The 572,912-nt window shown below is 42.8% G+C and overlaps 16 protein-coding genes, 2 long non-coding RNA genes and 1 pseudogene across 38 annotated transcripts; 9 read left to right on the top strand and 10 right to left on the bottom strand.

Moving 5' to 3' along the window:
- Window positions 1-9,177: 9,177 nt before the first annotated feature.
- VRTN (vertebrae development associated) lies at window positions 9,178-11,205 on the bottom strand. The gene has a single exon (XM_076343425.1). It carries the CDS (start codon window positions 11,203-11,205, stop codon window positions 9,178-9,180), a length of 2,028 nt encoding a protein of 675 aa, XP_076199540.1.
- Window positions 11,206-22,998: 11,793 nt separating this feature from the next.
- Window positions 22,999-39,072, top strand: ABCD4 (ATP binding cassette subfamily D member 4). Of its 7 annotated transcripts, none has more exons than XM_076345099.1 (19): window positions 22,999-23,046; window positions 23,324-23,448; window positions 23,573-23,700; window positions 23,924-24,063; window positions 27,225-27,341; window positions 27,633-27,758; window positions 28,608-28,658; window positions 31,363-31,457; window positions 32,446-32,567; window positions 33,436-33,527; window positions 33,705-33,794; window positions 34,063-34,271; window positions 34,570-34,661; window positions 34,873-34,909; window positions 36,096-36,145; window positions 36,430-36,482; window positions 36,836-36,912; window positions 38,091-38,206; window positions 38,370-39,072. In XM_076345099.1, the coding sequence occupies exons 1-19, from the start codon at window positions 23,030-23,032 to the stop codon at window positions 38,463-38,465; spliced, it is 1,833 nt and encodes a 610-aa protein (XP_076201214.1). In that variant the 5' UTR covers window positions 22,999-23,029; the 3' UTR covers window positions 38,466-39,072. The 7 variants fall into 7 exon arrangements, with proteins under 7 accessions (XP_076201214.1, XP_076201212.1, XP_076201211.1 ...); XM_076345097.1 differs by having other exon boundaries at window positions 38,043-38,206; XM_076345096.1 differs by lacking the exon at window positions 22,999-23,046 and adding an exon at window positions 23,127-23,182 and having other exon boundaries at window positions 34,066-34,271; window positions 38,043-38,206.
- A 489-nt stretch (window positions 39,073-39,561) lies between these two features.
- LOC143162850 (acetyl-coenzyme A synthetase 2-like, mitochondrial) lies at window positions 39,562-50,942 on the bottom strand (annotated as a pseudogene).
- A 3,493-nt stretch (window positions 50,943-54,435) lies between these two features.
- Window positions 54,436-78,335, bottom strand: VSX2 (visual system homeobox 2). The gene is made up of 5 exons (XM_076343424.1): window positions 77,900-78,335; window positions 76,533-76,617; window positions 73,523-73,646; window positions 55,848-56,028; window positions 54,436-54,767 (listed from the first exon to the last, which is right to left on the bottom strand). The coding sequence occupies exons 1-5, from the start codon at window positions 78,333-78,335 to the stop codon at window positions 54,436-54,438; spliced, it is 1,158 nt and encodes a 385-aa protein (XP_076199539.1).
- Window positions 78,336-125,634: 47,299 nt separating this feature from the next.
- On the bottom strand, window positions 125,635-175,516 carry LIN52 (lin-52 DREAM MuvB core complex component). Of its 2 annotated transcripts, none has more exons than XM_076345094.1 (6): window positions 175,445-175,516; window positions 175,276-175,350; window positions 175,072-175,109; window positions 174,539-174,605; window positions 173,425-173,508; window positions 125,635-128,707 (listed from the first exon to the last, which is right to left on the bottom strand). In XM_076345094.1, the coding sequence occupies exons 1-6, from the start codon at window positions 175,461-175,463 to the stop codon at window positions 128,652-128,654; spliced, it is 339 nt and encodes a 112-aa protein (XP_076201209.1). In that variant the 5' UTR covers window positions 175,464-175,516; the 3' UTR covers window positions 125,635-128,651. The 2 variants fall into 2 exon arrangements, with proteins under 2 accessions (XP_076201209.1, XP_076201208.1); XM_076345093.1 differs by lacking the exon at window positions 125,635-128,707 and adding an exon at window positions 146,374-146,644.
- Window positions 175,517-175,897: 381 nt separating this feature from the next.
- Window positions 175,898-188,023, top strand: ALDH6A1 (aldehyde dehydrogenase 6 family member A1). The gene is made up of 12 exons (XM_076345092.1): window positions 175,898-175,966; window positions 176,210-176,272; window positions 178,781-178,855; window positions 180,241-180,402; window positions 180,997-181,075; window positions 181,640-181,942; window positions 182,656-182,777; window positions 183,027-183,216; window positions 183,901-184,082; window positions 185,562-185,741; window positions 185,941-186,039; window positions 186,480-188,023. Exons 1-12 carry the CDS (start codon window positions 175,910-175,912, stop codon window positions 186,582-186,584), a joined length of 1,617 nt encoding a protein of 538 aa, XP_076201207.1. The 5' UTR covers window positions 175,898-175,909; the 3' UTR covers window positions 186,585-188,023.
- Window positions 188,024-193,180: 5,157 nt separating this feature from the next.
- BBOF1 (basal body orientation factor 1) lies at window positions 193,181-202,350 on the bottom strand. The gene is given in 8 exon segments (XM_076343522.1): window positions 193,181-193,720; window positions 194,134-194,275; window positions 194,687-194,757; window positions 196,329-196,417; window positions 196,420-196,468; window positions 198,353-198,418; window positions 199,636-200,079; window positions 202,306-202,350. Coding segments are annotated over 8 exon segments (1,413 nt in total). The 3' UTR covers window positions 193,181-193,213.
- ENTPD5 (ectonucleoside triphosphate diphosphohydrolase 5 (inactive)) lies at window positions 200,146-224,736 on the top strand. Of its 4 annotated transcripts, none has more exons than XM_076345089.1 (14): window positions 200,146-200,208; window positions 205,761-206,038; window positions 207,289-207,368; window positions 209,400-209,543; window positions 209,925-210,000; window positions 211,609-211,644; window positions 212,512-212,600; window positions 215,319-215,398; window positions 216,569-216,630; window positions 218,094-218,195; window positions 219,100-219,240; window positions 219,596-219,652; window positions 220,683-220,798; window positions 220,985-224,736. In XM_076345089.1, the coding sequence occupies exons 2-14, from the start codon at window positions 205,822-205,824 to the stop codon at window positions 221,069-221,071; spliced, it is 1,287 nt and encodes a 428-aa protein (XP_076201204.1). In that variant the 5' UTR covers window positions 200,146-200,208; window positions 205,761-205,821; the 3' UTR covers window positions 221,072-224,736. The 4 variants fall into 4 exon arrangements, with proteins under 4 accessions (XP_076201204.1, XP_076201206.1, XP_076201203.1 ...); XM_076345091.1 differs by lacking the exon at window positions 200,146-200,208 and adding an exon at window positions 200,435-200,815; XM_076345088.1 differs by lacking the exon at window positions 200,146-200,208 and adding an exon at window positions 202,352-202,448.
- Window positions 224,737-225,255: 519 nt separating this feature from the next.
- On the bottom strand, window positions 225,256-234,735 carry COQ6 (coenzyme Q6, monooxygenase). Its single transcript, XM_076345082.1, has 12 exons — window positions 234,579-234,735; window positions 232,738-232,872; window positions 231,951-232,009; window positions 230,688-230,811; window positions 230,112-230,242; window positions 229,635-229,742; window positions 229,470-229,532; window positions 229,036-229,143; window positions 228,417-228,619; window positions 227,179-227,294; window positions 226,578-226,744; window positions 225,256-225,412 (listed from the first exon to the last, which is right to left on the bottom strand). Exons 1-12 carry the CDS (start codon window positions 234,733-234,735, stop codon window positions 225,383-225,385), a joined length of 1,401 nt encoding a protein of 466 aa, XP_076201197.1. The 3' UTR covers window positions 225,256-225,382.
- Window positions 234,736-234,960: 225 nt separating this feature from the next.
- Window positions 234,961-243,554, top strand: FAM161B (FAM161 centrosomal protein B). The gene is made up of 9 exons (XM_076345081.1): window positions 234,961-234,992; window positions 235,154-235,376; window positions 236,558-237,120; window positions 238,831-239,168; window positions 239,555-239,682; window positions 239,976-240,143; window positions 240,638-240,737; window positions 242,146-242,276; window positions 242,521-243,554. Exons 2-9 carry the CDS (start codon window positions 235,240-235,242, stop codon window positions 242,609-242,611), a joined length of 1,656 nt encoding a protein of 551 aa, XP_076201196.1. The 5' UTR covers window positions 234,961-234,992; window positions 235,154-235,239; the 3' UTR covers window positions 242,612-243,554.
- Window positions 243,555-245,215: 1,661 nt separating this feature from the next.
- On the bottom strand, window positions 245,216-264,481 carry ZNF410 (zinc finger protein 410). 4 transcript variants are annotated; one of them, XM_076345083.1, is made up of 10 exons: window positions 264,394-264,481; window positions 262,934-263,127; window positions 253,478-253,613; window positions 252,950-253,183; window positions 252,462-252,653; window positions 251,463-251,646; window positions 250,453-250,634; window positions 247,613-247,702; window positions 246,418-246,543; window positions 245,216-245,855 (listed from the first exon to the last, which is right to left on the bottom strand). In XM_076345083.1, the coding sequence occupies exons 2-10, from the start codon at window positions 262,964-262,966 to the stop codon at window positions 245,671-245,673; spliced, it is 1,362 nt and encodes a 453-aa protein (XP_076201198.1). In that variant the 5' UTR covers window positions 262,967-263,127; window positions 264,394-264,481; the 3' UTR covers window positions 245,216-245,670. The 4 variants fall into 4 exon arrangements, with proteins under 4 accessions (XP_076201198.1, XP_076201201.1, XP_076201202.1 ...); XM_076345086.1 differs by having other exon boundaries at window positions 251,463-251,622; XM_076345087.1 differs by having other exon boundaries at window positions 251,463-251,598.
- A 276-nt stretch (window positions 264,482-264,757) lies between these two features.
- On the top strand, window positions 264,758-267,278 carry LOC143163549 (uncharacterized). Its single transcript, XR_012995933.1, has 2 exons — window positions 264,758-266,000; window positions 266,793-267,278. It is a non-coding gene; the product is annotated as an uncharacterized LOC143163549 (long non-coding RNA).
- A 151-nt stretch (window positions 267,279-267,429) lies between these two features.
- FBXO33 (F-box protein 33) lies at window positions 267,430-289,057 on the top strand. Its single transcript, XM_076345079.1, has 5 exons — window positions 267,430-267,543; window positions 268,453-268,955; window positions 275,612-275,722; window positions 281,289-281,974; window positions 287,081-289,057. Exons 1-5 carry the CDS (start codon window positions 267,430-267,432, stop codon window positions 287,350-287,352), a joined length of 1,686 nt encoding a protein of 561 aa, XP_076201194.1. The 3' UTR covers window positions 287,353-289,057.
- A 3,964-nt stretch (window positions 289,058-293,021) lies between these two features.
- MIA2 (MIA SH3 domain ER export factor 2) lies at window positions 293,022-331,705 on the bottom strand. 6 transcript variants are annotated; one of them, XM_076345072.1, is made up of 29 exons: window positions 331,397-331,705; window positions 329,794-329,927; window positions 328,422-328,508; window positions 325,669-328,078; window positions 322,716-322,934; window positions 322,500-322,600; window positions 319,115-319,246; window positions 317,114-317,135; window positions 316,914-317,002; window positions 316,457-316,528; window positions 315,627-315,737; window positions 315,220-315,291; window positions 314,692-314,796; window positions 310,874-310,996; window positions 310,186-310,309; window positions 309,319-309,365; window positions 309,036-309,126; window positions 307,597-307,735; window positions 305,545-305,646; window positions 304,129-304,189; window positions 303,764-303,799; window positions 302,730-302,797; window positions 301,930-302,012; window positions 301,437-301,568; window positions 299,411-299,563; window positions 297,894-298,025; window positions 295,052-295,128; window positions 294,417-294,642; window positions 293,022-293,590 (listed from the first exon to the last, which is right to left on the bottom strand). In XM_076345072.1, exons 1-29 carry the CDS (start codon window positions 331,509-331,511, stop codon window positions 293,433-293,435), a joined length of 5,421 nt encoding a protein of 1,806 aa, XP_076201187.1. In that variant the 5' UTR covers window positions 331,512-331,705; the 3' UTR covers window positions 293,022-293,432. The 6 variants fall into 6 exon arrangements, with proteins under 6 accessions (XP_076201187.1, XP_076201189.1, XP_076201188.1 ...); XM_076345074.1 differs by having other exon boundaries at window positions 326,920-328,078; window positions 331,397-331,702; XM_076345073.1 differs by lacking the exon at window positions 301,437-301,568.
- LOC143163547 (uncharacterized) lies at window positions 320,523-331,041 on the top strand. The gene is made up of 2 exons (XR_012995932.1): window positions 320,523-320,596; window positions 330,501-331,041. It is a non-coding gene; the product is annotated as an uncharacterized LOC143163547 (long non-coding RNA).
- A 6,243-nt stretch (window positions 331,706-337,948) lies between the features above and the next one.
- On the bottom strand, window positions 337,949-348,607 carry PNN (pinin, desmosome associated protein). The gene is made up of 9 exons (XM_076345071.1): window positions 348,451-348,607; window positions 347,895-347,966; window positions 346,929-346,997; window positions 345,700-345,772; window positions 345,523-345,617; window positions 343,485-343,560; window positions 341,605-341,760; window positions 341,384-341,522; window positions 337,949-340,338 (listed from the first exon to the last, which is right to left on the bottom strand). The coding sequence occupies exons 1-9, from the start codon at window positions 348,561-348,563 to the stop codon at window positions 339,053-339,055; spliced, it is 2,079 nt and encodes a 692-aa protein (XP_076201186.1). The 5' UTR covers window positions 348,564-348,607; the 3' UTR covers window positions 337,949-339,052.
- Window positions 348,608-349,921: 1,314 nt separating this feature from the next.
- Window positions 349,922-355,109, top strand: TRAPPC6B (trafficking protein particle complex subunit 6B). Its single transcript, XM_076345070.1, has 6 exons — window positions 349,922-350,080; window positions 350,160-350,227; window positions 351,409-351,526; window positions 353,022-353,105; window positions 354,162-354,255; window positions 354,927-355,109. The coding sequence occupies exons 1-6, from the start codon at window positions 350,000-350,002 to the stop codon at window positions 354,956-354,958; spliced, it is 477 nt and encodes a 158-aa protein (XP_076201185.1). The 5' UTR covers window positions 349,922-349,999; the 3' UTR covers window positions 354,959-355,109.
- Window positions 355,110-357,393: 2,284 nt separating this feature from the next.
- On the bottom strand, window positions 357,394-366,848 carry GEMIN2 (gem nuclear organelle associated protein 2). Its single transcript, XM_076345069.1, has 10 exons — window positions 366,674-366,848; window positions 365,899-365,983; window positions 363,361-363,450; window positions 361,656-361,715; window positions 361,380-361,490; window positions 360,736-360,780; window positions 359,915-359,983; window positions 358,469-358,579; window positions 358,190-358,248; window positions 357,394-357,859 (listed from the first exon to the last, which is right to left on the bottom strand). Exons 1-10 carry the CDS (start codon window positions 366,793-366,795, stop codon window positions 357,820-357,822), a joined length of 792 nt encoding a protein of 263 aa, XP_076201184.1. The 5' UTR covers window positions 366,796-366,848; the 3' UTR covers window positions 357,394-357,819.
- A 1,534-nt stretch (window positions 366,849-368,382) lies between these two features.
- SEC23A (SEC23 homolog A, COPII component) lies at window positions 368,383-401,516 on the top strand. Of its 3 annotated transcripts, XM_076345067.1 has the most exons (21): window positions 368,383-368,551; window positions 369,733-370,127; window positions 374,971-375,212; window positions 377,073-377,130; window positions 377,397-377,483; window positions 378,652-378,888; window positions 378,994-379,073; window positions 380,020-380,164; window positions 380,505-380,663; window positions 381,496-381,611; window positions 383,813-383,936; window positions 385,081-385,161; window positions 386,904-386,993; window positions 388,286-388,392; window positions 389,405-389,558; window positions 390,286-390,363; window positions 391,423-391,584; window positions 394,088-394,174; window positions 395,660-395,815; window positions 396,424-396,489; window positions 400,060-401,516. In XM_076345067.1, the coding sequence occupies exons 3-21, from the start codon at window positions 374,992-374,994 to the stop codon at window positions 400,147-400,149; spliced, it is 2,298 nt and encodes a 765-aa protein (XP_076201182.1). In that variant the 5' UTR covers window positions 368,383-368,551; window positions 369,733-370,127; window positions 374,971-374,991; the 3' UTR covers window positions 400,150-401,516. The 3 variants fall into 3 exon arrangements, with proteins under 3 accessions (XP_076201182.1, XP_076201181.1, XP_076201183.1); XM_076345066.1 differs by lacking the exons at window positions 368,383-368,551; window positions 369,733-370,127 and adding an exon at window positions 370,345-370,421; XM_076345068.1 differs by lacking the exons at window positions 368,383-368,551; window positions 369,733-370,127 and adding an exon at window positions 370,913-371,095.
- Window positions 401,517-572,912: the final 171,396 nt, after the last annotated feature.

The following is a 572,912-nucleotide window of genomic DNA, read 5'->3' as shown; positions in this document are numbered from 1 at the left end:
GCTGGACCAGAATTGGCAATGAGAAACTGTGTTTGCCTCTGAATTTGTAATTCTGCCGGCTGGTTCCCTCCAGGGGCTGCCATGGGTGGGAGGCCAGCAGCCCCCAACCCACTCCCCATGGGCACCCTGTCCCCTTGCACCCCAACCCGCCTCTTTGTCTTTTTTTAATTGGAGACGCATGGGGAAGGACTGGGCTAAAGGGCCAACAGAATTAAAGTGTTTTCCGCTAATAGCCTGAATCTCTGATGATCTTGTCAAAGTTGGGGGGGAAGGGCCTCTGCCAGAGCATCCCTAAGGGGGGCATTATGCAAATGGAGAAATTAGTTGGAAACAGCCTGAAGGGAAACATGTGGAAATTGAAATCCGAGGACCAGCATGGAGACTGCTGCTGAATAACTTATTATAGACTCACAGCGTCTGCTGCAGCCGCCCAAGCAGAAGGGAAGGAAGCAAAAAGGCAACAAGGCACAGCAGTTGGGGAAGACACAAGCTCCAGAAATTTGATTGAGCTTAAAAAAAAAAAAAAGTTAAACTAAACCCTACCAGTGGTTGTGGAAGTGGTGACTCTTCACCCCCTCCCTCCTGTCCTCCCATAGGAGGGGCCCCTCTCCCACCCAGGACCCCCAGCCCCACAGCAGAACTCCGTAATGGTCCTGATCCCACAGGGGATACTCAGAAATTTGGGGCAAAGGAGGAATAGCCTCGAGTTCTGGCCTGGCAACATGTCTAGCTCAGAAAGGAGAAGGGAGCGCAGGGGGCCCAGCAGGTCGCAGCTGTAGGAGGTGATGTGAAGGGCAGGGAGTGCAGAGGCAGTCTGTGCCCGTGCAGAGGGGCGGTGGTGGAGCGGGATTCCTGGTGGCTGGCGACGGAGGATTTGAGGTTCTCTGAGCTGGGGGTGGAGGGGGGGGGGGGCGTTAAATAGTGATGTCTTACAGGGGTGTACACCGCAACTTGCTGTCCTTCCCCACACCCCAGAGCTTTCTAAAAAATAATCACAAGAGGTGCTGAAGAGTCCCATGATATATCAGAACAAGCCCCCCCTTCTCCATTCATGAGTAATTTGTTATCCATAATTAGGACATCTATTTGCAACTGAGTTACTCGCCAGCGGGCTGCAGGTGCCTGTCCCTGCGAATGCAGGTGCTGTCTGGCACCCCCAGCACAGGCACAGTCCTGCAACCCCCTGGACCCAGCAACCCCGTCCCATCGCCTTCCTGCCCACTGCTCCCCAAATGTCCCTGCCCTGGCCCATGGCCCCACCAGCCACCCCAGCCCTTGCCCTAAGCCAGTGACACCAAGAGACAGACACAGAAAGTCACCAGAAAGCCCATTCCCTGCCCCTCTCCCTGCACCCGTGCCCAAACACCCCTCTCTCATTTAACACACTGGGCAGCTTTTGCATTGCAAGAAGTGCCATCACTAGGTGTCCCAGATGCCCTTCCTGCTGTGTGGAGAAGACCCTGGGGACCAAGCCAGCCCTGCTCCCCATGGCCAGCTGAACATCCCCTCCATCCCTCCCCTGCCCTGGAGATGCTTCTCGCTCAGCCAGGATCTCAGGGCAGCACTGTCTGAAGTGCGTTAGGCTTTGGTCTCTTTTCCCAACAGTGGAAAACTTGCTGTCTTCCAGCTTAAGCTCCTTTCGTAACCTCCACAATGCCAAGGTGAGTACTTCCTGGCAGGCATTTCTCTTTGGAAGCAGCTAAGGATGAGGCGGAACGGAGCCCGTGACAAGGGTGGACGTGACCTTTGAATCCTGCCTCCTTCTGGGACGCAGTCAGGAAGAAAGCTGCCAAGGAAAAAAGCACCAGCGCCTCGGCCGCAGATCTGAGCAACCACCTGCTTCCCCCAGCTCTGCTTGTGCCACTCGCCCCTCAGCAAGCGCCACAGTGTGCCAAAACAGGGCCGCTGGCTGTAGACCAGGGCTGGGGAGCGGTGACAAGGCATGCGAGGATGGGGCCGTGCTGGATCTCGCTCCTTTTCCCACAGGGATGAGGCGAGAGGACGGAGGAGAAGGGAAAAGAAGCTGGTGAAGTTTGTGGGGGACACAAGACCCCTGTGGGACCCTGTCCCCGGCTGAAGGGATCCACTGGGGCACTGATTCTCCCGCATCCTCCCAGCCAACCTGCCTCTCCTTGGGGTCATCCCCGAGGTGGGCAATGTGGAAACCACCAGGGCGGGACACGGGGTGTCCTTCCTGCTGCGCTCCCGGCACCTTCATCTACCTGGCAGGACACAGCCCCGTGCAGAGGCAAAGCCACCGCCTGCTCTGCGAGCAGTGCCCATCGGTGGGGTGGGATTGCAACCAGTGCTGGTGGGGCAGAAATGCCTCAGTTCTCCCCCCATCTGTCCTCTGGAGGCTGGCGAGAAAAGAGACACAGGAAAATAAAAGTGGAGTAAGTCCTTTGCCTCACTTAATGGCACAGTCAGTGTTTTCCCTTCACAGCAGTCCAGTAAGGAAATAGCTAATTATCTGAGACAGGGCAAATTTCCTATTCCTGTCCAAAAAAAATTTAAAAAAACATTTAGCAGTGCATCTCTTCGCCTAGCTTATCCTTTCCCCTTTGCTCCCCAAAAACAGTCTGCAGCGGAGAGAGTGCGGGGCCAAGGCACAGCCTGTGGCAATGCCATCTCTCCTGGGGCTAGCAGGAGAGGATCACTAAGAGCCATCACTAAGGCATCAGCTGTTCTGAAATCGGGAGGCTCATTACCTCTCCTCTCCCCACAGACACAGACACCAGCTCCCTCTTCCACAGCCTCCAGTAGCCACACGTGCAGGAAGGCACTGGTGGGGCCGAGCTGTCACCACGGGGCAGGAGGACAAGTGGTGCTGAGAGGGGACAGAGCGCTAGGTGGGGACACCTTGCTGGGGACAAGGCAGATGCTGCCGCCATGGCCCACGGTGATCCATGGGCCTTCATGCAATGCCACGGGAGGGGTTGGTTAGTGAAGGTGACACACCGGAGGCATCACTCTGCACTGCTCATCTGTCCCCTGTGCGGCATGGAGGGGCTGTAGCCCTGCACAGCCCCCTCCCCACTGTCCCCCTCCACGTCCCCGCAGTGTCCAGGCACAGGGATGTTTGGGGACCATGTCTGCAGATGTACTGGTCCTCTGAGCTGACCTCAGTTTTGCTGTAGTTGGTGCCTGGGCTGTCTCTCAGAGCCAAGGGCTTTGCAAGGGAACCGCAGCTGCCTTTTAGAAGGTGTATCTTAAAAATGCAATTTAAATATCCTCACAAGTCATACCTTGGGGGCTTTGGAGACTCAAGACTAACAAGTGCCAGAAGCGCCTGACTTGTGAGCTCCTAGGCCAGACAGGGCCTGTGTCCCCACACCCCAAATGGGCAGGAGCTCCCCTCAGGCCAAGCTCCCCCAAGCAGAGGAGCCAGTGCTGCCTCTCCAGCCGTGCCAGAGAGTGGGACGGGACTGGGACATGGACTCGCGTGTGGTTGGTGGAAGAGCCTCTCTTCTCCCCCGACCCCGCCGCACTCCGCATGGCCGGGATTTTTCCACCTCCTTTTGTCAGCAAGCAAAAGAAGCAGCCATGCGGGCCTTTGGGAAGCAGTTCACATGGCTGATTTCCACTGATGTTTAAAATGCGCCGCTTAGGTCCCACGTGCGCAGGGCTCCTTTCTGCTGCCAGCCCTCGGCCCTGGTGCCACCAAGATCTGCCCAGCTCCCTTTCCCCACGCTGTCATCTCTGCTGCCTTAAAGAGGCTGAGCTGCTGGGCTCTCTCCCCATAGGGCGCATCTTCGCCACCACTGCTCCTCTATGAAGCTCCCTGGTTCATCTGGGCTTTTCCAGATTATTCACTTGCAAAAATGCTGTGACGTCCTGCAACTGCTCTAGTGCTGGACACAGACAACACAACTCTCCTGCCCCCCATTTCTGCTCAGGAGCTTTTCTGGCTGCAGGGCTGCACTCAGCTCGCTCCCATCCTTGGCAGCCTTTCGGAGGCTTCCCAGCAGAAATCCCCCAGCTCCGTGAGGGCTCCCTCTTTACTTTTGGAGACATGGCGCTTAACTGGTTTTTAATCCATTCAGTGTTTGCTGGCTTAATTTTTAAATCAATCTTGTTGCTTAATCAAAATGTCAGGCAGGACTAAACCCAGTGTCTCATGGAAGTCGGAGTGCAGTTGGAGTGCTGCCTTCTCCTGGCCTGGAGAGCTGAGGGACAGCCTCATGGGCAAGGGGTCCTTCCCACTGCACAGGCAGGCTCCCTGCCTGCCCCCTGCCCAGACTCAGGCAGCTGCAGAAGTGCTAGGAAGATATAACTTTATTCTCAAACACCTGAGTTTGGTGGGGGGTGTCCATCCCTCTGCAGCTCTCTTACCTTCCCCCAGTGCTGCGGTTACTGAAGCAATGGAGGAGGGATGGGGAGAGGGGCAAAGAAAGAAGCCAGTAAAGGAGAAATGAAATGCAAATAAATGCAGTATCTGCCAAAATGCCATCCTCAAAGTAATGTATCAAAGTCTAGGCACAGGCAGTACACTCTTGACAGTATTAGGCTAGAAAGATGGAAGTTTTTCCTTCCTGAAGTGCTTTCATGTCTAAGTATTTTCTCCAAAACTCTGGCGTTTTCCAGATGTTGACTGTGCTAAATTAGCATTACACATCAGCTCACTTGTTTTCTAGGAGAGGAAAGGCAGGGAACGCTGCATCTGGACCTTGGCCAAACCGCTGGGATGGAGCCACACCGACAGTTGTCAGGTGGGGGCTGGTTCAAGAAAGCTAAGACGGGTATTAACAGGTTATTAATATTTTGGAAGATCTGTCGGGCTGGAGGGCAAAATCCTTGAGGATCCATATGAGGATTGATCTTCCATACTTTCACTAGCGAGTCAGCATAGGAAGGAAGGGTGCCTTGGTGCCATTTGCTAATGAGACAAAATCAGGAAGGTTTTGAAAAACAGAAGAGTAAAGAAACTGGGCTACCTTGAAGGCAGGAGGGGTGAAGACAGGATGAAATGCAGGGATATGCGATGAGGGGTTGCCAGCAGGAATTGCTGCAGCAGGCAGGGAGCTCCTTGGCCGGCAGGGACCGGGGAAAGGCCTGAGCCATTGCTCCAGCATGAAAAAGGCAGATCTGACATGAACATCTACAGGGCAAATTGGTTCAGCAAAAATATTCATGAAGGACAATGGCAAGGCAGTGGTGGGCCACAGCTGGACTCTGGGAGACATTTTCAGCCACAGCGCGAGAGATGTGTTTTAATGGGAAGGAGGCAGAGAGGGCTGTAGGAGCACAGGGACATGGCCGCGGCTGCTGCAACGTGCTGGACAGAAGCAGATGTTTCCCACAAATACCCCGGGGGCACCAGAAGGAAAAGGACTCTCGTCTCAACAGCTGGGTTGTAGCCCAGACCTATGGAGGGGCTAACTCAGGGGACTGATCCCAAAGATCCCTTTTTTCCTTTTTCTCCTCATCTTCTTTCCTCCCCTCCCCACATAGATATTCTTGATAATGAATGGCTTTTGTCTTTGTTAGCTCAGGAACAGTTTTGAATGGTGGCACTGACTTTTCTGTCCTCCCGCCGCTGCTACATCACTACTCCTAGCAAAGCACAGGAGCTGTCTTGCAAAGCCCAACCCTTTCACTACCTTGAGATGCCTTTAAGACCAATACTATTTGCTCTTTGCACTGACAAACCATCTGTTTGTGTAACATCTGGAGGCAAAGCGGTGCTTGAGCTAACACGTACCAGCTAAGTGCCTCAAAGTTTCGCTTGGGCATACTAAACCATGCCCTCGGCACGGCATCCAGGCAGGCTCCGCTGTGCTGTGTCACCCAACTCCTGCACCTGCAAACCACCTCCCACAGACACAAATTGGGTGTGTTAGTGGCAGAGCAGAGCCCTAAATTGCATGCAGGCGGGGGGCTGTTCCCTGTAGGTTTTGCAGTCCCCCAAGCCTCTGCATTTCAATTGCCTTTTCATGTCCATCTTTGCTGGGGTCGGTGCTTTTAAGCACCTGCCTGAGAGGGAGTTTGGGTGGCACCTGAGCTAAACCTTGCTCCACACATGAAAAAGGAGAGATTTATCAGCTGGTGCCTGGCAGCGTGGTGCGGAGCAGCTGGGGCCGCCTCAAATTCGTCTCCCAGCATGATGGGTATGAATTGAGTGCTACAGTTTCCCTCCCAATTAAACTCTGCTCAGCCACTAACTACATCAGTAAATAACAAGCACCCACCATTTAGGCAGTCCCAACTGGCAGAGACCCACCATGACCCTGCTGCCATCAAGGCTTGGGGAGGGAGAAACGTAAGGGCACTTGTAAAACCCCTCAGAGGGATGAGTATTATTTTCCCACCGTGCCCCACCCAGGCACCCAGCTAAGGGCAGAAAAACCATCACACCTAGACCTCTTCACCAGGGCTCCTCAAAAATGTCTTGCAAGGGGGTGGTGGAGGATGGACAGAGAGAGCCCAAGGCCAGCACCCGGGAGAGATTCATCCTGCAACTGCACCCCAGCATGAAGCTTGCAATGCTCCCAGTTCAGGGAGAGTCAGGTGATGGGAAGCCGGAGAAGCCATACCTCCACCCTGCAGAGCACCAGGTACCTCCCACCACAGACACTCCTCCAGGCTCTCCTGATGCCCACCTGCCCCCAGGAGCAGCTGGCAGCCACCCACCGTGCTGTGCCATGCCAATGGATGCCCTGGCCACTGCCCTGCTGCCAGGCACAGTCTGTCTCAGCCTCAGGGCCACCCACATGGGGCCTGTGTTAGCACCCACGGTCAGAAAACCCACCCTCCCTGCTCCTTCCCTCGGCTCAGCCGACAAAGGGCACACTTCAGGGGTCTCGTGTCCACCTTCACAGCCTCTGCTGCAGCCACCGCTGCCACCAAAAACAACTATCTCCAGCCTCCGGCAGTTTGGAGACACGGGTAATCATTCTGGAGTAATTACCAGCTTACTCCTTTGGAGGAGTTTGCTGGTGAGAAGTCACTGGCAGCTAATTACTCCAATTACTTCCTGACACACAGAGCCCAGGTGCCCAGGGCTCTCTGCAGCAGCACACAGCACTGCTCGGCAGCTCCCAGCTCCCCACATGCCTCCCTCCCTGGGGCACCCGCTGCCCTGGATCCCCTCCTCTGGGACCACACAGGGTACACTGGGGTGGATGGGTGGTGGTGAGAACCCACCAGCACCAAGGACATGCAGCTAAATGGTATCTGAAGAGATGCCCCACTAGCTCAGCACTGCTCCACCACACAGTTTAGGCCCAAGGACGCCACAGGATGACCTTGAGCCCCCCTTTCTCAAGCAGGTTGATGCCTAGGAAAGCTCAGCAGGGCTTTGTAGCACAGGTCCCCCTCTGCCTAAGAGGCTGGTGGTCAGTGAAGCCAGACTGCATCTGGAGCAGTAGGGACTGAGAGGTCCCAGACATATTGAAGAAAGAAAAATAAGTTATTTGCAAGCAAGGCTGGGAGGGGGAGCGTGTTATTGTATCTCAACTCCTAACAAGGTCACTAAAGTTCCCTATCCCCCTGCAAAGGCCTGAGGGTAAAAAGACAAGACTCAGCCCTGCTGTTAGATCTAGACTCAGGGACTGATCTTATAGGTGCAGGGCTCAAGAGGCTCTCCCCTCACATTTGTAGGGTGCTCCGACTCCCAGCAGCTTTGCGGGAAATAAGAGCAGGTACTGCAGTTGTCACCACCCTCCTCAGTGGTAGCAGCCAGCCCCAGACCCTCTACAGCTCAGCCCTGCTGGCAGACACCACAGGGGAGCTCACACACTAAGGAGACAAGGCTTTTTGGAAACCCCCAGCAGAGCCTGGGCAGGCAGGGACCCCCACAGCCCTACGCTCCAAGGGTTGGGGCTGGTTTCAGCCTCCCAGAACAGCACCACCACTTCAGGGCAGGACCACCTGCTGACATCTCAGACATTGCCACCACCTCCCTGCTGTCACACAGAACTGTGCCCACTGCATCGTCCCCAGCCTTGCATCTGATCTGGGAGGCAAGTCCTGGCCTCTTGCCAGGGACAGCACAGCCCCTGCCAGGCCTCCAGAGCACCACCAAACACATGGTCCCCCCAGGTCCCAGGAAGCAGAAGAGGACCTTCACAGGAGCAAGGATTGAGGTGTGCGCAGGCTCTCCCCACCCACAAGCCAGTTTTAGAAAGCAGGGGGGGAAGCCTTGCCCAGAAATCACACAAGCAAGAGTAAGAAACCACACAGGACTAGGAGTGGAAGAGTCTTTATTGCTTTGGTTTCTTACAAGTGAGATATATGCATCTAGGCTTGCTGCAAGGAGACACCCACATTGTGTTCAGCTTGCAGCACGGCACAGGGGACACAGGGACACTGGGCACACAAGGTTCAGTCTCTCTGCCTTTTCCCAGGCACCAGGGAAGAGAGACCCTAAGAAAGTAAGGCAGCTGCCAGCTGTGAGAGAGTAAAGGATTGTGTGGAAAGTTATTGCTACAAGACCAGAAAGGTCAGGGACAGCTTCTCCAGAGCCTGCAAAGTATACCAGCTCCCAGTTTAGCATTCCCAGCACACAGACTACAGTGGGGACACAAACAAGTCCCCTCCTCTACCAGCCTCTGCTCCCCTTAGGGAAGATCAGGGCAGCCAGGGGCAAGTATTTAAAGCCAGAAAGCCAAGGTAGCATCAGTGCTGACCCCAAGTGAAGCTTTTATTCTCCTTAGCTGGGAAGAACCCAGATCAAAGATGCTCCTCCTGTAAAGCTGAGCACCCCCCAAGCCCCTCCTCACCCGCAGCTGAGCCAGTGCTGCTCTCCTCGCCAAGGGGATGCTGGGCACCTCCACCTTGTCCTGCACATCCACATTACTCATTCAAGCAAGTGCCTGGGGCAGAGAGACCGTCACATCCTCCTTCTCAAGAGGCCTCGCAGCATCCTGTGACACCGGCACAGTAGTGCCTCCCTTGCTCACCCTCCAAGCACAAAGAGGGGACAACCCCCCGGCCCCTCCTTTGGGGCAGCTCAGTGCCTTCTCCTTCCACTCCTCCCACCTCCGGGAATGGGCACTGCAAGGACGCTCCCATACCTGATTGAACCACACAGAAAAGAAAGCCAGAGACTAGGAACAAAACAAAACCAAACCAAACCAGAACAAAAGTTAGAGCGGGGCCCCAGCCCAGGCACCCCACCAGAGAGCCAAAGGGCACGTCAGCGGAGGAGCTGTGGCCAAGCCAGCTGGCAACAAGCACTCAGGCATCCACAAGCGTCAGCCCATCATGCAGGGCACGCTTCCACATGTAATAGGTGGAACGGGCCGTGAGCGGGAAGCGGGCACTGAACTCCTTGTAGGTGGGGAAGGTCTTCGACTCGAAGCGCTGCTGCAGGAACAGCTTGGCCTGTGCCTTGAACTGGGCAGTGGCGATTACATCCATCACAAACATCCGGCTGTTGGCTCTCTCCGACATGGCATAGCCCGAAATGGTGGTGTTGTATGGCGTGGCCGGCACTGGCTTATCTAGGTGCTTGGTGGCTACCTCCATGCGGCACTGGGGCTTGAGGCCTGGCTCCGCTCTCAGAGGTGCCAGGGAAGCCACCCGGCTCAATGGCCGGCTGGAGCCGGTCCAGGGCAGGCGATGCTGCCCAAGGGCCCGGCCACTGCCCTTCCAAAACCAGTAGGCTGTGGATGAGAGAGATGGGTAGCGCAGGCGGTACTTGCAGAACGGCAGCCGCCATTGCTGGACCTGCCTCCTGGCCACATCTCGCAGCTGCTTTCTCCAGCACAAAGAGGGTTTGAGCTGCAGGAGACTCCTGGGTGCTGGCCGGTCTCCGTTCAGCCTCTTCCTAACAGGCACGCTGCTTGGCTTCAACTGCAGGAATGGCTTTCCTATCGCTAGAGGTTTCTGGTTAACCAAGGGAGACTGGGGGGGTTTGAAGTTGGGGTTCTCCTTGATTGCTTTTCTTCGCCAGTTGTAGTAAGTGGACCTGGAGATGCCAGGGAAGCTGCGCTTGAAGCACCTGTAAGGCACCAGAGTGTTCATAGAAATGCATTTCTCCAGGTAGGATTTGGCTCCTTGCATGAAGATTCCTGCTTGGATGGGGTCTAGAGAAGGACTTGGGGATCTTAAGCTCCCCCCTGAATTTGCTGCCTCATCCACATCAGCCTTTTTTGGGACATCCCTGTGAAGCTCCTGCAACCCATGGGCCTCAGCCAGAGCAGAGGCATCACCATTGACCATGCTCTGCATCTCATGCTTCCAGGCGTAGTACGTGGATCGGGAAATTTCTGGAAACATTTGTCGGAAGTGCTGGAGGGGGATTATATTGCCCTCCTGAAAGCAGGACTGGAGGAAGTGTTTAGCTGCAAACCTGGCAGCTGCTTTCTGCCGGTGTTCACGAGACTGGCGCTTCCAGCGGTAGAAGGTGCTCTTGGTAATGCTGTACCGGTCACGCAGGTTGGAGTAGGTCAGCTGGGGGTCACTGTTCAGCAGCTCAAGGGTCTTCATGGGCTGGACAGGAGGCTCTGGCGAAGGCATTGTGGGCTCTAGCTCCTCCAGGCCAACCACGGCCACAAAGTACTGCGCTTTGAAGACCTGCCGGGAGAGCTGCTGCCCTGACCACATGATGTGGAGTGTGGAGGTTCGCGGGCCACACTTCCTGGGCCGGATGAGCCGGTTGAAATAGGGCCGGATCTTCAAGTTGCTCATGGGGTAGATGGAGTAGATGTTACACTGCAGTACTGAGGCAAGAGCATAGACGTGCCACATGTTGGCAAAGGTGCCAGGAAAACAGGTAGCTTTGATATCAGCATCGAAGATGGCCTCCAGGATAGCCATGGGGAGGCTGGTCATCTCTGGGGTCTCCTCAGTGCAGAGGGAGTAGCGGACAGCCTGCAGCATCACCTTGGAGTCGATCATGCCATTCAAGTAGTATTGCTTGTGCAGCAGCATCTCCACCACCGTACGCACCTGCAGCTCCAGACTGAGACTGGGGTTGCCCCAGAGCAGCACGCTGGCAGCCTCAAAGAGGCGGTTCCCCTCACCTTTGCAAACCAGAGGCAGCATGTTACTTGGGGCATCCTCAGGATAGAGGCTCCTGGCTACCCGGTCAACCTCCAGCTCCTCTTGGAACTGCCTCCCACAATAGCCAGGCAGGGAGAAAGATGACAGGGTCCTCTCTGCCTCCAGCGCAGCACTGGTGAGGCCCTCCAGACCAAAGCATTCAGTGGCTTCCTGCAGCTCCTGCAGCACAGACTGCACCAGCTGGTGCCGCTGGATCATCCTGAAGGATGGCAAAAAGAAAGAAGTTACCAGAGATGACGGCAGCGCATGCTCCAGACTGCCAGGGGCTTGCCTCCAGGTCCAGCTCTTCTCAAAGGACAAGACAAGGGAAGAGGGTAGAGGAAAGGCCACTGCTAACCCTCCACCCACACTCCCAAGGACAAAGAAGGAAGCCTGGGTCCCCACAGGCAGACTTGGGACAGGGACATGGGCTCAGCTTGCTCTCCAGTGACCTCCTGTGGGCAGCACACATGGCACACAACCTCCAGAGAAACTCATCTAGGTGAAACTAAGGGGTGACTGCATCCAGCGGGGTGGGAAGCTAGGTCACCTCCTACTCCTGTACACCTGGCTTTGCACCCAGCCTCACCCTTACACCCATCTCTCCCACCAGTAGCTCCATCCCTTTCATTTTACCACCCTGCTACCAGCACCCAGAGAGAAGAAAGCCTCAAGGGGGAAACATTTGTCATCTCTGCAGGAAGTGACCTGTAACACAGCAACACTGCGTGGAGGTATGGAGGGACCTGGCTCAAGGTGTTCAAGCCCAACAGAAGAAGGGGCAGGGAGCTTGCCCCCTCTCTCAGGGCAGAGCATTGCAGCCGCAACCCGTTGCATGCATTGAAAACTGCTGTCACAGAACCTGGGATGGGAGGAACAGCCAGAGCCAGCCCAAGCCACATTACTGCTGCCTGAGCTGACACTAGATGTCACTTGCTGCTCAGCAGACACATACCACCAGCCAGGGAGAAGCTGCAAAAGGAGGGTTTCTCCTAGATAAGCTACCAGGCAGGAGGCAACCCAAAAGTGCAGACGGAATGTGAGCGCTGGATGGGTAGTTCAGAGGCTGTGTGGGGCCCTATTCCCTGCCTGAGCCTGTCCCAGTCCTGTCCTTCCTCCCTTCCTCCACACGCCAGTTCCCACTTAGGCAATCCAAAAGGTCAAACCTGCATTCCCTTCTTTGTAAGCTTTTTGACACCTACATGGCTCTGCCCCCGCCACTCCAGGAGCTTTCATGATGACTGCGCAGTCCTTACCCCAAGATCCAGCTCTATCAGTGCAACCCTCTTCAGCACCTTTTCCCCACCAGCCAGCTCAGGCCACTCACCCCAGCCAGCCCAGTCTCTCCCTCTTGAACCAGTTTTTTCCCAGGGACCACAACACGTCACTCCACCAGGGAACCCAATCTCCTCCATTTTCTCCTAAGGCTCATTCACATGCCACCCCCAACATGTAAGGCATCACTTTGTAGTATACTTGATTCACATCCCAGCCAGAGACCCACCTTCTCACAACACTTCACAAGTATCGCTATGCAGTCGCAGCTCTGCAGGGAGATGGGGAAATAGCAGAGCCAGGCAGGAAAAGCAGCAGCTCTGCAGTAAAGCAGATGTCCTGCCTGACCTCTCCCAGTTCTCAGCCCTGTGCCCTGATGCAGATAAGGTTATTATTGCTGTAGCATCTACAGCCCCTGGCCATGACCAAACAGCAAACGAAACGAGGTGCCACAGAATCACACAGCCGCATCCTGGCTACTTCACCACACAGAGCCTCTGTGCTGCTGCTGCTGCCCCTTGCCTTTCATCAGGCCATAGCTAGTCAGCAGGCCCTTCCCCTGCTCCAAGGTCCTCCATGGTCTCCTGCATGTCAGAGGCCAGGGCCCTCTTACAGCTGTTCCCACAGCTGTGGGGCATCAGGTATCAGAGACAATGCAGGAGAACACACACAGCTGTGAAGCAGGGGAGATAAACTTGTCCTAAAATCCTGGTCTGAGCAAGTATGGGGTTGTCACTTCGGGTCAGGTCTGTATTTTTGTTCTCCTGGAGGTTCACAGAAAGTTATTCTGCAGAGCAGTGTTTTGACTAGGTCTGTGGTGAACAACATGTGCTCGAGGAGCTGAAGCAGAAGTATCCCTCGGGAGAGCTGCAGGGCTGGCAGAGCCCAAGTTCTTCTTCTCCATGGCCTGCCTTCTTTGAGGGCCCACCACCTCCCCTTTCAGCCCCCACAGCCTAACTGAGCACTCACCCATCAGCAGAGCCAGGAAAGGCAAGACAAGCTTTTCCCCTGGAGGGGGTGAGGACCTGACACAGGCTAGGGAGCATCAGCAACAACCCTGGTCTTTATGGCCTGGTGGGCATTTCCCACCCCCTTATAGCTTGGGGGGGAGGTGGGGGTAGAGGGAGAGCTGGAGGCACAGGACTTAATCCTTTTCTTCAGCGATAACCCCACAGCCTCAATGTCACTGCCAGCTCCTGCTGCCCAGAGCAACAGGACCTCAAAAGCAATCCTAAGGCAAAACCTACAGCTGAAAGAGCACAGATGAGCTCCCGAGGCAGGGTGGAGAGGAGCCAGAAAAGTCGGAAACAGAAGTCAGCCAAGCTGGGGGCTTAGGTTCATCACTGGATAAAACCCAGCACCTCTCAACACAGACGACTTGCTGCAAAGGGAACATTTTTCCCTACACACCCCCAGCAAAGCCAGCTGAACACGACAGACAAGTGCTCCCTAAACTGCCTCAGCACCAAGAGGTAACCAAGGGAGCTTTTCACCACTGATAAAGGAGGTTTTACCTAACCTGGCTGCTTTTGCATTGTAACAGATAAGCAAACACTTGCAGATCACGTTCCCTCACCTAAACTGATGGGCTGGTGGCATCCAGTAGTGCAAGTTCCCCCAGCCAGCCCCAAAAACGCTCCCACCAGCAGGAATCCAGGAGACCTCAGCCCCTGCCGCCCGGGACTGCCAGCGCCTTGCAGGAGCAGGGGTGTCCATGCACCCCAGCCCAGCTGGATTAGGCGGCTCACTTCCCAGCCCCAGCTGCAGGCTCAGGCCACCCCAGCAGTAAAGGCTCTCATTTTAGAGGAGGAAGTTTGAACCACCGTAACCGCACAACAGAAGCACAGAAGTGGTAGTCTCCAGGAGCTGTCTAGGCTAGAAATATCACCACACTAGAAATCCCGGGTGGGTTCTGGTGGGTGAGCAGCACAGGCAGCAGCAGAAGCCTGCTCTGTCTGCCAACACCTACATCTCCACCAAAGCCCAAAAATGAGGCAATGCTCGCCTGGAGAGAGAAAAGCCACAGACCCGCCTTAACCTAGGCCAAAGCACTGCAGCTAAGCCTGGTTTCAGCCATCTCTCGGGCAGGGGCACTGACCGCTCGAGTGCAAGCGGTGCCTGACAGCCGCCTCCAGCCCCTTCCACCCGTGAGCGCGCACCCGCGGCAGCCTCCGCGGCCGCTCACGCCTCTCCCGAACGCGGCGGAGGCGGCTCCGTGCGGCCGCCCCCGGGACGGGGACGGCCCTGCGCCCCGGGTGGGAGCACGGGCGGCCGCTCCCCTCGCCCGGGAGACAAAAGGACGAACAGCCCCGGGGCGGGGGAGAGGTCGCCGGTGCCCAGGCAGCCACCGAGCAGGGACCGAGGGCAGGGCGGGACGGAGCGCCTGCCCGTCCGGAGAAGGTGCCCGCCGCGGTGGGGCAGCCCGCGGGGTCAAGGAGGGACGGCGGAGAGCCGCGGCCCCGACGGCGCCGCGCCCGGCCCGGCTCCGCACTCACCTGGCTCCACGGGTCGCGCCCCGCCCGGCCCCTCAGCCGCCCCGCACCTTTAAGGGCGGCGGCAGGAAGCGGCGCGGACCCGCCGCCGCCCCGGTGCCAGCCCCGCAGTGACCCTCGGGAGCGGGCGGCCGCGTGCGGCGCCGGGCCGAGCCGAGCCGGGCCGGGCCGGGCCGGGCTGCCCCTCCCCGCCTGCCCCCTCCCTCCCCTCCCCCGCCAGGAAGCGGGCCATCCCCGCGGCCCCGGCCCAGATGAAAGCGGAGCGGGCCGGGGGTCACTTCCAAAGCTAAAGTGATAATGGCCATTGTCCCGCCGCCGCCGCGCTTAAAGGGCCCGCCGCCTCCCGCCGCCCTGCCCCGCTGCGCCCCGGTGCTCCCCGGCACCCTGCCACCCCACAGCATTCTCCTGCCCCATACCGCACCCGGGACTGCAGCCCTATGGTGTCGACGGAGCCCAGTAGGGCTGCGGGGTGGGAGCTGGGTGCCAGCATGGGGTACGCCTTGTGTCCCACAGGGTGCAGACAGGCCCTGAGTGGATGTCACTGCAGCCACGGGACCGTGGGGTTGGCAGAGCCCATGTGTGTGTCTGTCCCCTCTTTCTGCTTGCTCCTGCCTAGGCCATGGTCCTTCCTCCGGGCTGCTAGCTAGGAGATAATTACCCTTTCCTCTCCCCTCCCTAAGTGGGTCCTGTCCTCCCCCCGGCAAGGCAACGCTGATGGGACCCCTGAGCTCGTAGGGCTGACAAAGCTCAGCTGTGCTGCCCTTCAAAACCTTCTCGTTTGTCTCCGGAAGGCACCCAAATGATGGCAGCCTTTTCCCTGCCCTTGGCTCTGGGCAGCCTCCTGGACGGGCTTGCGTCCACCCACCCGTGCCTGGGCCCACGGTGGAGCAGCCTTCCTCCCTGCTCTCTCTGCCCCACTGCCTCCCCAGCCTAATCTCAGGGCCGAGGTCCCCCTCCTTAACTCCCGCTCACACAATGGGTTCATCCCATCCCTCAGGCATCACGTGAGGCTGTGCAAACAGCCCGTGCGCCAGGCACCTCGCTCCAGCATAGCTGAGCCGCCAATGCCAGCTCCACCCCACATCCTCTTCACAAGCCCAGAACCCCTAGAGCTTCCTCCAGGACCTGCCTCATCCCAAGCTACACCATCCCAAAACAGGTCCTCAAAGAGCCTGTCTGCTCTTGGTTGTGAGGGCTGGGTGTGTTTTAACGGGGGAGGACACAGCTTGGACAACAGGGAAGAGTTGGGCTCTTCACCAACTGGTCTTGGTGTTTCATGTCCCCTGGTTTGTGTAGCTCCGGTTGCAGACAGTGTCTGGTTTCCACTCTCCAGCCTACCCTCAGGGACCAGCCCGGGCCCCACCACAACCCCCTCACACAATGAGGGACACAAAATAACTCCCGATGCCAGACATCACCTCACGGTTGTCACTCATTTCTGCTGCAGCGTTTGGCAATGAGAGGGCAGGAGGGCTTGTGGAGACACCACATATGGGATTCTTGTGCAATTTGGACAGAAAACTAAACACGGACCTTTCAAACAGGGGAAATGTGCCCAGCTCCCTCTCCTGCTGCCCTCCCTTCCATGGTAGTCCGGAAGCATTGCAGCACATGTCAAGGCACACCTTTGCTGCCCTGCATCCTACCACCCCCAGAAGCACATACCCCAGAGCATTTTTTTCCTACTTCTCTTGTCTCACATCTGAGCCCAGGAGCACAGGGGGAGGCTGGGCACGGAGGGTTTAACAGGAGGAACGTGCTCCCTGGAAGCTGTGGACTACCTGCTTATGAGTCCTCCCAGCCTCAGCTAGGAGCCACCACCACAGCTGACACCGAACCCCAGCCTTCAGAGCTCACAGGGGTCACTCTCACTGGACACAGAAAAGCTACAGTGCAAGGAAGAGAGACCTAAACCATCCCCAGGTGAGCTTTTTTCCCCTCAGGCAATCTTCATATCTCCAAAGCCAGCTCCACTCTCACTATCAACCTGGCCAGTCCTGGATCTTTTCCCCAGCAGGCTGGTGTTCATATCCACAGCTGCTGAGCTCCCCTTCTCATCCTTCATCCTTTTAACTTCTTTGGTTGCAAATGCAAAGCGGTGCTCACAGGGCAGTGAGACACTGGTAAATGCCAGAGTCAGCAGGGTCAGTGATTAACATAGGAGCTGGAAAACACACAAAGAGACAGCCTGGGCAGTTCTGTTATGCAGATGACTGCACACACTGGCTTCCAGCATATAAACAAGTAGTTAGCATTTTTCTGTTCCTTGGAGGAGTTCAGTGGGGGACCAGTGTGCTCCCTGATTTGGTGCAGGATGCTTCAGCACGACAGTAGGCCCTGGAGACCTTTGCAGTTTAGCTGCAGCTGCCAGAAGCTTTTCTGCCTGTTGTGCTTTAACCTGCCTGCTGCAGCCCATCCTCTTTCAGACAAGTCCCAGAGCAAAGGCGCAGAGATGTCTAGCTGCACATGGGTCTCAGGGCACCATGTTTCCAGCTGCACCAGAAGGCAGGTTTTACTGCTCCAAGTTTGGGCATGGAGTCTTCTCCCAGGTCAAGAGCAACCTCCATGTTCAGTTGATAAAATTCTCATTGGTTTGAACCTGATAAGGAAGGGTGTCCCAAGGACTTGGTGCTGGGTTCTTGTACGAGGTGGGGCTTCCTCTGGCTCTGTCACTGGAATGTGACAATCCCGGCAGGGCCACACATGGGGACAGGATTCAAACACTCAGTTATCCCCCACAGCAGCAAAGCTTCCCAATCCCACCTCCACTCCCACCTAGGGGACCTCCAGGAGTGGAGGGAGTCAGAGCACCCTACTCACTGCAGCACTGTCCATGGCTGGACCAGAGGAGACAATTCAGGATGGGGTATGGCTGAAACAGCTGGGACAGCCAAATGCCATTCAGGGCAAGTAAGACTGTGGACTGGTTGCGAAAACCACCTCTGGAATTGGAACAGGTTGACCTAAATGGGCTAAACTGACATGTCCACCCCCACAATGCCGGTGCCCCGGCTTCTGTTTTTTCCATCTTTCTCCCTCCAGAGAACTGCAGAGTCAGAATCTTCCTTCTGGGAAGCTGGGGGAGCTGGGACTGCTGAGAGGCTGGCAGGACTGAGAGCATGGGGGCTTCCAGGAGTGTCCTAAGTATCTGCTGTCTTGGCTGGGTTTCTCCCCTGTGCCTGGCATTGCCCCGTGAGGAAAGAGCAGAGCTTGCAGCCTGAGATGGCAACAGAAATAGGGTTGTTGCAGCTGCAGTCTGCCCACCAGTTTTAGGGGGAAGAAAGGTCAGGTGGTTCTGGTGTAACTATGCCCAATAGGGCCCTGGAAAACGTGGAGTCCACCCCAATCTTTGTAGTAACTTGTTCGAATTGAATGACAGAAGTCCTGTTCTGGGGTTCACGTTATCTGGTACTTCTCATTCCCAGCCCTGAAACCATCTCTGAACCCACTGCCTCATGCCTGTGCTGGAGCCCTTAAAGGGATGCTCAGATAGACTGCTGGGTTCTGTGGAGAGGTCCCGTGAGGTACTCTCATGTCTGTGCGTGCCCCGGGACGATGCTGGGCACCAGCAGATGATTTTGTTCAGTTCTGCTCACATTACACCGAGAGGGAGAGTGACAAACTACAGGGAGTTTTCAGCCAGGGGCAATGGAGCTGGAGTGATTGAATTATAGGAGACGATGCGAGGAGCAAAATCTATTTAGTGGTGCTGAAGTGAGAACTGGCAGGCAGGGACAGCCGAGTGCATCAACCTCAGTGAGCAAAAGCAGTTAACAGGGGTGACTTCAGCTGTGTGACCGAGGACAGAGGGATGGCACAGAGGGCAGAAGAATGTGGCCTGAACTTTAGGACAGCTTGGCGGCAAGGCCCAGCCAGGAGTTTCATCTCCCCAAGGGAAGCGGGGAGCTGGCCTGGTCGCTAGATCCCATCTTAGACAGGAGACCGGAGGCCTCTAAGGCTCTCCCACACCCTGTTGCCCTCTTCCTCTGCAGTGACTCAGAACTCGGGGTCGTTCCCCTTCCTCCAGCACCCCTCAGTGCCGCCTCCTTCCCATCCCATAGAGAACACCCGGGGCCTCCATTGCTGTTCTCCTCACTCTGACATAAGATCCCTCCTTGTGGGACCAGGGGACCTCAGTGCTGTCCCCTGAGAGTCACACAGAGCACCCTGACTCTCTCTTAATGGTGGCTGCCGCCCAGTTCATCTTTTGGGTGATGTTCAGGACTGACCAGTCTAATGCGTTAGGAATGCGCAGGAGAGCCAGGTCTGCCTGTCCCCGCCCTGGGGTAGTGGAGCCCTGACAGTAGGTCCCATCTATAATTCTCTTCTGCTTGGCTCGGGGCTGTTTTCCCTTCTGGCTTCTGCCCAGCTGGGCTCCCTCTTCCTTCCTGCTCCATGAGATGGGAGGAAAGGTTTGAACTTGGTGCCGGTGCTGTGCCCTTGCTCCCTGAGGCTCCCCGAGGCTCCCAGGCACACGGGAGGGAATTAAGTGTGAAGCACCAAGTGCAGTACCACAGTGCTGGGCGAGGACTGGGAGTCTTGGCCACATCCTGGGGTCCCGGCCATAGGTGGGAGGGGTGGGGGAGAGCTGGGAACTGCAGGAGATTCAAAGTCAAGATCAAAGCATTTCCCTCTGAAGCCCTAACACTCTCCTTCCCTCCCACTTGCACATAAAAGCACTCTGCCCTCAGCAGGCTCTCTACTGGGGAGGGTGAGTGGAGGAGGGGGTTGTTTTCCCCCTCACTTTTCCTGTGTTACTAATAACTCTTCCCAGAGGTGAAATGGTGAAAATCCTTCCACCCCTCCTCCCCCATGCCTGATTCTTGCCCAGATCCAAAGGACCTGAAGCCATTTCAATGGCTGTGAGTTCATGGCAGACTTGGCCTGCTTTGGGGTGTTACCAGCTGCTGCCGGCACGGGGGAGATGCAGCGAGCAAAGCCTTTGAAGTGTACAGTAGAAAGACACTGTTAGAGGCAAAGCACGAAGAAGGAGGATTGAAAAGAAAGCAGAGCAGTTTGGCCCACAGGAGGGGAAAGGCTAATTAAGGCACAGAGCGTGGAAGAGGAAAAGGCAGAATCATTAAGATATCACAGCAGGAGCCGGTGCTGGGGCTCCATGGAGGTTTAAGCCACGCTGAGCCTGGCCTCTGCTGTTCACCCCCCCTCAGTTCTCCATTCCCACCCTCTGCTTTGGGGTGGCACAGGAGTGTGGGGGACTCTGTGAGTCAGTTCAGGTTGCTGATCCAGCTCAAAATGAGTTGGTTTAGTTCATACCCTAACACAGACAGAGCTGAAACTCCGGATGGGAGTCTCCATTACCCCTTCCTTGCTAATGATCAGAGAGAGGGCTAAAGCTTGCAGGTGATCCCAAACTGAAGAAGCTGCAAGCTCCAGTGAGGACAGGAACATATGAAGAGGCTGGAGACTGGAAACATGGGCAGGAAACGGCAGATTCAGTTTTGGAAAGCCCAGGAAGGCGATATTCTTCTGGCAGTGCTTCATTACGCAACATCACACAAACCTGGCAGTGTTAAGAAAGACCTGGGATGAGAAACACGAGGGAAAGCAAGCTGCAGAGTCAAGGCTGCAGGTTTATGTTTCTTTCGGTGGTCACGGCAGCTGCTGCTTGTTTCATAGAGCGCCCAGGGCGACTTACCCCCCAAAGGCACTGAAAGATGGTTTTGTCAGGCTGCTCCCTACATCCCAGCTACAGGCCAGCAAGCAGAGAGGGACAGGAGGGAAGTGGCAGCACAGGGGGGCAGTGGGGACCGCCGGGAGGCAGGGGCTGGGAGGCCAGGGGTGCGGGAGGAACTGGATGGGGGCTTCCCCCACCGGTCCTGGGCAGGAGGAAAATGCATCGGACAGCAGGCTGGGGAGGACGGGGGATGGGATGTTTCACACCTAGCAAGCAGGAGCAGATGGGGCTGGGGTTAAACACCATAAGGAATTAAGTTGCACTGCCACAAGGAGCCTGGGACTTAGCAAGCCACGCCCGGCTCGCCCTTCCCTGGTCCACGGCAGGCTGTTTAGTGACGGGTTAGCAATGCGGAGGGGGTTTCTCTTGGGTCTGTAGCTAGTCAGGGAGCTGAGATATGGCCCTGCAGTGTAAACAGAGCCATACAACCCTGCTCAAATTGTGATTCCGCAGCCCTTTCCCAAGCCCTGCCCCCAGGCACACTCTGAAATGGCCATGCTGTTTGCTGGGGGAGAAACGTGAGAAGTAGAGCCGGAGTGCTGTAAAAGATGTAAATGTTTTGGTGCTGAGAGCAGCTCTGAGTGTCTAGGGCACAGCCTCGGCCGGGGGATGGAGAGGCACAGAGAAGGCACTTCTCTGTTGTTCTTGATCTTGGCGGCCTTAGGAGGGGTCCCAGGAAAAATCCTGGAGCTGAGTCACTAAAGGGAGCTCACAGCATGTGCTTTATCAGGTGGTGGTCGTGGGGTGACAGGGACAGGAACAAGGGCAGGGAGGAGGAGGAGGTAGGAGGAAGGGTTTGGGATAGACAGTTGTGACCATCTCATCTCTGTGTCAGATACCCTGGCTCCCTTGGTGCTGGGAAGCCATTTCATCGGCAGGGGAGGGAAGGGGAGGAATATCCCCTCGCCATAAGGTGGGCGAGGGAGCAGAGGAGTCAGTTCAGTCCCAGTAACCACTGACATGGTGACACACACAATTGCCACAGCTACAATACTGCACCGTGAGAGGATGTGACTGCCTAGGAGCAACCATCACCCAGGTCTGATGCAACAGCTGAGAAAAAACCCGATCCTTTTAACATAAAAATTAGTCACCGCTGAGGTCGGGTTTTCAGAGGGCTGATCTCTGCCCTCTGGAGCTTAACCTTTAGGTATGACTGATAGCATTGTGAATTCCAGCAGTAAAAGAGCTGAGAGAAGGGAGGTGAGGGCAAGGAGAAAGGGACACCAGTGAGGAAACAGACTGATGTGCCATCATTCATCCCTGAGCGTGTATACTCCAATTTTGTGTTTTGAAGTGCCTGGACCCCTGAGCAGATAGCAGCAGAGCAACGATGAGGGAGACAAGGCTGAGAGAGAAGAAAAAAGAGAGGGCTGGGAGGTGGGAAGCTGCCAGGAGAACAAAGCTACTTGGTGTATGGGAAGAGGGACCTACAGGGTATGTGCAGAAGCCCAAAGACTGTGCAGAAGCAGCAGCATAAACAGAATGGTAGGTGTGAGAGGTGCTTGAGGAAGGGACTCCAGCTTGTAGGATCCCTTATCATCAGACTTGTGCAGAAATTCACTTGTGCTAAAACATTTCATAATCCAGAGTTCAGGTGACTATCCAAACCTGGAAAAAAAATAGTTGGTTTCTGTATTAAACTTGGGATCACTGAGAAGCCAGAGAGGGTCAATTCACTGACACAGGCCACTGCTGCTTTCTTGAAGTCCCTCTCTACCCTCCGCTCAGGTTTTTGCTCTGCTCCGCTCCCTTTCGTGCAGGAGCGCGGGGACCACACGCTGCCTTTCACCTTCACGCTGGGGATCGCTGCCTTATCCTGAGGTCCCGGCTTGAGAAATCACCTGCAGACAGTGGCCACCACAAGTTGTGTGTCCTTTCGAAGAAACCCAAAACTTCACTGCCCGCCCCAAAATAACCCAAACGTGCAGGAATCAGCCCTGCTCCTCCTTTCCCCTGTCTCCTGTGACAAGTGGGCAATGCCTGCTGCCCACGGGGACCCTCCCTCAGCCTCTGGGATCCCCAGAGGGAGCAGCTTGCGCTCGTCCAGCTCCTTCCTCAGGAGAAGCGGCAGCACTGCCCTATTTCTCCGGCCCTGCTGCCTGTGGCAGCCAGGACACGGCTCAACCCTGCAGCCTGCCCGGCAGCCGTGGCCCTGCCAAGCCACGGCCTCTGGGCCTCCACCCCGGCTGGCGCTGAGCGCAGGCGGCCGGGACACCACAGCTCAGCCAGCCGGCCGGCTGTGTAAGCAGGCAGGCGGCGAGGAGACGACGATGGACGCGAGTACGCTCCGCAGCCCCGGGGGGGGCCCCGCGCGGGGGGACCGCGGGCCCGTGAGGAGGCGGCGGGTGCGTGAGGAGGCCGCGGGGCCGGGCGGGGCCGACTGCCCCACCCCTCCCGACGCCGCCAGGGGGCGCTGTGTCCCGCGGGCAGCGCGGCGCCTCGCCAGGGGGCGCTCCCGCTCGGTCGCCTGCGGGGAGAGGCGGTGCTGGCGGGCGGGATCTCTATGGTGACGCCGCACCCGGAAGCGCTCGGCACCGCGGCGGCGGCCGCCCCTGCCCGGGCGGGAGGCGCGGGCCTCATGCAGGGCGAGGAGAGGTGATGACTATTCATGCCGTAGCGCCCGGGGGGGCGGGGCCTCGCCCGGGCGGGTCCGGCACGGTCCGGCACGGCCCGGCCGCGTGCTGATGGCGGGAGGCAGCGCCGGGGCGGGGGGCGCCGGGGCCGGCGGCCGGTGAGGAGGGGGCGGGCTGGGCCGGGGGTGGGTGAGGGGCGGGCTCGGGGGTGCCTCCGCGGCCGGGGTCCCGGCGGGGCGGAGGGGAGGTGGGCACCCCCGAGAGCTCACTGCCGGCCCCCGCGTCTTCCTCCGTTGCAGGCCTGCCCCCCAGCTGGACGGGCTGTTCCTGCGGCGCTTCCTGCGGCTGCAGGCCGTCCTCTTCCCCGGGTGGCCCTCCCCGGGCGCCCTGATGTTCCTGACGCTGCTCTGCGTCGCCTTGCTGGGTGAGCCGGGGGTGGTGGGGATGGGGGGCCGCACCCCACATCTGCTCCCCATTCCCCCGTGCCCCCCCTTCGCCGTGCCACCGCTGTCCTTCATTTCCTTCCCGTGCTTGCCTCTTTCCTCCAGAGCAGCTGGTTATTTACCAGGTCGGTGTCATCCCCAGCCAGTATTATGAGGTCCTAGGGAACAAGGACTTCTCCGGGTTCAAAACACTGACTGCCATTGCCCTGACTCTGATCGTAGTGAACTCCACGGTAAGACAGGCCAGAGTCTCCCGCCTCTTGGGAGGGGAGGGGAAGGCTGCCCATGGCTCCTGGCGTGATCCTGCTAACAGAGGATCTGGGTCTGCCCTTGCCCCGTTAGGTAGCTACGTGTGGGACAGATCACTGGTATGAACTGTTAGTTTTTATTTCATTTTGGGAAATGCTTGTTCTTCTCACTCATCTCTTCCTGTCTGCCTCCTCGCCCTCATTCCAGCTAAAAAGCTTCGACCAGTTTATCTGCAACATGATGTACGTGAGCTGGAGGAAATCCCTCACCGAATACCTCCACAGCTGCTACTTCCAGGGCCAGGTCTACTACAGCCTGCACGTGCTGCGCGAGGACATCGATAACCCGTAGGCTGCCTGCGGCTTCTCTCAGCCTCTTGCTTGGCTTCTTGTGGGCTGCTCCGTGCCTTTTCCTGACTTCTCTCTGTCTCTGGGTAGGGGCTTGAGCCCTAGAAGCTTTTGCCATCTAGGCACAAATACCCTCATCAGCCCTGGGTGGGAGGTGGTACCTGTTGCTGGGATCTCCCGTGCCTGCTGGTCATGATGGTTTTAGGGATAGGATGTTTCTGTTGTGAGGAAAATGGAGGCTCCGCAGAACAGGGATCTAGTGCTGCTATAAAACATGCTGTCTGCAAACTCAACCCTTGACACTCAGTGTGACGTTGCAAAGGGCCTGGCTGGAGTCGGAGAGCACTGCCTCTCCTTGCCTTCACGCAGCCAGCACATTATGACAGTCCCTGTTGTTCTGTTTGAACTTCAGCCACCAGAGTCTCCAGCTGAACACAGTTTTGTTTAGGTTTTTAGTGGTTTTGGTAACCCATGGGAGCCACGTCCAGGAAGGGCTTTGTTTTGTGCTGTATGAGGGCTACATTTCCCCTTTCCTGTTCTTAGGAAGGAAATGTCAGGGGTGACTTGAAATATGAGAGAAGGAGGAGCATTCAGTCCCTCCTTGCTTATCCCAGCCCACCCCGAGATCCCCTTCCAGTTTGCTTCAGGCACTATCCTGCTTACTGCAGAGTTGCTGATCTACCTGGGCTGTGCAGCGAAGGTCGAACATCTCCTTTCCTTACAACTGCCTGCTGACCCTGGCCTTCCAGCCTGTCCTTGCGCACAGGACACTGCTGCCATAGTTACGCACTTCGAAGAGTTAAAGATCCTGCATTAGATACCATGTGAGAGGTAGAGGCTTTTTTTTCCCTCCAGAGTTTAAAGAAGTTATTATTAAATACTTGCTGATAAACTAGAAACCAGGGGATAAGTTTTTCCAAATTGTGTGGCTTTATACAGTTGTTTTGAGATGTCAAGCTCTCCTCCCCTGGAGGGGGCACCCCTGGTCTAGTCACTGCACTGGTGCCATCTCCCATGTTGATGGCACCAGAGGGGACCAAGCCCGGGGTCCCTGTGAGAAATGGCTGTGTTGCAGGGACTCCTAACTGTTGCTAAGTGGTGACCTCAAGGAACTGAAGCAGCCTCTGTGCTTCTGCTACCCAGTGCTCCTGGCTGCCTGTTCTTGCCCCTTCGTTGCACAGCATGGTGGTCTGTGTAGCTGCACAGTGAAATCGTGCTGGGTGTCTTGGATGTTTTTTTTGTCTATCGTTTCTCAGCCAGACCTGTTCCCTGGCTGCTTCTGCTGGCCCGGTGCTAGGAGACAGCCCGAGTAAGAGCAACCAGCTGTGCACAGGGGGAGCAGCAAGCAAGGAGAGGGCTTAACTTGGGTCAAACAGCCCTACTGCCAAACATGAAATCACAGCTTCATGATGCTGATGCACTTTCCAGCTGCTGTCGGGGTTACTCCCACCCTTACTAAATGTTCATTTCTGATAGTGTTTTGCAGTGGTATGGAGTCGCAAGGAGAGGTTAAAAAGGCATGCCTGTCACCAAGGCATGCAGCTCTTCCCAGGTGGTGTAGCACATTGGCCATAGCCAGAAGCTCCTGCACGCCTGTCTTTTCCTTTGGCGGGGGGTGGGGGGCCGTGGAAGGGGAGGACAGAGGCCCCTCACCACATGACTATCCTGCTCAGGTTTATTTTTAACCAGGGAATGTGTTCACATTGTGCAGTGAAATGCATGAGATAACTGGGTCAGTCTGCTCCGCAGCAATAGAGCCGGTTCTCCTGACCTTAGCAGACCAAATGTGTGGGATTGCTGCAGAGTATTTTTCATTACCACCTTGCTTCTGCTCAAACATCCAATCTTATTGTTTAGTGTCTTTTTTGGTGCCACTACAAAAATTCTCTTTATCTTGCAATTCCTCGATGAGGATTTTTTCCCTGCACCGGGTACTTAGAGAATGAACTAGAGCGACAAAGTGACCTCCCATTAGGCAGTGCAAACCAAACTGAGTGTTAGATGCACAGTGTCATCCATCTAGAAAGAATGAAGAGTGGGTTCTGAGTGGCATACAAACACTTGTGGCTCCTAGCAGGGCATTTGAGTTGATGTTTATGTGTTATCATTACGTGTTGCTTAGTAGCTCGTAAAAAGCAATATCCTGCCATGAGTCTATAGCACAACTTAAATTATAACTTTATGGGAACAATTACAGTCTGAGGAAAAGGAAAAATGATGACTGTAAGGTCAGTCAGGGTGAGAGCTGCCCCAAAATTAAATCTATTGCTGTTCCAGGACTGCAAAAGAGTTGAGAGATGAATGTTGTCGTTGTTGTATCTGCACTGATGGCTAAGCAGCAGTCCAGCCTTGCTCTTCATTCTGGACTCCAGCATTCGCAGTCACAGCCTTTCCACCTGTGCTTAGCGCATCAGACTGAAGCCCTCATCCATGTGCTCTGGGTGAGGTGCCAAGGGAGCAAATATGCTGAGATCCTTTCTAGTTACCCCAAGTGCAACTCCTGTTCAGCACTGGGATGGATGGGACCTGAGGGTCTGTCACCTGTGTGCCTGCTGCTGATGGGGCGAGGAGGCTTGGTGCGCTGCTGCCTGCTCTTGTGGTATGGGTGCAGCAAAGGGACTGGACGGCACTCCATGCAGAGCGAAGGGACCAGCTACTGTGGAAGGGTGGCTTTGATGGAAGCGTTTGCAAATATTTGACAGCTGGCAAAGGCCTGGCCTGTGCCCTAGCCAGTCCTGGTAGCTCTGGTGCCTGAGATGCAGCACCAGTACTGAAGGTTTGGGGGAGAGTCAGTAGTTTCTGGTAGTACAGGGGTGGGTCCAGGAGAGGAGTAAAGGACAAGGATGCAGAGACCTTTAGCACAGAGTTGGACAATGTTGTGGAAAGTGGAACAAGGGGTTAATACAAGGAACAGGGTGAAAGTAACAGCAGGAGCTGTTCTTCCTGGGTGCCAGGAAAGCCCTTGGGTGGGTCCTGCTGGGCCATGGAAATTGTCTCCTGTGGGGGAATGGGAGTCACAGCTGCAGGTCCCTCCCAGGTAGGGTTGTTCACCTGCACCCATCCTAAGTTCAGGCAATGAAACAGCCTGGCTTGTGCCCTGTTAGGGAGTTAGTACTTGCTCCTGGGCTTTAACAGTGTCAGTGGCTCTTTGTGTTGAGCAGGGACCAGCGCATCAGCCAGGATGTGGAGAGATTCTGCAGGCAGCTCAGCTCCATGGCCAGCAAGCTCATCATCTCACCCTTCACGCTGGCCTACTACACGTACCAGTGCTTCCACAGGTAAACACCCATCCTGGCCCTGCTCTCACGCCTCTTTCCTATGCTGTTTTTTTGGAGCCTGGCGCCCATGTTACAACTCCCCAGATGGACACTTGTACATGTGGGTTAGTGGTCTTTGCACTCCAAAGGGAATTCTGCCTTGGGGATGCTGGGGTGTACAGTGCTGGCCCCCAAACCTCTGTGAAAGCCAAGGGAAGTGACAGTTGAGGGCTCTGACTGCTTGAGCCCGAGGGTACTGGGGTGTCCCTTTGCTTGGATTATTGGCTGACCTCTCTTTCTCCTCCTCTGTAGCACAGGCTGGCTAGGCCCGGTGAGCATCTTTGGGTATTTCATCATTGGGACGATGGTCAACAAGGTATTGATGAGCCCAATTGTGTCTAAACTCGTGCAGCAGGAAAAACTGGAGGGGGATTTCAGGTGAGTCCCAGCAGAGCAGCATTTTCACTGCCTCTTGGCAGCTCCTGTGAAAGCTGCATTTTTGTCCCCATTCAGTGCTATGTGCACAGCTACTTCTCTTGTCTGTGACCTTCTCCACACAGAGAAACCCACCTGCACAATGCTGCCCCAAAGTCTGTGTACTGAGCCCCTGCCACCCTTTTCACTGCCCCTGGTTCAGTCTCCTGGTTCAGTCTCCAGGCTGCTTGCCTGGTCATTGCTGTTGCTGGTACCTCTGCTAGGGCATTGGATGTGTTGAAGAAAACTGCACAAGGAATTGGGTGCAGATGCAAGTTCAGTGAACTGCATCTACTGACCGAAATCAAGTTTCTGCTTCACCACCACCTTTGTGAAGTGCCCAAACCAGCACACTCTTTCCATATGCTCTGTAACTCATCTCCTCCCCTTTCCCTGCAGGATTGGCTGGGTGTGTGGCAGGGGCTTTGCAGTTTTTCCTGGTGCTCAGGGCATCCAGGGACAGCAGCAGAAGCTGGTGTGGCACAGGGAGCTCAGACCAGGGTAGTTGGTTGTGGTGATTCTGTATGGTGGAGATGCTGGGCTAGCAAACGGGAGGCCCAAGGGCTGAGAAGATGTGCACAGAAAGCGGGATACCAAACAAATGCTCCACTGAGCTGGCCCAGAATGATGTCACCTTGTGCTAAGCCTTGGTCTCCCGTGCCTTTTTGAGTCTGTTGAGTATTTCTGTCAAGAGATGCCTCGGATCAGTGCTCTGACAGATGCAAGATGAGTTTCCTCTAGCAAGGATGTTGGCTACATAATTCAGTGGGCATTTATGCACAATTCTGATCATATATTTTTTGGGTTGTCCAGGTTCAAGCACATGCAGATTCGTGTCAATGCGGAACCAGCTGCTTTCTACAGGTTAGTAGCATTCATTTCTTTATGTCCTCATAAGGATCCTCCCAGCTTGGGCCATCCTTGATGTATTCATGTATCCCAGAGGAGTTCAAGTCCTGTTGCTGCAGCCGGAGCTTTCTGTCCCCTCCATCCCGCTGCAGCGTCATACAGCCCAGACACTGTTCTCCTTTGCATTCTGCACATCATCTGCAGAAATATTCCGCAGCAGCTGGAGACAACTATTTTTTCTCTGCCTCCCTTCTAACATTCTCAGAGGCCTGATACAGATTCGGTGCCGGCTTAGAGACCATTGCTGATGTTTTGCCAGGTTCTTACCTGGAAGATTGCTTGAGGTCTCATTGCATCTTGTCAGGATGTTCCCTTGGGGACTTGTTGCAGGTTGCTTCTGGCCCCATCCTGCTGCTGCTAACCTGCGTGTCTTCTGTGGGTATGCTAGCTGTTGCCTGGCCTCCTTATCTCTGCTTGCTCCTCTAGATCAAGTGACCTGACCCTCCCAACACTGTACTGCTACTCTCTGAATTTGTTCAATGCCGTTTAACCCAGAGCTGAGCACACAGTTGGGAGCCCGGCAGCACCTCCCCGCTTAGTGATGCCCTGAAGTCTGTTGAGCTGCTGCTTGGAGCTTTTAAGGTGTTTCACAGAAATGGCTAGAACCCAGGAAAAGGGCCACAATTTTACTGTAGCTTGTGTTGGGGTGCCTGGTCGGTGGCAGGAGGTCGTTGCTCCTCTCTTGTCATGTGTCTGCCTTTGCCCTGCGTGTTGTGAAATTGCGCTTCTTCCAGGAATTTAAGCAAGCAGCAGCTGTCCTGTCTCTGGTCTTCCCTGCCTGTGATCTGTATTTGGCTCACTTGTAATGACTGAGCATTTCAAGTGTTGTGCTGTCCCCAAAGTGGTTTGATTCAAAATCACCAATTTCATAAAGATTTATATTGACAGGCATGAAACTCTGATTTAAATAACTGAAATCAATCTTGATTTGCATTGGCAAGTTTGAGTTATTTCTTTGTGGACTGGTTGATTCTTACTGGTTGATGATAATTTTTCTTAATGGAGAGGATACTCTAATTACGTGCCCTTATTTAAACTGCAGTACTTCTCCTCACAATTTTGAAGTTTTTTATTCTATTACTAAGTAGAAAATGGAAGGTGAATTATTATACCAGCAAACGGAGTGTCTTACTTCAGTACAGTTCATTAGTAGAAAAGCTTCACTTGGTGGGAAACTAGAATTTAATTGAATTGCACAAGCCCAGGCATTTTCATGGTATGAATCTTAACTCAAAATAAAGGAATTTTTTAAAAGGTTGCATTCCTAGAATCTTGCAAGAGGAGGAGCACATGGCGAGTGGTTGGTTTTGATTGAGGACTTCTCTAGCTTGTAGAAGCTGTTAGGTCTTGGCCTCTTGCACCTGCCTAACCATTGTTTTGGTAAAGGAAGAAACAAAACCTGAGCACTGTCACCTTTTTACTTCTTTGGTTTCTAAGCCTTTGGCAAACTTGCTTTAAAAGTGAACTGAATGGGAGGAAAAGCTGAAACCAATACAGCAATCTCTCCTCATCTGCAAAAGAAATAATAGCTCTGGTCCCCGGTGCCTTTCTCGCCTTTAGCTCCTTGTGTCCAAGCCTTTGCCCTTTCCGAATACTCAGCAGCAAAGACTGCAGCTCAGTAGTTACCTGAGATGGGTTGTAGGGCAGTAATGCCAAATTGAATTCTAACTGGATGTATTTTTGAGAAAGAAAATGTATTTTTCTAAGAACTGAGAATCTTTAGAAGTGAGACTCTTCAAAAATCTTAATTTGTATTTTTTTGTGCAGCTCCTGGCCCTATCTGCTCGGGCCCTAGTGATTCCCCCGTTGCATGGACAGTGGTGGGAGCATGGGTGTGTGCTGGGCACAAGCCTGTGTTGGGTGGCAGGAGCAATAGCTGTGGCGGCACGTGGGAGTCTGGAGAGAGACATGGAGCTTTCTCTGCATCTTGCCACCTGAGGGCAGCCCAGCCCTTGTGAAGGAGCAGAAGGAGCTGCCACGCTTGCTGAAGGTGGTGGTTTAGAGCTGAGATGTGCCTCCTTGCTACTGGCTCAGCCTGGCCATGGGAGCATCACCACTAGCTCAGGTGGTGGGCGACCCCCTGATGCCTGCGGAGATACCCCTGGGAAGCGGGGGGCTGTGGGGCTGGTGTCACCCACACTGGGGGCTGCACTGCTCGGGACTTGTCCGTGTCCCACTCCTCTGGGGTGGGGAATGGGAAGAGGCAGACTGGGGCTGCCGGCTGTGCAGGCTGTGTTGGCTTGCTGTCACCTCCTGGACTCGCCTCTGCCCTCTCCTTTCTGGCTCCAGCTGTGTAGCAGTGTCGTCCCTCTCTTCCAACCAGGCTCTGCTTGGAAAGTGTATGTGACCCTGGGTGTGCATTGCTCCAGGCTGGGGCCTCGCTGATGGTGTCTGGCCTTGCCTCACCTCCTCCTGTACGCAACAGCAGCATCCACAGGCTCTGGGAGAGATTTGCAGGGCTGCTTGTTTCAGCCAGAGTTTCTTGGTGAAGTTCTTCAGGAAGGTGCTCTTGTCTGTTCAGTTTCTGTTCAACAAAGAGCTTGCTGCTTGGAGGCTAAGGTGCCAGACCCTTTCCAAACCTCAGTCCTAAAAACCTGTGCTTTGACCTCATTGCAGTGCTCCCAGGATGTCTGTGGCATGTTGCAATCTTGTTTTACAGGGCCGGGCGAGTGGAGCACATGCGCACGGACCGGAGGCTGCAGAGCCTGCTGCAGACCCAGAGGGAGCTGATAGGCAAGGAGCTGTGGCTATACAGTGAGTGGGGAGTTTCAGGGGTGAAGTGGGGCGTGTGGTAGCTCCATTGCGGTAGTCCACAGGCTTGGGAATCCCTACTGCTAGAGCAGCAGTGCTGGGTTTTCCTCTCCCACCTCTTGCTGGTGCATGAAAGCCCTGAGGGTGAACAGGGGGTGCCTCCTGCAGTCCTAAATGGGAATCCTGCTGTGAAAAAGCCTCGTAGAGAGCAAAGTTGTGGAGGACCCAGCTAAGTCAGAGAATGCAAGCCCCAAAAGGGGAATCTGCAGAAATCTGTGCTTTTTGTGGGGCACGTGTTCAATGGCCAGGAAGAGAGGGAAGGGCTTGAGCTTTGGGGAAGGAGAAGACTCTGTATAAGTGGTTGGGAGCTGTGGAAACTTCTTTCCTATAGAGCCTGTCCCTTGAGTATAGTTGTCCCCTGAAAATCTCCCTTCTCCCATTGTCACTGGGTCCAGGTTTGGGCGTTAAATGACCACTATCAAGACAGCTCTTCCTCATCTCACCAGCATAGCAAGCTTCTGAGCAACATAAGGGAGGGAGAGCCCTGAACACAGGTGTCTCTGTGGGAGTTTGGGGTCTTAAGTCTTTCTGCCTGTCCTGTGCTCCAAGACAGATTTCACAGCCAACCCTCTCACCCCAGAGCTTCTTTTTTGTCTTCCTTCCTGTTTCTTGTGAGTCAGCCAGGCCTCTGAAGAGTAGAAACAAGCAGGCAAAGTGGCTTTTGCCCCATGGTGGTTCCTGAGCTGTGTGTCTGGATGATGTTTCTCTGCTCAGGGGCCTACCCCAAAGTGCTCTTTGATTGGCAAATGGATTTTCACCCTGGTGCTTGTGCTGTCCTGCGAAATTGGTTCTTCTGCTCTGGTGCATTGTGAAGGGCTGAGGCAAGACCATGGGTCTTCCTCTGACTGGGCTCATGGGCTGCGCTTGAGCCTGGCTGGGACAGAGATTCCCACCCTAACTCACTGTCTTCTCTCAATATGCTTCTGCCCAGTTGGGATCAACACCTTTGACTACCTGGGAAGCATCCTGAGCTATGTGGTCATTGCCATTCCCATCTTTTCTGGGGTCTACGGTGACCTGAGTCCAACAGAGCTCAGCGCCCTTGTCAGCAAGGTGAGCTAAGGGTGATCTCTCAGGCCCCGTTGTGGAGGGTGAGCAGACACTGAGGATGGAGGTTTCATGTGGGGCTGGTGGCATTGGGGCGGGATAACCTGCAGCAATTGACCTTCAGGTTAGACTGTCCCTGCCCATGGTGGTATGGAAACGGGAGCTTGGAGCCAGATGGTGTATGATTAACCTGGGGGTGAGAGCTGTCAAGGACACATCTACGTAAGTGTTTCCTAGCTCAGACCTCTGTGTCTTAAAAAAAAAAAAAGGGAGGTCAGAAGGCCTCTGGCTTTCAGTGGTGTGGGTGGGGATTGGGTCTGCGCAGTGCTGCGAGTCCGGGTTATGCTCTGGACTGCTGCTCACAGTGAGCCTGGCCACCTGTGGGGCTGAGCTGGCTTGCATTCACCTTCTTGACCTGACTCGTTCCCAGATACTCAAAACTGACTTGTGATAGAGAATGCAGAGCTAAAAATAGCTAAGTTGGCACTGCATGCTGAGACACCCTGCTCTGAGCCATGTATGGTGCTGGGGCAGGGCTGGTGGCATGGTTCTGTGTGACTTAGATGGGACGAGCATGCTGGGCCCTGGGCTGCCCAGCAAGCACTCTGCAAACACCATCACTGGGTGGCAGGAGATGTGTTCACCTGGCAAAAACTGCTGTACTGAGCAGGGAAGCCCTGCTCCATCCAAATATGGTCATCATCTCCTTCGCTCACACTGCCCTGGGTGACTTCTCCACCCCTCCTTCATCTTGCTGGGACTGCTGATGTGGCCAAATGTCTGGACTCCTTGGCTGCCTCCTTGCAGACATGGAGGAAAGGGCAGTGCCCCAGCTCAGTGCTGACCCTTGCTCTGGCATGTGATTTCTCCCCAGAATGCCTTTGTTTCCATCTACCTCATCGGCTGCTTCAGCCAGCTCATAGATCTCTTCAGCACCGTGACTGATGTAGCTGGCTACACGCACAGGTGAGCTTCTCTGCGGGCAGGTCTCTGCAGGAAAGGGAAGTGCAGGACAAGACTCTGCCCAGATCTGTGCTAAATAAATAAGAAACAGTGGCTTGTGGCAAGCATGGACAAGTTTGGATATTGTGAGGAGGCTGCTGGAGTTGTCCCTGGCATTCATGCAACCTCTTGTTTGTTTAGGATTGGTGAATTGCAGGAGACTTTGCTGAGCCTTGGCAGAAAAAAAAATGATAACTACTCAGAAGCCAAAGCCAGCTGGGATTTGGATGGGTGAGTCTACTCTCAGCAACTGGCTGGCTTGCAGCTTACGTGCCAGAGTGTGGGGCTGTCATGGGATGGAGGTGGCCCTTGGTGTCGCAGCCTGTTGCATGCAGTTGGTTGGAGTAGGCAGTGCTCACTGTGAGTTGTCATTCCCGGGGCGCGTGGGGCAGGGCTGCTGTCACAGAGGCACAGGAGGTCTAAGGTGCCTGATCTTTGCCGGTCTCAGCGTGATCGCTTACCCCCAGATCTCTCCTCCTTTGTCTTGGTGGTGGCCCAGCAGCCATTCTGGGGAGGACCCAGTGCCAAGGGACACAGCTTTCCTTCTGGAGCGAGTGACGCTCTCGGTGCCATCCTCTGGCAAGCTGCTCATCAAGGACTTGAGCCTCAGGATCTCACAAGGAAACAGTGTGATGATTGTGGGGAACACTGGCACAGGGAAGACATCTCTCCTGAGGGTCCTTGGAGGACTCTGGGAGAGCACGCGGGGTAAGGACTGCTGCTCACCACAGCCTTCTCTTTCTCAACCAGGGCTGCCCTGAGTTTGGAAGGTGGCAGTGTGGGGTTGTGAGGCCAGTGCCACCTTGTGATGGTGAATGTGTCATTGATGCATTGGAGCCACCCATCTCTATCGCATACTCTGCTCTGGCTCTCATTGCTTTGCCCTGTGTTGCAAATACATCTTTTTGGGGATTTGTTGGCTACTTCATGGGGCAGGACTGCACAGGGGGCGGTGGGGAGTTGCTGGCTGGCACTGCAGGCTTGGCATGAGTGTGTCTCTGTGCAGGGAGCATCAAGATGCTGACCTGCTTTGGCCCCCGGGGAGTGGTGTTCCTGCCACAGCGTCCCTTCTTCACCGACGGAAGCCTGCGCGAGCAGGTGAGCCCAGGGGCTGCCTCTACTCTGGCCCCAGCTCTGCTCCCAGCTGTGGTTGTGCCCTGCAAACCTGTGTGCTGCAGAAAGGTCTGCAAGAGGGAGGATGTCTGTGGCTGCTCCTTCCCTCGTGCCTGAGTTCATGCCACTGGCATTGCATCTCTGATGGACTGTGTGCAGCTCCCTCTGACATGGCTTCTTTTGCTCTGTTAAACAGGTGATCTATCCCCTGAAGGAGATCTATCCAGTTTCAGGTATGTGGAAATTCATTAGAGCAATTAGACAACCCTGTGGTGTCAGCTCCCTGTCCTGTATCCAGTGCAGCTTCTCCCCTACCATGCCCCATCAGGAGCGCTCATCCATTTTGCTTTTGTTGCTCTCTACTTTTCCCTAGATGGTTTACTTTAGTGTAGGTTAAGGTCAGTTCTGTGTTCCCTCCCTTTTGGGAGGGAACACATTCTCTTGATAGGAACATACTCTCTTGATGCAATGTGGACAAGCTGGCCATGCTCTGCATGTTGTGCTAGACATCTGATATATGTTGAGGCACCCTGCTCTTGGGATACATCTGATCTGTCTGGTACACCCTGCCTTTGGGCAAGCCATGTTTGCCTTCATCTCATTTTCCATCCACCTCCATCTTTCACTGTTCCTGTTTTTCAAATGATGTCCCAGGGCCTTGCATGCTGTCAAGGTCAGACTACATGGATCCTTTCTCTCCCCTGCCCTCTTCCCCAGCCAGACCACACGTGGTCTGCTGCAGCTTGCACATGTCCAGGTTTAAGTTTCTGTCTGAGTGAAGCAGTGTTATGTGCTGCTTTCAAACACTTGCGAGTCACAGTCTTGCAGAGAGTAACTGCAGCCATCAGCTACTATTGTGGCTCTTCAGCAGCTTCAGAGGTGTCCATGGCAGATGCACAGCCCTTCTGCTCAGCTTCCATAGCTGCTGACTGTACCAGCTCAAGTGTATGTTCTGCTCCACAGCTGGTTCACCCTGAGGTTTTTCCCGTCCTACATAGGATCCTTTTGCTGGCTGTTAATGGAGCCCTGCTCCCGTGACTCCACCACCTGCAGCGTACAGGGGGCAGTCAGCCATAAGAGAGTAGCTGGTGGGCAGGGCCTTGGCAATTGAAGCCTGGATCCTTGTGTTCTGGCTGTGCCCATCTGTGACCATGGACTGAGCCAAGTCTCAGGTGTACCTGTGGGGCCCAGCTACCTCCTGGCATGCTGCTCACAGGCATGGTTAACATTTTTAAGGAAGGTCAGTCTTTGGGAGCTCTCTGTGCCAAAGCTCAGGACCTGATATAGTTAAAGTGGTCGAGTTGGCTACACTGGACCTCAGGAGATCCTCCAATCCTTCCCTCCTGCCCCACCGACTCCTTGCAGCTGTGGCCTCAGCACACATTGCCTCTGCTTATGCTTTACTGCTTTCTCTCCTAGGGTCTGCAGATGATGAGAGAATTGTGCGATTCCTGGAGCTGGCTGGGCTGGTGAGTCCCCGGTAGTGCTGCTGCCTTCCTTCCTGGTGCTGCCAGCAAGAGAAGAAGGGATGAGGTTTTGTAGCAGCACAGTGTGACCGTGTGCTGGACACGTCCGGGGACATTGTCTGCAGCTGGGACAGGACTGTCCATGGGACAGGCAGAGGAGGAGGGATATGGAGCAACTTCAGCTCAAGGAGGAAAAGAGAGAGTAGCAGGAAGAGGGTGGTTATGCTCAGGGCCGTGGGCTGACAGGGTTGGGGGCTGTGTTCACAAGTCTGCTGTGCTCTCTGCAGACTGATTTGCTGGTGAGGGCTGGAGGACTGGACAAGCGGGTAGACTGGAACTGGTAAGGGAGCTCGCTGTCTGCATGAATTTGGGCGATCCCTCTGGGTGGGGAACACTTCTAAGCCGATGCGCATTGCTGCTGGAGTTATGAACATCTGTGTCCTGTGGGAGGTGGGCAGTATACAGCGGCAAAGCCTTTCTGCCCCAAGCATCAATGCCAACAATCACCAGCCTTGCTGCTCTGCAGGCAGCTGACTGTGCACAGGAGTGCAGAGCCCATCCCAGCATGGAGGGGGGCGTGGGGGACACACAGGAACAGTTGCTTGCTGGGGTCTCCGATATCAGCAACCATAAGCTCTTCAGCAAATGAGCTCTTCTTGTTGAGGGAGATTTTGAATCTCAACCCTGCTGCAGGTATGACATCCTGTCCCCAGGGGAGATGCAGAGGCTCTCGTTTGCACGGCTCTTCTACCTCCAGCCAAAATATGCAGGTGAGTGAGTGACTGCAAAAGAAAAGAGGGGGGAAAAAAAGGCAGGGCCTTTGGTGTAAAGAGAAGCTGGTGTAAAGAGATAGCTCATGAAATCCTTTCTTTGCTAGGAACGTGCTTCGTCTTGGCCGTTATTTTAGCAGTGTAGCACACAGAGGATTCAGGGGTGAAAACATTTCATTATCTGTGTGGAGGGTGGTAAATCAAGAGGCTGTATATAAGACATTCTCTTCTTAGGAAACTAGTGATTAATGTTCTTGGTCCAGGTCCAATGGCACCTGAAGAAGCCCCCTCTCAGCATGCTCACCAGTTGTACGTAAAGAAGCATGCATGCTAGGGAGCGTGGCGTCAGCTGCCATATCTGAAGCTCATGAACCTCTGTAGGGTTGTGGAAGCAATGTGGGAAATTTAGCTGTAACGCAGCAAAAGAAGACAAGGAGCAGTGCGAGAAATGGTCCTGAGAGATCACAGAAGCAGCTCCCATTAGCAGATGGGGCTAATTTCTTTGCACACCTAGATTGCTAGCGACTGCTAGGGGCTGAGGGATGCTGTTGGAGGACTTGTCACAAGGACCAGGGTGGGTGTGGGTGAACAGAGCCGGTGTCAGTAGCAAGTAGCCACATGTAAGTACCTCTCTTCCCCTGAAGCCTGTGGCACGGCTCGGTGCTGTCTGGGCAGAAGGAACCTGAGGATGGCAAACTAAAAGCTGTGGAGATGGTGTAAAACAAATTTAATCTGTCTGCTTCAGATCTGTAGTATTTACCCTTAACTGACGGGATCCAGCCATCCTGGATGCTCCAGGTGGGGTCTGGGCCGGAGGGGTGCACAGGCTGCTGCTCAGCCTGGTGCTCTGGCACATGGCCTGCCTTCAGAAGGTCGTGTCTTGGCTTTCACAACGGTGGGGACAAGGCAGTGGCTGGCAGCTGTTGAGGGAGAGGAATGAGGTGAACGGCACTGTTTGGGTGGATTTGAGGGCTTGTGGGGAAGGGCAGCTTTCCCAGTTGACTGACACCAGCTGTGCCAGAGGAAAATCAGAGTCCTTAGGCTTCTCCTCACTTGCCTTCTGCAGATGCTCTTGGTGAACTCTCATTAATATGTGAAATGTTCTTGGCAGTTGCTGCTCTTTTGCCTAGGGGGACATGACTGGTCGGGAGAGGATTTGGCTTACACTTTTCTCTCAGTGCTAGATGAAGCCACCAGTGCCCTGACAGAAGAGGTGGAGCATGAACTGTACCGTGTGTGCCTTCAGCTGGGCATGACACTGATCAGCGTGGGACACAGGGCCAGCCTGGAAAAGGTGAGATGGGGAGACAGCACTCCACGCCTCCCTGGTGGTGGCAAGACAGGGGAGATAGAGAGGGTCCCTGGTGAGCAGAAGGGAGTGACTGAGGCTGGAGAGCCTCACTGTGGGAGGACATGCCCTCGTAGAGACATCCTTCAGTCATGTTATTGAATTGCAGTTCCACAGCTGGATTTTGAAACTTCATGGGGAGGGAAGATGGGAGCTCACTCGATGCGAGAAGATGAAGCGGCTCCCAGCTGGGGAAGGATGCTGAAAAACATGCCCTTGTCTGGCCAGCTGCAGAACCTGCACATGCATGGGAGAGCTCTGAACAGCAGCCATGGAGCTGCCAAGCCAGCAGCTGTCAACAAGGGATTCATCTGGTGCAAGACCAGTTCTGGATTTTGCTGATGGACACAGAGCCAAGTCTGAACTCATGATGTGGGGTTCTGCCAGGAGCAGACACATCTATGCCATTCTTCTCCCAGCCCCCTTCTCCTGCCTCCCTGCCTCTCATGGGGGAAAGGGCTGAGCTGCTAGGCTGCCAAAAGAGAAGATGCTGCCTCATGGGCTTGTAGAAGCAATGGCCAGAGGAACCTTCACTTGTCCAGGATGCAGTGGTGCAAGGCTAGGATGCAGCCTCCTGTTCTGCCCTCTGTGCCTCGCTGGGACCTCTGTCTTTTTTATACACAGCTCTGCAGAACAGAATTCTGTACCTGTGGCTCTGTTGAGGGTTGTGCTCCCCAGCAGGAGCCAAGGGATGCACTGTAAGGGGAGGGGAATGCTGGCAGAGAGAAGGGGCGTGTCTCTGCTCTCCTTATGACACAGGGTTACAGGTCAAAGGAGCATTTTTGTATTAAAATCTGGGGCCTGTTTTCCGATGATGCTTATGGAGAAGAGTCAGTATTTGTTAACCAGACTGCTGCACCTTTTCCTTCTGGGTTTTGCTTTGGAGGAGATGCTTGTATATTGGCAATGGTCCTGGACTAGACTATTGCTGAAGAGCAGAGCAGGGGTAGGAGTAATATACCTATCCAGGGCTGGGCATCCTGCTCTGCTGCTACCTCCACAGCTACTGCAAGGCACAAGGAACCCCAAGGAGGGCTTTTGGCCCTCTGCTTTTAGGGGAGGAACCAGCTTGCCTCCCCTTGCTGTTCTGCCTGTGATGAGTCATGTTCTCTCCCCTGCCTCCCATAGGTGTGTGGAGACAGAGGTTTTGAGGATCTCTGTGTTGCGGAGAGGTCACTCTGAGACTGCAGTGGAGGTATGGTCTCTGAGCACTTACTGGCCAGCAGTTGCTTAGTGACATTTCTGGACGTGGCCCTGGTTCTGCAGTGGATGAGCAGGAGGTAGCTGCTGGCAGAGCCAAGCTAGCAGCTCTTCTGCCCCTCCACCAGGTGCTTGCATCCCTCTATGATGTGCTGCACGGCTTCATGGTCATCCAGTGTGGTTAGGTCCCCAAGCTCACTGGCCTTGTCCTCTACGATTTTCCTTAGCACCCCATGCATTAATCTTCCCCGAGCATGTCTTGGGCAGCTGGTGTGTGACCTGTGATGGGAAGGAGCAGAGCTAAGGCTGAGGGAAAGGGGTTGGCCAGGCTGCCGGAGTGGGTGTTGGACCAGCCTGCACGTGTTACCTGAACATAGTCTGGAGCCGCATACTTAGCAATCTTCTTTGAGATCAGCTCCCCTAGCTCAGCAGCGAGTGTATCCTGCGTGTAGCCACTGTTCTTCAGCACAAGAAATGTGTAGGCTCCTGGCAGAAGGACCACCAGGTTACTGAGCACCATGCGCAGCATGTTCCTGAGAGCCTGCCTGGACCTAGTGCCAGGAGAGGTTCCGCTCTGCTGGTAGCCTCAGGGGATGCTCTGTAGCCTGAGCTGTAAGTGCTTTCGGCCATGGTGCTGCTGCTGCTGCCTTATGCAAAGCCCAGCTGGTATAACATGTAGGTTGTGATGGCTGTGCTGAGATCCCCACTAACATGCTGTACGGCGTTGGCACAGTGTTGCTACCAGGGGTTGGTGTGACAGTGCCACTTCCCACTGCAGTGCAATAGCCCCGGGAGAGACGTTTCAGGGGCAGGAAAGCAAGCACCTTACCTTCTCCCTTGATCTCATGTGGGTAGCTGATGACAGCAGACTCTGCCACTGCCATGTGGTGATTCTGGAAGAGAACAGGGCTGGGGTTTGGCTCAGCGCTTTCGGCAGGCTGGCTGCCACCTGGGAGGTGCCCTGACCCGGCTTGGCTGCTGCAGCCCATGGTAATGCGGAGAGATAAGGAAGGGCCTCAGATGGCCTCTGCCCTTTTTCCTTCTTGCCTCAGCAGGTCTGCCTGCAAACACAAGTCTTCCCCCCCTGTCCCTGGCTGCTCTAGGCTTGCACCTTCTAGACCCTGTTCTGTGCCTCCAGGTTGCTCCTCCAGGTCCCACAATCTTTACTGGCCCACAGATGCTCCTCCTTAACATGCCTGGCTGCTGCTTTGGGATTCGCCCACTTACAGCATCAACCTTACCAGGCTTTGTCCCTCCCTTGCTTCAGAGAGCCAGAATGGGAGGGGAGAGGGTGGGAAGCTGTTCCCACAGGCAGGGTGTGGGTCCAACACTGTTCCCTGCTGCTACAGCAGCAGCATGTTTCTGTCTGGGTATTTCAAAGAGGCTTCCCTGAGCACCACCAGTGCACCTTCACTGTCCCCTTGGATGGCTTTACCTCCCACCCACACCTTTACCACAACATCCTCCACCTCCGCAGTGCCCAGCCGGTGTCTGCTGATGTTAATGATGTCGTCCAGCCATCCTGTCAGCTGGTTGTGGCCCTCACTGGTACGATACGCACCATCCCTGGTGAAGAAAAACCCTGCAGTGTCCAGAACCGTGCCATGGTCACTTGTTGCAGTGAGCATGTGAGCTGCTCACCAGCCGTGCTCTCACCTTGCCCCCTTCTCCTCTCTGTTGGCACCAGGGCTCATGTACTCTGCTCCTTCCTCAACTGCTCAGGGTCAAGGTGCTTACCTTCCTTCTTAGTCTTCTGCCTCTGTCAGTACCTGTTCTATCATCAGGCTCCTTCCCTCATTCTGCAGTGCACTGGCTAATGCCCAGCCTGCCTCATCACTGCAAGCCGGGAGCACTTTGCTCCAGTCGAGTGGGCCTGTGGTCCTGCTTCTTCTCCCCTTTGCTTCACGTCAAGACACGCACTCTTGGTCTTGCTCAGTGCCTCTGGATGAGTGACAGAAGTTGACAGGGTTTGCAAGAGATGCACCAAGAGGCCTCTCTGTGCTCGATAGGACTGGGGGCAGAAGGACAAATCCACTGCCCTAAAACCACATGTGATCCAATGGGGAAGGTTGGTGAGAGTGACCCATTCCCAGGGCAGTGCTGAGGTATCAGGCATGGGGAGATGTAGGGCCTCAACACTGTGGAGGGTCTGTGGAAGAACAAAGCAGCAGTACCAGCTCTCCTGAGTCCTGCCCCCGTGCAGAAAACCAGCAGGCAGACCCAACTGTACTCAACCAAACACCTCTGCAGTGACCTGCCATGCGTTTTCCTTGCTTGGATAAGGAGTCAGGTTTCCAGAAATCTCGTGGTCATTGTAAATGGTTCATGCCATACCTGGCCAGGCTTGCGAGATGCAAACGGCTACAGAGATGTTGTTTTCAAGAAGGCCATTTCCCTGTAAAAGTTACCTTTCAGTAATCATGGCTGAGGGTACTTGAGATGTTTAGTCATTGCCTATTTAACAACACTGTGATGGAAATGTCACAGAAGGCAGTGAGGAAAGTCCTGTGCCCCCGACTCCAATGGGACAGGCTCAGTCTCTCCCAGCAGATGTCTGCAACCGGCTGCCTACCATAGTGGGATGCAGGGCCCCTCCAGGGAGGCTGGCTGTTCCTACCCAGCTACCTCACCTTGGAAAGACATGGGCCAGGGAGCCCAAGCACAGCCCGTCTTGTCAGGACAGAGCAAGCTAGAAAACAACTCAACTTCTGCACTAGTTGGAAGAACAGCTTCCCTGTTAGTCCCTTTCCAGTAAAGAAGGTTGCTGTCTAGCAGAGGTGAGCAGGAAAGACGTGCTTACAGATTTTCACTCCCATCAGCAAGTACACGCTGCAAGTGCCTGGGGGAAAGCAGGCTGAGCCAGTGCCTGGGCTGCAGGTTATAAATGTACCTTGTCGTCCAGGAGGGAGGGTCTGAGCCCAAAAAGGATCTCATAGCCATTCCTGGAAGGATTTCAGCTCCAGGATTAGAAGGACAGGGTGAGATACAGATGCCTCCTGTTTCTGAAGCAAAAGAAACTGTAATGCTCATCAAAGTCGGGGACAAGAGGAAAGCCAGGTAGCACTGCTTGGCCAACAGCCTTTGCCCTGGCCCTCACTGCATCCTGCTGGACCACAGGCTGGGGCTGAGTTTGCCAGAGAGCTGCGGAAGGCTCTTTGCGGAAGGATGATCCTGCTCATTTAGTTCAGCAGAGATCTGCTCCCTACCATCAACTCCCCCGTGTTTCTCTGGGTTAGCTTTAAAGGCCATTTCTCTCTTTCATGTTTTGGTGCCCGTGGCCCCTTACAGCATTGCTCATACAAGAGTGTCAGTAACAACCATTCCCACTTGGCCAACGAAGCAGCAGGTCACTCCTAAAGCCTGGGAGAACAGAAGCTGGAATGAGGGGTCATACACATCTCACCAGTTTGCCACCACGTCTCCACTACTGGGCACTGTGTCTCACCGACCACACGGAAGTACCACTCCCACGCTTCCTTGTTGATGGGTTCCCCTACTGCAAGGGGAAAGACAGGGGGACAGAGCTGAAAGATCAGGTCAAAGACACAGCTTCCCAGGGCCTGCTCGCGGAGCCACCCCCAAATAGCACAGTCTCCCAACTTTCCGCTCTCAATGTGCTGCTGCTCTTGGCATTTGTGGGAAGAGGCACAACCTTATGCCCAAGGATTTGCTGCTCCAGCCCATGCCACCAGCAGTTACCTCAGCCGAGCACTTTGAGAGAAGAGCAGTCATACTTCTTCACCCATTCATCGCTGTATCTCAGGAGCAGGCAGATGGCAGCGGGCACCCCGTAGAACTGGTTAATTTCTAACCTCTCCACTGTTTCCCAGTAGCGGCCTGGAATGGAAACAGGGCCAGTAACCATCCACACAGGTCCTCCCAGCCCGAGACCAAGATAAAGGGAGAGGAGGTGAGAGCAAGGGCTCTTTAGCAGTGCCTGGACCTTCAGCCAAGCTAATCCCACGCTGGGAAGGACTAAAGCAGTCCAGGAGCAGCAGCGGCCCCTTTTCTTCCACATCACCTAGCTCTGCTACCCTCCCTGCTGCAGGGAGGGACAGGGAGAAACAGCTTCACCCCTGGAGAAGCAGCAGTGACTTCCTAACCAGAGGAAAAGACTCTTCCCCTCACAGCTCTCTGCTGGGCACAGCCTGCGATCTGCTCCTGCAGCAGCAGAACCATTGCTTCCTGTGACCTGGCATCAAACCGCCAGGTCCCTGCCTGCTGCGGGTCTCGCAGGGTGGCTGTGGCATGTCCCAGCTCCCCTGAGACACCTTCTCACTCGCCAGGGTTAGGATGGACAGGAGTGCTCTCAAAAAGGACTGTGGTGCCGCCATTGCAGAGCGGGCTGTAGACCACATAGCTGTGCCCCGTGATCCATCCGATGTCTGCCAGGCAGCCAAAGACGTCCCTGACCCGGTAGTTGAACATGTACTGCGCAAGAGAGGAGAGGCAGTGAGGGGTATGGCCTGGGCCTGCCCTCCCGGCAAGGGCGACAACGGGGAACAGTGTACCCTCTCTCAGTCCTAATGTTATTGCATCCTTCCGTCTTCCCACTACCCCTGCAGGGACACCTTCTTCCTGCAGAGAGTTTTTTTAAAACATTATCAGAAAAAAAATAAAATGTCAGGTGCTTTATGAAGGTGCAGGAGGAGAGAGACACTTTAAAAAAAAAAAAACAACACACAGCCAAATTTGCTCTTTTCCAAAGGAGAGAGCTACACGCCTTTCCTTCCCTCTGCTTGTGTCTAGACAAGGCTGATCCAAGTATCCTGTAGCATCAAAATGGGAGAACTTTCAGGGTGAGGATGGTCCCTCTGCACCTAGATGACTACGTGGAAGGAGAGGAGTTGTAGGCAAGGGCAATGTGGTGGAGGACTCCATGAGCCACTCCCAGGCACTGCTGGGCTCCAAATGCACAGTAAACACTCGGGAAAACCCTGAGCTCAGCAAGGAGCCCAGTGTAGGAGCACTGAGACAGCAAGCAGAGGGACCGTGAGATGCCTTGGCCCAGAGCCGCCCCAGCTTCCCCGCAGGAGTTGGCACCTCTCTGCCTTAGCTGGGTGAGTGCAGCGCTGTGCCTGCAGGCAGGCAGAAAGCAGAACAAGCTCTTCTTCCCGCTGCCCCATTTATTCCTCAGGAGACCCTTGGCTGCAAGGCTGGAGTAAGAGGGAACAATGCCTGCCCTGTGCAGGGCAGAACTGAGTGCTGTCAGACTGGCAGCAACACGTCCAGCTTCCTCAAGCACTCTCCTTTGTTTCCTTTACTCAGCACCAGGAAAGCTCCCCAGGGGCCGGTCTCCCACTAGCCCATCACTTCTCACCTTCTGCTCTGGCATCTGCTGTTTTGGACCTTCCCGTCTCTTCCTGCAGCTCCCTCTCTGCAGGCTGCCAGCTGGAGGCTCCAGAACCTCAAGTGCTCCAGGGTGCTTGTAACAGAAACTTCCCCTGCTTGCTCCGTCTCTTTTTAACCGAACAGTGAATTATGGTAGCAGCGGTCTGCCCCATCCAACTGAGAGATGAGCATGCCAGCCTTGTGTCATGGTTTTCCAGCGCTTCTGAGTGTTAACATGGCTACATGCTGTTCGCTCCCTGCATTGCCATTCTGGGATGGCAGTCCTGGCTCTTGCAAACCAGCTTTGATGGTCTTGAGAGGGTCACGTATCATGCTGGGCACCGCTGTACAGACAGCTTAGCTCACAGGAAAACCAAGGGCTTCCACACACACCCTGCACACACCCCAGGAGGTTTGGCCTCCAGCACTCAAGGCTGACAGAGAAGACCCAGCCAGCCCTGAGCTTGCTGTCTCATAGGGTGCATGGTATGAGGCACTACTGGAACTTCAGTCACGCACAGGGAGAGCCAGACTCAAAGCTAAGGGACTGTTCAGAAAGGAACTCCCTCTTCCAGATGACTCCATATAATGTCTCAGGAAATGTCCCTTGCAACCATTCCTGCAGCCAAGTGCAGCTCCATGCTGTGCTCAGTGCTCCTTTATCCAGCTCTGTTAGAGTTTGCTTTGGGCATGCTAGGTGTTAAAGGCTTTCATCCTCCCAAAGATGACCCACGCTCTTCAGGTATAGACCCTTTGTCTTGAGGGCACTCACCAGCTTTTACACATATCCTCAAATGTGCCCCTCCCAGAAGCACTGCCTTCAATCTCCCACCTGAGCTGGGGTAGTTACACTTAGGGAAAGCAAGCCAGAGGTTTTAGGAGCAAATTGGCTTCTTCCTCCTCACCCAGTAGTATAAAATTACCCTTGCAAGACTGAGCATCCCACCAAATGATTCAGTCTAGGATAGGGCAGTGAAAGGAAGAAGAAGGACAAGAAGGTAGCTCAGAGGAGTATGTGTTTGGGAGGTCCTGCTCCAGAGCATGTGTTGCTCTTCCCCACTAACTGTAGGCAGATGTGCTCTGCTGGGCTGATGCCCTAGGAGGGCTTCCCAGAGACTTTGCTCTGGATAAAGACGAGCTCATGGTGCAACAAGACAGCACATCTATTCCCTGCACTGCCTATGAACTGCTAGCTCATGAGTGCTCTGTGGCTGGGATCCACTACCTTGTGTGTGAGAGCACCAAACAGCAAGTAACCAGCTTGGGAATGAACCAGACCCTTGGGTTTGCCGGTACTGCCTGTTGTGTAGAGAAGGAATAATGTCTTCACTGTCCATGACAGCAGGCTCACAGCACGCACCCTCCTTCATCATCTGCTGCAGGAGAGAGCACAGCAGTTCTCTCTTGGGGTCTCACAGGCTTCCCTGTGTTGTCCCTACACCCACTTGCGCACCTCTCCCCCGAGCCACCCTCTGAGCACCTACACCACCCTGCTCCCCCCATACCAGCCTCCCCGCCTCTGCACCTCCGTTCCCCTTGCTTACCAGCCTGAACTCTCTTTCGCCTTGCTGAGCTGGCAAATGCTCTCTTCAGCCAGAGCAGGCCTGCTGAGTAAGAGGCAGCTATTTTTACGCTGCCACTGCTCTGACCAGCACAGAAATCTTCCAGGAAGCCTTTCTAACACTAATTGCTTGCAGATGGGATGAGCAGAGGCAGGGAGACTTCTGTGCAGCTCCAGGGAGCTAAGAGCAATGCATGGCAGGGGCTTGCCTCTTCAGAAACAGTGCTCCATGCTGACAGCCTTGCCATCTTGTGTGCCATGAATAACAGGCACACGAGCAACCTCGCTGCCTGCTTTGTCAGACACAAGCTGCCAGCGGCGCTCACAGAGGGTGCCAGGTCCACCAGCAGAGCAGTGTGTGACAGTGCAGTGGCAGTCCAAGGCTGGGCTCACAATGTGTCAGCCCACGTCTGGGGTGTTTCTAGCCCCTGGTCCACCCTGCTACGAGCCCTGGTTTGCACTGCCTGCCGCTGACAGTACAGGGCTGGTGCTGTGGGAAGAGCCACCAGTTATCCATCCTGATGGTTCCTGGGACTGTCCTGAACTCATGTGCAGCTCCAGTTGCCACTGCTGCTGCAGGACAATGTCCCCACATTGTGTCAACACCAGCAAAATTGTCATGGCCAGCCAGGACCCTCTCTCCACCCCCTGTCCCTGCTCCCAGAGCAGGCACATTGCCCAGGGGAAGCAGCAGTAGCGCCGGGCAGCCTCTCACCTCCTCCAGCAGCATGTCCAGGGCTGTCATGAGAACCTTGCTGTCAGTCCTCATGGAAACCAGAACCCGTTTCCCTCCTGGGCACTGCTTCACAGCCTGGTCCACCATCTTCTTTAGCTCAATAACCTTGCCGCCTCTCAGCCCCTGGTTCACTGCGATCACCATCTCTGACTGGGCTGCAGAAGGCAGAAGAGCCACATAAGCAGCTCTGCCCCTCTCTATCAGTCACACAGCAGTTTGGCTGTACCATGACCCTGCACCTCTCCCTCTGTCTCCCAGTCCCTGTTACTCATGTCCTCCATTTAGCAAAAACAGCAGCTTTGCATCTTTGTTTCCCGTTCATTCCTGCCTGTGTTGCATCCCCTCAGAGGAGACACTGTATCCCAGCCCTTCAGTCCCTTGGATGAAGGAGAGAACGAGTCCATCCCATGGGCTGGAAGATATTTAGTGAGCCCATGCCATTTCCTGGGGTGCTAATCCCTGCTCCATGGCCGTACGTCATGGCAGTACACCCTCAGTTAGCCCAGGGAGTCTTACTCAGAGAACCTTTGCCATCAGCACAACCCTGAGCCCCCCAACTGCCGAACCAACAAGCTTAGCACTGTTCCCCAAGGGAAACACGTCCTCGTTACCCACTGGCTCTTACCATCCCAGGTCCTGTCTGCTAGGGACTCTGCACTGAACCCGGTGAACATCACAGCGTGCACAGAGTCAATGTGGGCACAGGCCAGCATGCTAGCCACCACCGGTGGGCACGGGCACAAGTAGATTGTCAGTCTGTCACCTGATTTCACCCCTTGCTGTTTCAAGATGTTTCCCAGGCAGCACGTCAGCTCCAGCAGTTCCTCACCCAAAGAAGCAATGGCACAGTTAGAGACTTTCTTGCAGATCTTACCTGCGTGCATAAAGATGGGGGGCCTCAGAGTCACAGGTACGCAGCTTACATCCCTACGCACCCTAACCCCCCACGCTGGAAGTCCATGGGAGAGCTGTAAAATGTCAGTGGGAAGGAAAGGAGAAGACAGTCACTAACACGGGCCATTATTTATGGAAAAGAAATAAATCAGAATCGCCTCTGTACAGAGCCTGACACTGTCACTGGCCAGCATGAGGAGCAAGCCATGGGGCCAGCAATGGCCACTGGCAATTCCTCTGACTCAGCAAGCCCACACCACCTCAGCTGACTTTCCTGATGATAGCCTGCACATTTCTTATCAGCCCGTACAACTGGAGTGACACACTACCCTGCAAGGCTGGAGGCTATACATGAGCAGTTAGATATCTTCCCCCATGAAAACAGAGCCCCGTGCTTTGCTAAAGCTGGGAAGGTCAAGTCCTCCAGAGCTTGTGCCCACCAGTGAGAACAACAGCTGTAGGAAAGTGGTGAGCAAAATGATGCCTCTCCCGAGAAGCGTCCCTCCCAGAAACCACGGCTTGGCTGTCAGTGATTCATTTCATGGAAGGGCTCTCCATGCAGGGAGATTGGCGGGGGTGGATGGTCGTGTTTGTCATGTGAGGTCTGGAGCCAGAGAAGACAGGAGAACTTGTTCTGCGTGCAGAGGGATTTAAGTGGATTCTGCGGCGGAGACTCAGGGAGCAGGTAAATTGAGCTGGAAGATGGGGGGCCTCAGACCAACCTAGCAGGCAGTCCCCCAAACAGCCAAACCCAGCAGTGCTGCTGACATGCGGATGAGCATGGGACATCCCAACACCCATGTGGCTGTGAATCTGGCCTCTCTTGCAGACCATTTACCTGCAATTTTAGACACCAGGAACCTTGCTGAGAAGGCCCTTGTGTGACTTTCCTATGTGGTCTTACCTACAAGCATTGCAGTGCTGCCACGAGGGGCTTACATCTGCCTCCCCAGCTTGGTAGGGACCCCTCGGGGTCCAGAGGGTTAATCAGGAGGTAGGCTGAAGTCTCAGATCAGCACAGGCAAGCCAACAGCCACCATACTGTTGATCTGTCTATGTGAAGGGATGCTGCATCCCCTCACATGACGCGCATCACCAGATCAGTCCTGTGCAGTGTTCATGCACACTGCAATATGTCCCTTGTACGCTGAGAGGTAAGTACTGACCTGTATGTGACCCGTACCTCTTCTCCTTGTTCATCCTTCTCCCAGATTAAGGCCACTTTGTCTGAGGCTACATGGACATGTCAGTCCAGGCAATTCACTGGAAAAAATGACCCAGTCTCATTGCCAGAGCAACACTCAGTACCTCTTAACTCCCATAAAGCCAGCGCTGGCAGTCCCGTTTTCAGATCAGAGTCAGGGCTGTGTGAGTCTTCTCAGCATTAGCCTCGTGCGTCCACTGAAACAACCTTTGTGGATACCAGCTGGCAGATCACAAGCACCGTCCCAAGCCTGTTACACTCCTCACCACTCCAATACCTACCAATCCCCACTATCAGCTTCCTCCTTAATTGCAACCTAATGCAGTCCAGAGCAGAAACTGCCTGAAGTCCCTTTGGAGGTCACATCCCCAATGCCCTCAGAGGGCCTGGCGAACATTAACTCAGCCATCACTCCACCCAGCACTGCCTTGCAGCTGCCTCTGGGGTGGACTAGGGCAGTTTTTTAGTGGCGGTCCTCCTAAATAACAAATGTAGGATGAAGCAAAGCTCTGCGCAGGAAGGCTGCAGGGTGCATTTGTCCAAGATGGAAGAGAGCCAGGGCCAGGAGTGCACAGCCCCTGGCTTTCCAGGGACATGGTAGGCTGAGGCTTTGGCTGTAATTCTTCTGAGAAAAGTTTCCCATGTTGCTGGCAGCTGCAGCTTCCTCAGAAGCCTTGTTCCACTCTGTGTTTTCCTTAAACCTGCTACTGAGGTCATGGGATGATGCAGCACCCCCAGTTTGCATACCAAAATGCATTTTTCTCCTGACCATTTGTAGTTTTCTGGGAGAGAAAGAAACACACATGAAAGGGGGAACAGTAAGATCTCAAATCCCAAAGGCAAATAACTCCTGCTCTCCTGCCCAAACGGACTGTGTAAGACCTGACTTCTGAGAGGTTTGTCTTGTATTTTGAACACTGGGACCAACAGCGCTGTGAGCAGGACACAGCGTCACCAGCCTCTATGTCTTCTCCTGGTAGCCCTCTAAGGCAGTAGCCCCAGCCCACAGAAGAAGAGCCTCCCACGGCTGTGGGGACTTCCAGTACCACTCATTGCTCCTGTATTTTGCTTTCTGCAAATACATACTGCCTTCGCTGGGCAGGGATAACCTAGTGCAATGCTCCCTGCTGAACGCACAGGCTTCAGTGCTGCTGCCTGTGGTCCTGCAGAATGGAGCCACCGCGCTGCTGTGGGATCCATGGAGGCTGAGGGAGAGCAGCCCGGCTCCCAGCACAACCCGATCCAGCGGCAGCCCCTCGAGTGAGACCTTGCTCTCTTAGGATCAGCCACATCCTTACACTACAGCCACTGCTTTTGGGGATCCCCCTCACTCCAACCCTTTAACTCTGTGCTCCTCCAGTCCGCTTCCGGGGCTGAAGCCCTTCACAGAGAGGCACCCACAGGCACTTGGTGGACTCCCATGTCTGTCTCCCTCCTTACCTGCCACGTTCAGCTGCCTGCCCAGGAACTAGGAGACCCTGCCATAGCGTAGGTCGCAGTCCTAGACAGAGTGGAAGGGAGTGATCCAGGTGGGCTGGCTCCTTCCTAGCCCTCCCCAGAAGGTGTCCCCCTGCTCCACTGACACCTTGTACAAGCCTTGGTGGTCCTTGGGTCTGGGGAAGGCAACGGCTTCGGGCATGTAGACTGTGAGGGGCCTGTGGCTCCAGGCTTGGGCAGCCACTGACCCAGGGGGGTATCTGGGAGCCTGAGAAAGAGCTTTGGGGCAGCAAGTCCTGGCCAGCAGCCTGCCCATCATCGCAGGGCGCCTGCCTCTCACCAAGGAGATGGGTGCCTGGAGCCCTCACGGCCACACGGGACACCCGGCCCAGACAAGATGGGCCCCTGTGGGAGCTGGGGCTATGCTGCCCTGGGCTGACTGGACACAAAGCAGCTCTCCTGCGCAGGGAGCCCGGGCACCCCTTCTCCCCTGCCTTGTTCCTCTCCTCCTCTCTTCCAGAGCACTATGGGGAAAAAGAAATTCAATCCCTTTAAGGGAGAGGAAAGGGGTGGGCTGTAGAAATATTTGACTGAAAATAACCTTCATGCTAATCTGAGTCCTGACAGCTGCTCTTGAATGGGAGCCAGGTTCAGCGGGTGCCTGGGCTCCCCACGGGGCCCAAGGTGCTGGGGCCAGGCTCTACCCTCCCGCTCATGCTCTCCTGGGGCTGCACTGCATCTCCACACCCCTCTGCTTTGCCCCTACTTGCCTCCCTCCCACCTCCCTCATCCCCATCCCCTTGCTCCCCACAGCCCCCCCGCTGCAGCCCTCCGGTCCTCTGCCGGCCATGAGGGCAGCCTGCGGCAGCTCACCTGTAAAAGTTAGGGTCCCCTCCATGCTAGCCTTGGGTGACAGGACCATCCCCTTCCCAGAATTAAGGCCCATTCCCTGCAGAGCACTAGGCTGTGCTGTCTCCAGGGGGCCAGGGAAGGTTTTTCTCCTGTGGCTGTCCGCTGCAGGAGGGGGATATCACATCCCATCCCACCTCACTGCTCAGCAGCTATCAGAGCTGTCCCTTCTGGCAAGCTGGGCTGGGCTTTCTGCCTCCTCCCAAACACTCCAGACCAGTCTGTACCACAGGGTGGACTGGGAGCACTCAGCAAGGCCATGGTGGAGCAGGGGGTGGTGGTTTGGCATGAAACACTGCAGCCCATTTCCTCATGCCGAGACCTCCTACCACCCACTGTAGCAGAGCTAAGCTGCCTCCCTGCCTCCAAACAGCTTTTTTTCTGCCTTCCTTTCCTTCAGGCCCTATATAGGTAGTGTTTTTTAAGGCAGAGCTTGGAGGTTTCCTTAATTTCATTGACCAGCTTCCCCTCCCTTCCTAGGGGGCACAGGAGAAGAGCAGAAAAAGGCTCTCCCTGCAAGCAGGGCTGTTCTCAGCCAGGCACACCAATGGGATCAACAGCAGAGATGAGAGGGTTAGTAGATCTCCTCTTTGCCCTTCATAGTGCGACACCACTCATGGTCTGCAGGGCTGATATGTTTGGTGAACAGGCTGGACACCAGTATGGGAGACAGGCACTATTTGATTGCAGGTGCACTCGTTCCAGACCACACACCTGGTTTGTGGAGCTGCCCCCCGAGCCAGGTGAGGACCTATGAGGGCTCTGTCCCCCTGGGGAAATGCAGTCCTGTGGGCTTACAGCCCCTCCACAAAGTCAAGCCCAAGCAGCCTTGTCGTTCCACCAGTAAAGTCTCTCATTTCCTATGCACATCTGCTCTGCCTCAGCCTTTTTCCCCTGTAAGACATCAGTTTTTTCCATCAGACCATCCCCAGATGCCCTTAGCAGGGTGGGCAAATCTCAGCTCCTTCTCTGATAACTCAGTATGGGCTCCCCGCTGCTCTCAAATCAGAGCTCACCTTGCTGGAAATCCCTGTCGGTGCCCTTCCCTCTCAACAAGCTCCCCTGCGCTTGCGGCATCTGGCTGCTGCCTCCGCTCCTCAGGCCAGCTGGGCCCTGCAGCCTGCTCCTGGCAGAGAGGCTGAGCCTGCCCGAAGGTCTGCCCGGCTCTCTAACACCAGGGCGTGTGTGATAGGGGTGACCCAAAGCACCAGGACTGTTCTGGATGCTGAAGTGACTTGTTCTCTGACCAGTTGTATGCCATGACACCTAACTTCTGCCCCAGGTACAAGCACATGCCTTTCAGCTTTGCCTTTCACTGCAAAGGGAGAGCAGCATCCAAGCCCCGTCTTCTCCATGCCTGGGTGGGGAGGAAGGTGCAGACCTCTCTGTGCTGCTTTGGAGCTCCCACTTCTCTCTGGCTACAGCCCGACGCCCACCCCCCTCTCAGCTTTGGCTGAATTCACCTTCCTTGAACATCAGTGACCGGACTCATACACAGTATTCCCATTTAGTTTTATTCTTGTTCATATCTTTACAGAAAATGGCACATAAATCACAGATGCTGGATGACTAGAAGTTGTTACAGCTCCATATCTCAAACACCTCAACACTGAATTCTTTTCTCACTGTATATACATTATTTACACACCATGGGCTATCATCTAACACGTCAAACGACCGGGGGACAAAGACAAACAGGGGCTGGATGGAGGGGTTTAACCTTTGATGGAAGAAAAACAGTAGCTCTGGGGAAAGCGTGCTCATAGCTGAAAGCAGGACAGAAAGGGTCACCTGGAAGTCACTGTCCTACAGCTTTCGGGAGGAGTAGCACCTTACCGGGATGGGAAGGTGATGGTACCACAGAGCGGGTTTGGCTGCGTGGGTCTGCATGTGCTCGTGTGGGGCCGGCTGGGAGATGTATGTACATGTTACGGGGTGTATTGGGGTGGATGTGCATGGCTGTCATTCCCTTTAATACTCAGAGGGTGAGCTGGACAAATTTAATTCAATAAATACATTGGGCAGGTGTTGTTGTCTTGCCTGGAATAATGTATTCAGTAAACAAATTCACCATTCGGCCCTCTGCAGGGGTGCAGGGCTTTGGCGTTTGGGGCAGAGTCAGACCCAGCTGTGGTGGCCAGCTCTGCAGTAGCCAGTGATGTGGGCTGGGGTCACTTCAAGGTGCCAGGTGGGTCCAGGGTGTTGTGCCCACGGGCTAAACCTGCCTCTCCCTGCCAAACGGAGGCAAAACTCAACCACTCTAAAGCTGCATCCCTTTCCTGGCAGACCCCAGCGCTGGGCGGGGAGCGGTGGGTGGAAGGTGCAAACCACCCTGGACAGAGAGTTGCCATTTCATGCAAACACTGCCATAGGCTTGTCCCGCTGCAGCCTGGGCCAGAGGCAGAGGTGATGGCCGGGGGAAGGTGGTGGGTCTGCCTGGGGGCACAGCAGGACGGGGTGTCAGGGGAAGGGGCCCGGGCAGCACTGGGGAGAGACGAGCACCAAGGAGGGGCATGGTGGCAGGGGACAGGCTCGCTCCAAGATTGCAGATGGGGTCTGGGACTGGAGCAGGAGGAGAGAGTCCCAGAGCTGGTCGCGAGGCTGGAGGGACCCAGAGCCTTGGTGTCCTCTCAGGTGGCGACAATGATGGGACACTTCCCAGTCCCCCAAAAGGAAGGGGTGGGAGGGTGAGGAAGGCCCAGCGGGGCAGAGGAGCGAGGGGCAGGGTTACGCTCGAGGGGAGCAGGCAGGGAGCCCCCCCCCGCCAGGCAGCCCCAAATGCAGAGACCAGGGCCCCGCTCCCCAGGCAGGGGCGGCCGGGGGGGCCTGGCAGTCCGAGGGGGAACGCGGCCCCCGGAGAACACAGTGTCCATCTGGACTGGCTTCTGCCGCCTTTCCCCCCCCTAGATCAGCTTCTCCTCCTTCTGCGACGAGTTCAACTTCTCTGTCTGTCTCTCATCCTCTGCCACTGCCGCCTCCTCCCCTGTCTCCGGCTTCCTGCCCGGGGCTGGGTTGTCCCCGGCGATGGTCCCCAGGACTTTGGTGCTGTGCTCCTGAGCTTTGGCCCTGAGGGCGGCAATGCTGTTTTCTCTCAGTTCCTCCTGGGAAATGGTGGTTTTGGGATCCGGGCCCCTCTCTTCCTTGTCACCCTTGTCAAGCTTGGGCAGGGCCTGGCGTTCCACCTCCGTCTTCCTCCCCGCCTCAGCCGCTGCCTCCAGAGACTTTTTGTGCATCCCTAAAAAGAATTGTTGGTATTCGGGTTTAGAAAAGCGCCTGGGCATGGGAAAGCCATCTTGAACTGAAAACAGCAAAGATAAAGAGAGGCCAGAATTAAGGAAAAGCAGAAACCCTCGCTTCACGCAGCAGTCACGGCGAGCCGCTCGCTCTGGCCCCCGCGCGAGGGCAGCCCAGGCAAGTCAGCTGCCTGCTGGGGCAGCCCGGCCCCAGCATCCAGGGCCTCGGGGCTGCCCCCCAAAGGTCTGTAATTACTCTCCCCTTCATTTCTCCCTGTGAACCTAAAGCTAACTTGTCCCTGCATGGGGACAAGGGTCTCAGACAGCAGCATAGAGTTGCCTGAGCTTCACTGAGGCTGGGGAGGGAGATCCCCCATTGCCTATTCCTGTATGAACTTGCTCCTCACACAACCCACTCCTCTGCCTCTCTCAGTTTCACAGACAGAAGGACAGGACAGCCTGTCGTCAAGATGCCAGGCACTAGTTTTGGGACAGAACAGGCCTGAAAAGTCAGAAAGCGGGAAGCAAAGAGCAGGAGCATGGTAGGGTAGCTGCTACCTCCCTGTCTGCACAGAAAACCAAGTGAAACGAGGCAGAAATGCAGCTCCCCCAGGTGCCAAGAGCAGGAGGAGGCAGCAGCGTGTTCCCCCTGGGACTTGGGGCAAGGAGAGCGCATTTGGGGGTCCCGGCAGCCCACACAGCGTCACAGGACTGGGGGAGTCAGACCATGATGACCTCCTGCCTTGGGCAAGGGTTAGAGCCCCTGATCCAGGGCTGGGCACGAGGGATGCTCACACCACGAGAGTCAAAGGCTAACACCAGCCTGAGCATGGGGGGCAAATTCCTGCCCCGGCCAGATCCTGCAGGTCAGGATCCAAGGACCAGCAGGGATTTGGGATGAGCGGTCAGACCCTATTGATGAGGGCCACTGGGGGATGGGGGGGTGGAGGGCAGCGGGGAGGGGGGACCTCGCACCACCGCCCTCCACCCATGTTTTTGACACGGCTCTGGTTTCTTCCTTGCGTCCCCCCACTTCATCGCAACCCACTCGCCATCCCCCATGAAGGCGGCTGCTCTCTTACCCAGGAGCCAAGGGGCGCAGGACTCCATGATGCCATCCTTGGCAGACTTGAGGATGGACTCAGGCAGCGGGATGGAGTGACGCACCATGGCACCATAGAGCCCATACTCAGCCATCACGCTGCTCCTGCCCCAGCACTTCTCCCTCTTCCGCCATTTGGCCCGGCGGTTCTGGAACCAAACCTGGGGCGGGCGACAAGGAGGGACATGGGTTTTTTGCAGGGAGAAGGTGTGTCAGTCCCCTTCCCGCATGGGAACACACGTGTGCTTGTGCAGTGGGATGAAGGCAGACACATGGATGCTCATCCCGAAAGCACTGTGACCTCTTCCCCCATGCAGCCGCCGACGGGTATCTCTCCCTCCCTCCCTTGCAGGAGCGGCAAGGGCCAAGTGTGAGAGCAGGTCCCATCCCTCTCTGCAGGATGTAATTAATTTGCCATCACGGCATCTTTTTCTAGTGGCTTTTGGCTCTCGTGCCTGGGATTTTCTTTCATTATTTACTGGGTGTCTGAGCTGCGGCGCAGGGCTGCAGGCAGCGGTGCCTGCAGGGAGGGCTGGGATGGGGGCGGATGCTCGGGAGAGGCAGGAGAAGGGGGAAGCTGATCTGTGCACTTCGCTCTGAATTCCCAGTTTGAAAAGCCCCTCATCTTCTCAGAAAATTGGCAGAATAATCTCCAAGCTGTGACCTGGGGGGCAGCAAGCAGAGAGGCGGGAGGCGATGGTGGCGGGGGGGATGCTCGCAGAAATCTATTAGCGCGCTCTCTCCGATTTCCATTCCTCTTGTCTCCCTCGCCCTCCTCCCTCCCCGGCTCCCCTCCCTTCCCGCCGAGCAGAGGCATCAGCTTTAGATGAAAAATTGCTCGAGGTCTATTCAGAAGGAGGCAAAGGAAGAGTCAGCCCCAGGGGCAGCCCAGGCCTGATTGAAAAATAAGTTAATTTCAGTTTGAATCGATGGGCCTCAGGCACTGAAATATCACGGGAAATTAAAGCAGCTGGTCCCCAGGGAACCACGCCATTGACCTGCGCTAATTAATGCCATGGAGTTACCAGGCCCCTCTCCGAGAGGCAGCCCCTCCCTCCCCGCGGACACCCCAAACACCTCCTCATTTAACTAATTAGACTCACAGAAAATTGGGTGTTAATTTGTTTAGGATTTTTTTTTCTTTTCTATTTTTTTCCCTCCCTTTCCCAGAAAGTACACGGCAGAATGGAAATGAATGGCGGGGTCTCGCTGGCAGATGGATGCTCGGGGTCACTCCGCAATCTTCTCCGACTTGATTGCTTGATTAGGTCGTTAGCACATTAAAAAAAAAAATTGCTTGCCGTCTGGCGCTGGCCTGATGAGTGGGATGAGGCGGGAATCGCCTGGGTAATTTATCTTTTTATACTGCAAAGAATTTTATTTCAATCTGCAGATATATGGAGGTGCCTTTGACACCTGTTTAACATTACAGAGCTGACAGCTTAACCCTCTCTTGTCCCCACCGCCTGTAGCCGTGGGGGAGCTCAGGCTGCAGTGGGGAGCACTGGGGGACTGGGGCAGACCCCCAGCTCTGCCGTGGGGACCACGGGACTGATGCCGCAGAGTGATGTCCTGCTCTCGGCTGGCAAGGCAAGCTCGCCTTTCTACCTGTGCAGAGGGGAACTGCCCAGCACTGAAGCCTTACGGGGACAGAGCTGCAGGTTAGGCGGGTGGCTTGCTAGCGCTGGTGACAGCCAGCCTTGGCCGTTCCTGGGAGCCCAGCCAGCCTGGCCACGCAGGGAGCTCTGCGGGGTGGGTGGGGTGGTGGTCCCAGCAGCTGTGATCCCAGCTTCTCCCAGCAGAAGACACTCTGTCCATATCAGAGAGGATTTTACAGCCAAGCTGCTTCACCACACGTCACCTCCTCTGCATGGTAAACAGTCTGATTTACACTTTCATACTGCCGATAGGTAACCCCTGGACCATGGATGGCTGCGAATCCACCAGGGCCTGAGCAAGGACCCTCAGGAGTGCACAGCTTTCTCTCTCCGCCCGCTCCTCCATGCCTGCGTGACACACGGGTTTGCTCGGTCATGCAGTCAGCAGGATGCTGGCAGGGTCTCTCACTCCAGGCCACCAGCTCCTCCCACTCCCAGAGCCCGGAGGGCAGAGCTGGAGGGGACTGGCTCGCTCCCACTCCAACCTCAGCACAAACCCCTGTGGTTCCTTCTCACCCACCAGACAGGGGCGGCGGGGCAGCCACTCCCAACACCTCCATGCTGCGAGGGGACAGCTCCACTCACCGGGGCCAGGAGAGGGATCCTGCCTGTTCTGCCCTGAATAAACCAGTACAGTTACATCCCTCACCGCAGAGCTCCTCCCTATCTCCCTTGGCTTCAGAGAGAAATTCCTGCACAACCCAAGGGCCGACTCCTGCATATCTGCCTTGGTTTGGGACTGCAGTGACACCTTTCCATGTACCCAGAGCAGCTTGCAGGGCTCGGCTGTGCACAGCTGTCTTTGTCACCAGTTGCCACACTTGGGATCTCAGCTAGGAGCAGCTTTTTCCATCAAGTACCAAGTGGGCAACTTTTTAAACTCTCCTCAATCCTCTTTTATCCAGGTACCTCTTCACTGATGCTTTTACCACCTCTCCTTTTCCCCTCCCTCCTGCCTTGATGCCCCAAACATCTTCCCCCATGCCTCATGCTCCCCTGCCCTTCTCCCAGGCCAGGTCTCAGCCTGCCCCAGCGCTGCCCACTGCCACTAAACCTGCTGCCCTGGAGCATCCCCCTTCCCACAGCAGGGCCATGCAAATGCTGGAGCCAGCAGAAGCTTTGCCAGCTAGCAGCCCAATTTTGACTAGAGCTGGTGGAAAATTTTCAATCAAAAAATGCTGATTCAATCGCACAGGAAAAACTGCGTCCGGCCAGTGGAAGTGTAATCAAAATTATCTATGGCTTTCTTCTGAATGCTGTATTTTAATCTCGGCCACCTAAGACATGCAAAATCTATGCTTTAAAGCCAAATGGGAGAATCAAAATTACATCAACACCTCAATAAGATCATTCTGAGATTTCCCAAACCAATTTTTGTCATTTGATGGGAAATTCCCTCTTGGTTTTGACTAGGAAAAAGGAAAGTTTGAAATCCCAGAATTTCTAGCAGAACAGAAATCGGGAGGACTGACCATCTTGCTTTAATACCAGGAGCCATATCTTCATCTCAGGCATGAAGTTCAGTGAGACTAATGGTGCTCAGTAGTGAATATTGCTGGGATCAGACCCCAGCCCAGCACCTCTGCCACAAGCCCATCCCGAGGAGCACGGAGGGAAGAGCTCCAGCATGGCACTGGCAGCCCCCATGCCATTTCAGATCAGCAGAATTATTCTCCGTGACCTGTTCTCAGGATTTTGCCCTCATTCAGATGGCTCCATCCATGGGACTTTCTTCTGGGAGAAGATCTCACTGCTTTCTTCAAATTTCTTGACGTGTTACCAAAATTTTCCTGTGCCTTGATTCTGCTGAATTACGCACCAGTTTTAGCAATTCTGAGGTATTTTCAGCTGTGTTGGTACATCAGCCACAACTTCAAAATATGCAGTTATTTATTATTGGCACCTCACTTTTCCTGGAGAGGGTTTCACCCTTACACTTACATTTACTCACGGTTTTGGTATTCTGTGTCTTCTTTGGCTGCTTGTTGTCTTTGCTTGGAGATATCTACTCTACAGCTTCCTCCTGCTCTGTAAAATTCAGTCTGCTTCAAGCAATGTTTAGGTTTGTCCACGTTTCCTCTTGCCCCTTCCCATCATGTGGATTGGCTCAGCTTTGTGAAATGCTTTATTGATGTGGCTGTGTACCACGCACCTTCCTTCTCACTTGCCTTCTATCTGGTTCTCCGTTGCACAGCCCAGGGTATGGTGAAAAGATTGTGTTTGTGCTTCCACACTTCACGAGAGTGGTGAAAACTCCTGATTAATTTTAGACTGAAGTACGTCAGATGTTTGTGCAAAGCTATCACAATCTGATGTGCAGAGATGTCTTTTGGACCAATGTGCTATATCTTAAGATGATTTACAGCTTTTTATTATCACACGAGCACCCTCTGTGAAACAGGGAAGCTTGTTCCAGGAACCCTATCTTCAAAAAATGGACAACAGAGTAAAGAGGACAGGTTTGTCTTGCTATCCACCAGATGCATTAGCATCTTAAGTTCAGCCCATGCATGCACATTTGCTGTTTAGCAGCCCAAAGCCCTCTCCTGGGCTGCTCCTGAGGCTCCACAAGTGCTGCCCTTGGCACACCAAAGGCTCGATCTGGGGTGGTCACTGCCGTGGCCAAGCTGGGGGCAGCAGCCAAGCACGCCTCTGACAAGGCTGCCAGACACCCTCCGTGTGCTGGCAGCAGGATAAGACAATGCTCACTGCACATTGCATGCTGCAAGTTGGGTATGCCTGCACACCCTGGAAAAACTGCAGGCTCTTCCATATCCATGGGTTTTGCTCATCTAGGCATAGAAAAGCTGCAAGACCAAAACCCACCACCTTGCAAAACCTGCTCTCAGTATGATACAGGCAAATAGAGGGTGGTAACAGAACACCTCACTCAGAGAGGATCTGCCCATCAACTCAATCCCTATCATTTGGTCAGAACTGACCACCACACACTCTAATCCCACTGGGCACATCACACTGACGCTGTCTCCTCCAAGAGCAGCCACAGCCTATGAACCAAGATAGCAGCAAACGCCAGTACCTTCAGCGTCATCTCCTGGATCCTTGTTCCACATGCCTGTTCTTCTGAGAGGATCAGCAGTATTGCAAAGCCTTATAAATGGGGATGTTTCTAACCTTTATCATCACCTAATTCTCACCCTCAGTGCCCACTGCCCAAAGCAGTAAAAGTTGAGGCACTCTGTGCTCGACTGCAGGGTTGCAGTGTTTCGGAGTCAAGATTGGCAAGGTTATTCTTGCCAGTTTCCTCCTCTGAATCACAAATTATGACCGATACTTCTTCGGATTATTGATGATCTAGAAGAGCAAATTGTAGTAGGAGGAATCTCTTATTTTGCAAAGGGACGTGAGACTCAAAGTGTCCTTGTTATCCGCATTCATCATATTAGTTAGTTTGTTTACCTAATCAGCTCCTGAGACATTGCCTGCTAAAGAAAGAAATCTCCCTGAGGTTGGCCATGAGCCAGGAATCCGAATTAGCAAAGGGATATTTTGAGGCATCTAGGGTGTTACTGTGTATTGTTTCTGTATTGTTTCAACCTAAAATTTTCACTGGTTACACTAATTTTCTTGGCTGCTACTTTCCAAGCTGGGGCACACAGACAGGAAAATTGGTAGTGGCCTTTTTTGTCTTTCTAATAAAAAAGTTATTTTCCCTGCCCAAGCATTCCTCATCTCTTAAAGGAAATTTCCAGGGTAGATATAATGGGGAATTTTTGCTTCACCAAATCTCACATACTGCCTTTGACATAGCATTTCAACAGGGGTCTTTCAAGTAACAAGCTTAGTGGAGCACAAGATGGTCCCAGCCCAAAGCAGTGCACGCTGAAATGTCCACTAGATGGCCACAAGCAAATGCACGTCCACACATGCACAGACACACAGACACACCGGCACTCGCCCCACCAGCACATGCCTTTGCCAGGCTGCGGGGAGCAGCTGCACACAGCTGTTGGTAAACCAGCAACTAAAGCAAGGGACAAAATCCCAAGTCCCTCCAGCAACACTGAGGCCATCTCACGATGGTCCCATGGACTAACAGGTATATCTTCTTTGCTCTCTGACAATTCCCCTGGCGCAAACCTTCAGCTTCAGGGAGCCAAAATGTCGCTCTGTATGATCCCTGCAAAGAAGCCATTTGTGATACTGATCTCTTCAAGTGAGGACACAACAGAGAAACCCTGTCCTGCCCAGCCAGGCAGCCTGGGAGCTTTCTGGACTTCTCCTGTGGCATTGCCTTGGGTTGTAATTCGCTGTCATGGTCCCACATGACATGATGGTGCTGATGGCTTTCTGACCCAACACACTCCTGTCCATCCAGCACGACGCTCTTCTCCCAGGGATTCCAGCCATCTCGGGCTGAACCGTGCAAAAGCTGAACTTCTCATGTTCATCCACCAGATCTCTTCCCTCTGTGGCATTTACTGCCATGGGAAACATCCAGACATCTACACCAACACCCTGTAGTTGCTTATGTTCCTTTCCCCACCACGCTGCTCTGGACTGATCCTGTCACCTCACTGTATGCACAGCAAAGCATTGGCACAGAGAAGCTCTGTTTCTCAGTGCAAGCTCTTCACACCTCTGCCTGCATACTGTTTTCCCCCCTCCTGGACTGGAAAAACCTGGTCAGGCCCGCTATCCCCCTCACAGCAGAACACTGCTCCTAAAATCATGCCCAGCGGCATACCTGTCACTTCCCCACTTGAAGCCCTTTGATGGGCCCAGCTGCAGACCAGAGACCACCACCAGCTCACCTCTACGCCCGGGGCCCTGCTGCTGTCTCAGCACTCAGTTCCTCCTGACAACTACACATCTCCCTTTCTACCTTCTTCCTTTCCAACCCAAGACTCTACAATGAGAGTAGTCAAAATGAAAACCTCCTCTGAAAAAATAGCAATGTCCTCACCCTTGTATCGGGCAGGGCCAGTGGCCCTGGCTGGGTTCAATCTGAGGATGTGAGCACTGCAAAGAACGGCCTCATATCTTCCTCGGAGCATGTCCCCATCTGCACTCACGGGCCCTGGGGCTTTATAAGGAATTGCCACAAGAGTGTAAGGTCTGACTGGGTCCTGGGGCTTCCCTGAATCCCTCCCCTGTAGCGATCACCCCAGGAAAGCTTCCTGTCCCCAGGCTGCTGGAAGAGACTGCACCACTTGTGTAAGCCTGGAAACGGTTTATTGCTGTCTTTTCAAATGTAATGTCAAAATTATTGGCACTGTTTATGGTGACATCACTTTCTATGGCTGGTGTAAAGTGGGTATGAAGTTAAATGAGAGCAGTAAAGGTTGCACATGGGCTGCATGGCTGATCGCAGGACTCATCATCCCTTCTCTTAGTAAGCACTGGGAAAGAGCAATTCCCATACACAGCATGGCAAGAGCCCTTCCTGGTAACAGCCGGAGTCGTGTCTGACCCACTCGGCTAACAGGTCCAACCAGACATACTGAGATGAGCTGTGAGACGGTACTCATCCCTCTCAAGCAAAGACATGATGGTTCATCCAAGGTTGGGTCTCCTCTAAGCTAAACTAGCACAGGGCACACATTGAATACAGGCTCAATACAGCACCCAGCAAAAAAGTACATGCTATTACCATGCCACCGGTCCTGCAGGCCAGGCCTGCCTCTGAATCCTGCTCTTAAAAGCACTACATGGGCCAAGTATAGCTACTCGTTGCAATTTATCTGACTTATGCAGCCAAAGCTGTAAAATCCCTCTTGACCAGGGAACGTGTCTTAAACGGTGTTCCCTTGGCAAATCTGGGGTTTTCACCTGGCCTTGCCACCTCATGTGGTGACGTGTTTTCTCACCTGTTGTAACCTTCAAAAAGTGGAGAACTTCATCAGGTGCCGGGCTGCCATCTTCCCCAAAGAAAAACAAGTGTGCATATGATGTGCATGGTAGGTGTAGTGAGATCAGTAGTTCAGCACACGCTCAATCTGTGCAACGCATCTGCACAGCAAATGCATCCCTCAGACATTGACTTCATCATGGCGAGACCATAATGCCAGCTGACCAGCAGCTTAGCTGGAGCTACAGCTCCATATAGGCTGCCAGATGCTGGGACGTGGCAGATAAACATCCAAATTCCTCTTTTCCTAACATGCTGATTGAAAAACAGGAAAAACATCAGGGTTGTGGGTGCACGATAGTCACAGGAAAGCTGGCAAGAGTGCGCCCATCATCCTAGTCCACCCAAATCCAGGGAGACATTCGTCATCGTCACAAAGGGTGATACTGCACATCCATCCTTTGGGTGCTCACAATGTCTGGCTCCGTTAACCAAGCTGCTATCCTGCCTGTATAATTTCATTTTGCCTCCTTTTCCCCCACTAACACTGCTCTGCAGGTTGTCTGGCACAGAGGAAACCTTAGCATAGGTCTTCATAAACATCCATATGCAATGTACTCTGTGAACATGCGGGGACACACCATATTATCACCTTCATGTTAGAGCAAGACGAGTCAGGGCAGTCAGGGGAGAAACATCACATTCCCTTCATGATGCCTTTCAATGGGCACCAAAATCAGAGCTTGGGACGCCAGCCTTCCTCAGAGGCAGTGGAGCCCTGCTTGTGCTCTGGGGCTGCCCTTGCATGCCAGAAGCAGCTGCATGTTGCCCTTTCCTTTATCAGTACACACAGAGCAAAGGGCAAGGGTGTGCTCTGGCCTTCTCCAGAAAAAAACATAGGAGCCAGAGGCTGTGCACCAGCAGGAGACGGTGTCTGCAGCACTACCTGGTGCCCACCATTTCCGGAGATAAGGCTCAAGCCCGTCCCTGCGTGCATGGGGATAGCCAGGAAAGTCCCCCCTGAGGGCTACAGCGTGGGCTCACCAATGCACGGGAACTCTTGGTGCGCTGAAGCATTAGCTGGAAGATATCTAAGGAAATGTGTTATGTATTGTAAAACGTTGTAACATATTGTAATAAGTTTCCATGCAGCAGCTTGGACTGAGCACCAAAAGGAGAAAGTTGCAGTCCTTTACAATCTTCTCTTAGGAAGATACATGGTAAGGACCGTGTTTGCACTTCCTTGCCTCATGCAATAAGAGATATCTAATCAGCCAACCTCAGTAAATCCTTCACCGGGCTCTCTTGAATCTGGGGAAGGAGGAGGACCACCAGAGCCAAAGAGCAGGCCAGAACAGCGGTCTGTCCCCTGACCACCACCCAAGAAGTCAGGACTGGCAGTTATATTGGCTGCACTGGGGTGGCCCTTCAGCACTCTACTCCTACCACGTGTCTGCTCCTGGCTCTACATGTTTCTCAGCTCTGTGCACCCTTAACCTTCTTAACCTTCATAATTCACGACTCCAGGAGTTTTCACATGACACCTTACAGCTGCAGAAGACTCATGCTCCAGGCATTGGCCACTGCTGTGCCACTGACACCTGCAGCCGACATTGTCAGCTTGGGCTAGTGCACAGCACAGCTAACGGTGTGATCTGCAGAGCTGGCAACACACAACCCACTTGTGGATGCTGCTCACACCAGGGCAGCACATCCGAGCTCACCAGGACATTCCCAGGTATCCCCCATGCTTAGTCCACCCAAGCTAAGATGTCCCAGGCAGAGACCCTCCCCCAGTTGTCACTTAGCCACTGAAGCCTTGATCTCAGTCATGGTCATCATATAAGCTCAACAAGTTGGTCCAATCAACCAACAAATGGCAGGGTGCTGTAGTGACAGTCATGGGGGACTCTGAGTTGGAAGGATGGCAGTGAAGCCAAAGATACGAAGAGACCTAGAGGTATCAGAAACACCTGATGGACATAAAACAAGTTATCTTGGAACGGACATCACTGGCACGTCTGGCTAAGAGCAGTGATCAGCACAGATACTCATCATGTACATTTACATGGATGGGCTGGCTAAATCCCAAGGGGATTGGCTAAATCTAAGGGGCTGTTTCCCAACAACACTCACAGTTCTGCCTCCCTCTGGGTGAGCCAAGCAGTGCCTTTAGAGAGGAAAGGGTAGCACGGATGAGAAGGTATTTCCCCCAGTGGAATACCCTGCAGACCCTGCAGGTGAGCCAGAGCTTCCCAGAGGCATGGGCAGGCAGCCTGGCTGCACTGGGCTGGCCGAACAACACGGTACGGGCTCACCCAGCCTGGCAAAGTGCTGCTGCTTATCCACACTGTAGCAGGTCAGCTCCAACAGCCAGGCAGGAGTCAGTCAGTAGATTACTTCTAGACCACAGTGGGAACATAATCCCCTTTTTTTATTACATATGTATAAATTTACAAATGCGCAACACGCATGCCACGGGCCTTTATATAAGTCACAGGAAGGTGACCAGGTATAAACAATGTTTCCCTTGCTATGAATTTGGAGAGAAAGCTGCAGCTGAAAGCTCTAATAACTACCAGCCAAAGTTTCAGCTCTGCCTTTGCTCAGACAGTTGGGAGCCTAACAGAAACCCACTGAAACAGAAAGTAGGGAGCAAACTGTGCTTCTCACACCAGGCAGGTCCTAAACTGAACATCTCTTGCTGCTCCCAGGGCAACGCCACTCAGTTGACAGAAGAGCACCTAATGCTTTCTCACAGCCTCTGATGAAGGTGGCCTCTGGAAGCCACCTTTGCTGTAGGATATTGTAGCAACAGTTTGTTCTCCAACTCAGTTCCTCTTTTCTGCTCCACAGAAGGACCTGCCAGCCTCGCGCGTGCAGAGATCAGGGTCATCTGTATGTCTATTGAGGACTAGACTTCTCAACACTGCACAGGCCTGTGCAAAACCTGGCTCGCAGAACACCTGCAAAGAAGGGCAACGAAAAGGCAGAGGAGGTTCATGCTGCCAGAGAAGAATCAGAAGAAGTTGTCGAGATCTATCAGGGTAAAAGATAAACACCACAGAGAAAAATAGATCCATTAAGAAATAAAGGGGAGAGTAAATTAACCGTGTCTCTAAAGTGCCTGTGTTATTGAACTGTTAAAAAAATCTCTATTCAAAGTCAGGAAAGGAGGAAAACTTTATAATAAAGGATCATTAAAGGAAAACCTGAACACACAACCATCAGCTGGTCCCTCTGCCAGGCATCCTAAGGCTGGAGGGGAATTAACTATTGAGCTTGCTGGGCTGCCCAATTATTTTTTTAAAAATCAGTTGTGAAAAACTGCAGCGGTATCAAAAGAGAGAAAATAAAGTTCATCATTAAAAGAAGGAGTGAATGCAAGTGTTCCCAGCACAGGGATTTAGGGTAGCATTTCCAGAAGAGCTTAAGTGATGGAGGAACCGCAGTGCCTAAGCTAACTCGGAGAAGTGTTACCCTTAACCTACTGTTGTTAAGAAAATAGTGGGATAAATGCGGGGAAGAGTTGTCACAGCCTGGCATTAAGCCTGCAGAGCCATTCCTCATTCTTCTGGCCGTGATGAGGAAAGTCTTTGTGAAGGCACTCCACAGCAACGGACTACAGCATATTTTGTTGCCTGCCTGTTTTTCCTCTTGCAGGGAGCTTGAGTGCCCCGACACTTGAAGGTATCCGACCCTCAGCGATGGTGTCTCCAAACCATGGAGAGAACAAGGAAGGAGCTATCACTGCAAAGCCCCATTTGCCTCCCAATACTGTGGAGGAGCACACCAAAAATCACATTGTCCCTTATGCTGCAACAGTCATAAACATCTTTCAAGGAACAGAGCAGAAGGCAAGGACAGGCAAGTTTGGTTTTATTTGTTTTTCTGTCCCATTTAGAAAATCGGTCAGTGGCTGAAGAAACTCAGGGACTGAACATAGAGGGATAAAAAGGTGCCTGGGTATACAAAATATTCATACCTCTATACGTCCATCTCTGCACTAAAAAACACCTTTTAAACTGCACCTACAGCCCCAGCTGTAGCAGGGTAAATCCCCCAAGCTGAGCAGGTAACCTGCATGGTCTAGCAACAAGCAGGAGAGTCCCCGCTTCACAGTAAGCTGAAGAGATGTTCCTGGCCCTCCATTTTCCTTCTTGTCTCCTGCCACATTTTCTTCCTCTGTCCAAAGCCATGCGGTGTAAAACTTTTCAGACAGTAATCCCTTTGGGAAGGCTTGCCTGGGCCCCTGCTCTTGCCCATCACCCAGCCCCTCTGTTTGCAGCTCTGGTAATTAACTTGTAAACGAAGTTCTAGCACATGGACTGAAAAACGGGCCATAGATAAAGGGTAATGAAAACACTCCATTACAGAAAGGGCCAAATTAAACAACTCTTAATTGAAAAATGGAAATGAATATGAATTTAGATCAACTAAACAAGCATGTTATTGAAGAGGCAGCAAAGTGGATGAGCTCCTCACATACCAATTAAAGACATGAAGGCAGAGATGCACCATACGCCACGAGAAACACTCATAATAATATTCTCACCAAGCCAGTAAGTTTGATTAGTTTTATTACTCTCACTTGTACACTTCCTACATTTCTAAAAGCATAGGGGAAGTTAATGACACTTATCTGGTATCACACTGCCGTGGCTTGCCCCAGTGCTCAGGAATTATTGGCAAAGGTAGCCAGCACTAGCTGCTCAGCTCTATTTCATGATTAACTTCTTGCAGGGCTTGCAGGGTTCTTAAAAAAAATTAAGATACTGAAATGGTTGGCTCACACAGCAGCAACACTTTCAGCTTCTCCATCACCTTGGTAATCTACCTCCAGCCACCCTAATCGCTCTGGTAATCTCCCTCCAGCTACATGATCTCCATGAACATGCTGCACAGAGATACAGGTGGGAACCTGCTGGCACTGTGCCTCGTGCTGGCCTTTCTCTCTTCTAAGTGTGAGAGTCACCCAGTTTGAGCAAGAATAGACAGGTCCTCACTTATTGAGAGTAATAGTGACAAGCATAACCTTACAAAAACCAACACCACCACTACTTTCTGCAGCACTAAGAAATCCCTTGGTGGCCATTCCAGGCGCAGATTCAGGAAAGGTCAGCAACTGCATGGAGCAATCATCCCCATTCCACACCTACACCATGGAATTAGGATTATTTTTTAATTTTTACAATTCAATGCTCTGCAGCAAGCAGGAAAAGCTGGCGGGAAGGGGAGAAGCCAGGGCTACTAAAGCTGCATAAAGCCAATTTTTCCTTCACACTTTCTGTCATGTTTTTTGAGGGAACTCTGTGGGTTCACTCCTGAGCTCCTGCTCAGTGCAATACAGGTTCCTCAGGCCTTTCCAAATTACGTTCACCTCTAAATACAGAACGCTTTTGCAAAACTGAAGCAAGGTAAGCCTCTTGTTCTGGAAAAAATACTCTTGGTACGAATGCTTCCCTCCAAATGACCACCCCTCCTGATTTCCTCCATCCCCGTTCAACTCCTAAAGGGCTACACAGTGATACCAAAATGTGTTAACCTGATAGCAGCTAAAACAATACATTTTCAATTAGCGTTTTAGTTGGCTTTGTTTTGGTTTTAGCCAAAATTGACCTCTTAGCTGCCTGACAAAGCTTGCTGAATACACAGACAATCCCCACTCCTCACACATGGCACCAGCGTCTCCTTGGGGTTTCTTTTGCTTACGTGAGCAATTTTATTTGTCCCAAAAGTCTTCATCCACATAATTACCATACAATCATTTAACAACAAGAACTCACAATTTTTAGCACTTTTATTCTCTTTTTTAATTGATTATTTCCCTTAAAAGGTGAATCTAGTGTCTCCACAATGGCAGTCAGGATCTTATTTTTTGGAAATACTGAACTGATAAATCGATTTGTTTGATCAGTAGGAGACATACTGTAGTGACAAACATATACAGTCATTTCAATAATCCCAAATCAAACTGTTACTGAACTTTAATATTGTAGATACTGGTGTTTAAAGTTTGGAACTGTCACATATTAATAAATTCAATAGGGATAACTTATCTAAAATCTACACATTACACTTAAGAGTATCTGTTATGAGAAACACACTGATTTAAGTCAGAATACTTGTCAGCTTGAGGCCATTTTGAATACTTTAAATTGTCTATTAAGGATATACTTCCCCGCAGGAATCTACTTACCTCACCTGGATTTTACAGAATGGTCTGGCTTTATTCTAAGAGCGGCACTTCAACTCTTCTGAATATTCTTTCAAATACATTGATTAACGTAGTCTTTTTCAAGTATCTTGCAAAATGGCCAAAGTGACATCTGGTCTGACTTGTGCAAAGTGTCTCACTAGGAAAATTAAATTCTTTTCTCACGTTGCCCAACAGGAGGATGCTCATGGTCCTTCCAGGAGCAGCCAGCTCAAAAGGGGAGGAAGATGTATGCAATGTGAAAGAGTGCTGCCTTGAAAAAAAAAACAAACCACGTTGTTCTTCTCTTTAAATGGAGGATTTGAATATTTTTTCCTGAATTCAGGAATTCTCTCAAACCAATAACTTTCTTGGCCTCTGATGGCTAGTTGTAGTGTTCTGCTGAAGGTTTTACATGCAAGCAGTTCCTGTATATCATTCTCTCAATTGCACTCTTTGAATTTCACTTTCGTATTGAATTTCATACGTGATTTACTTTCTCTTTGCCTACTACCTCCTGAGAAATAATTCCATGAATGAAAATAAGGGGTAGATATCACTCTTAGGTGTGGATCCAGTGAGAACCCACATGAAATGCTGTGAAAGTCCACAGCATGTGATGCTCACAACAATCTTAGAAAACACTTTCATTAATGACCTACAAGAAGGAGAGAACAATGTTGAAAGATGGGAAGAACTGCAAGCTACAATGAAAATGCAAAAACATAGAGCTCCCTTGAGGAGTTAGAAACTCATGCAAGGAAAAAAAAATACGATTACATGAAATTATAAATATTATGAAGAAGGGAATAAAGATTCATTGTCAGCTGTCTCTTCCAAGGGGCATTAAATGATGCTAATAGATTCAAAGCAAGATTTACTTCACTTGTGCAGTTCTGCTGCAGAACTTCTTGCTGCGGGATATTAAGATATTTACATGTGTTCAAAATCCAAGGAGGCTGTCAAAGTACTCAGTAAGTATTGCTAGATAGCTGCCCTGCTCTCATACTCTTCTCTAACATCCACCTCTTGCCAGTGTCAGAGCTGGTAGGGCCGTTATTATGCCTGTTAGACAAAGTTAATAAAATGCCATATGAAACCCAGAACACTGAAGGGAAAATCCTGAGGATAAAAAAAAAAATCTGTCTAAAAAAAGCTTGACATGACTGAATTAGATAAATAGAAAGAAATAAATATGGAAGCAAGTAGACCAGTGCTAATCCGAGGCTGTTTCTGCAAGGACTCAGAAGTCTAGCTGAATTGGTGTGAACACACCCGGTGTGCAGCTGTAGGCACACGTGGTCCCTTATCTCCAGGAAGACTGACAGGCAGGATGGGTTTCACAGAAGAACAACCACATGATTAAGAGACTAGCGTGTGATTTATGAAGAATGATTTAAGAAAAGATCTTCACAGCTTGCTTAAGCGATGATGAAAACCAAAAGTGACAGCCAGGAGAAGAAATAGCTTAGATTTATTTAAAGAGTGTGAACATCATAACAAGGGGGAAAGAATTAGGCTCAAACAAAAGGGGCTAAAGTTGAAAAGGAACATGAGGTGAAATATCAAGAAGCATGACCTAGGTTGGGAATCATCTCGTCATAGCTTGTGACACACAAAAAAGTATGGACAAAGAAACTTCATAGAATATGTGGTAAGGGACAATCAGGTGCTGACCCATTGGAAAGATCAGTGGTGCTCAGGACTCCCTGATGCTCACCCTGGCAGGGTGCTCATGCTCTCACACAACAGATGCCACAGAAATTCTGCTGTTTCTCGTGTTTTCCTCTTTCATGATGAGCAGAAGTGTTACTCACAAGCACTTTCTCCTGGAATACATGTGCCATTAGCAACACCTGGTGTTCAGAGCAGCCACACCACAGGGTGCTTCTGCTGTCCAAATCTAACCTGATCTTTAGGGCAGAGGGGTCACAGTAAGGAGCACTCCTAGGTTTAAAACCTCTGCAGTACAGGAAGAGTAGGCAGTTGTTCATTAGCCAGCTGCAGAATGACATGCTGGCAGTAAGTCAGTGACAGCTAAGATATGTTAGTCACTATTCCACTTCCAAATCAGATAAAACACTGAGTCTCAGCACTAGAAGGATGCTCCAGATGCTGAAGCAGTACATGCAGTGTCCAGCTCTGCACTGTCTGCCATAACATCTCCCTCCGCCTCACCCATAGTGACGGCCCTCAGCTCTGGCCAGAGAAATGGTGCCTCTGCAGTTCAACAAATACTGTGCCACTAGATGAACCTCTTTCTTGAAAAGGCCCTTTATGGGAAATCAAAGGATCTTCTTTCCAGCCCAGCATCAGATGGTGGGTGCAGGCAACACTAAACTCCCGACAAGTCTCTCCCCTCTTGACTTGATGTCCTACAGGGTCACAAGTGGAGAAGTGACCCTCCATCCAGCTCACTCTCTATAGAGGCAAAGCATCAGGGCCTGTTGCTCAGAGCAAAATCCTAATGCGTCAGGTAGCATTTCATACGATGGGCCGTTATTTCTGAAGACTGGTGGAAATCCTGTCAGCATGCAGGTTATCTACAAGCTCTTAGGTCAGCAGGAGTCCTGCCAGCACAACAGGATAAGAAGCACAACTTGCTTTTATAAAAGTCACTCATGATTGAGCACAAGAATGAGGGCGGTGAGGGGGGCTCAGGACTGAGGGAAAAAGGGCTGCACTTTTGTTTGGGAGGATCTCCCTGTCCCTGCACAGGGTCATGCCTCAGCAGCTTCCAGCATCAGGGTTATCTTGCTAAATGCCCTCTGAGATACCTTCCAAACCCAAGAGGAAGCAGCCTCCTGGGCCATTGCTTTAGCAAAGAGCGAGCACAGGCTGAAGGAACAGATCGGCGGGTGCTGGGCATGCATGAGGGACAGAGCAGAAGGAAGAACCAGGGAAACCAGGACCCTCCCAACACCACGTGGCACTCAGGCCAATGCCTCTTGTAGAAACTGCTATGCACCAGCCACAGAGGCAGCCACTGCCACTGTGCGGGGGACCAGGCCAGTTTAATCCCCAGCCAGCCAAGAAACTTCACCTGCACCAGCAAAAATGGGTTCAAGGCTTGGCCATTACAGCCTTGTGCCTTGTGCAGGAGCAGGGCATGGGGAGGAGGGAGGCAGCAGAAGCTGCTGGAGTCCACCCTTGTGAACGTCATCTTTGGTCTGTCCAAGCACACTGTGTCTCCCACGCTGTACACAGCAGCTGCAAGTCTTCTCTGGCTTTTTGGGCTGCAATGATTGTTTGCATACTGGTTGCCATGCACACCAAAGGCTGGTGCTGGCACAGCCCTGTGGCTCAGGCTGCTCCTTACCGCCAGAGGATTCACCACACAGCAGCGATACTCCACACAGCCTTGTTCTACCTCCTCACAGTGGCACGACAGGACTGGCATGTAATTAAACCCCAGACATTAAAAATCATTAACAAGAAATTATCCCCAGAAACTTTCAGGGAAGCTTCACTTGAGGAGGCAAATGCAGTGGAAGTGCAGAGACGGTGCAAGCACCTCACTGGGACTTACCCTTCATTCCCACACTGTGGTCCTAGCTGCCTGTGACACCCCTGTGCATCCTCCTGCGCCCAAAGGAGCAGAGATGAGCTCTTTCCCTCCCACACTGCCCACCCAGACCCAGTCTCCAGGAGGCTCTCTTCTTGCCTATACCACCAAGACCTTGAAACGCCGCAGTCTTTCCTTGCACACCAGTTCCCCTTCAATGATTTAAGATTCCCTCTGTTATACACACCCCGAATCACTGGTACAACACGCCACGTACAGCACATGTTGACATACAAACACCAAATAATACAAATCTGCCAAGAACAGCTGATCTGGCTACCTACTCATCGGGAGCAGGGGAGTGGACAGCCTGGGAAGGTTTATTCAGAGCAATGTCGGCCTTCCCATGCCGCTACCTTTTCTTCAGGGAGGGATGAACATGGCCGAGAGGGGCAGGATAAAGGGGTCCAAGAGATATGATTACCTGTATCCTGTCTTCTGGCAACTCTGTTTTCATGGCCAACATCTCTCTAGCATATACATCAGGATAGTGGGCCTCATTGAAGGCCTTTTCCAGCTCCTCCAGTTGGTAGGATGTGAAGATTGTCCTGAGGGGAGTAAAACTCTTTGATCAAAAAACGTAAGAAGAAGAAGCAAAGACGATGAAGAGTCAGAGAAATGGACACAGAAGCTACAGAAACCTGGGTAACCTGATAACGCATAGCTTTCCCCACCCCATCTCCTGTGTTTCTGTGCACAAAAGGTCAAGTGCCAGGGTGAAAGGAGAACCAGAAAATGCCAGAAGACAGCACTTTAAACAGTTACAAATCACCTTCCCTTTAGGGACTTCCCTCTGGAGATGGTCCCTCCCGAGCAGCGAGCAGCGAGCACCCGCAATCAGGAGCAATGGCACCTGCTCTTACATCTCAGATCCTGCTGCCTCTTGTGAGGATCCTGGGGGTGTCCCTATCCCTCACCCCTCCTCTGACAGGAGAGCGCACCCACCCCTGACCAGGCTTAAAACCACCCCCCTCCTCCTCTTGCATCCAGAGGTTTCTTAACCCTTTGATAGTTACGCTGAGATAAAGCGGCATCCCCTCAGCACCCCATCTGGAGAGGTGCTGAGCCCTTCCCCAGCTGCCGGTCCTTAGCCTCTTCAATCTCCACAAGCAAATAATCCTCCCCTGGAGCCCCGGTCCTCAGCTGAATCCTCCAAAGGTTTTATCCACTCTGCTCCCCACTGCTTTTCACCAGTCCTTCCCTACAAAAGCCAGTGCCAGCTCCCTTCCTCTGCCTTTACCCTGGTTGCTTCCACTCTGATATCCCATTAGCTGCTCCCTGCCAGTTTGCATTACCCCATTATCCTCTGGAAATCCTCCTGGACCGCCCTGGGCGGGCAGCAGCCCAACCCGCCTCTGCGCAGCCAGTTCTCAGCTCGGGACAACCAGATTGAAAAATCAGCAGCTGGAAAGCCAAGACGGATGAAAGCCCTTCTCCAGGGGATGGATGAGAGGTCTCGGACCACTTCCACTCCCCAAGGGTTAAAACTTCCACCCTTCAACCCCCCAGTACACAAAACACAATTTTCAATAAAAACTAACAACGCTCCAATGGCAAAAAAAACCCCAACGAATTGCAGCCTTTGTTCAAAGTAATGTACAAATATATTATCAAACTAAGAAACACGTAGCTCCCAGAAGGGGGAAGGAAAGAGGAAAAAAAAGTCTTTTCCTAAAATACATCCGAATTTCAGAAAAGCCCTACAATTCCACAGAACATAAACAGAAAATCTCAGAAATATCCTCCGCTATTCAGAATCGAAAGGATTCCACCAGATTGATAACATTACTAACAAAAGCAGCGTGCAAATGCAAGGGACCTGCCTGCAATCAGATCCTTCTTTAAATTCACTCCTAAATCCATTCTCTTTTCAGTTTTCCTTCAGCTCCGACAAATCTGTGAACTCTAGGGACAGCAGAGGCACATTAACTGGTGTATTTTCTCTCCCTGGGACCACAGGAAAAATTATTCCAATTTTGATCCAGTTCAGATTTCAAGCATTCCACTCTACCCTCCTCTGACCAGAGCGCCGAAGCCCAGCAAGGCTCACCGGCGGGAGGGTTTTGCCTGACATTCAGCTGAAGTTTTCCCCTTTTAGCTGTCGTCCCTGGGTAGCCCCTGTCTCTTTTGCAATACACAATCCATTCTCCCTTTCAGTGTTTCTATCCTGCAGATATCTGCAGACTATTGGCCTGTCATCTCCCAGCCCATTCCTGGTACAACTAGAGGTCTTAACCATTTAGTACAGAATATACAACTACAGCTAAATGTTGCAGGTTTGTTTCTGTCTAGAACTGAAAATAAAACAAATCTGAATTTCGTTCCCTCTCTCCCACCCAGACCGTGACCTGTACACCAGCCCCTACTGTGTTTTCACCCAGCCCTGTCTGGTCCACAAAGAAAACAAACCCGTATTTACTCCAGAGCACACAAACTGGGAGCATTTGCCTGGGGAGGGACCCCGGGTTTGGGATGAGCCCTCCAGACCAAGCCTCCTGTTGCGCGAATAGCAGGACGCCTCCTGGGATAGTCCGTCTCCTTCCACCCAGCATCCTGCTAAGCTTTCACTGGGGCATCTTTTAATCCACCCTTCCTGCATCGTGGCAGGATTGATTTAATTATTCCTAAATCACCCTCAGTGGATGGTGTCTGGCCTTCCTTTGTCCTGACTCTCTGGCCACAGCAATGCCAGAACCCAGCACGGGATTTTTCGTTTCTGTTTATAAGGCACAGACAACCCAACTCCATTTTAACTGTGGGAGAAGTCAGGCAAAGTCTATTACCCTGACCGTTCCTGAAGGGAAACCAAATCCCCTCCGGATCTCCCAAAGTGGGTCTGCGTTTCCTTAAGCAATTCTCCAGCCTTCTTCAGCTTTTCTGCAGGCTGTGTCTGATTCCCAACTATTTAATCTATTGGCAAAACATTTATTTATAAGTAATAAAATATTTAAATCATTGATAGAAATTGTCCCTTACTGATAGCCAGTATTAAGATTGCTATATGCTGAGCAGGGAATGGTTTTGATTATTTAATTGCTTCAGTTTTGGACAGGTTGATGATTTTTTTCCCCCTGAACACCGGTGATGCGCATCCCACCCAGATGCTCACAGGCTGCTCGGGTTTGCGGCTCGGGATACCTGGATCCGCAGCCAGAAAAATTAAATAAAAGAACACCTGTGGCCGATCCCCCGCTCCTTATAGGCACGTCCCCAAATCCGATCTGTTTTGGACGGGGAGAAAGAAAAAAGGGAAGGGCCCGGGGGAGAAGCCGCAGGGGCGCCGGGGCTCTCCGGCGGCCGGTGCCGGGAGGGGTATTTCGCTCCGGGCCGGAGCGGGGCGGCCCGCCGGGGCGGCGGGGGCTCGGCGCTGCCGGTGGCCGGTGCCCTGGGGAGGGGGGCGGCGGGAGCCGGCGGGGTGGCGGCCGCTCGCTTACCTGTGCCGCCTCTTCTTTCGTTTCTTGCTCTGGTTTAGGGAGGATTTGGACATTTTCCGGTCGCTGGAGGAGACATCCTCGGAATCTGCGGAGACACATGCAGCGGCCGTGGGCTGGGGCTCCCTCCCCGCCGGGGACCGCCGGGCAGGGCCGGGCCCGGCGGCTCCGCTCCCTCCGGCGGCTCCGGCCGAAGGTTTCGTTGCGATCGCGCCGCGGACGGGGCCCGCCGCCGGCCGCTCCCTTCAGCCGGCGCGGCCCCGGCCCCGGCCCCGGCCCGGGCGGCTCGGGGCGATGCACCCCCGCCAGGGAAGGCTCCGGGCCGGGACCGGGCTCTCGCTCTCCCCTCTCTCCCCCGGAGTCGTTTGCTGGGGCTGCTGTTGTCGCGCTGCTAAAATGCAGAGCCCGGCAAGCTCAACAAAACCGTAGGAAAATGGGGGAGCTGCGGCCCCCTCCCCGCGGCCGGGCACCCGCGGCCGCCTGCCCCAGGCCGGGGATCCCGGACTTCCCCGCAGAAACACCGGAGTGGGAAGGAAAAAATTGAGATTTATGGCGCTACCAGGAAAAAAAAAAACAAAACGGGAAGAGCTGGTGCCCGCCCGCGGCCCCCCGCTCCCCAGGGGTGCCCCGGCCGGGGGGTGTTAAGGGCAGGGCGGCGCCGCCTTTGCCCCGAAGGAGCAGCCGGGGGACGGAACCGGGACCCGCATTTCGATGCGCGCCGCTGTGCCCCGCGGCGGCCGGGGCTGGCCCCGCGCTCCGGCCGCGCTCCAGCCCCGTTCCTGCCCGCGGCGCCTCGCCACCCGCCCGGCCCCGGCCCCGGCGCCGGCGCCGCGCTGCCCGGCGGGCCGTGCTGCGGGCGGGGGCGGCGGGCACCGCCCGGGCCGGGCATCGCGCCGCTCCGGACGGCTCCGGCCGCTCCCGGGAGGAGGCTGGGGGTTGCCCCCGGGGCCGGGACCGGACGCTGCCGCCTGCCATCCCGGGGGGACCCGAGGCGGCCTGGGAGCGGGGCCTGCGGGCAGGGTTGCGGACGGCTGCTGCCGTCTAGGAAAGGGATGCCGAGCGGCCCCTAATTCCCCGGCAACGAGTTGGGGCCGCCGGGGCCGCGGGGGGGCCGCTCCGCCGGGGCTCCGCGCATCCCCGGGCCGGGCGCCCCCGGCCGCGCCATCACACCGCGGCCGCAGCCCCGGACGGGGAGAGATGCCCGCCCGCCCGCCCGCCCTTCTCCTCCTCCTTGGGACCGAAACGAAATCGCCTTCCCGCCGCCGGGCATGGGGCCTCCCGCCGGGGCGCCGGGTGCCGGTGGCCGCCGGGGGCGGGCGGCGGCGCTGGCGGGGCGCAGCGGGGTCCCCGGGGGCCGGGGACGTGCCTACCTGAGCTGGCCGTCTGGCTGCTGTCCAGCTGCCCGGGGGCCCGGGCCAGGGGCTGCAGGTGGACGCTCTGGGGATCGGAGAGCACCTCCAGGAAGGTGGGCTGGGTGTAGAAGCCGGGGATGCCGCCGGCTCCCAGCAGCCCCATGCCCACGCCGCCCACCCCGGCGGGGCTGAGCACGGAGCGGGCCGCCAGCAGGTGCCCGGCGGGCAGCGAGTCCAGGGCGGCCCGAGGGTGCGACGGCGGCTCCTTGTTCAAGCCCAGGATCTCCTGGATGCCGAAGCCGGTGCAGCGGGGAGGGGTGGGCCCGGAGCTGGGCTTGGCCCCGGCCGCGGGGGGCGGCGGAGGCGGCGGCGGCGCGGCGGCGGCGGCCGCGCCGTCGGGCTTGGGCTTACCGGGCAGGCTGGGGGCCAGCGCCGCGCCCGCTTTGCCCGTCATGCTGCGGCCGGCGGTCCCTGGTGCCCGCTCCGGGAATGCCTGGGAGCCCCCGGCTCAGGCCCCTTTTATCCGCCCAGCCGGGAGCCCGAGCGGGGTCAGAGCCGCGCAGCCAATCACAGGGGCCAGCCGCGATTAGGGATGCCAAAAAGCCGGCACCGCCGGCGGCGGGGCCGCTGCTCGGCGGGCTGGGGCCGGTGCCCGCCGGCGGGCTGGGGCCGCCGCCCGCCCCCGCGCCGAGAGGGGCCGCCCCGGCGGGGCAGGCCCCGGCCCCGCTTCGCCTCCAGCCGTGCTGGGGGAGGTGGGGTTAGGGAGGGATGAAGGCATCCGTGCTTTCATAAACACGGCTCCAACCTGGCCGCGCACGGCACGGGGCACCGGCCCCCGAGGAGAGATGCGCAAAACAGCCGTGTCGGAAAACGCCGGCGTCCCCGGCTTTCTTGCTCATCCCGTATTCTGAGATAAATATGGGTCAGCAGGGAAATAAGGGTGCACGGAGGAAACGTAAGGATTAAAGCCGAGCTGTGTTCCTTGAAAGTGTAGAGCTGGAAGCATTGTATTTTGGAGAAACACCTGGCTTCATGCCATCAGAGGTGGTGAAATAGCTGCTTGGACTCTCTAGACACCCCTGCCCACGAGCACAGTTTCTGAGCCACACGGTTCTACAGTAACTGAGAGCGCCTTTCACCACCCATGGGCAAGATACCAGACACCTCGTCCCTGCCAGCCCTAGCCCAACCAAAGACATTAAATTAAGCGAAAGCCTAAGGCATCCCCTGTTTCACTCTAGCTGAGGCAACAGCTCCACCACAGCATGTACTTTGATAGTTGTAAATAGTCCACAGTGGCTACTTCACGGTGGCCAGTTAAGCTGCTGGGACTGCAGCTCCAGGTCGGCACAAAAAGCCCATCGTCCACCTCAGCTCCGAGGAGAAGCATTTCCCCGTTCCTCCTCTTCTCAGCTTTGCAGGCCTCTGGGGTGGTCCATCAGGCCCAATGGCTCCTGCCTTCCTCTGAAGGGGAGGCTCTCCTAGTCTCTGGAGGAGACTCTGCAGTGCCCAGTGTGTGATGGCACAGCGAGGGCTGGGAACTGCCTCCGAAATCAGGGGGATCTGTCCAGGATGGCCATGGGTTTTTTGGACTGCCCACAGGCCGTGTCCTGCATACTCTGGGAATCCTGATTTAGAGTCTTGGCCTGCCAAAGGATTGGGGCTGCCGCAGATGCTGGATATCACGCCTTTCCTGAGCAAACCAAGGGCACCTCCACCCCAATGGCAGTATTGCTGGGGCCGTCTCCTGTCAGAGCTGCGAGGGAGTCATGTACCAACTTAATGTTTCAGATATTCCCAGCCGTGATTGTAAAGCAACTCGTGTCTCCACAGTGATGGAAATGGTTCATAAGAGGTGAATGAAGACTGCCGGGGTGCTGCAGGGGCCATCTGCTCCATATGGGACAGGGAGCCGGGAGTCAAGGGTGATAACACAGCCACTGGGGCAGGATCCCCCCAGCCAGGGCCCTGTTCCACCATACCTGAGCAAGGCAAGCAGAGCAGTTTGTAGGCAATAGCCAAGATCAGCCACCAGTCCAGATCACCAGACAAGTCAATGGGAATGAGGCAGATCCCAGTTCAAGCTGGGAAGTCAAGTCCCCAGGTGGGGTCCAGATGAGTGGGCTGCATGGCCAGGTACAGGCGTGGCTGCAGTGTAGCTCAGGCAGGAGCCAGGAATGAGCCTCAGCTTGTAACAGCTGCCAAACAAAGGAGGGGGGAACCCCTACTGAGGCTCCCTCCAGGTCTTTCCTAACAACAGTCCGTATCAGTGAGCTGACCTTGAGCAGCCAACTTCACTCCTACAAGGTGGGGTGGCTGCGCTACAGGCCCTGACAGGGTCACCACAAGCCATCCTACCACCTCAAACCTTGGTCGTGTCTTGTCTGTGTTAGCTAATGCATGGTTTGCCTTCTGTCCCTCCCCGCTGGGGCTCCCTGGGTATGGTATGCAATTTCCTTCCCCAGCATTCAGCCTGGAGTTACACAAACCCTGCCTCAGCATGACCGAGTCTGTTAGGGTAAAAATTCAAGCTATCAGGTTGCCAATAGATTATTCAGAACTTTATTCTGATTATTCCTTTAATTCTCAAGTTCTCCAGGAACTGATTTAAATTCCTCCAGGGACAGCTCCTCCCCACACATCTCTGATTCGGCTCTGCATTATCTGGGTTACATGGCCCCAAGCTGCAGTCTACTGCAGAACCAAGACCACCAGGTCTGAAGCCCTCTGAAATGTGACAACTACCTCTGTCCTACACAGCATTGGTGTGAGGAGGTGCACACTGCAGGTCTGCCTAAAGAACTGCCCAGGGCTCACACAGGGTGTAGAGATGCACAGGGGCTGCTTCTCAACTTGAGCCCATGTTCTCATCGCTCTTTGTGCACCACTCTTCCTCCCCTTTTTCCTTCAGACCTAGCTCTGATCCCTACCCAAGGACAGGTACAGGGGTGTGGGTTATTTGGGTATGACGTTTTCTAGCTTAAGCAGTACTGCCACAGAGCCCAGCTTGACAAGCCCATCAGAGCTTATCAGCCCAGGGTCCGCTCGACAGCATGTGTCACCACTATCATTTTGTGCCTCCTTGACTGGTGATTTGAAGCAAGCACTGTAGTTCATAGAAGGTTAATGCTCTGAGCGCTGCCAGGCTGTAGAGCTATAGACTTAGGGTCTTGCTGATACATACTGGAGTTTCTTGGTGTTTTCATTGCTTTGCTCCAAACACTTCATCACCTGCCCACTGGGGTGTCTTGCTGGCTTTGCAGTGGAATGTCACCCGACGGTACCCTGCATATCCTCACCTCTGTTTCTCCTGGGGGTGCTGGAGGGCCCTCCGTTCCCCTGACCATGCCTTCAAAGCTGTGAGGACAGCTCTGTCCCCCTCTGCCAAGTTCTTTGTGAGTCTCTGGTCGCTGAGCTGCAAAAACTCAGTGCTTGGCTGTCTGCTTTTCAGTATGCCTTCCCTCATTCCTCTTTGCTTCTCTGCAAGCTTTTGTGATTAGGAAACTGAACTTGTATTTCAATACTTACTTATATTTCAATACCTCTGTGCCTAATCTCTGGCAACATTTTCAACCTGTCTTGACCAGAAGAAATTCTGGCTTTATTTGAGCTATGTTTGCAGACGACACCAAGTTGGGCGGGAGTGTTGATCTGCTCGAGGGTAGGAAGGCTCTGCAGAGGGACCTGGACAGGCTGGATCGATGGGCCCAGGCCAACTGTATGAGGTTCAACAAGGCCAAGTGCCGGGTCCTGCACTTCGGCCACAACAACCCCATGCAGCGCTACAGGCTTGGGGAAGAGTGGCTGGAAAGCTGCCTGGCAGAAAAGGACCTGGGGGTGCTGGTCGACAGCCGGCTGAACATGAGCCGGCAGTGTGCCCAGGCGGCCAAGAAGGCCAATGGCATCCTGGCCTGTATCAGAAATCGTGTGGCCAGCAGGAGTAGGGAAGTGATCGTGCCCCTGTACTCGGCACTGGTGAGGCCGCACCTCGAATACTGTGTTCAGTTTTGGGCCCCTCACTACAAGAAGGACGTTGAGCTGCTGGAGCGTGTCCAGAGAAGGGCAACGAGGCTGGTGAGGGGTCTGGAGAACAAGTGTTATGAGGAGCGGCTGAGGGAACTGGGGTTGTTTAGCCTGGAGAAAGGGAGGCTGAGGGGAGACCTCATCGCTCTCTACAACTACCTGAAAGGAGGTTGTAGCGAGGTGGGTGTCGGTCTCTTCTCCCAAGTGACTAGTGACAGGACGAGAGGAAATGGCCTCAAGTTGCGCCAGGGGAGGTTTAGATTGGACGTAAGGAAAATTTTCTTTACTGAAAGAGTGGTTAAACATTGGAACAGGCTGCCCAGGGAAGTGGTGGAGTCCCCATCCCTGGAGGTATTTAAAAGACGAGTAGATGAGGCACTTAGGGACATGGTTTAGTGGGCATGGTGGTGTTGGGTTGACGGTTGGACTCGATGATCTTAGAGGTCTTTTCCAACTTCAATGATTCTATGATTCTATGATTCTATGATTCCTCAGCTAAATGGCTCAGATGCTCTCCTGGGGAAAGGAACCTCAGCAACCTCAGATCCTCTCACATTTTCCTGATCCAGCTCATCCTTTGCCTTCTTCCATTGTTCTGCTGCATTATCCTTGATGTTGAACTTTTCCACTTCTCTCATTTCTGTTTGCAAATCTGTCCTTCATCCAGGGCACACGTATTGGGCTGGCTTGGTTCTTCATCCAGTCTTGACTTTCTCCCAGCCTCCTTCTGTGTCCATGGACATCCTGAATCCCAGTAGAAGCAATGTTTGTCATCACCCCCTCAGTCTGCAAAGAAGTCTCACTTCTCCTCCATTTCTATCACATAAGTGTGTTATGTGTCATTTCTTTCAGCACCCGGTTCAAAGCTGTCCTGCCCTTTTTCTAGACAAACTTCAGTGGATTCACACCGATAGGTCACACACCTGATCTCCCCGTGCTCTTCCACCTCCTCCACAATGGCTTTTGGGTCCTTCTAGCACAGCCTCACTTGTCTCGGTCTCCTCTGCATGATCTCCCAGTGGAAGTAGCCATGCAGCTCCTGCCTACGTCCATGCAGATCGTGCCTATCTCCTTTCAAATCCTATATGGGGAAAAATACTTTGAATAAAAGTCTCTCCCAGTACATTTTCATTTTAGCTGTGTTCTTTAACTTTGGGGACGACTGGTGATCTACTGAAGTCACAGGCACCAGGCATTTTCACATTATCCTTCCACCATATGTTGCACTATAGATGGATATAGGACATGATAATGCTAATGTGACAAGAACAAACACTTGCTGTATTAATAAAAACTGCTGAGACACAAAGAGTGACTAGAGCTACCTACCCACAGATGTTGTAGATTCTCTCTGTCACATAAAGTCTTCAAATCAAGGCTGAAAGTCTTTTTAAGAGATGATCTATAACTCATCCAGAAGCTATTGGCCCAATGCAGAAATTATTTGGTGAAGTTTTGTAGCCTATTTTATGTTGAAGTTCAGGCTAGAAGGTTGTAATGCTCCCTTCAGGCCCTGAAATCTTGGACTTCATGGAGCTCATGTTGTCTGTTAGATATGTTCTATCTAAAAAAAGGCCTTCACATATAAGAAGCTTCTGATGTCTATTCCAGTGTCCCGTTGAACATATCTTTTTCTTTACATGTCAGTATATTGATTTCTAAATAATCATTGGAGATACAAAGTATGTGATGAAAAGGAGATTATGGCACCTGTCATGCCCATTGCTAAATGCTCTCAGCTGGCAGCTGCTGGCTGAGTTACTGCAGCCCTGAGCAGACCTCTCCGTTTCTGCCTGCTCTGAATTATCCTGGTAGTTTTGAACTGCACCTCCTAACTCTTGGGTAAAATCCTCGCCCTACTGAAGTCAGTGGGACCTTGGTCACCGACATTTAACAGAGCTAGGATTTCACTTTGCATAGCACTTCTGGCATTTTGCTTTTTTTCCATTATATCTCATCTTCTCTCCTGACACAGATGCATCCATATTTCTCCTGTTGTTTCTCTCCTGTGGTTGAGCGCCCCCATTCATGCCACGTGGAGCATCCAGCTGCTAGGACTCAACCACACCGCACCAGAGGCCGTTCTTCTGTCCTGCAGTTTTTCTGTGGTGAGGACAGAGCAACTCATGACACATTTCCTCTGGCATCTTTCATTGGGCAGCTCAGGACAAGGGGTTAGACAATATCTTGTCTGCGTGGGGCTGCTGAGGGGTAAGGGCTGGTCACCAAGGCTTTCTGTTAGCTGAATATATCAGCTACTCCCAGTCACCTGTAAATCAGAAGGAAAAATTTTAACCCTTTGGGCCAATCTGGAGTGGGTACTGCATGTCAGTGCCCCATCACATCTGATCCCACCTCTTCTCTCTGATAGTGGGCAGTGCTGGATGGGGCAACACCGGAGGTTCCTTGCCACTCTTTCCCATCCCCTAAAATAGAAGAGGATAATATGCAATGAATAAAGGCTTCTATCTCCTTTTGAAAGAAGCTTACTAGGAGTGATTTTTATACCAAGCTAGACCCATAGTATAGACATGCTTTTAACTGTTCTGGAGCAACCAAGCTTATTTTTGTTCAACCAGTTTCAAGTGCTTCTGGTGTTGATTCATTAGAAATTAACAAAGCGACCAGACATGGGCTATACCAGCGTACAAGCAAGTGGACTAAAATCTGTTCAGCAGAGATAATTTTAAAGCCAGCTAAAATGTGACATAGGAAGGTAATGATGCTTGACCTGGACATCCTAAAAAAAGCTGCCATGAATGTATATAAAGATTCACTTGATCTACTGTGACTGTTGGCTACCTCATTAGCCATTTAATTCTAATACTAATCTTTGGGTGAGGAAGTCCTGCTCAGTTCTAAATAATGTTTTGGCACATAAGTACCACAGGTAAATTATATACTGTGCCAAGGGATTTTCTCTGATGCATTGTCCTTTAACTATATTAAGTGATCCTTTTTCTTGATTTGTGAGAAAGAGGAAATTTGGGAATCAATTTGATGTCCTTTCCATCATCAGGTGACAAAATAGTCTGCCTTCTTTAAAGAAAAACATGTGTGTGGGTTTGGGGGCAAATCCAGGGAGATCTAGTTTTGTTCCAGGGCATGGAGCCTTTAAGGTAAATAAATATATAGGAAAATATTACTAAACCCAGCTTCTGCCCATAGGTGAGCGTCCATACTGGGGATGGTATACGAGATAAAGGCAAGTATCTAAAGCGACTTTCTAGCCAGTCCACGGCCTGGGTTGCACCCTGCTCTACCCATTCTGGGTACTGCGCTTCAGGACAGATCTGGACTAATTGGTGAGGGACCAGAGAAAAATAGTGAGATGTCCAGAGAGCATAGATTTCTTTGGTCTGGAGAGATGACTGACATGAGATACCATCAAGTCTTCAAATACATTTAAAAAAATGTAGCAGTAGTGAGCTTCCAAAATCGTCCGCTGTACCTACTGAGGATAGTAGATACAGTGGACAATTATGGGAGATGGCTTTGTCTGTAGCAAGACAGTAGGAGAAACTCTTTAACAGTAAGGAGAGTGTTAGGACAGGATGCCTATCTTCTATAGGCATTAGGATAGGATGCCTATCATGGAGAAACTTCATTGGGTAGGTTTAAGGACGGGTTACCCAAACATCTCAAATGATTGGTTTGTGTATAGTGGATGCCACTTACAGCTGGGGGAAGGACTAGAGGGCCTGCCGAGGTCCTTATGAACTGTAATTGCTATGTTTCTATGAATAAGAAGTCAAGATGCCAAGAACATCGCTTATTCCACTGCCATTCAGAAGACAGAAGCCTTCTACCAAGGGTGAAGTCTAACAATCAAATTTGGGAAGACGAGTGGCTTTTTTTTCCCAGAGGAAGCAACCTTGTTTTCCAGACCCTAAGCATTAACTAAAGAAAAAATTATCTTGCCTATAAAATTGCATCAATAATCTTAAAATTACAAAGTGAACATAAAATGGTGCCAGGGAATCTAAGCAACCTGAAGCTCCAGCGCTGTAGAGAACTGCTCTTATTCATGTCACATAGTGCTAGTGGGGGCAGTTCAAATTTCACTGTCTCACTTTCTCACTTTGGAAACAAGTTTGCGTTTCATACTGGAAGGAGAAGTCTGAGCAGGTAAAGGCTTGCTCTTACGGATTTACCAGATGTCTTTCATGAAGTCGGTTGTGAGGGAACTAAGCATCTTCCCAGCTTTGGCAAACGTGCTTGGCTATAACCCATTGCAAACGGCACTTTGCCTGGGAGCGTGCTGTGGGCTGGATTTAACTTGTGGCTGTAGCATCGGGAAGAAGTACCCCAGTGGGATTTTTCCTCCAGTGCACCCGCAGAGAGGTTGGGGTTTCCAAAGCTGGGGCACACAGACAATCTCAAAATGATCTAACAAGGCGGTGGGACCAGCTGCAACCTTCCTCGCCACACCCGGTGCCTACAGGGAGCACGCGCGAGGAGGCAGGGTGCTGTGGCAGCCCCCACCAGCAGCTGCGGTGCTGCCCTTGCCCACAGCCATGCCCCTGGCATGGGGTCCTGCCCCCTCCTGTGGGTCCAGAGCACAGGTCGTGCCTGGAAGCTGCTTTCCCGTGTGCGGGATGTAAAGCTGTGGGCAGGGGCACTGCGGCCGGGACACTGGATCTGTCCAGACAGGGGGCTTGGGAAGGCAGCGTGCCCCAGCGGCGGGGACACCGCGGTTTCCTCTCTGACTTGCCCCACTCCTTTTGAGCTGCTCAGGTAGCAGGAAAGAAGAGGGAACTCACAGCCCCCAGACCTCTGCTCAGGGTTTCTGTGCTCAACATCATAACCACGCTGGGTGCAGCTCCTCCTTTCAGCATGCAGCAAGCTGGGTTTCCAGGTCCCAGAGGTGATTTTGCTCAGGGAGGCCAGCTGGGTGAGCTCCATGGGGACCCTCCTCCTCAACAGGGTGTTTCCATAGACGAACGTTGCCCAGGTCCCAAGCTGGCACCCTGCCATGCCCAGCATGAGCTCAGGGTGACACTGGGAGCTGCCAAAACGTGTTACAAGTCCTGGAGCATGGGGGAAGCCAGCATCCCACCTGAAGATTGTGGGTGGAATAGAGACATCCCGGGCACATGGCTTCAGCTGGGGCAGGGATGCTGGGGCCAGAGGCAACTATTCAGAAGACATGGGGTGGTATAACCTCAGATGTGCATGGGTTTGGGGATGCAGTACTGGGCCATGGTAGGATGTGGGTAAAAGCCGCCTCAGGGAGGTGGGGTCAGGAGCAAAACTTCGTCCCTGCAGCTACTCAGCACCGCATCCTGCCTTCCCCTCTGTCCAGAGAGGCTGCGTAAGCCCCTGCATACCAAGAAGGAACAAGACCGTCCAGTGGCCTCCTTACTCAGAACCCTTTTAGGAGGGATTTTAATTCGTGTAAATGAGTGTTTTTAATTTGTTATACTGGCCTTTATCTCTATTACCATCTCATTTGCTTTTAAACCTAGTTTTGCCATCCTGACTGAATTCCATTTGATGCATTAGGAGTAATTCTCTTCCCAAAGGGTTAGACATTTTCTCTCCACATAAAAGTCGCTTATTTTGGATAAAGAGACGATTAGATTTATCTTTAATATTTTAATGGCAGCCAGGATTATTGGGTGGGCAGCCCCGGTTTCGGTTGTTGTTGGGGGATTAGGCTCTAATAAACTCTTCAGATTGGGATTTTTTTTCTGTTTTGCACAAAGTACTTGTATTTATTTAAAAAATTCACTTCTTTTTGAGTCATAAATTCCATTTGCTGTTTCCTATTAGTATTAAATCAAGTTGATTAAATTCGTAGTGACTATTTGCACATATATCTTTTTAATTTTAACATCCACAACATAAAATCTTTAATGGTGCAATTTGAAATACCTGCAACATACATTGCTGTTGCTGTTTAAACAGACGGAAATGAGGATCCGGGGGGGGGGGGGGAGAGAGGAAGGGATGGAGAGATGGACAGACAGACGGATGTTGAAAAGCGGGTGAACTGGTTACCCCCATCACATGTAATGTTAAAGATCTGGGGGTTTATAAGGAGATAGAATTTGGAAAGAGCTCCCTTCCTCCCCTCAAAATCACCAGCATCTCTGGTGAGCAAAAGGAGCTCACAGCCCTCCCAGGGCCGCAAGCCCAGCTCGCCTCACAGCCCTTCCAGTGGCAGGAGCCAGGCAGCCCCTGGAAGGTGGCATTTGCTCAGAGCAGATGCTTGCGGGGCTGGGCAGGTGCAAACCCGAAGAGCGGGCGCCCCTCGCCCCTCGGGGCTCCGCACCCTGCCTTGGCTGTCATGGATCCTAGTTTAGGCTAATCGGAAACTTGGTAATAGAATAAAATGTCAGCAAAGTAGAAATCAATAAGTGTTAATGCTCCAGGACTTTCACTGCCGGGCTCCCCTCTCGGGCTCCCCCCTCCTGCACCATCCTGTCCCTTTGATTTCAGTCCCTTCTCTAATCCCCACCTCATCAGCTCCGGGAAGGGCTGATCTGCAGCAGAAAATCCCTCATTCGGGGCAAAATCAGCTTAATTTGCAGCAATTTGTAGCAGGTCTTTGCTGGGATTTGAATCTCAAAATTATCCCGTGGGTGGGGGCTGCAGCCCCTTGCAATATGGGCAGAGATTTCCCCGCTCCTCTGTTTGCAGAGATTTGTCTGGGGAGTAATTACAGCCGGGGGCGCAGCCCGGGCCCAGCCCCCAGCCCAGCGCTGCGCCCCCTCCGCCCACGGGGCCTGGCACCGGGCGAGCGGCCGAACACGCAGCCGCCCGGATTAGCAGCATTAGCAGCCAGCGCCGAGCAACAATTAATCATTTGCTGGTAAATACAAGTGGGAGCATCCCCCGGCTGGCGGGGAGGGGAGGGAAGGGAAGGGGAGAAGAGGAGGGAAGGGAAGGGAAGGGAAGGGAAGGGAAGGGAAGGGAAGGGAAGGGAAGGGAAGGGAAGGGAAGGGAAGGGAAGGGAAGGGAAGGGAAGGGAAGGGAAGGGAAGGGAAGGGAAGGGAAGGGAAGGGAAGGGAAGGGAAGGGAAGGGAAGGGAAGGGAAGGGAAGGGAAGGGAAGGGAAGGGAAGGGAAGGGAAGGGAAGGGAAGGGAAGGGAAGGGAAGGGAAGGGAAGGGAAGGGAAGGGAAGAGGGCGGCTGCCCCGGCCCCGGCCCCGGCCTGGAGCAGAGCAGTGAGGAAAGCGGAGGGCTGGGAAGGGATGGACGCACGGACGCAGCCGGGGACCTTGTGGCCTCGGGACGGGAGATCAGAGCCGGCAACTTTCCTTCCCCTAATGCCGCTAATTACAGGCGGCAGCTCCGGCGTCGGCCGAGGAGGGATCCCAGGCTCGGGGACCCCCGGTTCCCCCGGGGCAGGGTGCCGCCGGCAGGAGCCCCCCCCGCAGAGCCGGGTGCCCGCAGCTTCCCCCGCGCCCCGCCCCGGGCGAGCGCCTTCCCGCGGGGGCAGCCCCCGGGCGAGCCCCGGTGGAGCCGGACCAGCTGCAGGCTGCTGCGGTGCCGCTTCGCACGGGGGAGGGGTGAAGGTGCCCAAATCCACAATCCCGATAATCCCGGGGGATGCGTGCCCAAAGGGGAACACTGTTTTGAGTGCCACTTGTTTTCCAGGAGGGGGAGAAATAAAGCGGTGTGGAGGTAGCTGTTGTCACGGCGCATTTAGGTGTTGGGTTAGCACTTTGCTTGGCACCCCATGATCTTCTTGGTAAAAAATTAGCTTGAGGTGAAATCGGAATTACACACATTAAGTGAATTAAAGCCGACTAATTAGCGGTTCTGAAAAATTCAGCGGGGAATCGTCCACTAGCAGAGAAGTTTCGAAGATGGGCTGCCTGGAGATCGGTTCTTGGTCCATACTGTGCAATATCTTTGTGGCGACTCGGAAGAAAATACGAAATCAATGCTGGTGATGGTTCCTACTTGACATAAAAATTGGTGGAGTGATATAAATAATAATGGGAGCAGGTCAGTTATACCGAGCAATCTGGATCACTTGGCAGGCTCTGCTCATTTGAACAATATGTGATTTTAATATAGCCAAATGCAAGATCATATATCTCAGAACAGAAAATGAAGGTCATGGGTTGCTGTCATGGGAAGCAGTGCCTCTGAGGAGGATGGAGGAGATGTGACAGATAATAAAAACTAAACGTGGATTTTTGGTGTAATCTGCTGTATTGGAGCTACACAATTTTTGCATGTATCGGCAAGAAAATATTTCCTAGCAGGATGAGGATGGTCTTGGCATCCCAAGACCGTAACGGATTCATATTGTGTCCACTTCTGGTGTCTGCATTTCCAAAAATAACACTGAAGAACTGGAAACTATTCAGACGAGAGCTTCAGGAACAACTCATGAGCTGGAAAACCTACCGTACAGTGAGAATTAAGAAGCTCAATCTATTCAGCTTGTTAGGGAGAAAATTAGGAGGTGGCTTGGTCACCCCCTGTAAGTAGTTAGGAGAGATGCTTTCAGAGGGCGGAAGGTTCTTTAATTTATTAGACAAAGGCATAACAGGATTCAGCACCAGAAGGTCAAGCTAACTATTTCATAATTAATTAATTTAATTAAATATAAGTATTAATATAAGGCCTGGATTTTTCACAGTGAGAATAATTAGTAGAGTAGGCAAGACATTTTTAAAAGAGCTTCTTGTTGGAAAAAAAGCTGTTTTGATGGAAATGTTTGGGGTTTTGACAGAAAAATAGATAGTTGCTTACAGAAATTCCTACAGCAATATATTTTGAAACTGTTTTACAAAATTGTTCTGAAATGTATTTTCTCATCTTAATTTATGCATTTTCATTTTATATTATTGTACTATTATCACATTATATCATGAAAAATCGTTGAAATCTATTTTCATTTTAATTTTCAAACTGTTAAGTACATTTGCTACATAGTACTGAGTGAATACTAAATTGATGGAAAATTCTTTCATTATAACACAGCAGAGAATCTTCACGCTGCCAAAAGTGTGAAATATTTCATGTGCCATGAAGTTTCTGATGACCTTAATGATTTTAAAATATAAAATAGGAATCACTATCCCTGTTGTCAGTCATGGTGTGCTGCCAGCAATAGGTGTGTGTATACTGCAGGCAGCGCTTGCCGTCAGCTGTTGCTGATGACCTGTAAGACTAGTAGAAAAAAAAATGAAACGAAGTTACAAAACAGCATTTTAAAATCACAACATTAATTCTGCATGGAAAGAAAATACTTTAAAATGTTAGAATTTCCCACAGTATGAGAAAACCTGACTTACAGCCACCTCTAACATTCCAGCATTAAAACTGTTTACCTGAGGGATGGTCTTTCCCACTTAGACCTTCTAAAATATGTGCTCCAGCACAGACAAAGCTTACAGCCAGACAGCTTATACAGGTCGGACTCGGCGACTAATGAGTCTGTCTACACTGAACGTGGCTTTTGGATCCAGAGTGCATTCCGGATGCGAAGGTCCCGGTTGCCTTCATTGCTGCACTTTGTGTTGCACAGAGGTCTCGGGAGATGCAACCTGGTGTCCTTGCGGATGAAACAGGATGGGAAGATGATGTGGTATGGGGTCCCTCTCCCAGCACCCTCCGGCTGCTAATAGGTCTTCAATCCATGGCACCAGAGAAGAGCTAATCCAAAGCAATTGCTCCAAACATCTACAGTGGAGGTGCCAGGTCTTCAGCACCAACAGTCATTAGTGCCTCCTGGCCTCCCCTAATGAATTAATAACCCGCAGGGCAGACAGAGCCATGGAATGTCTAACTGAAGCCATGGAGCCAACAGAGCGCACGGTCATGGGTAATTAGGGTGGAGGGATGGAGTCAAAAGATCCCTCATCCAGGCAACCCCAGGAGGGTGTAAACAAGTGATATTCCCAAACCAGGGCTGCGTGGAGGCTCGCCGTGACCTCATGGTACCCTTGCTCCTGTGGCAGGGAGGAAGGTTGTGTTCCGGCTGCCCAGGCATCTAGCAGCAGGTGTCACTTATACCACTTTGGTTTGAATCACTGGAGTCCCATCGGCTTCCCCCTTGGTGACCCAAAGGACTGAGATGGCAAAATGAGCCCAGGGTGCCCTTTTGTTTCCTCGGACTCTGTATTAGCAGCTGGGATATCTCATGTCTATCCCAGCTTTGGGTTGCTTGGAATAGGTCCATGGTTTATGAACGCTCCCGGGCCTCTTCTCATCTTACATCCTTGCATAGTACCTTCCAATATGCATCCCATTTTGTTGGAAAACATGTCCTGTTCTGTTGGAAAATAACCTCTATTTAGCAACACATCTCTGCCTTCATCCTTGCGTGGAGCTGAGCAGCCCACCTTCAGGTCAGCATGGATTTCTGCAAATGTCATGGCCTCACTCCCCAGGCTCTTTACAACCCAACCTAGAAGACTTAAAAAAGCATTTTGACAGTCTGGGATGGGGGAAGCCTCTATCAGTGCTGCTGCTCTGGTGCGGTGGAGCATGGGCAAAGCTGGCTCACAGCCACCTGCCAGAGGTTTGGTTTGCGAGGCAGAGGTGGAGCCCAGGGGAATGAGCCAGGACATAGGCATGTTTGTTAGATGGGAATGGGTTAAAGAGACACAGAAGTACTTTGAACTGAACTAGGGCGTTTGGAGGCCCTGGAAGGAAAGCGGTGCTTGCTCCTCAGGACCGAGGCTGGGCGAAGCCCAGGAAGTGCAGGATGGTACCACTGCCTCTCCCAGGCAGCGTGCAGGAGTATCAGCTGGAGAAGGTCCTGCGCATGAGGTGGCCTGGAGAAGTCACCTGGCTTTGGTGTGCTAAAAGGCACTGTCTTATGACGAAGTTAGGGTAGGGCTGGACTGCAGTGCTCCTGGTCCCTCTGCTCATGCCATGGCACTGCCCTTCGTCTTCAGACTCCTGACAAAACCTACACTGAAAAATAAAGCTAAACATTGCTCAGGGCATTGCAGTATGTTCTTGGATTTGTTGTAAATGAACATCCTTTCCCCAAAAACCTCCATAACAACCATCAACAAAACCAGCTTCAAACTGAGGTTCCTCCAGAGGTGGTTAACCGTTAGAAAAGCAGGTACCAAAACCCTGATGGAAACAATGCAAAAAAAAGGAGAATGAAAAGGTGACGTGTGTTAAGGGTTTGATTGTGCTTCCAGTTCACACATCCCCTGACATAAATCTAAACCTGGGAAAACTAACGGTAGAGAAACATTTCAGTAATCCCTTTAACTTTGAATCTCTGCAGCAGAAATACCAGGGTGCATAATGCTTTCATGTGGGCTTCAGAGATGGATTTATAAAACAACAAAACACTTTTTTCAAAAAATAAAGCATTAATGTACCTTCAGTAACTATGGCTTGTCTTGCATTAACCTAAGGGGCAGATTTGCTACCTCTCCTCATATTATCATATTGAATAATACTCATAGAAGCCAATGGAACTACTTGTGAGTACAGTATTACTCAAAAAGGTAAGAAAGACTATCAAAGCCAAATCGTATGTAAATAATATCCTTCAAAGTCTGCTGAACATGTCTTCTAGCCACAGAGCGCTAACATTTTAATTATCAATGCTCATATAAAAATGCTCACTGCAAAATCCCAAAAGTCCAAAGTTTTTGAATTAAGTCTGTAAAAAAATAAATATATTAGGTTGAAAATTATGGAAGGCTTTAAATAACGTATTAAGCTTCTTTTTTTGAGCACTAGAATGGCTCCAGTTGATGTTGTTAAACCTTTTGCAGCAGTGGTGGTGGAGACATTTTTTAATAAAAGCTGAAATTTTCTTGTAATCTCTTGATTCTTAGAGGTTTTTGTGAAGACCACAAATACAGTAAGATACAAGGCAACATCGTAAAATTTGGCAACAACATAGAAATTACAATTAATGAATTATTTTGCTCGCAGTGACCTGTGAAGGAGACACGTTACCTTAACAAGATCTTGATCAGCTTCCTTTGGAACTAACAGTCTATCCTGGAGTTACCAACTAAACAGGGAATAAATATGGACCCTGTGCTTCCAGCACTTACACAGGCTAGCTCACCAGAATAAACCTTCGTAAATATTTTTGAAGAGCAGGGTGGGCTTTCCACAGGAAAAACAAGATAATTGACCCAGACTCTGCATGTTACTGGAATGACAAAGTAAATCTTCGCATTTACATTTGTGCTAATGAAAGGGGATGAATGACAGGGTAATCAAAACTTTACATATTTTGTAGTAATTAATTTCTATTACTTTTTAAATGGTTGGGGTTTTTTGATGCTAACATTCTCGAAACTTATTTTGTGAAACGTTTGCTGGTTGTTGGTGCAGCTGTAGCATTAACTAAATTCTAACATTAAATTCCTTTGTGTCTAGAAATACCCTTCTATTTTAAAGAAATAAAAGGTGCATTAAAGGGTAAAATAACCATCAACTGCCATCACAATGTCATCAGTGACCTCAGCAAAATGGTCTGCAGCCCATTAAATCATATGTTAAGTTTTCTCTCTGGGCTTTAGACCTTTGGTCTCTCTGATCCCTGTTCCTCCTTGGTAGAGCCAACCAGGGTTATGCTCTCCAGCTGCACGGAGCCAGGCTGCATACCTCAAAATGCAGCAGCTCCTGTAAAGCTGGCACTACAGTCTTTACCTAAGCTGAGGAAGTCTGTAATAATTAAAAAGGCAGAGAACTGATCACCATACCACTAAAAGAAACTCCTCCCTAAAGTTTTCTTTGACTAAGCGGTGTAGAAGATAACAAAAGCTCCAACATACAAAGTGTTATTTATATCAAATGATTTGTATTGAATTACATTCATAGGATGCTCAGATGCCATGGTAATGGACACAGCATAAAAGTCTAGATTAGATACTTCAAATAGATGTTTGTGAATAATATTATATGCAAATACTTCCATGTGCAGCACTGCTGCACCTGAAACTTTTGGAGCCTGAGTGATGCTTGGTCCTTCTCCCCTCCCTGTTAGCTCGGACCTCTCTGCAGCAAAGCCAAGATCTCAGCCTCGAATTCCTGTGCAAGTGCTGAGCCTGATCTGGTCTCACCAATGATGTCAATGATACAGGATAGATCTTAGTACAGGCACAGCTTGGGAACGTAGGTTTAAATTGATGCTGGAGGAACACAGGAGCTGGTTCAGTTGACTTTCCAAACACTGCAGTTGTCCCTGAGAGATGGAGCAGCCATTTATGGCTAGTTTTGGGGGGAAGAGATATGGACTGCAGATGGCTTAGTGCTTAGAAGAGGGAAAGGTGGACCTGCTGCTGTGAGCAGTGCTCTTAAGGGTGACATCTGAAGGGGGAGCAGAGCTTTTAACTCAGAAATGGGGTGTCAGGGAAGGCAGCATTCACACAGTAAGCCAAGACATTGAAGGTTTTAAATATCTGGTACCTTAGTACAGGTAGATGAGTCTATGACAGTGAATATGCTTGGGTTTTCAGCTTCATTTTTCTTGTAAAAGAGTGTTTTTCTAAGCCATATCCCTAATCATCACTGCCCACATCTGACAAGCTCCATGTTGAGCTAGGAGGTAAATTTGACTTAGGTTGTTAACTGGTAGTTTCCAAATCATGTTATGAAATTACCTGAAATAAACAGTCCACTCCAGCTCAGCAGTGAACATCAGCAAATGTTTTTTTTTTCCTTGTTCTAATTTACAAGAGGAGTAAAAATAAACTAATAATAGTTTTTAGTTATTCAGCTTCATGCCGTTGCAAATCACAGCGAGTGAAGGAGGTTTGCACCAGGAGTCCCAGCTGACATAGGTGGGTGACAGCTAGGAGGGAGGGAGGGAGGGAGCTCTGTTAGACAAGGTGGGGGACCCCCACAGAGCATTCAGGTAGCAGGGTGCTGTATTTTTCTCTCCCATTTTTTCTGCCTCTAATACCTAGACAAGTGCTACACTCTTTCAGCCTGGCTCTGGGGTATTGTGCTTGGGAGAGAAGAAAATACCACTGAAAAAATAAATCCATTACAAGTTTCCTGGAAAAGTCTGGGTGCATTTCTCCAGGGAGAGACACTGTGGGGGCTCAGGGACTTGCTACTGATTCTTCCTGGTGCAAGAGGAGGAGCCAGAGCCTCTGTGCTGATTATAATTTTATTACATGCAGCACAATGTAGAAATTGCTCTGCACGACTACGAAAGACATGGAGAGGGAAACCTTGAAAGAGTCTGGCTTAGGAACCCAGGGAAAAGGCAGCAATTCCAGAAATGTTTAACAGAAAAGTGAGAGTATAAAGACACCATCATTAACATGGCTTGAAAGACAGGACATTAATGCAGCTGAAAGCTCTTGCTGGTCAGACCTGCCAGGACGTCCCCAGCTACATGGGTGTATCAGCAGCCAGAGGGGCTTTGGCTCTGTTGATGTAGGTACATATAATCAGGAGGAGAAAGTGGAGGGAAGGCACAGGAGGGATGGAGACCAGGAAACAAAAAAGAAAGAAGAGAGAGGGGAGAGAAGAGAGAGGAGAGAGAGAAAAGGGAAAAGGAGAAAGAGAGAAAAGGGGGGGGAGAAGAAGAGAAATGGGGAAGGCGAGCAAGCGAGACTGTATTTCTATAATTACTGTGGATTGGCTCGGATTAAGGGCAACTAGCTATCTCTTGGTTTTTCCTTTTTATATAACAACTAATCTCCTTCTAATCAGTTATTATTAAATCATATTCCATTTTTAATGCATTCACAGATCATTGGTGGCACAATTTGGACATCTGGACAGATAATTGAATAGAGATAATTTATGTAAATGAGGAACAGTTGTGTACAGAGGTGGGGGAGGGGAGATTTCAGCTCCCGAGGCCAGTGACCTCATGAGGAGTCTCCAAAAGCTGCCCTTGCTCCCTGGGAGGACTCAGGTGCGAGGGGGGATGCTGGGGATATTTGGGTATTGTGTGCTGGATATTAACACACGTACAAGAGGCCATCAAGCCCGAGCTGTCTCACTTGACCCAAGGGACCAACCTGTGTTGAACATCATTTCTCCCAAGGCTGAAGACACTGGCCAAATCCACATCTGCAGATGCCCCTTGCCTCCCAGGAAGAGGTTGTTTCTAACCCAGATCTTTTCACCACCCCAATTTACAGCGTGATGCCCCAGCGCTGCACTGACCTGTCTGTGGGGCTGAGGCAGCGGCACAGGAGCTACCCCATCTCAGTTATCCCAGCTGGAGCCGAGCAGCTCGGGGAAAGGCCCTGGGTGATGATGGTCTCTCCCCGGGAGTGAGACCCCAGCTCAGCCCGCTCGGGGGAGCTGGGTGCCCTGAGCCAGGGCTGAGGGACAGAGCAGACTTGGCTTAGACACAGGCACACCAGGCTTCACAAGTGACTGAGTGTAATTTCCCTGTGACCAGCAGCTGCTATCTTGCAAAATTAAAATCTCTCAACAGCTAGCCACCCGTCAGCAGCACTGCTGGGTGGATGAACACCAGCCAGCTGCCAAGCCTAGTACCCTGTGCAGGCCCGATCTTAACCTCGGGGACTATTTCTTATTCCACAAAAATGCCTCTGTGCTCTTTGATAGACGTGGTCTAATCCCTCATTGCTTGTCTTGGACCCTGACTTTGTGAATCAGGACAAACTTATGTAGGTAGCCTTCAAAAAGAGCTTTCATGATCAAAGGCAATAGCCAAGCACCACAGAGGATCTGGACTAAGGCATTGTGTTAGCAGCAATAGGAAAAAACTTCCCCAAAACTCCTGCTTATTGTCATCTATATGGGAACTATCAGAATGAGCGACTGGACATCTGTAGTCAAATAACGTCCAGAGAACACAATGCGGCAATGGGATTCATCAGACCCAGCGTGAATACCTACAGTGTAGGGAGTCTACATTGAGCACATTCCCATTCTAGCCAGAGGGCTCTGGTCAATAGGCTCAATAGAGCCTAGGGCACAGTGCATCTTATCTTGAAATAGTTGTCCACACTGGATTAGAGGAATTGCGTCTCCACTGATTTTATTGACAAGATAATTTGATTACAAAAGTAGCCCATGACTAGCTCAGGTGTAGACATCTAAAGTTAGGCGAGATGGATGCCACTCTAAGGGGGACAAGGTATTATTCTGCTTTTGCAGTAATGGAACAGCACAAATGCATACTCTTCTGCCTCAGAACAAGGGCGAAGATTAAAAAGAAGTTCTTGTTCCGGGCTGTGGTTGTATTATTTTTCTGCTACATTTGGATGCCACAGAGCTAGGTGCTGAAGAAAGAAGCATGATAGATAAATTTATCTTCCAAAGGGGGAAAGAATGCTAGACTCAATTGCTGTGGCAAAAATCTAATTTCCATCAGTCGATCATAACAGGAGGAATTTTGCTGTGCATACTGAATTGTCTTAGCATTATGGAACTGTTAGAGGAAGGGAACACCACAGATGCATTCAACGTGTGGGAAAACTACTCACAAGATTTGTTTGTCAAAATAAATTCAGGTTGAATTGCCAAGGACACAATCCAAATGAAATGAAACTGGTTCAAGTGACCTTCTTGCCCTGTGTCAGAAATACACTCTGCTTTGTTCAGCTCTGTGGTTTATTTTTTTTAATTAAAAAATTCCCTTTTCAGGTCTGTTCTTGAGGTTCTAGTTAACAAAATGCGAAACTGCCACTGGGAAAATTATTGTGAATTTTCAGATAGGAGTTATCAATGAGAATGAAAATGCAGCCAGATGACTGTAAATAATAGGCTCGGAGTGTAACTGTCAGGCTGGGACAGAAGTTCTCCAGCAAGGAGAGTTTAAATCTGCCCTTCTTCAAGTCTTCATAAACAATGGAGAACGCAGACCAAGCTGTGTATTAATGCCATTTGCAGGTGATACTGAGTTGGGAGAATTTGTGCCCATCAGGGAGAGAGAACCAGAATGCTGCAGCAAAGAGAACATAGGTGGGAGTCAACTCAGCAAACTGTCGTAGGGGGAAAATCCCAGAGCCAAAAATATGCCTGAGAGACAGACAGCTGGACAGTGAGAACAGCTGGAAATAACAGTTTGGTGTGATCGCAATGTACATTTGCAATATAACAAAGCTCTGAAAAGGATTGAAACAGCTCCACGTTCAGAAGCATGACATTGTGGAGCCACCCATTAATGCTATATTGCTCTAATGTTGAGTGAAGATTCAAATCTTCTGTGCAGTTTTGTGCATTTGTTTTTTAAGGAAATACTGACAAACTGAACAGAGTCTGGAGAAGAGGAAAGAAAATGACTGGGAACTTGTGGTTTTGGTCTGTGAGCCATGCATAGATGTGCCTGACTTTCTTAAGTGATAACTAAAGGAAGGGGAGTAGTAATCCCTCAGCTACCAGAAAGGTACAAAATCTGATGAGGAAGACTAAAGATTTGGGCTAGCACCAGGAACAGGAGTGGTAGTCACTAAGTGAAATGTAGATCACAGCTCACCTATGCACAGGATAAAGGTGAGCACTGAGAGGGGATGGATGACATTAGACTGTAGACATTTTCCCAGAGTAACTGGTAGGACTGTAGGAGCTCTGTCATGGGGAACATTTAATAGATTAGATGTTTTCACTCTCGCACACTTGCCCGCTAACTGGTGGTAGCCACCAGTGCCAGACACAGGAGCTGTGCAATGCTGCTGACCCCTTGCATCCTGCATGCTTGGCTCGTACGGGTCCTGGTGAAGGCATCTGCACTGCAGGAAATTCGTACACCACGTACCACATCCTGTCCCAACCCTCCTCACCTCCCTCCCCAACCTCTTTGACATGTTTTCCTGCAATCTTCTGTACACTCTGTGTCTTTCCTGATACTGCTTTTCCTTAAGCATACTGGGGGCTGCTGAATGTCTTAGGGTCTCAAACCGTTTTTCCTTATGACCATTCAACTGTTTTGGTAACTGCTAATATAGTCTGTTAAGAAGGAACTATCGGGGGGTTTTTTGTTTGTTTTAATCATACTTTATAATATTAAGCCCTCTTTTCTGTTATAGTGGAAAAGCTTCTTAAGAAAGGGAGCATTGCCGTGTGTCCTAAATGTATCCAGTTTGGAGAAGTGTATTTCCTCTGCAAACTTACTCAGTAGCCAAAAATCTTTGACATTTATCTCCATTTCATCTCCAGTTTCCCTCACTTCATCATGGACTTAGTCAACTGCGTTTTCCCAAAGGAGCAGGTGGGCTGTGATGAAAATGCAGACTCAGACATAATTGACTCTGAGAGAGCTTTGAAGACTAGAGCTAATATCCTAGCTTGGCAGACAATGCAACGTGAGAATCGGCACAACCGCTGGAACACGACAGTGAGCTGCTCACAGCGGCCTGAAGAAAGATGGAGCCTGGGAATGCATCCACCTTTAATCCCAGATATAGTGAATTTAAGTCCAAGGCCCATCTGGCCAAGGGACCATGATCCTCTCGTGGTCCATCTCTCATCTCAAAAGAAAGCATGAAAGGCTGTGTGCTCCTCAGACAGACAAGGGTGTGTGGAACATCAAGTGTGATACAACGGTGTGATACAAGCATCCTGGCTTGTATCAGAAATAGTGTGGCCAGCAGGAGTAGGGAAGTGATCGTGCCCCTGTACTCGGCACTGGTGAGGCCGCACCTCGAATACTGTGTTCAGTTTTGGGCCCCTCACTACAAGAAGGACGTTGAGCTGCTGGAGCATGTCCAGAGAAGGGCAACGAGGCTGGTGAGGGGTCTGGAGAACAAGTCTTATGAGGAGCGGCTGAGGGAGCTGGGGGTTGTTTAGCCTGGAGAAAAGGAGGCTGAGGGGAGACCTCATCGCTCTCTACAACTACCTGAAAGGAGGTTGTAGCGAGGTGGGTGTCGGTCTCTTCTCCCCAGTAACAAGCGATAGGACGAGAGGGAATGGCCTCAGGTTGCACCAGGGGAGGTTTAGATTGGATATTAGGAAAAATTTCTTCACCGAAAGGGTTGTCAAGCATTGGAACAGGCTGCCTGTTCCAATTAAAAAATGTGTAGATGAGGCACTTAGGGACATGGTTTAGTGGTGGCCTTGGCAGTGTTAGGTTTACGGTTGGACTTGATGATCTTAGTCTGTTCCAACATAAAAGATTCTATGATTCTATGACTGTATTCTATGAACAGGAATGCATGGGGCCAAAGAAAGAAGGTGACAGAGGACAAACGTACAGACTGAAAATAGCTGGGAATAGAGAGAAAGGGGCAAGGAAAAAATTTCCAACCTTTACTTGAAACTCCATTACTTGAGGTGGATACTTATTCCAGCCTGATACATTTCCAACCTCCCGAGATTTCCCCAAGGAAATGTTGCAGAAATAGATACTTCTATTAAGGTACGTAAACAGTTTATAGTAAGTCTTCAAGCCATCGCTTGATTTAGATTTCCTAGCAGGGAGGAGCAGCACCAGCAGTCAGGTCGGTTATCTGGTGGTGATAGGGAGGCAGATGCCCATACCACTGGTTTAACTCTAGCAGCAATGCTCAGCCAGTCATGGGCTGGCATGGCAGTGATCTGGGTGGCATGCCCCTGCCCTTTTCTTTTAGCCAGATCCCAGAAGATGGTAGAGGCCAACACTTTGTCCATCTCAAGGGTTCGGTCATCTCAGGTCTCCGTCATCTCTCAGGTCTCCATCCTGTCATCATTCCTGGTTAGTAAGCGTACACCGGGGTGTGAGTGAGGAGAGCAGTGATGTGTTCAGTGAACCAGTGGCACTTCCTTATGCCTCATCCCTCTCTGTGTACTTCCATCTCCAATATGGCTGAAGGTTAGATGGTGGATGTCAGAAATGAGGAGATGGACTCCTATAAAACTAGGACTGGAAGGGACCTGGAGAGGCTGTCTCTTCCTCCTCTCTGCCTCATGGCATGACCGGCTATACCTCTCTAATTCTTGACAGATAGAAAAGCACCTAAGTAATCTCTTCCAGTGTCTCCCTTGCAGTCTCACCCCCCCACACCCCCTCCCGCCATTTTTCTTAATTTTGCTCCTAATGTCTAACACAGACCTTTCTTGCTGCAATTTCCCGTGGACTTACCTGCCTGCCATGGGCACAGAGGACAGATTTTTCCCTCTCCCTTTACAGCTTTGTGCCTGGGGATTTTCTTTTATCCTCCCTCAGTCTTCCCTCTTCAAGTTACACAACACCACTTCTTTCAGTTTTTCCTTGCAGGACATGTCTCAGATCTGTGATCATTCTCGTCGCCCTCCTTTAGACAACCTCCAATGGGTCCACATTGAAAGGCAATGCCAAAACTGGGCTCAGAACACCAGCTAAAGTCTCTCCAATGCTGATTCGAAGGAAAGATAATTTCCAGAGGTCATGACAGCTGTAGTCTTATTTATTCCTTACAGTAGGAGGTTTGCTTTTTTGCAACAGCGTACTATTTTTGACAGGGCTTGTAATCTATTCTAACCCCTAGTGCTTTTTTGGAAGAACTGCTGCCTAACACCCCTGTTTATGCATTTCACTTTTTCTGCATCACCGAAATTCTTTGCATGGTTTCTTACTGACTTTCATCTATGTTTTTTCAACCACTTTCCCAATTTGCCAAGATGATTTTGAATGCTAAGCCTGTCCTCCAGTGTACTTAAAGTGTCTTCCAGGTCTGTGTCTTCCTGATGTGCCCACTCTCTCTTTTGTCATCCATGTTGTTAATTAAATCAGTGAGCAGAACCAGACCCAGAATAGATCTTTGTGGAGCTATTCTCAATACATCCTTTATTTTGATAGTAAACCACTGAGGACTATTTGCTGAGCACAGTTTTTCAACTAATTTTTTATCTTTCTAACAGTAGTTTCTGCTAATTTATATTTCCCTAGTTTACTCATAAGGATAGCTTTTGAAATGGAGCCTAAACAGCTTATTGAAGTAAAGATACACAACATCTTCTGTTCCTTCCTTATCTACAAGACCTGTTGCCTTGCAACAGCAAGAAATTAGAGTGGCTGGAAGGGGCTGATCCTTGACAAATCCACACTGAATGCAAGTGATTGTCTCATTTTGCCTTTGATATTTAGAGATAACTTGGTGATTTATTCCAGAATTTTAATGGAAATGGGAACTAAGGTGATTGGTCCATAATTACCCATCACCCTTTCCTTCACTTTTTAAAGAGCGATGCCTGTGGTTTTCCTGTACTCCACCACGTCTCTACAGGTTCTGGAAGACAGCCACTACTGACTCTGAGACTGCTGTAGCCAAATCTCTAAGTACCTACAATGAAGCTCATTACACCCAATGAATCTGAATGCATCTAACTCAATAACATTACCTCTACCATACTCTTTCCTTATTCTATGCCAAAATCTTACCTATTTATCACTGTTACTAGTTTCTCTAATATTATCCTCTGTCAATAATTTTCATTCCCTGTTGAGCAGTGATCCAATATTTTGCTTAGTCTTCCTCTTGCTACTAATGAATTTACAGAATGATTGCTTGTTCCCTTTGATTATCCTGCTACTCGCAAACTTATTTTATGCTTGGCCTTTTTGATTATGTTCCTGCATGCCTCTGCTGTTCTTCTATACTCACCTTTTGTGCTCCAACCTACTGCTTATCTTCTGCATCCTTCCTTCACAGGTGTGAGGTCAATGGGGAATTTGTGAGCTAACCAGGCTGTTTTTAAAATATTTTTTCCTCTATTTCCCCTCCTGGATCAGAGGAAGACGAGGTGGCTTAGATAAATAAGGCTGGTGCTGCACGACCTTGCTGTTCTCCCATCTTGTTCCAGTGGAAGAAGAAGGTTAAGGGACAGGTTGCAGGTTGGCAATTGGATTAGGAGATGCCAGAGGCAGGGAAGCACAGGAGAGCTCTTTTTCCCACAGTTGTGTTTGTTGTAAAAGCAACTATTTTGAACATTATTAAAGATCATAATCATAGCTCTAATGACATTTGTTTGAAGGCAATGTAGGCTGCATCCTTGGCCTCTGCAGCCTGATGTGTTAGCCTGCTGCTCCAACCTGGGTGAAGCTGGTTGGTCTGATCCTCAGTCCACTAACAGTCCCAGGAGTGGGTGGGTTGAGGAGGGGTGAGAGACCACGGTGCTGTGCTGCAAGGAGGCCCTGCACTGCAAGGCACCCAGGGACAATGCCAGGGCCCCGGCATGCCCCCGCAGTGTGGCCCTGTCACCTCTCGCTATGCCACCACCAAGCCCTCCTGTACACCACCAAGCCCTCCTCCAGCATCCTGCCTCAACAAAGCCGGGGGCTGAGTGCATGAGCAGAGGGCTTGGGGGGATGCCAGGGAGAGGTCCTCCTCAGCAACCCATCACATCGCCTTGCCAATGCTGCCCCACGCCTGTGTCTTCTCCAGCATCCCAACACCAGTGTCCTTGCCCCTTTATACCCCCCCTTTTGCCCTGACAACAGGTCCTCCTCTTCCTCCTCCTCCTCCTGGTACCCTAGGGTTCTACACAGACAGCTCCCCTCCCTGCGGTCCTCATTAACACCCCTCCAAACCGGCAGGCGCAGATACCACCAGCAGCTCCTTTCCCCTCCAATCCCCTCCCCTTCCCTTCCATAATCTATCTACATATTAAAATGAGTTTGTCCCTGATTTACATGCGTAAGAAGGGATGTAATAATGAGGACGTAGATTAGAAGATTTAGCACAATCGTTTGTGTAGATTGTGTCCCATCAAAGGGCAGCTCTGACGAGCCGAGATTAAGGAGCAAACAGCTGCCGCTGGAATTCAGTCCATTTGTTTGTTTGCTGTTTTCTCTCTTGACTCCAGCAAACAGTCTCATTAACATGCAAGTGATTTGCCCCTTAAGCCTTTTCCTGTTTATTATTGGGGGAGTTGCTGACGAGGGCTTTGTAGAGTCCCTGGCCCAGTTCTGAGAGATCGACGTGCAAATCAAGATTAAAATGGGAAGTAATTAAAAACAAAGAAGGGGCCACACACCTTGGTCCCCTCTTCCCTTTGAGGGGTCTTAAAGTTAGGGCACCAGGAGAAGGTGCGGGGTGGGGGGAAAGGGAACGCTGCCCACCACGCCTGTATGCCCTGGCGGGTCCCTCTCAGCTACAGTGCCGGGCTCTTTCTCCTGCTCTCCTGCTCTCCCCCCTCTGTCTCCCCCCTCTTCAAAATGTCTGGCTGTCTACTAAACTCATTTGCAGCCTTTGCTTCAACGGCCTCGTTTGGCAGCACCTTCCATATGGTCCCTGCTCACTCCCTGCCATGGCCTCAAGACACGGGGCAGCGTGCCCCGCATCGGCTGCTGCCTTCACGTGCGTGGCCTCTAGCCTGGGGCCATCCGTGCCCTCTGCCCCTTAGCAATGGTGTCCCCATCTAGCATCATGACCCCACCAACAGACCCTGCAGCCTTCAGCATCCGCGGTGGGTGAGGGACTGGGATGTGCAGGGATCGTGCAGTGGCCATGCTCATGGGCATGGATGGTGGTGCACGGAGGGCTCCTCATGCAAGGGTCTCCTGGAGCCACCCCGGTTGTGAAGGGTAGCTCAGGTCACTGGAGCAACACTGGGAACAAACGGGCACGGTGTCTGTCTTTCAGCAGCATTCAGATTCAGCTGGGTAACTCTGCCACAGCCCTGGGCAAACGTCGCTGGTGCCCTCAGCACCTCTGAGGTGGCGCAGCACCAACCACTGCCACTCCCTGGGCTGTTCTGCCTCTTTGGGTCTGGGGTTTTAGCTGTCCAGGGAGAGGCCAGAGCCTGCTTGGAGGTGGCTTTGTGCCGACCTGCTGCTGGTGAGAGGGCAGGGACAGCAATGGTGCGCTCATCTGCCAGCTCCCTGGGTCCGGTGCACCCTATCTGCAGCTGGCTAGGGATGCCAACCATGAGGAACGGCACGAAGGATTTCCTGGGCTGAGAGGGAGAGACTGTCACATAAATCCCCTGCAAAGCAAGCAGCCCTTTCTCTTCATTTATCAGAGCGCCTGCTGTATCCCCTGCAAGACAAGTAAAAATATAATGAAGCCTAGAAACTTGCTCTGGGAAGCAGTAATGGTTATTAAGAGTGTGTCTATACAGACAAGCAGGGACAGATGCGGGTTTGCTCTGGCTGGCAGCCGGCTCCAGCCTGGCAGCATGGAGCTGTGCTGAAGCATGTCCACACCCAGCCTCATGTCTTGGTCATCCTCAAGGCTCCTGGCTCAGGCACAGCTGCTCCTGGACCCAAGGTGGCTCCTGCCCAGGAATGCAGCATGCTTGGACCTTGCTAAGCAGACTTGCACGTGCACGTGTGCGCATACCCTCAGTGTCAGGATGAGGCTGTTCACCAGGTGCTACCACACAACACTGAATGGTTATGAAATTTGTGACCTTCTTTCATGGTTTTCTTAAATGCCTGCTGGTGACAGGCTGCTGTGCACCTTTCCATGGGGCCCAGGGCCAGCAGGAGCTCAGGACAGGCAGTCTGCTCTAGGCTAGCCCAAAACCCCTGGCCCAGGGGGCTGGCCATTGTTTTCGGTGAGGTTACCCAGTTACCACTGAAGTTAGTTTCATGCACGACTGGGGAGAGACTGCAGCACTGCAGATATGTGATTGCAGATTGCATTGTGATGAACAGGTGTAGGAGAACCACGACGCGCGTTGTAAGTACTTTCTAACCTGAAGTGCTTTATTTTTATAATCTTGGGGTAGAGCTGCACAGAGGGTTGGTCAGGAAGACCTCACTCTCCACCTTCCTCCAGTTAGCTGTCAAGTCCAGAGAAGCTCATGGCTTTCATAGGATCGACTGTTTAGAGCAGCAGTGCCTTCCCCTCAAACCACTTCTGCTACTTGCCAGGGCAATGCAGCAAGGAACGACCAAACCGAAACGTGGCCAGCCTCAATGTTATGGCATTGCACAAAGTAAACGAGGTGGTGGTCATGATCCTTACAAACACCTGGTATTGCATACAGACAGAATGACAGGCGGGTTGTTGTGAATTCCCTACTGTTGTTTCTAACTCATTGGCCAAAACAATTAATGAAATAGTTATAGCTTTTGCTTTTTCAAACTCAGAAAATGGCACAGCTTCATTGCTCACTCAGCTTTTTTTTGTGTTTGTTATGACAGTGCCAAGGGGGAGAAGAGCATTTTCCGAGCTGGGACACTACCTGCAGGACAGCAGAGTCTGGTACAGCTGGAGTGGCCAGTAAGGTTCAAACAATGTCAGGGATAGGAATAAATATCTTTCTTTTTCTGTCTCGTACCTGAATAGCCACTGGATTCCTCTGATCTACTCTGGCGCTGCCCCCGTACCCTTTCTCCTCCTCTCCAGGAGGTACCTCCCCAGCCAGCGGCCAGGCTCCAGGGGTGCTCCCCTAAGAGGTGGCCATGTGCAGTCCCAGGCAGGCCCTTGGCTTCCCCAGCGAGGCAGCGCTCAGCCGTGCAGCACCTTGCACTCTCACCTGCCGTGCAGCCCTGTCAGCAGGGAGGTCTCCAGGCAGCAGCAGCAGCAGCAGCAGTGCCCCACCAGCAATAACACTGCCTCTCAGCATGATTTTTCGACCTGTAACAACTCAGCCCTGTTGCAATTGATTTTCAGTGCATCATTGAAAGCTGCTCCATCAGTCTAGCCCTAACAGATTTCTACTGTCTGCTTCTCTGGTTTTTGGTTTTTTTTTTTTAATTTCCACAAAGATAGAGTTTTGGTTTATAATGGGATAAAGGTTCTGTGGCCTGGGCACTTACCCTCATAAACGCCTGAGCCCTTTGTACTCAAACACAGCACAGTCAAAGCAACCGCCACTTCCTTGGGTGGAGATCAGATCTGGAGAACTTCACACTCCCAGACTGAAAGAGTTATAAGTGATTAAGAAGGGAGCTGATAATAGGAATGCTTAGTCAACCTTGATGTAAGTCATTTGAGTGCTCCAGCTCTAAATGGGAATGAGCCGGTGAAATCAATGTGCATCTGCAGCATGCCTGTAAATAAACAGGGAGCTGCAGGAGAGCACTGTTTGCCCGCAGCTCATGTCATCATCCATGACACCGTCACACAGTGCATCCCTCCCAAGCCGGTCCTCGGGAATGTGCTGATGGACCCCAAAGAGTGGGGCCAGTGCTTCAGCCAAAGGAAGACACGTGAGGGGGTCTGGGAGAAAACACTCATAAACTGAGGGAAATGACGATACTACAGTGGTTCCTGATTCCCCAAAAATGAGCTGTCCCCTCAGGAGGGTCTAGAGATCACCCTGAGACAGCAGGTGCAGGAGAAGCTCTGGGAAGTGGTGGCTTTGCCAAGGGGACAGAGGGGACACCCAGTATCTCATAGGCTCTTGCATTATGTGTGCAGGGGGGTCCCTGCCCAAACCTCCTGCTGCAGTAATAAGCACTCAACTGAGAACAGAGCAGGCAGAAAAAAAAGAGGGGCCTCGTGGGCCCGGCTGCAGCGTGTGCCACCGCGTGAGCCAGGAAGGTGGGGGAGTCTCTAATCCCCCGGGGCCAGGCCAGCTGCCAGGATCCAGCTCGCTCCCCAGCATGGCAGCACCACAGCCCCTCTCTCGTCACCCGATGACACCCTTTGCAGGGCAGGGGCTGCCTGCAGCCTATCTTCTCAGGGCTTGTGCTCCAAATAGCTGCAGGCACAGAAATGCCACGTTCGATGTGCACCTTCTCTTGAGAGGTCCAGGGGGCTTTTGGGACCTGCATAGACACTTAGCAGGGTCAAGGGGGCAGGTTGTGTCTCCTAACTTGCCCCTCTAGTTGCTGGTTGTTTCATGCACCAACTTTGCCAAACCTATGCTGGGCTGTTGCTTTTCCTCTTTGTCAGGAATAAAGTATGAAATCATCCTTCTGGACACAACAGAGGGGTTTTTAATCAAAGCCGCTCCAATGCAGGCAGCTTCTCTTTTCAGAGCCGAGAGATCCGACTCACCCTCCACTGCATCCTTCTTCTCTCAACTATGAGTATTGTTGCATTACTATTGCTATTATGTCATAAATTGACGTCTTGTGTTCCTGTTTGTTACCCAGGGATTCTGCTCTAATCTTGACGATGGCCAACGCAGTGTAAATCCAGCGCGCTGGGTGATAATCTGGCTACATTAAAAAAAAAAAAAAAGGACTTTCTAGGCATAATCAAAACCTTTCACTTTAATATTGTGCACAATACTTTTACCGTGAAATTGCATTTCCCTCAGCCCTTCTTCTCCACAGCTCAGAAAGATACTGTGCTCTGTTTGCATTTAAACAAAGCTGGTGTTTGCTGGGATTTCGTGTGCAGGGTGCAGGATCCGGCCCCTGGTGCAGCAGAGAGCAGTTCACGTCCTGCACTCCGGTGACATCTGAAAGTTGGCAGGAGCCCTGCTCCCTCCCCGGTCCCGGCAGGGAACGTCTCCCTTCCGCCAAACAGAGCTCTGGAGGATGGGGGGTTTTTTGGGTTGTGTTAATTCCACATGAAAATTAATGCAATATGACTCATTTTTATAGGTAGTAATTAATACCTGTTGAAACTCCTTTTTCCATCTACATATATCTTCATGCCATGAAGTAGGTGTGCTCATAACCGAGGTGGGCCTGGGTCAGTGAACACGAGGTGTGTTTCAGTCCCCCTTCTCAGAGAGACATTAAAAGCATACGAGTGCAGAAAGCACGGCAAACCAGGGAGAGAAAATGGGGAGGGTGAGATGATATACTGAGGCACGGCAGCACAAATATTAAGCAAGAAAAACGCCCACGCGTCACCCACGCCATGGCTTTTTGCAGGCCGGGCCCCCCAAGCAGCACCCGGCAGCTGCCCCACGCTGTCGGGGGCAGGAAAGCCCCCATCCCTTGCCCCGGCGGGCCCCCCCTTCCCTGCCGCCCCGCCATTGCGCTGCCCCGCAGTGGCAGGCCCGGGGCTGGGGGGCGGTGGGGGCCAGGGCGCCCGCAAGCGGGGCGGGCGCCCGGGTGTCGGTGGCGCGGCGTCCGGGAATGCACCGCTGATCCTAACCAAGTTTGCCAGCCATGCTTTTCTCATGGCTCCCACACAATGGCCCGTTTTCTGCCCACCTGCCGATTATGCTTAATTAGGCGAGGAGTTGATTAATTTGAGGTAATTGACAGCTAATTACAGGCCTGAGGGCTCATTAACTTGACGTCCTGTCTGAGGAAATCGGCTGGAGGGGGTCAGGTGATGTGCAGCCCCCCTCTGGTGCCCACTCACCTGGGCGGCCCGGGGATGGGGACAAGCGAGGCCGCCCTGTAGGAGCCGGGATGCTGCGGGGCCATGGCCGCAGGCGCCTAGGGAGGACAAACACCCCCAGAGGGGACACAGCGTGAGGGATGCTGTGGGGCAGAAGGGCTTCCCACGGTGATAAAGCAGGCTCCAGGTGGAGAGGGGTTTTGGAGGTCGGTGATGGGGTTGGGGGGCTCGTGGAGAAAACGGCCAAGCATGCAGGTAGGAGGGGAGGGGGATGTGGATGGGGTGAGGGCTCCCAAGGCTGCAGCTCCCCGTAGGCTCGGCCAGCAGTCCCCACCATGCCCATGGCCCCAGCGGGGGTCCGTGGCGGCAGAGGGGTGCCACAGGTCCCTCACCCCAACAGAAGCCCACAGCAGCTGCTGGCAGGCTGCAAACACCCATGCTCATCATACGGCAGGTCACTGCAAGACATCATTGGTCGCTTCATATTTACATCAGAGAATACAACTACTGATTGAAAACAGGGAATTTTTTTTTCAAGAAGACTTTTCTCAGTTGCTCTTTACTTCATGCAAATCATGAGACAGCAAGAGAGCTGTTTACCTAACATCCTATATGATCTCCCTCACCGGAGAATTTGGGCATGTCCTCTGGATTTACAAATTTATGCTTATCTCACCCTTCTGGAGCAGGCGGGATCCCTGCATAGAGAGAGGCTAAATGACATAACCAAGGTCACATTGAAAATCTAAGAAATGAATCCAGCTAAATCTAGAGCCCTGACCATAAAACCAGCTTCACCATATTCCTCAAGCACAAGGCAGGTTACCTGAACATGACTGACACCTGCCAGAGGTCTGGCCTTGCGGCCACTTTTCTCCTGGGGGACAGGCAGCTGCAATGGAGTGCTGACAGGTCTGGCATGTTCCTGGCAATGCTGAGGAGAGGAGCAGAGGAGGCCTTTTTGAACTATATACCTTGCTGCTGTCTAATTATGTCAGGCAGGACGTGGCTGAAGAAATGTACTTGAAAGGTCACAAAGGGATGGCCAAGTGATGGCTTCTTGTTGCTGTGGGAGCGCTCATCACCCATAGAATCCATCTCATCTTTTGGAAGTCTTGCCCCAGACATGGTACATCCTGGATGTAACAGCTGATTATTAAGCTTGGTTCAGGATTCAGTGGTAAGCCAGTACAGAAAGTGGCAGAGAGGCTGAGTTAAAAGTAAGCCATCCCCGTGAGCAGGGTGACTACAGCACACCGTAAGAGCTGGACTGTCCTAGGAGCCACAGGCTCCATACCAAGGTACTTTGCATTGCTACTGGAGATGAAGGCTCGGATAATTGAAGTGGAAGGAATGGGATCTTCTGGCAAAATTGCAGACACCTCTTCCTGGGTGCCCATATGGAAGTCTGGTGAAGAATCCCAAAAATCATCTTAAACCACAGTCTGATGTGACCGCTGGGGCTCTTCAGCCAAAGGAAGCTGCATCGCAACTGCAGCCTTCTCAAATGCTTCCCTTCGCCCACTGGCATCATCCCTCTGCCTTACTTTGGCCTTACTTCTGCCTATGGCTCCTATGAAAATGCTGTACCGTCCTCACATTCTTTGTGTGATCAGAAGGGATGAAAAATAGTTAGAGGTGTCTCATCTGCATATTGCTGACAGTGGATTTTAGAAACCTGACTAAACAATTTGCTTCGATATCCTGCTGTTGCATTCCACAGCTAACTTACATGCTGCCCTTTATCCCTTTGAAATGTACTGGGGTTTCGTTTTCTAAGCTCTCTTGTTTAAATTTCATGGAGTTGGGTAAAGCTGAGTGATCTTTATGGCAGTCACTATTTAATACCCTCCTCCCATTTGTTGTTCCTTCTTTCTACCCTAAATACACCCAGGCTCTGTGATGATTCATGGTACAGAGGCCAAATGGACCCATGTGATGAATAAATTTTGCTCACCTGCTCAGAACCTCTCCCATGTCTGTCTCTTTCAGGAGAAGGTGTCCATAATTTAAGTTGTATTTGAGAGGAGAACACCCCAACAACTTTTATTATGGCATTTATCATTTAGAACCTGGGAGAGGAGTTATTTGGAGAGGCCCAGACAGGTGGTTTCCTCTTTTTCTCTCTTGATCCATTGTTGAAATTGGCTAAATCTTGGCCATTTCTCATCTTGACTATTACAAGGCTGTTGCCTTCTAGCGTAAATATAAAGACTATACATTGGTGCAACGATATTAACCATTAGGTATAGCACTGGGCTACCTAGTAATTTCTTCCTCTTGTCTGTGTTGACACAGATTCCATCAATAGCGCATGAGAGTCTCATAAACAGGGATACATTTAACCATATACATTTTCTATGAGATCGCTTAATGTTATCATCAGTTTACAGATGGAGCACTGCGACCCAGGTAGATTAAGTGGTTGCCCATGTTTAACAGAATGTCTGAAGTAGATCCAGATAGGAAATGTGCATTCTCTGTGTTTTAACTCACTGAACCTTTAGAGCTCTCTCTTGCTATAGAAAGCCTCACCCACCAAGCACCGCACTGTGATGCTGAGTGCCTTTCTGAAGAAGGAATGTTTTGTGGGGACCATGACTCTTCCACAGCCTAAGCTTTAGGAAAACTATGCTTTTTGATACTGAATATTTGCCCAAATTCCCAAGTCATCACTAGAAGCCAGAAGCCCCACTCAACCGAGCCAAGAGCTCCTTCTGTTCATAAGGAAATTGCTGAGTCCAGGCTTAGGGGGTTAGTTCTAGTAGCAGGAAATTTTACACAGCTGTAAAGCTCTGGGTAGGCAGCAACAGGTATGATCCTTGAGGGAGTGGTAAGTAGCCTCGCTAGGATTGTCACATCAGATTGACGGATCAGGATAGTGTAGGATCCTTCATTTGAGAGGTGATTCTTCAGAGCAATCCACCCTATAGCAGTATATTTTGACATCAACTCATGCCACCTCAGCTGGAGAGACTGGTTAGTGGTATATGTTCATGACAATTTATTGGTATTTGAATACAGGTCGCTTGGACATCCAGAATTTCATTAAATGTAGGCCATCCCCTTTCTGTACTAAATCTGTGGATGCTGGAGAAAAAAAAATTGGAAAAGTCACCAGTACACAAAGAGAAGTGTGTAATACTGGTGGCCCGTTTTACAGTAGTAGAAGTGCAAGTATTCCCTACACAAACCACACACAAGCTTTCTAAATAAGTTGACAGAATGGAAATTTTTGCTGAGATCACAGACAGGGTAACCTGTTTGAATTTAATTTGCTTTTTATCTCAGAATTTTTGGCTTTGGAATCCTCTGGCTCTTGGGAATCCAAAGCAGAGGGGAAGGTCTCAGCAAATCATTTGTCCGTGGGAGGCAACTCTACCATTTTTGAAAAGCAATATGGACTTCCAGCAGGTTGGAGTGTTTTAGAAAGTCTCCAGATTTCAAGGAAGAGGGTAAGATATTCCTACTTCTGATCATTACCTAATTAGTTGCAAGGATGCAGTTGCTGATGCCCATGCCAGTGTAAAATGCTGCATCAGCCATCATATGAAGCAGTCATTTGTGTTGCCTGGATGAGAACTGTGCTCAGATGTGGACTGGTGACATGGCTTGTTCTTTCTGGGATACCCTTTCCATTGCTTTCCTCTTTGGACATAGCTAAGGCCATTTCAGGAGGAAGAGCGTTTGATCTAAAATATCAAGATTTTCTTGAATCTTCATCTGTTCTTCTCCAATTTGGCAGATATGAGCCATTGTTCAGCACTAACATCCCCGGACCACGTGTCCAGCCACAGATGCCTACCTCATAACTGCATTTGCAGCTGAAGCTGCGTCTGAACCTATTCACAACACTATTTGTAATCAGTGACTTTTAAGAAAGTGACCTGCTGATTCTCCAATGTCTTCATTTAATTTGGGTACTTCTGCGGCATGAGATAATACAACAGGCCAAGAGGACGACTCTGAGCCCGAGGAGTATGAGTGTCCGGAGGGAGGGTTTCCTAGGTCTGAGTTTTCTGAAATACTTCCAGCTCTTCTTCTTACCTAATTTCTTCTGTAACATATGGAGGGAGTGGCCACCAAAAATAAGCTCTTTCTATTGGGTCTGGCTCCAGAAGTCATTTTTTTCCAGATAGATACACAGGGTCTGTGTGAATTAACACAAGGCTGTGATGCCAACAACAGCAGCTTGTTGAAATGTTGCTTTAAAATCCAGGTCGTAACTACTATGTATGTGTATGTGCCCATGTTTGGACATGTGTATATTGGCACCTACTCTGCAGAGGCTGGAATGACAACTCTCCCAGATCAATGGGAAGGTTGGTAGTGGCATCGCTGAATTTTAGGTCAACATCCTGGTAAACAGCTTCAAAAACTGCCACAAATACCCTTAGCCCATGGTTACACCAACCAGGTCAACTTCCCAGTTCTGAAGTTCAAAGAAAGATATTTTTCGGGTGCTGCCTGCGTAAGTGACATAGCTCCCAATCACCAGCAAACCAGCCCATATTTTAAGCTTAAATGAGACCTCAGGATCAAAATTCTACACTTCCAACCCAAAAGCAGTACATGATGCACAAATTACTGATACACGTGCTTAACTTAATGTGCCTGAGAAGCCAGTTAGCAGAAGAGTGTACACAGGTGCACAGACTTTTTATATCATTTCAAACATATTTCATCTTCAAGAGCTTTTAAGTAACCATTCTCTATCAATATCTGGGTTTCAGAAGAGAAGCTGCCTGATTGATTGCCTTGCTCAGGAGTAAGAGGGTTACTGTAATTATCTTGTTTGCAAGAAAAATAAGAACATTTATCTCATTTTAGGTTAGCAGAAGAAATAGCAATTGTGAAATTTATCATTAGCCCAAATGTATTTTTATTTTGCTGATGAATAAATGTTGAATGGCTGACCTTAGTGCTAGTATTTTTCCCATTATTTCTGCAGAAATTTTATATTAAATTTTCCATAAAATGCTGGAATTTTTCAAGACATTTGACCCAAATAAGAACAAACCACCTTATTCCTATGTGTCCTGCATTTTAACATTTTGAGGTGAGAGGAGAACCAAAAGCCATCAGGTTCCATGTTGTAGAAAATAAAGAATATTTCTGAACACTTAACTTACATGAGACTGTTTATGTTCATGCGCTGACCTGTTGCAAACTTGCTTGAATTAAACTGAAGGGTCCCAAGAGGGACCTCATATCTAAATTGTCTGAAGGTGCTGCAAGACAGTGTGAACCACAGGAATCAAAGAGAAGGAAACCTTCCTTTTTAGATCAGCAAGTCACCAGGAGGACTAGTCTCCTGGAGTCCCCAAGAGCGGTTGGTTACCTTGGAAAGAGTAAGCCACCAAGCGAGTTTCTCCTTCCTAGGACCCACCTCTCTGTACATCCAAGTGAGGACCGCAAGTCCAGAGCAAAGAGGTCACTTTGGTAAATGTGGGACTGGCATGGGGGTATCGAACGACCTGCCATCCGACAGCAGAAGTCAGGTGCAAACAGTAAAAGGTTTACCTGTGCGCCGCCTTTTGACTAATGCACTGACTGTCTCCTGCAGACCTGGAGAAGTGAGTCTGAGGAAAGGAGTACGGGACAGCTGATAGAGTATCTATCCACACCTTCTCCCAAATAAAGGTATTTTGAAGTTGTGTAGGTGCTAGACATTAAAAGACATCAGATACTCACCCTTTCAAAGTACAGACCCTGTTTACTTTGGTATAACTCCGAGCTGGGATTTATAACCAATTTAGCAGAACAGCTTCTCAGAATTTATGGAGGTTGATTATTTTGGCATAGTTTGATGACCCATCTCCAATCCAATGCTGAGACTAAATTAATTTACTGATCTGATAAGTTAGTGTTCTTTTTGTTAGCTTCCCTCAATAATACTTATAACTTATATATGTATATAAATATGTATGTAGCTTATTTGGATGCTATTTTTATTTCATTTAAGACTTTTATGAACATTATAATAAAAAAGTGTACAAATACCCTCCTGATACTTCTTCAGTAGGCAATAACAATTGCCCAGAATGGATATTACCAGGCAAAAAGCCTGACTGGATTCACTTAAGAAGTTAATGATTTCCACACGTTTGTTTCACTTACAGCTCATTTGGCTCGTCGAATATATAGCACTGTACATTCAAGTTTTCAGGATGGGGGCTTGTGACAGAGAGATGTCTATCCACCCGCTACAAGGAAAATGACAAACATTACTTTTTTTACCACGGACAATAATTTTGTTACATTACAAAAACTAGGAAGCTGCCTAGAGATTAGAGAAAAGGAATTGTGCCATTGATCATAAAAAAAGAAAAAGGCAAATTTAGAGTTCTCAGGAATATCTATTGCTAGTAAAATAATAGAATAAAAAAATGGGGAAAAAAATCACTAACCACCTAGGGATAAGAAAACAAGTATCAGCACTAGGGATTTATAAAGAACAAATTGTGCTGGAGAAACCTGATTGCTTTTTTTAATAGAATTATAAAATTAGTGGATGAAGAGAACACGATGGATTTGATACATTTGGATTTTAGTAAAGATTTGATACATAAATCCTACTCAAAATTAATTCAAATTGGCTTGGCTACACCACCACATGGAATGAAAAATTGGCTGGAGATCCACAAATAAAGGATAATGATTCATAAAAAGGTATTGTGTTGGAGGGAGAGGTCTCCCTCCCTCCCAGAGATCAGCAGTCAGTTCTGTCCTATTTAACACCTCTTGATATGACACCTTCTGCCTGGAAATCAGAAAATTTTGTTAAGAGAGTGAAATATAGAAGGACATGTGGGATAGACCAGCTGAAAATAAAATGGGATCCCAGTAAAAATTCAAGTATTATCCAAACCACAGTATCCAGTCATGAGGAGGTCCCTAGAACACACCAGATGAGAATCACTGTAGCAGAAACCAACGAGATGGGAATTTGTAGTGAAGGACAGCAGAAAAATAGCTGGAGCATCAGTAATAGAGCTGCAAGTCATCCCAGTATGGAAAGACCAGAAGGCTTTTGCAGTATCTGCGTCCCACATATGTTCTCAACCAGGTCCCAGGCAGGTTTGGTGGTGTAGCTGGTAGGGGAGCTCCTGGAGTCTCTCCTATTGCATGGTGGAGACAAAACTGCAGTAAGAGATTTTTCTCCCTAGAAACAACCGGTGCGGACACTCACAGTGAAGTTAGCCTGATTTGGGAGGAGGGCTTTAAATAGATCCTCGTTAACTTTATTTTTTTTAAATGTAAAACCAGGAAAGAAAATGGCAGTAAAGCAAATTAAATGCATTAATAGCAGACATAAATCCCCATTTTCCTAATGTTTTTCCTTTCTCTATCACTCACTCAGTCCATTTGCAATTTCAGCTATTCACCATCTTATCTTACCACCCATCCACCCGTGTACATGGGTGTCCCAATGACTTTGGAACCTGTAGGCCAATTTCAGACAACTTTGCGGAGGGTAGGTAATACATTTCTGTATGTTTTGTTACGTTAATGGGCTGACAAAAGAAAGAAATCCAATGACTGCCCTCACTGAAGTGTGAGCATACCCTCTGTTAGGCATCAGAGAATCCACACATGATGCAATCTTGAGAGACACATCCTCAAGGAAAACCATGCTTCCCTGGCTGGTTCCACTGCTCATGAAACTTTTGCTTTTCTCTGGCCTCCTTCTTGCTGAAAACCACTACTTATTCTTATTTGCTCCCCTTCTGTTTTGCTTTTTTCACTATTTTTCTTCTTAAACTGCATTTGTAACTGTCTGCCTTCTTTGCTCTTTTGCATTCTCCCCAACCTCCTGCCCATGCCGTGCTGTCTTCCGAACTGTGCTTTCTTACCTCTCTTGGTCTCCTCTGTTTTTAAGTCCCTATTTTTAAATTCTTCTCACTTCCCTGTATTTTTCTTTCAGTCTTCCATATCACTCCATTTCCACAGTCCTCTCCCACCAAAATAGCTCGCTAATAATATTTTGATACTTAACTAGTGAAACCTTACCCAGATGCATTACACTAATGGGGTACACTAGTACTTATTGTAGCAAGTTCCTCCCTTTCCAAACTATAGAAGTGAATGAGAGAAGTGATCTCTTTTGCTAGAGCAAATAGTTTTAAGCTCCCTAGAGAGCTGCAGTGATAATTTTAATAATGTTCCCTGTTAAGGCAGGATCAGACCCACAGAGCATCAGAGCAAGAGCAAAGATTTCAACATGGCAAAATTAGGAAAATTACATTTTTCCTGCCCTGGTCTGTCAGCAAACATTTGGACCGAGCAAGTGTACAATTACATGAGATCTGGAAAGTAGCACTTAAAACCTCTCTGCATGACTGTGAAAGGCTCGGAAAGGTCAGAATAAGTGTTCTAATTCAGTGAAGATGTTACAATTATTATTAGGATCTCTGTAATGCTCATAGCTCTCCTAAATGCATGTGTACACCGTGCACACTGTGGCAGTTAATAGCGCTGTGAGAAACCTTCATTTTCAGCATTCTGTTTTTAAATTCTCAATCTTTAACGCTGCATTAAAGTGACTTTTAAAAAAATTTAATTCTCTGAATAGTTCTTACAGGTCTTTAAAAAAAGATTAAAATGTCTGGTATTGCACTGCAATTTATTATTATTTAAATTACTAATGCCTGTCAGTTGCTTAGGCATTTACATTTTTTTTTTTTTAAAAGCCACATCTATTTAATGAAACAACAAGGCAGATGGCAAGCAGTGGAAGGGCCACTGGACTGTGGCTAAGAAGTTACGGGGTTTGAACTGTGTTTGCTGGATAACCTCTAACAAGTCTCTTTACATCTTGGTGTCTCCTTTTCTCCTCCTACTCTTTTACAGCTTCATCTGCTCATAAGCTCTTGAGGACAGAGACCTTCACCCAGTTATGTGTTTCTATGATTCACAGCAGAATAAAGTTTTGATACTTGCTGAGGTCACTGTGACTTAAATGACTACTGTAACGCAATTGATAACTCAAACTGCTAAAGAGATGTCCTCCAAACACCACTCCAGCCCACAGGCCAGGTACCATACAATTAGTAAGCGGTACGTGAATGCCAGGTCTTAGTGAAGGACACAAGAAGCCACTGCACCCTTTGCCTCCATCTGCATATTTTTCACCTGTCTTCACAATATTCTCAAGTGCTGCTAATCTGTATGAAGGATGTTCTTCACCAAAATGTCCTCCTCACAAGAACACAAAACCAACATTTTTTTTATACTCAGTCGATCCTTATCTGCATTTGGAAGTCAGAAATTTGGCATGGTATTATTAATACAGCAAGATGACAGAGCAGTAAAACAGAGGTGTAACTTCCTCGGGCAAAGAAACTGAGAGAAAGTGGGAAAACCAGCAAATTCTTGGAGACTTTTCTCCTAGTGTCTTCCAGTGAGATCCAGTCTCTCGAGGAAGGCTTTACATGGGAAATGTCACCAACCCTTACTCAAGGAGGTCACTCGACTCCTGAGCTTCCAGAGCATGAAAATGGAGGTGGGTATGATGGTCTTCAGTTTTCTGCCATTGATTTGGGACTCCTTAGACCAAGACACAAGCATCTGGAAGGCAAGGTAAGTGGCCACTCGATGTAACAGGCAGCAACAGTAGTTTTTCCTCTTCAGAAACTGGTGTTACGGATCTGTTCTGCTGGGACATTTGAAAGCAGCGGTCATGTGGGTTTCACTGAACATCCACCAGAGAGCCTCAGGTCAGGTGCAGTAATTGCATTCAGATGTTTCTCTCTCTGCCTCCTTCTATTCGTGAGGCAGCGTAAAAGCTGCCAGCTCACTGGGGTAAGGCAGGAGCAATAAAGCTTTTTGCCTTTCCTCTCTGGGTTTTAGTAAGAGGATTACAGATCTCCTCCTCCTAGAATAAACCTCTTTACAGGGAAGATACTTCTCAAGCCCTCTTTGGAGATCAGTCCCTGCATCAAGACTCCTAAGATTCAAGCCATCACAGCAGCCAGTAGGAAATGAACCCCAGTTAAAAGGGAAAGGCTTTCACAGCTCTGCAGGACTGCAGGGCTAGGACATAGTATACATGCTGCCACGGGGAAAGGGTCCTTGCTGGGTTCACAGCTATCGGAGACAGAAAAATAAGGAGGCACAAACACAGAGCAGAGTTCAAGCTCCATCCAAGATGACAGGAGACTGTTGCTGGAGCCTTGGAAAGACAGAGCTAACCCTCTTGCTGGAACAGCTTCACCATCAGGGACAAATAACCCAAGAAAGAAAAGAGGGAACCTCTTGTAACTTAACACTTGACCAAATATGTCTGAAAACAGTACCCAAGCATGCATGAGTGCATGCAATGAGTACATTGTTAAAACAGAGAAAGCAAATTTAAAGCTTTAAGACATAATTATGTTTTACTACATCTAGCCCAAAGACACTGATTGATTAAGGACCTTTAGAAGGACCATGACATGCAAATCAGACTTAATCACTAATACATTCCCATAACTTTAGAAACATCAACCAGCAATTCCTTCTGCAAGTTACTACGTTCCTTTACAAAAACACCTATGCATTAAAATGAAAGTCTGTGTGACAAGTAAATAAAACTACTCACTTCCACTGATCCTCCTCAGCACCCACTGTTCTTCCCTTCTGCTGAGGCTACCTCAGCCACTGTGACACTATGGACCTGCTCTGGCTCCTGTTTTGTCTTCCATCTCTCCCGTCACTCTCTCTACTCTCACTGTAGCAGGTTTAGGCTAATGGCATGAAAGTGCACATAAGTTTTTTTAGTGTTTCTTATGGCTCCTTTGGTCATCATCTTCACTTGCCTTAGCCTATGTGAATCATTTCAATTCTGCCTAGCTGCCTTTCTGGGGCAAAAGAAACATCCTGATACATATGTACATCTTGCTTCTCACCTCAGACCATAAGCGTCCCACCATCAGTGTAGAGAGGGATTGTCTGATTCACCTCCATGTCACCTCTCGTCTTTCCAGCTTTCCCCTTCCTGGCCACACCAGGACCTGTGATCATCACAACAACTCACAGGAGATATATTTCTTGATGGCACCTGGAGGCCCTGGCGATTCCTCAGGTCTCTCCCTGCTGCCCACTTCCCACCTCTGCAGGGCACAAGACGACACTTTGCAGTCTATGTGAAGGGGCACTGGGAAGAAGGGATTGCTGGAGCTCAACCTGCTGCTGCCGCAGCGCTATGCCCTTTCCCTCTCTCTGTTGACCATTTTAATGATTCTTCTGCACTTTTGGATGCATCGTATGTAAACCCCCTTCCCCTCATACACACAGCATTTACCTGGCTTGCCCAGAGAGATGGTTGGGTTTTGGAAGCACCAGGTGCAGCTGCTGGGACCACTGGTTGGAGAAACATTTGCCTCCTGAGCCCGTTAATTAGCACAGTAACGGTAACTGTGCTCCATTAGCCAACCCATGTGGTCGAGTCCCCTCCCCATCCACCAACCTTGCCCTTAATGAGAGCTGGAAGGGGGACACTCACAAAACACTGCCTCAGAATAATATTCGGCTTTGTCCGCGCCGGTAACGAGAGCTGACAGGATCACTACGTCCATTTCTCTTCTAATTAGCACACTTCCAGCTCGGCCTGAGCCAGCAGCCAGAGAAAAGCGATCGGACAACCGTACCGAATCACAAACACAAAGAGGCCCATTCCCCATAATTAGGTGAGACAATCCCTCAGTCTTTTCTCGGCTGGAGCTTGCCGGTAAGACTCTCGCTGTTTTGGTAAGTCCCAGCAACACAAGTTACACGTCTCCCCAGGACACTAATAAGCCCCTAATTGTCTTCCGCTTCACACGGCTCGTACCATAGGTCTGACTTGGGGGAATTCTTCTAACGAGCGGCAGCCAGCGCTCCCTGCGCCGCAGACGGATGGGGAGCCGCCTCTCGGGCACCAGGAGGAGAAGGGGGACAGGGAGAAACAGCCAGAAAAGCAGCCCAGGCGCTGGGGCCCAGCTACACGGCATGGGGCCGGTGGCTGGGCAGCAGCCACCCATTGCTCGGGACACAGACCTTCTCTACCCTCTCTCCATCGTCACCGTCCACCTGCGTGGTGGAAACCCAAGTTCAACTCTCTGGGCTGCCTTCTCCTTTCTCGTCTCCAGCAGTACACAGGTACCCGCATTTCCATGCAGAAATGCACCATCAAAACCAAACATTTGATTACAAAGATTTGCCTTAAGTCTCTGCTAAGGCTTGCTCGGGGCTACCCTTGGAGAAATGCAGCACCTGGCACGTGCTTTTCTCCAGTGAGGCCACGCCTCAGAGTTCAGGCTGGGAAGAAGCATGGGTGTAAACGAGACCCTGACAGTTCCCATGGAAGGGAACACATGCTGGGTCTCACAGAACAGGTTTCTAAAGATGCCCACAAAATGATTAAAAACATGAGAACTTCCAGAAGAAGTTGGAGGTGGGTAGGAGACCCCAGCTCAAACTCCCTGATCAAAACAAGGCAAAGAAAGACACATACTCCCTCTAACTTTCAATCTGACACTTTCTTGAGAAACCATCATCAACCAAATATTTTTCAGCAAAACATTTTCCCTAATTTTTGATGACAAGCTCATTTTGAGCAAAATATCTCAGCTGATCCCGTTAAGGATACTCAGGGCCTGCAGATCCCTTTGCCTCCTGTGCAGCTGATTACAAATTGGTCCCTGCAAATCAGGCCAACGGGCCTCACAGGACGTGCTTCGTTCCCCAGTTTTACATGTGCTATTTGGCTTCAGTGTGCTAAGCAGGGGGAGAAACCTAAGACAGTGACAAACTGATCCATGCAGAGTAGAAGAGAAAGACAGGCACCGGTGATTACCTTGAAAGGCAATTTAGGATAATCAATATACATAGATATATATAAATAATTAAATTAAAACCAGCTATAACTAATAAGCTACTTTAATACAGGGAGAGGAAAACAAAATAAAGGCCACAGGACCGGGCAGCCTGAGCATCCATGCCCACTTGGGTCACTCTGCTGGTCTCTTGTCCCTCATTCTCATGTAGCTGATGAGCCCTCTTCCTGCCTTTTCATACATAACCTGCTGCATTTTGGGCTATTGTAGTAAGTGGAAGATGGCAAATGGCAAATTTCTGATGCTTCAGAATTAGCCTTAAAATTCTGTGATTATTAGGAAAGTTGTTAGATGTGCCCGGTATTTTTGGGAGGGGTATCTTCCCTGGCATCCAAGTGCCTGCAAGCACAAAATTTAATTACCCTATATTATTACGCCTACTCATCAGCTATTGGCCACAGAGCCAGCCTTTCAAGTGATATAGAACCAAGTCAAGTACTTTGTCCCCCCAGAGATCTGGTCAATAAATAAGGTGCAAGGTCATTCTTAATACCCATTTTTTCTACTAGCAATTAAGTAAGGGCTTTCAAGCTCAGCCTTCTTCTTCTTTTCTGTTCCTTACTGAGGTGTCTATAACAGAGACAGGCAGGGAGCGTTCTGGCTTCACTGGTCACCGATCTGTATTATAGGAATCAGCAGGCAAGCCAGAGGTCAACCACACAAACCCAACAAGAAAACGCCTATTCTGTACACGCATCAGCTGCCTGGAGTCAGTCATCCTGCTCAAAGGGACATGACGGAAAAGGTCAAGTCTAAAAATCGGCAGTTTCAATGGATGATGAAGTCAAAATATGAAGAGATAGCACCATGCTGAAAATCTAGCACAATCTAAATTAAAATGGCATTATTGCACATATTCTATGCAAAATGTGAATTACACTCTTTAGAAACTGGATCAGTCTATACTTCTCTGGCCACTTAAGCTTTTAAATATCTTTACATGGACTTCAACCAATTGGCCACAATTGACTTCAGGATTTTGCATTTCACATCCTCCTGAAAGAAACTCAAAGCACTGATGTAAGGACTGGCTTGCAGCAGTTAACACATCTCTAGAATAGCTTTGATTCCAAGAACCACAGTATCACATGAAAACAAAAGGATCCAGTCTTTTTCTTTTCCATTTCCTTGTTTTCCTTTTTCTCTTTTTTTTTTTTCCTTTTTTTAACTTTTAAAAATATCAAAGTCCACCTCTTATCAGGGCAATGCATATTTGGCACCATACATACAGTATCTTTGGAAGTTTGGCACACTGGCAGATGTATATGCTGGGATGTGCATGTAGGAACCATGGGTTTTGATATTTCTGTGGTTAGACATTTTTACTATAATGATTATCGAAATGCATTTACAACATTTGCATTTGTTGTTCTAATCATGTTGATACAGTTCAGAGTTTGTTGGTCCATCAGAAGTTTCTGTCCAACTGTGATTTTGCTGGGCTGAAGATACAGAGAGGATCTTCTGGGAAATTTTCTTCCAATTAGTTATCTTCTTTTTCTATAGGCTGATTATTTAATGACTTTTTAAAAAGTGTCAGTACAGAATGGTATATGAAAATGGGGGTACAACATTAAGGAGTAAGGACTATTTTAATGTTATATTAAGTTGCATGCCGTATTCAGACAGCTCACTCAAAGACACGATGCATTTCCCTGTTAAGAGTTGTCTTTTCTTTTTGATTGCGTATGTCTAAAAATTGATATTAGTTGAGAAGTATTACAGAAATGTTTATGCAATGTTACTGAACTTGTGGTAGGATAGGAGTCCAGGATGTCAGACCATATGACAAAGATGTAATTTATCTTTTTTACATACTGCATAGGGTGATGATGGAATTACCCAGTATCACTTCCTCAACATGAAGTGGTTGGCATAACTGTCGTCATGATTTGGAAAAAGTGTTGCCTAAGACAAGTTCCTGCGGGTGAAGATGAAGTGGATGAGATCAGCTGCGTGCACAGACTGCAAATCTAAGTGATGATCCTGTTCTCAGAGATACTCAAAACAGGATTTAGCCCATCATGATGTGGGAGAAAATAGCAGAGGAACAAAATATGGGCTGTAAGTAGGACTTACACACCTTCACAGTATGCTCGCACTCTGAATATTCTGCAATTTTGATTATGCCATCTCAGACAGGCTGTAATAGAAGACAGACAATTGAACATTGTGAACATAAGGAAGGTGAACATAACCATGGAATCAAAAACATAACAGAAGCTGAAAAATCATGAGTAGTGCACAGACAGCAAAGAAGAAAAAAAACAAACAACTGTTTCTGACAATAAAAGAAATGAAAGGTTCAAAATGGAATTATCAGGTAAGCAGGTTCAAAACAAACAATTACTTCCCTCCCCCCCCCCCCCTTTTTTTTTAAACTTTTCTTTGTATAACTGAATTATGGAACTCGCTGTCCAGCGGCATTTTAGAGGACAGAAGTACAGACAAATTAGGACTAAGACAAATTTATGGAGGGTAGGGCCTACTGTGGACCAGATTCAACTAAAACAGGTTGATGGATGCTGGGTAAGTTACCCTAAAGCAAAATCACTCTGTGTAAGTCTTTTGTTTATATCCTTCCCTATGAGTCTACAACTGTTCATAGTCAGAGAGAAGATTACGGATAAGATGGGCTTGTGATTTGACTTGTAATAGCACCTTACATTTTTATGTAACATAAAAATCAGTAAGATAAACCAGAATAAGGTTCAAACATTACCTCCGAGTTGGATTAGTCAGTTTTCACTAATCTGTTATTTCTAGGTGACTTGTTGAGGGAAATAAAAAGCAAAGTTGAGAACTGTGGTTATAGGATTGTTCCAAAATTGTTAATTTCGTAATGGCTAAACACTGAGTTAAATGGAATATTACGCTTTTCAATTGCCAGTGCAACTAGACTTTTATTTTGATAATGATTAATGTAACAAACAAGAATTTCTTCTCAGTTGGATTAAGCAGCAAAGCATTTGATACTCCAAGACTGAAGTGAATAGCCTTTACAACTGAATATATGTAACACTGGCATTTAAAAGGAACTAAATACATATTGGGTTTATTTCCAAGAACCTCACAGTAACATTTAACATATCAACACATGAAAACACTTTATAAAGCAATGCATTAGCTTGATTAATATTACCAAATCTTGATCTTCTTATACTCTTCATTCCCATCATTTAATTTATCAAACCTTTTTTTTTTGTTTCAAAATACAGAAGGTTATCAGCCACAAGAAGTCACCCAGATTTTCTTGTATAGACAGATACTGCAGGGATGTCAGGAAGGACATCACCGAAGGAAAAAAATAGGATTCAAAAGGGTATGAAAACCCTTAGTACCATTTGAATATTGCCAAATATTTATTTACTGATGGGAATGGAGCATCCACAGGCCAAACCCTGAGGTGGTGGCATGCAGAAGTGTGAAGAAAAGCCTGAGGAAGAGTATTGCCTAGGTGGCTAAGCAAAAGCTTTTGCATCTCAGAGGGCTATTTTGGAAACCCAGATGAATCTCTGAGCTTTGCATTTGTTTATTATCAAACCACAAAGCAGTAACAGACAGATTACAATTCTCTGGCTAACACACAAAAATACATATAAATATTACCAATAAAAAAACCATATCACTGACTCATCTCTACAGATGACAAGTACAAAGCCAATAAATACCACAATTCTAAAGCATACGTTACTGGCTGCCCTACAGAAGATAAGTACTGCATATGGTAAAAGGCTTTTTGTGGTCTTTTTTTTTTTAAAACTTATGTATGTTACTAAAAACTACCTACAGTTTGAAATTCCTTACTGAACGTATCAGAAAATATACATTTACTTCCATGCTGGGCTTTCATATCTTCTCCTATATTCCTCCTCCTTTCAGATCTCAGTTTCTTAATGTATTGGATCAACAAACCTCTATAAAATGCACAAGCTCATACTGGTGATACAGACAAAGTATCCCATTATGTCATATATGTGTATATATATTATGTATATAGTGTACAAACTTAAAATTGCATTCAAAATGTATAATTCGATACTTAAGCTACATCAACATCGGTTTGCACCAGCAGGTTTTTTCTCCATCTCTGAATTATCACTTTTAACTTCTCTTCACATTCATCTGTCTTAACTCTTGTGTTCTCAAGGGATGGCGTTCCTGTTAAGCTCAGCCCTGCATAAACTGTGAAGTACAGAAATAAATCCGTTAAGTTTAAAATCAGACTCCTGACATTCCCAAATACTCACTATTTGTGCAGGGGTCTTTCCGGGATGTGGGTTTTAACTGCTTAAACTTAGTTAACAGGAGCTGTCCAAAATGCGCTTAGTTCTGACAGGTAATAACCAAGATCACAGACTAAAAGCCGAAAGGCCACCAGCATTTTCGTAAAGATTCAGAGAAGTCTATTTGATTAAAAAAAATCTCCTCCTTTTTATTGCACATGCACCTGAAAAGAGTCTACTATCTGCAAAGACAAAAAAATGCAATGCTCTAAGGACAGCCTATTTCCAAGTCATTTCTCCTCTCACATGTGACTGCAGCCTGGGAAATGACAAGTTTTGAAAAGCCTGCATGCTAAAAATAACATTTCTAAATGGAGAAAAAACCCTGCTCTTCATCCAATGTTTCAATATTATGTTGTAACCTAGAAAGAACATATTTACTAATGCTTAAAATGTTTTTTTCTAGGAAAAGGAAAGAGGATGAAATGAAAAAAATTTTCCTCTTAAATAAAATAAAAAGTCTGAACACGCTCCTTACCTCTTCTCAGGGGTGAACATGCAGAAGTGCATTAACAGAAGTAAAATACATTAAACTATAAGATGAATAAAGCCCAAAACTGTGTGCTGAAAGAGACCAGGTCACAGAAAATCCTGTTTTAAAAATTGTAGGTTTGTAGGGGAAGAAAATTTTGAGGTTCCTGTTTTGTAAGTAATTAAAAATACCACAAAATGTTATTTTTAGAAGTGTTAAGATTTTGTATAAGCAGACTAGCCTTGCAATGTGGCTAACAATCCTGTTGCCCCTTCTTGGAGCACTAACTGAAAATATTACCACCTTTCAACTTTCATAACTTTCTTCAGTTTCTAGCTCTGTAAGAAGCCGAGAACTGCAGTGGACTGACAAAGCTGTTTCTTTGTGTACTGGCCGAAGTTTCTGTAGGGATATTTTCCTTCATGATACAGTAACACCTCTTACTCCCTATGGTCTGTCAGTCTTGATTTCGCTAGAGAACCATTTAGCAGTGAGATGAAGCTCCCGGTACACCGAAGGTCTGGAGGTCCTCCTTGGAGTACCAGACATGCTTCTCTGAAGGCAGTGAGTAACTGGAATCTAACGCACAGACTGCACTCAACTTCTACACTAAAAGCATATGCTCCTGCTGAACCAGTGCTATCGGTCAATCCGCACCCCAAACTCTGCTCAAATCTTTCAGCACAGAAGCGGCACATAGGAAATCAATGCATCTAAGACAAAAGACGCACAAAAGGGTCAATGCCTCATGATGCGCACTGGCCAGCGTCAGATCTGCTGTGTACTTCAAACAGGTGCTGCCACTGAGAGCAACTGAATAAGGACACTCTGGCTGTTCGCTTTGAATAGCTGATTAAAACAGGTAACTTTGCCACAGCATGTCAGGGCCGAGTCCTCCTGTTGGACATCTTATGGTCATACGAAGTCCGAATTCCAATGCAACCAACTGCAGTCCTTGTGACCTGTGTATGCAATACACATCTCCCCGTAAAGAGAAGAGCTGTGGAAGCAAAAAGAGATGTTTGCTTCTGAAGGTCTGGAGCAAGAGCTTTGTACTTCTTAGAAGTTCTGGGGTTCATCTGGATCCACAGTACGTAAAATGATCTAGTTGGGTATTTTTGTCCAAACTCCAGATGTGGCAGCTACTTTTTGGGTTTCTCTAGGATGTTCAGGAATTTCCCTCGAGTCATTTCTCTAGCTGAAATCACAAGGGAGGAAAAAGAGATTAATACTGTTTAAAAAGCCAAGAAATCCAAACAATTGTATCATTTACAGATTTTAACCATAGGATAAGAAATTCATTTAGATTTGTGCTTATACCAATAGTGACTAAGGATTATTTTATTTATTTACTTATTAAAGTGGAAAATAAATAAAACTGCATTCCAGCTCAAATTCCTGACATCCTAGAAATGCAGGCAGGGCCTGGAATCTTCTAAACTCAGCAATAATTCCCACAGGCTGTCTCATTACATACAATCTACGCTTTCTATTCCTACTGCGTTATGCTCTCGCAGCATCTCCTTTTCTCTGTACTATCCATCTCTGAATGGTGTAATCCAGATCTCCATCACTCTATCTCAGAGCAATTGTTCCTGGATGTTATAATCCATCAGAGATTATGGAACTCTCTCTTTCCCATTTCAGGATTATTGGTCCCTGGATGCTATGATCTTCAACAGAAATTAGACAGCATTTTCTCTCTCTCAGCAGTGTCAGTCCCTGGATGCTGTAATATAATGGGGTTTATATTCCTTCAATGCAGTTCATCTATGGATGGTGTAATAAAGTAAAGTTTATAGAGCTTTGGTCTTCTCTCTCTCTCTGCATTGTCAGTCCTTCGATGTTTAATACAGCAAGGCAAGGTTTATATGTCTCTCTCTCACTCTTGGCACCATCAATCTCTGGTAGCTGTATTACAGCAGGGTTTACACAGCCACTTTTCTGCACGAGACACTTCTGACTTGTGAGCCCATAAGATCACAAGCTGGCAGAACAGCCCTAATACTATCTTTGTCTTGTAATAACAATACAATGCATCAAAGACAACACGATTAGCAACTGAGTTCTGCAGAAAGACAATCTTCTCACCAGTGCTTCCCTTCATTTCTTTTAAATAAAGGTGTAAGCTTTGTGCTGGACTGACAGGCATCAAAACATGGAGGTTTTTATTCACAGGATTGATGAAAGCGTGTATGTTTCCCACACCTAGCCTAGAGAGACTCTGGAAGGAGATGGGAATTCATTTGCTGTTTTATCCATTTAACTCCTGACCTCTCTACTGAGAGGAACAACAGAAATGACAATTAGCATAAAAACCGGAGGTGGGTTTGTTGCTGATGTTGGGTTTGACATTACTGATTACCTGTTAGAACAGAACTAAAATGTAATAAAAATGTTCAGCTTAAAATACTCAATACGCACCCTCAGGTAAAGACATTTTGTTATTCTTTACCTAAAGGTTAGAATTTATGCCTTAAAGCCTCTTCTTTAAATTATTACATTCTAATTTGTCTACCCAAAATTGTACCACAAGATACTGTCATCAACAAGGTGCCTGTAAAACAATTAGTGGTATTATGAACTGTCTGGTACATATTGATATTCATAGGCTGCAAAGTCCACTGCCGTGAGTGGAACATGCTTCAGCCTGGCTGCAGATTCAAGCAGCTCACTGCATTATTCACTTGGTTCATGCCTCCAGCTGTGAGTTATATCATCTGGGATCCATTCCCAACTCTGCTTCTGATTCACAGCGTGAACTACCACAAAAGTACTCATTTGTACCTCTACTTCCCCATCCGCAAGATAGCTTCTATCTTTTAAGTGCTGCTGAAGTGACACATGGATAGAAGGCGCTGAAGAAGGGCAGAGTGGATTGTTATTTTGTCAGGAACTAAGTTGTTATGCACAAAGAATATGATTAAATAAAAATGCAAGTTTTCAAAAATTTCAGCTAGGAATAGATTTTCAGCACCAGTTCTTTGACACCTCCCTGCCTTGCACCATCAATAGTGCATGGTTTTAAAACACTCTTAACGGAGAAAGCACAAAGCCAAACTGTAGTTGATAGAGTGGAAAGTTTTCCGGAGTACAAGTCCCATATAGGAGATATACGAATGCATGACAATTCTGTTCCCCCAAAGAGGGCTGCACCCAATAAATCAGGCAGAGAGCATAGACTCCTTCTGTGCGCTGAGTGAAATTACTGTGGGTTGGGGGTTGCTCCAGAGCACGTGCCCTCCTGTTCACTTGTCATCGGAGATGTTAACATTTCTGATTAATTCACAGACCTCTCATTTTATTCTTCATTCCTTTATCCTTGCTATCCTGTTCTGCTGCAGCTTAAAGATTCTTACCGACCTGCTACAATAATCACCGCCCGCTCCCCCCCCCCAACCTGGTGAAATTGTTTAGTGATGCCAACCGCGCTTTTAATTTGCAAGACATCAGACACAGAGGTAATTTATACCAACATCTGTTCATTTCTGACTTCTGAAACAAACTCGCACATGCTGCTACAAAATCCCATTAGGAGCAGGAGACAGCCTTCTGCTATTCTGTATTCCTCTTTTCCTCACATACTCAGGCTTGCACCGGGGCTTTATTTTTAAAGATATGATGCCAAACTGAAAGAAAGGACCTTACATCTTCATATATGTATGAAAATGGCCAGGAAATAACATCCTCGTATCACAGAAAAAATCACAGCCAAACTAAGGGCAAGTTTCCACAAACATTAACAATCTTGTTTTCTCTGCTTCAGCTGCTTCTCTTATCTGCCCAAGAACCACAGTTCAATGTATTCCTGGTAAACACAGGCCAAATACATATTACATGGTACTGCGTTCAAACGTCTTGGCTATTCCTTCCCCTTTGTTCCTCTTTAATCTGCACTGGAGTATGATTTGAGCCTGGGTTTTGCACAGAAAAGCCTCTAATATTTAACCGACTCCTCTGCTCAGTATTGCTTCTGATAAATGAATTCTTAATAGTGGGAATATCATTTCCAATGGGGCCTTTCGGAGCTTGCTCGAGTGAGGGAAGAGCTTGTGAATGAAGAAACCATCACCCACATTCTAAATATGATTGCAGTCTAAGAGAGACGGTAAAACCTGCCTTAAACAACTACCCAAGGGACCAGCAGAAGCCAGTGGCGTAGTAGATAGAGGCGGATTTTTTAATTAAAAGGTTGGACAAAACTGCAGTGAAAACCTTAGGGATTTTTTCTTTAAAATGGTTGCTTAAACCACGGACTTCAAGTGAAGAGAAGGCTTCAGTGCAGGTTTCATTGTACCAGCAAACAGACACTACAGAGGCTGTGCAGCATGAAACAGAAACATGAATCTCCATGTCAAGTCACGATTTACAACCCTGCCTACGCTGTGCATCTACTACAATAGAAAAATCAACAATGGATACGATCGCAATAGCTTGGATACAAATTAATCTCACCTACTAGGGAGGAGGAAGAATACTGAAGACCATAGAAAAAACACCTGAAGATGTTATCAGCAGTGGTTACAATGGAAGTTGAGTGCTTGAATAGACTCTTTCAGAGAAATGTATTGAAAACTGGTATCAGGCTATTATAATTAATAGAGAATGCTGTACTGTACGAATTAAGTTTGCTGCCTGGCAAGATCTGCCAAGCAGATCTCAAGAACAGGTATTGGGTAGGAAAGGCTGGGGCTGAAAGGAGAAGGGGAGATTTCTACTTGATAGGGGAGCAGAATAAGGTTTAATATAATCTCCTCCTTAGAACTTCAATCCCTCAATCCCGCATTTAGCCTTCTTGCCTGGGGCTCCTTTTCTACTACAATTGTCCCCAAACTGCCTCTCCGCAGTAAATTTTGTGGTTGCTGGTTGAAAAGATTCAGTAGTACAGATTGATTTCCTACAAGTGAGGAGATGAGGGATTACCAAAAGCAGTTCTGGTTAACAAGATCGGGTGCAGAATCTCCTGCTAGAGCAGCCCACTCTGCCAGTGCTTTGCATCCTTTCACTATGACATATGGGTTTCATTACACAAAGATTTTCCTGATTTTAACTTGGAGGCGATTACGTTGGAAACTCAGAGCTATCTTTACATCTGTAGCAATTTAAAGGTTAAGTAACTTTTAATCAAATGACAAAGACTCATAATGTTTTGTCCTCGATTGAAAATGAAAACTGCTGTTCCGGATATTCCTTCCGGTGACGATTTAATTAGAAAAAAACACTGCACTGGAGATTGGGGTCCAGCCTGATTTCTCCCCGTAAAAAGCCTTCTCACACATATGACAGCACAGAACATACTGTGTCATAAGGTCTGGATAGCCAGAAAATAATGGAAGGATTTACTGCTATAAAATCAGCAACGAAAACAGTGATTTACACTTACATAAGCAACTTTCACCCAGGAGAATCCCTAAGCAACACACATATGTACACAATTTTTTAACATAATATACACTTAAATGCAAAAGCGCAACTTGGTGATAAAGTCTATGTAAAAGCTATATTTGACAAACTGTATTTATCACACATTTATCATATTCATTATACCTTCCACTGCTTACTACTTCTGGGCTTATCTAAAAATCTCAAAACAAAGCCTGTGAGCATCTTCAAATCACAGATATTTTAAAATGAAGTCACCCGTCAAAGAAGCACTTCTCTGCCTCTCCCCCAGAGGTACAACTTATGGGACAAATTTGACTGTGCTCCTCCTCTGACCTGAAAACGTAGCCATGTTGAAATCTAAAGGTCTTGCCTCTAAAAAGAACTGGAAATACAATTAATGCCCTGTGAACAGAACATGTTTTTAGCCCTTAAATATCTTGTAGTATCACACTTTGAATGCTACATTCTTGACTACAAAAAGGTTATTTTAGGCACTGTCATACTTTGTTAGCTTATCAGTTATTCCTCCCATTCAGTTCTATTTACGGTAACTAAAGAACTTGTTTTTCAACATGGAAGGATTCCTTTAAAGTACTAATCATGCACTCTCAAACTACTGCTGTGTCTTAGGACTATACAGAAAACAAAACTAAAAGGGTTTATTTCTGAAGAACTATCAGTGCAAATCACCAGTTCAGGGCAAAGAACATGAATTGCAGAGAGATGGCAGAACACTCCTCTGGTTTTTAACCCCTCTATCACAAGGGTCTGTTGCATCAGAAATGATTTCTTTTGTCCTGAGACACAATGTTAGGATAAGAAGACACAACCATTCTTTTTCCTAGTTGGTAGGACATAAAAAAGGCCTAGAGGAATCTGCCTGTGAATAACGGTGGGAGTCTTGCTTGACTGAACTTGTGAAAGCCAATGGCAAAGCCACATCTTTTGGCTGGGCTCAACTAGTATTGTGTTTGGAAGGGAAATAAAAAAAATCAGGCACAGGGGTGTGGGGGAGTGAAGGCAAAAAGGCAATCTAAAACCAGCAGAAATATTTAAGATTGACATTATTACTAAATAGCCCTTAAAGCAAAAAGAGATTTATTTCAGACCAACAGAATATTATTACCCAGCCAACATAATCTGAACTTCTATCAGAGAGCGAGCTCTGTATGGACCACTTTCTATCTCGAGACCAGACCCCCAAAATCCTACCACCACCTGGATGCCTGCTGGCACCAGCTCGTTCCTGTTCCTTCATAAAAAGAGCTCAAATTACTCTGCTAACTGCGTACTTCCTTAACGTAATTGTCAACTGAACTGCTACTTGATGACTGTGGGCCTTTGACAAATACTTATCAGTGAATGCTACACCAAGCCAAATTTCATAAAGAGCTGGAACTGCCATCTCAGGAGAGCAGTGATTAGCAAAAGCAATGTCAGTCGCCTTTAATGAAGGTAGAACTTGCACATGCAGATACTCAGACCTGTGCTTCAGGAACTGTTACTTTTACACTGAAGACCAGCATAATCATCTAGCTTGCCTAAAACACATTTTTCAGGTAAGACGACAGAATCAGCATAAACCTCCAGGTGGAATAAGCTTGCATTACCGTGGCATCTTTCAATAATCAATATCAAAGCACTTGCAAAGTTTATCAAGCTCCACAATATTCTTGAGACATACAGTGATTTAATTCCCATCTTACAGATGGGGTCACAGCCTCAGTAAGGAGTGATGTACAGATGTATACTAAAGGAGTCAGCAACCGTGCTAGAATTCAGGCTCTGAAAGATGAGCTCTGTCAAGTCTTGCTGCAGCATTTTAAAATATTAACACCACCCTTGGTACAAAACATCACCGTCTTTCCCTTGGTGAATGAGACAGCAGAATCTGCCCTTACTTCAGCTGTAGTTCACAGTCTGGCATGACTTGTTTTGAAATGCCAAAGAAGGTGGGGGCTTGCAAAAAACCAGGCTGTGAACCAGAGCAGGTGAGGCACATGGACCGCTCCTCCCAATGTGCTATGAAAACAGTCATCTCTGACAGAGAAGTGGTAAATAGCTGAGACCGATAAAGTTTTAAACCACTTAAAGTTAAACCATTTTAGTGAGTGTTAGCTAGAGCCTTAAGAATTGGAATCAAATACCTAATGCTTTCCTGAAATCATGAAATCCTCATGTGACCTCTTTCCACCTCATTTTTCTCCACCCACGGGAGCGGTGTTTTATCATATACCTGATAAGAGATCTCAGAGATCATTCAGGATTATCCAGAATGGTGATAACAGATCTGCTGCAGATTAAGATATACTCAAAAATGTTATTGTTGCTATCAATAAATACTAAAATTATATCAGCTCTTAAAAAAATTTGATTCCTTCTCTGCACAATAATTCACCCTGTTCTCCTAATCAGATCTCCCTACCTTGCAAGGCAGCACCATTCTGTTTGCACTTCGTTGCAAACAATGATGTTCACAGAGCTTCGAATGCAAAAACTACAAACAGTATTCATTCACATACAGATGGGCAAAGCCAGTCAATGAAAACACTCGAAGCAAGGGGCAATGACACCCCCTGCCAATGCCCAGGGAGCTACTAAACGTATGTTCCAGGTCACGGATATTAGGATGTACAGATATCTTGCCCTGAGTGACCCTCATATTAAAGGAAACTCTTACAGTACCTCCCACTTCTAGAAGCTGCCTGCGGCCAACATCCTGTGGGGCCAAAGACCTGATCCCTTTGACCCCCAAAGCAGGGAAAGAGTTACATCTTCTCTCTGCGAGGCCAATAAAAACCTCTCTTGATTATAATTTAGATAAGAGCCACTGGATTGAATAATAATGTCTGAAACTCCCCTGGCTGTTTCACCTTGAGACGTCCATCACTGGGTTAAACATGATGCTAATTGCATTTGGATTGATTAATTTCTCTCACTCCTGTCTATTCGAATAATGCTTAACAAAATAATCACAGCACCCAGAGCCAAATCTTCTCCGTCAAAGGAATGAAGCCATCAGAACCGGCAGAGATGAAAGAAATGAAGATGACCCGTAATTACTGCTACGGTGATATCATTACCATATTATAGAAAATGAGTGTATGTGGGGGGAGCGGGGGCTGTGATTATTATTTATTTTTTAATGGAACCTCACATCCCAAGAATACAGATCTGGCACAGTGGAGCATACAGAAATACAGAACTAAAAATTTATTGTGCATTAAATTGCAAAATACAGTGAACACTGGGACTCTAGGTGCATCGAGTGTCTTGTACTGTGATCTGCTGTTTATTCACTTCACTATTTTTTCATTGCAATAATACTTTGTGTATGACTACCATAGAGATTTAAGATGCCTACCTTCCCAAAAAGATCCTCAAGTATCTGCAACAGAACTCACCCATAACCCTGAAGCTAAAGCCATTCTCCTTTAATATCATTACAAGTCATCTTACTTTGAACATTGGCATTCAGATTTTTAAACCACAAGACCTAACTTGATGCTCAAAGAAAAGCTAGCATGCAAGAAATTTTTATTCTTAAATGCTGATTCCTATCTGAAGGCAGTTATAAATTCCGTCACCAGCCGCAGTAGATCACTTTCAACCATTCATTATGCTGGTTCTGTAAAGATATCAAATGTATCAAGTCTGGAAGAATTTAAACTAGGATTTAAAAAAAAAAACAAACAAAAAACCAACAACCAAAACCACAACCCTAACATCCAAAAGGAAGGCCTTCTGCTCCCTTTATTCTCCAAAATACACTCCCAAAGCCCCTCTCATTTGAGAAACAAATAGCTTGGCAATTGTATAAGATCTTCAGACACCTGTGCACTGCAATTCTAATTGTGGTTTATACAGTTCACTTCTCTCAGTGCTGCTTATGTCTGCCCCCTAGTCTCAGACTGAAGACAAAAAAACCACACACAACTAGCAGCTTAAAATATTTATTCTGGAATAAAGCCAAGGTCAAATACACAAAAAAATTTCACACGCCAAAAATGTCAAGACCTAAGACCAGGCGCTGACTCATGAAGCTAATTAAACACAGAAAAACGATGTCCAAGTATTTTATAAGGCTTAAAGAAAGAAATTCAAGTTATGCTTCTAATATTAAAAGCAGTATGAAAGGCAATTTTATATCAAAGTTGAGGATATTTTCAAGTATACCTGAAAGGGACTTCACTAGCATAACTTATTATTGGAAAAGCTACAGCTTCAGAGAGCTTTGACCACCATGACTCACAGATGTTGGAGGCAAACAGTGGGATAGAAACGTGGCATGTTTTAACAAGAGGCACTCGAAAGGTTTTTTTTCCTGCCTGCTTGTACCAAAAGGAAAATAATCTCTTCCTGGCTTCCCAACCCCTGCGGACGACCAAGAGTTCTTGATGATTTAGGTTTTCTCACCACAGTATCTCAAAGAGGACTCTTCTTTATTGAGCAACATGGAGAAATGAGATCAAAACTGTTTGCTCAAGAACTCTTGAGCATAAAACACATGATGAAGTTAGGCGGAGGGGTCTGCACTGAATATATGCACACAGCCAGGTATGAAAGTTTTCTGGAGGTGAACAGACCCTTCTCAGAAGGCACACAGGCAGAAGTGCTGCCCAAGCTCCCACAAAACAGTCCACCATGATGTGGTACCCCTGCCTACGCTGGGGAGCGGGTATTTACCAATTGGGAGCAAAGCAGGTGAACCTTGAAAGTAACAATTTTTTCAAGTCTTATCAGTGGCTGGGGCATGCAGGCCATGGCAAAATCTGAGCCCAGGAGCCAATAGGAACAAAGGGATTAAGAGTTATTAGGAGTAGGGAGAATTACATATTTACAGTACAGTTACTGAAAAATAATCGTGTAATGATTATGTAAGTCCCTATACTCCTTTTGGCTAATAATGTTGGGATACAAGCTGTATGGTTATGCAAGCCAGGGCACACAAATCCAATCAGAAGACATCAAGGTGTGTTTACGGGGAGGCTTGCAGCTCTGGTTCAAGAACGGTACGGCTTCCTTGACCTCCAAAAGGCAGAAACAAGCCCCTGTCAGTAGGTTAGCTAATGGCTTGAGCTGTGAAGCAGAACTGAATTTTTAAATTTAACTTCTGTCAACAAGCTTCATGGAAGACATATCTGGATGAAAGAAGCTTATACTATGGTAGTCTGTATTTATTTGTCCAGAGGTATGTCTTTACTTTAAAAAGCAGACTAAATTTTTAAAGTGTTTTCTAATCCCAAGATTCCTTATTGAAACATTTTTCCATGTAGATGAACTGCAGCCTTTGACATGACAATGAATTATCGATATTGAAGGTCTCTAAGAAAAGAAGATTCATGCTTTTTATGACTGAACGATATTATTTGATTTACACATGAAGTAAAATAAGATTCCTTTTGCCATTAGTACAATGATACAACACATGAAATTACATAGAGGACTTCTGTAATTTCAAAAAATCCAAGTAAAAAGTCTGTATGAGCAACTACAAGTAAATGATTGAAATCTCAGTGTTCCAAGGCCAAAGTCTCAACCTTAGTTAAACCAGAATTATGAAAGAGCAGCAATATGCAGTCTGCAGTCTGCAGAAGAAAACCTTCATAAACGCCTCCATCATTTTATTCTTTCCTCCACATGAACCAAAGGCACTTTCTTCAATGACTGCCCTTATCCCTATCCTCATCCTTCCCAGTATATTCACTGCTTGCTTTAGTCCAGCTTTTTCAGTTATACTACTGACTAGTTTCATGCGCTCTGCCCGCCACAATCCCCTTTCTCCTGGCAACAATACCCTGAGCTGAGGAATATTTGAAAATTCAGAAGAGGGTTCAGGAAATTCAAAACCATCTTTATCAACTCCAAGTTGGTCACAAGACATCTGAGGAAATGCACTGATTTAGAAATGTTACAGTTTTTACAGCATCCAAATGCTACTAGAATCAAGTTCAAATGAATAGAGAAAAAAAAGTATATTTGAAGGAGTTAAAAATTACAGGAAAATTGTTGTTATTCAGAGAAACTATCACCAGTTTTAATCTGACCTACTTGATAACAAAATTGTAATACCACTCAGGGCTGTTTGGAATAGATATTAAAATATAAACAATGCAGTCTCTGCTACAATTATTACAGTTTAGCTGTTAATGAGCTCAAAGGCAACTAGGTGAGGCCCAGTTGTAAAAGCAGATGTAAAAGATGCACCCAAAAATAAACCCTCCCAGACCCATGAAGAAATGTGAGAACATTTTTCATAAACACCTTCACATTTCTAGTACTCATGGGTTTTGGAAAAAAGCTTAAAGACATGATTCAAAAACAAGAAATACAAAGGCATTGGAGTTTGCAGGTATCTCCTGAGAGTAGCGGCCAGAAGAAACTCCAGTTTCTTGAAATCCAGAAATAAAGCATGCTAGTCAACTGTCATTCCTAAAAAACCAAGCCAAAACAAATAAAACAACATTATTTTTCACTCCAGAAGGTGCACTGAAAGCAGCCCAGTAAGCTTTGGTACTCTTTTGCTTCCAAAAATCTCTTCATGTTTATGCCCAGTCCATGCACACTGCTGATCTGAGGCCATGTCTACCATTACTTTCTTCTCATGAAAGCTGAATACAGTGCCATAGCTATCTTTTAACGAGCAGACTAGTGTTCTTCATCCATTACTCGAAACCAAGAACAGAAGCACTGCAGTAAAGCAGAAGGCAACCATCGACAAGACAGCTCAGAAAGAAAAGCAGAAGGTGATGATGGCCATGAGGAGTCTCCATAGATTTAGCGACTGGTGAGATTGCTCTGAGAGTTGAGTGGCATTGAAGAAACTTTGGAAGCCAGAAGAACCCAGAAGACTCCATGATCCAGTGACAATGGGACTATCAGACATACTCGGAGGTAGAAAGGTACAGCGGAGTAGAAGAGGTATAAGTAAAAAGAGGATATAAGGAAAAAGTGATGAGTGAAGAAAATGTCATCTACAAGAAGAGAACAGATCAAATGATAAGGTATACAGTACAATATCATATGAGGAAAATTGTACAGAATCAGAGAATCATTCAGGTTTGAAAGGAGCTTGGCAGGTCTCCAGTCAACCTTCTGTTCAGAACAAACAGGCTGCTCAGGGCTTTTAGCCAGTCAAGTCTTAAAAACATCCATGGATGGAGACTGCACAACCTCTCTTGGCAATCCTTCCAATATTTGACTGCTCCACACTGAAAAAGTTTTCTCATGAATCCAGTCAGAAACCTTCTTGCTTCAATCTATGACTGTTGTCTCTTGTCCTTCCACCATGCAGCCCTGTGCAGAGCCTGACTCCATCTTCTCAGTAACATCTTCACAGGTACTAGCAGGCAACTATCAGGTCCCTGTGAAGTCACCTCTTCTCCACGCTGAACAAGCCCCATTCCCGCAGTCTCTGTTCACAGAGCAAGTGCTCCAGCCCCCGATCATCTTGGTGGCCCTCCGCTGAACTCACTCCAATTTACCAATGTCTTCCTCATGCTGGGGCATGGAGGACACCACTGGATGTGGCATTGCAGATGCAGTCTAATGACTGCTGAGTAGAGGTGGACAATGACCTCCCTCAATCTACTGGACATGCTTCTATCAACAGATGTATATGCAATCCTACATTCCTTTCCCAAATATTACCCACCTGCTATATTCCTGTTGAACACTGTTTCCTAGCCTCTAACCCTCCACCCAGCCACTGCTTTGCTTATTGTTCCAGGAAACCTGAGCACCATAGTCAAGAGTCAGTGCACTTTGTGCCCTGAGACAGGGGAGGAACTGTTTTCTCCTCCAAGTTTTACATGCACACATTAGTAAACAGAAATTGTAAGCTTTTTTTTAAATTAATATGCTCTCTATTTTCAAGTAAGCCAGGTACTAGGCATGAAAATCTTGAGGCAACCCAGAGAACTATCTGTTGAGAACTGAATGACAGCTTGGCCTGCTACCCAGAAACATCCATTACCCAGCCCTTTTCTGTTGGGATTTGTGTTGAATGACGTCTTCTGCAGGTTAACAATTAGTTTTTAGCATAAGAGTCCTGTGTCATCATCGTCATCTCCCCAGGAGAGAGAAATAGGCTGAGTGATTTTTAGATTATATGCTCTGATAAGACACAGACTCCTGACTCCCTGTGTGCTTGTGCCATGCAGGCCACCTGCTCTATGGAGCTGCCACCGGGGACACCCTCAAAAAGGTTTAATAATAATGTTCTCTCTAGAGATGTCACTCAGAGCATGCTCTGAATTTACATTCTATATCACTGACTAAAATCTTGTATATAAAATCCTATCAATAGATAGGATCTAAGACTAGTCGCTAAAAAAAGAGTAATACAGTATATTGTAGAAATGTTATTTCCTATTAAACAAGAATCTGTCAGGTCTGTAGTCATAAAAAACATAAATGAACACAGGAATTGACAGAGCAGGGCAGATCAGTGATCTACCCAGTCAGGTATCCTGTCTGACTGCACCCAATATCAGAAACATCACAGAAAAAAAAAGCAAGGAACCCCATTATGAAGACATATGGAATAATTGCCTCTGAAAGACTCCTCCTCTTCCTAAGTGCTTGTTTTATATCCTGAAGCAGTTGATATTTCCTACTTCATTTTATATTTTATTCTGCTGTAACTAGAAATGTTCTCATCATCCATTTAATTGCCTGATTCCTTTTCAATAGCTGCTAAGTATTTAGTCTTAAAAAAAAAAACAAAACAAACAGTGTGGCAGAAAGTTCCACATCAAATTATTCATTGTGTAAAAAGCATTCCTTTTTGCTACTTTTAATCTGACAGGCTTCCATCACTTTTTCTGAATTCCCCCCCTCTTATTCTTTTCAGGGTTGGGAGTCAATAGGAATTTTCGATTTATCTTCTCAATTGTAGAGATGTAAAATAACAACTGCGCTACCTTTCAATATCAGACAGATTAACTTTTTTTCACATTCTTACGAAGAAATCTCTTGACTTATAAGCAGCTCTCTAGAAGTGAATGGTGTATTTCACATTATCTCGAAATTATTCCTACCAAAAGACTGCCTGAAGTGACAGAGTATCTGAAGTTACAAAAGAGAGAATGAGACTTACTTCCTTTCTGGGAAAAGATTATGAAACCTTATGCAGAAATATTAAAGTCAAGCAGAAGAGGTGGGAAACAGCACAGTCATTTGCTGTGTCTTGGAGCTTCACTCAAGCCTGAAAACATACAGGGGTAGAGCAATCCGCTCTGCTTCACCATGCTGGGGACTGTGCTTCCACCTGGCTGTTCTGAACCATCCCAGGAGCTCAGGAGGCTTGAGGGGTACATGCAAAACGTGGTTAAATGCTGCCACGTTCACCAACTGCACACAAACTCCAATTACTTTGTGTAACTTAATTCTCCAGCAAGTTCAGATAGATTTGTCATGAAAATTCTGCCAAACAAGTTTTTAGTTCAAAAACATCAAAATCCTATAAAAAAACCCAACATACAGACTATCAGAACAACTTAGCATAACTTTTCTTATCAGTCCAAGTACAAAGAGCTATCAAGTGAAGTTGGCCCAAGTACAGATCCTTGTGTCACCACCTTCTATCCAACTCAATTTATGCCAATTATTTTGAAACCTACTCTCTACAAACCTACCAAAGTGACAAACCTTTGTTAAGGAAAAAAACTACATCAATGTAGTTTAACTAAAACTTTGTGATTACAAATGCATACGAAGATCATACTTAATTTGTTAACTTTCTCAGACTTACCTAACTAGAAGTAACAGCAAATTACAATTACTTTACAACTTCTTGAAAAAAAGATTTTGCTATTTACGTACATGACATAAAACATTTAAAGATATTCTGGCCCTTCAAGCAGCCTGCAATTTATACAGGAAGTGAAGGTCCAGAGAACAAATTTTACTCCACACTCTCCCTTCTATTTTATAATAGAAGAAGCAAGGCTGTGACTAATTGCTGCCACGTTTGAACTTCAAGTATGTCCTCTTCTGTTTCTGCTAATAGTTCTGAACGATATTATTTTGGTGTCAGAAAGCATATCTCAAATACAACAAGAGTTGTGTTACTCATAGGTAAAGTTTTCTTTGATAGACACACTTACTGGGCTAGAATGGCAGCATGCCCCAGCAGACAGCACTTTAGCCTGCAAATGGAAACCTGGTTTCTATTCCTGATGCAGTCACTCCTGCTACGCGACTTCTCCATCCATCCCTCAGGCTCCCCCACCCATGAATCGGTATATATCTTTCTCTGTCAAGTTCGAAGATTGAGGAAACAGAATTATTATGAAACAAGGAAATTCCATTTATTCTCATGAACAGTGTTTTAGATCCAAGGCTTAGATCCATGCCAACTAAATTAAGGTTCCAGACTGAGGTGTCTAAGTTGAGAACCTCATATAAATCTACAGAAAGATACAAATGCCTCCAAAACAGCAGTTCAGCTTATTTAAGATCTGTCTGCATGTACAGCTTAGAGTGATTCTATTTCTGATTTGGAGAGTCCAGGTAGGTGTCAAAAGGTAACAGCTGCGGACACTGGTCCCAAACATCAGGCATATCTGTTTGTGGCATTTCCTAGAACTGCTTTCTTAAGCAGTCGGTCAAAAGAGCCTTGAACACTCCTGCAGAAGACTATTTTTATGTCATCAAAGCCCCTCAAGGAGTACTCCACAAAGTTTATTCCATACATATCTGCTGTTAGGACATGCAATGCCAAAGTAGAGGAAGCCAACATGTTCAACAAAATGTCAACAAAAAGAGAAGAGAACAGCCAGGATGCTAGCTTGACAAATACCTTTAAATAAATACAGCTAGCTATCAATGCTGATGTATATCTTGAATAATTATTTTGATGCCTGGCAGTTCTTGTTGTTGATCAAGTACCCACTCTGCTACATGGTGTACCAACACAGGACAAGTTATTTCTGCCCTAGGGAGCTTAGGAGAGACTGTATACAAATACCGACAGACAATAGAGGTACACAGTTAAATGAGACAACACTGAAAAGTATCACACTCACAACACATCATCTTAACAGTTATCAAGATTTCTATACATACTGTACAGCAGGTGGAAGTAGGATGAGCTAGCTCCCTGGATGTTTACAGAGTATGCCTCCAGCATGTGCAGGGAAACCAGTTTCTTAGAAAACACAGCAATGGCTCATAGTAATTTGCATTCTTGACAGACTGGAAGTATCTGTTGTCTTTCTGTTACTGGATGCAGTATATTAGATAAAGCACACAAAAAAAAACTGAAGAGAAAGAAAAGTGGCTTGATGCAATATCGAAGTGTGTGGAGAAATGTATAGAGATCTTGATCATAGTCAAAATGATGAGCTCATCTTTGCGAGTGGAATAAGATTTGTTAAGATCAGAGTAAAAGCTTCTGGAAAAGGTGTAATGTTATAAGAACTTAGATAAGAGCTGTGTGGATAGATAGTAAAGGTTTTATTCCATAGGTGTTATACAGAAAAATGGAAGATTTAGATTATAGCTTGGATGCCTGGACTTACTGGAGAGTCAAGCATTATACTTGGTCACAAGGCTAAATGAGGGACAGAACAGCAGCAGTGTTCACAGTCATCAAAAGAGGGATCACAGACAATTTGTTTGGAATAGGAGGAGGAGAGAGTAAAAAGCTCTGGTTTCCACATTTACTCAGGTCCTCAGATATAAAGGAAATGAAGGGGCTGGTAGAAAGCATTTTTAATCCCATAGGTTCTAGAAAGGTAGTAATGTTCATTAGCTCCCAATGTGGTCTAAATACTCTGAAATGGGTAAGTTGCTGACTTACAGTCACAATACGGAACAAATATATAAACAATATGAGGCAAACAAAGCCATGCTACATAGTTCTGATGTGGGCATTCATGCTAACTCCACATGATAGTTGTGTTTCATGTACATAAGTTTTATCATTTCTTTCAAATTATTTCACTGCTCAGGAGTAATAAAACACTACCTTGCATGAGTACAGTAATGCTTGTACAGAAATGAAATTAAACAGCATATTTACTGAAAAGAATAAAGATAAAAGAATATAGAAAAGACAGGAAACAAAGATAAAGTACTACAGAACTGACATTCTCTTCATGCATAGTAAAGATTTTTCATTTCTCAGCTTTGTTGCCATAGCCAGTTACCATTTGAATCATTACACTACATCTACATCCCACTGTCCTCATGATTTAATTAGAAGCTAAGTGATACCCACTCTAAATATCATGAAAATCCACAATCTCTCCTCCTCCCAGTGACCCACATGCAAAGGGCCTACAAACTCCTAGTGTCACCAGCCTAAGAAATGCCCTTCACTGGGACAGACCAGCCTTCACTGGGACAGACCAGCCTTCACTGGGACAGACCAGCCTTCACTGGCTTGAAGAACTTGTGCCCTCTCTGGGAATCCAGCAGCAGGTCTGAGCTAGAGAGTACCACCAGACTACTCAAAAGGATGAGTGCTTAACATTGCCTTTGGTGCTGAGCTTACTGAAAGATCACTGCTTGTTTGCCCACATGACACAAATACCAAGATGACTGGCAGACAAGCAGATGGACAGACAAACAATGTAAGTCAGGAAAGAGAAGACTACTAATAGGGCTTGCCCAAATGCTAAATGTTTAAAGGAATACTTTGCAATCCTGAAAACAGATTTTGTTGCAGGGTACAGCACACCAGCCTTAAATTCCTTTCTTGTTAATCCATGGATGTGTTGGCTTTTGTTTTACTCACTAGGCAGGGGGCACTCAAAATCCTCATTAGGAAGTGATCTGCAGCTATGCACCAGAGAAAAAGGAAGAGTACAGCCTGTAGGATTTCAGATAAGGCACTGCTTAGCAAGAAGAGAGAGCAGCAGGTACATTTTCAATGCCATCTGCTGGATAAGATGGACAACTCTAATAAAGGTTAGAAACCACTATTTTCCATCTATCATCAGCACATACCAACAGTTCCCTCCTCTTCACACCTTACCTAAACAGAGATCAAAACTGAAGTTGTCTTAATAAGCACTTCTTATTCCCCACACTCTGTCAATGCATCCAAGAAAGCAAATAAGCCAATAGTTACGAAAACGTTCGGATGCGTAAAAATGACTGCATGTTACTCCTGCTGAGAATTCAGGGAGTTCTGACAGTGGAAAGTATCTTAAATTAGATTTGATGAGAAGAGCCTGATGCCTAGGTAGCAAAACACATTTCTGCACTGGGCCCATCTCATTTCCCATCCTAGAACGGCTAAGACTTCTTTCTGAAGACAGCAATGAAAAAGTCACAAGACAGGAAGGTTTTTTCCTCTTGCCTGAAGAATATTTTTCCCACTGGAAAGAGCAACAACTGGCAGTGTTCACTCAGCTAAAGAGTAGAAGCAGACTTGTGTGTCATGACAAAATGTAACAGACCACTACTTTGAAGAGACAGGTAATTTCTGTTGCTAAGGAAGTCCAACACAGAAAATATCCTAGAATTTGAGGACAGGTATTTATTAATACAGAGTGAATAAAAGGTTGGCTTGATCTTGAAGACGAGGAACAACTTTCTGACTTCTGTGAATTGCAAAGTTTCATTACATGTGCCTCAACTGTTTGCAGAAACCACTGATGCTACAGATATCTGTAATTTCTCATAAAGAACATCCGGACACATTCCTCTTGCGATAGCGTAACCGAAGAACTTCTGGAGACTCTGGTGGAATGACCCTCCTGGTCTATCATGCCATTTAGACAGCCTATTGGATCACCTGGATGCAGTAAAAAAGAGGGACGGACATGAAATAGGGTCTGGCATGAGGTTGATATAATTCGTATAAGAGATGCAGCAACAGATTGCACTCCCAGGTCCTCAAATACGAAAATCATACTTGCTGACGTGAAAAAACAACAATTGTTAATAAAAAGATATTCTGCTCTTCAACACTCCATATGGCAGTCTGATGGATTAAACACCAGCAGAGTGTTGATCACTCTGAAAGCTCATATTGAGATGATCTGGAAAATCTGTCTATCTACAATTTACGAATTCTGGTTAATTTAATTAAAATGCTGCATCACTAAGTGCCTTAATATGTGGAAAGCCATAAGCTTGTGAGGTTCCTGGCACATGCATGCTTTCAGAAGCTACAGAAAAAACTAGCAAGAGTCTCCTTTTTAATTCGGGATACACAAAGGAAGACTCCTGAGCTACAAAATCAGTCTAAGTTTACATGCAGGGAGAAGAGAGCAGAAAAATCTCCAAAATAGGCAGAGGGACAGGTGATACAGTAAGGGTAAGGATGCCAGCAGCATGAGAGAAACAAGGACATAGGCTGTCAAGATACTGGTGACTTCTTTGAAAGGGGCCAGCCGAGGTTAAAGGAAACTAGATGGATTATAAATAGTTAGCACACTGAGAAATGGAGAGAGAAGGGTGGGGTTCAGGAAAGGAACTGCCCCCTTGCAAGGGGACAAAGGCCAGGAAGTCCCAAGAGAGAAGGAGCCCGTAATCAACATGTTTGGCCAAAGGTAAACCCAGTGCTGTAACTACCTTTACCAAGGGAGGCTTGAGATCTGGCTTCTTCTTAAATTGAGACAGGCTACAGAACATACACAATCAATTACTGCAATTTAGCTAAGGGGTGGTACCTGTTCATTTTCAATTTGGTGCCAACACCATGAAAGAGAATCCTTGAGGCTGAGCCAGCTTAGAAATTTTTTTCCTTGCTAGAAGCATGGCTGGATGAAAGAATACAGGCATTCCCAACCCAAAAACCCTCTGACAAAAGACAAGTGAGTAAACTGGTGGGATGTGGAAGCAGATGATAGTTTGGGAAACAGACGGAAAACCTTTTCCACGTCTGCAGCAGCTCTGAGTTAAAGGAAGCCAAGGCATTCCGGTACACTCATTACTGTCTCTGGAATGGACCCATATATATTAACACTTTTCTTACATTTAATAATAGCTACTTTTGTTCTTCCTAAACCAAAGATGACGATGCTGGGTTCAGTTCTTAGCAACTGAAGCTGAGGATGCAGCATCAAGGGTTTTCCATGCATGACTGCTAAAATTTGAGAGGAGTCTGAAAGAGGAAAGTGGTGTTATCAGGGAGACGTCAAGGAAGAACAGATGGAAGTCCCCATGTTACTACTGTCTCAGTCCACTATAATTCAGCAAAGCAGAAATCCTCTTTTCTCTTTGCATTCTCAAAACTATCTAGAGTAAAGAGAAAAATTTCTAGAAGGAAGGAACAGCAACTTTCCCCAGGAACACATTAGTTCAGGCTCATTTCTTGTTAAGAAATGTTAAACAGAATCAATTTTGGATTTTGTTCTGCAGAATGATCATCTTACTTGGAAAAATAGGAGCAGTCTTTCTAGTATGGCAATTGGTCCCCTACTTGTACAGGCAGATGAGGTTCTGCCTGCAAAACCCAGGAGGATCTGCTGACTTTCTGCAACAGAGGATAGGGCATGAGAAGTTGTGAAGAAGGCCTGATCACATTCTACAGCTAGCACAGTATTATAAAGGAAGACTGCCACCCTTCACCCAAAGGCCAGCTGTGTTTCTACAATTCATTGCATGACAAGAACGAACACTGACATTTTACAATGCACACCCCTATACTAATCTTTCCCATAATGGTAGAACTCAGAAAAGTTGATCTGGAGTAAATAAAAAACAAAGCCATGTGCTTACAGAATAAAACCCATTTTAAAAAAGCCCGATCACATTTACATTTCACTCTCCAATATCATCTCTATGCTTCCTCTAGACTATTTCCAACTACTTTTCAGGACATGCTGGAGCCAAAGTTAATTATTTCCATATTCAAATACAAGAGTACTGATCTTCTATACTATTACAAGCATAAGAGGCAAGAAAAAGTGCCTAAGACAGAAAGCAAGGTGGGAAGAAAACCCTTCCTTCCCCTAAGTCTTCCCTGCTTCAGAGAGATCAAGCAGGCTGGTTTCAAAACAAGAGCAAGTGATATAACCAAACAAAAGCAGATCTGAAAGGTGAGCAAACCCCACAAGCCACACAGTCATTATTACTATGTCGACAGCACACTTGTTAAAAATGTGTATTTTAATTTTCTGTATTGCTAAAGGTCCCAATTTGCCCAGGGATCTAGCTAAGCTGCCATTTTCTACCACGACAGAGTCTAATCTTTATTTAATGGATTTAGCATCTATCTTCACTAGAGTGGTCTCTAAGGGAAAGAGGAGGGGAGTATGAAGGGGCATGAAGAGATGATCAGAGCCCCCCTCTCCTTCATCCATCCGGCGCTCATGTTTGTGTTCAAAATTCAATTACCTCCTTATTGATACTTCACAGAGATATTTAAGCTGCAAACATGAAGCCCTGATTTCCCAGGGGGCCATGCCCCTCTCTATTTCACTGCTCTGCTTCCCCCAAGGTGAATTCCTGAGGCGTCCATATTAATAGGTAATCAGTCACAATTCATTTATTAAACAGCTAGCAAGGTTTATCAGCCTGCCCTGATTAGCCGGAAGAAGCCACTGAATTCCTAATTTATTTATGGAAATGTAAGTGTCTTTTTGAATTCCATTCATGAAAGACAGGGGTGCCGCGGGTCTGGTATGCTGAATTCTAACAGGGAAGCAGCAGGCAACCCGGAGACCGGGGACTTTGCGACTTCAGCCCGGGAAATGCACTACGGTGACCCTAGCGTGATCAATAGATTTAGGGCCAGAACCTCATACCAGCATTCACAAGCCAGCTCTTCAGAGAGTAGGGATTGCCACCCATTGCAACTAGAGAATTACCATCCTGATGGCTCAGGGTGTGGATTGGCTGAACAAGTTCCCTAAACAGAGCAGGTGATGTGGTGATACTGGGTCAAAATAAAAAAAAAAAAAAAAGCATTTTTTAAAAGTTCCAATACAACACTCAGAATAGTGCTGAAAACAACTGCCAGGTAACACTATGTCATGGTTTAACTCAGTCAGCAACTGAGCACCACACAGCCGCTCACTCACTCCCCCCGCCCCCGGTGGGATGGGGGAGAGAATCGGAAGAGTAAAATTGAGAAAACTCGCGGGTTGAGATAAAAACAGTTTAATAATTGAAATAAAATAAAATCCTAATAATAATAATAGTAATAATAAGAAGAACAATCTACAAAGCAAGTGATGCACGATGCAATTGCTCACCACCCGCCAACCGATGCCCAGCCAGTCCCCGAGCAGCGGCCCCCCGGCCCAGCTTTCCCCAGTTTATGTACTGAGCATGACGTCACATGGTACGGAATGTCCCTTTGGCCAGTTTGGGTCAGCTGTCCTGGCTGTGCCCCCTCCCGGCTTCTTGTGCACCTCCAGCCTTCTCAGTCGGTAGAGCATGGGAAGCTGAAAAGTCCTTGACTAGTGTAAGCATTACCTAGCAACAACTAAAACATCCGTGTGTTATCAACATTATTCTCATACTAAATCCAAAACACAGCACTGTACCAGCTACTAGGAAGAAAATTAACTCTATCCCAGGCAAAACATCACTAATCACTGCAGACCACAGCAAACTGCAAAGTTTGTTGCAGATGTTTCCAGATGTTTTGTCATAAAACATCGGTGTGTTATCAACATTATTCTCATACTAAATCCAAAACACAGCACTGTACCAGCTACTAGGAAGAAAATTAACTCTATCCCACCCAAAACCAGGACACACTAATATAAGCATTTACACATAAAGTTCCACTTTTTGAAAACTGCAGACTGTTACAACCTTTAAATTATTTTTGCTATAATCATTTCAACTGAACTGGTTTTAAAATGCAACAAACACTGCCACTGTACTTTCAAACTAAGACACAGAAGCTCAGTGATGCTGCTGGATTACCAGAAAGTGAAAATGGCTAACAACAACAACAAAGTCACTTCTCTATTGTTTAAACAGAGAAATGGAGAACTCAGTAAAAAGCAGACCTTGAAGTGAAAAGACTTACATGCACTTAATACATCTTAAGGCAATTAGATACAGTTTCAGATAACATAAAGCTTATATACAGGCCTCTGAAGGTTCAAGGCCACCACTGGTGAAAAACACTTCCTTTTTATCCCTTTCAGCTGTGTAGTGATCTCTGAAACTCATTCATCTGAATTTTACCCACCATAGTTACTTAACCATAAAACAACTAGGAATGGAAGACTATAAAAAAATGTTTATTTCCTTTTTCTTTTCCATACAAATTTGTGCCAAGTAATTTTCACCGTATCCCCCTCTGCGTTTAGTGACTTTTCTGAACAGCTCAACTGGGAAGTAAACATAGGGATTGTATTTTTAAATCTTCTGAACAAGGAGGATGTCCTTCAGGCAGATGCAATAGCCAAAAGGGTATTTTTAATTCATTTTTTCCTAAATAATTTGGATCTCAAAACTGACAGGGTTTAACAATGTACAGTGTTATATGGAATATAGGCAGAAGCATGTTTAAACATATTGAGAGCATTTCTGTAACACTAATTCTGAGACACTGTTATCAGACATTTTGTTCAGTGACTTCAGTACTCTGATCTGATTATTAACCGACTAGGAAAGTATTCAAAACTAACAAGTCAAAGCATAAATAATGGAGGATGCAGATGCCACTCCACAATATTGTATCTCACAGAAATTTTCTCAGTTCAATCACAATTACTTGAAAATATATTTCAAATAACAATCCAAAATCCTACGTAGTTTAAAACTGGCTACACCTATGTTTACCCTCTGAATTTACAAGCACAAGCTCCATAGTTGCATACAAGGTTTTAATTTGCTTAAGATCTCATTACGCAAAAATTTCACTAGTGTATTAAAACCGATATAAAATCCCCACTTCAACTAAACTAGTACAACCCATACCCTTCAATAAAAAAGATAAGATTTCCTCTCAAATTACAGTGGTCAGACATGAAAAGATGTAGTACATGCAATAAATACATCCAAAATGCTAGGAGGAATGAGCGTTCGAATTCATCTATGACCAGAACTCGTGTGTTGCAGGTGTTTGAAGTCAGGGATGGCATGGGGAAACGAATCCTGGAAGAAGCATCTTTTTACTGCCCGAAAAAGTAATCAATAGCTTAATTGTTATTAGTTTGTGTTTTATGCAGACAAGGGTAATTCAGCGTATTTTTCCTACTATGAAAAGTAGCTCCTAGAGGAAGGAGAAAACAGAATTTACAGGAAAGATTTCTCAATACCTTTCCTCCACTGTATAAGGAGGATTTCCACACTGGCACAACCGGCAGACATCACAGGATTTTACAACAGGTCCAAACATCTAATCAAGATGTGGCTCTCAACAGCCAGTTTCTCCAGTCCTCATTGCTTGGGGAACTGCAAATGCTACCAATGAAAATAAGACAACCCTTTCCCTTCCTGAATCTAGCCATACTTCACCTTTTCCCCCTTCAGCAGTAAATTCACAATGGTGATTTCAAGCGAGGGCTTTGCAGAGTACACAAGACGGAACTCACCACGGAGCAGGTAAAGCAGGACACTTGTGTATGTTCTTACTGGGGAGCTAGCTGAGCATCAAACTCAACATTATTTTCACTCCCTCAATACATAAGCTTCTTTACATACAGAAAACTGCAGCACTCCTGCTTGACCAACCTGATCTCCTTCTATGACCAGGTGACCCGCCTAGTGGATGAGGGAAAGGCTGTGGATGTGGTCTACCTGGACTTCAGCAAGGCCTTTGACACTGTCTCCCACAGCATTCTCCTAGAGAAGCTGGCGGCTCACGGCTTAGGCAGGTGGACTCTGCGCTGGGTCAAAAACTGGCTGGACGGCCGGGCCCAGAGAGTTGTGGTGAATGGAGTTACATCCAGTTGGTGGCCGGTCACGAGTGGTGTTCCCCAGGGCTCAGTACTGGGGCCGGTCTTGTTTAATATCTTTATCGATGATCTGGATGAGGGGATCGAGTGCACCCTCAGTAAGTTTGCAGATGACACCAAGCTGGGCGGGAGTGTTGATCTGCTCGAGGGTAGGAAGGCTCTGCAGAGGGACCTGGACAGGCTGGATCGATGGGCCCAGGCCAACTGTATGAGGTTCAACAAGGACAAGTGCCGGGTCCTGCACTTCGGCCACAACAACCCCATGCAGCGCTACAGGCTTGGGGAAGAGTGGCTGGAAAGCTGCCCAGCAGAGAAGGACCTGGGGGTGCTGGTTGACAGCCGGCTGAACATGAGCCGGCAGTGTGCCCAGGCGGCCAAGAAGGCCAATGGCATCCTGGCCTGTATCAGAAATAGTGTGGCCAGCAGGAGTAGGGAAGTGATCGTGCCCCTGTACTCGGCACTGGTGAGGCCGCACCTCGAATACTGTGTTCAGTTTTGGGCCCCTCACTACAAGAAGGACATTGAGGTGCTGGAGCGTGTCCAGAGAAGGGCAACGAGGCTGGTGAGGGGTCTGGAGAACAAGTCTTATGAGGAGCGGCTGAGGGAACTGGGACTGTTTAGCCTGGAGAAAAGGAGGCTGAGGGGAGACCTCATCGCTCTCTACAACTACCTGAAAGGAGGTTGTAGCGAGGTGGGTGTCGGTCTCTTCTCCGAAGTAACAAGTGATAGGATGAGAGGAAATGGCCTCAAGTTGCGGCAGGGGGAGGTTTAGATTGGATGTAAGGAAAAATTTCTTTACTGAAAGAGTGGTTAAACATTGGAACAGGCTGCCCAGGGAAGTGGTGGAGTCCCCATCCCTGGAGGTATTTAAAAGACGTGTAGATGAGGTGCTTAGGGACATGGTTTAGTGGGCATGGTGGTGTTGGGTTGACGGTTGGACTCGATGATCTTAGAGGTCTTTTCCAACCTCAATGATTCTATGATTCTATGATTCTATTCCATCGGATGTCCGACCCATGCTGCCCAAATGCATTGGAGAATATAAACTGTAATCACGTTGCAGTCATTTCTAGTGTTCACAAATGTTATTTCTAGTCTTCTAGTTTTCACAGATGTTATTTCTAGTTACTTCTAGTCTTCACAGCTTTCGAAACACAACTGAGTGAAAGCAGTGCAGCGCTGGCTTTCTGAAACCAAAGACAATTGCTCCTGGAGATGCAAACCGTTGTCATTCATGTCAGTAAATGTTTCTTCCTTGGCTATGTTTAAGACACCAGTGTTAGCGCTGAAATTATTACACACCGCTGCTCATGTTAGCGCATACACGCAATGAAAGGGCTTACCTATCCAACTGCCTTGCATTCTTATCTGCATGTCAACCCCCCCAAATGTCACCAGGTAGCTTCCCAAGCCATCAGCTTCCCTTATGCAATGCACTGTCAGCACAAAACCATGTATATGGAAAAGCAAACCTACAAAACTGTAAGAGAATAGAATTTAGTATTACAACAGAGAACACAGCATCATAATCTTTAACTTCTTGACTCATTTTCAAACCAACCATTTTAAAGTCCGTTTTAACGTAACCGAGTCTGATACAGAACACCCAGTTGAACCCAGCAAGATACTGCACATCCACCAAGGCAGAACTGGGATTCACGTCCCTGTGTAACACCCAAAGGAAGGGTTTGGAAATAAAAACCAAAAGTATTACACAGGTATAGCTTCCTTTCTAAATGCCACTCGATGACAAATGCCTATTACCCTGCTGAAAATTACTGTTCATACTTTCATCCTGTCTTATCTAGTCATCCATCTTAAACATTTATTTTTAACGCTCCCGTAACAATGCCCGTATACTTCTAACATTACTACAGTAACAAACTGCATGGTTACAATAAAAGCTGGGATAATTATTTCCTGTCTTTCTTGCACATATAGTCAGTGCTGATAACATCATACTTCCAGTGACTTACACAAGGAACTTCGCAGACTGCATACACAAAAATTACTTCCTGCAGAACACAGTTCAGAATAAAAATGAGAATCTCTAATTGACACTGGAGAAAATTAGAATCTAATTGTATATGCTGTATTTTGCTGATGACAATGAGGTTAGCATTTGCAAAAAAAGTGTTACGAGTTCTTCAATAACCAACAGGTTATTAAGACCTTTGTGTAACATTTCCAACAGCAGAGAGCCCTCTAGAGCTACCACAGGATAACAGTTCAGCAACCCACCGGGAGAAGGGCACCAACGCTGCTTGTTGCAACACCTGGGCTCTTCATGGATTCCCCTCCAGCCACTGACCAAACCTGATTTTACCTCGTTCAGCAGAACAGAGATTAAACCCTAGAGTGAGAACACAGAAGTCATGTTTTAATTTGAAGAAAATGGGAGCTAATATTTGTTGAATTGCCACTGAACCTACAAAGCTTTAAAATGTAAGAATAGGTTTCAGAGACATCGTGCAAGGACTTAAAGAGAGACTTATATTATTTACAATACAGGTGTTTGTAAAACATCAAAGATCTGGAAAGCCAGATTTTACATGACAGTGTATACTGACACCAAAATAATTGGCACTTTGTGCAATTTAAACAATATGTCAATATATGCCTCGTAGCACAGAAAGCTCTCCATATGGAAATGCCCTATCAATGTAAAATAATTTCTACACAGAAAATATATTCTGCTGAACTTTATTATAATAAGCTTCACTAGCTTTCACTAAAACAGTGCTCAAAACAACACACAAGCAAAATCTGCTTAGTCGGTTATTAGACACCTTTAAATTACCTCCACTCTTGTGCTTGTGCTGTAGCAACTAATCAGTAAAAAGATCTCATCAAAATTAAATTACGAACTGAAAAATCTCTGCTTATGCAGCATGGAGTTTCCTATTCCCATCTCCCCAATTATAGTAAAAAGTTGTAAGATAAATCACAGGAAAAGAATTTAACTATATCCTTCAGCTTTACTGTCAAGACTTACAACTGTGAAAAGCAGTAAACACAACTTTATTCTCTCCTCATTGTGACCAAAAATTTCTGCAAGAATAAAATTTCTGAAAGAATAAACCCACCCATTTTCTGAGAACCAAACCCCATCAATACATAACATTTTGGGACTGACAACTGAAGTACAGCACACCAACCACAGGTTTGGTTCCACATTTTAAGAGCCTAAGTTAACCACTGAAAGAATCCAACCTCAATGATTCTATGATGATTCTAAGTTATGAGTGTAACTTTCCGCGTGCTAATTCATCCGGTTTAATTATGATACGAGTTTGCAGCGTGCTCAGGGAACAACAATCTCTTGGACACTTTAAAGAATCCACAAACAGCCTTCAAACGTACTTTCACGGGCAAGTATAAAGTAATGTTTTATTACCAAAATAAATTTCTAAGAGCCAGCACTTCACTGGAGGGGGAAGGTGAAGAACAAACTTGCAATGAATATGATGAGAAAAGGTAGTATGTTTACTCTGCTGGCAATGGCATTGAGCACCCTTTTTTGATCTCCAGATAGAACTCAAAAAGCCACGGCAAAACCCTCTGGTATAGACAGAGACAATTCAAAATGTCTCAGCACCCAGACAAATTCACATTAGGATCAAGAGTTAGATTTTTAATAGAGAAGTAAGCAATAGGTATGTAGTAAATTCTCCATCACTATTAATTTGTTTTAGTGAGACAGGAATTTTTTTCCCCTAAAAAAGACAGTTTTTAAACAAGGGAATTCAGGCAAGAAATTAATTCAAAGAAGCCTCCTAGCCACATGATCAAAATGTTTCTTGTGACCTTCTAAACTGTACTTCTTTCCCACAGCTCAGGCTGGGTCTCGTTTACAAGTTCCATTTCCTAGAGTGGCCTTTTAGGATGCTCTGGAAGAGTTGGAGAGAAGTGCTCTCTTTAAATTCTAGGCTTCTCAGAAGATTGCCCCTAGGCCTGAAACCAGACAGACCTACACTTACAGAGCAACATACGAGTAAGAGCAACAAAACACAGTTTGCAACACTTAAATCGATAAAGTGGCTGGAATGAATTAGTATGACCTATTTTAACTCATTCTAAATTTACTAAGATACTTCACAATGACTTCAGAGTGGGCTGAATTGAGTCACCTAAAAACAGATGAAACAAAAATAAGATTTAGTACCAAAAAATTAGGTTCATTCCCTTCCCCTCCCTGTACATTTCTGTCTTATCATCTGACCTTGTACATCTGTTCCATAGTCGCAGGATCGATCTAGTATTAAAAATCCGACCTTCAGCCAGTCTATCCTTTTCTCTCTCAGTATTATGCAATTGGTAGGTACCTGGTGAATATATACTTCCAAGCACCCTCAACAACTAGGACGAAGAAAATGTTTTCCATTTGGCAAGGTCTCCCCTTTCCTATCTCTTTTCCAAGCTCCCCCTCTTGGTCACTCAGCTTTGTGAATAAATCCATTCTGTCCTCACGGCTACCTTAAGCAGTAGCAACATGAATTTCATTCTTCCTCTATCCAAGCCAGCACCGAGACAGAGGAGACCTGTTGTTTTCACTCTATAGACTCTCAGAAAAGACCAGCCTTATAAGTAGCAAAGTAAGCCACCAGAGCTCTCAGTCCAGTACAACAATATCACACCAGATCCAATTAATTCATACATGAGAAGTCCTTTTATAGCCATTAAAGTTAGACTTGTTTAATGAAAACAAACTGTATAGAAATGAATTAAAAAAAAAACAACAGAGGAACAATAATGAAATCAGTCTAAAGAAATCCATAAGAGGAAATAAAGGCAAAGCAAAATTTGCAAGGAGATAAAAGTCTTACATTATTAGACTAATGGATATAGCTGCGGGGGGAATGTAAGCTTTCATGCACTCAAGTTATTAGCTCTTTAATTAAAAATCATATGACATTATATTGTTAGAATTTAACAAGATCCTGAAGAAGTATTACATAAAAATGTAGAAATAGGTAAATTTTCAATAGATAAAGCTATAGAAGCTTCACGTTTCAGGGAATACACCAACTGCTGTTGGTGAGGGTTGGCAAGAAACCTCCTTTTGCCTGCTCCTCCGTAATTGTGCAGAATGGTGAGTAGCTCTTCACACTTGACAGTCCGCTGACAGGGGCAAGACACTGAGAGAGTACTGGTCTGAATATGGCAATTCTCATGGTCCTGTTAGAAGTTGTTTCCTGAATTGATATAATGTTGTGATCTATGCAATTTCTGGCAGAAAACATTCATTTAATCCATGGGCTTCATCTGCCAATCCCAACATGGCACTTAAAAAACCACAAAACAATCCCCCCCCCCCCCCCCCAAACCCAGCAAAAAACCCACCCCCCACACAAAAAGGCTATCCAGGAAGTCGGAAGTATGGTCCCCCATTCCAGTGATTTTTATCTCAAGCTCACTGCTATATTCAATAATGCATTTCCAAAGGAGAAAGTTATCAGAAAAAAAATCACTCTGTTTTATACAGATTGCTCGGCTCTCTGCCCTAAACCCCCAAAAGCTCATGGCCATAAACTCCAGTCCTGTTAGGACACATGGATATGCTAGGTTTTTTTACAAGATTTTTATTCTATCTTATATCCAGTTTTCAATGCCTAACAAAATGCAAATAGCTATCATTACTTCCACTCTATTAATACCAGTGATCCTTTGATATTCTGAAATAAAGTTATTGTGTTCCTTTATAATCAAGTACCATCTATGCATCAAGGATCGGCACCACAGAAGACAGGGTTTAGACATAAAACAAAAGGTATGGTCAGGTGAAATCAGTTGGACACACCTGGTCAGAGACACCGAGCAGATCCACACCAAGACCTGAGGGGAGCAAGAACACACAGCCATCCTCATTAGAAACACGTCAGGGCAGTAAACTAGATGTGTAAACCAAGGGTCATAGCAGAGTCCTCAGCTTCTTTTCCCTCCCCCCATAAAACGTCTATTTCTGCAGGAGATATATGGGAACTAGTTATGAAAGTCAAGCAATTAAAAAGCATTTCTGAGGTATTCATGGGACTGTACCAGCCACAAGTGCCTGACAGCTCTACGCATGTGCAAGTCCCTGGAGAACCATCACACTTCAATTACTATCACTAACATTAGTCATTATCAGGCTGGCTTCAGTCCCTGGGGAAGGCAGCTTGTGATGACAATATCCAGCCTCTCCTTGTAAAACAATTCATTAGGCAAAGCAGAACAGCTGAGGCAGCCACGTGGAGGTCTGCAGAGTGGCCGCCCCACCGGGACCTCCAGCCCCCCTTTTCCTTTTGGAGAGGGGCAGCCACCGCCCCATGACAGCTGTAAAAGCCTCTGGGGACACTTCAGGTTTAATCAGTGCTCCTTATACTCAGGGGAAGCATTTGATTGCAAACTTAAACTAATGGCACTCAGAAGGTTACAACAATCATCAGATAAGAGGCTTTAGGGCATTTTTATCTTGTTCTAATGCTCACAAGTTAATGAGGCAATAAGAGACAGATACTATCAGACTTGGTCTAGCAACATTATACAGACGGGATGTTCAGAGCTGCATTTACTGGAGATGCAAGAGGCAAGGTGGCAAGTCCATTATTGATCTTACAGAAGACTTCATGCTCAGAACAACTGAAACCACTCAACAAAGCGACAAAATGCTAGATTTTTCACATAGCCTTGTATGCATTATCACCTGATCCAAAACAGAGAAAACTGAAAAGGAATATAGCAATACCCTACCAACATATGTTCAGTCTATTTGACAAACACGCTGTATTTCCTTTCTCAAAGCACAAACGCTGGCTGAACGAAACAATGAGACTGATCCTTATGTACTGAGTAACTCCACTGCCTCTGAGCTAGCAGGGCAAATGTGCCACCAAAGAGGTAAATAATCCCTGGTATTAGGATGGATACATACTACTGATTTTTAGCCTTTATGCTGCTTGCAAATAGAAAAATTTGTATATATAATGTCTGTAAACAGCTGAGAATAGGCTTGCTTTTCTTGGTTACCTTGCTTGGGCCCCAGGCTGAAGAGCACTTGATGCTAGGATCTGTTTCATCACCACATTCTCATTTTACTTCCGTCATACACAATATTCTAATGATGCCTTCTGGTGGCATATAATAGGAGCAAGCAGGGGACAACAACAAACAGCATAGGATACTGTATTGGGTTTGCATGGCCAGGTTTTGGTAGCAGGGGGAGTAACAGGGGTGGCTTCTGTGAGAAGCTGCTGGAAGCTTCCCCTGTGTCCAGTAGAGCCAATGCCAGTCGGCTCCAAAATGGGCCTGCCGCTGGCCAAGGCCAAGCCCATCAGGAACGGTGGTAGCACCTCTGTGATAATGTATTTAAGAAGGGGGGAAAAAAACTGTGGTGGAACAACAGCAGCGGATTGAGGAGTGAGAATATGAGAGCAACAACTCTGCAGACACCAAGGTCAGTGAAGAAGGAAGGGGAGGAGGTGCCCCAGGCATCCTGGTGAAGACCATGGTGAGGCAGGCTGTCCCCCTGCAGCCCATGGAGGTCCACAGTGGAGCAGATATCCACCTGCAGCCCATGGAGGACCCCACGCTGGAGCAGGTGGATGCCCAAAGGAGGCTGTGACCCCGTGGGAAGCCCACGCTGGAACAGGCTCCTGGCAGGACTTGTGGCCCCGTGGGGAGAGGCGCCCACACTGGGGCTGGAGCAGGTTTGCTGGCAGGACTCGTGACCCTGTGGGGGACCCACGCTGGAGCAGTCTGCTCCTGAAGGACTGCACCCCATGGAAGGGACCCACGCTGGAGCAGTTCATGAAGAACTGCAGCCCGTGGGAAGGAGCAGTTGGAGAAGTTCGTGAAGGACTGTCTCCTGTGGGAGGGACACCACACTGGAGCGGGGGAAGAGAGTGAAGAGGAAGGAGCAGCAGAGACAACGTGTGATGAACTGACCACAACTCCCATTCCCCATCCCCCTGCGCCACTCAGGGGGAGGAGGCAGAGAATTCGGGAGTGAAGTTGAGGCCAGGAAGAAGACAGGGGTGGGGGGAAGGTGTTTTAAGATTTGTTTTTTATTTCTCATTACCCTACTCTGACTTCTAATTGGCAATAAATTAAATTAATTTCCCCGAGTCGAGTCTGTTTTGTCCATGATGGTAATTGCTGAGTCATCTCCCTGTCCTTATCTTGACCTACGAGCCTTTCCTTATATTTTCTCTCCCCTGTCCAGCTGAGGAGGGGGAGTGATAGAGCAGCTTTGGTGGGCACCTGGCATCCAGCCAGGGTCAACCCACCACAGATACTTAATGATAAAGGCTTTACATGCTGTTTTTTTTAAATCTGTGATTTTTCCAATATCTTGCAAAAAAACATTAACATGAACTCTATCTTACAGTTGGGGAAACAGGGACACGTGAGAAGGCAAATAAACTGGCCAAGCAGAACAGTGGTAGTGCCAGAAACTGAACCAAGGTCTCCAAAGTCACAGTCTAGTGCGATTTTTCACTAGGATCAGCTGCTGCTCTGCAAATAGGTCCAGCTACCCATACTGTGGAAGAAAATTCTCTCTTCACTCCTGCCAGAACCCAAAATTTACAGGAAAACATTTCAGACAGAGGTGATACAGGGATAATCTTTCCAATATTTGTAAATACAGAGGAAATGTTCTATTAACACAGAAGAAGCAGAAAAGTTTTAATTGGATAAAGGTATAGATGGCAAAAGAATTTTAAATAATAAATACAGACCAGTTGCAAAGGTTTGAGAGTCCCTGCCAGAGTATCTCCTGAGATTTGTTTGGCATTTGTGTCTTTAAACTGTAATGGAAAAATGCACATAACCTTATGCTTGATCAAACTTTTCCCCATGCTCAATTCCTCCACTGACAGTAGTCTACAAGTTATCCTGTCAGAATGAGAGTAGCAAAAAATAGGCTTCTGACAGTATAATGTAAGAACATTTTGTTTGTAGTCATGTTTCTTTCTGTGCCAAGCATGTGGCAGGTAGAAATGCTTTAATGTGACAGCCCATTCCTTCACTTCTGTGGCTAAAAGCTCTTCAGTCAAGACCCACTGACCCCTTGCTTGTCTAGACAGATGATGGTAGTTTCACTGTTCATTTGAGCAGAGACACACAAGAACCTCTGTGTGTGCTGAGGACCATTCTCTTCCTCTGCTTAAAGAATGATACTGAATGGACTGTATCTCTCTATGCAGAAAAACAGGTTCCCCAGCCCAAGTTGCATAGACTCACAATCAGCTCTGTGGATGGAAGTATTTGGAAGTCCATTCATCACCCCCAAAAAGCATGAAAGCCATCACTGCGATAGAAGAATCCTTAGGCTTCTTGTTCCTAAACAGGCTGCTCACATGGAGGCAGACCATGGAGTTGCACCTGAGATCTCCTGCTCAAAGCTGAACCAACTGTTTGGTGCTGTGTTCAGCTGAGATTGGGGAATGCAGGCTTTGAATTAACTTACTTCTAGAAAGGATCTTAGATCACAGAATCATCGAATTGCTGGATGATCTGGGTTACAAGGGCTCAGGAGGTCTCCTACTCAAAGTAGGCTCAATTATGGGGTCAGATCATGTTGCTTAAGGCTTTATTCAGTCAGGTCTGGAAAACCTCCAAGAACAGAGACTGCACAATCACCCTGGTGGTTGCACAACATGTTCCACTGCTTGACTGACCAATGCTAATATTCCAGATGTCCTCACAAAGCACAAATTACTGCTTTGAGTAGCATACCAAAAATCCTGCAAAAGCTAATGGTGATGGATCAGATAAATGATTTCACAGTCTTCAAAGCAGTTCGGTCGGTTAGTCTCCAGACTAACCAGATCTCTTCCTCTTCTTCCCCACTAACACTGAAAAGGCTCCCTTCTCTTAACCACAGGAAGTATCTAGATCAACCTTCACTCTATCAACATAAACTCAACAACTCTTTTCCAGAAAGGATCAAACTCGCAGCATTTCTTCCCACTACTGAACAAACTATAGGAGCCAAAGGGGACTTTCAGAAGAGACATTTTTAGAAAGGAATACCAGGGTATAACACAAACGTTTTGTGTGGGTTTTTTGTTGTTTTCTTGGTTTGGGTTTTGTTTTAATAAAGCAAGTAATACATCCTGGTTGAAGTACCTTCCAGAGGTGACCTTTGTATTAACAAAATCAGATCCACAAACTAGGTATGGGGATGAGATAAGGAGAGGAGGAAGATGACAGAAAAGGAAAAAAGACAGACATTTCAATAAATATCAGGTAAAAAGCATCTCATAGTAACTCAGCTTTTATTTATAATGTTGCTCTTGCATTGAGCATCACTCATTAAGATCAACAGCAGTTTTAAGAGCACAGTTATCTGCCAGCTGTTGGGCCACTCAGCACATGGTCCTTATACATTAACTTTGGAAACTCAGTTACCAGAGCTAGATGGACGCTGTCTAACACTCGAAAAGCTCCCCTTTGTATTTCCAACATCAGGCTCCAGAATTAACAACCATGCAATGGCAGATGTCATCTTAGCATTTCTAACACTCCTACATCTATACACATTTAAAAGCTATCTACGCAATCACAGAGTTTACATTGTTTATGATAATCTCCCTTCTGTAAAAGGTGTCCAGCAGACTTAAAAAATTCAATCAGCTACATTTGGGGGTCTCAGTGCATACCTGAGATCAGGGAAATTTGGGGTTTTACAGTCACTTTGAACATTTAAAAATAATTTTGTGAGAAAATAATTACTAATTTTTTGTCACAGTAAGAAGGTAAGTCACAGACAAAAAAAATCCAACCCAAACTATATAATCTAACAAAAGGAGATTCCATATACACAAATATCAACAACAGGCATCAAACAGAAAATAAAAGCAAAGAGAAACTGCAGAAGTTTGGACTTTTGACACATTTAGGAGAGTTTTAGAGATTTTTTTCCCCTTTTCTCAAACTCCAACAGTATACACCTCCTTCTGCAGCAAGCAGAGTCATCAATGCCTGGAGACTAGGATGCTGTATTAGTACTCGCCATCGAAATCCACAATAGCACTCTCCCCTCAGAGTAAGGGAGGGGGAAGCAGGCAAAGATGCAGAAATTTCTTGAAGCTTAGAAAAATATTTATTCTATTTCACCAGCAAACAGAGAACACCCTAAGGATCCATGCAGTATTTTTTCCATATATGACAGTTACCTAGATACAGCATTTGTTTTATGGTAAGAATGCACAATTTATGCATATGGGTAGTATTACATTTGATATCATCAGTAGACTGTATCTCCCTGATTTTGTATTTAAGAACAGTCTGGACTTGCTTTTTTTTTCTGCGCACAGAGGGCAACTCAACCACACACCCACTTATTTAAAAAAAACAATAGCAGCCAAGGTCCAGACTCAATTTCCATCCTCACCATCGCAACCTAATCTCCTGGCAAGTTAATGCAAATCAAAGCGAACACTTCTCTGACACTAGTAGCAAAGCGTGTTCCTCTCCCAAGAGAGACCTGTAAAACAGGACAGTCACTGACAGCAGTACAATTACTGACACAGATACAGACTTTATGGACATGTTTATCTCTGCTGTAAATCCACACTCTCTCTCCACTCCGATTCATGAGTCATAAAGAAATTGCAGATAATGAAAAAGTTGGAGAAATTTACAGCGTGTCGGAAACCTCAGACAGCCAGAAGAAATTAAAGAGCTGACTGAGGATAAATCACACAGGTACAATTAAAACTTCCTATACCTTCTTCACTTCCAAACTGGGGCACAAGCCAATGGAGATGATGAAGAGTTGAGGTCATGACTCCTCTGACTGTAATCATTTCTTAACTACCTACATGTCAAAATTAGCCAATTCACAGATCACGTATGAATGGCAATTTCAAGCCATCATTGTGATGTCTCGCTCTTCCAACAGGAGCTGCCCCAGAAGAATCCTGCCTGTAAGCAAGCCACCCAGTGAGCAGTAAAAGGAAAGGAGATTTCCTCATCCCTCTGCAGATGCAGAGTATCTCTCACCACAGTGCTATGCATTAAAATGAAGAAGTGGATCTACAGTGTGGGAGGAGGGTATAAAGAGAGTCAGGAGAAAGGCCAAGGTTTCACATGGAAATCATAGCAGCTTGGACATCACAGTGACAGGGCCATATAAGCACCTTAATGGACAATGTAAGCATTCTTTTCACCGCTCTGAAACAATCAAATAAGAATTACTATGAATGTAAACTGAAAACAGCCTCCATATTTTTTCCTACTAAGGAAAACAAAAACAACCATTTCAACTGATTGTGTAGTTCCTGAAAAACTCTGTGATCATCTCCTAACCCACAAATGAACCATCCAAAGTGTGAGACATTTTCTGGGAGAAGTCTACTAACTCTGCTAAGTAAATCCTTAAGCTAACTGCATATTACAGAAATCCAGTGTCCAAAGAGCATAATTTTGTTGTCCAGCTATAAAACTCTGCCTTCAAGCTTTGAAGCACATGAAGTATACTATTTCACATAAAGTCCTTGCCAAACACAGTACTAAATAACAAAATAAGGGAGAAATATGCTTTCAGGCAAAACTGAAACACGATGAAGATTCATTCAGCAAGGCAGGGAATGTAGAAACTAACCAAGAAAAAAAACAGTTGCTACAAAGAAAATCCTAAGCAGAGCAGAAATAACTGAAGTACACGCACCTCAAACTGCTTCCTCCTATGCAGGACAGCTCACCTTGCAAGAGTAAATAAACTGTCTATTTTAAGTTTAAGAACATAATGAGCACTAGACTTGGCATACAATGTTCTCTTCTGAGTCGAACATATTTAGAACAATGTAGGCGATTCCAAAACATACTTTCTTCCTTCTTGTTTCAGATTAATACAGACACACTAGTGCTAGAAGCACTATACTTCTGGAGGTGCCAGCTTTTAACAAAGAAAAAGTGAGCATCCTCCTTACTCTTTTGTCAGCAGTCAAGATCTTAAGAACATTACTGTATCTTCCTAATAACTGGCACTGAGACTCCTGCTGTGTGATCTAGATTTGGATCCACATCACGTGATCCCCTTTCACTTTATTTCCTTCTTCCTTCTCCCTTCTCCAAAAGTCAGTTCTCTTCTCCAGCTCCACCACAACACTTTAGGTAGACTATTTCTCCAAGGAAATAAGGAAAGAGTTCAGGTTCAGGAAAGAGTCTTCTCTTCTACATAGATTCCAAAACCTCATTTTGGCTAACAAGAAACCATAAGAACCCAGTTCACTTTTTCATGCAACTTCCCAGACTGCAGAGAGTAGACATACAGGTTTTACTAAAATGGGCCAATGAGACATTTCAGAAAACACCATGAGACAGACACCCCACTAACACCCTGAATATTAAAACACTCTTTACTTACACGTACCTGTTGATACGTTGACTTCCTACAAATGTAAGAATCTGAAACATTTTGTTACAAACAAGTGTACATACAGACCAGGAAAGGCACTAGGCAACTAGAAAATACACTAGGCAACTGTACTGCAGGAAGTGGGGGCATGTTCACAAATGTAAAGTAAGGCTTCTGAGCTTAAAAAGCCTCTGTGTTGACTGACTCAGGACTAAAGAAAAAGTGGTTATGGTCAGGAAATATTTTAATCTGATCAATTACATCAGTGATATAAGCCTGTTTGGGTACGAAGGCCAGATGTTTGGCATGAAGCCTAAAGGCTTCCTGGAGAAGACAATCCATTACAGAAAAGGAAAGAGATGTTTCAGTAAGAGGATACATTGTCCTCCCTCCTCATCTTACTTTGATTCTAATTCAACAACTTACACAAAGTTCAATAACTGCCATGCCCTGTTTTTTAGTTTAATAGGTAATACAAGTTCAGTCCACCAAAGATGGAGCCCCTGATTTAAACATATCCTACCTATGATCAGCATCAAAAAAGGAAAAAAAAAAAATTAAAAAAACCCTAAACGAACAAAAACACAACTCAATGAGTGAATTCACATTCAACCACGTAGGGAAGAGCTATCCTAGCTTTGAAATTATCCATGTCAAGAGTAGCCTGCAAGGATCACAGGCAGAACTAAGTATGTATGTTTCAAAACACACTACAGTTAAATCCCACTGAAGGAAAAAGATGGAACCTGCTCTACCCCTCCAAGCCTACAGAAAACCTGAACTTGCAGGCAAGAGATCACGATAGACAGCATTTATCTGACAGAAATAAAAAAACAAAGACTACCAATCTGAGAAAGAGTGGCGATCTGTAAATAGCCTGGAGTTCAGAAGGACTCCTTTATGATTTTCCAGAAATTTCAGAGGCTGCTGAGGCTGCAGAGGACTACAATTCACAACCAAGGACAGCTTAACTTGGGAGCAAGGTAGCTGTTCCTCATTCATGTGCCCATCCGTCTCTTGCTGTCTCTGGAAGGGTCTCTTCATTACGGGGACACCTCGGTGATTTCTGGTAGCGGTTGCTTAAATACCATGCAGTCTAGCCTATTACTAAAATAAATAAACAAAAAAAACCCACTGTCAAACAAAAGGTCCTTCCAACCCACCACCCTGACTCTGACGTGCCGATGTCAAACGCCTATAGAAGAGCGGAAGAGCAGGGAAGCACATAGCTGTACCTGCCTAGTAATCTCCTCCAGCTTTCTGCATCTCCAAGATTTCCAAGCCACTGGTGACTTCTCTGTGGTCAGACACCCTCGATGGATTTATCTTCCAATAATTTGCCTCATTTATTGAGTGAGATAAACTCCGTGCCCACAACCTTCAGCAGCGATGAGTTCTGACTTCAATGCGCAGTGCAAGTATCTCCTCACGTCTATCCTGACACGCTATTTTATTCTCTCTCTGGCTCCTGTACTACGAGAAACAGTGAAGAGTCATTCCCTATTCACGCTTTCTCTGCATTAATCAGTTTTACAGATCTTTTTCACATACTGCACCAGTTGTCTCTCTCCAGGCTAAAAACTTCTAGTCACTTACTCATTCTCCATATTAAGGAAAACTATCACTGACTGACTAAACCCTGGCTGACTATTCGTTTACCAGTTTGTGGTGCTACAAGATGGCCAACTTTTTGCTGTTCACCTGACATCTCCCAGGTCATGCAGGTCTAATTCTTGGGCCCTTGATAGCTTGCATCAAATAGCTCTTCCACTGCACCCTTGGTATTTAATTTGCTTGAACATATATACGGAAAATAAATCAGCGTTACAAAGAAAATAGGAGCAAAGTTGCTAGAGTCCAGTGAAAGCCAGGGCACCCATAACCACAGGGGACTATGAATAGGGAGACTTGGTTAAGCGTGTTCAGTAACTGTCTCATTGCTCTTGAAAGAGTTTGAGGATTTGACATTGGATAATAGTCATTCTTACATTCCTAATTTTACAGGAGGAAAAGCACAAACAGCTTCAATTCCAAATAAAAATTTAATCTAACATAAGAGAGCAGACTAGCAAAAAGTCACTGACATGGAAATTATAAATGGTATTCACATCTGTGGGGTCAGTTATCCCACATTTTTAATATTTAAGGCAGATACTGCACAAAAGCACCATTACCTCCACAAGCATATTAGGGCTTAAAAAGAATACGCTTTTCAGGAAGTCTTGCACTAGTCATTATCACCGAAGCTATACTGTGATACCATAGCAGCCAGATAATCTTTCTGGCATCAGTGAGATTTTATAAACATGGCTGTGATACCAGGTGTGTATATATATACACACATTTTGGGACTTCTGAACCAGTATAGCAGGTGTTATCTGAAAAATATCAAAGATTCACAGGGAAGCAACAGCAGGACCTTCAGAAAGTGCCTGGACAACCACATTCCTTCAGTGACATGGTGCTTTTCCTGCTTCCCCATCCTACCTATCTATTATTTTTACATATAGGTTTGTTCCAAAGTTTGGAAAAAAACCCAAATTTTTTATTTTACTTTTTAATTTTTTAAGAAAACCATATTTTTCTCTGTGTGTGTAGTTCCCAGATACACCTCTCTGTATATGTATATTCAAAAGGATGACAGGGCAGATCTTTAAAAATAACTGCAATCAAGGATAATAAAAATCTCTTAACACCAACTTAAGTTTGCTTACTAGCAATGTATGCACTTCCCAGAGCTGCTAGCTCATGAAACCAAGACTTTAAAAAAATCTTCTAAAGTCAACTTTGACTCAGTTGCTCTGAAAGCTGTAATGGGTCATACAGTGGAAAAACAGAGCTAGGTATCTAAATTTGCAGTTATTTACACAAAGTGTTTTGGAACTTGCTGCTTTGTGGGCCAGAAACATTGAGTCAGGATCTGTGACCGGGTTGCCAGGTAAGAACTACCTCCCTCTTGCTTGCCACATCAGCTGGGGTCTCCTCATTCTGTGGTGCTCACTACCCCACTCCAAGCAAAGCTTGAGGGACACAGCGGGGAAAAAAGCCCATAACAAGGCAATATGCCTATACCTTTTTTTTTCCCCCCAGACTTCTGCCAACAGCAGAGATGAGACTCACTGACTGGCTGCACCTCACTTTCAGCAGTGATATTGCCTCCCAAAGTCACCCTAACTACATGAACAATTAAAAGTAGGTGTGTCCATTGAGCCCTGTTCCTCCTCCCACCCTTACAATACACACATTAACAGGGACAGCAAAATCCAGCCAAAGCAGGATTTTTAATACTAAAAATGGTTTCAAAGTATTCTAACCAATAAAATAACTCTTTAACAGAAGGAAAATAGAAGCTCTAATGAGAGAACTGAAGCAAAAAGAGAAAAGCAGTAACAAGCAAGAGGATGAGGTAGAATTTTACATAGCTTAAAAGGGAGGCAAGGAAACACAAGCTGAGACCTCAGAAGAGGTGTTGAAAAATAATTTATTTTAAAAGATTTTATTATTACTGATACGAGGTCCTGAGCCTGGAAGCTGCTGGAGAACTCCAGAACCACCTTGTAGTAAAGAATAAACACACAAACCAGAGACCTAAGGATAGCCTATCCTTTAAGAGAGTAAAAATTAAAAAACACATTGGTTCACGCTACAAAAATCCTGCATCATTCAAGGAAAGCTATCCTTTAGGTGACTTCTGTGCTAAGGAAGGGAAGAATATTCTGCAAGGAACAGACATGAGTGAGCAAGAATCCGCCTACTAGCATGCTAGAAGGAGAGCTGAAGAAGAGATTCCCCATGATCACCCTGGAGACCCTTTCTGGTCCACAAGCAAGATCTTCAACATAAGTCATCAGCAAATTAAATGGTGCAAATAAGAAATTCTGATTTATGAAAGATAGCCCATCTTTTATTGGCAGTTTAATGGCCTGCATCTTAGTAAAAGGGAAATGCAAGTAGAGGAGATCATGCAGCCAGCAGTCAGAAATACATTTTTTGAAAAAGCAAGGTGCTCGCTTATCCATTTGGTTAAAAAAAAAAATTATGACAAAGTTGCAAAATATCTGCCAAACAGAAGTCTTTTTAAACTACAAAGGTAAAACAACACCAAATATAAGCAACTTATCTTGCCTGAGCAGGAGCTAAATGTATGAGGTACTACTGAAGCTAGAAGAATCAGATACATGGTTGGACAGATCCATGGTTACCTTATTCAGAAAGAAGTAACTGAACCCTCAGACAAGGAGGAGGGAACCAGCATTATCAAAAATAGCATTAATCAGTCCAGTTGTCAAAGGTCTCCTTTGACATTATCATCCCACATGCTCAGAGACTGATGTGTTATCAGATAAAGCTACTGCAGGCTAAACAGGTATGTGCTATACTGCACAGAAATCGTAACAGAGGGTAAGAAGCCTGACTCCTCAGATGCCCATATAAAATACCGGAGGAAGCTCTGTTAGCATTATTCCAGTCTGAATGACATCCACTGTATCTCAGACCTCTAACAGTAAAAGTCACCTCTGAAGTTTCTAGTCGACTGTTTCTTAAACTTACTCTTACAATCCAAGCAAGGCAAGTCTATTCAGTTTCATCTGATAAAGAAAAACTTTCACAGAACTCTGCACTAATTAAGATATAATCATTTAAATCACATAAGAATATGCAGCTTAAAGTGCAGACCAGTGAAACAGCAGTGACTGTGAAACTGGCTACTTTAAAAGTGGAGGACAACTGGAAATCAAAACAGCTGTCAAACAAGCTGGAAAGAAAATGTAAGATATACGTTAACAATTTAATTTGATTCACAGCCATGGGGCATTCAACAAAACAGCCAGGGTTACAGAAAGTAAAGGTAACCCTATGGGAAAAAGAGGGGAGAAAGTTAGTTGTAAAGAACAGAAATCTGTGAGAAGCAAGCAACCAAAAGAGGAACTGAGAAATCCTTGGCCAAAAAGTTAGGGACAGCAGGAATTATATATAAGAAAAATGTGGAATCCAGATAATAGTATTCAACCATTCCTAGATGAAAGCAGCAAAGATGGACAAAGCATTCAATACATTTGTTCCAAATTTGTCAAGAAAGCCTGCTTATATAGACAAAATAGTACGACAGTTCATATGAATTTAAGAAACAAGGCATGTAATTCAGTAATTTATCAAAATACATCATGTCAAATCAATTGCTCAGATTTCAATTTTAGTGTTGCAATAGTACCTTGATGAATAAACTTTTTGAAGAGTACCCAGTCCCACATGTCACTTTGCCTAATGAATTCTAATGCAAAATTAACATGAAATGTGCTGTGAACTGGTTCAGTAACAGACCTCACAACATAACTACAAAGTCACTCAATAGGTACATTTGTCACGGAGTACTGCAGGAATCACTCTGGTCCTGCACAGCATTTTATCAGTAACTCGGATGAAAACAGAAGTCTTTGAAAATATAAAGGATTTGAGATGGGATGTAGAAGAGGAGAGTTGGAAGGAAAAGTTGCTAATGCAACGAAGCAGAATTGTTTCTCGCACTCAATACAGATAAAACATTTGAAAATACTGTAAAAAAAGACAGTGCACATTCAGAACAGGAAATATGTCACAAAAAACAATCTTGGGAAGAAGAACTTCAAATCATGACCGAAACGGTACAGTTTTATAAAAAAATAGCAAGACCTCTACGGGAAGCCTCATGCTGCCATCTAGAGGAGACTGGTCAGCAGCGGTTTTAATCTTGTTTTTGATAGCCAGTTCCAATTAACAGTCAAATCAAAAGGGGACTATTAAATTTCAATCCACAAAGATATAATCAAATCCAACACCTCTGGACCAAAACCACAAGTCCCTTAACTTTAACGAACAGATCTTTTGGATTTTTCTTCTTGTTCTCTCACTTATCTAAGTCTGTAAGAGAAAAGAACTTAAAGACAATATTAGGAAAAACAGTCCTGAGAAGCTCTGTTCAAACTCCGCATCTAATTTTCTGTGAAAATTTTCCTAAGGTAAATGTATATTATGACACACAAAGCATTCAATGTCTTATAGCCTAAAGGAAAATAAGACTTCAGTGACAAGAAGTTACAAACATGGAGAGCTTTCGTAAAGCTTGAAAATTCAAGATTCCAGTTACTATAGACTAAAGGTTATGACTGTTGGACCTCAGATATTTCATTGTTCGCTCACTTTGTCTTCTTTCCGTATTTATTTGTTCTCAGTAAAAATAAATGGAAATGCATGCAACAAATATTGCTAAGGAAACAACAACCTTGTTAACTTTAATGTAACTCAGGCTCTGCTTAAACTCCATTTAGCAGGACAAAGCTGCCTGACATTTAAGCCTACTGCTTAACTGAGAAAGCCAATCATCAGCCAATCTTTGTATTTGACTCAGTTTTATTGTTATACTTTAACTTCTACTCCACTAAATGCTTCACACAGTCTTAACAGACATTAGCACTGAAAGTAAAATAAACTTGCAGGGAGTGTGTTAAAATAGGCTTAATGATCTGTTAATAAGAAAGCATTAGGATATCCTAGGTTTACAGTCAAGAAGACTCTCAAGGTCTATTACTGCTTTTTGTTATCCACTGAAAGGAAGGTGAAAGACCTGTAAGCTTATAAACTTTTGGTGCTTTGTGTAGCCCAAGAGTAACTGCAACCAAGGTCTATGCTAGACCAAAATTAAGCAGGGAGAAAAAAAAAGTGTCAGTACATACAGGTAGCATTTAAAAGAAACACAATACTCCCGAAATCCTCAAAGCTGGATCGATCTGGTAACAGAGTCCTAAATGCAATGATGAAAGCAGCTCCTTCTTCAAAAAACTGATAAAAATTGGCTGTTCGTAAGTGGGACGAAGGTCAACTTTAGTACTCAATGACATCACCTCCTGCCACAATTGAGTGTAGAAAAAAACAGCTACAGAAGCAGAAAACAGTATGAACACTAAGTGATAGAAGAATCCCATACACAAATGAAAGTTTCACTGTGGAGGCAGTGCATGAAGTTTGACAGAAGTACTGCCACAAGTATTCTGAGAAATAGCTTTAGTATCTGAGTGGGAAATCAAGCAAAGTGACTTATCGAAGGCAACGTTAAGTCAGGAACAGAAGTCTATGTGCCACTAGACAATACCAGATTTGACATATGACCTCTTGTTATTTCTGCTAAGAAGTTTCCCCCATGCAGGTCGGCTGTAAGTTGGAGATGTAAGCTCGCTCTCTCATCCTGTTTTAGAAGGTCACTAACTGTGACTCAGACACTTGCCAAATCTGCCAAGACACTTTTCTAGCTACAGATGTACCATGAGTGCACGCTCTAATGGGAAGATTTGCAATGCAGTCACATCTGCGTACAGCACTTACATTCATCCAGTCCCAGCTGATAAGCCAGGTTCTGCAGGCCACGAACTTTTTCCATCAGGTTAGCTGTAGTGAGGCTCCCCAACTCTAAGAAGAGAGAAAAGTGTGAATTTTAACACTGTCTATAGCCCTCTAGTGACAGTTTACCCGTTTACTACTTCACAGAGCACTTTCAAGTCATACTTCCGAAAAGATCTATTTCCAGTGAACAGAGTATGTTTGAAATTCAAGCTGATGCCACCCCTGATCTTAACATACTGAGAAAAGACCAGCTTTCTCTACTGAAAAAGACAGCTACGGATCTGGTTCATACTGTAATCTGCCACCACTGCAATGAGCAACTTGCCCCATATTTTGGAACTTCTTGTAAGTTCACATTGCTATGTGAACAAGCTACAAAAGAGTATGCAAGGGAATGGACTTACTATACACTAATAATGTGTGTTTAAGCACATTTCTTGCAGCAAGTTGAAATTAATTTGTCCCACTTTCACTTTAGAACAGTTTATCTGGAATTCACACTAGGCAGAGCATGTTCAACGATGTTTACTACAAACTAATAGCTATAACATGCAGCAAATCTACATGCTAGCTACCCCTTCCGTAACTTGCTCATACAGCCTTACCATTCGCTTAGAGATCTTGGACCTGTGAGTGAAGACACATGCATAGAGCATCTCTGAACAAGTCACTCAACAAGTCTAAGCTGCTCACCAAGTTTGATCAGCTGAGGCCCATCAAAAAAATTCATGCCACTTCTCAAAACAGAGGAGACACCCACTATACTTATGCAGTGAGATTGGTAAGCGAGGTAACTGAAATACATGTAACGTTATACTGCTTCAACTAGTTCTTGCATGCTTGTTTTGAAAAATCAGCCTGCCACTGACATCTGAATATTTTCTTGGAGATAACCAGATTAATGAAAAACGTGTATCATTAACAAGATAAAGAGACTCCTGAGGTGGAGATTCTGCAAATGTGAGGGCTAGAGATCTGAGGCCGCTGGGCCACCTCCAGAACATTTAAAGAACAAGTGTTTTAAGCCTCTTAAGTAAGTACTGAATTCCCATCTGCCTTGGCAACCTTAATTCCTACCCACAATGTCCATACTCACCCTTTAACATATCGATATCATCATTTTCTAATTCAGCCATCCACTTGGGAGGAGAACTTGTAATAGGCTGTTTTGGAAAAAGAAAAAGTTCACGCTCAGACAAGTGCATTTTTAGAATTATACAAAGAAGTCTGATCTCTTATTGAAAACTAGTTACACTGACAGCAAAAATATGAACGTTCCAGGTGTTCTTCGAGGTATTTTTATGTTTAATCTTGTTTTCTAGCCTTCCCTGGACTTTTTAGAGTAAAAACGGCACACTAGCACCCACAAGCCAAAGTCAGTACGAAAAGCGGGATTTCCTAAAGTTTAAAACCTTCTATTTCTTCCAAGGTGTAATTCTCATTCACAGTAAGTTGCATATGTATTGGGAAAAAAAGAGATTGAAAACAAAAGGATTATGCCAGCATATATTGAAGTAATAACTGAGATACGCTTTACAGAACAAAGGTGTAAAGCCCGCAAGAGGAAACAGCGGATCTACCGCCACACGGGAAGGGGGAAACGCGAAAGGCAAAGCAGCGGTCACTCACGCTTTTGAAGGAGGCGGCGAACTCAGCAACCCCGGGCACTGGGAAGAGAAAACGAAGGGCAGCGGGGAGTGAGCAGCACCCCAACGCCCCCTCGCCCGGCCCCCGCGGGCCCAGCCCGGCCCGCGCAGCTGCCCAAGGGCCGCGCCGCGGCGGGGCGAGCTCCCCGCCCCGGGCGACAGACGGCCGCGGGCCCGCCGGACTTACGCTGCTCGGGCCACAGGTCCGGGGAGGCGCGGTCCAGCTTCTCGAAGCTCAGCAGCGAGGCCTCCAGGTCGGCGCCTGCAACAGAGAGGGGGTGAGGCACCGCCCAGGCCCCGCCGGCGGGACGGAGCGGAGCGGACCGGAGCGGCGCCGCCCGGCCCTCGCGCCTTACCGTCCGCGGGAGCCGCCATTTTGCCCGCCTCACGTGACGCGTCGCCGCTGCTCGCGGGACCCCCCTCCCGGCACGTGACCCCGCCCTCGCGGCCGGGCCCGAGAGGGAGAGGAAAAACAAACCACCCCCCCGAACCCCACGTGTCGCTCTCGCCGCCACCGCCAGGAGGCGTCGCCGCGGGGCGGCGCTCGGCCAATCCGGGCTCTGACGGTCAGTGGGCGGCTTAGCTCTCGCGGCCAATCCACGGCCCGGCACGGGGGGCGGGGGGAGCGGGGGGCGGGGGCGACGGGCTTGCTGACGGCGATTGGCTGCGGGCCGCGAGGGCCCCGCCGGAGGGGGGCGCGGAGCGGGCGAGGCCGGTGCGCGGGAGGCCAATGAGCGTGCGGGGGCCGTGCCTCGGGCGGGCGGGGCGGGGCGGGGCGAGGGGCGCCGTCGGGGTTCCGCGGTGCAGCGATCCTCGGCGGGATGGCGGCGGCGGCGGCGCGTGGCGCTTGGGGCGGGCGGCGGCGCGTGGCGCTGAGGGTGAGGCGGCGGCTCCCGCCCGCAGCGGCTCCCGCGGCTCGGGGGGGTCGCGGCGCGGGCGGCGGAGGGGGATCGCGGCCCACCTGGCCCCGGGGCCCCGTGGTGGGGCGGTCCCGAGCGGGGAGTAGCCGATGGCGCCGCGGCGGGGGCTGGGTGGGTGCTAGCCGGACCCGCGGGGGAGGGCCCGGGGGCGGTCGGGAGCCCTGAGGAACCGGGCTGGTCTGTGCTTCCCCTCCCGTCCAGCTGCCGCGGAGAGCCGGTGCCCCTTGGATCGCCTCAGCCGCCGCCTCCTTCTCTTCCTCGGTGGTGAGTGCCCGTCCCGCGGAGCGGAGCCGGCGGGCGGGGGAGGCCGCGGGGCCTGGGGGGCGGCCCCGCCCGGGCTGAGGAGAGGGCGAGGGGAGGGCGCGGGAAAGCCCCGGGCGCCGCCGCTGCCCTCCGCAGCCGGCCGAAGACTTCCCTCGGGTCTTCTCTTGTAAGGTCGCTTCTGCCGGCTCGGCTCGGCCCCCTTCCCCTCCCCTCCCCTCCCCTCCCCGTGGCTCCGGGTTGGTATGTCTGGAACAAACATTTGGGACTGCCCGTGCACGGGGCGGGGAGGCCCCCGTGCTCGACAGGAGGGAAGGAAGAAAAGTTCAATGTCAGGTTTGTTTGACTCTGGAGGTGAGAAGTGCCCGCTTGGGCAGCTCCCTCCGCGGGTGGCGGTGCAGCCGCCGAGGGGATCACCTCACGTTACTTCTTGTAGCGAGCCCTGCCTGGCCCAGCAGGTACACCCGGGGGCGATATGTTAGTTCAGTTAATCGCGTCCCGATTTGTTTTCCCCACGTTCCTTAAGTAGCACGCGTTGTGCTACATATACACCAGCCAATTTTTTTTCTGATTTTTAGATTTACCATGTGTAATATCTCCTCAATGAGACCAACAAAAATGAATATAGACTCTATGACTAATGATAATGTGTGAAAAAAGATTGTTTCAAGCTGTGTGGACTGGCCTCATAACCTCTATTTATGGCAGAGAGAGGATCTGATTTCCTTTGGGCAGTATCAAACAACTTTAACTGTTATAGTGCCTTTTTTCTTCCGGTATCCATGGCTGTATACTATTCAAGTTCTGAACAGCTAAATTGTGATTCTCCAAATAGTCTGTTTTACTGCAGTCCTTGTTCCCACAGCAGGCTCATTCTCTACAGAAAAAAAGGTGGTGATCTTATGGAAAAAGTGTGATCAATCTTAATTCAGCATTTCCTGACTTGCTTAAAATAGTCTTTCTTTGTATGTGCAATTTTCTAGATATCCCTTTTAAGCAATTTGAAAAAACATAAATTCCATTGCACTGAAGTCCACGTGGGTCATAAAGCACTGGTCCACTGCAGATACGTGGCGCTTGGCCTAACAGAGTGACTGGTAGCAGTAGGAGTTTGTCGTTCTGTAGGCCAGCACTAGAAGACCTTTTCTGACAGTCAGGAAACTCAGTCAAGGGACTAAGATTTCCTGCGCTTCCTTGCAAGTTGTAGAGGGGATTGTGTTTTTCGTAGGCACAGACTTCTGCCTCTCTTTCCCAAGTGTAATTCCAGCTACATAACCATCTGCAACTTTTTATTTTTTATTCACTCCTGGTGTTACCTCCCAAATCACTAGGTCTTGCTTATCCATTAACAATCTTACTTTACAATCCTCATCCTAGCTTTCTCATCTCCAAGCTTTCTCAGCTTGTCCCAACTCTCTTTGCTGTTCACTTTTTTCACTGTCATCCACTTTTCACTGTCATTACCAGCCAACACCATTTATAATTCCTGATTCTTCATCTCTTTCCCTTCATTACACCTTGGATAGCATCCCAATCCTCATCTCCCTCTCATAATTCCACATCCTAATTTAATTTCTTCACAGAGTTCCCCGATATATTTGGGTTTATATCCCAGTTCTATTGATCTGTCCCATTTCTGTTCTTCACACAGCAGATACATTTCCCCTTTCTCTTATCTGTTCTCCCCAAGCCACTGTTTTGTGGCATGATTAACTGGTTTTTGCTTTCTCCTAGTTCTCTCCTTACCTTCCAGTATCAACTCCTAGTTTCTAGTTTCTTAATTTATACAATCCCAATCTGTTTTCCTGCATGATACAGTTTTGTTGCCTATCCAGTGCTAGTCACAGCTTCTACCTCTGCATTTCCTTATGCCCTACGTTTAACCTGAACTCCTTATTTCAAACTTTCCTTTTGTCTCCTTTGCAACTGAGTTGGAAAGTTCTGTTTTCTGTGCTGCCTGCCAGGATAGTCACTGTGAACTCAGCAGATGCAGGTTCCTTGCTCTTAGTTACAGGACCAAGTGGGGAGCGGGGAAGGTCCAATTTTATGCCTGTCACTATGAGCTGGAGAGATGAACCTACTTAGTGGCTTGATGGGAAGGAAACACATAGTAAAGTGTGCACTGGGTACCTGGAATTTTCACAAGGTGAACTATTAGCTGTTTCTTCTGAGCATTTATGAATTGCGGTTTTTCAATTTTCTAACTTAGTAAACATTGGGTGATTAAGTAGATTGAAATAGTTCTGAACATAAGCATGGCAATGTATTTTTTCTATAACTGCTCTTAGAAAGAATTTTGGCCATTTTGGTGTAAAGTGAGAGAAAAATGGGGTAGAGAGCATGAAAAATTTCAGTCTAAGCAGTTAGCTGGGTCTTGCCGTAAATACTGGATCTAGACTCTAGTGGGCAGCATAGCGGTAAATGATGAAGGCTTGCATGTAGTAAGGCACACTGGTATTTAGGCACCTTGAGGCAAAGATCACTTACTGTCCAGTGTTTTGTCCTCCACAGCCAACAACCAAACTCTTCATTGATGGGAAGTTTGTTGAGTCCAAAACTACTGAATGGATCGATATCCACAACCCGGTAAGTGAAATGGTCTCAGCTCATATATTGGCGATCACTGTGCAACAAGGGTCCGTGCCTCTGTTCAAGCATTCGGCAAAAGGGCAAAGTACATACATTTCTTGAGAAAGGTTTAGACTTGGAGCTTAAGATGGATTTAGCACTGTGTAATTGCTTCTCAATTTCCTTTTCACATGAAATGTCAGTCTTAGGAAAGTGATGACCTCCTTTATCTCCCCTGTGTAGTAAAACCCTGATCTCCAGAAAGGAAGCTTGAACTCCGCTTACATTTTTTTTTGCTCATAGAAAGGCTCTGTGATCAGTATGTCTAATTTCTGAAGGGTTTCTTTCACCCTGTATGTGAAATCAACCGGGTGTGATTTGATGCCAGCTGAATGTGAAGTCCTGATAGAGACTGATTTCACTCTCAGACCAAGGTAAAAAATCCTGACAGCTGAAGGTCCTCTTCTTTCAGAGAGCCTCTGTCTGTGAGCCACAATATTCACAGTGAATTTAGAGACTGGATGCTATGCAGTGCAAAATAATCTTAGATTAGTAGCACTTGTACTTGTCTGAGTCCTCCAACAAAGACAAATGGAAATGAGGTTGCAGTGAGAATTCTGACCCCCCTAGTAAGCATTTGGACAGCAGTTTCTAAAACTTTTCTCTGTAAAGCTCTATTTTGATTTGCTTTGTGGAAGTGATCAGAGCAGCGAGCCATGTTCATGAAGCTCATTTGGTCTCTGTGTGGCGACCAATGTTCTTGTTTAATTTTCTTTCTCTTGTTTTGAGTAGTTTCTCTCTTAGTGATGTACCTAATGTTTTTGTCATGTCAAAGCAGACTTAATTTTTAAGAGTGCATTAGAAAGAGGTTAAACTGGCAAAGACAAGCTTTTAAAGTTAAAATACTGTAGAACTAAGGTTGCTTGTAAAAATCTTACTTTGGCCTAGTGGTCTAGGTAAACTAACATCACTGCCAATTGCAGAGTCATGTACTGCTTTTTCCAAAGGAACCTTGCCTCATTTAATGCGCAAGAGGGACAGCAGGTGAGCCAAGATGATGCAGAGGGAAAAGACCACAGTCCACAGAAACCTTTGCCTTACACGCTCTAGAAGCTTCGAAACAGACAAGTCACTTCAACTCCAACTTGCAAATGCAGTGCTGATTTCCAGCTTTCTGGGTGCCTAATTTGAGAAGTGTAGAGTGCAGGTTTTCAGAACTATTCCAGTTGTAGCCCAGGCCTTTTGTGTGCACCAGGGAAGGAGTCTCTTCTGTGCTCTCCCCTCAGAAGTACAGCTTCTTGTAAAACAAGGATATTAGGTGTATGGTGTGAAAGGACCGTTGACTGGTTGGCAGGGACAGATGGAAAAAGTTGAGTTTTGATGCAGTTTGTTTTTTTCTTCAGGCCACAAATGAAGTGGTTGGCCGTGTACCAAAAGCCACAGCCAGTGAGATGGAGGCAGCTGTGGCTTCTTGCAAAAAGGCTTTTTGGAACTGGTCAGAAACATCTATTTTGAGTCGCCAGCAAATCTTCCTGCGTTATCAACAACTCATCAAAGACAATCTGGTGAGACACCACAGCTGTGTGTAATGGCTGTTGCTGAATGCGTTGCAGTTGACTTTAGGAATTACATTGAGAGTCTCAGGGTTTACAGAGTTCTTGATGGGGCGTTGTTGCCATGATTGAGGAGCCAACTGAGACACTGTTGTTGAGAAGTGTAGCAAAGCACTCTCCATCGAATGGGACAGAGAGGCAGTGCTTCTTAGGGAGTAGTATTCTGCATTTGTCCCTTTACCAAAAGACCACAAGAGGAACTTTCAGCCTTGATGTAGAATGTGCCAGTTGATAAAGACAAGTGGGAGAAGTATATTACTATGTCTTTGGATTTCCCTGAATGCTTTTTTCGGTGTGTCTGTGGCATGACACATGGAAGCTGTAGAGTACAAGCCAACCCATGGTTGTTTTTTCTAAAATGTCACCTGTGTGGCTTATTGGCTTCTTGTCTAAAAGGAGCAAAGCAGTCAGTGTAGGCTTTTCCAGGTTCTGCTCAGTCTGTTCATTGTGATGTTCAACTCCCTGTTAAGCTGTCTTATCCCTGCACCCTATTTCATGGGCAGGCACTTTTCTAACGTTCATAAACTTCGTGTTTTCCATTTTCAGAAAGAAATTTCAAAACTCATCACCTTTGAGCAAGGGAAGACCCTGGCTGATGCTGAGGGAGATGTGTTCCGAGGCCTCCGTAAGCTGCTGGCTCCTCCTGTTAAAAAAGGGGCTTTGAGAACCCATAGGAAGGGAGGAGGTCTCCTGAGCGACTGATTGCTCTGGGAGTCTGTACATGTAGCTCCCTTCATAGCCTCCTACTGAAAGAAAAGGGGCAATTGTAACTCTAACTTGAAAAGTTCCCTTAGGTAGAGTTTCCTTAAATCACTTCCAAGTTGTTAGATCCTCCCTTTTCCTAGGAGTGACTACAGATTGCTGTAAAGGGATAAGAACTTCTCGCTTGTGCTCAGATGTCTAAGGTTGAGTCCCAGGTAGTACAATAATACTATACCCGTGCTTCTTTTACTGGGGCTGTTGTGTCTGTGCTCCTGTCACAATGACATATAATGCACTCAAGAGAGAATCCATTCACAGTGAGCTCACAGTGCTTGGCAGAGCAAAGGGATTTTCTGGAGCACAGTGAGTTTTAAGTTGTGGGAAAAGAGGCTGGAAGAAAGACTTGGGTCAAGGCAGTGGTGAGAAGGGAGTTCGGGGACTAATTGTTAACAGATCATCCGGTGGCGTATTGCCCTTTCTGCTGCAGAGGTGGTTGAACATGCTTGCAGTGTGACATCCCTCATACTGGGAGAGACCATGCCCTCCATCACTAAAGACATGGACACTTACACCTACCGTCTGCCTCTGGGCGTGTGTGCTGGAATTGCACCATTCAATTTCCCAGCCATGATTCCTCTTTGGATGTTCCCCATGGCTATGGTTTGCGGAAACACCTTCTTGATGAAACCATCTGAGCGTGTACCAGGAGCACTCATGTTCCTTGCCAAGCTGTTTCAGGATGCTGGTGCCCCCGATGGGACCCTGAATATCATCCACGGACAACATGAAGGTAATAATAGCCCTTCTTGGGAGATGGCTGGAGTGTGTTAATGTTGTGGTGTATGTTCAGCGGAGGTACCATTTGGAGAGTCTGATACTGCTGCTGTTAGATAGGTTTGGACAGATGCTTCAGCCCTCTTGATGGAGGTGAAGGGAGGTGACTGGGAGATTCTCTGCCATCTTGCATGAAATCTTGCAGGAGATATGATGGACAAAATTTTGGAGGCTGGGGTCAGAGTTCCCAAGGCATGTAGGTGCTCAAATTCTATTTAGCAACCTAAGCTCTGACTGAAATAAGTAGATAAATCATCTTGGTTTCCCAAGGAAGCCTAAACAAGAATTAAATGCCTCATGGAATATGCAGTGGATGCCAGCATTCTAGCTCCTAACATGATATTTTTTACAGTACACAAGTAGCTTCAGAACACAAGGATACAAATAGACAACAGTAACTTTGCTTCGGCATCGCTCGGGCACCTTGGGAGATGCCCAAAGCGTGAAGAGATGGCAGAGAGCCAGGTGTATGAGGACAGGGGCAGGAGTACACGTGCTGAGAAATTAGTGGAGCGATGCATAGACAGGCAGTGGGGGAACTCCAATGTAGGAAACACAGAGGCAAGAATTTAGATAAGAAGAAAGATACATAGATTTAGCACTGTGGGGATGGGAACAGAGGGAAGCATTTGTGCACCACAGTTATAATGTATTATTTCCTATTTGAAGCTGTGAATTTCATTTGTGACCATCCGGATATCAGAGCAATCAGCTTTGTGGGATCTAATCAGGCTGGCGAGTACATCTATGAGAGAGGATCCCGGCATGGCAAGAGAGTCCAGGCCAACATGGTAATGCCTCTGAATGGAGCACACTTCAGCACATAGACTGCCTCTGTCTCCTGTGAATGTTAAGAGGGATCACACCACTCGGCAGCAGAAGCTGACTTTGCTACTGATAGTTAAGTGATGAGGCTGCCCTTCTTGCCAGCCTGTTGGTAGCAGAGTCATAGCTACTATATGAAGATACTGCCAGAGAGCTAGAGAAGAAGCGGGCTGGGGTGGTTAATAATGGGAGACTGTGTACGTGTTCTATTTCAGGGAGCCAAGAACCATGGTGTGGTGATGCCTGATGCCAATAAAGAGAACACCTTGAACCAGCTGGTTGGAGCTGCTTTTGGAGCAGCCGGCCAACGCTGCATGGCCCTGTCTACAGCAATTCTAGTGGGAGAAGCTCAGAAATGGCTGCCAGAGCTTGTGGACAGAGCCAAAAATCTACGTGTAAATGCAGGTACAGACTGTGATAATTTCTTATGAGGTACTTCAATTCTGTACAACTGTAGCTTTTTAGGTCGGTGTATCTGCCGTACTGTGGTGCGTCCCTTGGAGCTATTGGCACCATAGGTTTGATGTGTAGGGGTAGGAGCTAACAGATTGTCTGGATTGGGAAACACAGCCCTAGACTTGGAGTTAGGAATATGTAGGAAGGCTTGGCAGTATGACTGTGATGCAAGGTTTAGAGGATCGGTCTTGTTTTAACTGGAGCTTTGAGGTTATGTCCTATGTTTAACCCAAACCTACCATTTATATAGCAACCTCACTTAGAGATCCTCCTAATTTGTAGTAAGCATGCAATAAAAAGGAAAAATGGAAACAAGTACTTTGGAAAAACTAGACTGTTATTAATTCTGGGAGAATTATCTTTTGTTTATGTTCAATAAAGTCCTGCAAAGGGGAGAAGTTTCCCTTCTGAGAAGAATCTGTTGTTGAATTTTGGCTTCCCAGTGATCTAAAATTGTGCTTACGACTTCTCTTATTTGGCTATTACTTCTGTTCATTAATGTCTGAAATCTTCGTTCTGTGTCTCAGAAACATCAGAATTTTCAGATTTTTTGTGCCAGTGTAGTTATCTCCATGATGCCTGTGAAGAGGAAGCTGTCAGGGTTAAAAACTTGGCGTCTCTGCCTCTTCACAGGAGACCAGCCTGGAGCAGATCTAGGGCCTCTAATCAGTCCCCAAGCTAAGGAACGGGTTTGCCATCTGATTGAGAAAGGAGTAAAAGAAGGTGCCAGCCTTCTTCTGGATGGACGTAATATCAAAGTGAAGGGCTATGAAAATGGCAATTTTGTTGGGCCAACGATCCTTGCCAAGGTCAAGGTAAGATGACCAAAGTCAGTGCTTGATAGTGTATATTGCAGGGTCAATTGAAAAATGGGTTAACCAAATCAGTCAGTAATCGATAATCACCAGGTGGAAAGCCTATAAATGGCTCAGCCTTCCCTTGCACAATTCCAATGAAGTGCTCATTGTAATGCTGTTGTGGAGGTGATAAAAGAATTTTCAGTAGTGCAACATACTCTGAATGAGGTTAATGATCTTAACTTGAATGGATTGCAGCCAATTAAAAGAAGATATGGGCAGTTTGTACTGTGTTAAACTAAATGTCCATCGAGCATAGTGTACTATCTGTAGTAGCATGGCATACTATCTGTAGTAATGGCCAGCAGCAGATGCCTAAGGAAGAGTACGATGAACAGCCAAACTTGCAATTTTCCTTCCTCCGTTATACATTCCTGCAGTTTGCAGTTTAAGGACTTGCAGAAACAAAAGTTAAATATTTGTGGAAATCTTCACGAGAATAATATAGGATAAGGTACAAAATCTCTTTGTTGTTGAATGTATTCACAACTTCATTGAGTCAGCCTCTCAATATAATGCATGGTGTGCAACAGATGGACACTACTATGGGGGAATATTCTTTACCAGGTACACATCCACATGAGTTTTCATACCCAAATTCATTCTTCTGTGTTTATGCAATTAGCTGGTATGATTTCCTTAATATTTAAGTATTCAATTCCTCGTGGGCCTTTTGGTGAGTGATTCCATGATAGCAAACCAATCTTGATAATTCTGCTATTGTACTTCGTATTCTTAGGATTTTATTGGTTTTATGCTATTATATAATTCAGGCTTTTAATCTATCTCAGAATTTTCTTGCCTTATTTTCATTAAACATCTTAAAATACTTCACTTTCCTCTGATGTGTCATAAATATTGTGAGGTATTCAAAAGTAAAAGTTTCACTGAGATTTTGTGATTCTCAGTTTTCTTATACAGTGGTTAAGCCACGTAAAACTTACAATTTGTCAAATGAATGTTTTGTAGTTTGCTGCATTAGCTATTAGTGATTAAAGTACCCTCCAACTGGTGCTTTTGTATTTGTCAGATGTTGCTAATTATCAGACATAAATCCTGGACACTGAGTTGGAAAGGATAGCAGATTCTAGTCATTTTGTCAACAAAAACTGAAGTAAACTATCCTGAATTAATCCCGGTCTTAATCGGCCTTGGTCAGAGCAGACCTCTAAGTGAGGTTAGGCAGACAGTAAAAGCAGAAAGCGTTCTGGAGATGAAAAGTGGTACCCTCTTTAGTGGACTAGATAGATGGCAGGGCATGGGAAATGGTGAAAAGGCAAGGAGGACTGAAGGATGGCCTGTGGCAATGCAGCATGATGGGTGATCCTATGAATATCCTGAGCAATAGCGGCATGCGTGTTTATTATAGCCTATTTACTAGGATATTTTTATTATATCCTATATACAAGCTGCTTTTTCTGCTGTTTGTCTTGGCAGCCAAACATGACTTGCTACAAGGAGGAAATCTTTGGGCCCGTCTTAGTGGTTCTGGAAGCAGACACTTTGGATGATGCCATTGAGGTGGTGAACAATAACCCCTATGGAAATGGAACTGCAATCTTCACCACCAATGGAGCCACAGCTCGGAAATATTCTCACTTAGTAGATGTGGGGCAGGTATGTTCAAGCTAGAATTGTTGCTATTAGTACTCACTGTTTACAGTGGGTAGCCATCCAGCTGTAGTGACTAATCACTGACTACTCAGCCAACAGTGCCCAGCCTCAGATTTAAGGAAACAAAATGCAGTGGTTTTTGGAGAGAGCTCTGCAATCTGCTACTTCTTGTGATTAATATGGCAGATTTCCTTTGGTTTAGGTGGGTGTCAACGTTCCAATCCCAGTACCTCTGCCCATGTTCTCTTTCACCGGTTCTCGTGCTTCTTTCAGAGGAGACACCAATTTCTATGGCAAGCAGGTAACTTACTCATACAGAGTACTCTATTGGGTTGAACTGTGATAAATCACATAATAAATGGCAATGGGGAGGTGGTCATCAGACTTCATTAGTAAGGAGACTTTGAAGCTGTCTCAACCAGGAAACTGAAGACCAGCCAGTGATCACAGCCACCATAATGCATGTTACAATAGCCAATTCCTTTTTTTTTAATTAAATATAAAAAAGCAAGTCTTTTTTTAGGAGATTTGAGAAGGGAGCAAGAACTAAGTAGCAAGCTTTCTCACAGAACCAGAATCTTTGGGGAACTGGTAGAAGGAACAGGCTGACAGGAATTGTTCCCGCAGAGGAAAACTCAGCCCTCTGTAGATAACGCAGAAACTGTTTGATACACCACTAGTGCAGACCTGAAGAACTCGTAAGGCCAAACATCTGGTGCTTGTGTCTCTCCTTTCCTCCAGGGAGTGCAGTTCTACACACAGCTGAAAACTATCATTTCTCAATGGAAAGAGGAAGATGCCACCGTTACCAAGCCTGCTGTGGTTATGCCAACTATGGGAAACTAAATCAGCGTTTGCAGATGCTGTTCCTGGTGCCCTTCTCCTTCTATGCTGCACTTCCCAGCTTTGTCCCGACTATCATCATTTCCTTGGGAATGAATAGAGAGCTCCATTTTCTCAAGGACCTCTCTTTCTGTGCAGATCAGGCAGGCTCATGTAACGCACAATCTGGGTTTTCTGTTGCTGTCAGTGTTTTTTGGCTAGCTGAACTCAGTTTTTTTCCTACAACCTATCACAGAGGAAACAACCTTATCTAACTGAAAGGGCACACAGTGAGATTGTTCTTAATTTTTCTTTCTTTCCAGACCCTCTGAACTTGAACATTACTCTGGTTTCCACTTCAATATCTTTAGCCTTAGTGACTCACTCCTGGCTACATCTTGTAGCAGTTTTCTTTACCTCTTTATCTTACATCTTAAGATTTTGAGTTCACCTTACTCAAAGATGAGTACTCATTTTGAGTGACATAACTGGGACACCTCGGGTGTCTCATAGAAGTGACTACAGACAATGAAGGCAGCAAGTTTGGGATTTGAAAATGTCAGTCTTTCATCTGTTGAGCAGTTTCCAAAACACTTGGGAAATAGCTTTCTAAGCATTTTTCAGGAAAGCATGTTTGATTGCTTGTCTGAGGGTGAAAGAAATTCCTGTATGGTACAGTGACATTCACCGTGCCTCTGACAGCTTGAAAACTTCTGTTCCTGTTGTGCATGTGGCTTGTATTCTCCAGCTCGCTGTCAATTCCGTTATACCTGAAAGTTGTTTGGTGCCTTTTTGCTGCGCTAACAGATATGTGCCTAGAGGTCCTGTAACATAATGAAACTGTGGAAGCAGAAACACAAGCATGTATACGTATCTTCCCATCACAGCATCATGTGGGTCTGGGTGGAAGGAAGAGTAAGTAGATGGGTCAGTAGGAGGAAAGAACACGTTTTTTTAATCACAAAGCAGCCAGGCCTGTTCTGTTGGTTTCTTTTCCTGACTATAGCTGTATTTCTTGTGTTGATTGATTGACTCCTTGTCACATTCGCTCAAACACAGTCATATTCTCTAGGGACTGCAGGTCCCATTACTAGAGAAGGGTAAGACTTGCTATACCCTGTTTTTAAGAATCTGTGCATTTGGAGCTGGAGAGCCTGTATTTTTATTCCTGGTTCCTGGAAGATGATGCAGCCATGAGGGATCTGCAGGGAACTCATTCAAGCACCCATGGAAAATAATATTATTCTAATGATTGTAACCATTACTTGTTCTAATTAAACAACCTGAATGTGAACACTTTGTATCCTGCCTTCTGGTGAAGATGCCTTGTAACTGACAGTTATGTATTAGTGCAATTGCTGTGCATTCACTAATGTTTATATCTTGGTTTTTTTCCTCTGCTATACCCGAGAGGGAAATTCTCACCTCGCAATTTGATTACAAATTAAAAACGTGCTAATACATTTCTGCAGAATACGACTGTTCCTTGGTAAGACATTATATAGGTGTGATGTTGACTATTCCCCTCTTTGCAGAGGCTGATCTGTGACTCCTGTAATCCATGTATACGTCTGCCTTTTACAGTATTTCAAGGACCTCTGTACCAATTTCCTCATACAGCATTTCAGGGAATGCCTTGTTTCTGTTTCCACGTACACATCATTCGATCACAAAAACTCTTAAGCTTCGCGTAAATTACTTTATTACAAACTGAAAATATATCTTCATCAAATTATAGCAACACATATATAGAGACTTCTAACCACTAGTCCAAATCCTAGTGCTTTGTACAGGGTCATCCGAGCTCCTGGCTTGGGAAAGAATAAAATCTTTAAGGAGGAGGAAAATAACTACATTGCAGATAGATTTCAAATGCGTAGTCAAAGCAGTAGTGCAGCAGGCAGGGGATTTAGAATATGCAGCTTTGCTCACAAGATAACTTCCAAAATAAAAAGTGCAGATGAGTCGGTAATTGCTGTGGCTGTTGTTCATGCACCGTGTACAGCTGCCTTACTCTGTCTGCAGTGTTAACATCTGAATATGCGGAAGGATTACTGCAGAAGATGATGAATCTGATAATTCGGCCTGCTGTGTAATGAATATTAGATTGGGAGAAGTATTTTCTGTGCTGCAAAGGTAAAACATTCTAGGTAAATCACCATTAAGACATTGGCATTCATTCATGCACCTGGGAAAGGAATACTAATTAACAGCCTCTAATATTGTCTACAGCCATTCACTTTCAAAATGCCTTAATTTTCTTCCTAATCAGTATTGCTATTCTGACTTTTCTGTTGTCCTACTAAAACCCATTATATCCTTCCTTTAGAAATTCTAAAATCCAGCTTCTCCTGTAACAAAAGCGGTCTTTATTATCAAGCTTACCTGCTCCCTGAAGAATTGCAGGAGTACCCTTGCACTGTCTCCAGACCTGTTCTAGACACTTGTATAATCTTTTCATTTGCGTGCAAACATCTTTTCTGATTATCTGCATTTCCAACAGCATTTTTTTAAACAGATGGTTTTAAATGATTGCACTAGAAATACAAATCTTGTATCTGCCGTTTTTAGTTAATGAAACGCCTTTTTAGATCAAGCTGCAGATGCTGGCTGATCAGCTCATTGCTGCCTCAGCTCACTGCTGTTACTGCCTTCCACCCACCTGTTTATTCTCCTTTTTATTTCAACATTCACTATAAAAAATTAAGCTAACGAATATATCTTCTATATTACACAAAAGTATAATCTAAGTATAAAGTATCTCATAATAAATTTCTTTAGACTCTATTAAAATACAATTTTATAGTCAACCCTTTGTCGCCTATTAAAAATTGTTTCTTGCCTAGAAGGCACTGCAGTCTAGATTCTCAAAGCTATTTGATACTTTTAAGTCCAAAAATGGTGTTAAAATAGTTTAACCACCTTTGAGAATTGGGCCCTTTGGCTTCCACTTCTGCTTTTTTTTCCCTGCCTGTGCAAAAGAAGGCTACAACCCACTTCCACTCCTGTTTCTGGAAGTGGCGGTCTGCCTCTCCAAAGGAGGCGTCTCTCATCTTTCCATATAAATCCCTCCAGGGCTCCTGCTTATGAACTTTATCTGGTCATTTGACGTCCGACTACGACATTTTGTTTTGTGTGCTTGACCGCCTCATGTTGACATGATGGCATGCCAGAACCCCTCCCTACTTATTCCTCCAGGGTAAGTTGATATTGCTTGCCTTGGAGTGTTATAATTAGCTAAATAGTTGTATCTGAGTCTGTATCTGAAAATCAGGCATATGAATCTTTGTCCTGGTCCATTTTCTCTAAGTGATTCTATACTGAACGCAGCATCAGCTTAATAGATTTTGCCTTTTAATCAAAACTCGCTGTGCTAGCTGAAAATGCATCTCCTTGTGCGATCATGGCCTTTCACAAGAGAATCCTCCAAAAATAATAAAGCTGCTTTTCAATAAGAGGAGGCTTTACGGGGGCATGAGATCAATTTTTTTCATGAGAGCCGAGTCTAAATGCCTGCTGCTAAAAGATCAACATGACCAGAAATTTCAAAATAAAGAAAAAATTCCTCTCTCTTGTCACACATACATTTATTTGTGTATAGACACACTAATACAGATCTTCAGAGAAACCAAAGTATTGTAAAGCGGGAGGGATGACAGAGAGACAATTGCATCTGTTTATATATAACCAGGACTGAGGAGATTTTAGGTAGTGTGGTATAATTCAGTATCTTAGCAAATTTTCCTTTCTTCTTTAGTATCGTCAGGAGCTGGAGCTGAAGTAGCCAAAACTCTGGTGGCACAGGGCAAAGTAATCCTCATCTAACGGTGATTTACGCTCAGCCAGGTTTCTAATCCCACACCATGCTTGTTTTCTAAACCGAACAGCAAACAAGGAATGCCAGGGCACCTGAGCTATTGCAGTACACTCTCCAAAATCCGCACTATGAATCAAACGTGAGTTCACTTCACTGTGGAATTCTGTATTTTGTGGCAAAATCATTACAATTAAAAGGGAATGAGGAGAAACAAACAAACAAAAAGTTTTTTTAAAAAAATTGGGTTTAATCATAAGTCAACTTAAAATGAAGTGTCTGTATTCCATTGCTTGAGCTTTCGTACTCTACAGCTTTATGTGTGCTCTTGTATGTTGGCAAATACTGATAAAAGGAGTTAAATCCATGCATAAATTGGAACCATAAAAGCTGACAGATTAATCATTTAATTATACATTTCTTACTTCCACTGTAATAACCCTAACAAAATTTGCTAAAATTCCATTAATGTAACTTTTGCTAAAAAAATTTAAATTTAGTTTTTAAAAAATTAAACTCTTTTAACACAGAGAAGCTGACGTTCCACCCTAAGCATTAGGTCTCCCCAAACTACATTAAAATCATAGCATTTTAGATTTCTCTTTGGGCCCTCTTATGCCCCAGTTCACAGATTATAATATATTTAATGCTGTTTGAACTTTGAATTTCCAGTGAAAGCCATATTTTAGGTATCTAAAGTCATGCTCCCAAGTTTCTTATGCAGACAGCAATAAGCCATAGAGTAAGTACACTTTTAATAATCTGGTTGTGGATATTTGTACTTTTTAATACTGGGCAGATTGCTTTATGGTACTCTTATTAAAAGGAAATATATGTGGGGAGTGCTACTGTCACAATATACATTATTTCCTTGTTTGGTGAGGATGGATAGGGATTCATTAATGACTGAACAAAATTAATCCCACTGCACTGAGCAAAGTTAATTCTCCTCACTTCTCCTCTCTTCCTCAGCACCACCAAAATTTACTTCCACTTGCTTTTCTTTTGATACTACACACAAAGATCTAAAGTATAGTCTGGTGCATGTCCAAAACTAGTATATAAGGTATCAACTTTTTCAAAAGGTCAAATCACCTTTTTCAAAAGGTTAAAGTATCTCACACCAAGCCGCACAGTTAGCTAGATTCTTATGTTAGATTCAGAGTTTCTTGGAACCCCCTGACCTGGAGTTATCAGCCCAGCTCCTGTAACAGGAAAAGTTCAGCATTCACCTACTGAATAAACAGAATATTACCATGGATTTGTGCCATTCATTTTGGCAAAAAGCAATCGCAGAACACGTTCTTTTTGTTCCTATGTCAACTCACTGATATCCACTTTTTCAAACTGGATTTTTTTCCTGAAAAACACAGAAAAGATCAATGTATTAGAAGGAAATTTCAAAGGCATCTCTCACATGGATTCTGTATGTGTAAAACAGGTTTTAAATTCTAGCTCTGCATTGTTCTTGTTCAGCTATTCATAGCATGCAAATTCAAAAAATAAATCTGAACACACGGTGCTGTCTTTTCGACTTCTAAATCTATGGCTCTCGAAGTAGAACAAAACCAATGATTTCTGGTACGTGTGTAGTGGTTATAAACACTGGGAGGGGGAGGGTTATTAGTGTATGAGTTTCAAGTGCATTGTCCTTCCCTTGCTTCTCCTGTTCATACGTAAAAGGGTCAATACATATAACCAATTTTCATTCTCGGTTCCAGTCTCCCCCTTCTGTTGCTCCGAGAAGCTTCCTTAGATCTCAGTAACTACTTTCACCTCTGATTTTTCATCAAGTGTTTCTGCTGTATCATTTTTGAGATAAGATAACCTGAACTGAACAAAGCATTCCGACCGATTGTGTGTCGCCAAGTTATTCAATAGCCAATGCATACTAAGCAAACATTTTATTTGGGAGTAGGAGAATTTTGATCTCTCACCAAGGATGTATGCAAACTTCAGCTTTGAGGGACCTTAACTCTATGGCTTAAAATCCAAGTGCCTGGACACTGCTGCAGTTTATAGGCACAGATTTCTAGCAGGAGGTTGGAGACCTGTAATCCTGGCCACTGCGGCATGTATAGCCCTAATTTGAACTAAGCTGCATCCTAATACAAATTCTGAGATACTCACAGTTATAAATCTGAGATTTTGTTTTATTCGCTATAAAATGTATTCCTGTCAATCAGTACTGTACTGCATGTGATCTTGGTTTTGATATGTCAGTGTTTATTTAATGTAATGGCGTAATTTTTAGATTATTACGAAGCTTGAGGAAAACAATCTTTGAAAGCACAATGCAAAGCCGGGGCTTCTGACATACAGAAGAACAGTTGAAAAAAGACTGGATTTGCCATCTACTGGATGTTTCTGTTAAAATGATTGGCAACATAGTAAAGAGCTGTTAGCATCTTAATTGTAATTTTTAGGCTTCAGTGTTGTTGGCTTACTGGAGTGAGTAAAGAACAAAAGAGCAATGCCAGAACAGCAATGCCTACAAAATCAAAAAGATTAGAGAAGCAACAATAATTATTAAAAGGAAACTGCAGAAGCACATCTATACTGGAAGTTCTATATCAAATTCCACAGCACATGGCAGAATATGCAAAGAACTCTTTCGAGCTTATCTTTAACTTAATCCGTAGAAATAATGACCAAAAAGTGATAGCCTAGTTGAAATTAGGTGCCCACAAAGTCATTACTAACTGATACGATATTTCACCTCATACAGTTATTCTCACTACAGAAGCCTCCACAAGAATTCCAAGTTTAGGCAATATTATTACATCAATTATGGTTTTTTTCAGGTGTGCTAGGAAGATAGACACTAGCTTTTGATGTTTCAATACCAGTAGCATTTCTCTGCTTCCTCTAGGTCTCTGTACACACCATTTGTGCTATTTATGTTGCTTTTGAATGTTTTGATTTTGGGAAATTCTTCCTTCCCTGCACAAGCCTCCATCATTTTTCTGTAATAGGCAGTTTGAGCCTTTTTCTTATAGTGCTTTCTGCTGGATATGATCTCCTGCTTCACATGTTCCAGAGCATCTAGGAAGAACCTTTCCACCTCAGTCCTCTCATTTAAGATATTCCGGGCTAGTTTCTTCACTCGGTTCATCTCCCGATCCTTCATTTCTAGTAGTTGCTGCAGTTTCTTGATCTCCACCATGCTTGCCTGGTTTTCTGTCAGCGCCTGATGCTGTGTTTTCTGGGACTCTCTCACAGATTCTCTGGTCATGCGACATAAGGCCATCTCCAGCTTTTCCACTTTACGCTGCAGATCTCCAATCTGTGCTTTCTGATGATTGATCTGTAGGACCTTTTTTCAAATCAAACCCTCATTGGTTTCCTAAAAGATGAGAAGAAATTATTTGGGCTTTTATTTCCTTTGCACCAAATCTGGAGGTGTTCCCCCCCCCCCCCAATACTGACAATGTAGTAAACATGCTAGCACCTTCACATTGGAGAGTGAATACTTCTCTGGGATCACGTTCTTGTTTGCAAGAGAAGCCAGATAAAGGAGGCTTGGTATGTAGTATACATTACAGAGAGACCTATTCTTAATGGGCTAGCATAGGAAACCCTTCCTTCTTTCTCCTCCATAATTAAGATTGAAGAAGAGCTCTTCTTCAGACAACTCCGAATTCAGTAACTGCAGAGGTGTCTGGCTGGGGAGAGGTTAGTCTCAGGAAATTTACATCTGTATCCAGATGTACCCCTTCCTGGAGGAGAATGAAGCAGAATTAAAACCAGAGCAGAAACCTTCTCCTGTAACAGAAGAGTTTTGTCCTCTTCTAACTTCTGTTTGATATTCTGCAATTCCATTGTCTCTTTCAGCTGGTAAGCAAATGCACCGTGAAGACGAACATTCTTAAACACCTCTCTCCCAGTGCTGTTCAGCTGCCTGGACAGAGGGAAACAAAATCCAAGAGCTTTAATCACAACCTTTCTTGCTTTTTTAATATTAAAATCAATATCTCAGTGTCCTAATTTCAGAGCTAAGCTGTAAAACTCTTACAGGTCTGTACCAAGTTTTCATAGCTTTGCTTCTAGTCCTGCATCTGGACTGGGAGAATGAAGAAAACAGCGGTACCATTGTGATAATATTACCTCCAGTTCTCCCCTGGAACCAGCATGAGTCTTACAGTTTAAATGTAAGAGCTGACATCATCTTGACATTTGAAATATAAAAACAGCCTAGGTCATCACTGATTTTGCCCTTCAAAGCCCGTGTAGTAACATGGACAACTTATTTAGAACACAGTGCTAAAATGGTTTTGTAAAGTATAAAACAGGAAAAGCAAGTCTTTCTTACAAAACAGCCTCACGCTGGGCAGTCTCTGCCATCATTATTTGCTTTTTCTCAACATCATCTTCCAGTCTTTTCTGAAAGGGAGAAAAGCCTGTTTAAATTTTGCATGAGACCTGTGCTACCGAAGCTAAAATCTCAAACAGTGTAAATTCTAAAATCACACCCACAATTTTCAGCTCACCCAGCTCCTTGCTAGAGAAAGAATGAACCCCCGAGGGCAGCGAAGTACCTGATGGAAGTGGAGAATACAGCCTTTCTGGGATCCTGATATCCCATGTTTTTCCTTGGAAAGCTGCACCCAGCCTCCAACTCATTCATCATACTTGTATTGACATGGGAAATTGTAAAATGCTCAGTAAAGAACTGTGAAAACTATATAAACCAGAGTAGCCAGTGGGAGAAGTCATTTTGTTCTAATAAAGGTTTCTTTAACTGCCTGTCAGTCTTTACCTTTTCTTCAAGAAACCTCCTCTCCAATCTCACAACCACTTCCTGATGTCTCCCATTTGAAATCTCCATACTCTCTTTTAACTATGATAAAAAACAAAATTTCTTTAATAGTGGCGTTCTATTTCAGCCATATAACTAAAAGTGCAGATGTACTCTTCAAGGAGGAATTTGGTAGTCTTTCCTGGCACTGCCCACAGTCTTCATCAAATTTTTACGCTATCTATAAAAGTCACTTAACCTTCTGACTTGTATTATTGCTTTGCTTCCCCTTCATAGTTCACCTGTGCCCATATTTTCACATCACTGACAGTCATTCACACACACTCTGTCACTCTGTTTAATGCTCAGTTTTAGAAATCTGCTTTACTTTGTCTATTCGTTCAGTCATCAAGATCATTCAAAGTCCAACGCCTCAAGTGTTCTTTGAAAAATGCCTGACTAACTCGCATTTGATAGCTTAAAAGCAGCTATATATTAATAATCCAAATGCTGTTGACCAATCATTTGTCTCCACAGAAAGCATTTGGTGGTGTTTCTAAGCCCCTTCTTGTGCTTGAAAAAAATTCCAGTACAGCTGAGTCAGCAAGGCACTTGAAGTGCTCGAGGCACTTTTTTCATGTCATCAGTCAGCTGGGATACTTTTTTATCCCAGGCTGAAATGTTTTACAGGCAATACTACTATTTAATATTTGTATTATATCTCCAAAGTATCTCTGATTAGGTCATGCGCTGTACAAGTGCCTAGTGAAAGACAGTTCCTAGTTTTATATTCTAAATGGCTTATGTGGTTGAAAAGATGATACAATACTAGCATTCACATCCTAACTGAGCTGACTAGTGAGAAATCAGTCAGACTTATACTGCTTACAGTCAATTGCTAGCTCCTCCATACGTATCTTTAAAGTGTGTACTAGATGCTCTAGTCCATCCACGTATGTTTGTATGTTTCCGTGTTACTGAGTAAAAAACCAAAAACAAGCCTACAGCACTGGACCATTACAGAAGTCACTTCTGACTACAGAACTTGCATTTTCTCAACCTAGTGCTTTTCCTCACTCCCTGTAAACTGTAAAGAAAACAATCCAGTAGATCAGCCATGTCTGTTCTCCTCCACTCCCAAACTCTCTGCGACCATGCAGACAGAAGAGTTACTTTTTAAATAAATATTGCAAACACATATTTGTGACAAACTTACATCTTCCAGCTCTTTCTCCATAGCTGCTTTCTCCCTGTGGAACTCCTTTATTAATTTCAGTTCTAATTGAATTTGGCCAATTTCTCTTTTTTCTGAAACTTCTCTTCCAGTTCTTTTATTTGTTGGGCATAATAGTCTGCCTACAAATCAGAAATTCTCAATAAGAAGAAAGCAAAATGAGAGAAACCAATCATCAAATATGGTAACACAAAACACAGAGCACACAGAACTGAACGTCTGAAATTATGCCGAGCTGCAGTGTTTTAAAAAACACAAGGAATTCAATAGAAGAAATGCTGCGAACTCAGCAGAAGCTGCCCTACAAGAAAATAACAAGTCTAGAAATGAATAGTAAGTTTAAAACAACATGCATAATATCAATGTATGTGGTTTGCGTGGCCAGGTTTTGGTAGCAGGGAGGCTACAGGGGTGGCTTCTGCGAGAAGCTGCTGGAAGCTTCCCCTGTGTCCGATAGAGCCAATGCCAGCTGGCTCCAAGATAGACCCACTGCTGGCCAAGGCTGAGTCAATCAGTGACAGTGGTAGCGCCCCTGTGATAACATAGTTAAGAAGGGGAAAAAAACTGTGGTGGAACAACAGCAGCAGACAGAGGAGTGGGATATATGTGAGAGCAAGAACTCTGCAGACACCAAGGTCAGTGAAGAAGGAAGGGGAGGAGGTGCTCCAGGCATCCTGGTGAAGACCATGGTGAGGCAGGCTGTCCCCCTGCAGCCCATGGAGGTCCACAGTGGAGCAGATATCCACCTGCAGCCCATGGAGGACCCCACGCTGGAGCAGGTGGATGCCCAAAGGAGGCTGTGACCCCGTGGGAAGCCCACGCTGGAACAGGCTCCTGGCAGGACTTGTGGCGCCATGGGGAGAGGCGCCCACACTGGGGCTGGAGCAGGTTTGCTGGCAGGACTCGTGACCCTGTGGGGGACCCACGCTGGAGCAGTCTGCTCCTGAAGGACTGCACCCCATGGAAGGGACCCACGCTGGAGCAGTTCATGAAGAACTGCAGCCCATGGGAAGGATGCATGTTGGAGAAGTTCGTGAAGGGAACGAAGAGAGAAGTCCCTCCTGTGGGAGGGACACCATGCTGGAGCGGGGGAAGAGAGTGAAAGGGGAAGGAGCAGCAGAGACAACGTGTGATGAACTGACCACAACCCCCATTCCCCATCCCCCTGCGCCACTCAGGGGGAGGAGGCAGAGAATTCAGGAGTGAAGTTGAGCCTGGGAAGAAGACAGGGGTGGGGGGAAGGTGTTTTTAAGATTTGTTTTTTATTTCTCATTACTCTGCTCTGACTTCTAATTGGCAATAAATTAATTTCCCCGAGTCGAGTCTGTTTTGTCCATGATGGTAATTGCTGAGTCATCTCCCTGTCCTTATCTTGACCCACGAGCCTTTCATTATATTTTCTCTCCCCTGTCCAGCTGAGGAGGGGAGCGATAGAGCGGCTTTGGTGGGTACCTGGCGTCCAACCACCACCACATCTATCATCTATAGCCTTTTCTGCTCTTTATAATCTGAGGGCAAGAGAAAGTTCCTTGGGGAGTCAATATCCTTGGGAGATAACTGTCTTAAAGTGCAGATGAGCACAGTTTTGTGTTTCTTACTGAAGCCAGATTAACAAATAACGATTTTCTCAGTTCTTTTTAAGAATTCTTGTTCAACAGTAATGAATGAAGGAGAACTATAAAAGAATTCAAAGTAGTTATTGTTTATCTCAGTAAAAATGAAACATGTTTTTGCCATGCGTCTGGCCTTACCGTTACCCAGCTGGTTCCTACTACTATTTCAGATGCTATAAAATATTCCTACTACTATCTGAAATAATACTACAGAGTAATGGGATAACTCCCACATCACCATTGGTTTTTTCAAGTTCTTTCTTCATGCAGTATTTTTGCATCAAAACCTGTAACAGTTAACTGCCCTAGCTTGTTCCTCATACTAAAATCAGAACTCCTTTTCAGCCTGCTCAGAAGATCCCGTTCTGAGGACAAAGAGAAAAGTTTATTCACCAGCTGCTTCTTCTCTTCTTGTGCTTGCCGTTTCAAATCAATCAGCTCCTGCTTCAGTTTCTCAATCTGTGAAAAGAGAAATCAAGGAACAGTAATGGGGGGGGAAGTATCCTTGCTGTGTTCTTCTCTTCAAATTTGATTATGAGAAGACATAGAAAGAAGGGAAAGGTCCTTTGTTTGCAGCGTTCAGGTCAATTAAACCATGTGTAAAACTGTTTGATTTGTGTTAAGCATAGGAAATAATGTAAGCTTAAACTATAAAAACCCACAGGTATTAGATACAAACAGATCTGTGACTCTACCGAAGAATTATGTGGACAGAGAGTTTTTTTCCTTACTGTTTTGGATAGTGGTGCAGTGTTAGAGAAGTAGTTTAGAAAAGGAGCAAAAAAGATACAAAAACAGGCAGCTGGAAAAAGGTCAGAGTAAGATCTTCTATACTGGATAGGCTGAAAGAAAACGGTGAGACGTGAGCAAGAAAATCGTCTCCTACCATTTGACCTTACCAATGTCCTGGGGATCAGAGCTTTGTATCTTCTCATTCAACAAAGAGGATGTTAAAATAATTTCATTTCAGTTTCCTTTTTCAGTTTCTAACTGAAAAAGGGTTTTGCTTGGTACTTGGATTTAGAAAAGTAGGAATAGGACTAAAGTGAAATAATCTGCGACAGAGGAAACGGAAGCCACAGCGTAGGGCTTCTTTTTCTTCATTGTGTTCTGAGTAGACTTTGGCTCTGTTTTCTCTAAAACCTTCTCCAGGTAGCTAAAACCAGCAGGTTCCCCCTTAGCTTTCTCTTTTTTCAAGCTGCTCAAACGCTTCAGCCTCTTCTTGTACACCACGTGCTGAAGCCCCCGAACATTTCGGTGCCCCTCCCCCGAATTCGTGCCGGTATGTTATTCTCTGCCTTGTACTGAGGGGGAGCAAAAGTGGACGCCGTATTCCCGTGTGAGGGAGCAGGTCCCGGGCAGGGAGGGCACTAGGGGCGAGGCCTCCCCCTCGCAGCCCAGCCCGCGAAGAGCCTTCCCGCCCCAAGGGCGCACTGCTGCCTCACATTCACCCGGCCCAGCAGGCGCTCCGCACGGCTGCCTGTCACCGGGGCGGGATGGGCACTGGCTGCAGGGAAGTAACGCCGTCCCGCCTGCGTCCATCTTTGGCCGCAGGCACCGAAACACAGTGAGGAGGCAGGACCTGTCGTTAGGCGTTTTGCTACAGGTGGCTGCACACCGGGAAGCTGTTTCGGGAGGCCGGGGGGGCAGAGGGGCCTGCCCGGCTGCGCGCACACCTCCTCCGCCTTCTCCTGGCCTTGCTTCGTGAGGAAGGTCATGACGGCCGCCGCCTCCCTCTCCGCGTCCTGCTGCCGCCACAGCAGCTCCGCGTTGCTCCTGGCCAGCCGGCGGGTGGCTTCGCGGTGCTCGGCCCGGGACGCCTCGGTCGCCGCCAGCCGAGCCTCCCATAGCGCCGCGTCGACCTCGTCCCGCTTCTCCTCCGACACCCTGGCCGCCTGCCCCGCCGCCGTCGGCCTGCGGGAGATGCCGCTGCGGCACAGCGACCGACGCCCGCCCGCCACGACCCCGCCGCGTCTCCACGGCAACCCGCCCCGCCCGTTACGGCGGAGGCCCCGCCCCGTTGCCTCGGTTACCGGCCGCCGCGTCGCCTGCCCGCCTGGCGCGTCGCCTGCCTCGGGACCCCCCCCCCGCGCCCGCCGAAGCGAGGAGCGCGCGGCGGCCTGTTCCCATGGAAACCGGACGGCGCCGTCCCGCGACGCGCAATGCACGCGACGGGCGCGTCACGCGGGCGCGCTGGCGTGACACGCAGGGCCGGCGAGATGTGGCGCCGCCAGCGCTCCGAGCGACCGGTGAGCGCGCGCAGCGGCGGGGGCGGGGGGAGGTGTGTGACAGCGCCGCGCTGCCATGGAAACCGCGCCCCTTCCCGGCGCCCCGCCCGCCGCCCTGTGCGAACGGCACCGGGATCAGGAACGTGGGGGCTGCCGCAGGCCTGCTCGGGGCTGCCGCCGTCCTGACGGGCGCGGCGGAGGAGCGGGCAGAGAGCCGCTCCAGGGCTGGGTGACACACCACACACCACACCACACCACACCGCACCACACCCCCCCCGGCCCGTGCCTGTTCCCGGCGCCCGGGAGGGAGCTCCGCTGGGGTGTGACGCCGGGGAGGTGTCGGGGAGCGGCGTGAGACCCCGGAAAGCCGAGAAGGCGGCGGCGTTTCCGTTACTTCCCGCGGCGCTGCCGCCTGGGGCGGGCAGAAGGACGCGCGGTCTTGATCGAGTGACAACTGTGGGTGCCTAATGAGGAAGAAATAAGTATTTCTACGAGTATTTCTGCTTAGTATTGTCGGTGCCGGCTTCGGGAAGAGAGCCGCGGGATCCCGAGGGCCGTGCTCGCTGCCGGCGCCGGCGGGGTACAGGGAGGAACCGCGGCGACTTTTGCTCGGGGAGAGAAAATGAAGGTAGGGGAATTTTTTCAGGCGTGTTCAGTGTAAGGGTTCAGGTTGCAGCTGTTTGACGTGAAGAAAGGAAGAATGCTGTGGCGTTGAGGCGTATAAAAGTTTAAAAACCTACAGCCCTAACGGTAGTTAGATTTGGAAAAGGGGTGTTAGGGTGCCCGTCTCCAGATTACTCTTGGTGAAGCTCTGGTGAATGCTTTCAAGGCGTGCAACTAGTAGCATCACGCTGAAATTTGCACTGGAGTTGTCCCCAAGCTTAGGTTGAAGCAAAAGCCCTCTGCGCCCAAAATCTCTCTGCACCCAAAATCTGTTTTCTAAGAATACCGGTTGGTCCACTGAAAAACGTCATTTACAGCCCCTGTAGGTATACGGTTCCAAAGTTGTAAAGGGACACTCGCTAACACGCTGCAGGAGGGTAAGGCTAACACAGCAGTCTCTTGGAAAGCTGCCTTGGTCTAATTAAATAGGAAAATTGAAAACTCACTTGGCCAGAAATGAGAATAAATAAATAATACGAATTGGAGCCTCAGTACCGGAAAAAGAAGATTAAAACTGCTGATAATGCATGTTTGTGAGTTGGTTCCATTTTTTTCTAGCGTTTAAAGCTCTAGATCCAGAATTTTACCCCAAATGTGTGTGTGGAAACACAGGAAAATTGTGCCATTATCTTGATGGAAATGCTGGGAAATTCTGCCAACAGATTCAGTTGTTCTTTCTGTTGTGGTTTTTAAACTATGTACTTTTAAGGGGCTTACATTTTGTCAAAACAATCCAAGAAAGCATTTTTTTTACTAGATAAAAATAAGTCCAGAAAAAATGTAGTGACTAGTTTCTGTAAAAAAAAAAAAGGTTAAAATGTATTTGTCTAGTCATGAGCGTTAAGTGTAAAAGCTGCTTATCTGGGAAATAGATTTTGTTACTGTTTTAGTGCAGAAAACAGACTTTCCATTCTGAATGATTTTTGGTGTGCTTGGGCAATAAATAACAGTATGAATTGAATTACATGATTCGTCTATTTTGTTTCCTAAAATATTTGCCTCAATATTTATATCTCGTAAATATTTCTAATTGTTTTCTAATATTTTTCTTTATAACCAAATATTTCCCAATAATATTTTAGGAAACAGAAGGGAAATTCTTGTGTATCTCAAGTACGCTGCTTTTCCTTCCCCTCAGATCAGACAGACTCCTTTTTACAGGGAGATGCTCCTGTTGCTGTGTTTTGAGTTTTGCATGTTCTTTTGTCAGAAATATTCAAGAATGTGGGCAAGACTTTCTTGTCTTGAAGATTACCAGTGTTTCTGTGTATGGCAAACTCTAAGTAAGGTTGTGTTTTAATGTCTTAAGGTTTCTTATGCTATTCTGGCATTGGTTTTACTTTTGTCGTTTAAAGAGAGTTTGGTTGGGGTTTTTTGTTTGGGGGGTTTTTTGCTTCCTATGCATGCTTTCAGTCTTGGCAGTCTATGCAGCGTCCCAGTATTTTTGGATCATACAGTCTGTGTAGTTCCCAAATCTTTATATTGGATGTGCTTCAACATTTTGGCTTGGTATCTGAAATCTGCCTTACACAGATGATATTTACACGTGTTTCTCTGTGTTGGGAAATGAGTGTTCTACCTTGTGTCACTGGACTCAGGTCAGTGCTGTTGAGGTCAACTGTAATTTTTGTGTAAATGTTTTACTAACTTGTTGAACTCTATTAACTTTCAGCTTCTTGAAATTAATCCTGTGTAATTATCTGAGCATGTTTCACTGCTTGTATTGAGCAATGATAAACTCAAATTTGAATAAAGCAACTCGACTGATGTTTTATGTGCCTCCATGACCTTATAATTTGCCTGATACATAGTCCACTCCTACTAGCTGAAAGCGAAGGTGAAGAAAAGGAAGTGCAGGCACAGCGTCTCTTGTCGCAGCGCTCCAAAGTGGTTTTCATTAGGAATCTCTGGAGTAGAATAGCTGTTGCTTCCATCCTGCTTCAGGTGTGTGCCTAACGTATTCACGGCTGATGTTGATTATTGCTGCTCATTTATAAAGGCAGTAACAAGAGCCTACTGATGGTGATCTGTGCATTTTACCTTATTTTAATGAACTTGTGCTTATATTAGTTACCCTGTTTTCTCCTTTCTGTTTGTTGTTCATTTTATCCATCCTGTTGTATTCTGATAGCAGCTAGGATTTTAAGTTGTTTGAGAGGAACCCTTTTGGAAATATTTTTCCTTCTCAGTAACTAATCTCTTGTCTATCTTTACCCTAGATTTTTTTCTTCCATTCTTTCTTCGGACCCTCTCTTTCCAAATTCCTTTTCCATTGCCATTTCTGTTATGTTCTGCCCATTTCCCTCTCTTGTCTCTGATTTCTTACTCCCCTCATCTATTTTTATGCTCTGTGCGGACACTTTTTTTGCTAGTGTGTGTGGTTAAATGGTTTTCACCACTCATCGAAGAGGCTCAATGTGCTTTTTTCATTCTTAATGAGGGTAGAGAAAAATAAAATGCCAAGGTTGTCGTTTTGGGTTTTTTTTGTCCTTATGACTATAAAGGTGGAAAGGAAAAAAGTCAGGGGAGAAGTAGAGAATGGAAAGTGTGAAATGGTGGTGGATGTCTGAGAAGGGGTAGAGAGGAGAAGCTTAGTTGAGGGAGTGTTTCATGGGAGGCTAAGGCTCATCCACTAGTAGATCTGGCAAGAAAAGTCTGTGTTAATGATGGCAGTTGCTCAGATATTTTAGGATCATCGGAGATTCCAAGGCTTGCGTAAGTGTCACATGTGCCATTTGTAATAGGACTCGAGTTTGTTCTTAAGGCAGGTGCTTGGGTTGTATTTATGATTGTTCAGTAAGCAAAATCCTTACATTGCATAAGAATAATAACACCTCTTCTGACCAGCTGGAAGGTAGTACTCACTAATGCAGCTTATGTTCTGTTAAAACAGCGCAGCTTCTTGGATTTTCAGTAGAACTCCCTGCTGTGATGAAGTGAATGTGGGTAATGCCAGCTGCATCTTAGTACAAATCCATAGTGATGAAGCTGCCAAACGGCTCCGTGCTTTTCATGAACTCTGTTCAGGATAGGACTTTTAAGTAGTTACAGGTCAGAACTAAGTTTTTACTCATTTCCACATAAAATGCAAATGCTTTAGACACTATTACAGTTGGAGTTGATCTGTCACAGAGGGTGGCCAGGGCTATTGCCCACTGGTGGAATTGTAAAGTCACTTCTTCCTCTTCTCAGAATGTGCTTCTAAGGTAGAGTGGGTCAAGAGCTTGTGCTTCTGCCCGTAGTGAACGCAGCGCTCTGCATTTACTAGGAACAGGAGGATACAAGTAAAGGTCACAGAAGACAGGCAAGGTTACCCTTCTGCAGTGGGCTGTGCATTTTGTTTGCCCTAGAGATAGCTAAACACTTGAGTGAGTTAGAGAGGCACTCAAGGAATGACCCAATGTGACGTTGTTCACTGAGACTGAGTAAAAGTTAATCTCACTTTGCTGTAACTGGGGACAAAGGTGAAGGATGGAAATAATAAAAGGGCTAAATCTGGGATAAAAGGTAGTGGAGGATAAGCGAGTTCTTTGGGTGTGGGAGAAGGGTGTGTGGAAATAGAGGCTGTGTCAGGTTCACATAAAAAGGAGAGGAGAGCAGTTAGGATTATGAATGAATAAATGTAGGATAGAGACAGCAAATAAAGATTTCAAGAGAATAAACGTCGTGGGGCTGAGCAGATCGCTAAAAGACAATCAAATGTAAAGGCTAGAGGTGGATGAGAGTCCAGGCAGAGCAGATGAACAGGCGTATGAAGTAGAATATTCAGTGCTGTGGGTGGATGGACGTGTTAACCAAGTGTCTGGAGAATGATAAGGATCTGTTTGCACCTTCTGTATGCTGAGTGCTCTGTGTGTATATCAGTGCAGGCGATACTGCGTATGGTGGGGCATCTGGCCACACGTTCTTTTCTGCTGTTAAAATGCAAATAACAAAGGTAGCTATATATTATCCTCCATTTTACCTGGGCACCTAATGAACCCTATCATTTCTGTGCCCATATCTTTCCTTTATTAGCATTTCTTAGGAAAAATATATGCAAAGAGATACGTGTTAACAGAGAGGAGGTGTAGTTGTATCTTGATATCCAATACTGTGTCACACAACTTTGGAGCCTTGGCTTATAGAAGCTGCTGTTAGAAGCTACGTAAGCAACCTGAGTGTTCAGGGTAACTGCTCTAGATGTGAGAGTGTGGTGCGGTTTTGTTGGGGGTTTTTGTAATTCTGAAAATGAAAACTGTGTCAGGAGAAAATGATGAAAAACCAAAATGAAGACAGAAGGGAAAAGTATGAAAAACACCGAGAGGCAGAGCCCAGGTGCGCCTTACAGTTCAGTCCCTCTTGTGCAGCACAGGCTTTTCTCGGGGACGAGGATGCTGCTGGAGGGATATGCCTTCACTCTCTCTGTGCGCTAATCTCTCCTAGCAGCTGTTCTTAGCCCGAGATGAAATTCTCTTTGTTTGTGACTCTGAATAACACTTGTGTTCTGCCACAGCATCTCAAGTATGTAAATGTTAGGGCAAAGCAGTTCTGCCCTGAGCTCCCCTTTGGTGATGCTTCTTTTCAGATAACATTTGGGCTTTTTGGAGGTTCTGGGGGCTCTAAATGTTGAGAACCTTCAAGCCAAATCAGAGAAAAAAAAAAAAGTCTAAATAAAGTCAAAACTGGAAATACTGGGAAGCAAACTACTTTAACTCTTCTGCATTTGGGAAATGGAGAAACCTTTACTCTGAAAGAACAAATCACTTAGATGCAGTTGTAGCACCAAGTGCAGTAAATCACATCTTTTGGGTGAGGTGTTGAAAACTATCTAAAGGGCAGAATATATGTGTACAGACTGATTTCCCCCCCCCCGACTTTTTAAGGAGAGGGCTCTTGGTAATTTCCATTCCTGCTTTTTTTCTTTACAGGACCTACTGTCACTCTGTGATTGCTGATCCATGCTTGACTGCCTCAAGGGGTCCTGGCAAGATGGCATCTTCCAGACTTCCCATCCTTCTAGCATTGGCATTTTCCTCTTTGTCCTTTGTTCTTTCCCATTTGAACAGGGAGATGTGGTTTCAGGATTTCTTTCCACCTAACGTGTGCCCTATAAATGCCAAAGCCAACACTTTTTACGGCATAATGTTTGACGCAGGAAGCACTGGAACCCGGATTCACATTTACACCTTTGTGCAGAAGAGCCCAGGTGAGACCCCGTGTCAGTCTGTGCGCTTGGAGTATGTTGACTTAGGTTCCAGCTTCCCAAAAGAGCGTTTTTTTTCCCAACACAGCATTTGGAAACAGCTGAGGATTTCTACAGTTTGTCCTTCAAATGGTCCTCTGGCAGATGATTATTGTCCATTTGTGGTGGTGTTTTGCTGTGAAAATATCTTTTTTGTAGATCTTTTGAAACTCAGAGGTTTAATTCTGGGTATACTGGAGAGTTCTGAACTTCCGGAGATTTTCATCTATGTGGCTATTTAAAGGAATGTCTCACTGAGTTGGAAAGAAGCTTTCGCTGTTTTTGTCAAGTTGCATGTTACCTTGAATTGTATCAAGAGATATTTAAATTCTGCATATGTTTATATGTCACGTTTTGTAGCAAATTAAAATCAGTAAATTAAAGAATTATAAGCACCGAAGGTCTGAGCCATTTCCAGGAGAACTCCTGTGCGCAGATGCACCACGCTGCAGTATATCTGCTTCTGACAGAGTGCAGAGGCACCCACACACAACAGGATTCAAGAGGGTGAATCTGCTTGGGTACAGTGAGCCAGCAAATTTGCAAAGGTTGAAGGCTGGTTGATGGGACACAGCTAATAAGCCCGTCAGGGCCATGCATAGTACCTATGTGGCTTCACATGATTTCAGCCTTAGTTTGGAAGGACTGGTACAACGTCCAGCTCTGATGAGCTCAGCCTGACTTGTAATATGCAATACTCAGGGATAGCTTCTAGACCCAAGCTGCTCTGGGAGCAGTGGTCACACTTGTTTGGCTTTTCAGCCAAGTGCTTGAGCCCAGTCAGCTCTGTTCTGTGTTTGTGAGTTGGATGAATCACCTAAGAATAATCAGGAGTTGACTGCGTGTGTCTTAATATGAATTAGTATTTCACAATTAGCTTGGGGACAGAAAGGAAAAGAAATTTTGTTAAGATTAGGCACAGTCACACTACATTGCTATAACTCACTGTAGTTCACAAATGCAAAATGAACATACTTCTAATTATAACAACATGTTCTTAATAAATTGTTTGTGAATTTGGAGGATACAAAGGCAACATTCTGTTAAATATGTTCCTGAAGTGAAGGTGCAGTGCTTGTTTTAGGAGGGGAATAGTATTGTTTGCAATGGGAAATCAAGGATAGTCACCTTACAGGGGTTGCAGGCAACCTTTTTGAAACTAAAGAAAAAGATTCGAGTTGTTGACTGTTTCACGTAATGTTTCGTTTGTGCAGAAAACCTTCCAGAGTTGGAAGGGGAAATCTTTGAGTCTGTGAAGCCAGGTCTTTCTGCATATGCTGATCAGCCTGAAAAGGTAAGGCTCTCCTTCATTCCCTGTGAGTTGGTCTTGCTTCTACTAATATCAGTTGGACTCTACCAAGCAGTTCAAGTATTACTAATTGTAATTGTGGAGAGTCAAGAAAAAATGTAAAGGTTCTACTGCTGGCTCTCTAAACCTGTTGCTCTACTTTTGTGAGTTAGTTTCTACACAGGGAAATGGGAGCTGTTCTACATATTTCATCAGTGGAACAATGGCTTAATTAATTGCTTAAACGCTATATGTAACTAGACTATATGCCTTTGAGAATTTCAAAGACAAAGTGATTTTTGGCTCTAGCAGCATCCATATTCAATATTTATTTCCCCTATAGCTACCCCAAATATAAGTAAATATATACTCCTGTCTCATTTACTACTAATTTTCTCAATTCTTCCTTTTGGTTGAAATTTTCAGTGCTGGTCACAGTTCAAAATGGGCGTATTTTTTTTTTATTTGTTTAGTTCAGAAGTAAGGGGTTAAGACTGCAGGGGTTTTCTTTGCTTGTCAATGTAACATGACTAAAAAAGAGGGTTCATTTCTCTGACTCCTAAAAATGTTTAATTTTTTTGTGTGTATAGTCAGATCTACAAAAGTTAATTTTTGTTAATAAGTTATGGAGAAGAGGAAGAATAAAGATGCACTTAGCAGGTTAAGTCAGGTCTTAATATTTCTCTAAGTGTATTCTCTACTTCTATCATCAGACTTCCAATAATTTGTTTGGTGTGATTCTTTGCTGTTATCTTTGGAACCATGGCTTGGAAGCCAGTGCTCAGTGATATGTAGGACTTGCTTCAGTCATGCTCAGTTCAAATATTTTATTACAGTTTTAGCTGAATAATGATTCAGGTACAGGCAGTTACTCTTCTACTGCCTCAAGACTCTTGTTGATTTGTTTATATACAGAGTTTTTCAAAACACAGTTGGACAGTTCCGTCTTCCACAATCAGATGTATTAATTAACATATAAATTTATAATTTTAATAAGAAATTGAAGTTAGGTGCAATCCTCTTTATTTTCAAATGGGGGTGGTTGTGAATTCATGCACAGTATACTTGTTCTGTGCCACTCTATTGGATCAGGAGTCCGAAATGAGCAACAGAGCAGAGCATGCTAAAATAATCCTCCTGTTGTGATACACAGGGCCAGTCCTGAAGTAAGCTGCCATTTTCCAGGTCCCTTGTGCTGACAGTAAGCTCTTTCACAAGCTAAAGGAGGTACCAGAGAAATGATAGATTAGATGCTCTACCTTGTGTGCTTTAGCAGTCTTGGAGTTGGGGGCTAGCATAGGGGGAGTTTCAGGTTTCTCAGTTTGCTCAGTTGCATTCAGTGCTACAGGAATTTGAGTGAGAAACTTTATGGAAAAGTGAATGACTTTTGGATTTTTTTAAACTTTGATGAGATCTCCCATTATTTCACTAAATTATCTTGTTTGTTGGGTAGGAGAGAAGAATTCACCCAAAAGAAATTTCTAGATGTTTCACAGGAGAATGTTTATTTCTAATGCCAAACTGTTAGAGCAGTGTAAATAATTGAGAGCCTACCAGTGACATCTGTACCTCGTGTGGTAACCATTCTACAGCTGGCATTTTAATTACACTGCTTGCTATGGACACACTTGGAATTCTTATGTTGCATTTAGTGAAATCTACAGACATTCCTCCTGACCTTTGCAGCTTCAGTCCGTAATTGTACCACTTTTAGCTTCATCATACTGCAAAATGTCTAGGTTTGTCAGATACTCAGTTCCCTCGCCTCCCTCCATCCTTTCAAATAATACTTTCCACAAACAATGACATTTCTCTTGCCTAAGATACATCTCTGAATACCCTTGTCCTTCCAATGCAGACATTGTCTCTAAGATTCTTATGAGATGTCTAGCACAGTTTTTATCCTTATCTTGGGTGTGGGTGAGGTATCTTCTGCTATCGAATACTGGTTTCACTAGTGTTGAGGGGGAATTGGGAGGCCTATTTTCTGACGGCCTGTAGGAGGAAACCGTAAGAAAAACATCTTTTTCCTTTCAGGGTGCTGAAACTGTCAGAAGATTGCTGGACATGGCCATAGATGCTGTGCCACCTTATCTCTGGAAGAAGACCCCAGTAGTGTTAAAAGCCACAGCTGGACTGCGCTTGCTGTCGGAGGAGAAAGCTCAGGCTCTGCTTTTAGAGGTGATACTAAGATCTTTTGGATGCACTAGTATTGCTCTCCTGTTTCATCTTTCATGACTCGGTTCTCCATTCTATTTAGCAGAAGAGAATTTCAGCTGTCAAAAGTGACTGTAATCCCATGATAGTATGAAACTCACAGACTTTACAGACTTTCTTGTATGACCCTGAAATCCTCTGTCTTGATGTGGATAGAAGGCATGGGGAAAGGGACCTACAGTACTTGTTCCTTTCTTTCCTGGCCCTTGAAAGAAGAATAATTTTATCTACTCCACACACTTGTCTTATTTTATACCACTGTGAAAAAGAAAACTTTCTCTGTCACTGTCAGAGCAGAACAAGACTCTTAAGACCAAGGAATCTAATAATTATTTCTTTCTTCAGGTGAGAGAAGTCTTTGAGGAATCGCCATTTCTTGTTACAGAGGACAGTGTTAGCATCATGGACGGGTCTTATGAAGGTATGTTTTAGAAGGAGGAAAAAATGAAAGCAAAGAGGAGTGGGGGAAAGAGAGAGAGAGATCTCTTATGGACATGAGAAGGAAGGGGAAATGGTCACTAAACTGAGGGAAGAAATAAAAGGTTTCTAGCCCTGTTTGAAACAATTCAATCCTGCTTTTCCTAGGAGATGTTGATTACTTGGTTAGCTAGATGAAGCTTCATCCAAAACCTTCTGAGGTTCCAGAAGACAACCTCATCTCAGAAATAAGTATGCAGGCTAATGCAGGCTAACCAGCTGAAGCCTGCTCCTGGGAACTGGTGGAAAAAAGATGGTGTCCACCTCTCAAAGGCTACATGATGATACATAGCAAGCTAGGAAGCTTATGGAAAGTGCCTAGTAAATTCTGCAATATCAGCATTAAAAACAATCTATCATGATTAGCTCATCAATTTTTGGGTTAAGGTTGGAAGCATTGTGAATATTAGAGGAGAATGAAGGACAATTGGCAAGTATTAAAAAATTAGGTAACAAAATAAATAATAAAATAATAAATTTAAAAAAATATTCTGATTGGAAAAATGCAGCTAGTAAAGTAACAAAGGAAGTAACCTAAATACAAGAAAAGGTGAAATATGTTGTAGCTTTGGAGTAAGTGATGATTTTGCAGTGCAGAACAGACCACTGTAACATTTTGGCTACATACCCAGACATATTACCTTGGAGAATAGGCAGGTAATAATCCTTCTGTATGGGTGCCTGATAAGAGCCATCTGTGATGTTACATTCAGTTCTGAACACTTCATTATGGCAGATATATTGCCAGTTTGGAAGGTGTTCAAGGAAAGCAAAAAGAATTGTCACAACGCTTAAACAACTAATAAATGGAGGAAGATAAAAGAGCAAAATCTGTCCATATGTGCTAAGAGAAAAGGAGAAGTAACGTGAAGTCTGCAAGTATTCGATGAAGTACGGTGCAATGCATAGTATGTCACTAGGATTAACGGGTGAATTGTATAGTAGGGAGAAGTGTTGTATTGACAGGGAGCAGGACCAGTGAGGCATAATACAGCACAGTGTAGCTTGCCAAGGTTTATTTAAAAGTCCCACCTCATCTACTGTCACATGTTTGCCTATGTTTGGGTGAGAATCATACCAGTGTCAAGCAAGCCGCTGGAGTCAGAGGAGTTGTTTGTGTTTTACTGGTTGCCACTATGTCTGTAGTGTAATTACAGAAACCACAACATTAAAACACACAGTGGTGTGTATGCAATTTTCAGATTAGGAATTGAAATGCTGGGAGGAAAAAAAGTGCCCAAGGAAACTTGTGCATTGTGTCAGCTCGTTACTTCTTTGCATATTGTTTGGATAATACACAATTTGTGCATGCTGCAGTTCCATGGATATTACAAACGTTCTACCTATCCCAGCTTATGAGATTTTAATGAATCAATAATGCATCATATCACTTATAATTAAGTTTGAATTAATCTCTGAAGTATGAGGTGGTTACGTTAAGTTAGTAATGATTTCCAGGTAAATAAATAACATGTGGAGGGGTGGTAAGGGTGGGCAGGAGGTTGTGGGAGTATTCAGTGGTGACTTTTTTTTTCCTTTTTCACTCTTGCAGGAATTTTAGCCTGGATCACTGTGAACTTTTTGACAGGTAGTTAATTCTGTATAACTTCTCTCTAAATATGAACTTGAGTCTCTTCTGCGGAGGTGATCACCCTAAGTTCCTCTGCCTTGGTTGCCATGTCCTGCTTTTCCTCCCCACTGTGGCACCAGTGCTAAAGCAGTGGATTGTCTTGGGCAGGCTGTTCCAGAGGGTGAGCCACACCTGTAGTAAGAAGGAGGCATCTTAATCCAGAAGGTGCCAGGATTTACTCAGGACTGGGAGCACTGGCAAGCTGGTTTCTGTAATGTATGTAGGGGAGTGGTACTGCTAATCTGTTAGAAGGTGGGAAACAAGGTTTTACAACGTTCTTCATCCCAGCGTCAATTATGCAACTAAAATGGTGTAACAGGGAATGCACTGGTGCTTTAGCCCTGCTGGCTCTAAAAATTTCTGGGAATGCAATCTAGTGAAGAGAACAGAAAATCAGTACTCTACTAGATACGTGAGCAAGCAAAAAGCTGTGGGTGAAGAGAAATGATAATAGCTGGTTCTGCTCTTACTGTCCTTCCTCTCCTACTGCTCTTGACCAGCTATATGGTGGTTACAGAATTTATGTACTCTCCTTGACAGTCTTCTGCAGGAGATACTTCGTCTCTTACTTTCAGCTATGATGGATACCTAGAGATTTATCTGCTTTTGTCTCTTTGGAGGTGGAATTGGAATCAAGGAGGAAAGTCCTATGAATCTTTTCGTAATACCTTCTGTTTGCCTACCTTTTCTCTGTGATGTTTTTTGTCTTTGAAGGCCAGCTCAGCCCTCCTGTATTGCTGTGATAATGTGTTAACTTGGTGGCTGCCTGAACATGCATGCAGTATTTTGCACTTGGGGATGTTCTGAGCATGCTGTTGTTTGCAGGGCAGCTGTCTGGCCAGAACCAGCATACTGTTGGGACTCTGGACTTGGGAGGAGCCTCAACCCAAATCACATTCCTGCCACGGTTTGAGGTGAGGAGTGGTTAAAATTGCACGGGTTGGGACCACAGGGCCAGTGGAGAGACCTGAGCACTGCTGTACTCTCTGATATAATTTTGTCAGCACTGGCACAAGCAGAACATCTGTGGTGTACAGAACATCTATATTTCTGTTCCCTTTGACATCAGCAGTTGGCTGATAGGCACTTGCAAACAAAGAAGCCTGGATAACAAGGAAGAAAAAAGGAAGAAAGAAAATGGGTAAAACCAAAGAGAAACAGCTTTTGTTTTCTAGACCCAGGCTGGGAAAGCCCCATTAATGCAGACAATTATTTTGTATTCAATAGATGTAGAACATTTCCAGGGAGTATTCTTGCATATTACAAGAAATTTAGGGTCTGCTCCGAGTTATCTTTTTTTTTTTTTTCCCCCCCATTCCAGTCTGATAGCAGATCCTCACTAAATTTTGGAAGGGGGTGTCTCACGGGGCAAACGTCTTCTATAATAGCACAGCCAATCCCTCTTTGTTTTCTTATCAATTTCTTCTCATTTTCTTTGAGAATACCCCTCTCTGCCCCTCAGTCCATCTCTGCTGGATTTGTCAGGAATTCTATAGCTCTTTAGAAACAGTTTGAACTGGGACCCAAGTCTAAGGTTTGCATGGGAAAATTACATGGGTATTGGAAGGGCACTATAGCATTCTGTACCTTGATATTGTGAAGTTGTTTTTGTCCCCCTTTCTGAAGGAGTCCTTTGTTTAACATTTTTTTGTTGACAGAAATTGATAGTCTCAAAGGGTGTTTGGGGACCACGAAACACATGGTTTTCATATCAGGATATTTTACTTCTGCAGTGGTGGGTCACGTTGAAACATGACGTGCAACCTTATCCTGTTCAGCAAAGCCTCAAGTACTCTGGGCTTGCCCTCTGTTTTGTGTTGATAACACCTGCTAAAGTGGGCACTGGACCAACGGGAAAGGGTGTTGCATGTCAGGGTTTTGGAGAATAAATAGAGCTGTGAAGTAGGCTGAACTGCAGCTCAGGATTGAAACGTCTCCTTAGAGCCTTGCTGGAAAATGCCTCGAGGGTTTGCTACTGACCAGGACCAATGGTGTGAATTCATAGGACGGTGTGGAAGCCAAGGTTCACGTTGCCTGCTTTTACGCTATGTCTGCTTCTCACCTGTATTGTCAAGTTTGTACAAAAAACACATATACAGCTCAGTATGTTTCTGAAGAGTTTTTCCCATCTGATGGAATTAGCAGGGATTTCCCCCTTTGATTTCCAGAGGGTTTTTTTCCCTTCCTGCAATCTGAGGCAGTCACATGTTTGCTCTTGTATTCATTTTGAACAAAATACTGTAATAGTAAGAGATTCGTTGATGAAATAGAGATTACAAGAAAATAGAGGACATATAATGGTAACTGCATGGAGCTGTTTTTAAGCTAGTGTTATGATTCTCATGGTATTATTGCCAAAGTGATAAGCAACTGAAAACCAATCATAATCATTATGAAATTGTCTGTCTGGTGCCTGCCTCATTTGGGAGGGGTGTGAGGATTTACATTTTTGTGAAAGTAAGGCATGAAAAAAGCCAGTTGTTTTCTCCAAACAATTTTTTTTTTTCAGGATCTCTCCTGTTTAAAAGTTTTTGTGACGTAAGGTTTAGGAACAGAACTCAAAATATGGCAGGGTCTGGGTGTGTTGGGTCAAGGATGTGCCTGCCATTCCAATGAAAATCTATCTGAGGCCCAAAACAAATTTCAGTTTGTATTTGTAAAGGAGAAACTCAAGCTGAATACTGCCAAATCTCTTTCAGCTTCGAGCAGGCTTCTGTCTAGGATTCTACAATTCCAGATCTGGGTTATTTTTGCTGTATCGGCTTACTTGAATGGTAACTACAGGCACTCTGCAGCTTCAGTCCTCTCTGAGATTCTGCTGCTTGGCCCAGAGTAACAGCGTGTCTGATATGAATGCACAGGGCCAAGAAGGGATGGGAGAATGAGGTCACTAGCAGAGGAAAGACAGAAACTGGGATTGAGATCTTGGGGACTGGAAACAAAGGAACAGTAAATGAGCCCTGAATTGGTTCAGATTTACAAGAATATGACAGTTAGTCTGGCAAGAAGGTATGGACTGAGTACCAGTGGGGCGGAGGTGCACACAGAGGGAAGACTGTGAAAGGAGGAAAACTGGAGGTGGTGAGACAGGAGGTTAATTTAGAGGAAAGCACTTAAACCAGGAGGTAAAGCAGCCCTAAGACTGGGAGCGAGTGGTCACAGTGTTTCCTTGGGTATCAGCATGACATTTAACATGGTGAAAATGCGGCCTATACTTTACTTTGCATTTTTAATTCTTCTGAGTTCCTGAATTGAGATGTCTAGTCTGACTTGCAAAAGTTCATAGTGCTTCTAGTGCAGCTGATTTCGATGGGGACTGTGTATGTATAGACTAGCACATAAGTACTCTGAAAAATTCAGGTATCCTGAATTAGAAAGTATTTTCATCCTGATCTGTTGCGCTTCCCTATTATACATTGAAGTAACACAAAGTTGCATATAAATAAACTCAGTGTTAAAAGCTGCAGATATTACAGCAGCGGGCCCCATTGGAAAAATGTTCTTTGTTTTCAAAGCAGATCAGATGAGTGTGCAGTAAACCCTATGGGTGTATCTGTGATATTACATCAAAGTTGGTTATTTTTTATTGCATAATAGAAACTAAAAGGTTTCTTCTTTTACTTAACTTTTAGGAAACTTTGAAGGAAACCCCTGGGGATTTTCTTACCTCATTTGAAATGTTTAATAGCACCTACAAGCTCTATACCCACAGGTGAGGAGCAAAAAGGCTGCTGTCTTCGCTGGAAAAATCAGTCTTTCTGCAGCCCCTGAGCTAACCACAAATAGCCATGTCATCCCGTTACCAGCTGTTGGGACCATGACTTTTTTACTCGTTTTCTTATCTGCTTGAAACATTAGTTGAAGTGGAACATGACATTAATTGACTGGAAACGTTCCAGGATCATGGTTAATATCACTGCAAGGGAATATTAGTCAGTCTGTCAAATAAAGAGGAAGCATTACGAGTCACTATATTTAAGGAGAAGAATTCTTATTGCTGGTTTCAAGCCAAATATTCTGGACCAAGCAGAAAGGTGGATATCGTGCCAGTAGTCAGAACCTAAACCTGGTCAGAGAGGATAAGGGGATACCTGGCCTGGAATAATATAATTGTGCTTACTGCGTTAAGCTAACAAGTTTCTGAGATGTCTGCAGTGAAATCCAGAGTTTACCTGCATGACTTACAGTCCAGTGAGAACTGGACCATATATAATAGAGTTAGTTTAACTCTGATTATTCTGTAAACGTTTGTATTGACATGACTAAAGGGATAAGTAGCCAAACATAGAGGTGGGAACAAAAGGCCAACAGGTTTTTAATCTAGCTGTGTTGCTGAAGCCAGCAACGTGTAATGACTTTCTCATAAATGTTGTTCGCATCCTAGCTTGTAATGAGTATAGCGGTAATCTGTGGAGTCAAACAGGTGAATTTCACACAAAGGCACAGCTCCCATTTAGCGGGAGGTTCTGCAGTTCTCCTATTAGCTCTGTCCTAAGAGCACATAGTCCTATGTGTGTGACATAAGAATGGCCATCCTATTCCCCATGCACTCCTCACATACCCTTCTTTCTCCCTCGTTTTTAAGACTGTGCATTTTTGCTTTTCATGAATGTCTTGTAGAAATGTCACATCAGCTCTAACCACTTTCTGCAGTTTTAGATTTACCCATTGTACAGCTCTTTGTAATTCTTGGGTTTGTGTCACTCTTTTGGTACTTGGAATTGTTCTGGCAAAGGGAACTCTGTTTTAGAGAGGGGAGACTTGTGGGAAGCAGAGGAAGGAAATTTGGTTTGGGTATTCTGGGATTTAGGAAGAGGCTATGGGTGAAGCATACCAGATGTGCAAGAATTAAAACTGTAATGTCTGTCTTTGTTGTTCGCAGCTATTTGGGGTTTGGACTAAAAGCTGCCAGACTAGCAACACTTGGAGCTTTGAATATGGAAGGTATGTTCATATGATAAAACATCCAAGATTTTTGAAGAGGTGGTTAGACTTAGTCTTGTGTCAGCAGCCCATTTCCCGTGTCTTCACTTCTGTATCTTGTGCTTTTCTGTGTTTTCGCTGGTATAGATCTGTCTGGAAACAAGCTACCGCTTGTTAAGGAGTTGTCTTGTGAGACAGCTGCTTTTCCCTGTTTCCAGGTTCAGCCATCAGTGAGACTGAGTGCAAATTCCAGAAATGCACACATGGGAACATACAAACACCATATAGACATGGCCAGCCACAAACGCACAGCTTTACAAGCATCCACAGAAACACAAACAGCATGAATAGATCCTTTTCCTAACGATTGCTGCTTAGGCCAAACCCGCTTTCTAGGTCTCTCTGGTATCTGCCTGGCCCGCCGTGTTCCCCCAGACCTCCTGCTGTATTCACTGACTAATCTAGCTTGAAATCCACGAGCATGGCACACATACTCTCACTCACTAACCTGAATGCATGCTCACATTCCTGAGTCTTTCCAGTCTCTGACCCAGACCTTAAGTCCTTCCAGTCTTCATGCCCAGACCTTGGGCCTTTTGTCCAGTCTCTGGCCAGGACCTGGGGTCTTTCCACCTTCTGGATTCTTACTTGCCAGCTAGATGGACTTGCGTTAATTACTGGAATGTACTCAAATCAAAAATAGTTGGGAATAGGGTTTAAGAAGAAGATAGGACAGACTGCAGTGATTGGTCACAAGGCTCAGCCAGAAAAGCATACTGACCAGCTGCTTGCTTACTTGTGATTGCCTTCTTTTATTGTCCCCTCCATTTTCCCACACTTGTGCTTCCCTGATCCCTTGATTCCCCCTTTCCCTGCCTTTGAGCCTTCCCCTAAACATCCCATAGTAAATTTTGCACAGTCCCACAATCCCCCTTAACCAATCTGTAAGAAGTTTGCTTTTTCTGAGAGACCTGTGCTGGCCACAATAATCATGTTTTCTTCCTACCAGTTGCAGTATTTCTGGTTGAACCCTTCAAGGGTACATTCAGTGGATCCTGTAGTGGCCATTGATCAGTGTCTTAGGAGTTTTTGTCTTCATTGCTCAGTTTGTTGGTTTGTCACGGTTATCTGCTGTTTGTTAGGGTTTGTGTATCTGTGTGTTTAATTAATTACCTCTCTTGTTTCTTGTCTTCTGTGGTGAACAGCCGTTATCCAGATATTCTTCTACCATTTATCTCTCATTAACAAATGACAAGCCCAGCTGCTCTGCAGCTTGCAGGACAAAACGGACACAACTTTTCCAGACTGAGACTGATCCTTAATTTATAATCGGTTTGTGCAGCATCCATCAATTCAGATTTCCATACTTTTGCTTAAAGACCTTAATGAAGATCTTTCAGCCTCTTGTTTTCTGGTTCTGCATATTGATCGATAACTGTGTTAAATTTTATCCTTTCTGACTCTCCCCTCTTGTTTCATTCCAGCTGTGGATGGACAAATGTTCCGCAGTTCTTGTTTGCCAAAGCAGCTGGAGGCAGAGTGGCACTTCGGGGGAGTGAAATACCAGTATGGTGGCATCAAAGAAGGTAAACTAAGGAGACTTGTTGCTTCTTGTAAGATAAATCTTGTCTTCAGAATCTGAGTTTTTCCTTGGCAAATACTCCATCGGTTACCTTGGGTTATGAAGGATACCTGTCCAGTCATAGATGTGGACTTTTGACAAAGTCAAAGAAAAATCTGAAGCTGTAAGAGTAGCTGGCCTGCACTCTCCGTACTCTGAGAGCACTCTCTGTGATCTCTTATTACAAATGCTACCTTTATAGGAAACGTTAAGAGTTACTTGTGCAAATAAGAGAGCTTTTCCTGAGGATTTGAGCCAAGTGCAAAAACTCTGGCTGTGTTAGGGTACAATAACTGGTAGGCCAAAGCGTACCTCACTTGTGGAACTATTTCTTAAGATACTGTCCCTAATGCTGCATACAGAGGGTGAAGCTGCTACCTTCAGTGACTAGAACAGACCCCTTTGGTGACTGATGTTGCTTTGCTTTACAGTGGGGAACATGAGAGCTGAGTTGCAGATTTGATGTGTGTGGAGTGGATTGATAAAACTACAGTGTGATGGAGAGGGAAAGTAAGGTTTTATCTAGCAGGTGGTTGCAAATGTAAATGAGATTCTGCTGACCACTGAACATAACAATGGAAGTTTTGCCTGATGTGGAGGAAGCTTTTCATACACCTACGCTAGTTTGCGCAGCGCACCTTTCAGATATCGCTATGATCTGCTCTAACCAGTTCCACTTGATGATGGTGATCTAGAGTCCTCGCCTGCATGCAGGTGCCATGCTGGATTACGGAAGGGATATCTAAACTCTTTTCATCTCTTCTGATGCTTTAATCTCCGTTTCTTCCCTTTTTCATCCTATTGCCACTGATTCTTCCATCTCCTGGATATACCTCTTTGGCTCACCCCATCTGTGTTTGTCCTGACAGGAGAAACAGGATTCAAGCCTTGCTACTTGGAAGTACTCAAGGTTGTCAAAGGGAAACTGCACCAACCAGATGAGATTCGTGGAAGTTCCTTCTATGCTTTCTCCTATTACTATGATCGCGCAGTTGACACCAACCTAATTGGTAAATTGGTTTGGGATAATCTACTACATGTGAGCATGTCAACCAGAAGGTGGACAGAGGAACCCTGGAGGCTGGAGCCGTGGGGAGCAGGGAAAAGGAACGGTGTTGAGAAAGAGGAAATACACAAAATGCCTTCAGGGAATGAACGTGTGTCAGTCAGTGCAGTTCAATGTTCAGAGTTCAGCAGATGAGACTCGTGCTCTGAGCTCCAGTTATACTTGCAGCTCTGTCCTCTGTTACCAACAGATCTCACTCCTAGCCCAGCATTACCGAGTTGCACTCTAGGGTCAACTTAGATACAGAACACAAATGCTTTCAGGTCTATGATGATGTTTTCTCACCTCTTCCTTTTCAGATTGTGAACAGGGAGGTATTCTGGAAGTGAAAGATTTTGAAAGAAAAGCCAAAGAAGGTAATAGTCATGAGACTTGGGAAACTGGTGGGGATGAGAAATAACAAAAATATCAATGTCTATAGGAAGTATATAATGTGAGTTTGATTTTTAAAAAGAAATTTGTTTAACCTTTATTCCACTTACACCTTCCGTGTCATGTTACTTAGCTTTTATTTGCCAACACCTATAACTGTTGCAGAAGAAAGTACTGAAGAACAGCGAGGGGAAACAAAGTGTTAGCAGCTTCGCAGTTCTGTTCAGGAGAGGAGGGAGATAGTTCCTAAATGTCAGTACAAAAGAAAGTGGATTTGCTGTATCGAGAGCTCCTTCTGTCAAACTGCAACTCCCTGAGTTTAGGAGAGTGCTGACTTCTGTAAGTCTGTCACCTTAAACCCTTTTTAGTCTCTAACAAAATGGAGGGAGAGAGCAGAGGTTGTTAAAGTCTGACAGCCTCTTCTGAATTCCTTTCCCTCCCCCTGACTTTTTTCCTGAGTACTTGTTCTAGTTTGTACCTCCTCCTGTGAAAAAAAGAGCTCCCACCTTGCCATGCTACTGATGGCTAAAACTTTAGCTTACAGAGCAAGACATTACCTCTGAATTGTGATCATCCTCATGATGATTAGTAGACCGTATTTGTCACCAGAAGATGCTTAATTATGTAGTTCAGGACTGACTTTTTTCTAAAATAGGACCTAAATTCTAATGATTTTTCAGTTAAACTTAATCTCCGTAGAAACTCAGATTGTTTTGAATAGGGGGATTAGGCTCTAAAGTTTGAGTGTGTTTGTTTTGTTTTGTTTCCCTGGGATACTGAGAGAGCTCATTTCCAAAGATGCAGCTAAGATGTTAACACCATCAAACCATTTATTTAGCTTTAGAGCATCAGATCAAGTCTGCGATCCTAAACTAATGCTCTTTTTCTCATTTCAATGAGAAAGCCTACTTGTTTTAGTAGGCTTTGGCTTGAGGTCAGTTCAAATGTATAATGTGGATAAAAGCTCCTTTATTTTGCTGAGATCCTTTTTTTTTTTTCTTCTTCCTTCTCTAGTCTGTGATAACATGGAGAGGTACAACTCAGCCAGTCCTTTCCTCTGCATGGATCTCACTTATATCACTGCTTTACTAAAGGAAGGTTTTGGATTTAGGGACAACACGCTCCTACAGGTGAGAAAAACAGTTAAATCCCAAAGCCAGCTTCCAGATTTCTCTTATCAATCAATATGCATTAGTTCATTTTTCTGGCTAATTATCTACTGAGTCTTTCCAGGTCGTTACATGTAGTTGCTGTCATCTGTGCAACATATGAATCTAGAGAACTGTTGGGAACAACTTCTTTTTCTTCCTTTATAGTTAACAAAGAAAGTGAACAACATAGAGACAAGCTGGACTTTGGGTGCTACCTTTCACCTACTGCAGTCTCTGGGGATAACCTATTGAGCTGTGACATTCCTGTGGACTTCAGCATTTCTGAAAGGCTGAGAAAGCAATTGAAATCTCCAGGTATGTTGTTCAGCTGGAGTTGGTCACAGAGCAGAACATGGACCAAAGCTACAGAACAGATCTTCACCCCAGACTGGCATCGTGCATAATGAGAGTTGCCACAGTATGTCTTATAATTGTGATTGCCATAAATGATCCAGAAGCTGCCTTCTGAAAGTCAAAAGGCCTAAACTTCAGCAGAGTATCCGCAAGGGGCTCAAAGCCAGCTTTCACCAGCACGTTTGGATAGCATCCCATCGCTAGAAGCACAGAGAGTGGTAGACTGTTACAGACATGTGATTTCCCCTCCCCCTTTTATTTTAAATATCCATAACTTAGGTTTGCTTGTGAGATGTTAAATACAGAAATTAAAGATGGCGTCAACAGTCATTCAGAGAAAAGTGAACAACTCTGGATGCTGCCAGCCTCAGCGTTCCAAGTACCTGGCTGTTAGTTTAGCTAATACATTGCAAGACGACTCCAGTCTTTCAAGAAGGGGCCTGCTATAAGCGTGCTTTGGGCATGGTTTTGGGAAAGGTGTTGGCTAAAACATAGGTTGTAACTTACCAAGCATTTCTTTAGGCAGCAGTCGTTTCCTAAGCAGAATGTGTGCCTGACTGTGTTCCTTTTTGCTGCCCTTTACAAATCTGTGCAGCTATACTGTACATCTGGCTACCAGACCTGATAACTTGATGCATTTAGCATGTAGCCGTAACACATGGTTGTGCTGGCACAACTAGACAGCAGTGCCAGCTATTTAAATTCCACTGCCAAAAGAAATGTTTGTCATGTTACACCCACAAGGAAATGAAGGGTGCAGTCAGATGAAATGGCTGATCTGATAGCTCACTTTGCCGTGAGAGGCGGTTCTGTTTCTCCGCTCTCAGCAAGGCACTCCCACAGCCTTCCTTCCTCTGATGCTGGTGCTCCTCAGGTTCTTTGGTGAACCAATTCACGACACCAAACTTGAGTTAAATGGGCTCACTGAAGAGTCAAGTCTAGTGCTAGCACAAGGGAAATAGGCCTTGCACAACCCAGAGAGACCTGCTGGGCCAGTGAGCCGTTAGAACACCACAGCCCATTTTGTTGAGTGAGCTCTAAGGTGTGGTTTCCCATCTGAAAGTTTGGGCTTATCGCTTCGTGTGCTCTCCTCAGGAACCTCCTCTGAATGCAGAGCTGTGGTGAAACAAGTTGGTTTTTCAGTTAACAGACAAAAATAGGGAGAGCATGGAATTAGCATCAGAAACAGAGGGAGAACAAGAGCAAAGTAGCTTTGCTTTCTTATCCCTTGTTTGCTTATCCCTTGTTCATTTTAAATTGTTTTAAACTTCATTTCTCTTTAATTTAATATAGTGGAGTTAGACCCATAAAATGGTGTGTGCAGCCCTGCATTGCTCTGGAATTGTTTTTAACATATAGAGCAGGGCTTTAGGAACAGTGCATCTAATGAAGGGGTTGCAGCTCTTTAGGAAGTCCAAAACTTCTGTCAGGATAGCATGAAGCTATTTGAGTAACAATTTAAAGTGAATCTTGCCATCTCTTTCACACCAAACACATAGAAGCAATGGAAGATCAGTATTTTAAATAAAGCATCTTGTCAGATAGGCTAGAAAGCTGGGCTGTAGGATCCTGATTTTCTTGTTTAATTGGCTGTAGAGAACATCAAGATTGCTCAAATTCCTTGAGGCTCCAAGTGCAGACCTTGCATTGTCCTAAACAGAAACAGCTGTAGAGACAACTTTTTCCATCCCATGAAATAGCTGGCAGCTAGCTCATCTGTTTGCTCCTATTTAGCAAAAAATTAGTATCCTCTACTCACCATGGAATGTGTAACGTAAAGATGAATTTGCCCCAGTCATAGGAACAGAGAGGTATTACACACGTGACTAAGGGAAGCTTTTATCCACTGATCTCTTGCGATGAACACTTTCCTGTCAGGCATTTGCACTTACCTGTTTGCTGTAACACACCTTTCCCAATTCTGTAAAACCAAAGACTGCCCTCACGCTACCTTCTCTGCAAACTGGATTTGAAAATAATTGGCAATTCCCAGCAAGGGGAGGAAGAAGCGTACTCATGCCCTCGCTAATCTTGCCAAGCAGTTTGGAGACTTAGAAATTTGCCTTACTGTGAACATTAGTCCACTTCCTCTAGTTAGCAGCGCAAGTTTGGCTGTGGCTGATTAAGCTACCCCCTTCTCATAACTCAGGTTTTACAGCGCTAGGGTGCAAGGTGTGCCTTTGGTTGAACAAGTTCAGTCAGCAGCAGGAGTCCAAGGGTTGGGGATGGAGCTACCCGTACTCGTCCCACCACTGACACCTTGCTGTAAATTCAGGCTGTTTCTTTGAAATATGAAATGCTCATCCTACCTGTACTCCTCCTTACCAGAATCTGTTTTGAGATCCATGTTGGGAAATTCCTCAGTGTCACACCAAACTTCTGTTCCTTCCTCACTAGGAGCTTCTGTTTGAACATGAAGAAAGTAGTACTTCTTCTCAGCCACAAACATTTCTTATTCCCCTTCCTAGTGTTTGGCAAAACTTAGTACATGGTCTGGTCTGCACAACAAGGTGACTGCAAACACATTCATTTTGTCTTCAGTGAACAATTGTATTCATTTTTGTATTCTCAGAGAACACAAAGTAGGATGCAGTGGTTACAAGCCCAGCTGCACTACTCCTGAGAACTAGCTAATTTAATAATCCAAAAGTCTTCTTTCAGTCTGAGCCAGTGCTATGACAAACTCTTACTAGATCTTGGGGCTAAGAGCCATAAGCAGTGAGGCTGTATTTGAAACAGGAACAGAAGGTGGGATGTTACATGTAAGGAACAAGCAGCAGCAGCGTATCTGCCACCTGAATAGACGCTAGCCCTGAGGAGTACTTAAGGGTTTGGTTTTGTCTGAAGGGAGGATGGTCTAGAACAAGACAGGTACCACGCAGGGGAAGTTTCTTTTCTGTGTTCTTTGCCTCAGGCTCTGGTACTACAAATGCTAGGTGGGAGCATCTGCTTCCCAGTACCAAAGTTGCATTAAATCCAAATGCTCAGGGCCTTCATTTGTCAGTGGCACAATTCATTACCTGAAGCAAAACTGCTGCTCTCCATCAGGGGCCTGGTCCTGCAGTCATGAGAGAAACAAAAACTCAGCTCAAAGGTTTCTTTTGCAAGAAATTGCAGAATTCAGCCCCTGCTGTTTACATCTGAACTACTCAAGGTGGGTGGGGGATCTAGAGAAGCCAGTCAAGTCCTCACACTTACCCTAGTGCAATGAGATTATTTATTAGCTTAACTAAAGACTAAGCAGCCTTTTAAGAGAAGAGTTCTACTTGCAGCCCTGATTTTTATCTCTTCCTTTGTAGTGTCTTTTAGCCAGTCACTAACAGGAACTGCCTAATATGAGTGACTGAAGAAGCACAAGTAATGGCTTTCAGTTCAAAACTTATGTTCCATTCTTTCTGATGTTAATTCCTGATACTGGTTAACCATATGTGTAAGTCTTGCCTGTGGGCAGTACTCACTCAATGTTGTGAGCATCAAATGTCTAATGCAGGAGGCTGGTGTTTGGAACCTAAGACAGAATATCCTGAATGTCTATTTTAGTAATTAAAGCATTTTTAACAGTATTCAAGATGTTGTGGTGCAGTTTTCTTTCCTAGACATTATTGTTGTCTTGCATCTCTTTTTCATGGAGCCCTTAAGACTAGCCAGTTCCACAAGAAACACCATTATTAAATAAAGCACCAAGAGAAGGGCAGGGAGAAGGGTGAAAGAAAGAGAGACAGATTAGAGCTTTAAAACATATCTGCCATCATGAGTTGGCTCTCCTCTACTGAAAACTACCCATCCTTTCTGAGTCCAGGAAGTGCTAAGAACCCTGGAGTGACACTACAGCTCTACAAATCACATCAGAGAAAACTGAAAGTAATTAAGCAGCAAAAGTTGTAGCTGGCAAAATTCAGCACCGCATTTGCCAGAAGACGGCTGTTTCCACCTCAGTCTTCAATTCAAAAGGTGCAAATTAAAAGCACATTGTACAGATAGTTCTGTGGCTGAAGACATCATGGTACGAGAGGAAGAGACCCTAAATCCTCTTGAGGAGAGCAGATGAGACAGAACTTTTGCATAAACCACTGGATGCTGTATTACACAGCTCAATGCCTCAGTTTTATTGTTAAATTAAAATATCACAATTCAAAGATTCAAGTCAGTCACAGTCCTTATAAGGGCAATGCATTCACTGGCAAGCTGCTGTTCCAAACTGACAACAGATCACTTGCTGGCAAAAGCCATGATTTGCTCCTAAAAGAGGGGAAGAAAAAGGTAAGTAATTCATAAACTGGTAATAAGCATACATTCTAGAAAGCAGCTATAGTCTCCTTCCCTTTTATATATATATGGACAACAGGTCTTTGTCAGCCTTTTTAGCCAAGCGCAGAGCACCTATCCCTGTATGCTAGAAAATTAAAGAAGTTGCAGCGTTCCTTTCCCTCCGGAGTAGCACAAACAGAGGTGTTACCAACAGGTTCTATGCTCAGAAAAAGAGGTCTTCATTTGGTTTTCTGCTTTAAACAGAGAAGCAGAAAAAAAAATTTGAGCACTGAAGCAGCAACACAGTCCTCTTTTTAGTGCAACTAATAAAGACACCTTGCCAGTGGCAGCTACTATGCCTTAGGAATTTACTGCTCTTCAACTCAGGTAGCGTCTTAACTGCAACCATAACACAAAGGAAACAGGCTACTGTGTTTAATAGGAAGAAGGTGACTTGATTTGTGGAATAAAACACTCAAATCCAGAAATGAGGAATTTAATTTGAGGGTGCTTGGAAGCTTTGAGAGCAGGTGGCTTAAGGAACCTCATGAAAATCCAGTAACTAGGTCAAACGGTGCAGAATTTAGGCAGGTAGGCTGCAAACAGAGGGTCTGCGTTTAAGACAACCTCCTCACCACTGCCTTCCTCAGGTAATTTCCATTATAGAGACTTGCACTTCTGCCATGAGGACAATTTCACATGGCAAAACAGCACAGAAACAGATAGCTCGTATGAGCTGCACGCCACATCTGTCAAGTCAAGTCACCTGATGTCTTGTGCTTAGTGAAGCTGTGTCTTCATAGGGATGGTTTTTCATAGTACATTTCTGGAATGCAGTTCAAGGTTCCACATTTTAATTCCGTAACAAAGTAAAGCCAAAGACTTCTAATGACTTCTAACCTCTAACTACTGATACAGAGTATAGACACTTAGATCCTCATCTTCCTTTATGCTGCAGGAGAAACCGTTAGTACCGAGCCACCAGTTATTTAGGAACTCCTCAGGCTCATTCAGGACACAAAACCTCAGTTTGAACAAGTAGCATTTTCCAACCAAAAATGTTTCTTTTAAAAAGAAAAAAATCTTCACAGCTTGTGTATGTTTCACAAATATTTCTGGACTCTTCCTACAGCCCTCACTAAAGTGAGATTCTTACTTTGACAGGAGGCAGGGCATTTGTTGCTTGCAATCCCCATGTCCTCAGCAGCACCAAGGGAGCCAGCCTCGTGGAGTAAAGCCTCTTTAGCATATCAATAGCAGCTATCAAGGAGACATTGTGCCTCTGACGTTCTGTCTCAAACTTTAAGAGATGTTTTAAGGAGCCTGGAAGAGATAATTGAATGGTCATATTAAAATTTACTTGCCACAAAAGAACTGTGCATCTTATCTATATAGCGGTCTCCACTGACAACTGAAAACACAGAGAAAGAACAGAGAAATGGCCCATCTTAATAAAGGCCTCCTTCCAACAGCTAGTGATCTTCATCTCACCCCCTCTTTAACTACCATCCTGCAGAACTTTTTTTTTTTAAAGCAGCTTTGAGATTTGTGGGATGGAAACTGCATCCAAAAAATCTTTTAACTGCTCCACAGCCAATGGACATCAGAACAGTTTTGCTTCAAAGGCACCTGTGCCTTTCAAACACACATAGCAGCACGCTTAACCTGCAAACAGAGATAATGCTTGTCCTGATGTTAGCAGCAAAGGCCTGTAAGACTAATCATCTTACTGCCACTTCATTGTCTTGGATCCTTACCCAGATCGCTCCCACTGAAGGCTGCTGCACTGAGGTGATGGGCTAAACAAGCAATATCACCAAAGCCCAAGTTTACACCTTGTCCTGCAAGTGGGTGGACTCTGTGCGCTGCATCCCTGGAACAAGAGAAGGCAGAACTTTATACCCCTTCTTGAAGAAAGCCATAATGGCTGACAAACCCCAGAAGGGATCAGTATAGCACTCCTCACCTCTTTGCAATGAACACCACCTTACAGCGCCATATACGCTTTATCCAGAACCTCCTTGCATGCTATGCTGAACTACCTGACTGCCTCTCCAGTTGTAAGAAGCAAGACAAAGGGGAGGTAACAAAAAGCAGTTCTGAAAGGAAAAATTATGAAGAGGTAACTAGCCAAAGTCCTCTCAGATCATGTGTGGAAAAGGCCTTAATGTTTTTGTAAGTGACCTTGGCACAACAGGAGGTACATCACTGGCACATTTCACAAGCACAAAGTAGACGGACATCATGAATGGGAGAGAAGTGGGATATCATTGAACAGAAACAAAATCAGGTTCTTTTATGAGCAGACTTGTCTGTAAAGGACAAAGCCAGGCATATTGATAAGGGAGTCTTCAAGATAGAGAAATGAAATGAAGTTTGGGTGTGAAATTTAGGATCATGCACTTTAACAAGCTATAAAGCACAGAGTGCTCCCAAGCACAGAGTGGCTCACAAGTTGGACAGATGAGAAGTACCTGAAGTGTAATACGGCATCCAAGAATTACTATAAGCTACCAGTGTATTGCAGCTGTGGCGGAGCAAGAAGTACATGCAACCTTAGAATGTAAAAGATGAGATATTTTCCTATTTCTATAGGCCACCGTACAAAAGCCTATGACATCCCATCCAGAATAATTTGTAAGTTTTGTCATTCATGTTCAAGAAAGGAGAGTTTAAAACTCAAACTGGTACACAAAATGGCTGCTACAATGTTTGGGGAAGTACAGGTCCAGCATGAGATACTGGATTGTTTCGCTGGACTACACAAACCAGGAAATAATTGCCTCGCAATTTACATAGAAAGCACACACAATGGACAGAAAGCTACTCATACAAAAGGACTTTAAGGGCACAAGAGCACACGGTACAAACTGGGCCTGGATAAAGTCAAACTGAAACTATAAATTATTTCCAACCATCTAACTTGTTGACTGGGAGTCGCTATTTCTAACCACACGCCGCCCACTCACACAAGGGCTACCGCTGGGGACCTTACCCGATAAGAGCCACGCGGTGCTGGACGTACTGTGTCGCATGCCCCATTCCAAGAGGGAACATAGCTCGGCTCTCTGGATCTACTTTAGCAACACTTGGGGGCAGCTGACGGACTGCAGTCCCTGAGGGTTTCAGGAGTGAAATAGCAGATCGAAACATGGCCCCAGCAGTATCAATGAAGTCAGAGTGGTTTACATTGCTCCACTGAAAAAAAAACCCGAATCTTTAGGTGTTAACCCAAATGAGACATATAGAAGAATCCAGTTGAAAAAAAATCTGAATGAGCTCCAAATACTGAATTTTAACCACTCGGACAAAATTATACAGCATAAGAAGCTACCTTCATTGTTTTAGGACATACAAGTTTCCGACTAGGATGAGCCTACCCTTCCCACTTTTGGAAATTTAGTTCAACTTCTTCTGTGACTTTCAGAACTAACCTAATTCAGTCCCAAGATATCATCCTTTCTCAGCTAAGTGCCTTTTTAATATCATCCTCACCTGAGGAAGAAACTTGAGAATCCACCTCCCCCATTACTCTCCTTTAAGCTGTAGGATTCCGCTGTATTTCTCATGATTACAACCAAGTCAGCCTCATCTGCCACAAGGCTGATACTCACAAAGGCAGAGTTGATGCTATCCACAAAACTTTCCTCATCCATAGCAAGAAGTTCTGATGCATGTTCATGAGATGTAGACCAGACCAGAGAGCTGGCAGTGTCAGACAGCTAGTTTAAGAGAATGTCAAGGGTAAGTATCAAGAAAAAGAAGCAAGACTAAACGATCAATGCAAAGATTTCCCCACTGTCCTGCCCCACACCAGTCCCTCTGCACATTACTCTCCCAGCCCAACTTGCTACCAGTGGGAAATACCAAGGATAAAGTGAGAGGACAGGAGGGGAAAACAAATGCAGTAATTGAAAAGTAAAGGGCAGATGGAAAAATACTTAAGAGACAGAACCAACACAGAAAGGCACAGCCAGAAAGTTAACTAGAAAAGAACAGACTAAAAACTAATAAAAAATAAAAATACAGAGACCACAAGTCATCTTACCGGAAGAAGCGCAATTGGCCCTGTGGGAAGGAACCTCTGCCATGCTACATTATTGTCTGTGGCCTACGGTGGAAAGAAGCAAGTGGATAGTTAAGAACTAGTGACCTGGATCACCTGCTTAAGCTGTTCTGCTGCTTATGGAAGAATCAATTTGCAGAATTTCACCTCAGACAAATGAAGAGTTGCCACCACAGCTGACTGGTCATACCGATGCTCAATGTTCTTGATTTCGGCTTCCTTCCGGACTACGGAGTTATGACCATCTGCACCAATCTGCAAAACAAAGAGATACAAAGCAACCTCTTCAGCAGTTCCCAAGAAAGCCAATATTCCAGTCTACAAACCTCAGCCTGCAAGTACACATTTTTTGTTTATTGGGGGAGGGGGGGGGTGAGGAAGATTCCCCAAAAACCAGAAGAGGTGGCCCCTTCTGCTCTTGTCCAATTCAGCACAGCCTACTTGCATCAGGTACAGAAAAGCCTATGCACCGTGTCCCATAGCATCTCTGACAGAGTTAGCCACTCACCTTACTCAAGCCCTCCACGTGGGTGGAGCGGCACACACCGAATCAGAACCAAATCCAGTGGAAAGGACTTGGGCAAGAGATGACGCCTGATCAACAGAAATAAAAAGTTTAGTTACCAGCAGTTTGGTCTGAAGTCTGCGTCCATCAGATAACTCAATTTGGACCCAAGGGCTTGTGTCACAGCTGTGAGAGGGAAGGGGCCAGGTATACCCGACTGCTCTGCTCCTGTAGAAAACCTCCACCCGGTCTGATAGGAACACAAAGTACTATGGTCACAGCATGATCCAGACATGAAAAAAGGAAACATCACTACAACAGCAAAGGCCACGCATGTCTTAATGGCGCCCTAAGAGCTGACCCTACAATTCTCAAGGCACCCTTAAAGAACAGAACTGGTCAACCCTATGTCACTGCAAGGCCTGCTCTGGATAGAAAGCTACAGATCTTTTCATTAAGTCTATTTTTGGAGAGACTACGTTCTGGAGAACTACATATGCAACTGTTTTCTTGCTGTGTAGCCTTTGGAAGACAGATTTCTCCCCCCACCCCCCAATTCAAGAAGCTGCCTATGTCTCAGAGTTACCTGTTAGATGAATTATCTTTCTCCCTCTTATAACTTAGCGCACACAACAGAAGGCAAGTAACTGAAAGCTCTCTGCAGGAAATAAAATATTAAAGAAGTTGTCCACTACCTGCTACTGCATTTAACTGTTTTGTGAGAGCAGACATAATGACATCATTCTCCACTATGTAACCCATGTCATCTAAGTCATCTTTCTCAAAAACGATCATGGCTTCTGAACAAGCATCCCACACCTACAAAGAAAAAAAACATTACATGAAGCTGCATAATAAATAAGTGCTGTTCCTTTCAGGGACTACGAATGTATCCATCTTAACAGCAAAAGGACGTGGCAATCTAGAAACACAGAACTAGAGGAAACGTCCTGGATTACTGTCCATTCCCAGCTACTAAAGTATATCACACAATTCCTTTCATACAATGATCTACCTTCATCTCAAAAACTAATTGCAAAGAAAGTTTTTTATCCCTACTTTCCTGTTACATAATTAACATATAAAGCTACCCTATCACTTTGTTGTGGGTTAACCCCGGCAGGCAGCTCAGCACCACACAGCCGCTCACTCACTCCCCCCCCCAGGAGGATGGGGGAGAGAATCAGAAGAGTAAGAGTGAGAAAAATCATGGGTTGAGATAAAGATGGTTTAATAGGTCAAGCAAAAGCCGCGCACACAAGCAAAGCAAAACAAGGAATTCGTTCACTCCTTCCCATGGGCAGGCAGGTGTTCAGCCATCTCCAGGAAAGCAGGGCTCCATCACACATAACCGTTACTTGGGAAGACAAACGCCATCACTCTGAACGTCCCGCCTTCCTTCTTCTTCCCCAACTTTATATGCTGAGCATGATGTCATATGGTGTGGCATATCCCTTTGGTCAGTTGGGGTCAGCTGTCCCAGCTGTGTCCCCTCCCAGCTTCTTGTGCACCCCCAGCCTGCTCACTGGTGGGGTGGTGTGAGAAGCAGAAAAGGCCTTGACTCTGTGTAAGCACTGCTCAGCAATAGCTAGAACATCCCTGTATTATCAACACTGTTTTCAGCACAAATCCAAAACATAGCCCCATACTAGCTACTATGAAGAAAACTGACTCTATCCCAGCCAAAACCAATACACACCTTCACCTTTATTTCCTGACTAGCACCCATGCCTCAATATCTACAGCTTCCATTAAGAATCAACCTTTCATCCTGTAACATCAAGATTCTGAGGACAGGTATTTCTGAGTAGGCTGCTACCCCAAAAAAAGTAACAGGAGTCATCATAAGCATGACCTGCCCTTTGCCAAAGAAGAAACCTTTGGATCATTAATGTAAGTACTTCTGAGAATCCAAAGTAGACAGACACATAGTATATTTGCAGCCCTAAGTAAGGCACCTGCATTCGCCGGAATGGTTTGAGTCTCAGGCTGCAGACATGATCCCAGGCACCAAAACCTAAAAGAGAAAAAGGACACAATCGCATGGAGATGCAGGTTCACGTGTGACATTGAGACCCAAACAAAACTGAAGCTCACTGCAGACTCTCCTCCTCCCTCCCTGACTCTCAGTGCCCAGACTCTGCTTGCACCATCCCTAGACAGGGCCAGGTCTGCCTCAATACTTTCACAGCTCCAGCATCACATTATTTTACTGTTAACACAAGCCAATAGAAAAGAAACAAGAGCTTTCCATGAATGCTGTGACTTAACAGTCAACTCTCACTGTCCTATCACTGAGTAACAAAACAGACACAGAAACGCACGGCCATCATTGTTTAGAACATGTCTTTTTCCATAAGGAATCAAGGCTCAAATCTGTCTTTAAAATGAAAATTAATCAGGAGAAGTGAGTTACCAGACTGCAGAGCACTAACTACGTGCTGCTTTTGTGAAGAGAACATTCCAGATGCTAGAGAGAGCACCTTACAACCTTTCACTAGCCTAATGTCACCAATATTTACATAATAAATCAGACCAAGATACCAGAACACAGGCCCCTGTTATTAAGAGGGGCCTGATTTAATCACCAGAATTCAGTATGTAGAATACTAAGACACAAAGGCAATTAATTCCATTGAGTTTAGGGAACTGAAGGCAGCACATGCTCAAAGGGGTTTTGTTTAAACAAAAAAAAAACAGCTCAAATATACTGTTAAAAATGCAAACGACAGAAATTATATTTACTGCTTAGGAGGGTTGCTGATCCTGGGGAGATGGAACTGACCCTGTTACTGTAACTGTCTGGCATGTGATCATATTCTTTCCCAGGACCAGCCTCCAGCAAAGCAATCTTCTTGTCGTGGAAGTGGATATCATGCCCTAAAATAAGCAAATATATGCTTTGTTACAACGCTCCTGCCAAAACCCTCATTTCTTATTTCTGTATCAGTAACGCCTACGCATTTTTGTAATAAGATAGAGTAGATGCAAAACTTAATAAAGAAACACATTTACAATATAGGTTTTGACTAGGCAGATAAACTCTTGTGTTTTAAAGCCTTTTGACTACAATCCTGTTACTGAGACTGACAACCCTTTTGGAGTTAAAGCAAGGATTAAATGTTTTCTTTTTGTACAAAGTTTACATTTTTGTACAAATTTGTGCATATTTTGTTATGAAAGTTCATCATTGAAGTATTAACAAGTGAAATCTGCAATGTTTACTCCAAGCACAGAACACATTTTTCAGAGCTTAAACATAAATTCAGTAATTAGTAAGAGATCAAAATAAAACTTCTATGATACTTAGCAACTACATTTACGTTTTCTTTATCCTTATATTCTGACAATGGAATAGCACAGGCACTTCAGACTTTAACTTTCAGTTAAAGAGAACTGAAAAAAATTGAAAAGATGACTCAAGTAAAGAGTAAATCACACTATAGCTGAATTAGCCATGCTTGTTGCATCTGACGGCTATGGCTGCAGAAGGTACCGAGACCAGAAACGGTGTCCTTGTAACATCCAGAGTTCACTACCACAGCAGTCCTAATAACAGCAGTATCTTGAACATATTTTCTAGATTATGTAGAACACAACCTCATCTCTTGAAAGGTCCCAAACCTGCATGTTAGCCTTAGGTATCGCCGCTGGAGGGGATCCTTACGCGGTCTCAATTCCACTGTGGTCTTCTTTAACAATACAAGCAGAACAATGATGAGTTTGCAAGGTAAACCCTTATACTCGCAAAGCACTTATTGCTTGGGACCTTTGCTCTTTTGCTCTTCTTTGCACTCTCTTCTTTAGGCTTCTGTCACTATTACACCCTTCTGAATCAACGTTGCAAATAAAGCAGCAGCCAGTACTCTCAGGATCTCCAGTGATGCAAACCAAGCACAAACCCATTTTAACTTGGTATTCCAGTGTTTACAACACAGGTTTAGAGAATGAAACTTAGGATCAGAAAAGCATTTTCAGCTATGGCTGACATTATCCATCAGTGATGCAAGGGTGACCATGTTTGACAGAAATACTACAAGTAGTCTACTGAATTTAAAGTAACGGCTACATTAAAAAAATATATATAAACAGGATGAGGCTCATCATAGCAAACAGGTATCCAAACAGCTTTAAGTCAGCCTTAGAGTGCCGTCATGAGAGGATGCGGGAATAAGGAAATTCCACAACAGGACCTTGAACGTTAAGATCCAAACCGGTAACCACATAGTTATCTCACACTGTCACCAACAGAGATTAATAATTAAGGTCGACTTATGAGAGTACGCAATGCTCCACACACTGAAACACGAAGCTTTTAGGAAAACCCCCAGTTTTAAGTTTTTGTGCAACCGGTGAGACGGACAGCGAGGGCAGCGGGGCACAAAACCCGCGACTCGTTGCACTCACAAAACACCGTGCGGGAGGCCCAAAGGCCTCCGAGACCTCACACCACCGCAGCAGGGGCAAGAGGGAGCGACCGCCGCCGGCTGTGGGGCCGTGACTGCAGCCCCCGCGGGGACGGCAACGGGCCGGGCCGACGGCACCTGCGACGCCGCCCGGAGCGGGCGAGAAGGTCACAGCCTTACCCAGCACGGCGGCCATGGCGCTCCCGACCATACCCCCGCCCGACACCACCACGTCGTAGAGCGGCGCGGCGGCGGCGGCGGCGGCGACAGACCGGAGCCGAGCCCGCGGCCGCCCACTGAGCGGAGCAAGCAGCCCCCTGCCCCACACAGCCGCCATCACTGCGGAAGTGACGACACGCCAACCGCCTCCGAGCGGAAGTCGCTCCGGGAAACCATGACAACGCGGCCTGCCTGGGGGCGTGCCCTACGGAAAACGGTTCTTCCCGAGCACCAATAAGCGAGCGGCGGATGCCGTCCGTCTTGGAGTCCGATAGGCTGCTTCAGGCCAAAAGGCGGGCCTAGAGCGCGGCCGGCTTCGTTGATTGGCGGGAGCCGGGACCGGTGCCGTTGGAGGGCTGAGGCGGCGGACTGCAGGTGAGGGAAGCGGTCTGGCCTCGGCGCTCCCGGCTCGGCCTCAGCCCCGGCGGCGGCCGCCGCCGGGGCTGAGGCCGAGCCGGGAGCGCCGAGGCCGGGCATGGAGGTTGGGGTCGCACCCCCGAAACGAGCACTTGTCGATTTTTTTTTTCTTCTTCCAGGTGACACGGCATCCCCTCAGGCTGCATAACGGACCAACTCTGGTGTCTCCCGCCACCGGGCGAGGAGCTGGGAGTGGCCTCTCGGGATGGGAGGCCGTCAGTCTCCTTTAGAACCCCAGGCAAACTTAAGGGGTGACCTCGGGGTATCCGAAGAGGATGAGGAGCTCGAGGGTTTCAGGCAGGAGGCGGCAGTCCTGCGTGACAAGCTGTGGGAGGCTCTCAGGTAGGATGGTACCTGGTAGGGATGGCAAAATTGCGCAGGGGATTCCTGCTGCTTCTGACCAGTGACGAGGCGGAGCATGAAGTCCCCAAGGTGCACGTGTATGGTACCAACATGCTGGCCACAAACATATTCACAGATGGGAGGATGGGGCCAGCAGGTGCCCACGTAAGGAGCATTCACATAAAACATGAACAGCACAAATCCTGTTCCTGCTCGCCAGCTAGTCACACTTAAAATTTGCTAGCAGATCACACACGTTTCTACCCAGCGGCCAGTCTTCAGAGCTGTGGTGTCTCCAACATCTAGCTCTCAGACCTCTTGTCTTTCTCTGTGGTTAGTCCAGCTTGAAGTTTGCTAGCAGATCACACACACACATGCTCTTACAAAGGAAATAGTTAGTTTATGAAGAAGAATAGACTGCAGCAATCACCAGGCAAGTGTATTGACCAGGAGCCTGATTACACATGACCGGCACCTTCTGTTTCCTCCCTTTTTCCCACTTTCCTATTCTTGGTCCACCCTGATCCTTCCTTTTACCTGCATTTATTCCTTCCCTAAATATCTCATAAGTTTTACTCAGTTTCACGATCACCCTCAAACATCCTATGAGAAGTTTGCTATTTCAATGAGACCCATGATAATCTTGGGGTTTTTTCTTATTATCAATTATGTGGTCTTCTTACTGGCTACAAAGTTTCTAGCTGAACCTCTTAAGTGTTGCACTAAAACAGTACCTTGCAATGGCCCTTCAATCAGCGTCTTAAGAATTCTGGTGTTTGGTACTGTTTGTTGGATTTGTGCATCTCTGTGCTTAATTTATTGTCTCTCCTGAGTTTGTCTTTTATGTTGAGGAGCTATCAGCTAGATATCCCTAAAGTTGGAACTTTCTGGTTTACTTGTGGCCTTTCTGGCAATAGAGTGCTAGCAGTGTAATAAATTGCATTACAAAGCTAAGTAGGCATAACTGCCATTTTCTACATGGAAAACAGAAAACAAGCAAAGCTCTGCTCACGAACTTTGGTAGCAAAGCAAAATATAGAGCCCGAGAACGATAAGCCCTAGGCCTGTCTTTTAATGACCAGCTCAGCCTACAGTGCCTCTTAATCAACAATGTCTCCCTTCTTTTAATTCTGTTTTTTAACAATTTCCCTTATTTCTCCTTCATAATGTCTTTGTCTTAGTCGTACATCTGGTAACAAAAGGCAGTCCAGTTCTTTGATCGACCTCACCTCGGACAGCACCTGGGATCAGCAAAAGCCTCACTTGTTTCCTAAATCCCGCTTGAGGCCAAAAAGTGCTTCATCTCCCTGGATTCCTTCCATCACCATCCCTCAGCCCTTCGAAATGACACTGCGGGAAGCTCGCAAAAAGTCCCAGTTGATGAAGTCATATGTGTTTCTTGAACTAGACAAACAGAGAGACAAAAGGCAAAGCCAGGACGAAGCTGAATGTCAGAAACAATTCCGGGCACAGCCTGTACCTGCCCATGTGTTTTTGCCCCTTTATCAGGAAATAATGGAACAGAATGAGATCCGTAGGCAAATAGCAACACAGAAAAGAAAGGAGCTGCTACTTTCAACCCAGCGGCCCTTCAGTTTCCTGGAGAAGGAGGAGAAAAAGAAAGAAGCTATCAGACAAAAGTTCCTGGCGGCAGCAACCCCAAATGAGAGCTCCAAACAGAAGCAAGTCAGTAAAAAAGTTCCTAAATCTACTTATGAACCACTTCTTGGAGAGAAACTCAAAGGTAAAATGCCAGGGCTCTTCCCGTAAAAACAACTCCCTGCCTGTCCCTCGCTGTCTCCATGCTGGGAAGTAGGATCATGGCCCATAGGGCGTTACCTGGAGTGTAAAGCCAATATCATTACATCCCCTGGTGTTTCCTGCATCACCGGTCATTACATTTCATCTAGATACCCTTACAGTAGAGTGTCCTAAATTTAGTAGTCTTGTATCAGTGTAAGCAGCAGCAGTTCTGTGCCACTCCCCAGCACACATGGGTACACTGAGCTCTTCAGACAGATTTCCATACCCCTTTTGCTGCAAATCATGACAGTTTGGGAATCCTTCCCTGCACTGGATTCCATACCTTTGGTTATGCTAAAGGGAGTTAGATGATTTGTGGCACAAGCGTGAAGACAGATGTAGTGCCAGAAGTGTCCAAGGTCCATGCAGTATCTTGGAACTGACAATTTTACTCCCACCCAAGTGATCTGTGCTGCACAGGACCCCTCGGAGAAAAATATTTCCTGAGCCCAAATCAGGCAATTAGTTCGGTTCTAAGTGATAGTGCAGTAGTGCAGTCTCTCCTGCCATTCTCTGATGTTTTCAGTTAACTTCCCATTTGCTCTCCACCTCCTTATTTAAGTGCTAAAACAAGGGAGGTAGGTGCCAGGACCATTCTAGTCAGAGGGACAGCCAAGGAAATTTCTTTCAGATGGCTTAAGCCCCCACAGTTGTAAGTTTGAACTAAGCAATACAGACTTCACGCTTGAATATAGGAACTAAACCAGCCCTTGATAACCCTCATTGCTTTTCTCACCCCCCTTTTTTTTTTTTACTGTTTCCCACCGATTGCTTCTTGAGTATACACCAGTTCAGTTTTCATCAGAAAACATTCTGTTGTGGTGTACTAAACTAAATAGATTAGAAAGGTAAAAGAGAGCAAAGGACAAGCCATTGTTCTGTTTCTATCTGGTATATGAGAAGGGAGGAGGAATGAACATTTTATACCTCAGTCAATGCAAACATAAATAGACTGAAAAAAAGTCTTATTTTGCAAACAGCAGTATTGATTATTTTTTCTAAAAGCAAAAAAAAACCCCACAGCCAACTGTTTGTCTGCATTTTCTCAAATATTTAGTGCCGCGCAGGTAAGGACTCAGTTTGACACTATACCCTGAAGCACATTCTTTCCATGGAAAGTTTGTCACAAAAGTCACAGGACATGATCCATCCACCAAATGCTCCTTAAAATCTTTTCCAATATAGACAAACACTGCTGGATATTACACAGAAAAGCCAGCATCCGTTACAAGTATATTTGAACAGCCCATTTGGATCACACAGTCAACATAATGACATAAAGTCCCATATGAAAAGTAGAACTTTGATTAACACATCACGTCTGCAAGACAAAGGGCACAAGTTATCTGGTACCCCTAAGAACAGGCATAGGAGGAGAAGGCCTGTTCAGTAACTTTCTCTGATAAGTGAAAGAGATACCTAGAGATTAATGCCTAAGAAAGAGACGTGTTTTTTTCAGGTATCCTTGAACATTTTCCTGGGAGGCAGAGGAGAGAGAGGCTGGAAAGTGGGGAAGGAGAACACAGGATGTCTGGTCTCTCCTATATGTGTAGCTGCCATCATAAAGAAAAGTTTAGAGTTGTGCAGTGGCAATTTCACAGCCTTTTATGTCACTCATATTCTTCTCATTGCTTTGCTTTTGATTCATTAGAAGCTGAACTCTACAGAGAAATCCGCATTCAAATGAGAGCCAAGGATTTGCTTGAGAGCTCCGTAGCTCTTATAGATACTAGCAACTGTCGGAGGGAGCCTCAGTCCCGAACTGCCACTAAAACTAAGCAGGAGAGACTTGGCTTCTTGCAGGACAAAAGTTTCAGCTTCAAGCCAAGGATCAATCCAACAATACCGGATTTTGAAGGACTTTACTGGGCATTTCAGAGGGAAGCAGTAAGGAGACAAGAAATCAAAGAGGCAACTCGTAATAAGCCATTCAAGCTAAGAACCTCCAATCTCCGTGGCAGGCAGAGGCAGGCTAATGAAAAGATAAAGGTGAGATGACTGGATATTTCTGTGGTACTGCTTTCTCTGATCAAGATGGCACCTTCTTAAATTTATAGCATTTATTTATGGATGGTTAGTGTCCTGTGACCTCTTCCCTTGTCTTGGGAGTACTGCAGAATTCTAGGACAAACCAGGGAACAAAATTCTACACAAAGAGATGAGCTATGACAGCGAAGGCTCAGCCACCCTTCCATACTCCTAATCACGTCTCCTTCCCCTCATCCCTTAGCCCCTCCCATGTAAATCCCTACTGATGGAAGAGAGAAGAATGAGTGCATTGCCCACATACCCCAACTGTTCTCTTTGGTAGACAAAGAACAGAGGGGATTCTGTACTGTGAACAAATACACTGAATGAAGTTCCATTTTTTTCAGGATTCTCAGCAACTTTCCAAGGTTTCACTGAAAAAAAGTCATTCTCTGACTGGACTTTCCTCTCTCTCTTCCAACACCCTTCCAGTGCATATTACAGATGCAGCTAGAAAAAGGGAATCTGCTATTAGGTAAGTAGAAAAGTTTGTCTACAAGACCATACACCAACTAATGACCAAAATGGAGGGAAAAAAGTCAATGTTTTCCCTCATCACATCAACTACATCAACAATACTTTTCCTAAATGTTTCTCTGTCTTCTTTCTTTTCTAATTCTTGCCCTGCCTCCCAGTTGATTTGGGAGCTGCACACTCGTATGTCTGACATTTTGCTTTTCTCCTTAGAGGACTACAAAAGTGAAATTCCCTGCTAGCATGTAGTATGGCAGTCTTAAGTGAGCTCATTAATAACTTTTTTCTATATAGATACTCCCAAGATAACAAAAAGGAAGGGGACAAAGAAGGAATTTATTGGCTGGAGAAACAGAAAAAGAAATGTCAAGCTATCCAAAAGTCAGTGAACAGCCGAGCAAAAGCCCTGGATCCGCATAAAAGTCTGGAGGAAACACACAAGGAGAAGTCGAAACAGAACTGGTCAGTATCCTATTCTGCACAGAAATAGCCATTTGCTCTGCTAACTGGGGATCATCAGGTAATTCTTTAGGAGGAATTGGGTCTAAGAACATTCCTAGCCTAACTTTTTTGGCTGTGATACCCATTCCACATTCATTTGGATTTCTTAACAATTCCACTCGTTCCATACAGAACAGTTTCCTTTAGATTAACATTTGTAGAAACTAATTTGTATGAACAAGCCAACTGAAACGTATAATTTGGTAAAGCCCACATAAGATAAGGTTTTCTAAAAACATGAACACTGTTCATGTAGGTTCTCTGCCTACACTGTAGTAGTAAAGCTTTGCTAATGGGTCCATAACTTGCCAGCAATAGCAGCATTTTGCCCAGCGTTCAGAATCAAGACAATTACCAGAGCTATTAAAGGACAACACAGTTATTGAGAATTCCTCATTCTTGATCAGCTACAGTCAGAAGGAACCTGTATTAGACAGGGAACTTTTCCATTTCAGGCAAAATATGAGAGAGAGAACACAGGAATACAGAAAGGAGTTGGAAGAAATGCAGCTGCGAGTCAAGAACAGACCATACCTCTTTGAACAGGTCACCAAGGTAACTGGTCAAAGTTCCAGAGTGTTTCTGGGTTTCATTGCCTTTCATTTAAGACAGGCATTAAGAAATCTAGTCTCAAGTTAATTCACAGATATGGTGCAAATGGTTGCGTAGTCTCTTGACTACACTCAAAATAACACCTGGAAGGCCACGCAAGTATAATTTAAATTCCTTCCCACCACCTGAAAAAACACTCAGACTCATTTCTTGGTTGTAAAGCTTTCCAGTCCCTAGTATATATTGCAATCAAAATATATGGTCTGATCAAAATTAAGGCCTTATCACACCAGAAATTACATGAATACCTATTCTGCACCTGAATACCATAGCCAAATTTTAAACTTTTTTTCTTAAAACCCTCTCCAGTTGAGCACTTTTTCTTTGTACCTCTAGTGCTACTAGAAAAACATTAATGACAGTTACGTCGCTTGTATCGCCTGCAAGCTCTGCTATCTGGGGTTGCATTCAGCACATCTCCCCCACCACACAGTACCATCTGCACATCTTTATTGCCCTTGAGGTGTAGATACAATCTTTACTCTCTACAAAGTATCTTTTCCCCGGGGTTTTGGCTTTCAGTTCTGTCTCCTTACAGGGACATACCTGGTTAGAGACGTAGTGACAATACATTGACAACATGATGATTTAAGATTTCTCAATAGAAAGTACCTTCCTGGGTCAGACTTTCTGTTCAGATGAGTGGTCAATGGAGGCAGAGAACACATTTGTATGATAAATATTGGTAACATTCCTGTTTGTCAGGTTGCTAAGATTTCACCAGTATCCATAGCATTCACTCATGTTGAGACAAGATTTTTATCCTTCCACATAGAATACCTTAATCTTCAGGAACTGGCCAGTCCCTCTGGAAAACCGTCATCTCAGACTACATTAATTTGCAAGGTTTATTTGGAGGCAGTGAGGATATAGGATCCAGGACGCTTGGTTTTCAGTTTCTTAAAGATGAGCTGATATGAAGCTATTTCACAGGTGCTCCCCGTTTATTGACCTCCACTGTCGTTAGTGCTTACAAATTATAAGCAAACATGTTTCCAGAATTTCTCACAACCCTTTTTTGCACATATTCTCAATTTGAGTGTCAGAGTCAGGACTCGGACACAAATATGCTAGGCTGGTAGGACTGGAATGCTGTAGAAGCAGGAGAACAGAAGAAGGAAGAAAAAAAGAACAGAAGCAGGAAAAGGTGAGCTCTGGCTTTGAGAGATGTGAGACATTCTCCTAGTATTCAGTTTTGGTACTGTACTGCAGGGATGACAAAAATTCTGGACGGGGGCTTTGCTGTCCTCTTGTTCTCATCAGGAGTGTCAGCCATGAACTTTAAAACAACTTGAGCATTATGGGGAAGCCCCAGTTCTACGTGCTTACTGTTTAAGTTTCGATTTCGTAGCATGATGCTCGTCAAGGAGCAGAGCGTCGCTACAGACACACCCTCCAGCAGGTTGGGCTAAGCGAAGAATTTGTAAGGAAAAAAGGGAAAGATGCCACTGACTTGCTGGAAGAAGAATCTGATGTTCACAGGTAATAAAAACAATGCAATACAGCTCTTCTGCCTTTGAGTAGAAATATTTTCCTTGTTCGTGAAAGCGTTCCGGTTTGTATCATCTAGTGCAGGCAAAATTAAATCAACTTCCCTCGTCTTATTAAGCATCGCAGCTTCTCTATCTTAACTCCTATGACTGCACTCTATTTCTTATGCATGGGGCAAAGCAGCAAGTAAGCACTGCAAACCATTTCTGGTATTAGACAATCAATATTTCTGCAGAGCGCCGAACTCTCGGGGTGAAAAGGACGACTGTACTGTACAGGAAGGAGAACCTCAAGAGGAACAGAGCGGAAAGGAAGTGGCAACGTGAGATCTAGCAGAAGAATCCATCGATCATCTCTTGATTTTTTTAATTCAAGATTCTCCAGGTTAATCCTCGGGAACTTTCTGGTTTAGGCTGACACCTAAGAATTGCTCTGGGGTAAGTGAGATGTGAGAACTTAGTAAAGGAAAAAAAGACCAGCTGTTGTTTAGAACACATCTTATCCAACCCAGCAAACCCTGCAGCCTTCCTTAGTCTTCACAAGTGTTCCCTGTTTGGGAAACAAAGAAGTTAAAAAGGTTGAAGCACTATCTTTGGATAAAAGCAGATACAGAAGATTGAAGGGGTACAGCCTCTAGTGTCAGCTCCTTGTGTTCATGCCACGGAAGCACACAGAAAGGGGAGAATGCCTTTCAGTGTGCTAAACCTTGGTTTATACATACGTGTGGTAGAATGCTTTTAAACAAGGTATTTCTAAAAAAGAAATTGCAGGATTTGACCTACCTTGGGAGAAGACTCAGAGGGAAGTCCCTCTCTGGTGTTAACTCTTCATTCACTCATTACCAGCTCTGCTCCTTCCTCCCATTAGGAAGAAGCAATAGTCTTTCTATATTAAAATATCTCCCATACTTCATTATTTGAAACTGTTTTAACATCTTACCAATTTAGGTCATTAATTTGGCCTGAAAAACAACCAAAATTATGAAGAAGGTTGTAATTAAACAATGCATCACTTCGGATTGCTGTTGTCCTAATTCTACAATTACTGTGATATCAAAGGTGGACTTTGGTGGAAGAAAGATTAGGTATTACCTGTCAGCATGCTGCACTCAAATGCCTGGGGCATCTTAAATGGTATAGTTCACACATTAGTGGTCTTCCTTTACCTGACAGTAATAACGATCTCAAAAATACAAACCCTTACCACCTGGAATGTTTTCTGAGAATTATGATATCGGAGCACTTTGAGATTAAAAGTTTTTTAAATGGCTATCAATGTTTTTGCATTGTCCAATTTCTTTATCAATCCTCTTTTCCTCACTTTTTAAACGGAAGATGTGTCTCTTTTCATCTTTGTTACCTCAACCCATTTCTCCTTACACTGTAACAACAAAACCTCACCATCAAATCAGAAATACAGTACCTGTAAGAGCTACCACATTAGATAAAGATATAAAACTGAGATAGTGGTATTTTTGATCATAACAAAGTACTAGATCCAAGAATTTATGGCCCCGGGGTTTCAGGCTGCTATGTTACACTTCCACAGAGATCAATTCATGCTGATACATAGCTGAATGCATTGGGTTGCAGCAGTCCTCCTTACTGACCCAAAGGATCTCCAACAAATCTAAGTTTAGGCTTGTATTTTTCCTTTTTTCCTCCTTTTCCAGTTGAAGAGCGTTCTACGCAATGCATCTGCTGAGTGCTGTGTCACAGATTGAAACGCAGCCCTTCACCAGGCTGGAAATACTTCCGTCACTGTAGAGGCTTTCCACACGGACAAGAGGCTTAAGCACCCGAGAGGGTTCAAGGAAGGCTGTTACCAGTGTACCGGTTTCTACATAGGTTTAATTATGTAGGACACACAAAGGCTGTTCTTTCTCCTGTGTCCGCGGGAAAAGAGCAGTGACGTAATCATATTGTCACCATGCCTTGTCACATGGAAAGGGGAAGGGAGGAAGATTTCTTCCATGCTCCAAGTCTGTGGCCTAAAGCCCATCAGGCTTATATGGGTATATCTGGAGCAGTGGGAGGGAAATTTTAATGCATACATTTTAAGGGGTATTTACTAAAATTGTTTGCTACTTTCCATAATACTACTTGATGATGCTGGAAAAAGAAATTTCCAAGTATGTGAAGTGTAAAAGAAAACCTTAAGAAAGGAGGAACAAAGGCTTGCCTTTAAATTAATATATGGTATTACGCCGTATCCCTTTAACAAATACTAAGGTGACATGCATGAATACAGTAACAGATAAATCCAAGTCTTAATATTGGTCCCTAAACAGAAATTGCTCAAATGGTGATGAAAGTAAAAGCATCAAACTAACTGAAACTCACTAGCACCTTTCTTGCTAAACAGTGTTGTTCTGAAAGTAGGATTACATTTCTGTAATCCTAAAAGAGATTTGTAATCTCTTAATATGTCTCAAAAATGGTATGGAAATAAAGAATTTCCACTTTCGCTCTGGATTTTGCATTTTATGAAATATTTTGTTATTTTTAGTTAAAGGAATTACAGCCTGTTCAGTTGACCTATAAAAATACTGTAGTAAAGAAGACATCTCACTAGAGCATCTCCCATCAATTTATGAGGTGGTAGCCAAACCACATCAGATCCTGATTCACAGGTACCTGGTGGAGCTTCTGCAAGAGCCTCCAAATTACAATACCTTTAATGACAGCAGCACTACCTTTACATTCAGCTAGGGAGCAATATAAACTAAAAGCATTCTCTTCGCATAGGAGCTGTTATAGACGTGTAGTATCTTAGCAGAACTCTGCATTCTTAATAATCCCGATTCTGAAGAAACTCTTTAAGTTAACAAAAATTCAAAACATCTACATGGTAGACTCATTTAAAGAGCCTGATATACCAAATTTTGGAGGAAAAAGTGACTGGGGAAAGCAGGAAAAGAACACAGCAAATGTAATTAAATGATATCAAGTAGTACATTTATTTCAGATAGTAAGTCAGCTTCTGACAGTGAGATGTATTAGAATATAGTCTCTGAAGGTAAAGGATGGAAGGAAGGCCTGTTGCTCAAGATACTGAATGTTTGTACAGTGCCTAGCACAATGAGGTCCTGGTCCTTAACTGGGGCTCCTAGGTGCTCCAGCAAAACAAACGCGTTAGGCTTTAGGAGAATGGACTGCATAAACAGTTTTGAAATGGCGTTCCACGACATGGGCTAAATGACACCTAAGCAGCAGACTTCACCTTTTAAGCTCTGCAAGAGAGAAACTTGGTCCGGTAGGTCTTCTCCAACTCCAGTTTTATGATTCATTCTCCATCTACCCACCCGCCCTGTGCACAGTTAAAGCGATGTTCACTCATCCCACTGCAACATGGGGAGCCTCTAGGAGGAATGATCGATCCCACTTCAGTCACCACATATAAGAGGGCGGAAGAAAGAGCAGCTGGTCTCACCCTCCTCTACTCCAATAATAGACTCAGTGTCTGGCAGGTGCAGAGACTCAACGCCAAGGCTGGGCTGAGAGTTCATGGGGATGAGATTTTTACTATGCACTGTAGATTCTTCCAGCAAACTGCTGCCCATCAGTGACTCTATTGTGAAAAAAAAAGGGTAAAACAAAATTCTCATGATGTAATGATACTGCAATATATGATACAATCCCTGCCCGCCTCCAAGTCACGTAGTCTTCTTCCCTAGACACCTGTTTTATCCGTTCCTACTCTTTGGGCATCCAGCGCTCCAAGGGATGGTGACTCCTACATTTATTGTTTTGAGCCTTAGTATGGTGGGATCTCATGCAGGCTTGGCTTTCTCTTTAAATAATTCACATTGCATAAAAAACCAGGCTGCTTACAACTAGAATACATAACGAAGGGCACAAATTCCATAGGAAGAAAAGATACCAGATTCATGTTAATTTTGAAAACAATAAACCTATCTGCCCCTTGACCACAATACAGAAATACACCTTTGTCTTCTATCCTAGAAAAGGGCAAGGTGAGCAATCCATCCTCACCTCCAAGAGGAACAGTCTTTTATTCCTTACTGGCTTGTGGTCTCGTATTTTCAGGACAAACATCCTCCTTTCTCTTTGACCATCCACTAATGCTTTCCTGCACTTCTCCCCCACAGAGAGTGCCCTCCCTTCCTTACCTGGCTGTTCTCGCTCTCTGCTGCCAGCTGTTCCAATTCGGGAGTGGTGTTTCCTCATATGCACATTTCTGCTACCACTCTGGGAAAATGTCTTCCCACAAATTTGGCACTGATGGGGCTTCACTCCTTGGAGTATAAGGGGGAAAAAATATCCCAAGAATTACCAAATTGGGAATAAAGACCTCATCAACGATGAAGCCAATAATACTCTTTTGAAATGGCTCTTGACACCACTGGTGCTCATTATCGGTGAAAAAAACAAATGAGAAATATTCCTGTTTCCTGGAGAGCAATAAGCTTCCAGAACAGAAGAGTTTTAGGTATCAGTATTGCCACCTGTTGGAAATCTCAAGTCTGAAGAGTAACATAAAGTCTTCAAGTCTGATTTATAAGAGGGAACAAGTTATTTGGAATCTCTTACTCAGTGACATGGAAATATTTGATATCCCATACCTAGAATAAAATGACCAAAAGCAAGGAAGCAGAGGCAAGGAAGCTATCTCCTGCCATCACACAACAAATTGCAGCATCTGGTTTACATTACTGGGTAGAGGCGGGATGATGACTTGTCACTGTGAAAGGATTTCCATTTTACAGAGCAGTCTATCATTTTCACAGTACAAGAAGTATGATGTCCATATGTGTGAGCTCAATAGCATGGAAGCCAAGGAGACAGGAAAGAAAAAGCGTGCAGAACTCGGGTAATTCCAAAAGTTACTACCCCAATAAAATCTCCCCTTCCCCAAACAAACCATATTCATTATGTGCTGATGATAATTAAGATAGATCAATCAAAACAGAAGGCAGAAGCTTCGAAACACTTGTGAAATACATTTACATCTAATGCTTTGTCCAATTACAAGTGTGTAGCATTAAAAAATAAAGGAAAACCCTACCTATGGCAGAAACGACTCATGAGAGATTTCAGATTTGAATGGCTTTGATTAATCTAACTTAATGACATTTTAGAAACAATTTTTAAAATAAATTTTAAAAATGTAATTTGAATTTAGAAACAGAAACAACAGAAAAGACTAAAGTGTACAGGCTATAGGCACCACAAAGGAAGTCGTGAAACACTATCAACAGAAGTCCTGTAGAAACCAGGGGATTTTTCTTAAGGAAATCAAATCAAAGTCCTACAATACAGATCTTTTCTCAGATAGGTCACAGAATGTCAGGTGAAGACTCTTACCTGAGTGGACAACCAAATGTTTCCGAAGGCTGGAGTATTCGGCAAAGGAGCGACCACATCCCTGTGCCTCACACAGAAAGGGTTTTTCCCCTACAAAGGAAAAGTAAGTTCTTAGATTTTGGGACCACAACTTGATCTGATTGTCCGAGTCCCTCTGAAGATCTCTACCCCATTCTCCCTTTTGGCCTTATGTGCAACAAAGTTCAACGGAAATTACACATATGCTTCCTAAGGCTTTTAAAGCATTCTCTTCATCAGCTTTCAAGAGGAAACACTGCCATTCTTTCTGAAATATTCTTAGATCATCATTCACTGAAAGCGAAGCAAGGGTCCACTGTTTCTAAATACATCTTCCAAGTATATAAATACCAAGAGAGTAATACAGAAGTGCCTGGACTATGATATATCTTCTATATGCAGTTCTTAACAACCAGCTCTCTGCTTCACACACTCCCAGGATCCTGCTCCCTTTCTGCCTCTCAGTGACAAAAATCCCATTAATTGTATTTCCCTTCATATCGGATTCTATACTTTATTTCAGATTAGGCTGAACTTGGCAAAATCCTGTGAGAAATGTGTCAGTCATTTATATTTATGTGCGGAGGAACAGTAATTCAAGGCACAATTTGTTCTCATAGGCTGAAATTTGTTATTTTTATGTATCTCCACAGCTATTTTTGTATTTGTCTAAATGATGATAAATTGGGAGGTGACTACACTAATGCAATGCAATATAATTAATCTGTTCTAAACACCCTCTTAATAAAGCCTTAAATAAAACTAGAGGTAACTTTTGCCTGCAACATCCCACTAAAGAACTTAATACACCGTCTAACACAACGATTTCAAGTCTTTAACCAGACTACCGTATCAGAGTAACAGCAAGTCCACAGGAGATTAAGCAAGCTAATTTAGCTATTTTATTGTCTAACATACACCTAGTTCTTTCAGAGTAAATTTGTTCTTAAAGTTGTTTCTACTGTGATTTTGCCTTTAAAAGTCCTCTCCCTACAGTTCACTTCTCAGCTTCCTATCCGCTATAGCGTTCAACAGATCTGAGCAAAAAGGATCCACGCAGCATGTTCTGACTGGTGTTACAAAGCTGAAATATGTGGCAGATTCTCAAACACTGATTGTACCTTCTGCCTTGTTATAAATATTTAAAACTTGGAAAGAAGGAAGGAAAACTACCATTGACAAAATTAACAGCACACAGTTCCATCTATAAGAAACCCCAGATCTATTTACACCTGCGGTTTTATAACACCTTTGGTCTGATCAAACTCTTAATTGCACATTATCAATTTGCAGTTAAGAAAGTTATTATTTACTCCTCCAGAAGCTACTACTTTGTTGGTTGCAGAACACTCACGCTATCACGGAGGATTGTGCATGTGTCAGCTGGGCCTAGTAACTTTATCTGCGCCTTGGCTGGGAGCTTTAAGTGCAAAAGACAACTGTAAAAACGATGGCTGCTGTTACTACACATTCAAAATTTTATTATTGGTATATATAATTTTTCACCACATCCCCACATCTGCCCCCAAACCGTGTGTTCTAGCTAGACTGCAAATTCTTTAAAATAGCAACCTTTTTCCATGTGTATCTACGAAGTACATACCATACGGTAGTGTTTAAGTAAGGCAGAAGGCATAAACAGCTGCTGGCAGCCCACATAATCTGCGATTTCATTTTACTAGAGAGGCCTTGTGCTGTCACAGTTGTCAAGGTTATTTTGAAATGTTAACCAACTGTAATGCAACACTAACTTCCTAGGCCATCAGGGAATCTCTAACAATATTCTGAAAGGCTTGAACTGGGCCATTTGTTTAAGTGGTGTGATAACCCTGAGGCTTAAAAAAGCAAACAATCAAAACCACCAGAAGATTCACGATGAACTTTGCTAACTATTAAATTGCTGATCATTTCAGCAGTAACTTGTGTGCCTCTCTCAAACAACTTTCTAGGATAAAACCACCTAAAGCACTTTATGCAGTTGTCAAGACTTTGGCTGGTACACCAACTTCTAAAAACATTGACAAGGCAGGATCAAATTCTCCAGAGGAGACAGCATAAACAAACCATGTATAAAATACAGCACTATGAAATAAAGGTTCTTGTTTTACTTAATACAAAAAGCTGAGCATGAGTTAAAGAGTACATTAGGCTCCAGCATATGGTAATGTCCCAAATTAGCATTTGCACAAACAGAGCAGTTTGCATGCCAAAATGCTGTTTCCTAATTATTTCCTTTTTCTACTAGACTTTGCTACTATATTTTTGCTACTCATTCCACTGTATTCCTCACTTCCCTAAATTTCCCAAAGGTAGTCATTCTACAAGCAGCAGAGGTAACATAACCTAGTCAGATTCAGCCAGATGTGTCCACCAGGACTCCACGCTGGAGAAATATTTAAGCTATTGTGCCTTTCAGGAATTTAAAAGAGCTTCTTTATAAAAAAACAATTACAGCAGTTGTGTTCACTAACTATTCCCTTGGGAACAGTCTAGTTTCTCCCCAAAACAACACACACCCCCCCTCCATCAAACAATTTGAGGGGGGAAGGGAATCTTCAGAGCATGGATCTGAGCAGAGTACAGCATCATCATATAGTATTTGAAGGGTGAAACCTGTGTGAAATTATACAGGATAGTAAAGGGGGTAAGCAGTTGATTAATTTGACCTATAGATCAATGTGAATTGATAGAAAAGGGACATTAATGAAGGGCAGAGATAAACAACATAATATCCTCAACAGTTTGAGGATGGAGGAGGAAGTTTATTCCTCAGTAAAGACCCCACCTCTGCAGACCACAAATAGGTGAGGTCTAAAACACACCAGTGTGAATTCGTAGGTGGTTCTTCAGATTTCCAGCTGTTGTGAACTGTTTCCCACAGCCCAGCTCCGTGCACACGAAGGGTTTTTCACCATTGTGAGTTCTCATGTGCACCTTCAGCCTCTGCAAGACGTAGAAACTTTTTCCACAGCCTTCTGCTGGGCAGGTGAAGGAGCGGTCGTTCCTGGAAAGGACCAAAATAGCTGTTTCATTACCAGCTACTGCAATGTATTTTTCATGAACACTCGACTTCTTTTTTAATTAAATAAAAAGCAGAAACATTTAAACCGAAATGAATTATATCACAAAACAGAGAGACTCAACTGAAGTGAGTGACCTAAGTCCTAAGGAACTAGAGTCTGAGTGGCCCACTGGAAGAATTTGTTCAGGTAGTATCTTTTCATCATATTGCCTTGCCTGTTCTCTACCCAGAATGATTTAGTAAAGCAGTGCAACAGATTGTATAGGAACATTCCACATATAGTGGAATTTCAGTCACTGGAGGATCAAAAATGGCTGTATGTGTACATATAACATATGCAATTACTGCTGGCCCTGTCTCAGGGCAGGATGGTGGGCTCATGTCTATTGGAGTCCTTCCCAGTTTTTAAGCTTCTCGTCTACAGTTTACCTCAGAGACTGCCAATTTCTTATCTAAAAAAGATTAGGGTCATTTGTTAGAGCAAGCAACTTTGTTCAAGGATATATAAAAGTACGATAGCATCCTACAAGTTCTAATGTTCACTATACCACAGAAGTGATAGTGATGCCCTTTATTGAGCACCTGTTAAAATACAAATATTCTGAACCAAACACTAACAAGGACCTGCAAAAATAATCTAAATCTGGTCAAAGTGTTTCAACATAAATGACCTAAAGCAAGCAACGGGACTAGTATTTCTAAGAGTAATACCAGGTTTTCACAGCCTGTCGATGTCAAAAACTAACACTATCCTGAATACAGAGCATAGTTTTTCAAAGTCATGACAACATATAGCTTTATTCCACTCACCGGTGTGTTTTCAGATGATACTTGAAGTGAGCTGGCCACACAAATGTCCGATCGCAGCCCTCAACTGTGCACTTCAGCTTCCTTTCCACGCGAGATAAATGAGGAATGGGGCTAGAGTCTTTTGGCTGCCCATCTCCTGAGCAAAGATGAACATTTTCACCTGGAACAAAAATCCCAGCAAAATCTAAAAAAGATACAGATTACTATAATGTGTCAAATTTAGTAGATAAAACCAGCATCATATATGATACAGGACTGTAAAGCAGGTATGTGCCTGGCTACTAATTGTTTACCATGTCCTACATGCTGCTGCCTAGCCCATAACAGGGATCAGACACAGATTTGCAAACTTTGCCAGGCCCATAAACTATTCCCAACAAGCCACCTGTATCAGGTCAGCTGCTACCAGATGAGGCTCATCACAAGAAGAATAGAAAGCCAATGCATGAAAATTATAAAAATGGTCTCTATATCAATACCAACCAACCAATTTTAAGTACCAGCCAGGATAACTATTTTTAAAAATACCTTAGCTAAAAAGAGATATTGCATTTGTTTGCAACTATTTATTAAAATAATTAAGTCACAAAGCATGTGACCAAATCCAATTATGTATTCTCCAGAAAGCTGATCTCCAAACCCAGTGGAGCTAAGAAGAAAGTACGAATTACAGTATGCATTAAAAATAGACACTTGAAAGTGAAAATGAAAGTTGAAATACAAGCAGCTGCAGTCAGGAAGAAGATACTCTTCACATGTACCAGAGAACACGCGGACTACAATGGAACTGCTGGGTCCACTAAAGTTCATTCCCTGAGAAAAACTGAGGAGCCTATTTATATTGCAGAAAAATTACACGATTGTTCTGTATAATTCTGTCACTGATGATTTGAAGACATGTCAGAATAGATTAAGAGTAAGAGAGAGTGAAAGAGAGCCAAAACTAGGGGCCTTGTATGGAACATTCAACTTTTGAGACAGAAGCAGGGTATTTCCTACCATTATTGCTTGCTTTGGCATTCTTAGCGAGCTGTGCCCGAGTGGCAGCAATTAAACTGTCATGGGCCAATTCTTGCACTCGTAGGAACCATGGGGTACTGCTGTCTGTGCTATCATGAGAGAGAAAGTCATTCCCAGAATCTTCTGCTTCATCTTGAACAAACACCAAGTGCTCTGCTGGAGACCCCAGCCCTAGAAAAGAAGACAACTTCATGAAACAGAAGGATAATGTAACAGAGGGAAATTTCTTTTGCTTCCCAGAGGCTAGTGTTCATGGCATAGATGTAATAGCTGCACTGAAAAAGTCTTCACTGACCTCTACATTGTAGGAAGCTGTTGATGATTAAATGCTCCTGAAATATCCAATAATGCCCAGCAAATTTCGTGATCTTTCCCCTTCATAAGCAGCAGAGACAGTTGTACTTGTATCTCCTGCATTCTGTTGTCTGAGACATATCCAGCCAGATGACAAACAGAAGGAGAATTACCTGCTCTTGTTAGGTTGAGAAGAATAAATGAAGTGCTGTCACTGGGCTGGAGGTCTTGCAATAAACTGGAAGTCTCTGGAGTTGACAGAAGTTCAGATGGTTTCTGTACATTCTGTGCCCTTGTTTCCTCTCCATCAGGGCCCACATTTACCTGGAGACTTCTCAAGACAGCAGATGAAGAAACATCTTTGGAAGAATTAGTGTGACTTGGAGAAGTGAGATCTCTTTCATCATCTAGTGAAGAAAGTGAAACCAGAGTAAATAAAAAGCATAAATACACTATGACTAAAAGCTATCTATGAAGTTATTTTCCTAGAAAAAAAATAGAACTGGAGAGAGATTGGAGGAGGAAGGAATTTTCTAACTAGTCAGACTTCACTGTTAAATGAGAAAAGTTTCAGTCACCCTTCTGAACCTGTTCCTCCATCCCTGGAACGCCTTATTGGCAAGAGACGGTGTGCCACAGTGGCGCAGCAAAGACAGCTGTATAAAGGGCACACTCGCAAAGATCTGCCACACAGATTTTACCTGGCAACATGAGTCTGTTGCATTCTGAGGTCTCAGTAACAGGAAGGAGAGAAAGACAGGTGATGTCTTTTGGTTCCGATTCAACCAGCCCTTGCCCCAGTGGAATAGAAGTATTCTGAACAAACTGAACCAGCAGCTGAAAAAAGATACTGAAGATTAGGTCAAGAGCAGCACAAATCATTTAAAAAGGTACTAAACCCAGTCCCTTACCCCTCGCTGTCTTGTAGGAGACACTGAATATAATCCCATGAATACACATCAAAGTAAATGGAAGCTTTTCACTTCACATTAATGGCAAAGAAGGAATCGTTTGTATTTGTCACCTCTGAAGTACCTATAAAATTCTCATTTCTTTAACATACAATAAACAGCTCTGGATCATTGCAGACTACTCTGAAGACTCCTTAGGCTATATTCCTTTTTATTTAATCTTTTACCAAGATAAATTTTACCAATATATGCCATGTTTTAAGGCATATATTCCTTTTTAATCCATCTTTTACCACTTGATACTTTACTACGCTCTAACCTTCCAAGTAAATGTTTTCTATGCTCAGCCTTTGGTACAGGTTTTTTTTTAAATCATCATCTTTACATACTTAACTGAAAGAAAGTTGGCCTTTCTTAAATAGAAAAGCAAGCAAAAGACGTTGCAAAGATGTCTAGCTAATGGCTATTCAAAACAGGCAGATAATGATCAGAGGAACAAGGTTGGGATGACAAGGGGGAGAACACAGCCAGCCTTATCTATCCAAATCAGCTACTCCTAAAACCATCAAAGATGGGCAATTAAAGCCATTGTCCTTAGCATGAAACCCACCCACTATGGGGATTCAACAGAAGAAACCCTCTCCAGAATGCTATGCAAAATAAGGGGGACTATTGCATAAAGAGGTATAGGCCTTATACTGGGATGCGTTCCCTGGGGAGGACTTTGGGACTGAACGAGAGATTTGGGGGATTGTACAGGACTTATTATGCATTGTTTAAGGGAAAGGCCAAAGGCAGGAAAAGGAAGGGATCAAGGCGGATCAGGGCAGAACAAACACAGGAAAATGGAGGAGGACAAAAGGGGCCCATTACATATATGCAGGAAGTTGGTGAATTCAGTTGTCTGATGCAGCCTAACCATCGCAGTCCGTCCTGTCTTCTTATTAAACTCCATTCCTAACTATTTCCTGTGTGATCCTGCTCTCTGGAGTGCGTGTGTGGCATACGCTAGTGAACGCCAAGCCGGACTAGTTGGCAAGCAGAACAAGAGGTGTGGTGACATATCCTGGAGAAACCCATGAAGGTTGTCTCTAGGCAGCAACCCTTGGAAACAGAATCCAGCACTTTGCGCTGCCTGTGTTTATGTGGGTAAAGCTACGAGCGTCCTACCTGTGTTAATCTGTTTAGTGCCAGTCACATCTGTACAGTGCTTGTGTGAGTGCACCTACTTGAAAATTGTACTGAACCTCACTAGTGGCTGGATCTAAGATCAGAAATAGGGAGCAGCCCTCATCTTGATGGGTCCAGAGGGTGAGAAATGCCCGGGGTCATTCAGTCCAGCAGATTTAGCTATCCGTAATGTCAGTCAGCTCTGCCAATGCAAAAATTACTTCTGGCTAACTCCTAAAAATCTTGAGTTATAGAAAAGGAACCTGACATTTGAAAAGGAACTGGAAGTCAGAGAAATGCCTTTCCTCACCCCTGAAAGTCTTCCCATATTTAACCAAGTTCAGAGCAGCAAAGCATGTGCCTTGTTTACTCATTCTGTCCCCTTGACAACATCTCAAGCTTTTGTCAGACTACTGGATATAACGCTGGACTCTGGATATAACTGCCTTACCTCCAAGCACAGACACAGAAATGAGACTCTTTCTTCTGTTACCAGTGCCACAGCAGTCCGTACTAAAATATTCTGATTTAACAAAGGAAGTGCTGCTGGGAGTTAGGAGATAACACAGCCCAACTTTTGCAATGGACTGAACTAATTCTTCTGTGAAGTCCACAAGCTTTTTTAACAAATACAGTCTCAAATCCTTCCACTGTATGGAATTAAACTTCTGGAGACCAGAAAGACTGAAGGCGTCAGTTGTTACAGACCCAGACACATACTCCACATTTCAGAGAAAATGCCCCTCAAAAACCATATATAGGATCTATTTATTTGGCTGTAAGTTCTGTCAAACATACTTACTCCTATACTCGCATTCTCAAACTATGTTGAAAAACACAGATGAAAGAAATATGGAAAATAACAATACATCAAAACCAACCCTCAAGTCGCTATTCCTTATCTCTAGGAAACTCCTTGACATAAAGATCCTGCATTCTGCTGCTGTCTAGCAAACAACTGTATGCAACAGACTTCCTTTATCTTTGGCATTTAGAAGGAAACTGTAGAAGATAGTTAATTCAAAAGCTACTACCCTCATTGTGACACATTTTAGCATGCATTCCCACAGAGCCCAGAGGGAGTTGTCTGTGCAGTGAGATGGTTCATCAGTGTCAAAAGAAACAGAGTAAAAAAGCACGATATGCCCATGGTATATTTGTGAATAAAACCCAACAGTCACTAATAATTTGATTCTTATTTTGTACGTTGCGATTGCCTTAGTATTTAATTTTCAGAACTACTGGCACCCAATTCCAAATTATTTCTATAGCAGATACCAGCCTTTTGAGCTTCTCCTACATCAGGATGAAGTTCATTAAATCAAAGAAACTGCAAAGAAAACTTAATAGTTTGGGCTCTGATGTCTCTATGTTTATTTCCTCTCACAAAAACACTGGAAATACTCAAGCAGTTTTACCTTGAAGAGTTACTGCTGTCAGAGCCCTGAAGCCTTAATTGCCCTGAGTGGTCTCACCTGGGGCCTCCACCCCCACCCTCTGCCCAGGGGCTCCACTTAAACCCAGGGGCTCCATTTAAGCTCAGCCTGTGCTTCCTAGTCCCCTCCTGAGCTGTGTTGTAGGTTTACCTGTCTCAAGCCCTGTCTCCTGGATGAACCTCAGACTTCTACCGCATCAGTGTCTCCAGCCCCATCTCCTGCTACTCCTGACTGGACTCTCTGGATAGACCCCGGACCTGGTTCATCACTTTGCCTCGTTCAGGGCTGTGGATGGACCCTGTTTCCAGCACCAGTGCCCTGCCGTGCTCAGGTGCTGCAGGATTGTGCCCTGGTCAGTGAGGACACCACCTAGGCTGGGATCACCTTGGCTCCCAGCTCATCCTCCCTTAGGAGCAGCCTGTCATTGCTGACAATTATGAAGGTAAAAATTAAGTCCTGAAGTCATTCAGATGGCAATATGCCACTTGAACTAGGCCACAAGCCAGACTGCAGTTTGAAAGGTTAGCATTTTTTCCTCTTAGGTATATTATAAGATTATCCAGAGGCCCCAGTCAGAAGAGGGAACTGTTTATGTTGTCAAAAAAATATATAGGCAATAAGAGATAGTCCCTCCCCCAAAGCCATGCATTCTAATTTATCAAAAAAATAGGAGAAAGAGGGGTAAAAAGAGAAGGGAGTTAGGAATAACAGAGCAAGGCAATCAGAAGAAAGAAGTTGGACTGAAAAATGTGAGCAGCAAGAGGGTTCTAAATTACTGGATTGTCTTTCATTTAAAAGCTGTTCATGATCCCTACTGCTGCCTACTCCACCATGAAACACTTGTTTTATGGACTCTTCCATCTTTATACAGAAAGCCTTAGATAAAACTTTCCTCCTACAATAGGAAAGCTTTGCTTCAAACTCTCCACTTCCACACAGCAACATTAAGCCACTAGGGAAAAGCAAAATGCAGCAGCCACAAACAGATGCTCAAAAGAAAAGAGATCCTTTTAATTTTCTTCGTAAAGTAATAACAAGCTAGTACAGAGAATTAAAAGGGGGCAAAAGAAGCAGAAGTAAACAAAAGGACACGAATCATGCTCATTGTTAAAATTTGGAATAGAAAAATCCCAACCCTTCCCATAAACTAAAGCAAACTAATCACTAAATATATCCCTCCCAACTCTACATCAAATAATTCAGAGAAAATAAAAATTTTCATGTGACAGTTGAATCTTCACAGCCAAGTACTTTCAGAAACCTTCCTTCCTGTTCAAAATCATTGAATACTTTTGTGACAACTACAGCACTGGAATATGGGGAAAAAACTAATTACAAACACTGTGCTGCTTTCTTAAGTTTCTTATAATTTGGCTTTGCAGCTGAAAGCAAATAGGAAATTGTAAGGGTATCTGGTAATTGGCTATTCAGCATAAAAGACAGACTAGGCACAGGAGAGGTGATAAATTAAACGTGCAGATACACAAACTCTAACAAACTGCAGATAAGGGAGTAACAAAGACCAGAACTCCTGGGACACTGATGGATGGGCCATTGCAGGAACGACTTGAGTGTGACCTTGAAGAAATTCAACCAGAAACTTTGTAAGAGATAGGAACAATATTACCATGGGTTACCAGAACACATCTCATAGGCAAGAGCAAACTTCTTACAGGATATGGGGGAAATTCTGGGACTGGGTAAAACTTATTATAAGATGTTTTAAGAGGAGGCTGTGGGAATGTCAAAAACTTATGGATGTTTAGGGGAAGGATCAAAGGCGGGGAAAGGGAGGGATCAAGGTGGATAGGAGAGGAGCAACCATGGGGAACAGGAAGGGGGTGGGGGATAATATGAGTCGACCACATGTTAGCAGGCTGCAGGTCAGTACGCTGCTCTGCCTCATCACTGTAGTCTACCCCGTCTTCTCAAATGCTGTTTGCTCCTAAACAGTTTCCAAGTACGTTCATCTAGTTAACTTCAAGTTGGACTCGCCTGTGAATAGGAGGAAGCCACAATCTGGAAACTCAAGATCCTGGCCAGAGGCTGGATTAAAAAGTCCAGGGCCTGGAGATGGATGCTGGAAGGACTCAAGCTTTGGCAGAGACTGGACAGATCCATGACTGTGAGTATGCGTATCAGCTGAGAGAGGGCACGTGTGTAATACGCTAGCAAAGTTCAAGCCTGATTACCTGATGAGTAGGAACAGAATTAGGCCATCTGTGGTCTTCCTGTTCCATGTGAATGTCACTTGTGTTTGTGGGTGCCTGTAAAGGTACTGTCCTGCCATATGTTAGTGTTTACAGCCATATGTGTCTGTACTGCCTATGTGTGTGCATGGGCACATATTTGCAGTTCAGGCTCAGCCTCACTTCTGCCTGCACCTGGGAACAGTCCAGTGGTCTCTTGTCTGAAGGACCGGGGCGGGGGGGGGGGGGGGGGGAAGTTTCCTGGATGCTACAGTTCGTCAGATCTCATAACCACATAATATCTGGCATCACAAACAGGATCCATATGGGCTGTAAGTATTCCCGGGATGGTGACTACAGAATCTCTATGTAAGGAGGGGACTGATCCTTCTGCAAATATGGCCAAAGTGCTAGAATTTGTAACCAAGCAGACAGAACATCTTGGGGCACCTGAATAGGAAAAGTTAGGGAAACTGAATGTACAGAATATTAACAGAACACAAAAGGAATTGTAAGAGGTGTAAAGTGGCTTTACTTTATAGCCAAGATGTCCCTTGGAATTTGAAAAAGATTTTGATACTGGTTAATTGCAAAAGGACATCCTCAACTTAGAGAGTCAAACTTTATGGGCCAGATGTGAGTCATACAAAGAGAATCTATAGGCCATGGAGGGACAAAATGAGCAAAGTTCAGCTGCATCTTGCTATGAAGAATTTTATTTTTGGCTCTGCCATACCACCTTCTTGAATATACACTCCTTTTACTCCTTCTGCTGAAACACCACATAACTCTGAAAATCCTGCAAGTAATGTAGACAGTGTATGTACTAAAAATGTAAAATATTTCTTGGCTCTTGTCACTAAACAAATAATTGTCATCCCTGCTGTTCAACAAGAGATGGTTGGACAGGATGATCCCAGGGTCTATCACCACAAGCACTGCAGAATGCTTGTGTTACCAAGAAGGCTTGGACAATGTCCCTCACCCGAGGGGGGGGAGGGGGCGAAATCTGTTTAAAGAACTAGGAACCCCTCCTAAACATCCTAAAAAAAAAAAAAAAACCCAAAACCAACCAAAAAAAACAAACCACTACAGAAACAAATGAAAATATGGCCATCTGGGATGGATCGGGTTGAAGTTTGTGTCCCATAACAGACCCCCTTCATCAGATGATTCAAAAGCCAAGAAGTGCCAGGCAGCTGCTTGCTTTGAGGTGGGGGTGTCTGGGAGGGATGGGGAGGGGGGGAAGGTTGCTCCAGTACTAACGTTCAGATCTGTCCTCCCACTGGACAGCTGGAGAGCTAGAGCAGACTCCCAGAGCATCAGGGACCATGTTTTTAATCGATACTGTTTCTGTTTTAAATTTAACTAGTGAGCCACTACAAAATAAAGAGGTCAAAAGAACATTTAGCAGAGGGGGAGGGGTGGAAAGGAGGGGCTGGAGCTGAAGGGTGTGGAGGGCAGGAGGTTGTTTAGCTAGAAACTAGGATGCCCTCCTCCCATACAACCTCTGGGGAATTAATTCATTCACAAGAGTCTCTCCTTATGAGGTGCTGATGAGGAGAGAAAGGAGAGGCTAAAATACCTCCCTCCACCCCCTTTTCAATAGCCAATTCAATTTATAGACCAGAGCTGTAGTTCACTCGATTGTGCCAGAGCCACCCCCGACAGCAGAAAGCACCCTGCAGTGGACCGGTGTGGTGGAGGTGGCTGGAAATATTTGCAATTGTAACAAATCACCCTGAAGGCTTAAAGCATGCAAAATGCAGATCTTATCAGTTCCCTGAGGAATGCTGGTAATACAGCTTTGGGGGCAGGGAGTCCAGAAGAAAAAGCAGATCCATCTGCCCATACAAACTGTCTCCAAGCAACTTTGTAACTTCCTATGAAAGGAGGATTCACCTCTACTCAAGTATTAAACATTTACTGGCACATTGGTGGCTTCTTTAGGGATAAAACCAGGAGCAAAGAAGCTTATGCAATCCATCCATAGTGCTTTGATTAATGTTATCTAGATGTTACACAAACACAGTTAGCTCTTAATTAATACCTTTCTCCCATGGTAGGGGATATGAAGGAACATCTGTGGCTGTAAGAATTACGGTGCCATGGCTCACCAGAGGATATAAAATCACGATTGACTTTCAGAGATACTTGAACTGCTATTTGGTAAAGGTGTAAAAAGGGTATCTACCAGTTTCACATCAAAGGAGTAGAAAATAGTACTAACAACACAACTTTCACAATCAGAACAAGGGTGTGTATAGATTTGGTAATCCACAACGCAAATGAATCCAGATTTGTAGTATAAAATAGCCTTGATCAAGATTGAGGAACGTGGTTTAGAAGACAGCATCTATGGAAAGAATGCCCTCTGCAGCCACCATAGCTTTCATGCATCAGGCCTGTTCCTGCTGAGAATGGCCTACTCTGTTCTGGGCTTGCTGGGAGGGAAATGCAGCTCTGCTATGAGGAAATAGGACTATTATGTAAACATGCCTAATTAACAAATACCTTACTGAAGTCGAGAAAAGACAAGGCCCACATACAGATCCTAGTTGAGGAATGAGGGAACAAGCATTCCAACTATCTTGGTCCTTAGCTGTCAGAAATCTATGGGAATCCACCCACTCGCAGACCGAAGTAACAAAGTCCCCCACATTACCATTCAGAACTGGGAGAAAATTTGGTAGAAGTTAGGAGAGATCAACCACAAGGCAAGAGAAAGGAACTCCTTACAGCTGATACTGAGACTACTCAGGGCTACTAGAATTTATAGCTACTTTTCCTGAATAGTGTGATTGGAAGGACTTTGGCTGCTCTGCTAAGAAACAAATACCTTACCACATCACCTGGGCTGTGACGAATTACCAGCGTGTAATCATCATTCTCTTTAGAGTACCAGTTTAAGATACCTGCTGTATTGCATATGGACTGAAAAGGGACAGAAACAGAAGACTCAAAAACAATTCTATTTACACCTGTGAACTTCCCCAAAAGGTACTTCATAGCAGTACTAAGTCCTCTGCTCTAGGACCTTAGCCTTCTGAAGAGGTAAAGCTGAGAATCAAAAAAAGCAAGGACACAAGGCGATACAGTCCTCTGCACTTTTAGGTGGGGGAATGTACAGGTGGCTGGCTAATGGCTACTCAGCCTAAAAGACAAGAAACAGGATATGTAATAAATTGAACACACTGATACAATTGTGTTGAATGTAACAAACTGCAGACAGTTGTATCTAGCAAATTACAGCTTAGAGTAACAAAGACCAGAACTCCTCAGACACTAATCAACGGGCCACTGCTGAAGTGAAATCTCGGAGGTTCAAGCAGAACTTTTGCAACTGGTAAGAAAACAAAATTGTCTTGGGTTATAGGAAGGACCAAACTTACGGGATGCAACAGGGACTGCAGGATGTGTAAAACTTATTATGCAATGCTTAGGGGGAGGATCAAAGGAGGAATCGAGGTGGGTAAGTGGAAAAAGAACCATGGGTAGGTAGGGGGGAGAGAAGAGACTCCAATCATATGTTAGCCGGCTGCTGCTCAGTACACTGCTGTGTCTGATCACTGCCATCCCTTCTATCTATTTACTAAACATATTCCTAAATATTCTCCCCACAAGTGAGTGCACTGCTAGTGAACTTCTAGTCTACTAATGTGTGAGGAGGAGGAAAAAACAGTCTGGAAAAACTCAAGATTCCAGCCAGAAACTGGCTAAAAAGCCCTGGGTCTGGGCACAGACACCGGAAAGACTTTAGGCCTGGCGGAGACCAGAGACATCTGTGAATGTGAGTATGCATGAGAGTTGAGCGTGGGTATAGATACATTCCACTAGCAAACTTTTGTGGCGTTCATGCTGTTTATGTTTACCTCTTAAAGGTTCTTTACCTGTGTATCTGTTTGTGGCCAGCACATCACAACACACACACATCACTGCAATTCATGCTCAGCCGTGCTACTGGCTGAACCTGGGAATGGTCCGGCAGCCTCACACCGAGCAGCCAGGATCCCCTGGGTGCTGCTGCCTACCGCTTCTGCCAACTGCTTAATGGGAACACAAGTACTTGAAAAAAACAGAACTGGCTGATGCTAATAGAATAATCCAGACTCCCCAAAACCGAGTAAAGTCAATTTGGTTTGAGGGAAAGAAGTAGGCAATACAGTAATTTATTTTATTCTTGTAACAGAAAGAACATTATAATAGTGAAAAAAATAATGTAACCTGAGAACAGGCAAGAGTATTGGCTGACACTTGAAAGGAGGGGAAAACAACTGCAATATTCTTTAATCTTTTACCATTCAAATCAAAACATGGAAGCATTAGAAGATGCCACTGAAAATGCTTTGAGAATTAACATGTAAGCAGTAAACTGAGTAAACTCATGGAACTTTTTCTAAGTGTTGCCCACAAATGTTCCTGGGAACCAAACCCAGTTCATAATTGCTCACCTCAGGTTTGGATTCTAACTCATCCGATAACATTGATTCAAGTGTCCGATTCCTGCAGCTGTCCTCAGCAAGGCACAGATTTTTTTTTTTGGTTCAGAGAGAACACTCCCTGCTTATTCTCATATTTTCCTAAGTGTAAAACAGTGTTGTGGTCCTTCTGCAAGAAGCTGTGTTGTGCAAATATTCAATTTAACCTAAAACAACAAAAAAGGAAATATAAAGAGAGAGGAACCAAAAAAAAGGAGCAAAGCTAAAAGAAGCAAGCAGATGTTGCATGTAACTGTAAAATATACTTTGAAGTACTGGGAAAACTCATTTACCCTGGTTCCTGCATTTCTGTTGTCATTGAGTTGGCAAAATAACAACCTAACACTGCAAAATTAGTTTTCAAAGGCTATTTACCACATTTTTTTTGCAATAGCTCATTTTCAATGGAAAATTGATCGTTTGTCCTGGAAACTTATGGGATCAACTGAAAATCACATAAAGCACGCAAGAGACAAGGAGGCTGAATTCCCAGCCTGCGAAACAGTGGAATTATGCAAATTGTTGATGAAAGACAGCCATACACAAACAACCTGTCACCAGGACACCTCTGCTTTTCCTGTCTGTTAAGATGTTACATTTCTGATTATAAGAAATATCTTGATGAACACAGGTAGGTTAGAAGTTATTTTATAAGCACCTGTACAATGTTTCTTCTTTGGGCTACAAGGGAAAATAAGAACATGTTTGTATCTACTTTTGCCTACTGGGAAAGCACTCGGACACTAGCGATGGGAGAAGAAAGTGAACTACATACAGTCCTTGCCCCCCCTTCCACCACAATTACAAATCTATTGAATATGTTAAAAAATGAGAATAGTGGATCAGCTAAAAAGAGAACGTAAAGCCTCCCTCCAGTGCTCCTGACAGCAAGCAGTGCGGCACGCGATACTCCGTGCAGGAGCCTCACCTTCTGCCGCGACGGGACAAGATAGCAAACACAGGTAAGCAGGGTAACTCGGACCAACGCACGCGAGCCAGGGCTCGGGAACATTCCCGCTTGTTCACCCGCTGCCCCCTTTCAGCCCGCACCCGGGAGGGCGGGACCCGAGCGACCCACGGGGACGAGAGCCGGAGCTGCCAGGCCCGGCCGCCCACGCCTCAGCCGGGAGGGCACGGGGGGCAGCCTGGCGGACGCCGGCCGGAGCCCGGGGGGCGGGGGGGGAGAGGGAGGCCACGGGGCAGGGCGGAGCGCCGAAGTCCGGCCAGGGCCGCGCCCCTCCCCCACGCGGGGCAGGTGCGCCACCCCTCCTCCGCCGCGGGGGCCGGTCCGTCGCCGTGAGGGGCGGCCCCCGGCGGCGGGGAGGACCGGGCCGCCCGCCCCCGCTCCCCGGCCCGCTTGGCTCCCGTGCCCCGCAGAGGTCGGCGAGTCCTGGAGGAGCGCCCAGGCCCCCGCCTCCCCCCGCCCGCCTTACCGGCATCTCAGCCGCCCGGATGTGACGGAGCACCCAACCGGAAATGCCAAAGGCTCGAGGGGGTGGGCGTGGGTGTGCGCGTCTCCTCCAGCTCTATGGTGAGCGCTGTAAGGAGCGCCGCTTCCGGCCGCCGCCTCCAGTTCCGCCTGCCGCCTCCAGTTCCGGCCGCCGCCGTGGCTCGGGGGCGGCTGCGCGGGGCGGTGTCCCCGTCCCCGCCCTCACCGCGTGCCCGTGCCCGTGCCCGTGCCCGTGCCCGCGCCCGCCAGCGCCGCCTCCCTTGGGGGCCTCCCACCGTTCCCGCCGCGGCGCTGCCCCGGGACCGCGCGGCCCCCGCGGCCTAGCTGGGGCAGCGCCGGTGCCTGCCCGGGCCCGGCCTTCCTGAGGAGCCGCCGCGGGGATGAGCGTTGTCCCGCGCGGGAACCTCCCGCCTGCCCCGGGAGAGGGTTTCCTTGCTATTTCCCTCAGCCCCGAAAGACGGAACAGTAACAGCTTGGCGCTTGGGTTTTCCCCCGGTTCCACCGGGATCGTTACCAGGGCTGCAGTGTTCAGCTGCAGCCCGATTCCTCTTAAAACAACCTTTTGATCTGGAGAATATTTTACAGGTGGAGATCATGCAGGAAGCTTACGGTCAAGTTCAACGTTTAACTGCCGAGCTCGTCCTTTCTTCAACACAAATCAAGGCAAAAGACAGGTTATTTCAGTTTGTTAGAGCACGTGTGGAAGCACCGGTTGCCTGCTAGTACTCGGTTTCTGTTTCTGCTTTGCTCTGACTTGCTCTGTCTGTTCCTGCAGTTGGTGACGGAGAACTACTGGGTTCACAGCAGCCCACTAATGACACGCACCAAGTTAGTAATTCCAGAAACACACATGTCTTAACAAGGTACCTAAAACCCAAGAAGAGACTGAGTAATCTAGAAAGCTCGTACTTTGGGTTTTGCTCATGAGCCTTATCTTGGCATCCGTAGGTCAGCAGGAACGAGCTCCTGAAGCAGCGGCGTTGGCAGCCTTTGGGCTTGACATTAGCTGCTGAACCGGTGACCTTCAGGTCCAGTAAACTTTACCTTGGTTACAGCTAGTCCGTAGCTTTGGAGCCACGTGCGATTCCTGACTCCCATGCCAGAACAGCTGCTCGTGGGACAGTGCTGGCGTCGGCGCTGCTGAGCAATGAGAACCCTGGCGATCTGGAAGTAACCCAACGGGAGCTGTCAAGGCTGGCAAAACCAGGTTCCCCGGGACCCCCTGGGCGCACAGCCCGTTCTGGTCCATGGTGGACTGTGCAAGAACCTGTAGTCGCTTCCCGTGAAATGACTGTCATCTCCTGCCTGTGAACTGCTTTGGAATGATTTCCTCTTTTCAGCCCCTCTAAGATGGGCTGTATGGCTCCTCTGCCTTTCAGCCATGTGAAAATTTTGATTTGCAGCTCAAAGAGTCACAGTTACCCCCCTCGGCTTTAAATGTTCAGCGAGTGGCTTCATGGAGGGCTACGCACTGGAGTCGTACTGACAGCCTAGTGCTTCAGCAAAAAGACCGTTGACCAGCTACCTGCTGGAGCCACCCAGCAACTCCCTGAAGTCTGCAAGCAAGTCAGATGCACGTCTTCTTCTGAGGTATTGTCCCACCAACTCGCAGTCACTGCATTAGTACTAACAAAAGCCTGCACCGTGAAATCAACTCTCAGTCAAGCCGAAGCACATCTCTGATGTCCAAGGCAGGGAAAGCTGTGATTCAACACCCAGCCTCGGAGATTTGGTTGCCTCAGCGCCATACTGGCCATGCAGATGGATTGAATCGGGGAACCTCACCGAGTCTGGCATTTACCATGTCGGACCGCTCGGCCATAGCTGTGATGACCTGAATCTTTAGACAGAGCCATTTATTCACTCAAGCCTACAAAACTGAAGTTAATAGCTCCCGAGAGTGAGTTTTTTAACATAACCCCGATAAGCTGGAGCTGAGTAAATGACCATGCAATGGTGACAGTAAAGACCATTTCACTGTGTTTATTATCACAGGCACAATCCCAGTGTGCCACATTTGCTGATCCAATACAATCCAACAAAGGCAACCAGAAATGCACAACTACTAACTTCATAAACCATTTTTTCTTGATGCCACTTTGGTAATCCCAGGACACTGAATCGTAAAGCTTGATTCTGTCACACTAAGATACCTAGTAATCTTGGAAGTCCTTTGACTCATCATCAGCCCAACAATGTGGAATTACTGAGCAGGTATTAAAATATGGAGACGTGTAGGCGCATAAGTTTTGTATCCTCCTAGGCCAGATGAGTTTGGCTGCTTCAGAGCTTGCATTTTGACTGCCTGGGGAATTTTGGTCTAATCCGACAGGGGAATCTGCAGTGAGAGTAACACAGCGCTTACCCTAATTGTTTATGCAGGTCCGAATCATTTGCGCAGGTGCGTGAAGCAGCACTGGTCCCTGATGGGAGAAGAACTGTCCGGCTGGGAATTTCCTACAGTCTCACTTTCTCAATAACATCTGCCCCTCTGGGATCCTTCTCTCTAATCAAGGAGAAATAGAAGACTCAGTCACATTTCCCTCATGACCAGATTCAAGAAAAGAAAAACGATACTGTTTTTTCACCCCTGCTGTGAGATGGAGAAAATGTCTAGTCATCGAGTAAAGGGAGAGTGGTGTTTTAGATTTGGTTGTTGATAACTCTGTTTATAATGGGACCCTCTTCCAAACGCAAGGAGGAGCCTAGGCTTTATTTCTCTTAGCACATCTTTTGTTCTTTCATGTGTACATTTCTGTACACTCAGATATCACACTGTTATATAAACTTATGCGCATTATTCCAATAAGGCTTTTAAAACTGTAAAACTTACACGTACAATTGCAATTAACATCACTTTGACGTTCAGCCTTTGCAGCATCAGATTTTTACATTCTCTCAAAAGCCTGCATGCACGCGAGAAGCTATCTTTCTACACCTGCAGTTGATGTCGGCGTGGGTATTACAAAGCAGATGAGTTTTAAGAAACTAAGAGAACTAAGATTTGGCACATTTCCTCATGCATCCCCTCAGGCTCGCGTCCACTTCTGTCACACGTCGGACTCCCCGTCGCGCTTCGCCACCCCTGCGTAGTCAGCGCGTTTCCCGCAGCGGCAGCTGGAATGCTGCTGAGGTAATTTCGCTGGCTGAAAGGCGTACGTGCGGTCAGATACGGGCCTCCCCGCCACCGCGACCCGACACCCTTTCCACGTTTTCTTGACCGCAAGGCGCCCGGGGCAGGCAAGGCCGGCGGCAGCCCTCCCGCGCCTGCCCCTCGGCAGCGCCCAGCGCTCCCACAGAGACCGGCGGCGGCTCCGCCGGCTGCGGAGCCGGCAGAGAAGCTGGCTCCGGAGCCTCGCCCCGGTCCCGGGCCTCCCGCCGCACTGCGTTAGGGCGGAGGAGCCGTTGGGGGCGGAGGGGGGCCCGCGCTGCCGGGCCGGCCCCTCGGGGCGCCGCGCCGGTTGGGCACCCAGACACTTCCGCCCCGATCGGCCGCGGAGCTGCGCTTCAGCCCGCCGCTCCGGGTTTCGCTGCGGGGCTGGGGCGGAGGCACGCAGCCCCCGCCGCGAGGTGTCGGGGGCTCCCGGGCTCCGCTGCGGGACGGGGCGGCGGGGCAGAAGCGGCCCAGCGCAGCCGGCTCGGAAGGGTTAACGGCCAACCTCCCCTCGCGCAGGCGGTTGGGCTGGCTCCGCCTCCCATTCGACCGGTGGCACGTTCCATTCCTCCCGCGGGGCAATTCCTCCTCCCTCCGCCGCGGCGGCTCTCCTCGCCCCGCAGGAACAGAGGGCGGCGCCGGGGGCGTGTTCGCTCGCACCCCTCTCCGGACTGGGTGGTAGGGCCCACGCGGCGCCGCGCGGGCGGGGGGGCTCCGGCCCACCTCTCCCCCCTCGCGCCCCTCCCCGCCGCGCTGGGCGGTGGTAGGGCCCGCTCCGCCCCTCGTCCCCCCCGGCGGCGGCGCGGGTGGTGCGTCCCGGCGGCAGCCGCGTCCCGGCCGGCGCCCGCCCCCTCCGCCTTGTCATTGATGTTGTTGTTTTTGTCGCAGGAGCTGGAGGCGAGGCCGGGGCCGCCGCCGCCTGTGGCCGCCGCCGCAGCAGCAGCAGCGGGGCTCGGGCCGGCGCCAGGCATGTCGGTGTGCGGGGAGGCGGTGGGCGCCGGCTCCCTGCCCAGCGAGCTGGTGGTCCACATCTTCTCCTTCCTGGCGGGCCCCGACCGGCTGCGGGCCTCGGCCGCCTGCTCGCACTGGCGGGAGTGCCTCTTCTACCCGGCCCTCTGGCCGCGCCTCCGCCTCAGCCTCCGCGTCTCGCCGGCCGAGCGCCCGCGCCTCGAGTTCCTCATGCGCAAGTGCGGCTGGTTCGTCCGTGAGCTCCGCGTACAGTTCGCCGCCGACAACTACCCCAGCGGCGGAGGCGGGGCGGCGGCGGCGGGCGAGGGCGCCGCGGCGGCGGGCGACGGGGAGGCGCCGCCGCTGTGCCCGCGCTGGCTCGACCTGCTGAGGACCTACCTGGAGCTGGTGCTGTGCGTCCTGAGCAGCGTCCGCAACAACAGGTACCGCCGCCGGGCCGGCCCCGGAGGGGGGGGAGAGGGCCGCGCCTCGCCCGGCGGGAGCGTGAGGGAAGGCGGCGGGGGCAGGCCCGCGGGGGTGCTGGGGGGGGGGGGGGGCGAGCGGGGCCCCGAAGTCCCCCTGAGCCGCGCGGGGCCGGGGTCTGGCCGTCCCGTCCGCTTCCGCGGGCGGGAGCGACGCCCGCAGCCGGCAACGGCGCCTGTGGGTGACCCGCGCCGGCCGGTTCCTGCAGGGGCTGCGCCTCTGGAGCCCGGGCCGGGGGAGACCCGCGCAGCCGGTTTGGGTAACCCGGTGGATGTTTCTGAGGCTGCGAGTTGAGCGGAAACGGAGGCGCGGTGCTTCAAACTACCTAATTTTTATCGTATTCTGTAATTTGATGGGGAATGTGAACGCAGACGTTTAGTTGGCAAGCGGCTAGTCAATATGCAAAACAGATATAGCTGCAATAATAAAAACTTTTTCGTCCTTTTGAAAGGGCGAGGGGGGAGTGCAGCTCAAATGGAGCAAGTGAGAGCTGGGAGTTTGAATTTGGTGCCTAACAAGGCACCTTTCTCACTTTAAAATATAAGCCTTACTACGGACAGGCTTTAGACCTCTAATGCATGATTGAAAAATAATTAATGTAATGAGAAATTAGTAGGGGGGGTTAAAATTACAGCACTGGTGTTTTTGTGGAGGGAGAGGGATGGAGTACTGCCCCAGTAAAATACTTTCACCTTTCTACCTGTGAGGGTTTTTGCCGTTGAAAAGCTGAGCTTTTATGCCAGCTCTCATGTTACCTGCTAAACTGACATTTGACTCAGTTTTAACTAGGAGGAGGTTTTAATGTTTGTTTATTGAAAAAATACTTCAGACGTAGGACTTTCTTGACCAAATTGAATTTAAATGATAGAAATCTTTTCCTGTGGTTTGGACTTAAGATGTGTTTAGATCCTGCTTTTTCACAGACTTACTTTGGCAGGTTAGATAATTTCCTCAGGTTGGAGTTCTTTAAAATGAAAATACTTGCATTCTCTTTACCGTGTGTGGGTGTGATCAAGATAAATATCTTTAAAAAAAGATAATGATCAGATATCCTAATATATGGCCTCTAGTCAGCACCTAGGACAGGAAAGCAAGGGTATTACAGTTAGGTTATAATGTGTTTGGAAAGCCATGCAGATTTTAGGATAGGAAATGGTTAATATTATTTTCCCTCTGTGTGCATATAGCTTCACCTATCAAGACCAAAAAAAACCCCTGCAAGTATCTTTAGGATGAATTAAACCTTGTGGATGGCCTTTGGGAAACTGTCTGCAACTGAATCATGGTCTGGTCACTGCCCCCCTTTGATTCCAGAGGGATGAGAGAGTAGTTCGAGGCCTTCCTTGCTTCTTTATTTTGAATTGCAGCAAGAGAACTTTAAATGTAATTCCTCGTTGGTTTGGGATGAATGCGCATGTGGTGTGTGAAGTCTCACTTTCAGTTCCTCTGCTCTGTTGTGCCCAGCAGGTACTTCCTGTGGTGCAACTGTGATGGTTGAGAGTTACAAACCTTACTTCTGAAAACGGCTCGTTGGTCCCAGCTCACCTTTATCTTAATTTATTTCTTGCTCTGTGAATCCTCGGTGTGCAAATCACGATCATTTTGCCTTTAAGGAGCTTTCACTTAACTGTTGAATCTTTGGGAAATCCAGCTAATGTTGTAAGTGGAAAAAATGTTGAAGCGATGTTGGTGATTATCTGATCTGAGACAAATATCACTACATGGTCTTGGAATTTTAAAATAAATAGTATCTGCAGATGTTGCCTGGGGTTTTCATTAGAAAAACTAGAATGCTTTTTTTTTTTCTCCCCTCTGTCTCACTAAAATATGAGGCTGTCAAAATTAAATGCGTTGTGAGAAAGCTTTTGGTACGCTTTTTCTTTTGAAAAAGATTCATTCTCCGTGGCCTTATCTGAAACTTGTACAAGGACACTTGCTTTCTAAAGTTCTTTTTACACAGATTCTGTATGCACAGTGTGGCTCAGGACTGCAGTAAAATACTGTGTAGAAGTAGTTGTTTTGCCGGTACTTGTTCTCTGGTAGATTAGTATAATTTTGGTGGTAAGCCAGAGGTGAAAAGTTACCAACTTTGATAGGATTTTGCATTACTGTACTTTCTTGCTGTTTTCAAATCATTTGCATGCTGCTCTTTTGTTTTGAAATGAATAATGTATGACTGAGGAACACAGGGTACCTGGTTATTACAGCAGGCTCTTTTTTATGAGCATTTAAAAAATTGGGGGGGAGGATTTACATTAAACACTTGCCCTTTTTTTCAGATTTACTTTCTGAATAGACTCCTTTTTTCCCTTGAGCAGACAAGTTTTTTAGTTTATTTTGATGTATTTTTTTTCTCGCAAGGTAACTACCGATAACGGACTAGTTTGCATGTGGAACATTGGGTTTTAGCTCTTGAAGTAGAGTTTTGAGATTGAAAGGAGCATTAACATATGCCAAACTGCTGCTTAGTTCTTACTGTGACCGCCTGTCTAAACCGGAGGCATTGTCACCTGCCTGATGTTTAGTTTTGTCTAAGGAATGACCACAGTCCGGTCACTTTATTTCTCTGCTTCTGTTTATTCATCTGTAACTCAAGGATAATTAATAATTCCTTTTTGTGTTTGCTGTATGATATTGTATGTGGGATAGCTATTGTAATTTCCAAAATAATGGAAACAGCAGCATTTTTAACTTCTCCAGTGGCTGAATCACTGTAAATGTGTTCCTTTTGGAATTAAGTTTAAAACAGGATGGTTCTTTCATAACTCCTGTCAGCCCTTATGATAGCTTTTTGGCAGAGAAGTTCAAAGAACTTCCATCTTATACTTCAGAACTGGGGAGGAAGAAATCTACTTCTGTGAAATGGTATGCTGTTTCTTAACTGTGTAATCTTGTTGTAGGCTTTTAAATCTATTATTAAACAATACAGCAACAACCCCCCTCCTTGCAGGAAAAAAAAAATGTAGTTTAGATGGCTCTAGAATTCCTTGAGGATTTACAATACCGCAGGACCTAAGAAAAGTAATGCAATTTCTAGATGCTCTCTTGGGTGGAGGAGAACGATGTGTATTTTTGCTAATAAAACCATTTTCTGTACAACATAAAATCACCAATCTCTAAGCAAATCGGCATGTTAAGTCTCTAGAAAAATATTTCGGAGCAACCTTCACTAATTCTGATGGAAGTAAGGAAATAACTACTTGTCTGCAACTTGGTTTAAAAACAACTGATAATATTCTGACAAGTATTACTGCTGGCAGCCAGCTGTCATACAAAAAAAAGTATGTTCTGGGTCTGTCTCATATTTGAGGTAGAGCTCAAGTCGACATAAACTTTATTTTGTGGGTGGCAGCATATTACTCCCAAAATATTGCTTTAGTAGCACTGGGACCATGATGAGCTCTAAACTTATTTAATTAAAAGGTACTAAGGTAGTATTATAGTGATCTGTAACTTTTCCATGAGCTGTTATGTTTATGACAGTAAGTGAAGCAAAATAACAAAGTATATTATTGTTTAAACAGTTGATGTTCTACTTCCTGTTAAAAAAAAAAGGGTCCATGGGCATAATGTTCTGTAGCAATAACAGGAGGGACAAGTTGTTTCTTAGTGGCTCTTAAGAGATCCTAATAATCTGTGCCTTCTCAAATTGATCTTTCAAAACTAAGTTCTGGAAGGCAGGTGGGAGGGAGATAAACCTTCTGTGAGTCACTTCAGTGTATACAGCAGCTAATAAGCAACTGCTGATCATTCAGTAGGAAAATTCTGTGTTCTTCTATGTAACTCTGAAATCCCAAAGTATGGTCTCTCCTCTGGCTGCTTACATAGGAAGGTAGTGATTCCAACCCCCCCCACCCCCCCGCCTTTCCTCTGCAGTACGTTAATTTGTGTGACTTGTTTGATCTTTGCTGTGGAAACAAAAATGCAGATTATAATAAAACTGTGGTATCTTGGTGAAGTACGGTACCTATCTTGGAGTGGCCAAAAATTGGTGAATCGCTCAAAACAGTAGACTGCATCTGTATTTGAGGTTTTCTAATGACTCCTTTCTATTGGTCTGAGCAGGCAGCTGAAACTGGCAAAAACTAGTATAATAATACAAGACGTGCCTTACCACTTTGTTCATGTTGAATGTAAGCAAGGCCATTTTGTTCTTTTTTCATTGGGCGTTCAAAAAGACCACCCAAAACTGAAGATGAAGTGTGGTAAGCAGCTTATTACTTTTAGTAAGCTTTTTGAGCTAGTGGAAAATAAATGGTTTAGAAATCCCCCCACAAACATGTTTTTCCCCAGCTGTGTGTATGGGTAGTACGCAGGATTAAGATGCCATTATGACTTTTAGCAAAAGATGGCAATTAACTTCTAAATAATTTTATTTAAATAGCAATCACTTTACTAACTCTCCGAAAGAAAGATGAGGTGTGAGCTGAATGCCATAGAGATTATATGACACTGCAAATAGTAGCAAAAATCTAATATTGTGTTGAACTGTGATCAGATTTGTTGATAGTAATAACTGTGCTGTGAATGGAAAAATAATTGGATGTTTTCATTGCTTAAGTTTTGAACTTTTCCGTGTGTCTCTGTAGCGCATGAAATGGCAGTCAAATAGATGTAGTAAATATGTGTGGGATACTAGTAAATAGTGTTTCATGTGTCCTGTAGTTCGGTGGCTCTAAAATTAATGCTTGCCTCCAGTAGCATTCAGTGGGGGTGTGAGTAGCACAAAACAAGACCTGTGTGTGATGTGAATACGCAGGTGATTCAAAATTGTTCTGAAGATTGCATTTTGTCTCTTAGCTCTCAGAATTAAGTCACTGAGATCAGAAGATAAAAGCTTAATTATAGCATTGGCTGTGAACACTGCCTTTCACACCAGGTGGAGATTTCTGCTGCTTTCCCTGTCCTACCAGACTCTTGCAGCTTTTGAGGAAAGAAGAGCCCAAAATACTTTCGGTGGTGGTGCCAGTGCCTGCAGATTTCCCTGCCAAGCTTATTCTTCAGTATGATCAGGCATTGTCTTAATCAGATTTATAGAATATTGAGCATGTGGTCAGGGCTCAGTTTATATTAACGTATCATCAGTATGGTAGTCCTGTATTTAAAAGACTAAATATTAAATTGTTAGAATTTCTGAAACAGTTTTAAAATGTAGGTATTTTGCTCCAGTATTTGTCTGACTCAATATGAAGCTTGTGGATCTTGCTATTAAGTTGTTGTTCACCTATAGAAGAAAAGTAGCAGGTGCAACAGTGGATAGATTTCAGGAAACTAGTGTACGGTTATTGAATACAGGAACTTCAAAACAGGTAAATTATGACTTAGGTAGATACCAATTACAGACTGCAATTCATACGTACTTAAAAAATGTAAAACTTGACTACTTGATACTTCCCCCGGACCCCCGCCCTTGGTAGAATATCAGCTCATACTGTGGAGGTAGTGAACTGTCACCAGAGCTTCCCTATGCTTTGAGCATTATAATTATATTGCATTTTCCTCAAAGCTGCTCTGAAATATTAGCGTATGATTTGTAAGCCAGAAGAAATAAGGATTTATGTAACTCACTTAATTGTCAGCTACAGATTAATTGGCATCTACTGTTTAAGATGAATTTAACTCATGTATCCATTTGTGATGAAACTGGAGTTTCTGCCATATTAATTATCAAGTGCAGACTAGTCCTTGCATGTTAGGAGTAAATCTAATTTACAGCATGTATAAATAAAAAAAAAGTTGACCCGAAACCTAGTCAGTGAAAAAAATAAAAATCTTAAAAGTAAATGCCGCACCAGCTACTCTAAAACTGCAGTCATTTTCATATCTCTTGCTTGATCTTTTTTAGGAGTAGAAAAGATGCCAGTCAGAGAAATAAACTGTACTAGGGAAAGGAAAACTGACTGTCTAGCACACTGAGTCATGTCCAGCATAAACTTAGAGGTGGTTCTTTCACTTCTTTTTAGGTATCTCTTCTAAAAATTAAAATTGTGTCATGGTGGACCACTAATCCTCTTCTGGTCACTGATGGGAAATATTAGAACAGCTTCCCCTACTTTGATATAATAGAAATTAGACACTGATTAGGGTGTGGGGAGCTTTCGCTTTTCCTGTCTGAGGTTTGTGTTGCCTCGATTGAGGCAGCTTTGGGCTCCCATTTGTAACCCAGCTGCAATACGTAAGTGCTCAGACAGGGTTGTTTGTGGTTGCATTCTACTTGGGCATTAAATGTAGTGTTAAAAGGAATAGGTATTTGATGTTTTCATCTGTGAGACTTAACACACATGTTCCAAGGATTAAAAAGTGCATGAAAGCACTGCTAAAAGTTTTCTTTATGACGCTGGCCTGCTGAAAATACTCCTGTGGTGACTGAAAACTGGCATTTGCTTTTACAGCTGGATTCAGCAGTTTGTGTAGTCCTCTTCCCCTTTATACTTCAGTCTCCTTTTTTGTAGTTCCATATGTGCCTGTATTCTAGGACAGTAGGACGCTTCCCAAAACAGACTACATGTTCCATGTAATAATGTGTTCTTATTGCCTGTGTTTGTCTTATCCAGAATGATTCCTCACAGTGTTTTCATTTTGTGTACAGATTCCTTTTTATTTTGTCATTTCATAGGAACCTCCAGAAGTTAAGTCTCTTTGGGGATATAAGCATTCTGCAGCAACATGGAAGTATATCAAATACGTACCTCGGCAAGGTTGACCCAGATGGCAAGAAGATTAAGCAGTAAGTTATATTTGTAAATTATCAAATACATTAATAAAAACAGATAACAGAACACAGATTTTTTCATGCCTGAAATACATGACTGAGAAAGCTTTAAGTTTTTTAATAGGATGAGAATCTAAATTCTTAAATTGAGTTGATTTCTGTTCCTACTATTTACATGAAGTAGTCTGGGTTTGTGGCTTTGTTTTTTCCCCATCTCAGCAGGGTGAGAATCCTTTCTTTCCTCTTTTCATTGTGTTCTAGAAACAATATTATGTTAATGGCACAAAAGGGGAGGAGGGATGGGGGGTTGTTACCAGCACCTCTACTATTGTTGTACATGGAAAAAATTAGAAAAGGAAGTAATCTGTTGTATTTCACAAGAATTGAGGACATGTAGCAAGTAAACTTGAAAGAGAACATAAACACAAACAACTTATTTCAAGTTGCATCTCAAAACTAGGTTGTGTATTTGCAGAATTCCTGGAAGATCGTAGCTCACAATGTGCTTGTGAAGTTCAGAGGTGTATTTTAGCTTGCCATAATTACATTGTGGTACAGTCCTTGAATGCTTATAATCAGAATAGCTAGTTCTTCTTCTTTGGAAAAGGTTAAATACAATGTAAAAAAGCTCCTGACTTCTGGAATAAATTACCACAGAGGGAGTAATGCTAAGTTAACTATTTTAGCAGTTCTGCTAAAACTTTCCATGTAGATAAAACCTGAATACCATCATTTTAATTTGTGTCAGTTTAAACATCTTTCTCCCAGTAGCTTGGGAGTGGAATAAGTACATCCACTCTAGATCTTTACTATTATTTTTTAGAGTGGTTTTAGAACTAGTGTAGGTATATTACCAGATCAATGTATGTATGTGAACACAACCATTGAACTAAATGTTTGGTCCTGACTTAAATTTGCAAAACAGTGCAAATACAGATGTGTCTCACATACTGTATCTTTGTCATTCGTTACGCTTAGAAAGCAGAACTTAGAGCAATTTGGGATTCTATTTAACACGTGTACTGTAGTGCTGTGTGCAGGTAAAAGGCTGATTCGGTAAAAGCTCCTTTTTTCATAACCTTTGTTGTGAAAACATAAATATATAATCAAATATTTGCCAAGGGGCTTGAAGAGAGCCATCTAAGCAGATGTTTACTCAGCTGAGTGCATGGTTAAACATTTCTTCAAACAAGTAACAAAAATAAGTATGCACATTTCAGAGCCATAAACCGTTCAAAACTCATTATCTAATTTGAAGTTAGTCTTTTAGGTGAATATTGACCTTTGCACATTTTGGAATGAGCAAATAAATGCTACCTCTTTTTTGTCTGTTTGGTTTTGGTGGGGTTTTTTGCTAGAATAAAACAATGTATTTGGGACCTGCTAGTCCTTTGCTAAATTAAAGGAAAGCTGGCAGTGTTTTATTCAGTGTTCTCAAGTTCATCAGCACTAGCAGCAGATTTACTTCAGGAAGTAAATCTTTATGGCTCCTTAATCTTGTCTTTTGCACTTGGGGTTTGCATCAGCTAAGTTGCAAAACATGGATACTGATAACTAACACTGAAAGATATTGAGCAACCTTTGGAGACAGCGTTATTGGTAGTTGAGGATTTTTGGAACCTGTATGGTGATAAACCTTACTAGCTGTTTCGGGAACTTCCTGCAATTAAAGCAGTCGGGGAAGAAAATGTGACACTTCCTTAAGTCCGTAGCATTGAGCTGGATGTAACAGACCGTGGGTGAAATCTCAGCTAGCACAGAACCGTTAGGATGCTCCCCCACGTTAAGACTAAGGGTTGTTCTGAGGGAGAGGAGGCTTTGGATTGTGTTTTCAAAAATGTATTTTTGCAGTGATCAGCATGGGTTTGTAGTGCTTGTTCTTTTTCTGTATAGCATATGTGTCCCTGGTTGCTTTCTAAAATTCTCTTTACAACTTAGTTCATTACTGTTGGGAAGCTCAGCGTAAACAATACATTTGTCTTGAGTTGAACAAAGGGTAGTTGTTTAAAATTTTGGCTTACTGAAATCTGTTTCCCATGATTGATCCATGTGGTTCAGATAGTTTGGTTTCCAAAAGAACCAGTTTAGCCTCTGTTATTAAACAGAACATTTTGATTGATAGTCTTTAATTAAACAAATGGGCTCCATATGGACCTTGGTAATGTTTGTTTCCTGTCCAGGGCCATCGATGTGCTTCGGTACTGGTCAGGACTGTTTTTTGGGCTTAAACAGTTAACTCAGCCTGTCTAGTCAGGCTTTGGTCTGTCCTCTAGCTGAAAGCACCATTTGGGGCATTAATTGTGAAAGTAATTTATTTTGAGGCTTTTATTTTTTAAATAGTTTGCTCCAGTATGATCTTTTGTAGGTTTAGGTTGATGGTGAACATCCTGTAATTGCTGCTTACAGGGAGCAAAGGGGACTGATTAAGTACACTTGCTGAGGCATCACTAGGGTTATGTTGCTTTCTTGCATGTGCTGAGCTCTGCTTATATTTTGTGTGATACTTACTAAACCATGCTTAAACTTCAGCTTTATAAGCGAGCTTTAAGATAACCGTGTATAAGTTAGGATAAATGTAGTACTACATGCTAGGCAGTTGAAGTAGAAGTTAATATGATAATAAAGTAGGTGTTAATTCCCAAGAATTCACTTAATGCGTCTAACTTTCTAGAACACAGTTCAAACCATTTTTGCAAACTCCAGTTAGATGCAGTCTGTTTATGAAAAATAGGATGTGCATAGGAATTTGCAGGGGAGAAAAATACCCTGTTAGGATATTTGAAAAATTTATTTGAAATATATTAAAACTAATGGCATGTGGTTTATATTGTGCTTCCTGTCTGGCCTTATATAAAGCAGGTATTAAAAACAATCCAAAAGTGATCACTATTAAATATTCCCTATTGACATGTTTGATCTCTTTTTATTAAATTGGCAAAGAACTGGGGAAAGGTGGCTGGAAAGTTTTCTTAGTCTAGCAACCCGTAGGTCCTATCAGCACAAATCTAAATACTTGTATAAATACTTTGGTGCTTGCACTAAAAAGTTGATGTGTAGATAGCATTAAATCAGTACCTCTCTTTTTAAAAGTTATTTAGTGCAATTCCCACAGGGGAGAAAACCCACCCTACAGCTGCAGAGTTGTGTATCATATTTCTTTTCATTAAGTTGTGCGAGTACTAGAACAGTATTCTTCTAAGCTTAGATGTTTAAGTCATATTGGAAGCACAATTTAAACGAATTTTTAGTGCAGTAAGGTATATAGATGGTAGTATTCTACTGAGCATCTCAAAATTGATTTGTCATCTTTTCAGTTGTTCTGTAAAATATTACAAGGACTATTAAGATTGACTGCTTGGACTATTACAAAATAAATTCTACCATTGCTGCAACTATTACAGCACCTTTCATTGATGTGTATGGTGAGAGGGGGGAGGGAATAGCCTTTGTTCTTTGGAAGAAATTAGAGAGGTTCCTGTGGTAGAACCTTTTTCTTTGGGGGATTGTCAGAGAATCTGTCTTCAATTTAAGCATTGGCAGGAATAATTATGAAATAAACATTGCCAGGATCAAATAGGGCTCATCTGAACTGTAAAAGATTTTAGGAATAAAATAGCAAAACTATGCTATCTGTGACTCGACCTGTTATTTAAAACTGTGTTTAATTTGTGTCGCAGTTGCCAGTCCTCAGTTTAAAAAAAAAAAAAAATTCAGAGAAGATCTGGAAGAACTGAAGTCTTTAAACCTGATGACTATACCAGGCAAAACCTTGGGAACTATTCTGAGGTGCATAATAGATAAATACAATAACCACACCAACTTTCCCACTTAAAAAGAGAAGTCAGGCCTCGCAAACCCAGTACATTCTTAGGAGAAGGAAGAAAGCACATGCAGGCAAGGGAGAGGATGAATAAGGATTGATCTTTTAACTTTCTTACAACAGAAGGATTATAGGGCATCAAAGGTAGTAGGTGACAGGTTCAGAGCAAGCAAGAAGGGGGGGGAATCGCACTGCAGAGTTCTTTATTATTGGATGTTACAGTTGCTAAAAGCTTACTTGGCTCAAAGAGGAGCCTGGATAAATTTGTAGAAGTGACGTCCCTGAGGGTTACTAAATACAGAAAGCCACCTCTGGCTCAGGAGGTCTGAGTTAAAATTTTTTGGAAACTAAGGAGATATTTGAGAAATATCCCTGTGTGCTTTCCTTGTTCTGTCGCACTTCTTAAGGCATTAGTGTTTCTCTGCTGTCAGTCAGGATACTGGGCTAAATAAGCCTTTAATTTTGTCTGGACATTATCTCGATTAAAGATATGTGGATGAGAATAACAACTTTGTAAGATTGTTTTGCTTAGATGTATGAAGTATACAGATATTCATAACAATAAAGGAAAAAGTGTTCTATGCAAAACATTATCTGATTTGGGGCACAAAAATTTCTGCTAATTTTGTACTGGAGGTGTTTACATCTTATTTCTTGGTGTTTCATGGAACTGTCATAGCCTGGCTCAACTGCTTCCTTTAAATGCTGCTCTTTCCTTCTGGCTGACCAGGGTTTGAGATCAAACTCTCATCTACACGTGTCCTAGAATGTGTATGCTCAAAGAACACTTGGCATTTGGGCAGGAGGACTCTTTTGAGCCTTAGCAGCTGTGGGATGAAGACTGAAAAAATATTTATTTGGAGAAAGTTTGCAGAGCTTGACTGTAGTATTTGAATTTAGTATTCAAAATCTTATCTTAAATACTTTTGTTGCCTTCCTGAATTAAATATCTAACTTAAAGAACATCCCTTCGTTAAAAAAAATAAAGGGGTAGGAGAGGTGGGATGCATCAGAGTAAGTGCATAATAATCATGCAGCCTAATAAATGGCATGAGGATTCTGGAAGTGCCAGAATCATCTGGCACTGATAATCTGAGATTGAAATGTTACCAGGTCCAAGTTGTTTTGGTAAAACTTGAACCTGTTGACACTTGAAAATCCAGTTAGCTGTGCATTCAGAATTATTTAAAGATCATCTTACATGTTTGTTCTTTACCCTTTAATGAGCAAAGTCAAGCAAGTAGTTTCAGATCATTCTAACTTATACTCAAAGTCAAGTTTCTGCAACCTTTCACTGAAAATGACTTTTTTTTTCCATATTGAATTTGCAGTTCTGGAGAGGTTAGCAAATATGAAAAGCTGTTTTTAAAAACAAGACCTGTGTTTTAAAAGCATTACAGGTTTTCTTATTTGCATAACCTTAAAATGTATGTGGGAGGGTGTTAAATACGTGCTGAGAAATACATGGAATGAAGGTTTACAGTGTGCCACTCTTTTTGAAAGACAAAGTACATAATTTTTCTCAAGATAGTTTACAATTTTAACCTTTTAAATGCAATGAAGGTTAAATTGCTGTGGGAGGTCTGCAGAGTCAAGTTCTAACATTCGTAGTTCACAAGAACCATAATAATAGCACCTTCCTGCAGAATAAGGCCATAAATGAAAGAAGAATAATTCTTGAATAAAAAAAATAGAATGGTATGCAATTGGTAAGACTAAACCATGTTTAATAGGATCATTGTCTGTTTTGTTTACTTGCAGAATACAACAGCTGTTTGAAGAGATATTAGGCAATAGCAGGCAATTGAAATGGCTGTCCTGTGGGTTTATGCTGCAAATAGTAACTCCCACATCATTGTCCTCCTTATCAAACCCCATAGCCAACACCATGGAACATCTGAGCTTACTGGACAACCACATCCCTGGTAATACCACTCTTATCACTGCAGTTGAATTGGAGCGCTTTGTGAATCTGCGTTCGCTCGCTTTGGATTTCTGTGATTTTACAGCTGAAATGGCAAGAGTCCTGGCTGACAGCAACCACGTGCCTTTGCATCGACTGTCTCTCCTGGTCCACAGTGTTTCCATAATGCACAAGTCATTGGACAGTATGCCAGAAGATGAGAATTGGAAGGCGCTGACTCGCAACAGCACTAATCTTCGGGTCTATATAATGGCTTTTGATGTCAAGAGTGATGATATGTTAAGGATTCTTAAGCCCAGTATCCCCTTAGAGAGGATTCACTTTGATAGCTACATCACTTGTGTTTCAGGGGCTGTCGTTGACCTCATATCCAGGCAGTATGACAAGTTCCTCACTCATTTTATACTAATGAATGATGTGATAGATATGTCTGGCTTCCCAGATCTTAGCGACAACCGGAATGAAGATCCACTTGTCCTATTAGCCTGGAGGTGCACAAGACTCTCTCTTCTAGCTGTTCATGGTAGGTAATACATTGCACGGGCTTAGTATGTGACTTTGAAATGCTTACGACACTTCAGCCTTTCTAATCATAATGTGTTTTAGCGGAGTGGTGTTCAAAAGTCTGCTGCACAGTTGCTATACACGCTGTTGTACCTTATACTCATATTTTTGTGTTTGAAAATATGAAGGTGTTTATTGTGTATGAGTTTTAAACATACTTGTAGCTTACTAACTTCTGTTGAGAAGTCACATAGGATTTTATTAGACTGTTCACAGAAATGAGGATAACTAAGAATTGAGCATTCTGGGAGGCTTATCCTGAAAGTGGTCTGCACTGTGCAAGTTCCACCAAGTGGCTGGTTATGTGAATGTGAACACTGAAAACGTTTGCTGTTTTACTGTGAGCTCATATGCTGGCAAGATTAGATGATTGTGCTTCCTGTTTGTAAAGAACATGGGTTAAGTGCCCCAAGGCTGAGGGGAGGAAGTCTGTTACCAGTTTGGTAAGACTTTGCCAGCAGATGAAGGCTGAAAAATACAATGTGAAGGAGGTTGCCTTCCTGAGTGCATTGGTTTCACTAGTAATACCCCACCTCTTTATTTGCTGTATAATTGCAAATTAAAAAAAAGTGCGCGTTTGTATTCAGGTCTGTCATCAGTACAGTACTTGCTAGAAGTTACAGTTGTTTGGCAAATCTTAAGGCACCTGAAACTGAAATAATGCAGAATAGTTCTTTTTGTTTGTGCTGGAATCAGCTTACAAAGCTGACCAAGTTTGGCGATGCATGAAGGAGTTAAGTGATGACTCTGTATTGTGTTGCATAAGAATGAATGCCCGTTTCCTCAGGCGGCTTGGGGGAGTAAATCTCCAGTCATTCAGCACAAACAGGAGAGACCTTCAGCAGTGAAGGTTGTACATTCAGATTTCTGTTGGCTGAAGTCAGAAGGTCCTGTTGTATTTGCTAGAAAAGGTTTTTCTATTGTCTTCTGCTGAAAAATCATAGGGGGGGAATCAGTTCAGCTGTCTCTCCTTTATAGTTTCCAGGTCTGACAGATTTTGGATACTGGCACATGACCTTACCACTCTAAACGTGAATTTTAGCGGTTTCTTTTAACATTTGGATACATGTTTGAGGACCTTTTAAAAAAAAAAAAAAAAATTACGTTACCTTAAATTATCCTACTGCTACAGGGAAGTCCTCTAATATATTATCTAAACTTAAAAAGATGGTAAAATATCTGAACATAAGCTAGTGTAAGTATCATTTAATATCAGCACGTGTCTATTCAGTAGAAGGTGTTAGTCTGTGCAGAGCATTGGGAAAGCAAACACCTTCTACAGTTCTGTCTAGCAAATGGTTGTTGCTGCATCTTCTTTCTTTGGAGAGACGCTGTGTATACCTGGGGGAGAGAATGGCCAAATATCACCCTTGCTCTGATGCTGGGATTCAGATTCTTTCCCCTTTTCTCCCCTCCTTGCAGCAGAAGCTAGCTAAGCTGCTTATAAATGCCTCCTGATCTTTTTTTAAGCTGTGAATATGAGTTCTCTGGTACTATAGCATAAGCATCTTTCTTCTAGAGTAGCAACTGTGAGAAGAACGTGACTAGGAAGAAAGATCTAGAATGCTGTGATGCTTTAGTACAGCATCTTAGCCTCACGCTTGTATTTTCTGAGGTTTACCAAATAATGGTTTCTAGCTCCACTTGTCATATTCTTTATGATACTCTCCAGCCTCCTTCAGGAAAAAATGGTGGATTTTCAAGACTTTGTGTTGTAAACATAGAATCATAGAATCATTAAGGTTGGAAAAGACCTCTAGGATCAAGTCCAACTGTCAACCCAACACCACCATGTCCACTAAACCATGTCCCTAAGTGCCTCATCTACACGTCTTTTAAATACCTCCAGGGATGGGGACTCCACCACTTCCCTGGGCAGCCTGTTCCAATGCTTGACAACCCTTTCAGTGAAGAAATTTTTCCTCGCGTCCAATCTAAACCTCCCCTGGCGCAACTTGAGGCCATTTCCTCTTGTCCTATCACTAGTTACTGGGGAGAAGAGACCGACACCTACCTCGCTACAACCTCCTTTCAGGTAGTTGTAGAGAGCGATGAGGTCTCCCCTCAGCCTCCCTTTCTCCAAGCTAAACAACCCCAGTTCCCTCAGCCGCTCCTCAGAAGACTTGTTCTCCAGACCCTTCACCAGCTTCGTTGCCCTTCTCTGGACACGCTCCAGCACCTCAATGTCCTTCTTGTAGTGAGGGGCCCAAAACTGAACACAGTATTCGAGGTGCGGCCTCATCAGTGCCGAGTACAGGGGGACAATCACTTCCCTACTCCTGCTGGCCACACTATTTCTGATACAGGCCAGGATGCCATTGGCCTTCTTGGCCGCCTGGGCACACTGCCGGCTCATGTTCAGCCGGCTGTCGACCAACACCCCCAGGTCCTTTTCTGACAGGCAGCTTTCCAGCCACTCTTCCCCAAGCCTGTAGCGCTGCATGGGGTTGTTGCGGCCGAAGTGCAGGACCTGACACTTGGCCTTGTTAAACCTCATACAGTTGGCCTCGGCCCATCGATCCAGCCTGTCCAGGTCCCTCTGCAGAGCCTTCCTACCCTCGAGCAGATCAACACTCCCGCCCAGCTTGGTGTCGTCTGCAAACTTACTGAGGGTGCACTCGATCCCCTCATCCAGATCATCGATAAAGATACTGAACAAGACCGGCCCCAAAACTGAGCCCTGGGGAACACCGCTTGTGACCGGCCGCCAACTGGATTTAACTCCATTCACCACAACTCTCTGGGCCCAGCTGTCCAGCCGCTTTTTTACCCAGCGCAGAGTACACCTGTCTAAGCCGTGAGCCGCCAGCTTCTCGAGGAGAATGCTGTGGGAGACGGTGTCAAAGGCCTTACTGAAGTCCAGGTAGACCACATCCACAGCCTTTCCCTCATCCACTAGGGATCCACTAGGCGGGTCACCTGGTCATAGAAGGAGATCAGGTTGGTCAAGCAGGACCTGCCTCTCACGAATCCGTGCTGGCTGGGCATGATCCCCTGGTTGTCCGCACATGCCTTGTGAGCTCCCTCAAGATGAACCACTCCATAATCTTCCCTGGCACCGAGGTCAGGCTGACAGGCCTGTAGTTCCCCGGATCCTCCTTCTGGCCCTTCTTGTAGATGGGCGTCACATTGGCAAGCCTCCAGTTGTCCGGGACCTCCCCTGTTAACCAGGACTGCTGATAAATGATGGAGAGTGGCTTGGCGAGCACCTCCGCCAGCTCCCTCAGCACTCTCGGGTGGATCCCATCCAGCCAACATACTGTATTACCTGTGAGATTCTGTTTTACTCTGTTCATGAGCAAAACTAAAGTTGAAATTTTTACTAGCAAGGAAAAACAAATTATGGTGTGCCCATGGTGAATTTGTTGTTCAGTGATACTTGTAGTGAAGTGATCATTCCCTGTTACCTCTGAGTACGTAGCTGGGCAGAAGCTTTTTGGCTGCTGGAAGGTTACTGAGAAACTCCAGGCAAAACTTTTGAAAGGAGAGTTAATTTAAAATGAGATTAAGTTGAGACTAAGATGGTTGTTCCAGAGCATAGAGGATCTGACTGTGAAAAGGTATAGCAAAAGCCATATGCCTGAAGGTATATACAAGGATGGTACGGGGGACTTAACGGCAGTTGTTGTTCCCTTTATTGTTGCACTTTCTGTCAAGGATTTCTTTAGTAAGCTCCTTTGCTATCAAGATAACTGGAAGGTGGTGTGACCTCCTTCAAATCCTGATAGGGGAGTGTCATTGTTCGGGTGGAATTTTCCGTTGGGTTTAATGTCCTACAGCCTTATTGACAGCTTCATCTTCTGTGGACAGTTGTGCTGGAGGTGAAGTATCAGCAGACGAAAATTGTGGGAATTCATGCATTCCTAATGGTTAATATATCAGAAATGAGCCATACAGATGTGTGCAGGCTTCTTTGTTGAAAACCTACCCTGAGCAATGTATTTACAGGAAGCCTTAGAGACAAACAGTAGGAAAAAGTAAAAGAAAACAGAATGAAAACTTCTCCTTCCTTTATTACTTTGACGTCAGTTTTCTTCATTCTTTAACTAGCTGTCTTATTTTGATACATTATGATGCAGAGCGTGTTAACTGCAGTTGAAGACCAAACCACAGTTAGTTTTTATTTTGCAGCAGCTTAACTTTCCCAGTTCAAGTACTGTGCAGACTGCAGCTTTACTTGGAATCTAAGTGGGCATCTCACCGAGAGGCTTAGCACCTGTGAGAATGATGATGAAGGCAGAAGTGAGCCTTTCCTTTTGCAATGGAAGGGCTGACTTGGCAGAGCTCCCAAAAAGAGAAGTTCCCAGATCATCTGTGGTTTGCATCTGAATAAGGAGGAGCTCAGCATTTTTCTTAGTCAGGGTACAGAAAGCTAACAGGTAACTGGGGGGTAGGTGTTTTTAAAGATGGATGCCGATATACGCTAATGGAAAGAGAGGGAAGCTTTGTAATTACGTTTAATCTCAGATAGAATAATAAGATACATGTACATCTTTTTTTTTTTTTTTTTTAATACTGGTATGACCTATTTCCTGGAGAGGCTTCTGGTTTGTGTGTGTTGGGTGGGTTGGTTGGTTGGTTTGATTTGTTCTGAGGGGTTTTTTTAAGTTTACCTCTAATGCAACAAAAGCGAACTTCAGATTTTTTTCCTAGCACAAGCACAGTTTTAAAACAGTCCTTTTATACATTCACTTAGAATAATTGATTGCTCACTCTCTTCATTCTATTTATTTACACTATGAAGTAGATCACAGGAGGTTTGAAATTGTAGATATAACTTAACTTAGAGTAAAGAAGTCTACTTTTCTACAAATGGTGAAAAAATTAGATCTAGAAAAGCTCAGTCAAACTACCTGAAATATTATTGATGCTTCCTTATTCAGAATATAAAATGGGGCTTTACCACTTGTAACCAAAAAAAATCAATGCTGTAGGGGGATTCTGCTAGGTGGAATATGACAAAATAGGTTGGGAAGGATGTTGAGATGCTCTGGTATTAAGAACTTCAGTAAAAAAATGCCTTGTAGCAAAATGACAGAGCAACTTTTCTTTTTTCTTCCCCTAGGTTACACAGTTTGGGCTCATAATCTTATTGCAATTGCTCGTCTTCGTGGCTCTGACCTGAAAGTTCTTGAAGTCACAGAAGAAAGCATTGATTTTGACCAAGGCGAACTGGCTGATCAGGATGTGGATCCAGTACACAATCTCATCGAGCAAGTATCTCTCGGATTGGGTCGACCTTGGCACGCAGTCATGGACATAGAGCTGCTCAGTGTCTTCACTGAGCCAACCCGTCACTTTTACAGAGAGATGCAAAGCTTCAGTGAAGGCATTTAGCTCCTTATTTACAATTCCTGTGGTTACATATGCAAGTAGGGTCCTATTATGTTTTTTCAGTAGTGTGAATTAACCCCTTTTGTGCTGTGTTTAATCAGTATTAGCTATATAGAATTATATATGTGTATTCTACTTCTTGATCAAAGAACGTAGTCGGGTATTGGTTTAGAAGCTGAAAGTGGCAGTGTTTAGGGTTTTCACGGTTAATGGACTTGTCTACCAAACCTTGCAGAGATACAGCCAAAGGCTGTCTGAGGTTGCCGGCTAACTTTACTTTTATTGAGTAAACTGCATTTTGAATGATTTTACTGTTATATCGGAGTTCTGTGCTCAGGAGCCAACTCTTCTTAATACCCATATCCATAGCCCAGTGGATTTCTGTGCTGTCATTGTGTGCTTAATCTGGTAGCATGCTACTTAATAGGCTTAAAAGGAAGAGAAGTCTATCCAGGGCTGTTCATTGTAAGACTCTCACCTTGCTTTATTTCACGTGCAGATTCTGAAGCATGACTTAACTACCATTCTCAGCTGTTAAGCGGCGGTGTGAAACACTAGCTTTTCAGGCACCTGCACTTACAGATTCATTCCATAAGCTGCAGTCTTTTGGATTCTTTGCAAACTCCTCCTCGTTTATTCTCGTGTTCTGTCATCTTCCTTAAAAGTTAGCTTTGGGCCAAAGTTTAAAAGAAAAAACCAAGAATGTGCACTCCGATGAGGTAAAAAGGTAACAGTGAAGACTTCAATACAAAGGTATACACCTGCAAACAAACATTAGTCGTGAAATCCCTAGCAACCAAGTCACTGGATTTTCTCTGTCAGCGCCTGTGTCAGCTGCCAAAGAATAGATTAAAAACGAAGAAGTGCCCACATGCTGGCAGGGGCAGGCCAACTTTTGGCCAGCCAGATACTGCTAGATTGTAATATATAAGGTCGAATTTCGACCTGTGGTACACAGCTGTGCTGTGGCTCAGTCAGCAACCTCAGAACTCTTAACAAACATGCACCTGTTTCACTGTGAATAGTGAATGTAAAGGAAGGAAAGGAAACAAATACAAAGCTTGTTCTATCACAGGTATGAGCTGCTATGATGCATGAAGAACATTCCATGAAGTATGTTTTAAAATCTTGTTATATCTGAGAGGCTTTAAAAGCCGATTTAACTGTTTCAGGGCAACCGCGGTACAGACGTGGTCTCTGTGAGACTTCCACCTGACCCCAGTTTTAAGTGGTACGAATGTTGTGCATTTAATGTTTAAAGGACAGTCTGCAATAATAAAGTAAGTGGCCAACGTGGGTGCCCAGCAGTGCTGAGACCTGGCTGCTATATTGTAAGCTTTGGAAAACACAATTTATGCAACAGATGTCCAGATATGATTCTATTTATGGAAAAAGTTTATATGTGTTTTACAAATGGTTTTACCATCTTATATTAAAATGACCTTTTGACAGGTGTGCGCTGTTTTGTCTCCAGTGAGCACATACCATGCGGATTTTATATGTACATCAGTAGAGTGAATCCACTGGCACAGTGTGTGTATATGCCAGATGTGGTGAGATTTTATCTTATAAATGTGATCAGATTAAAAAAAAAAACTCCTGACAGAAAATGTAAGGAAACCAGCTGAATGTTTGAATTGATGACTGATGTTGTATGGTTTATGTTAAATGTATATTCTTTTAATCAATGAATAAAGCATTAAAAATTGATCGCTGTATAAAATATTTTATTGTATCAGCATGAAGATTTTTAGAATTAAAACGCAACATCGTTCATAAGCTGTGTATAACTGGTAGCTCCCATTGTGTTTAGGTCAATGAAAGAGTCTAAAATCAGTCGTACGGTAACCTTTTCTGATTTGGCTGAATTTTGTCAACGGTTTGGGGGGGGGGTGGAGGAAGGGGAAGGATGCTTTGCTAAAGATCAGACTATCAGACCAGTTAGCACAAACAGTGTATCATGATGTGACTGATTAGACTGGTACAGTAAACTGTGGATTGTAGAATATAGAAGACTATTTTTGAGAAATTCCTGCATCCATTGCAATTGCTTAAATCAAAACCTAATGTGCTCAAGAAAAATGTGTAGTACTTCTTTGGTGTCCCACTATTAAATAGATTATGAATACCTGCAATGCTTCAGTTTGACGTTTTATCCGTACTCAAGAGTACGTAGCTGTGCATTCTGAATGAAAACTGCAAATGTCTGGTAAGCTGTCGAAGAGCTGCCGTGCCCTGCGAGGACTGGCTGTGCCGTGAGAATTGTCGGAGTGGCTGTTCAGTGTGTGCGTGCCAAGCACGGATTTAATTTGAGCTTCTGAACTTCATTTTATGATAGTCCAAACCGCTACCAAGTGTGCGAATTGCACTGCTGCTTGTTTAAGCAGTCTCCTAGATCAAAATCTAGATAGGGTATGCAAGATCATTTGCCACCTTACTGAAGAGATGCTGTGGGTAATAAAGGTAAGGTAGACACAATCACAGCTTTTCACGTTCCAGTAAAGTGAAATAACAGGGCTTGGTTCTCGGTGCCTTTCAGGGCTCGGCCTCGGGAGGGAGGTTTATGTAGCCGTTAAATCTGGTAGTGACTGTTCAGCATCATCTGGACCTTAAATTTGGTCTTAAAGTGATCAAAATTTCTGGCTTTTTTCCGTGCAACTTCCTGAAGAAAATGCTGCATCCTCTGGTTTAAACGGAGTTGCAGGATGTTAATTTTCTCTCTGCAGACTACTGTGTTTCTAGGGATAACTGCCTTACTTAACGCTGTTGGGAAGTAACTTGTTTACCTTTCCGTTACATGAACAAGTTTCTCTTTTTAGTCTAACCTATTTTCTGCTTTGTTTTTAATTAACTTAATCTTGAAAGGTAAGATAAGGAGCAGGAGAAACAGGCCACTTGACTGTGGTGGAGAGATGTGCAGTCCTTTCACTTACTGCAGTTACAGCCACAGCGTTTAAAATAGGCTGCGTCGATGGATGTCCGCTGTTAATGCTCCAGCTCCCATTTCCCACACAGTCTGAAGTCTAATCACTGGGTGCGGCTCGTGTTCCAGGTACGGGGTCAATGTACTTATTACATACAGACTACTATAATCTTTCTTTCTTTGCAAGTATAGGGAGTCCAGTAAGGCACGAGTGTGTGGTGAAACCCATACCTTGAGCAGTGTTGGAGAAATGCCGATTGGTCTGTTGTCTTAAAGTTGGCTTTGTTGTTTGTATTTTTAGCAATAATCTGAATTAGTGATACCAGGATGAAGGGGATCAAGCGTTAGGAAACTAAGATGGTCCTAATGTGGAAAGTGTGCTTGGATTGGGAGTGGGTCCTTACAAACTCTGGGAAATTGCTTTGAGCTTGCATAATCCCAAATGGGATTTCAAATTTTTTTGTTCGTTTGTTTCTCTTTGTTTTCCCTAAAGAGACAGCCATGTCAGGTTAGTCTTGCTGCATTCTAGATCTAGCAGCAGGAACTTGGAACATAAGCCCTTAACTGTTAAAACTGGATTGCTTTTTCTTTTGGGGGGGAACAGGGACTTCCCTGTGTGAGTGCTTGTGTGACACTTCTTGGTTAAACGTATCTAAATACATCTGTTGGGTTACTGTACCCTGCTTCCTATTGCATAAATCTGAGCTTGTTTTTAAATTGCTTGTCTGCAAATAAAATTTTGGGCTATTACTGGGAGGAAAAAAAAAATGGCTGAAATGATTTCATTCTCTCTGCAGGATGATGTAATCCATGGTTGTCCTGCATTATCTTAGTCCAGCTAACTTTTGTTTTGCCTGCAGTTTCCAGTATCATTGTGGGCATAGAGTAGATTGTTTTGGTGGAGGAAGAAGTGTTTTTTGCAGACAGTTAACTTAGTTACAAGCTAGAACAAATATTTAACCCTCACAGAAAAAATGCTGTGTTTGTTCAGAAAATACAGTGACATTCCTAAGTAGTTTGCAACCCTTAATGTGAGTTGGGGGGGAAAAAAAAAGGGTTCTTACGGTGGCAGTATTATCAAAGGAAGGACCTCTGTGCTATCCACGGGTTCTATGTACAGGGGCGAGTTGATAGTTGGCAGTTCTGGCTGTTCCTAGGACTGACATCAAGGGCAAGGGTAAAACCCAACAGTTCCTTTTAGAATCCTGGTGAAGTCTTTCAGGCAAACCTGGAGCCTTTAGAAAGCAACCAATTGACTAAAAATGATGCAACAGCTGAATTAAGCTAAATAGCAGTTAAAACAATTTAACACGGATGATGCTGTCAAATTTGTTGTTGAATAGCTCAAGTACAAAGGCTTATCTAAAGGCCTTTGAGGACTGAACTAGAAGTAGAAAGGAGAATAAAGAAATTGCAGGAATGAGCCACGGAAGAGTTCTGTAGCTGAAATAAGCCTACGTGGAAATAATGGTAGGAGCGGGAGTACTGAGCTGCGAAAGGAAAAGCTCCCTTGGCAGACTTGACCTAAGCAATTACAAAAAAAGTGGGCTGGAGATTTTTTTGTAACTTCTAATTACGGGGTGTGGTGGTGGCTGCATTTATATTAAAGGCTGAAACTGTGTTTTGCGTGTGCAGAGAATGGGGGGAATGGCAGCTGAACTGCCCCTGCTGCCACTGCAAGTGGGGGCTTGCTAAAAACTTCCCCTCTTTATCTTAAAAGGTCCCTTACCAAATGACTGTGCTGTGAGTAATGACATGGCTTTCAAGTTGAAGCTAAACTGACAGAAGAGCCAACAGCTTCTAGCAGAAGTCTTTAGACTGTACAGTAGTCGGTAAAAACGGAGCTAGGCTCTGTCCAGCTCCAGCACGGCACCGAAATGCCTGCGCCCTGGCTGCGGGCAGGTGCGCTGTGCCTGTTGTGATGGCCGTTACCACCAGGGAAGCAGCAAATGGCAACCCCATTCAAAGAGGTGGATGAGACGACACACCAAATGTTTCTATAGGCACAAAATTATTCATGCTGTAGTTTGCCACTTCTTTCTTGTATTTTTTAATTCTGCTTTTTTTGTGAAGCCTAGCAATCACTACAGAATGTGCATGGACACAATTCATGTCTAAAATTATATGTTTGTTTGGGTTTAAATGTTTGCTGCAGCAGCATGTTCTTGACCACTTTTGTTGCTTTTTTTGCTAAGTGTATTGGATATACTTGCTTCTGTGCTTGTTCTAGACAAGAAAGAAATTCTACCTTGCCTTGCAGTTTTAATTATCTGCACTATGTGTTAGGATGAGCACGCCTACAGAAATCTCCTGCCCCAGCCTATGTGGCCATTTTGTTGATAAATGTGTGCTCTCTGAAGTCAGAGTTGAAGGAATTGGGTTTTTTGTCCCACCCAGCTTCCCGAAGGCCAGTGTTAAAATCCAAAGACTAATAAACTGAATTCATGTTGAGACAGTAGAAAACCCTAACAGTAGTTTGCTGCAGACACCCATCTTCAAAGGCAAGGTTCTGGTGGTGCTGAAACATCCCATAGCTACAACTCCTTCCTCCCATGTCATAAGAAAACCGTGTACACATCTTCAATAAAAAACTACCCCAGACTTGGTTTTGAAGAGTGATGGGAGAGTTGCTTAACAGAGTATGTATGTAGTAGGGAATGACATTAGTTCCTCTTCACTTCTTCTGTTAACAGTGACTACTACTTCACTTCAACTACTTCTGTAGCACCATGTTAACAGTGACACTGCCTTCATTTTCAGTAGACTTTTATTAACTGTTCAATGTGTTTTCACATTCTATTCATAAAGCAGCAAGCATCACTTCTGGCATGCAAAGAGATCCCCTGTACAGCTAAACAAGGACAAAGCAGCTGGACTTTTAAAACATGGTTCACGTGATTTAACTTTATACACCTCTGAAGAGATTACTTAAGTTAGAAATACTTAATTTAAAATGACTAGTGTACAATGGAAATCACTTATTCACAATATTCAGTTATTTTGTTCTTTATTTACAAAATACTATCCTGAGAATTTTCTATTAAGCTTCAATTTGAGCAAAGTAGTTTATATATACCTAAGTAACAATGGTTACTTAACATAAGGAAAAATGCCATTAGAAGAGTACAGAAACGGTTCAGCACGTTGCTCAATGACTCTGTCAAGTCTCTTGCCGTGGTTCTGGTTGTTCTACAGCTGATGGATTTGACTGAGGTGGCTCACCTCTATTTTCAAGAGGTGGTGGTGGTGGTGGAGGCAAAAATCCAGGTCGTTGCGGTGGATAGTGAGGATAAGATCTCATTGGAAATGGATTTCTTACTGTGAGAGAATCGGAGTAGTCCAGTTAATATCAATCGAACAGCAAGCACATACCTGCTCCTCCTACCCCACATACCTTACTGCTCAGCAATGGCCTACCTAAATAGAAGTCAGAAAGCAGACCTAGGTGTTAGGTGTTATGCTCCAAAGAGACAGAGATGCTAGGAAGGGGGAGGACAAAACGATCGCTCTTCGCAGTAGTTACCTGCAACAGGCTCGCAGCAGCAGCCAGTCAGTGTCTGTTAATGGGCAGCTGCTGCTGCCACCGTCACCTCTGGTCTGCTGTAGCAGCCCTTGGCTGTCATACCTTACAGAACTGTTTAGTTCTTCACAGGTTAATCGGAGAACAGCAGGAGGCAGAAAGCAGCCCTTCAGTCTGATACTTACATCTTGCTCCACTAATGCAAGCTCCAAGGAAAAACAATTAACAAGTACGTCCCAAATGCATGCTTTTGTATGGACACTAGCTAAAGGATGAAACTTTAAGATTTATGTATGATGCAGCCTCGTAGGAGGAAGAGGATTAAGGTAAGCATTTACTTGCTTTCCTACCCAAAAAAGAACCCTTTAAATGCTGAACAGTGTGTGTATGTGTATTTTCCAGCCAAAGCTACTATTTGTAAAAACATTATCAATATGAGCAACTGTGAGGAAGAAAGTGTACAACACAGTTAGCCTTCATCAGAAAAGATGCTCCCGGTTAGCTGAATTGAGAAGAAGTACATGCAAATAAAGATTTAAGTGTTCACCCAGTGTGGTAACTCACTACCTGCACAAAGCACTCATGTTCATCGACTTGAAGTAAATGCTGGCAAAAGCTACGTACTTGGCAGTGGAGGGCGCGGAAGCCCAAAGTCTCGTACTGGAAAACATTCACGTGGTCCATACATGCCGGCAGGAGGAGGGGGAGGAAAAGGGGGTCCTCGTCTCATGAAAGGTGCTCTAGGATCCACAGGCATCAACGGAGGTCTGACTGGAGGGAAAGGTGGAGGACCAAACCCTGAACTGACAGCTTCACTTTCAGATGCCAGCGACCGATCAGGTAGCGAGTTCTGCAACACAATGAAAACAAGGAAGTTAGCTTAGGGAAAGGGATAAGGAGAGGGAATATCTCCAGTCCTATCAGGCCCACTTTGATGTAGACTGTCACACTAGCTAACAGCTAGTTCCAACTCTGCCTTGGCTACGGCATAATCCTGAGCAAGGCTATCTATGTTCACTGACCATCAGCTTGACCATAGTTTCATCTCTGGGTTATAATTAATTTTCAGCAGGGATTATATTAGTCACACATCAAAATTAATTCACAAGACAGTAAGTGCTGTGATACAAGTACACGCACAACTTTATCATTTGCACTGCACAGTGCAATATGTGACTAATGTACCAGAGACAAAGTTTCCTAAATATTTGGCAGAAAATTAAAGCACGTTTAAATCAAGTTTCTGTTTAGCTACTTACGCTAAGATTAGAATGATCTTTCATCCCATTTCCACTTGGTTCTGTTCGTGGGCTATTTTCTGAAGATGTTTGTCCATCTGTATGCAAAAGTTAAACAAGTTATTCAGTGCTGGCCTCCTTCTCCCCACCACCGATTTCAGTGTCTTTTCTGAAATCGGGATACATAGGCAAGAAAAAAAAAGTATCACTGTACCAAGCAACTGTTCTGCAGGCAGCCTGAAAGACAAATGAGGAAAAACAAAGCTATGGCTGAGTATTTTCTCCAACTTCTGTACAGGGTGCACATGAATTACGAGGTTGCAGCTTTTACCAAAGTTTCTTCTATCAAAATCAGGCTTTTTCTTCCATTTTAGTATTTTTTTTAGAAGTTAAAAGTGCATTTTCCTAGTGACACATCTTAACATTACTGCAGCAGTTCCATTTTTCCCCTCCCTCCTGCTAATACGTTACTTCTTTGGTAAGTCCCACTCTGGGAACAACTGCACTACGATATGCTCTTGGCATACAACTCGACAGCAATCCTATTCAAGTTTGACAAAAACCGATTCCTTCCACAGTTGCTAAACATCAGAAGACTTTCAGAACTACATCAGTTCTGGACAAGCGTTCAGAAATAAGAATAATCATCCTCTTATTTGCTGTACTCACTTTATAAATTAAGAGATAAATAGGATCTTCAGCATTTTTACCTTTATAATTCCCTGAGAACAAGTATTTTCAGTAACAGCTGAGGAAAAATATTCAAGGGAATTGTCAGAGGAGAATGTGACTGGATATAAATATATGAAATATATACACTAAATGTACTCCTTTCTTAAAAAAAAAAAACCAACCAAAAAAACCAACCAAAAAAACCAAAACAACAAACCTGAGATTTGAAAAATACTGCTTTCTTCCACTTCTGCCCGAATGAAGAGAATACTACTAAAAAGCACAAGACCAAAACAATACTTCTAACAAGTGACAGATTGTTCATCTACGTGTTGTATTTGTTCTCCTCTGAAGCAAACAAAGCTATTTTCTCAATGAACAGATAGGTCTTTTCAAAAAAAAATCTAAGTCACACGACCTTTCAAGCAGGCCCTGCCTTTGTTGAAGATATTGTTACTTAACAATCTGAAGCATTTTAACTGCTTATGTCACACAGAGAATAGTCATGCCTTGATACTTACATTGCATAACACTTCCATTTTAAATCCTTGTAAAAGTTGCTCACAAACTCTGTCAAGCTTCAACCCTTCTTTCTGACAAGAAGTTTCCTGCTCCAGGTATCCGCCTCAAGTTTAACGTTTTTGTAGTTAGCCACCTCAGCTTAGGAAAATCTGTATTATTTCGTTCAGTTTAAATAACATTTTGATCATCTTGCTGAGAAAGTGTAGCTCATTCACTCTTTAGAGTTGGAGCCTGGATTTCAGTACTGTGAGACATGTTGCTGTTCTGAAGTCAGATGGTATGTGCTGGACAGAGTGGAGTGGGTTTTTTTTAATTTGTTGGGGTTTTTTTGCTATTTTTACAAATACCCAAGTCTAGTGAAATTATATGCCTCTAAAAAGCAACATTCACATATGCTTAATAACCTGCTAAATGCTGGCAGCAAGGTTATCCAAAACCCTGTTTCCATTAAGTAGGTTTTGAACTGCCCAAGAACTCAATACAGCTTTTTTTTTTTATTGTTGCTTGCCAGCAGTTGAAGAAAAGGGTAAAAATGCATACAAGAAATGAGTGCAAAGACGGTGCACTTCTCCTGTCCTTCAGTCAGCATCCAGGTGCTAGAAGACAGACCTCGGTGGAATACAAAGTAGCAGAAAGCAGAAGTGAAACACAGAGAGGCCTGGGAAAGGGGGTAGGAAGGCGAGCGGCTGTACAGGAACAGAATTGTCTTCCAGTAGAGAACAGTTCCCTGTAAAACCTGAACCTTCAACCTGAAACAGAATTCAGCGTTCCCAGTTCTCACATTATGACACCAAGTAACAAAGGTTCTCTCTCCTATTGCCAGAAACTGGGCAACAAAGATGGTAACTTACTACTAATCATATGAGTAACTGAATACCAGGTGGCAAAGTTTCTGTTGTGAGTTTAAGGGCTTCAACCTAGCTGATGACTCAGACACATGTGACTTACTAGGCATTAAATAAGGGTGAAAACTGTTTAATAAGTGTTAAGGCTTTAAGCTCGTAAACTGTTTCAGTGATAAGGTTTAAGTCACCAAAACTTTGCCTCTGAGCTTCTGGCTGTTGCTGAGCATCACAAACTAGAATTTACATAATTGGCCAATTTAAAACAAATGGTACTTGGGTCAGTGAAATATGTGATTAAGTTGGGGGCAACTGCACTGCGAACTACAAAAAGGTGCAAGTATGGTAAACGGTTTGAAGGAGGAGGCCTCAGGACCTTCTAGTTCAGTACGCAAAGCCAGTGGGTATTTGAAAATTTTGCCGTTATTCTTTCAGTCTTACTGACTCCAACTCCTTCTAACCTTACCAAATGTGGCATGGAAATGCAAGTAAAGGTCTGATATTTTAATGCTGTGGTGAGCCTCCTGGGAGGGGCCAAAACAGACTCAAGGCCAAGCCTGAGTGGTTAACACACAGAACAGTGAAGGTGGACAAAGAAAATACCTCATGACTACCATTCACTGAGTCCCATCCACCTGACAGAAGAGACTGCTATTGTTGATAACAGGGAAAGACTGCATCAAGGCTAGCAGGTGTTAAAATGTTTTTACACAGTGGAACATCGGGTCTGTGGTAGCTATGAAGTTGTCCTCTTACCATGGCTTACTACATATAGTCAACCTATACCGAGATTCTCCATTTGATAGTATCATGAAAGCAATTCTCACCTGTCTTATCAAAAGACTGCACATTGTAAGTTCGTAGTTCTGCTGGTCCAGAGAGTCTTCCAGTATTTGGAGGATTAGGAAAAAATCTTTCTTGTCTTCGAGGAGGAAGAACTGGATCAGTGTAAGACTCAACTAACATTGAAGAAATCACAAAACATGTCAGTGAAGATTTACTCCCCCCATTCCATTCCATACAATTTTAGACCAGCAAAATTCTCTGGGTATCTTATGCTCTTCTACATATCCAAAGTGACTATTAATCAGGGTGAGCAAACAACCTTAAAAAAACCCGAACATAGGAATCCCACCAAGTAGGTACTACAGCTTATGTTTCTAAGAAGCTGCAAAAGAGAAAAGCTCATTGATTTTTGGCTTAACATACAGTAGGATTTTGAAAGTTATGATTACCTAAGTTATAAACAGTGGGGCCTTGAAACAAAGGTTCAGCATAGCAATGAAGGTCAAAGGCAAAACAAATTACTATACATTTTAAGCCACGCTTAGATAAGAGTGCTGTTCCCCATTACGTTTCATAGTGCTGTAATGTGTTTCCACCAACTTCCTTGCATCAGATCTTGCAATCATGCAGCTACAAGACAAACTGTATCAGTGAGATCCAACTGCAAAGATGGGGTAAGAATGCAGCTCAGGTCAAGGAAACAAGACTACCCCTCTGCAGTACCCTGTCAATAGATCAGATCTGACAAACAAGAAACTGCATCCTGAGTGGACTTTGAGTTTTATAATCAGGCTTTCACACAGATGTGTAGCAACTACAATAGTGCTTGCTGCATCTAATAATTGAGGTACTTTAATCTGTATACTTTACCTAATTTTTAATTTTTTTTTTAACCTGTAGCATTTTTGCTTCTTTATTGCAGGTATACAGGAAGGTTGTCCTTCCCCCTGCATTGTTTACTTTAGAAATATCAGTAGTATCCTCTTTGATTCATGTCGGTCTTCCCTGACTGATCGTGTGCAATACACGTTTAGTTGAAGAAGTGAGAGTGAAGACTGATTTTGTTGTTGTTAATTATCAAAGAGGCAGTATCAACATGAAAATATGTACCGAACAGGATGACTGTACCATGGTACTCCTGTACTATTAATATAATTTTTATTTTGAAAGACATAGTATTTTGCAACATTAGCTTTTATTTATTTATTTATTTGTGGCTAATGTACCATCAAAACTTCTCACTTTCTCAGATCTCTTATCCAGCCCAGACAGGTCTTTTGATGCACTAAACGAGCCCCCAATAAAATGATGAAACTGAACAGCTGATTGTACACTGCTAGTACCAATATACATTTAAAAGATAGCATAGAAGTGCAAGTGAACTGCACCGTTCAAGAAGGGGAAAAAACCTACTATTAAAAAAAACTTTCCTGTGCAGTTGCACATGCAGTTCCAAGAAAACATTTCATATTTTTAAGCAAAAAATACTTAAATATATACACTACAAGTCAGTAATTCCATTTTTCCATAGATACAGTAGCTAAGCAGATTTTTATACCTGGTGGAGGCAGAATTATCCTGCGTTCTCTGTCCCAAGGAGGAGACAGGGACCCAGTATCTGATGGCGGTCTGTGGGGATCTGTTAATCTATCAGAACTCAGCTCTCCTCTTTCATTACCAGCTTCATACATGGCAGTTGGTCCTCTGGATCCTAATCGAAGAAATCAGATAGCTATTTACCCAGGTATTTTAAATCCTCTATTATGGCTTTCTTCATTAAGTCTGAAAATAGTAAAATAAATCACGGAATGCCAACACTGTCAAGATACAAGAGGCGCATGGCTCCACAGGACTCTCCAGCTGTTGGCTGATGACCAGTTATGTTTACTAGAACTGTTTAAAAGGTTTGTTTGGAATGAAAAAGTTAGTTTTTTTACTCTTAGTTCAACAAGAGTGCAATCTAGAGTACCTGCAATTAAAAAAAAAAAAAAAAAAAAATCATTTTCAGAGTTTCGGTTCATTCGAACCAGAGAAACTAGTGCCCTCAAGATAAATCTTCTCAGTGCTAAAAAACCTGCTGCTAAACAAACTAAAAATTAGCACACTGAAAGCTAATACCCTCATCATAAGAAAACATCCACATTATATTCAACACTCTTCTGGTTCTTTCTAATTCTTTATTCAAGGAAAAAAAATAAGAGAAGCCCAGGTCAACACATAATGAAGTGCAGGAGAAACTGTAACAATGAGTGATTTTAGGTTGCAAGCTTCCTTTAAAATAGATTTGGTCTGAAAAATGACAGAAATACTGAATTCTGGTATCATTTTCTAATACTCTATCCTAAAATTCAACCTAAAATTTGAAACCATTTAGTGTCTTGTGCAAAGTGAGATGAGCGCTATAATTGCTCTGTACCTGACATTATTTAAACACATCATTTGTTTAATCTGCCCAAGTTACATTAGTGCTCCATTGTGAAATGGGCAGTAGTTATGCCTTTGCATAGTCTCCTTCTTTGTTAATACTGCATCCTGAAATCCAGTTTTTACTCTTCCTCACCAGCAACAGCTGAGCTACAATTTAAAGATACACTGGACATCTCAGTTTCATTACTTACTGTCTCTATACAAATACTCGAGCATGATTTTGCTTGTGTGTGGTTGAACATTCAATCTCAAGCTTTTTTCTGACTTAGAAAATGAATCAACTTTCATATGCACCTGGATATGCTTTTTACAAAGAATTAAAGTTAATATATAGTCCATGCTGGTCTTTTAAAAATCAATGTTGATTAGTGAAGTACTTGTAGAAGAGACATTTAGACATATTTCCCATGAAATAAGTACAGGTTTCAATGAGTGTAACAGTAGTAGTAAATTAAATAGTAGCTTCTTTATTACCTGTAACAGATGCTGAACGTCACTCTAGCATTTATCTACACTATTTCCATCAACATCAAAAATATGAAGGAACAGTGTTTTTCCTCCCTTACAACCCATGACACCACGGCTTGCTTTCACCTACTCCTCAATCTCTGCATTTTACTCCTTACACACAGTCTTCCTGTCCCTTTTATCACTAGGGAAGAAACTGTCTCCCACGTATAATGACTGCCTCAAATTTAGAACAAAGGAAAGAAAACAATTTACTGAATCAGTAACTTTCTAATATCATAACACCCAATAAAACTATCTGATGTTTTTGACAACGCAGGTACCCTCTCCTTCTCTCACCAACTGTAGGTTTACTTTAAAATCGTAAGTTTATTTCAGCAGAACCCCATTTGTCCAAGAAATAAACCAAGACTGATTAAGTTTGGCTTTTCACTTTTCTCAATCCGTGCTTCTAAAGTGAATCCACTGACCAACCCACTAGTACCAACTAAATTTTCCATTGTACTGTTACACATCAGACAGCTTTAGAAGCAAGCTGAAAAACAGGAAGAGTTTGTCCAATTAACTGTTTATATTGAATTGGTTGGTTTAATACTTTTTGTCACCAGCAAGAGGAAAAGGTGTGACAGGTTTATAGTAGAGGGGAGAGAAATCCAGAATAGATACATTTTCAAGTTTAAGAATTGTACCTCTTCCTCCTCCTCCACCTGGAAGCATAGGTGAAAGCCTTAAAGGACCCTCCAATAAAGTTGGAGGGGAAAGAAAAGCTCTTGTTTCAGATGAAGGCCGGCCCATTGGTGAGGGTCCATATGGGGAATGCTCTGGAACAGTTAAAACAAAATACTCAAGTTCACAATATTTAGTTTAGCAAACTGTATAAAGTAATTAACTTCTTAGGTGAAGTTTAAAGCTAAATTGTATAAGTGTAATGAAAACTGTGCTCTAATTACCATGTGTATCATATACCCAGTCTACTCTCATCGATACTACAAACACTCCTAGTTTCAACAAAATACTTGACATGACGTAGAGTCGCTTATGACCCAATTATTTTTTTAAATGACTGTTATTTGTACATACACATGGCCAAGATAGTTTTCAAACGATTACATATGTGTGGTCTTGGGAAACAAAACCAGAGCCTAATTGTTTTTGTTTATATTTTACAATTCAATACTGTACCTCTGCCAAATGGTCTAACTGGAACATCAAGAGCGTAAGGATCTTTTTCTAAAAGGTCAAGTTTAAATTCTGTTTCAGTTAATCTGCAAATAAACAACAAGAAAGTAGTAAATAACCAAGTGCAAAAGTTTTACTGGACTGCACTGTTTACTGCTAGGCTTTCTACTTAAAGGGTTAATGAAGCAAGGTATTTTATTCCCTAAATAAAAAGAAAAAAGACAAAGGATGTTACAGAACTCTGAACTTAAGAATTCCTGAAAGTATTTCTCTATGCTGCTGTATTTAACCTGTAATTCAGAAGTTGAACGGGCATGTTAGATGTTACAATTCCTAGCATGACATTACTGTCATGAGTACTCTAAATTGCATTCCAAGTATTAGCTAACTTCACACCTAAAGGTTCCTCACAACCACCACCACCTGATCTGTTAGCTCAGTATTAACTTCTGAGATAAGCTGTAAATTCATTAGGTAACCATGACTTCTGGTTGATAGATACTTATTTAAAACAAACAAACCCCCAAAACCTTTGAGTTCTAATACTACGTTCTGCTTCTTTCCTGAAATATTTCAATACTTTACATAGTTCCTAAATTCTTACTTTCTTGCACGTTATCATTACAGGGAATGCTCAAATGACTCCCTTCCTTTCAGAACTCCAGTGGAACACTGTGTTCTCTCCGCCCTGTTTGGGCCACAATGGATTAACATAGGTCTAGAAAACACCAAATTGCATAAATCCAAAACATACTCACATGCCAAATTGCATTTGTTTAGAATTAGATCAGGACTGCACTTACTTTTGTCTGTTATGTGCATTTTCTTTTTTTATATCATTGAGGTGTCTTTCAGCTGCCCGTGCTGTCAGCTTTGGGGAGGGACAAAAATCAGATGCTTAGATATTGCTATGTATTAATTAAATGCTTCATAAATGTGACAGGTCCTAGATCCAAGATATTTTTTTTCTATCTTAAGTGTGTGGACTGTATTTTCCCAAGATATGACTCGTGTATAAAGCATATGAAACAGAGCCTCACATACATCACCAAACGACATCAGCAGCTCTGCTACCCGAATTTTTGAGGAATGATATGGCTTTCCTGCAGATTCTTAAAACTGCAGAAATGAAATTCTTTGGCTATAGCTGCTTTGAAGCATCTACAGAATATGTACAGTATTTAAAGTCTCAAATTTTATATAAGAAAGTTTTATTTTAAAATCATGTAGTTAAAAACTGTAAAATTATGACCACGAAGCACCACAGCTTTTAACAGGACTCTATCTTATACAGACCGTTGTGTGAAACTGAAGAATGTATTAATCAGGAGATATTTTAAAGTTTCCTGTTTGGAAAAAAAGGTAAAAATGGACTTTGTAGCAACATTCTTTGGAAGCTGTCAGTGGAACATACTGTTCTCACAGGACATAATGTCTTCTATTAGTCGATAAAAGGACTGAAGTACATCCAGAGAAAATATTAAAATGGCATTGAAACAAGGCCAAAAGCTTTTATTATTAGCAAAATGTCACACACTTGTTAAATGGTAACATGTTATTCCAGAAGATTTATTGCTATAGCAAATAATATTGTACTATCATTCTACTGTGCTCATAGGGATCCGCCTTAATTATTCCAACTATTTTGTAAGATAAAAGTATTTTTAACATGCTTTTGTGTATTTCTGCAAGAAATACGTATGTTTAAAGGTGACAGGTTAGAGTTAATTTTGATTATGTTTTTTTAATAAGAAAGCGAAAAGTGATACAGCAAGCTATTCAAATCACTGAAAAGGAAGATGGACAAAGTTCAGAAAATTCAGTATTTGGAACTTACCCAATTATCATGAGCTTTTTTCTCATGCGAAGTAATCTGTGAAAGAGAGATTCATTAGACCATTATTCATCTTAAAAAGAAAACTTAAGATTGAGTATATGCTCTTATTCGTAAGTTTAATGTGTGCGGATAATTTATAATAAGACATCTAAACTTACAATTTAACTTTTTAATAAAGTTATCTGGTGATCTCTGCTATGAAATTGTGCCAGTCAAAACCAGATGGCATTAAGAAGGGGGGCAGCAAAAAACCACCCAACAAAACCAAGCCAAATACAGTATCACAACCTAGCTGAAAGTGGTATTTCAGTTGCAGCAACATCCCTCCTACTTGGCATAGATGGTAAGTAACACAAAGCACATACCTGATTCTGGTAAGAACGAATGGTTCTTTCTAGCTCTTCTTCAAGATCTTTTGCTCGCTGTCTGTAACAAAATTAGGATTTATGACATTGTAATAAAATGTTGAGGAAAGTAATTCTAAATACAGTAAACACAATGGTAAACACAAGGTATAACTGAAATTTTTATCCAAGACAGTATTGTCACTTAGGCCCATGGGATACATAAAAATTATTGTAGCAGTGGAAATTCTAGGCCCTAGATCAGTGCAAACAACATGGTAAACAAAAGAACAGAACCAAAACCCCCAACATCTCCCCAACTTTTCAGTGATCTGCGATATGTTTCCAATATAAAGGATATCCCTCCACCTATGCCCTACCAGCCAGCCTCACCCAGCTCAGCAAATGTACCAATGTGGCTTGAGCGTCATGCTGTCACAGGCTACCACAGTCAGTCCTGAGGGACAGTCACCTGCACTGAAGTTATTTCAAGACCGCAGGAAGTATGATGGCACCTCTGCTGCCAGCTGCCCTGTGCACAGCCTCTAGGTTCTACACTCTCTCAGCAGGTGGGCCAAAGACACATTCATTGTTTAGTTATACTCCACTTGCATTATTAATAGTCTCTTTAAAATTAAGATGTCTACAAAGTTCACGTTCTGAGTAAATCAGGAAGGGTGAATTCTGTCTTCCTGTATGAATACTGAAGAACATCTACAAGAACTTTACATTCTAGAGAAAGAATTAATCTAATTAACTCTTCAGGAAGCATTGCTGATCAGTATCGTTCAATTAGAGTCAATACTCCCATAAACATTGAGTAAGACGGGGAATATACATTACAGATTGAAGAATTATGCCACAGTTTGAGAAACCACAGAAACAAACCAGAGGTACGCAGTTGGTGTAACACAAAACAGAGCAAAGCAGTTAAAAACCAAACTACAGAAAATATTCCCACATCACAGTATTTTAGTAAAGAATTTCTAAACAACAGTACTATATGACAAGCTTAGAGATACAGAAATAGAATACTGTAACTATACAACATAAGTATGTTAGGATCTATAGGAAAACTGAACATTGCATTTATTTCACAGCATTCTCTTAACTTCATATTTTTATCTCTGTTCAGCAAAGGGAACTAGATTAGAGACCCACTTCTACCATTCCATTAAAGCTAACATGTCAATACAATTAGCATTCTAATGGAAGAAAAGTTGCCAGTGATCTTCCATACCCCATTTTTTAACAAAGCAAAAACTCCCTCAGTATGTATTATTACACACAAACTAGCATGTAACATACACACACACACACACACAACACAAAAACTAGGAGAAAATACATTCGCTTATGCTGGTGTTTTTATTAATTCTCTATTGCCTTTTGTTCACTTTGGAACAAGTGATTACAGCAACTAAAATCTGTAGTTACCTGTAGCTGTTTAGTTCTTCAGCAGCATGATTAATTTTTTCATCTACTTTAGAAAGCTTTTCTTCCTTCTGTAGGCGTTCTCTCTCTTCTACTGTCAGCTTCCTTTAAGAAAATTCAAAAACTATGGTTAATTCTGTTTCAAGTCAACAATTTTATAGTTGGTCTGTCAAGAAAAACTTTTTTAGGCCTGATGAATACATGATATTTATTCAGATCAACAGTTTTATAGGCAACATATGAAGTGGCATAAATAGCACTAGTTTGTATTCATATTAGTTTATTCAGTTCATTAACTGTTCTATATGAAACATTTAGATTACTACTATTCCTAAAAGGAATTTGCAAGACAATCCATATTCCCAAAGAATATTTTGGGGGGGGGGGGGGGCGGCGGCGGGAAGGCAGCCACAAATCAAATCAAAGTCAAAACCAAACTACACTAACTTACAGTGATTTGTTCTGGTACTTTTTTACATTTTAAAATAATTTTCCAGAGAAGAAAAAGGTTGTTATTAGCTATTAAAAAAAACTAGTTATTAAAAAAAATTCTTTCTAGGTTCCTTTTGTCAATGCCTTACTGGGCACAACAGAAGAGAAAACCCATATTCCAGACCACAGATTATACACAAGGTAATTCTGCAGAACACACATGGATACTACTGCTGCATACAGCCCTGAATGGATAAACTGGTCATTTTCCTGTAAACAGCAGTCCTTAGCTATCAAACTGTCTAAATCATGGATCTGTTGAACATGATTTAAACTTCTTTTCTACTCAATCTTCATTTCCCACTTTTTTATTTCCCTTGTCTAAACACGCCTAGCTTTTTAAAAGATGCCTTGTTAATACTAATAGCCTCTTTTATCTGCTATCTCATCACGCCAGCTTCTCCCCACTCCTTTTCAGCTTTTCTAAAATCTTTGACAAGCAGCATACATTTGCTGAGCCTCAGTGTGGCATTTTTAAATACCATCCACACAGTCTGCAAACATTTTTCCTTTCTGACTGCCCCATCATAGCTTCTTTTTAATAGGTTCCTTCCCACTCCCTCCCCCCATCCTTTTTAAAAATCAAATGTTAATGTGGTGGATTTCTGGGGTTTGTTGCATCTACAAGGTTGCCCAATATCTATACAAATATATATATTACAGAGCAGATTACTGAAAGGAATTTTTTAAGAAGGTCCTGTATACTCCTCAGTACAGGATCAAGACTTGTGCTGCTTCTCTTGCTGCCTTCAACATTATTTCTGCTCCTTGAAGAAATAATTTATGGCTAGTAAAATGGCAATTTTACCATCGTGCCCTAAAATGATGACCCCTGCTCCCTCCCTGTCCCTCCCACCACCCACCCACTTCTGAAGGTTACTATATGCCCCATCCCATCCCAACCAACTTTATTTCTAGTCCTTAACACATTCCTGATCTCAACCAGTAAGTCACAATCCCTACTATCATCGTGACTGTCAGGCAGATAGTACAGCCCTCATATTCTATCTTGGTGAGGAAAGCCTGATTCACAGGGGTTCTATGTTGCTTAATGATAATAGTAAGCTTGTCTATGTTTTAACTCTAAGCTTAGTTTTATATACAGCATCACTCCTCTGCTGACATTACCAGCTCTCTTTACTATATAAAATACACCTCACAGTTAAAGCAGCTACTGATTATCTTTTTCAGCAACTTTGATATGATGTAATACAGCTAGCTTAATTTCATTAAAAAAATTAAAAGAAAAAAAAAAAATCAAGCTTTCCAACTTTACCTACCTTATTTCATAGACTAAAAATTTGTTACTTCTTGTTTTATCTTTGTTTCTGTACTTGCTTGTGGAAAAGTCCTAAAATAATGTACCACTACTTTCATGGAAACAATTTCTATAAAATTACTGTGATCACTAATGTACATGAAGGTGTAACATAACAGGGCCTTCACAATTCTGAAAACTCTGGAAAGCACTGTTCAAATTTTCACTAACTTTCAGCCCCCCAAATCAAAGAGTTACATTCAAATCAAACGGTAAGCATTGAATATAAAAAGAGGAACCAGCACCTGTGTAGTTTCATTTCATTTTCTTGATAAAGCTCAGTCATCACTTTAAGTTTCTGCTGAAGCTTTTGAACTTCACTTTCAAAACATTCATTTTCAGACTGCAAGGAAGCTTGTTGACTTTGAAGGTTTTCTATACGTTCTGCCAAATTTAGAGATAATTATATTGGGACAATGCACAATTTACAAAATTAAAATATTTGCATTATATTAGTATACAAAAGGTCTGTAAAAACCTTTGATTCTATGTTGATTTAATAATATAAGCAATAATATGTTAATATATTTCAATAAATCATACAAATTGAGAAGCAGTATTGCTCCTTTTGATGGGAAGTCAGCAACCTACAATCTCTACCTGCCACAAAGTGCAGCTCTGAGCATGTATCTAGCCTTTGCTCCAAATTGTATAGCTTTTTGGAAAACAACGCAGTTCTGTAATTCACAATATAAATTTTCATTCAGGCCTTTCATTATTGTAATTAATCTACTAGAGGAGTAAAATTGGTACCATCATATACTCTTGCAGATTTACTCACACGAGATCTTGCTGAGTAGCCTGAAGGGATAACTCAGATTTGTCAAACTACCTTATCTTTCCAAATTAAAATCAGTCATGTTTCTTTTCCTATTTACTATTCCTATGCCTCTCTTCAAGAAACATAGAAAGATCAAGTAAGTATGAATATCTTTATAGGACAGAGTTACAATCAATTTGGAAAACACACTAGCACAAAGAGTCAGTTCAAAGGACTATAAAAAAACTGAAAAAATACAGTTTTACAGAGCATTTCATCACCCAAATAACAAAGCACGGTACATTCAAATGTGATGGCTACTCTGCTGGCTGTTATCTATGAAAGCAATAGCTAATTACAGGCTTTAATTTGAATTAAAGTGGCAGTGTTTTCATTTCATAAGGTTTAATTCAGTATGTCTTACATAACAAAGGAAAAAAACCAGAGCAAGATGCTTTTAGGTTCAATTGTCTAAATGCAGTATTTTGGATTTTAAGAAGTATTGAGCTTGCACCCATTACAAACTAACTACAATTAAGCTACCATTTTTAATAGATTGTTTTAAAATTTAATTATAACTCCATTGTTTCATGTCCAGAAATTAAAGAAGGTATTATTTATTTATTAACATCACTTTGCCCATGTATTTTAAGAATCTATAACAGTTAGAATTCTCCAATAGAGTACAACAAAATTTGCAAATGGTGCTTTAGCAACATCACTACACTTTGATTGCTTTACCTCTAAAATCAAATATTTAAAATAGCTAAGCAACTTAAACTCAAACAGGCATTTTAAAAATCAAGTAAAGCTATTAATGTAAACTTAACTCAGTTTTTACTGGAAGTAATACTTACAGCCTGCAAAACCATTTTACAAAAGCAGCATCTTATTAATCTTAAAGGCAAAAGAACATTTAATTACCTGTAAGTTCTCCTTTAGCTTTATTTTCATCAGACAGTTTTGAATACATTTGATCTCTTTCTGTTTCCAGGGTCTTTAAACAAGCATTTAACTACAATCAAAATTTTTAAAAAATGAGCATTTTAAGATTACCAGAATGCATGCAGAAATATCTAATTAAATATTAAAAGATGCCGAACTCTGTGGTACTGATACCTACATGCAATTAAACTTACCATAAAAATTGCATATATTCCCTCTAGTTTCCCTCCCTTCCATCCACAAGTTTCTTAAAATCACATACCTTTGCAGCATAGATCAATTTCTTTATAGTTCGTTTTTGCTGATCATCTGATTGACAGAATAGAATAATACATCACATAAAAAGCACAAAAACGTTTGTGACAGAGCTTACTACTATTCTTTTGTTTTTATAAAAAAGCAATCCCCAACATACCATGATAGGCATAGCATATTTGGAGGAAAAAGACAAAAAAAAAGGCAGGGGGGATGCCTATATTCTAGTGCTTGTTTGCCAATCAGTCAGACTCAGAATGCTCATGTTAAAAGTGAGATGCTGAATACACACTGTAAGATTCACTGGGCTGTGCCCTATGGTATAATCAGCACCAGCATAAAAAGAAGCTGCAGCAAGAAAAAGGAAGAAAGGCTCTTCTGTGCTGCTGTTTTGGGGGGACCTACATCTACACCAATCTGATTCCAATGCTACCATACTGCCTGCAACAAGTAACACCTGTGTAAGGACAAGGAAGCAGAAATTAGGCTCTAAGGACTCACAGTGCTACGGCTGGGAGGACCTTCAAGAAGAAATGAAAGCAAGGTTTTCACCTAAAAATGTTTGAGAATCACTACTTAATAGTAACATAGGCTAAAGCCATTCTGCAAGAGACTGAGCACTGAGTCTTTACATTGCTCTATGATAATATGTATGCTTTAGCTATATCCACACACTGCTCAACGGTAGCATAGGTTGTTATTCCGGAGGTGTCCAAGCATCAGTTAACCATTCAACATGAATAACATTGGGTGAGTTTTGAAAATCCAACTTCGACAAAGCTAATTTTTCAACTTTCCTGGAAGTTTGTTGGATCTGTATTTCTAAAACATCTATTAAATTAATATTTAAGATGGGAAGCTATACAAACCATACCTAAATGCTCTCCATTCTCTGTTTCACCCTTTATATCTGTGTCCCAGTGATTATCTTCAGTGTCATCATCTTCTTTTATTGCTGAACTCCAGTCTTTCATCTTCAGTAAGTATTGTGTCAGCGACTAAGAAAAAGCCCCCACAAAACACAAACGGTAAAATAAATACAAGCAATGAAAATGTAGTTACCATTACTTTTTCAGGATTTCTGTTCTTTATTTAGTTCCCTTTAAGTGAGCCCCATATACAGGATTCTAGATGTCTGATATTACCTTTTCCATTAAAACATATACATGCAGGTCAAAATGTGTGCCCTTGTGAAGACTTTTCAGATAGCCAAGTATGCATGCTTTTAGCAGGGCTTGTGTATGTAAGGTACACACATGCAAGAATACACTCCCAACTCCCATGCTCCAAATTGAAAAAAAATGCAAATACTCTACCAGAACTAAAAGAGTTTTTCCTTATTTAACGTGCTGACTTCCAAGGCTATCAGACCGCTCCATTGTGCTGCTAAGCAACCTTTTTTGCTTAGCAGGAAACAAGACATTAGAGGATGGAGACAGCAAACAAAAACCCAAAACAGCTTAATGCATATTAAGGCAAGGAGAGGTTGTTAGACTTTCTTGGAACTCAATGATTAGCATCAGTCTGAATAATTTGATTCAATGCTAGCTGTCATAATTTACCTTGACTTGACTCTCTTTATTTTTCAATACTTCTTCTATATCTGCTTTAGACGATTCAAACATCTTAGTTTGTTCATTTAGTTCACTAAATCGTTCACACCATCCTTCAGCTTCTTGCAAAAGCTAAAAAGGGAAATACCAGAGTAGCGTGATTGTCTATTGCAACCAAGAATCAAAGATGAATAGTACTTGAGCCTGTTATGTATATTATCTATACATAAGCAGAATTTTAAGCTCTCACCCATCAGTAAGAATTAACAGAGAGAGACTCCAAGACAGTTAAACTTCAGGAGTTGAAAAAAAAAAAAAAAGACTTTATGTTACTGTCCAGTTGCTTTAGCTGCAATAGCTCTCCATTGTCATTAGTAGTTAGGATATTTTTAAACATTTATAAGAGCAGTTAATATTCCACTTAGTTTAAAAACCCTGCTGTGACAACAGCAATGGATTTAAAATAGCGATAATTTGTGTAACAGCTACAAACACTGGGGAATGGACGGAAAGGAGAACACTCATTCCCCAATATGCACACACACTTCTGAAATCGTACCTGGGTCTCTTCAACCTAGAAGAGGTCAGTGAGGTAAGGGAAACCAGGAAGATTTTTAGACAGCTATTTAAATTCACGCGACTTGCAAAACTGTATTATTTCTCCTACTCTCCTCCATACCTCTTAAAGTAATTTTAAAATTTTATTTTAAAAAAACTTCCCTGTTACTGAAAGTCACAGCCACTGTACATAATCAACACCAACTAGTATGTACCTCTAGTTAACTGCGGTTAACTAAAAAGACAGGTAGATTCCAAGGTTACATTTTACAGACATCCCCTAGTAAAATCTCATTTCACAAAAATACTTTACAGCAGTAAAGGGATTAGTACACTTAAGCACCAGTTCATTAAAAATAACCACTGCAACATATTAACTAATTAAACCATGCCTTCATATTGTGAGAACGAAATTGAACTGATGCAAATTTCTGTTAAGACAAAACATGCAGTACAAAAACAGTACAGTACAAAAAATTTGTCTTAGAGTCTGTCAAAAGAATATTGCTTAAAGTTGCACAACAGGCAACCAATTTAAAAGCAGTGAATGCACAGAAAGGAATAAGCAGTTTGAGCAACGATAACGTAACAGCCAGTTATACTAAAAATAAAACCAGAAAATGGTAGTTAAACAGGGGAACTGCCATGCAGATAGACAAGCAAGCCTGAACACTACTTATCAAAGATAAACTAGAAGGCATAAAACAAAAGGTATGTGACTAGAATTGGATGAACCCCACTTGGCACACAACTGCACCTTTCAAGCAGTAAAAGCCATGTATGAATTTGCAGCATCATGCAAACTACGTATGACAGATAAAACAAAAATACTCTTTATGCTAATACTGCTCAGAAGACATACACAGGCAACTACTTTTATCATTAAATGTCATCCTCAAAGGGAAGCTAAACTTTAAGAGATTCCTTCTTCATGAAGCCAAAGAGAAAATAAATTGACATGACTTTATATACCTGTAATTACTATGAAGAGAAATAGCAAGGATTTCCAATAAGCTAAAGCAATATATATTTCTAATGTTCCTGCAAAAACCAAAGCATAGAAAGTTTGGAGTTCACTAACAGTTCCCTTGTTCAAACTAAAAGGCCCAATCCTCTCTCTGACACATCATAAATCTGAGACAGCACATCTGTTATAATGTTTAAGCTATGATGTGCCAGAAGATTATGACCCATTAGTGCAAACGGACAGAGGAAGAAAGTACTCTAGTTTCCGTGAACAAATAACACCTTTGTTACCTTTTAAGCATAAGTGAAATTCCATCTTTAAAAAAAAAAAAAAAGAAAAATAAAAAAGGGACATGGATATTCTAATATAGCAAACTAACTCACATGCTTACAAGAACCTCATAAAAGAGAATACAAATAAGCAAAGCAGATACTTTGTTCTTTCCTTATCAAGTTCCATCAACTCTTATCAGGTTATTTATCTATTAAAAAGCATAGCAGAATACAATATACACAAATGTTCTCAAATTACTAAAAACTGCAATAAAGCTCAGTTAACAACAAAGTGTAGTAATTCATCCTAAATAATGTGGTTAAGGAACTACTATACTCAGGTTATTTTATCTGGAAGGAATGCAAAAAACCTTATTTTATCTAGGAACCTGGCAAGTTAATTACATCCTGGGAGTTGTTTTTACTGATTTTTTTTTCCTGGTTTTGCTCAATATAAAATGATTGCCTATAAGACGTAGAGTAATTGTCAGCACTTAGTATTATCTTACCCTAAGTACTATTTTTTAATAAAAGGAAAGAAAAAGAAGATTCTTTTCGCACACATACAAATAATTGGATTATTTCTGTTTGAACACAAGAAATTACCAGAGAAAAAACAAAAAAAATCCCCCTCTATTAAAACTTTGTGTACTGCCGCTCAAAATTTGTTACGTAAGTATACTGTCACATCTGAAATAAAGCACCAAGACCAGACCCTTCCTCCTCACAGAAACAAAAAAGGATGTACAGATTAGACGAAAAAGACTTTTGAAAGAAAATAATTCTCAAGCAATTTCATCTCACAGTGACAACACCCAAATCCACTGTTTCTCCACTCACAGCATCTAATAAAATTGTCTTCCTTTTTTTTTTTTTGTAGTCACAAATATGTACTCCTTCTAAAATTAGAGAAAAATATGTTTTACTGATAACAGAGTTGTGCAGAACTGAAATATTCCTCCTGCAGAAAATCTTCTATTTCCAGCAACCTGAGGTTTTTTTTTTCTGAATCGGTAAGTCTGATATGCACAGTGTTTTGATAGGACTAAAGCACTCCCCAGCGTTTTATAAGACTGCTAAAAACCAACAGGCCTGTACTTCTACTCCCTGGCTCCCCTGCCACCCCACCCTGCAAGATATCTATCAGGTTACTGTTCAGACAACCAGGAGATCATCAGTCAGTCAGGAAAATAAGCATATATCTATTAAAAAAAACAAACTAAAACCCAAAGACACAAAAAACCAAACAACAAACAACCCAAAAAAACAAAAACATTCCATGGAACATTTAACGTTCAGAGAGAATATCTTTTTGTTTGGAAAAAACCAGAATAATTTCTTTGTAAAACTACTTATTGCACAGGACAGTTATTGCATATGCTGAACATTTTAAAATAATCAGCATTCTTTGGGATCTGGCTACAGCACTGAGGAGAATAAACAGCTAAAATTTGGGAAGTAACAGTCTTTTCTGTCCCTTCATATTACTTACCTGACTTTCCATTAATTCATCCATACTAAAATTTGGGAAGTAACAGTCTTTTCTGTCCCTTCATATTACTTACCTGACTTTCCATTAATTCATCCATAGGGGTACTACAGTAAGTTTTTTACCTGCCTTTTGCGTACTCTGCAAATTCTTAATTTCTTTTGTTTTCTGGGTCAAGTATAAGCATTTTCTCTCTGCCCGTAGAGGATTCTAGCTGTGGACTTGCTCAAATCTTTCTGCTCTCCTCCAGGTCTCAGCAAAATTCTTATCAGTCTCACGTTACCATATGCTCTCTTTCTCACTGAACTCTATGCATGTTTCCCCACAAACTCTAATTATTAAATGTCTTTTAAAACAGGACTACTTTAGACAAAGTTATTCCAACATCAAATCATTTTAAAGCCATGTCCTCTTCCTCATTCCATTTACTGGAACACGCAAGGGGTATTAACATGTTGAGAATGAGCTCCATGGAGAAATCGTATTTACATAGTATCGTAAGAAAATACAGTATTTCTAAGGATAACTAGGAAGAACCTACCTGTTTCTCACTTTCCTGGAGATGGCAGTTTTCATCTACTGCATCTTGAATGGATGTCTTGAGTCTCTCTGTATTAATCTGATACACTTTTAGGGTGGACTTGGCCTAAGTGAAATAAAAAAAGTGAGTTGTTTAAACAGCATAGGTGAAGATATAAGTGGGGTCAGAATGGCATTATTAGACTTATTCTTAGGTTTTCTAGCTGTGCTATATACGTATTCTCACATTTGCCCTACAATTTCAACAGGTTTTGTTGATTGTAGTTTTGCAACATCCACAGTATCATTGTGGAGTAATAAGGCAAAGAAAAGACAAGGTAACTGTACTTCCCAATAAATGCCAATCACTATATGAAATTCAAAGTTGCTAAATCAAGTCACACAGAAGTAATAAGCCTTACAAAGTCTTCTGGTTTACACAGCATATTATTTCTGCACCCTTAATAGAAAAAAAATTAATACAGTAACTACATGGAGAACAGAGAAATTGCAAAGATTTGAAAACAGAAACTATAAAGATTGGACATACCTCATCAATTTGTGACTGGATAGATTTTGCTTCATTCTCTAAAGACTCCACTCTCTTCTGAATTTCAGCCACCTGAAAATTATTAGTTGTCATATAGCTTCTTCCACAGATTTGACTGAAAAGGTCTAGGTAATTAATAAAGTTACTTTAATTTTTCAAACTGAGGAGGTTCTACTGCCAAACCAGTAAAAACAGCTTTTCTACTTTTGAGTGTTTTCCTTTATGGGTGTCATTTTTTCTAATATGCTACAGGGAGTACGAGGGGAGACAAAATGGGAAATGTAGTTTTTGTTTCAAAAAACCCAAAGAGAATAGTTTGTCTTCTCCATAGAGAATTTTTTTGTGGGACTTTTTTTTTTTTTTTTTTTAATTAATAGCAACAAAGATAGGATTCTATTTATTCTTACCAAGTTATCACTTTCCGGTTGTTTAGATTTTTCTTCTTCCAGTTCTTTTTCTAGATTCTCTATTTCTTCATTGAGTTCCAAGTTTGACTTGTTCAGTTTTTCATGCATTTCCTAAATCAAGTTGTTTTGACAGATAACATAAAACATTTGACATTAATTACATATGAAGACAACAAGTATGTTTTAAATATGACAGCAAAGTACGTTTAACAAATGTCACCATATCAAGGATAAATCTCAAAGTACTCTAGAGACTCTTGCACGTTAACAAAACCTGTAACAATTAGCTCTATAGGATCTGAGGTGCAGAATGAAATAAATCTATTTGCTTTTTTGTTACATAAATTTTATAGAGCCCATTAGGCATTTGATTGACTTTTTCGGAACTCTTTTACAAATATATTCTCAGTTTGGGGGATATAAACAATGCAGTGGTAATTTTTGTTTACAACTGTGCTCCAGTAGCCTATAAAATATATTTGAGTAAAAATACTTCATGCACTACTCACTCTCTCTCTCCTAGAAACAGGAACAATTTACTTCTAAAAAAATTAAATATTGTCTAATATGCCATTTGCTCTAGTATTGACCATTTTTAATGCAATTGTTACAAAAACATCTCTTAATTTAAATGCCTCACTTCTATGTCATTTTCAGTAACCCCGGACTAAAATAACAATGCTCCCAACTAAAACAGTTAAGGTTTTTTGGGGTTTGTTTGGGATTTTTGTTGTTGTTGTTTTTGGTGGGTTATTATTAAAATATGGGCAGCATTTTCCTGAAATAGTGCTTTAAATTGTAGAAATAACAATTTCCATTTATCTTTTTACCTCAAAAAAAGATGTGTCTGTTGATTCTTTCATAACGTTATCATCCTTCAGAGACAATTCTAAATCTTCAAACTGAAAAGGAAATACTTTATGTCAGAATGTATGTAAAGAATTGCTTAAATAATAGCATTAATTTATGATGCTCTAGTCTGAAACACAGCCACCACCTAAATATTCACAAACACACCTTGCTGGAAATCAGGAAAGCCTTAGCCCTAGTAGATTATCCAAGTGGCATAAAACAAAGACCTTTTAAAGTTGCTTCATATTAAGAGTTAAAGGCAGAACTTGCTAACACTTTAATTGCACTTAAAGGCACTGACAGGAAAAAGCATTTGAAGAATCACTTTAAAAGGTTTTAAATATCTTACGTTTAGATAAGTTAAATACTTTAAATACTTGATAAATTGCGACCATTTCTGTGATGCATCTGAAAGCAGTAAGTGAGGACCATTACCTCTTTTTTGCAAAGGCTGAGTTTTTCCAGAATTTTGCATTTGTCTTCAACTAGTTCAGCAATTTTATTTGCAAGCTGTTTTTCCCTTCCTAAAAAAAGACACAGTTAAGTGTTGCAACATCCCAAATAATTAAAAGGAGAAAAAAAAGAAAGACAAAAAAAGTAATACTCCAAAGAAACAGTATGAAAAATAAGCTTACCTACATAAAGTCGACTCCTAACCTGAAATAAAAAGAATAAATACTGAAAATGTCTGATCAATTACTCTTGCATAGCATCTGAAAATTAATCTTTTAAGCTGTGGTTCCATGATCTATTTAACCATGGAACTTAAAAAAGGAATATAAATACAGGCTACTGTTAAAAATGGGCAATTGCATCCTCTGCTCTTACTGCCTCAATGGCTGTGTGTTTGCCCCGTCCTTCTCTCACTCTAATTAAACAGAGAGAAGAGCGGAAAGGAGCTTAGTTTTCACCTGGATCACTTTTATAACACACCTCTGTATAGTCATCACATAACCATGACTGCCAACACAAAGCAGTAGTGGACATGCACAGCCAAAAGAGTACGAAAGGGGAGGGAGGGGGAAGCTCCACGTGCCAGCTCAGACTTAACTTCCTACAAGGAAAAAAAACCCACACGTTATAACACGTAACAGTTAGAACCGCAGTAAGGGTACTACTTGATGGGCATCCTGCCCAGATGCAACTCAGTGGGAAGCACCAAATCAGCAGCTGCCACATGGGGTCTAGTGCCCTAGAATCAAACTCTAACAAACTGCGGGACAAAATCTGCCACAAATGGCCTGGACAAGAGATGCAGAACTTGGCTGAACCCACAAAAACTTTACAACACAGCATTCCTCTCAAGGCTGGGCCTGGATCATGTGCCTAACAGACAATGGGTGCCTCAGATTTTCCCTGTTTCCTCCTCATTTAAAGCCATGGGATGGCCAAGGAGTCTAAGTAATAGAAAAAGGGGAAGAACGTCACAAGCACACCTTATCCTATCATCCCCCCAAAAAAACCAAACCCCACCAAGTAAGTAACCATTAATTCTTCAAAGAGCAGTCAGTGCAGTCCTAACTACAGATGACTGACAAAGCTATCAGTAACTTCTGTAATATCTAATGCCTTAGTGACATATGCAGGAGGAAAACAACACTAGAGTTGCTGCTTGACTGATTTCAGCTGAAACGCCTCTTTCATACCACCTAGAGGGATGCTGCTAGAAAAGAGAAGGAATAACCCAAATTATAAATATATTAACTTACACAAATACAGATCCCCTTCCAGACATTCTGAATTGCTGCTGCAGAATAGGGTGGCATTTTTCCAGATCTAAGTTGATGTTAGAACCTTAAAAATGCAGTTGCTCATATCTGAAAAACTAAACCGCTATGCAACCTATCTTCAAACATGAGCATCATTACACCTAGCACCAAATCACAATCTGTCTATTTAAGAGTATGCAAAAACTGGGGAGAAATGCTAAATTGAAATAAACTGAATTATGGACACTGAACCCATTTCATTAGTAGGGAGAGTATGGTAGGCAGCTGTTATTACTCAGATCCTTACTCACTCACAATAGAAGACAACCCTTACTTCAAAAATATAATCTGATTTGTGCGTTAAAAGGTTTCAGTACTGCATTTCTCAGAGTCATCAGCTTAGTGCTCACAAACAGCACACAGTAAAATTGGTTCAGTGTTCCAATAAACACAGTCAAGGTCACTGTCTGAAGAGTTTTAAAATGCCTCCCTTTATGGGAATCCATCTGGATTGCTTTTGCTTACAATTACCTTGAAAGACCTGAGCTGGTCTGGCTATAGCCAGGGTAGTTGCAGAGATATCACTACACACAGCAATACATACGCCCTAGGGAAGACCTCTGTATCCCGTGAAAATAATTTCAGGGGTGACTTTGAAAGTCTGGCATAGGAATTAAAAAGGGAAGGAAAAAGGAAGCCTTACTACAGAGTTTCATTGCATCTCCTCTAATGACAACAGTCACTCAGCACACGTCCAAACACTTACTACTTCTCAATTTCTCTTTTAGAGGGATTCTGAATTCAATCCCAACAGATTTAAAACTCCGAAGCATTATATATCTTGAACAGAATAACAATTTCAATTCATGCCATTCAATTCAAACCATTAATGCACTCTACATATCTGCATGTAATTTGAACACTTACTGATTGATAACTTCTATACATGAACAAGAGGATTGTAAAGGCTCCAACAATGCCAGCACAAATCACTATTTCCGAAGAGAAACCATACAGATCAGGACCAGGTCTCATATCTTCAGGCAGTGAAGCCACAGCCTGAAAAATAACGTAAAGAGCTTCAACTAAAGGAGAAGAGGTTAATATTTTCAACAGAAATAGACATTACATGTTGACTTAAGTTTACTTCTAAAGCTTGTACAGGCTTGTACATCCATTTTTTCCAAAACTGTGAGAAAATGGTTAACAGAAGCCTTTGATTTTTAAATTATACATTTACCAAGTGAAGAAAAAAAAAAAACGAGAAAAGTTCCAAGAAGATATGATGATGACTAGATAAAGCTCCGAGAACTTTTCCTTCTGAACCTACCAGTTATGGTAAATTCTCCTTCAAGTTGTCTACACGTTTCACTGTTAGAAGAATCAATACTCATAAGTATTTCATTATTTACTGGTAGAAAATTTGTTTGGTAGAAAAACCTGCTCAACCAACTTTATGCTAAAATAACACACTGAACACAGTCAATGATTTAACACATTTTAAACACTTAAATACACCCACATCTTATCTGTAAACGGATATCACTGTTTTCTCAAAGATATAACCCGCTTAATGTAGCTCACATTTACTACCCGGGACCTGCGTTTAAGAACGTGTTACTGTGCAGTAAAGTCTTAATCTCGATTTCTTTAATAAAACGGCCAGGCTACCCCTATCTCGACCCAAGAGGGGCGTGCGTGTGCGTGAGATCAGGGAGCGTTCGTTTCACTGCTTCGGCTTTTTGAGATCTCTGTTATTGTCGAAGAAACGGCCAGCTTCAGCAGGACCGGCGCAGCCCCGGGGTCCCCCCAGGCCCCCTCCCGGCCGCGCAGCTCAGCAGGCTGCCAAGCCCCGACGCACGCCGGCGAGGCGCTGCCCGGCTCTACGCCGCGCACGGGGTTTCCGTGCGGCAGCCGCCCGCTCCGGTGCGGGGCCGTTTCTCTCAGACCCGAGCCCCTCGCCACCCCCGGCAGCGCCGTTTCCCCCAACGCCGAGGCGCCGCGGCACAAGACCCCGGGCCTCGCGGGGGCCCGCCAGAGCCGACCCCGGCGGAGGCGGGTCCCGCACTCACCCTGCGCGCCCCCTCCAAGGCCAACCCGCAGTAGCGCTGCGCGCTCTCTCGCAGGCCCAGCCACAAGCTGGCGGTGGCGACATCCAAAGCATCCCCGCGGCCGCCGGCAGCCATCTTACCGCGGGCGGCGCGGACCCACCACCGCGCGCCTCCTTCCGGCTCCCCGCTTGACAACCGGCCTGTACCACTGTCGCGGGGGGAGGGGGGAACAGCGCGGGCACAGGTGGGAGCAGCCGGGGGAGCCTGAAGGGGGCGGCGGGGTGTACCACTGCGACACGAATGGGGGCGCAACACCACCGCCGGGGAGAGGGAGCGGGAGATACCACTGCCGGGGGAGGTGAGAGCGCGACCGCCGCAGCGGGCCCCGAGCCTGACCGCCCCGCCTCGGCCCAGAGCGGGGGTGCCTCCGGAGGCGGCCCCGAGTTCTACGGCCGGTGGGGGCGGAGGAGCAGGTGCAGCTCAGGGGTGCCCCTCTCCTCGCCCTCCCAGCGCAGCTGCCCGGCGCGGGGGGCGCCCGGCGGCTCTGGCCCGGGCGGTGCTGCGGGCCCAGGGCGCCGCAGGTCTCCGGGACCTCTCCCGACAGACCCTCCCCTTCGCGTTACGCCCGCAGGCGGGAAGGACCGGCGTCCCCCCGTCCTCCGGTACTGACGTGGCCCCGCTGGCCACGAAGCTACTCCTGTTCCTCCTCGAAGTTACGCGCAGGGAAACTCACCTCCCCTGTGCCCGTGCAGCAGCAGGTCTTTACAAGAACACAACTGTCCGGGCTGGATTCCTCGGGAAGGGCCTGGCTCCAGCCGGGGAGAGGCGCCGCCTCGCCGCTCGCGTTCCCGCACAGGCCGCCGGAGCTGGCATTTGCCCGGCGGGGGAGGGCAAGAGGTGGCGGCCGGCCGGCGGCGGGCTCTCGCTCTTGCGCAAGTGGGTTGCGTAGGTGCCCCGGGGGACACCCCCTGGGGAGCGGCGCCGGGGCCGCGTTATGCCCGGGAGTAGTTCCACATAATTTAAACTAGATTTCTTCAGCTTTTTTGTTAAAAATTGATGGTACCGGGGCTGCTGATACACAAATGTGTGGGAAGATGCGAGAAACGGTGGCTGCAGTGCCACATAGCAGTGGATTCTTTTCCATCTCATTCGCTAGGGCCAGTTCCATTTTTGCATTATATTTTTTCTTAATTTTTTTACATGTACTTAACTACACTTTTTTTTTAACGTATGCTAACTCAGTTTTCACAATGCAATGTGACTTGCCTGTGAAACTGGTATCACCTAAAAGACCATGATAGGTGGAAGTGGCTTTTTTAGCTGTATCAAACAATACAGGAATGAGTTTGGCCACAGCAGTGAACTATCAACGAGCACTGAAATCCAGTCTGCTTCATGAGAAAAAAAAAAAAAGCCCTTCAGTTTTGCTGAAGGCTGCAATTTTGCCAGAATCTATGTAAGTACGCTGGAAATCAGGAACAAATTAATGTTGTTCTTAACCTTCAGTTACCCAATCTAAACAAACCAAAGTGCCAGTTAATGAAGTTTACCATATACCACTTTACCTGATAGTACTCTTCTGTTTAGAGGGGACAGTGCAACACCGTCTATCTTTTCTCACATTCCTCTGGCAGCATTGTTTCTTGTGCAGTTATGTCCAGTAAGGTCAACCTTTACTCTGTCCCTACATTTTGATATTTAAGACATCCCCATAGCAATCATAATCCCATTTTGTATTTTATATATTTGCTTAGAAAAGTATTTTTTATGCAATTATGAACTATGGGAATATTTGGGAATCAAGGCTTTCAAATTACTTTTTAGAAACAATGGAAGTATTGTGATTATTTTACTCATCCTAACGCAAACTTTTTAAGTCCAAGCAAATTTAATCAGTACTGTCATGGGAACTAGAGGAAGCTATGAGTTTCATTTGAAAACAAACAAACCCCAAATGCTGATATTTTGACCACCGAGGTGTTTCCTGGCTGTTCTGTAAAAAAAACCCCACACTAAGTTCATCACATTCTGCAGTGCAAACAACAGGGGCAGATGAACAGCAGCTAAGCTGACATTTTCTTGCTCCATCTCTATCCCGTTTAGCATCAGATACCCCCAGAAGCAAGGGGACTGCAGAGGGTTTATTTAAAAGGATCTTTTTTTCTTTCTTTCTTTTTTTAGGAGCTTCATTGCAGAACATAACCAATAACTGGCTTAATTTTGCACTAATGTCAACAATGTATCACATAAAAAATTCTTACCTTTTTGATAATACTCATCACTGCTGAAAATACAGATTTTATCAATTCCCCGATCTCAAGAGCATTAAAGCACAGAAGTATCTGATATATCCAGCCTCCTTCTGGTTTGTTCATAAGGAAAAAAAAGGTTACATTGCAATTGTCAATATAATTCCAACTTTTTTTTTTTAAGATTGCAAATTTATTTTCCTTAAAATTAAGAAACTTAACACTTACCATTACTTGGAACGTAGTTCTGGATGGCATCTGAGAAAGGCTTTTTGACATCAAATGGAGAGTCAGCTACTGAACTGTCCATGTTTTCTTCAGAATTTACTGCAGGAATCACTGTTGCTTTTGAATGTTGGTCACTGTCATGTTCACTGTCTACAGCTGCATTCATTTCATGGTCCTTCTCTGGTGTTTCTTCTAGTAGCTTTCTTCTACTGCCTACTTCTGCAATTAATTGTGAAGGGAAATCATGGTTATTTTCAGAGGATTCAACTTACACACACACTTTTATGAGATACTAACCTCAATAGAGATTTTGATTTTTTTAAATTGTATTTTCCTCAACTTAAAGCCAAAGACTAGAGTGCTACATGAGAGTAAAAATGTGCTACAGGTTTATGATTTAATAAATACTGGTTCAAATAATGGTCTCGGAACAGACTTTGGAGGATAGGGCTTTAAGCAGAACTGGTGATGTAGTAAAGTAGTTAATGTTCAGGAAAAAATATGCTTGGTTTTGATAGTTAGCCTATAGATTCCCTGTTCAGGATTAGTAGGTCTCTTTCGGATATTATATCCAAATACAAATGGGAAAACCTTTACAAAAAGAACAATTAAAAATGCCATGTAGGATTGAAGATTAACAACTTCCCACAAGATAACAAACTTCACTGCGAAATACAAGAAACCACAAGCATGTTCATGCAGAAGTATGACTGAAGGCACGTAGCTGCCTCAGTTTCAGTGACTTGGAGTAAGGTTCCTGAAGCAAATAAAATACCGCTTTCAAAAAACCCCACACCTTGCTTACCCACGTAGAAAAAAAAAATACCATTTACAAATTGATTAGTTTTTAATTCTGTGCTTCAAGCCACTACTGGCCAAAGATACCCATCACAAATAGTCCGATAGTTGAAAGTCAGGAAGAGTAACTGGCTCTTAAACTGTTACTATTATATTAATTCAATCTGTATTATCAGATCCTCAAAATATCATAAATCAGTCATTAACTACTATGAGTTAGGCTCGCTACCTCTTGATTTTAAATCACCAGAAGGAGAGAGTGTTGTGTCTGTTGTATTTTTTCCCTCAAACAAAGCATATTTTGTTCTTGCTAAATCATTGTTAGTGAAGCATTAGTCCAGTACCTTTAGCTGCAGTTTGGGCTGCACACTTAATTGTTATAGCAGACAAAAGCTCTGGCAGCTCTAGAAGAACATTCCTTTTTTTCATACATTTTTCCTGCCCAACGTCCAAATTGTGCCCCTTTTGTGCAGACGCAATCACTTGTTTCCTCTGCATAACATTGTCTTTATATGAGTAAGCTGTGATGTCATGATGAATCTTTCCAAATTGCTGCTGCAGCTGCATCAGTTTGCTTCCTTCACCGAGATGCTCTAAGGGTTGCTTAACATCTTGTTTTAACTTTCAATAAAATTGTTGGAATGTAATCAATGGGTTTGGTAAATCTGAGTGTTTATCATACAATATTTGCCTGGTTTTGCTTGGTTTTTGGGACATGAACTCTGTCTGCCCTACTACGATTTTGTCAATGTCCTTGTTTTCGCTGGATTCTGCAGCAGTATTTTTTCCAAAATGCCAAGTTGTCCTTCCTCAAATTGGTTTTGCATGATTTCTAAATTGATTTCATCACTTTCTGCACCTTCTACAGATTTAGTAGTATCTTTTTCTTGCTCAGATTCATTTTCTCTTAACTCCATCTCATTCTTCCGTGCAGTATTTAATTCTACTAGTCCTAGTGTCATCCCTATTTTCATTTGGGTTTTTTTGACAAAACATGTATCCTCAGACTTTTTTCTACAGGCTTAATTGTTAGTTTTATTAAATATATTTGCAAAGAACCCTGGTGGTCTGGTAAAAATACTACCTGGAACCCTTTCTGTTAGAATATAATTTTTGTTATTTATATTTCTGGACTTTGACTCTCTCTGATTTTCAGATTCTTTCTTTTTTTCTTTCCTTCTCCTATCTTGTTTTAGTAGCAATAATTAATTTTTCAGTATTATCCATCCTTTCAGTTACAACAGTATCTTCTTTTTCAACATATACTGTATCAGCCAGGTTTCTGAGAAATCCCAGGTTGCTGGGATTGAATTAATCTAGTTTTTTTAATAGCAGCCTGGCTTTCTAGTTTGAGGGTTTTAGGAGACACTAACTGTAATGCTTTTTTTTTTTTTTTCTTTAAAATTGTCTTCTATTTTAGAGGGCTTCTAGGGTAAAAGTTCACGTTCAGTCAGACTAATATCACGACTGCTCTGTTGCTTTTATTGTCAATAAATTTTCTTTATAAATTGTTTTTTGGACTTGGATTCAGCTGAAGACTTTGGTATTACTGTGCCTTTTGAAGTAGTGTTTGATGATGCCTTCCAAAACTCAGATTCATTTTCTGTGTTTTTGTATCTTGCACTGTCATAACAGCTTGAATTGATGAGCCTAAATCTGATGATACAGAATAATCTTTTCTTTTACTGTTATCACATGTGATTTTTATATTTCTTTCTAAGATCTGGATTAAGACTGTCCTCTGACCCGTTCTCTGGTACCAGAAGCTCATGTTGGGAACATGAATTTTCCCATGTTATTTCTGCTTCACCTTTCTGCTGATGTTGCACGTTCATAGGAATTGGTTCAGTTTGTAATTCTCTCCTGACAGGCTATCAGCAAGAGCATCAAGTGTTGTCCTATCTTTTACTGATCTGGTAGATGATGGTAGGTTTTTTTTCCTCCACTGCCCTGTTTGTTATTTTGCACTGCCAGCTGAAGAGAAAGATCATTCTCTGGAGGTATCTGCATTACTGTTATCTGATTCATTATGTTTAACCTTCTGATCTGAGGTGCCTTCAGTTTCTTTTCCCCATAGTATTTTATCAAGGCTTATACTGAGGCTTTTTTTCATTATGGAAGCTTAGTTCTTCTATTCTCGGCAAGCAGTTTTTACCTTCCATTCTGAAACTCCATATGTCTTCCAAGTGGCCAATTTCTTCAGAAGTTTTGGTACCTGTTAAACTGAAGCCACTAGATGAGGGGTGAGGAGAGAAAGGTTGGTCTGGAGTCAATTCTTGGGACCCCTCAGATTTCTGATCCTGTTCATCATTAAAAAGATCCTGACTGAAATCTTTGATGTTGTTTTCATAAAAAGCCAGTGGATCATTTTTATTCTCTGCTTTGTGAATTTTCTCTTTTACATCACCATCTGTTTGGAACTGGCTTTTCGATGCTGAATTTTGTTCTGTATCCCAGCATTCGACTGGTTTGCTTTTCTCAGATGTTTCCAAAGTAAGACTCGGTTCACTGTCACACAGGGTCTTCTTGATGCCCAGATGATTATCTGCAGTTCCTTGTAATTCCCCATAATTTGGTAATTCATTTTCTGAATTTACAGATTCTTGAATACAAGTGTTCAGGTTATTTTGTTCTTTTTGCGCTGTTTCAACTGTTTCCATTTTTGATTTTCCCTGCAGATGAGTTCCAGTTTCCACTGTATTTTCAAAATTTAATTTTGAAGGTAAATGTAGAGAATCTTTGGAGACAGGGTCATTATAATAACCTTTTATGTTGGTGTTTTCCTGACTTTCACTACTCTTAGAAACACGTTCTTCAGCACTGGAATAACTAAACAAGGGTACATATTGTCTTTGAGGTACTTCAGGTTGTACTAGTGTTTCAACAGATAAAATTTGTGAAGCATCACTGTCGCTGACTAATTTGACAAAATGTTTTGCTTTTTCATTACTGCGTTCATTATTTTGCACAGCTAGTGAGGAAAACAGGTTGCTTTCTTGGATTGCACCCTCATCTTTTTCAGACAGCTCCTCACTAACTCTCTGATTTACTTGTCTTTTCATTGCTCTGTTATTATTTCCTTGTAATATTTCATCATCATTTTCAGTTTGAGGGCTTTCTTCACTAAAAAATGCATCATCTTGCAAACGCTGCACTTGCTCTTCTTTGGCTGTTGAACTCCGAAACTTCAGTATGTCTGCAAAATTACTAAAAGAGAAGAAATGGCTCTGTTCTTCAGCTATGTCAGGCTTTTCTTCTGTATTTTTTGTGTCTGAGGGGTCACAATTCTGAGGTGGGCTAGGAGGAGAAGAAATCTGATCTGATGCAATTGATTCATGTCCCTGTTGATTATCATATGTGTCCATATTATAATTAATAAAGTGATTATAGATATTTGTATACCAACCTGACTGGCGATGTTTGCTTTCTGACTCCTGATTTCTCTTTTTAGCTTCAATGTTTTTCAGCAGTTGGCTTTCTGATGCCAAGTCTTGTTCTGAACTGTAAGGTTCAACTGGCTTCTCTTTGTCACCTGTTAGTATATCAAATGATGATTCTGTGCTATTTGAGGTGCTTTTGGTGTCATTAAGAGTACGCACACTTGCTGGTATGTCCCCAGAATTTGGCATGTTACTGTTTGAATTTATTATTTCTTGTGCATAATTCTCTTCATCTTCTTCATCTGTCACTGCTTTAGCTGTCTCCTTTGATTCTTTGTCCATGTGTGATTCTTTCTGGTCTAAAGTCTGCACTTCTTCATTCTTCTTTGCTTCATCCTCTGTTTCTCTGTTTTGCTGGTCTTCCATAGCAATTGTATCTTTCTCGGTATGGCCAAAATTAAGAACATTGCTTAAACCCAGATTAAACCAATTTGATTCGGGTTCTTGGCTTTCACTCTTTTCTTCTTCTGTCAATAACTCTGTGATTGCTGTTTCCTGTTCATTATTGGAATGTCCAGGCACACCAGAAACATCATGGATTTGTGGATCATTTTTTTCTGATGCCAAACCAAGATCCACATTCTCTTCACCGAAATACAGAAAGTCCGTCAGTCCACTTTGAAACCAAACAGATACTGGGGGTTCTTGCTCCTCATCATTTGGCTCCTGTAAGTCATTTTCAGCAGTTACCACTATTTTTCTGCCTCGGTACGTATTTTCTTCTAAAGATTCAGTAATGGCTTTTAAGGGCTCTTCACTGTTTTTACTTCCTGTGGTGAACCATCCTGCAATCCAACTAGACTGAGTTGGAATGGGTTCTAGTGGGAGACTGTTTTGCATTTGTGACTCTTCAGTATCATCTTTTCTGTTCTCATTTTTTCTAACCAGCGTCTTGCTTGTAGACTCCTCCTGAGTGTGAGGTTCCTTGGAATCATTTTCAGACACTGATTCAACTCTTTCTTCCTTTTGCATGGAGTCTCTTGAATATTTTAAGAGTTCATTTTCATACAGCTTTGATTCTGCATCAGACAATGAATATTCGCTTTCTTTGTTGTGATCGTTTAATGCGCTATCTTCATTTTCAAAAGCATACTTGTCTCCATGAAGACAAAGGAAATCAGTTTCCTAAAAGAACAATATTAACTTTTAAAATGTTTTCATGTGTAATTTTCTACAGCACTGTGTAGCACAGCAATATATCTTTATTCTCTTCCATTCTATGTAGTTATACGTGTGTATAACTTTACACAAAGGACTGTAAGTAATTCTTTTATTCCTAATGGTCCTGTATCATTTATTAGATAAAAATTATTTTAGAGGACAATAAACACGCAAATGGAGCAAAAATGAAAAAAACATGTTTTAAATTACCTGAAATAAAATAATCATAGACACTTGAATTTCTAACTGGGTATTAGCTTTTCAATTGCTGTGAACTACATTGGAAAATCTGGTGATGTTTGTTTACCTTAGTGAGCACTTCAACTTCTTCTGCAATAAAAACTTCCTCAACCTTCACAGCATCTTTTGGGAAATAGCCAAAATCCTTTCCTTTCTGTAAAAAATATAAAAGGAATGAGAGGATTTAAACTTCAGTGATAAGTATGTTAGGTGCTTGCGTATATGCTAGAAAAGTATGAAAGTAAGTTTATAGGACTGCCCCCTGCCCCCTTCATTTTGTTTGGTCAAAAGATTTGTGAAGGAAGAACAAACAAAAGTGTCCCATTTGCCATTTCAGAAAGCAAGGGGAAGTATATTACTCCATACTATTATTTTCTGTATTATTTTCATGAACGTGTGTTTGTACAGAACCAAACCAGTTGCCTCAACACTGCTTCAACTGAAGACAGTGTTGCGTGCACAGATGGTCTCAGCCAGCTCCTACTAAAATCAGCGGCAAATTTCCCATTGACTCAAGTGGGAGAAAAATCGTGCCTTAATGACTAATGACCCATAATAAGTTACAAGAAAAGTAGGATATGAAATTCAGGTATGAGGCCAGCTGCAGCTGAAGATGGCAACGCTACAGAAAATAAGTTGATGGTAATGCCCAAAAGAATCAAGTAAGGGTTGGTCTGACCAAGAAACCAACCACTAGCTTTACATCAAACCATTGCACATAGCTTTTAATGGAGGAATATATCTTGGAAAGCAAGGAAGAGTGAGGTACCTGCAGATATACTCTCAGATGAAAAAAAGGAAGACAGAATTTCACTGTTAAACAATAAATGTGACAGATCATTTAAAAAAAAAAAAAAAGTTTACCAGTATCTTCAGTTTTGAAGGACTTACACAGTTTTACTAGCAGTTGGATTTGGATCAATGCATCTATTCCTTCTTAGCTATAACATAACTACATGGCTGTTCTAACTACATTGTCAATTGTTCCAAATCATTAAATATGCATGATAACTTCTCTGGGAACTTTCCTTGAGCACTGAACTGTGAACTCAGGTCCCAATACTGGATTGCTGATTAAGCAATTGTAAAACCTTCTTACCCACAGACCTGTAGGTAGGTACCTGACCTGATAGACCTGAATGTTTTTAAGGGAACCAGATGAAATCATTACAGCCAAATGATTAGATGAAGGAGACAGAAAACTTGGATTCTGATCTTGACTTTGTTTCTCCATGAATGATCTTTGCCAAGATTTTTTTTTCCTTTCTATATAAAGATAATAACAATGACCCATCTCCCAAATACTGTATTGATCCATGACTGGTTAATATTACAAAGCAGATGGAAGATCCCTAGAAGCAAGCAGACTGCAGTTACGCTATTATTAGACTATCATCTAAATTATTTATGGGGAAAGTCTTTCGGATTGAAGTACTTACACTTCCTGTCCACAAGTTTTCATTTTTCCTTGAAAGTTTGGAGTATACCATTATCTCTTCCCCTGTTTTGAAGTTAAGATACCGGCAATCAGGCCCTAAGTAGTCTGTAGTGGCTTGAACTCTGCTCATTGCCGCTGGAATAGTATGTAGAAAGAAAGAAACAAGTAAGTATAGCAGCCATTTTGTCTGAAGTCACATAGGTTACTGAAGCAGTCTGATATATATAAGTACATTAAAATGTTTGTTAATACATCAGTATGTGCTTTGTTATGATACTAATCCATTTATATCATCAAGTGGAAAGGAACTAATGCAAAAAGCAGCCCTATCCTGTTTTGTTTCCTATTTACTACAGGCATCAAGGAGAAAAGCTCTTGTCCTATATGGGCATTTTCCAGTCCTTACTCAGCCAAGCTTTCAATGCTGAAATGCGTGTGGAGAATTAGCAAGTTCAACTACTAAAGCCAGATCTAAACAGCTAAAAAAATATTTCCCAGGCATATTTATAATTGTATATTTTAGAAATTCTAAGTTAAATCTAGTAATTATTTCAGGGGTTTTGTCTTCTATTTTGAATACATTTATCTCACGAAGAAAATAGGTAAGTTTAAGCAATATAAACCTTAAATACATTGTCAAAAACAAAGTTTCCAATTCAATTTGAATGACTTTAAATTCTCTTTGTCTCCACTCCCGTCTCCCCACAGAAACCACTGCTGATGTGCTCTGGTCAGTTTGGAGCCCATTCCACATGCTGTTCCACAAAGAGAGGCTTCTCTGAGTGTCCAGAACCCACTGAAGTCAGTACGGCTCCACAGGAAAATAAAGATCCATCAGCAGAGAAAATCTAAGGTCTCCTCCACTTCAGGACAAGCTTTCCACATTGAAAGTGTGACAATTAAGGCTGCCAAACCAATGGAAACAGCTTCAACTACATATGATTATGACAGGTTTCACAGTGGTAATCAATGGATAATAAATGGGGCATTATTTATCGCTGCCCACTTGTGATTCAGTGGCTCTGCCTCCTGCAGAGCTATTTACTCCCCAGGAACTCTATAACTAGTTACTGCTCTTACTTCATGTTAAAGAAGACAAAATAACTAAAGAGGATATATTAACAGTGTCTTTTGTAAGAAGGATTACAAAAAACCCAAACTAAACAGTTTGCTTATAGTAGAAAAAAGCAGTTTTGCAGAATGGGCTGTGAATGTACTATAAACACAAGATATATAGTCGTCTTTCTCAGTTTATAGCCTACCATTTTTTTTTAGTTTCTTTTGTACCTGTAAAGAATGAGTTAAAAATACTTTAAAGCTGCTTTATACTGCCCATTTTGAGGAAACCTGAGAAAAACTAGCTATTCAAGAGTATTTTTACTGAACTTTGATCTTTATATACTTACACAACACAATCCACAAAGCATTTTTTTCTCTTTTTGTTTGAAAAGTTTAAGCCTATTGCTCATAAACTTAGTATATTGACAACAAACATTTTCTATGGCTACTCATTTTCAGTCTGTTTCACTGGTAATTTTGACATTATGGTTTGTAATAGCTGCACACACAACATAGACTCCTTGAAAAAAATCTTTTTTACTTACTCTCACATTCCCGATCACCACACTTCTTCCATTCTGAAAGTACCTTTGTACTCTGCAGGCTTGTTAAAAATGAAATTGCTAACAGCAAAATTCTCTGATCCAAGATCCTTGACATTTTAGATTAAATCTAGAATGCACTGAAACTGTGGAAGCTGCATCGATGTGCGCTTAGCAAGAATATTCTACATTATTTTTCTTAGCCTAACAAAACACTGCAAGTTTGCAATGAACAAAAAATTCTGTTTTCCTTCTCTCATCTGCTTAAACAGAAGTACACTATGCTAACCTGCTAACAATCTGCAAAGTCAGGTGTCCTGATTATTCACATATGTTTAATAATTAACTATGTTCTGATAGCTAGACTGTTGTTTTGAATACAAAGAAACTAGTTCCAGTCACATAAAAATTTAGCCTCTATCAGATGGGTCCTTTTGTACTGAGTTTGTGGAAGATTGTGTTGGGGGAAATTCAACAAGATTTGTATTAGGATTTTTTCTGCATTATGAATGCATTTTTAAAATACATCTTCCATTTGATTTTAAGATGGACTATCAATGCTTATATTGCATGATTGCTAATATAGCTACTGACATTTTTCTAGCTTTTTTTGTTTAACAAACTATATTTTGTGTGCACTGATATGTTTTCGATTATTTATAGGTGGTCATTGGGAACTCGGAACAGAAATTTTTTCCACATACTCTTTCTGGAGTTTTCTCACGCACTAGATGCTAAGTACAATCCTTTAGCATGGGGAATACTTACTTAGCTCCAAAATCTTTTTTTAAAGGTGCTTGGCAGTTTTCAGGCTCTTAAGACAACTAGAAAAATCTATATGCTATCTCTACATCATATACCACAGAGCAATATACCAAAGCTAAGCAGATGGTATGTCCTGCTTTTTAAGGAATACCCTCTGGTTTTTAGCAATCTATTATACAATATGGAGTTATAAATAATGTTTTCTCAAATACAGGTTGTGCTTTAAAGTAGTAATTATGCAGGGAGTTGTACACTGGTTATATAGGTATGAAGTTGTGCTATACATGAAATCTTGCAGAGAGGTTTGCGTTAGAAGTAAGCTTTGCTTCAAAGGCTTCACATCATTGTCCTGCACTTCCTTGGTGACCTAAACACAGTATGTCTAACTTACCTACAAAAGGGGCTTCACCTTTCCTTTCCCACTCTCCTGCATGAGGTAGCCTCTTCTCGCTCCCTTCTCGATAGCACCCCAAGAATCTGCATTGCTTCCCAACCTGATACTATTTGCAGTCATATGTTTCCTAGCAGGCCTGCCCCTCCTTCAGTCCTGAGCGTGACTCATGCAGAATTCGCTCTGCTTTCTCTTTCCATGAACCTAAGCTGTATCCTACTTGCAGCATAGTTCCCCCTCCCTCCTGCTCCACAACTCAAACCTGCCAGACACTGGTGCTTAGCCTGATCTGCTGAGCCAGCAAACAGCTCATCTGCTGGAGGTTGGGAGAGAGGACACAAAGTGAGCCAGGGTCACATTAAACGGCAATGTCCTGCAAACAAACAAACAAACAAAAAAAAATCACAGTAGATGACATGTTCTCTAACACTTTGGCCCCTTCCTTTGCCACGTGACCTAGTAGTCAGACAGGCTTATCCTATGACCTAGTACACCAGCTGCCTCTGCTGTTAGGTAATCCACCAGCGAGCGTCTTGTGCACCAGGGAAAACACACTATAGATCAGCCCCCCCCACTAGCTCCTGAGTAGCTTTGATGCAGCCCCATCCCCAGCATCAACATTGTCTCCCCTTCACTCCCCTGGATCTTGTGTTGCTTAGAGGGTCAGTGATTTGGGACCTTCCCTGGGGTCCTCAGGGTTTAGCTATAGGAGGTGAAAGGGGAGAAATGGAATACCAAGCAGCTAAAACATGACAAATGCAAAGAAACTTGGTGAGCAGAAAAGTAGGATGGGCATTTTTTTTTCATTCCCAAGTCTTTACAGATTAGTACAGACTGGTGAGAAGGAATATATAAGAAATTTATATTTGGGGGGACTCTATATATACTAAGTGGTGTACAAAATCAAAAAAAGGACAACTTTTTTTTTTATCCCACCAAAATTAACAACTGGTCAGAAGAGTCTTTCATAATGTTGCACACCAACCATGGAACACGGGACAAAACCCAATAATGGACCTAGAAAGGTTAACAGTCCCTTTTTGAGCCTGGTAACATGGAGCTGATTCATCTAAAAATGGAAAAGCCAGGTATTCTGACGCCTAAAATTACGTACTTCAGCAAGTTTGTGTGGGAGAACAAACTATCAGACCCACAAACTATCAGACCCACACCTTGAGATCTGCACACTATTACTGTATTTGTCAAAATAGCTCTGAAAATGGCTCTGACTTCAGTTTCATATGGACACCCAAACTAATTCTCAAGTCTTTATGTGGAGATAAAACGTTGCAGCTCATCTTAGCTACTCAGTTTAATCTACATCTGCAATTTTCAAGTTACTCTGGGCACTGCTCATTGTGTAGCTTAGTCTCAACAATCATTCTTCCAGGTTTGAAGCTCTTAAAAGGCTGACGAGCACTGCTCTGATCTCTGTTCTGTGTTATTTGTTCCTCTAGTTAACTTCAATAATAAATCATATTCATAGCAAATATTCTTTTCTTCTGGGTGTAAATCCTATACTTGCAGATGTTATACAAGCGTAACTTAAATCACCTTTGAACTAAAGTCAAAGGTAAAGATTCATGGAGTTTATCATAGCTGGCTTCCAAAGGGCAAAGTTGGAAGCTTTACAGCAGATAGAGTGAGACTTCAGTTAATTTCTGTTCTGCAGAAGTGAAGCAACAAATGTGAGTACTATTACGCATGCAAAGACAATGATAATGAAAAAGTAAGATCTATTTCCAACAGCTTTCTTTAGGATGAAACTATTAACTTGTTATTTGCAATGACATCTTAGTAGCTTTAACTACTGACCTAGAAATGCAGAGATCCCTTATGATGTATTAAAATTCACAGAAGGATCAACTCAGAATTAATGGTGTAATTTAAATAAACCGCGTAGTATGGCACACTGGATGGCTCTTTTAAGACATGGCTTTATGTAAGTAAAAGAGATGTTGCATTTCCTGGACTATTCAGTATCTGCATTAACGATAAAGATCCCAAAACAAATCATGAGTTGGTAAAAGTACTTCTAAGTACATTAAAGTCAACATCTATTTTATAATAACAACAGTATATACAGCTTTGATTATATTCTTATGATAGCACCAAAAGGCTCCATACAGAATGTAGGGATTCACTGTGTAGAACTAATACATAGAAGAATATAGTCCATGGCAAAAGCACTTTAAAAATACAGTTCTCTTGACTTAGGATGTTTGGGTGAAAATACAGATCAACTTTTACATTGAATCAAATGTCATGCCAAAAAGATTTTTTTTTTTTAACAAGTATCTTTCAAAAATTAGTAAGTCAAAGGAAGAAAGGGAACAGTAATTCACTCTTCCAGTCTGGCAAATCTAAACAGGTAACAGTCATTCATCACCCAGATTTAAACCAACTTTTTCAGTCAGTATAACAAATAGCAAGAAAAAGCCATTACTGCTTCCCTATTACAAAAATGGTTACAAGCATGACAGTGCATTTCTAGAAAGTCATGGAACTTGTGACTTGCGTTACTTTGGATCTTGATAATACGTTTCCAAGCTTTGAATGCCTCACATTTTGCCATATAATAGAACACCGTCACTTAATAACAACTGCCTGAACAAGGCTTGTGGTAAAACACAGGTTTGCTATAAAACTGAGATGGGGAGGGAAGAAAGTCTAAAAGAGCAAAATTATATCCTCCAGAACACAGATCTCTCTATATTACTCATACACCACTGACACGGCATTTGATCCCATCATAAATACATGTAGTGTCAGAGAAATACTTCTTTGAGCAGGGAAACTAATTTTAAAGATCTGGGACATACATAAAATGAATAGGTTTGTCTGGTTGTACCACGGTAATTGCTACAAAATCAGCAGCTGAACTCAAATCTCAAAATTGTAACTGGCACCTAACCACAAGACCATTGCTTTCCTGATAAACAAAAGGTGCTCTAGAAACCTATTTGCAAATTTACTGCTTTTGGAAGTTAATTTTGCTGGAGGGGGGGTGTTTAGTTCACTAATACCTACTTTCTGCAGAAAAATTACGTTTAGGTTTCCTTTGAATACACACAATGAAGCTGTTCTAAGCACAAAGACATCACCTTAAGTAAAGGAGCAGGAATTTGAAGAGGTGTATGTTTCAGTTTATAATTAATGAACAAGCTGTGTAAAATCTACTCTCACAAGGACTTCGAGTGGACCATCGTGGGAAAAAACCATTCTTGGAGCCTTCCAGTTTATCTGTGCATCAGGACTGAAGAAAGAGACAAGTAAATGGTATAGAGTCAGTGCGTAGTATAAAAAGCTCTAAAAAAACCCCAAACAAACAACAGCCTTCTAAAGTTATACTTATAGCTGGAAGGGACCATCTGATGGAGGCACTCCACAAGACAGGCATAGAGCATACATGCTATGTTGCCCACTCACATAAACTCTCTCTTCTTCATTCTTAGTTTTTCCCCTTTTCTAGTGTTCCTTTTTCCACATTACTTGAGTTAAAAGAGAACAAGGTATTTTTTTCTTTGATGTCTACTCACCACTACGGGGAAGGAAAATAAGAAAACATTCTAATGATTTCCTACCCCTATACTATCTGCACTTAATTCTCAGAAACCCCAAACTGTTGCGTCAAATGTCTTTACTGAAAGCGTGGTTAAACATTGGAACAGGCTGCCCAGGGAAGTGGTTGAGTCACCATCCCTGGAAGTATTTAAAAGACGCGTAGATGAGACGCTTAGGGACATGGTTTAGTGGGCATGGTGGTGTTGGGTCGACGGTTGGACTTGATGATCCTAGAGGTCTTTTCCAACCTTAATGATTCTATGATTCTAAATGCAGTCTTGAAATTGTCAGCTATTTGAAACAGTAGACTGGGAACAGAGGAAGGAAATTGCACCCATGGTCTCAGCCCTATCCTCAGCTGTGAAATTGTTTCAGGGTAAGAGGATGGGACCTTGAGGGCAAATGTAACAATTACTAAAAATGCTACTGTTTTATAAAGACACAGGTCTTTATGTAATGTTGTGCTAATAGTATACTACTATCTTATACTATTTCTGTATAGTGGAATATTGGTTGGAATATCTAGCTTTTAGAAAACTTCATTCTTACAAAGTTATCACATGCTGATGTTTATGTTGCATTGAGCTGCTTGGATTTAGCAAGGCTAACTATTAATTAACGGCATAGTTTAACCATGGCAGTAAGTTTCTTCTAACAAACATTAAACTATCAAATACATCACCAGCTTTGTACTCGGCAACAAAACACCTTGTCAAAAATACATTGCTGCCTGTAATATAACCTGAAACAATGTAATCAATCCAATCCCTAGTTCAGTTACCAGGACCCACCACATTGCTTTTATAAACCCTGTTAACATGCTCCTCTGAAACAGTGGCTTCTGACTAGCAACCTACTTCTCTAGCTTTGCATAATGACTACAGTATCAGCCATTAAAACCTGTACAGTAAATACACTACAGCAGTGAACCAATCAATTAAGCCCAAAATAAGAAACCTTAAAAATACTCAATGTTAGGAAAAAATATATAGTTAATCGACAAAATTAAAACGGCTTCCAAAGGCAATTTGAAATGTGAGGGTAGTTGAAACATGCGAACCAGTAACATTTAGTCAACTACTCAGTATAAATGTTTGATGCTTGTGGTAAACTGCTGTGTTCAACATCTTCAATAAGGCATTTGAACTTTTGCTTGTCCTTCAAAAAAGAAGGCACATTAAACCACCACATTCCTCTGAAGGGAAGGAAAAATGGTTGGAGACTACTGAACAAGAACTAAAAATGACTCTCAGTTGTAGAGAAGCAGAGGCAGATAGGGTATTGAAATAGCAAATGGACTGAAGAATCAGAGTAAGGTATTGAACTTGTTGAGAAGGGGGAAGCCTGAGGAGCTTTCCCACCGTGCCCGTTGTGCTGAAAGAACACTCCATCCCTTGCTAGACACATTTCTTTAAGCCAGGAAGCTCAGCACTTCAGAACACAGCAGTCTGTCGCTACTCTGGGTTCAGATGAAAAATCCAAAAATTGACACCCTCCCAAACTAGAACTTTGCAAGTGTCTGATGTTCCAGAAAAATGGGGTATATAACACATTTTGTACACTAAAATAAGCTTACATGTCATTTCCATTCCAAAATCTTTCTAGGACTTCCTGGTCTGTGATTTGGCATATGAGAATTCTCTTCCTGCCAAGACAACACGGATTATAGCGGTGTTTCATATTCAGTTAATAGGCATTAATTAAAGCCTATAAGAACAATTTTGGATACAGAGCTTCTAAGGTACAGTCACCTGCAATTACGATTGATGCTTTAAATGTAGAAAGACAAAGGTAATACACCTGTGTTATAGAAAACATCATAGGCATCGAGAGAGTAGTCTACAAAGCCACATTTATTTGCACATGTACAGAACAGAGCGACAGATGTTATTGTTTTCCATACAAAATTATATAAAAACAGTATTCACCTTCATAGATAACATCATACCACTTTAAGTTGTATTAAATACATTCAGAAAGCATTCTTGCACGCACACAACATTAGTATTAGGTAGTCCCAGGTAACTCCAACACTGCAATGTAATTATTCCTAGTGGTATGAAGGGGTCAAAGATTAGTCTGCAACTAAAATAAAAAGAATCCTGGTTGAGAAGCAAGCTGAAGTCTTCCCTCCACTGGCCACCAAAGCAAGGAACATCATTAAACAGATTAACTGTCTCCAGAACATAGACGTAAATACTACCAAAACACCTGCAGAAGGCAGATGAGAGTGGTATTCCAGACTGACTTGAGCTATCTTGGCCAGTGTTAACATTCCCATTTAATCACTGCTTGCCTATGGACAGGAAAAAGTTTTATAAAACTGGAAGATAGAATTGAGTAAGAGCTTGTGATTACAGAAGAAAACAAAAGGTATAGATCCAAATCAATTACTTTCCCTTCCTACCCAGCACTGGAGAGACTACTCCCTTTACTGGGTCTTAAGATTCCCATTCTTGCAAGGAATAGAGGGGAAAAGCAAAATTTTACGTTTCCTGCAACATTGCCTCCCTACATATGATCTAAAAGGGGAATTTAATTGTCAACAGGACATCTCAAACAATTTATTTAAAACGCACATTTATTTCTACAAAAAAAAAAAGTGTATGATACAGAAGAAGTGATCACACCTACTTAAAGGTTTACCTATTAAAATATACAGAGGATCTTAATGAGTACAGGATATTTAAAAAAGATGCAAAGGAGTGTTAATCTTTTATTTTTACATTTTCAGGAACTTCACATAATTTTGGTAAGTAACCTTTTACAAAATTATGTAAAAAGTACAAGAATGCCTGGTAAACAGTCTGCATTTTTCCAAAAGATTTTTTACAGCATGCAATTCTTAAGGCAGCCTTCTCCTCCTCCTTACAAGGAATCCTTTCACTCAAATAATCTTCCGCTGCAAAGATTAGGCTAAGGAAGCTTGGTCTCTTCTGTTAACGCCTTTTGTCTTTCCTGTCTGATTTACGGTCTCTTTCACTCCGTGAAGTTCTCTTGCCTGACCGACTACTTTCTGATATAGACCTCTTTCTGTCAGATCTTGAACTTTTATCCTTTGAGCTTTTGGTATCTCTACTCCCACCTTTTGAGGACTTGTGACTTCTATCTACTCCTGAAGCATCCCTTCGCTTCCTGTCCGTGCTCCTTCTGCGTTTTCTATCTCTGTTATGCCCTCTTCCTCTGCTTCGACTTCTACTTTCACTACTGCTAGAGCTACTGCTGCTACTGTCCCTGCTAGTACTTCCACTTGTAGTGCTGCTGCTGGTGGAACTACTCCGACTGCTACTGCTGCCAGTGCTGGAACTACTTCCACTACTAGTACTGCTTGAAGTACTACTGCTACTACTGCTGCTGCTACTACGGCTATGACTCTTACCAGTTTTGTTCCCTGCCCTACCCCTGCTTCGACTCCTAGTCTTACTCTTAATTTCTACACTCGGTGTCTGACTCTGCTCTGTCTGTGCCTCAACCACCTTTACAGACACCACAGCATTTTCATCCTTGTCTGCCTGGGGCTCTGTATCCTGAGTGGACTGAGACAACTGAGGTGACTGTGGCAGTGGCACAGACTGTGGCTGAGATAGAGCCTCAGTCACAGGTTCTGGCTGAGCTTCAGGTGCCTTCTGTTTTTCTTCAGGTTCAGCTTCAATTTCTGGTTTGATACCTTTCTCCTTCTCGGGAGAAGGAACATTACACACTTTTTCTGGCTGAGCATCACACTCTGTTTCTGGTTCCACTTCTTTGCCATTTTCATTTTCTACAGGTTCTACGCTATCTGCCTCATTCATTTCAGCCACATCCTGCTCATTATCCACTGGCTGAATGTTTTCACCTTCCTCTTTTACAACTGTGACCTCTTCATGCTGACCATCCTGTTGCTTGTCATTCTCCCTCACCTCAGTAGTCTCTTCTACTTTAATCTCCATTTCATGTTTCTGTTCATCCTCTTCCTGTTCTTTCTCTGCATCACTATGCCCTGAACCTATTTTTCCCTTTTCCTCCCCTACCTCCTCCATTTCTACATCATTGTGCTGATTACCTGTCTCCACCTCTTCCACCTGCTGAGCCACCTTACCCTCTTCCTGCTCCTTGTTCTGTTCTTCCTTCTTTTCTTCATTCTGCACCTCCTGCTGTTCTTTTTCCTTCACAGATTGTCTTCTGGGCCTGGCCTCCATTTTGTTAATCTGCTCTGCAAATTCATTTCGCCTGCTTTCAAAGAGTGCTAGGGAATAAATGCATAAATAATAGTTTCAGATAATCTACAGACACTGAAGTCTATTTTCCCCTTAACTATGAGCTAGTAAGTTATCAAATTGTTTTAGCTTATAAATACTGCATCATTATTCATTCTGAAGTAGCAAGCCATTCATGCATAATGAAAAAGACTGCTAGTTATCTTAAGAAAACAAAGCGAAGGGGATAGTCAGCTCAGCTGAGTATCAGAACAGTAAAGCCCTAAATCTACGCTAACAAAAAGAGTTTTTGACGTCATTAAAATCAATCCAACCAACAGTATATCAAAATAATACCTTAATTTCCTGGTATTTATATATTAACAAGGTTATACTTCCTAAGGTAAACAAAAGACAGTAAGAATCAGCAAAAAGCTGGTTAGGTATTAAGAAAGCTTAAATAATATAAGCTATTCAGACAGGTGAGCTAGCTTCTCTTATCCCCCAACCCCACACAATGAAGAAAAGCTCCTTTAGAAGAAAAACCCAATACATTCTCAGTTTAATAAAAAAGAACAGTATGACTACCATCAACCGCAGTATTTTAAATTGTTTTCCAAAAGAAAAATATAGTCATCCTGTGAAACAGAAATGAACACACATTAAGGTTAAAAAAAAAAAAAAAAAAAATCATAAAGTTCAGTGCTGTGCTTAAGAAAACGCTTCTCAAATCCTTTGTAAAAACCTGCATTTCCTTGGGTCTTCAATCCATAGAATCTGCCTTTTCAAAAACTAAGTTGCTGCACTGGCATACATCTGGCTACTAAAGCTTATATAAAGGACTGTTTTAAACACATACCTCTGAGATTATGCATACACCTCTTTTGACTTCTTGTAAGAGAATCAAAGCACATCCAACATAAAAATAAGTCACTGAAAGAGTAATGTTCACTTATGATGAACACCCATGCAAGAACACAGTTTGTCCTAACCATGAAATTCATGTATTTAAGCAGAGACACTTGAAAGAAATTTGTACAGCAAACACCACAGGGAGGCAAGAACAAGGGCCTTTGTATCACAAAGGCCACCTACCATTCATCTTTTTCTGTGACTCTTCCATCAACTTCTGCGTAGCAGGACACATTCTGCCAGGTATGTAGAATAAGTGGGGTTTTGTCTTCGTTCTTATGTATTTAATTATTTTAGCGTTATGTTCATTCCATTCTTCTTGCTGAGAAATGACAGAAAATAACCCTAAGATACACAAGAATAGTTTAAACAAGAGAAAGATCAAGAGCAAAACTAAAACTCACCAACTGAGCGAGCTCAACCTTTTGCTCCAGTAACCGCAGCTCTGTCTGTTTAGCACGTCTTTCTTCAAACAGTTCTCGCCTTTCGTTTTCAACTTGCTTTCTTTCTTCCTCTGCCTGCACTTCAAGTTTTTGTTCAATTTCTTGTCGTCTTTTTTGCTAAGATAAATAAAGAAGCATCTTAAATATTTTTTCTAAATCAATAAAGTGTTCTAGTTTGGTCCAATTAAAATTTTGAATTATTTACACCATTAAAGGCATTCCTAAAAACACATTAAGAAATATCTCCTAGCTTACAGGTAATGGAAGAAGAGTGTCATTGCTTGCTGGCACCTAATTTTTTTGTGGGTTAACTATAAAATTATGGGCCCCTGTGGATTTCTGTCTGCTTTTCTATCGTTCAGTTTGGATTTGAATTTTCAATACAAACTTCAACATGTTTTTTTTTCCCCAATGGCAGAAAAAAAGAAATAGATTTCAGGTATTCCACTTTGAGGGGAAAAAAGTCAACTCCCCCAGAAACAAATGAAGGACTGCAGGTTGGTGTTTGTGACCTGCAGAACAAATTACATTGCGAATACTTCCAGTATATTCGTCGCCAAATAGATACATTACTATAATCCAGGAATGCCCTGTCTGTATGTCCTAGACAGCCATATGCTCAGATTGTACAATAGCTGTCTTAATAAAAAACATACAATTTAGTGCCTGGACAACAAAATAGCTGTGTCATAAAACTCCTCAGGCCTCTACTTTGATTTATAGTAATTTTTATGTATGAAGAGAACAATGCCTATACAAATTCTCAGAAAAGTGTTGCAAAGAGCAGTAACTCCTCAATGTCTCTTTATGCAAACACATACTACTATAAATTAGACAACGACTCCATGTTTCTAGACCATCCTAATCAATAGTTACTTGTTCTAAAGGCAAGCAGGCAACAGAGAACTTTGGTCCTTTCTCAGGTGCTACATGACAAGTTAGATAAAACAGCAGGATATCCAAATACTGAATCTGGAAGTAATCAATACCAACACTGCAAGCCAGCTATGCTAACACTACACAGAAAACGTTTTAAGTTTAAGGACTTTGTATCTGCTTCCACCGTACTGCTGAAAGTAGAACTTTCAAACGCTGCTTTTAATCTAAAGGTTATTAGTATTAACTGAATAACCCATTTAGGGCAACAGTAAACAAATACCATACCCTCCACAATTTAAAAGGGCATACTAGGAATAAAGTTACCACCATCCTATATACAAGTTTTTTGAAGTTACCACTAAGCTACGCAAGGCCTTGACTTCAGTACAATCACATACCCCTTTACTAAAACCAGGAATTCTTGTTATCTGTACTGGGAGGGGGAAGCCATTTGTAGTCAAACAGATAGCATAATACAACCATACATTTCTGTATACGTGGTTATAATTTAAACATCTGGAACACATCGGGGTGGGCACTGCTTCAGGAATACTGAATCACCATTATTTACAGAAGTAGCCTATGACCTATTAAATAGTTATCTGATTAAGTTCCATTTACTTTGAAATGATCCCAAATAATGTAAACAATAAAAAGTAATCTATTTTGTGTTTTACATATTTTAAACATGTACAGCAATTAAAAAAAAATCAACAAAACATTGCCTTTTCACTTCTGCAATGGTCTCCAATAGCGTTGTAAAGTCATGAAATTGTTAGACTCCCTTTCCTGCCTCCCACCCCAGTTCCACTAAACTAAACCAAACAAAAACCTACATGCATTCTGACCAGTTTGTTGTACCTGCAACCTACACCATGGGGAATTTTCATTCCTGTTTGAAGCAGCTTAATCACACAATTTTGCTTTATTATTTACAATCTGATAAAACAAAAAATAAGTACCCTCTCAGTAGCAACTGTGGACTCCTGCTTAAATTTTTGAAGAGTGCCCATCAACAAGCCAAATATACGTCGATTCCTGAATAAAAACAAAAAGAAACTGAGATTCAGTTCAAGTACTAAGATTTTTATTTGCATAAACAATGAGAGAAACTTTCCACCTCACAGACGTTTATTTTTAAAGGCTCAGTATTACTCAAGGCCATTAGCAATAGAACACATACTGACTGTGCCAACAGTCAAGGATATAATTTACAGTGACATATCATATTTTGCTTAAGAGTAAGACACAGCTCTTATCCATAACACAGCACTGTTAGCAGTGGAAAAATTGGAAGCCTGCACATTTTACATCTGGAAATAATGACACTAGAGAAATATTAAAAAAAAAAAAATCCAAAAGCAGAGAGTACTGAAGAAAAGGTTGAGTAAATACGGTGTGAGCTATCAATAAGGCAGTGAACTGGAAGGTCATTGGGCTTTCTGAAAAACATCCTCACCCCCCCGCCCTGTTCAGAGGATTAAGGAGAAATGGACCCACAGGGGAGTGAAAGCTTATCTGTCACAGACTGCCTAACAGTATCTTCTACAGTGAGACACTGCACTATGGGATGAAACCAGAATTGCTCTCATCCAATTAAGTGTTGTTTTGAGAAAACTTAAATAAGTAAAATTCTTCAAGAAATTCCCTTCTTCTGAACACGAACTAATTTCTTGAATTTCACCTTTTCTTTCTTTCCATTTAATCCCAAATTAAGCCTTTACAGCAAGAGGCAGACTCTCTCATTCGCCTTGAACTTTTACCTAATTAAGAGAGAAAGGAAATGCTACTCTCTTCACTCAGTACCACTCTACTACAGTGGCACAAACCTGACATGGAAAGGTAAACGTACTTGTGTATTAAACAGCAGAAATAGTAACAAATAAAGAATTGAAAGCTAGAGATTACTCAAAGTGTATTTGTATATGAATGACATCTCAGAAGACACTGAGCAAAAGAGTTGAATGGATGCTGTCCTCTTAAAGAGCCTCTTTCCACCACAAGTCACACAGAGGTCAATACTGTTTTTCTCATCTCCCCAGAAGACTACTGAAGTGCAAAACAGTAAAACTACAATTCTGAGGAAACAAACTTTTAGTGCCTGAAGCTCTAGGAAGTCCACTAAGAATTTTGAAAGTCTTTCTGTGAGAAAAGTGGTTGGAAACTGGGGATGGAAGCAAGAGCGGTCTGTTAGTGGTGGTGTAGCTGTAAAAGAAGCAAGCAAAGTGCCTCTTCTGTGCTAATTGATCTGTGGTTCTTATCAGAGCAGCTCTCTGTAGTTCCTTATTCCAGCTCTCATTCTTCTATTTATTTGAGGTATGGGTTATTATTGCACCAGGTGAGCTGCAGACTGAAGTGGATGGAGTCCAAGAGGTTGGACACAGTTGCAAACTCGCTTTTCCAACACCTCTTCCCAACAGAACTGTCTTTCAGCAAGAATTTTTATGAGTTACCCTGGCACAAATAAAATATAGGAAAAAGGGAGATATATATAGGAGGAATCTAAAAAGAAGCAGGCAAAAGTAAGGTCAGACTGTACACACAATGATGAGTCTGAAAGTAGTAAGAGAAAAGAAACACATGATGGAACTACTGCATAAAAAAAAAAAAAAAAAGGGAAAAACCCACACCCAAAAGCCTCCTTCAACCAACAAAATAAATGACGTACCAAGACAGCTGTAACAGTCCAAAACGTTAAGTAACCCATGAAGCTATATATATTTCTATCTTACTCAAAGACCATCAGTTACAATAGCACTAGCAAACCTATTCCTGTAGGTGGCCTGAGAAGTAGAACCCTTGTCAGTTACGCGATGTGAACGACGTGTTGTTACTGCTGTGAAGTATTTTGGGAGAGTATTTTTTAAAATCAATTTTATACCATTATGGTACCTTTTCAACATCATCTTTGATACATAATAACATCTGTATAACACTTCTTAAATCTAAAGCTACTACTCAGAAGTACCACGTTAGTGCTTAAAAGAGATTTCTGCATACCTTTGTTTTCCTTTCTCATCCATATTTTGATCTTGTATAAGGTCTCGACGCGTTCGCTCTTTGGAGGTAGCAACAACAGAAGATGGCAACGCTGGCTACAACAAAAAAACAAACTACTTTGTTCACGTTCCAGATAAGTAAGTTTCTTCCTGCACAGCTCCATTTATCACGTATTACCTTTTTAATATCATCATCCTCTGCGTCGCTTTCTTGGCGTGATTCTCTTCTTGTCCGACGTTCTCCACCCAGCCTGAGGAAGAAAAAGCATTAGTGGTCACTAGAGAACATATATTTAGGACAGCATCTGTTCTAACACGAGAAAAATACAAGTCAGCATATCTAGTCAGAAGAACCAACACTTCCAGTAAAAATCTCCCCACTGTTCCAATGACCAGTAAGTAGCTTTTTACAGACAGAATCTACTGTTGGTAAAAATCAGTGAGATAAAACAGTTTAAGTTTTAATACAACTTGCACAGTAAAGTAAAACAGAAGAGCCCACATTACTATCACATTTGACTTTTTAGAATACCTTTGGAATTTATTTCTTGTTTTTAATGCTTGCACTTTTCTTTTTCCAGAATCTCTAAAATGGCTACTGGCATAAGGGGATCACGAGACAGGTTTAAATGCATCAAGATATAAATGTTGGTATGATTTTTCAAATGGGAAATGCTATTTAAATTACCTAGCCAAATACCTAGAAAATGGGTGAGGAGGGGCAGAGCACTTAGGACCTGAGAACTGCGATGAACTGATGCTTGAACAAAGAAAAACTAGGCACTGTGTTAAATAAAAGTTATTTTCAGCTTTCACCCTCAGCTTTGTGGCACAGCACTTTACTACTGGTAACGCCGTTTCACAGTATTCATTTTGCGTTAACTCAAAAATTCAAAAGCAAGCCTTGCTTTAGTCAAGAACTACCACTGTACGTAAGTGCCCATAGAATGAAGCTCACTATAATCAGTCACATCTCACAGATCTGCATCCAGATGTGAAAGCTCAAAATCTGAGTCTATTGTCACACTGGACGCATTCAATTTATTGAATGGGCAATCTCAGTCATAATTGAATTTGTGTCTACTGTAAAACAAATCTGGGCTACTAAGCAGAATATAATATAGCAGACTGTACACCAAGTAAAACAGAAAATTCCAAGAATCTTTGTATTGCTGTATCTTTTTATTATTGCTATAATCTTCATATTGCTGTAAGATATGGGGGGGGGGAAGATTTTACCACAGCCAATCGCTATCATCCAAATATATTTCCGTCTTGAATACGTAATCTCTGAAGACAGTGAAAGTCATCAGTTATTAACAGTTATTGAATCTCAGCATTTTAAATTTACTGTTATAAATTCTCATTCTGATAAAGCAAGTTCTCTGCATCAGTTTTTGCACCCACCTACTGGCTGCCCCTTCAAGATCCCTCTGTTTGGCTGGGGGTCCTCCTCCACTATCCGAGAATCCACGCCTAAAAAGAAAACACTTGTGATCTCAGAACAAGTTAGGCTAACCCCAGGTCCACCTTAAGCCTGTACAATCAAACTGTATTTTGGCTTTGTGGTCATGATGTAACAATAAATTTTACTCAGCTTTATCATCATTTACTGTTACTACTGCAAAAAAGTGTTTAAACATACTGCTTGTGGACCAACTAATTTAAACTTGAATTTCTGCACTTATTTCATTGAGTAGCTACACTAGAACAAGGAGCCCCATTATGTTCAAGTGTTCATATTTTCAGTAATTTTCAAGATGTATTAAGCCTTAACCAGCAATTTAATATTGAAATTCAACAAAAAATCCACTACATACTCCATTAAGAAAGAACTACTGAACAAAAATTGGCCTTTTCATTCTACTGGGGGGGGGGGGAAGGAGGGGAAAAAAGCGGGGGGGGGGGGGGAGAAAAACCCACAACAAAACGCTAGTGGTTTTACCTACATGTGTTTTAAAACTCCTATCGACTTCAACTCTTTCTATTCTTCCTGGAAGAGCTACCAGTTTCTTAATTACTAAGAGATTGATTTTGAACGATTTCAAAGAGACAAGGTCCCAGACACCACATAACACCTCCCTTAACTTTGATGTTTCCCCTTATTTTTCAGGCTAACAGGTGAAAGGGTTAGGGAAAACCACTAGTTTAGACTTGTTATAACTCAGAACGAGAAGGTACTTTAAATTTCAGGCAGTGACATAAAACCCCACATGCCCTGTAGGCCAGCTCTAGTGCCCACCTACTGAAACAGCAGTACAACGAGCAACGGGATCAGACGAGAAATGTAAAACACCCCAGTGGAAGGACAGCAAACCAGTGCCAGAGTAAAGGGTGGAAGAAACCCCACTGCCCGTTTCTGCAGCTCCTTACCTTAGCAATAAGCTCCCACGCCCTCTACCTCCACCAGGGCCTGTGATGGCTAACAGTCTGTTTTGAGGGGGCCTGCAAGAGACAACGAGCGCTGTTAGTGGTACCTGCCCAGGCCCCCCCCGAGCCGCTGCAGGGAGGCTCCCCGCGGCGCTGCAGCTCGCCCGGCCACAACCATTCCCTCAGGCACCCCACGGTTGTGTCCCCCCCACCCCCGCCACGACGGGCAGACGCCTCCAGCAAACCCGCGGGACCGGGGCCCCATCGCCCCCCCCCCCCCCCGCGCTGCGCCAGAGGAGCGGGGATGGCCCGGAGAAAGGAGCGGGGATGGCCCGGAGAAGGGCGCGGGAGCGGCGGCCTGCGGGGGCGGCGGCCTGCGGGCAGCTCCTCGCCGCCCGCCCCTCGGGCCCCTCACGTACCTTCCCCCCCCCGGGACGAGAACGCGGTGCACGCCAGCCCCCTCACCCCCCCCCCCCCCCCCCGCCCCGGCCTGGCCGCTTCACGCGCCCCTCCTTCCCCCCCGCCGGGCCGTTCCTCCCGCTGGCGCTCCCCGCCTCACCTCACGTCATTGGGGTCCCGTCCCGTGAGCTTGCGGATGTTCTCGTCCACGTGCTTGAGGCTCTCCTTGGCCTTCTCCAGCTGCTCCTGCAGCGCGCGCACGGCCACCGCCATCCCGCCCGCAGCGCGGCCTAGCCGGGACCCAGCGCAAGGCACCGCTGGGTAACGGGGGGGGTGGGGTGGGGGGGGCAGAGGCCCCGCCCACGCGCGGCGCGGCCCGCCTGGCGGCCCACCACTCCGGCAGCCGCGGGCCGGGACGGCGCAGCCAATAGCTCCTCGGCGGTCCCCTCCGACCGCCAATAATCGGGCACGAGAGGAAAGGGCACGCCCCGCGGGAAAGGCTCGCTGAAGGCGCTCAGCAATCACAGGGCCCAGAGGCAGACTGGCATCCCGGCCGACCAACTACTGGAAGGCTCTGCCTGCCAGCTCTACGAATCACCAAAGGGACCGCCGGAGTGACATCGCTCAGAGCTAACGAGAACTCATACGCCAATTTCCCGCAGCCCAATCAGAAAGCCACTTCGAGGACGTGTTATCCCCACCCACCTAGGACACATCCTACTTTCCCACTCTCCGTGGGGCCGACGAGCCAGCACGCAGGCGGCTCGGGCGGGGGCCAATCACCGCTCCACTACAGAGGCCGCCGCGCCCGGCGAGCCAATAGGCGGGGACGTTACTGAGGGCTGGCGCGCTGCCCGGTGGCGCGCGGACCGGGGGGCGGCGGCGGCCGCCTATACGGGCGGCCCCGCGCGGGGGGGCGGTGCGGGGTCCGCGCCTGCCCTCACGCCTCCCGCCCGTCACCCGAAGCTTCGTGGCTTGGGCTTCGCCAGCTGGCTCTCCGTTAGGGGCTGTAAAACTCCGTTACTGGACGTTACTCCCGATGCCTGGGGTGGCGAGGGCTTTAACGGCGCTCCTCCCCGGCAGGCAGCCGGTGCCGTTTCTGTGGAGAGGCTGGGGTGAGCCCCCAGGCGCGGAGCCCGCTGCCCTTCCACAGCGGCAGGAAACGGAAGGCGAATGAACGAGTGACGGTCTGAAGGCAATACAGAACCCATGACTCCCCCCCTCCCCGCCCCATTTCAACCCCCAGCAGTGAGGCGGGCGGGGGGCAGCTCCGCAGGGAAGAGGCGCGTTTGCCCCCCAGCTCCACCCCCCCCTCCCCCGCACGGCACTCGCTTGGGTAGCCCCGGTTCGTGCCGCCGCCCGAGGCAGCGGGCTCTGGAAAGCGATAACGTAAAAGGCCCTTTCCTGCCTCAGGAGAGGCTTTGGCCGGCGCCAGCCAGCCGCGGGAGGCCTTCCCCCAGGCGGCGGCGGGCGGGAACGCCGAGCGGTTCCCCGACGGGGAGAACCAGCCAGGCCGCCGCTGCCGGGCCGCTCCGCCTCGGTCGGGAGCATCTGAGGCTGACGGGGCCCGGCCGCGCCGCGCGCCCTCGCCCTCGTCCCAGGCGGAAGGGGCGGTGCGGCGGCGGCGGGCCCCGGCGGCAGCTGGCCGTTGCCGCGGCGCCGGCCGGGGGTGAGGGCGAGGCGGCGGGGAGCCCCGCTGCGGAGCGGAGATGGCGGACGAGGCGCTCTTCTTGCTGCTGCACAACGAGATGGTGGCGGGGCTGTACCGCGCCGCCGAGCAGGGCGAAGGGGTGAGTGGGGCCGGGGCCGCCCTGGGGGCCGCCCGGCAGCGGCCGGGGTAAAGCGGCGGCGGCGCCTTGTGTCTTGCAGGAGAACGGCCGTTGCACCACCAAGCTGGAGAGTATGGGCTTCCGCGTCGGGCAGGGGCTGATCGAAAGGTGAGTCCCTGCCGCTGCTGTCGCCTCGCAGCTCCCTGCTCCCGGGGCCGGCGGGCCTTGCTCGTCTTCGGGGTTTTCCCCTGCGTCTGCCTGGCGAGGGCCCAACGCCCCCTCCTTCCCGGCCTGCTGGGGCCAGGAGCGGTCGCCCGCTCGGTGGGTGGAAAGCTGCTCGCTGCTTTGGGTGGACGGAGGGTTGTGCTGCCGATGTGTTCCTTTTACTGTACGTTCTGGCATCCTGTCTTTTGGCATCTCATTCTTGCGGGGACCTGTGTTTGAATACCACAGGACAGTTTTGGAGTGTGTATTTTCCCAGTGCTTTCCGTCATGAAAACTGAGTCAGGGTATACGGTGACTTTTAATACTTATAGTCCTTTCTAATTGCACTTTTTGTAGACCTACTTTTGCATGTTTCCTACTTCTGGTACGTTTTGTGATTTTCTTCTCTTTTTAATTTCTTTCTTAAACATAATTTTATGATTGGCTACTCTATTTCGTTTTTCTAAAGCACTCGTAGTCCTTGGAACTTTGCGTCCGAGCGCGTTGCCTCCTTGTTTCCCCAGGCCATTTGGGGATGCACAATGACTTGCTGCACATCCAACTTCAGCGCCCTCGTTCTGAGGTCGCGTGGAGGCTCTCCAGCTTCTGAAGCCATGCTTTCGTTGAACAAAGTGGTGCTTTAGTGCCAGATAAAGACCCTCAAGGAGGATAAAGGGAGAGAATTCTGAAATAAGCAAGAGAGGTCCTTTTTTGGGAAACGGGAACGAGTTTTACATGTTTGTTCCTATGTGTTAGTACTTTTTTTGCTTATTTGAAGGACTCCTTCCAAGCAGTAGTATAGGTGTGAGCTTTTTGTTTATCTTCTATTTAGACATTTAGTTGAAGATAAAACTGATCTGGTGCTTTGCATCTTTCTGTACTTCAGCTGTCTTTAATAACCATATAATTAAAACCATTTATTCTGCTGTCATGTTGCAGGTATTAAGATAACGCTGTGTTGCTCTTAAGTTAAAATACTTGATGAATGCACAGTGATGCTAGAATGATACTGTACAATAGTTGGAAAGCTAATTTCTATAACAGCTTCAAAAATAATGTTGAATAGTACCATTTTTTTGTATTTTCTTTTTCTGTTTAATCGGTCAAGTTGTGCATTATTGATATATTTCTTATTTATCTCTTAGGTTTACAAAAGATACTGCCAGGTTCAAGGATGAATTAGATATTATGAAGTTCATTTGCAAAGATTTTTGGACAACTGTATTCAAAAAACAAATAGATAACCTAAGGACTAATCATCAGGTACTAATGCTGTAGAATATTTAACTTACAAAATCAGTAACAGTTTTGAGTTACTAGCGCATTTTTTGTTTTTCTTGGTCTAGAATTAATTACCTGATAAGAAACCCAAAATGTTCTTTATTTGTTTTGTTTAAAAAGCAGGTTTTTAAGGTTCATGTTAGCATGTAGCTTCAGAATACAATTTAATAATTGCTTGTGATGTCTTTATTGCCACCCTATTTGAAAAGATTAAATGCTTTGAATTTCATATGCACTGTTGCAGAGTTACAAACTGACAGGACAGTAACGGTTACAGTTGATTAACACTTAAACAGGAACTTTTTAATGTATGTCCCAATAAATTTTAGTAGAAAACTAGTGTGAGAAAGTGATATTGCTGTCTTAATGTCTATTTAAATAGAATGGCTGCCTTGAAGTAATTTTTTTATTTTTAAGGATATTTACAGTTTTCAGCAGTTGAGACACTTAATTGCACTCTACTTGTATAAGTATACTTGTATAAGAAACAGCTGAAAAACTTCCCAGGTTTGCATGTTGGTGACACTGCGTTGTATCTATGTCCTTTCCTATATCAACAGCCACAGTTCTTAAAGCAAGATCAAAATAATTTAAGGAGTCATTTTACTAGAGTAAAAAAATCTTTTTCCTTTTGAATGACTCTGTTTTCTTATGGCCATTTTCCTGTTGTATCAAAGTAGGAGCAAGAGAATTTGTACAAGGATTGTGCCAAATAAAATAGGTTTTATTTTTCAGTGAGCTGTTTATCAAGTAACAACTTAACAGATAATAATTACCTTCGAAATCTGTTTTTGAATTCAAAGAAAGCTGCAGTATTGAGCTTAGGTCTCAATTGTATATGCAGCCTTAATTTAATTTCAAGGGTTATGAAGTTCCAAAGTAGCACAGTCATTAGCAAAGAAATTAACATGACAAGGGTAGATTAAGCTATACTGTGTTCATACTTAATTTATTAAAATGCATATTGTGGCACAAAATTGTAATGTAGAAAACACTAGACTTTTAATTTGATCATCTGCTGGGTATTGTTACCTGTATTGCTGTTAAAGAAGATAATTCTCACTGAATTTGAGAATAAGAATAGTGAATTGCATACCAAATGAAGATTAAGATTTGAATGTAAAAGTCAGCATGCATTTGATATATTAACAAAGACCTTCTAATATGGAACTATTGTTTCTGAGCACTGGGAGGACTCTTCCAAGAAGAAAGTAAATAAACATTTTTTAGGGTTAACTGATCATACTATTATCTAGGGGGTTTGTTGTAAACTCACAATTAAGTATCTTTTGTTTTGATATTTCACATAAGCAAATAATACAGTTTAAACTTAAATCACATATGCTTTAGTCTAAAATTTCATTTTTCAACCTGAACATTTGTATTGTATCTACAAATTAAATCCCTTCACATAAAACGTTGATTACATGCTACTGCATATTCAACTAAAAAAATTTCTTTTTTTTCTTTTAAACAGGGTATTTATGTCCTTCAAGACAATAAATTTCGTCTCTTGACACAAATGTCTGCAGGAAAGCAGTATTTAGAACATGCACCAAAGGTACCCTTCAGTTTTATCCTTGGGATCTACCAGTTTGATTTGAATTATCTTGATCTATTAATAGTAACTTTAAATTTTGTAATTGAATGGATACAAACTGTTCAAAAGGGCAGCTAAAGTTCAGTCTTCAAAACCTGTACTTTTTAGAAATGCACCTTGTTTCAAAACAGTGGATTTGATTTATGGTTCAAGAAATGGTCGTAGTTGTCGTGAAACTTGCTGTTGTCATGTTTGAGTTACTTGATGGTAGGAGCCGGTCTGCCACTACCACACAAATTCTTTCTTTCTCTTTGAAAAGCATGTGCTTTCAGAAGCTTTTTTAAAATTTCCAAAACATATTTGGAAGATGCTATTTGTTACCTAGAACAAGCTTCTGGGATTATATGAACATTCAGAAAGATCTTCCACCAATTAAAAATAGTTTTGAGTGTAGGTGCTGAGTTAGGGTAATAGTTTAGGTAAGTAAAATCAGTGCCTCTGCAGAGCCTCTTATAAAGCACTTTGGTTCAGGTGGATGTAAGAAATGGGGCATTCAGTTCCATTTTTGGTTTCTTAATTCTTGATCTTCTTAGTCATCGCAGTTGCAGACTACTGTCCTTGTGATTTTTTTTTTTTTGGTGTTTGGTGAGATGTTTCTTCTGTTTTGCAACATATATTCTAAATATCTGCAGGCCCTTGTATTCTAAGGTGCGGCCTGTGCAAGAATGCTGTCTTGGACTGTTTCTCCTTCATTGACTTTTAATACCAGTTGCTAATTTCAGCCAAGTCTTGGGAATAATTGTTTTAAGGATATTAAGTTCCTACAGGTTTAATGAAAATAGAAACAAGTGACTCAAGATAGTGCCTCTAACGAGAAATCTGTATTGTGAGCTCCGCTGTACCAAATACTGGAGCTTTCATCTATTGGAGATATGACAAAGTCTCTCAAGCACGCTAACAAAACCTCCATAGTTTTATATTGTCCAAGTGTTAAGTCTTGTTCTTGAGTACTTAGTTTCAATCTTTAGCAACAAGCTTCACCCTTGACGCTTATTTAAAGTGCAACTTTATATTTAGTATTTAGCATTTACCTGTGGACTAATCAGAGGAGGCCTATCGAATTTGGGAATAAAGAGTATTGTAACAGCTGAAGTTTCATCAATGCCTGCATGTAAGTAGTTCTTGGAGTATTCAATTATTAGCTCACTTGGTAACTTTCCTTACTGACTTCATCACTGTAGAAGCATTTATCAAGGTGGAATTAGTCTTAAGCTGCTGAGCCATAGGAGCCGGTACGAACTTCAGGATATGGCTTGTCACTAAATGCTTTAGTGTTTAGAAAATACTGACAGAGGGTGAACCTCCATGATACTGAGTGGAAAGCAAAACTAAAAAGTTGTATTTACATTTGGAAGCATCAAATGCATAAGGATGTACGTCCAGAATGCTATTTGAACGAGCGAAGATAAAACCAACTAGATACATGCTCTTTCTCTACAGAAGTCATTAAAGTTAGTAAGTGAAGTCCATTGTAACTACCCAAGCTGCTTAAGGGGGATTTAAAAATTTCCACAGACTTTGCACAAATCTTAAATTTAGCTGACAAAACTGTTGTGATGTGGGTCATGGATCAACTTAAAGAAAAAAAGAAAAGAAAGGAAAAACTGTTCAGCTGGAGTTAAATTTAAATGCTAAATTTAAATAATGGCTAGATTTTTCACAAACTGTAAGATTGAAATGTTCCTTACTATTTCTTTTAACAAAACGATTACAAGAAAATAATTACTTGGAAAAATAACTCTAATGGTGATACTTTGATCTGACTTTGCTTTTTCTTTGCAGGTAAATTTCAGGTGATGATACAGAAGATGTAGAGCACATTCAAATCTGGGTATCTACCTTAAAAATCCTTTGTGTGTGGATTCAGTATCTTGGTTCAGCTTTGTATGTAGCTTGTAAATTATAGCAGTGTGCAGCACAATTCCAAAATATATAATAAATGTTCATCAAAATAACTTAACACTATCCTTGTATCTTGGTATGAAATTTATTCTATACCAAGGTATTAACGTCCACATGGTAAAAACTGTCTACTCAAAAGTTTTCAGCGAAATATTTCAATTACCGAAACAGCACATATGGAAGACCAGAGGCACGTTTTGAGACCAGAGTAAAAGCCTGACCAAGACTAAATTGGGGTAAGAAACTAACGTGTTTTGTGTTACCTAACATGAATGGCCAACTGCTGCCTTTCCCTGTTCACTCTGAACTGTGAGACAGCAATTGCTTTTATTCTGAGGAAGCCATTAGCACGTGAACCAACAGCCTTCATTAATGGTGTTCGGTGGAGGCTTAGTTCCTCTGTAGGAATGCTATGGGGCAGTAGAAAAGAGAACTTATTTCTATATGGTTAAACAGTTTCTCCTAGCTCCCTAAAATTAGCAGCTGTTTTTTGTGTCAGAATAATTGTACAGCTAAGGTCATCTATACTGGTGAAAGAAGGAAATTTGTTTTAGCTTGTGCATAAACTCCATATTAATGTAATTGTTTTTAATTGCTAGCTACAACTCACTTCTGTAATGAGTGTGTGCAGGAAGATGATTAGGCCTGCAAGAAGCTATAAAGACATCACCAAGACTCTTTGAGGACATTGGGGTTTGCTAGATACTACTTGTTACAAGATTTGCATAACAATACATATCTTGCTGTAGGTAAGCATGAAAACATCTTGTTAAAACTTTTAATGAATTTTGGTGTAAGACTCTTCTGTTGTCAGGTTCAGGCCTTATACTTTCAAATGAATCACGATAGAAACTTACGGTGTTTATTCAGAAGTGTGAGAATGCCTTGTGATAGCGATTACTTTGAGACCAGTAAATAACAGGCTAACTAGAAAAGCTAACATGTTAAAATAGCATCTTTGATTGTTATAACTACCTTCTGTGTTGGGAGAAGTGTATGTTGTCTAGCTGTATGGTGGGCAAGAACAGTGGAAGCTATTCTTCCCTAAGCTCTAGGGAAGGTCTGAAGTTTGTAATGGATTGAGCCTTTTCTAGATAGCTGTTACAAGCTGGCAAGCTATGGATTATAAATGTGATAACCAGGGGTTTATTATACTTGAGCTTAAGATGTGACCAAATTCTGATCTTTTCAGGTACTGTGAATGCTAGTTCAGATTAGTTGTAGCTGAGTAACTTGACGGTTCGAGGAAACATCTAAAGCAGAACTTAAACTAGCAGAATGCTGTCCCACTGTTTATAGAACTAGCAAAGATGAAAGTAACTACAGTAGTATGGTACTCGCTGGGGATCAGCTGTTTGACTGATTGAAAATGCTGGGTTCTTATACTGGTAGTTTAGAGGAAGGCTGTGGTTGTTGTTCACCTTTATAACTCAGATTTGTTTGAAATTTTAGGGCTAGAGAATTAGTTAACTAGTATTCTTGCATTTCATGGGTTCTTCAGTTGCCAACTCATCCTACTTTCAACATGCTGAAAATGTTACTAAAGAGACTAGAAGTAACTTGCACTGTATGTCTAATACACACTTCAATGTCATCACACTTTAGGCATCTGCAGTGTGGTAGACATTCAGTATCAGCATACACAGAATCATCGTTCCTCGCATCTCCAGAATTAAAACTCTAGCATTTATTGTAATTCGCTTTGATTTTTTCACTTGATAGTTAAGACTACCATTCCAGATGCAAAAGTGCCAATCATTCAGAGACATATTAAAGGCTTATCAGTAACTGGTTCTGGTTAATGATTATTTTTAATAGCAAGGGGAGGGACTTAAATTCTACAATATACAGAAAGCAGATGTCAGCTAATACTGTCTGTCAATTTGCTGCTATCAGCAGAATTCATAGTTCCTTTAACATGGGGTTTTAATTGTTGAAGATAATTAGAACCAGAGGGAGTCATGTATGTACCAAGCAGATGCTGATACTCTTGGTGAAGCACTCCACATTAAATATATAAATAGGCGAGCTAATATACTTGTCAAGATACCATACAGAAAATAAATTTGTTTGTTCTTATTAATAAATGCTTCTATTAAAAGCATTGAATACAGCTGTGTAATTTTCACTGGTTTCTGCAACTGTTTACGAAAAATAGTATTACTACTCAGGAAGTAGTAATGTTTATGTTTTACTAAAATAATTGTTTCAGTAACTTACTGGCTATAGTTGAACTGCTTAGCAGTGCTTAAGCTCAGGAACCAAAGCTTGAAAAAACACATTCAGTCCTAGATGTGTATAGTAAGGCTGCTGTTAAATAGTATGAAGAATGAGAAAAGCCACGATATTTAAGAACACTCTTTTAAATGCTTCAGTTTTACTAAAAAAGCCCTCAATAGGTGTGTGTTAGATAAAGAACAATCACTTGTAATGTAACCTCAGACTTCAGCTAATAGCAGTGTCCACAGGATTACTCAGATGGTAGAAATTTCTAACCAAGAATGTAGTTTACAGAGACAGTAGCTTAAGAGATGATGCTAGACACTTCATTGACCATTTTACGATGATGGTGATGATGATACTGGAGACATTGACAATCTCTTGCTAAAGCTCAGCTTAAGTTATTCATAGCTGTCCCAAATGCATTATCATGAGGGTGTTCTGAAGGCGTTGTATAGTACTTCAGGTCTGAAAAGTGCAGTGTCTTGCTGTTAACTCTGATAATGCTGTTTGTACTATGGCAACACAAGATACTTGATATCCTCAAAACAGTCTAGGAAGGCTCATCAGCTAAGTCACGCTGATCGAAGTACCTAGTAGAGAGAAGTGGAATACAGTAAGAAACCTCTAATGCAACATACTTCTTACTTTGCTCTGAGTTGTTAGACCCCTTGCTTTCTAGCTCTTCTTTTAGTGTTTCTATCATAATTATAGCTTTGCAGTTCAGGGAACTCATCTGAGGAAACCAATAAGCTTACTTTACTCTTAGGTTTATCTTAAGTCCTTTTAGCTAAGTATATTTGCTACACGGGTCCAGGGTACTTTAATTGACTTCCACTTTAAAAGAATCTAGGTTAGGATAAGAATAATCACACATTTATTCTGGACATACTTTACTGTTTTAGGTACGTAAGTTGCATTACCTGCTAACTAAGCAGATTATCAAGTTCAGAGCTGATATTTGTTCTTCGTTCTTGTTCTCCTGAAAGAGAAATAAGTATTAGAACAGTTTTTTTTTGTTACCTGTGTCAAATAGAGAAGCTGTTACATGCCATGTTACGTGCTTGTAGTCTTCCCTTCATTCTCAAGCAAACTTAGGACATGAAAAATTACTTACCAAGACTTCAAGAACTGCAAAATCATCCTCCTAATAATTTGCTAAGTTCAGCAAGTCCTTTGCGCAATGTTATATTAAATCTTACCTCTAGTACTCTGACTTCTGAGCATCGTCTTGCCAGCTGTCGAATAAGGGAGTGAGCCTCAGGTAGCAAAGGTTTTTCAAGGCATGCCAACAGTGCATAAAGCCATCTACCCTGTATGGATTCAAATACGAAAGTCTTAATTATGAGCATTTCCTTGAAGTTTCATGCAGCTCTTGTTATATAGAGCAGGTCTGGAGCGTAGGTTTCAAAACAAAATTGCATTTAAGTGCTGCTGCCAGAATGGAAAAGTCTGAAAGCCAAATTAGACACTACACAGTAGAATTTTGTGCCTCTAGATAAGCTTCTTGTGAGCAGTACTCCTGGATTTCCTGATATTTTTTGGAATACTGGCCAAGATATAAATTAATACAGTTTACACTATTAAAAGTCTGGGGGAAGGATTATTTTAGTAATATCTAAAGACTATTACTTAGCTATTAATTTTTCACTTCACAAACTGTGGAAAAACATTCCTGAAGAGTGAAATGTATCAAGTCAGATGTTTGTGGAATTAATGCTGTTAGATCAGCTTTAAGATTTGCACCACTGTGAAAACATGTCCTTCGCATTTTACTTCACTGAATTCTACTGCATTCTTACAAACGTAGCTTCTGCTACCAGTCTAACTACTTAAGTTAATTACAGTGTCTAGTGGCTTTCGTTATGGGAATAAACTAAAAGTCAACGTGCACGTTCTCTGCAGCATATTGGTTAAAAAGAAAACAGTCCTACAGAAAAGGACAGAACATGAAAGGCCTTTAGTGACTCAAAAATAGTGAAACTGTGTTTAGTATTATGGAAGTAATTTTTCATTATTCTTTTGCTTTGTGGTACTGAATGAGGTGAGATGCATCCACCAAGGTCTTTTGTAGATACGATGCCATTATGTAGTCGATCTAGTTGTGGCCAAACTCCATGCTAATGTACCCTGTCAATCAGAATTTCTTATTAGGTTTGATTTGTCACCACACTAATGCAGCTAAGCTTTCTGGTCTGTGCTGCACGTGGAAAGATTAAATGTATCTTTGCCAGTACACTGTCATGCATCTCCAAACTAAAACAGAGGTGTCAGTAAATACAGTGCGCAGCACCCTGACAGCTTAAACTGGTCAGAACCAAAGCTCCTGCAGTCTGACCCTCTTCTCTCCCCAGCGCTGATACTCATCTAACCTTGTGGTTTAAGTTAGTGTGGGGAGCAATAAAAAGGGGAGGGGGTTTTGGCAGTACTTGATAGATCTGTATGTGTTATGTTTTGTAATTAGCCTTCCAAAAAATTCTGTGAATACTCATTTTAGTATCTAATTAAGAAAGTTTTGAAAGTAACAATATGATACATACATCTAGAGAACTCTTTAGAAACCAAAATAACTTCATAGAAAACTATGAACAATTTATCCCTTGTTTAATGCATTCATGCGCAAGTAGTTAGAATAAATTAAAAATTACCAGTTCTGGAGTAAATTTTTTCTCTCCAAACCAGCTTATCAGGTATTCTAAGACACTGGTTACTGTTGCCTTGAAAAGAGGAACAGAAAGAGACAATACAATACCTGCAATGTTTTGTTTTGCTGTCCTTCTGCCTGAAGGATTATATTATATAAAAAGCATTGTGATTTTTTTTTTAAATATACACATTATGTATTTATACTCCATTGTGATACTATATGGTATTTAATCCAGGTTGAAGTTACATAGAAGGGTAAAGTAAATGTTAAAGCACCAGTTCCTGGAAAGAACTTTATATAAAATGAAGTAATTCTCTGTCTTAACAGAAAGTTACGGATAAGTAGCTACAGATTAGGAAAGAGGTGTCACACTGACTGGTTGTTTCTGTATAAAGGTGACTAGTGGGAAACATAGTAGCAAAGGAAAGGTAAGTGTGATTCTCCTATCCTTGCAATGTACCTAAGAGTTCACAATCAAGTTGAAGGACTGCACTTAAAACACTAAATAAGAAATCTTAAAACACTGTCAAGCACCTAATGGGGCATTCAGCAAAAATTCAAACATTAAATGTTTTATAGAGAAATTACAAAGACAAAATACTCTTAAAACTAGTCATGATAAATGTTCACTAGTGAAGTTGTTTGTAGCTAAAGGTGAGATAACGATTACGTGTTTTCCTTGTAAGTGTACAAGCAATAGCAGTCGTAATGAACAATTGCCTACTCTAGCACAGAAAAATAGGTAAGACTTCTGCAACAGATAGAATATGAGAAATAATGATTTATGCAATGTCACTATGTGATTCTAAGAGGTAGGCTTACCTGATTCATTCTGCTTACGATACTTAGCAAAGGGGGAAAGCCCACCTGAAAAAAAATCAAGTTGGAAAGTGCAGACATTATGATAAACATTTTTGTTCTAATTTAGAACATGCTAACATTTTAATGTGATGCTCAGACATTTGTAGTGATTCGAAAGTCTGTTCTGAGCTTTGAAATCTATTAAAAAAAAAATCTTCAAGCAAGTTCAAGATAAGGTCCTGTCAAATTTGGTGTCAAAGAACCTTGCTTTTACTGTTACTTGTTAAAGTTTTGTTTTTTCAAAATGATGCACTGAAGGGCATGTTTGTAGGATAGCATGTATGAGGAGAGGAACCACGTACGACCATTCAACAAAACACTAAAGCAGACTATGCAGAAAGCTTTCTGTTCAGTTCAGCGAGCAACAAAGTAGCGTGCTTTAGCTGATAACAGATGAAGGAACTCCTCAACTTTTTGACTGAAGGGATAGACTCGTTCTCTGCTTCACTCAGTTTCCACTTAAAAGGGAAAAAAAATGGGACTTTCTAGGCTCACCAGAGAGCCTACTTCATATTTAGCACAAAGTGGTAATAAACAGTAGGATTGTTTCTGGCAGTTATTCTTGAAAATAGCAGCTGAAAATGAAATATAAGACCTATACTCACCTTTATGTAATCAATTCCTAGACTTTCATTATCAGATAGTGCATCTACTTCTGAGTATACTCTTTCACCCAGGCAGAACTTCTTCCAGCCTTCTTCATCCTCTGATTTTGGCTGAAGTAAATAAAAATAAATGAAAACTGAAATATTGCTATCTTGAAGATACTGAAGAAAAGACTTGATAACATGCGCAAGTTGTTGCATTAAACTGTAAAGCGAGATTAATCACGGATTTAATGACTGGAAAAAAACCACAGCACTGTTATGAATTCTACTCACCATAGTAACATTGCTGTCCAAATGTTGTGACCGCCAGTGACTTCTGTGCTTGTTCAGGCTCTGAGTAATTAAAACAAAGCCAAATCACAGTTTAACTTTGCAGTTATTTTATCCTAGCCATAATTGCTAGGATATTGCTTCATTATTCTTAAAATGTATAAAAAGTATATATTATGATGTTCTATAAATCAGTAGAGGCGTAACTGGCTAAGTATTTCCCATGCCTCTGAGTAGAAATGTAACCAAGTTGTTCATGCTGGGTTTTTGGAAGTAATGTTAAAGCTGAAGGAATTTTAAATTCTACTACATAAAGTTAAGTTGAGGTAGTAAGCTGTAATAGTCTTCTAGACTTTTCTTGGTATAACAAGCTTAAGCAAGAAAAATTTGGCTTTATGTGTGCTTTTGGACTAAATCAATATCCTGTTTCCAACAGTGGTCTGTATCTGTAGCCGATGTCTACAGAACTGTTAGAAAGAAGGCAAGCGAGCTTTCCTGGTGTATTTCTTCTACCTGACAGGGATGCCATATAAGACAAATTGGCCTGCTTGACAGTTTCCTGTACAGAGGTGTAAACTTTTTGTAACAGAAGAAACTTTTCCCCCAATCCAATTGTTATTGTAGCAGTAAAAATGACCACTAAAAACACTAAGTAACGGTAGCTGATGCATAGTGTTTGAATAACTGACTTCTGATGCTCTTTTTTCTCTTAAATATTTTTTAGGATATTCTCATCCTTCACAGTGTTAATTCTGGCACAGATGAGAGGACAATTGATTTGTGTATAAAATAAATATCTGTCCAGTGAATATGCCTTTAGAAGTCAGTTTCCTTAGTTGTACTAAAACCTTAGATTATGCATAATATACAGTATGCAATGTGATACCTCCACTGATTTACCTCCCTGAAAAAACAGGGTAAATGAGCTCATGCGAAGTTCAGTGCTACAGCAGCTTCAGTGCAGTTGGTTTTACTTCAGTTACTTGAGGTATTCCTACAATGCAGTATTAATGCATTGTAAACATGCCTTCTGCAGTACTGGAGTCATAAATGATCTCTACATTTTTACTATGTTTTGTATTTCGCCCTGTTTGGACTGTGGATAGAGAGAGAGAGAGACAGACTGCTCAATTCTCCATTTTTGTTCTGTTATTTAAGAGCAGGGTGCAAATGCAGTAGGAAAGATTTAAGTTTGTGCTAACATTACAACTTTACAAATACATTTTACCAAATCAGTATTTCTCCTCATAATGGGTGCCACCACTGTCAACAATATCCTAAATGGACAGCGTGTTCTACGTACATGAATCTCCTGGTGGGTTAGAATCCACTTGTTTTTCAGTTAATGTTGAGTTCTGCAGAACATTCCTGCTAGCGCTAGGTTTTAATATAACTGCATAATGTCATAGGGATTTTTGTCCTCCCTCAGCTACTCTCTATCATTTAATCTAAATACCGACACATATTTTTGCTGAAGTTGAAGTAGAATATTTTTTTTTAAACATGGCTCTCAAGAGTTTTATCAGAGGTTTAAACGCCACACAGTATATACTCAATTCTTTTTCAAGAACTTAAAACATTTGTCTACAAACATCTGTCCTACCATAAAGTCATAACATTTCTATACTAGATATAAAGTTGTCCCCTGTAAAGCACAGATGTGTTCTAGCTAGACAGTGCAAGTCCTCTCACACACACCATTTTGTACCTGACGAACGGCTGAGAAATTGGCCACTTGCTGCTGCTGCCACTTTAGCGTTGGAGAGTATCCTTCAGGAGCAGGCTGACATCTAGAAATCTAAGAAAACACTGGCAATAATTATAATATAAAGAAAGGTTTATGAGACGAATCCTTAAGAACAAGAGAATCAGTAAATGTTTACTATCAGGTAAACAATATCCTTTAAATCTTCATTTAAGAAAGGTAATTTCATGACCACATCCAAGACTGACTTAACAGTTGGTTTAGACAAAATTTCTTCTGTTTGACTCTTCTCATATGCAAATAAGAAGGAAAACTAAGTATTTAAAATATATTGTCAAAGAATTATTTAGGGTCTTTTTACCAATTGTTCTGCCCTAATTTCCCTGTTTATAAAAAGCAGGGTGTTGTTTCCTTATCTTGGACAGATGCTATGATTCTTAGGCGTCCCACTTGCCAAGATAGTAAGTTGAGGAAGACAGAAGACCACAAAAATATCTTTTAGGAAATTAACCCTGACAGTTAAGTAGATATAACCTCTTTAAAGATTAGCATGAAAGAGTTACTAAAAAAATTAGTACATTATACAGATGTTTAAGAATGCCACTACAAAGAGATGAGACAGCCAGCATGGCTTCACCAAGGGCAAGTCCTGCCTGACTAATGTAGTGGCCTTCTGTGATGGAGTGACTACATCAGTGGACATGGGAAGGGCTACAACTGTCATCTATCTGGACCTCTGTAAGGCCTTTGACACGGTCCCCCACAACATCCTTCTCTCTAAACTGGAGAGGTATGGATTTGATGGGTGTACTGTCCGGTGGGTGAGGAATTGGTTAGATGGTCACATCCAGAGGGTGGTGGTCAACAGCTCAATGTCCAGATGGAGATTAGGGACAAGTGGCGTCCCTCAGGGGTCCGTATTGGGACCGGTACTGTTTAATATCTTCATCAATGACATAGGCAGTGGGATCGAGGGCACCCTCAGCGAGTTTGCAGATGACATCAAGCTGAGTGGTGTGGTCGACACGCCAGAGGGACGGGATGCCTTCCAGAGGGACCTGGACAAGCTTGAGAAGTGGGCCTGTGTGAACCTCATGAGGTTCAACAAGGCCAAGTGCAAGGTCCTGCGCCTGGGTTGGGGCAACCCCTGGTATCAATATGGGCTGGGGGATGAAGGGATTGAGAGCAGCCCCTGGGGAGAAGGACTTGGGGGTGCTGGTGGATGAAAAGCTGGACATGAGCCAGCAATGTGCACTCGCAGCCCAGAAGGCCAATCGTATCCTGGGCTGCATCAAAAGAAGTGTGGCCAGCAGGTCAAGGGAGGTGATTCTGCCCCTCTACTCTGCTCTGGTGAGACCCCACCTGGAGTACTGCGTCCAGCTCTGGAGCCCTCAGCATAAGAAAGACACGGACCTGTTGGAGCGGGTCCAGAAGAGGGCCACAAAAATGATCAGGGGGGTGGAACACCTCTCCTATGAAGAAAGGCTGAGAGAGTTGGGGTTGTTCAGCCTAGAGAAGAGAAGGCTTTGGGGAGACCTTATTGCAGCCTATCAGTACTTAAAGGGGGCTTATAAAAAACATGGGGGCAGACTTTTTAGCAGGGCCTGTTGCGACAGGACAAGGGGGAATGGCTTTAAACTAAAGGGGGCTAGGTTTAGACTAGATATAAGTAAGAAATTGTTTACGCTGAGGGTGGTGAAACCCTGGCACAGGTTGCCCAGAGAGGTGGTGGCTGCCCCATCCCTGGAAACATTCAAGGTGAGGTTGGACGGGGCTCTGAGCCACCTGATCTAGTTGAAGATGTCCCTGCCCACGGCAGGGGGGGTTGGACTAGATGACCTTTAGAGGTCCCTTCCAACCCAAACTATTCTATGAAATGAAGAGAATGGTCACAGAAGTTACATGGTTGTATGTCAGTACCAGAAACTTTTCTTAAGCAATCTAGTAGCGACATTTCAGATTACACAGTTTTCATTAGAGAAAGGCAAACTTGGTCTCTTGAACTATTTGAAAGTAGATTAAAAACCAAGCTGGCAGGATAATGTGACAACAGAAAAATCTGCTTGGGCAGTGAGGAAAAACTCCGATAAAATATTTCACCAAAAAGAAAGAAGTGTTGCTAGAATTTAATCTAACTTTAGTAAAGCTTAGCTGCACTTACTACCCTTACCCTAGATATATATTTAAACCTAAATATAGATACGGAGATACCCTTCTTCTAAAATTTATGCAGGTTTTATGATTAAGTATCTGTAAAATTTAATGCAACATTTGATTTTGTCAGACAGTAAAATAGTCTGCAGTGTATCAAACAGTATGGATATTATCAATTTAAATCAGTTATAAAGATTGCTGTTAGCCAGCAGCTAAACACGCATTTCTTCAAACGCATTTAATTCTGTAGATGCTTTTAAAATCCAGCAGTGCTATTTAGTTACGCCAGCCACTCCCCAAAATTAGTACAAACATTATGATCTTAACATCTTCCCCCTTAATTTCTTTTCCTCTCAAAACAAAACGCGTAAAAGCTCTCAAACTTACTGAAATGTTTACTGTCTGCTTCTTTCTCAATTTTTTGGGGTCTATTTGCGCCACAACCACATCTGGGCATCGAGCTGCTTCAATCCTACAAAATAAAATCAAGTGGCTACATTTTTTCCTTTTTGTAACAGGTGGTTATATGCCAGATGTCTCTGAAATACTGCACCTGCGGAAATCTTCAGGTACGTAAAGCGCTGACTACACCGGCAATTCTTACAGAAGGTTTGACTTGAGAGTTACCGATCAAGTAATTCTCAGTTTCTACACGACTGCTCTGGCCTCCTCGAAGCTTGCTTACATCCTAACTTGCCTGAAGCGCGGCAACGCTTCCCGCAGCGAGACCTCGGGAGGCCACCGCCGCTGGTACGGAGGGCCAAGAACTGGACCTCCATCTTTCTGTGGAAAATAGAGCAGCATCGGCCCTCAGAGCTGCGGATGGCTGCGGAGTAGCGAGCCCGCCGAGGCACACGCCGCGAAGCGCGGCGTGCAGCGGGCGTTACACAGCCCTAGAGAAGCAGCAGCCTCCCAGAAAGCGCATGGGTTTAGACCCGATGCGGGACGGGATCCCACCGCACCGGGTGCACTGGGGAAGCGGCCCTTCGGGCTGCGGCTGGCAGGTTAACGGTAGCACGACACAGCCGCCCTCCCGCACCCCAACGCGAAGCTCGGCCCGGGCAGCACCGTCGGCCGCGCCGCTCTCGCGGGGAGGTGACGGCGGCGGGTCCGGCCGGCCGCCCCGGCCCGCGGAGCTCGGCCCTTCCGCCCCGCCACTCACTGGACGCGCTTCAGATACTCCTGGGGCGTTCTGGGCGGCACCGTGGGGTCGAAGTCCTCGGCCAAGTCACAGTCATCCACGGGCAGCAGCCGCGGCATCAGCTCCTCCACGCCCGGCTCCATGGCCACACCGCCACCGCTACGGGCGCCCGCGCTCCGCTCCGCTCCGCCCCCCGGCGGCCGCGGCCGCCTGACCGGGCGCCGCTGGGGCCGGCCCGCCGCGACGCAGGCGCGCTGGGAGGCGGTGCGAGGCGCGGGCTGCTCTCGCGAGAGCGGCGGCGGTGAGCTGGGACGTGCGGACCCTCACGGCGGCGCGGGGAGGCCTTCTGCCTCCCCGGTAGCGGCGAGCGCGTCCTGGGGCACTCGGGATTAGTGCCACGAGGAGCGCGTCCTGGGAGCGATGCCATGACAAACACCTCAGGGCCTCCCGCCTCCTCCCGGTCCTTGCGCCCCGATAAGGGTGCGCTGGCGTTGCGCTCTGACGTGAAAGTGATACCGTGAACGCGCTGTGTGCTTGGGGCTGCGCCACCGGGCAACGCCAAGCCCTCGGCAGCGGCCCGCTCTGGAGGTTTTAGCTGCCCTGAAAACCCGGGGAGGGGAATAAAAGGAAATTTGGCCAAAGAGCAGTGCAGAAAGTGGTTGTGCCGATTTACTGCTCACCAAACTAGGCCTATTTCTGTGGTGAATGGGTGTAAACCTTTAATAACCATTTTTATTAGGCCCTGTGCCATTATTCTAATTACCACAGTTTTTGCAAGTGGTTCTTTAAAACTCATCCATTAGTATTTTCTATTCTGCCTGTGGACATCCAGTAATAATAGCTGTCCCTTCCTTGAAATGCTTTGAGATCTATGGTTGAAATCAGATACATAAAAGTTAATTGCTACAAATTTAAACAGTTCTCAATCTGGAAGGGTCAATGCTTGAGTTTTAATTTTGTTGCTGTATTGGTTTATCTAAATACATAATAATGTGGGAGTATCCACATACCAAATCAAAAGCAAAGTAGCATTAAGACAAAGGTGGTTGCTTCTCAGTTAAGGTGGAAAGCGGAAGGCTAATGCTGTAATCGTTCACATTGTGTATTATGAAATCCCTCATGCAAAATGTCAATCTGTGTGTTATTTTTCCTATTAGTCCTGCTGCGTGCAAAGTCAGTTTAGTGCTACCGACAGTCCCACCTAGTAGATCAGAGTAGCTCTAAATACTTCTGACATAAGTTCAAAAAAAGCAATGGTTTTTTTTCTGCAAGGCTGTATTTTAGCAGTTCTGAACAAACATCTACCCTAACTCCTCCTCTCCACTGGCTTTTGTTTGCTTTAAGGCGTTTCCAAAACCACCTATGTGTAACAGGGAGTTTTAATTCTGAAACCGGATCGAACGTCCTAGTTGAGTATGCAACAATTGCAGTCACCACTAGAAATAAAACCTGCTTAGCTAAAACTACAGTGATATCTCTGGAAAGGCTGACCAATGGTCAAGACAAAAGGTTTGGTGAGTCCAGCTGTAAAAAGTTCTCTTCTAAGACTTCGGTAATATTCAGAACTTATTTTTTCTATTTGTCGTGAAGTCAAGAACTATGAACAGAAAGAGAATCCACATATATAAATATACTTAAAATATACTTTAAATATATATCTTTAGATTACTTTTTCTGGAACTTTCCATTGACACTTTTTAAATGAAGTAACATATTTTTAATTATTACAGGTAGTCTTCCACGGATAATAAAATTGTTCCTAACAGGTTTTACCAACAGTGTTGATGCAATGGCTAGCAAATATGACTCAGTGGAGGAAGAGGAAAAAGAAACTGGAAATGAATATTCTTTCTCCTCCACTGCCTAGGCATTATGGAAGAGTGCTTTTCCAAAGAAAGGGTGAGTTGCCATCAGTGGATACACACTGCTGACTAAAAAAAAAAAATCTAACATAAACTAAAAATTCTGCATTCAGAAAAATGAAATGCTTTCACTGTACATTCTAATACTGGGAGATAATAAAGTATTTTCTTATAATGAGTATACACCATGTTAGGATCCTATTTTCTATTTTTTTGCTTCTGCTTGCTTTTCTCTGTGGTTTGCACCATCGTAACAGCTGCAAGACATTTCTTGAAGTTTAGAGCATTGGATTGAGTCATTATGTAATTAAATTTAATTGTGCTAATGACTGATTAAAAATACTGTATACCTTTTCTTTCTAGTGAACTTTCAGAATAGTATACTTTCCTGTTCTTCCTTCCTCCCTTTTAAGTGTCAGTTGCCTCTTTTTCTCCTGTTATAGAGTTCATCCTGCAGTTCTGACTTTGGGACTTGCCTCTTTTCAGTGTAACTTTCTGAAAATGTTTCACAGAGCATTTGAGTACTTTTGAAATTGTAACACTGAATTGCTTTCTGTGCATCTGTTTGAAGATCGCCCTGTTGTGGGTTTTTTTACAAATTGAGGAGGTTACACGTCCTTGGCAAGCTCCTGCTTAATACTCCCACAACTGGCAGTGAGATTTGTGGACGTGGAAATTTAAAACCCCTCCCTTTAAGTTCTGCTGTTGTTTTTAGACTGAAGAGGACTGGCAAACAATACTGGAGATAGTAATGGTATAGAAATTCTATCATAATTACATCTGACATAGAAGAAAAGAAAAGTTTGGTTTAGTCATTTTTATTTGGTTGGCGGTCATAGCATGTTTTCAGGGTTGCAGTGATGGAGGACGTGGTAGTCAGCAGCATGTTTTCCAGTCCTCCCCCATGTCAGGATTGGTTGCACTGAGATATCTCAGGAAAACCAGAAGTTACTGTTCTAGCCTTTTGTGGCAGGCTTGTTTAAAACGATTCTGAAGTGCCCTGAAACCCAAGCGTCACTATAACTTGGGTTTGGGGGGAAAAAAGATAACCACACTAACAAAAGAACTGAACAAAACTGTACAGTTATGGCTATGTGAAAGTTATTGTGTGGATAGTAAATAAACGTGTTATATTTCTAAATATTTATAAATATGAGATGAAGTATTGTCTCAGGCTAAAAACCACCAGGAATATAATTTCAGTATACTTTTCCCCAGGCAGTCCGAAGAAGCATGTAAACAGTCTTCCAGTTGAAAAAGCTGCCATAAATACACATGGTGGAAGACAGGCGACGAGCAGGGTGAATTCAAGCGCTCCCAGAAGCCCGGCTGGCTTGGTCCCGAGGATTTCCCTGAAACTGCCCCTCGCAAGCGGAGAACAAAGCAGCGGCGAGACAGTACGGCCACAGGAGGGGGCGAGGAGGGCAACTGCGGGCACAGGCGCAGCCGAAGGGTAGAGAAGGCGAAACTCCCCCCGGTGGCCGCGATGCCTCCTTTCCCGAGCGGTTTTAAGAGCGAGATTGAGACAAACGATCTTTAGAAGAAACCTGAAAGTCAAACAGGGAATAAAACACACACACGCGAGCAGGAGCCGTCAGGGCGGTGAAGCGAAGGTCAGCGGTGTGGGATGACTGACGCCGGGACCCTCCGCTCCGCTCGCCGGGGATGGCCGCGGGGCACAGAGGGACTGGCCTGGCGGGAGCGGGCCCGCAGCTGGGCGCGGCGAGGGCTCTCCCTGCGGCGGGGGCGCCGCGGAGCTCAGCCCGCCCCCTGCCCCGGCCCGCCGCTCTCTGCCCCTTGACGTGGCGCGGACTCTCCCATCAGCCATGTTGACTGCGTCGGCAGCGCCGGGGCGGCTGCGTGCGGGTGGGGGAGAGCGAGAGAGGCGGCGGCGGCCGGGACGCGGGGTGAGCGGGGCGCAGGGCAGGGGCTGAGAGGGCAGCGGAGGGCGCGGGGAGCCGGAGACGGCCGGCGGCGCGAGCTGGGGCGTGCCATGGGGAGGAGAGTCCTTTGTGGGCGCCGTGGCGGCAGCCCCGCTCCCCGCGCTGCGTGGGTATGGGGGGCACCCTAGCCCTCGGGCCGTGGGGCCCCCGCCCGGCTGATGGGCCAGGAGGGAGCCTGGTGGGGAGCTCCCCGCCTTCCCTCGCGAGGCTTCGGGCGCTCACGCTGCCCTCCGTGGCGGTGGGAGGATCCCCGGGCGGCCTGAAGCTGCTCTCGGGGTCCCCGGACGACCCTGAGGGGCCGAGGATACCGCCGGCGGCTGGTCAGCGCTGCCCGCGGCCTCCCGGGCCCCGGACCAGGGGTGCGTGCGCCCCTTCTCATGGGGCGGGGAGCGCCCACCCTGGCCGCCGCGGTGGAGCCCGGCTGGGGCGGTGCGAGCAGCCGCCGAGAGCCCCGTCCTCAGCTGGGGCTGCCGGCACATAGGGCCGGCGGGGCACGGCCTTTGCACGGCCGCCGCTGCGCCGGGTGTAAAGTGCGGCTCGCTCCGGCAGCGGCTGCATCTCTCTTGTCCTGGAGCTCTTCTGTACCCGCGTAGTTGTGCCACCGCCAGAGGCTCTGACAGGGGTGCCTTGCGATATAGGTAAAGCTGCACAAAAATTGTGTGTAGGCAGGCCCTGCTGCATTTGAATATGTGTTTTTTGATTTAGGTGGGTTATTACATACGCTGGTTGTTTTTAAAAAAAAAACAACAGCCCCTTAGTGGAAAAAACTGGGAGAGCAGGTTTGGAGGATGGCAGTGTTTGAGTAGTGAAAATGAGACTCTTATGTTGTCAGTTCGACAACTTGCAGTTGGTTTGGATAAGTACTAAGTCATTCTCCTCGTATTTTTGAGTTCCTTCTTGGAACTGAAATAGATTTGTATCTGAAATGCTGATTTTGGCATAAAAAATAATTGAAAGCTTATTATTAATCTCTTTTATTTTCCCGATTATTAGTGCATAATAAACTGAAAGAATAGGTTTGTTGTAAGAAAAGTGCACAGTGAACTGTACTAATTTAGTGGTATTTAAATACATAGTCATATGAGGGACTCTGATCTCTCTATGCTGGAACCCTTAAAGCGCTGTAGAGAGAAATGTTTTGATTTTGTATGTGCTTTCAAGGATTAGTGGATATTATTTTGGTGATCTTCTGTATTGGGACACATTTACGTGTGGTGTGTAACTGTTTAAACATGCTGAGATGAAGGAGGAGCTTTTAGAGTAATTATTTTGAAGAAACTGTCCTTACTGTTTGCAGTTGCTTCTAGAAGTATTTCAAAACAATGTCATTTCAAAGTAATCTATTTCAAAACTGTTTCTTCAGCTATAGGATAGCTTTCCGAATGCTTTATCAAACATGCCTGATATGTGTAATGGTTAGAAAGTCCTAATTGTACTCTTGCATCTAGTCAGAGTAATTACGTAAACACTATTATTCACCTGAGAATCAAGCCTTCGTAGTCAGGTGTATTCAGCCTGTGACTCTTCATGCAGTTCAGTTACGGCTTCTTTGTGTGACACAGAGTGAGATTACCATGGTGCAGGGATGCGAGGTACATTCAGCCTCAACAGCGGGAGGGAGGAAGCAGGCCAGGAAGGACTGCTGGTGTCCTATCCTGCAGCAAAGCTAAAGCAGTGACACCCCAACATGGGAACTGTTGCTATTCATCTGTTCTGAAATTCACTTCTCTGTGGTTTTCTGAGGTGGGCAATATGCATTTTGTGGCATTCAGGTGTATGAAGTTTGGTATGTAGTCTGTAGGTCAGGAGGGTTTGCTGTTCTGGTCTAATGTAATACATCTCCACACCTGTCCCAGAAAATGTGCCTGGATAGCTAACAGTGCTATCAAAACTGAATGTAACTTGTCAGATGATGAGTTTCACATTTGATGTATGATGAAATATGTTAGCATTATTGGCTCTTGGAAATGATGAAAAACATGGAAGAAAAGATGGAGGAAAATTTGATTATTAGCAGGTTTTGCCTTCTGAATGGGAAATACATACCTTACTAGAAAGTAACAGTATTTAACTCAAATCCAACAAATCTCGTGTGTGTGTGTATATATATGCACTTTATTAGTCACTGCACACTGGTGTTTGCACATTGGCCTCTGTGGAGCAGTAACTGAATGGTAAAAATAATATCCGTGTAAAACCATTTCAAGTGTAGCTAGAGTAAAATGTGGAGAAAAGGCTTTAAAGTCCAGTACGGAAAGTGGGAGTTCATGTTGCAGTGTATGGAGATGGAGTTGGTGGACTTCGTAGCAGATGCCTATGGAATGGCTGAAATGGCCTTTAAGTTGCAATTTTCTCTGTCTTCTCAGGAGATAATTTTAAAAGGAGAGATTATTCAGTTTGTGGTTAGAACTGAGATTGTTGCCTCATGCAGATTGTTGTATCAATAGCCCGTTTTTCAGGGATAATGTTCCTTTACCTTTTGCACAAAACACTGATGGATTTTGACGTATTAGGAGAGAAATTTCTTAAATTCTAGATCCTTTTCAGATACCAGGCTGTTCTTTCCTCTCTTAGCTGAATTATCTTCTCTCTCCGATCCCTGTGTACTAATTATGATTTCCAGATATACTCTCGCCTTGTGTTTGCTCATTTTTGTTCCCTGCCCGATGGCCTCGTTCAGCCCGATGGCCTTGCAGCAACTTGAGTAAAAGTGGTGGTGCAAGTGCTCTTTTGCACAAAGTCCCTGTGTTGTATGGCTCCCTGTGTTGCAATTGCCATGACATGTAGATCTGCCCCTAATAACAGTAAGATAACATGCCCATTAAAATGTTGGCAGACTAATTATCATAGTATTTCTATTACAATGTGGAGATAAGTGATAGTGGTTGCACCTGTGGAAAACTATAAGGGAAGGGTACTCTACAGAGTTAAATTTGCCTGTCAGTCCATGTTTTATAGGAACAATTTTGAGACTGCTTTTTGTAGCTTTCATCACATGCTAACAGTTGATTATTTCCTAATGATATTAACTGTGAAATGTGGGGCTTCTCTTTGTTTTATGGATGTTGTTAATCTGTTTTGTTAAAAGTCAGCATTAGAATCAAACTATTAAGTTAAACTATAATTTAAAAAACTTGAAAAGTTTTTAACTATCATATAAACTAAAGGTGCAATGTCATTATAATTTTAGTAAAGAGAGCTAGGTGTTTAGAAGCGGAGAGTTTTCCAGGAGTCTTCCATAGCATATGTAATTGCTGGGCTAGGAGGGTTGTCAGTGTGTTTGTGAGAATTCCTGATTTAAATCTCAATTCAGAGGGATTCCTGCATGTCTAAAGCTGTTCATTAACTTAGTAGGGTCTAAAATGAGACCTAGGAGTATGTTCCCAGGCTACCTCTTAGGTGGTTCATTTAGACTTTTACAGTCAATTCTTAATTATTAGGCAGTGGGAGTTTAGATGTCCTAGTTGCTGGAAAAACCCGTATAACTTCTGTATTATAAAATGTACTGGGAAGCATACAGCAGGTATTCAGGGACAGTGTAGATATAGCTGAGTGGTGGGGTTTTGGCGGGGGGGGAGGGGAAGGGAAGGGAAGGTGCTTCTTGCTGGCTTTCCCAGATGTTCACAGGCTCCTGTTGAGCTTTTCAGATGTGTCTCTGTTCCCCAGTGCTCCAGTTCTGAGTAAGTGTAGCTGAAAATTTTGAAAGCCTTAGGTCGGTGCCCAAATGGTAAATTTGAGTTCAAACAATTCTAAGGTGCATCTTGATATAGAATGTAGTGGAATATGACACATGTACTTCTTAAAAAGTTATTTCCTAGCGTTGCTGTAGGAATGTACTCTTGTGGAATATAGTGTTGTTATTCCTTTATATTTGCATATAGGCCACATGATGAGTTACTGAAAATGGTTAATTACGGTTACAAAATTCTTACAAAATTTGACACAGCAGAAGACATAAAACAATTACACTTAGAAATACTTTTTGCTGTTTGACTCTTAAAGAAATCAGAGGATTAAACAGTTTGCAAGAATGAGTGATTCTTGAATAATGAACAGAATGAATAATTAAATGCATTAGTGAAAGGCCTTAAAGCAGGGTGTATTTTTTTGTGTAAGCAAGTCTTTTTTTTATAGTGTTAGTGTGCTGCATGTTGTCTACTCTGACCTACCCTAGAATTACTGCTTTAGTTACAACATTTCTTGCCCGAGTTTGTCGCTTGAGTCAAGAAGTGATCAGAAGATGGACTATTTTAACACTATGTATTTAACTTGCACCATGTCAAATATTTGTATTTTGAAGAGGTTGCTGCATCCTAGGAGTCTTAAATTTCTTTCTGTTTCACCTTGTAATTCTGTGCATTGCTATTAGGATTTTAAAAGCACTACTCAGTGTTTATTAATTGTAACTCAGTTACAGTATTTGAATGTGTGACTGTCATTAAGTACATTCAATATTTTGTGGTTAAAAATGTTTGCACTTCAACATTCTGCTAATGGTTCTCTCTTATTATAGTGATAAACAGACAAGTTGACCATGACAACCTTCCTGGAATTTATCCAGCAGAATGAGGACAGAGATGGAGTTAGATTCAGCTGGAATGTTTGGCCTTCAAGTCGTCTTGAAGCCACAAGAATGGTAGTCCCGGTGGCTGCCCTTTTCACGCCACTGAAAGAACGGCCGGACTTGCCTCCTATTCAGTATGAGCCAGTTTTGTGCAGTAGGACCACATGTCGAGCTGTTCTGAATCCTTTATGGTAAACCTAATACATATGTTATGCCAATATTTTTCCTTACAAACAATCTTTAGAATAGTGCCAGTTAAACTACGCAAAAGATCTGGTGTGTGGAAGTTCAAGTACTCCTCACATAAGTATACAGCTCAAACTTCTAGATCTTAGAAGTTTCTGCACATAGATTTGCATATGTAACATATATGGTTAAAACATAGCTTTCATTTAACTAGTCTTTTCAACATGCCTAATTAGTGATTAATTATGTTATTTTTCTGGAACTACACATCTTGTGAGTTAGTATACTCCTGCATTTTGCCTCTAGAAAATAACTAGGGTAGAAAGTTACTATGCTCTATCTTTTTAACTATTGGGCCCTGATATAGTTTAATTTCCAAGTAAAATAAACTATATTTATTACTGAAATTAGTTCATTTGTAGACCAAAACAGGTTAGCTGGTTTAGTTTACCAAAACAGAAACTGAAAGATGTGATTGATAGATAGATAAATACATCAGAAGTAGGCATGAGAGAGGGTGAAAGCTGTGTAAGCTAAAGGGTGATATTGGTACAAGCACAGATGATTGTGGACTAGTCGTGGATAAGTTTAGGTTGGAAGCAGAAGAAGTGTTTCACGCGTCATTCCAATCAGAGAAGTATGGAAAAGAAACAGAACAATTTCTAAGGTGGAGTTTGATAGGCATGGGAAAGGTACTGAGTGATAGTGAGAGATTAGGCATGATGTAAAAGATCCTGTAGAACTCACTCAATTTTATGAACGACTTGTCCCTGCTTGGGAGCAAAGACAATTTCAAAGCAGATGTAAAATTGCGTTTCAGTATTAAACAGACACAGTGACTGATGATACTGGAAGTCAGACTTAGTGGAAGCTAACTTTTTCAGAAGCATTATCTTCTATTGAGGGCTGGAAGAAAAATAATGGAAAGACAAAGCCGTAAAGGGTCAGTCAGATCCCTGACATTACAGTGAACTGAGTACATTTTTCCTGTCTTATGTATGCAAGTCATGACTGGATTTTTTTTTTTTTTTTTTTACAAGGTGTGATTAGAGACTCAATTTGGGGGGACCTTTTGAAGCCTGCATGGCATAGTGTATTGGGCTAGATAATCTGCAGCCCCTGAAATTGGTATGGATCATTAGATCTCAGTAGAGCTGTGTTGTGTTTACAGCATGCTGGGACTTATCCAAAGACGTAATGATATTTTAAAAAGACTTTTGCCCTTGTAGATGGGAGAAGATGTGATAGCAAGAAACGTACATTAAAAACATGTAAAATTTACTTTCCCTTAAGATGTGAGTAGGACTTTGTAAGACATCTGTATGGCATGAAGGTACAAGTTGCAATTTTTATTTTACCTATCTGAATACTAATAAAAATGTCGATAAAAGGAGGTAGGCTCATCAATTGAAAAAAAAATGTTATTTTCACTAAAGAGAGAGCTGTTAAGTTGGAACCTGTTTTTTTAGGGCATAATGTATATTCAGGATAGTCCCAGACTCTGACAGCTAATAGGCATAGGCTGAGAAAGGAGAAAAATGCAAAGGTAGGGAGAGTTAAAATGATTTGCCTAAAACCATGCAGAAAGTCTATAATAAAGGTGCTGAGTCTGTATTCTTGAATTTCTTATTTGCTTCTTTTCCTTGAAGACCATTCTTCCTCTCTCAAGATAATAATTTGCATTATATGTCTGTGTAAGACTACACTTTGAATTTGTAATATGGGTATTTAGGAGACAGTATATTAGGAGGAAGCTTTTTCAAAGTCAATGTGTTTTTGAAAAATTAAAAGAAACTTATTCTAGGGTCAGTGGAGGAAAAAGAATTGTTTGTGCTATATAAACTTTTTTTATTGTATTTTTATAGCCAAGTGGATTATCGAGCAAAACTCTGGGCTTGCAACTTTTGTTATCAGAGAAATCAGGTAAGAAAATGAAACATTCAGGATATAGAAAATCTTTTTTATAAGGTAAAAGTGAAAATTCTCATTTTTCAAGTTGTAGTTGCAAACTGAAATTGACAGCAAGAGCATGATTGTGCAGCTATATCTTCAGAGATTGCATTGAGATGTTTTTCATGACAGCAATAGTGAACATCCGTTGCAGAGGAAGGTAGTCCATACATATGTGTTTGTTTTTGTAGAAGTTGTGATCTTTTGTTTATACTTAATTTCTGTGTTTTTATTTGCAGTTTCCTCCTACCTATGCTGGCATATCTGAAATGAATCAGCCAGCTGAACTTTTACCTCAGTTCTCCAGCATTGAATACGTAGTACAGGTAAAATCATTAAATAGTCTTTAACATCTATAACCTTGCAATATGCAAAAAGCTTTAATTTCAATTTTGTTTCTTCACTGCGTTTTAATGACTGCGAGTCTATATGTGCTTGTTAGTAGATGGAACATATGTCATCAATTGGAAATGGAAAACATAACTTTTTATAAGAACACAAGGATGGCTAAGATGACTGGTTTAAAAAATGAAAAAAAGAAAAAAGAGAGGTCTCTTCTAAAGGCTATATATCTGTTAGGTCTGTTTCTTTACCAGAAGTTTAATTTTGTGTTTGTGACAGGGGTCTGCTTATTGCTGTTGCTTGCTCAAACGATTTTGGTTCAAATTTGGCTGACTGTTGATTCATCTCTCATTAATCATTTGGATTTAAGTTTGTAATTGAATGATTATGAGTTAGTTTTAGGGCTAGCTGGTTTAGAGAAAACAGCTAATACATATTCAATTCAGGTGTTTGAATTTTAATATTCATCCTTTTTTAGGATGGAAGTTACTTCAATAAAATTAAAAAATGGACCTACAACCCAAAATTGCGAACATTTGCAATTGCAAATTTGTAATCTCTAAATTCCATTTTTGAGGGTTAAATTTTGTAAGACTTCAGTGAGGCATTCAGATTATGAAAAGAAGAGTGAAGAGTGAACAGAAACTACTTTTTGCCAACTCTTGTAACGCAAAGGGGTTATTTGCTCACGGTACAGCAAAATTAGTATAGAAAGAATAAAAAGGACTGATGATCTCTGGAGTAAAATTAAGAGGTTAAATGCCACAGAATGTTACCAGGTTGGAATATTTTATAATTGTGAATAGCTTTATGACTGTTACGTTCACTTGGAGCAATAAAAGCTCGTTATATATTAAAAGATTTATATAATTGGCACATGCTTCAAAACTACCATGACATCCTGAAAGGATATTTTTTTTCTTCTATAGTAAGCATTTAATTTTTGTGCAGTTCATTATGGTAGAGGTTTCATTCCCCTTTAGCCCCAGATGCTGATTACTGCTTGAGAGGGAGGTAAGTTAGATGGAACATTGGCATTATTGGTGTGATTAAAAGTAAAACTTTTACAAAACGTACTTTATTCGTTCATTTTTGATCCTGTAAATATTGCAAGATTTGTTTTTCATGTGATTATATTTGTGTTTCTTAAAGCGTGGTCCCCAGATGCCTTTGATATTTCTTTATGTTGTGGACACATGCATGGAGGATGAAGACTTGCAGGCTCTGAAGGAATCCATGCAAATGTCGCTTAGTCTCCTGCCACCAACTGCGTTAGTAGGTCTCATTACCTTTGGCCGAATGGTGCAAGTTCATGAGCTTGGCTGTGAAGGAATTTCCAAAAGTTACGTCTTCAGAGGAACAAAGGACCTATCTGCAAAACAGCTGCAGGTAACACACAAAAGCAAACAAAAAGAAATCATCAAGATGGTGATAAAGAAATTCAAATAGTCTGTAAACAAATTTTGTAATAAAATCTTATGTATTTGACTATAGGAAATGCTAGGGCTTACAAAAGTAGCTGTTTCACAAGTCGGTCGGGGTCCTCAAGTGCAGCAGCCACCACCTTCTAACAGGTAATGTGCTTAAAACATCTGAAAAAACATACCTTGACTACACTGATTCACTGGAAAACTTGTTTTATGACAATGAAAACAATCAAGTGACAGTCGAACCTTTTGATCAGGCACAAATTTACTAGGAGACTAATGGTTATAGCCTGTTTCTTTCGTACAGTTTGTACTGAGAAGAAAAGACTTAATGGGTGATAATAAAATCATCTGGATGATACTTTGGAGATGTTCTGAGAGAACGTTATATAGGCATATTATGGATATGTAAATAATGATGCTTCTGTTGGTTGGTACGCTGGAAAGTGTTAACAGCTGGTTTAGTGCTCCTTTCTTATGTGGATATCCAGTTTTGCTTTCCCTTTTTCTCCCTCTTCCACTCCTCTCCCCTCCCCTTCTGTCTCTCATTTGGAAATTGCGGGTTGGTGTTTGATTCTCCTGTGTATCCCACTGTGACGTAGAAGAAATTGATGAAACGATAAAAAAGAGAGACAGTTTTGCAGTCCCTGCCTTCCAATAAATAGCTGCATTTGTAGACAGCCTGTAGCAAAGAGCACGAAAAATTCTTTCTATGTTAATGTTTCTTCTGATCTTTGATTTTCACTGAAGTAGTGAAACTTGAGTTTCTTTTTGAGATTCATAGGTCATCATCTGCTGTGTTCTTTTGACTAGATAGGGTTCTTTCTGGATAGTGGTGGTATCTCTAAGTTAGCAAGTTTTTGTTTTACAAGCACTTTGCTGAACTTCTTAAGCTGAGTGTGCTGTGTATGTAGTAATACCAAACTGCGTTATCTTGGTGAGGCAGAGGCATTGCTCTGAATCCAGACTGGAATCTAGAATTAAAATCTAGAATTAGACATTGCTAAGGTATGTAATGTATTGCTAGTGAGCAACTGATAACATTTTTATTTAACAATTTTAATCTAAACTAATTCCATGTATTTGTTTACAGATTTTTGCAACCAGTGCAGAAAATTGATATGAATCTTACTGATCTTTTGGGTGAACTGCAACGGGATCCTTGGCCTGTTCCACAAGGAAAACGGCCCTTACGTTCTTCAGGAGTGGCTCTTTCTATAGCTGTAGGGCTCCTTGAGGTAACAGCTTTAACTACAGTTGTGTTAATATGTAAATAGATCATTTTGTTGCAGAAAAGCTGCCACAATCAATATGTAAAAACCTTAGTAATTGATGCATATTAGATTTGCATGATGCTTCTGATGGATATCATTCCTTACATACATAGAGTAATGTGTGTTTACACATTTTAATCAGGCAAAATTGAGACTTCAAGTTAACGGTGGATTTAAGTTTTCGTAGGGAAAAAGTACAGTTATTGTTAGAGTCCTATCAATGTGACAAATACCTGCATAGCTATTTCTTTTGTTCAATTTGTAGCAAAATCTGATGGTTTTATTTGTCTTTTATTTCCTCCAGTGCACTTTTCCTAATACCGGTGCACGTATAATGATGTTCATTGGAGGACCAGCTACACAAGGACCTGGCATGGTTGTAGGGGATGAATTGAAGTTACCTATAAGATCATGGCATGACATTGAAAAAGACAATGCTAAATATGTGAAAAAGGGTACTAAGGTAAGAGATGATCATGGGTGATATTTTAGGCATCTTACCAGTAAGTAAACATTTACATTGCCTGGCACTATAAAATACTGTTAGTAGTAGCAAATGTATAAAGAGGTGGGAATTGTGGTTTTGTTTACCTGTCTCTGAATAGTGGTATGTCTTCAGGAATTTCTTCAGAAATTTCAGTATATTGAGTTAAGACTTCATCTAGCTTTACATTAAAGTTCTTTGGAGTGTTTCCCTGGTTTAAGTCAGAGAAGATTCATGTGACTAAATGATATATCTAGAGTAAGGCTGTCTGCTTCTAAGACAGCTGCTCAAAACTGTCTCTGTAGTTGGGGGAGGGTTAGGCAGTAGAGTTTAGGCATGGTTCGTTTCATCCTAAATGTACATTTGGGCAGGTGAACTGCATCCAAAACCTGTTGAATTCATCTTAACTGGTTATAATGGGAGCTTAAACGATTAGTTCAGTTGCAAGCACCTGTAGTTATAGACACTTGAGATTAGAAAGGTAAATTCAGTTCTGCGTGTTGGATCTAGTACTTAATGCAAAGTTTAAAAAGAAAAGATCAAGGTCATTTTCTAGTTTAAATAGCAACCACTGGTCTGTCTAGTGTGAGTCAGGTTCTCAGCTGGTCAGAAAAAAAACACAGGTGCTGAAAAGTCCAGTCCTAATTTTAACTTCAGGAAAAAATACTCTTCTAGCTTGTATTAGAATATGATGTGAATAAAGTCTGATAACGTTGTTTTAGAAAAATTTTGGGAGTTTAGGATTTAATATGAAGATGAGGAGAGTTCACGTCATAAATTGCTATGAACTGTATTTTCATCTTGGATTTAGCATTTTGAAGCCCTGGCTAATCGGGCTGCAACAAATGGTCATGTTGTTGACATATATGCATGTGCATTGGATCAGACTGGTCTTCTGGAGATGAAGTGTTGTCCCAACTACACTGGGTATGTGCCTATTCATTTTTAAGTAGTATATGAAGGTGCAGTTTTGGTGTGTTTTTTTTTTTTTTTTTTTAAAATTATTTAATAGGAAGCACTTACCAAAAACATTCTGCTACTTTAAAAAACAAAACAACACCTGCAACCCCCCCCCCCCACCCCCCCCCCCAGCCTACTCTGATATACTGTGATGGTTGCATTTGTATCAGAATTTTGGAATTCCTCAGCCTCTGGCAAATTTGTCACCATAGTTGTGGGGTTAATCAGAAGGGTTGGTTTTTTGTGGGTTTTTTTTTTTTTTTTTTTTAAATATGATCTGTTTGAGGCTTAAATAACAGGTAATTTATCCTATGTCCTGTTGCTGTTTCTCAGTGTGTGTATATGTAAGCTGCAGGTTTCAGTAAAGATAAGGACCTGTCATCCTTCTTTTTCTTGCTCTTCAGAGTGGTACAAAACCCTGTGTTACTCCTTCTGTCTTGTTTATGCCCTTCTTCTATATACTGTTGTTCATAGGTTCAACTGCTGTCTTAGGTGATTATTGGGCGTGTCTGTTGCTCCTGATTTCTGCTCCCTCTATTCAGTTCTACATTTCAGACAAGGTCTTGTATTCCCTCCAGCTTGTCTTGCCATCAGTTCATTTTAACAGAATCAAAGCAAGTTCTAGTCTTTCTCATGAAACCACTCCACTATTTTCTGTCACTGTGGATGACACCCTCGGCCTGCCTCTTAGGCAGATCTACAGTCTGGAATAACTTTTGACTCTTGCTTGCGTGTTAAGTACCTCATTAATTTTGTGAATCCTGCCAATTCTTCCTCCATATTTTTTCAAAGGCTGTCTTTTCTTTCTCTTTCTGAAAGTCTTTTCTACACTCATAATATTTCATCTTTGCTAGCATAGCCACCTGCTTTACATACCATTTGATTTTTAGGTTAGGCTTCTGTATTCAGTCTGGATTCTTTTGCCAAGCTCATTTTTGTTGCTTGTTATTGTTAGCTGTGTCAATACCAACTGCAGGTAAAATTAAATGAAGCATCTTTGCTTATCAGTTTAGTAACTGGTATATCTGTGGGTAACGGGCCTTCTTAGTTGCCTGTCAATACCTTCATATGACACAGGATCCTAAGCACATCTTACGTATCTAGGCATATCAAGAAGAATGAGAGATGCAGCTGCAGGCTGTGATGAACGTATGCCGCTGAGTTTCAGGCCAGCTTGGCTGTGCTAGTGACTGCTGGGTTGCTTCTTTTCAGAGGTGTGTTTGTATAGCCTTAGCATGGGAGTTTCCACTGCTTAGGATCTTTAAGTTTATGACTTTACCTGCACATTTGATTCCTATTCCTTTTCTGCATCAGACTCAAGCTGTATTTTTCTATATACTACAGTGTAATTTTGCTCTTTTTCTCTGCTCTTGTGACTCACCTTAGCCTGTTTCTGCTCTTGCAGCAAAACTAGTCTTAATGTATAGTTTGTCCATTTCTCTTACAACTGCTCCTATTTTCTATTTGGTTACATCCTACATACAGGGAAGGATTTCTGATTCTATGTCTTCGAGTATCCACCTGAAAACTTCTATAACTTCTTTTGGTGTAATGTTTGACCTATTGACATATTTTACTAAGATGATTTAATTAATATTTTTGGATGAATAACAGTAATATCTCCCATTACTATTTCCTAAATGCAGTATAAGATATTTCATGATGAGTGGCAACCGTTGCAGTTACATGCACAGAATATTGCTAAGCATAAAAACAAATCATGCTTCTTGAGCATAGATTTAAGCCTGAAATAATGAGTGAACTACTCAAAATAAAATGATGTGGTAATAGGTTTGGAATATTGAATGTTAGAAGTAGTTAACTGACTTTGCTTGACAAGGTTTTGAGACATTTGTAGTGTTGAAGTCCAGTATAGTATTTTCCCAGTGAAAGATTTTGTTATATATTATAATCACAATGACCTTAAGATGCTGATTGGGCAAGAAACTCACTCACAAAATTAATCCCTAACATTTTAGCAAAATACTGATTTAATGATAGTCCATTTTAAGAAGGCAAAAATGTGCCTCACCATGAACTGTCATTAGTTTTAGCCTTTAATAGAAATAAGCTGTATAAATCCCATGTGCTAATTATTGCATAATAAGTAATCTGTTTTAACTTGAGGGGTTTGTTTGTTTGTTCTTTTTGTTGTTGTTGTTGTCTAGAGGCTACATGGTAATGGGAGACTCTTTCAATACATCTTTATTCAAACAAACCTTTCAGAGAGTATTCACAAAAGATATGCAAGGACAATTTAAAATGGGATTTGGTGGCACATTAGAAATAAAGGTAAGAATAAAAAATGCAATGTATTAGTGAAACACTGGAATAGGAGGGCTAAGAACTGTGGAATCTCTGCCCTTTAAGGAATTTTTAGGAACATGCTAAACAGATGTGTCAGGGTTGGTTTGGACATAGCTGTTACTGCCTAGCTATCTTTTTACAGTTCTGTGATTCTGTAAATGTGAGTTAGGTATAATGTTAATTCCTTCTTACCCTGCATTCGGTGACAGCTAAAAGGGAGACTGAACTGAAACTAATGTCTCTGTTAGAAACTCACAATGCTGTGTGCGTAGATTTTGGTGTCAGTAGTGAGTGTTTCTTGGTTTTAGGTCCGGGTTTGCTACATAGTCCAGGACAGCTTTCATTTAATTTTCCCTCCTTATCAGAATCTACTCTGGCACTTTAACAATGTTCATTTTCACCTCCGCTCTTGTGAGAAGCTTAGAGCTGAATGTACTGTAGGTTCAGGTATGGTCTTCCACGATGTTTCTTGCAAAGTATTACAATCCTGCCTTGCAGAAGCATACGGGGCTATTTTCTTCAGTAAAATTCTGTTTAAGTTTTTACTACCAGGACAAATAATTGAACCCTCTTTTTTCATGTCATGTTCTTGTGAATTTTATTGGAAGATCCTGGAAAATGCGAAAAGGGAGCCCCAGTTCTAGAGGAATGTACAAATCACTTCAAAATGACATTGGAAGAATGTAAATAACTGGATTTTGCTTTTAGCTAAATATGTTTAGGAGATAGTATAAATTCAGTGTGGGGTATGTACCAGCTTATCTTACAAGTCTTCAGTTTTAATCTCATCTTGTGAATATTTTAATTACTTTGCTAGAAAATAGACATTATCCAGTATACTTTCTAGGCTCCCACGTTTATAAGTAACAGCAGCTTTTCTCCATGTTTTAATTTATGTTCATGCTGTTGTTTCAGATGTACTAATTGGTACAGCAAACATATGTAATTAAGTGTAGAAAGTGAGCACGAGAAGTTTCTCTCAACGTATCAAGCATTATTATATGTATAACCTTTCCTAAAGGTATCAAGAGTCTGATTTGCATTAAGGTTTTCATTAACTAATGATAAAATAAGACTGAGTTCTTCTTAGTGTGGCATATTAATGTATGTTTTTCTTCTAAATACGAAGACTTCAAGAGAAGTAAAGATTTCTGGAGCGATTGGACCCTGTGTCTCTCTCAACTCTAAAGGACCTTGTGTCTCAGAAAACGTAAGTTAACTTTGCTGAGAATGAAGCTAATATCTTACTATGGAAAAAAAGGATTTAGGATTTCTGGATTTGAAGAGAGGCTGAAACTTTTCCATAAATGGAACAAAGAGTGTTTACTTTTTTACCGATTTTAAACTAAATACACGCAAGGGCTGTTTTTTGGATAAGCTCCTGTTCACTGCTAGTTTAGATTCAAGTTGTATTAGACCTTGCAGATTCCTTGTTGCTTGGTTAGGTTTGTCCACTGAGTGGTTGCTTTAAAATTATTACAGAGAAGTTATATGCTGGCAAAGCAGAAACCAAGTAGAAAGTGTGTTAGCATGCTTTATTGTTAAAACCAGAGCTATGCCCTTTTATCCAAACAAAGAACCATGAAAATACTTTGTTTAGAAAGACTGAGAGAACAGGAGGACACAAGACTGTGGGAACATCCCCTCCATCTTCCCATTTGTATAGCTGTTTCACCAAATGCCCATTTAATTAATTGATTAGAATATCCAACTATTACAGGCTCCTGATGCAACTCCTTTAAATTTACATCAGACTTAAATCATCACTTATTTTCTTACCAAATAATATTACTACAGTTTAATTTTGCATTTGATTACTAATCAAAAACAATTCTTGCAAGTAACCAAAATGTATTATATTCAAAGTCTCACTTTTGTTCCTAACAATCCGTGTAATAGAGCGTGTGAAAGTGCTTACAAATGGCCTGCTTTAATCAAGCATTTTTCATGCCTAAATTTTCCTTGTATTTATGATTGCATCTTTGTGAACTAAAAATCTCAATATAATCAGCATTTTTTTTTCTTTTTTTCTTAGTGGTCTGGTACAGGTTTTCTTATTTCGTCACCTGAATGATTTCATATATTAGAATAAAAGTTAAAAACCCAAGAAACAATTAAATGTACATCTCCTTATTTAAGCTAGATATTTAAATCATAAGATGTAATAGAAAATTTAACTGTGAATTCATGTCTGTTGCCTTGCAATTATATCATGATTAATTTCTATTCCAAAAACCTTTTTGTTGAAATTATCCGAATTTAAAATTTTTGAGGTAAAAGATATGAATAAAATGTAGATGCATGCAGCTCATTGCAAGTGGTAACTGGACAATTAATCTAGCCATAGTGCTTTTAACAGTGAACACAAGCACAGTGACAACATTGCTGGTATAATTTTCCTTGAATGTTTTGTTTGGTTTCACTGGGTCCATTATGGATGACTGATTATTTTAATTGGTTTCTCTGGGTATTTATGTTGTTTGGATGACAAAAAGGAATTGTCACTTGAAATACAGCACTATCTGTATACAGTTACCTTGTTAGTTACTAGAGACTATGTAACTATATACTATGTAAGCTATCTACTTGAAGTTTTGGTATGCCTTAGAAGAGTCATTCCACTTACATGTGCTTCTTACCTCTTCTCTTGGGACTGTTTAAGCAAATTCTAGTACTTTTTCCTGTTTCTGACTCGCTTTTTTCACTTTTCTAATGCTATCTCCTTGCCTTGCTAATGTTTCAATCTTTTGCAACCATGTCATTTTTATTATTCCTGCATCCAACACTGCAGTTGGTTTGCAAGAGTGTTTGTCTGAGAAGCTGACAGAGTGAGCAGGGAGAAAACTTGTGACAGAGTAGTCGTAAACAATTACCTATAATGGCCAGATGTTGTACTTCACAAAGGAAGGCAATACTTCTGGCTTGTAAAAGTATTATAAAACCTTTCTACAGGAGATTGGAACAGGAGGTACTTGTCAGTGGAAGATTTGTGGACTTAATCCTACTACAACACTTGCACTGTACTTTGAGGTGGTCAACCAGGTAATAAATATTTGTCTACTTATTTACTAAACACAGTAATTTTATTTTATGTGACTGCTGAAGCCTATATTTTTGTGTGGTTCCCTCAAGCACAGTAGCAGGGATACAAACGATGTTGCCATTTTGTGTTGTCAAAGTTTAGAGACGGACACTAACAGCTTAATGATGAGCTAATCTTCTTGAATGTGATGATGAGAACCAAAGAGCTCTACAAATTTTGGATAGAGTTCATAATCTAAATCCAATTTTTCTTTTCAGTGTTACTTATTAAAATGCATTCCAGTTGCAATATATGAAAATACTGTAATCTGTATGTTTAAAAGTGTTTTTCAGTATTTCTTTGATGTTTTAGTTACAAGGTAATTACTCCATAATGTTACATTTTAATTTATGCTTTAATTGCTCAGTATTTGCAAGTAAAGATTGGCTTTATTGAAATGTCTCAGGGGCATATAGCCTGGTTTCCTGTCTCCCTGAGGGGGTACTAGGAAAGAGGATAAAAACATGACAAGCAAATGTGCTACTTCCTTCTACTACTTTCCCTTCTTCCAAATATTTGAAGCTCAGGAACTATGTGAGTTGACTGGAGTTTCTATATATTTAGTATGCTATACTTTCAAACCTTTGCACAGGTTATAAAACTTGAACTTACCTTAGCCATTTTTCATTTTACCTTTTGCATATTTATTTTGGTCTCATTTTATTATTAGCTCTAAAACTGGTCCGGTCATGGTGTGTAATAGTTGATTTCAACTGTCCTTCTCTTTTGGAATTACTTACCTTGTTAGCAGCATATAAACCTGTATTTCTACTGATCACAGTTTTGAAATTTCAGTTTACACCTGGATTCCAATCTTTACATTTCAATGGCACTTTCTGGGATTCATTAATCAACATTTTAGAGTAGTACTGGTTTTGTTGCCCTGTAATTCTAGTGAATCATGTGATGTTCAAATAGAATCTAATGAAATCAGCAGTTGTAACACAGCGCCTTTGAAAGTATTGTCTCTGTAAGGGTATGTGGAAAGAGAGAGCATTGGTTGCTTTAAGGGTATCTGGTGGAGGCAGCAACTGCTCCAAACATCCCTTAACAGTCTCCAAGTTTATTAGCCGCGTTTAGTAACGGTGCTCAACATAATAAAAGCATCAGACAACACGTTTATATAACTTGAGCTGCCTGTTGCTAAGAATTTTATTGTTTTCTAGTAATTCGTTTATACATTTTTTTTGAATTATACTGTAAAATCTTGAGATTCACCTCCATTTAATTTTTTTTTTCCTCCTGTACTTAGCACAATGCTCCCATTCCTCAAGGAGGACGTGGTGCAATCCAGTTTGTGACTCAGTATCAGCATTCCAGTGGACAGAGACGTATCAGAGTGACCACTGTTGCCAGAAAGTATGTTTTACTTGTGATGAATCATTTTCGTAAAAGCAGGATGTATATTTGCCTTTTAATCTTTAGATTTTGTAACCAATCTATTGTTCTGGGATATGCAGTGCCACAGGTGGTGAAGGCATGATCATACCTTTGAGACAGTTGCCTCTCTTGTTCTGTGGGCTGTTTCTTTCCTGAGAGGTTGCAGTGGCCGTATAATGATGTTATGGGAGTGCTCTGAAGTAACCCAAGTGATTTTAGATGAAGAGGAAGCTTTGAGTGAAATTCTACGGCCTAAACTGAAGAGATGGTTGGACTTAGGGAATGGCAAAGATCACTTCATAACTTAACTTGAGAGTGCTAGCTGCACTTCAGGGAGGTATAAATACCTGTTCTTCCATGTCTAACCTTTACCTGCAGCTTCCTTGGTTCAATTTACTTTACAATTTTAAAAAGTGATGTTTAATATTATGCAGGCATTTTTCAATGTCCAATGACATTTCCTTTAAGCTGAAGGAGGTTATTGATTGGTTAATTTGATGGAAGATTCAGTTTATCAAAAAAACCATTGCTCTTACTGTTGATATGAATATTTTGTTAACTTACATTAGTCATATTAGTAAAATCTTCTTGACGACTGATAAAAGGACAGATTAATAGTTCACCTTGTAAATTGAAAAGAACAAGCAAGGTACACAAGAAAACTGCTAGTGTGGGAATGTGTGATTAGCTTCATGGACAGTGTTTTCTGTAACTTACCTTTTATAATTAATATTTTTTAAAATATAACAACTTTTATAAGTGGCATTCTATTTTATTTCACTGGTTGCATGGCATCTGTACAAATAAGGACATGTATAATTAAAGAATGATTAACTGAGAGGCTGCTTGTTTACACCCAGTAGATTTCAAGTCCAGCATGAGTTTGTTAAACTGCTGACACTGCTTTCTTTGCCTTAATTTTGAAGGGATATTTTGAGGTTGGACATCTTTCCTTTCACTGTGATGCAAATACTTGATTTTTCTTTCGCAGCTGGGCAGATGCACAGACGCAGATTCAAAACATTGCTGCATCTTTTGACCAGGAAGCTGCTGCGATTCTCATGGCTAGGTTGGCGGTGTATAGGGCAGAGACAGAAGAGGGGCCTGATGTGCTTAGATGGCTGGACAGACAACTTATACGACTGGTAAAAAGGACTATATTAAAGGAGTTAGATTGGCCTCTTGTCTCCAGACATATCATTCTTAAATGACTAGTGTTCAGTGATTGTTTCTTTAAAAATAAAACAAAACAAAAAATGAACTGAATGCTTCATTTCCACAAGTGGGTATGCAGAATTAACTAAGATTTTCTATTTTAAATGGAAAAAAAACCAGATATGTTTTTAGTTCATTTACAAACGTCTCCTCAGTCCTCAGCAGTTAGTAATTGCCATCAATTGAGAGAAATTCTAGCATGAGATTAGCAGAAATTAAAGCTTTCTCTACTTTCTGCTGCCTATAATGATATTGTAGATGAAATATTTTTAGGAAGAAAAAAAAAAGTCAAAGTATTTCGAAAACCATATGGAATTTCTTTATTTTCAAAAGTTCAGTTTTCTGTTTTTTTTTTATTTTATTTCTTGTAAGTAAGTAGTTATTAATAATTTAATTTTAAATATGTTCTCCAGGGCTGTTTAATCATCTAACTCTGCTTAGCAATATTAGAGAAAAACACCAAAAAGCCATTAAAGCCTCACACGCAAGGAAATCACTGCTTGTTAAGAAAAGAACTTATGTCAGCTAGGTTTCTGTTTGCTTACAAAGCTGTAAGCACCTCAAATCATGTGTCTATTAAAAACAAACAAACTTACAGTAATGGAATGACCAAGCAAGTATGTTTCTTAATTTAGATAAATTTTTCTTTTATTCCAGTGCCAGAAATTTGGAGAATATCACAAGGATGATCCAAGCTCTTTCAGATTCTCAGAAACCTTTTCACTTTACCCACAGGTGAGTAGAAGGAAGGTGTCTCTATAAGGGATAAAGAGAGAATGCTTCATGAAGGAAGAGGCACTGTGGCACAGAGTAAGATAAGGCATTTACACTGGATACCAGAATGAAAAGACCCCCTGCCCCCAGCTACTGTCTGGCATGTGACATTAGGCAAATCACTTCTGTCATCTGTGCTGCTCTGTTTCCTTTTGCCCTCTGTCCTTACAGCTAAACTTCCTCTAACTGTGTGTATTTTTTGTTTCTCCTATAATGGAATCCTCATCTTACCTGAGTTTGTAATTCAGATGACGACACTGTTCTTTTTAAGGGCAGTTTTAATGAAGAAATTCAGAAAACATGAGAAAAGATATGGTTTTGCTTTGTTGTTTCTTTCCTATATGATTTATAATACTGACCTGAAAAGAAACACTGGTGAAGTGAACTTGAGCTTGACTATATTAAACTTTGAATAGTTTCTTTGCTAATAATCCATTCTGATAAATTCCTCCATTCTGATAGCTCCTGATATGTTGCTTTTGGACTCTTCATAGACTTCCATGATATTTCTGTTCGAGTTATCTACCAGTCTGTCTCAAGATGTTAAGTGTTGTGGGGAGATTGATTCAGCAATGAAAGGATTTGCTTCTTCCATTTCACTAATGAAGTTCAACTTTGCTGTAGTTAATGTTCTTTTTTCTGTTCACATGCTATAACTTACCTTGTATGTTCAAGCACAGCAGCCTCTCTCATAGGAACAGTAGAACTTACAGTAAAGGAAGGGTTTGGCGATATTCAGTCATACTATTTATCAGTTAGTGCTGGAGAAGAAGAAATATTAAACTTTTCTCTTAATTCAAAGCTGCTTTGTAGGTTTATCCATTCTGATCACTCTGTCTTACTCTCATTAGACTATATAAAAACTGGCAAAGGTGCATATACAAGTTAGAAATGTTAAAGGGCTTGGAATTCAATTTTGTTGTGGCATTGGTCTCATGCAGTTTGTGGAAAACATTTCTCTCCTTGTACAACTCTTCTTTTTATCTGTGAAAGTTCAAACAAATGGTTTTTGTTTTGCAGTTTATGTTTCACTTGAGAAGATCTCCTTTCTTACAAGTTTTTAATAACAGTCCAGATGAGAGCTCATACTATCGTCATCATTTTATGCGTCAAGATCTAACCCAGTCGCTTATCATGGTTCAGCCAATTCTTTATGCCTACTCTTTCAATGGACCTCCAGAGGTATCGTTATATATAACATAATAGTAGGTTAAAAGGTGCTGTTTTGAGAGAGGGATGATTGTTGTCCTCACTGTTACATGTTATAAAATGTGTGGTTTTAAAACTTATTGCATGAGAAAGAATATTCAGTTAGTATAGAACATACTATGAACAAGGCATATCTCAGAATTTTGATGTAGCATAGTCTTGAGAACAAAAATCAGTTTGTGAAGAGATGATGTTTTAAACTAAGGAATGGTAATTTTTTTTGTTAGTTTTTCAGAGCTATAGGAGTTTTGCTTTCATTTTTGTGGTGCCAGAATGTAAACATCAACAAAACTGTTTTTATTTCAAAATATACTTTTTCTGTAGAGTTTGAAGGAAAAGTTGGGTTTTTTTTGAAATGTACAAAACTCCCTCTATCTGAACACCCTCATCCAAAGCTTCTGATTTTGATGTGGTTACCATTATGTACAGATTTGGTACAGAACCTTCCAGCTGACCTTATCATGGCACATTCTGTATAAACCTAAAATAAAAAGATGATCTTCCAAGAAGCTTGTGAAAGAAGTGTAAGATAGGAGACAACAGAAGTAGTCTGATAGATAAGAGAGAGTGAGGAAATGGTAAGACAGCGAAAATAAACATAGTAGGCAAGGATCTTGGTGGGTTGGAATTCTAACTTTTGTTAGGATTTTCTTTTTTTTTTTAAGACTATGTCATGGGGATAAAAAAAAGACTTTTAAAAGTGGAGTTTAAATTAAAGTAATGAGGTGGTTTGTGAAGAGCTACTCACAGGTGTAAGATCATTCTCCCATGTATGAATAACAATTAGTCACACGGGTGATGCAAAGAAGCATGATCAAGCAGGAGCTGACACCTCAGTGAAGAATGAGTAATAATCTTTTTTCTGATTCTTGGAATAGTTAATATTTTCAGTATCCCTAATAAGATTGATCCAATTAAATCACATGGTACTGATTCAATTAAATCATAGAGTGCCAGTATAGTGTCACTGCCCTTAAACTTACCCACAGGGATCTGTATTGGGACCAGTACTGTTTAGTATCTTCATCAATGACATAGACAGTGGGATCGAGGGCACCCTCAGCAAGTTTGCAGATGACACCAAGCTGAGTGGTGTGGTTGACACGCCAGAGGGACGGGATGCCTTCCAGAGGGACCTGGACAAGCTCGAGAAGTGGGCCTGTGTGAACCTCATGAGGTTTAACAAGGCCAAGTGCAAGGTCCTGCGCCTGGGTTGGGGCAACCCCTGGTATCAATATGGGCTGGGGGATGAAGGGATTGAGAGCAGCCCCTGGGGAGAAGGACTTGGGGGTGCTGGTGGATGAAAAGCTGGACATGAGCCAGCAATGTGCACTCACAGCCCAGAAGGCCAGCTGTTTCCTGGGCTGCATCAAAAGAAGTGTGGCCAGCAGGTCGAGGGAGGTGATTCTGCCCCTCTACTCTGCTCTGGTGAGGCCCCACCTGGAGTACTGCGTCCAGCTCTGGAGCCCTCAGCATAAGAAAGACACGGACCTGTTGCAGTGGGTCCAGAAGAGGGCCACGAAAATGATCAGGGGGGTGGAACACCTCTTCTATGAAGAAAGGCTGAGAGAGTTGGGGTTGTTCAGCCTAGAGAAGAGAAGGCTTTGGGGAGACCTTCTTGCAGCCTATCAGTACTTAAAGGGGGCTTATAAAAAAGATGGGGGCAGACTTTTTAGCAGGGCCTGTTGCGACAGGACAAGGGGGAATGGCTTTAAACTAAAGGGGCTAGGTTTAGACTAGATATAAGTAAGAAATTGTTTACGCTGAGGGTGGTGAAACCCTGGCACAGGTTGCCCAGAGAGGTGGTGGCTGCCCCATCCCTGGAAACATTCAAGGTGAGGTTGGACGGGGCTCTGAGCCACCTGATCTAGTTGAAGATGTCCCTGCCCACGGCAGGGGGGGTTGGACTAGATGACCTTTAGAGGTCCCTTCCAACCCAAACTATTCTATGATTCTATGATGCTAAAAAGGTAAATTAAAACCTTAAATATTACATTAGATTTCATAAATCATGAGTATTTACTATATACAGTATTGGTGGATATATATGCACAGTAATAATAGCTGCAAGGACAAGACTAAAAAGAACCAAACAACCCACAACCCCCAAATGTTATACTTGAATAACTACTGAATCTTTATACATTGAAATATCATTCAGGTTAATGGCATTGTATAGGTAAATATGGACTTACTTGAAAGACTGGAGAAGTGCATAATAATGAAAGAGGTTTCAGCTCGAGTTACATTTTTTTATTACTTTCATGAAGTTATATATTCAGAATCAGGCTGGATAACTTTAGAATGAGATTGTGTGGGTTGCAGATGTATAACATGAAAACGAGCAAATATGGAGCTTTAGTAAGTGATTGAAAAAGTTCCTAAGATTGAGTGACTGATCCAAAAAGCTGGTAGTGCCATCTGATTGCTCAATTCTGCATTGGTTGGTAATTTTTTATTTATTTTTAAATCTTAGCCTGTTCTTCTGGATAGCAGCAGCATTTTACCAGATCGCATTCTCCTTATGGACACTTTTTTCCAGATCCTTATTTATCACGGAGAGGTAAGATTTGTCATTTCTTACATAAATATTCTTTTTCCGTAGGAGTGCTACATTATGAAAGTCAAGCCCCAGTTCTAAAGCACTCCAATGTTTGACCTCTCATCTATGTGGCTGATACCACACTCCTAATTCATGTTTGTAGTTTGGTAATCTAACGTGCCCATACACAGATATCTGACATTACTTGATGTCAGTGCTGTTTGTTACGACGGGTTTAAGATGAATTAGCTTCAATATGCAGATTATTTGTTTCAGATCAATATTTTTCCAGCTTTTGAGAGTGTTATTCCTAGCCCCCCCCCCCCCCCCCCCGGCATTTCACTAATTTATTTTAGACCTCTAAATTAGTTCTTCAGGGATAGGGAGTCAGAACACCAAGTTTTGTAGTCAGCCTTCATCTGCACTGTCCTGGAGAAATGAAACTGTTCCTGGTGGTTGAGTAGATAGATATTTGCTAGTAATATAAATATAAATACTTGTGACTTGCTAGTGCTCTGCTGCCCTGGAGGAATTGAGCTGCTGCTTTTTACTGCTTTGCAACTGTAAATGGTTCCCAGCTGAGAGTTTGAGAAATACATGTCCTCATAGCTGCACCGTTTAAAATAGTTACTAAACTTTAACACTTCTTAAGTAGAAAAATGTTCTCTGTATTTCTGTAAGATGCTGTCAGGAAGCAGCAGGGGTGGGCTGCTCCCTGAGGGAAAGGGAACAGGGAGCTGAGCATGGTTGCAAGGCAGACAGAGGCCGCACCAGTGAGGACCTGGCCCCACACTACCTGAGCGAGGCAAACAGAGCAGTTTACAGACAGCAGCCAGGTTCAGCCACCAGTCCAGATCGTCACACAAGTCAATGGGGATGAGGCAGGTCTGAGTTCTAGCCGGGTAGTCAAGTCCCTGGGTGGGGGTCCAGATGAGCGGGGTACATGGCCAGGTACAGGCATGGCTGCAATGGAGCTCGGGCAGGAGCCAGGAATGAGCCTCAGCTTGTAACAGCTGCCAAACAAAGGAGGGGGGAACCCCTACTGAGGCTCCCTCCAGGTTTTTCCTAACAACAGTCCGTATCAGTGAGCTGACCTTGAACAGCCAGCTTCACTCCTAGAAGGTGGGGAGGCTGCGCTACCGGCCCTGAAAGATAAGTATCAGTGTAAGTATTTCTTTCGTATGTGTCATAGACATGCCTATTAGAGAACTGTAAATAGTATCCTTGACCTCATGAACTAAATGTTTAGCATGCAAAGGATGCCAAAAAAAGGAAATACAGAAGGACCACAAATTGTTAGAGTTTAAAAAAACAAACAAAAAAATCTAGTGGCATATTACTTGCACATCTTGGCTTTTAAAAATTAACTTGCATACTATAGGGCAGAAGGGGGTGAGTGGTAGAAAAGAGGGCAGCAATGGCACATTCTCCTCTGAAAAGCCCTGTGTATCCTCTAAGAAAGGTGGGTGAATCAGTTCTAAAATTCTTTCTTCCCCCTATCCCCAGACCATAGCTCAGTGGCGTAAATCAGGTTACCAAGATATGCCGGAATATGAAAACTTCCATCACTTGCTACAAGCTCCAATAGATGATGCCCAAGAAATTCTCCATTCCAGATTTCCAATGCCCAGATACATTGATACAGAGCATGGAGGAAGCCAGGTATGGTAAAATATGTATTATATTATCTAGGAAGTGATGCGTTAGTAATGTAATGAGATTTTTTTGGTAGTAAACATGCATTTCTGTGCTAAAATATATGTAAATTGCAAGTGAAAAATTTGAATTTTAAGGCTTTTACAGAGTCAGATATGTAATAGTAGCTTTTTGCCTAATTTGTGAATCCTGTTATTTATTACTATTTTTACCATACTGACTTGGACTCTCAGATTCCTTGTGTGAGGTGTGTAAGACAAAAAAGATAGTACTTGTTAGGGTCTCTGGACCGATACCAGAAGTGGGTTTTTTTTTTAAACTTATTAATTAATATTCTATTGTTATTCACATTTGCTTTGCTAGTGCTTAGAAAAAGACAAAAGCTTACTTTCTGCTGCATTGAAAAGTTGTTAGCAGTTCTGTGTTATAGCTATAGAGTCCAGGGAGTGGCTTTATTTATAGACGTACTACTTGCTCTTCTGAATAGGTATCTGTGCAGGTTTTTATCTTCAAATAATAGAAATGGTATATTTCATACACGTGTAATTTTTCCTGAGTACAAGAAACTTCTATTTGAGAAGATTAATTTATTGCCTGTGTTTTGTTTTTTAAAGGCTCGTTTCCTGCTTTCAAAAGTAAATCCCTCTCAGACTCATAACAATATGTATGCATGGGGACAGGTAAGTATGAATCTGCTGATGAAGCTGTATGCATGATTTTATGTTCTTTTTCCCTATTTCAGAAATCAAGTGACACATTGTGTAGATATAAGTAATAACGCCAAGTTTTGAAACTGAAAAAGAAATGCAGTTTTGGCCTGATGCCACCAAAATTGCAAAAGTAAAATAAAATGGATTTCACTTCTTCAGACAAAAATGATCTGGTTTGTTGTTTTAAGCTTCTGTTAGGCTACTTTCATGTCTAGCCATCTGTCTTAGACAGATACCTCCAAATTCCTTAGAATGAGAGCACTTACCACACATGACCTTTTTGCAATAGGGGAAATAAATTTTGACGTTAGTTATAAGCAAGAATGGAAAAGTACACCAGTACCAGTGTATTGACGTTTTCCAGAATTTTTGTGGCCCGGGTGACCAGGAATCAGTTTTTCAAATCTTGTCTTTAGGAAGGAAGTTATGTAAGAGTTGAAAAGTTAAACTTTCTGGAGCAGCTTGTATTCTTGAATGTTGCATGCCAGTTCCACGTTCTCCTTCCAAATTCAGCTTTTATAGTGGGAAGAGAAACACTGCTGTGGGTGAACGCTAGTGCAGTGTCATTTTCTCATGAAAATGTAATGGCATCAGACAGCTGAAGCTACATATTAACTGTACTTTTAGAGTACTTTGCTAAAGGGCATACAGTGTTCAAGTCATGAGTGAGAGAGCTCTGTAGCAATTTCACGGCAGTGATTTTTGTCAGGTAAGTTTTACCAGGGTATGTTTTCATAGGGACATACTGGTTCTCATGAAACTTCTGGCAGGGAAGAGCACTGAGATCCAGAGTGAAAAAAAAAACAACTTGAAAACTTTGTATTGAGCTGGGGACAGTGTGATTTGAACCCAGCTCTCTTGCCTCCAAAGTTGATAACCTAACCAGCAATCTGTTAGTGTCTCTCTTCGTCATGTTTCCTTCACAACATACACGCAAATCCTGTAGTTTGAAAGGTCTTGTGTTTATCTAAACATTACCTGGAAATTTTTGACGTTTGATGTTTCCAACAGTACAGGACAACTGTTTCCTGCTCCTTTAATTAGTAAGCAAATGAAACAGTATTCCAAATGTAAATGCAAATACAAAACAATTCTCGAACTGATCTTAAGAAAATTGTTCATGCTGGACAAGTGAGACTCTGATACATCTTAGAAGAGACAGCTTTCCCTTTTAATGTTGAAAAGAATTCAGTTCTAGGGTAACATAAGAAATGGTGTGTTAATCTCCCCAGTGGCATTGCAGCGTGTGTGCTCAACATAATATCCTCCTGCGTTTGCAGGGTTTTTGTGACCAAAGTTGAACCAAGTACAAGTTATGAAATGAGATATGTAACTGTTGGGAGAAAATTTTAAACTGAATTGGTTTTGCTCTTGTTTTTCTCATGAGCTTCCTGGATTGTTTCATGTAATTTTATTTTGTGCATAACTGAAAGTCTAGAGAAAAATTTGTTAATCCACATTGACCTGAAGAGGGCACCCACACATCACTGAAAACACGTTTCAGGAGGTGATCAATTGACTAGTTTGGTTTTTAATATTGTAAGTAAAGATTTTTTTAAACTTTAGCAGGTAGGTGCCTTATATAGTATAGAAAACATTGTCAGGAAGTAATGGTAGTTTTCATACAGCTCTGTTACATTGGCTAGTCTTTGAAGATGCAGTTGAAATTTTCAGATTACACTGGATATGGCATTTATTTGAGAATGCCTTTATTTTCAGCTCTTTTTTTTTAATCTTTTTTGTCTTGGTAACAATAGGGAATTTGCAATTTCATAGGAAAGAAGAGGTCAATGGCACAAATCTTATCAAATGCCCAGCTAGCTGTCACCAAATCACTGTTAACTAAATTTAAATTCTCATTAGATGCCTTAGATCAAAATTTTGAATGAACAGAAAACAAAACTTAAGGTGGTCTGTGAAAAATCAAAGCTAATTCTCATGTACTTTTCAGGCTTGTACATTGTGACCTTGCTGGTTTTCACTTTATTCCCCAGCAAATAAAATACTCTGCTACCTTACCTACTCGAATGAAGGGTTCCCAGTCTTCAGAGTGGTGGCATCAGCTGCCTGTGTGCACGTGTTGGATGAGGTGTTCAGCTTCAGAAGTAGAGTCTGTGCATTGGTCTTATTACCCTGGATTACCACTAGCAGTCATCGTGAGGGATCTCTTTTCTTAGGGGTCTATCAACTCCTTTTGGTGGTTTATTTACTAAAGGATGATGTACTGTCCTTCCATGCATAAGACACAAGGTGGCAAATCATATCCTGCCCCAGAATTAAACTACTTGTAATTCAATTCCCCTGTGGCTTCTTAAATAAGAGAGCTCAGGCTTAGCATTTGGCAGGCTTGGAGGCAGAACATCCTTTATTCTCATCTTGCCGCCATCAGCTGATAGATAATTTAGTGGGCCTTCCCTGAGACTGGCTGTGTATTGTGTCAAGTGTATTGTAGCGGTCTAAGAACTCTCACTGCTCCTCGATTTGTCCCTTGATCATTAACCGAGAACTGGTTTTGGCCAGTTCTCAAAAAGGGGCACCAGTTCTAAGCATCCTTGTTAAGACTTTCGTGTCTGTGTTTTGGAAGATCTTGTAAGAGTTCAGACAGCTCTGTTTCATTTGGACATATGGGTGCTTAGTACCTTTGAAAAGGTTGAATTGTTGAGATTTATAGGGATTCTTCCTACATCTGTAAATGGAAGTAATGGCAGATTGGTTTCAAAGGACTTAAGAGAGTTACTATGTAACATTTGCAGAGTTGCCAACTGCTGTTTTATTTGGACTGTAAATTTGTTTAAAAATAGTAATTAAAAGGTGACCATTTTGAACTTCTTGGATTTCTGAAAATTACTTCTGAGGTCAAAAAGTAAATTGCAAAAATCCACCCAGAAGGTTTTTTTAATCTTTTGTGGTCTGATTTTGCAGTGGCGTGACCTTCAGATGCTGTTTTTGGTGTTTCTCTGAGGTGACACAGAACTGTAGGAGAGAGTTGGCCCAGCTTTCCTTGAGAAAGCTAGGTGACCTTCACTCGGTCGGTGTCAAATCAGACCCTTAGTGGATTTGTTTCCTCCTTTCACCATTTTGATATGTCTGAGCTTCACTGACAGATACCGATTGGTTCGTTGTGTCACTTGCATGTTTCTGTTTCTCTCACCTTTGTTCCACTGAGGTAGGAATGATACAGGAACTGTGGCATGGAAGTTTTATTTACTTTTTAAAATTTGTAAGTTAGTATTTGGCAGCTGTCAAATACTTCAGTTTTGTATGGTTGATGTAAATAAATATCTTGCTATACTGCAGCTCGTTGCCGTATGCATTAATATGGAAGAGTGTAGTTGTGGTTTATGCCTGAATTTATGTAAACATATGAAAATTTATGTAAATGTACAGTGCTGTTTTTTGTCAGAGGATTTCAGCAATGATAGGCTTCTAAGGTCTTTCTAAATTTATGAAGTGTTTATTTAATGGAACATATTGTGCCTTAAAATGCTTTTTCTTCACAATGAGTATAATCAATTCTCCTTGTTTCCTTTTATTTTATAGGAGTCTGGAGCACCCATTCTTACTGATGATGTCAGCTTGCAAGTATTTATGGATCATCTGAAGAAACTTGCTGTCTCTAGTGCTGCCTGAGATTCTACAGTGCATTAAAGGCACTGTAGAAGCTGTAGCCATATTTCAGCTTTTTCTCCTTTACCCTTTTCCATGTCTCTCTTGACAGAATGCTCCAATATGCACAAGCTGCCTGACTAGATGTAAAGCAGTGTTGTTTTCAAAGAAAAGCTTTTGTTATCAGCAAATGTTTTAATGTGAACTGCAGTTTGTAAAAATGACAGGTAGTAGATTAAATTAAGTTATATTTAGAGGAAAAAGAACAGTCATTTTGATTACGGTGATTCTATAATTACTTTGAGATCATTTATAACAACTTTGAGATGTGATTTCAGTTTCCTTTTTAAATGGTTGAGGTTGATTCTGCTCTGCACTACAAAGGCACATTGAACAATAAAGGAAATCTTTGGTGATGTCGGGCTTTCCAGACTGCCATATGACTACTTTTGCTTACTCAATTTGAGCACGAAGTGAACAAAGAAGCAACAAAAAGCATACAAAAATAGTATTAACTCAGTCTTTTGACTTAGGCTGCTGAACTTTTCTTTCCTGCAGAGATGATATTGTTCATGTGTTGTTTGTTTTAGGAGTATTTAGTTTCAAATATTTCTTCCCACTTACCCTACTTGATTCTTTGGGAACAGAGTTTTTCTTTATTTCCACATAAAGAATTTGAACTGAAAAAGTAAAAAATCTGTTATTGCACAAAATTTAAATCCACATGTATTTTTGACAAAAGTATCTATTATCAAACACAGTAACAGATGAATATGCTCAAAAGTTAACACTTTTAGCTTGAGCTAAGAAGAAATCCTACACTACCAAAATGAACTAAGAGTACAGCCTTGATTTTTGTCTTGGCGAGTATACTTAAAAAAAAAAAATTACCTTTTTTATTATTGCCTTAAAATGTTATTACACTAATGCATGACACTACACATCTGCTTTTTGTTTCTGCATCCTTTTTGTTACGAATTCAACAGGCTATAGTTCTTGTTGAAACAGTGTTATATGGAATATGATGTAATTAATTTGATATTTAGTTCATACTTGATATTTTGGGATGGATAAATTAGTAGGCTTGCCCATTTACTTGTTGAAGTTTACACATAAAACAGATGTTTACATAGGTAATATGACATTTTGACAAGTAAAGATGTGAAATGTGGCAGTTGACAATAAAGAATTGTGCCAAGTCTAAAGGACGAGAGAGTGTTTTGACATAGGAAATTCAATCATATACTGGTGTGATAAGCATGAGAGTTTTTTTTTTCTGTTTTCTGTAAATTCTCAAAAACTTGATTAAATCAATTGCTGTCTCTTTCTTTGCTCTAAATGAGATAAGCTCCTTTTGCCTCAATACAAATAAAGTACCTGTTTTTCTCTCACTTTCTATATTTATTGTCCTGGTTTCTGTCGGTGCTTGAAATGAAATGTGGAAATAAAGGTAGTAATGATAAAATTTAGAATAACTTCACCACTTTTATTCATGTAATAATTGGTATCAAACTTGTTTAACTTCCAGATATACTGAACTGTTCACACTAGCGGCAGTTTAGGAGATGAAAATTCAGTAGCCCTCTTGACTTTGTTTTTTGTTTTAGCTAATAAACAGCTTAAAAAAAATTTTCTCGTAACACTAAAGATGTCCAATTTATTTGGCAGTTAAATACCATTTGACTAATAAATCGATTCATCACCAAGTCATGATAATGGATGGAGTTTTTTGTGCTTTCCTTCCTACCCTTTAACCAGCTTTCACCTTGTAATAGGTTCTTTTATCCAATCCCTTGGCAACATTAGCTTCTTTTGTCACTTCAAGTATTTAACATTGTCAAAGACTTCTTGAAAATTCAAATATGTCTGATGTATTACCTTTATCCTCCTGCTTATTCACCTCTTCCAAAGACTGTGGTTAGTGTGACAGGATTTTCTTTTATAGGAAGCGTGCTGACTCTTTCCCAAAAGCTCATGTCTATCCATAGGCTCGTAAGTCTTGCTCTTTATTATAGCCTCTACCATCTTACCAGGGATAGAGGTCAGGCTCATCAGTCTGTAACTTGAGGGTTTCCCTCAACAATCTTTTTTGTGGATGAGAGTGACATGGGCAGCAGTCTGCCAGTCATCTGGCACAGTGACTGTCTGTAATGATAGTTACACACGGTCACTGCTACCTCTGCCCTTTTGATGTTTCACTTCCTTCAGAACTCCTGGGTGAAGGCCGTCCAGTCCTGGTAACTTGTTAACATCTCATTCATCTACTTGATCTAATTCCTCTTGCATGTTTATGTAGGTCAGATGAGCTACACCAGGGGAAGTAAGCTGCTTGTTATGACTGAGAATTGATTAATGTTTAAAATCAAAATAATATGTTGTAGGGTTGTGCTACAAGAGAAAGTTGTTTAAAAAAGATAAATTGCTGCTATTTGCTGTCCTAGCTAGCATCTGTGTTACTAGGTTTCTTGGTGAAGAGATGCTACCGATCTGTGCAATATCCACGACACAGAGCTGTCTTGTCACAAGGGCTGACCTAGTTAACTATGATAGCAGGCTTTCCAATGATTTCTTAAAATATTTGGTTTTGGTTGGACACAGATTGGAAATCAGAGGAAGAGTTGGTCAAATCTCCTTGTGAAAAACACAAGGCCTTAGACTTGGAAGAAGTAGCCTTCTTTTTCATCCCTTGTCCTGCAGTTGCTGACTGTTCTGTTAAGGGCTGGGAAGTTGAAGACTGAAAATTATCTGTGGGCAGTCAGAGGTAGGGGAGCAAGCAGTCGGGTGCTGCTTTCTCTGTTTTGTTAGGCAGGCTGTGAGGTTTCGAACAGTGCAAAATCTGTTCTTGATATCAACTTCCTCACTGGGCACGTATGTGCCTGAAGCATTGCCATCTGGGAAGTATATTTGTCTCGGAGAGCAACATAGGTGAATCTGAAGTTAATGTTTTGCCAGGATCATGAAATCAGCTGGAGGCTCGCAGCAATGTAACAGCTGTTCGTGTTCTTAGATACTCTTGTTGCTGGTGTTTGGCCATTGTACAGAAAAGCGCATGGTGACTGGCAGTCCTTGCGTAGTGCTTGGTCTATAAGGCGCCTATTTCTAGCCTGCTGCCTCTTTCTCTGGACAGCTTTCCAGGCTGTATGTGCTACACAAGCATCTGAATTTTTCTTCTCTTTTCATTGCCTTAAGTCCTGTACTTATAGTCCATTTAGATGTCCACATGCCATCCATGTGTTTAGATCAGCCCAAGCACAAAGCTTTTACTGCTAGCATATTAAAGATTAGGTAAAAGTTTGCTGGACCTTGTAAGCGTGAGAGCTGCCCTTCATTCCACGAAAGAAGTGGTCTTTAAGCTCTATTTTGGAATGAGCCATTTAGAGCAATAGAAGCCATCATCCAAAACGTGGATGATGATTCCATATTTACACGTATGAAAACCTCAAAGCTCTAAATGTTTCTGACTGAACCTCAAAACCAGACTCCTTGCCATCCACGCAGAGATGTAAGTATGCTGGAAAGAAGGTCGGAACGTCCCCTGACACTGCTCTGCTCTTTCACTGGCGAGACAGCAAGCCTCTGCTGTTTGGTTTCTTGCTGACCGTGAGCTGCTGTGGTAAATGTCCCTGGCTTGGCCTCTCCTCTCCCTCAGCTTCACAGGTCAGGGATTGGCACAGCTGGTATTTTAAGAACCTTTGGAAATACTTCACAGTAATTGAATCCGTGTTAGGTTACAGCTTCAGGATCTCCTTTTCTGGAGAGTCGATTTTTTTTTAGCTACTCTCTTTATCTCATCTTTTCTGTTTTTTTAATAACAACTGCCAATAATTTGCTTTCCTCTTGCTTGGGAAAAGATAGTGGATTGTTAACGTTAGACTGTCATCTGCTTGGATGGGATAACTCACAAGGTACCAGGTTTAGACACAGATTTAACAAGCTCAACCAAAAGTTGAAGTTAAATTGCTTAAAGGCATGCGGATTTGCCTAGAAGTACAAATACTGTCAAATTCCTAGAACCTCATGGCTTAGTCTGTGAGACTGTGACATCGATGAGTGGTCCCATGGCTGCCTCCAACACACAGTGGCGTGTTTGGAAAATTGCATTTCCCAATATTCCCTCTTTTCCTTGGTTAAAAATAATAGTTGATGAACAGTGACCAGGAGCCTATCCTGTTCTATCAAATCTAAGGCAAGCAACTATATTATCCCCCGTCAGATTGTGAAGCACAATAGCATTGAGCTTAGTTTAGCTTTTGGCATTTTGTGTTCATACAGAAGTTAAATGTTACATGAAAGCCAGCAAGCCTGAACAGAACAGATGGAAAAATTAATGAAGCTGTTGTTCTGCTCTGAATTTAATGTAAAATCTTGTTTAAAATAGCAGATTGTGCCTAATAGTGTAAGCTTTTGTCCAAAGAAAGGACTGCAATGCTAAAAGATAAACAATTAATGTCCATAAATTGATTTTTGGCAAAAATGAAGCAAAATAATCACTGCATTCTTTAACAATGGAGGCTGTCTCCAACACCTGCAGATTGTCCATCGCGTGTGTCTTTCCATCCTCTTCCATGACTGCCTGGAGGTATCCAGCTGTGTGGTACACTTGCCATGAGGTGAGGTGAGAGTTTGCTTGGAAGCTCACGTGTGTGGAACAAGCAATAGCCTGTCCTTAGCCTTTCTCAGGGAGAAGTACATGCGTTGTGTCATGGTCTACAGTCAGCTTAATGCATTGGAACTGTGCACATTCAGGGGGTGTTTTTCTGGCTAGATAATGGCCAAAGACCAATATATTACAAATATTTCTTATTAGAAAAAGAGCCTGTCTCTCACAAAGCTCAGGCTTGGCAGCCCTGTAATTTTCTCCTCTTTTCCCTAATACTGGGAACAGACAGCCACTCAAGGGATTAGCCACTTTCAAAGCATGCATTTAAATTATGCTATCAGGGTAACTTGGAACCATAATGGTTGCTGAAGTGGGGTCAAAATAGTGTGGGGATGGCCTCTGAGGTCTCTGAATATACCCTTCCTTCTAGGTTAGAACTCACCTCTGTCTGGTTGCCAACCTTTCAACCTTGGGAGAGGTGCCAGTGACTCATGGGCCACAGTTCATAGTCCACAGATAGCACGTGGAACTGTATTGCTTTTATAGGGTTATTAATAAAAGTTTAGCAAGGGAGCATAGCCATGTGTGAAAAATTGAAGCTAGATGGAGAACCAGAAAAGTTTAGGTGACGCTAGATTAGAATGAAGTAGCCCATGTAATTAATAAAGCACCAAAGAGGAGGAGATTGCATTTCTAGGATTCAACTGTGAGCTCCTTTTCAGCTGCATACTGGGGGCTGGTACACATTTCACTGTTTTCTGTAGCAGCATAGACATGTTCGAGCCTTGGCTCTGAATTGATGTGAACCTTTTAAGACCCGATCCTGTATGACCTGAAGAGAGTGCTACCATGGGAGAGGGATTTTTTTTCCCCCCCTTTTTTTTTCCCTGCTAGATATGTCAGCATTACAGGATGGCTTGAATTACTGATTGAAACGTGGACAGTTTAAACTGAGCTATCCTAATCTGCAGACATGTCACACCTGCCTAATGAAGTAAAGTTGTAAGAGGTTTCTAGCACTGCTGATCTTTATTCATCCTGCAGCAAGTGTATTTTTGTTAGCACTACTTTTTCGAAGGACTTGTATTGAATTTTTCCAGAAAACTCACAGAAAGTTTATAGGTGGGCAAAATACTACTTGCTGCATTTTTCTGGTGTGCCATGAAACAGCTAAAAGAGCAGTGAATGACCCTCAGATCTCTCCTCGTTACCACAGTCGCTGTCTGCTTGGAAGCCTGGCTGCTGAGCCCCCCTCCTGTTTGTCTAAGAGCAGATGTGAAAGACAGGCTGTAAGGAGAGGCACTGACGGCAGCCAGCCAGGCTGGCAGTCAAAGGGCCAAGCTGGGACTGTTAGTTGCTGAGGAGCTCGTGGTTTCGAGCAATGCCGCCAGCCTAGTTAGGATCAAAATGTGACCCTCCCATACAAGTTGCTGTAATATATCCTCCTACTCTAGATATGTACACACTGCACTGAGAGGAAAAATAGCCCAGATGGAGCTAGCACTGTGGCGTGAGCAGTGCTACAGCACGAGAGGATCTAACTTCTCATTTCAGACTTGCTCCCACTCCCCTGCAGGAGAAGGTAAACGGAGATGACACCCTTTAAATGATGGCACCAAACCAATCAATGGAACTGTACTCCATTTTTGACCTTGTAAAAGCAGAAAATGAGAGAGCTAACTTGTTACAGAACTTAACAGAATGTATATTTTGTCCTTTAGAAAATGAGGATTTTATCATAGACTCTTTGAAGCTAAAACTGTTTGCAGAAAATACAGGTTTTTTTCACTGGAGTAAAGACAGGTCTGGAAAGAGAGATTGCCATCAGAGCTAATCCCCCCCAGCTGTACTTGTGTACTTTGCTCAGACGGGTCTACTTTGTGCTGTTTCCTTTGTGAATGAGCTGTCAGCCACAAAAAAATATTTTAACATCTATTACAGAACTAATACTTTTCTCACAAAAATGCAAGATGAAATTTGCGCTGTGTCATGGGAGAAAAAGCAGCAGAGATCAAAAGTATATGACAATGTCTGGGGTTCTCTGCAATAGCAAAGAATTTTAAGTGAAATGCTCAGGTGACAGGAGGAAGTTGGCCATGTGAAATGCAGTACCTTGGTAGTCCCTGCCAATCTAATCGGAACAGAAAAATCCTTGACAGTTTCCAAACAGGAAGCTAACTTAACCCCAAATACTAGCAAGACACCCTGGATCTTTCATTTGATTATGAGCACCAGTTTGGCATCCTAGAGCAAGCGGTGGTTAGTGGCTGCTGCCAAGGAAGGCAAAAATGCCCCAGAAGCAAAGCTGTGCAATGGATGGGTGGAGGAGCAGACTACTGCAGCCTTTGCAGAATAGGTTATCCAGTATGTTTATGGCAAACAGACCTTTACTCAATTCTATTTTCTGATTTTTGGTCCATCACAGATAAATTGAGCCAAGTACGCTGTGATTGCTATTTTTATAATTTGGCTGACTAAAATGAAGAAGATGGTTGTGCTGAAATTTTAGCACATAAATGTTCTGCTGTTACTTCCTTTCCTTTGGGAATAACTGAAATTGCTTTACTTTGTACTTATCAGATGTGTTAGTCACACGTTGACAGGATGCTTTTGAGCAGAGATGCACAAACTGATGGCTGCACCTTCCAGACTGAAGTGATTGTTTAAGTGACTTAATAACCTAATAACCTCTTTCTGGCTAAGGGATATGAATGAATTTTCCTTGAGAAAGCAAGAAGACAACCCTGATAGATAACTGTAGAAAATGAGACAGATTTGGTAGTTGCATGTGATCTACCAAGACTGCAGAATAGAGAGTCCCATTACTGTATACGTTACTTGTTACAGAATCACAGAAAGGTTGAGGTTGGCAGGGACCTCTGGAGGTCATCTTGTCCAACCCCCTGTTCAAGCAGGGCTGCCTAGAGCTGGTTGCCCAGGATCTTGTCTAGAGGGCTTTTTTTTGATTTAAAAAGGCGTTGAAAATTTACAAATTTAAAGACAGGTCCTTGCACAGGCTACTTGTTATCCACCATAATTGTAGTCCAAATGGAAATAGTCCCATAACCTGCAGGAGATGGACCGAGAGCTCTCTGCTCCCCGTGTCAGTCTCTGTCTTCGTGGCACTGTGCAAAACTACATGTATAAACACACAGAGAATATTCTCTGAGAGATGATTTTAACTGAAAAGATAACAAGTGGGCAGAACTCTTTCAAAGGCTGAATCCATCTTAATCAGTAGACTGAATGCAGATTAAACAATACATTAAATCGTTCCCTGTGCACAAGTATCCGAAATCCATGAAGTGACAGGTCCTCATAGTAGGCCAGTTGCATCTGAATGAAAAATCACCTTTGTCCTAGTTAAGCAATGTGTATAAATAAGTCTGGATTTATTTTTTTAGATGATATATTTGGTAATGTATGACATAATGCCACTCTAAGCAGAGCTTGAAATAACTTGGAATTAAGCTGAACAGAATAAATAGGACATCTGTTTTAGCCAGATTTCTGCAACGTGTTAAATCTTAGACACAACTGTCTTATTTGCTAATAGAAATATATATTAAAAATATGTATTATTTGAAGTACTGCGTTGCACATTGCCATTGACAGTTCCCATGCCCTTACAAGAAGCAAAGAACACTTTTACAGCTTCTGCCTCCAATCTCACAAAGAAAAGGAATAATTTGCTTTTGCAAATTTGATCCCAATGGAACAAGTTGTTACTTTGCTGTGTGTGGATCAAATGTGTGTGCTAATCCCCTGCAGGATCCGAGCTTTGGTTAAAGGAGGATGTTACCTTCTGAGATGAGTATCAGTACTTAATGCTAACAGATAAGCCCTGCCACACTTCAGCTGCAATTCCGTGTTTTTGTAGGATTGCAGGAGCAGGCCAGCTACAGAGAAAATAGTAGTATGGATTCGCAGCTTCCCAGCGAGTGGGAATATTTTAATTGCTGGCATTACCTTTGGCAAACCTCGAGAGGGCAGTAGGTGCATGAGGCTTCTGGCCTGATTCTGGTTTCAATTATGCTGGTTACTGGTGTAATGAAGTGTCTTTGATTATTCCTCTTTTACCTCCTTATAAGTGTGGGCCCAATCAGTGTAGAATTTAGGTTAAATTCACCTTCACGTGGAAAAACACAGCAATATTTTATTTCTTTCTTTTTTTCAGTTTAAACTTTTATGATAAAAATAATGATACCCCTCTAAAGTAAACAACCTGTCATAAGCATTTTTGATGTTTTAAGAAATAATCTAGAAAGAAGAGCTACAAAAACGGATTTAAAATATTTTAATGGAATAAGCTGAAACTCGCCTAAGTGTAACAAAGCATCTTCTTTTAAAAAGGTGAACTCGTAAGATAAAATGTGCACAAATAAACACGAGAGGGAATTCAGCAGAATGATCATCTTTTGATCCTCATCTTCTAAAAAGAATACAAAATAGGCAAAAACTAAATACACAGGCACTGATTTGCATGCATCTTTTTGTTTTTCATCTGTAAAAAGAGAAAAACAGGGTGTGATTGACTAAAGGAAGTAAGATGTGTTGTATCTATGTGGCTGGACAAAGACTTGCCCAAAATGTTCACCCACCTGGAACTAATGTAAGAAGACAATTATCCTGGAGGTGTAAAATGTCCAGAAGAAAACTTGTTAAGTTACGATTTTTAGTGTTGAATGAACACTTCTGATAACTCCAGGTTCATTTACTAATTGGGAAAAAACCCCCATGGAATATATAAGGAATTATTAGTTCAGAGAACGAGAGGATCGTCGCACCTAATCACCGTCCTAGGTGTTGTACAAATGAGTTAAGCAGCTCTGCAGAATACTCAGCTGGGAGCTGTCCCATGACATGAAACGGCTAAAACAGGCAAACCTGAGTGAGGAGGTCCAAAGTGTCAGGAAAGAGAAGCAGATGATCTTGGAAGGCTGGAGCAGCCACAGATGTCTTTGCAGCTGAGGAAAGGTACTTGTGACTTGTAGGCATTGCGGGAGAAGTTTTTACAATGGTAAAACTGGTGGCTTTAATGTGTGGAGTCACTGAGGGCTGTGTATCATATATTCACTGCTCCCCCTTTGTCCACATAGCAAGTCATTTCATTAGAGAAAGCAATCAGATTGGTCAGGGCTGATCTGCCCTTCGTAAATCCACACTTTTCCTCACTGCCTACTTGTCCTTCATTTGTTTGGAAATGAATCCTAAGGAGGTGTGCTGTGTGGTCTTTCTAGGGACTGAGTTGAAGCTGGCCAGCATTTAGTTCCTCAGATCTTCCTCTGCAGCCTTCTTAAAGACAACTGCAATATTAAGCCCCTTTCCATGGACCTCCCTGGATCATCACATATTCTGAGGATGATGTGGCTTCACAATTACATCACCCAGCTTTTTCACCATCCTTCCGTGGGTCCCATCTATCCCTGTAGACATGAATACACTCAGTTTCTCTAAATAGGCCTTAACTTTTGCGTTTCCTCCTTTCTCAAACTGTGCAGGTGTGTATGGAGGTCTGGGAACTTTTTGAAGAGTGAGGCAAAAAAATCATTGAGTATTTCAGCCTTCACCATATTGTCTGCCACCAGGTTGTCTCCCCATTCAGCAACAGCTTCACGTTTCCTTTGAACCTCAGTTTGCTACTAGCATGCTCACAGAATTATTTTCTTTTTACACTTTATGCCCCTGAGCAGCTTGAGCTCCAACCAGGCTCTGTCTTTCCTGATGCCATCCCTAATTGCCTAAGCAATGCTTTTATACTCCTTCTTTGTTGCCTGTCCTTGTTTCTGCTTCTTGTATGTTTTCTTTTTTGCATTTTAATTCGTTAACAGCTCCTTGCTTTGCCAATTGGGCCTTCTGCCGAAATTTCTGGTTGTATACAAAATCAGCCCAGCCTTTAATTAGAATTAGAGGGTATTTTGTTAGTACATCTATCTTTTTATTATTTTTAGACTAAGTTCTGCCATTCGCCAACTTGTAGATCTTGCGACCCAGTTTTTATGACAATCCTGCCCTTCAGGAACCACTTTAAATCTGAATGATTCCCCTCTGTTTCTTCTTTCAGTAATTTGGAGTTTTGCCTTAACGCAATGCAGATGTAGTTAAGGCAACATTCATTTGTAAGCTTTGCAAGAAGCAAATGTAGCTCAGATCCAGCTGACCTATCTTTATTCAGATCACTAAGGCATACTTGTAATATTTCTAAGTCTGTAATATCATACACCATGGAATGTGTTTATTATACATGCATATTGCATAAGGGCATGAGTTTTGGTGGACCCAGCTTTTGATAAAACAACACTTTTCTCTTTGAACACAATACTCGAGGTACACTAATTGGGAAAAGGAAGTCTTTGTTCCACAAATCTCAGAGTGCCTATTGTCAGCTTGGAAGGCTCAGGTCACAAGAACTTCATTTTGATAGGAGGTTTTATACATGTGAGGACTTTAGAGACCTTGTGAAGTTCTTCCCATGTCAAACAGAGTTGAAGACTTTTTTTGGGGGAAAAGGAGGCACTGAAGGTCAGCATGCTGAGTAGTGTGAAGGCAAGACTTGTTCCATACCATAAGCGTAACGGGAAGAGTGGGCTCAGCAGTGAAAAAAAGACGTGGTTTTGACTGAAGGAAAAATCTGTATGAACAAGGTGATAGTGGTAACTTGTGATCACTGAATAAATTTTCAGAGTCATTACTGGTAGTAAGAATATGTTGAGTCTCTGTTCTGGGGTGACGGGAAATAGATTGGAATGTTGTTTTCTTGTTTGGTTTTTTTTTAAAGGGATCATTCAAACAGAGAAAATGATGTAATAAAAAACAAAAACAAAACCAGGCAATGTAAAAGTACCTTCTACTACAGCACCATCCAATGATGACTTCAGTGAGGGCAGGATTCGATTTCACTTCCCAAGCAGCTACTGCACGCAAAGGTTAGACAGCAGAAGTTGCTGCAGCCATGAAGCAGCAGTTCTCACCATGCAATTGACTTAGCTGATTTCATGAACTGTGGCTGCAGATGTAGAGGCTCAGGCTTGACTTAACAGCATGAAACATCTGTTAGAGTGAGCTGTGAACAACCAACAGAGCAATGGGAACAGGCAGTGAGACAGTTGCTTTGTATAATACCTCATTTCTGTTTATTGCATCAAGAGCTCAGTTTGAAATCAAGCTGTTTATGTGTTGTTGTTCCCTAGTAAAGCTCCATTTGCCAGAGAAGGCAAGCCTTCTGCAAGCTTATGGTGAATGGAAATTTCAAGACAATTGCAAGAATTTTTCTGCATCAAGTAAGGGCAACTTCAGTGACAGACAACTGGAGATTTAGTGTGTTTTTAATTAAAAAAAAAAAAGGATTGTGAATTTTAGAAACCCTGCCATTTGCTACTGGCTTGCCTGCTAGCTCGAGCGGGCAGTGGAGCTGTCCGAGGATCGTGTTCACCAGCATCAGGCCGTGGTCACTGCAACCACCTTGCTGTGGTGTCCTGGTTTCACCAGGGATAGAATTAATTTCCTTCCTAGTAGCTGGTACAGTGCTGTGTTTTGGATTTAGGGTGAGAACAATGTTGATAACACACCAATGTTTTAGTTGTTGCTAAGTGGTGCTTACACTAGTCAAGGACTTTTCAGCTTCCCATGCTCTACTGACTGAGAAGGCTGGAGGTGCATGGGGGGCTAGGAGGGGGGGCACAGCCGGGACAGCTGACCCCAACTGACCAAAGGGATATTCCATACCATGTGACATCATGCTCAGCATACAAAGCTGGGGGAAGAAGAAGGAAGGGGGGGACGTTCGGAGTGATGGCGTTTGTCTTCCCAAGTAACCGTTACGCGTGATGGAGCCCTGCTTTCCTGGAGATGGCTGAACCCCTGCCTGCCGATGGGAAGTAGTGAATGAATTCCCTGGCTTGCTTTGCTTGCATGCACAGTTTTTGCTTTACCTATTAAACTGTCTTTATCTCAACCCATGAGTTTTCTCACTTTTACCCTTCCGATTCTCTCCCCCATCCCACTGGGGGGGAGTGAGCGAGCGGCTGTGTGGTGCTTAGTTGCCTGCTAAGGTTAAACCACGATACGTGGTCACAGCTGCTGTGTTTGGTCTCCCAGCTCAGGCCTTTGTGCACCAACATCCCTGCGTGCAGCCCCCTTCTGAGACACCAGCCCCGCAGCTGCTGCCCTCCAGCCTTCGCCCACCTCGCCCGTGCCCCAGCCCGTCCCCCATGCTCCTGCTCAGGCCGGCTGGTGCTGCCTGCCTTGCGTGTGGTCTGGCCGCGTACCTGCCGCCCGCCCTCCTCCCTCGTGTGAGGGAGGCACAGGCCTGGCTGCTCTAACTTCAGTTTTAGGTGGAAGAAGCATTTGTTGGGGCATCCTGGCAGAAACAGAGGTATTTGGCTTCTTCGGTCTCTCACAAAACTCAGGAGATCCCAGTCCCGCAGCACACCCTGCGGTGGATATGTCCGACGTGCGCCGGCTCCTGCCCCTGCTGTGAGGTCGAGTCCAGGGCTCTGCTGTGGATACCACAAACACAAAAATGCCCTCCCTGTTGGAAAGCTATTGTGGTGCCATGCCAGGGACTAAACACCAGGTCCCCTGTTTACACTAGGAGGACATGTCCAGACACAGGGCTCCTCGCTGGTGAGGTGCTGGCATGGCCATTTCCTCCCTAGAGTGCGGTCACCAGACAAAGAGTCTGCCTGGGCTTCAGGTGCCGCATGCGTGGTGACACGATGAACCTCAAATGCGTGAGGAAATGTGGGATGGCTGTACATTTCTGGTGAATCCAGACTCCCCTAAATGTACTGGCAGGACCTGAGAGAAGGTTTTATTTAAAGCTGCCCTGTGACTTTACAGCGAGGGGGAGGTTAGAAGGCATGTCTGCAAGGTTTGTGTACGGTGCCGCTCTTAGGCTGACGCCACCATTACTCACCTGAGCACCAGGCAGAACTCAGCTCTGCTCTTCACGGTGATCTCTTTATTACAGAGCTCAGAAAAGAGCACTCGACTTATTTGCTGGAAATAAGGACAATGTTGGACATTATCCTATAACCCGAGAAAGAAGGAAGTAATTTGGAGGGAATTTCATGCTTTCTAAAGTACTGATATTTTAACTTTGTAGTTTTTGTACTACTGTAAAATACCTCACAGCTGTGGCCTGAAGCAGTACAGCAGATTTCCATGCAGCATTGCTCTTCCTTCAGTGTGGCTCCCTTATTCAGGGTGACTGCATCCTCAAATGGGAACAGGTGACAGTGTGTTTGAAGTGCAATGTTGATTAAAATCAAAACCATCTATTTCCTTGTATATTGAGTATATGGCTTTGAGAACATAGCCTGACCTGACTTTTCTTTAAATTAAATAAAAAGCGGAGTCATCCAACGGAGGTCTGAATTGCCATTATCTAGGGTTTTCACCAGTCATAAAGGACAGGAATTAAGATGCTTTTGAAATAAATGGGACAAAACATATAAAAAACAAATAAAAGCATCTAGGATTACAGACCTGCCTAGAGCTACTGCTCTAAGCAGGCTATGAGCTGGAAATAGAGAAGGTCAAAACAAGTAATAGAGGTAAATGATGTTATGTTGCCTCCACACTCTTTCATGGTAGAAGCTAGAAGTAACCTAAAACCCACGAGGTCTGAGATACAGATGGGTCAGGGCAACTGGTAGGTTGCTCCTTGGTTACCTTTGTTCCTTCAAGCAGTTCAACTAATTCAGGCCACATGGTCCATGCAGTGATGCATTATTCCCTTTGCTTTTCTAGGTCTGTGAGCACCAAAGGCAGCTGTAGCTAGAAAGCCCTTGGAAACATCGTCGGCTTTGTTGGGCAGCACTGTGCAGGTAAATTTTCAGCAGAATTCTGCAAATTTGTATTGGGCAAAGCAGGCAGCAGACTTGTTTTTGTGATCTGACAAGATGTGAAACTTTTTTTTCCAGGAAGAGCTAGAAAAAGTTTATGTTAGTTTGAGTTCTTATTTCCTAACAGGCCAAAGCCTCTTATCTTGGGAACTCTGGCTTGTAGATGCTGAGTATCTTCGTAGATTGGCATTGTAGTCTCTGGACCTAATCTGGATATTTATTTGTTGTGGTGGTATAGGGCTTTACTGAAATGGTTAAAGGACTACAGCCCTGCAGTATAGGATTGGTTTGTTGGTTGTGTAGTCACAAGTTGGTCAGAAATATTTTGGGAGAAAGTGCTAGTGAATGTTCTTTGTTGGGGGAGAAACTTTGAATAGAGTTTCTGACTTACGGAGCCACACCAATCCTTTAATTAAGACTAGCTGAATAACCAAGGGTACTACATTGTCACTGGGGATCTGTTAATGCTCTAATGACCCAGTTTTTGTTTTAGTAAGGAGTAAATGCTAACTTCAAAAGTGATGTCCTTGTACTGATTTTCTTTTTTTAATGAAATGGGTTTGTCTGTCCAGATTCAACTTGTAGAATGTTGTAAAGCACTTTCACACTGCAATAACTGCTTACGGGATGGATATTTCATTTGTTTTCTTTAGTTTTACTACTATGAGTTGAAACAGTCTAAATCTTTAAAATGCGTATGACACATTTATTAAATCAATTCCTTTACCTGCTTGTAGGCAGAAGTATTTTATATGCTTAAACAAGAGAACACTAGGGCTTACAATGTTGCCCTCTGTGTTGTATCAGTCTTCTCTTTTTTTTTTCCAGTAAATACATGTGCTAAAACCTATCACAAACCTTTGTTAAATGTGTCACTGTTATCGCACTGTTATTTTATGTAATAAAAGCTGTTGCAGAAGGAAAAAAAAAAACCCTAAATTTGATTAGGACATAAAGGTTTAATTTACATTTAATTTTTCCCAATAGGTTGTGCAAAATGTCAGTAGCCCAGTCATTTTTGTAATGCCGTAATCCTGGGCTTGGACAGCAAAAGCTGTATGTTTAGGTGATGCTAAATAAAATCATGAAATGGTAGAGATATTAGGAAAAACTATAGTTGTTTTCTGAGTAGTTTCTACTGCTTTCTGCCTAGCTGAGTGCTCACAGAAACAACTTTTTGCAAGAGACCAAGTGCTAGATTGTTTGCACTGTCACCATTTTCACCTAAGGAATCCTTTTGAGTTAAATGAAGTTACAGGATAGTAAAATTAGCAAAAGAACTGGGAGAAGAGACACCTAAAATAGCAGATTACGTGCTGTTATGGCTCAGTACTTTTGTATTTGCTGTTCTGTTTTGACTTGCAAATGCCACTTACTTACAGTGCTTTGAGAATTTCTGTCTTAGTCACCAAATGACACTAGAAAGACAAAGAGGAGGCTCCTGAGCTGTCTCACTGGTTTAATACCCAGCTGAAAGAAGTAGTGGGACTACAGCTTCCAGTTATGATCTAGGTGGACAGTGAACAGAAAATAAAGAAAATGTCAACATTTGCAGATATTACAAACATTGATTAATGTGTTGCAACTTTCTTCTGACTCTAGGAAGTGTTATCCTCCTTTTATAGATAGCGATACTTAGAGGTTAACAGGCTTAACCAGGAGTCTCATGGCATCACCAGACATGGTGTTCTCATCTCCTGAATGTTAGTCTGGCACCTTAAGAGAATTGTCCCTTCTGTATGCTCCTGTTACCCGGTCGAAAGGTTGCAAGCAATCCAATTCAACACATTTATATGGAAAGTCATTCCTCTGTAGTGTAAAAATTTCAGTGCCTCAGCTTAATTCTGGGTCACCACTGATTCTCTGGCTATGTTCAGTTTAAGTAGAATTAATCATGAATACATTCCTGCAGATACATTGTTTCTTGGCAACACGGCTCTTGCTATGCTACCTTATTTTCAGGTTAGGACAGTGTTATAATCTCATCTCTAAATAATGGTAAGGGAAGGAAAATATTTCAAAATCTTTCCTCAGACCACTGAATGTCTGCCACTAAAAGCCTTCAGGATACTAACTTCTCAAGGGTATGATGGGTATTTTTGCAGTCAGTGGAAGGTGAGAGTGGATGCTACCTTCAGTGAAGCCTTTGGGTTTCAGTAGTTTCAGCATGCACTGGGCAGGAGCCTCTATTAATGACTGCAGTCCACACACTGTAATATCCTGAGGTGAGCAGTCTCATGGCACAATTGGATAAAAATATAGGTGGAGAACTGAGATTCTTAGTCTGAAGCGATATAGATAGGTCTCTTCACATAAAGTTTTTTAAGAAAGATTACCTAATTTATAAACATAAGGTAGGTGTATAAACCTGTGATTGAGTCATCTTATACACATTACACAAGTATTTTTCATGGTGACTTCTCAGACTGAATCTTTATTAACTATTTAATAGGCAACTTTTATGAACCACCTTGAATGTGTGTTCCTTTGACCTCCTCTGTTAGCTATGATTTGTGCCTAATTTATTCAAAGACTACTGACTGTGTATACTAAGCTGAAAGAATCTGTCATAGACAATTTTCCATTAAGACATGAAATAAAAAAAATAGTGAAAGCTACTGTAAATGAAATGTAAAAAAGCAAGGTGGTAGCTATACAGCTAGGTTGTCTTTCATAGTATTTTGTAAATGATAGTAAATTACTTACATGAATACAAAAATAATATTCTCACCATTATAATTTTCAATGGGTACGTTTTATCATTTTTTTCCCTAGGGTATTAAAAGATTGTAAAACAGTCAGTGATACTTTTCTTTTTGATGACTATTGTATTAGTATTAGCAAATCCAGTGATCTTCATACTAGAAGAGAGGAACAAGCTCAAACAAATGGCCTGTTCATATGAATTAGCTAAAAGGGTTTGTAATCTATTTGCATAAAGAAAGTTTTTTAAAAGCTTTCTGGAAAAAGATACTCTTGGTATAGGTGTGATGCTAAAAACAGGCAACAAAAAGACAGTGATGTAAAGGGAAAATCTTGCGCCTGCTGACACTAGCAGGCGATGTACTGACCCCTCTTACATTACTCAGAGATTGAAGAGTGAAGTTGACTTCAGCTTTCTTGAATAGCTGACCACTTCAGGAATATAAGAGAACTAACTGTATTGGCTTCTTCTTACACCTTTGGACAATAAGTCTAAAGAATATAGTAGCTACTTGTGGTGTTAAGAGTATGCTTTCGACTGCTGTAGTTAGCAATCTTGCTGTATGTCTGCTCAGACCATCTCTGGCAGCTCAGGAGCATTTATCCTTTCAAAATCTGTGTTTTAGACTCACCGAGGGCATCCTATTAACTACTAAGGGTAAGAGACAGCACCTCTTTCATCTTCCATCCATTTAAAATGCATGGAGGGGCCTTTAGCAAATAGCAAAATGTGATAAGAAGCTTCAGGCAATCAGCTTGCGTGGAGGAGCTGGGATAGGTAGCCTGTCAAATAAAGAGAGATTTGAATAATAATAATAATAGTGACGGTGATATATAGTGGGTTTCTTTGGGCTTTTTTTGAAACACGTGAAGAGATCTATTTAGACAAGAGGTGAAGTGCTATAAATCCTACTGGATTTGGGAGGTCAAGGGTTTGTCAACAGCCAAGCACAGATTACTCGAGGTGAAAAGCTATTGGTACATCAAGTCATGTATCTGAAGTGAGGAAGCTTGAAGATACAAAGTCAGTAGATGTAGGCTCTACTTTCTATTTTCAAATAGTCATTCCATTGTTTCTTCTTGGACTGTGGATGCTATTACTGTTGTTTGCCAATTGATATGTTGTCAGCTTCTCGTACATTTAAAAAAAAAAATCTTTAAGTGCATACTGCCTCTTTACGCTGAGGTGATCTTATGTTGAATTTAAACATTTCATGTGTCACTAAAGAACACAGTTGGCAAATTAAAATGCATACTGAGCCTTTAGCTTTGTGGTTGCTACAATGTGCATCATAGCTGTGCTTGAAATATCATTGCTCCTAAACCGGTTGATCTGTAATTACATCTGACCATGTGTACCCTAAACTCTACCCCACTGTGCTACAGCACCACAGAAAGTCTTTTGTAAAGCTGCAGCTCAGATTACCATGAGCCTGGATCTCCTATACTAATCTGCTGCTATGTATCAAGCCCTTTCATTTTATTTTTTTTGCCACTAAGAATTCCAGTAGTCTATCAAACCAAGTAGAGCCAGTGCAGAATCTTGTTGCTGCTGTTGCTGAAGAGGTGTCCCATTACTGTTTTTATCTTTACACAGTTAGTGGCCCATCTTAACAAAGTCTGAACCCTGATTGTAGCTATGTGCCGTAGCCTATCTAACAGCTAATGACAAGTACAGACAGTGCTGTGGTTGAGGAATGCCCTTTTTGAAGCTCTGGTCTTTTGAAGTTGGACAGCGCTAAGCAGCAACTGCTCCTTTCCTTGGTAAAATCAGGATATATTTTAATTTATCCCTGCATTCTTAGTTGAAAACTTACGTGAGAGTCTGTGCAAGAATACTTTAATTTTGCCAAGACTGTTTGGCTTTTCTACTTGGTAAAGTTGGCATTTATCATATGAAAGGGTTTTGATGAACCAGAGAAACTGGTAAAATGAGAGAGCTGGTAAGAAATTTAGTCGAGTGTAAATCTGTGCACTGACAGAAGGCACCGTTGAAAGCAGTGTCATACCTGTCTCCGACTATAACATAGAGATGCAGTTTTGAGGAGTAGCTGGTCTTGGTATGTGTCTTGAACAACTTGATGATTATGAAAAATCCTTAATTTTTCAGCAGCTTTATCAGCCTTAGCTTCTGCTGAGAACTAATTAACAGTATCCTCCAAGTCCTTTACCTGCATTATTCTTTTTCAGATAATGCCTGGTTTATCTGTGTCTTAGGCCTAAGCTCATAAAAAGCAGGAACGCTGACAGAGCTGCAAGTGTTAGCTTGTTCTCAGCACGAATGTCTTTCTTCTGGATCCTCTTATGCAGGCATTTGACTACTCCAAACGTTGGATTTATGCAATCAACCAAAAATTAAATAAGGAATATGGAAACCTGTTCCTAAATCTATGCCGCTACATTCTGCTGGCTTCTCTAGGAGACTAAAAAAGGTCCTGCAGGATTACAGACTATGAACACAGTTACTCAGAATTCATCCAGTCCTGTGAGACCTGGCACTCTTGATGCAGATGAATATTGAGAATGTCTCAGAACAACGAGGTCCAGGTCTGAGATTGGTGTGGCAAAGTCCTTGTAGCTCTAACTGTGCATGCATGTGTGGTCAAAGACTGTGTATACTTCAATGTGGAAAAGATTTGTTTTCTTCTTCAGGCTATCAGGACACACAGATAGCTGAAGACACATGTATGCATGAGTTCTGAGTGGCGAGTCACATCCTGGGTGTTCCTACTATGTAGGCCGTAACACTTGGTATTCCTTTTATCCTCCATGTAGTCATCAGTCTTCATAACACTTTTCCCAGCAGAAGTGGAGACAGGTGTCCCAATCTACAAAGACTTTTGATATCCCTTTTTCCCCTGAGCTGCAAGATCTACCAATGCTATCTTTTAGCATCAATGAGGGAAAACAAACCTGTTTTCTCATTATCTACTTTAGATTCTACCTGAAAGTTACAGAAATCCCATGACTATTGGTCCAATACACATGTAGACATGCAGGAAGGTGGAAAAAATTCATAAGGCTCTGCAGAATTTGAGTACAATGGATTTTTTTCCCCTCCAGCATCAAAGAGGACAACAAAAGCTATGGGTTCACAACTGAAGTACTGTAATACCAAGGAGTGAGGCTGAGGTAGCTAGAGAATAAAAGTATCTGTGAACTTGGGGAGATATGCATGAATATATGGGAAATGTGAGTCAAATCGCTTCATCTACCCAGGAAGGCTGGGAGGCTTGCCAGTTTAAACAGCCTCAGTGTTCAGAATCAGAAAGCTGTCTATTTTAATGTTAGCAACTAATTGTCTTAGGTGTCTTTTTGTTTAATAACTTTATGATTGCAGGATACCTCAAAAGGGGCTGAGATGAAAGGCACTTTATTAGCTACGGAGTTTGAAAACGGAGTAAGTGGGCAGAGAACAGGGGTTGGCTTAAAATGTCTTGAATGTTAGAATTTGTCTGACTTTTTAAAACTTCGAAACTGCTGCTGCTCTTTACGGTCTAGGGCTCCTTAATGCCAAGACGGGCCATTGTTTTAATGTGTTTTATATACTCTGAGTTACAATTGCTCTGCAGCTCTTGAGTTTGCTGATATACATGTGAGTCCAGGAAATAGCCCAAATTAGGGGATAAACTCACTGTGTGGGGTGTATGGGGTAATTGTCCCCAAATGTGGCACTGACAGAGGCACAGAAGATTCTTTGGGCACAGAAACTTCTCAGACTTGTGCTTCTTTGCTCATGCCAGTGTACAGACCACGGTTAGCATTGGTGAACTTTTTCAATCTTGTTGCACCTCCCAGAGAACAGGCTGAAATGTCATGTTGAGCTTCTGATGTTACAACTGCAAATCCGGACTTTGGTGGTTAGGGAAATTCTTGTCCCTCCTGCACTCTCCCCACCCCCCTTTTCTTTTTCAAAGTTTTTTGGGAGTTTTTTCCTAGCTGAAATCTTCTTCAAGCAAGATTTAAACAGCCCTTGCCCCTCAAATTGTCAGCTGTATTGACTTTTTTGACACCCAGTGTGGATGTTTCCTCTCACAGTATCTTTGTGGCACAATTTACTCATTAATGAATTCCATAGTGCCTTACAATCTGTGCGTACAAACATATTACAAGATCCATCTGAGGCTGAGAAAGAGAGCTGAGAAAGCTTAGAGCTCTAATTGATTAGGGAAGGGATTATCTCCCTTCTTTGAGAGGAAGCAAACAACTGGTGTTTGCTTTATTAAAAAAGCTGTTTGGTGATGTTGATATCTTCTGCAAAGGCAATCTGCTTCCTTGTCCTGCAAACTGATGAACACATACAGGGAATAGTTCCTGCTTCTCTTTCTTCAGGTGATACTTCTTGATCCCATGTGAACTGTGCTCTGAAAAAGACCTTCAACTCCCACAGTGAATCAAATCTAGCTTCAATAATAAACTGAGCTACAAAAGACTCTTGAAACTAACCATCTGTAGCATGAGATTGTTTGTGATGCCGTCCTGTGTTACAGTCCCTCTCATTCTGCATGCCTTTGAAAGGACCTGATGCCTTGTAACTACTGAACAAAAAAGGGGATTTTTTTCTTCCAAAAGGTTTTGACTCAATTAACCACAGTATCCTGATATCCAGTTAAGCAGTCTGTTTTTTTTTTTTTTGTGATGCTATTTAGTTCACACTATGTTTTCAGGGATATGTAGTATGTTCTGGTCAAAATGATAGACTTCTCCTGAGCTGTGGCTTTTTTTGTGATTCATTAAAATCTTCTGTTTCATATTTTATCATGAGTTTTTACAATAGAACTTCCAGACAGATCAATTTAAGTCACTAGAGAGCTACATCTTGCATCTGTGTTGTTTTAGTGGGTGGTAAGGAAAACACAGGCATACTTACACAGCCTGTGCTGAAGACAATATTGCTGCATCTTCATTACAACCTTTATGTGAACTTAGGTGGGTTCAGGTGTCACTCTGCATACTCCTGATTGCAGTGTATCTCCCATTTGGCACCTGCTAGTAAAGTACCAGTAAGTGTCTGGAAATGGGCACGGGTTTTCATTTCAAATAATACTGATTCAAGTTTATGCTGGAAACTTTCAACAGTTTAACTGGACTGTCCTCGGCATTTGCTCCATTCAGGAGGACACTCTACTTTCCACAGACTCTCAAATCCTGGGTGCTTCACCAGGAGCGGTGTCAGGAAGAAGCTCCAATTCCTTCTCTACCTTAGGCACAAAGTGGTGTGGAGGTAACTGGATGGACTGGATACCAGTGTGAGCTGATTCCCCAACTTATAAACGAGCATGTAAATTCAACTAGCTTTACTGGGAACAGGCTTTGACAGGGATGTTCTTGAATGTTCTTCTTGGCCTATGAGTTGTCTATATGCACAAATCCTTTTCATCATCAGATCTTAACTGGAAGAGCTCTGAAATAGAAACTTCAGCTAGGCATCTTTCTCTAGAAATTGACTGCAAATTGTAGCACATTAACACACTGCTAGGAGTAGTTTAATTTGAACACGCTTTTCAAATGTGCAAGTGAATCCCATCTAGATACCTACTTATTCTTTGAGGCTCTCTTTAGCCTGGGGGTACAGGGAATCACAGGCACGTGGAAAGCAATGAATACTTTAAAACACTTCGTTTTTTCATAAGATACTTTGCTGGCAAAGTGATCACTGTAGCATATTCTTCAGGTCCAAATGCTCAGAATATGCTCCAGGGACCAACTCCTATTACAAAAGCAATAAATGCACCTTACACTTACATCGTGACTCCTGTGGCAGATTTGTAGGTACCAGTCAGTTCTGTATGCTTACTGCTGTTGGGGACCTTGGGATGAAATAGGACCTTTGGGAATTCATGGAGCCTTCAAAAAATCTGGAGTGCTCTTAAAGATGATTGAAAAGACTGCAAGTAAAAATGATCAGATGGTGTGGAAGTGAAACAATATTACTTATCAACCAAAGAGTAGAATAGCAAGTGGTAGATGCCACTGATGACAACAGAAACAGAAATAGTTTAATTAAATACAGTGTAAATTTTTATTAAGGAAGTGTATTGCACTGATAATCTTTCATATTTAATGAAGAGTCCAATGTCTCAGCTGTGGTTAGAAATCTACCACGCGTGTTTTGTGCAAGTTGCCTCTAGCTTGGTCGTGCAGACCAGTCCTTGGGAAATTCCTCTGAGTACAGTATGATGTGGTAGGCTGCAGGGAGAGTTTTATCTGTGCCACTGTAGATATTCCCTGACTCGAGGGGAGGATGGTGTGTCAGATCAGGCCAGGACAAAATTGCCAGCACTAAGTGGCAACTGCTCCTAAGTAATCTTCCTTGAGGAATCCCTGGTATGACTGCGCGGTCTTTATGCTTGACATTACAAGAGGAGAGAAATCTTCCTCAGTCTCTGGCTCTCTTATTGGTGGTGTTAGACATTTGTTAGACAAGTAAACTCTGTTTTTTCCCAGCACTACAGTTTTAATGTCAAGAGGAAGATAATCTGATCCCAAGTGGATGCTCCCCAGCATGTTGAGGAGAAAGGGTGACACTTCAATATTCTGGCCTGACATGTATGGCAATGTAGTAATGATCTTCAAATGCACAAAACCAAAGCTGAATGTCATTCTCTGTAGAGCCTCGTCTCCAAATACAATGATCTCATAGGATTATTACTGACATATTTTGCATTACTCTCCTCAGACCCCCAGTAACTAAGGTTGCCTTCTGACTTTTTTTTGGAAAATGGACTAAATTCCACCACTGCTTAAAATGGTACAGTCTAGAGTATGTCCACTGCAGTTAGGGATGTATCTCAATTGATGTCACTGTATCGATTAAAAACTGAGTAAAGGTATTGTTGTGGTTTAACCTCAGTTGGCAACTGAGTACCACACAGCCGCTCGCTCGCTCCTCCCTCCCCGGTGGGATGGGGGAGAGAATTGGAAGAGTAAAAGTGAGAAAACTCGTGGGTTGAGATAAAGACAATTTAAATTGGACCAGCCAACTTAGTTTTGCCAGGTGCTAGTAGTAGGTTTTGTGATAATGATTTAGCCATATCAGGCCTCAAGCTTTAAACTTATTTTAGGCTCTTTTTTTTTTTCTTCTTAGCTGTATTGGCAAAATTGTTTTAAGAAACTTTTGATCTGCCTGAAATTTGGTTTATGATTGCGTGACCACTGTCCCCACCGTAGTAGCAAAATCACTCAGTGTGTGTGTTGTCTACCCAGTGTTTTTGGGCTTGTTTCAGTGAACTGTCTTGCAAGTTTTGTTATGCAATGATTGTTTAGATTTAGTAGTTCTTCTCCATGTATAAAATGGTGTTTTAAACTGTCTCATAGTATGGCACTGGACATGTGTGAAATCTTCAAACTCCTCTTAGACCCTGAAAATATCGTGTCATACCTGTATAGACATTTCTGTTAAAGAAAAAAACATTATAGTTCCAAATAACTCAGTAGTTCTGGAGGGATTTTTTGTATGCTTGGAGAAGCATAAGGCCTTGAACAGAAAACAGATAAAATAAAAAAGTTGGCTTCCAGAAGACACCAACATAAAAATGTTTTGTTTCTTTAAAAACATTTATTACAAATACAGCTGTACAACAGCAGACTCAGTGGACATGAAATGGTTTTTCAAACATATGGGGTTTTAATTTACCTCTAAGAGTAACACATTTTCTATCCAAGTATCTTTTGATCTTCAGCACACTAATTTCATCTTTCCAGATGAATTTTCCAGAGTGTGGGTGGGAGTCCAGGTTTGTTATTGTACACTATGGGCAAGGATCCTGAACTGGAATGCCGTCCTCTGGTGCTAGTTAAAATAATCCCAAGATTACTTTAACTTGTGCTGGGATTCAGCTGGGGCTCTCCCTTTCACTAGCTGTCAGAGATAGATAAAGTGAGGTAAAATGTGTATTATCATTCATACCAAAAAATCCTCCAGGACCACTCTACGTTGCTGCCATGTTCCTGAAGATCTGTTCTCGGTCTATTATGCAAGAGTTTCACTAATGCTGACAAAATGAAGAGCTGCAATTACTGTGTTCAAATATAGCCCACTTTTCTTAAGCTCACCAGCCTCAACTCTTTTCCTACCTAGGCTTAGTTCATTTTCTATTTAACATTTTTATTACTGCTCAGTAACCACAAAGGGTTTTCAGTGACATGACATATGAATAGATATATCTGTGCGTGACTCCCAAATCTTACACCAAATTTCAGGCTCTGACTTAAAATATTCAAATAAGTTCTGAAACAGCTTATAATAGTAACACTAACTGATTCATGACCACAGCTCTGTCGCATAAGCTGTTCTGTGAAGTTTTCAGTCTAAAGCTTTAGTGAGTGAAGTGGACTTGTTTATTAGCTAGTCCTATGATAAACTGCAACAAAGATAGGAAATATTAATGACAGAATAAAATTTCCATGTAAATGCAGTATTATGAAACTTCCATTATAAAAATGCATCTAGATCTAGGACAATCTTGTTACAATAAGCAACAGTAAATTATTTCTGCCCTTGTAACTCTTTCAGCCTTCAGCCAAGTCCCTGTAAAAGTTACTGTTTGTTTTTTCCTTCTAGTTGGCTTATGCAGGACAGATTTCTGACCATCTTGGTAGCCTGAACTGATCCCCTCACATGGGGAATATGGGAAAATCTCTTTTTTCTTAGATGATGGCAGTAAAACAACATTACCAGACAAGATATCTCTTCTACAGTAGTTGCCCATGTGCAAGTTCCCACAGGAAAAAAAGGCAGCAATCTTCCCTGTGTGCTGATCAGACTAAGATCTAATAGATTAGGTCTTAAGTTTACTATATTGACTGAACTGCTTTAATAATGTTCTTTTCTCTCTTTTCCCTCTTCCTATCAGCTCTTCTTTGTATCCTTAGAAATGGGAGCATACTTCTAGTCACAAAGTACACAGAGTCAGACATTTCTAAAGTATGCTGTTGAATGGAAGCTAGTATGTTTGACTGGGAGCTAATTACAATGGTTGGGAGATGGCTCAGTGACAGGCCCAGCACTAGAGAAGTTATTTTGTCAAGTAGATTGGTGTTGTAAGTGATGGTGTATCTCTGTTAATTAATTTACAAATGATGTATGTTAGAATGAACTGTGTTCTGATAATAGGAAGGATTTTAATTCCCCAATTAATTTCCTTTTGGCTAACACAATGGTATGTTTTGTCTGGCACTGGTTAAGGACACATTCACAAGGAATTAAATAGAAACACTATTTTTATTCTTGGAAGTGTTCTGTGATGCTTATAAATATTCCGTTGACTTTTGTTTTAATAAATTGATGTCAGATATAATGGAATGGTGTACCAAGCTAAATAATCAAAAAAGGTACATTGTTTTTCTATCAGTTTTCAACGAATGCACACACGAAGTATTACACAGCTTTCTAAAGAACAAGCCTTGCAGCTATGGTATCCTTGATATCACTGGTATGTGTGTGTTTTGATGGTTGACTGCCTTTTAGGAGGTTTCTGGACAGACCTCTGTGGACTGATTCAGAAGCTGGAAGACTTCCAGATGGTGAGGTCAGACTTGGCACCTCCAGCACCTTCAACTTATCTGTAGATGTTGTGTTCACCTTGGGTTTTTAAATTAGTGCTTTCTCATCCACCTCATTAAAGGAGGCCAATAGGCCCTGCTTATCAGCATGACTGGTTTCTCCCCGCCCCTGCCCCCCCAGTTCTAGTACTTCCTGTTAAGAAGGAAAATGGCCTTTTTATTCTTACCCTCTCTTCTTCTATTAGAATTAGCCCTCTCAACATCTTTGGCATGTGGTTACAGTAAATATCTTCACAAAGCAATAAAGATAATCACAGTTTTCATGGTGACTTGGGACCAGTCACTTGAAACACATCTCTGCCCCTGAGTATTTGTGTACCACGGTGCAGCTTCACTTAAGAGCAATGAAAACCAGGCAGCACTAATTCCATGCGTGTCTGTTTTGCCATTTTGAGATGGAAAATGGAATTCTATGTTCATTTCACTCACATAACCATGCAAAGTGTAAATGGTTTATTTCTAGCTTAGTAACCTTCAGGACAGTTACAGATTCTGTTTCCTGCCAGGATGGGAGATGTTTGCACTTAGCTATGCAAAGAGATATTAATATTTCTGGGAGCAGTGAGAACTGAGGGGGAAGTGGAAAGAGAGTGGAAATAATCTCTGTGTGCAGGTTTAACTTCAAAATAGCTTTTAAGGTAGCTGGCACAAGAAGAGACAAACCTCTTGAACTGGATTGAAGGAAGGGATGATGGAAGTGTTTAATTTTTCTGTCCATTCATATAAAACTTTTGAAACTACATTACCTAGATCTTAATTTTAATCAATTTTTATTTACTTTTTAGCATAACCTCTCTTTAAGGATGATTTTTCAAGGTAGCTGCAAAGTATTGATGCAATATATACATATTTATTGTTTTTTGGGGGGAGGGAAGTGCCAGTATGGGACTTGATAGAAGAAGAATCTCCATGGGTGAGAGATTTCCTCTAATAGACAGGTAGCACCAAGGAAAATGGCAAGCAGAAGGACAGTGGGGAGGAGTACTAAAACTTTGAGACCCACTGGAGGAAAATTTGATAGGAAACACTAAGAGAATTGATGAAGAGATGTGGGTTGTGGTATGTTTAATAAGCTACTTATCCCGTCTTGGTACAGATGGTGTTGGGATGGAAAAGCAATTGGAGAGTATTGTAAGGCTTACTCATTGAAAGGGTGTATCTTCTGCCTGCTGGCCAGCAGGTTCTTAATCACATCTAAATGGGCACCCACTTATTGCTGAGTTAATACATGCCTCCACAGAAGAAAAGATCATCTGATAAAACTGCTTAAGCAAACTATTCAAGAATGTGCTGAGGTTCTTGGCTTCATAGTGACATGGTTTTTTGCTTATGTGCTCTACTCGTTATTTATTATAATTTACAATTTTTATCTGCATATGTCATTGCCAGGATTCATGACTTCTGGTCTAAATATTAGAGTCCTGTGTTAATCTGCATTTTAGGCTTCACCACAGATTAGTAAGAAAGCTAATGCCGAAAGCTGCAGCCTCCCAGATAACACATCCAATCTATCCTCCGTGACCTCCACTGGCTAGCTGGGAATTTCTAAATGAATTACAGGGAGGAGCTGTAAAGGAATTTTGCTTCATTGACTCGTTCGCTGAAATATTTAGGTTTCTCTCTAGAAAACCTGAAATTATATATTTTATCGAACCACTGACTTTAGGTAGATGCAATGTAGTGTTCTAATGACACAAAGTTCCACAGTTTATCCAGGGAGTCATAACTTATGTCCCTATGCTCTTTAATAAAGCCCCATGTACTCTCTTGGAGTGATGAGCTTTGTGCTTTGTCACCTGCACAAAGCCACGTGCTTTGGTGCATTACGGGAGACTGGGCCTGTTTGAAAGGTTTGACCCCCGAGAAGTGACAGGGTATGAAGTACCTGAAAGACAAGTATTATGAGATGTTATGAACCACACATAAGAGACATATCTTTTGAGTGGTCTCCCATTCATTGTAATGGTCTCTTGATCAGGCACACCTACCTTAATTCCTTGAGACTTTCTGAACTGGAGTCTGACTCCTGACCAAAGCAAGGCAATTGATGAAACTTGCTCATCCAAGCCTTTTTGATTAGAGCAATTATGGCAGAACTCTTCATGGAAAGGGAAGAGGCAAATCCCTGAAGAGTTAATTCCTCAGGGCTGCCCAGGCCAGTGGGAAACCTTAGCATCGAGTTAGGGGAAAAATACCCCACCCAAACTCCCTTCCCCATCACCAGCAGAAAAGCAATTTTATTATAATTCAAGGTTTTGCTGTGTGGGGTGTCAACAGATAGGAAAGCCAGACACTAATGTTCTAGCTCATGCCAGATTGGATTGCAATTTAACATTTAAATGGGTTAGTCTGTCCATAAATCTATTTGTGGCTATTTCTGATTTCCCCCTGAGAAAAGCAAGAAAAAGTGATCTATAAATCATGCTGTTACAAACGTCTTTTATTTTCCTGGTTGGTTTTAGGAAGAGAAAAGGTATATTTGTTTCTTCATTTCCCTTCACTTAGGCTTATAAAACAGCTTTGGTTTTATCTTTGTTAAACAGAAACGACCTTTCTGTTAGTAACTAGGCTGATAATGTTGTGTAAGCATTTGTCAATGGCTGCACACTGTGCAGATTGTGTCAGAAGCGGGTAGGTCTATTCTGTCAAAGCACCAGTAGAAATGTAACTGCACATTCGTGTGGCAGCGTGTAAGAGCAAGCACGTAGGGTAGGCTTACCTGCTCTGCCTGTCGCAGCAGTGATGAGTCTGTGCTGCTGCTGGGGAGCTCTGGGGGTGGAGTTTCTGGGGCGCTAGGCAGGATTGCCATTTGCCTCCCTTACCAGCTGCCCTCCGCACTTTCCAGTAAAATGGGTTGTTTTATGTTTTCTGTGCATCCCTATTCCTCTCCTTCTGGCATTTAGTAGCACATTATTCCTTCTGCCTTTTACAGTGATCGGTGTTAAGAACCTGTATTATTGTGGCATAGTGTTATAAAACTGCTTAATTTAGAAAGCAGAGCTGTGTACTTGGCAGAACCTAGGGAAACAAGCCCTTGAGTGGAGCTGCGAAAAATGGAATAAAATCAATATTAATTTGTTTAAATTTAGTCAATGCCCCCGTAATGCCAAGCTGCGGCAGGTTCAGTCAGATGTGCTAGAAGAGGTGGAGCGAGTACATCTTCCCCACTTCCACTGTGACGAGTCAGAGATAGCTGTCTGGAGCCAGGAAACCTTACATTGTTAGCTGGTGCTAGGTGGAGGAGAGCTTTTCTAAGGTAACACTGAAGAGGTTTTCAGCTGAATATATGTTCCACAAACATATTTTGCTTTAAGTTTCAAGCTTTATTTATGTTTTTTGAAGATGGATGGCAGGTTTTCTTTTCTATGAGTGTTTGGGTTCCCCCCCCCCCCCTTTGTTTTAGGACAGAAAGTTTTCAGGTACTGGTGGGAGGAAAAAGGAAACCATTTCTCTTTAAAACTCTTATTAAAAGGAGGAAGTACTCTAACCTTTTATGCACTTTCCATACTGGCATTTTAAATATTGGCTGGCCAGTGGCTGTGCTTAATCTCAGTAGAAGCATGTAACTGGAGCTTATTATGTCTTTTTCTTCGGTACAAAAGATCCTTTTTTTTTGGCAGTGTTGTTGCCTGTTTTGCAGGTGGTGAATCTGTTTCCTTATAGGCAGATTTCTTATGTATGCTGAGATCGTGCCTTAGGGCTTTCAGTAAATTAATTCAGTTATATGCAGTTTTAGGAGTGCTTCAACAGCTGAAAACCCAATCGATGGAGAAAAGGACAAAACAAACATGCGTTTGTTCCTTTAGGGTATGAATAGCTGGTCTGATGACAGTAGTAAAGGCATTTGCACTGGTCAGTGCAAAACTGCAACAGTTCACCTGAGACCTGACAAAGAAGTTCACAACACAGATGAAGCAGAAGGAAATATAAGCAACAACAGAACATACAGTCTGTTGTCCTTCATGTATGTTGAGGGTGTAGGTGAAAACTGGTGCGGGGAATGAGGGCAGCATCTCTGAAAGAGGGGCAAATCTTGCTGACTTGCTTGACTTTCTGTTGCAAGGCTGAAGAAATCTAAGCCTATGCCTGTTCCAGGTGAAATGGAGCCAAGAACTGTCCTAGGGAACTGAGGCCAAGTACCACAGTGTAGAGGTATTCGGATGATGTAGTACTTGCCATAAATCTCTTGCAAGCCCCATGCAGAGCCTCTGTGCCACTAAAACGTAATCCAGGGCAGAAGTGCTGAGTTCAAAGCCTCTGAAATGACACATGTCTTTGTAGCATGAAAACCTGAGACTTGGCACGAGGACATGCAGGTACGCTTTAGGGTGCAAAGCCATCTGGGATTGCCTTAGAGGATGGGAGGAAGCCAAACCTAGTGCAGCCTGTCCACACTGCTGACTGGGAATGGATGTTGGCATAGATATGCCAGCTCTGAGTTATGTCTGTGCATTGTACTGGGGAGCACTAGTTTCAGTATGCCAGAACTGTGCCATTGTGACAGCAAAACACTAAGGGCAAGCTGCAGTCCTGTACAAGAGCTTGTCCTATGGACTTCTTTAGGACTCTATAACTCTGCTGCTAAAACAGACCTGCAGAACATCCTCTGCAAGGTCAGGCCATCAGAAATGGTCCACAACTCCTGAGGCTTTTATCTCGTCTATGAAGTAGCAAGCAGCTCTGCTACGGTGCAGAAGAAATGCTGTGTGGTTGTTGAAAAAATAATCCTGTGTTGAGTAACACAGGCTTTGATTATTTTTTTGGGAGTGCTGCTTGTATGTATTTCTTCACACTTGCCATTCCTAGAAGGGATTTGGTAAAATATCAATAAATATCAAGTGGCAGAGACAGGAAAAATTGGTCTGCGCTGTCAATGGGAGGGTCATCTTCTCACAGGTGTGATTTGACTTTTGCTCTGTAGAAATTCAGTCACAAATGCTACAAGATATATAGCATGCTTCATAGCAGAAATGTGTTATTTTGAATCTTGTTGCGCATCTTTTCTAGGACTTCTATGAAATTACAGTGTTTTTCTTCTAAATTATTTCCCCATGAAATCTGGTGACTTTTTTTTTTTATAAATGAGTGTTCCATGTTGCTTGGTTTGCTTTTAGTTTGTATGGAGTTTCTAGACACAGTTGCAACTTGAGAATACAGCCTTGTATTATAAACAAAAATGCAATGAAGCAGCAGCAACTCAATGAGGCACTGTGTTTCAGCTTACAACATATGTTAAAAGAACTTATTGGTACAAGAATGTTTAATAAGCTGATAAGTTCCTAGTAGTTCTCATATGACCTTCTTGAGAACAAATGAGTTCAGATTTCACTGCCAATGTTTCCTAGGTAGAAATTCAAATGGTGATGAACATGATGTATCTGTTACCTAAGGCAGAAGCATTCTGAAAACATGGTGGGAAGGTGTCCGTACTCTAGCCTGAGTCCCAAAAAGCTGACTGTTTATGTAGACTTACAGTTGGTCTCTATCCCACTTGGCTTTCCTATCTTTTTCTTTTAATTAGTACTGTTAGCTGTGGTTGTGTTTTTGTGTGTGTGATGGTGAAAAATTACTGTAGCTGTGTGCGGCCAGATTTTTTTCCAGTATAACTAACAAGACAGTAAGTAGTCTGTAAGATCATGGCTTAAATTCATAGCATAATTCATAGCATACACTTCCATTACCCAGGGGCCTGTGAAAAAATTGAAAATCTTGCAGAACGAGTTAGAAACTATGACACTAGGGAATCATTTCTCTAGTCTAGATTCCCTACAACTTTTTTTTTTTTGAGTGCCTGTGTCTTAAATCAATTTTCTTTCACTTGGGGAAGAAATTGTTGGTTTTTTAAAAAATAAAACCAAACTTGTATAGATGTGAAAGAAGGTTGTACAACTACAGGATATACTAATTAGTATCATTCTCTTCTCAGATCTCCCTGAAATTGATTTAGATTTTCTTCTAAAAGATTAATAACTGAAGGTCTGGGAGAAGAATTGAATGTAATATTTTATCATTGAAACAGGATATTTTGATTTGATATTGGTTTGAACCGATATCTTCAGAACCCACTCAGATTGCATGTGTACTATTTTTTCTTAAATGGAGTGTTGCTTAAAAAATATTTAAATCTACTTTTTTTAGTGGAAAGACTGCTTGCCAATAATCTCATCTCAAATAGCCTAAGGGTTAGTCTGTTGTCATATGTTTTCCCTAAACCCAAGGCCATGCATTGAAAACACTCGATCTTATGTGTTCTCAGGACCTAATGGTTGGATAGAAGAGGACTAGGGAGTCCTGGATGGCATCGGTAAATGTCAAGGAGCTGTAGTTTAACAACTGGCAAATATTTGACTTGCAGCTTAATGAGTAAAACATCCGGTATTGCTCTAGAGCTGATAAATGGAAATTTATATCTGTTTTGCTAATGGTTGCAATAATATAGGAAACCATAAACATTTTTCAAGTGAATTCAAGGTATTTTGCTAAAAGAAACTTTTACACAGATCTTTAATAGCTTACAGCAGCAAGAAACTTAGTGGTACCAAACACAGAATACATGTTTTTTAAAAAAGTTGGGTTATGGCTCTAGAATATTGTATTTGGCTAACACACACTTCTAAACATCAATCTTGTAGTCCTTGAATCAAGAACATAAGTGGTCCTTTTAGCCAACTTTACAAATTTTTTTTACAATTCTTTCAGTGAGTTAATGCGGCAGTTATGTTCCCATTACTTCATGGTGGCAACAAAAGGTCCATGCTACTACTGCAGTGCAAGCAGTAAGACTTATTATTAGCTTTCCTATGCTGATGGACTAATGATGGCTAAATCATGAGTTTGTTAGTAGAGTAACTGGCAAAGGATGCAGCTGAATTTGTTTATCTTGCCATACTTGCACTGTTTCATGCCAAGTCTAAAGAGCTTTGTTATCTTCACTTGTAAATCTAATGTAGACGTTCCAAATCACTGGTTTTTTTTGTTTGTTTTGGGCAAAAGATGTTAAAGTCATCATGTGCAAATGCTGTCTTTTGCCTAGTATTGTGGGGAAAACCTATTGTTCATTAAACAGAGGCAAGTTCCAACCTAAATTACATGTGCCACCACTCAGTTGTAGTAGGGTCAGACCATTCAGAAAGTGGGACTGTATAGGTGGAGGCACTTTGCAGTAGAGGTGTAAGAAAGTGTGGGTAAGAGTCAGATGGAATAACAAAGGAAAGGAGAAAATTTACAATACACCTACAGAATCCAGAACCTCTGAGAGAAATTCTAGGTTTCAATGTTGAGAATTAGGTATTGACTAATGGAAAAAAGCTGAAGATGTGAGAAAAGACTTTTTGTTTCCTTTTGATTCCTCCTGCACTCTGAAGAAACAGGATTTTATATGTTCCTTGTAAATAAAGATACCAGACTCCATTATGAATGTCTTAAGTAAAATCAACCCATATAACTTTGTTACTTTGGTCAGCTGCTTGGAGCAGATGGATTACAATAATTGTGGATATTTGCCCAGAAAACCTCCTTTGCTTGCAGCTGTACTACTATTTCAATGTCTCCCCTTGTTATTCTGGAAGGCATAAACAGAAATGATTAGTAACTTCTAGCAGGTCTGTCACTTCATTCTCTGAACATGAAATGAACAGTGATACCCACTGTGACAAACCTAAACAAATAATCCCCCAAATTCAAGTCAACTACATCATGAAATATTGATGTAAAAGTATTATCTCAGAGGAAAATATGAATAAAGGGCCAAATTTTCAGCTATATTAAAAGAAAAAATGGATTAGGACAAAGGAGGATTTGCTGCCATCAGCAGAAAATGTAATCAGGAATCTGTTTTGTGGTGAGTTTCTTATATAAAATGGGACTATGCAGTTACTACCTGGAAAAAATTAAAATCAGTGAATCACAGAAAAAAGTGGTTTTATGGCATAGTGAAAGAGGCAGCTATGTGAAGGAGGCCTTAGGATGATAGAGGAAGAATATATAAAGGAAGGGAAAAGCAAATGTCACAGAGAACAAGAAAGTCAACACATAGAAATTGCACTGCAACAACAGATTGAATATCTAAATGTATTGACTGTGTTGAAAGACGGCCATAAAAGGGGTTGGAAAGCTGTCTTGCAATGCAGGTACCAGGCTGCATGATTTTGTCCTCAGGTATCCATTGTCTTGTGCAGATACAACATTTTATCTCTGCTAAGAAACAAAAAATTTGGGAATTATTTCATCATTTTGCAAGGGTTGTCAAAAGATTTTCTTCATGTTCGGACCTTCCAACGGTCTTTGAAAGAATGCAGTGATCCTTGGTCTTCCATTTTGAAGAATGGTTTATGATAGGTGTGTTTAGAAAGAAAAAATACTACAGCAGTATGATAGGGCCTCCTAAATAATCTCCTCTTTATATTAATGCTAGTTTATAAATGGCATGCCCTGTAGGAGGCTTTTTAAAGGAAACTGTAAATACAGAATAAACCTAGAGGTGAAAACTCAGTTTTTAAAGATGATTTTTTTTTCCTATGTCTGCACATCATCAGGTAATCAAAATATCAGCTCAGTGCTTCTTTAGGTTTCTATTTAATATGTTTACTTTTCTTACTTACCATGTATTTAATACACCTAGTTTTCTTACTTACCACTTTGTAAAACTACCATTACTAGCTGTGTCACATTGCCATTCTCCCTTCCAGATCTGAACCAGGGGAGCCTTAGATTGGATATTAGGAAAAATTTCTTCACCAAAAGGGTTGTCAAGCATTGGAACAGGCTGCCCAGGGAAGTGGCTGAGTCACCGTCCCTGGAGGTATTTAAAAGACGTGTAGATGTGGTGCTTAGGGACATGGTTTAGTGGTGGACTTGGCAGTGCTAGGTTAATGGTTGGACCCAATGATCTTAATGGTCTTTTCCAACCCTGTTGTCGTTTAACCCAGCAGGCAGCTAAACACCACCTAGCCGTTCGCTCACTCCCCCCCCCGCAGTCGGATGGGGGAGAGAATCAGGGAAAAAATCCTGCAAAATTCATGGGTTGAGATAAAGACAGTTTAATGGGCCAGAAAAGGAAGGGAAAGTAGTAATAATAATAATAATAATAATAATAATAATAATAATAATAATAAAAGAATACACAAAGTAAGTGATGCACAATGCAATTGCTCACCGCACGCTGACCGATGCCCAGCCAGTTCCTGAGCAGCAGTCACTGCCCCCCGGCCAACTCCCCCCAGTTTATATACCGAACATGATGTCATATGGTATGGAATATCCCTTTGGGCAGTTTGGGTCAGCTGTCCTGGCTGTGGCCCATCCCAGCTTCTCGCTGGCAGGGCATGAGAAGCTGAAAAGTCCTTGACTGGTGTAAGCACTACTTAGCAACAACTAAAACATCGGTGTGTTACCAACATTGTTCTCATCCTAAACCCAAAACACAGCACTGTACCAGCTACTAGGAAGAAAATTAACTCTATCCCAGCTGAAACCAGGACAAACCTAAATGATTCTACGGTTCTATGAAAATCCTTGGTTGAGAAAGCAAGTGGTGCTCGGTAAAACTGCAAGTGTCCAAAGTATCCTACTTGAGTCAGACAGTGTTCATGACTGAAACCCCTCTTCCAGTACCCATCTAGGAACACACTATTCTAGCAGGGCAAGCTCGGGGCTGAGGGTGGGAAGACCTAGTTTCTGTTTTGAACTTCACAAACAGCAGCTATCCTGGACCTGTGAGCCTGAGCTTCCTGTGACTCGTAACATACAACGATAATATTAAACAGGGATTCTGTCCAACTTCAGGATTTGTGCATGGGAAACTGCTGTCCTTGCTGCAACCTATGTAATTTGGTTTTGAAATATGTGAGGGAAGCAATCGTTTTAGCTAGTAGAACAAACAAGCTTAAATTGTTCTTTATATATTTGCCACACTATTTCTTTCCTAGGGTGGTACAATGACAGTGCTTTGATACTGCAGTAGTTTGCCCTACAAGATGTCCAAAGTAAGGGCTCTGTCTCCTGTGTTTTCCATATGCTGTTTCACATACTATTCTTGGAGAAACTTGTACACACACCATTTTAGGCTTCTGGGATACTTCTTTACCTTTACCCCTTTGAAAAATGTTTACCTGGATGGTCTGCATAATGTCAGCAAGAAGAAAGACTGAAATATCACATTATAGCAACTTGCAGGAATTGTACTTTTCAGCAGTTTTGTGTTGTTTTGGTTTTTTTTTTTTCCCCCTTCTTTTTTTATCTTTTTTTTTCTCCTGGAAGGAAAATGGAATTCTGAGAGTTTTTTTTTTCCAGTGACATAAAGAATGGGTCAAAGTTGTTTGCAATGAGTGCAACTCATTGAAATTACTGAGATTGAACACATGGCTGCAGAATTAATCTCTCTCTTGAGTGTAAGTAGTTCAGTATGGAACATGACGATTGGAAATGAACAGTGAAATTAGTAACCAGGAAAAGGTTCCAAGCCAAGAACAAAGTAATTCCAAGCCAAGAACTTGTGTCTTGCAAACCTGTGAAAATTCCTTTGCTCAGCCCCCAGACGGTAAGATGTTTTGGGATTTGTCCAGTAATTGTTTAGCACTACTGAAAATATGAATGGCTATGTAATCTCTGTGGTGGGATCTTAGTGCAAGGAAGAAAATTAAAATGAAAACAGTAAAAAAAGCAGCGCTACACTAAGGAAGCTGAAATTTGTTTTGGAAATATTCGTAGGCTGAAGAAAAATGTTAGATGATAAAAGGTATTGTGAGCTATTAAAAGAAGCAAAATTGTATAAGCTATTGTACTGTGAATCTTGGATATAGATTATTCTTATCCCTGACCTACTAGATCATCCTGAAGTGTTTCAAACCAGTGATGCTTACACTGCCTCAGTAGGAACTCTATCATTGTTATAATGGCAAATTAAGAGAAGACACTGACAAATACACGAAGATGCTTCTCCCTTTGTGTTTGCTCCTTCTTCCTCTCCGTGGCTCTGGCCAGCACATTTTGCCTACATGGGTATGAGTATAGTGAAAATGATGCCTTGTGAAAGCAGTCAATTCAAAATACATATGTTGATAGGAATGGAGAAAGTAAGGGGCAATACAGAATCTTGGTTTTCTTCTGAGTTCCTGTTCGAGAGGACATGGTTACCGCCACTTTATTTGCTCTCTTTGGAGATGGATGCTTTCTCCTCATCCATGCCCTGCTCCCCAGAGTACTCTGCTGAGTGGGTAGGGTACATTTTGATGATGTGCTTCTAGGGGGGAAGCCATGGAGCAAGGAAGCAGGGCGCAGTCCTGCGGACAAAGGCATTCTGGGCAGGTTACAGAAAATGTTCCCTGTTCCAGGTGAAATCAGAGGCACTCATAAGTAATACAGAGAAACTCTCTTTTTTCCAAATGAAATGCTGGAAGAAGCCTCTGACACAATCCTGAACTCTAATTCTCCTCTACCACCCCATGTCATGTTGTTTCCTGGTTGGTAGTTCCAGTCTGAAACTTTTGTTAACTACCTTCTATGTTCTCAATCTCTGCAGAGTTCATAAACATCTATGTGCTTTTTAATCACTTAGTACAACTTAATTTACCAATTCTGTGGACTGAACGGTACAATTTTCTTAAAGTCAGTACCTTTGTGAACGTGAATTATGTTGTTTATCTGTTAATTCAGTTTGTAAAATGAACTGGAGAGGCAGGTATATTTTTAGATCAGTCATCCGGTAAAATTGAGCTTGTGAATAACCGTTTCATATAACGTAAGAAAAGAAGTAATTGGACTGAGTAAATCAATCTGCAGTGAACAGCTGAACCAAGCTGTCGTTTACAAGTATTTAAAAACTTAAAAAAGCAACAAAGAAGTTAATCTAGTTTAAAGAAAAAAAAATAACACCTACATAAATCCCATCAGGAGACCATGGCTTGCAATCTTTAGACATCACAAGCTTTCTTAGCATTCCTGATGTGTTGGGACATGTGAAGCATTGTTTCCAGGATGTCTGTGTTTAGACAATATGTCTAAAGGCAGAATCTAATATGCATTAGGATTCCATTTTTATGTAAGTAAGTTCAGTTTAACTGCATTCATAGGTTGGACAGTAACTAATTACTATCTGAGTCATATTTTAATACCATAGCATCTACGAAACCTTAGATACTACTTTAAAATACTAAGCAAATGCTATCTTAAATGCTGTTTCATGCCCTGGCTCTCACAGATGCAGAGAATGGAGCAGGCTACTGTCAAATATACAGCATCGGCATATTGGCATCAAAGCTGTGTGGGAGGAAATGCCATCCTGTATCAACCTTTCAAAGATGCAATTTCCTGCTATTCTGCTGCTAGCTGGATCATAATTACATTTTTAGTATGGTCATTTGCATGTTCCTTCAGTGCACTCTTCATTATGCTTACAACCTTTCTGCAGGAGGGATGGATGGTGGTTCTCATCCTGAACTTCACCACTCCTACCATTCAGCTCGTTTAGGTCATATACATTGTAGTGCATAAGTTAGGTAACTGGAGGCAGGGAAAGTCTTGGTCTTCCTGTGCTTCAGTTCTCTGTTGGCTCCCACTTACAGCTGAGATGGGCAAGATGGGAAAAGGATGAATGGTTTTGAGGGAAGAGATGGTCTCATGCTGGAAGGCATATGTTGCGTTGTTCACTTCTGGCAACTAAGACAGACAGGTGTCAAGGCAGAGCAGGTGATGTAAGTAACACTCGTGTCTGTCAGTGCCTAATTTGGAACATCCTGACCTTCCTGAGCCCTTTCTACAGTCTGTGCAAACTCTCATATGTAAATGACAAACAATTCTACAAGCTATGAAATATTGCCTCTCAACAAATAGTTTTTCACAATATAAAAAGTATTCTTTATTTGAACAGTCACAGTAAACGTTATAAATGGGTCCAGGCAGCAAACCTCAAATCCTGACCTTTATTATCTGTTAGAAAATCTGGTTTGGCACCATCCCTTGAAAGCAGTGGTAATATTTGCATTTAAAAATGACTGTCTGTCTGGTGAATTAAGGCCAATTGTGAAATTGCAGCCAAAATTCTTCTCACAATGTTTTCACTCCCCCCCACCAAAAGTAATCAACCAGCTGACCAAACCCAGAAGTCATTCTTGTCCTATGCCCATGTAATTTTTTATTGAAAGAAATGTTTTGTTTATAGTCATTGTTTACTTTGCATTCAGTTTCAATTATTATAATAGCTTTTTCTTTTAACTTGCATGTTCTGATTACTTATTTTACTTCTCTGGATATCAGGTACAAGAAAATGCCATTTCTCTTTTCTGCAGTGGGTAGCTGATAAGTCTTTCAATAGCCTTTAACAATAACAACAAACCCCCAAATGTTTCAGAAGTTTCTGTTGAAAAAAATCAATCGTTACATGTCTACATCCTTCTTCTGAGATCAATAACTTCTCTTCAGCACTTTTTCATTCACACTGCCTACCATGATTTGCTATTCAGATAACCAAAGCGCACCTGCTGTAAGTGAAAGCAAATATTAACACTAGTGTGGTAGTTTTCTTTTAAAATAGCAGAGACTCAAGCTCCCTTTTGTCTGTGACCTTTTCCACAGCCTTAAATAGAATCCAACTCTTCCACTGAGTAATCAGCATGAAGAAGTTAATATAATAAGGAAAAAAGACTTTTTATCATAGCAACTGACAGTGATATTTTATCATATGAGACAAAAGTCTCTTGGATGTGTGTTTGTTTAAATGGATTTATTGTTGTGTGCTTACACATGGCACACTTGGTGCTAGTCAGATTAAGCAAAGACAGCAATGTGTAACCTGAAGAGCATAGCATTAATGACATTAATGAAAACTTAATTGTGTATCACTCGCTATCCTGTATTTTTTTTTTCTTTTCCAAAAAGCTAGTTGTATATTGAAAATCACAAAACTAAATCCAACACAACTTCCCCAATTTACTTCAACAGTTATTGGACTGAGGTAGTCCCCCCACTCCTTTCTCCCCCAGAAACATAATTATTGTGACTCTTTCATGGTCTTAGTCCATTACAAGGACACTTCTTCCTGTCTGGGCAGAACTGAAATAAATCTTTCAAAGGAATAAGGGAGAGTGAAACTAGTGGAGAAATAACAAAATTAAGAATAAACTTCTCTGCTAGGAGAACATGTAGAAAATGGTCTCTTTTCTGTATGTGGGAAAATACACTTCTCTAGGTATCCAAGAATCTATGCTTGGATAGATTCTTGGATATGTAGAGTCCTCTGTCCTTGCAGATGGAGCTTTCTGAGAGCCCAAACCACTGTTCGTTCCTTGTGCCTTTTTTTGGGAGCCTATTTTCAGAGTCTTTTATACAGGTTGAGGTGGTTCCTGCCTTCTTGCATAGAAAGGATTAATTTTCACTTTTCTTACCAAAGTTGATTGTATCTGCGTTCACAGGACTTCCTGCTGATAAGCAATGGAATGTAACGTGTGAATTGGGGTTGAGTGAGATTGAACCCAGGGGTGATGTATTTCAATCAACGTTTCAATCTAAGTGTAATGACTATTAAATTCCTGTTGCTATCTTTAACACGAATATGTCTTTTGTCAGAGTACTTTCAAAAGTCAACAAAGCAAACATTATTCCAGATTTATTTTGATGCATTTGAAAAAAAATCACATAATTTGTTCCAAAGAAAAGTAAAAAAAAGCTAATTACTTAATCTGAATGGATTTTTTTCATTCTCTGAAAGGTTATACTTTTCCAGATCTTGCAATTAAATTTTAACTTGTTTTATCCCTTTCTGCTTTCTCATAGTAATGCGAGACATTATATGTTCCCTATGGCCAAAGTATTTATCCTAAAGAAAAAAAAAAATTGATAATTAAAATGATGTATTCAGTTACTTTTTCTTTATTCTGTTTTTTTTCCCTTTATGTACTTAGCTAGACACACTATTCTTCCTAAGTACCATAACTTTTAGACTTTACACATTTGCTTGTAGTCTAAATGCTGTCTTTCACCTTTTGTTGATTACATTGACTTGTTTTCCTTTTAGCTTGACTACTGTAGAGCTTATTGTGTTTCCCCATCTCTCTCTCCTGCAAGGAGTGGTCTTGAAAGTTTTTTAGTGTAACGGGTGATTTTAATAGTCTTTTCTTGCATTTTAATGGTTGAATGGTGTAATACCCAGGAAAAGTTTTAAAGATAAAGTTTTTAGCACCGCAAAGAGAGTGATCTAATTATTGTGAGACTCAGAGCATCTGTTTATTACAGTTAATGGAATTATGAATGCATTAGTTAATTCTTAACCTTTCAAAAAAAAACTTGGAAAAAACCAGTTAAAGAAAGTTCTATATATCCTTACCATGTTCAATGCATCTGAACACCCTAGCCTATATGCACTTATTCTGGCTCCCATCAAAGTCTATGGCAATTTTGTAGGGGGAGTAAATTTCCTGCAGTGCATGATAGGTGAGAATATACCGGGGACAGCAGTTGTTCACTCAAGGGTCCCCAGTAGGATTATGAAAACACCCAGAATAGAAGTTCCAAGGCAGCTGACAGTGATACATGATGAACCAGAAATGAAACAAAATTTTTGTGTAAACCTGAGGCAAGATTTGTCATTTCTGTTGACAATCAACAATTTCAGGAAAATCTTCAGTATTGTGAATACTATAGTTTTGTTGGTTTTTTTAACCTTTCATAGGAAATTTTGATCACAATCTAATATCTGTTAACAGAGATACCCAGTGTGAGATATGCAGGACTTATTTTGCCTCAGGCTTCCTAATGTGCATGACACATGATAACGCATATTCTCTTAACTTCAGTTTGGAGCACATAGTTCTGGTGAAAGTTTCGGTATGTGTGTCTGAAATCAGGCACATAGAAAATGAGGAAGAATACTTTGACTTCAGCAGCTTAAGGTTTGCCTGGATTACCTGTGACAGAGGCAGGGATAGACACTTCAGAAGCTGAATTACTTTAACCATAGAACCAATTTATCTCTTTGTGAGCACACTTACAGTATTCAGTGTGCATTTTTCAGTTTCTGCTTTAAAAAAAAAAAGAGAAGTTCTGCAGACAACTATAACACATTTATTGTGATTCAGCATTTGTAGTGAACTCAGATTTAAAAGGGCTATGTGTAGATGGAGGAGGCAGTGAACTTCTGTGGCATTGACAATATGAATCCTAGCATTTTTTGGGATCTGTTTATTTGATGTTACAGTCTTAGTGTTCTGCTGACATATTGGCCTTGTGTTTTCCTAGATTACAAACAATTAAAAGAAAATCTATCATGCATTACCGTACTGGAGACTTTGAGCTGCATCCAGAGTCTAGGACACATGTCTAGACCTGAAAACTTGCCGGAATAGCTGTTATTCTTCACGCGGACCTGGAGGCTTTCAAGGACACATTGTTTTTTAAGGAGATATGAGACAAATTATTGGAAGAGGAATCTGTAGAGTTACAAAATGCACAGAAACCATCTCTGTTGTAGAAAATCCATGATCCACAAATTGTTGGGCCTGGGACAGTGGGAGTATAATTAAGCAAAGACAGTACCTCTGTTTCATCATCTCTCCATATTTTTCTCAATTTCACTTCTTTTGTTCATATCATTCATAGTTCTTAATTTAATCCAGATTTAATCAAACCGGTCATATGTACCCTTACTACAACCTGGCTACCAGCCATAAGAAGGCTTATTTTCTCTTATTTTTTATGCTAGACACCACAGCAACTCCTATTAGTTGGAACACAAGCTGCAGGAAAAGTACAGTTCTCCCATTTCCGAGAGGCTTATTTCTGTCAAAGGGACGGCATTTTGCTCTGTGAAGATGGCACATGCTGATGCACAAGAGTTGTGTACTTGACAGATTTTTATGGCAAAACGTATAACTGTAATCCAGAGAAACATCTTCTGGAGAGATTTCTTTCTTCAAGGCAAGGCAAGGGTTAGCTTTTTTTTCAGCAAAAGGGAGGAAAGCATTCGAGTTAAATGGGGCACTACTTTTTCCCTACCAGTTCCTTCTCAGATTGAAGGGATGGTTTTAATTGAAAATTTCCATATGCTATTCCAAGGCACACACTTGGTACAGCAAACTTTAGTCCAGATTCTTAGGAAGATTATCAGCATTGAAAACAGGACCTTCAGTTGGAAACCCTGAGGTTTTTCTAGAAGTTGCCATCTCTGCAATAGCCAGACAGGAACACATACACTAGAATAGAAGCGTGTGGTGTCAGTTAAGGTGTTTAGTGTCTCATGAATTGCAAATCTGAGAGGAATATTCCAAGAGAAATGCAGTTATTCTATTCCAAACTGTGAAAATTGTATTATTAACGAACTGCTTCAGGGCTTCCTGAGGCCTTTATATCTGTCTTGATATGTTCTAGTTGAATATTATTGACTGCTACAAATTATCCTTTCTGTTATATTCCTCTTTGCGGCGAAGCAGAAATTAATGCTAGTGTGCTACAGAAGACAACTCTCTTTCAATGTCTGTTTTATGATTTTCAGTTGTGAGTTGAACAGATACTCCAAATTACTTATTATTCGACTCCAGTGATTCCTAAAAAGATCAATGACAGAGCATGACATAATAGGGTTAGGTAGAAGTAAACAAATACTTTTTTTAAATGTAAAAATAAAAGGAAACTGTACTCCTACAAAAGTTGTCGCTATTATATAGTTGTTGCTATGAAAGTTGCTGTACTGTGAATATGCTTCCCCCTGACTAACAATGGTTCAAGCGTGTACTCATCAGGCAGGGCAATAGAGATCATTTAGTCTTGATGATTATTCCATTGTGATTGGTAATGGAAATGCAAAGGAAATGACTGCTCTGCATTTCAGGAGGGGAGAAAAAGACAAAAAGGGTAGAAAAATATCAGCAGCTAGGGGAAAAAAAATCAGGGGAAATTAACAGAAGAGGCACTTAAAGAGGGTTCACAGAAAGAATAAGGAAGGAAGCATAGCAGAAGGTTTGGGTGGGTTGAAGTGTTTGGGCATGCTTTTGAGGGTAAGGCTAGAACTAAGTAAGCAAACTGCTGAAAGCCCAGTACTGAGAAGACATCCAGATACTTGCAGCAGAAGGCTCCAGCCATTTATTCCAGTCCTCCTTTACCTGTTTCTTAGCCAGCTTTTAATCTGTGAGAAAACTTTCCCTTTTGTCCTATGGTATTTTTAGATCATTTAAGAGCCTTAAAGAAAGAAATTAACAAAAAGGAAGGAAAAGGGAGAAATAAAGAGACATGTTTAAACAATGTAGAGGAGAATACAAGTAAAGCCTAACAAAGATCAGTGCATGGACATAATAATTTCATTGTGCTCATATATAATCCTGGGAGCTGAGCAGTGATGTGGCAAAACTTACCAATGACACAAAATTTTCAAAGCAGTCAGATGAAAGGTGACTGTCAAAAGTCTAGGGTTTTGTGTTATCATCACTTTCTGTGCATGGGTCAGGAGCTTTCAGCTACCTGTTACTACCCAGAGAAGATCTTGGCATCACTATTCTTTGCACTATGAAGAGTCAGTTCAGGGCCTCATGATAACAAAATGATAATAACAACAATAAAAGTACTAGGGAATAGTAGGAAAGAAGCAAACAGAAAATCTCAGGTTATCATTATGCCATTTTCTAAAACTATATCTCATCCATCACACAGTTTGAGTCCCCTCTTCTCATGAGAAAAGTTTAAACAGCATAGAGGTCTTCAGTGTGGAAGAGAGAGGAGGTAGGTACTGGAAAGGGATATAAAATTCTGAATGTTATGAAGATGTGTAAGCAATAATCATCCACTGCTGAGTATAAGGGCTATCCAGCAGCAGGTTTAAATGAACAACAGCAAAGTAGAATTTTTACATATGGTATCTCAGCAAGGTTTTCCACAGGACTCCAGAAATGAAGAGAGGCAAGAGCAATTGTGCAAATTAACATTAGAAAGATTTCTCAAATTCTGTTAAACGCGATGCTGCAATCTCTGGCTTGGGAACCAAGAAGATATCACTCAACTTGCTGTATTCTTACAGACTCACCCTCCTGGGAGATAGTGGTCAGAGGTAGCTTTTGGTGATTCAGTTAATCTCCACTTAATGAATTGAGGTAAAAGAAAATGAAGGAACACACCTGTCCTAGTTCATAGATCTAGCAATAGAAGGGAATTCTCTCTTTCTAAATATTGCTGTCACAGATGCCATTGCATCTTCCAGGTTAAGGTGAGAAGAGTGGGAGGATGTTATAGCCAGGTAGTGTATTTTCTAATGATCTGCATTCTCGTGAGCTTTATCCTATAAGGAAACAGCAGAAATATCTTAGAAAATATGCAAAGCCTATCTGCATGTACCTCTCCGTGTGCAACAATCAAATGCTTCCTGAAAACTTGAGCTATATGCTAGGAAGCTTGTACCTTTTGTGCTTACGAACCTAAATTTGCATTATGTCCCTATTCTTTGAGCCCAAATCCATGGGGAAATTTACATTTCAGGAAAGCATGTGGGTGGGAGAGAAGAAACTTGAGCCTGCTTCAGCTTGGAACTGTTACGCCCAGACCTGCGGTGCAGATGGGTTGGGCAGGACATCCATCTGGTCTCTCTCCTTTCTTTACAGAACAGATGGGGAAACACCTCTTGCAAGAGCAAAGGGTGCCCAAACCACTGACGCTCAACGAACATGATGCTACTTGCTCTTTTTACAGATCTAGGCTGTTGGGAAGGGGTGGAAAATGGGCTTTGGGATCAGGAGGGAGGAAAGAATAGCTACCTGCTCTCTAATACTTCTGACAGCTTCAGCAGGCTGGGTTTTTGCATCAGGTCTTAGCAAATACAGGCAGGTACCTTTGCTTGTCACTGAGGCAAGGAATAGTTGCTGCTAAGACTGGACGATGTAGCTTACTTGCTTGGTTCCCCTGAATCCTGGATGTAGCCAGAAACTGCTGCTGAGGTCAGACCATCCTGACATGACAGAGCGAGAGGGAGGCTATGACATGCAAGCATCAAATTCATTTCCTGAAGGTGGAGGGAGGGTATTTGCTCACTTATAATACACACAATAAAAAGCTAAGTTACCCACAAAGTGAGTAAGGGGTCTGCTGTGCCGAAGACCGATGGGGGGCGGGCGGGGGGAAGGGTGGGGTACAGGGTGTAAGGAAGCAAACTGCATAAAGGGTAGCAAGAGGGAGGGACAGGTTTGAAGCAAGCAAATACATGTCACCAGGCAGAACTAGTGTGGCTAGGTCTGAAAAGTGCTTTTTGGCTGTTTCAGTAGCAGGTCCTCCCTGCATGTGCTTCCTACAGCTGAAGAATAGCAGCCTAGTGCCCCAGGCTAGGCATCTGCTGAGCAGCTATGAGTGCAGGAGATGAGCAATGACTGTGCACATCTCCTTGCAGAGAGCTCCTTTCTGACGTTTTCTTGGTAATCTGTGTCTTTCTGCACAGCCACTGAGATTCATTTATGGAGGGAGAGTTTTAATATTTGCAAGAATATAACAACATGTTTTCTTATAAAAGTAATCTCTCTTTCTGTGCTGGTTCTATGCATATACTCTCAATTAGTGCTGTAAAGACAAGTAAGTGCCTACAAGAGCTTACTTAGGATTTCTTTTGTTTAGTGAAATTTGCAGTGCAAAGTAGAAATAACCTCTTAAAAAGAGTATCTGGTAGTAAAAGCTCTTGTCAAGCTGAAAAAGGAATGGAATTGGAGGCAATAAAATTCTTCACTAGCTTTCACAGAGGGGAAAGGGACATGAAAAATAATCAATGAAAACATGTAACACTTCTTAAGAGTTTTGTTTTTCCTCATATAAAGCCAAATTGTGGCTCATCTAATGTGTGAATATGTTCAGTCTCTCATTCTCTTGCTTGTATGCTGTGTATATCACCTAACGCATCCAAGAGAAACAATCTGATGGCACATTAGGAAGTGTGGAGCGGTTTCTTTTGTGTCAACATGTGCAGGACTTTGTAGTGGCTGTTCATGTGCTTTCTCTAGTCCTGTTTTGCTTTCCCAGCTGTGATTAACTTGAGGAACTTGAATTAAATCCCTGACTTTGCGGACTGCTGAAAGAGGACAGCAGGAGAGCTGTTGTGGCCTTCTGCATAGTTGTAGAGGGCTTTGTTTCCTTCCTCTCTTCTATTTCCAGTCTGCTGAGGTAGATAGAAACCTGTCTGCTCCCTTGTCTGTGATGAGGGCTGTGTTTTTGAGCTGTCAATTAACTTTGCACTGTGCTGGCCTGTGGCCTTCTCCCTTTCCTGCGAGAGCTTTCTGGCAGTCACCAAGGTTCTGCTGCAGCCTTGTCAGTGGCATTTCTATTCCTCTTACCTACGGGGTATTTCAGATGAGTTCAAGGGAGAAATGTGAACAGAGAAATGAATACTGAGCTGGTTAGAGAAACTATGGGAGCTTAAGTGAATGTGAGGTCTCTTTAGAGCAGAAAATTTCCATTTGCCTTATTTTAAGAAGAGTAGACTTTGGCATTTTTTGTGTGTGGATGCTATGGGAAACTGATGGTGATAGTCTCTGTTGAAAAACAGCTCAGATTTGGTCCAGAGCATATGTGAACATACTATCTTTCAGCAATTAAATCAGTGCTCATATGCTCTTTCTATGACAAGCAAATTTGTAAATATTGGTAGTCTATTATGAAAGAGTTTCAGGGAAGAAAGACAGGCTGGCATAAGTTTCTTGCTGTTTCACTGGCAGAAATAATTAAACATTAATTTAAATTTAAATTATTCATAGTTACAGTTTCTACAGAATTGCTTGGGGCAGTATTTAACCTTTAAAAATGTTTAATGTTTTCTGCTTTATTTGATATAAGATTCACATATTACTGTAAAACAATGAGTAATTAGTTTTGCTTATGCGATGTCCCTTAAACAGTATATTTGAAACTAATGTTGAGTAGTGTTATAGCAATGGTTATAGTAGTACATGCAAACTGCACAGCACTCTAGCTAAACTTAGTAAAATTATCCAATATAAATTGATAATCGTCAATGGTATTTAAAAACCAACATAGATATAAGCAACTTAATGTTGATTCCAGATATAGAAAACAAGATGAAGTTTAATAAAACCTCCACAACTGAACATGTCATTACCCTCAAGCTTGGTTACTTAGCCATGCAAAACTGGCATGAAAAATCTCCAGACTGGAATGATGATGATGTGCAATCATTCTGATCCAGGTTAATATAGTTGTCTGGGTGCAGTGCAAGGTAGTGAGGCAGTGGACAGATTGCTGGTGGTAATCTGCAGATGAAGCATACTGACTTAATAACATTTGCTAACTAAATGCCTTTCAACACTTTGTGTGATGGAGGAAGTGAAATTTCCTTCTTTCGATTCTACAGATTTGAAAATTGAAACAGAGGGCTGAAGTGAGTTGTACACCAGGCATTGGAAAAAGAAAACAAGTCTCATAGTCCCAAAGAAGTAGTTTCATCCAAGAGCTGCTGAAGAACAACTCCATTTGTGGAGAAAAATGTTAATTGCATTAGTAATTAGTTAAAAATACATTTTTTCCTCCTTTCCAAGTAGTTCACGCTCCTTTTGCTGCTCCCACATCATGCTGTCCCAACTCTGTCCTGAGCTGTTGTGTACCCTGACAATTTCATATAATATCATTCCTTACTTTATTCCTATCCTCCACCCTGTGCCTTGTTCTCCTTCTGGGCCAAACGACATAATGTCCTCCTCGGGGACCAGTTTGGAGGCTTTGCAGTGCTGGTTCTTGCAACACTTGTTCTCCTTAAAGACCAAAACAAACAAAATACATAAAGGTCAAACAAACCAGAAAGGAATTAGCAGAATATTCAGAGAACACCTTAAAATTACTCACACTCAATTATGTCTCCTTCTTGTGGAACCTGCTTATTTACTGGTTTTATTTAGCTGTAGGGCATAGATTTTGGGTGTAGATCTCTAGGTGCCCTCTTCATGTGTGCAATTCCTACTTAGGCAAGAAACCTCGTTCACTTGATTCTCCTCTGTGATGTTCTGGAGGCTCGCACTGCCCACAGCTAGTACTGTGTATTATGCCAGTGGCATTTTCTGCTCTATTATGTTTGAGTTGACAGGTGCTATTTAGAGTCTGCTAAAAGTTTGAGACATTGGCTAAGCTTTCAAAAGTAGAGCTTATAAATATTTCAAAACTTCTTGATCTTCCAGAATTATTATTAGCATCCTATGGCACCCTTAGAGACTACCCCAGAGGAATATTTTGTTACAATTTGACTGCAGTTCCTTCCCCATCCTCCCCCTTCAAATCAACAAAACAGCTTTTTTAGAAGAAAGTTCTTCATTGATCTCCTTTGCTATTGAGTCATACTATGTAGCAGTTAGTAGCAATTTTTAAACTAACACATCAGACAGGCTATAATTCTGTGATAATTTCTAGCCTTCAGTTTTCCCAGGAATAGTCTCATTCATGTCCAAATGAGTGTGTCCTATATTACTGAAATCTTTGATATGCTGAGACACAGTAAATCACAGGGGTCGAACTAAGAATATTAAATAGGGTACTGAATATAAAAAGAAAAGGAGTTGTTCTATAAATGGATTTCAATGGGAGGAAAAAAATCAATATCCCCTTCATCCATGTGTTTTGTAGGAGCAGTGATAGATAATAAAATATTTAAGAACACAGCAGATATTGCAGTCTTTTAAGTATTTTAACCTGTTGTTATCTTTTTTCCCTCTATTTTTAGAAGTTCCATGTTTTAACTGACAATTGACCCATTATCAGACTCCTTTGTATTTTATTCTATCTTGTATATTGGAAGCTTAGTACTTAAGCAGATCTTACAACCTCTCATGCATTTTTCTTTTGATGGGTGAAATCAGAAGCAACTGTCCCCATTATTTCTGTGAGTTTGGATCCTTGAAGACAGTGAAATGCATTCAAATGTTATCCTGAGTGGAATAATAATAATGACGATGATGATAATGATGTAACACATAAACCAGTAATAACTAAAAACAACCCTGCCAGTGATGTACCTCTTTCAAAGCAAACTTCTTGGACTGCTTCAAGTACTGTAGTCTCCTGCTCTTTTTTCCCTAATCTTGCAAGAGCATAGTTCACATATAATGAAGCTTGTCTATATGAGCACCCTTTATTGGTATCCTCAGCTATTTACTGACAGCACTCTTTTTCCCCTTAAAAGCCTCATTTCAAAGAATTCCTTCATAAAATATACAATGATGCTACTTAAAGTGTTAATAACTCTTGGTTACGTTTGTTGTCTGCATTGTGGGACCAAGGTATATGAACTTTGTTCTCTTTTTCACTCTTAAGTCTTCATTTTGGGGAGCTGCTCTTTTTAAATTGATAGCTTTTTACTATTAACTGTTTAGCATATACAAGGGCCAATGAATAATTGGAACTGGGCAGTAGGAATAACAGGGTCAGTGGAAGACTTTATAGCACTATATCAAAACTGAATCATCTTACATGAAGGCTGAAGCCTGATCTAACCCTAACTCTTGCTGTGGGAAGAGGAGCAAGGGTATGAGCCACACAGAGCTTGTTTTGTTTCTACTGCTGGGAATGGGGGAGGAAGGAAGATGGTTACTTTTCCTAGGAGTAGCTAGCTTAATTCTGGCAATGGCTGCTGTTCCACATGCCCAAACTTCTCCAAAATAAAGACATGCACACGCAAGCAAATGTCTTAGTTTCAGAAGTGCTGTGTACCTAGCAACTCCCTCTAGAGCAAAATAACTGGTGGACAACATAAAAAGCTTTAAGGTAGCTCTGCAGCGTATTACGTGATCTTGCTGATTTGATTTTAATTTCAAATACTTTTTTTTCCTGTTCTTGCTGCTATTTAAATGAGAAAGACAGTAATTTATACTTGATCTTTTTAACATTGACAGGTTTTGGTAACGTCAGATGCTCACGGAAAATTTAAATGCATAGCTAAAGCTTTTAACATTATGATCCTGACTGCTCAACATTCTAAACATCTGACCCAACTATTTTTGTTAGAAAACAAGTGCAAACATCTAAGACAGTGGAAAATGCATACTAATTTGCAGAACTGGGTCTTGCTTCACAAAGATGACTTTTAAGAATTACTGGTTAAATGGAAGCAGATTTCACTTAAATAATTTTCTGCTCGGGGGGAGAACAGAAACATTTCTATTGGCAACTTAATTTGCAACTTTTAAACTACATTTTATGTACTCTTCCCCCACATAATTACTGCTTAAATTTTGAAAGGCAATGTACAGAAAACCATTTAACTCAATAATAAGAATTAAATTTTGTATAAACTCTAAATAGAACATGAATGCTACTTTAAACTTGTTCACTAGCATAGCTTCAGGTAAAATTTGCTTTCTTACTATCCCTATCTTCAAATTCTCAAAACTAAATCTGTTATAAAACATAGAGCTGTTAAAAGGCAGTAGGACATATACATACTGTGAGGTTCTTCTGCTCAAACATTTGGATAGGCCTATCTTTGAAAAGGGAAATGAAACTGAACCTTCTTTCATTTCAGTGGTCGTTTGCTGTTGTCCTTTATTTCTCAAGTGTTGCTGTGAGGGGATCTACTTAAAACCTTGAATGTATCCTGGTTTTAGGGGCATTCTAGACAATTTATTGCATTATTATTATGATGCATGCTGCTACAGAACCAGCAACAGTGATACAGTATAGGCGCAGGGAGTTGTCTGGGTCACTAGACCATGTGGGGTAGCAAAAATATCTGGTATAGGCAGTGTGTAGTCCTTGAACAGTCTAAGGGCAACTGCTGCTGTTGCTGCAGTGTGTGGGAAGGTGGATAATGCTTCCTCCAATTGCCACGGCAGTGTGCTTCAGCTCTCCCGGGCTTTCCTGTTATTCACTGTCACGCTTCCACCCTTTTCCAAGGCAGAATTAGCCTACTTTAATCTCCTCCTTGAGGAGGGTTCTTGCTCTGGGCACACAGCTATGGAAAAACATTAACAAAAAATCTCTAAGGATTTGCAGTCTGAATGCCTGGAAAAATTCAGTGTGAGACATGGCTAGTGATTATAAATGTCATATCTGGCACAGACTACGGGATTTTTCCATCTCTCGGCTTCCCTCTTCGTCAGTGCAGACAGGTTCACATCAGCATTCACATAATTGTCTCTTAACTGCTGCTGCTTCTTAGTATAATGAGTTCAAAAGGTGTTTTCCTTACCAGCCTTCTCAGCAGATGTTCCTGTGGCACTAGGATCTGGGAGCCTTGATATTATGAATTAGTCTCCCTCTCCAGTATCTTTATAAACTGAACATGTCAACTTGGTGTGAAGAATTTCGCTAGCTTCTTTCCCCTTGTGCATTTTCTCTTTCTCTAATTTTTTACTCTTCAGCCTTAGCAAAAGGTTACATAAATTTTGCCAATATTTGTAAATATGTTGATTGCTAGCAAAACAAAAACTGGCCATAAAATCTTGTCATCTTGGTAGAAGAGGCTAATATGGAAAGTTCAGCCAGGTTTAAGCAGGATTCTGCTAAACTTCCCCCTGCAACCTAGCAAAGATATTAAATGTATCCCAGTTAGCACACGCTTTTCTAATATTGCCATAATTTGAAAATAAGGTGTAGCAATATAAGGGATAGCAGGTAACTGCAGGAACCTCTGCAGAGAGAAACTGAGTCAGGTCCCTGCTGCTCTCTTCCTTTTGGCCCCTGTACTCCTTTGTCATGAGTGAGTAAAATGAGTGTTTCTGTCGCATCTATTGACTTTGGTCAGAAATATGCATTATCGTACTCTCTGATGCTGTGTCTTTCTAATTAAGGTATCTGTCCTGCTGTCTGAAGGAATTCACTTCTCTCAGCATCCTCACCCCCCTCTTTTTTTTCTTCCTGTTTGAGGGATGTAGACTTGTAGCATCAATATTTGAAGAAAACTAGATATTTTAGAGAACAATAAACTATGATATGAGGTGAAATGAAGATTACAGTAATTGCACAATATTTAGTTATGTTCTACATACTTATCTAGGAGGCGTATCTCTGAGTAATACCAGTTAGTATTGTGAATGTGGGTAATATAATCAATATCTTGGTCCTTTTCACAGTTCATTATTTCAGTACTTTTTGGGCAAGATTCCTCAATTTGTGAATATTTACTCTTTTTTTGTTTCCACTCAAATTTACTTATCTACTTGTACTTGAATGAATTAGTGAGATCTTCAGTGGAACACATTATGGATGTAGAATCTTTTTTTGAAAATAGGATCAAATATGAACATATTGTCCTTATTTTCTTTCCTGTAGTTAACTAGATGAACTTACTGGGAACTGGAGCAGGTCAATGACTGAATATTAGACCTCTGTTTATTCTGAAAATGCACAACCGTAAAGTATGTCACTCTTGCCTCTATAAAGTTCCTGTGAACCATAATGAATACTGAGAATGTGCAGAGCAGCAGAATCAGTCAGCAGCTATTTGCATCAGGTAAGAAAAGGTTAATTTGTTAGATTTTTGCAATCACACATAATCAGATATCTTTGCTACAAATAAAAGCTTCTTAATTAAGCATATTTCAAAAACAGAGCTTTGGAAATTGAGTAGTCTAGTGCAGCTGCTTAGAAGTGTCATAAGAAAAAACAAGAGATTAACTTCATACTTTCAAATAACAGGACATTTTTATCACCAGAGGGCACTATCCTTCCAGGCTAAGATTAAACTATTAGATGTTTTTACATCTTGGGAGCTTTTTTAATTTAAGAAAAAGGATTTCAAGCAATAGTTAGTTTTTATTTTTTCTTACTTATATATTCATTTAAATAAATACATTCTGATCCTCTTCTCCTTTCCCTTAAGTTTTTCATATTTGTATAGGAAGAATATCCAGGTTGATGTCAGACTAATTTTTAGAAACCCCAAACAGTTTGTGGAAAATGCAAAAGGTAAACGTTGTTGTAACATCGGCAGATACCTCTTTGTCACAGTCCAGCTGCTATTATAGGAACAGACCTTCTTTTGAAAAACTGTAGAGTATTCCTTCCTGTCTCCCTCCAGAGGGATTCTTTAGGCTGCTGGTCTGTTTTCCTTCACTCCCACCAACCAGTGCTTCAGTAGCTGAGAGTGGAGGTGGCTTGCAGGCCATGCTGACCACACCCCAGCATGAAGCATTCCTCTTTGCTGGTGGCTCCTGCTGGGATTTGTCCCTGGCTGTCTGCTTTGTTCCAGTGACCAGTTCCGGCACTGCAAGGACTCCAGTTGCTATTTGCCCTCCTCTCAGGGAGGACTCCTAGAGACAGTATGGGAGAGAGTAAAAGTCACATTTGATACAGTGGTGGCCACACGGCAGCAATAGGTTCCAGCAGCATGAATCCAAAGTGTTTTCTTATAGCATACAATGATATTTTGGCTTTTTGTATGTAGTATTATGCACTAGATGCAATCACTCATGCTATGAATATATATAACATATCTTTAAATGCTATATTTGTACATTTCCCTATCTTCATGTCATTCTCTTATTAACCAGAGAGGACCTTAATTAGTCCTTTGGACTGCGGATGTCTTCCTTGTTTGTGTCTTTACTACTGTGTGTCAGTCCCTCTCAAATTCTGTTAATTCAGTCGCATGTGTATGGCAATAAGACATCACATCTCTTGGATTTGCCTGCCTTGCATTAGCTGTGTAACACACTAGACTGAATTCCTTTCTCAAATATTCCAAAGTTGATGAACTGAAGATAGCAAAACCTGCCTCATTCCTAGCAGTGACGACCACCCACAGCTCTTGCTTGTAACAAGATACTTTGAATTGTCAAGTTATCAATCCAAACTTGTGATCGACAGAAAGGGAGACAAGAGTGCAAATGGTTCAGCGTTCTTTGTTGCCTTCCACTTCACTGCTGTGTGAAATTCCAGGTAGTGATGATAAGCACTTTAAATGACTAAAAGACCCCAGCTCTCCATTCCTATTATTTTGTGTTTCACCCCTAGCAGCAGGCTACATATCTGGAAGGAGTGCTTGGTGTAGAGTGATGGGAGCTTCCACCAGGGAGGTGCCACATGTGGGAGGGTTGCTTTGGTTTCCAGTCCCACTGTGTTTATTCTTGATCTGGATATTGGTGGCTTCAAAACAGGGACAAAGAACACTGCTGTTGGAGCTTTCTGTAACTGCAGGCCATTGCTTAGGTGAAGAACAGAGAGTAAGAAAATCTGTTATCTTGGTTGACTAGAAATATGGTCCTTCATTTAAGGGCAAAGAAAGATTTACTTTGTGGAAGGGAACTCTCATAAGGAATCATCTGAAAGGTAAAATCCTGCATGAAATGAAAGATTAGAAAAATGAAATGCAATTAACCTCTGCTGCCCCGTGAAGGTTCTCATGGTGTTCATGGCATGCCTTTCAGTAAAGCAGATCAGGTAAAACTACCTCTCCTCTCTTCTCTGAGTATGCCCTGTTAGCATCAGGCCTAGGCATGCCTTTTATTCCTGGTGGGTTTCTGTGACTGACCCCCGTTTTCCCTGACCTGCTTGATATGCTCTTGACTGGTCAGAGCAATAGCTCTGGTTCCTGCTGCCGGAGCTGCAGCGAACCACCATGTACAGTCACAGGGAACCGCTTGCACAGAGCAGCATGTGATTTGTTTTTCCATAGGAGTTTTGCAAGCAAAAAGATTAAAATAACAAATCCTTAGACACACACAGTCTTATCTAAATTTGGCTATTCTTTGCAAGCTCAGGCAGGTCCTTGCTGCCCAGTTACAATCTGCTTCTCTGCAGACTCTCTTTGTTCCATGCTGTGGCTTTTCAACTGTTTCCAAGTTCTGTTTAAAGTTTCTGCCTAAGATTTCCTGTTCAGGAGTTTTTCTCCATGCCTTTAATCTCCTTGAAGAAGAAGCTATAGGAAAGCATCAAAGAACATATAACCTCCATTTGCTGCATGATTACAGCCCCTCTTCATCCAGTGGCTTTTTGCTCCAGTTCTCCAAAAGTAACTCAAGCTGATGCAACTCCCTGGTTAACTCTTACCTGGTTATTGCAGTCACCAAACCAGTGGAGATGCAACATTTGTTGAAAAAAATTAAGCCTACGTTTGTCTTGCCCTACCAGAATTGCAAGAACAGGGGGCTGTTTTTCTGAGTATTTCAAGCTATGATGTAATGAAATGACTGTGGGGATTCTTACAATCTACATTGCCAGCAACAAATGTCAAAATTATGGTAAATTTTTTGTTCAAGAAAAGCCCTAAAGGATTTTCAAGAGACCTTAACATCCATTTAGTTCTGCTGTGAATAAAGCCAGTGGTATAATTTAATTTCATTTGGAGAGAGCAGAGTTGAGCAAACTATAATCACTTCTGAAAATCCCACTCAGTTTCTGAAGACCTTCTAAACAATGTCAAATGCAAATATTGCAGTACCTTGCATAATACATTACAGTATTAATGTCCCCAAAACACAGCAGTTACTGGTATTTTCTTCAGTGAAGATGACATTGTCTTCTTCTGAAAAATATCTCATAGTTGGCAATGTGTATGTTTAGTGTTTGAGAACATATCCTTTCTAATGCATAGTAGAACTTGCAAGATCTTAGCAAACTGACAAGAGAACTTTGTGTCTTTAAAAAAACAAAATGAAACAAAACCCACCCTTGTACAAACATATTCTTGAACTCTGGCATCAATATGCAGCTAGTTGCTCACTTTTCAGTACAGTTGTCTGTTTGTCACTGACTTCTGCAGCAACTGGCCTTTATGGATACAACTGCAGTCTTTTTCATTTTATAAATATATATGTGTGTGTATGTGATAGAAAAATATATATATGCATGTGGATGTATGTAGTTACATAAAAATTACCTTCCTCAGTTACTGAACGTAGCATCATAAGGCTACATGATTGAAAAAAGTGTTTGTTGAAAGTCCTTTTACTGTTTAAATGTCACGTTGAGGTGAGCAGACTTTAGAAGAAGAGTTCAATCCTCAAAGACAAGGTAAATTCATTAAGCAGTATCACTACTTTTCTTCCCCAAGAGGACAGCAGTGTTGAAGCCTGCTTGCAGTTTTGGTGTTTAACAACTGTTTTGTGTTTAACAGCTCAACAGCAAAATTTCAGTTCGTTGCATGTGAGTTCTTGGATTGACCTGGCTTGAGTATGCCACAGAATTGTTAAGGATTTGAATACTTAATGATGAAAGCTTTCTTCTGCCTTTGTATTTTCCTATGGCAATTAGATATTGTTGATATATAATCCATCCAAGGAAAAAGCAGCTGAGTCTGAGACTGTGCAGCTTTCAGTATTGTCTATAGATGCCCATCATAGCTTTAAAGGAGGTAACTTGGGCATCTGTAGAAATCTTACTGCAGCAGCACAAGGCTTACCATGGGTAATTTACTTTTATTGGAAGCAGGATAAATTATCCTCTGCTAAGCATCATGTGGCCATGTCTGGGCAGATTCTCATACTCAGGCTTTCTCATTTCAAGCTTCCTCACATCCTTACACCACATTGTAGTCTGTGGGATAGCTATAGCCCTTTGAACTGAATTTTTAGTAGAACCAAAACAAATACTAGAAATGTAGAGTATTAAGTGACAGTCAAAAAGCAGCAACTGAGGGGCTGTTGGCAATGAGTAGATGCTGGAGGAAGCTTCTCTGGTTTTACAGAATACAGCTGTTCTCTTTCTGATGGGCCTCTACATGGAATAGCTACTCTGTGTGTGAAAGGCATAATGTAAAGCAAAACTCTGGGTAATCTAGCTTAATTAGGCAAATGTTTGGTTAAAATCTGACTGTCCTTTTTTGCCTACGCAGCAGTTTACTTTTTGCAACCTTAGGGGAGATGGCTTGGGTCAGAACTGCAAACTGAAGTAAACAGTTAAGGTTATGGAAGCTGAAAAAGCAGAGAAAAAAGCAGAGAAATATTGCATCCTGCTGCTACCGCAGAACTCTAGCTTGCAACCCACCCACCTTCTGGATTAGCATTCAGACCTAACGCTTTATACGTCTCAGAGTTATTCTCTCCTGTGCATATTCTCAGTTATGTAATAATAAGTATTAAATGTGGTCTGCGCGGCTGCATAATCGACAGCTGAACTGAATTTGTCCCACTACTGAAGAACAAGTTCATGTGCAAATGTGCATACTGTTCCTACATCTGTTCCTGTGGTCTCAGCAGTTACGGTGTTGCTCTTGTGTTCTGGGCAGCCTGTGCGGGGTGAAGGTCCCCGCAGTCTGAAGTAAAAGTTCTGGTGTTCTTACAGGACATGCTTCTGTGATTTATGTGGGCCAACATGGTGTTAATTACTGCTTCTTTAACACCTTAGGTGAAAGAAAGCCTGACACCAACCCTTCAGAACATTATCGTTCTTAAATTTCAGATGGCTGCACAGCATCAATAATTACATTCAGATTTTCAACTCTCATGGAATGGATCTTGAAATGAAACAAAACAAAATCCTAAATATCTTGTGAAAGCAGAAGCAGTTCTGGATGTGTTCTCTAATACAGGCATTCAAGTGTACAGGACCCTGATTCTTCCCTGCCTCCTGCCCATTCAGTTATTTACATCTGTATGGGGAGAGAGTATCCAGTAGTATTGGGTAGCATTTAGTTGAATACCCATCTAAATGATCACAGTATATGAGGCTGTGGAGGGTCAAACTTGTGGTACTTAGATGGAAACCTAAAATTTTGGAATATTATTTCTATGACTCATCTTCCCACCTGCACAGCTGTCAGGATGTGACATATACGAGATATTTCTTTACCGCCTCCAAAATTAGAAAAGAGTATGTGCTGAATGTCAAAAGGTTGTAGAATAACTCCACTAAAAAGTTCAGGGTGAGATTCACAGTTCTTTGGCTTTGGCATGCTACCTCTAGTCTAAGGGCTTGTCTACACAATGGTATTTATCCTCTGCTGAATTGTTTTGAATAAAAAAGTCTTGTCTGCACTGGGCAATTCACTCAACATAGTAACTGATGCCATACTGTGTTGCTTGGAAGCAGCAGTTAACTGCATCTTGCGATTTATCATTGCATGCTAATGTTTGCCTGTATTGCATGGTGCTTTGGCAGGCCTCCATTTGCTCTCCCATGTTGCTCAGGCCGCCTGGTCTGCTACCTGTGTGCCTGTAGCTGCGCTGCAATCACACAGATAGAGCATTTGTTCCCTGTTTTGAAACGCTGGGGAGCAGTGATGTTCAGTTCCTTCATGCTTTCAGGCTCTAGCAATCTATACAATTACCATGGTTTTGTTTTCTAGTCTTCTTTTCTAGCCTGCATCCAACTGGTGCAACAACAACAAAAAAAGATCCCCAGAGGACAGAGAGTTGGGAGGGGAAGCGGTTCCCTGAAATCCAGACATCATAGTGTGGTGAGGATGCTAGTGTTGCCAATGGGGATGGTGAAAGAGAGTCATGACCTCAGTATTTGTGTGGTACTGTGTCAGAAATCATGAATGTGAAACCATCTTGCAGTAAAACTAGACATCTACTTTTTTTTGGGAGCTGGAGCAGTGAAGTGTTCAAATTCTGCTGATGAAGAATTAGTACAGTTTTAGCACAAGGCTCTAGTAATTGACTATTTCACCTTTGGCACTGCTGGTGCTCAAAATAAAGACAAGGACTATGGGTGAGGTCATGACTTTAGATTAAGGTTATCTGGAAGCCAGGAGGCAGCCAGTACCCTAACGTCTTTTCCATGTCATAGCCCCATAAGGCTGCCAGCAGGCTGGCAGAGGGACCAGTAACCATGGCACTGGCTTCTGCTGTAAGTCAGTCCTATGATGAACAACCACCCATTCTTCAGTTTTCTTCCTGAAGACAGAGGCACACTGGATCGCCCCCATAGTGTGCCAGGCGCAGCACCTTTCATGCTGGCTTTCCCCCTTCTTCCTCCCAGCAAGTCCTGCCTGGCCGTACATTACGTTCAGAAGCTAGTTGTGCTGACACTAATCGAAGGAAATCTTATAATAGAAACATGTTTGTTGAGGGCATGACATTCTATAGTTCTGTAATAAAATATGTAGTACATAATGTATTTTAATTAAGCTGGAAATTAATTCAATTAATCAGTACAAGTCAACCCGCCCTCTCCTTCCTAATATCCTATGCTCCAACAATAAGGAAACTCTAGATAGGAAAATTGCACATTGTCATTAACAAGACACTAACACTGTTAACCTTTAGTATGCTGGGCACTCACTGAAAAGCAGCATTTGTTGAACAGGGGCCTCTGAGTGTGTTAAAGAATGAGATTCTTAGACTCATAAAGTGCTTGAGTTGGCCCTAACTGTTCAAGACCAGGGTGCTTTCCCTTTCACATAAGGGAAGCTGGCTATCTGCTCCAGAATGTCAGGGGAGGAACATTTCAGTGACTCGTAGCAGCTGACCTCAGTCTCGCTCATTTACCTGGGGGAGTCATGTGCATTTTTTTTCTTGCTGTTCCTGGTCTTAACCTGTCACATATGTTACATCCAGTCACTTGGGTTTTGTAGGTAGGCACTTTCTTCACTTTGCTGACTGAGGACACAGGCCAGGGATGTGTCTTCTAGTATTAATGGATCTGCATGCAATTAATTACTTGTTTGCCTGTCTTCAGCATCTATGTCACTCCTGATAGCACCATCAATAAGCATCTTGGCTATGTATTCTTTAAAGCTGTGGCCACAGATCCATTAATGTGAAATGGAGTTTAAAAGAGTAGCCATCCAACGTGCCTTGAGTTCAGCATAACAGCTACCCACCTGACTAATAGCGTGTGTGAACTAGAAGGTTCTTAATGTGGATGCTGGCAAGCCCAGGTGTTCAAAGAAATTGCCCATTTCAGTTGGTTAAAATACAATATTCCGAGAATCAAGAAGAGAAAGTATTCAGTGAACCTCTCAAGTGCCACAGAGCTCAAGGTACGAGATGGTTTCTCAAGGCTGAAAGACAGGAGGCAAGACCAGAGACACCAGAGGCCTGTCTGAGATGGATGAAGTGATAGGGAAGATTTTTTCTGTGAACAGGGAGAGCAGAAATAACCCCCAGTGACAGGGAAACCACCGGAGACAGTAGGGAACACCGGGGCAGATGCTGGAGATGAACAGGCAGATCTTATTGCTAGAAGATATATTCTGTGGAAGCTGCTCTTCCAGTGAATGAAAGTGAACTTTTGTTGGGACACAGACTCAGGAAAATGTCCCATTCTGAACCCCAGTGCCCCATAGCCAGAACCTTGAATTTTTTGTACATTTTTTCTGAAGACGAGTCGCCGCACAGCCTCTTACGTAGCTCTCCTGTACGAAGTTGCATAAGGCAGTTTATTGCCATCATCACCAGTTTACCGATAACTGTCCTTCTGCCTCGGTTTCTTTTCTGGTAAAACCTTTAGCTGCATGCTTTAATAAAGGCTTTTTGGCACCCGTAGCTGTGGATGAATGACAGAGGCTATATGGGATGTCTAGGATTTGGCACAATAAACACCAGGCCTCCCAGGTCTTGTGTCTCTGTCTTACTGGCTGCTTTTTGTAATGCACTAAGGGAGTGCTGTAAGACTAAGGCATGTCTGCCTGACCTTCTGGGTGGTCTTGGTGCTGGAGGGATACTTGGATGGCACAGAAACACCGTAACTCTTCCTGCAACTGACTTTTGCAGCATAATTATTTTTCATTACTTCTAATGTTCCTACACGTCTGGGACTTCCTATCCAGCAAGTGCTTACTTGGAGCTGTGAGTCAAGAGATGCAATAAGTCACAAGCTGCTGCAGGGTTGTACTGTAGGTGCCTGGATCGATAAAAGCTGACTACACGTTTGTCTCCCTGTGTGCAAAGCAGAGCCTAACTGACCGAAAGATGGAGATGGCTTTCTGTGTGGCATTTCCCATGTGTTTGCTCTATTCCTTGTTTAGAGGTGTCGGGCTTTTCCTGTGTGAGCAGGGTGAACTCTGCCTTTGATGCTCGGAACTCAAACCTGGTATTTATGACTTCCCCATCTTTGGATTGAGTTAGACTGGAGGGTTTCTGTTTGAACTACACAGAGGAAAACACTGTACAACCTTTTCTATCTGACGTATCATTAACTTAATTCTGGCTAATCACAGCAATAGCTAGGTAGTTTTTCTTTTTTTCTACAGGAAAACAGTCACTTGTCTGATAAAGAGGTCATTTAATAATGGGTTAATGGTTAATGAGTTCGGACTTGCATTAGATAAGAGATAAGGATTGCAAACAAAGCATAAAAACCCCCGATTTCATAGCCGTTAATAGAACTCCACAATCATTCAGTAAGTTGTATTACAAGTCACAGAAAAGCTTTTTTAGTTCTATATGATTTTTACTGACTGAGCAATTTATTTTGTTTTCATCAACCTAGACAAACATCAAACAGCAATAAAACATTAATTCAGTGTTAAATTTAAACATGGCAGAATATATATGCAGCTTCAGCGATCAAAGAAGCCCGTGGGAGTGACAGGTCAATTAGCCTGTTAGTACTTGCTGTTATGATAGGGATTGAATTTTCAAGATTGATGTATATCATACACAGTGTGCCCAAGGATTATACAAACAGCATTGAACAGCAGAGCCAGAAGGTGAGCAAGGGACAGGATCTGAAACTTGTTGAAAACTTTTCTTTCATAATTTTTTTCTGATTTTATCTAAAGATTTGTAAAAAACAGGAAGCTGAAACAGAAAAACAGCTTTTTAAAGGTATTGGCTCTGGAAGTTGCAGTAACTGCAAATACTCAAATCTGACTAATATACCTGTTCTGGCTATCACACTTTCACCTTCCGCTTGTAACAGCAGGGAACAGTTAGAGACATCTAACTGTTGTTCTACTAATTGTTCATCTAATTGTTGCTCTACTAGGATCATGTTTTTTGCCCCAAAATCTTTTTAATGGTCTTCAACTTGCTCCCTGACACTCCTACTTATAAAAGTTTGTTTTGTTTTGTTTTGGTTTTTTAAAAGAAAAAATTACCTACCATAATTACTTCTTTCTGGTTGTCTAGTTTGAATGAAAAATATCAAGGACATGCATCCAAATGCATAGTTTCAGCACAGCTGTTAACCTCTGTGTAATAGTTTATCCTAACATACCTACTGTAACATAAATACTGAAATCTATTACATTACTGCATCTGACTTCGGGGTAGGGAAAAAAAAGAAGTTTCTGATTTAAGTTTCCTTAAGGAACCTTGCTATCTGAATTTTTTGCACTGTTTTCAAACAATGTTACTAGTCTCACTACTGGCTATCTGACTTACAATTTGCTATGATACTGAAAATGCCAACTGGGTTAAAATGGTTAGGAATGAGAGCTAGGACAAGAGGAAATGGCCTCAAGTTGCTCCAGGGGAGGTTTAGATTGGATACTAGGAAATATTTCTTCACTGAAAGGGTTGCCAAGCATTGGAAGAGGCTGCCCAGGGAAGTGGTTGAGTCACCATCCCTGGAGGTATTTAAAAGACGTGTAGATGTGGTGCTTAGGGACATGGTTTGGTGGTGGACTTGGCAGTGTTAGGTTAATGATTGGACTCGATCTTAAAGGTCTCTTCCAACCTAAATTATTCTATGATTCTATGAAAATAAAATGATCCATTGGTGATATGTCCAATAGCAGGAGGACTTTTTTTTTCCTGCCTCCTTCTTTCTTGTTGTTTTTGTTTTAAATATAATTGAAGATTCCTGACAAGAAAAAGTTGGTGGTTTTGGTGTTTAGTTTTAGTTTTGGTTTTTTTAATACATTTTTATCCCTTTTGAACTTACTCTGCAGTCCTGAGCAGAGGCACCACAGCCCTGGTGCTCAATGAAGAGGGTTAACAAACCAAGCACAATCTTTCTAGTTTTCCCTTGTGTTGCCCAAGGACAATTGACTTAGTGTGTCCAAAGATGATTGACTTTTCCTGTTTTATAAAGGGCTTTTGACCTTTCTATTTTCCTTGTCGTCCAGCTACTCCAAGGTTGTCCTGCCTCAGACATGACTTTTGAGGTGCTCAGACTATATTGGAAGGCAATGATAAGATATAATGCTACTGATTTTTTTGTCACAGGAGGCAAAAGGAGTATAACACGATGGGGATACAACTGGCACTTCCATGCAGTTATGTTACAAACCCCAAGGATGTAGAATATCCTGATTTCTTTGTAAAACAAAATAGTTGTTAGGGAGTCCAGCTATCATGAGGTATATCCTGTCTTGAACTTTTTGTTTTTTTGTGAATGTTGTGCTTATTTGTCTGTCTGCCTGCCTGTTGGAATGTGCATGGCACTGAATAAAACATGCAACTCAAACCTACACCAGAATAGTTAAATTGGTTCACTCAATGCAAGTCAAATAAAATGAGTTTGTGGCTTTATTCTCCATTTTACTTAAGGAAAGAAGATATGTTATTTGCAGTTCAATTCTTCCTGGTGTGATCTTTGTTCTTACAACTGAAGAAGAGGAGGCTCTAGTTCTGGTTTCCTGGCTTTACTAAAGCAAAAACTAGCCAAGAAAATCCGTTAAATATTCATCCTGATTTCTATAGTGAAACATGTCAAACATATTATGATTAAGGATGAATTATTTTTGTTATTGTGATGGTTCTGTGTCCTTCAAGGAGGAGGATGGCAATGCTGTAGAAGGGATGGGCAAGCCAAGCTGTGAATGCGCAAACCTGTTTGTGTGGTGAGGCACCTTTTTTGTGATACAAGTTGTAGCATCTCTTATAACGTGAGCTGCTCTGCTACTGTTCTTGTTACATACTTCACTCACAACTCACATGCCTCCCCTATACTTGAGAAGAATCTCTGTTCCTTCCCTTGCTCCTTGCCAACAATAAATATGTCAGTGATTAAGACAGTTTCACCAGAGCAACTAGAGTCCAGATGAAGTCAGTCAGCATCAAGCATATGTCTAAAGGCTTGTATGCAACAGAACATTTATTAAAAATTCATTTGAAATAAGTAAAGATATTAATTTAAAATGGGCTAATTAAAATCACCTTTAATTCCAGTGTAGATGATGCCATTCAGAAATAATAAAGCCTCACTGTATATGTATTAATTCACTTTAAGACTAAATAAAGCTAAATCTTCAGGTGTTTGGTTCTAAGGAACTTGATTCAGTATTATTTCTGTTAGATGACAGAGGTAAAAGATATAAATACACTGCAGTGCTGTTCCACAGCGTCCTCCTGAAGTATACTCTCTTAAACTATCCTGAGTTCACTAGTCCTTGGGCTGGCTTGGTTTTAGGATAGTGTAGAGCAGTTTGGGGCATATTAGCAGTTACTCACAGCTGCTTATCACCTTTCTGGCATACAGATGTGCTGACTGTGTCCCTGTACGGGCAGAGGGAATAGACGCTTTCTAAATATATCCATCTGCTAACTGACAATTGTCTTCAAAAGGCGAACCCCTATGAAGTTTTCTACCTTCTTTTCAGTATAAAAAGAATATGAAAGAGCAGGAGCAGACCAAGGACTGCTTCCAGAGTGTCCATCCTCTTGACCAAATGTAGTCATACAGTCTTTAAAAGGAATACATGCACAGGTTGAAAAACTATTCCTGGGACTACTTCATATCTCTTCAGCTAAACCTGAAAGTTCAAACAAGGACCATCCCTCCCCATTGTAATTATCACTGCAGCTCTTGCTGGCAGGTTTGGACAATAATCTAGAAAGGCAAAACTAGAAATGCAGAAGTAAAATGTTTGCTCTTGTCCATCCCTTTTTGTAATTCTTATCCAAATAAAAAGAAAATACACTTTGAAGCCAGCATTTGAGGTGTTCTGATCATGTCAGATGCAAGCCACAACACCAGATGCCTCTGAAGATATATTTATTGGCAGGCACTCAAGTGAATCATAAAACTAGATTAGTAAAGAATAACAGCCAAATAAAACTAGAAATAGCAACTCTCAAGGCAAGGTACACTTAAAAAGTCAATTTGTATGGATCAGATCCAAGAGAAGCCATAATATGGCTGCCTGCAAAAGTGTATGTCTTTACTGTCCACTAGAAACACAGATTTCAGGTGTCGTGCAAGTGTTAACACTCTCTGTGTTTCTGTTTTTCTCATTTGTTACCTACTTTGGCTGCTGTATCCCTGTCTCGGGGTTGTTTCATTGTCAGTTGGTTCAACATAAGTTTCAGATCCTATATGCTTGTTTATGTAGAAGCATTGTCAGTTTGATGTCAAAGCTAAATAGGATCTTGCTGGGTTTGTCTCACCTTTTCCATACTTAAATAGATGCTAAACCAAGATGAAGGTAATTAATTGTGTTAAAGAGCAGAGAGAGGTGTGTGCTATACTTGCTCCTACTACGCCAGCTAGTGCAGAGCAGGTGAGATGCAGCAAAGGGCACTAGTGGCAAGTCTCACGTGGGTCAAGCAGTACGGCTGAGATGGACAAGACTTCCAGCTCAGGACTGAGCACACCACTCCCTGCCTTGTCTATGTGAAGTCTGGGGCCCAGGGAAAATGTTGAAGGTGATTTAAACTGAGGCTTTGGGTCTGAAACAGAGTAAATGTGCTCACACTACTGCCCGCAGCTGGTAAGTGTTCTAGGAAACTGCTTTTTACTGCTTTCCAGCAGAAACACAATACCTGATTGTAAGAGTGCGTGTGGATTCAGCACATACTAATGCACCAAATGTTGAAGCAAAATTGCTGGTTTGGGAGGTATGCCATGAAGGAACTTAACTATACAGACAGCATAATTATACAGCTGTTACAGATATGCCTGTAAAGCACAACTTACAACAGAGGGCTTCAAATACATGCTGCAGTTCTTTTTCTCTTTTTACCTTCTGAATGGAAGGCAGGATGGACTAATCTTGCAATTTTAAATGTTGGGGAAAGCATTCGTCTCTTTTATTTGTCCATTTCTTTGGTTTGTATACTTACTCATTTAACTGATTTTGGTGGAAAGGAGATATCCAGAGTGGCAGATAAAACATTTATTAAAGTATATTTCCACAGCATGGTGCACAGGGGCCTTAAGCAAAGGCTATAAATGTTAAGTACCAGTTTGCAGTATAAGTCTTATAGCCTCTACTTCCTTTCTGATGCAGACTGCTTGCAGGCAGAGAAGGCTCGGGCAATAGCATTAAGCAGTGATAATCTGAGTTTTCTGAAGAAAAAATCCTGGGTTCTTGTGATTTAAGCTCTTGCAAGCTAAGGAAAAATGTCCGTTAGCTGTAAGAGTAATAAGGGCTTTTTTCATTTGTAGGTCTGGTTCTGAGAAGCCATTCATCTGTGGGTCTGCTGCTCTTTCCACTTAGGGTAGTAGAAAAGTACTCTTTTCCAATACAACTTCCACCTATTCTAGAAAGGTGTGCAGTGGACATGTGTATCAGGCTAAACAGTGGATCATGTGTCATATTAAAATTGAAGCCAGGAATCTGCTTGAGGAAGTGTTAAGATGGTAGGGTACATTCCTAATATTACAGGGATATTTCTGGAATTCGAGCTACTCCCTTAAAACAAAGAATGATCTGATCCCAGTGCAGTTTAGGAAAAAAAAGGGGGAGGGGGGCTAGAGGGTGACAATTTCTGATCTTCTAGTAATGATTCACACTGGTGTTTAAAAGGGTATTATGGAAGGCAATTGATCCACACTGTAACCCAATGTAATCCTCTGTGAACAAGTGAAACCAACACATTTCTCAAGTTTTATTCCCTCCTTTTCTCTCCCAACTAAAGCATCTCAGGGCAATCAATGCTTGATCAGACTGCCTAGAAGAACACAGCATTTAATCGTTATGCTGAAGGGACAAATGCAAGAAGGACAAACAATTAGATAAAAAGGGGTTGAAATTCTGGCAGAGAGGCTCAGATATTCTTTGCTATGTATAAAGATTCCAGCTGCCATTAATTTAGTTGCATTGTCTTTTCATTGCAGATGTTTAGGGATGGGTTTTCTAAATTATAGAGAAAAAAGCATTTCTACTAGAAAAAACAAATGTTATAATAAGAAATATAACTGATAGTGTGATAAAAGCTTTTGATACTCAAATATCGACAGAGTAACAGGAAAAGTAGAAAATTTTCACAAAGACATTTAATTTGAAGAAAAGGGTGAACACAATGACACAAACCAATGTATTTCCAGTTATGTTGCCTCTGAACTGAAAATGCTTAAGAACAAGACACTGGGTTGAATGAATATTGTCTGGTGGCATATTGATACTCAATCATGAGTTGTTCATTAACTGTGTTGTTACCACTAGTGATAACTAGTTAGCACTATGAAAGCTATAATGGGATAGTTTGGTTAATATATGCAGCTCCTAATAGTTTTAGAAATCATTCTTGCAAACAGATCAAAGGAGATAGAAGAGCAATGTGACCACACATGACTTTATGATGGTTTTTCCTGTCTCTTAGTTATTGGCAATGTGACCTTCAGCAGTGGTAAAATGTCTGATGGATTTAAAATCTTTTTTGTTTGCTATTTTGGCTATGTACGTGATCTTAAAGAAAAGCAAAGTCTACACTTAAAATTTATTATCCTTTAAAAAAAACAGGTACAAATGGTAAGCACAAGTGATAAACTAGGGGTAAGTCTACAAGTATACTCAAGCTCTTGCTAAGTGGAAGCACAGAGTTCCTGGGGGCTAATTTGTTCTGCTTCAAGGTGCTTAGGTGGTATCTGATACTGACCAAACTAGCTTATTTAGCACTGGTTTGGAGATCTTGAGCTATATGCTAACATGCAATGTAGGTAAACCATTAGTTTAAGATTTATGCTAATTATTTTATTGCTTATTCTTTAGAAGAGCTCATAAATCTATAAGTATAGATTATGGTTAGGACTGCCCTGGATCACGTGTCTGTCAAGATCATTTGCTGGTGTGTCCACTGCCCACCTTTCTAGAACAGATGGAAGTTGTATTGGAAAAAATTACTTTTACTAGTAATATAAACTAGCATGGTACACATGTTTTTACGATGGTAGAACTGCATTTACCATTTAATATAAAGCTATGAAAAAAATCAGAAATAAAGGACTGGCAAAAACTTTTCATTTTTCCTTTGCCCCATTGAAATTTTTAAATAAACACTCATACAAGAGAGGCTAAGAGACAGAGGTTCAGGCCTCAAGCTGTTGTTCAGTGTCCTCAGTCCTGCAAACCTTTAAGAAGTGTTTAACACATCACATTTATCATGTGCCACACGAGCCAGTGGAACTTATGCAAAGTGAGGTGAAAGGAATCAGACTGCAGGTATGAGCTCACCATGTCTGCTACACTTTTCCCATGCCAGAATCTACGTGCAGTAGGAACTTCACAGTAAAGCCTTAGGGAGAGCATAGTGTTTCTGCACGTGGGGATGCAGTGTGCTTTCAAGCTGAACAAGAGAGCTTGTAACCAGACATAGTGTGTTGAGCTTGACAGTTTACCCCTGGCAAAAGGGAATGCTAATGCAACTGGACTCTCGTGAGTCCACATCTCCACGTGGTGTGTGCTGTGCTACGTAGGCATATGAGCTCTCTTAGGGCAAGACTGGAGTTTTCCAGCATTTTCCATGTGGTACCGTGTCACAGAGGACAGCAGAGGAATAATGAGATTGCTGAAGAACAAAAGCTGAAAGAACTAACCTACCTCTTTGGGCATCCTCTAGCTGGAAACTTTAAAATGGAAACATCACCAAGGAAGACTGTGTCTGTTTGGATCATATGTGGTACAGAGAAATATTTGTTCAGTATACTCCAGAGAGGGGTTCTAAACCTTCTGTTCAGAGCTGATCACATTTTCTAAACAGAGCTGGTTTGTGTCCTCTTCCCTGAAACTCCTTGTGAGGGGAAAAAAGAATAAGCTTTATAGGTAATTTTTAATTCCTTTTGCTTTTTTCTTCCTCACTAAATTAAATAGACAGAGAAAGTCCAGAATCTTCACATTTTCTCTTTTTTCCTTTGTCTTTTTTACCTCTGCAATTTTTAAACTTTGACAACAATGTCAACGTAGTAGAATGGAACTGCTGAGAAAGCTGTGAAGTTACATAACTGGTTTCTGTATTTTTTCCTTTTCTACTTGAAATTCTTCTAGAGGTAAAAAAATTTGAAAAAACATGGTGACAACAACAAAATACACTCCACTCTTTGGTGGAAAACAACCATCCAACTTGGAAATAGATAATTTCCAGCTTTTAAAAACTAAATCAGGATGAAAGGTTTAATTCTAAGTAAATTGAATGCTGTAGTTTTATTACAATTTTCCTGTAATTAGTTAAGATAGTTGAATAAAACTTTGCTGGGGGAAAGAAAAGGAGAGAAATGTATTTATTTTATCAGTTCCAACCTTTAAGGAGCATGCGTTTAAGATCATGGTTCTGCTTTTCTCCTTGAATTCCATCTTGGTGTTACAGGAGGTTATTGATACCTTGACCTCACTTTTGTTTCTTGGAGTACCTAGTGGAAATAATGAAGAAATAAAATCCATGAAGAGTGACTTGATGGTACCTGCTGGTATTTGTTATTTGTTCTGAGTCTTTCCACAGAGTAAAATCTACATTAAGAGTACAGTGGTGTCAGAAATTTCCATTGGAAACACAGCAAAGATTTTGTTTATGAAAAGTGGTAGGCTTTTATATCTCTGAATCTATTTAAGTTTCCTGCTTAAAACCAGCTTTGAGATGCTGGCTGCTGTTGTGCTTCTGTCTGCTTCACGCTAGGTTTTAACAAGCAGGAGTCAAATTAAGTCCTTAATAGGAGATGTGGGAATAAGGAGCTAATGCTCAGGCAGACATGGGGTAGAATTTATCCCTAACACATACACTAAGGAGTCTGTAACTTGTGGAAGTTAATTGAAAGATTCTTCTTTTTTTTTAAGATTATTAGAAAAGCACTCAAAACCAGTTCTTGAGTGCCTTTTTTTCACCCAGCATCCAAACAACTTTGTTATATAACTAAACCAAAGGAATTTTCTTTCTTTTTTTTTTGTTATTATGGTCTACTGCAGGTTGCTTAGACCTTAGTCTCCCACTGAGAGAAAGAAATAGCTTTCTGATTCACATGAGTTACCAGCAAACTTCATGAGATGCAGTGACATTTTATTTCTCTTCAAAGGCAATCAGTAAAACTGAAAAAGGTCACATTTTGTTTTCAACAGAAGTACCTTTGTTTCATAATTTAAGGTAAACAACAACTTCTAGCTCCATGCAGAAAGACATATATGTTATATCTAGTTTCAAGGCAAAATTTTAATTTCAAGTGCACTAGAGTTTAGAAATTCAAAGTGCACATTTCTTAATGATTACTCTTCAACAATTTATATATATATATTAATACTTTTACTTCTGTAGGATTATTTTCTGTCATTGAATCATTCCTACCATATTTTTGACAAAATTAGAACAATTGACTATTGATCTCATGATAAAAACTACGTAATTTGACTGAAAAAGAAAAAACACATAGTATTTAGTTATTGGAGCCACGTAACATGAAAAACCAAAATATCCTCTCCTGGACGCAGACTGTAAATTTTGTGTTGAACAGGACTTTCCACAGTTTCACTGTTCTGGCAGCAGAAGGATCAACTGAGTGTGAGGCCAGGAAAACAAATGGCAGATTTTGTTAAACTACCTTGCATTATCTTGCTGTAGTCATCCTAGCCTTCAGTGAACATTTTTATTTGGAGAAACTTCATTAGCTACTTTAGAATCTGTAAATCTAAAGTTATTTACTGATTTTCCCCATTTATGGATCTAGTTGCTCCTGGTTTAAGATATGATTTTATAAACACTTGAATGTAAGAGTGACTTTACAAATACAGAACTATTACCTTGGATGAAGTTATTAATGTGCAGGGATTAATATTTCTGGATGAGGAATATCTTCAGTAACTTCAAGATAGCTAATCAGTGCAAAACTGGGACAAAACTACCGGTGACCTCATCATGCATTTTATTTTAGAAAAAAACATCTTCTACAAACAGAAACTTCATGCTGAATGTCTATTACAAAATGACATGGTTTGCCTTGAGACATACTCTTTTTTTTCCTTTGTTGTAGTAGGGCCGTAATTCTGACCAAGTCTCCAGTAGATCTGAGAGCTTTTAAGAATGAAATAGGTTTTTTTGTTATTTACTGATAACTTCATTTGTAATGGTTAAGGTAGATGGGATGTTCAAGCTAACTCTTATTATAGGTGGGATTCAATCTAGGGCTAGACTGAGACTTTATATGTATGCTCCAAGAATGAGACAGCGTGTAAATATACCACTTTGAGAGGAACTCAGGGAAAAAACTAGTTATGAATGGATCCTATACACTCTTGGGGAACAGTCTGCTGGATACTGTTCACCCTTCCTGCAAAATCCCCACTCTGTTGCAGAATGCTCTGCAGATTCAAATCTTTGAATGATTCAGGTGAGAAATGGGAGAAAGGAAAGGCAAAGAACAAAGTATGTTTGCTAATGAGACTTGGAGAGAAGCGAGGAAAATGAGGTAACAAGGTACAGTTAGGTTGTTCCAGATGGGAAAAGACATGGAGTAAATGAGCCTTGCCAGAACTGAGAGAAACAGAAAAGGCTTTTTATTGCCTCACAGGCACTAGTGCAGAGCAACTGGCTTTCCTCCTACTGACTTAGTGCTTTTTATGCTGGCATGATATAAATGCAGTTGGTTATCTAAAGTGCAGAAACATGGCAAATCTGGTCCAATGTGTGGAAGGATTTGAGCACCCACTGAGAAAAAGAACTTAGTTGCCTTTTGGTGGGAGCAGGAGCATGAGGCAAATAACTTGTTCCTTCTCCTGGAACTCCATTTATTGGTAGGACAGGAAAAAAATGGGAAGAAGTATCTTTAGATCTTAATGAAGTATACTTACTCTCCCACTGCATTCCTGTGCATCTCTCTCTTCCCCCCCCACCCTGGGTGACTGGCTGATATATTTGATTCCTTCATTATGCACAGGCTGAAAGTTGTATGCATCTGATGTTCAGTTTCAGTTATAACTGTACTTCACTGGTGACTCCTCTGAAATCTCCACATTTTCATAAACATTATTTCTGTAGAGATAAACATATTTTGTTTGAGCTGCTTGACTTGGTTAAAAATAATCACTTTTAGACATCGAAGCAGAAAAGAGAGTTTTAAGGGTTGTTTGAAAATCTCAGTGAGAAAGGATTCTGTTACTGAGATGTGTATAGCTGATAAGTGTGTGATATTCTTTGTAGCCTGATAGCTTGGTAAATAAAATGCCAGACAACTTAGCTACTTTGCAAAAAGTTCTGCCTTCACAGCTGGCTAATTTAGCTCATTTATTCCCCTCTTCTCCTACCTTCATCTTTTTCCCAGAGGTGGTATTTTCATCGTTTAATCTCTGTGTTTCAGACCTTTGATATACCATCATTGACCCGCCCCCTCATTTTTAAAGGAAAGCTTTTCCATTTTAGGGCCAAATTCTACAAGGTCTAAAATAATAACAGAGAGGATATAAGACAGTGGTCTTAAGATTTTGGTCCTAAATCTATTTCACTGATTACAGCAGGAAACCATGAGTGGAGGCTGATTGCTTGAGAAGCTCCTCAGTCTGGCTCACTGCCTTATTTCCCTAATAAAGGCAATAATAATATATTTGCTCTGCTTGTATTTCTATAGCATAATTCTCCACATCTTTCTTGTGGACTAACCCATTCTTTTGTATTCCCAGTCTAGAGCTTATTCCTTTCTCTCACAGTTAGACTGGGGCTGCGGAATGAGAAGGGAGGGGATGTTTGAAGCTTTTTAATCGTTTTGTTAAAGAATGAGTGCATGTAAGTACGAGAGTGGAAGAATATGCCCAGAATATGAGGGGTGCATAATCCCTTCTTGCAAAGAAGGTAACTAAAATCTAACCCTCTTGAAAAGAGGGATTTCCCTTATATGGCTTCTTGTGCTCTGGATTGCACTGGATTTCACAGAGGGATTTAGTGGTTGCAGAATGTAGTATTAGGGCATAGGGCAGCCACGTTTCCAAGTAAAATATCGAAAGTTGAGCAGGATAAAACTAGGCCTAGAGTTTAAATAAGAAACTTGGACAGTTTTATTTTCAGTACATTCCTCTAAATTCTTTCACAGCAGGTTCTATGAGTTTATTGACCTATTCATCAGTACACTTAGGAGTATGTTTCTTGTCATCTGCCCCTGCTGTGCTGTGCAGTTTGCAACATTGAGCACTTGATGTTGCACAGCCTCATAAGCAAAACCAGCCATTTTCAAGCATTGTTCTAGGATAATGGCTAAGGGATTAAGCACTGCAGTGTAGCAATGATGCAGTCTTGCAGAGATGGAAAGGGTCTCAAGGGAAAAAAGTTTCAAATGGAAAGAACTCAACTTGTTTAGGGAAAATGCCATGATCTTGTGGGCTACCATGTTTTGAGCAGGTACTGCCTAGAAACAGCACTATACTGGCACGTAATGGGCCTCCTCCTCTCACATTTCTCTATGCAGTTTCTGTACTGGAGTTGTTTGCATATCAAAAGCCGTCCTTCACTCTTGTTACTTCTGAATTAGAGTATGAAGAGCTCTTCAACACTCACTTACAATACAGTCTTAAGATGTGCTGGTCATCTGCAGTTCCCTTAAAAACAGAAGGATCAGATCCTCAGCATCACTCTGGATTTTATTTCTGGGTAAAGAAGAGTTTGGTGATTTCAGAGGGCAGATATCTCAAACTTTCTCTCCGTTGGACTTGAATCAGTAGTAAACAGTTCTATTTTGCCACTTTTCCCATGTTGAAAATCCTTTAACCTCAGAATACAAAGCCAGATGTAAGATTTCTATGTGAATGCTACCACAGGCACTGGGAAAATACAATTACTTCTGTTTATTTAACTTCTTTAATTTGCAGTCTGAAATTTCTCAACTGCACTCAGAGTCAAAGTTCCTTTGCAGTCTTAAAGCACTTTATTTTTTTTTTGTATGAATGAAGAGATTTTATGGAATGACTTGAGGTTTTACAGATTTTTTTAATATTAAAATCAAGAAATTATTCAGAAAGGAAGATTTACTATAAAAATTCCCACTGGAGGGAAAACTTATTGGAGTTTAAGTATTTGCTAATTTTGCTCAAGACTTTGGATTGCCTTTTATTTGTCCTGAAATTGTTTTTTCCTATAGATGCTGAAAAATCCCCTAGTACTTTATTTGGCACAAGAAAAAACCTTTCTGTGCAATCCCCCAAACCCATTCTTAAAACTCAGAGACTTAAATGGGTCTATGCCATCTGTTCCTCTCCACTTTGGCAGCTCTGACTTGACATCTGGTAGTTACAGAACTAAGTGTGAGCTTGTAATTGGAATTCAGGGATCATGACAGAGATCTCATGTTCCTTGTTTTAATAAAACTTTCCTATGCTATGTGATGTTGCAGAGATGCTATCTGAATACTGGTGTATCCAACATGCTTGTATGTTTTTGATGACTCATCTAGAGTATGTAGAAAGAAGCAGCTTTATAATGATTTTTGATTTACTTCTTTCAGTCGTGAATAGAGCATGCTTTAATGATGACACTAGAACTATTTTTGTTGGTGTTATAGCCTCGCTATTTCTATAATCTTTCTCTGGATAAACAGGCAATATGAATTCTTCCACTGGGAGAGTTTTCAGCGAAGGATAGCAGGATTAATCCCTGAGGAGGTACTGTGTTCATTTGTAGTACATAAAATGGCTGAGAGCCTCTAAGAGTAAAGCACAAAGTATTTGGGGACTGGCAGCGTTATGACCTATGAAATTGAACCCAGTTGCCAATGGAGAAGGGAGGGGAGAGAAAAATAAGAAGGACAGGCAGAAATTGATTCAAAGATGAAGTTAGCCGGTAGGAGGGGGAGAAAGGAGAAGGTATATGTAAGAGAGACTAGAGAATCAGTTAAGGAGTTGTACTTAATTTCTTCTTTTTTCTATAGGTATGGCTCTCCCTCTCCACTCAGGATTTCTGTCCTGAAGACTTTCTGATGGGCCCTTTTTGTTCATTTGCCCCTGTTTTTCTTTGCTTCACCAGTGGAAATCATTTGGGGAGTATACCCTTACTTCAGTGAAGAGACAGCAATTTGGCTTTTTGCTTCAGTTAGCAGCTTGAGCTCAGTTCTGCAGGGGATCCTGAAAGTGAACTTGAGCAGCTGAATTCGACTGAAAACCCAGGTTAATGTGCTTCTACTGCCATTTAAACCCATGCTGTTTAAGGTGGTTAATAATTTCTAAGGAATTCTCCCCACCCCCTCATCCGTCACTTTTCCTGTCCCTGTACCCCTCTTCAGTCAGTGAAACTGAATTAAAATGCCCTCTTAAAGGCAAGGTACATTATGCTTTTTGGAGGATGATGTTTATTTTCCCCTGATTTATCATGATACTGCTTTTATGAAAACGGTGCACTTTCTTTTTATAACAGCTTTTCATTTAATCCAGACTTGGATTTGTTTATATTTATTACAGTCTGTTTCCCTCTACGTTTCTTATGCAGCTCTAAATTTGAAAGAGAGCCATTATCTTGACATTTTATTTGGGCTAGATTTTGAATAAATGTAATTAGGCTTTGTCACACTTCTTTTAGACAGTCAACACAAAGTTATTTCTTTTCTCTTTGATATAAAAAGCTCTTTTAAAATGGTTCCCTTTTAATTACTCCTGAAGATGTTCATATTTGAATAAGGCTGTAAATGTCAAGTCTCGATGAGTCAGACCTAAAATGTTAGAAAGCAAACTATCTCTTAATGTTCTCACTCTGGTGCAATCCTTGTGAAGTGCCAAGAACTTCCTTGTAGGTGCTGAGCGCTTTTTTCCAGCATCAAAGACAGGGAAAGCTGAAATTGCCTAGCACCTTGCAACACAATCCCATATCAAACAGCCTGCATTAACCCCAAATATGCCTGATCTCCATACAAAAGAAGCTATGACACTTGCTACAATTGATGTCTTCATTTTTGAAAGGCAGAGCCAAAGCCAGGTTGCATTTCATGTGTTGGTCCCACATTATTATCTATTTGGAGATAAAAATTAAATTAGCAAGAGCTACCTGTGTAGGCAAATGCCTGCATAGAGAGGGGTCAGTGAGAAGTACATGAAAGGAGAACTATAGAGCTATAGACGTGTCCTTAGATATGTGTACCCATACTAGCTCTGTTCAATACTTTCTGCTCCCTCGCATCTCTTCTGCCTTGAGCTGCACTGTGGCATGTTAATTAGAACTTATTTTTACTTGGAAAACAGATGTAGCAGACTGTGGTAAGTGGGGAAAAGCATCAGATCGTGGGCCTGATTTTATGAACCTCTTCAGTTTCTAATGCTTCAGTATTTCCAGAACGTTACAGTATTATTTAGATTCAGGAGGCAACCTGATCTTTTCACAAAAGCATTAATTCTTCTTCCCTCTGTGCCATTTCTTTTTCAAGCACCAAGGGTCTTGAGACAGGTCTCCTTTTGCTCCTTCCACCTGACTCTCACGCTCTGCTATGGATATCCAGAGGGAGAAAACCCACAGAGCCATTCTTCTTCCATAAGCATCTGGTAACAAAGGGAATATTAACTCTCTCCTAGCTTGAACAATTCTACCAGATTCTGTTTTTCTACAGAGAAAGGGCTTCAGCCTTATAAACTTCTGGTGCAGTCTTTTTTGTTGCTTTTCCTTGAGATTTTCCTTTTGGTGTAACAGACAGTGAAGGGTTGGGAAGGTGGAATTAAGCTGGGGCTCCTGACAGGGGAAAAGTGTCTTTCATTCCACTTGCATCTGTCCTTCCACATGTCTCTGATATTTTTGCACAGCTGACTGGCAACTTCAGAAGTTTGAGCTCATGCAAGATCACTGCACTATGAAGTAGAGAAATGCAGATTAGTGTTAACCCAATTTGTTTTGTAGCTATGTGACTATTTATATCAGAGTTTAGAATTCAGCACTAACTTCCTCTCACTTGTTTCTGCTGTGGCTGCACCTCTTCTGTGAGTTTAGCATGCTGAGATGTCTGGCTGGAATTATCTCTACCCTCCGAGCCTGTGCTAGTGACCTCATTAGTTTGTCAGCTACAGTCTCTGCACTGATTTCCGATCAGAAGTCTTGTTAATGTCCCCATACCAGCATCTTTAGCTTGCTGGTGTGCCAGCTATGAGAAGTTTTTACGGCCCAACCTCTTAGTATTGCAGGTGGGTGGTAAGAAATTAGTCTGTGGGTTTAATTGGTTGACAATTTTCATAACGTTCCTGTGCCCATATTGAAAGAATATATTGTTTGCCTTCTCCATGTTTCCTATGCAACTGTGCTTGTCTTTTGTGTTACCGTTTTACAGTGCCAACTCAGGTTTAATATGCTGTTCACAGTAACTCTTGCCGAACATTGTTTTCCAGGTGACAGCCATTCGATAGCTTTGCTTCACGCTGTAGCTCTTGCAGTTCTTCTAATATTCTGTCCAAGGTGACTCTCATGTTATACTGCAAATTGTCTTTCTTGCTTTAGTCTCCAAAGCATTTGCAGCTATTCTTCCCTTTTAGTGGACCTGTGATTGTGACTTACAGGCTTTCTAATCTGTGTGTTTCTTTTTGTTTATCAACAATAGTAAGTTAACAGTTTTCCCAGAGTTGTGGGTACCTCCCACCAGTTCGATATAAATGCTCAGCGTCCGTTTACTGCTTCATCCATTTTGTTAATCCTTCTGACTGTATCTATTATCAAGTTCATTTGAATTAGTTTTGTGCCTAGGAGAGTCAGGACATAGTAAACGCTGTTCAAAATGGTGGTGTTTGCCACTTCATATTGCTGTGCTAGGTTTTAAAAGAAGGAAAGGTAACCTGTCTTCAAAGGGTAAGAAGTCTGAACTGGAATGGGAATTGTAAAGACAGAAACTTCTAAAAAATTTGAATCAGCATTCTTTATACAGCCATTAAAGAATACAATAAAGTGAGTGGGGCTGGTGGAAATATCAGAGCTCAGATTGTTAAACTATTTCAGCACTCTGACCCAGTAGATGCAGACAATCTCCAAGAAATCCTGGGATGATGGGCAAGATACCACTAACATTCAACAGAGCAGAGACAATACCAGAAAACTTTTGTTAATATTGTCTAGCACTTCCTGATATACTCCCTATTTTCAGTTGTTTACAATTCTAGCACAGGATAAACCTTCTGGCTGAAACTTTTCAAGTTTTTTTTCTTGTCTTGGCTTGAATTTTGATTTTTTTAATCAAAGCTTTCTCACACAGGAAAAAATAATTAATTTTTTAAGATGGAGGAATTAAAAATAGATAGTGTTGCTGATGTCGAAAGCGCCTGTTGTCTATTTGATTTGATGTCGTTTGGTTTAACTGCTTCAGTATCTTGCTTTATGATTATCTACACCACATTTCATCAGGCCGTATGTTACTGTAAGGTCTTTCCTTGGCAGTCAGCCCTCACCTTTCATAGCCTTGATTATGATTCATCAGCAAACTGTCTCACATGAGGCTTCATCTTCTTTTCCAGATTTTGTTTATGAATATATGAGAGAATGGGCTCAGTACACATCCCTGTGAGATTTCATCAATGACTACTTTCATTAGAAAAACTGACCATTTATTTCTGTCTTGTTTCCTAATTTCTAAGGAGTTTTTCCAAACTTTGAGGTTATTTATTTTTTTAACCCATGTGAGAACTTCTGTGTCATTGCTTAGCTTCTTCATGAATGCACACAGAGTGGGACCTTATCAAACAGACTGCAAATTCAAACAATCCGCATGGCCCAATCAAATGCTGATTCGAGTTGTTGAATATTTTATTCACCCGTGGGACAGTTTACACATCAGATTGTGCTCTCTGAATGGTTGTTTTGTGAAAACGTGATTCTCTGGACAGGGGAGTCTCTTTGCCTAAAATCTCCCTGTTATTCTCTGAATCAGGTCTCTGTCCTAGTTATCTAGCTCAGCCAGAGGTAGTGCTTACCATTGCTACAGCTTTGCTGCTGTCTCAAATGGGAGGTCTCTTAGGAGTTCTGAAACCACTGCTAAATCTTGGTTGTGTGTATGGTTGGACTCAATGTGCCAACAGGACCGAACAAAGATTTTTCTGCTTGAGAACGTTGTTTGAGACCATGCAATCTTGCTGCTGGTCTGGATCTCCTTGCTCTGTGTGTGTACACACATACGTAAGTATATATTGCAGCGAAGAGCAATAGGGATGACTGCACTGAAGGGCCAATTTATTATCTGACTGGAGTGAGATACAGAGAACACTGAAGTAGTGCTGGGTTGGAGTAGCTCCACACAGCATGATCTGGTGCAGATATGTCAATGTGGGTCCTCAAGGCTGATCCCTCAAGTCCACATGGCAGTGAAACTGAGCTAACAGAGTCTGCTGCTTCAGTGATGCTACAAAAACATGGCTAGGATGTTTCTGGTTCTGAACTCACCTTAGTCCTTCCTGGGCTGGAGTTCTCTACATAGCATTCAATTTTATCATGTAGACATGCACTAGGACTCCTGGAACAGCTCCCAAAAGCACTATGTTACACTTTGTTCCAGAATGTCATGCATCAATCATCATTTTCTGTCACAGAAAAAGGTAATTTATTCTTCTGTATGTCCTTCTAAGGTAGAAACTATACCTACACAGAAATTCATACAGCTCTGTGATGCTAAATTTCATCCACATCACACAGCATATCTTGCATTAATCCTCCATTCATAGGACAGATTTTATTGTTATAACAACAATTTAGTGTAATATTACATGATTGTTCAGCTGTGTTTTATCCTAACGTCAGTGTTTTCTCTGACATACTCTGTTTCTCCTAATCACCTGAAGAAATTAATTCTGAAGACTTTTAATATACTTATATAAAATACATGCAAGTATATATAGAATACAGCCACTTGAAGAACTTTGAGTGCAGTAACTCCTCATTTTCCTGCTCATTCTCCATGCATTTTAATACCAGTATAATGAAGATGAAAGACAAGGTGATTTTTCACTGTCAGAGACCTTATAAGTCAACTCATGGAAGGAATTCTACAGATAAAGTTATCAAATACATTTTAGGGTCAGCTGTGGATAGGTCTGTAAAAAGATAGTTGTCAGTGGATGTAAACATAGAATGACAGACCTCTGAAAATGTCTCTGAAAACAAAAGTAGGAGTTCAGATCATTTATATGACAGAGCAAAGGATTTGATGGAATAACTGATTTACTTCAGCTGGGTTTCCAGAACTGACCTTCACAGGAACACAGCATGGTCTCATGTTTCTCTTCAGGATTCAAGTCCTGATTATCTTTTACATGTGTAGAGTGCAACATGGAGATCCAGAGCTCTGGTCTAGACTGTAATCCAGGTATTCCTGAAGGACAAGAACTCAGGTTCTGGAATTCAATTTTTAGGTGTGACAGAGTTGTGAGTGAAAAATCTCTTAGAGCATTTCTTGAGATGATGTTAGGTAAGTTGTGTGAGCAGACACAGCCAATGGGAAAGCAATTTTCAGTGTTTTTCCTGAGGAAATGATGCAGTATCTGTCATTTTCTTAGCCAAACTCTGGTAAAGTACTTGAAAATATAACCTTTTTGGGGAATACTGAATCAGCATGAATTCTGGACAACGTGAATAAAGTGAATTCCATAGTGACTAAACAGACAAAGATCCTTTCTTTATAAAGAAGATGTGCTGGGAGGCACTGGTTCTTGTAAAGGATGTTGCTTTGTGCAGAGTTGTGCAATTAGTCACCCAGAAGAGGCTGCTGCCCTTAAAAAACATATACTCTTCCGAATTGGGAAATGATCAAAAAAGATTATCCACCTGAGAGTGCTGAGGAAGCTGGCGGAGGTGCTCGCCAAGCCACTCTCCATCATTTATCAGCAGTCCTGGTTAAGGGGGGAGGTCCCGGATGGCTGGAGGCTTGCCAATGTGACACCCATCTACAAGAAGGGCCGGAAGGAGGATCCGGGGAACTACAGGCCTGTCAGCCTGACCTCGGTGCTGGGGAAGATTATGGAGCGGTTCATCTTGAAGGCGCTCACAAGGCATGAGCGGGACAACCAGGGGATCAGGCCCAGCCAGCACGGATTCGTGAGAGGCAGGTCCTGCTTGACCAACCTGACCTCCTTCTATGACCAGGTGACCCGCCTAGTGGATGAGGGAAAGGCTGTGGATGTGGTCTACCTGGACTTCAGCAAGGCCTTTGACACCGTCTCCCACAGCATTCTCCTAGAGAAGCTATAAAAGATCAATCTGTCCTACATGAAATAAACTGAGAACCATTCAATAGTTAGGTATCAGAAAGTAGCTGCTTTTGTCATTTGTCTTATAACTCAGTAAGTTAGTAACATTCTTCAGGGTTTGTTTTCAGGCTTGGTGTTATTCAACACAATAATTAAGATTCAAATGTAGGAATACAACTACTTTTAATGGAAGTGTAGGTGTCCCAGTGTTTGGTAAATCACTAAATAACAATAGCATACAATGTCATCAAGTTTGCTTACTATTCAAACACTTGCAAAACAAAAGTAATGACATGTTTAGAAGACATTTATATCAGACAATCTCATAGAAATGGCAACCATGCTCAGAATAAAAGGGACACTAAAATGAATTTTTCCAAATAATGGGTCAGGAACACCTCAACAGTTTCTAATGTGAATGTCAGAGTCTCATGAACAACACAATAGTGAGCAGTAAAATGTCCAGCATCAACGAAGTACACTGAGTGGCAGTTCTGTTGCCCATATTTTAGAACAGGATGCTGAAAGATTGGAGAATGATGAAAGGATGGTAAAATGCTGGAAAAATGTTTTACAGTAAGAAATGTAAAAAAACCCAGTATGTTTCCCTTTTTTAAAAAAATAAAGACTGACAACTGATGTATTTCTAACACAAATATGCCTTCATGAACTTCATATATACCAAATATTAAAATATGGAGGAGAAAACCATTGGAAACACATGCTTCTGGAAAGATGAAGAGCTATGTCTAGCTGTATGGTGCAATAACAAATCAAGCCAGCTTTTAATTTAAAAGAATCATAGAATCATAGAATCATTGAGGTTGGAAAAGACCTCTAAGATCATCGAGTCCAACCATCGACCCAACACCACCATGCCCACTAAACCATGTCCCTAAGCGCCTCATCTACACGTCTTTTAAATACCTCCAGGGATGGGGACTTAACCACTCTTTCAGTAAAGAAATTTTTCCTCACGTCCAATCTAAACCTCCCCTGGCACAACTTGAGGCCATTTCCTCTCGTCCTATCGCTTGTTACTTGGGAGAAGAGACCGACATCCACCTCGCTACAACCTCCTTTCAGGTAGTTGTAGAGAGCGATGAGGTCTCCCCTCAGCCTCCTTTTCTCCAGGCTAAACAACCCCAGTTCCCTCAGCCACTCCTCATAAGACTTGTTCTCCAGACCCTTCACCAGCTTCATTGCCCTTCTCTGGACACGCTCCAGCACCTCAACGTCCTTCTTGTAGTGAGGGGCCCAAAACTGAACACAGTATTCGAGGTGCGGCCTCACCAGTGCCGAGTACAGGGGCACGATCACTTCCCTACTCCTGCTGGCCACACGATTTCTGATACAGGCCAGGATGCCATTGGCCTTCTTGGCCGCCTGGGCACACTGCCGGCTCATGTTCAGCCAGCTGTCGACCAACACCCCCAGGTCCTTTTCCGACAGGCAGCTTTCCAGCCACTCTTCCCCAAGCCTGTAGCGCTGCATGGGGTGGTTGTGGCCGAAATGCAGGACCCGGCACTTGGCCTTGTTAAACCTCATACAGTTGGCCTCGGCTCATCCATCCAGCCTGTCCAGGTCCCCCTGCAGAGCCTTCCTACCCTCGAGCAGATCAACACTCCCGCCCAACTTGGTGTCATCTGCAAACTTACTGAGGGTGCACTCGATCCCCTCATCCAGATCATCGATAAAGATATTGAACAAGACCGGCCCCAGTACTGAGCCCTGGGGAACACCGCTCGTGACCGGCCACCAACTGGATTTCACTCCATTCACCACAACTCTCTGGGCCCAGCCGTCCAGCCAGTTTTTTACCCAGCGAAGAGTCCACCTGTCTAGGCTGTGAGCCGCCAGCTTCTCTAGGAGAATGCTGTGGGAGACGGTGTCAAAGGCCTTACTAAAGTCCAGGTAGACCACATCCACAGCCTTTCCCTCATCCACTAGGCGGGTCACCTGGTCATAGAAGGAGGTCAGGTTGGTCAAGCAGGACCTGCCTCTCACGAATCCGTGCTGGCTGGGCCTGATCCCCTGGTTGTCCCGCTCATGCCTTGTGAGCGCCTTCAAGATGAACCGCTCCATAATCTTCCCCAGCACCGAGGTCAGGCTGACAGGCCTGTAGTTCCCCGGATCCTCCTTCCGGCCCTTCTTGTAGATGGGTGTCACATTGGCAAGCCTCCAGCCATCCGGGACCTCCCCCCTTAACCAGGACTGCTGATAAATGATGGAGAGTGGCTTGGCGAGCTCCTCCGCCAGCTCCCTCAGCACTCTCGGGTGGATCCCATCTGGCCCCATAGACTTTTGAGTGTCCAGGTGGTGTAGCAGGTCATAGGAGGGATGATGTTAAAAGTACATTAAAAGTATTTGTTAATTTTTGCATGTTCTCTTAGAACAATTGATTTGGATGCTCATGGTTGCCGTAACAACCAGATGCATGTTTGAAATTTTTTAATTCACTTAGACAGCTGAGGTCTGTTATGTTCATTGTTTGTGACCTCTGCATATGGCCTTGTCCCAGGTCTCACTCACCAATCACTCATCTGCTGTTGTCAGTCTGTGAAGCCAAGAAAGGTGAGGATAACCAGAGATTACCGCCAAGTCACTGAGAGATGCTGCTGACATTGGGTATGGACAACAGCTTTTTAAGGCATTGTCTGTATAGGTGGATTTATTGAAGCATGCAACGTGTCTGAAGAATGGGAATTTTTGACAGCATACCAACGCTTTCATGTCCCCAACCACTGAAGTGTGCTTAGCATCTCAATTATGTACAAAATGAACAGTGAAATAAGCCATAATGTTCTCTTGGTCTTTTATGTAATTGAAACAAAAAATGTAATGGCAGAGTCTAAAAAAACATGTAGGCAGAGTGAGCTGCCCATTCATAATAAACTTTCTTGGTTTGGATGGGACATTCCAAAAGAAATCTTCTTTGCAATAACAAATCCACTGAATTTACTCAATTTAATAGATCTTACAAACAATTCTTGATTCCATTGGCATGAAAAATGTCATCTTTATCAAATACCTTCAAAAAACTCATTCAAGTCGGTTTCTTCAGTACCTGTTTTTTTCTATGGAATAATTTTTTGTTTGTCACTGGGGTCTGCTGCTGAATACAAAATGGATATTAGATTGAGTTGAAATGCTTATGTAGTGAAGGAAAAGCTCAAGACTCTATCAAACGACTTGTTTGAATTGTTAAGCAACAACCTTGAGTGGTCTTTGTCTTCTGAACTATTGTCCAAAGCAGTCACCAATGTAAGGATAATGAGGGCTGCTGATTTTGTCTTCATCTCCTTCACAAATCTGGTTTAACTAGAAAGACCAAAGCCAACAATAGAAAAAGAGTTGTGGCAGGATTAAAGAAAAGGCCACTCTTTCATTGATATAGAGGCAATTCAGCTGAAACCTGGCCAAGAATGTCTCTGGAGTTACTTAAGTAGACTTCATTTGTATTAACAGCTTTAGATAAGAGAACCATACACACAGACTTGTTTTAAAAATCCTTTTTTTCTCTTATACTTGTTTTTAAAATAATACTAAAAAAAAAATAACTTCTTATATAAGAAGAAAGTTTTTCTTGCCTATCACTGTTTATGTTCTGGATAGAAAAAACAGTAGTGACAGTATGCACTGAGTCCTAGGGACTGATTTAAGAAGAAGAGAATCCAAGAATGGTAAAAGCACAAGGCCTAACTCCTGAGTGAGTGAACTCAGGGAGACCAGTCAAAATTTCAATAGCTTTGAAAGATATACACTGCACTATATTCTACATCCCAAATCGCCATGGAATTTGGATTACTCCACAAGGCTTTGCTATCTGTAAAGCTTGCTCCCTTCCCAGATTGTAAGGAAACAATAAAAAATATGTTGTGCCTTAAAAAAGAGCATGAACAGAACAAATCCTAAAATGGATGTAATACTTCCTCCTCCAAGGGTCACCCCCCTTAAAAATCTTCTACATTGAATCTGTATTTTCTTTCCCCAAAATGTCACCCATCTGCTGGGTTTGGCAAACCTGTCTGAATTCAATATTTCTGGATTGCACAAGAAAATAATGAAATAAACTTAAGCTCCTTCTGATAAGAGTGGGAAAGTTGGTGCAGCCTGCCTGGTTTTCCTTATGAGTCAGAAAATCTCTACTAAATAAGAGCCATGAAATATTTTGCTAACATGAATGGGAGAGAATCATAAAGTTAGAGAAAATTGCAGCAGCAGACTATGTACATGCAGCTAACAAATATAGCAGCTCTTCTTTCAATAATTTTGTCAGAAATCCACCCACTCCTTTCTCATCACACAGCAGGGGTGCCCCACAGAAAGCAGTCCCTCAGCTTCACATCCTTCTCTGTAGAGCAAACCCTTCTTTCTTGGACCAATGGGTAGGAGTAGACCAGGTCCCTCAGTCCCTGCCTGTCGCCATGTCTGAAGGAAGTTTTTCTCAGCCCCTCTCATGAAAAGGAGAAGGGGCAAATATTTGTCATTACAGCCATGGGAAAATAGGGTTGATACCAAATTTCCATGTAAAGATATCATTCCAGGGCACAAACCCATTTCTGAGTGTGTAGCATGATAGCAGAAGTGGACAGCTTGTGCAGAGGCCCCTCAGCTCTCATTTTGCCCTGGTCTTTGGCAGAAGGGGACCACACTGGGCTCTTTAGATCTGTTCTTCCTCCTTGCATGAAGCTGCAGCCATTCATTAACCCCAGGATAGGGGTGGGGGCAGACACAAGCCTGCTTGGTGAAGGGAAAATCCACCAAAGACCAAGAAGTAATCTGTTTCTGTAATCACCTAGTCTATTGCAACCACAGGAACAGTGCTTGCAGTGAAGCCTTGCTGTGATGCCTAGTTTTTAATACCTCTCAATATTCCCTTATGGCATGATAAAATGTCAGGACAGAAAATCATATTCTACTGCCCTGGAAAGTCTGGTTTTGGCAGAAATCTTGGTCTCTACTTCTTTAGCCAAATCAAGGTTGTTTAAGGTGGTAGCTGCTTCCACCTGTTAACAATTAACATGCAAGTATACCTAGGGGAAGCCTGGGGTTATTTATACTGCCAAACCCTGGCATGAAAGATGGTGGACTATTGTACTTATTGTAAAAGGAGGTGTCTAAGCTTCTCCAGGGAATTTTTCAGAGCATTTAAATCAGTCTCCTGTTTTAAATCGCCCTTCAGAGGAATCCACCTCTTCTATACAGGGAGCTGAAGGAACTAAATGCAAGGAAATATTGAAACTTACTGCACCCCATTGTTGGGTAATTATTAAATGATTTGCACTTGCAGTACTGACTTCAAAGAGCCATTCTCTTTATACAGCTGGTGTCACAGAAATGAGGTGTTATAATCACGCAAGCTTTTTTCTCCCAGGTAAATTAGTACTTTATATTATTGAGTTGGGCTTTTGAAATCCTTTGGGCTTTTGAATTCCTTTTTTTTTGAGTTGGGCTTTTTAACTCCTTTTATTTTATTCAAATTAGCTGAAAAGGAATACTTTAATTTGAACATTTTCGTGCAATTTTATTAAAGCTGTATTCTTAGAGGCATTACCTTAAAAGGGGTTGTAAACATTTACAGTACATAGCTCAGAATTAGCATAGCTGAAGTGGGAGTAATTTTTCATTTTTATCACTCTCTGCCATGCCTCACTTACCTACTAAGTGCAGTCTGTTCAGTGCAGCCTTGACGGATGAAGCAACATACTTGTAAATAACAGATATATTTATATTGCTTGCTGATCAGGAAAGAAACACATCATTGCCACAGCCATGTATCCATTGCAGCTTTAAGACTCTGCCAGTACTCTCAGATCAGTTTTTCAGTTTGTGTCCAGAATGTTTTCAATTTTCATGAATTTACAACATGATGGAAAATAACAGGGCTATAAAATGACATCAAAGTTAACTTTTCTGCTTTTTTACTGGTCTCTATTAAAACTATTTTCATGTTCTACACAACAACGTGGGAAAGCTTGGTTAGGACAGAATTTAAATCCAACTCTTAACTTTGCATTTCAGGCTCATCAATACGTATTTACATGTCAGTAACCTCTGTCAGCTTGCTTTCTTAGCCCAGTGAGAGAGAAATCTAGAGGTCACTCAATCAGAAAACCTAGATCCATTTGCAAAGGCCAAGATCTTCAAGGCTGCATGAGTAATTATAGTTTACTAAAATGTAGATTTAGCAACCTAAAATATGAAGGCTACCTTTCAGGCATAATAAACAACTTTGCATTTTCCTTGACTGCTAAATAACGCAAAACTGTTGACTGAAACATTCAAACTGGTAAGTAATTGAGAAGGAACTGCAAAATGTTATACAAAATTCTAACTTTTTCTAAGTTATAAATTAAGAGGTGGAAAACCACAAGAGAAAAGTTAATCTTGAAACATGCCTATGTGCAATTTCATGTTTAACAGACTTCTAACTGAAGAAGTTGACTGAGAGAAGGAAAAACAGAGTTTTCCCAGTGAGAAGGAAGGCTTGTATTCTATCACTCATTTTTCCAACACACAGCTTTTGAGTAATAAGACTACAAAATCAGATTTTTCTTATATGTAGTTCACAGGCAGCAGGTTTTGACATCTTCAAAATCTTTTACTGATTTCATGGAATCATCAACAGAAACTTGTAAGCAGGTTTTTTTCTCTGGGTACCTGCAATGAAGTGGCCATTTTCCCGCTTAGGAAAAGAAGGAAAAAGAAAACTTTTCTACTAATGGCAGTAATACAAACTCACTAAAAAAGGGTTGAAGGCTCTGAGTGGGGCAGAGGAATGCTGTCTGGATCAAAGAGTGGACAGCTATACTGTGCTGTTGGGGGTGTGGAATGGGATATGCACACGTCTGTGAATGCCTGGGCTTGCTAGGAGAGTGTGTCTTACTCTCCACTGGTGACAGACTGAGTCATAGCATAGCTGGCTGCCCTAAGGACGTATTCTTCAGCCAATATCAGGCTGTTATTTGAGTTGAGAACAGGTGATCTATTGCATTAATATGGATCTCACCAGAGCAGAGCAGAGGGGCAGAATCACCTCCCTTGACCTGCTGGCCATGCTTCTTTTGATGCAGCCCAGGATACGATTGGCCTTCTGGGCTGTAAGCACACATTGCTGGCTCATGTCCAGCTTTTCATCCACCAGTACCCCCAAGTCCTTCTCCCCAGGGGCTGCTCTCAATCCCTTCATCCCCCAGCCTGTGTTGATACCGGGGGTTGCCCTGACCCAGGTGCAGGACCTTGCACTTGGCCTTGTTAAACCTCATGAGGTTCACACAGGCCCACTTCTCAAGCTTGTCCAAGTCCCTCTGGATAGCATCCCGTCCCTCTGGCGTGTTGACCGCACCACTCAGCTTGGTGTCATCTGCAAACTTGCTGAGGGTGCCCTCGATCCCACTGTCTATGTCATTGATGAAGATATTAAACAGTACCGGTCCCAATATGGACCCCTGAGGGACGCCACTTGTCCCTAATCTCCATCTGGACATTGAGCTGTTGACCACCACCCTCTGGATGTGACCATCTAACCAATTCCTCACCCACCAGACAGTCCACCCATCAATTCCATAGCTCTCCAGTTTAGAGAGAAGGATGTTGTGGGGGACCGTGTCGAAGGCCTTACAGAGGTCCAGATAGGTGACATCTGTAGCCTTTCCCATGTCCATTGATGTAGTCACTCCCTTGTAGAAGGCCACTAGGTTAGTCAAGCAAGACTTGCCCTTGGTGAAGCCATGCTGGCCGTCTCGAATCACCTCCCTGTCCTCCATGTGCCTTAGCATAGCTTCCAGGAGGATCTGTTCCATGATCTTCCCAGGCACAGAGGTGAGACTGACTGGCCTGTAGTTCCCTGGGTCTTCCTTTTTTCCCTTTTTAAAAAAGGGGGTTATGTTTCCCCTTTCCAGTCAGTGGGAACTTCACTGGCCTGCCACGACTTCTCAAATATGATGGATAGTGGCTTAGCAACTTCATCCACCAGTTCCTTCAGGACCCGCAGATGGATCTCATCGGGTCCCATGGACTTGTGCACCTTCAGGTGCCTTAGATGGTCTTGAACCTTAGATGTTCTCCCACAGTGGGCAGCTCTTCATTCTCCCAGTCCCCGCCTTTGCCTTCTGTGGCTTGGGCGGTGAGGCTCGAGCACTTGCTGGTGAAGACCGAGGCAAAAAAGTCATTGAGTACCTCTGCCTTCTCCGTGTCCCAGGTAACCAGGTCTCCTGTTTCGTTCTGGAGAGGGCCCACATTTTCCCTCATCTTCCTTTTATCCCTGACGTACCTATAGAATCTTTTCTTGTTGCCCTTGATGTCCCTGGCCAGATTTAATTCTGTCAGGGCTTTAGCTTTCCTAACCTGATCCCTGGCTGCTCGGACAACTTCTCTGTATTCCTCCCAGGCTACTTGTCCTTCCTTCCACCCTCTGTAGGCTTCCTTTTTGTGTTTGAGTTTGTCCAGGAGCTCCTTGTTTATCCATGCAGGCCTCCTGACATTTTTGCCTGACTTCCTCTTTCTTGGGATGCATCGCTCCTGAGCTTGAAGGAGGTGATCCTTGAATATTACCCAGCTTTCTTGGGCCCCTCTTCCCTCCAGGGCTTTGTCCCACTTTGTTGCACTCTACCAAGCAGACCCCTGAAGAGGCCAAAGTCCGCCCTCCTGAAGTCTAGGGTAGTGAGCTTGCTGTGCGCCCTCCTCGGTGCCCTAAGGATCTTGAACTCCACCATTTCGTGGTCAATGCAGCCCGAGCTGCCTTTGAGCTTCACATTCCCCACCAGCCCCTCCTTGTTGGTGAGAAGAAGGTCCAGCATAGCACCTCTCCTTGTTGGCTCCTCTGTCACTTGGAGAAGGAAGTTATCATCAACACATTCCAGGAACCTCCCAGATTGCTTATGCCTTGCCATGTTGTCCCTCCAACAGATATCAGGGTGGTTGAAGTGCCCCCTGAGGACCAGGGCTTGTGAGTGTGAGGCTGCTCCTATCTGTCTATAGAGGGCCTCATCCACTTGGTCTTTCTGGTCGGGTGGCCTGTAGCAGGCCCCCACCGTAGTGTCACCTGCCCCTGCCTTCCCTTTAATCCTGACCCACAAGCTCTCGGTCGGCTCCTCATCCATCCCCAGGCAGAGCTCCATGCACTCCAGCTGGTCATTGACATAGAGGGTGACACCCCCTCCTTGTCTCCCCTGCATGTCCTTCCTAAAGAGCCTGTATCCCTCCATCCCAACACTCCAGTCATAGGAGCCATCCCACCACGTCTCCGTGATGCCAATAAGGTTGTAGCCCTGCCGGAGTGCGCGTGTCTCTAACTCCTCTTATTTATTCCCCATGCTACGTGCGTTTGCACAGAGGCATTTAAGTTGGGCCCCCGATGAAGCTGTCTTACTGGCTGGAGTTCCTTTGTGCTGCTCTTCAGGCACTTTCCTACTGACCTGTGTTCCTTCTCCAGGCTCTGGGCTTCTATTGCTGGCCCTGGCATCAAATGTAAGGAAACAATGACTCTTACCTGACTGGGTCTTTTGAACTGTGTTGGCGGCCTAGTCAACAGCTTGCAAAGGAAAGGAAATGCTGAAAGAGCCTTTGAAATAGACATCTCCCCAAGTTGTCCAAAGACTTTAGAGCATTAGACCTATTGGCTTAACAATAAGACCTATACAGTGGTGGATATCAAATTTGTCATGGTTCTAACCACGCTGTCTGTAAGAATGAAACAGTCCCTCAGCTTTGCTACAGAGTCCTCTTGGAAGAACCTAGTTGGCCTCCCACAGGGAAGGAGCAGGGAACCCAGAAGAGACAGTAGACAGAGCCCTCTGCTTTGACTGGGAGGAGTAGTCAAAGGAAGAGGGTCTGGTTGCAAGCTGGTAGTGAGCCAAATGGAAAGCCTGAGAACTCTTATTGTTGGCTTGATCTAGAGTACTGAGGGAGGGACTGGATCAGAACCAAGGCCAAATCTGTGTTTATCTTTGACCCATTGGGACAGTTGACCTGACAGTTCCACAGTCTATTTTCTTTGCACTTTCTTGTGCCTTTTGTCACCTGATGGTGTTATTTCAGTGCATCTTGCTTCCTTCTTCCAGGCAGTACGACCTATGCCTTATCATCTAAATTCTCCACTGCCAGTCTTGAAGGTCCCTGTTCTCTTAGAGTGGGGTAGGGAAGACCATCACAGAGATAACTTTTCTTCAGAAGATGGCAGCGATATACCAGGAGGCAATTTCAGTGGATATTTTGTGCTCCTGTACTATTGAAATTTCTGTCTTGGGAGGGAATCTGTTACTACTCATTGGTTTTTAACAAACTCTCAGAAGTTGAGGGATCTGTCTGGGTTTTTTTTTTCCCATTTAAAGTCAAATCCTTTTCTTTTCCAGATGAAATTGTATTGATCAGAATGGTTTGATCCTTTGTCTTTAAAGAGCAGCTCTTGTCCTCAGAGACGTCAGAGATTTTTGCTTTTAGCAGTAACAGGTGTGAAATTTCCCACTTTATCATAACATTTCAACAAAAAGTCTCAGACGAAATGTCAAGTTGTTGATCTCTGGGGTATGTCCAATTTATGTTTGGATCAAGAGCTTGGTTTGAAGCAAATCTGCTCATTCCCCAGTAATGTTTTGGTTCACACTTTGAAGCAGTCTCAGTTGATCCTTTCAGTATCCTTTTTGCCTTTCTTTTGGATGAAACTGAGTTGGGAGATGTGCTCTAAGAACGGCTTCAGATGCAAATTGTCATTCAGTCCAAGGGGCCAGGCTAGAGTTAGCCCAAAGTTTAAAAAGCAAACCCAGCTGCCACTGGAATGAGTATAGTGTGGACATTAAATCCTTATCACCAACTATTTGGCTTTACAGGTCCACTGTGACTTGTCTGCATTATTTTCTAGCTGGACATAGCCCTCATGAGACTCTGTGCTGAATAAGAATGCTTGCACCACTGAAAGCAATATCCTGACAATCCAGTCCTATTTTATTACAAGCATATTCCAGATCAACGTGTACCTGCAAAAATCTAATTGCCTACCTGTATTAAAATATAGTTGTATCTGTACTGTAACATAAAAGCAGTGAGAGTGCATTTAGTTGGTATTTTATAGAAGGAAATATTTAATAGGAGTATGTTAATGTGAACATTGATATATTTTTCTTCTTTACTCACTGTAGTAATTTAAATTAGTGGTTCATTGTGATGAGTTTTAAGGTAATGTCTTATTAACAATGGAGCATCTGAAAGTTTTAGGTTCATAAAGGTTTTACAATTAAGCCATGAAAATTAATTTAGCCATTTATAATGGATTGTTAATTAGTTTGCTAATAAGGCTGTCACTTCCAAACTCTCTGCAGAAGGTGAGTGTTAGGTTAGTTCTGTCTCTTGAGGTTTCAGGGAGGTTTATGACATTCCTTATAAAAGGTATTACTGTCCAAATTTTTCTTGTGAAGAGAACTCCTCGTTCCTGCCAAACATTTAAGGATTATTATTGTGAATGCTGATGATTTCTATTCTGCCATGTCTGCTTTTTGGCATCATTTTCTGGGTAATCAATGACTTTTTTCCCCCATGTGGCATTGATTACCACAAATATTTGAATAAAATGGAAGTAATAGAAAATCCTATCTAAATACTGGAATAACCTTACCATACCCTGAGCTTGGAGTACACCAAATACCTTCTAAAAGAAGATGAATTGATTCTCTTTGCAAAGAGTATATTCCAGAAATGAAGTTAGCTTTATTACAGGGATATTTGGTGTAAAATACTATGCCAGCAGTACTAAATCCTGAAAATTACAGTGAATATTAATTCAGGTCTATTCTGCACAGAGGTCAGAGTGTATACAGTGTGACAGTAGCTTTCTGCATGTTCCATCTATAACTAAGCCCTTCAAAATGACAAAGTGAGATGCTGCTTCTAAAAAAAAAAAAAATTCTGATCTGTGTACAACAAAAGTATTCCCCCTCCCCCTCTCCCCTGTTTTTTGGTGAATGCTATTTCTGGTGGCATTAATGTGCTGGTATTATAGCTGCCAACACTTAGACTGAACAGAGCTGAGGCAACTGACAGTTTAAGGATTTCTGATTGATGATCCAGGCTTCTTCAGACTCAATCTGCCATTATGCTAATTTGCGGTGTGTTTGGATAAATTAATTCTGCCACTGTAGCCTCTAGAAACTAAAAACTACACTTAAAACATAAGCTCTGCAGACTCAAGTTATAGACCAAGATTTTTTTCTCTGTAGTTATCTTCAGCTTGTTAAATCACATGAATTGTCTTAATCTAACCCTGGGCTATGAGATAAACTCAAAGTCCAAGTGGTTCCAAGTATGTTGAGGTACAGCTAGAAGACGTATTTGCATTTTCAATACAACTGCCAGTCACTTTGCCTTGTGGTTTTGTCAAAATAACAGTTACATACATAATCTGTGACCATAGGGAATTGCTCCAGTCAAATTTCATACCTGGAGTTTCCCTACATGGGTTTAACCTTGCATTCACTTGGTGTGACATCAAAGAATAAGGCATAAATATATATACTGCATAAAGGATGTCACTGGAGTGAAATGGGAGATCCTCCAAAGCAGGGAGTCATTCTAAATAAGAACTATACTAAGGAAGAAAAAGGAGGGCATGGACTACCATTAGGGTTGGTTGGTGGACTGACTTTAACAACAGAATTTCAAATGATGGCACAAATAAGAGCCTGTCTAACCAAACATGTGCAATTCCACCTTATTCACTCATCATGGTTATTTTACTGACATGTCAATACGTCACTGTCTGTGTCATAAGTAGGCCTGGTGGCAGTGTGGAGAAAGTAATTAGTGTCGTTTCTTTTGTTTCTGTACTTACTGTCAGTGCTGGCCTATTCATGGTATTTGTACTTTATTATTGTCATGGCTGTTTGAAACTGGGGGAGAAGAAATTCCTTAAGCATAAAATGGAGAAAATTTTAATGGATTTGTTTTCAACAAATAAAATACATTTATTCAAAGTAAAGAAAATACATCAGGTTCTGCAGAAGTCTCAGTGCAAATTTATTAACTTCATAAGGATTAATAAAAGTAAGGAAAAGCCTGGAAGTCTTTTGAGCCTATTTTCTAAGGCTATACTTGTTTACTACTTTTGGATTCTTTCCATAAGGGAAATATTACCATTTTAGAAATTTATTTTCCCATTCTGCCTTTATCTTAAAAGTATTATTGCTTTTTAAATTGCTTTTCCAAAGACTTCTGTAGTCCTCACAGAAGGTGATGTATCCTTGAAGTCTTTATTGGTTTCTGAAGAAATAGCCTGAGAAGTAGACATTTGCTTCAATCTTTTTGTTAATAATAAATACAATTAAACACAATGACATGCAGAGTTGTAGAACCATGAATTCAGAGAACTAAACTTACCATAAAGTTCGCTTACAAATGAAAATAAACGTAGGTCTCAAATACTCTGGTTTTCAAGGATGATTCTAGGGACAGCTGGAGAAAAGGAATATATTAATACTTCCAATATCATTTGCAATAGAACTAAGCTTGTGTTTGTTTTTTTTTTGTTTTTAAATGAAGGTTTGTTAAAATGGGATAGGATTGCTTATTTTGTAATTTGACTGAAATCCTTGAAAAAGAGCTGATAGAAATAGATCCTAATGAAAGAATCAATGTCCCTTCATCTTACTGTGATTAAGGAATCTCCAGTCTCCAGATATCAGGCTATTCAGTGACAATAAGCCAGCTGGGTTGTTAAATTATTGGTATTCAGGTGGAACCTTAAACCCCTTTATTTTCTGGTATATTAAATAAATGATACAGAATACTAAGGCACACAAATTCAGGTTTGCTAAAATTCTTAAAAAGCTTCAATTAGCATAGATCTGCTTTTAACTTATTTATTTAGAAAACTTTATGAGTGTTAAATAAATTTAACAGATTAGTAAAAATTTTTATAGCGACAGTTGATTAAGATGATGCGGCAAGAAAGAAAATAGTTACACAAATGAATAAGAATTCTAAAACATGGAAACCATAATCAATAGTCTGATATAGTTTGGATTCTTTCTGGATTATTTATTTTTAGCTGAAATCTGCTGGCCATGTACTTCTGTGATAAGAAGGCTTAAAACAAAGTATTGTTTACTCCCCCAACATGAGGGGTGCATATTACCTGTATTACACATGCAAAATTTAATGTATATGTACACTTGTTTGAATTACACATTTATGCCTTGCCATAGCCGGAAGGATGACATCCTCAATGTTCTTCTCAACATTCCCATTTTTAAAATTAAGGCACAGTATATCTGGGAGAAAGTGAATGTATTTGTGTTGTGGGAGAGGGACTTTCTGTGTGTTCTATGTTTGACACCGATGTTCCTCATTTCCAATCTCACTCTCAGAAAACTCTATTTTAATAATTAAGGTAGCTTTCTACCTAAAGTGAGGGGAATGTGTGATTAGAAAGGGGTGAAGAAATGAAAAAACTAAGGGGCGTGGAAAACAAAAATGTTATACAGCTCTTCTTTGTTTTGCCCTTTACTTCTTTCTTGTACCTGCTTTTATTTCTATCATGGCTTTGTTTATAGGTGCTGGATGTTCATAATCTTTTTGCACATCCTCGCTTCACATTCTGTATGCCCTTTTACATACGAGAAGTCCGTGGCCATTTGGAATCTTGACTTTTTTTTTTTCTTTTACACAGAAATACTTGGTCATCAACAGGTTCTCCTACTCTGCAGTAATCCCCCTCATAATGCCCGTAATTTCCATTGACAAACGTGAATGCAGCTGTAGTTAGCTATTTTACTTCCCGGTCCAAGCCTTTTTTCATTTAGCACAGTGGCCAAAAACCTCTGATGGCTTTCTTCATGGCCACATTATCAGTGATTCTTTTGCCACAGACACAAACAAATACCCATGTACCAGCATTCATACCCTGCACCAGAGATATCTGTCCTCCCATACAACTTGTGTGGTGTCTGTGTTGTAGTAATTGGTTCCTACTGCCTCAAAAGCTTTTGCTCCAAAAAGGAGTTTAACTGCTGCTTACATCTGTGGTAAGTGAAAAGTGGCTGTCTTACCTACACCTTCAATGAGGTTTCACCTAATCCCAAAATAAGAACATTTTCTTCTAATGGAAGAAAACATAATATGAAAAACACTAAAGTATTAGGCATTATACTGAAATTAAGAATGGCATACTGAGACTTCAATGTTTCTATCCCACAGCAAGTCAAAATGCCTTATATTTTAATGCCTTATATTTTAAGGCCTTGGATGAACAGCCTTGCGGAGGACCCAGAGGCTGAATGTAGCTCCACAGCAATCCTTTCTATACATGGTCAGCAGAGGGGAAAAACTCAAATCTGCTTTGATTAGGCTAAAACTTATTTGCTATGTGTTTTTTCATAGTAACTTAATTTTAATTGCATTCAAAATGATCGCATTTAAATCTTAAACTATCTTCTGTCTTGCCAGCTGTTGTGCAATTCCTGCAGGAAAAGGGCAGGACACTGTGTTGTCTAAAAGAATTTTAGTAAGTAGGTTATAAAGACAGAAAGTAGCTTTTTTCATTGTAACCTAAATACGTAGTTATATAACATTTTAGGCTGCTAAAATGGAGATACTTCTGTCCATCACTGAAAAGATGATGAAAAGGTACCATATAGCTTTTAAATCCTCGTGAGTGTCAGGCATGAATTTAGGAGGAAGATTAAGAAGGCACTTAGAAGACTTTAGTCCAGAGACTGACCTATCATGGACTTTGGGAAAGGGGTCACTGTGTTATAAAACAAGACATTAAGGACAGTAAATGGTTTATATTATCTTATATACATTCATTCATTACTCTCTGTCACACCACTTCTACACCAGGCATCCAATTGCTCTCTAATATTTTCAGAACTCCATTGCAAGGTCAAAAAACAATCTGTATCTGAATTCTTCCTAGGCCATCTGCTATGAGCAGGGACACAAACAAGGTATTTCTGTCTACCCAGACCCAGCCTCTTTTCAAATCCTCTCTAGCAAGTCTTCTGCATTTTTCTTATTCACATGCAGTTTGACAGAAAGATGCTTTCAGCCCTTTTTACATCTTTCTGCCACTTGATCCACTACATTTCTCCTGTGGCAGATTCTCTGGCTTTGTCCTTTGTATTTGTCCCAGATATTTTCATCTTCTTTTACAGAAAAGACTGGCAGGGTTTTTGAACTCACCAGATCATCTCTGCACTTGTTATTAAATCCTTTTAATACCTAATCTTTTTCCTCAGGCACTTGCTTTGGGAGACATTTTAGATAAGCCTGCACTATCCTAGACTGTAAAAATCTTATTTCCTGTTGTAAAGATCAGCTTTCACGCTGCCATAACAATAAGATGGGCAATATTACTCACTAACCTAAACAACCCAATCTCTACAATTCTCCTAACCCACCCCTCCTCACTATGTCAGTTGTGCCTGGAGAGGATGGGGCGTGGTGACCTTGGGTTCTGCTCCTTTCATGCACCACTCAGTAAAACTGGCAGTGCAAGGGAAGGGGAGGAAGCTGCTCTCATCATGGCTTTTGCTGGATTGAGTGTAAGTGGAATGAACAAGAATTTATGAAGGATTTCTTTTTTTCCCTTCTCTGAATTATTAATTTCTGAATTCATTGAATTGTTTAACATTTCTATCTTCTAACAAAGGAAACAATAGCTAGAGGCATGTAATGATGATATTTACAGTAATCCATCTGTAAATACAGCATGTGTATGCTATAATCCATTTGAATTTAGAAGAAAAAGATGGATTATTTTCATGCTTCATTTACACGTGTTTATATACAGCCATATGATTTTTATTTGTCACTGACAATACAGACATGGGGTCCTTTTGTATAAACACTTATTGGTAAGCTTTTTTTCCTGTAAGCTGAGATATTCATCTGAGCAAGGGCAGATCATGGACTCTAGTGTGAAACATTGGCTTTGACTGAGTTATTTTACTGTGAGAAAATGCATGCTAAATGGAGAACTTTGTGAAATAAGTGAGAGCTTGGTGAGACAATGAGGCCAGTGTCTGCAATTACCTTACAACAGGCTTGAAGGACAGGTCTACTACAAGGTCAAATTTAGCGTAAAAAAAGAAAAAAAGCAATGAGCAGTCACCTCAAATAGAGTCTACTTTGACTTGCCGACTTAAAATATCAATGGAAACTTCTGTAGCTGAAATTTTACAAGTGTTGAAAATGCAATTTGATTTCTTTGACTGTCAATGAAATTCCATCCTTTAAAACTTTGCTGACATGCAAGAAGACAGTGTTCTGCTCATATTTTGTCTTGTGCATTGTTCACACAGTGATTGTCCTTTAGAAACTTTTAAGTTTTCTTTGTACCTACTCTAATGATCCTAGTGATGTTACTAGAGGCAAAAAGTATGGCAACATTCTCTTTAAATAGCACAGAAATAATAATTTAAGGTTATAATGTGCCATTTCCATAGGGATCTAATTTTGGTCCAGATGGCAAATGCTGTTTAAGCTGTTTCATAAATTAAACAGAAGAGGCCGATTTTAGTTGTTACAAACAAGATGTCTCTCAGCACAAAAAGAAAGTCAAATGTGGTTGTATTTTTCTTAATGACTGCTCTGAAATGTTTATTAGCAAATACTTGAAATTTCTAAGAGGAAAGGTTTTCTTTCCTGCCCTCTGAGAGGCAATACAACTTCCCTATCCATAGAAAGCAAAGAGTTAATATACTCCCTATTGTGATTTACCCTGGAATAGGGCCACCACCAGGGCTACCATAAGAGATCATATTTACTAGCATGCCTTTTTTTCCCGGGCCTAAAAGCGAAGCTTGTTAGATCTGCCTTGAACCAGGCTGATGCCTGGCCTCTGATGAAAAGCATGGAAAGCCTCCCTTTTTCTTATAGCTTTCTCCTAAAAGTTGATTTGCCTGTCCAGGGTTAACAGAAGGGTGTCTAACTCCTTCCTTGAACCTCACCTTCCCCTTGTGAACACAGTCCCTGCTCTATATGACTTTTTATTACCAAACAGGAACCAGCACTAGTATAAGAGGGTTCCTTAAAATTTATGCATGTAGCAAAGTCTACAACCTCTCTGAGATATGCATACTTTGACAGAGCAGTCACGAGAATAACAGCTTGTTTGAGCTTATATAGCTTTTTATTATTCTTGCAAGTGGGTGGAAGCAGGAACTCTTTGAACTACTGGATCAATACCGCTAATAGTTATAAACGTATTTCCATCATTAGCAAAAAACTGTCTCTAGTAAAGAGCCCTGAAACAATAATAACTAATGCCAACCAGATAAATGAGAAATGGTCACATTATCTAAAATATCTTATACTTGTCTTCCAGAACCAAAAGTATGTTGTAAAGGTCATCATAATCATGTGCACTAGAATCCATTTATTTTACTCTTAACATTCTTTTTTTCAACAACAAAATATCATTTGATAAGAATTGTTCTATTTAGTGCTAGATGATACTTGCTTTATCATTGCCTTTCTCAGTTCTTGGTCCAAGTGCAGTTGACATAAAAAAGGGAATGAAAGTATTTTAATCAGCATAAAATTCCTGTTGAACTCATATGTACAATACAAATGCTTTCATTAGCTCCATGGTTATATTTCTGTTTAAAGTAAGGAAAATGAGCAATAATAATGACTTGGCTGAAACATTAGAATATAATTTACTTCATTTAAATGTTCTTTTCCAGCCTTGCTAAAATGTTTTTACTGGGAAGATTAGTGACTTTGTGGAGATTTGCGTTTCCCTTCTCTTTTCATCAGACTTTCAACACTTTGATGTTTTCAAATAATAACTTTGGCTAGATCAGGCCTTTAGGTAGTCAAATCTCCCATAGAAAGACATCAGGCCAGAGGAAGAAAGGTGTGTGCTGTCTTTAGCAATCAATAGATGCAGAATTGACTGCTATGACACACTCATTCAACAGCTCGTGTCTTTTTAGTCTTAGTAGCTGAAAAGAGAGCTAAAGAAAAACCATACAATTAGCTGCTATTCCTATTAAAGCTCAGGTTTTAAAATGTCTGCTCCACTCAACCGTGCCTTTAAGGATGGGAGAAGTTGCATTTTGAGATTTGAGCTCAGATTATTCCCTCTGGAAACATTCCTAAAGATGAATGGCATCTGGCCTTTCAGAGTTGAGTTTCTATTTAAGCTTTCTGAAGTGTTTGTATTGTCTATTCATGTTTGCTGTGTTTGTAATAAGATATGCGTACTGTTACTTCTGCCTTGCTACCTTAACCGTTCTACGAGTTATTCATGTGTGTTCCTGCAAGTTGTCACCTGAGAAAAAAGTAATCCAAATCCTGACAGTGAGTCACAGATTTTCTATTTATTTTTCCTCTCCTGCCACAGTCCAAGACAGATGACCATCAGATTATTTTGTTTAAGCAATTGCTAAAACCACAATGTTTTTTAAATTTATCACCCCTGTCTCAGAGGAGCATATCTCAAATCCTCTTAAAGAAAGATACTCTCAGAGGATCCTTCACTGCTATTGCTCTTGATGGAAAATTTCCAGCTTTTAAGTATGTTTGGAAATCTAGGTCAAAGGTTTGTAATCCTGACTAAATCTTTGACTATCTCTAAACTCCTCCTTTATCTCATTTATAGACTCCTCCTTTTTAATTTATATCTCTTAGTCTGTGATGGAGCCACTAACTGTGCTTGGCTTCTGAACTAGTCTTATATTGATTGTGTGTGTTTTATTGGGAGCTTGCATTCTCATCTTTTTAAACTTTTTTTTTTTCTCTCAAAAGTTCCTGCATTTCACATGCTTTCACTTTCAGGAGATAGCAAAAGAGTCAGTCTTCAGAAGGGGTTTATAGGTTTTCTTTTAGGATTTTAAAATACCTGCAGGTAGATGGCCTTTTAGGGGAGTGGAGGTAGAAACACAATCTACATGCAAGCATAGTCTTCTTATAGCTTTCACTGTCTGTGAATTATTCCTGCAAAGCAAAGTTTCTGTTATAAGGATCTTGAAAGGAGGGTCTTGTTTGGTCCATTAGTGACAAAAGACAGAGATTCAAAATCTAGAAAACATTTTCAGGAAATGGAAAGTCTATTAGCATTACTTATTCATAATAAATAGCATAATGAAAAGAGGAAAACCAAGGTGTATTTCTAGCAACTACAAATTGGCCCTGATTTCTCAAACTGAAAAGATACTATGATCTTTTCTAATAAGGATGTAATTCTGGTTTAATTTGCCAAATTGGGACAGATTTTTTTTCCGTGAAACTCATTCATCCTGGGTTTACAGGTTCAGACTAGATATAAGGAAGAAATTTTTTATGATGAGGGTGGTGAAACCCTGGCGCAGGTTGCCCAGAGAGGTGGTGGATGCCCCATCACTGGAAACATTCAAGGTCAGGTTGGACGGGGCTCTGAGCAACCTGATTTAGATTTAGTTGAAGATGTCCCTGCCCACGGCAGGTGGGTTGGACTAGATGACCTTTAGAGGTCCCTTCCAACCCAAACCTTTCTATGATTCTACGATTCTACACTACAAAGGTAATGGAATAAAGAATTAAATAAGTTATTTATGTATGTATAGAGAGGTGGAGCTGGCTTACATTTTGTTTTATAGTTTACATTTTTTACTGCCTCCTGCCATGCTGCTTTCCAAACTAGAGGCCCCTTCTGATGTTTCACAACATGGTAGTATGATGGTTAGTAGAAGAAAAAATGGAACAGGAGATATGCATGTGGTATTAAACTACCAGCATGTCACTCTGACCTATGCAATGGGAAGTCAATGGCCCAGAAAATCATTTAGCATATTCCATAAAACAGTCAATGGTAGAAAAGACAATGCTGCTGTACAAAGAAAGATAAAGCCAAAACCTGCTTCTGACTAGTTCTGACTTTGCTTCTGGGATATAACAGCTGGGGTCGTGAGTGTAACAGCTGCTCAAAAGAATTAACAGGGAGAGACCAGAAGGGACTTTTATAATTAATTGATCTGACTGTTTCTGTGAAGCAGACCTCAGTATTTTTCCTGATAATTCCAGCATTCAACCCAGTGTCTTCTCATTCGACTACAGCATATCTTTTGGAAGCGTGGCATGCCTTGGTTTATATGACTAAATCCAGTGTATCAAATTACAACCTGAATGTCTTACTGTGCAAGTAGCCTCCCGTAATTCAGGTGACTCAATGCATTGTAGAGTTAGAGGAACAGATGAGGAAATGGAGAAGGGAACAAGTGGGAAAGATCCCAAACTTAGGGCTTCTTTTTTGAGGAGGAAGAAGCAGTTGGACAGAGAACAGCTAACTGGCAGATTGGCAGTCTATGCATTTGCCTACCATTTTACTTTTGGCTTAAAGAAAAGATTACATTGGGTGGACTTTTGAAAAAGCTTGCTTCCCTAAAAGTGTCTCTTCATTGAGAAAAACCAATGATTTAGAACCTGTTATACTTAAATACTGATCACACCAGCTGGACATCAGAAGTTCTAGGAAGAGGCATCTAAATGCCTCTTTTATAAGGTGGCCCTTGGAACACATTGTTCAGCTTTGATCATAACAGTATTTTTTATCACCTGAAAAGATGTGCAAAGAACACAATAGGTTGATTCAAGTTAGAATGTAGAAAGTGAATGCTTGTTGATGGATATAAATCCTAAGTCTATCTGAAGAAACGATGAAATGGACTTCTGGGTTTGTGTCACCTCAGGAAAAGAACAGAGAACTTACTTTCTCTCACTGTCATGTGTTGCTGAATTCCCCAAAATGGCCTTTTCTTATTGTAATCCATAAACAATTGGAGAGGCACATAATCCATTTAATCCATGAACTACTGGAGAGGCACAGGTGATTTCACATCACTTGGAGATGTGAAATCACTTACCATTAAACTAAACTGTCAGGAGATGTCTGCTGTTCAGCTCATACACCCTTCCTAGTCATGTGCTTTATTTTACCCTTGTCATCCATCAGTGTTATCTTCATTGAAGGAGCAGCTGCGATTTTGTCTGCAAATGAGGCTTCTTTTTGTTAGGCTGTGTACAAACACGTAACTAAAAATAGTCTGTATAACCAATGGTTTGCAAACCCTGTGTAGTACAGGAGTAGGTTTTTATTCTTTAAAAAGGCTTCAACTATAGAGATTGCACAGTTTCCCCTAAGCAATCTATTCTAGTATTTCGCTATCCTTACCACTAGGAAGATTATCCTAATAATTAAATTTGCTGAAACTTTTGCTCTTTATTGCTAATCTTGAGCAGATAAAGAGAAGGTTTCACTCCCTTAATTTGGGAAGCTTTTTGCATGCGTCTTTTACATACCTGGACATATTACATTGTCCTTTAGTTTTTCCTTTTCTAAACTAAAAAAGTTATCCTATAATTTCTTTCCTAAAAGTCTAAGTCTCCTAGTCTTCTGATCATTATCTCCTTGAACTCTTCTGGGCTCTGCCTAGTCGTTTACATCTTTATTGGGGGCAGTGGTAACAATTGAACAGAATTCTCTTGCTAGAGCCTGAAGACTGGAAAGATTATTTTTTGTAACATACTGACAGAATACTTGTTTGTGCATCCCAACATGAAGTCATAACCCAGATCTTGTTCTACAGAACTGCCCATCTTTGGCTTGTCTGTATTCAATTGTATGTTACTTTTCCCTACGTTTCTTCAGGTTTTCACAATTGCCCTTGACTGCAGCAGGACTTTATGTGTGCATAGAGCCTCCGTTTTGACACCATCTTCTAAACATATACTTTGTTTCACCCAGCTGGTTGCTAACAAAATATCTGACTTTTTCCAAACCCAGAAGAGACAGCTGCCCTTGAGTCTTTCCGGTTTGCGAGTACTCTATTGATAGCTATTGCTTTGCATGTGTCATAGTAATTCCCTTTGTACCCTGCTGCCTTACATCATGCAAAACCATGTCAAAGGTCCCCTTAAAGTAAGTCTATATGGTATCTACACTATAGCCCTGGACAGTTGCCCTTTTACAGGAAGAAACATGTACTGCATTGTATTATAAGGTGTGCTTTCATAGTTTGTAATAGTTTACAGAGGATGACAATTTTTTTGGTACTGTAAGTATTACATATGAAAAGTAACTTTTATTGGAAAATCTCGTATTTCAACTACTCACAGGGGCTATCATTACTTTCCATGAGCACACACATAATTTCTGCAGCAGTGAACAAGTGTGTCATTTCTTGAGGTTTTAAAATCCACCAAGAAGCAAGAAGATGCTTCTCTTCAGTAGTTGTCTATTTTTATCCTGCATATTTTTGTCAGTCATGACAATTTTTGCTTTTCTTAGCTCTCTGACTTCAGCTCTGATGGCCACTTTTCCCTCTAGGTTAGCCACAGCCTATCCTTCTAACTGAAGAATATTGCACAGGACTTCCAAACAGTCCAAATTCTGGTTACCTTAATTTTCAGGTGTTACAAGTATGAAACATGTCTTCTCTCTTCTCTATGATCATACCAATCCAGTGCCTACCACTGTCAATGGAAATCTTCACTTGACTTCAGGATACACTGAATGAGCTTCAACTAGTAAGTCCTATCAAATTGGTAACTACATGTTATTTACCCAAGTAAGGACAAAGACTGTGGGCTGGGTGTGGCAGTATTTCTTGAGGAGATAGACTGAAGAACAAATAAATATTACAGTGGGAGACATGAGAATGAGCAAAACGGTATTTGCTGGTACTTGTCCTTGCTTTCTTTGGCACCATGTTTCCGTTTAGAAAACTTCTCCAGATTTCTCCCAGTCCTTTCTTCATGCCAACAATACATCTTAAAATGGTAGAAAATCAACTTTGACAAGAAATGGAATTTACACTAGTCCAGGGTGTGACTTGCTCTTTCTTTCTAGAGCCAAAATAGAAAACAATTGCTAGACCTTTCAGTGGAAGACCTTTGAGTCTGAGAACCTAAGAATAAAAGGTATTATTTAGCTCTGAGAATATGTGAGATATCTTGCTCTAGTTTATTAATGGACACTGAAATCCATGACAATTTTAGTTTGGGCACACTGAAAATGCCTGCCCTCTCTGTTGTAACGTTATGAGCTAGTTCAGAGACATTTATAACTATAAATGCCCTTCTTTTGGCAGTTATAAAAAGAATATCCCCTGCATCCTCTCAAGCCAGTAGGCTGTATATCATCTCGTGCCTATGGTTTTGTTCAAAGTGCTGGAAACAAACCCTAAGCTTCTTTTCTCCAGTTTTCTTTCTGCTGTTTGTCAGTTCATTTAGATATTGTATACTGCACATTTATGTGAAAAATTAAATTATACCTAGACCATTAATGGCCGCTTAATCCAACTGGTGCCTAAATGATTCAGAGCCTTGTGATCTGTCATAGCAAGTGTCAAGAGATGACGAAGGCTTAAAGTAGCTTCTACTAGCATAGCACTGATAATGTCATACATGAAAGAGGAATGTAAGGGAAAAAAAAAATCGTTTTACCAAGTTTTCCTTCCCCTCTATGCCTGATGGTTGAGAGCAGTTATTTTCGAAGGGGATGCAACACGTATCTTAATGTGAAGACTCTTTACCCTTATGACAAATTACATATGCAAATGTAATACAAATACAAATGCATTACTTGAAATAGGAATGAATTCCACCCTAGCCAGGGACAATTAGAACAGGAGAGAAGATGAAAACCTTTAGCAGATGAAAGTGAAACTGTGTCTGGTATTTCTTTATTAAAGCCTGAGTCTAAAGAATTAAACTTCAGAGAGGACGTGTTATTAGGCAGAGAGGACAATTCAGAATCAGCTTTTCAGTAAACCTTGGAAGACAGTAGTTTACTGAAAGTTTAGCCCTCAAAGAAAAAAAAAGAAGTTGAGTCTTCTTTTACCATAAACTGAATTATTTTAGCCTGAATCATGATCACTGCTGCTTAAATTAGATCCTTTCCTTCAAATGAAATGTTTTTTAAGCATAGATTAGCATTTCAGATCAGAAGCCCAGAGGCATCTGGGAGTCTGATCAAAGTGTCAGTATGAATATGCAGTTAGAGTATTTTACAATATATAAACTATACAATTGCCAAATTCTATAATCATTAGGAAAAATTAAAAATTACTAAGCATCTTACAGTTCAGTTGTCTTCTTCCTTTAATTCCTAATAGTTGACAGGATCACCCCTTACTTAAGAAGTTCCATTGATCTGTAGAAGGTACTACCTTTACCTACAAAGCTTGACTGGCTTGCATCCTTTGAATATGACAGCTACAACCCAACCACTGTTTCCTATTATTTCAATTCCTAACTGGAAGATGAATGGGCATTTAATTTCTGGTCTGACTCCTCTAGCCCCGCTTTTATGAATTTGCTTTTCAGAGGCTGGGTCTGAAACCAGTGAATTGATAAAAAATTTCTACTTCATGTGTCCCATTGGAAACAACTTCCTTACTGTGGTTACTGAAAGCAAAGGTAGTGAATATTTAAGTTTAAACTATCACAGTATCTTATGATAGTATCATCAATACCACAAGAGAATAAAACAGAGACGATGGTTGTGGCAATTGAATGTGTTTTGGAAAGAAAGTGTCTTTGAAAATGCAAGGATTTTCATCTTTTACTAGAAAAAATGTAATAATATTAGAAGATTGAATAAAACTATATCACAAAAATTGGAGTTAAAAGGTAAATAACTGTATTGTTAATGTGAGAAAGGCTTCCAGTCCATTTCCCCAGACTTTGAGTGGCTTATCCTCTGGCTGGATTATGAAATCACTTCTTAGTCACTCAGACAACACTGTAATACCTTACTGAAAATGTCTTGCAACCATTCCTGTTTTATTTGTATTAATATTTCAGTATACTAAATTGAAGTAGAAATGTTTTCCTTCCACCCTAGTGTATGTGTGGTATGTGCTTGTTAATCTTTCTTCAGGATGTGTGCAAAATATGAAAACAAATTAATTGCATAATGAATCAATGAGCAAAGTACCTTAATTTATTTGAAATTACTATTTTGAGAAAAAATCTAATTAGGCTAATGAGGGTTTAAATCTTCATTGAAAACATGAAATGTTCTGCAATTTGTCAGTGAAAAAAATCACATAGTAAGAACAGACAAACAAGAAAAATGATAAAATCCTGTCCAAATGAGAGATGTTTAACTCTAGAAAGGAATAAGTATAGAAAACCAGCAATAATTTGGAACAATGCACATACTTATTTTCGTGTGGGATTCATATGAAATCTACAGGTAATATAGGATATGAAGATGACAAGAAAAAGATATCTTTGGTTTAGATTTTGTATGTGTGTATATCTACATCTATCTATCTATATATATGTATGCAGTCAGATACTAAACAGGGAAGGTCAAACTTTAGATTCCTCACCACAGACTTCAACACAGCATTAAGCCTTAAGACTCTATGGGCTCAGTAAGACATTTCCAAACTATGAATTTCTGGAGAAGTCTCCACTTCCTTGTCTGGGCAGATGCCCCAGTTGCATCTTGACTCTGAGCTGGGGTAAGATGTAGGTGTGCGTCATCCTCTCCTTCTGCCCTGGTTTCTACGGAAGGAAATCCAAGGCCAGGGCCTGGAGGAGATTTACTGCTGACCTTGGCTGGGTCACTGATTTGGATGACTGGAGGACTAGGTCTTGCATGTGCTTCATAGGCTATATTTTCCCTATCATCCATTGCTAAAATTAGCTATAATTAACTTATAAGCATGATGTGGCACAGCATGCATGCATAACTTGTCCTGTCTTGAAGCTGTTAGAAAGTATAGCTCTGTAGCATGGGTGGAAGAGAGGTATGGCAGTGAGATGAGGCAGGGCTCTAGCATCATCTCAGAGCCCCAGAGCTACACTGTAGAAACTCTGGTTTTGGCTGGGGTAGAGTTAATTTTCTTCACAGTAGCTAGTATGGGGCTATGTTTTGGATTTGTGCTGAAAACAGTGTTGATAATACAGGGATGTTTTCGTTACTGCTGAGCAGTGCTTACACAGAGTCAAGGCCTTTTCTGCTTCTCACACCACCCCACCAGTGAGTAGGCTGGGGGTGCACAAGAAGCTGGGAGGGGACACAGCTGGGACAGCTGACCCCAACTGACCAAAGGGATATTCCACACCATATGACGTCATGCTCAGCATATAAAGCTGGGGAAGAAGAAGGAAGGGGGGGACGTTCGGAGTGATGGCGTTTGTCTTCCCAAGTAACGGTTACGTGTGACAGAGCCCTGCTTTCCTGGAGATGGCTGAGCACCTGCCTGCCGATGGGAAGTAGTGAATGAATTCCCCGGTTTGCTTTGCTTGCATGCACAGCCTTTGCTTTACCTATTAAACTGTCTTTATCTCAACCCATGAGTTTTCTCACTTTTACCCTTCCGATTCTCTCCCCCATCCCCCTGCAGAGGAGTGAGCGGGCAGCTGTGTGGTGCTTAGTTGCCGGCTGGGGTTAAACCACGACATCCTGGCATTTCCAGATTCAAGCCATCGTGGGTTAAGCATTTGAATTAAAATATCCTAATGTGATATTTAAAACAATATGCTGGGGTTTTTATTGTTTACCTTCTGTGGTTTGAGCTTTTTAAAATTCATATTTTCAAGCTTTGCTCTTCAACTACAAAAGATATGTCTTTTTCTTGCACTTGAGCCTCCCACATTATCACAAAGCTCTGGAGTTTAAGACTCTCAGGACAAGTGCCAAGACTCTGGAAGTCATGGTAAGACAGTGAGAACTAGAAACTCTAGAAAACCTGTGTACGGAAGGTCAGGTGTGCAGTTTACAATGTATGACAGATGCCTAGGAATACGTGCTGCTTTGCAAACTATATATATATTCTGTTATATATTAGTCATAGTGTTTGTTGCTATTGACTCTCTTATTTTGTGTCTGTCACTTGGATATGCAAGATATACATTTTTTTCTATATAAGCTTTGAGGTTTTGTAATGGTACAATAACTTGAAAATTTTCACCTGCACTCTAACTTTAATTGGATGTTGTCAGTCTAATGACACAGCTCAGGTGTGCTTGAGTCTGTGCTAGTTACTTATCTGTGAAGGGAGCAAATACAAATCTGAGAATATATACTGCCCTGTCTAGTCATTTTATAACTCATAAGGTTCAGTGAGCGGATCATAAATGTTAGAATCTATTTTCTTATTTTATTATGTTTAAAAGGAGACAGATATTTCTTCCCCCTATATCCTGTGCATTACCAGTTCTCTTTTTTTCTCACTATCTCTCAATGTACTGAGATCATGCCATTGCAGCAGCTGTCATGATCTCAAGATGTCAAATTGTCTTTCAGACCTCTGTTAAGGGACACCTAGCTAAATGATGTAGTGGCATACTGCATTGCTAAGCTAGGTTCAAAAATTAATTAGGATGCAAACAAGAATGAATGCGTAATGGTTTCATTCTAGAGCTGAGCAGAAATTTGACTGCAGTAGAGTTAAGCAAATAATTACCAGTTAATAATTGATTTCAATGTCACCTTTTCTGTTTATGAATTATCCACTAACCTATTACAAATTTCACTGGTTTGTTAATTTTATCCAATCTGTGCATTTTTAAATGATTGGTCATTTCTTGGATGGTATAAGTGAACATAGGCAGATAATGTGTGCATGTTTCTTTCATCTGATGACTCAGGTAACCAAACAGTTCTGTGAAAAGTAGAAATTCCGCAAATAAAAAGTGCAAAATATATGTTTGGCAGATATTTCTGGATTTTAGTTTCCAAGCCAAGAAAATCTGAATGGTAAAAGTACTGGTAATACTGCAGTACTCAAGTGTTCTTGAGAAACTGGTCACAAGAGGGTCACAAACAGAAATGAAAAGGAATTTTGTATCTGGGTAGGTTTGGCCAAAAGTGTCTTTCTACTTTTTGTTCTGTGCTAACTCATACCTCAAGCCGTCAAAACATTCCCCAGTGGTTTTCTGTTAAAGACTGGAACAACAGAGATGTGTTGCATGAGAAGAGAATATTATTATCTTCCCTTAACATGCAAAACATTTTCATCAAGGCACTCCTTACGTGCTCCAAAACAGGATTGCAGCTGGCTCTTCGAATGGATTCATAGGATAAGTAAGGCTGGGTAAAAGGCCTTGCTACTTTGTGTGTATCCAGCATCAGGGACTGATCCTCCCCTAATCCTTGCTGTATATCAGGCCTCTCTCTTTGCCTATGGGATGTATACTAAAGGACAATTTCTCTCATCAGGAAGAAATTGGGCCACGCTGGCCCCAGAAGTGTTGACCTCTTTGCTGTATGCATTGCCAAAATCAGACAGCTTTTCAGTGATCATCAAGACTACTCACAGGGTATCATGACCCTTAATTAACGTGGCAGCTGGTGCAGAGTGCTGCTGCTGCCCTATTTGCCTTCACAAAGATGTTAAGCCAAATCTGTAAGTCAGTACAGACTTTTTTATCCCACTCTTCCTTTGACTTCCCATTTATGTGTATGGATCAAGCTGTTGACACTCTTTTTTTCCCCTGTAAAATACTTGAAAATACGGGGTCTGCGCAACTGCCTCCTCCATCAGTGGCCTGATTTTAAATCTAACATCTTTTTTTTTAAACCAGTATAACTTCACTTATTTCAGAGAGTAACTCAGTTTCACATGAGTGGAAAGGAAGAGTCCTTTATATCTTCTAGAAAATTGAAGAAGAGCTCTCTTATCATATTCAAAACAAATGCTGTGTGTGGAGTAACATTTGCCAAGGCAAGTCCTGAATTTGGAACTGAGGTATATCACTACTGCTTTTTAAGTTCATCGTACTGAAGTTATAAGGCACTCAGAATAATTGAGATTTTTGGGCCATGGAATATAGGGCCAGCTGCCAAATTTCTGGATGCACATGCTAAATACAAATAATTCATGGGGCTTCTAAAACCAGTTAGTTAGTTGCTATGGTAGTTTGACTTTTCCCTGTACTGCTTTGCAGGCAGTTTTTTTGTTATATTTAGCTGTTAGTTGATAAGAAATGTTGATTGGCAGACAGCATCTCTATCTCTTTTCTCATTGTTAATGGATTTAACAAAATGAAAAATGGCCTTGTATTGGCTAACAACCTATGCTCTCTAATTCTAAAGCAAGCAGGGACAAGATGCATTAGCATGTTAATAGAACTTTGCACCCTAAGGTTCTGGTTTATCAGATATTAAGAATGCATTAGCGATTCACAAACAGTGATGGACAGGAATCGTTAGCATGCTAATGCTACCTGAAACTATACAGTTATTGTTGTATCAAGCATCAAACACTATCAGTGAAAGAATATTTTAAACATGAGCTTCTCATTTTAGTAAGTTTTCCTTGTAACCTTGTTTGATAAAACACGTTGCAACGTTTTCAAAGATGATTGATAATTTTAAGCATCTTAGAACTGAGATATTATCTTAAGACTCTTTAAAAGGGCCAGATTTTCAGAGATGCTCATGTTTAGATTATGTGTCATAACTACTTTAGTGATTAGATCTTGGTATATAATCTAGATACCAAGTGATTGGTATCATGTACCCATAATGAAGACACCTGAAGTCACTAGCCATTTCTGATTACACAGTAGGCCAATTTAACCTCTTTGTCAACTTACACAGCCAGGATTTGGTTCATATTGGTTTCCAGCTCTCTGAGAACAACTTCCCAGTCTACAGTCATATATTGTGGTTTTGATGCATAAACATGTGGATCAGGCTATAGAAAGTGAGTCAAGATAGGTGAATTTGAGTTAAATTATATTTGGGGTTCAAAGCTCGTTGGAAATACAATATTTTTGCATAGCCTCGAACTTGTTTGAGCTGAGTTTCACTTAGTGTTTTAGTTTGTCTAATTGAGTGAGGGAGTTTGAATATACATACATAAAAAACAGAGAGCACATTTCCATGAAGCTGGCTGGTCTGAAAATTCTGAGTTTCCCAACACTGTAATGGATGATAGTTCTATTTGATTCATCTAAATGCTTGAAGTGAAATTAATAGCTATCTTAGGTAGAAACAGGCAGATTTATCACTGTGCCTTTGGTATTTTCTCTTCTTTATCTTTTTTCTTTTCTCTACACTTTTGATTCATAGTTCACCTAAAGCTAGAGGCTGACAGACTATTACTTGCACAGACACATGCTACTCTGAAATACTTTCGATAGGTTTATGTTAAAGTGACAGGGAAAAATGACAATATAAAGTATAAGCCCTAGTGTAATTGTTGGTAAAAATACAATTTTGGATGTGAAAGCCTACGAAGAGAGCTGCAAGGAACACTTCTGGAGCTATAGCTGATTGAACATATCTTCCTATTATGTTTTTTTTCTAAGAATAATAACAACGTAGCTTTCACATTCTTTATGTAGATTAACAGTTTCACTTGACAACTCTCCCATAATTTAGAGTTAGCAAAATTCCCAGTCTTCAAGTGCAGTAATGCAATTAAACATGACACTGACAATGAACCAGAGAGCTTAGATCACAATTTAGCCAATTCTGGATACCTTATAACAAGTCTCCATTCTTCAGTCGCCAACTTAATATTTTCAAGTATAGACTTATCCTCATCTTCGTACTCAAGTCCTCCCTCCCTCGCCTCATCCTACCCCTCCAGGTAAAGGCTCCTGGTGTTTTCTGAAGATGTAACTTATTATTATAGTACTTCATGTCTATAGAGTTAGGGACCATACTTCTTAATCTCTTTTATCTGGGTGGTGCTTTTGGGTAGGCATCAGTCTACAATCTTCTATCCCTCAGATTGTGCTGACCTGATATGACTGGGTCAATGGGGTTCATATGATGACAACATGGCAATATCTCAAAGAGATTCCACCTCCCTAGGTAGCTTCTTCCAGCGTTTACCTACCCCATTAAGTACTCATTAGAGAGAGCTGATCTAGATCCAGGAGTACTATAGCTGCATTGGGAAGGAACAATGACAACACTGTTTCTAGGATCTGTGGATTTTTAGGATCTGTTTTCACAGCTCTCTAGGCTTATCAGTTCCGTCCGTTCTAGCTGAGCTACCCCTAATGTACTAAATTGAGTGGCATAGCACACCTGTAATTAGAGGGGTTTTTGTGAGGCCCTTCTTAACTTTTCTATGAGGAAAATCAAGCAGATTTATTATTGATTTTTCCCCAGTGAACTAAAAGAGCAATTTAGGGTGATGGGAGAAGTGAATCTGCATATTATATGACATGTGAGGATGGCTCGTCTCTGGAGTATAAGCAGCATCTCTGGATCTTAACCAGCACAAAGCGCTTCAACCAGAGCCCAGTAATTCAACATGTTTGCTGCTATATCTATATCATCTGGGCTAGCATGGAAAAATCATGAGGAAGAGTACAGGTTAGCATTCTATATTACTTATATATGCAGCTGGGAAAAAATGATTAGTGTTATCTCAAGACGTTATTTAATGGTGTACCTGTAGATCAGAAATCACTGTTGTCTACAGGGTAGGGTACTTTATTTAGTCCTTCACAGCTAATTCTAACCATATCATGTATCAGTGAAATTACTGCCCTTTGGTTTTATTACAACAGCGCTATTGGTATTGCACCTGTACTTGGGAATCTCTTCTTGTGATCACCGAGTCTTTTCCTAATAAATTCCTAGCAATAAATTAATGTGAAAGTAATAGGAAAGTAAGACTCAGACAAGGAATACTACATTATATATAATATATATAGTATTATTTAAAACATATTAACATATTGTTTTTTCTTTTAACACTCATGTTGAAATGCCCAGAATTTATAGTCAGAATAGGAGAACTGTCATTCTACTCACCATAGAAAATCCCAGTAAGAGACTTTTTCTTTTCTCAGGAGGCACTAATAATCATACCTTGCTCTTACTCAGCACGTCTCATCAACAGATCTCAAAACACTGTACAAAGAAGTTTAAAAGTAATTTAAAAAGATGGATTGGAAACAGGTTGCTTGTTTATGTGATTTAAATTTTCCTTTCCTTCTTTCAGTTGAAACTTTTGACATTTCTCCCATATGAACAAAAGCTAACTGGAGATACACAACCCTGAATACTGGGTGACTCAGTGGTTAGGACACTTGATTAAGATGTAGTTCAGGGCTTGTTCAAGTTCCTTCAGGCTTTGACTCAAAACAGAGATTTGTGCATTTGTAGTGAGCTCTTTTCAAATCATTCAGTGCTAAATGTAGTGAAACTCCTAGCTGCAAATAATTAATATGATCAGTTTCAGTCTTTTTGTTTTGTTTGTGCTCTGTAAATAGACCTTGGATCTCATTAATTTGTTTGCTATTCATTATTGATGGGATGTATCACAAGAACAAATTTCAATCTGTGTGAACAGTGTTTATTGGGTGCATCCGCTATTCAGTATTACTGCTCTCACTGATATGTGAGATTGGTCACTCTAACTCTACGGCTTTGTTTTTCTCTCTTGACTGGTTTTGTGGTCAAAACATGAGGCCAATTGCTGCCTTGGGGAAGGAAAGGCAGTGGTTGTGGTGTCATGGTATTAGAATCAAGGAACTCTTGCCGAACAGTAGGAATTGCTAGATGATCTCTAAATGCAAAGCTGGATTAAGACTCTCCAGACCACTGGCAACAAAGGTGTACTGCCATTGAACGTGGAGTGGGCTGGTGTTCATGCTTCCATTGGCTCCTTTTCACACAGATGGACCCTAAATGGTTGGCTGAAACAAAATACAATAAGCTTGCAAACAGAGCATGAAGTCTCTATTGAGTGAGGAAGGGAAGAGTAGGGATAGAAAGAGTAAAGCAAGCAGGAAAAAGGAACAGAAGAGGAAAACTATAAACATGATGGAGGAAGAATTAGCAGTTTCTTTCACTTCTCAGTGCTCTCCTGTGCAATTGTTTTCTTTTCTTTCCGCTGTTATCCTGTAGACTTGCTCCAGCACTTTTAAGCTGCTCAAGTACGTAGGTTTTGACTGTTCAGGACTTCCAGACTGACTCTCTTAATACTTGAATAATCAGCTTTTATGCTCTCATTGCACATACGGGGCATCATCATAAATGATATCCTGTCTCTAATGTCTCTTATAAATAAGCTAGGGAATAAAAAGGAAGAGGAATTGACTGGGTTTGTTTGAGCAATCATAACCAACATTATCCAGATTATTTTTCAATTTAATTTTAAGCCATTTTTGTTGTATGTGTATGCCAAGACTATGATTGTGCCAGGCCTCTTCATCTTTAAAACTAGCAAACCAAACTAGGTAATATCCAATCTCTCCTTTCCATGGCATCGTAAAACTGCATTAAGTATTTCATATTGGAAATTATGCAGACAGGTTTCTGGAAATGGTTGGTTGATTAGGTCTATTTTGGCAGATTTACTATCAACATTGTTGCACTGTTACATGAATTTCCAGACTAGCTTAAGTACTGTTGAACTTGCTTGTGCTAACCATTTGCCTCTCACTAATAAAAATAATGAATTTACAGAAATTGGGCTGGCAGAGTACCTGAGAAATACAGTTGATTAAACTCTGAAAATGTCCATCTTCTAAGAGCAATTAATTTTGCAGTTTTTCAAGCTTGCCTGGAGATGGCCAACGATGCTAGGATTTCTGTGGTTGAAGGAAGAATGATTATTTGCTCATGCAGTCGTAGGTCTACACCCAGTGTCTAATTACCTCTAGAAAGAGATGATAAGAGACTGGTAACTCTGTCCCAACTGTAGTGATACTGCCACTGTACTGTTTTTGGTCCCTTGTCTTGTATTCGGGTAAGCATGTATCAGTTGGAGTGCATGAGCTAGCCCAGAAAACATAGTTATTGATCATATATGATTTGCTATGAAAATTTATTTTTCTTGTTCCTATTATGTTTTCTGACATTACACAATCTCGTTCTTTAAGAGGAAACAATTTTAGGTTAAAGATCATATGCTGGCTGATGTACCATTGTGCCAAGCAATAAATGACTAATATAAAGGTAAAGGTTGTTCATGTAAGCAGAAAGGAGTTGCTTGTAGCTTTGATGGTAGCCTGTCTTCCAGTACCGTCTCCATGTGACATTTCTGGCTCAATTTTCTGTGCTACTCTGAGTCATCAGTGACAATCCTTTCCTTTAACTATTTTCAGTTGCAAAAGGCATCTTGGCTAAGGAAAATAACAGAATGTCAGAGGAAAAAATCATGAGTTATCATGAGAAACACTTGGAAAATGCCAGTCATTTGGAAGTATACTTTCTAAAGTCTTCGAAGATTAAGTCCTCAGCTGCCATAAAGTAAAGTAACGGTTAGTTTAAGGAGCATTGCATTGATTTACCCTAGCCAGAGGTGGCCCTATGTTCTAGAAAGAAAGTGTGATCCCAAATCTCAGTAGAAAGGACTTCAGCAAGCACTGCAACTCCATTAACTACACCCTTTGAAGTTTTGCAAATGTTCAGTCATGCTAAAATGATGTTGGGCTGGCTGTGTCCTGGGGGATGGCATTATTCAGTTTGAAGGTGAAAAATAAATTTAAAGAATGAGGATTTCCAATACTCACAAGTCTTTTGCACCTCTAGCAGATAAATCTAAATCTCTCAATTGTTCAGCAAAAGGGCTAATATACTAGAAGGATGAAGAGGCTATCATAAACATACATGATGTCATAATTATTTTATGTATTTAAATACACCTCAGCAGTAGAACTGTAGTAACTGGCAATATTTAGAAAAAACCTTAAACTGATGTAAAGTGGCGTGTTTACAGCTGCTTTTCCATATTGAACAGAAAATTCATGGTTTTGAAAGCTGACTGTCGTGGTTTAACCCCAACTGGAAACTAAGCCCCACAGAGCCGCTCCCTCCCTCCCCCCCCCAGGAGGATGGGGGAGAGAATCAGAAGAGTAAAAGTGAGAAAAATCATGGGTTGAGATAAAGACAGTTTAATAGGTAAAGCAACAGCCACTCATGCAAGCAAAGCAAAACAAGGAATTCATTCCCTACTTCCCGTCGGCAGGCAGGTGTTCAGCCATCTCCAGGAAAGCAGGGCTCCATCACGCGTAACCGTTACTTGGGAAGACAAACGCCATCACTCCGAACATCCCCCCTTCCTTCTTCTTCCCCCAGCTTTATATGCTGAGCATGACGTCATATGGTGTGGCATATCCCTTTGGTCAGCTGGGATCAGCTGTCCCAGCTGTGTCCCCTCCCAACTACTTGTGCACCCCCAGCCTATTTGCTGGTGGGGTGGTGTGAGAAGCAGAAAAGGCCTTGACTCTGTGTAAGCACTGCTCAGCAATAGCTAGAACATCCCTGTATTATCAACACTGTTTTCGGCACAAATCCAAAACATAGCCCCATACTAGCTACTGTGAAGAAAATTAACTTTACCCCAGCCAAAACCAGCACGCTGACTCAATGAAATGTGCTGCATTCCTTGGTTCAGAGTGTGAAGGTCCAAAGAGCAGGTGCCTTGTTCTAATGTATTCTGAAAATGTTAGAATTTTTGTGGAAAATATGCTTCCTGGTAAATCATATTAGTTGCCCTTTTTCTAAAGTTCATTGCCTATTTTTCCTATTTCACTTATTTGTTTTGGATTACTAAGCAACAGTTTCTTTTCCACTCTTTTCTTTTCAAAACTAGGGATTACACTGAGCCTTTGTCCATTTGGTTATTCTTGGCTAATACTCCAGCTGTCTATTTCCTATTGAGAAATCAGCTGTCACACTTTATGCTTTATTTACCTATAGTTATTGCTATCATGGTTAGGTTTGTGTTAATTTTGTAGCAGTGTCTTCACTGCAAATAATCTTGTTCCTTTAAAGGAATAAGGTTCTGAATGAGTATAGTGCAATAATATATTTGTGCACAGCACTCCAAGAATCAGCACGTTATAACCATATGAATAATGTAGCCAACATTACATTTCCATCCAACATATGCATAACATTAAAAAGATGGAATTTGTTTACTTTATCTTAATAGGAACTTCTGAGTATGTAATAGAAGCATTCAGTAATTTAAAGAATGAACATCTGTGAACCATCCAAAGCTTGGTCTCTTTTGAGCTGTAGAGGGAATGAAGTTCTTGAAAGGGTGTTTGAAAGTAGCCTGAAGTGCTCAAATATCAATGATTTTTCAATGGGAATGGGGTAATTCCCTCCTCTAAATTCTATTTGCAACATCTTTCCTTTTCCTGTATTGATTAAACAATCTCTCTACCTATAGTGATATCCCAAGCCAGGGGACCAAGCTCTTACTTGGGTACACTCCTAGTAATGAGATAATGGTCTTCTCATGAAATAGAGCTTAATGTCCAAGAAACCTATGAAAACAGCTCATCTTTCAGCATTTTCCTCTGTTTTGTTCCAAAACAAGACAAGAAATTCAAAGGGATTATTAAATCAGCTAGAATTTGGTGCAACATAAAGGGTGGAATCTAATTCATCCTTGAATTCAACTAACTCATTGCCACCTTGGTCCATTCCTCATTAGCATAGGGTTTGAAAAAACAATTAGTTTCTGCCACTAACTTATATATGCTCATGTTATTACAGCATGTCAAAATAAGGAAAACCTTAGTGTACCCTGGTTTATATTTCTTGACATTTGTGGGGTCTTTGCCAACAAAAATATGAATCCAAGGTGTGAGTTCATTACTGTCTTTGAGAGTCCTGCCAGATTTTGGGTTTGCCCTATTTGATTTCCTTCCTTTCCCCCCGCCCACATTTGCTGCTACGACCTTTGAAACAAGAATGGGAACTGACAGACTGACTAGCTACAGAGGAGAAAATGATTAAGCTGACCACCTGCAGCACTGTCAAATGTAGAGATAACAAACTGAAGGGGAAAAAAAAGGAGAAAAATAACCTTTTTTTCCTTTGATCTTTTCCCATCATAGTTCTTCCGGGCTATATATCACTCTTACAAAAGATTCTTAAATAAAAATGTCTTTAAGCATTTTATATCCATTATAAATAACATGTTATACAATATATTCTTAAAACAGAATGGATATAATAAAGTTCTGAATTGTTTTGATGTGTTGCCAAAAAGAATCTGCAGTGCCTCTTAACATATTCACTTTCGAGAGAGTGTTGATAAAGTATTCAGTGTATTGTACTGTCCTGCCAGGCATTTTAAATATCCGCAAAACCTATTTAAATGATCGGGTACCTGTGCAATTAACAATAGCTGTTACATTATGCATGATTCTTGGCTACTAATAGTAAGAATCAACTGCAGTGTTCCATTAGTGATTTTCAATTTGCTGCTAAGTTTCCTGCAATTGATTGATGCTACCTGAGTTAGTCTACAAAGCTGCAAAAACAAAAATAGCGTGCCTCCCATCTCAAAGAAAACCCTTCCCCGAGGAAAGGAACCTTTCCTTCACAACTTGAATGAGAGTGGGCTAGAGAGACTGAGCAGATATAATCTCACATTCCCCATTGTGTGTCATGATAAAAAGCTGTTTCCTGGCTACCCAGCAGGCAGTGATGTTCAGCTACTCCAGCCAGTTCTGTTTGCAGCACAGCAGCTTGCTCTGCGTGAGAGATAAAGTGGTCAGGATGAAGTTGACTACTTATGGCTCATCCTGATGGGAGCGGCTTCAATCTGGACTACAGGGTTCTACCACTTAATCTGAGAAAGCATTTCACACCACACGCACAGAGTGGCACACCGAAGTGTGAAGACCTACGCTGTGAGAAAATGGCAAGCAGAGCTGGAAGTTTAACTTGTGCCCAAGGGCACTTCTATTTGTTGTGTGGATATGGCAGCAGGAGGTTTATGGATAGCAGGTGGGAGCGCGGCTCATGGCTAGTTTTATAGCTGGTATCCTAGGGGATCTGTGGAGCTTCCTCATACCCCACTCTGTCAGGCTGTGTTCTGTGTGCCTCTACAAACCACCATGAAATCTGGCTGTACTCTGAGCAAAGTCCTGATGCAACCTTGGGAAGCATGAGGTAGCAACTTCTCCATGTTAAGCCATGTTCAAGAACAAATACTGCCAACTCTGAAGATGTGCCTAGACACCATGCTGGCCTGGGCTGTGGCACCTGCCTGAAGCATGGCTGCTTAACACAAACAACTGGGGGGACACATGGGGACATGTGTTGATAAATCCTCTTCAGGAATCCCTAAATGCTACCCTCACAAGACTTGCAATAGCGTTTTTGCTGCCATATTTATTCCTGACACCTGTAGAAACTGCAGACTCCTTCCAGGCATGTCCCAGTAACAGGGGTAGCTGGGGATTCCTGTGTGGGCTGTTCCCCAGATGTGAGATAGCATATGCCCAAGCATGCTGCCAGAGACATAAAGGGGGAGAAGGGGATGGAGAACACGGAGAGGGAACAAATGTGTGTCAAAGTGTTATCTGGAACAAGACCTTTTCAAAATGGGCATTGCACAAGCCTCTTCCCCCTTGGGAAACTGGCTTATTAGTGATGGTTTCTGAAGCAGTATCTCTGTCAGCAATTGAACATCAACTCTCTTGGGTCCACCCTTGGGGAAAAAGGTTTCTTGTCTGCCTCTAAGAAGCTTGGTAGTATTCAGCACATATGATAATGCTAAATTTGGCATGCTGGTGATATGTGATCTTTCACTAACAGTTATAGCTGACAGAATTTCTACTGAATTGCTCTTATCTTAAGTCAGATTTTAATTCTATGGACAAACTCTTTTGCAAAGCCAAATTTTTCTTTGGTGTCAATTCTGTGTTGCCATAGCATTTGGGAGCATGGAACCAACACATCCATTAACTTTGCATGCTTAGTGTAGCAAAGCAATCTCTGCCCAAGAAATGAGTGCTGGTATGGAGAGTACAGAATTCCTCAAGCCTGAAATCCTCACAGCATGAATCAAAGGTTGCAGCTACATGTAAGCCACCAAGAATGAGAATCTGGTTTCTCAGGAACAAGACTCAGTCTAAGACCAGTAAGTGGCAAGCTGCTAAAGCCATTAGGCAGTAAGGTCGACTGCTGAGAGAGTAGCCTGGGACCATTTCAGTGTTATTACAGAAATGTTACCAGTATATTGCTTCCATCCACATGCAAAATTACAACATCTGGCTCAGTTATTTCACATATTTTATAGTATAGCGGAGCATTAAGGCATACAGTAGTAAAATACCCAATCGTTCTACCCATTTTGCTTCTTCTGTCGGGCATTCAGTGTAATTTGCCATGTGTTCTGTACGTAGATCGATAGAAGTAATGTATTTTCCTCTGTGTTTTCTGAGTTGGCCGAGTTTATGTTTTGGGTTTTTTTTCAGTACTGTGTTTTTACATATCAGACTTTAAACCCCATACAAAATGGTTGCACAGCTTGAACAGTGCTTGCTGTACCCTGATTTATAATTTTCTACTTCTGCCATGGGTGGCTTAGTTATGGTCTCCTGTATCGTCAGATCTTATTCAAGCTGCAAATGCTCTTAAGCACAAGTACATTGTGTAATGATTTTCAAGGACTTGATCTTTAATCATTTCATTTGCCATACTTCTGAACTTAAATATGACTATTACCTCCTCTAAAGCAGCATTGTATTGTCTGGCTGTTACATGATTTCTGTCTATACTGGCAAAATTTATGATGTTTGGCTATATCATTGGACAGGAAAAGTCCTTTAATGCCAGAAGTACAGTCTCTCATTTCTCTTCAGCAAATGCGAAGAAAATGCACAGAAAACATATTATGATCTAAAATGTATAAGCAAAAGGAATAGTTCTTCCTCAGCAAATTTTTTGGCATTGCAAGTACAGACTTGAAGCAATCTCATCCAAGTGTTTTAAAGGAAGCACAGGTTTGCTTGGGTTTTGCAGACTGATGTAGGAGAGAGTTCAGGCTGGCACAGATATTCTCTTCACAATCTTATTTGTCAATTCAGTGGAAATGGTTGGGTACAATTGAAAGAAATTTCTTATGCAAATCTGGGCTTTTCAACTGGCCTGCCAAAACTGTCATTTGAAACATGCCACAAGACAGCAGATAACAATACTAGCAGGCATGCAATATGTGAGAAATACCACAACCCCTGAAGGTGATGCTGGGAAGTCCAGTACAATGCAGAGGTTAAACAATAAGGCAAACCCTGGTGAGTGCAAGAGCAGAGTCTGGGTTTGGCAGGGTGGCCAAGTTGTGCTGTTCATCTGTGAGTCCTTTGGAAACACAGCACAGCAGCCCTCTGGCGAGAGTTGTTCTTGTGGGGTTTGTACTGAGAGAGGGGAGTGGTGTGATATTATTGTCCAGGAGATTGATAACGGGGAGAAGAGGGGCATTTTCATACCCCAGAGCTGCAGAACGGAGATAATGTTCTGAGTAGCACTGACTTCTGCTGGGAGCAACAGAGAATCTGACAGCTTAGAGCTGCTGCATCTGGAAGATCCTGAATCTTGGACAGTGGTGGGGCAAACCCTGCTCTACCTATTTCTTGAAACTTGATGGTCCTGAAAGGCTGAGGCACTGATTGGCACAAAACGTTGAGATACCTGACATACCTGAATTTGCTCCTGCCAAAAGGCAGATGAGACAAGGATAAACAAGAGATAAGACATGGCTTGCAGAGTGGACATGTATGGATCAAGCTGAGGGGAGAACAACACATGAGCACATCCTTGGACATGGGGTCATGAAAACCAATACAAGTATACCCATAGAGAGACCACCTTCATAGTCTAATAGAAGGGCCCCAGACAGAAGCTTTATAAGATGGTGTCACTCACAACATGGAGTTATGTTGCAAGAATCTTCTTCACCCTCAGATAAAATACACGGTAGCTCTGGTTTCAGTATGTACAGTCATCTTTATGGATAGGTGGCTGTGAGTATCCAAAAGCAAGAAATAAAAATGTTTATTTAAATACAAAATATGATCTCAGGGAAAGGGCTGAGAGATTGTTAATGATCCATATATATGTATATGCACGCATACATATATTTTGTCTGATCACTCTTTATAATTTGAAGCAATACTTAGAGAGCCAAATGGTCTCCAGGGAAAAAGACGGGCAAGCGGCTACTGTCCCTGCAGAAATCTATTGCACATAAAACTGCAGCACAGGCACAGCAAGTGGGCATGAGCCATGTGATCAGAGCAAGGGCAATAGTTCTGTTCAGTGTTCCTGATGCCAGGAATACATCTGGCAGCTGCTGCTCACCTGCAGATTAAATGTGTATACAGTACGTGCTGTACATCTGGAACATAATGAACTTAGGAGATGCACTGTCTGATGATGCCTTGCCCTCACAGTAAGTTCCTTGTTTTCAGAAAGCACTGAAGGTCTATTCTGAGTACATTGCTTGTCAGCTTGCCATGTAAAATAAGCCTGCACTGTATAGAGTCGTCCAGATTCACAGCACGTGCTACACAAGGTGTGTGCGCCTATTTGCATGCAGGACTTCCTGGGACTGAGACACTGAAGTCCAGCTCCTTCTGTTCTCTTTCTACACCAATCTAGTAAAATGCCCCCAGGCTGCAACTCTGGTTTTCCTTATGGAAATTATTTTAGGAATTTTAATTTGCTTAAAAGTTATGCACTTCAGCAAAGCAAACATACATACTTTCACACTTGTGAAAGTAATTAGCATGAAATAGATTACAAAGCTTGGCAAGGTGAATTGTTTGGTTGGACTAACAGATTCTTCATGTGCTGATGTGTTTTATAGTCCTCACAACTTTTGTGTGACATCAGTTTAAACATACAAAGTGCTGTGTTAGTGAAAGGGGTCGGTTCATTTGAAAGCATTTATTCGCTGTCCAGTGTGGGGGTGAAAAGCGGCACGGACTCCGGCAGACACGGCAACCAAAGACCTTTATTGCTTTTTGTTAGCCTCTTTTATAGCAAGCAGAAGTACACACGCGCTACCTGCAGCTTGCAGATAGGTTATAGCCTTGTGTTCACGCGCATCTATGCTCTAGCAGATTGGCCCGTTCTTCCTGATCATGCAAAATGCCTTCATGGTCTTTATCTTGTTTTTCTCCTTCTAGCTGCACATTCCTTTCTCCGTTGTTTTCTGCTTAAGTGCCTTGTCATGCCAGGTGGTGCAGTGTTTGCTCATTAAAATCAAACTCAGGAATGTCCATTAGTGAGATTCCCATCCCCACATCTCCCCCTTTTTGTTTTACTAGAAACACTGCTGAAACAGATCTTTCAATCATTTTTCGCATACCTTGTAACAGACACGGCACACAAACCAGGATGCAAAGGAACATTACTAAGCATAGCCCTCCTAGCTTGTCTAGTCCTTTTAACCAGCCACTTAGACCCCATTTCCCAAATAATTTATCCAACCAGTCCCAGGGGTCTTCCACTCTTAGCTTCTGTACTCCTTCCTTCAACATCTGAATGCTGCGGTGAATTGATTCCGAATGATCAGATAGGTTCATACAACACATTCCCTCCAACTCTTCACACCCATGGCCTTGCGCTAAAAGCAAAAAATCTATCACTGCTCTATTTTGCAAAGTAGCATGTCGTATAGAATCTACATCCATTAGTAATCCCGTTAGTGCTTCAGAGGTTGCATTTGATTGTTTCGCTAGCCAACATCCTAATTTATTTAATGTGACCAAACTTTTTGCTGCTGCAACACCTGGAGCCAAGATTGCAACCGCAGCTATAGTGTTCCGGTTCCATAGGTCGACAGCATCATCACATTGTGAAGTGTAGGCATGTGCTCTGCGCTTACCACGCGTCTTAGGGGTGCTCCTCCTGTGGTCTAGGATCATAGATGTGTTTGGCATTAGTAGAGTTAATCTTCCCAACGAACACGGCCCACCTTTAATATGAGAGGGAATGCCAGGCCAGGCTCAGGAAACATTGGCCCCTGAATAATTGAAATACAAACACCAATCCATTTTTATGGACCCTAATAGCTCGAGTTCCTGAGGTTCTATTGGCAAGTGATTAAGATGTGGTAGGCATCCATCCCAATTGTCAGTGGCGTGTCGTCCCCCCCCGCAGGCCTCCTTGAAAGGACTAATCAGGCCCAAGTCCCAATTATCTAAAGGAAGCCCCACTAGGCAGGTAGAAAAGGGGTTCCGGGGGAAGATATCGACAGGCAGATGGAATCCTGTCCTGTCTGATTGGCCAGAGTTACCCAAACATTTTCCTTCGGCTGTGAGGGTGCCCATAACGCAGCAACTGCACACAGTGATACTAGCCACAAGACACCCCCCCATGCTGGCGTCATGGTTTACGTTCTCTTTTTGTTCCGTTTCCACCCAAGTCGTTTGTCACACTGTCGTTTGGTACTTTCCCAGTCCGTTTCCCACACAGTCCACAGCTGGGGGACACAATGTGATCTCCCACACACTAGCTGTAGATTCTGTGGTTCGGCGTTCCCCGTGGTATTCCCTTTACACCTTGTGCACCTTCCCGCCCGGAACTGAGAGTGACAATACTGGTTTCTTTCGCAATTATCACATTTGCACAAAGTCCATGCGTGATGTGTTGATCCGGGACACTGGAGGCAGGGAATTCCTGTCACCTCTCGATTATCCAGTTGACTGTTCTCTGCCGCCTGGTGTTCCCAGTCCACGGCTAATGGCAACCCACTTGGTCCCCTATATACCCCAGCACGGCCTGGTCCACTAGGTAGTTCCCCAAATATCGAATGAGATACTTTGTGTAAGTCCCAGTAATCTACTTCAAACCATTGATGCATCCGTGGGCTCCTTGGGCTCCTTGTCCAGATACGGTCGAACGCAGCGGGCAGGTATCCACCGGGGTCCACGATCTGTGGAAACACAAGCATATCCTCTCCCCCATGTTATAAGATCATAAGGGCCTTCCCACTGGCTATTTTCCAATGACTTGACCCACACCCGAGCCCTTTCTCCTGCTGGAGAAGCCGAGTTACAAGATGTAAAGTGTCTCGCTATTACTGTGTTAGGGCTGCCAACTGCTGTCCTGTCTTCCCTTATTGCAAGATGATTTAACACATATATTGCTTAATGGAGGCGGGCTTGCGGTGATTCCCCTAGCATTCCCCCGTTTTGTTTTTGTAGTAGCTGCTTGAGAGTGAGATGAGCCCGCTCAACGATACCCTGGCTCTGAGGGGAATAAGGGATACCAGTGATATGTCGAATGCCCCATTGTGCCAAAAAGGCCTGCGTTTTTGCGCTTATGTACCCGGGCCCATTGTCCGTTTTGATCTGGTGTGGAACCCCTAGAGCAGCAAAGGCCCCTTTCCAGTGCCGTAAAATATCTTTGCTTTTTTCTCCGGTCTCTGCGGTCGCCCATAGAGCTCCGGAGAATGTATCGATGGAAACATGCACATATTTTTGTTTGCCAAATTCTCCGATATGAGTAACATCGGATTACCAAATCTGTAGGGCCTTTTCTCCTCGGGGATTTACCCCTGTTTGGGGTATGGGAACTAATTGCTGACAGTCAGGACACATTTGTACAATACTTCGTGCCATGTTCCAAGTCAACCCAAATTGTTGACGCAGCATTCGGGCAGATTGATGGAAAAACTCGTGCGACAATCGGGCTTGTGTAGAAACGTCTGGTACAGGGACTGTCCATACGGGGGCAGCGAGACGATCAGCTCGCGCATTCCCTTCCGATATAAACCCTGGGAGAGAGGTATGACTCCTCACGTGGAGCACGTAATACGGGTTTACGCAGCGATTCAACAAGTCCCATACCTGTTTGAACATTAAAAACACTGGTTCGTTATCAACTTCTTTGAGCCAAGCCTTTTCCAAGCGCCTGACAACGTTGGCGACGTACTGAGAATCAGTAACCAAATTTAATGGCATCTCCCATTGGCGAAAGACCTGAATTACTGCGTATATTTCCACCAGCTGAGGACTTCCTACAACATGGTGAACTTGATGTTTCCATTCCCCTTTTTCACACCACACTATAACTGCCTTACCTGTTCGTCCTGATCCATCGGTGAATAAGGTGGGTCCTTCGACAGGTACCTCCTTACTCAACGATTCAGGAATTATACTAATTTCCTCATTAAGGGAGAATAATTTGTGAGATGGATAGTGAATTAGAATTTGTCCCTTAAAATTTTCCAGCGCTATCTGTAGTTCTAGGCTATTAGCCTCACACCAATTAAGGTGGTCTTTAGTCAGTGGGAGATAAATTGTTTTAAGATCTGTGCCCGTTAATTCCAAACATCGCGCGCGTCCCTTTCGCACAAGCATCGAAAACATTTCCACCCTTGTCACTATCATTTTTGGTGCTTGATGCAGCAGGAATACCCATTCAATGATGGCTAAGGGATCCTGGGTACCCTTGGTGTCCCATTGGCCTAAGAGGCCCACTGCTTGTCGGGACTGATTCAGGACATACAAGTTAACTCCCAATCCTTCAATTACGCGTTGTGCTTGCCTTTCGGTAAGCGCCTGTGATATTTTTTGTAGCGCTTGTTTGGCCTCTGTCGTTAATTCTCGTGGAGATGTCAACTCAGGATTACCCTTTAACAACTTGAACAGTGGGTTTAACATGTCATTATCTATTCCCAGCAATGGGCGTACCCAATTGATAGTCCCTACTAGTTTTTGCAAGTCATTCAGTGTTTTAATGTTAGATTGCAAGGTTATGGGTTGGGGCTGTATTGTATGTTCTAAAATCTTCCACCCCAAGTACTTCCACGGGGCTTGCACTTGCACCTTTTCAGGAGCTATTTGCAAGCCGTATGTCTTTAACCCCTGCAACATATCTTTCATAACTGTGGCGAGTTCCTTTGGGTCTCGTCCGGCGATTAAAATATCGTCCATGTAGTGATAACAAATTAAGTCAGGATATTTGTTTCTTATGGGCGACAACACACGTGCAACATACATTTGACATATTGTGGGACTGTTTTTCATGCACTGGGGCAACACCGTCCAATGATATCGCAGCCTAGGCCCTTGATGGTTTACAACTGGGAGAGAGAAGGCAAATCTGGGAGCATCTTCCGGCGCTAAGGGAATCGTGAAAAAGCAGTCTTTCAAATCGATAATCACAATGTCCCATTGACGAGGTATCAATGTCGGTGAAGGCATACCTGGTTGCAATGTCCCCATATCTTGAATCACGGCATTTACTTGCCGTAAATCATGTAGAAGTCTCCATTTGCCACTTTTCTTTTTTATAACAAACACTGGGGTGTTCCAGGCGCTGGTGGTGGGAACCAGATGTCCTTGACTCACTTGCTCGTCCACCAACGTTCGCAACGCGTCGGCCTTTTCCTGTGATAGGGGCCACTGATCCACCCACACTGGCTGATCGGTGAGCCATGTGAGTCGAACGGTGGGCCGAGCGCCAGTGACCCCCGCTAAAAATGTTGATGCGGATCAGCAGTGCCAATCACTAGTCCCCAAGTGCTCAAGACATCTCGTCCCCACAGGTTTAACGGCACAGGAACCACAAAAGGTCGAATAGTTGCAACCTGTCCTTCCGGGCTTACAATCTGTATTAAGTTGGCACTCTGCCTGGACGTCGACAGGCCTCCGATTCCCACTAGCCCTGTGTTGACCGGGATGGTTTCCCATGATCCAGGCCACTTTGCAGTACTGATGATAGTAACGTCTGCCCCTGTATCTATCATTCCCTTCACTACCAGTTGTTCCGGTTTGCTGCCTTTATTCTTTAGAGTGCAGGTCAAAGTGGGCTGAGTTCTTTGGACAAGCTGAGTCCAAAAAATATTTGGTTCACCTGTGGACCCAAATCCACCAGCCCCCCGGGAAATAGGATCCCGATTACGAACCATACTCTTAAAAGGAACTAGCTGTGCAATCCTACTTCCAGCTGGAATAAATACTGGAGGAGAGGGGGTCCATAGCAACGCCTGCAGCTGTCCCGTATAATCAGAGTCGATAACCCCAGGTAACACAAACAAACCCTGCATAGTAGCACTGGACCTCCCCACCAATAGGGCACTCAGCCCCTGGCCAAGGGGGCCTCTCACATTGAGGGGCACCCTGTGCACAGTCTGATCGTTTATAGAGAGATTGGTGGCTGTGGAGACATCCACTCCGGCACTGCCGATGGTTCTGGCCTTGAGGTGATCCAGGCCTGCTGAGACAGCGGTCTCATGGGGTTTTGGGGTTGGGGATTTTGGGGTGGCATTTGTGTCGGTGCGCGCCCCCACCTCGCGCTCGACTTCCCGTTTCCCGACAAGGGTCGACCGCGGAGATCGTACTTTGACCGGCATTGATTAACATAGTACCTCCCCTTGCGGCAGCGCGGGCAAATACCAGGGGGCTGCTGAATTCCTTCTGATCCTCCCTTCTGTACAGGATTCTCAGGACATTGCCGTTTAAAATGCCCCGAGTTTCCACAGCGGAAACACGCTTTGTTACCGGGACGCAAGGCAGCGGCTAAACAGGCTGCAAAAACCTCATTCTTATGTGTAATTGAACCCACACGGTTGCACGCGTCAAGCATGTCTATTATGGTCGGATTTCGCAATGTCTATAAGACTCTTTTACAGTCCTCATTGGCATTCTCTATAGCCCATTTCATAAGCAATGCCTCTTTGGCTTCAGGATTTTGTATTTGTTTTTGAATAGCTTCTTGGAGCTTGTCGATAAAATCCATATAAGGTTCGTTGGTCCCTTGCTTAATGCTAGTAAAAGATTTTACCGGTCGTCCTGTATCAGGGACCTTTACCATTGCTTGAAACGCAAGGTCTGCTGATTGTCTTAAAATTTCAGGCACCAGCCGTGCCTGCAGTTGCGGCGTATTGACAGGGTCCTCCCCCATTAACTGAGCAAGTCCTGCGCCCCGTAGCGGGTCTCCCGCTCGCCGTTAAAAGCAGTAGCCGAATCAAGGGGAATTCCCTTTCGTTTTAGCCATGAAAGCAATAGGCGGAGGGTATGGTCATCATACTTAACTCCACGCTTTTCTAACAGTTTCTTAATAATACATAGTATAGATTCCTCCTCCTTAGTTAGTTGCGATCCCATTTTAAGTTTCCCAGCTGCTCACCTCTGCTCCAACGAGGTGATGATTCAAAGTTCCGGCTCCAGCTCTTTCCTGAGACTGCTCTGTCTCCCGCTGGCTATGACTCGTTCAGCTGGCTCCCCACCGGTGCTCTGTTCCAGCATTTTCGCCCCACGTTGGGCGCCATTTGTGGGGGTGAAAAGCGGCACGGACTCCGGCAGACACGGCAACCAAAGACCTTTATTGCTTTTTGTTAGCCTCTTTTATAGCAAGCAGAAGTACACACGCGCTACCTGCAGCTTGCAGATAGGTTATAGCCTTGTGTTCACGCGCATCTATGCTCTAGCAGATTGGCCCGTTCTTCCTGATCATGCAAAATGCCTTCATGGTCTTTATCTTGTTTTTCTCCTTCTAGCTGCACATTCCTTTCTCCGTTGTTTTCTGCTTAAGTGCCTTGTCATGCCAGGTGGTGCAGTGTTTGCTCATTAAAATCAAACTCAGGAATGTCCATTAGTGAGATTCCCATCCCCACAGTCCAGCATTCCTCTTACAAAATAGGCAAAGAGGAACTGTTTAATGGAATAGAGAATTCATTGTAAAATATATAATTTTAATGGAAGTACTGAAAGATTTTACAATGAAAAGATCAACAGAAGACAATTTTAAAAGCAAATTGTATAAGAGGGAGCTGTCTGGCAGACAGAACATCCGAATTATATCTGATTCTTTCTAAAGCAAAAACACAAAACCAACCAACAACCCAAAAGTCTGCAAAAAATATTTAATCATATTGAAATATTCTGTTTTATTTTTCAGAAAATCATTTATAGATTAGATGATAAATGATCATAAAGCCAGGCAGTGCTTCATACTGCATCCCTGCTGCTGGGTAGTGATGTTGCTTAGCAACGCTTGAACACGAAGCATCCTCCTGGATTGGCTTGTGCGGAGTGTCAGTGCAGGTTATAATGTGCGGCCAGAGAAGATACATACTGGGCTCATGAGCCATCTCTTAGCTCTTTCCTCGAAATCTCATTTTCTGTTTAAATAGGTATTTTGATTTCTTGCTTTATTTAGCTACTCATCCATGCTATACACTTCTGTATTTCATATACAGGAAGAACTCTTTTGACTGAGCAGAACATAGTCAGTGAAGTTTTGAAGCTACAGAGGTAATGGTCTATGTTTTCTAAAGGCTTTAATACCTCTTTCTATGATATTTGCAAACATATCCACTCAGTAAGGCAAAATCTCACATTTCTGTTCTCTGCTTACGCCACCCACACCACGTGTGTATTAGCTGGGATAAAAGTTTACCTTTTTAACGTGCTTACTGGTTAGACCGGCAATTTCTTTTCTCTCTTTTTTTCCCCTTTAGTTGTATTTGACCCTTCCTATTCACATGTAAAACTAGTTCAAGGTGCTTATCTAAAAGTAAAAAAGGTTCTCAGAAACTGCTTTGCCTTTTATAACCTATTACAGCAGTAAAGGTGAACAGGAAAGTGCTTGCTGTTAGTACCTAAGTATCAGTGCTTGATTCAATTCAGTAGCAGTTTGCACTTGTAATTTATACCTCTGCAAAATGGATGTAGAAAGCTACTATTCTGACTTCATGGCACCTTCTACCCGTTTTTGTAATTTATACCTTGCAAAGTGTCTGCTGAGTGCTATCAAACCAAAAGTCACATTTTATGTCCATTTTGTAGAGGTATAAATTTCAACAAAAATTGCAGGGCAATGCTGGATTGGACATGAAGTGTCTTTATGGAGACTTATATGAAACAAAGATATCAACCCTGAAGTCTTTAAATGGATAAAACTTCTACCAAAATTATGGTTACATAAGGACTGTAGGGTATAGCTTCCATTACCTGTGAAATGCTTTGGAAGTTTTAGTGCCAGTCTCTATATTGATGACTTGCACAGATCTACCACTCTACTCCAGACTTATTCACTGTAATCCAAATTAAACTGAAAATTGGGCTGGTTGTCTGACAGAGGCCTGTTGTAGATGTCTAGCCATAAACACAGAATTTTTAAACCAGAAATCTCAAATGTCTTCCTCAAGCCCTCTCTAATTCCTGCTTTCTCACTCACTATTGATAATAGTAACAGTCTACTTGCCACGTAGATCCGTTATTTGAGACTGACTTCTTTCTTGGTCCCTTTGTCCATCTTACGTCTAAACCTTTTATCTCTGAAGTAGAGGTATTTCAACTTTTATACCCTCCATCCTAAAACCCTTGTCCAAAATATTTATGTTCTGAGTATTAGAGTGTCTCTTTTGAGGCTTGACAAATGTGGTCTAGTCCTCTTCCATCCACTCAGAAAGTTATTGCACAGATCATCCCTTCACAACCCTTCACTGACTGTGCCTCTCTCACATCAAACATAAGATCCTTCTCTCCACGCTGACTCTTAGCTCATGTTCACTCTTGCATTGTTGAATTCCAGCTCCATTTGACTGTCACTTAATGAATTCCTCTAAAACGTATTTTATTTCAGGGCAGGAGCCCTAATAGCTGTGAAGTTTCTAAGCTTGTCAGACTGGCTCATTCATATTAGGGCTACTCATAAAACAACTAGTCCTGTGGTTGCTTTCTGTGTTTGCTGTCTTCAGAGCTGACACTGAGGAACAAAACAAAGCTGTTGTGCTATGTGGTGGAGGTGGTAGTACAGGAATCCCTGCGCTCATTTCTCTGTTACTCTCAGTTCAGAAACTTAATGTCAGCTGCTTCTATGTTTTGATGATTTCTGACCTGATGACTAAGGGGTTGGAGCATCTGACATTTGAGGGGAGGCTGACATATGAGGAGAGAGCTGTGATTGTTTAGTCTTGAGAAGAGAAGGCTCTGAGGGGATCTTATAAATTTATATAAATACCTGATGGGGGAAAGAAATCTCCTCAGTGGTATCCAGTTAAACGACAAGAGGCAAAGGGGAAAAAAAAGTACAAGAAATTCCCTTTAAACAGAAGAAACAACATTTTTTACTGTAAGGGTAATTAACACTGGAACAGGTTGCCGAGAGAGGCTCTGGAGTCTACGTTCCTGGATGCTCTAGATGACCTGCTTTGATCAGGGAGTTGGACTGGGTGATCTCTGGAGGTCTCTTCTAACCTCAGTGATTCTGTGTCCTGGTCAGCCACGACTGGAGGCATTTCTGATCTAGATTTGTGTAATTACCAGGCTGAGAGCTCTGAGCTCCTGCTCACAAGTGCAGCCTCCAAAGATTTAAAAAAACAAAACCCAAAACCCAACCCCCCAAAAAAACCTGAGTGGAGCGTGGATCTGGGAAGGAGCCCTTTCTTGAGAGATCTTTGCCCATACTCCTTCTCTGTGAGCAGAGATGGATGCAGAAACCGTGATTCATTGGTGGGAGCAGTAAGGTATCCAGAAGGGATCACAGAACAGTTGCTATATTGAGTTACACAGCTGAAAAACCCCATATGAAGACATGGGCTGGGGGAAGCCTTTTGGGGTAAGGCAGCCACTCTATTATCAATAGGACACTGGGGTGTCTAAACTCTGAGATGAATATTGGCCTAGCTGCTGACCTCCACTGGGACCCGGGAGCAGAAGAGAGGCTGCATCCTAGTATGAGGCTGGGAGGAAAGGGTTATCAGACTCCAAGTGAAGTGCTTGTTATAGGGTGAATGAAATGCAGGTTGGGCTTACCAGTCATGGGGCTTTGACCCTGTATACTTCTTACAGTTTCTGAGACATGCTGGCTATGCTGTAGCTACTTATTTTAGCTAGCCAAAATTATCCCACTGAAAGAGACAATAATAGAGATTCAGTTTTGTAATAATCACTGTTTTGAAAGACTTTGTTCAAGTGACTGCTTCTGTAGGCTGATTTTAGAACATAACTGCAACCACAAATTCTCCTGCAGTGTTTTCTTCGGAGTTGCTGCTTTTATAATTTATTTCCTAAACTGTGTGCATTGCATACAGCTAGCAGGCCTTTTTTCTTCTTCTACAGTAGCAAACTTCATGCAGATTTCTTCCCATGAACCAGTCTTTAATTTTCTTCAGCTTCCTTTTTGTAGTGCCTTATACAGATTCACCAAATTATGCAGGAAATCTTTATTTTTTCTGAAAGCTCTCAATGTTATTTCTTGAAAGATAAAACAGAAAGTTTAGTGATAACTTTTAAAGAAACTTCAGTTTCTTTAAAAAATCAGTTCAATGTTTTCAGCTAGACTTTGACAGCACTTAATCAGGAATGCCGGAGTTGTATTTTCTTGTATCTTAAACTCTTTAAGGGTTGTAACACTGTTGAGGAGAGAATAGTATTGTAAATTCCAAGATCACAACACCTGCTGCAAAGACTTCCACTACATCTATGTGTTTGCTTATAATAGAGTTCAGCACAACTTCAATCTTAAAATTTTCTTTCCCAGATTGAGTGGGCACAGAAAAACAGACTATGTTATGTACATAGAATAGAGGCAAGTCTTTTGCAAATGTTGGTCTGAAGGTATATGGAGCACTTACTTTCTTTGCTCTCTTTATACAAGTAACTGATAGCCATCCCGAATGCACACTTTCTCAGAAGGTTGGAATTATCATACCTTGGGCATGCACTGGAGGTGGATGAAAAAGAATGTGTAAAACAATCAAACACAGCAAAAAAAGAGGTTCTTGTATGGTTTTAGATTCCTCTTGGGATGTTCAAGAACTCACAATTTCGTAGTTGTTAATTATACCCACTGTCATCATTACTGTTCCATCACGTTATTTACATAAAGCCACAAGGCAGTAGGTGAATGGGTTTTGCAGAGACTGAGAATACTAAAACTATTCTGTTCTTCCTTAGGATGATTTAAAAGTTTTTTTTCCCTTTCCCTTCCAAATAAATACTGTGATGTAGCTTTTAAATCACTAAACTGTACAAAACAAAGGGAAACTATAATTGCATAGGGAATTTGAGGAAGCATTGTTATACATCTGGTTAATAGTTAGTATCTCTGGCACCGGGTTATCTTTTATTACACTTGTAAAGTATCTCAATTATAGCAAAAATCTCAAGCTTTTCAATGCTGTATGTCTTGTGTTTATTTGTATGCCACACGGCATGAGATGCTGTTTCTAAGACTAAGAAATTTGTTTTTCACAGCCTAGGGGAAAGTTCTTTTCATATCTGCTTTCCCAAGAAGCCTCATTGAGAAAACATGCAGCGTGATTCAATTTTGGAAGTTTAGTTATTAGAACAAAATTGACTAATGTGTTTTAGATATGTGTATAGATTTATACTAATAAATTATTGGATAAGAAATCTGCAACCACATTGCAAAAATTTTGAAAATGAGAACATAATTTTTCTCATGTGACATCTTGAAACCAATTCTACTTCAACAATATTGTTAGCTGGAATCCTAGGCATCTTCAGAAGGATTTTGATTCATTTGATTCAGTCCTCCTACGTATTGTTCTTTCAGCTTTATTTTCTAAATTGATAATGATACATTTTTACACTTTTATGTATAATATATATAATCACTAAAACTTCTAGTTTCTCAAACGAAATCTCAGTTTACACTTATAGAAACTAAGATAAAAGTCATATAAAGTATTTTCTTTACTAGGCCTATATTTCTCAGTTTCAGCAGCATTACTCACCAAATGACACTACAAAGGTATTGTAACATGATTGCTGAGTATGAGGGTAAAAGTAAGCTGTGGGTTAAACACTTTGAGAGAAACTGGGCTAGGCCAATAGCCCTTCCACAAATGTGTTTGGGAGGAGCAATTAGTACATTTGTGTACTGATTTTTGGATAGGGAAAAAAAAAAAAAATTGCTTTCTATCACTTAGTAAAAGAAGTAAAAAGAAGAGGTAAAAATGTTTTTTTTTTTCATCTCTTTTCCCTAAGATGTTTCCAAAATTCATTTTTTCTTTTTTACTATGACACTTACTATATTTAAAAAACAAAACAAAACAAAACAAAAACCCACCAAAAAACAAAAGCAAAAAACAAAACCCAAGAGAGATAAAGATGTTAAAATAAATAATGTGGAAAAGCCAAGTAGGTATCGATCACATCAGCTAATGACATCTGTATTTAATGGACAAACATGACACAATTTATTGTCAGTGTGAGGAATTTTATATTGTGCCATTCAGCAAGATATGAGCCTTTCAGAATTTGTTTCTTTTTCATTCCTTTCTAGGCACTCTTTGAGTCCTGCCAATTTCAAAGAATAATTGTAGTAGTCTGATACTCACAATAAGATAAATCCATGGAATGGATAAAATCAATTTTTCACAGAACCATGATAAATCAAATGTTATTTCTGTCTGCTGGCTTGTAAAACAAACAAAAAACCCCACAGGAAACCCCCAAAACCTGAAGTTAAAAACAATCCTACAAATACCCTCAGTCATAGGCTTTGCCTATGTGTGTAAAGACAGCTAGGCTTGTAAGCATTAGCAGACTAAGTCTTCAGTTTATAAATCTAACTTGCCTTTCAGCGGATTTATGGCTTCAAATTCACATAGCATTACCATTTCTGATCACTCTTAAATATACAATAAGTTAAAAAATGGCTGAGACTGGCAATTATTCAACAGATGCACACTGTGTATTATGCTCGAAGGAAGAATTTATGAAAACCCTCAGCGGTGGCCTATCTTTACTCCAATTGAAGCCAGTGGGCACTTTGCCATTCATTTCAATAGAACATCTGGGTAAATACTGTGCACTTCTAAAGCTCTAATATTGATGTCTAAATAGAATCAGAATTCTGAATACCATATGCTATCATATTCAGAAATGAGGCCATTTTAATCACGGACAGAAGATAGTCAAAATGTCAGTGAGCATCCTTGTAGGTTCAGATCCAAATAATAGTTCCGCTAGAGAAATATCACCTCCAAGGTCTTCTGTGAAAATATGCTATATAATTAAAAGTAAAAAAATAACAAAACCCCCAGATTAAAACCAGGTTGCTAAAACTGCAATGAAAGCAGAATACAGTTGTAGTGGTCAGCAATAAGATCAGGCAAAACACTCATTGCAGTTAAAAATTATTTATATTTATTGCAGTTTCTCTACATGTATGTTAAGAACGTTTCTCATCATCTGACCTTCAAGAATGCTTAAATGATCATATAAGAAAAGCTTTTGTTTATTCACCTCATTATGGTTAGCTCTTACTGTGGCCTTGACAAACTCACACAGTGTTCTGGGAGCTTTGCCATATCTATGCTGAATAGGGTGTGTAAATCATGGAGTGTCACTCTGTTCTACATTTCTTTTGCTTTCAGCAGTTCTTACTGGATACTTCGATTCATTTTTAAAAACTGGACACAAACTGGGGTGAAAAAACCCACGCTTGTATCCTTAGCAAGCCTGAGAATTTAATTCTGATAATGCAGTGGAGATTTATCAACATTTTCTCATCAAATAGATTTTGGCTACAATCTGTTAGATACTTTAAAAGAAGAAGCAGTAATGACCCCAATCTGAAATTAGATATTTGTGTCAGCTTTCATTTATACATTGTTCCCGGCAGGGGGAATTTGACTGTTATCTGATAGTATATAATCTAAGGATAAAAATGCAATTTCCAGGTTATTAAAATGTAAAAAGGTCATACTTCAATAACTGAATAGCTATTAAAAGATTTCTGAGATGACACGCATATCAGTGCTGTTGACAACAAAAGAGACAGAACTGTTTAGAAGAGGGATGCTCTTTGCCCTCCTAAAACCAGAGCTGCTGCTTTCTTTAATCTTGCCTTGTACCAACTCAGAAGTACGTACTCCTGTATTTCCGTCTTAGGAATGAAACTACTGATGCACTGAATTTTTTAAATTTTTTTATTTTTAAAATCCATAATTATTTTATTAAGTTCAGAAATGTATGTTTTCAGCTTCTTAATGATTTCTTTAAATGTAAAGCCTATAGCAGCAAAGGCAAATTTTCAAATTAATAACAGCCATCTGAGTTTATTTACTCAAGCAACTTCCTTTAAATCATGTTTGTATTTCTAAAGAAGGCAGTTTAATTTCTTGGCTAGAAAAATGAAATGAAAATATTAAATAGAATATGAACTTTTTAAATAGAAGTCATCAGAAATGACCTTGAAAGCTAAGGACACATTGATATATTCTATATCTATTACAATTAATGCATTCATTTTCTTAGAGCAAATATTGTGAGGCATTAGATAAGAATATTTTACGAAGATAGCCTCTGAAGTATAGAGAAGATGTACACATAATCTAGGGTTTGTTTTAGGATTTGATAAAGCGTTGCTTTGAGATTTTGGCTGTAACTGACCCAGAATGTGAAAATGCTCCTGCTCTGTCAGGTGCAGGGCAGTAAACCAATGCAGAAGGTTCGATAGGGAACCTGGGTATGACAGTTGGCCCAACCTTTTTCAGTCAAGAAAAGTCATAGAATGGCTGCCCCTTTTCTGCTCAGGGGATCAGCAGGAGGCTGTGGCGGGGACTGTGTCCATGTTTGCACAAACATCCTACAAGACTCTACAATGACATGCCATTTTCGAGCACTCAGCTTGTGCATCCAAATCACACAGGCTGGAAGTCGTATGTCAAGTGATTTTCTAGTGGTAACAGTGATGCTGTACTTAGCTGACGTGTTCAGTGCTCTATTAAGCTGAGATCAATGGCACTGTTGCTGTTTCAGGTAATAGCTGTTCCATGTGCCCTGTTTTGTGCAAATGCATGGGGACCTTGAGACTTTTTCTTATTCCCATTGGCTAATGACAGAAACCAATTTTTAGGGGATTATGTAAGGAACCTTGGAGCAATACTACCAAATCCTACTGCCAAATCTTAACAGGTAGGTCTCCTCCCACTGGCAACTTGCCTTTGGAGAGGTGACATTCTTCTAGAAAACACACTGAAGGAGTGAGGTTAAGGACATGGGCTACAAAATTCCCCATAAGAAGAAATATCTAACTATGGAATATAGCCATAGTCCCTCTGAGACACTAAACCCCAGCAGAAGGCTGAGTAAATAAGGCATTAGCTGTGACAAGGGACAGCGAGACAGTGAAACTGCACTACCAAAAGAGAGGCATTGCTACCTCATTAGTTTCAGGTATCTACAGGAAGGCTGTGGGTATACAGATTGTCCCAGATAAAGTCACTGAGATTTTTGTCAGTCAGATCTGGTACAGAGGTTCACACAGGAACCTGGACGTTTGGAAACGCAAAGGAGAAGGTAGAAGTGTAGAAGGTGTTTGTGAGGCTCTCTAGCATGGGGCTCTCTAGCACAGTTTGCAATTGCAGTCAGCTTGACAGTAGAGGAATCTCAGCATGTATTTTGCCTGGGAGTGATGTCTTGCCCGGCATGGAAAGGTTGTGATGGGTCTAAGTTTCTCCAGCAGCGTGGCTACACATGAGAATTTGCAGAAGAGAAAATGTTGAAACTTCTGTTTTTCTGCTTTCTTTCCCTCCCCTTTTATATGCTTATGTATCGCTTTAAAGGAAGAGAGCAATAACAACAGTATGAGCTACTGTAGTATTTATCTTTTCCCCCAAAGGGACAGATACTGTTTTTTCCCAATTAATGGCACCTAAAATGGAAGTATTCTCAATGAAAATTTGCATGCAATCAAAGTGAAAGTGGAATATTGTTAAAATGAAATAATAATATTTTACAGTTCACAGATTTATATATTTTAAAAGGTTAAGATACTTAAAATGATATTACAGCTGAAGCTAAACCAGAAATAATTTGAAACAGGTTCTTAATGCATTTAACTATTTAACGTGGTAACAGAATTCGTCTTCACTTCTAATTCTTTTGCTTGTAGGATGTCTCAAGGCAAATAACCCAGTTAATCAATTTCTCTGTGTTTTGAGAGTTCGGAGGTCTAATATATGTCGTAGTCATGTACTGGCTTTGATTTTAGTGGGCCAATGCTGCAGTTCTTAGGCTGCAAGAAGTTTCTAGTGAGGACTCTCTGTATAGCAGACATCACACTCAGGCTGTGGTCTTGGCTGAAGCCTCAAACAGTTGTGTAAAGTGGTAATGATGTCTTTAGAAGTGTTTGGACAAGGACTCCTTGTTGTTAGTCATAGATTCATTGAGGCCTCCAGAGGTCATCCGGTCTAGCCTCCTTTGACAATGCTTATGGTAAAAAAACCCAACAACCAAACAAGCAAAAAACTGTTTCCTTCTATAAAATTGGAATTTCCCATCTTGCATCTCATGTCTGTTGCCTCTCATCCTTCCACAATGCACCTCTGAGAAGAGTTTGGCTCCATCCTCTCTATACCTTCCCATTAGGTAGCTGTAGACAGAGATACGATCTCCCTTGAGCCTTCTCATTTTTAAAGATGAATAAACCCAGCTCCCTCAGCCTCTCCTCACACGTCACATGCTCCTGGACTTGATGCACTGTGTGGAGGTCTTTCGAGAACTGGTCTCACAAATGCCACGCAGAGGGGAATAATCACTTCCTTGACTTGCTCTCAGGATGCAATTGGCCTTCTTGGCTGTGAGGGCACAGTGCTGACTCATGTTCAGCTTTCTGTTTTCCAGGCCCTCCAGGCCATTTCAGCCAAGATGCTCCACAGCCTGTACTGTTGCATGGGGTTATTCCATTCCAGATGCAATACTTTGACTTTACTGAGCTTCATGAAGTTCCTGTCAGCCCACTTCTCCAATCTGCCTAGGTCCCCCTGAATAGCAGCCCTGCCCTCCAGCATTCAATTCGGTATCATCAGCAAAGTTTCTGAGAGTGCATTCTCTCCCATCATCAGAGACTAGGCTGTGTTTCACAGTGGCTTGGCACAGTCAGGTGGTCACACCCACGTGCTTGTGCTGTACAAATAACTGCATGCTGATGGCAACAATATACTAAAAGCTGTGACACAGAAGTATGAAAATAATTGCTTTTGTTGCCAATCTCTTTTGCATTAAAATAAAGCATTCTAGTGTCTACCACCTTGCAAGCCTTCTTCATCTTAAAGCCAAACAACAAATAACAAGGGATTTTACATAGAAATATTAGAATATTATAAAAGAGACAACTGAGAAGTAATTCTCTGCATGGATGCAGGGGAAACTTCTAAACATTTATGCTGTTGTGAAGGCGTTGACAGCTTTAATCCTTTTAGAGAGAATTTGCTGTTCCTGTATATGTGAGCCATTGACCTTACTGATAAAACTTGTTAACTATAATGCTGCCTCTGGGCTATCAAATAATATATCACCGTAGTGGTATTTTAAAAACACTTTCAGTTCTATGTGTTAATAAGATTCAATTGTAATGTCATTCTGCATTTAACATATATTCCAGCACCTCTAACTTTCTTTTATTCAATATATGAAATGCTTAATCTGCCTTGATCTGGTTGGATCCTGACCTAGCTGTGTAGGCTAGGTAATGCAGCAGTGTTCCTCAGAGGGACAGCATATGTTAGCTTAAATACAGCCATATTTTAACATGATTGTATGGTTTCTTTTCAGCTAGGACAGAGATTCATTCAGGTCTTTGCATCCCAACCTGTGTATTAATAGCTCATGGTACAGACTGGTAATGGCAGAGACACTGCCCCAATCCACAACAGCAACTCTGATTTTGGTGAGAGATCCTTAGGAGAAAGGTGTTAATTCCCTTTTAGGGGGCTCCTCATGTGCTTTCTTCTCTGTATAGGAAATTTCTTATTAGGCAAGTATGACAGATCTATCCTACAGAAACATACCCTATTTACTTTAATGGAGATTTAGCTCTCATTTATATAGAACTTATTTTTATTGAATCTTGCTAAGCTTTTGTCTCAATGATTTTTGTTCACAGGAAGTTCCATCTACGACTGTGATTTCATTCCATTATTTCTAGTTGTGCTATCATATTTTTTAACTTCAGTAGTTTTCTTGTACAGTAGAAGAAAGCTAAAGTCTGCTTGAACAATACAGTGCTTTGTGAGCTGCCTCCAGGGGACCACCGCACTGAAGGAATTTGTTGTACTTTTGTGATTTGTCACAAGACAAAAACCATAAAGCTTCTTGACAATGCCTGTAAATTATCAAAGCAAAAAATGTCTGATCCATTCTGTGTGTAAGGGCTGCAGTAGTCACATGGGGGTTGTACTCAATGTCAAAGAAAGAGACTGGAATATTGACTATGTCCTAGAAGGTGTTTAAAAACTTTCCACAGGTGGGACCAGCTCTCTAATGACTAGGAACTTGTATAGCTGACATAACAATCTCTTGGTTTAGTTGAGTAGGGGCTTTAAAAACAACTTCAAAGAAAAGAGTAGTTACAATCGTAAGGTAAATGCAATGAAGCAATGTGGGAGCAGCAAACATGCAGAAAGGTTTTATATAAGCCAGACAAACCTGATGTTTTAATTGAAAAGATGAATGACTTTTTTTTTTCCTAACCTAAAATAGTGGCATGACCCCCATCTCTCTGGATTTCCAGCCAGCATTTGATATGTTGCCATTCAGGAATTACACTTATCAGGGAGATTAGGCCCAGAGCTGTAAGGTTGAAAAGAACTGTCTCAAGGGAGAATTACCACCTGGAGGGAAGTTATCATTAAAGCTCTGTCAGGTCAATATAAGAATAGATTTTGGGGTTGTTTTTTTTTTTTCTTCTTGAAATAGTCAAGAATTATACTCAAGTTCTTCATACTAACCTTTGGTATGGTCCTCCTTCAGGTGAAGGAAGTATTGCAGATTTAACTAATTTACTGCAGAGTAGGGAAGTATAGCTTTTCAAAACTCTATTTTGTAAATTTTTATCTGTTATCCAGAGTATAACTCCAGGTAGTGCCTGAACATTGGTCCTATGTTACTTCAGGGTCTGCAAATGACTAAAAGCAAAGATGTTATAGGAAGTGACTGTTCCATGTAATGTACAAGACGACTTGTACCTGGATTAAACCTTCAGGGTTATGAACTCTCACTTTCCTGGTTCATATTCATATGTAATATGAATTATATTCATATTGCACACATACGTACGTAATGTAATGCATGTATGCATTCAATTACATTTGTAAGTTATAAGAATAATGTAATAACAGTTTTACTCTGTGCAATGCGTAGCACGACAGAGTCCTGATCTGTAACTGGGACTCCCCCAGTACTAGCACAGATCACTGGGAGGTCTCTAGGTTTTTTTTTCCTTTTCGAGATCCAGTTACCGCTTTGTTGTCCATTCTTAGCAATAGTTTCTACTGGTTTTGACCAACTCAAAGCTCTTTATGATAAAGATCATATAAACACTGGATAAGGCAGGCCCTGAGGTTAATGTTCTAGTTAGAGGTCTTGCATTGTGATCTACAGAAGTGCAATAGGTTGTCCTGTGGATCAAGGTGCACATTTAGGGCTTAGGAAAGCAATAAGCAATAGTTCTTATTATCATGTTTCAATTCTACATTGCTACTTTGGGACCTCTGAATCTTACCCCGAGTTCATACATATTTAATTGTTGCAAAGGACAAACCAACATTAAGCTTTTATTTCTGCATTTCTGATTTTTTTCTAAATTTCTGAAATGTCAATAGCCTATATGCAAAGACTCTCCTTCATAAAACTCTAAAAATGATCACATTATCTGAGTGTCAAAATTGGTTGAAGAGTATATGCTTTTAGGACTTTACAGGATTGGGTTGAAATATTTGGAAGAAACATATGTTAAAATCTCAAACTTTAAAGTAGCTGTAGCTGTCAGTCAGATGTGTGAAGAATACAGCGCATGCCTTTTTATGAATGTCCAGCCGCTGGCTTTAAAACAACTGTTACTACATTTTGCAGTTCAAAAGATTCAATGGTAACAAAACAAAAATCAAAATTGAGAGAGGACAACTTGTGCTCCTTTGTGTGAAAGACAAACACAAGGTTGCAAAGTGATTGGTATCAGTTTGCTCAGAGTCCATACTTTAGAAAGTAGAGCACTTCCGAAGGAGCAAAGCTTCAAGCTTTGCCAAAGGGATAGCTCATCATATGGGCAAATATGCATGTGGGTAAATATACATGTTCTGTCTGCCTCCTGAGATAAATTGTCTCTTCAGCTTTCTTTCAGCTGTAGTCTTTTACCATCAGCAGAGAGCTGTTGTTGCTACAGGAAAAGATGGTAGAACCTTACATAAAAATATGTTTTATAGCATGGTATGCTTTGCTGCATTGTAACATCTGGCATAAGTATAAAGGGATTTCTATTACTATTATTCTAATCAGATCCTCTTGGAATGATAACATTAGGTACTTACATACTGGTACATCAAAGGCCTCATTCATCATTTATCAGGAAACAGAAGGGAAAACCTAATTTTTATGTAAATGCAGAGAAAATGTTAATAAAAAGTGCTTAGTGAAACTCTCGGTATTGCTATAGGGGTGTAATGACTAGCTTGATTTTTTTTTTTTATCTTACTGTTTGCAATGTATTACTTGGGAGATTCTGAAAAGTATTAGGTGTTAAAATCTGATTAACGCTAGCTGGACAAAGAGAATTTTCATTCTGATATGGAATGAAAATGAGAGCTGTCACTGGGATGCAGTAATGCAGAAGAGAATATATGGGGATTTTTAAGTGTGTAAAGCAGAACTGCTGAAGAATAATCATGTATTTCAATTTGTGAGTCAGGATGGGGCAAGGACAAGAGATGTTCAGAACAGCAGTTCCTTGAATCTAAATCACAGAAGACTTGTGCTCTGTGTCAGGCAAAAGAGGAATATGAACATGAATCTCTAAGCAGTATGTTGTTGGCGATTATGGCGTATTTTCCATCTCAAATTTTGAATGTTTTCATTTTTATTTCAGAACAGAACAAATTCTTGTTTTTGAACTAGTCTCTATAATACTAGTCATTTTTTCTCTAGTGATGACTTCAACATTACAGTAAGGATCACTGTGTCAGGTAGTACATCCTAATTATTTTTGTGCTCGGAAAGCATGCTCTTAGCCTCCGGTTCAAACAACTGATCAAGGGACAGCGATAATCTTTAAATATGGGGAGACAGAATCTAATGCTATTCAGGTAGATGAAAAGCAAGCTATCATTCTACCTCTGTTTCAACACAGATGTTAAAAGTGCTTGATTTCCCAGTTGCTGCTCAAGAAAAGAGATGAAGAGCCGATTTCATGAAATGGATAGTATTTGTGATAATATAATAAAAATTCCTAAACTGCAAAAGAACCAGACAGTGGAACCTTCCCTCATTAGACACAGCACTTTATTGACAGCTTCCTTTCACAGCAGTTATGTTATATACATGGTTCCTACACCTTGTCCCTGATTATTCTAATTTTACTTTCAAATTGTTTAAGTACCACCTGCTTATGGATCCTTTTAGCCTCCTTTGGCACAGAAGATTATATTCAAAGTATTTATGGTCTAACACCCTGACTCCGAAGCTCAGAGTACCTTTTGTATGGTGGTTACTGGGAGAGCCTGGAGTGACTCTGGTGGCATCTGCACCCAGAGCTCAGTGAAGGACAGAATGGCTACTTCTCAGGAAGCTACCATTGCTGTCTGTCGCAGTCTAGAGAGAAAACCAAAGTATTATACATTTCTCATGAAGCAATCAACAAAATATGAATTCTTAAAACATTTTAGGGAAAAAGTTTAAATACAAATTTTTGAAAATGTGTGCCTTTTTAAAAACATATTACCAATGGTGTAGTCATCCAGGAGGGCATGCTGACACTGATGTGTTGTGTTGTTAGTAGTTGCATTGTATAGCAATATTCTTGCTGTTGTTTATAATATCATTCAAGCCATGCCAGAATAATTGTGTGCAATATGACATGAAATAGAAAAATAATGGTATCACAGAAAAATTAATTTTGAAAATAGGTATCTTCTCAGAATCTTCATAAAACAAGAGCACTTCATAAAAAAACTAATTTTATTTGTCTCAAAATAACAGTTCCAAAACTGCTTTGGTGATTTGTTATTTAACATTTCATTAGACTGTACCTAAATTCATTGAATAGAGCCAATGCAAAAATCTTTGTTTCTAATAGGTAGCATCTAATGGTTTTAAAGAACCTGTGGTGTTTTTTATTGTTGATTTGCAAGATGTTTTCTGTTGGTCTCTGTCAAAACCCCAAACTCTCTTTATTAAAGGACTTTTACACCAGATTAAAATTTTGGAAAGAGCATACTTCAAATTTATGTGCTTTTGTTTTAGCCAAGAGAAATAATAAGCTTTTTTCCAGACTCTTCAGAATGAGAAGATACTGACTCTGAAAATCATCTGGTGCTTTCACTGAACCTCAGCTGGTGAGGTGATTGTTTCCTGCGGCTGTCTAAAGCAGTCTTACTTACTTGGAATGAAATGGGCTGTTTGGAAAAACAGCCTCATAGGAAACAGACTTTCTTGTAGAAGGAAAAGAGTACAAAGTTGAGCGGTTGTGAAAGGTGTTAAATACTTGGAAATCTTCACCTATTTACTGCATTTCTTTTTTGTCATTCTCTGAGTTCTGTAGACAAGTAATTGCGTTTGAGCTGCAGGCCCATGAAGACAAAAGATCAATGACTTGAACTAAAATTCCTGTTGGAGATTTTAGCTAATAGTTCTTAAAAAGGACTATCAGGGCTGCATTTCAATTGCCAGGTTGGTTTACTTGTACCTTACTGCAGGTGCTCCAGTCTTCTATGCCTCATGCATCCTGTCTGGAACCTGCGGGTGATCAGACTAGGAGTCAGTCGTTGCTACCACCCCTCCTGTGGGGATCTGTGTTTCGGCATTTAGCCATGTGCAAAGAGACTGTAAGCAGGTACTATGCACTTTACAAATATTAGCAATTATTTACTGCCTAACACTGGGCTGTTTCTCAACCTGATGGATGTATAAATGCCCTTGCAATAGCTTTGTAGGCTTTCACAATCATTCTTGAGTTTTCCTAACATCCACTGTACTGCAATAGTACTACTGAAGAACTACAATTCTTAACTGATCTGAGGATAAATCGGTTTCCTTGTGCCACTCATTCCCATTGTCATGAGTTTTATGCTTACTCTTCGAAGTGTTACCTGCGCTGACTTTTTTTGTGAGGGAAGGGAATGCATTGTCTTGGTAATCTGGTAGATCTCACTTGGGACAATCTGGATTGTGTCAGCTGTCCCAATCCCTATCACAAGGGTTGATGTCTTCTCCTCTGTGTCTTGCTTACTTATCCTGCATCACTTTTTTCAGGGACTGAATTGTCTTCTGGTATATTAAATGACCTGATTCACAGCATGGTCTAGCTTTCATCAATAGTTTTGGAGTTGCTCCAGTCCCTTTCAACTGTTGACCTAACTCCTTGCTTCAAATTCTAAGGTACTAGGTTTTCTATGCTATTCATCATGTTTTGCCTGAACTGGCTTCATTACAGAGACTGAACGTAGGCTCTCTTCTCTGGAGGCACACTGTTCAGCATTACACCTCTTCTTTTCTTCCATCTTAGCATAATGTTTACTTTTTTAATCCCTTAGCTGTGCACTAAATTGCCATTTTGCCTCTCTCCAGAATCCCATCTCTGCTTTCAGACCCATTTTTTTTCTTGCTCTTTTCTCTCCAAGTTCTCCCCTTACTCTTTTTAATAGAACAGGCAAATTAGCTGCAACCCTCCACAAAGCTCATGGCCCAGAAGCTCAAATATCTGCCTCAGGTTTAGTGCTCTCGTGACAGATTGCAAATGCCTTTCCTGTCACTCTCTCAATGCACCTTAGCCCTGAAAATCTTCCTGATCCCATACAGGGTCACTTCTGAATGATCCACACCTCCAAGCTTTCCTCAGGAAGGAAAGAAGTAATTTACTTTTTCTTTTTTTTTTTTTTCTTTTTTTTTCTCCTCAGGTGAATGATGATTTCTGGGTTTAGGTTGTGACCTTCTGTGCAGAACAGTCTGAGCAGGACTCCACAAATTACCACCAATTACTCTAAATTACAAATCGCCCAATCCTGCTTTCATTTTCTGGCTTTCAATCAAAAGGATGTAGGCTGTCTACATTGTCCATTGACCTGTTACAGCTCTTCTTTTGTGTCACCATGTTCTGCTATCTTCAGCCATGTGCAAAGAGACTCTGCAAGCAGGATATATGCAGCTTACAAACATAAAACAATTACCTATTGGCCAAAAAACAGTTAAAAAATGTCTAGAATTTAATAAACTATTAGGCTATGCATTAGTATGCTTAGCCTAAGCTAAGCACCTGCTAAGACATTCGAAGAGTCTTTGCTGGCCAGGCAGGCATCAGTCAGTTGGAGAAGGGTCAGTATCCATTGGTCCCAGGGATGGATACTTACTGTTACTAAGCTGCTGTTTTCCACCAAATCTGTCAACAGCAATGATCTGACAGTTGACCTGACCAACTGTTAATTTTCCTCCTAGTTTTAATTTCTTTAAGAGGGTTTTACACCTTTTCCAAGCTGGTCTTTCCCCTCTGGAATCCTTGAGTGACTAATGATGCAGCCTCTACCATCTTCTCTCTGTAACTATACCTCTCTAAGATTTCCTCAGAGTTTCTTACAGCTGTCTCCCCAAGCTGGCAACGTTGTCAGCAGCCTGAGCTAAGATTACACAGCTGGGCCACGCTGGAGCTGGGTCTTGGGTCCTGGGAATGTGCACAGCTGAACAGAGATGGAGAGGGCTGCAGAGAGAGGGTTCCGGGATGCACCACCACAGAAGTGACTGGTTTCTTGATGGACAAAAATGCTCAGAGGATGACATGTAAGGGCAGATGCTGAGGACCACACGTGACCTTCCACACTGTAAAATTTCTGTCCCTGACAACCATAAGCTTTTATGGTAATTGTCCTACAAGTAGATGCTAACCCCCATAGGACCCATATATCCTCTTGAGGAAGTGTAGATTGGCCTGGCCATGGCTACAACCTAGACCATTACTACATGAGGGAGGAGGAACGAAATATCCTTGGCAGGCATTTTCACCACATCTTGTTCTGAGAGAACTGGTTTATGCAGGATGATGGCAAGATTCATTCTCCTAATGTGGGCCATGCTACCCTGAAGCCAAGGAATGAGGGTAGCATTGTATGTCACTGCATCTAGGGCAGCAGCACAGGCAGCGGTGGCAGGAGAGCAGGCAGCATAGCTTTGCAGTAGATTTTATATACCAACTATGGCTCTGTGTCTGCCGTTGCCTCTAACATGGAGGGTCACAACTGTGTATAACAGACAAGACATGGACAGAGTGCAGGTGGCATACTGAAGAGATCTGTGCAGGGTAGGCATAAAAGACTGCAACACAGCTCTCGCAGAGACACACTCCCATGAGCACTCAGGGGAAAAACGAGCCATCCATCGTCTCCCCAGAGACTTCCTCTCCTGTGCCCCAGGTGGAATGCATACAAGCCAGCTTTTACCGCTCAGCCCTGGGAATAGGTGTGGCTCCCCATTGTACATAACAAGGGTGGTGTACACGTGCTCTGCACCATTAAGGGATCTTGCTGGATTACGAGAAAAGTGCAGGTTCAAACTAACAGGGATGTGGTGTGGATAACTGGGAGTAGGAGTCAGGTGGGAAACAGGGAGGATTCCTCGTGGAATGCTGGAGACACCTCTTGGGGTAAGTCTCACTGTGGTGTCCTCAGAACTGCAGGGATTTGCAACACACAAGTCCTGTGGAATTGCAGAAACTTGTAGGATTTGCTCTTTTGCTGTAGATCAAACTCCTAATACTTCTCTGCTATAGTTGTGTAGTCAACGTCTTCTATTTGATTTAAATGAAAACTGTTAAAATCAGCAAATGTTTCATAACTAGTTGCTGACAAAAAAAGTCTGAATTTGGTGGCACTGTCTGTATATACAGAGCATAAGATAGTCTATACATCTATCTTTGACTGGATTTTTGACTTGACATTTTAGGCAAGAATCAAGTCCTGCCTAGAGCTGAGAGGCTAAGATGTTACGTTACACACCATGCAGCAAACCCGGAAGGCAGAGGCATGCCTCAACCCCTTCCCCAGCCCTGTATACTTCAGAAATGTAGGGTTCCCCACTGCAGGTTTGTTGGCCTGGCAAAACCACCTCTGGTTTTCAGCGATCCACAGTGAAACCAAGCAGGACTCTGGAGGACTCCTGCTTTTGTGTCTTTTCTAAAGCTTGTGTATTCTGAGATGTTTTGTACAAAGTAGTTTTCTGGTACTCATCTAGGTAAGTTTTGTTTTCTGTGTATTAGGACCCTCTTTTTCCTCCACTGAATATTAGGGGAAGGAAGAGAACAAGGTAGATAAGACTTTGAAGATTGTGTCCTGGAAAAATTCTCTTTCTCCTATTGTTTTTCCCTAAGGAGTTTCACTAACTCTTCTTATCATTGCCATTTGTTGAAGCTCATAGCGTGACAGACCTGCCTTCTGTTTGTTCAATCCTTTTGTTTTCTAATGCGGGAGTAGCCTTAATCATACCAGTTGCTCAGGCACTAGAATCTGCCCAGGCTTTGTCCTTTTCCCATTCCAAACTGGATATAGCACTGCTTAACCAACTTCTCAGAAGAAAAATGTCACAGAGCTACAGTCTCTCTCTCGCCTTTAAAAAGTGCAAAATATAATTGACAGTTCTAAGGACTTGGTAGGCATGTTAGGAGAAGATAATGTTATATTCCTGAGATGGTTGGAGATTTTTGATGTTTTATACTCCTACAGTATTTAAATTATAGATTCATTACAAAAGATTTACCTGATTTATGTCTTCAAAGCATTTTGTTCCTTCTAAAAGCAATATGAGACTATAACCACTTTGGATTTTTTTATAGAGTTTGTGGATGTGCTGTAGGAAACTTTGCTATTTTCCTCTTGAATGGGCACAGAAGTCAAATGTAAAAATCTGCTAAATGATAAGTTCAGAAAAACATTGCCTCACAAAGACATCATTGATTCTTATGAGACTGTGGCATTTCTTCATTGGAACTTTTCAGTTCACATGGAACAAGTTCAGTCCTTAAATGTATCTATTTAGGCTGTGGTGATGTCCTGCAAACAGTATAGTTTAAGACAGACAGTAATTTGTATGTTTTGCTTGCAGGCTGAATTAGAAAGTTTTAGCCATGAAGCAAACTACTTGTAGACTTTGAATAATATATTAAGCTGTGCTATCTTTCTTCATACTATTTAAACAGTGCTGTTTTGCCAGTCTGTACTGTCCTTTTCAAATGACCTTTTTAATAGAACATGTTGTATTCTTTGAAAAGTCCAATTTAATTTAAAGACTTGTATGTGCACATTGAACATATTGCCATTTTTTTCTTAAGGAAAAGTACCTTATATTTGTTATTTTATGCCCTATGCTGCAAGGAGGTACAGACCTATTTAATAAATCAGCATATAATATTAAGAATATGCGTAAGTCTTTATAAGATCATGTTTCAAATCAAGATTAAATCTAACTCTACAACCCTTGCTGAAAGTGACTAGCTCCTAAAGAAGCAGACTCGGGAAAAATAGTGTGATTTATTATGTAAAGGGAGAAGTCATCTTAATTAATATTTGATAATACTGAAGAATTAAGCTGAAAAATGTATACTTTTTACAAGAAAGTAATTGGAAGGCTAGAGTTACGCACTGTGATGAATGTGATATTATGATTTATTTTATGTTTTCTAAAACAGGTATAAACTTTGTACTGGAAAAAAAATATTTAATGTAATAGGATTAGCCTACAAGACCCTTACTCAAGAAACTAACCTAAATAAAATCAGTGCAGTGCATTTTATGTGTAAGTGCTCATCATTGGGTATAAAGGATTCATGAATAAATCATAGTAAGATACACTTTCATGACATTATAGCACGTTAGTTTTTTTCATGCGCAAATTCAAGGAAGGAAGGTTACTATGGTGACAGAAGACTCATCTGAATGATACTATCTCAATTGCTGAGCATTTTTATGCCTGGCTTCTCCAGTATACCTTTCAGTTTCAAACTAAAATTTTGAAGCTACAAGAGATGTTTTAAATTCTGCTGCAAGGAAACCATGACAAAAACATAAGAAGTCCCTCAAACAGATAAGCAAAAAGAGACAAGAAAAAAAGAGGAGAAAAAGTGATTAAACTTTCTGCCATAACTAACTCTCTCTGTAGAATCTGTTTTCTTAAAGTAAAATAAAATAAAAATTTTGTCAGAGTTTCAGTATGTTTTTTTCCCCAAACTAGTTTTGCAAAAATATACAAAATAGGATTTGCTTCTAAGAAGTTTGGCCTTCCTTACAGTAATTGTCATGAGGTTTCTTCAGTAATTTTATAAGACTGTTACTATAAAGCTGCAAGAATCCCAGCTCAAAGCAAGATGAACATGGCATGCATATACCAGCTGTTCATGGCACAGGAATATTATAATAGTTGTGACTAGCATGCATCTGAATTCTCAAACCCCAATCTCATTACATATTCTGAAGAAAGACTTTATCTTTCAGTTTCAGTAATTGGTGCTGAAAGAAGCAAGGCGAAGCGCTCACCTTACTGCTCAAAGCCCAGGTTTCCAAGTTCTGGAAGGAAGTCTGCTATGTGGATTAGATTACAACGATTTTCAGGCTCTTTGGCCTAGAATTTCAAGACTTGTGAACCTTGTAAAGTCTCACTGAATTGGGAATCTTCGCTGTCTGTATTTCTCAAAGTTTCTAGGCTCAGTAAAGATCTAAAGCTGAAATACAGCATGGATTTAATAATAAATTTCTAAAACTAAACACTATTATTTTATTATAATTATAATTATTATAACTATTGTTATTATTCACTATGACATATTCTCAGCACTCTGCTCCTTGATCAGGAAATCTTAAAAGTTCTGCTTCTGGCTCCAAATTGAATTTTTATTTTCCCCAGAAATCTGAAATGGAAATTATGATTTTCAAAGGGTTCATCGAAGGAGAAGGTTCTATCACACATGACTGTAAGTTTCTCTTGTGTTCCTAACTTCAGAGTAGATATATTCATGAAATGATTTGGCATTGATATTTGAAGTAGGATTCTGCCAGCTGCTATTCTGCTTCATGACATTGTGTATATACCCTCCAGCTGTGTGGTAGTAAACTGTGTGGTACTCTACTGCTGCCAGAACCCGAGATAAATAGTTTAAAGCTAGTCTGTGCCTGTGTGCATGAACTTGAGGTGCTGCAGTGTTTCCAATATGGACAGAACCTTGGTTTGAACCAAGGTCTGAAGAACTGATGCTTTAAAAATCCCACAGATCCAGGAGTTCGCTTGGGAGACAGCTGTTTCTAGCTCATGTGGGCTGGAGATGCTCAGACCGGCTTGGGATATTAATGCCACCAGATCTTTTGCTGTTCATTGCATATGCTGCAGTTTTGTCTTCTGCTTGTAACTCGTCCTCGCCTTTCCCCTTACTTTGAGAAGGAGAAATCTTGACCAGCTTGGGCCAGCGCTTACATGTTAGTAACTGCCAGTAACTGATCCATCTTCTCTGTTAAGTGGAGGAAGGAAAGGGTTAACAAATGAACTACAGCTTCTGCATTTGCTCAAAGCAGTATCTGTGTACCTGGATCCCATGCCTAGCTGTCTTGGAGGGGTGTGAGGTGTAAAGGAATAGGGATGACTGTAGATGCTACCTTCATGTTAGCTGGAACAGTTGAAACTGGGTTAGGTCTCTGGTATAGAGGTTATTGCCCTCTCAAAACTGCTGAATCAGCTGCTCATGTAAACGGTGCCAAACCTTCTTCAGTCTATGAATTGGGTTAGGTTAACAAGTTTAAACTGAAGTATTTTGCTAGTTTTGCTCTTTGTCTTTGTGATCGAGGTATTTTTAATTGGGATTTTATTTAAAAGGAAGTAAATGTTGGTTCATTTTGAATGAAATAATTCAGCACTTACGTGAGCAGATCTGATGTGGGAAGGTAACAGCCATATGGAGGTATGCAGCTAACCTCTTCTTTCTCACAGCTATTTTGGGAGTGAACATCTGTCTACACCCTCAGAACTGTCCTCATGATTTGCAGTCACAGTCTAGGCCAGAGCCCCTAATCTCTTTATATTTTGTTGAGTTACTCATGAATAGTTTTATTCAGTCAAGTTGCACAACTGGGTACACTATATTTGTACCTAGGATATTTTCTAAGGTCTCAAATGCCACACTTTCCAAAATCCTAGGCAAGTCTAATCAACATTTCATTAGCATGTCTAGAGCAACAGATGAGTGAACCTCCAGCCTGCAATTTGGGTAAGTCTTCATTTTAGAGATGCTTTCCCAAGAATAAAGCATCTTGGCTGATATGTCTTTCCACATGATTCACAAAGCTAAATATGCTTTTTATAATCACCGCGCTAAAAAACGATGAAAAGCTGAGTGCTTAAAACCATACATTCAGCAGAGTGCTACAGACTAGGAATCTCAGAGCAGTTGCTGTAAAAGAATAGTGGTGACTAAAGGAGAAAAGTGGGATGGAAGAAGTGATTTGTCTGAACTATTCCATTTTTTTATGACCTAACATATTTTATTTCTATCTGAATGAAAGCAGAAATAGAAATATTGCTTTTGCAAGGAGACGGTGAAAATTATTGCATCAAAAATTAATCTGGCAGAGTTGCCTGTTTCTGAATGATGTTCATGGCATAGCATCACAGTGTCCCCAGGAGGCCAAGGGAGGTGATTAGTCCCCTCTATTCAGCACTGGTCGTACCCTATCTGGAGTGCTGGGATAAGTTCTGGGCCCTCTAGTACACAAGAGACATGGACAAACTGGAGTGAGTCCAGTGAAGGGCCACTAGGATGAGTAAGAGACTGGAGTATGTGTCATATGAGGAGAGGCTGTGATACGTAAAGCTATGTTTCCATAACTAGAGGAAAAACCTATTTGTTTGTGGTTTTTTTCTGTAGTTGTAGAGTAAGATTATTATTTAGAATACGCCTCCCTATCGCATGTTCTGAACTTCTCTACTTTTGTTGTTCATGGCCCTAAGATGCATTTTGTCGTGCATGAATGATCAACTGGGAGACTAGGATAGGAGAATTAAGTTTGCAGTAGCATTTTAAGAGACCCACTTTCCTATAACTTCACCAAGGCAGAAACGACCAATGTAACAGGGTTTGCTCTCTGACGTCAAACAGGGCTGGCAGAGGGCTGTGGTCTCTTGTCAACACATTGTTTCCTAGTGATTTTTCTAGTGAAAAATGTGTGGCTTTTCTCTGCACCTGTTCTTGCTACAGCAAGGCAGTCAGGCGATGTGTACTAGAAAACTAAAGGAGAGCCAGAGCTTGGGGCCAAGCCCTGTCCCACTCATCCACACTGTTAAACTGTTAACGCAATTCCTGGGGTGGTTTTGGCTCAGGTGATACTCAGGGATCACAGCACAATCCCCAGCTCGGTTTATTTAGAATAGGTGTAGATCTCACAGCACTGCAAGGTTCCTCCTGGACTGGAGTATTTCTGAATTTGTCTAGAGCTGGTTAGATCATTCATTGTAAGCCTGTAAGCTTACATTGTAAGCTTTTTTTTTTTGTATATTCTCTTTTCCAGGCAGCAATGCTGGAATAGTCATAAATATTTGCTAAATCATTTTGTAAATAAAATCCACTGAGGGCTGGCTGGGTGCAGGTTTTGTTTCTTATTCTTTTTTTTTGCTGCTATTAATACCATGTTGGTTATGTGAATCATGTGGTTGAGTCCTAAAACACTTTTGCTCCAGGCTGATATCTTAACTGTTAAAAAAGAATGCACATCTAGTACAAATTTACCCCAAATAATTAATTTGCACTAACACTCATGGCACTTTTTAGACTGATCACTGCTTTTGTGAATAAACTGGAGGCTGTCCAAAAAACTGCCAAAACTGTGTGTATGTGACTTTGGGAGTTAACAGTGGGGAGAAGCTGCCCCACTTAATTGCAAAAATGTTCGTGAATCTGCCTTTGATTGTTCAGCTCTGCTGTAATTACTGCAGTGGTTTGAGTCTGTGGCTCTTGTAGTAATGTCTGTTTCATTTCATGCCTGCAACATCAATTTTACGTGATGGACTACTATAGCAATGGTGCCTACTGGGATTTTATCTGGCCTCTAACTGGCAGTTGATGAGGGTTTTTGAATCCTGAAAAAACATGATGCCAATTTTATAGTGTGGATTTATAGTGCTTCTTGCAATTTGACCACAGTTTGATTAAATTGTTTTCTTTAATTTAGATTTAGTATTATCTTGTATGTTCATTTTTCTTTCAGAATGTATGAGCCACACATTAATGTGGAATAAAACTAATGAAGAAATATGTATAAAAATTTTATAGTGCATCTACAATGTGCACTATTTTTTTTGCTAAAGAAACTGCACTTCTGAGAATTTCTTGAAACATCCCAGATCAGTAGGCACCACTTTAATATTCAAGTTTATTCACGCAGAAATTTTTGGAGTGAAAAATTAGTGGAATTAGAATATATATATATATACACACACACATATATTTGGCTGGTGCTGTCTTACGTTGCAGAAACAATGCCAAACTTGTGTGCCAAAAAATGTACACAATGCTCATTGAAACAAAAAGGAGAATGGTGGAGAAAGGAAATGGATATTCATCATTGATCTTGTTCCTGTTTTGTGAATGTACCCTGGAAGTTGTCATGGTATGACTAACTCTATTGTACCATAGGCTGTATTTCCTGAATGCAAATCCAGAGCTCAGCGAAAATCTGTTTTCAGTTCTCCTGTTGCATTTACCCTGAACTAGAAAGAATATTTTCATCTGATGGCCGTTTTCCAGCAGAACGAATATTGACTAGATGTAACATAATAGACATTATGTATATTTGTCAAATATGTCAGACACACATATATATTAATATATATTTGTGTCATACTGCTTATGCAAGGATTCTAAACCAAAGTTTCCTATCTTAAAACTACACTTCCTAGGAGGTTCTCATCTTATGTGTATGTCTAGAAAGTTGTTAAGGGTAATATTAGTATGTTAACTAACTGACTGTACTGCAGAAGTCTGAATAGCCGCATTTCTTATTTTTGAAAGATAGACTCAATATTGTTGGTTAAAATTAGTCTTGGTCCAGTATCACAGCTGTTGGTCTCTGTGATAGACAGGGATGTCCTGACAACTTGAAGAATAAGATTATTGAATAGTATGACATTAAATGAGAAGAAGTTGTATTCTGGATTTGGTGTCCTAGAGGCAACTGAAAGTAGGTAGCTTCTCTTTAGTTTGTTTATAGAATCATAGAATAGTTTGGGTTGGAAGGGACCTCTAAAGGTCATCTAGTCCAACCCCCCCTGCAATGGCAGGGACATCTTCAACTAGATCAGGTGGCTCAGAGCCCCGTCCAACCTGACCTTGAATGTTTCCAGGGATGGGGCAGCCACCACCTCTCTGGGCAACCTGTGCCAGTCTTTCACCACCCTCAGCGTAAAAAATTTCTTCCTTATATCTAGTCTGAACCTAGCCCCCTTTAGTTTAAAGCCATTCCCCCTTGTCCTGTCGCAACAGGCCCTGCTAAAAAGTTTGCCCCCATCTTTCTTATAAGCCCCCTTTAAGTACTGATAGGCTGCAAGAAGGTCTCCCCAAAGCCTTCTCTTCTCTAGGCTGAACAACCCCAACTCTCAGCCTTTCTTCATAGGAGAGGTGTTCCACCCCCCTGATCATTTTTGTGGCCCTCTTCTGGACCCGCTGCAACAGGTCCGTGTCTTTCTTATGCTGAGGGCTCCAGAGCTGGACGCAGTACTCCAGGTGGGGTCTCACCAGAGCAGCTTTTCACCCACCAGCACCCCCAAGTCCTTCTCCCCAGGGGCTGCTCTCAATCCCTTCATCCCCCAGCCTGTATTGATACCGGGGGTTGCCCCGACCCAGGTGCAGGACCTTGCACTTGGCCTTGTTAAACCTCATGAGGTTCACACAGGCCCACTTCTCCAGCTTGTCCAGGTCCCTCTGGACGGCATCCCGTCCCTCTGGCGTGTCGACCGCACCACTCAGCTTGGTGTCATCTGCAGGCTTGCTGAGGGTGCCCTCGATCCCACTGTCTATGTCATTGATGAAGATATTTCCTCAGGAGCTTCAGATATGTATTTCATCACAGCAATCCTTTTAACAGTCTTCCCTGAATATGAGCACTTTCACAAGGCATGGATTGGAAAATATTGCTTCATATACAGACCATTTCCTTGAAAATGTGGTGGTTTTTTTTTTTTAATTTTTTAAAATAATCATTCAGTAGAGGTTTGTTAGCAGTCCTCTTCCTTGGTTCCATGCTGAGATTGTTTCTGTGTAAGAGAAAGTTACCAAAACTTCTTAGTTACAATGGAAGAATTATAAGTTATTTAAGCTATAGCTATGCAGGAACCAAAGAAATTCCTCCATAGCGCCTGTGGAATTTAATTGCTCAAAACTTTGTGATTATAGATAATCTGAATTAATTCAGGTTTCCTTCTGTAGAAGGTTCCAGACGTTTAGTTTTATGTCTGTTTAAAGCACTTATACTAAATCTTTGCTATGCTTGTGTTAACAAATACTAGAAGTTTTGCTTATCTTATCAACAGATAGAAACACTGTAAAGAGAAAAAATTCTAATCTTCAGGGTATTCCTCCCTACAGCAAGGAGAGAACAGAATCTGCGAGTGCGTGCTGTTGGCCAGGCCATAGTGATTGTGCTTTGAGCAGCTGTCAGTGTTTTTGTCTGGAGAGAAGTTGAGAAAGAGTGGTGGGTTTGTTTTTCTTTTTTTTTTCTTGGTTTAGTTTTGATTAGGGAGGCAGCTATTTGAAGAAATAACAAAAAACATATTGCCTAAATCTGTTAATTGTTTCTAGATTTGCAGTGTCCCTCCCTGATATGTCCTTTCTGACTCCTCTTTTGTGAAAACAAAACTTTAGAACCAAATTAGATTTCTTGGTACTGCCAGAATTTAAATCAACTGGAGGGCTTGAGAGGTGGGAGGGAATAGTAGCATAGAATGGAGAACTATCAAGAAAGGAAACATCCTTATCTGTTGCTGGGGCATGATGTCAGCTATTACAGCCTCAGATTTCCGAGTAGCTTATTTTTTCACCCAGTATTGAGTTCCAAAATAAACACAAAATAATGTTTTTGCTTCAGCTCATAGATCCATTTGCAATGCAGGATACATATGTGTAAACAGGATAGACAGCAGTACAGAGAATTAAGAAGTTTGGTAGCAATATCAGTGGAAGGGAAAACCGTGCCTTACCTCTGTAAGCAGCCCTCACATGGGATGTTTTTGCCATCAGCAAATTGTTATTCACTTCTCTCCTCCCCTTCTCAAGGATCAGCCTAAATATGGTAGAGAAGTTTTGCTTCTGCTTTGCCAGTTGCAACTTATAATTCTGTTAGGAATTAATTATAATAGGAATCTGACACCTGCTTCGTGATGCTGTCTCAAACTCAGACAGTCTTTTAGAACCACAGTGGAATTCCTTTCCCTCTTTTTGTGCTTGCTAAGAAATTCACTCCATCAGGCCACCAAATTTCTGGTGTTTCTGCTTTTAATGATTTTTTTGTTAATTTTGATAGAAAATGATAGTTTTGTGCTGTGACCAAACTGCTTCACAACACGATGTAAAAAGATCTTACAGCACCAAATGACAAAATACCAAAATCGTTCTTGAAAAGCACCTAAAAGTCTCTAAAATAACTGTGCAACCTGTCCTTTACTCATGCGATCTCTCTTCTAGTAAGACAGAAAATGTAAACTGCAGTATGTATCATATTAAAGGGTATTTATTTCTGATAAAATATTGGACTACAATATGTGTTAAGGTCTATTAAATTAGTCCGCACTTCCATGTATTGACTTGAAACTTCTCTACTTTTGATCAATAAGGCAAAGCACTTCTTGGTGATTATAAATAAAAAGCAAATGGTTCATGTATTATCAATAAATGTTATTAAAAAAGGAGAGAGAGATCAGAAGCGGTTGTGTGTTTTCATTTTTTAAATTTATATTAAGATATATCCCATCTCAGCCAGCAAATTCCAGGAAGAGATCAAAGCAAAAGAATAGCATAGGACCAGAATTGTAAGGAAATTAATTTAAAATGGGGATTTTTCCTTAAACTGCAGCTTACTGTCTAAAAATGTCTAAACCAGTGGACCAAAAATAATGTTGATAAAATCCACCCTCCCTTACAATCTACAAAGATTGTCAAGTAATTTTGCAGATTATATGCATCATTTGCATATATTAGCAGGAGAGTTTGTCCACCCTACCTTGTCTGAATTAGACTAAATTCCACACAATTTTTGCTCCTTACATGTCACTGAACATTCCAGCAAAACACAGAAGTGGTAACACATTTCTGTTTTTTTCCCCCCTGATTACATGTCCTTTTGACCATGAATTATTTTATTGGCTTTGGAGCTGAATGTCATTTTTGCACATATGAGCTGTTCTAATAATCAGTGTTAATTCTATGTTGCAAGTAAAAATATTATTAATAGCTAAATATTATAAATACTCATGTGACAGAGTTAAGAAAAAACCCAACAATTTTAGACCTGGGCAGAAAGTAGTCTTCTATCCTGCAAAAATGAGAAATCTAAAACATTTTCCTGTTTCACATCAGCATGAACTAGCAATCTTGTCATTATTTTTGTCAGCAAATAAAAGTATTTCCCAGCCTCCAACCTTCAGTGTACTTCTGTAGTAACTATAACCTGGAATTTAAGACAATTTCCTGAGCTGTGATTTTGATTCCATTACTTATCTGTGTCAATAGAAAAAGGCCAAGAACTGCATTCAGTTGAGTTTTGAAAATTTGGAGGGGTGCTCTTTGAGTCTTCTCTTTTCCCAAGCTGTGGAGGAGGAAAAGAAGAAATGTTGAAATTGTTTTGCCAGACACACAAAATGTTTTACCAGGCAAGCTCCACCGTCTCTCCCCCAAAAAATCCCAAGGAAGACAAATCCAAAGCAAGCCAGTAGAAATCTTTCCATTAACTTCAGTGAGATTTGTGTCAAACCAGAAACCAGAGATATCATCTAGCTGAAACTGGTGGGTTAATTAATGTGGCATTGATATACTCAAGTAGGAATTTTAGGAAAACCAACTTTTATCACCGTTTCTGTCCTGCTATAATATCTTGGTTGTATTGGGAAATTCTATGCTATCAGAAGTAGACTGTAGTGTGAGTAGAATTCCCTAAAGCATGAGGTACTGCTTAAAGAATGGCATGGAGCACAACATTTCAGTAACGTGATTTGTGAAAAATCGCATTTGCAGAGGCTTAACTGCTAGGATGTAGGAATTCCAAAGCCATACCCAAATCGTGAAGGACTGTATTTATTTTTTGTACCTGTGTAAAGAACATTTGGAGATATCTGTGCTAACACAGAGTAACGTGCACACTGAACTGGAGTTGCATCTAAAACATGCCATTGTATTTCAGAAAAAAAAAAAAAGGAAAAATAACAACCAAAAACTTGTGTGGTGAGGTTGCAAGGCTGTTTTTTAGTTGTTGAGTGACATTTCATTTCATATGCTAGTTAGGAAGGAAAGCGTAATTGTTGGGCATTCATCTACAGCCCTGCTTCATCCTGTTAAAATCTGACAGAAATGCACACATTCACTTGTCTAAATTGTTTAGTTTTCAAAAACAGTATGTGTAATTATGCCAAATACAGTCAAAAGAAAACTTACAAGAGAAGCAATTCTGACAGGTAAACTCATTCCTGAGGTGCTTACAATACAAAACTTTCTCCCGTTTTCATTTTGCAAATCCAGACCACGCAGGTCTGGAGTGCCTCCTGAGAGATGTTGTGAACCTTCAAGTCCAGGGCAAAAAGGCAGAATTATATGCTTAAACATGCATGGGAGAAGTACCAAAGCACATATTGCAATCTTGTGTAGTTCTGGTTCTCTGGCTGTAAGGAAATAGAGGTTGAAATGAGGCATCCAGTCATTAGCATTCTTTGGAGAATCATTTTCCATATGATGCCGCTTCTAATGCAGGAGTAGCCTGTCATTTTGGGGCAGGCAGTGCAAACCTGTTTCTGGCTCACTGGGCCAAAATTGCGTTGACTGTGATTGGGATGCAAATCAGTGCAGATACTCTATGAAAAAAGGGAATTATTTACTAGGTGGAATTGAGTTACTTTACTGTCACTGCATGTTTTAGTTTATCTTTGTCTGTATCTCTAGGGGTGGTATTGCAATCCAGAACATTTGCTGAGTTGGTGGTCAATGACTAGGCTGACCTACAGTCAGTCCTTCAAGGCTTTGGGTATTGAGTACCTGCAATTCAGTCACTAACTTCAGTAGATGAACTCTAGCTTTTCTTTAGTGAAAAAAAAATAGCCTTTTATTTGTCTTTGAAGTGCTTGAATGTATTCAAGGTTCACTTTTTAGCCTTTTACAGGCCAAGATTAGTTAAAGCACAAAACTGAAACTGTAGGCTTTTAGCTTGCTCTGTAGTAGATCCTGTTCAGTTTCATCAGCTGGTTTTATGCATCTACCTTAGGGACTTTACTGACACAATTAATCTTAGAGTGTTAGTCACCCTTGGCAAATTATTTATGTTTTGGAGGGAGGCGTCAGAATATTTCAAACACTTAAAATCGTCAAACTCTAAATCATCTTCTGGAGGTGCCATCTCTTGCCATTGATATGAGAGGATACCTAGGATAATGGGGTGCTCAGGTCACTCGGCTTAGCGCCAGTTCTGTTCGACGTTCCTACGAATGAGCTTTCCTAGTTCTCTGTTGGCAGTTAGGCAGTCTGGCTCTCTGATATCCTACTCTGTCTTCTCCCTTGCTGTTGTATAGGTTTTGCTCAAAGATTCCTAATGCACAGGTTCAAAATACTGAGTCACATTAGCAGTCTCACCTCAGCTGTATCTCTGGGGAGAAACATGAGAAATTGAATCATTGTACTTCAGTTGCCGACACCATCTCTCTAAACAGTTGTCAGCAGAATCCAGTGTTACTTACTGTTAAAATTTTAAGATCAATTTGTGTCATAAAACATCACTGTGTGATTACTGCTAGTAAATTTTGGCTTCATAATAACAATTATTACGTGATATTCATTGAGTCATAATGGTTTAACATATGTATGCCACTGTGGCTTATTGATCCCTTTTCATTAGAGGAGAGTTTTGGCAAGTGAAGGGAGGGTTATTAGTGATATTTTCTGTGTTTATTCTAAGTAGTTCATAGGAAAAAAATTGAGAACTTGCTGAGGAAGTAATTATAAACAAGATATTTTAATGAGACTATGAATATGCATAGCTTTCTCAAACATTCACAAGTACAAAAAAGTAAGTTCAACTTGTCATAGAATTAGTTCTGCAGGAGAACAAATGCACGGGCATGTTTCAATATCTGCTTTGGAAATGTTGAACAATTTAACTATTGGTTTGTAAAGGTGCAGGAAACTCAAAGATTTGCACATTTCCCTATGTATCAGGAGCAGTTCCTGAATCTAAACAGAAGGAATAATTAGCAAATGCATAGAAGGGAAGAGAACAGAAAAATCTTAGTCCTCACTTGGCCAAAATGTTTGGAGTTTGTGATGGGAGTGGTAGTTGATTGAAAAAATAACTGGTTTATGCTATGGTAGTATCTTGTTCTTACACTTTTGTTCTGAGGGAACAAATACATTATTTTTAGGAGATACAATAACCTATATTTGATGTCCACCACTGACTTTTTAAACCTCACTGAATTTCACTTTATTGATTTTATACATATGTTAGAAATAGAATATTGTGTTTTAAATCCCCCAAATGATCATTATGAGCATAGTTTCTCACAGCTAAAGCATACAGTATATTTTAGCATATATATTAATCTCTATTTAGTGGCACAATAAAATATCTATTTTAGACCAACTGTATTTTTACGTTAAATGCTTTGCAATTGTGCAAAATTGGAATTGGCTTGCTATTGGCTTATAAAATTACAGATCAATGATTTCACACACTATTTATTACCTGCTCTATCCATGTCACTCTTTAGAATAGAAAACATTCTCTCTGAAGGTTAAATACAAGTTAAAGCATTTTTCATTTGAAATTACATTTTGTTTTGTCCACTACCTTTATCTGGATAAATGTAATTTTCTTACTGAATGTAAAAAGATTTTTTGCTTCTCCTCGTAACAATAAAATACTGGTTAAAACCAAAGAAATCTCAAACTTCTCTTTCTGATGTTATTGCCCTCTAGAAGTTCAGTACATTTAAAATGATAAATTTAATCCTACAAAAACATCTGAATGGATGGCAAGAAAACATTGTCTATTTTGTGGTTGTGCTGGTTTTGGCTAGGATAGAGTTAATTTTCTTCACAGTAGCTAGTATGGGGCTATGTTTTGGATTTGTGCTGAAAACAGCATTGGTAATACAGGGATGTTTTCGTTACTGCTGAGCAGTGCTTACACAGAGTCAAGGCCTTTTCTGCCTCTCACCCCACCCCACCAGTGAGTAGGCTGGGGGTGCACAAGAAGCTGGGAGGGGACACAGCCGGGACAGCTGACCCCAACTGACCAAAGGGATATTCCACACCATATGACGTCATGCTCAGCATATAAAGCTGGGGGAAGAAGAAGGAAGGGGGGATGTTCATAGTTACGGCGTTTGTCTTCCCAAGTAACGGTTATGCGTGATGGAGCCCTGCTTTCCTGGAGATGGCTGAGCACCTGCCTGCCCATGGGAAGTAGTGAATGAATTCCCTGTTTTGCTTTGCTTGTGTGCGCGGCTTTTGCTTTACCTATTAAACTGTCTTTACCTCAACCTATGAGTTTTCTCACTTTTACTCTTCTGATTCTCTCCCCCATCCTCCTGGGGGGGGGAGTGAGTGAGCGGCTGTGTGGGGCTTAGTTGCTGGCTGGAGTTAAACCACGATAGTGGTGAGGGCTGAATGTCAGTAGTGGCAGTATATGATTTTTGATTTATAACATGCTTTTGTCTACTCTAACATACTCATAATTTAGTTTTTCCCAATGTATTCACTATATGGAACCAAATGATTTGATGCTTTGATCACTTACCTTTGACCGCTAACGCTTCCATCAAGAAAGAACGCATAGATTTTTTTGAGGCTTCTGAAAGTGAATTGGTCATTTGCAATCTCTTTTTATATGCCTTCTCTTTACACACACATGTGCACACACATGTGCGCGCACACACACAAATGTACATAAACAGCAAGAAAAATGCTATTATAGAAGTCATACATGAAAAAGGTATTCCACAAAGTTCCTATTAACTTAAGATAAATCAGTATTTTACCATTTATTGGAAAAAAGTTAGGGTAACAACAATACCAAAGATTAGATCTTTTAATGACTTTCTCATTCTGTACCTATGGCATTAAAAGACAATTTAAACTATTATTCAACAGGTAAAACTGAAATTGAAGAAATGCCATGAAAATTTTGAAACAAATTCTCTGCATATGTGACATTTCTTCAGTGAATTTATATTCACCTTAAACTAGAAGACGACAGTCTTGTATTGGGAGGAGGGTTTCTGTCATAGGAGAAAATTCAAAAGCACCTCCTAGAAATAGTGTTGCTTATGACCCAATATTTGCAGAATAATGTTTTAAATATTCACATATTATCACTGTGATTTATTTTATAATGGATGCCTTTCTCTATACTGGTATGACACAGTACTGCCCACAGATGGATGTCTGCATATATTAATAGGTTCACTAATGATTAAAAAAAATACCTAAATCTTAGCTCAAAGAGGAATTCTGACATGACTGAAATGAAAACCAAGTATTCTATTTACTTTGGTAGAGCCAAGAATTAATATCAATATTATTTAGTAATGTTATTCAGTAATTTTTTTTGGAAAAAATAATAATATGGACTGCCTCTTGGTTTTTCTAGTTATTCAATCTTGTAGCTCACCTTTACTGATGTAAAACAGTATTGAAAAGAAAACTATACAATACTAGAAACGGGGCCCCCCTTACCTGTGTAATCTATTCCTAGAATTTGTCAAGAATTTGCATAACAATTAGAGGAGCAGATGCATCCAAACTGTTTGACAGCAAGAGGCTAGAAATTCAGAGAAATGCATCAGATAGCATTTAAAAAAATGCTAATAAGGAGCAATGTCCCTAGCCCCCCTTTATTTTGGGATGCTCAGTACATCACAGCAGTCATCTGTACTTGCATTAAAGCTGGAAGGTGGAAGAGTATTGCCAGCTTGAGTCTTCCTGATTTTGCTTGTGACCAAAGTTCTGTTTAAAAATGCAGAATATTGTGTTAGTTTTAGTAATGATTTTGTACTTCCTTCTGTGCTAAAAAAAATATTTTTATGTGGAAATTTGAATAATTTACTGCTTGAACATCTCTATAATTAGCAAATCAATTCTTTTCATGAGTTTTGCTATGTTGCAACTTCAGCAAAAATTCATGACCGTAGAGAAGAAATTCTCTAGCCTTCTTCACTTTAAGTGTCTGCAAGGTAATAACAGTCCTGAATAACCATAAATTTCAACCTCCGCCCACCTTATATCTTTCAAACCCCACCCACCTAATAACCTGAAACCCAAAATTCATTAAGATCGTGTTCATAAGTAAAATAATTACAAGAAAGATGCAAGTTTGAAAAGTCTGATTCTTAGCCAGCAGCTGTAAAGTTTATGCAGGAAAGCAGCTATTTTTATTTTAGTCTTGCTCTGAAACTCATGCAGTGCATTATTAAATGTACTAAAGGGCTAGATGAAAAAGTGAGGACTTACTCCATCCAGGGTGACAAGGTATGACCACACACAAAAAGAAAGCAGGTACTTTTAACATGAGGAATATGTTAAATTAAACTGTTCAGGAGCTTATTTAAAATACTGGATGCTCAGTTTTCAACCTTTGGCTACTTCCCTTTTTGCTCCATATATAGCTTCCCTTTTGCTCCTTATATAGTGATTTAGCAAGGATGTGACATATTGCATCAAAAAAAGCATGCACTACACCATTAGCTTAGACTGGGAAATAGCTCCATGTTGGACGTGCAGGAAGAGCCAAAGGAGGAGGATGGGAGGGAAGCCCATTTAGCCACAGGCAGAACTTACTTTGCACAAAGGTAAGCGAAGGTTATTTTTCCTCTCATGATCCAGCTTCTCCCATGCTATGCAAGTTACAGCTACGGGGAGTGTTTCACCTAATCTCTATCTTGCTCTCACACAGACCTGGTCCATCTCTCTGCCACGGACAGGTAATTCCAGTCCTCACTGACTGCTTTTTGCTCTGCTCATTAGTTCTGCACTGTCTGATGATCCACCTTCCCAAAGCTATCTACCTGTGAGAAAATTAGGATTTTCTTCCTTAAGAAAGAAAAAGGCAAAAACAAGAAAATGTTTTCCTTTAGTGCCTGAATTCCTCTAGTCTGAGGCTGTGACTACCAACACTGCTACAAAGTCACCTCACCAAATGCTGTCAAAATGCTTCCAGCTGACATGCCGTTAGGTTGTGAATTTGTTTGACAAAATCTTAATCCCATTTCCTGAGGTGAAAGGTTCCATGTCCTATCCTTTGTATAGACAATTATCTAATTCTTTTAAACTTTGATGTTTTGTGTAGCCACTGCTTCATTGTCACAATATCCTGTTGAGCCTGGTGACAGCTGCACTTGCCAATGAGAGTTAACACTTCACATCTCTTTTTTTTTTTTTCACTTCATAGACAGACCATGTAAGATGCAGGGTTTTAATGAAATCTTTTCTTGTGTCATTCGCTTTACTTAACAAAATGGGGCAAGGATAATCAAACAAAAAATCCAAAACCCAACAGCAAAAAAACAACCTGTGTAGATTTCAGGAGGGTAGATCTATATGATCAATATTATACATCAGGATTGACATCTGACATATTATTCAACAGTTCTTTAGCTAAGGGCTTGAATAGACACAGAGTTCTTCTTTCACAACACCAGAATCGAGCTCACAAATCTTCTCAGAAAGAGAAGAGAAAGTGATTGCACTTCCAAAAAAATCAATATCATGTTAAGTCCTGTATCTTTTGAGAAAAGCATCCCTCTACACATATCTAACTTTAGATCATAACTTCATAACAGTCATAATTCTAGGATTACTAACAACAGTATTTAAAAGTGAGTCTTTATTACTTTTTCCTTTACTTTTTTGTGTCCTATTGGATTTGGATTAAGGGCTGACATGATTAGTATCACTTTTTCTTATTGTCAGTTTACATCCTATTTTAGTGCATGAAAGTTGAAATGGGCTTTCTTTTGCTTAGTCTGGGTCATGCATGAATTCTTGGACTTCAGATCTTTCAAAACCATTTTTCTTAAATATTTAGCCATATCATTTTCCATCATATAGTAGTAGAGACAAAGTAAACATTGTTGATTTAACTTGATGAGTTTACTTTGATGCTTTCCTGACAGTTCATAAGAACAATGAATTCCACAATGCAAAAGATTAACAATTATTAATAAAACTAATAAAAAAATCAGAGAATTCTATGGAAATGATCAATTTGCTACTAGGTGATTACAGTCAACGTCAATGAATTCTTGTCAAAAAACAGACAACAACTGCAGGGAACTACCTCTTTTGGAGACAAAGTAATTTTGTTTTATGTACCTGAAAACTTAGGTATAAAATAGGTTATAACATATCCAACTGAAGTGAAACTGAATATTAAACCATCCAGAAGAAAGAATCAAAGCATGTATGTTTGCTTTGGACCAGATATGAGTCTCTAGGTCCTTGTTTTACCTCCCATCCTTTGTCCATGGTTTTATAGGTTTTATCTTACAATCACTGACAACAGCATTGTTCTGTTATTATTGCTCCTATATTGCCTATTTGGTGACAGGAATTATTGTGTTCTTTAGCTTGGCGGATGACAAGAAGAAATGCAGGAAGATTAGCAGGTGTGCTTTGGAGGAGAGTTGAGATTGGGAGAGGAACAAAATGCCTTCTTTTCCATCTCCTCTTAAAAAACCTGGCAGACGGGAAGGTGTTTATTATCATTCACTGTAGTGGCCAGTCTGTTATTAAGATGAGTAATTAAAATGGTCATCCTGCTGCAGTATGTCACAAAGTGTTTGCACCTCACAGTGAAGATGACAGGGCACCATGAGGCACACTAAGAGCTCTCTGTGTGTGAGCATTGTAACAGTTACTAGGCAGAAAGGTCTAATAACGTCAGATATTTTTAAAATCCGTTTTGAGGGGTCTTTACTTTCCATAGAGAATCTTTTCTCATGATTGCTACTATTTCCTGTAATGTTTCTTGAAACTGGGAAGGCAGGGGGAATCTTTTTAACCTTATGCATATTAGAAACAAGAAATTGAACATTTTTTATTATTTCATCCTTCTTTATCAAGGTTAATAGCAAGAGTTTTCAAAGCTTGATCCATATTTCTATGTTCTGACCCTGTACAGAACCTGCACTTTCATCTTTTCATATGCAGTTCTTTGCAGGGACAGGTAATGACAAAAAATTGTATCCACAGTACATTGCAGAGTCTATTTCGGTGCCCATAATATTGATTGATGCAGGTGACGAACAGTTCCGTGACCTCTAAAGAAATAAAAACTTGAGTTTTTACAATTTGGGATAAAGAAAAATGGACAGTAGCAGCCTCAGAGATTTCATGAATCATGCACAAAGAAGGAGCTGTTGCACACGCTCATGGGGAAATGGATGTGTAAGAAGTTCTGGCAGAATTCATTTGTAGTGATCTACAAAACTGAGCAGTTAAGTGACAGAAAGTGAAGCCAACTCTCTGACTCCCTGGATTTGAGTGATGGCTGTTTCAGAAAAAAACAACTGTGAGAACATTCTGGACGAAGAAAGGAGCAGTCAAAAATCTGGAACTGTGATGGACAAACAAAGAAGACTCAGACTAACCTTGGTAGCTTCAAGTATTGGTGCCAAAAAAAAAAAAAGACCATGGGAAGGATTATTTTTGCCAATAGCTAATCCAAAAGGAGCTGATTGTGCTTGATCGATTGTTCTAAGAGTTTATTGCAAAATATGGTTCTGGATATACCAATATGCCTCCCTTTACTCCAAATTCCAATGGTTATTAGGGAAGGGACATAATCAGGTGTGTACTGAAAGGACTGTAGAATTGCTACTATCTATACCTAGAGCTTTTAAATAACAAGGGCACCTATGACATTTGTCTATTGATGAGATTTTGCCCAATAAACCAAAATCTATTCCTGTGTGGTAATTGCTGAGATTAGCCATCAAAGTTTGTCCAGATGCTTAAGTTCTCTTTAGGTACAAACTTAGATAAGATGGCTTTATCTAACTCAGATAAGGTAAGGAAAACACATAATGCTTTTATTTTACATATCTGGTAGTATTTTCAAGACCAGTTTTCATTTGGCCATAACAAGTGGCAGTTTCCATGTCTGTAATAAGACTTAATTGCATTTTATAAAGCACCTCTTCTGTTTAGAATTCATGAACTGCAAACTACCTAACTTCCTCTTTCAATATGGGGCACAAGCTTTGTGGAGGAGGAAGAAAATTTCACACGTAACGACTTTCAACAGAATTTGATACTCTTGCAGAGCATTCCCATAAATGAGTTATAGAAACATTAGGGAACTAGTGCAAAGTGGGTAAGCAAGTAGCTGAAGTCATACTGAGAGTAGCTATCTGTTGTTCACAAACTGAAAAGATGAGTAAAGAGAAGTTTCTCAAGGTCAGTATTATTTGTTGCTTTCATTAAGGATTTGGACAGCAGAATAGAGAATGCCCTTATTAAATTTTCAGGCAAAAACAAGCAAGGGCAGGACAACTACAAGCACTTGGGAAGATTAGAATGTGAAATGTTGATTGATTGGAGCAATAGCGTGAGACAGACAGGATGTAAATCAACCAGAGAAGGGGCAAAATCCCACACGTGAGTATAATCAGCTATGTGCATGCAAGATGGGGAATGCTAGAAAAGCGGAAGTTCTAAAGAAGAGAACCTGCAGCTTTTAGAGGATCAAAAACTAAGCGAGAGGCAACAGTGACTTGGTGCCCTGCCTTGTGATAAAAAGTAAAAGGTTTAAACTGGATCAGGGAAAATGTTTGCTACACTGTAGAAAAAAGATTTCAAAACACTAAGGATAGTCAAGCTCCAGAACAGGATGGTTGTCACTGGAGATTTTTTGGTATACATTGACAAATAAAGTACAGCAGTAGTTTAAAAGCTCGTTAACAATACCTATTTTCTGTGGTTCTCAGTCAAGCTGCTATTTCTCTGTAAATGCTGTTCATATTGTTAAACATATGTTCTCCTGGACTGTTTATGGTGAACAGAGGACAAATTAAATCACAGTCTATGAAGCAACATATCTGGAACAAAAGTTTTGTCATTTTTTTAAAGATAACTGATAAAACACTTCGACTGATTTGACATTTCAGATATTTCTGAAACTTCTTAGTATAAAGA

The sequence above is a fragment of the Aptenodytes patagonicus genome, chromosome 7, assembly GCF_965638725.1.
Source record: "Aptenodytes patagonicus chromosome 7, bAptPat1.pri.cur, whole genome shotgun sequence".
Classification (NCBI taxonomy): Eukaryota; Metazoa; Chordata; class Aves; order Sphenisciformes; family Spheniscidae; genus Aptenodytes; species Aptenodytes patagonicus.
Note: the sequence above shows the minus strand (reverse complement) of the source record. Positions and strands in the feature narration are given on the sequence as shown.

Excerpts from the sequence above, each read along its gene's own strand:
- VRTN (XM_076343425.1), bottom strand. The coding sequence starts at position 11,205 with ATGATCCAGCGGCACCAGCTGGTGCAGTCTGTGCTGCAGGAGCTGCAG.
- ABCD4 (XM_076345095.1), top strand. The coding sequence starts at position 23,136 with ATGGCGGGAGGCAGCGCCGGGGCGGGGGGCGCCGGGGCCGGCGGCCG. Across the intron at positions 28,659-31,362 it reads GAACCAGCTGCTTTCTACAG|GGCCGGGCGAGTGGAGCACA; the intron begins GTTAGTAGCATT and ends CTTGTTTTACAG. Across the intron at positions 34,272-34,569 it reads ACTCTGGGAGAGCACGCGGG|GGAGCATCAAGATGCTGACC; the intron begins GTAAGGACTGCT and ends GTCTCTGTGCAG.
- VSX2 (XM_076343424.1), bottom strand. The coding sequence starts at position 78,335 with ATGACGGGCAAAGCGGGCGCGGCGCTGGCCCCCAGCCTGCCCGGTAAG. Across the intron at positions 73,647-76,532 it reads CGAAAGAAGAGGCGGCACAG|GACAATCTTCACATCCTACC; the intron begins GTAAGCGAGCGG and ends TACTCCCCTCAG. Across the intron at positions 54,768-55,847 it reads CTGCGCCCCTTGGCTCCTGG|GGATGCACAAAAAGTCTCTG; the intron begins GTAAGAGAGCAG and ends AATTCTTTTTAG.
- LIN52 (XM_076345093.1), bottom strand. Across the intron at positions 174,606-175,071 it reads TCGCCGCCTCCTTCAAAAGC|CCTATTACAAGTTCTCCTCC; the intron begins GTGAGTGACCGC and ends TTTCCAAAACAG. Across the intron at positions 173,509-174,538 it reads TGATATCGATATGTTAAAGG|AGTTGGGGAGCCTCACTACA; the intron begins GTGAGTATGGAC and ends CTCTCTTCTTAG.
- ALDH6A1 (XM_076345092.1), top strand. The coding sequence starts at position 175,910 with ATGGCGGCGGCGGCGGCGCGTGGCGCTTGGGGCGGGCGGCGGCGCGTG. Across the intron at positions 176,273-178,780 it reads CCTCCTTCTCTTCCTCGGTG|CCAACAACCAAACTCTTCAT; the intron begins GTGAGTGCCCGT and ends TGTCCTCCACAG. Across the intron at positions 182,778-183,026 it reads AGAGAGTCCAGGCCAACATG|GGAGCCAAGAACCATGGTGT; the intron begins GTAATGCCTCTG and ends GTTCTATTTCAG.
- ENTPD5 (XM_076345088.1), top strand. The coding sequence starts at position 202,384 with ATGATATTTACACGTGTTTCTCTGTGTTGGGAAATGAGTGTTCTACCT. Across the intron at positions 212,601-215,318 it reads CATTCCTGCCACGGTTTGAG|GAAACTTTGAAGGAAACCCC; the intron begins GTGAGGAGTGGT and ends CTTAACTTTTAG. Across the intron at positions 220,799-220,984 it reads GGGACAACACGCTCCTACAG|TTAACAAAGAAAGTGAACAA; the intron begins GTGAGAAAAACA and ends CTTCCTTTATAG.
- COQ6 (XM_076345082.1), bottom strand. The coding sequence starts at position 234,735 with ATGGCGGCTGTGTGGGGCAGGGGGCTGCTTGCTCCGCTCAGTGGGCGG. Across the intron at positions 228,620-229,035 it reads ATAGCATCAACTCTGCCTTT|TGGAGCAATGTAAACCACTC; the intron begins GTGAGTATCAGC and ends TTTTTTTTTCAG. Across the intron at positions 227,295-228,416 it reads CACCGCGTGGCTCTTATCGG|GGATGCAGCGCACAGAGTCC; the intron begins GTAAGGTCCCCA and ends CTCTTGTTCCAG.
- FAM161B (XM_076345081.1), top strand. The coding sequence starts at position 235,240 with ATGGGAGGCCGTCAGTCTCCTTTAGAACCCCAGGCAAACTTAAGGGGT. Across the intron at positions 237,121-238,830 it reads TCTTGGAGAGAAACTCAAAG|AAGCTGAACTCTACAGAGAA; the intron begins GTAAAATGCCAG and ends TTGATTCATTAG. Across the intron at positions 242,277-242,520 it reads GAAGAATCTGATGTTCACAG|AGCGCCGAACTCTCGGGGTG; the intron begins GTAATAAAAACA and ends ATATTTCTGCAG.
- ZNF410 (XM_076345083.1), bottom strand. The coding sequence starts at position 262,966 with ATGTTATCGGATGAGTTAGAATCCAAACCTGAG. Across the intron at positions 252,654-252,949 it reads TCTCAACCTAACAAGAGCAG|GGCTGGGGTCTCCAGCAGAG; the intron begins GTAATTCTCCTT and ends CTTCTTTTCTAG. Across the intron at positions 251,647-252,461 it reads TGCCAAAGCAAGCAATAATG|ATTTTGCTGGGATTTTTGTT; the intron begins GTAGGAAATACC and ends TATCTTTTTTAG.
- FBXO33 (XM_076345079.1), top strand. The coding sequence starts at position 267,430 with ATGCATCCCCTCAGGCTCGCGTCCACTTCTGTCACACGTCGGACTCCC. Across the intron at positions 267,544-268,452 it reads GCAGCTGGAATGCTGCTGAG|GAGCTGGAGGCGAGGCCGGG; the intron begins GTAATTTCGCTG and ends TTTTTGTCGCAG. Across the intron at positions 281,975-287,080 it reads CTCTCTTCTAGCTGTTCATG|GTTACACAGTTTGGGCTCAT; the intron begins GTAGGTAATACA and ends TTCTTCCCCTAG.
- MIA2 (XM_076345072.1), bottom strand. The coding sequence starts at position 331,511 with ATGTCAAGGATCTTGGATCAGAGAATTTTGCTGTTAGCAATTTCATTT. Across the intron at positions 316,529-316,913 it reads TCAGCCTTTGCAAAAAAGAG|TTTGAAGATTTAGAATTGTC; the intron begins GTAATGGTCCTC and ends TTTCCTTTTCAG. Across the intron at positions 302,013-302,729 it reads AATGCACATAACAGACAAAA|ATTAACTGAAACAGAATTTA; the intron begins GTAAGTGCAGTC and ends GTTTATTTGCAG.
- PNN (XM_076345071.1), bottom strand. The coding sequence starts at position 348,563 with ATGGCGGTGGCCGTGCGCGCGCTGCAGGAGCAGCTGGAGAAGGCCAAG. Across the intron at positions 346,998-347,894 it reads CGTGGGAGCTTATTGCTAAG|GCGTGGATTCTCGGATAGTG; the intron begins GTAAGGAGCTGC and ends TTTTCTTTTTAG. Across the intron at positions 341,761-343,484 it reads CCACAGTTGCTACTGAGAGG|CAAAAAAGACGACAAGAAAT; the intron begins GTACTTATTTTT and ends TATTTATCTTAG.
- TRAPPC6B (XM_076345070.1), top strand. The coding sequence starts at position 350,000 with ATGGCGGACGAGGCGCTCTTCTTGCTGCTGCACAACGAGATGGTGGCG. Across the intron at positions 350,081-350,159 it reads CCGCCGAGCAGGGCGAAGGG|GAGAACGGCCGTTGCACCAC; the intron begins GTGAGTGGGGCC and ends TGTGTCTTGCAG. Across the intron at positions 350,228-351,408 it reads GGGCAGGGGCTGATCGAAAG|GTTTACAAAAGATACTGCCA; the intron begins GTGAGTCCCTGC and ends TTTATCTCTTAG.
- GEMIN2 (XM_076345069.1), bottom strand. The coding sequence starts at position 366,795 with ATGGAGCCGGGCGTGGAGGAGCTGATGCCGCGGCTGCTGCCCGTGGAT. Across the intron at positions 361,716-363,360 it reads ATTTCTCAGCCGTTCGTCAG|AGCCTGAACAAGCACAGAAG; the intron begins GTACAAAATGGT and ends TTAATTACTCAG. Across the intron at positions 360,781-361,379 it reads TAGGAATTGATTACATAAAG|GTGGGCTTTCCCCCTTTGCT; the intron begins GTGAGTATAGGT and ends ATTTTTTTTCAG.
- SEC23A (XM_076345067.1), top strand. The coding sequence starts at position 374,992 with ATGACAACCTTCCTGGAATTTATCCAGCAGAATGAGGACAGAGATGGA. Across the intron at positions 379,074-380,019 it reads CAGCCACCACCTTCTAACAG|ATTTTTGCAACCAGTGCAGA; the intron begins GTAATGTGCTTA and ends ATTTGTTTACAG. Across the intron at positions 396,490-400,059 it reads ATATGTATGCATGGGGACAG|GAGTCTGGAGCACCCATTCT; the intron begins GTAAGTATGAAT and ends TTTATTTTATAG.